A 558,793-nucleotide genomic window follows, 5' to 3' on the forward strand; every position below is an offset into this window, starting at 1 on the left:
CTCACACAGCACCAGGAAGGGGGGAAGAGGAGCTGGCACATGGAACAGACCAAAAGCTTCTTAGAGGCTGGAAAGCACAATGAAGGCATCCAAATGCTCCCGTAGCAGCTGACAGGTGCAAGGCAGGAGCTATTAAGCCCTGGCTGATCTGGCTGACTCCAAGGTACTTAAATGTCTCTTCATCATAAAAGTCCCACTTAGCAAAGATTTTATTTTAGGACAGCTTGGAATTGCTGTTTTCAATATGATATATTAAGCTGACCAAGATTCAGCTTTCCAATTTTATCAGAAATGTTTGTATTTCAAGACACAGCTTCAGTCCAAACTGGAAGCAAAATAAACATTTTAAGAATCTTCTGTAGACTACCATCAGCGGTGTGAAAGTATCAGCATGCTGGTATTTTCCAAATTAAAATATTTCATGAGCTCCAAGATAAGGAAACCTCCAAATCCCATCTCTGTACTTCACAATACAAGGGGTCTGGTTTAACTAAAATGCAGACTGTGGCCCAAAGACTGTATACATACTTTGCAAATTCTTCTTACTAAACATCCACACTAAAGACAAATAAATGAAGTAAACCAAACAAAAGCAATTTGAAGTTTGAACTGTGAACTAAACTTACCGGCTTTCCCACAGAGTGTTTTAAGAGGTAGGTGGCAAAGTGGACGTGAAGATAAAACTCCAGCTTCTGAGCAATTGGTTCATTGTCCCTGACTGAAGACGAAATATGCTCTTCCCAGAGCTGGAAGAAAACTTTCTGCTCACCATTTTCAAATGCTGTAAGCAGATCTTTCTGCAAAGCGGAAAAGCATTCAGTGAAAAACCAAACACAGAAGAGCTACATTTCTTCAACAGTAGGTTAGTGAATGAAGAATTCAAGTGCCATCTGAACACTTTGAATTCAAAGTTTTATGCAAACTCTCCCATCATCCAATGACCACGTAAATATTCTTTCTCCACCTATCTTTATTATCTTCAAGAAACTGAATCAACCATCAATACGAGAAGTAAAGCCCAAAATTTCAAGCATCGATATGGGGACCCACCTTTACAATAAGGGAAAAATAAATGCCTATGGCGTGTGAAAATCAGTCTTATCAAAGTATGGCGAGCTAAAAACCTAAAATAGTGTGAACCAAAACTACTGTCTCAGGTTCAAAAGGACTGGAGTTCTGAAAAAAAACACACAAACAACCAAACTTAAAGTTTCTCGTACTGAAAGACAACTGCTAGCAGACTTCTTCAAATAATCCAAGAATCTGATCAGACAGTTCAGATAATCTCATTGCCGTACAAATTGACACAGCAGTTAGCGGCCTATAACTATTTTTAGTATTACTCAAAGTAAGTGTAAATGATGCATTACCTGAACAGGCAAAGCTTTTGAATCTCTTGAGGAAACGCTTGCTGGTTTAGGTAGTGGCTTCCCTTTTATTTTACATTCTTTTGTAAATACTTTCACCGTTTCTTCAAATTCAGCAAAATCCAAATACTGCAAGACAAAAACATACAGGAGCAATATTTTTTTAGATTATTAATGACTTAATGAGTGACCCATGAATTGCCAAAGTCCTTTAAAGATTCCCTGTAGCAGGGTCCATAAATGCCAAAGACTACACAGCAACAAATCAAGAACTGGTACTTCATGTGGCAGGAAACTACCATTAACTAGATCTCCTCCTGCATACTAGACGATAGTACTGACAACCGGGCACATCCTCTCTGAAAGAACGATGCCCCTTGGTTTAGCCAATAATTTAATTTAATCAAAGAAAAAAAAGAACTAAAATCCATTAATGCTATACCTTGGTTGAAGAAACAAATAAATAACTTCCTTGCAAATAATGGTCTCAGAGGGCTTAAGTGCGACTCCACAGCAACAGTCAGAGAGCTTGAATTCTAAGCCAGGTCACTCACCTGAAGCTGTGCAAGCCAAATTAATAACCAGCTAATCAAGCACTATTCTTCTGAGAAAGTGCTAAACAGCCCTGCCTCTTCCTCCCGCACTGTACAGTAACTATATTACACACAACTTTCTCCTCCTCCCTTCATCTCAGGAGTCTTAGTTATTGGTTGCCAAGACAAAACATCACATTTCATTTTGCAAACTTGATCTGGATCCCCAATATTGCCACAGAGAACAAGAATTATTTACTTTCTTCACTGTTAACATAAATAATATTATAGTAATGATTAAGTACTTAAAACTCTTTTATAGATTTGGTTTCTGACATACCCAAAAAGATTTAAGTTGTGTATGAGTCTACTACTTGGTAGACTCTTGAGGCAGGAAGCAACTGTCCAGGCTTTCAACAGAGAGCCTGGTGAAAGCTGGGCACAGTGACAGCTGATTGCTGCTTCCGATCACTGGCATCTGCAGAACCCTGCAGTAGGTTGGGTCACAAAAGTAGACAAGGCGGGGCAGGGGGGTCAGGTTGTTGGTTTGGTGTTCACTGAGGGCCCCAAACTAGGCAACCAACACAGTGTCAATCAAAGGAATGAGGCAGTAACAAACAGCAGAGATCACGGACTGCGTAGTTGTTCCAAAGCATAAATCCCATTTTAGCCAATTTATCCGCAAAGCTGAAGCACAGATTACCAGAGAGGCACCCACCCATGAAAGTTTGTTTCTCACTGTCTTTTTCACAGGACTGTTTCACACTTTAGAACACCTTCCGATTACCTCTTATGGGCAATATGGGTAGAAGAGTGCCTAGCTGGAAAATCCTGCTTAGGCATTAAACCATGGAGATCAGTGGTCTCAGGACTTCAGCCTGGGCTTTGTCAGCTCTAGGGTTTTTATATGCCTCTGCGATTTTTTACACATATAGAATGAGGTGGCAGCTAAGCAATGTTTTAAAGATCTCACCGTTATTACAGGTTGTTCCTGAGCCCCAAAGTTGTCTGTGGATCTAATCAACTTAACTGTTTCTTTAACGAAAGCCTCATTTACAATGAACAATAAATAATTCTAGATTGATTTGATGTTTGACTGCTGGCATTTAACAGACACTGAGCCCTTCGAATTTACAGAGCATGACAGGAGTCAATATGACTTCAAGGTGTAACAAACACTTAGCCAGCCAAATAACTCCAGAATTTAGACGACAGTTACAATGTCTGGCTCTGAATACAAGTATTATGAAATTTTGCCTTGTTCATTTCAACCAAAAAGAAAAAGAACAGAAAAATGAGAGAAAACCAACCTCTCTCACTAGTCCGAGTAACTCAGCTTCGTAAGCTAGAATGTCACCCATCGCTAAATGTTGCTGCTACATCTCATCATGGATAAACCTAGAAAATCGTAAAGGAGGGGGGAGTCAGCAGACAGCACAGCGGTTCACACAGCACAGCCACCCACAGCCCATCAGCCATCTCATCACCCAAGAAACCGCGTGAGCAAGACATCCCCCCGTAAGGCGCCTCCAAAGAAGTTCCGAAGCCGGTCCTCGCCGACCCGACCCGCTTATCTCGTCAGGACGCGGCGGCGGTCACACCGGTTCCTCACACAGCGGCTCCTCCCCGGGCCGAGGCGCTGCGGCCACCCCCTCAGGGCCGAGAACACGCGGCTCTGCGGGCTCCTGAGCCAACCACTGGGAAGATGGGGGAGAAGCGAGCAAACCCCGAGTGCCGCCGGCACCGGCGCGGCCTACCTGCCCCAGCGCCCCGCGCCGCCGGCTCCTGTCGCCTTGGCAACCGCGGCCTCACTCCCCTCCACGCCCCGCCGCCTCCCGCCGCACATGATCCCTTTCAGCCAATCCCAGGTCGGGAAGGGCACGTCACGTGACGGGGGAGGATGCGCCACCGTGTCGGCGGGTAGCGCCCCCTGGCGGGCGGGGGTGAACCTGCAGCCCCCCGCTGGTCGCGGTGGAGAAGGCGGCTGTCCGTCGGCCGGTCGCTTTCGGATGCCCAAGTACATGATTTCTTAATTGCAGCTGAACACTGATCCCGCAGTATTTCCCCCCGCCGCACCCGCCTCCGAGCACTGCGCTCCCTGAGGGAATGGAAGCACTGGGAGTTACTCCGGCTCTGGTTAAAACAGCCCTTGGCCGAGGCCGCCTGCGCCGCTTACCTCACAGCTCGGACGGTTCCGCCGAAAAAGATGTTGGGCAGAACCAGGCAGGGTCATGCCAAGACTGAGCACTGTGCGACGAGCCTGAGTGCCAGCCCCGAGACCGCCGGGGTAGGGGATGCCAAGGGGCGCTGAGGCTGGTCCCGTGGGTTGTGCCTTACCTCACGGAAGCCTGAGCAAAACAAACAGGAGGATTGGCCAAGCCCCGTGTCGAGGCTTTGTCCTGTTTTTAATTATCAGTGGTGTTAATGGACCTCTTGCCACTGACACCAAGTCTTCTAGCTAAGCACAGTAAAATGACATCGTATCACCAGTGATACACCCGGTCTTTCGGCCTCACCCCGAGCAGTTTTGGTTTACACCAGGAATACCTAAGACCCATGTCCTCCGCCTGTCCCACAACCAGACGCAGCACGGCACCATCTCCCTTCCTTTAAAAGGCTCCTAAAGCGGGCAGCAGAAACTGAATACAGAGCTTTGCATCTGCCCCCCCTGCACAGATTTTGACCCTTAATACCCTCACAAAACCCAAAAGCTAATCTCACCAGCCAGCTCAGAGGCACTCTTCTCCACCGAGACCATTTCCCAGCCAAACAGTAACTTTCCAACACCAGCGTGGATGAATGCAGTTGAGGGTACAGCCTTCCCTTGGCTCATGATCTTAGGGGCACCTTCTGCTTACGCAATTTTAAAAAAATTTAAGGAACAGGAAAAAAAATAAATCACCCTTACACATTCTTGCCACATCTAAAATTATCAGCTTAGTAGGTGAAATGTTTGGAAAGAGCGAGGTGATGGTAAGCAGAGTTATGGCAGATGGTGAGCAGGCACTAGTACTCCATCCATAACCCGTGGGAATTGCTTCACCACTGCTCCATGGCCAGACTGCAGTGGGCTGGTGTTTGGGAACAAAATACTGAGACAGACTGCTGCTTTTTGGGAAAGGAAAGCAAATTGTGAAGTATCTTGTGCAGGGCAGATGCAGCCTTGAGAAATTTATGCCCCTTCCCATGCCTTGCTTCTTCAAATTGTGGTTATCCTGATAAGGGACAGAGCAAGGTTTGAGCCAGGGTTGTGCCAAACTGCCCAGTTTTTACTTACTTGCATTTCATGGGATGGATGAAAAGGTGCCAGGAACAGGTCACTTCATCCATCACCTTCGTCTGTGCCAGAGGCCCTTGAAAACATCTAATTCCCCAACTCAGCGTGCTTGGGAGATGTTCTCAGTTAAAGAAATCCTGCTAGAGAAGGAACTTCTCCAGGAAATCAGGAAAGCCCTCATCAGTTTTCTTCAGGTCCCATTCTTCCCCCTGCGCTGAGAGCAAAGGGACAGAAGAGCAGATTCCTGAAACCCCAGCGAAGACCCCACTGCTCTCAGCGCATCGCAGAAAAGTCTGCAGGGCATTGTGGTTTGCATCGTGACGCACTGCCATATGTTGTTGGAAGACAACACAAGCCTGGGACAGAGTCGGTGGGGTTGTACCTATCACTGTCCTGCTGCCAGCCAGAAGGACCCAGGTGGAGGAGACTGGCTGCTTGTCCGGGGCTGTTGCGAGCAGAGAGTGAATGCATCGAGTGAACGTGGGCAGAAGAGCCCCAGGGTTAATAATCTAGCAATGCTAAAATCAGGTGTGAGGTTTCCTTATGAAGGAATTGGTGAACACCGTGGGTAGCATTTGTTCTGGAAAGGAAGATGAGCATCCGGCGCCTTGTGCAACACCTGCCTTTGCCATCTTCCATTGAGCAAGTGCATCGCTATAGCAAACCTCAGCTTCAGTCACGGGGATGTCCTTTCCCGCTCAAGCGCTCTACATACTCTCTGCTTTGCCGTATCCCTGGATTTATTTGTGTTGGGAATTCCAGATGGTGCAAAAACATCTGGAACACGGCAAAACAGTAGCAGCTCAAAGGACTGCTATGCTTCCAGAGGTTGCCACTGCACCACTGTTCAAAGATAAAGACAGGTATGCCGCCTTCTACTTATTTTAAACAACAGATGCTGTGTGCTGCAGAGAAACGTTTGTAGCCCTATGGCTTCTTGGAAGACGGTGGACAGCCTGGACTCTGGATCAAAGATTTTCCTTGGAAACATGCTGTAAGTCTTAGAAAGCGATCGGCAGTGCCTAGAAAGCAGCCTGCGATTTCTAGAAAGCAATGGGGGATTGCTAGAAAGTACTGGGAAATTTCCAGGAAGTGCTCTGCAATCTCTAGAAAACACTTGGGTATTTCTAGAAAAGCCTCTGCGATTCCTAGAAAGCACCTGAAAATGCCTAGAAATCACAGGGAAAGGCCAAGAAGCGCTGTAAAAGCTGGCTGCAATTCCTGGGAAGCGCATTAAAGTGTTCAGAAAGCACCTTGGAATTCCAGCCTGTAATCCCTACAAAGCTCTCTGCGACTCATAGAAAGAACAAGGATATTCCTGGAAAGCATAAAAAAATTCCCAGAGAGTAAGGAAAAATTCTTAGAGTCCGGTCTGAATGCCTAGAAAGTTGTGGGAGATTCCTAGAAATCCACAGAAAGCCCACTGAAATTTCTAGAAAGCACATGAACATTTTTATAGAGCACCAGGGAATTCCTAGGAAGCGACGGGGAATTTCTGTTCTAACCATTAAGGTGTGTTCTCATTGCTCACCAGGAATGTGACAACTGGCATTCAGACTGGCTTTGTCGTTACTGCGAGCACTGGTGAGTGGTCAGGTAGGTGTATGATTTCTGGGTTTGGTGATTTGTATACTAAATACTGAAGTTTTATGCATATAAACAAGCATAACATTTATATACATGAAACTTCTATACTAAATACAAATAGTATAACAAATACTCTGCATATATCCAGAGTTTGTCTATAGCCAGAGGTTTCCTCTTTCTGTTGCAAACACTTCTACTGAGATCCCACAATAGCAAACCTTAAATATTGGCGTGGAGTTTTACCATGCTAGCACCTATCAGGCATTTAGCCCGTCCCCAGCTGGCGGAAGGACTGGGTCCCTTGGCCATTTATCACCCGCTCACTGCAAAGGTGACAGGGCTGTGACCTTCCCCTCCCGTTAGTCACCTGTCCTCTAACTTTTTAAAGGAGTAAAAGACTCCCTTCGAGAGTGGTCCCAAGGTTTTGGAGCAGACCAGCTGCAGTTGCCCTCCTTTCTTGTAAAGGTATCTGTGCTGTCCTCTGTGTTCCTTCTCTCCTGCTTTGCTTTGGTGGCAATCAGGCACTGCCCATGGGGAAAGAGAGGGATTATACTGATTTTCTCCTTTTCCCGTCTTCAGGATGACGTGCATCCAGCTGGCTTTCTCCTCTGAGCAGACAAACAGGACTGACGTTGTACCCTGGGGAGGATGGTGGGAAGGGCTGTGTGGGATCTGGGATTTGCTTGATCATATTTTCTCTTCTTTTTCTCCTCCCATTCTTGCAGAAGCCCCCTTCCAGCAGGCAGACAAGGCTGCTGTGCACACGTGGCCTCGCGCAGGCTTTGCCACACTCCTAAGGTGCTTGCGCAGAGACACCTTTTCAGGGAGGTGCTGCCCAGGGCTGAACACCCCCCCCAACCCCGCTGGCCGGCACCTGGGGTAAGGTCATGAAAACACAAAGCTCGTGCTTCAAACCTGAAAAGCGGGACTCCGCTGCCCTTCATGTCCAAGGGAGGACGTTCGTCATCGCCTGGGGCATCACCCCAGCTCCACAGTTTAGGTTTTTCTTGGGGCAGGTGTCACTGTCACCTCTGACAGGGGCTAAACATTCCTGTGGCAGTGCCACCGACTCTGCCAGCGTCGGGTCCTGAGCTGGATCGTAACCTGTTGCTTGATTAAGAAACAGAAGGCTATTCTCTGCGCCCAAGTGGAAGATTTTGCAGGAAATGTCTTCTTGCAGTAGCCTTTCCAAGTGGTTGCATTAAAAATAAAAGCAAGCAGGCAGGAGGGGAACATTTTTCAAAGCTTAAACATCCTGTTGCTTTCTGAGACAAACTTCAGCTTTTAGTTGCCAAAAAAGATTTTGGTTTGGATTTTCAATGAATACTTTGAAGGAGCATAAATAAATAAGAAGTCATTTGAGTTTTCAGTCGATGATATGTTATTGTTGGTTGGGTTGGAGCACGGGCTGGCTCCTACTGGGAGTGGCTGGAGGGCAGAGGGGTTTGCTTGGACCAACGTCCTGCACTCAGGCAGGGCACTTGCCCAGCAGCTGAGACGCTGCTCACATACCAAATTACACAGCAATGCTTTCCCAGGGCCCTCTGCAAGGAAAACCTAGGCAATGGAATTGCAAAACCTCTCTGCTTCCCCCGGCATCAGGCTATCATAAAGCTGCTCTGTCTCCCTTGGATGGGGCTTGTTTAGCTGCTGCTGAGCCTCGAGTTTCACCTCTTCCCAGAAGGATGCGGTCAGGCCCATGCCAGGCTATTTATATGCAGATCCTTCTCCAGTAATTTCCTGCAACCAAAGTCCCTGACCAGGAGAGGCACAAACAGAGACTTTGATTTTGTGCCACCGGATACATGAAGGAGGTGACAGGGTGAACTCAGCTCTCCTTCAGATCCAGAAGCCTCTTGGCCTGCTCAGCACAGAGCAGGGACAGGGGAGGGACTGGCTGGTGGGTCCCCGAGAAGTTCCTTCCAACTCCATTGCAAAATGGTGAAGGAGGCTCCCAGGCCCCTTACAGCCCAGTGTGGAAGTAGCCAGAGCTTTCTTGTCTCAGCAGGACTTTGCAGACGAGGACAGGAGCATCTAGGGCTCAACCTACTGCCTTGCAATGTCAGCCCCCCATGTCCCTCGAGTGCCCACCTGGAGAGGAGACGCTGTTTTCTCCAACCTCTGCAAAACCTTCTTGCTGCTGCCACCCCCCTGGTGCGAGCTGGCCAAAGCCCAGCCCAGGCTGGAGGAAGGAGGGAGCCTTCCAGCGCTTTCTCTGCTCCTCCATCTCGGTACATCAGCCCATGGTGCCTTTCCAGCCATGGCAGAGATCACCTTCAGAGATCCCTACAGGGACAGAAGTGAGAACCAGGACAGACTGGCTGCGTTTGTGGGGGTGGGGGTACCTCCGTGGGGGATGACAGCGGCTCGGGGCCCCTGTTGGGCTTTCTGGCATGTGCTCATCTAAGACACGGGTCATTAAGCCCCCAACCAAGGTGAACACTAATGCATGAGAGGGCTTTGCTTGCAGTAATGGCAAGGCTTTCCAGCCAAAAAAGGCAGGGCTTGGGAGGAGGGAAGAGCTAGAGATGCTCTGTTACCAAAAAAAAAAAAAAAAAAAAAAAGAAAGGAGAAAACAGTCTGGGAAAATGGGCACAACTTTGATGCTGACACCAACACAGACTGGTGGCCGTCTGTCCCACACCACAGACCAATGGCCACTTGCCCAACCTTCAGGGACAAATTACAAAACCTCCAGGTCTGCAAGAAGAGCAAGCAGCAGGTTTCATCGACGAATGAGCCCATGAACTCTGCTGTCTAACGCAGATGTTTCCAGCAAATTATTTTCAACTGCTTTTTGTTCATCCCTGAACCCCAGATTTCATGCTTAAGCTAAAAATAAAAAAGATCTCTGTGTAAAGTTAAAGCAAACAGAGAGTTTGCCCAGCCCTACAGGAGCTATCTCAGCTTCTTCTCTGGGAGGACATGGTGGGGAAACAAAAAGTTAATCCATCTTGGTTCTCATTGACAAGGAATGGAGAAGAACAATTAAATGGGAGAGCCGGCCTAAAGCTGAGAACAATGACACCGCACCGATATTTCAGGTCTTTTTCCTTCAATCTGAAGGGGAAAAAATTGCTTCACACTTCATCCCTTGCAGGTTATCTTTGGAGGAACAATGTCCCCATAATTTCTGCTGACAATTAACCTCGTCTGTGCAGCAATTCTTCTCTGGGTCACCAGAGCAGCTATTTATACCCTTGGCCAGGGATGGCGTTGCCACCAAATGAATGCCCTTGCCCTTGGCCAGCCCCAGAGCCAGCCGTGCGCCAAGGCTGTGGGCAGCGAGCCCCGGGGTGTCCCCCCGTGCACCCTGCCCTGCTCACTGGGACCTGCTCCACCTGGACCCTTACACTGTAGACTCTGCACCCTCCGTTTTCTGCACGTGCTTTGCAAACGTAATTTAAATAAAAAGAAGAAAAGAGATGCATGTGTTGCTTAAACACACACATGCATGCAGGTGTGGGGCAGCAGGTCCACCAGGCCAGTCCCATAGGGTTGGGATGTCTGGGGTTCGTGATCTCCTCTGATTAGTTAGTCTCCAAAGGACTTGGGCAGGAATAGGATTTGCCTCAAGTCACCTCTCTGCAATATGTGGGTAACGTCGATTCCCCCATGTTCTGGAAGAGACACCGATGGCTTACCTGAGTACCTGCACAGTCCTTCTGTGGAGCAGAGCTTTAGTTGTGCAGGAACCAGCGACCTCAAAACAAAACTCTGGACCTGGGCTGCTGCCAGCCAGACTATTTGGCCACACAGAACAGGATTTCAGAGGCCAAGTCAAGCCTGTCCTGAGCTGGAGCCCAAAGGCAGGGGCTGGGGCAGCTTCTCCTCCTAAGGCACAGAGGGTGGGCCAGCCCAATCCCACCAGTGCTGGAGGAAAACATTGAACCACGTCTGTCAAAACCAGTTATCCTCACTGAGGGAGCAAAGAGCCTTGCTCCCCCGTGAAGCCACCCTGGGAGAGATGAGCACCCTTGGGTGAAGGCCTTCAGACTAGTCTCATCAGAGGCTACAAGCAAATACCACAAGCCTTCACGGTCCTGCGATGTCCGTGCTCCCCATCTCCCCCATCCTGCCACTGCCACAGAGTTAAGGTGTGCCCGGAGCTGGGCTGAAAATCCAACCCATCACCAACACCGAGGGGAGCAGGAGGCAGGGGAAGAGCCTGGGGCAGGCCGGGGTCTGGCGGGGGCGAGGGTGGGGGACACTCCAGCCTCCAGGATGCAGGGAGATAAATGGTCAACGTCGTCATCGTTATCTGTGGCGCCCAACCTTCGTGTTGAACGGCGAGGAGGAAGAGCTTTGCCTGGCCCTGGAAGGAAGGGTAGAGATAGGGAGGGCGGCACCGCTGTGACGGTAAGAGGTGGGAGGACGAGACCCAACTGAGTGCTCGCCGGGGCAGAGGAGCAGTGCCGGGGGGCTGTCGGCCTTCTCCTTGAGGACCCCTTGCCCTGGGAGCTTTACCTCCATCATCTCCATCCCCACTTCTGTCCCCAGCACAGTGCCAAGCAGGGGGCTTGTACCTGAGTTAATGAGTGGAAAGGGGAGACTGGGGACACGTCCAGGGCCTCCGGGAGGGACTGTGGGATGCATCAGAAGCGGCATGCTTTTGAAGTTATTTATTTCTCACCAGGGTTAAGGGGGACCAGGCCCATTACTCAGGAGGGACAGAAGCACGCTTCCTGCCACCTCGGCCTCTCCCTCCGGCAAACCCAGGTCCAATTAGCCCCTGGCAACCACCCCAGGGGTGGGTCTCTCCGCAGCATCCCCAGGCAGGCCCCGGAGAGCTGCACTTCCTAAGAAATCAAGGCTTAGGAGTTACTGTGGCTAAGTGACATTATTTAAAGCAGTAGCAAAAGTTTCCAGGTTCCCGCCATGCCTTCTCCAAACTGGAGATCAGAGAGCCAGCGGTGGTCTCAGTTCCCCAAGCACAGCACTGAGATGGTCCCACAGTGACCGCCCCATCTGTCCCCAGGGAATGTGGTCAGGCACCTTAGCATGGGGGCAGGATCCAGCCCAGAAAGCTTTCCAGAGCCTGCCTGGAGGTTTTCTAGCACCTTTCCAGAAGATTTCTGGAGGTTTCCTGGTCATTCTCTGGATTTGTTTTCCTAGCTTTTCTAGAGGTTTTCTGCTGTATCTCCAGAACATTTCTAGACTCTTCCTAATTGACCTCTTCTGGGGCTGTTACAGCCTCTTTGTGTGTTTTTTTTTTTTTTTTTTTTACAAAGTCACTGGTTGGCAATTTCCAAATTTCGTAAGCAGCAGCCTGTCAATTGAGCAAAGCTCAGCACCTCAGCCAAGCACCGTGTGACACCGCAGGTGGTCACAGAGCGGCATCCTCAGCTGCCTATCAGTAAACTGAAGAAATATGTAGAGGTTAGAAAAAAAACCCAATCTCACAGGTACAGGATCATTCTGGTCAGGACACATTGTTTCGTACCACAAACTCTCAAAAACGCCCCATGGGAGGACCTCTTGTCCTTGTGCTGTCTGGAGTCTGTTAAGTGGTGTCCCCCAAGCGAAACCAGCCTGAGTTAGATGCACTTCTCATTAAGGCAGGGCACCGGCATTCCCCCCCGGCTGTGGTGTGGGTGGAAGAGGTTTATTCTTTAGGAACTTATGGGGCCTGAGCACAGGTACCCGAGGGGCTGCCCACTGCGGGGGAAGCTGGGAAGGACCTGGGCGCTGCATGGTGGAGCAGGCTTTGGTTGCAGAGCTCAGCCGGGGAATTGCCAAAGGGAAACCCCACCTACTGATACCAAATGCATGAGCGACCAACGAGCCGTTCACTGTGTGCGCAGCCTCCTCTCCAGGGAGAGGTGCAAAGAGGCTGAAATCCCTGCCAAGAGAGGAGCCACTTCTCAACCATCAGCCCTCTGGCCAATGGTGGATTTGCAGTTGCTAGAAAACACTCCTCGTGTTTGCTCAACCCAGAGGAGCAGTGTCTTCCCTTGAGCGCCATCCCACTGAGCTGCCCCTTCCCACTCCCCCCTCAGCTCACAGCAACTCAGATTTGTGGTGTGGCCATCAGATTTGCGGTGTGGCCATCACCTCTCTTCCTTCTCACTGCTAATCCAGTTGCTCTGCCCTTTTACCATAAGCCAGCTCCGTTGATGCTCCTCTATCCTCTCCCGGCCTGGACATTCTCCCGAGCAGGAAAACATGGAGCAGCCAAGGGGAAAAGCCAAGGCAGTGGATGTTTTTCTGTGTGTGTTCTCTCTGCGGTGTCAATCTAAACCGTGGAGTTCCTACCTGTGTTTACACACTGGAGACAAAACACAGCGAGCAGAAGCGAGGACAGGCCGATTCCCAGATGTCCCTTCTGGTGTCCCCAGCCTGGCACACATGGCCCTTTTCTTCCACAGCCACCAAAAGCTCTAAAAATCTGACTGCCCAAGTGTAACCTTACCCACGTGGCCCCAGAGTAGCAGCTCAGAAATCAGTTCAGGGCTATCTGAGGTTTTTAACATTTGCTTGTGCCAAGGGAGCTCTGGGAAACATCACTGCCGGAGGCAGGAGTGGTCTCACAGGCACAAAACCATCATTTAGTGCAAGAATCAAGTCTCCCGGACGGTGCCCCAGGCAGTACATTGGCTCAGTGGGAACTGCGCTGTACATACAGATTTACACAGCCACACTGAGAACCAAACCTGTAGCAAGTGCCAGAAATATACTGGCTACCCTGAAACGTCTGTCATAGCATGAAAGGCTCGGCAAGAAGCCCTGTGAATAGAAGCAGACTGTTCAGAGCTCAGCCAAGGCACCAATATAGGACTTCGGGTCTAAGCCTGTTATTCCCAGCATTTCTACTTGGACTCCAGAAACCTCCCAGCGATGTCTGGCTCTGTGGCAGGTTGATGAATGACCTGAAATGATTTCCCGCCCCCCACACACAGTGTTCTCCCCTCAGCATGTTATTTTGTAAGATGACACAAGGTGTTACTAACAAATTACCTGAAAAACACCACATACCGCACTGGCTGGCATCAGCAGAACACAGAGGAGTCAGGATACAGGTTCCCATTCCAGCACCAGAGACTCACACAATGCACATTTGTCCAGCTTCTGTTTCTTGCACCACAATACCAGGTCTCACTTCGAATGACCAAGGGACTGGAGCAGTGATTCCCTCTTTGTTTCCAGTTTTACTGACAGTAGCATTGCCTGTAGCCATTTCAGGTTCATTCTTGACTCTGCTTCACAGCAGAACGGATCTGGATCGTGCTGAGAACTGTGAGCTCCGACCAGCACCCTTACCGAGACAGCATTTCGACTTCAGGGACTGAAGCCTAGGACTCAAAAATTGGCGTTTTGTCCCATACCTCTGCTCTGTGTAGCTTAAGCTTTGTAGAGAACAAAGGCAGACTATTCTATTGCTATAGTAACGTTCACCAAAATAAACCATCTGCTGGAAAAGCTCCCAGGCACTACATGCAAGATTTGTCTTCCATTATTACTGATGCACATGAGCTTGTGGTATGTTCGCATGGAGCAAAACTTTTCCAACATACGTACAATAAAAACCTCATTCTGTTTCAAATGACGGAGCTTCCCCCAGCATTTGGCTTACAGCTGACCAGGGCCGCAGTCTCTGGCTCACCGGTGGTGCACCCTTTGAATTGGGTTACAGCCCAACAGGTGAAGGGCCGGCAGCCGACAGTGAACGGTCGAGCCGCATTCTTTCCTTCTGACCACTGCTCATTCCATACCCCTGACTGTAAATCCCGCCTTGGCTAACGATGCACATCAGTGTAACAACTTGTATGTCTGGATTCACCCCATCTAGGCCTGTAATGTATTTCTAGCTGCCTGCTCACATCAGCTATTACGCTCATATTTGGTGAAAGCAGTGAAAGCACACAGAAAAAAAAGGGGATTCTGTAAAACAAAGAGAAACATGCCCCATCTCCCCATCACTAACACCCAGAGCCCTTCTGTCAGCCCCACACCGTCACACGAATACCAGGATGAGCACGGGTGAAGATCAACACAAAGTCAGTATTACAGAGGTAATTTGGAAGCAGACCTCATCTGGGCAGCTGCCAGCAAGGAGAGACCGGCCCTCCCTGTAGCAACAGTGCTATGGCAGGGCCAGGCTGGAGTTGGTGACCTCACTCAGCCTAAACGAGCGCTAGAGAAAGCAGAAATCCCAACACAAATCCCAACAAACACAAACCCAACAACTCTACAGAGGAGCAGGGTCAGTCAAGCTTTGCTGGAGGAAGATGCACAACTTGGGTCTAGTTTTTAACATCTGGGGTGAGCAAAAAAGAAGGTTGTTACGTTTCCTTCTTTTTTTTTTTAAAGCAGCAAGTTTTCTGTCAAGAGTTTTTAATATATTTATTTGAAAACAAGGTTTTGTGAAAGAGTACACTAAATAGCATATATCTGTTCTTCAGCCATAAAACACGGACTATCAGCTTTAGCTCAGCACAGATTGGGGCTGCATGCACTGAACAGCAGATCTCGATAGGAAGGTCTTCATGTCTGTCTTTCTGGTATCGAGCATAGTGTCTTCTTTAGAGGACGTGATCCTGGAGGAAGGGGAGAGAAAAACAAGAAAAGCAAACTTATTTAACTAAGGCTTCTTGTGGTTGGCCCCAGACACTCACCCGAGACTGCCACTGACGCAACATTTACAGTTTTTAGCAAGGAGTTTGTTTTCCTCCCCATCCACCAATTCAAGTGCATAATCTTTGCTCTTGGGAGCACTGGGACATGCCAGCCCATATTTGGAAATAAAGCAACTGGGTTTCTGCCTCTCAGTGAGAAACTTGCACATCAGTTCAGGCACTTTAACCAAAGAACCTGAGAACCGTACATTCATTGCCTGGAACAGGTCTACAAGTATCCTTATGTTGAGCTCAGAGAACACCACAAAGCCCATGACTGGAGCATCTTTAAATTCTGCTAAGAACTGCTGGGAAGACAGGACAACCCCAGAAAGCCGAGTATAGTTCTCTTTCGGCCAATCCTGCCACACTGAGGTCAAGTAGATGACAGCTTTCTTACATAAACCACTTGCCCCTCTGGGACCATCTTTCGTGAGCTGATTATTCCCAGCTCAGCTGTTGCCCGTGACCCCGTGCACTGCTCTAACTCTGCCTCGCGAGGCTCTACTCAAGAGTAGCCAAGTGTGCAAGATCAGAGACCAGATCCTGGGTCAGACCTGATCCGGAAGAATGGGCTTCTCTTTTATCACTGCCAAACTCTTCAAATTGGGACAGAGGACGTTTCTGAATCTGGCGCACAAGCCATCAAAGAGCTAAAACAAGAGTGCTGGGTGCTGGTAACTGCTTCAGTTGATCCAAAGGGGCTTTTGCTTCACTGGGATTAATATAGGTGACTCTGCACAATACACTGTACCTCAGGTCTTAATCATCAATGTACTCGAAGGGCTCTGGTGGTTCAGGTTCCTGCTCCTCTTCCTCAATCTTCGGACCGTGAGCTGCCACGGGTTCAACCAGCTCCTCCATATCCTCACTGGTGTCCTTCAGAATGATGATGCCTCCGATGGAAAGCTGCAAGAGAAGCGCAGTGAGCATTAGAGCTGCTCCCCTCTGCCTCATGGTGCAGTGTCCGTGGCCACATGGCCTAGGCCATATGAGACACCTCAGCAGGAGTGAGCTGCAGAGAGCAAAGCGTCTGACACCCGCCCAGATCCCTGCCTGATAAGGGGACGGAACAGAGTCTATCCAGGGTACCTTTTGTATTTCCACTAAGTCTCAGTTTGATAGCAAATGACATCTGGATTCACAGCTTTACCCCAGTCCCAGGCTGGGGCTTTCCACAGGAAAACTAATTGAACAATAATTGCTTTATAAGGCTCATCTTTTCAGGGCAACAAAGCTTAGTGAAGCCTCTCTCTGTGTAGCCACCTCCCAGGAGGCTATCTGAAACAGAGACTAATCTGATCACCAGCTTCCACCAACTGAGGAATCCTATTAGCAGACCTCGTAAAACAAAGGGGAATTAATTACAAGGATCACAACCAAACATCCTGGCAGACTAAAGCAAACGCGTCTCCAGGACTGAAACACGAGGTGCGAAGAGGCACTGCTGTGTCATGCCTGGCTGCGATCAGAGCTTTGACCACAGCAGGATTCCAGGCTATAAACAGCATTTCAAAGAAGCCTTTTATGCTGGCATTGCCCAAAGCAGAGCAGAGCTCCAGAACAGCGCCATTTCGAGAACCTCATTGGTTACACAACCTAAAGCCCAGCAAAAAACCTCCACTGTTCTGTTCTCTTCAAAATCTATTTATGGGGGGGTGAAGGCAGGAAACTGCACTCCCCTCACCAAGGACTCGGCTTCTTCTGAAGCTGAAGCAAACAGCTACATACGTCCACATTTCAGCTGCATGAGTGGACACTTACTGGACCACATAGTAGATCTTCCCAATCCAAATACCAGTTGGGTCACCTCTGCTTTTTAAAGGGTAGGAACTGAAAAATCCTTCCACAGCTTTGCTAAAGGAGACGTCTCAAAAGGGGATGTTGCACAGAGAATTCCAACGTGCTCATGGAATTCCAGGAAATACATTTATTAAAAACATGACTACTGTCCTGGAAAAAATACTACTTCTTCTGAACACCGTTCTCCCATGCATAATCCTGCAAAAGGGGGAAGTCAAAGGTGATATTTCTTGAACAAAAATAAAGGCCAAAAGAATTTGACTCAGGAGATTCAGAGGTCAGGAGCAAGCTTATTAGCTTTGCAATATATTTGAGCATCTCACAGAAAAGTTAGTTACCCCTTGGGTTAATGCTAAAAGGTCTTTTTCATTCTCCATCTAACAGTCATATGCTCTCTCTTCTGTATGCTAACAGGAGACGAAGGCACTTTTCTAAGGTCAGATGTAACTGAATAAGAAATCTGTTTAATGAAAAAAAATACTCCATTTAGGTATAAATGCCAGTGTAGAATAATAAAGCCTGAGCACAAGTCCTAGTGTATTTCATTGCTTTGACAATGAGCCCGTATAACTTCTCAACCCACTGTAAAGGTCATGGTTCAGTCTTTATGTCCCCAACAATGTCATTAACACACAGACTATGTCTGATTGACTTCCAGGTTGCAGCATTTGGCATATGTAGAAGAAGAATGAAAAATAAAGCAGCATTATCAGGGTGAGAAGGTTTGCAGCACCTCTGGCTTCCCCCCAATCAGAACTGCATGTGATCAATTGGAGAGAGGGACATTAAAAAGCAAAGATGACAACAGTGAAGTTGCAGATCTCTAAAACCCATTGCAGTGATGCACCAGCTGCGAGTGGCATTCTCATGTACACACAAAACTTCTGGGCCCTTACACACAAGCCCAGCTCTGTGGACGCTCTTGTCAAGCGCACAGACGAGGAAGGCGACACTTACTGGTTTGAAAGGCTGGTATCGGCAGCTCTCTGTCATGGTGAGAACTTTGAGCTGAGCAGGCATGACTCTGGCTGGGTTGTCCAGAAGCTGGAAGTTGGGTTCCGGCTCCTTTTTCTTTTCTTTTTCATCCTTCTTTTCAGTCTCATCCTATGGAAGGGAAGGAGAACATCAACATGATTTTAACAGTAGTCTATAACCCTTTCACAATTCAGGAGGGTAAAGTACAACCTGCCACTCTTCACGCAGGCAGCAATTCCAGAGCATGGTGAGAAGCCATCCTCCTGCTGGGGAACAAGCAAACACGTACCTATCAGCTGGCAGCGCAATGCCAGCGTGGATTTAAGTACTCTCATCATGGCAACGCCTCGCTCTCAAATGCAGGTGAAAAAAATGCTTAACAAGAGGTAGCAGTGGAACAGTTTACCTCTAGCTTCCCTTTCTAATACTTCCTCTGTAAACGCACCGCTTTTTGTTCGCAACTGAAGATTCTTTGATATCATTACTAAGCATATAAAAATTGCCCAAAACAGCCCTTGTATTTTTCAGAGCTATACAGCCATCACTGACAGCAGCTCAACCAAAATGACTCGACCTCAGTGACTCCCTCAGGAATTGCAGTTAAACCCTCCTTTGTCCAATGACTCAGCAGCTGAAGGGAAAAGCTCAGCATGAAAAAACACAGCGTCCTTTACATACTTAAGAACATGGATCATGTTTTCCCTCTTGCTCAGGAACATCTGAGTTGCAAACAAAAAAGAGAGCAGAAAAGATGGAAACAAGCAACAGGAAATGATCAGGAACACCACTAAATGCACGGCACATCCTGTAACAGCAGACAGGACTTTCTCTGGCACAGTGACTGCTTCTTGCTGTGCAGAGCTCTTGGAAGCTATGCATTACTAGTCATATGACAGGCATAAAAGAAAAGAGGAAAGCAATTATACCTCTAAAACATTAAGACAACGGCAAAACACTCAACTCAAACACAGCAGGTGGCAGCAAGCTCCCTTTCTACTATCCCCATTTTTCTGCTCAATTCATCCAAGAAAACTTTTCAGACATCTGGAGCGTATACACACACACAGACAGGACATGTGAATCCCTTCTAATATGTTCCTTCCTCTCAACACCTGTTCTTAGCTGTAGGTTGTACCAATTGTAAAAGAAACGGGCATCAGCGCATTTTGCTTAGTATATAGTGCTATAAGAACAATACAAAGAAAAGGCAATGTTTGATGTCAAGGAACCGTTGATAAAGGAGCAAAAAGACAAAAACCAGAGATTCTGCCTTGCACATATGAGATAATTCATTTTCTGAGCCAACTGTATAAAGTTCAGTGCATACAACATGGCTGCATTTCAGTAGGTCTAGGAAGGTTATTTTACACAAACGCCACCCTCTCTTCACATACCATTTGTGTGTTTCTTTTTAAAATTAAATAGGCCAAAAATTCCCTGACCGCACTGCTTTTCTCACATCAATATTAAAGTGGAATCAAGAAAGATTTCTACCGAGCTTGTCAGCATAATGCTTTTTCAGCTTGCAGTTGGTTTTGGCATATTTGCATCTGTTAGCAGAGCACAAAAGGAAGGGTCCTTTGTCAGGGTACGGCAAGAATTTTAGCTGCCATATGTTTTCCAAATTACAGCAACCCCCAAGAATTCATTATCCAGCCATTTCTCTATCCTTCAGCTTGCTCCAGGACGACGCATTATTCATAGATGAGGATGACAAGTTCCAGTATCAGGTCTATGAGCTGAAAGAAATCATCAGAGGACCAAAGCAATCACTGTAACCACTGAGCAGCAGACGGATCCTGTGCTCAAAGCTCAACTTGTTCTGAAGTGGGTGTGGATAAACGTTTAGCATTTTGATAGATGGGCAAAGCACACAAGAGACTGCTGCCAAAAAGGCGAACAATTCAGAATAGGGGGTTAAGCATGTGCAAAACCAGAAAGTTTAAACTCTTCAGTGCTCTCAAACTGAATTAGACACCACCGAGCAACTGCTACAACATCCAGTCCTTTTTAAAAGGTCAGAGGTATCAAGGACGTGAAATTATTAAAACTTTTTCCACATTAATAAGAAAAGTACATGGATAAGAGATAAAAATTCCCTTGATCTAAAACCAGCAGGCAATGAAATCATGCACAAAAGGTTCATGCAGTTAAAGGCACATAAATTTGTCAAAATAAGCTTCTGCCTTTAAGGAAGTCAGTTACTTAACAATAACGAGGAAGATTTATTTCTCAGAAATAATGGATTCACAAATAGAACCACCTCTTGCTTTTAACAACACACACACACACACACACACACACACACACACACACACACACACACACACACACACACACACACACACACACACACACAGAGCAAAGATGCAAACCAGTGTATGCAGTACACTGAAACCTGGGTTAATGCTTTGCTCAGAACTAACATAGGTGCCAGGGGGGACAGCATTAAGTGGGTGCCAGCTCTCATGCCACACCTTCCACCTTTATAAGGGGGGGGAAGAAAACATTTAACTTTCAATGTTTGCACCCACCACTTCCATCTTCTCCTCTTCCTTCTTCTCTTTCTCCTTCTCCTTTTCCTTCTTCTTGGCTTTTGCAGTGATGGACAGCACAGCAGTGGAAACCTGGATATGTCAACAGAGGAGGCGTTCAGTGTGAGTGCAACGCCGTACGCTGTGCTTCAGCTCCCCAGGCAGGGGAAAAAAGGGAAATCAGTGTCAGGTCAGTTCTCAGGGCAGGTGTCAATAAGATCAATTCCACTTCCTACCCACTGCTCTGTTTAAGAGACAAATACGCCACCACCAAAGCAAATATATGGCACAGATGGGACAAAAAAGTGCCATGAATGCAGGCTGGGTCCGACCACGCATGCAGGAGAGAAAACTTCCTAATTTATAGAGACCCAGACAGTAGTGATTAATCTCTGAGAGATTTGTTTGTTTATTTTTAACAGAGCAACAAATGGAATTCTTGTTACAGGGAAACCTGTTGCCAGAGCCTCCAAGGTAGAGAAACATGTACACGAATGTGCTTTAGAATGACCTAAAGCTGTTCCACTGTCCTAATCAGACACCTGTATTTCTTATTGATCTAAAGAATTGGATACGCAAAATGCCCTATGGAGGAGCCCTCCTGAGCCAGAAAGTACTCAGAAGCAACACTCACATACAAGAATTCAGCATGTTTTCCTTCCAGTGAGCACAGCTCTCTATCCACAGTAACTGTCTCTATAAGGCAGCAACTTGCTCAGAGGGACAGGGAACAACTGCATTTGTCATGTTGCTAGTGAGGCTTTCTAGGCTACATGTGGACTCATGGCACATTTTAATTTTGGCCAGGGAAGCTGAAAAGAGGAAAGATTTGTCCAATTCCCATCCCATTCCAAAGGCGAGAAAGCAGCTGTGAGCAGTGAGCTTTGCCTTTTATCAGAGTTCATTTCTGGGTTCCTCAGTGACTCTGAAATCTGTCCTGGGGATCATTCAATTCTGGTAAAATGCTTTACAGTTTTCACACGATGTCATTCATCAGCATGACATGCCTGAGGTCTCCACTGCTGCAATTGCTCCCCAAGGGCGGCCCTGCCTGCTGCTGTGGTCTGCTCAACAGCTTTTACCATCTTACGCCAGGAGACAAATTGCTTCCACTATTGTCCCACTTGTCATCCCATAGGTCTCATCTCTTCTTTTTCAATACCTAGATATTCTCAGTTCCACACTTACCATTTTGCAATCTATGGGCCTGACAGCTATTATTCTAGCACATGGACCCACTGCCTTGAGCCCAGGTACACTTCTGTCATTCCATATGGGACTATTTGAGAAGTGTCCCACCTAATATTCTCCATGTTTGTACTGCAGTAGCATTTTGAAGCCCCAGTCACAAACAAGGACCCCATTGTGCTAGGTGCTACACAACGACGATACACATACAAATCAGTAGGGCATGAAAAACAGTTTGATTAATCAACGCTGCTGCCTTTATCACTGGAGACAAGGGTGGTTCCAGCGACTCAGTAGCACAGCAGCTGTATGCCACGATCAGCAGCAGTCCGAGGCACCGCAGGGAAAAAATAGCTAGAATTCTCTTTCAGAGACAATAATGGCTGCCGGTTTTTCTTTTGCTCTTTACATTCCCTATTAGTGCCACCAAAGTCAATGTTTATACTAGGAGGGAGAAGGAGTTAGTCTTTACCAACACAGAAAGCTAGCCCAAATACCTTTTCTTTCTCCTTTTCCTTTGGTACCTCAAGAGGTGGGGGGTAGGCAAATGTGGACGGCTTACAGTTGGACTTGTACTGGACTTTTGGCATCTAAGACAAACAGTTGAAAAAAATTGTTAGAGACGATAAAAGCAGGGGAAAAAAAATCCACAGCAGAATAATTACTTTAGCTTCATTTTCCTTCCAGCAGAGACAAACACAGATCCTCTAAAGAATACAAGCTTCCCCTTCTCCCCCTCCGGAAGCTGAGAAACTGTTATCAGTGGCAACAGTTCAACTAGAACAATGTTATTTAATTATTCTATAATTTGACTCTGGCAAGCTCTCCTAGCCTTCTCCATACACTCCACACTATTCACACCATGCTTTGTTTTCATTGTTTTGAAGCTTTTGCGGTTCTGATGTTGTTGCTGTGCCTGCTCGTATTAACACAAAATTGGTTTAAGATCTAAGTGAAGATCTGCTCTGTCAATGCACGCTAGGGCAAGCCAAGCACTGCCTGACATTCACCTCTTGCAAAAGGACAGTACATTTTGGGGGTGGGCTACCAATTTCGCATATTCTCTTACTCTCAGCTACTTAAGCAAGGGCACAAAGCATCTTTTGACAGCCAATCCAAATTCTTAAAACTGAATTTCTGCAGTATCTCAACTCTCTTCCTTTATGACACATCATGGAGCAACAAGAGAACAGGGAATGCTGTGAGGAAGCGAGGTGGGTGTGGTGCAGCCCATAACATACATCCAGCCTGTAGCTGGCTTTAGCATGGAAGCCAAGTCATACAATATAACCTGGCCTGCAGCCGTTTGGGCTCCCTGGAAACTCTTAAGAGATGGGGAGAGGGAGACAAAATGGCAGTACACCTAAGCAGCCGAAAGAGCACCGAGCCTGTCACCACCGGGGAGGCGCAGAGACAAGCAGCAATGTAACCCCTGTGATGTATTCAGGACAGAAGGAGAGGGAAGGGGAGAAGGGGAGAAGGGGGAAGAAAAAAAAGAAGGCATTTTGCTGCAAATGTCTCTCTTCAAACAGAGCGAGAATTTTGAGCTGTGTGTAGATTGACTGGATGCTCAGGCCGAGACTGGCGAAGAAGAGCAGCCTAGAGCCCTAAGGTGTTGGTCCAGGGGCTGCAGTCCAGCAAGCTGGCTCAGTCCCATAGAGGGACCCTGAGAGCAGCCCAGCCCTATGGATGCTCTGTGCATCGCAGAATAAGCCTGCAGCAATGTCAGGAGGCGGCTGCACACCCCTGCGCTGCCACATTCTGAAGCTTTTTTGTGGAAGTTACTAGCTCAGTTCTTCGGCTCAGGAGACCCAGCATGGTACGGAGCTTGCGGGCGCCGTACCACAGCTGATCAGCTGGAAGAACAGATGCATAAGAAAAGTGCAGTACCCATGACTGCTGGGTTTAATGTTTACTCCCCAAGGAATCCAAACAAATCCCATTTTCCCACTGCTGGCTTTCCTAGGAGAGAATATCACATAATTTATTTAGGAGGGCAAGCAGGCAACACACTTTTTTTTTTTTAAAAATAACCTTGACCTTCTGGAGTCATAATGGGGTGGTCTCTGCCCACATATACTGGCTAGAGTTCCTTTCTTCCTAAGTTACTTTGAAGTAAAGGGGTCAAAAGGCTGGTCTCTACATTTTTCTTGTCCCGGTTCCCACCAGCAGCTCTGCAATTTAAGCCTGCTTTTCAGACTTCTTCCAGTTAGCGCCTTTTCTGGAATAAACAATCTGGAAACACGCAAAGAAAACCAACAAATCCACACACACCCCTTCCAGACCACTTGAGTCTTCCAAGCAGCTATCAGTGCTTCTTCTCCTCTCTGCTCATTACGTACCTTAAGATCCTTGTTAAGGCCAATGACACAGGTTGGGGTGAAAGCCAGCGACAAGAAGTGTGACAGGGGGAACCAGAACCAGAACTGGGTGAAGACCAGAACCCCCACCACGGAGGGCATGTGAGTATGTCCCGTCCTCGACTGCAGCGAAATAGTTACGTTATGGCCCCCTGTAAGGAACCATAAATGAAATGAGTTAGTTAACACATTCCTGGGTACTCCACAAAGACACCTGAGCAATGCATCTCAAAGAGCTGCTGCGACGGGGGCTACACAGCACATGCCAGGCTACAATGCTGTCAGCTTTCTCCTCTGGAGTAGACCTCCCTCCGCCACTGTGATCTCCGCTTCCACAGCGGAATGGATGGGCAGCGTAACAACCAAAGCGCTCCATCTGCTACATGTTCCCCAAACACAATCAATGAGTACAGCCCTCCCACGCTGATTTTGCCAGGGTACAGGTTAAACAAAAGTACAATGCAGAAGGCAGGGAGAGGGGGAGGAAAAGGCAAACCTTTGCCATAAGTAGTTTTAAAACACAGCATCTAGATGATCCGCAAGACAAGACTCACAAGGAGAACGGTGCCTGTAAAACAGTGCATACAGAAACGTTTCTTTCTGTGGCTGCGTCCCTGAACTGTCAGTTATTCAGAAGAAATACGCCTAGGTTTTTATCCTACACCATCTCAGTAGAAAAAAATGTAAACAGCAGCAACTTCAGAAGTTGCTTCTAGAGGTTATCAATCTAAGCGGCAAAGAGACAAGCTCCTGCAGTCTTTGCAGCAAAATTACATCTCTGCCAGACAACCAAGTCTTAGCTTTGTACTTGCAAAGCAGAGACCAAAACAACTCCATATGTTGATGTAGCGCAGAAACATCCAGCTAGAAACCAAATTGAAAGATTGGGCTTGCAGACAGAGTGAGAAAGTGTTAATCTGATCTTCAGTCTTCTGATGAACACAATGGATTGAGTTGAAGAGGGCACCAGGCAAGTCCATTACCGCTGACAAGACGGGTGCAGGGAGGGTAACTTCGTTAAAATACAAACACCCACTAGCTGCAAACTCAGGGCACTTTGTAGCTGAAAATCCCCAACTGGAGTACCATTCCCCTGCCTCGCACAACCAGCCACCTCTACAGGGCCAGGCAGCAATGGAGCTGTCTCTGAGTTTTAAAGACAAGCAAAATTAATTTTTACTGCCCAAACTAATGAAAGCCCTGAATGAAGCCGTAATCTCATCTTGGGTATCTGTCAGTGTTAGTCCCAGGAGAAGCAATGGAAGGTGGCGGATTTTGATGCCCTCCTGTAGGATACTCTGCATACATGCTATCTCCTTCCTTTTCCCTTTGTGGTAGCAGTAGATCTCCTGCTATTTGACTAGAGAACTCCTTCTTTGAAGAAAGACAATGATACGGTCTCCTCTGCTTCTCATTATTTCCTCCGATACCAATCTCTCACCTTTCTACTTGAATTTACCACAGCATTAAGGAGGGATTGCCTGAGGTCTTGTGCTATCCTTAAACATGTCAAACACCGCACACTCAAATTTCTGCTCTTCTCCCCCATCTGTACTTTGAACTTCTCTTCACTGCATCACTGTATAAGGGCCAGGTCAGTAATCTGTAGATATTCTGGATCAAGCAGTCCAGTGATGTTGCACAAGCAGCTTAACTAGATTTTATCAAACTTTTGGACTTCAATTTTCAGAATTTATTTTAACCTTTAGAATTATATTATCCAATCTCTGGAATTTCCTGGATGAGTAACAGATTTCATATTCAAAAGATGCTGTCATGCTATTTTCTGTTGTTTTACACCCACACACAGCCCACCCTCACTCCCAGGGTCCTGCAGGGAGCAGGAAAGGTGGGGAGACATGATATTGCAAAACTGTGATTTATCTTCATGATTAAGTAGCAGTCCCGACAACCTGGAAGGGAACACATTCCAGATCTTTGGCTGGCTGGATGAAAGCTGTGACATGAAGCTTGGAAAAAAAATTTTCAAAAAACACACAAGAAACATTTTCAGGCCTCCTTGGGTAGTACTATAGTGTCTATCGCCCAGAATTCAAACTGCCACTGTGACAAGGTTTGCCGGAATTAAAGTGGCTGTTCTGCAGGCTATGAGGATTTGCTGGTTAAAAGTTTAATGTCAGTTAATAAGAGGGGGAGTGCAGCAAGCAGACGCTGATGATTTATATGCTTTGATAAACTCACCCCTTACGTATGTCATGGTGGCACTTGGTAATACTCTGGCAGTGTAGCCCAGGAGAACACAGCACAACAGTCATTAGATAAAGATGCTTGGTGGACCTTGGAAATTAGTTTCCAACCCTAGCTTAGGCAGGATCCCATCTTCACACGTATCATACTGTTTCTTTCTCTATCAGCAAAGACTTATCATAGAATCATAGAATGGTTTGGGCTGGAAGGGACCTTAACGATCACCTAGTTCTCTGCCATGGGCAGGGACACCTCCCACTAGACCAGGTTGCTCAAAGCCCCATCCACTTCATCTATGTAGTGAACAAAGACAACCTGAACTGTTAGCAGTGGCAGTACAGAAAAGTCAAAATCTCACAGGACAAGCCACCAAAACCCCATCAAAGTTGATTTCAGCATGTGCCAGCAACCCAATTCATGCAGGCAACAAAACACAAGGTAGCTCTCATCTAATGGACAAAAACATTAGCACAGGATAATGGCTTTTTTCTTAACTACCAGAGAGTAAGACCCAACTTACATGAAGAGCTTATGAACAGTGAGAGGCAGGAGAAAGGTGGGAAATAGAAGCACTGAATTCAACATGTGGAAGAGCAGACCTCATGCATCGAAGTTTATTTTTTGTACTGAAGTTTTTAACATCCAAAATATAACACATCATACAAGATGCAGATGTGGAGAGACAGCAATGAGGAGAGAGGCAACTCTTTCCTCTGTAATTTGGATGACACTTTCTTTTTCATCACGCATTGCAAATGTCTCCGAACAGCGGGGAATCCAGGACCTTCACTGTCAGGTTGTCAACAGCTTCTTTGGCTTCAGTCTGCATGCCCAGTGCTACACCCCGTCCCCAACCCGTTGCACTGCTGACCCCACACAAACCTTTCCTACATATCAAGAAAAGGATTTTCCAGATAAACCACACAGGTATTTGTGTAGTGGCTGCCGCTCCTCTTATCTTACTAATGGAGAAATGTGGCATTAAGAACCAGAGAAGATACCTAGAGTCCAGAGGGCAAAACAGTTTTCAAGCAGGTAAAACGCCAACATCTAATGAGATTAGTATATCCCTTTTGTAGCTCACATTCACAAATACATACTCCAGAAAATGAAGTATATTGATTTTGTGAAAAACAGAAAGGGCGTCAGTAGCCTGGAACAAGAGAGCGTTTTTGTACATGAAGGGGAGCATTATAAAAGTTCACAGGCTTCGGGGGAAAAAATATCTCTAAGCTAAATTTAGAGTGTCTACATTTTTCTTATTTTATTAAAGAAGTAAAACTGTAGCTGCTGGGGCCTAACAATTAGAAAACAACCAAATTCTTCATTTCCACTTCAGCGTTTTCAAAGTACCTTGCTCCTTCCATGAAACCACCAGTCTAACGACTACCTCCTTGTCAGAGCAAAAACCCCACCTCCAGTGCAGCATTTCCCAGCTGCACACTGGAAATCTTGCACTTTTGATCAAAGCCTGTCATTTGAAGAGAATTATACTTCTGTCTTTCCCTCATGAAAAGAAAAAAAAAAAAAGGAAAACCAACAAAAAACCCCAAACTCAATTGCCCCAACTGTAGCAGATGACACAAAGAACCTTTTCTTCCTGGTAGCGATAATTAAATTCTATAGCTCATTGTTTCAGATAAGCTCTTGTAGTAGTATGGGAGAGATAAAAAGAATTTATTCTTTTAAGAAGATCTAATGAAAGTGGCAATAGGTTAAGAAAGGGTAGTCCACAGCCTTCCCCCAGCCACTCAGCAAGAAATAAAGAGGTTAAAGTTGGCACAAATTCACATGTAGTTTATTAAAATTGGATGCTTCTGGTTTCCAAGTCATTATACAATACATGAGTGACACAGGAAGCAAAGAAGGTTTTAGCTTCATTTTCATGATTTAATCTTAAAGGTAGGAATTCGAAGCAGGTCTGTACTGCTGAGAGAAAAATCTCCTTGAGCTGGGTTCTGGCTTCCCAGCAGCACAGTATGAGTATGGGAATGACCAAAATTATTATAACAGCCTTGTGCCAAGAGCACTGCTAAGCTGAGCTCCAGGAGGGCTACCTGGGAGGCAAAAAAGATAAAGGAGGTGGTTCCTGTTGCTTCATTCTCTGAGCAGCCCTCATCATGGAGCACCGAGCAGCCCGACTGCCGCATGCTCACCAGGAAGAGAGCTTTTTAAGCACGCTTCCATGCAGATAGGTGCAGGCAGCCCTAAGTTTTTCTCCCCCCACCACATGGCTTGGAGATGTAGTGATCTCATACAGACACTGCGTAACTACGGTGCATGTTGCTGTGCTTAAGCCATCCACAGAGGGGAATATGAGTCTCCTTTGCTTATGTGACTTCAGGACTAACCTTGGGCTCAGAACAGGGAAAACCAGCTTGTTTCTACCTACCACAGGGAATAGGGAGATGCATGGCAAGAAAAGGCCACAGCACGAGAGAGCAGATGGAAGAAACTGTGTTTGGAAACTTGGGAAGGGGATGCTACTGACACAGACAGCACTGTACAAGTCTTAACTCCAGCAGAAGGAAAAATTCAAACCAAAACATTGTCTGTCCTCTTTGCTTACAGAAACCTTCCTTAATAGGCCCTGCAACTCAGTCCTTATTAATGCAAAGTGTCTTTAGAGAACCTGCTCCTGCTCAACATTTCGTCATTAACACCCATGATGTGATGTTTCCTATGCTAGAAAAAGAGAGTAGCCTGTGAAATTGAGCCTTCTGAAATAACACTGATGCAGTTAATTGTGCTTCTCTCTTTGTGCAACACCTCGCAATAATCAGGAAAGAGGCAAAACCTAGTTATTAAAAAACATATATATATATTTTTTTTTTTTTTTTAATCTGGTTAGGTCAGATTTTAACAGAAAAGGCAAAATATGAGGACTGGATACCACAAGGTATTTCTGGAGCAGTTGCTTGCTTTGAAAAATAAAGAACCAATCTGTTGTGCTATACATCAATATTCAGGGTGGCAAAACAGACTTAGAACAAAAAGATCATATTTGTTCTGAGTTCTGGACACAAATTCTGCCCCAATGACTGGACTGAGTCTCTCCTAACAGAAGCATGCTGATACAAGCTAAAAGTACAGAACAGAGTTTATTTCTTTAATTAGATAAAATGACTTGAAATTAGTGATTTCTTGCTACTATTACACAACAGGCATAAAGCTAGCACCTCATACCCCAAATGAAATTTTCTATTACAGCTATTGTAGCCAAATAAGTTTAAGAAATTTTAACTGCTTTAACGGTTTGAGGAATTACCTGCATCCAAAATGCCTTGTGCCAGGATTGCTCCAAACTTTGCCATAACATCATCATGCTTATCATTGATCACTTTGGAATAGAGCTGTCTGAACTGGCTGACCTGGATAAACAAATAAAAAGAAAAAAAAGAGAGAGATTATAAAACTGATTGCATGAGTCAAATATTGTCTCTTTACTGGAAGCATCATGGATTTCTGCACCCTAGGACGACATTCACCTTTTCAATGGCTTTAGTCACTGGTGTTACAAGTCATCCACTAATAATTAATTACAGAGGTTTTCCCACTTGAAGATACCCATATAGCGATTTTAAAATAGTCAAGATGGATGTACGTTTCCAAACCACATTTTGCAGGCCTTACAAGAATAGCCTGAGAATCTCTGGAGAGTCACTGGAATAAAAGACCAACAGATGAGTTTGTAGCAAGAACTACTATATGTTCTAAGGTGCGTGACACCGCGCTTTATTAAATTTCCTCCAACTCCTACTGCTGAAAACTTCAAACCTATTCTGTTTTTCCTGTACAATATTTCTGCTGTATTGATAATTCCCCTATGGTGCATCATCAGCAATTTTTGCTACTGCACCCCTACCTTTAAAGTGAAAAACATTATTGAAAATATTTAATAAAGTAATAGTTTATACCATGGTATGTTCATCACAGTATCTTAAGCACACAGTAGTAAGGGAAATTGCTAAACCTTTGCTTATATTATCATCACTGCTTCAATCACTGGTTCACCAGCTGTTGAAGACACAGAACAGTATCACATCCAACAATATCTAAGGCTTTATCACATATTAATAACTTAATGTCTTTGAATATATATATGTCTTAATGCCTTTGAATATATGCAGTGCAGCAACAATAGAGCTGAAGTAATTTTTATAACTGAAAAAGCAGACCAGGATATCTCAACCTGCAACCTAGTCAAAACCTGGAAAGCTGCACCCCATCCACAGCATGTCTGCAAGAATCTTTTATTCCTCTTCCCTAAATTAAGTTTAATCCAGATATCCATGTGACGTTTTGTTTCATACTAAGCCTTCACTTGAAATTTCTTCAGTAAAAGGGTTATCCAACATTGGAACAGGCTGCCCAGGGAAGCAGTTGAGTCACCATCTCTGGAGGCATTTAAGAGATGTGTAGATGTGGCACTAAGTGACATGGTTTAGTGTCGGACTTGGCAGTATTAGGTTGATGATCTTAAAGGTCTTTTCCAACCTAAACGATTCTACGCTGTCCTGGTTCTGGCAGGGATAGGGTTAATTTTCCACAGGCTCTGGCAGGGACACAGGTATTCCACCCCATGTAAGCCATGCCCAGTCTGAGCTGCGGGAGGGAGGGCAGGAAGTCTCGGCTTGGAGCGGGCTGGGGCGTCCCAGGTCCGGTCTCTGACCATAATCGTGTTTGTATATTCCTCTATCCCTGTCATTGTTGTTGTTTTCTTGTTCCCTTTGCTGTTTTGTTAAACTGCCTTTGTCTCAACCCATGAGTTTTACCTTTTTCTTTCTATTCTTCCCCGTACTGGGGAAGCTTGGGAGAGCGGCACGGGGTTCTTTGTTGTCGTCTGAGGCCAAACCACAACATATGCTCAAAAGCAAAGGAGGTCTTTTCAAAAAGTCTCCTTCCAAGATGTCTTAAACAAGCTTCTCCCCGCTACTGGTCCACTTTGTTGCTGGTATCCCAAGTCCTATTCCTAGATCTGCAGGCACAGATGAGAGGACAAACTTCTAGCTCAAGGCAGCAGGGCCAGACACAGCCACCAGAGACACAGAGCAGCTCCTAGTATTGCAAACACAGTTAACGTTTCCAAGTATAAAACCCTAATACGAGACAACCCCCTAGCCCCTTTTCGCATCCAAAGAATATGGGCCTCTCCAGGGATACTAGTGATATTTACTCAGTGACAAACGTCTGAGGAAAGGTCCTACCTTTCATTTGTGAAACACACTTAAAGTGTCTGCTGCAGGCAAAGGTGCCAAGCTCCACCACCACCACCAGGAACGTACCCTTGCACGGCCTCCAATGCTCCCAGTGCCCAATTGTGCCAGTGAAGGAGGCTTAAACACTGACTCTGATGACACTCCGTACCCCATCCATGCAGCACACCACAAGCTCCAGAGCTGTCCTGCGGGTGGGCAGCACTGAGCACCAGGAGCAGCCTTCAGAGGCATCACTTCTAGCACGTGGCCTGTCTTGGGGTGCACTGGGGAATCTCAAAGCGCTTACAGAAAGAGTTTTTGCACCCGTGAAAAAAACAACCATTCATATGACTGAGTCAGTGACATGAGAACCGTGCTGAGAATAACATTTTGTTAAACTGGGATTCATCAAGGTAAAAAAAAAAAAGATCAAAACATAACGAAGAGCTGAGGGGATAAATCAGACTGCAGGAGTTTCTCAGCAAAACATGAGATCAGATTCTCCAGTAAAAGCACATCAGAGCCATGACTTAATCCTGCAGCCGAGGTAATGCTAGCAATATATTTCACCACATTTTATGTGTGAATTTTTGACACATAGAAGCTGAGACTTTACCTTTGAGAGATTACGTCTAATGTCTGTGATGGACAGAAGACAGAGGTTGCCTCTCCAACGCACAAGCATTACACCCAAGAGCTGCGACACTGCTTGGCATCCCTAAACACTTAGTGACCACTTAGATTAAGATTGCATGTTTCTGCAAATAGTTCTCAATGCATATTAACTCATCAAACCGTTTAAAAGACAGCTGCCCTGAAGGAACAGACACTCTCCGGTTGATACCTTTCCTGCCTTCGCTCTTTCAGCCACTAACCCAGCTGTACTACTTGTCACCTCAACCCCTTCACCAGTGATGGCATCTAACCTGAAGACATTTAAACCAATCTGCGACAGCGAAAGACATTATTGACATTCATACAAGTAAATCATGACCTGCTAAACACAACTGTATTAACATTACTTTATTTGTTTCACACAAACGGACAGTCTCACAACCATGAAACACCAGAGCAGCCAGCCACTTTTAAAAACAGGAGCAGCGAAGCTGAACAAAACAACACTTCCCTGGTAAAGCAGGAGGCATTTACTAAAACTGACAGGGGAAAACCAGCAGCTATTTCCATTTTTCAGCCTAAGTCAGTCCAACAATTTGTGCGCTAATACTAGTTCTTTATTCACCAATTCCCCCTTGCATTAAAAAGTTTTTGTCACTAGTCCCTGTTCTCAAAAGCAGGTGACTTAAATTTCCTTGAATCTATTAAAGCTAAGAAAAAGAAGGAACATACATTTTCAGGGCAGCCGCACGGACACACGTGTGGCAGGGAGATACTGCACACACAATACAGGGTTTATTCTGGATATACTGACCAAACTCTGCTCTCGCTTCACTCCATTTATGCTTTTTCACGGTCTCCCGATTTTTATTTATAAAAGCTTACACTGAGGGTTACACGTTTAATATAAATAGTTTGTTTCTTACGCCTGACCTCTTGCACACTGGAAAAATACCTTAGTCTGCATTTGCAACCTGGAAGGTGGCCTCGTGCAGTATCAAGGGCAACCACATGCAGACTAGGTGAACCAAAGTCTTCAGATGTTCCTTGGGACAGACACACAGACACCGAAGCACCACATAAAACCATCCCTATGGTTGAGAGCTGAGCAGTAGGATTCCAGTGCCTCCATTTAGAGCACATCATTCCCGTCACTCTGGGCTCAGCTTCTGGGTTCGAAATATTTACAAAAACAGACGGAGGTTACAAAGCTCGTTCGGTGGACTGTAATCTGGAATTTACACCGTAATCAAATCCTCAGAGAACGAAACCCTGGGTGAAGTGAGAAGACATTCAGCAGAACTGCTAATGTTCACGCTGGCATCCGAAGTCTGTCGGAGCAGCCTCTCGGGACAGAGGGCAGAAACACCTCTCTCAGGAAAGGCGAGGCAGGGCTGGCAGGGGAAGTCGTGCACCTTCCTTGATTGTGGCTTCTGCCCCTGTGAGCACCTTCTCCCTAATATGCCTTCCATAGGTCCTGCTCACATCTACATTAGTCCAGAGCAGATGAACAAAATACCTGGGCAACAAGCCCATCAGGAACCTACCAGCTGTGGCACCAGGACACCGACAACTGCAAGGGACCAAGGGACAGAAACCTGCCTGCTAAACCTGAGCAGATCAGTTGCCACCTCTCCAGGCAACACGGACAGGTTACAGCAGCGAACCAGCTGAGAGCAGGCGTTCAATGAACAAGTGCTGAACAGCTACAATAAGAAATAGTCCTTATATCCTCTACTTCTTAAAATACAAAATATGTGGTGTCACAGCGAGAGCGTTCTGCTTTCAGATAAATTCTGCATAGATGTGCACCATGAACTGTGGACCACTGCCAACCCTGGAAAACGTATTGAGAAAGTGTGCCCTTTTCAAAGTTTTACTTTAGCATCAGTGGACGCAAAATTGTTCTATGAAAGAGCATGAGGCTACTCCACTTGGCCTCGAGAACCAGGCAAACCGAGATGGCAGAACTGCCTCGACACTCGAATGCAGGGTAGGCCTGCACGCTTATTCAGGCTGTTCCTATAAAGCAAATGCTTCACAGGAGCGGATTTTTGAATGGATCAGGTCCCAGCTGTAAAACCTTCTTTGCTGCTGGGGAAAGCCTGCTTTGGCAGCTCCAGCTGCAGCGGTTCAGGCAGGTATCATCCACACGTGGAGCCATTGTTCCAGCTCTTTGGAGAAAGCAAGAGCGGTACAGACAAAAAAAATCAGTTCTGCCTTTGCTGTTGGGGCACTCACCTCCTACAGAATGGAGCAAGGTGTCAACAGACAGCTTCACTTTTGTCAGCTGTTGAAGCAAAATCTGCCAGAGTTTGTCTAGTAGAGCCCTTTAATCTGCTACTATTTTTTCTTCAAACCACAGCAACGAGTACATCCCAGACTACTGTATAGGTTTATTTAATATGCTGTGAAACCCACAGGCTCTGTTTCTCTGTGGAAATCTTCAAGCACTTTAAAAATTTTATAGCATTTGGAAATGCTATCAAGAAATTTATTTGAGCGACTTCCAGGAGGAACACTAAGACGTAGGCAGTGACTCATGTCATCTGAACTAACAAAATACACGCACACACAAACACACCATTCTGATAATTAGTGCTGGCCAAAATTACACGCCACTGATTTCAAACAAAGCCAAACGCGCAACCTTGGAAACACTGAGGAAACAACACAGGCTTTAAGAGATGAGAATGAAACAGCACCATTTCCTACCACAAACCCGAGGGGCTGTCATTTATCATTTATAAGGCTGTTTAGCACTTCTCCTTCCACCAGTCAACACCCATGCACATGAAGCCCGTGAGATTGTTAAGAATAAAACTTAATAAACAGTTAACTTAGGGAAACAGTGGCAGGTGATGTGCATGATGCTTTTTGCAAATGCAAGTTCTTAAGAACAAGAGTGTTTGGTAATCTGTTTTTACTAAAACAGGTTTTAGACTGAACATGCAAACAGTTTATCTTCCTCAAAAGTTGAAGTTATTCTGCATACACACGCTCTCTTCAAAGAGCATGCGGTATGCAAAAGCATCTAACAGTAACAGACTTACATGAAGGTGTAAGGTGCTCCTAGAATATTGCAAAAATCATTCTGGCATCCTAGCAAGACCTAGCATTTCATCAAAATGTGGGGGGTAATCTGGTCCCGGTTTCTTCACAACATCTTAAGGATAACAGGCTAAGATGACTGAAGGAGAATGGATGGAAAGCCTTGACCTTGCTTATTATCTTCTCATTTTGCCAAGATGATTATCCTAACACAAAACCAGGAATAAGTAAATTCAATTCAAGATGTTAGACATGTAGTTTGTCTCCAAAATTGCTGTCTTAATTGCCCTGCAGGTCAGGAATGCATAATGAAGTTGTCATTGATTTCTGTTACAGTGATCTCATCACATCTATAATTTAGGATTCCATTTCACAAAATAAACTTGTTATTGTTCTATATCCTGCACTAATATGGTTCTTAAATGTACCAACAGAGGTCAGGAAAATCATGCTGGCTGCACATGGAGGAATTGTGTTTCAACTCCAAAGAGCCCAAATTAGCTTTACACAAGATTTGCTACCCCTCTTGACACTTAAGCAACTTGCAAGTTCAAGGGACCTCCATATCATGACAATTCTTTATGTAAACTCTTTATTTAAATTTAAACTCTTTAAATTACTCGTTTAAATAAAGAGTGAGCGCAACAAAGAAGATGAGGAATGCAATGGAAAGAAGACAGCAAAGGTGATTCAAAGGCATAGATATACATTCTCCCACAACAAAAATGGTTTCTTTCAAACCAAAATACTTTGATTCTTAAATCAAATCACACAAATATGGCTTGTGGGATATGAAATCCATCATGCTCCTCTCACTAGCTGCTTATCCAGCAATGCAAACACTCACATCAGGTTAGACACTTTGGCACACAGTGCTCCAGCATGCCATGTAGGAATCTAATCAGATCAGAACATGTCACTGTAATCCCAAAATGGCTATTTTCTGAACTCTACCCCGTCACATCAGAGTAAAATAATTTTTCTTCAGACTGGCAGAGAGCTCCAAAAAAGTTTCCCATGGATAATAAATAACTTAATTGGCAACATATTCCTCAAAATATTCGTTTTACTTTTGAGCAAGAAGCGATGATGGTTCTAGCTAACTTTTGGGGCATTAGAACAAGTAAAATCGGTATTTCTGTATTTAGTTCCTAAATTAGCAGACTATTTCAGGGACTCCTCATTACTTCATAATCTGTAGGTTTTGGGGGGGTTTTTTGTTTGGTGTTTTTTTTTTTTTTTTTTTTTAATATCTACAGTGCTTCTATGAGTGGGTAACGAATTGCCTTCTGTATCTATATTACGTAACACCACACAAATTTTGGCTCAAAGAGGGCTTCTGGCATAAAGGTTTTTCAGATCCTCTCCCCATTTTAAAACAAGCCACTGAACCCCAGACTATACATCTCAGCCTGTATTTGCTAGCCAACATTTCAATCACCCACTTAATAAGGCCAGGCATTACACACAGCTCTGAACCCGAGGTTACCAGGCCCGTTTGGGGAAAGAGATCTGACTCACGACACACCTCAAATGACCTGTATTTGTGCTAGCTCTTCTCCTGTTTGCGCTTTTCTTTAGGACACACAGATTCTTTCACCAATTATCTCAAAAGTCTCAGATGTCTGACTGATTCACAGCAGTCCGCAATTTCCATCCCAAGAGGATTAGGGTGCTTTGCAAACTAAAATTAATTTATTCTCATAATATCATTTCATAGAAGAAAGAATCATCCTTATTTCTTTCAGGTGGGAAACTGAGGCACAGGGGAGCTATACAACTTTGCCAAAATTAGAGGAGTGAAAAATGATTAAACTTGATCTCCTATACTGAGGGCTGGCATTCCAAGCACCTGACCAAGGAAGAAATGATAAAAACGAGCAGTTTCTTTCTACAGAAAGATAATTCTACTTCACATTACAGAGACTTTGTATCTTAGAAGATGAGGGTATGCAATAGAACTCCAGTGTTCTTCACTGGCTTATTCAGTTGCACTACAATTCTGATAATATAAACACACTCCCAGATTCTGCTCAGTGAAAACTAATGGGGTTTTTTGCCTTTTTTTTTTTTCTTTTTTTAAATAATTCAAAGGAACAAACTGTCTGCCAGCAAATTTTCATGTTCCATGACTTGGAAATACCCAAACACCTGTATTTGTAGATTTCCTTCACTGACTTTCCCAAGTAAAATTTTCCACTGGACAAAGAGGTTTTTTTCTTTCTCCCCATCCAAATGCAGTAAAAAAGTGGCTGTTTTTATCACAGTTCAACTTCTAAAATGACATCAGTAAAAGCAACCCGTATATGACAGATGAATAGCGAAGCACCAGCTACTGCTCTGCCTCAGCACTCACCAGCGCGGATGAAATGTGGAACCTCAGAGCTTCTATTAATGCGGACTTTTAGTCTGTACAAATGTTTGCATATCCTCATCTGTCATATATTCACAGGGCAATCTATTTTTAAAAGCTAAACACAGCATATGCAATCCCTTTTGCCTTCTGAGCAACTCCATTAAAAAAAAAAAAAAAAAGTATTTGCTACAAAGCCACTAAGCCATTTCAGACTGTAGAAATTGTTTCACCTGAAAGGTGTAAGACTAGCTACTAAGGAAACATAGTTATAACAGGACTTCCCTGCACCCTGACCACATCCAAAACTAAATTCACTATCACAAAAACCGACTTCTTCACTACGCAATGGTGTTCACGTAAATCATGAACATATAGGAGTACATGTTAGCGGAAGACAGTCACTTTCGTATCATTATAAGATGCTTTTAGACCTTTTAAGAAAGACTGTTTATTCTCATAACGCCTAGAGGGGAAACGCTGTGATCTATCAGGCATGTTTCAATCAGCGTGCATCGCTCCCCCGTTCAAAACTGCACACTCTCATCCGTGCAGGAGCTTCCTGCTGTGCATTCACCTCTGGCTCTTTACGAGGCACGTACACTCTCTCGCCAATGCTCACGTGCAGTGCCAAGCACTAAAGATTTGGCATCCAAGACTATTTTTCCATCTAACAAGCTGGTATGTAAGGTGCGCCACGTTACCTTTGGGCAGGTAATCTCAGTCTGCTGGATCATGATAAGGGCAGATGCAATCAGAGCTCCTTGACGTACATAATTCACAGGATCATTTGTCATCGGCTCAAGCAAATTAATTGCTTCCTAAAAAAAACCAAGAAATAAGCAATCGCAAAGTTAATACTATTATTTTTAGTATCCCAGGATTCAGTACTCTAATGGAAGGTTACCAGATGGATGCTATCAGATATACTTTTTAACATATTTTGCCTGTTCTTGGTAAATGAACCAGAAATCTGTGGATTCTCATAAATCAGGAAGAAGAAAAAAAAAAAAAACCAACACAAAAACCAAGTGATGGATGGAACAAGATCTACCTGCAGAAACAGGGTAACAAATAAACAATAGTTGTTATAAGCAACAGAGGCATTCAGCACATTAGAACTACTGACATGTCTTAAATAGTATGCATAAATTACTCGTACACTTTCTTTGCCGTTCTTTCCAACAAAATACATCAGCGTTACCTTCATTTTCTGCGTAAGAAACAAATGAACCACAGATACCATATAGAACATGTTGGAGGTTATAAAATAGATGGTAAAACGATTCAGGTCCCAAATTCTTGGCCTTACACTTTATTGTTAGAACCTGTAACATTTAGCATCACATGAAAGCACTCATTTCAAACCTACATCAAGTGAGGCTGCCTTGGAGCAGCCATACAGTAAATCTAGGTTTTGAAAACATTTCAAAACGCACTAGTGGTTCTTCAAATTCAGTAATTTCCCAGCTAAGCACAGCAGGAACATGATCCACGATGATCTATCAGTAAGCATTCCTTTCAATGCAGTCTTTGATTATGAAAGGCTATAAGAGAGTCTGTTGTAATAAATGCTGCTTAGATGTACCCAAGACCAGCATGTGCAATTTGCAGGTAACTCGACTAAATCATCCCTTTAGGCACATTTTTTAATTTCCATTTTCAGTTCTGCCACTTCACAAGCCATGACTTAAACATACATAGAATTACCACAGACACAAATTCATTTCTAACCATACAAGGTCCTCAGCGTACATTAGACAGGACAACTGGGCTCATCTAAACTCCCTGCTGCCAAAATGAGAACCCTCTCCGTCCTCAACTTCCTTCCAGCTATCCAGCCTCTTCCCTTTCCCTGTGCCAGCTGCAGCCTTTGTCTCACCTCTCAATGAGCTTTTCCAGCTCAATAATTCAAGAGAGAGCTGTTCCCTTTTTCGTTGTTGCTACCTGGGTCAGTTTTCTGTGAGTTTGTGTCTGAATCGGCTCACTAAGGAGCTGGACATGAGGCAAAGCAAAAGGTGTCAGGAGTAACCAAGACTACCCATTTCAACAGTTTTAAGTGGGCTCAGCCGGCCTTCACATCTAAGCGGAATAAACCTTAGATAGCGGTTGGTACAGCCATGCGCTGCACAGATAAATTTGGTCTGTGGCAATACAGGGGGGCTCTCCAAAAGCACTCTGAAACGGCATGCGAAGCAAGCTGTTAGATAGTCTTTGGAACAGGAGAGATAACAGTTTGACAACCACCCTAAGCAGCTCAAAAAGCTCTTTTGATCTATTATGTGATCTTTTGATGACGGAAGTCGGACAGAATCACTTGGCAATCTCTTGCACGGAGCTCTCCTGTCCATACTTAAGCTGAGGACATGCAGCTGAGTGTGTGAGTCTCCCAGCACAGGCTCCTCTCAGTGATATTTTTGTCATGGTGAGGGGCTTTTAAAAACAAGCTGATTTTATACTAAAGACCATTTCTAAGAACCGCTTCTAGAATCGTATCATGCCTTCGCTTAGACTGCTTTTGCAAATGGAGCTATCTTGGAGGCTGTGCTTCTGCACCTGAAGGTGACTCATTCACTCTGGCATGAATTCAATACCATGTATGGAACATCCACTATGATAAAAAGCTGAACCTTCCAATCTCCAAAGTTGAATATATTTGGGCCTTCAAAACCTATTAATATAAGCTGTGGAAGACATGCCTGCGTATAATCAGATGGTTTAGGTCTTTATCACGCAATGTATCTGGAAATAAAACAGACTACTTTGTGTGACTAAAAGCATTTCCACTTAAATCAACTTGTCAGATGCAGTAGGATAAAAATAATTAGCTCCTTGATTCCACCTTCCACTTGAGAATAAAGCAACCTGGATAAAAATAGGACTTTCAGTTTGCTTTCAAGTCACGTGCTTTAGATACTAAAGATGGCAGGCAGCGCATGTCAGCATTCTGTGCATTTCACAACGCAAGTGACATGCTGGGAAGCACTCACTTGCAAAAGCCACAGACCGAGTGTTTAATACTAGCTGAGGAAGGGATCATAGTGATAAGCATGAGATTTATCAAAGACTTGGAAGCATGAAATATTACTTCCACAGGGACAGTCTGTGCACCCGTTTTGAAGCTGTGATTCAGTACCACTACAGATTATATACATATGTGGGTGAAGTAGGCAGCTTATCCCCAAGTTTACTTCCTGCTCGTCCCAATGAGCACTCAATTCCCACAGCAGAAGTGGCAACCCTTCTCCTATAAAAGGTCCTTGCTATCATCTGTGAGAATTATCCTTCACTGACACTTACAAAGTGAGAATAAAATTTACTGGCTGTGAATTACACACCTGAAACTACTGCAAATTTAATTTAAGTTCATTGCACTTGGCTTTACTACATGGATGTTCCATGAATTGTGTATCACAGAAAAGAAGAAAGGAGCTAGAAGTCATGCAAAACACCTGCTGTTTTTCCTGTCACTGGCACCCCCTTGTTCCCCCTAGAGCAATCCATAAAAGATCAATTCCAAGGGCAAAGGAGTATTGATTCTGGAGTACTGAATGCACATTTAAACTTCGGTGGCAACTTGACAGTAAGAAACTCTAAGAAAAGTTTTTAAGACAAAATTCCAAGAATGTCGCAGTAATATATAAAAACATTCTTCTACTTTATCTATTCTGTACAAGCAGGAAAAGAATCTCTATGCCCAGGACAGTTAAAGAATCTAAAGCAGTACTGCTGTGCTCCAGCTGGCTAGCAGTGTACGTGTGTGAGAAATCTGATCTCTATGAGTGACGTTTCCGTGCAAATGTCTCTGTGGCAGGAGAGAGCAGAACCAGTCTTGGCAACAGATGCTTCTGGTCCTCACCTTGTTTCCAGTGCCCGCACAGCAGATACCCAAAGCCATGGCAGCCCCATAACGCACATGGGGATTGTAGCTCTCTGACAGCAAAGAAACCACGCTCGGACACTGCTCAGGAGTCCTAAAGAAAGGCAAAAAAAGAATGTTGTTTACAATTATTGTTCTTCACTCTGTTCACACTGGAAAATTTGAAGTTCTCCTTCCACACTGTATGTTTGGCATTTCTCAAAATGCCACCAGAGGGGTGAACAAATGGACTAAGAGGAGGACAAGCAAGTGCACAAATGAATAACCTTCCCTATCACTGCAGGTATCACACACAGTTCCCACTACTAAAGTCTTCCTTTTTAGTGCATATTTTCTGCCTTTAAAAGACTACCCAGCAGAATGACGTCTCTATTGAGATTTTTATGTCTAGAAATCATGCTGTTGTGACAGACTCCACTAGCAGAGGTTTACTCTCCATGAGACACACAGTACTAAATCTCCCATCAGCAGACACAAACCCCAGCTCCAGTAGTCAATCGACCTTCAAGGTTGGTGGGTCCCAACCTCCCTTTCACAATCACTGCTTCTGCTGACTCCTCCTCACCCCCGCCTACTGCTCTAAACCAAAGCGTGTGAGGAAATGCCGGTAGAAAACACATTTCCAAGCAGTTTATCAGCAACGTCTACTGTTGTCTCTTTGCAGGATCATGCTGTGATGTTGCTGCCTTTTAGGAGGTCTGAAATGGGAGTACAGGCTCCGTGCCTCGCCACCTGGGAACCCGTGTCCTGTTGGTCATTACAGCAGCAGAACTCCTAGCCCAGTGCTGCGGGAGATGAAAGGGAACCCTTAGTTTCCTATAGCAAGAAGCACATGTTGCTAATGCAAACAGCCTTATGACGTTGCTAATGAATGCAGTCTTGTGAATATTGTGTATTTCTGAAGCAGGGCAGAACTCACAGGTGCAGATGTATTCATTTCCATCCTGTCTTTGTAGTCATATTTATGACTCCGTTAATTTTGATGCCACACAAACCACTTCATAGTATCGTGCACTGCCAATTTCAGCATTTCTAATGCAGCAAAGGCAAAATTATTTGTAGAATAAGCATCTCTGCATCACGCAAGTCTGCATTCTGAACTCATAGGCATTGCAAGCACATCCATCACAACTAATCTGTTAAATTTACCCAATCTCATGACACCATTAACACAAGAGCAACGCAGGAACGCAGTTGGCAAGTACATGCTCATGAAAAAGAAAGATGGGAAACTACCAATTGCAAGTGATTTAATCATGTCTGTTTTCAAAGTGCACGTCATCTGGTTATCCACTCCATCTCACTCTGTCTTGCAGCCCAGACTAGCTTTTTAACTGTCACATTCACAATCCTAAAAGCAGTTCTTGCAAGCCGTTTACTTTGACTATAAACTGATTTCAGGCTGAAACGAACAAAGGCTGAAACATACAAAGGAAGAGCCAAGAACGCCTTAGTTTTAGCTTCCCTTCTTACGTTTGCTATACTGAAAGATGGAGGTTGGAGGGTGGCAGCAGCACCGGTTGTACACAGGAATTACTGCATCATGTAGGATTCATTAAGTGTCTATCAAAGCACTCAGCAACTCAAGAGGTGGAAAAACCATTACAGAGTATGCTCCAGCATTGGTTTTATTTCAATGAATACCCGAATCATAGAAGAACGACCTTAAGCAATTATCTTGTTCATTCCCTTCTTTCATTGTGACTGGGGACAGAAGACATGCTCATATAACCACACACATACTTCAGTTATACTCTACACATAAAATCAGTTAATTTCTACTCTAGCTATTATCTCTTCCTATTTCAACACTTTCCCATAGTCTCCTCTGATAACTAGTCCTAAACACCTCTTTGCACTATTCTCTTCTGCTCCAGTTGATCGCAGACAGGCAGCACCACCACAAAGGCTCCAGTGCTCCTCCAGAACTGCTGAAAGGACCCAAAGGCACCCAGGTTTCAGAAGGTACTCAACCCCTCAGCACTAACGGCTGCAAGTACCCAGATCTCCTACCTCACCCCTGCTTCCAACAGTCTGTTTCTTTACAAGTTTTCTTAAAACATCTGCGTGGGGAAAGAATCCCTTCTACTACCACCACCACCTTACAAAAAAAAAAAACCCAAACCCTCCAAACAGCATCAAAAAACCCCAAAACACATAAAAGAAGAGAAGAACAAACACAAAGTTGCTGGAAACTCTGCCGCCTCTAAGATGCAGCTGAGATGACAAATTTTAAGAAAGGGGGAAGAGCTGGGAAATGGAATGATTCTGTTCTGCAAGCAAGCAGTAGAAGTGAAGACTATAAACTAAAAGACACATTTAAAACTACCTGTCAGTCTCTTGCTCAAATAACAGCTTGGATGCTGACAATGTTTTTTTAAAAAATGAGCTGATGTGGAGACCAGGAGTCACAAATCCCATAATAAATGAGCCCAAGCATTCAGCTGCACGGAAGACTTCAGCTCTTGCACAAAGACTCTTAACACCTTTGTGTTTGCTTTACTTCAGCAAATGTTAAACAGGCAGATTGTGAGCCAGAGAAGAGAAAAACATCTTCTAGCAAAGATGAGATTACTTTGAAGCATTAATCATTAAATTCCTGTTCAGAAAGCTGGATTTTATAGAATCATTAACTTGGATACATCTTTGTGTCTGAAGGCTCAGAAGTTCCAACACAGTTTTTATTATAAAATCAGGATTAGCATACGCTAATTGATTTTGGAGTTCTTAGCCAGGTTTACTTTATTTGTGGCCATTGCTTTAAACACTTTTACCTCAAATCTATCCATAAAGCGGTCAAACATTTTGACGGGAGCATTCTGTAAATCTACTTTGGGAGTTAAAGCTATGTAAGGGGTTCACCACTTTTCCTGGTAATGCAGCCTTCTCAAAACCACAATCTTCAAAAATTGTCTTCCCATGTAATGAAGAACTAGAAGGCAGAACCACAAGTGGGCTGAGGAAGTGAAAGAATCTTGTAAAAATGCTTATCAGAGGGACAGGACTTCAGTACATGAGAGCACTGCTGGCATCAATGCTTAAGCAATAACATTTGCTTGCTCGCTTTATTGCTGAGGCACTTTATGTAAAGTCCTACACACTCTTGCCAAAGGTTAGCCCATATAAACCCAAAGCCACACTTAATAAAATACATAAAACGCAAAACAATTCTGTCAAGTAACCAAAAGAAAAATTAAAAAGCCCTCAATAAGCAGTTACAGGCTGCAGTCGTGCTCCCGTGGCATTACTTCCAACTGGTAACCCAGTTGGGGAACATGTTTAAAATATGACTACGTTCTCCTGCCGCTGGCTTTCACCCCTCACTTAGAGGGGCTGAGTTGACATTCTGCACAACGGAGGGGATGTCCTGCTGCTGATGGAGGAACCTTCCACTTCACTGCTACCAAGCCCCACGCTGGTTCCCAAAGCAAGTCCACCCTTCTGTTGTGCTCAATCAACGTGGTTACCGAGTAGAAACCTCTGGTGGGAGAGGGAGAGAAGTAATGAAGAGTGTGAGAAAACTTAAAAACAGTACTAAAAAAAGATAAATGGTTTATCAGAAGTCACACTCAGCAACAGGCTACTCTTAGTCCTAATACGGACATCTGTTGTTACTACAAGTTAAACATAGAAGATAGTATCACATGAAATACCAGAATAACATCTGGAGATTTAGTGGCAGAAGTTTAATCTCCAGACACAATTCCCCCCCCGCCTTAAAAGTCGCAGTCTAAACCAAGAGTATATTTAATATATTTTGAGAACAGAAGCAACGTACCATAGTCCTCTAGTCTGACCTTCCCATAACACAGTCCAGTAATTTCATCTAAACTTTCCTACATTAAAGACCAAAGCATGTCTCTAAACTGGGCTGGATATCTTAGAAAGATAGGCAATGACGATTTTTAAAAAAACAAATTATTTTTAATGCACTGGTTCCTTCCTTTTTTCCTAACACTGGTTTTGCTCAAGCAGTTTGCTTTTGCAATTATATTTCACTACAACAGCAAAACAACAACAAAAGAACGGCCTGATTATTTCCTTCATTTTAATCTGAAAATTGCTCAACTGCTCCTACATAAGCCATCAGAACACAGACGTCAGTGACCCCAGACCCACACAAAAAAAACCAACATCACAACTAGCTTGAACTTTGTTCTGTGACCAGGAAACTAAATGAATCAAGATGCCAAAAAAGCCTAAAAGTTTCTTCTATAGGACTTCAACACATTAGTCAGCCACAGCTTTGTTTCCACCCTACACCAGGGTAAATTCTACTGTTGTGACACATGGGCCGCAGATGAAGGACTTCCTCCAAGATCTAGTTTGGTTTGTTTCAGAAGTCATAAACAAAACCATAAAGAAAAATAAAGATGCACCAAGACAGCAACGAGAGATTCTCAGCAAAACGTAATAGCTAGAATTTTATTAGTTTTACTCACCAACTGGTTGCTCTCAAAACCTCCACGAGAAACAAACACCCTACGCAGCTAAGGATTTTGATTTTCATGGAAACCAGAACCAGAGAGAAAACAAAGGAGCTGCCCAACTCTTGCCCAATTACCTTAGCCCTAGCCTCAACTTTGATCTCATTCCTGGGGATGTTCATCTCCTGGATATAATTAAATATAAGTGACATATTTAAATACATATAAATGTTATACTCTCTCTATAAAAGCTGATACTTAGCTTGTTAAGTGCCCTAGAATTTCTAAGAAACCAAAGAAAGTTTTGGATTCTTCAATTACTTCCAAAGAGATAGGAATGAAAGTTTTTCTTAAGCCTCCATTGCAGAAATTCACAAAATAAACCCCAAGCTGTTGACTGTTACTAACATCGACTAATATGAACAAACCCCATCAGCTGGACAGAGAAGGCAGTCACTTTTCTTTTCAATCCATGATGTTGACCGTGGAAAGCTCACCATAGTTTGCAGAGAGCCCTAAAATTGTATTTCCTTTTCACCACAAGACATTTCTTACCGTAGCATTATTAGGAATCTGTAAGAAACCTAAACTGGGTGGTTTTTTTTCTGAAGCCAATTACAACTGCAACATCTGCAGATACTGTAATTCTTAGTAGGCTTTGCCTATGAGAGCCTTATTGGGCTACTGTAAATTGAGGAATACTGTTAGGTACATCAACTGTTTAATAATCCACTGTTATCTTTTTTTTTTTCCCCCAAGAGGCATGCAACAACACCACAAGACAAATTAAAAACTTGAATTGCCATATCTTGAAGCACATTCCGCTTAGTTTCTTAGATCACAGCCCAGTTAGAATCACATCCAAGTACCTTTGCTCAGTTAATCTCCAATTCTGTAAGTTGCACATCTTGAAGGTTAGAGGACTATTGCCATTTCTCTTTATATTTCAGCAATATTTAAATATTAAACCCTGTAAATGTATGTAAGGTAGCACCAATAAGTAAATAAACAGAATACTGAAAATGAACCATCACACAGGTCTTCTGATTGAGACTAAAAATGGAAGCATCTGAAGCATCACTAACACACTTTTTAGTCTAAATATTTAAGGACTTTACAACTCATTGAAAAATGAAATGTCAGAGAATTAAAGAACAATGTCAAATATATCTTTTAAATTCCTCATTAAGCCTCTCCAGTCATATTTCAAAAGATTCTAAATATTTATGACTTTCTAAACTCTCGGACATGAATTAATCATTTGATATAGAACTATTTCCACAAGTTGCTTCGGTAGTGCAGTGACAGATAAAAAAAGAAAAGCTTAACAGACGTTTCATTTCATCCACGAACGAGTTATTAAAGGAGGAACGCAGATATCTAATTGCACAATTTGCAGTCATTTCTGAAGGGGGTGTGTGTAGCAGAGGGGAGAAAACACAGAAGATGGAAAACCTGCAGAGAAAAATGCAACAAACTGACATATTTTGGTGTAGACTAAGCATGAGCATAAACCCCATCTCCTCTCCTGTCCTCTCGACAAGAAGGATCCAAACTATTGCTGTGCCAGGAATTCACTCCATCTATCTCATGTGCAACACAGCCTCCTCCTCCACAATGTTCTTCTCTGAAATGCCTCCTGGTTGCCTAAGCAAGAGCTGCTGAAGAATGAGAACTTCTAGGAGGCCTCCCACTGTCAGGAGGCTGAGGCCAAGTGCTGCCAAGAGGCACAGCAGATGATCCTGAGGGACAAGCACCAACTGAACAACACTGTCACCAGTGTCAGCTCACGTCTAATGTAGACGTGGCTCTATTCAAATAAAATAGTATTGGCAATTTAAAAACAGAAATAACAGCAAGAGGTGGGGAAAAAAAATAATATCTATGCATGGTCCAAATATGCTGGTTACGGTGGACCAAGAGTAGGATCTAGCAAGATTTAAGGTTTATCATCATTAACACAGGAGTGGAGCTGCACATGGGGGCAGAGCAGAGACCTGCACAAAAAACCTGGCCAGAAGCAGGCAGTGAAGAACCTGCTGCAGATCTGTAATAGATACAAAAGAGCATGCGTTTCTCAGAAATTATTAAAACCTGGGAAAGTTCAAAAAAACCACCACAAAAGGCAGGTAAGTTTTCTAGCCATCTGAAATGAAACAATGCACCAATTAGGTATATATGCTATGCAAGCCTACACGCAACTAAACTCTTATCATCTTCCTCTGCAAGTTCCTCAGAAAACTCTGTTCTCATCTGTATTTAAAAAAAGAAATAAAAATCATTTCCTTTTCAATTAGATATGAATGCGTTTATACAGCTTTCATCAGAGCAATCTGCAGGCAACAGTACAGCTTTCAGCTGGTGCTTCGTCAAGGTGCCTCCCCCCTCCCGATTTATTTAATTTAGCCTTTCCAGTGGCTATAGAGATGATTTTGTCATATAAATGACATTATAACATCCACTGAGGCATTCCAGAGAAGTGGGGACACTTGATTTTCACTTCGAGCAAACCAACTCTTTACTGCAGAAGCCAACAGTGAAGCTTCTCGGGCTGTAAGATCTGTGAAGAAAATTTATAAATGGGTAATACAGAAGTCAAGTTGACAAAATTACACTTCTGTAACTCTGATACTTTCCTCGCACTGAAGTGATTGAGGGGTGGTGTCTACTGTGCTGTGAAAGAGAAAATGTGAAAAGTAAAAAAAAAATAAATAAGCCTCTTTCAAGATAATGCTTAAGCTCCAATGCAGGCTTGCATCAGTAACTGATGCTGATGATTAACAGATGGTACTGATAGATGCATTGCCTATTTTCTTCCCCACAACTTTTAATTCTGTTCTTTAAATTCAGAGATGTGACGTGAAGATCTGCACGTGACATACACGCACAAGTAGACCACTGAAGTTAAAGGATTAATCTACCTTTTACTATACTTTGGTGGTTTTACGCTGGAACATTTTTTTTTTCCATTTATGATGCAGACATACTGCCAATAGCTCCATCTCCAGAAAACAGTAATAATTCCAGCCACCTTTCACCAAGGAAAAAAATAGCTCAAGTGTCAATGTTGAAGGAAAACAAGCTTCATCTGTACAATAAGAAAGAGTGAACACTGGCTGCATTTAATCCGATGGAAATTTTGGTAAAGACTTCAAGTACAGTTAGATTGACACCCAGAGAGACTTCAAGATTTATAAAATAAAACAGAAGTCGATAAGACATAGTTGAACTTCAGGAAAATTGAATCCAAATGTTCATTAGCCCAATACAGTATTGCCTTCTCTCGATTTCTGCTTTTTTTTGTGTTTTCACATGCTCTGTTCTCTCTCGGTACTGTCAGGGTTGACAATGGAGAGGTGGTCAGATAAGGAAACAGAATTACCACAGCTGGATTGATCTTTATTACCTAATATATACTTTTCTGAAGAAGAAAAGATATCAAAAGTCAATTGCAAATGAATACGGCATGGAATCTCACCAAAGGTTTACTCTAAACAGGAAAAATAAGGAACAAGTGAAAACTACTTTGCTGGAAATTCTATTGTATAATCTGAACACAAGCCTTTCTATTAATTTCTGGCAGCAGCTTTCTCTTTTTGGCCCCAAAGTAGCTGTAGCCTAAAGATATGAATGCTTTTAAATTATTTTTTTTTTAAACAAATATAAGGTGATTCACAGTTCACTGAGAACCCAATTCCCTGCTCAAGCCTGGTGAGCACTAGCAATTCATGGAATGTAATGGCTGGTGACACACAGAGGGTCAGACCATGATCTCATGGTCTCTTCTGGCCTTAAACTCAAGGACCCTCTGACACAGTTGTCCAGCTAATGCCCTTGGAAGTGAATTCTACTTCCATTTTAATGTGGAACTATAAGACATACACGCATCTGACCAAAAGTTGGAAGGTAACAGAAGAGAATACTCATGATAATAAAAAGCAGCTGCATGAAGAAAGATTTAAAGTAACAGCGCACACACTTAAAATAGCGTGCTAGACAATCCTTTTATAGAGTTAGTCCAGAAAAAAAACCCAACAACCTGGAGTGTCTACAGGGCAGCAGAACTTTTTAGGGTTAACTGTGCTTCCATCGAGCGAGCAAGAGCGAGCGAGGGCGCAGGCATAGGCACGCTATGGTGGATATAGCTACAATACTGTAGCATGAAGGGTCGTTTACAGGATCCACACATCCTGATACAGCCACAAGGAGCACACATGATAGTGCTGGAGCACTGAATCAATTAACCTTCTCTGGCTCTCTTCCAGCCAAACCCCCACTCATTTACCTCCCTGCTTTTCAAGCGCTGGAGCTGGATACACTGGAATGAGTCGATCAACAAACGAGGGTAGCAGCAGACCAAAAGCTTTGCTAATCAACAAAGGGAAAACTGCACAAGGACCCTGCTAACCGCTTAAGTAAAAACATCAGAAGAATGGAAGAAAAAGGACAGCAAAAAAAAGAACACAACCGTATTTCTGTCTTTTTTCAATGTGGCAAGAAAGATTCTTCTCCTCCATTCAAGAGTTGGAGAAAATACCCGGGTAAGAAATACAGTTTTCCCAAAATAGAAATTCTTAATCTTGGTGTTAGAAGAAACAGAAGTGCTAAACAAAAGCACACACGGAGACAAGCTTTAGAAAAATTATAAAAACCAAAACCAAATGAACAACTTGCTTTCCAGAAAGCAGTGAAAAAAATCTTATCTTAAAATCCACCGTGTGATGAAAAAGAAAATGACAAAGGATCTTGCTGGGTGCAAAGTGAACTCTACTAAAATGCAAGAGAAAAAGGTAAGGCTTTCTTCACCTGAAAATTGCAACACATCAAATCTTCTCAGTAACTGAGCGTTCGTTCAGCTGAATGCCGTGACAGCTGTTTTAGTCTCTGCTCGAAGGGGGAAATGTAAGCGTTAAGCCTTCAGCAGAGTTAAGAGAGACAGAGAGAAAAAAAGAAAGAGAGAGGGAGCGAAAAGGCTCTGCTTAATAAAAGCCCTGCTCAGATTACAAAAACAAGCAGTTTACTCACCCCCCCTCCGAGTAATGGGTAAATTTAGATGGCTCAGTTCCAGAAATCTTTACGGTCCCCTTGAGACAGTCACCAGTGTTTTATTGTCTACAGCTTCCTGACTTTCACCTGACAAATTAGGAACTGTAGGCATTAAAACGGAAACCTCATACATCATTTCTGAAGATATTTTTGGGGTGTCCCTCTACGGAGAAATAGGATTCTTAATAAGGGGAAATATGGGAACTGCCGCCTGCCTACGCACACGCTGCCAGAGACTAGACACTCAGGAGAGGAGGAGTTGCATATACACAACGCCAGCATCTGCCTTTGCATCAGTTTGTACTTAGAAAGAGCAAATCTACGTACACTGTATCTAAAGGGAACCATTTGGCATCCAAATTCATCTATCTCTTTTTACTGCTGTAGAAAAAAAAAAAAAAAAAGAGAGGAAGCTCATGCGCTGCTTACTTTTTACAGCTATTGAACTGTCTCCTAGAATCTTCTGAAACCTGGACCTTGCTATAAAGGGGAGACCAAACCACTGAACCCCACCAACCAGGGATGGACACAAGACAGGACTTTCATTTTTAAGACTTAATCACGCCCAGCAAAGCACAGGATAAAAAATTTGGATACCACCTTGGACATGGTTACTGTATCTCAAAATAGCAGATGACCAGTCTACCATACTGACCATGCTGGCCTTTCTTCAGGACCATCCTGGACCACAGAGGAACAGTGAACTCTTACACCGTATGCAATTACTGCGCAAAACACAGCTCCTGAATACATTCTGCTGGACACAAAAATGTCCTACCCTTTGCATTTCTTGAACGGGTCTGGAGTTGGCAATGGATCTTTGTCGCCTCTCTCAGTAACAGCAGAACCCAAGCAGGACTCCCCAAGTGACGAACAAGGAAACAAAGTGCGCTGGGCAGCTTTACTGATCCTCCTGGTGATAATCCCCACCATTGGGGGGAACATACTTGTCATACTGGCAGTGTCTCTGGAGAAAAAGTTGCAATATGCTACCAACTACTTTTTGACATCCTTGGCGGTGGCTGATTTGCTCGTGGGTCTGTTTGTGATGCCGATTGCCCTTCTCATAATATTATTTGGTAAGTACAGCGCGTTTGTTTCATCAGGCTAGCATATGGGGTACAATTTGGAGAGAAAAACTGTTTGCTTTCCACCATTACGATTTTAAAAATCACTTGGATGAGGGCTGCTAAATCTTCTCTCCCTCTCACCTTAATATAGCTTAATGTACTTACGGGAAGTGTAGCCACTATGGATATTCTTTCCTTTAAACCAAACCATTCAAAAAATCACCTGAGACTCAGAACTGATACTAAATTGGAGCTGGACATGGGAAATTACATTTTGTACAGTGGAATATTATTTTTAACAACAACAGCACAATGTTGGTATCTGTTCTATTGCATATTACACTAATTGCAGGCAGTCTTATGTCAAAAAATGAAGGATAGGTATCCGTTCAGTACACTGAACGGGTTTTAAACTTTCTAGGAATCAGGGATCTGATTTTACCTTAGTATTGACTCCAAGCTCCATGAGCAGTCGGAGATGGTCCCTAGCACCATCAGCGACAACAAACTTCACCAGTGTCAGTTTCAGAGAAACTGATTTTCTCCCACCCTGGGGAAAGCGGCAGGTTCATCAAGTGTCCCAAAGAATTAACTCATCTGTCAAGCCAAGGGAGCCTCAATCCATGTACCTAATGTTTGAGACTCAGATTTATCATTCATACGGAATAAAATAAGGTATTTTTTACATGAACTCACATTGGGTGTAACATTTTCTTTCTGGTTAGTCATTACAGAAAAAATATGACTTTTTCATGTTCTCTCATGCCCAGCTTTATTTCAGATATTGCTTTTGACAGCTAGTCAGAGACAGCTCCATGGGAAAGTCTCTCTCTTTTACTCCTGAAGTTTCTTTAAGGATACATTTTAAATGGTCTGTTTTCGTATCATACAAATAGAAAAAAAAAATCAGCATCAGGTGGGTTTTTCAATAAATTTACAGATTTACACAATTAGCTTTAAGGTATAGATAGCACTGGGCCCTCGATAATGAAAGGCTGCAGGAGTTCATTTTTCCTATGCTAGATCTCGAAGAGTTGCCTGAGCAACAAGCAAACACAACCATAAACTTTATTTCAGAAGGGCCATCAGTAGCTTTTGTTTGCTGCAGAAGATTGGTATCACTTTATTAACAAATGTGTTTATTCACTAAATGCCTTGAGACTGGATTTCTGTGTATTACAGACTGCTTCTCCCTAAACAGAGGTACAAAATGGAGGTCAGAATTCAGCCTTGATATCACAAAATAGTCTTTTTTCAAGCAACAGTTTCTAAAAAGAAGACTAAGTGTTGAAAAAAATAATAATAAAAAAGAATAAATGTTGAAAAAGAACACAGCCACTTATAAAAAAAAAGCTTGGTATATCATGTGTGTGTAGAGACAAGAAATATGTCTATACATACTTACACACAGGCACAGTAACTGCTTAGCTCCTGCCAAAGGCCTCATTAACAACAAAACTAAAATCACTAACAGTAAAAAGCACTAGTATTAAACTAGCAATCAATACAAAGGGAAGGCAAGTTCTCGATTTTGTGGAGGTTTTTTTTGTGGTGGTGGAGGTTTTTCAATTTTTATATTATTTTCATTTTGCTAGACTAATAAATCTTTTCTTTTTAACTTTATAAAAAGACTATTGCTCCTTAATCTCTCAATTAATCCAGTGCTAAACCCTGGTTACAACAGTTTAAAGCATGCTAGGAATCTCAATTTAAAAGTCAAACAAAAGCATCTTTCATGTTGCGTGAAATTTACAAGAAAGTAGCAAAATTAGTTATAATTAACTAAGTAAGACTGTGAGCAGCCGTTCACATAGCAGTCGTTGAAGCTGAAATTTCTTGCATATAAAGCCCTCTTTGGCAATCAACCGGAAAAACTGCTTTGCCTCTTCACTGACTGGTATAAGATGCTGAGGTGTTTATAGAAGTTCAAAGCATGAGCAAAACATGCGGAGTTACTGGAATGAAGCTACAGCAGACATTTAAATACACAACAAGTCTAAATCTTGAAGCTACATTAGCCAGATAACTACTTGAACACAGAATAATCATTGATAGCCAGAGAGCAAATTAAATACAGCTTCCTGGTAATTCCACACAGGAATGTTTCCATAATAATGAAATAGCTGGGTGCAGTTTCTAGATACAGAATACAAATATTATGCTTCCGATTTGGGACTGGTATCTAATTAGGTGGAGGATATTTGAGGGAAAAGGTGTAAACTAAAATACAGTCGCATTAAATGATCCTGAGTAAAAACTAATGTGTCACAGAGCGTTCAAATTCAAAAGCTACTATAGATACTATCTCTGGGCCCTGATGGTACACTTACAAAAAATCTTCAGAAACAGTCTGTCTCTGGAACAAAGAGGTGCCCCTTTTAAAAATAAACAAACAAACAAGTGTGTCTGTAACTCACAGGTATAATACCATGAGCAGCAGGTGATTTATTCTCAGCAGAGCAACCAAAATGTTCTCTGGTATGACTACACACTGCAGTTTTAATTTAGGAGCGCGAGTGTCAGAATATACAAACAGTTCATTGCTTTTATTGCTTGCTAAATTCTTCTCATTTCTGCCAAAAAAAGGAAGGCATGTTATGAAATAATGGCATTCTTTGAAATCTAGCTTTCAAAAGTGTTATCCAAATTTTTAACACTCAGAACTACTGAAGGAAGGCGAAACTGTTGCTATTCACCCGCTAGTGAAATTAGCAAATAAACTTAAGAAAGATCCTCTCATTTGCAAAGCCTGCAGCAGGAAGAAGTGGGCTGTCCCCAGCCTGGTGGGCTGTGGGTTACTTGGAAACAGGGCATGTACCATCTTGCAAAATGTATTCTCTATTCCTCATATTCATCCACTTAATAATCAAAAGGTAATGCTGACCGTCCTAGGCTGCAAACCATTATTTTAAAAATCTCTCACAAGCAACTGCTATCTTAATCTTCCCCGTTACTGATGATGGACAGCAAGGCTTTTCCTTCTTGCTTGTGGAAACTACCAGAGAAAACGGCTTTAATTGATGGCTACTTTCTAAAAATCTCAAATCTAAAGATAAATAAGAAAACAAAGGTTTATTCCTCACAAAGCAACTCTAATAAAAAAAATAAATACTTTAGCTAAATTTAAAAAAAACTACGTGACAGTGAACATCTACTGTTGAAACTATTATTGTAGCTGAGAAGTAAAGGCAGGCAGCCATGGCGGTGAGACAGCAGGACACCAGCCTGGAAATGCCGGGCCGGGGCAGCCCACGAGGGTGAACCACCGACAGGAGGGTGAACCCCACGCCCGCACACCCATTTGAAGACTGAAGCCTGGGCTTAAGTCAGCTAGTGATTAAAAATATCCAATTTCCATCTCGGTAAAAGCGTCGTTACCTAACAGCAACAAAATCCTTTACAGGCAACACGTGTCAGTGGCCCCTACAGCAGAAGAACAAACGGCTTCCACAGCTATTTAAAGATCTCTCTCAATCATGCTCATACATGTACACAAGCAGTGCTTTCTCTCAAGCTTTCAGAAAACCTTTTGGATTACAGCAAGAGCAGCTCTTCTATACTGTACTTTGTTTTAAGGATTACACATTTCCAAGGTATTTCCTACAAATAAAGCTTTTCTTAAATAAAGATTAATCAAGGGTAGACAGCTATGATAAAAGCCCGTCTTACTTCTCTTAAGGTGCAAACCCAATCTTAAAACATGTATTTTATCTTGTATTGACTCAAAATAAGGAAAATAACCTGCAACAGCAGCACTGCTGCAGCTGGGAGGATCCGAGGCAAGGTTTGTTTGAAGGAGGAATATCTTTTTATCTTATATCACCTGACAGCTGGAGAAACCAGACAAGTTTTCAGGCAGGCACGTTTGTCATGTAATCTAGGCATTTAAAAAATAAATAAATTAAAATCCAGTCCACTAGCTTATTTAAATCAGCATTTCAACTCCCAATGAAAAAGAAGGTGGAAAATCTGTCAGCCCAGAAAATGCTTTGGTCTGCTCCACCAGCGTGGAGCTACACCAGGATAATCAGAACTTGTTAACAATCCAAACTAAGCATGACCTGCTAACGGCTTCAGATCACCGCTTGGCAGGACATACTCATTTTACCTTCAGTCCAAATTATAAAGCAGGTCACTGTCATGTTCAGGGGCCAGAGGTGCTTTCTGAGTCCTGAGGGGAAATTAATATTCCATCTTTTCCCTACTCCCAAACTAACAGAATAAGCCAACAGTGACACACGCACACCACCACCACCAGGAAAGCACAAAAATCTCAAACGCTTAGGCACAGAGCTTCCTGCACAGGTGTAACCAACCAACCAAAATAAGTAAAAGCAAAATACGCCACAGTATGAATCCTAGACAACTACATGACTCTTGGGTATCAGTTCACAATATTTGTTTTGTTGAAGTCATAACCGTATTCTTCACCTCTTATCAGCTACTGCATTTAAAGACTACTCTGATTTTGTTTCGACAAACCCCATCATCTCATACACACAAATATAATAGCACATAATGCTATAATCATGAATGTGATAACTTACTGCCTTCTGCACCCAGTTCAGAACCGGACAAAAATAAAGAGAAGACAGATTTTTCTCTGTTCAGTTGCACATATCAACTAACAAAACCTCTTACAACTCATAAAAACATACAAGGTTGCTTTGCAGATAGCTGTTTAAATGCATCTGTATTTAGAAGGAAAAGAGCTTTTTGTTGCAAAATATTTGATGGTTTTCTCCCGCAAAAAGTAAATTAACTACAAAAGGAAAGAATTTATCACACTGCAATTCTCCAGAAAGCAAAGCAGTTATAATCCAGGGAGCAGCATGTAAGTACTCTCGACAGAAGCATTAGCTGCTCACTTGAAATCCAGCTGTGTTATCTGCCATCCTTCAAGATGCAGAATACACTTTCTGCTGTTCATGTTTTATCTGAAGTAGTCTTATTTTTCTGGAGTGAGCAAAAACATTTAAAGCCCACCAAAATAATTATTTCTTTTAACCATTTTTTTCCTTTTTTCTTTTTTTTCCCCCAGCTGGTTGCATGAGCCACAAGACATTTTGATTTTACTTTTTCTTTTTTGTTCAGAAAGGCACCATACCTTAGTGCCACCTGAAAGTGTAGATAGAAAAAATAAATATGAGTAAGCCTTTTGTTACATACTAATCACGGCTTTCTCATACCTGCCTGACAGGATAATCTTTGAAGCATAATTTCAACCATGATATCTATTTTAGAAAATATGCAGCTAGATACTAAAATTTACTGGTTAATAATCTGAAACAGACCACCTCTCTCCCTTCTGCCACACTGCCTACCTCACCCTCACCCGGAGAACCTCACAGCTTTGGGGATGGATGAGGTTCAGTTCAGGGCTCCATCCATCCCTTCCCTTTGTTTAACAAGCGAGGTTTCCCAACATAGGTAAGAGTGCAGACAAATACACGCTATGTCTGACTTTATAAATTTTTCCATCCCCTGGAGTTTATAATTCCAGTCAAGGCAGCACCATTATCATTTCCATCTATCAGTCACACTATGAAAAAATGTTTTAATCTCAAACTACTGCAACGTTACCACATTGATAAGACTGGGCATTACAACAGCCCAGCTCATTTGGCATTCTCAGCACGCAGATCTGTTTATTCAGAGCAAAGAGATTAAAACCAATCTGATTTGTTTGAAATGTCCTTTTCTTCCCCCCGTTAATTGTCATTCAACAAAAAACTGATTTCTCTGGCAATACTATTAATGTGCCTACTGATTGAGTACAGCTGAATTTCATAAAGGAAGGAGAATATCTATTTAGTAGATCACCTTCTACCATTAGAAACAGAAAAAACTTCTGTGTTCACACATTCTTCCCTAGGGCTACAGAACATTCTTAAAGACACACAACGCTAAGGTGCATCTGAAACTGAACGCTGCTAGCACTGGATTACAATGCAAACTACTTGTGAGTGAAAATAAAGCAGTTAAAAAAATAATCAGGGTTTCATTAAAGTTCATTCAATTTGGTATTGTAAACATTGATGGGGAGAGACAGCTCTCAAAAATATGAGCCCCTTGAATAGTTGAACACTACAAACCTTTATCTTGGCCACAATGCAGCTGACAGTCCCGATGTTTGCTATAAAGATTAACAATAAAGACACATAACTACTGTAAGAAACAAGATGCCAGACCTAAAATCCAAGCCATCAATCTTGGAAAAAAACCAAACCAAAACAAAAAGATGCACATGAAAGCCCTTCGATTTTTATAAATCTATTAGTGAGGCAGAAGAGCCCTGCTTTGCCACATTAATGCTCAACTGTATCTGGTCGAGGGACACAGTAAACTCATTTTAAAACTGTATGAACAAATTCTTCAGAATCACCACTAAGATTCAACCGTGGTTCTGCAGTGATTGACAAATACATTGGTTATGACCCATTATCTCCTCCATTCAATACAACCTTGAATCACAGGACTACCAAGAAGACACGGATGAAAATAACCATTTAATAGCTGGGCACAAAGACCAAGCACAGTCATGGCCCACTTTTTAAAAACTTTTTTATCCAGAGTCCTTGCCACAAAGAACTTATGACCTAAAAAGAACAAAAAGACAGGGAAAGGTTTATAATGCACAAACAGCCTGACCAGTATGATGGCAGCAACCATGCCAGTTAGGACCTAACTAAAACATAAGACCGAATCCAGCTGAGGCAGTGGCAAAGCTCGGTTCCTGTCAGATAATGAACTTCTCAAAGGTTCTGAAGCCAAGGGAAAACCACACGCCAAAAACTCTCAAAAAGCTCAGATTCTAATGAGTTTTCTGTTCTCTTTCAGACAATGCCTGGCCTTTTCCAACTGCCTTGTGTCCTATCTGGCTGTTCCTTGACGTCCTCTTTTCCACAGCTTCCATCATGCACCTCTGTGCCATCTCACTAGATCGCTATATTGCGATTAAAAAGCCAATCCAGGCTAGTCAGTACAATTCATGGGCTACAACAATCATCAAAATCATCGTGGTTTGGCTCATTTCAATAGGTATGTGAGACTCGGAGAATGGAAAAGGAATGAAAAGGAATACAGAAACTTTTCATGTCCAAAACAATAGGTGAAAGCTGGGCAAAGTGGGAAATTTGGCCAAGTACTATTGATTAGCAGACCCTAACACCTGGGCTGGCCTAAGTCCACCTCTTGGATCATACATAGCTCCATCATAAAAATCTGCCTGAACCGCTGCTCCTTATCAGGCTTACCAGAAAGGGCAAGGATCGAGCAGGGATAATCATCACTCTTCTTCACGGTCCTAAACGTCCAAAAATCAGAAGACATCTGCATGCATAGCATGTCTCCCAGGAAAGCAAAATTTCACGTTGCTGTGGCAGTATATTCCGTCCCAAATGCAATTTTAAGCCTCGAGCAGATGCTGCTAAAATCTGTACCTTACAATTGTCCCATGAAGCAAGTAAAAAAAACCAAACTAATTACTTATATCAAAGATTGAAAGACAAGTGAGTGTCTGGTAATAGTCACACCGAAGACTGAGATGCACTGGCAACATAGCATATAGAAAGGCTAACTTCTAAGAAAAAAAAATAAACCACAAAACAAAACCAAAACCAAGCCCCAAACAGTGTATATAAAGGATGCCAATGTATAAACTTTTATGATGTTAGCATCTCTGTGGTGTGGATGTGGCATCTCACCTGCCTTTAATGCTTACAAAAAAATAAATCTGTTTGTTAAATGAGCTAAGAAGATGAAAACATTTAACTCAAGTAACTTAACACACACGGCAGGCAGCCACAGGGATAGTGCTGTATGCTCTGTATGCAAGAGAAAGAACAAAATTCTTCTGGATGATTAAGACCAATGATGCATAGGAGAATGGGTACATCCACCTTCTTGGCCGAGACATACATGCCTAAAGCCAAAAATTCCAACTTTAAAAAAATTCTGGGAGAGCTGTGAGGATAGGAGAAAAGATGCTCTACTTTATCAAAAAAAAAAAAAAAAAGGGAACTGTTAGCGTGACAAGACACTTACAAGTTGACCTTTTAATGCCTGATTTGTTATAAATCAGTGCTGTACTTCTTCATTTCTTTTTTTATCCAACACAAAAGTACTCTGCAGCTGAGCCAGGGCTTCTCCAAATCAAAGGGTAATTTCGTTCAATCCTCATTTTAAATGTTTGCTGTATCTGAAGGTGTGCCTCTTATTAAGAAAGGGATCAAGTGGCTGAAGGGTAAACCATTTAGTTCTTGCCGCCTTCAACCAACTTCAGTAAGCAGAGTAGCAGAGGAATACAGTAAATCCCTAGACCTCATTAAGGGGTATCAGGAAACATAGCACAAATAACCTTCACCAGACAGCAAGGAACCTGTTGTTTTCGTTGTAAGGTCAGACTGCTGGCAAATTAAGTGCTGACTGTAATTTAGCGGTTGTAAAAAATTCATTTAAAAGACAAGACTGCTAACATTTTTTTTGAAAACGAGTGGTGAATTACAGAGCTAGCTAGCCTCATTTAAACACTCTTAAATATGCAAGAGATTTAAACAACAAATCCATCTCAAACACACACTGAATAATTCTGGCATCTATTTAACTACTTGTATATATGAAAGAGTCAAGCAGGGTGAAAAAAATCAGCTGTCTGCGTCCAGTCACTTGATGTGGTTAAGATACGAGGGAAAGACAAGTTTTATGTATTTACAGAACTGCCCTTCAAAAAGTGCAAAGGTTACCTTGGGGAAAAAAAAAAAAACAGATGGCATTAGGGAAACACATTTCACTGAAGGAAAAGCCATACTAAGTCTAACAACTAGAGTCAAAGCAATTCACGTCTTTTACACTTGAGAAGTTGGCAACTTTATACTGCTTCCTCAACACTGAGGGTTAGGCCCAATCTCCTGAGAAAGGGCACTCTGCTAAAGCTGAGCTTGCCAAGTCTCACAAAGTACTATTTGCCCGATCATGCACGTGATACTCTCAACAATTCATATTCTCTCCACCATCCTGTGCCTGCTGCAGAGCTCAGGAACTACCTTTCTATAGAGACCCTGAGGCTTCAGGCCCCAAAAAGAGATTACAAGCAATTACCATATGCTGAAGTACTTGGTTTTTCTCCTGTAGGCATTGCTATTCCGATCCCTATCAGAGGCATTGAAGATGGAAATGGCAACTCTACAAATATCACCTGTGTCCTGATGCCTGATCGTTTTCATGACTTCATTCTGTACGGATCAGTGGCTGCATTCTTCATTCCCCTCGCTATCATGATAGTCACTTATTTTCTGACAATCCAAGTGCTACGCAAGAAGGCCTACTTGATCAACAAGCCACCTCAGCGTTTCACTTGGTCAACAGTGTCCACAGTATTTCAGCGTGACACAACACCTGCCTCCTCACCAGAAAAGGTGGCCATGCTAAATGGCTCCAGAACGGACAAGACTTTGTCCAATGATATGCCTATCTGCAGAACGTCTACGATTGGGAGGAAGTCCATGCAAACGATAACCAACGAACAAAGGGCGTCAAAAGTTCTGGGGATTGTATTTTTTCTTTTCTTGTTGATGTGGTGCCCATTCTTCATAACAAACATAAGCTCAGTTCTGTGCAACTCCTGCAACAAAGAAGTTTTTCAAAAGCTTATGGAGATATTTGTTTGGATAGGATATGTATCCTCAGGAGTGAACCCTCTTGTCTATACACTCTTCAACAAAACATTTAGGGAGGCTTTCAGCAGGTATATCACTTGCAACTATCGGACCACAAAGCCTATCAAGGCCCTTCGGAAGCGCTCCAGCAGGATCTCTTTCAGAAGTTCTATGGCAGAAAATTCCAAGCTCTTTGTCATGCATGGGATGAGAAATGGGATTAACCCCATTATGTACCAGAGCCCAATGAGGCTGAGGAGTTCACCCATCCAAGCGTCATCGGCCATTCTGCTGGATACATTGCTGCTCACAGAGAACGAGGTTGATAAAACAGAAGAACAAGTCAGCTACGTATAGTTGAACGGCATATCATATCATAGTATTACTGTATGTATTATTCTAGGCAACTGTGCTATAAGAGGGTATAAATACTATTGTTTTCTGTTATTTATGCAAGCAATAGCTTATAAATTTATATTAATTCCCCTCTTCCAAAGTCTCCTCTACCTTAACCCCAAGCCCACAGTGGCAACCACAACTTCATTCCATGAGAAATGACTAATGCAGAACTGTAGCCTACAGGAAGAGGGAAATAAATAAAAGCTAAATCAGTTTGAGTATCTGACTTCAGTTCTCATTATCTTCAGTCTCTCCAAAGTACATTTTTGTAAGAAAAGTATCTCTGTACAAACACTACTTTAACATTCACTCTAGCAAGAAGACAGAACACTCTGTAGGTTGATGCTCTACAATGAAATTAGCAGGGGGATGCAAGCTTGCTGGTTTTAATTTAAATCCACCTTTACTCTGTGTAAACAAAACAGCACACAAGCTCACTGCGTTGCCTTGTACAGACACATTCCTCTGCTGAGACGGCGTATCCAAACACGAGCTTTTCTTGTTCTCTGTGGGTATGCGTATCACAAGCAAAATCACTTGTTCCAGAGACCAAAAGGTGTACGTGCCCATTCCACAAGGATGAAACTGGTTCATATCAGGGCGAGAAAAAATTCCATGTGCTGAAATTATCTCTTTGTAGTTTTACTGTGTGAATCTCTTACCCACCTAAATTTCATCTCACATATACATAAGCCTGGTATTGTCAGACTTGTCACAGAAAACTGCCCTTTGTTCTTTTCATACTAAGAAAATGAGAGCATTTAACCAAAATAGAAGAATAGCACATCAATGATCATGAGTACAACAGGACAGGCAGTGCCTGGAACATCCCTTTAATTTATATGAACAAACTTCCTTTTTTTATGACCATTGGAACTTCAGTAAGAGCCTTCCCTCATCCAAAATCACAGATAGAATAGCTATTTCACTTGAAAATAAGAGCAAGTATTTCAGCGACAGCAGAGACAACACTACTCTCTAGACCTCCACGCTTTCACAGTTTATCTTATCTCAAAACAATTTCATTGGACTAACGGCATAGGTCCCAGTCTGCACTCTCAAACATGTTCAAGTCTTCCATCAGAGCACAAAATTCACAGAAAGAATAGTTGATCACAACCCGTAAAAGCTATTTATCATCTGGGTAATCAAGAGCTTCTGATTGTTCCAGACCACCTCCCTTTGGGAAGGGAAATCGGATTTCCCCAAAGTACTGGAGTTGTTACAGTAAGCAGCCACCTGACCATTTTTTTTGATAGTTTCAATTTACAGTAAAATTTTCAGCTTGGGCTTTGTTTTCATTGTTAAATGTTTTCAGAACTCTTTTGTTATACACTAAAGTTATGTACAGCAAAAGGCTTAGGTTTTTTCATCCGCAGAACAGAAAGTACTAAAGATAACATGTCCTTCCAACATTTATTTATATATCTTTAATTTAAAACATATGCAAGTTCAAAACAGAACCTAATGTAAGAACTGCCAGAGAGTTCCAGGAGAAAATATTAAAAATACTTCTGTGGTACTTACAGTAATTTGTCTCCTTCCTCCCCTTTTTGGTCATAGTCACTACCCACTTAAGTTAGAATAAGCTCTAACTGCTCTTACTCTTCTTTCATTAATCAAAATCTGTTTAGGAGGATCCTGTAGTTAAAAGCCAGAATTGATGGATTGTTATAGCTGTGAAAGATGCCTATATCTAAAAATATTTGAGAATCAAAAGCCTTTAATAACACCTAGATTACTTCGAAGCTCAAGGGGGGAGGAAGTAGGAATAAAACAAACCCAAACAACTCCAAAACTTCCAGGTAGGTAGCTGAAAACGTCACAGACTAGTGTCTCATTTAACTTAAAGCAGGCACTTTGGAACTAGGTGCAATCACATCCATGCACAGAGTGAACAAATAAAAATAAAAATTAAAAGCATCTTTTGCAATGCAGGAACTGGCCTTCATTAGGAGTAACACCAAGTGGCAAACTGGCACAGCACCATTTTTGAGGGGTTATTTCCCAGCAGCCAGAGAGCAAGAAGCAGTCCTCTTTGAAAACTCTCTTACTAAATAAATCCATGTTGATTAAACAAACCCCGTTCAGAGAGCAGGTAGCAATCATCAACTTTCAGCTACAACTTAAATTTTCCCTTTGCAGCAGGAACACCACAGCATCTGGAAAGAGCAAGAGGTAATTTAGTTCTCTTCTGTCTGACCCTATTCTTGTACAACTGTCAGTCTGCAACGAGCAATGACACGATGAGTAATTTGCCGTAAGCATCCCACAGAAAACAATTCCAAGGCCTCTTCATAGTCAATGGTTAGGTTCCACCAACAGGAAACAATCCTTGAAAAAGCGTCACCGAGCAAAGACGTATTTTGTCAATACAGCATAGATTTCTCAATTTTATTAATCATAAATAGAAGCTCGACATGTCCCAGTTACTCAATTTAGTCAGCAACAATAAACCTCAACTGAAAGGACTAGTGCCCAATCAAAAATCCAGTCTTCCTACAGAAAAAGGAAATTTCTCCAAAGACAGAAACACATCATCAAGGTGTACATTCCATTTAACATGCTAAGCATAAGAAGAAATTGCTTGTCCATTGACAAAGCAAACAAGCTAAGAATTCAGGTAAGAGTCTTGGAAAGTATAAGGGCAGAGGGAGAAGAAAGATGAAGAGAAGATGCAGAACTATGAAATAAAAAGACAACATAAGGGATGGCAGAGTTCTTGTTTTAGCAACTGTATCTACAAGAACAGATTTGAATAAAGACATTACCTTCATTAGCAAGACATGATTGAAAACTGCAATCTTTTGCAGATCCAGAGTCACTGCAAGCTACTGTAAGAAAGCACAAGTTTGTTGTATGGTAACTAAAGACAACACTGCTCAGTGGTACTGACAGAGGGAGAGAGGATGCTCAGGGCTACATCCACAAGCACCATCTTTAAGTAGCACAAATATATAAAATATATTTTTACATGCTGGCTGAGAAGTGAGAGCATTGCTATAGCTTCCAGCCTCCTTCATAAAGATAGCAGCCTAAATGATAATTGATAAAAGGATTGCAGTCACTTGCTAGCAGAACACAAGTCCTTTTTACAGGAGGAAAGGGGTCATGCATTTCCCATTTAATAAAAAAAAAAGACATTCCTTTCTCTGGAGTCAAATGATCTCAATTCTTTCAGAATCCGGCTCATGCCAAGCCAACCATCGGGCAAGCTCTATGGCCTCTATATGCTACATAAAATAATAACTTACACAGTTACCTAGTTCAACTTTCCTCAAGAACACAGAAACCCTTATCTAGTGCATTTCATTTCTTTTTAAACTACTAGAGAAGCAAGACAAACAAAAGCCAAAGCTGATCTGCAACATACAAGCACTATGGGAAGAAATACATTTTAGAATAACAAGGTACAAGTATGGGGTGTGTGTAACTATTTAAAATACATTAGGAGATACTTAGTCAATGTTCTGTCTGCCTATCTAATTAAAAATTACAGCACAGACATGGACAGAAGGACTACCTATAAATATATCCAACTCAGCAGTCTCGCAGAGAGGAAAATAATAGAGTTTGAAGCCTAACAGAATGAATGCCTTGAAATGCAAATAAAGGGAATACCTTAAAAAAAAACCCAAGCAAAACAACAAAAAAACCCAGACAAAATCAACCAAACAAAATCCCAACCTCTAAGCCACCCTAAAAAATAAGAGAAGCAAGAAATTCAGCTAATCTGAACTGTGGTGATATAAAATACAATTTGTGAAGCCAGTTCCAAAACAACTGGGGTTCTATAAACTGCAAGTCTTCTGTTCAGATTCTATCAGAAAACTTTTAGGCAGGCAGAAAAATTTATTCATCACTCATCTTGTATTCTCCACATGTAAAAAACTCTTCCTAACCATATCGCATCCAGCCATACCAGCATCAATTTTCAAATGCATCAAAATACAGCTAAAAAATCCAGTGTTAAGCAGAAGTCAAAGCACTGAGAAGAGCAACTGATGCTGTAAAGCTGTTCACGAGCACACGAGAGGCACACTGATTTCTTACGGTCCTTCACAGAAAATGTCATTTTCCTACACCATTTTCTTATTGTGGAAAAATCCACAGCACTGCAAGCTGGTATGAAAAAGCAAAAGCATTACGCCCTAAATCTTTTTTTAGGCTGCCACATGTAACATCAACCTTAAAAGGTAAAGTAATGCAAGGAGAGTAAACCTGGTAAAGGCATACTGAACAACCTGGGACACTGGAGCCCGAAGAGCCAGGACACTCGCCACAGCTCTTCTGGCTCTTTGCCTTGCAAGCTGGAGCCAGGAGTCCCAGTGTTCTGGCCAGTTCTCAGGATTGACTTAGTATCACCATGAAGCATTAGATTTCTTTCATCATATTGATAAAGATGCCTATGTAAAACTGCTAAGAAGCACTCCTTTGTTCCACTTCCCCTTTGGCTCTCTAGGTAACCATCAACATGGCAAAAACAACAGTCAGGAGAGAAGTAACTTCCGTATTCTTGCTTTGGGATTTGACACCATGGTGTTTACTGCCAGTGCCCGTTCCCGTGAGATACACTGTTTTCTCCAGTTGCAAAGAGAGGCTTTTGCCCTACAGAACAGGAAAGGAAGTTTTTTCATTTTTAAATGGCAAGCTAGTTACTCAAAGAGGAAAGACGGCTTGATGAAATGTCCATTTGTATTCTTACTTTTAATAATTCATATCAAACCCTATTTGTCTAACCACATCTAAGATTCCTTGCATCCAGGTATTGCGGCCCTTTCCAAGCTCTGAAAAACAACATCACGCTCTTAAAAAATGAAGAGCTTCTTGCTCTCTGAAGGATCCTCTTGACAAATGCAGTAGACAGGTGACAGCAACTCATTTTCAAATTCATTAAACTCTGCACAACAAATGAGCCTTTTACTCTGCAAGAGGCACATCGATATTCCCTAATAAAACCGAACAGAAAGTTTTTGCCATAAAAAAAATAATTTATCGACTTCATTTAATGGCTCAAAGAATCTCAGCATTTTTGATAACTTAATTTGAAACTTCAGTTGCTGAACCATAGTTTTAAAGCAAATTCAAGGATTTGGTCAATCAATTCAGTTATCAATCACACTGCTTAAAATGTTTTGTTACTCAGTTAAAAAGCCTTAGTGTGTATAATCTGAGAAACTGAAAATATTTTTCTGGAATTAGAGGTATGGATGTGAACATACTAGACCGGTTTCTCTCCCTCTTCTCATGCACACTGATTCAGTGATCTGAAAATCTTTATAGATAAGCTTATAGGCTTATTATAGGCACTATAGGAAGTATTTTTAGGCCCTGAGGAGCAAGTGACTTTCTGAAGGAATATTTTTGAGTTTTCAGCAGGGTGCAAGCTAGGCTGAAGTAACTCAGATTTAAACCAATCTTATTAATTTACTTATCTGTGTAGACATTCCTGTTTACAGTAGGAAGTTAAAACACTTGCTGAGATTTTCAAAAGCTCAAGTGATACAAGTGCTGTTTTCCAAAGTAAAACCTCATGCATACAAATAGTCTAGAACAGAGATAAAATAATAGCAGGGAAAGAACCGATGCAAGATGTCATATAGTATTGTTTGAAACAATTAATGTATTTGTGCAACCTGATTGTACAGCTACGATTTTCATTAGAAGTTAGATTAAGTTTTGCCAGAGAGGCTGAGGGATTTCTCCAGTGCACTACAGTTTGGTCAGTGAAGACACACAGCTCTGTTTCCAGTTTCAGACCTGCAGATAAAGGCATTTTCAAACCCAAAAAGACTTCAGTGAAAGTCTAAGGCTTCTTCTGATTATAATAAGGTTTCTGTTACTATTAACCTTTCACTGAAAGGGACCTTCATTCTCCTCCCCCAGGAAGAATTAATAAGACAAAGATAAAAAGGTTTGGAGGGCAAACAAAATCCTTTTAATTTTCCTATGGAAGAATTAACAAGCACGTATGTTTCACTAAATTATTCTTCTTCACAATTAATACACTGAAAAAGTCACTGGTACAGATCACATTAGAGTGACTGTTAGCCTCATACTCAATTACCCAGAAGATCTGCCATCTGCCTACTGAATAAAGGTAGGTCGTAGGAGTTAAAGAAAGCAAACTGCCTAAGTCTTCCTGGAACAAAATCCAAGTATCTGATCTGTGTTTGCTTTAAAACAAATATATAGCGTTAAAATATCAAAGGCTATGTAAACACAAAGAATACAAAAGCAGGAAACATTACCACTTCACTTGCATCATCCTAAACTGAAGAACTGAACATAAGCCATGCAGAGTTCCCCATGTTTGGGTAGCCTACACTTATCAGCCGAGACTACATCTTCCTTTTGGGACTCTCTAGAGGCTGCAATGTTCCCTCTCCTGCCCTTAGCCTTTTCCCAACAATATTGCACCAAGGCAGAAGCAGCATCCCACAACTTACGTCCTGCTTCCTCATGGCTCTTATTCCCCTGTACTTAACTGCAATGAGAGCATTAAACCTTTCCAGCTCATGCGTTCAAGCACTGCTGCATCCCACATTGAAGCCTTCTCCCTAACCAGATTTGTTATATCTATAAAACTTCTACCTCCTAATTTCCTATCTAAACGGAAGTGTTTAGATAAGACTGCAGCATTCCTCCAGCCTATAACGATTTAAAAATAAAGCCGACTACATAAACCAATCACATCTCCCTCTGTGATATTAACAGAGATCAATCATGATCTAAAGTAGTAAAAATTAACATAAAAATAATTTTTTCCATTTTTCAAAAGTAAAACACTTTAAATTTATTGTGTTTTCCATCTCATCGTAATAGTCTTAATGAAAGAAAAAGGCTGACCAGAAATCACAAGCGCCTTAAATGCTGTTTTCCAACAGTCATGATAAATATTTTATAAACCACTTTAGTAGAAAGAGGACTAATACAAAAACATCAACAATAAGGTAAGTACGCTATCTATGATCACTGGCAAAACTATCAGGATTGGGAGAACAGAGGCATGTTACAGTAGCCAAGTCAATATATCATTTCTCTTCTTGCTATTTCACAAAACAGCTTCTTGTACAGCCCTGCATCCACACTGCAATCTCCAAACATCTCAAGCTTAAGCCTCAGGTTTTTATGCTGCACCATTTCGGCTGTCTTGCTAGCTGTGACGAGGAAGAAAGGAGGAGATAGTTTTGAAACAATTCTCTTGCACTAGAGCATTTTCTGATAATTTAATACAGTAGCATGAAAATGATGAGTCGCAAAATACATAACTAGTGCCTAATTTTTGTAAGGCACTAAGCCGAGAGGGGGGAAAAAGCCATACCAAGCCCTACAGCCAGCAAGCTGTGCTTTCAATCCCCAGTCTGCAGACGCGTGGATTGCTTCTAAACAGTCAGCAAAACCCGAACTAACAGCAGCAACACTGCTGTTTAACAAGCTTCAATTCCACATACATGGCCCCTGGGAAAGCTTTAGGGAGTCCAAGAACAGAGCAAGGAAGTCAGTTTTGTGCTATACGAAGAGGAGCCCACAATGTATTCTGCAGCTCAGGCAGTATGACTGCTACTGCTCTGCTCCCTAGAGCGACTCGCCTGCAGACGTTCATGCAGCAAGGCGAGCACGCATCCAACATCCAAGTGTCTAACTGCTACAGCAGCATTAACCGCTGCTCCCCTAATCCCTTCAAAACTCTTGCACCATAGCTGATGTTTTCAGCAACGCACAGAGTCCATCAAGCGTTCCTTACGTGGCCTACCCTCAAAGTACCACAGGACTTGCTGAGCAAATACAGTTAGTGATGCTGCTGGTGAAATTCTTGCTTCTGCAACTTTCCACCTCTGCTCCAGGCAACAAGGACAACTTTGGAAAAGAGTGTAGGAAGAAAACTCCTGAACACTGCTGAAAGTGCATTTTAACATTTCTTTAGTTATCTGAGAAGACAAAAGGTATTGCAGTTACAAAAAAACCCCAACTGACACTAATTTAAAGAGAGCCATAACTACAGACTGTTTTCACTTGATGTTAAGGAATATAGAAATTCTCTTAAGGAATTATATGCTAAGGGCAGTACTTCCCCTAAAAAAGAGGGTAAAAAAACTATACAAAAGTTAATCTTTAAGTTAAAGCAAAACCTCGTTGCTTTAAAAATTAAATGTCATGTTGTATTACGTTATGCTCTATCACATTTTACTCTGTTACTGTGCTGCTTTCATTAAATCTAGCCATAAAAGCCAAGCTGTGCTTGGACACAGGGTTGCATGTATGTACTAGCACAGAAGACTCACAGAGGTAAACAAGGACATAAAAGCCTTATAGAATGTTCTGCTATGCAAACGTATTACCCAAAAATAGCTGGCTTTGTGACGTTTATGACACTTTTAGTTCAAATCCAAGAGGAAGAACATTTATTCACAGACAGCTGTAACAAAAGGACAAAACAAACTAGGTGACACCATGTATTCAGCTCTGTCAGGAGCTCTGTCATGTTTACCTATGGTGTTTTTAAGGAAATTACCACCCTCTGATTGTGTGACCTCCAACCTTATAGGGATTTTATTATTCCTATAGGAGAAACAGACAGAAGCACAAGTCTTTGCATACTCCTGCTGCTGTAGTGTACAACCCAGCAGATGAACTTACACCTTCAGTATGTTTGACCCTACTGTAATGGCAAGAACTCCCCAAGAAAAATGTAGACTGCGTTAAACAAATTTATTCTCTTATTTCAACCCTGACTTCACAGAGCCCTTTCTGGAACCACATACAAAGAATTCAACGAGACCTCTTCTCACAGGAGCTTCATTCTTGTTCCTTCACTTAAGACGAGGTTAATTTCTGGGGCTTAGCCCACTGTGTTACAGACCTGCTCATCATCCATCAGAAAACCCTTCATCCAAAAGCTCTGTATACCTAACAGCTGACAGATCACTGACTCTTGCCAGTATTCAATGCTGTATTAGTGACCTTTAACAGTTCTAAGAAAAAGATGTAATTTCAGTCATGAAATCTGACAAAGTCACAGCCCATTTGCTCTTTACATCTCTGCACACCTGCGGTGTTGAGGTGGCCAGAGCACACCATTAGTGCTAACTAGCAGTTTCAGCAAACAGGGAAGGTAAATGTAAAACCTGCTTCTAGATCCCTACACCGATGGATGATATTTCTTTCCAGGAACTGAAACACGGCTTTTGGACTATAATTAGAGAATAATGCAGGGGGTAATCTGTGGGGCCCTCTAAGCAGAAAATCCCTTCCATTACTGCATGTCTGGGCTAGACAAACCAAGGGGTCCCTCCAGAACTGTGTCTTAAAGCAAAACAACTGATCGCATATTTTGTGACAGTTATCAAGTGAAAAGCGTTAGCAACTACAACAGCCTAACACAAGCCTTTTGCCTCCAGAAGCCAGTGATAATCAACTGAAAAGCATTAGTCCTTTGCTACCAAATAGACACTGGAATTTACAGGGAAATATTCCTCCCTGTTGTGCAAGCAGGTTTTGGACTGTACCCCCCCAGAAAGGGAAGGGAAGAGGCAGGATAAGATCTGAACCACTGCAGAGCAGGTGAAAGAGTCAAAGATGATGTAACTCATTTCCTCATTGCTGGATATGGAGAGAACAGGCCCAGAACTGTCTTGCTCCAACAAGATGCCAGCACATGGTAAATGGTTTAGCTCAGAGCCTTGAAAGCTCCTCATTTTGGTAGGAGCTATCAATGTCCAATTTTGTTTTGCATTTGTTGAAAAGAAAAATTACGCTGAAATCGGAGATCAAAAGTGCTTTTTGGAAAAAAGATGCCTGAAACTATGGAAGGCCTGCATGGAATTTTCCTTCTGTACACAGATGCAGAAGCCAGTTAAACAGACCCTTTGGCTTCAGGAGAGACTCAGATCACTATGCAGCAAAGAAAGATCTGTGCCCATTGAAAGCAACAGAGCAGAAGCTCTTGGGAGACGCCTGCTGCCCACAGAGAGAATTTGTTCTGCTTGTAAACTACATTTAATTGCAGCCAGAATATGCTTTAAATAAAACACAATGGAGCAGAGTAATTTCTAGGTGAGGAACAACCTGGTTAAGACAAATTGACTGGTCATATCAAGTAACCCATTTTTTTAATACCAGCTTTAAGCACCTTTTATCCTGCTTTTTAGGATAAATTTAGACTGCCACTAACCCAAAGAATGTGAAGATGCATAGATTTTTAAATTACAGTCCCGGAGCCAAGCATGCACTACCTCCTCTCAGACACACTCAAAGGCTGCAGCTTGGCTCAGTGCTTGGATTACACACATTACTGTATTAACAGATAAAGGTGTAGTCCTTGGGGAACCTTCCCCAATCTAATTAAAAAAACCCTCAAATACCTCTTACCTAGGGAACTACAGAAAACTACTGAGCACTACAAAATACCAGTTCAGCAGCAGATTTCACTTTAGAGAACGAAAGCAAACATCATGACTATTTTGTGATGGGCTCACAACACCACAGTATAAGCCCAATAACCTGTCAGGGTTTAACAATGGATACTTAAAAAACAACATCCTTCTTCAGGTTATTTTTACCCAAGTCACAACCTCCAGGAATGTTTTAGACAGCAATTAGGCAGACGTATTTGTCTGAGTACTGCTGCCTTTAAGAGGCCTGGCACAAGCACTGTATATTTAATTTTTAATTAACTCTCAATCCTGCAAATATTAACTTTTCATTCTATTTGTCAATTTCATCTAACTCTATTCAGACAATTAAGCCGTAAGTCCGGAAACCTACTGAAAGGCTCATTAAGCATCTGCTGAACGTTAAGGAAGGCTTCCAACTCTGAACCAAGTTTTATTCGCAATCTTTTGACTTTTCAACCTCCATTCACTTAGCAATTGAGTCATTTTGTGAAAGCAGCAGCGTACACATTTCCTGAAAATGTAAGAGACATCAAATTGAAGGCTGTAGAAGTGACCAAGGAAGATACTGTACCTGAACAGAATGAAACCAAGTGACTCAACAGCTGCCCGCCTCACATCATCATTTACATCACTCACCTGCAAAAGGGAAAACAGGACATTCAGAATATAGTGAAAACACTTGAGGACTACGCAACATTTCAGGTCAGGTGTCAGGCACACAAGTTAATCAAGAAGACAGGATTATAAAGAAAGAAAATTAACAATCACGTTCAGCCTTAGCTGAAACAGCCTCACCCTTGTCCATACACTGTGACTGCAAGCCTATCGAAGAGCATCATCTTCTACAGCTGGCGTTGTTTTTTTCCCCAGCCCATCATTATATAGACTATTCACTGCAAACCCACTACTAACTACTTTAGGATCATGTTTTATTTTTTAATAAGTTCCTTGTTCGTGTTACCAGATTGAATATTCTTTTGCTGAAAGTCTGCTTATCCTAATGTCAGAAAACCCTGTTATTTCTACTCATGGTATTAAAGAAAGTTTTCATCACTTTACAATCTCTGAATTGGAGCAGAACGTGAACACTGTGGACACAAAGCCTGTCAAAGCGATGAGCTTACTCTCTCACCACAAATTTCTTGCTGTTTCTTCTCAGATTGCCCAGAGAAGCCGGGGCTGCCCCATCCCTGGAGGTGTTCAAGGCCAGGCTGGATGGGGCTTTGAGCAACCTGGTCTGGTGGGAGATGTCCCTGCCCAAGGCAGGGGTGTTGGAACTAGATGATCTTTAAGGTCCCTTCCAACCCAAACCATTCTATGATTGTATGTGCTCCTAAACCCACAGTACTTACAGCCACATGCAGTAGGCGTCTGATCGCCTTGTTGTTCCCTGAGCCACAGTACGCCATAGCAACAGTGTACATGCCAGAACGACGGAGAATTGGATCCTGGAAGAGAAAGCATCACTATTTAACATCCATCTGAACAGGGACTCGGAGTGAAGCGACTTGTGAAACTGTCTGACTTAGAACTATGTAAGAACTTCCCTGGTTCAAAACAGCCAACCCACCGCAGCTGGAGATTTCACAGAAGGACAGGAATGTCACCCATGTAACAAAAGGGCCAGGGATTAAGTCACGGCTAAACTTACCTTATCTCTGCAGAGACTCTCAATGAGAGCATCTGCCTCCTCCATCCTCCCGTACATGACCAGAGCAATTCCAACCGCAAGGCCTCGCAAAATCTTTTCATGCTGGGTTTCCTGTGCGTAGCCAACCATGTCCTCAATAGCCTGAGCATTTTTAGATCCCAACATAACCAATCCCAGTGCCAGGCCAGCTGCCTCACCTGCACAGCACAGAAAACCAAAAAAAATTAAGCAAACTCTGTTCCCAAAAGCAGTAAATATTATATCTAGAGAATCACACAGGATGTAAACCAACAGATCACTTCTGGACACCACCACACCCAGCAACCCTATTATTCATGGCCAAGTGTGCTTGACTTGATAACCTACTAGAGACAATTTAGTGCTCTTCCCTACCAAGTTCAATTTTCTCTTCCTTGGGCCAAGAGCTGCTGAGATAATTTTCCTGTGAACCCCTGCCAATGCAGCAGCAGTAGCCCCTACAAGCTTCTCCAAGCCTGTCTCTCAGCCAAAAAGGGCACATGGCTCTGGAGATCAACCACAACAAAAAGCATGTGACAAAGGAAAGAATAAAGCAAAATAAGGGACTGTTTAAAGACCTAGCATGTCTTATCAATTTGGCATAGTGCCACAGACCAGTCCTGACAGGACCTGTGAACATTACTGCCACATAACTAAAGAACCATGCTGAACAGGAAAAGGTCAGTAAATAAAACACAGCTAAGGCCACCTAGAAGCAATCCACGCTGCTAACAGAAAACCTGAAAAAAAAACACCAAAAACTACAGATGCCTGATAAGGCCTCAGATGGTTATTTGCTTTGAAAGCAGAACATTTACCTGTCACTGCATCATCCTGGTATAGATTTGTTTTCAGCAAATCGTACACGTCTTGACGTGCTGTCCCCATGGCAGCCAGACCCAAACCCAGGCTGCCACCGTGTCGGACAATCTAGAGAAGCATACGCAAGTTCAGTCATCATAAAACAGGGCACAGTATGGCTTCAGCTGAAGTAGACATCCTTCCATCAACATAAAGCTGCAAACATTTAGCCCCCAAACACCCAAAACAATTTCTTAACCTGTTAGAAATACCACTTTCACCATTTCAGGCAGTAACTGATGAAAGAGGCAGAAAATAGAATAAAAAGCGCACAAAAAATGAGTATCAGAAGCTTTACACATAGCACAAGAGACTTTCTAGTATCTTTAAGGTCTTTTTCCCCACTGAGTGATTTATGTAAAACCATAAATCTGTGCCATGTGTAAGAATTGCTGCCTAGTAATAGCTTTTGAATAGAAAGCTAAATCAGTACCCACTTAAAACAGTCTACATCCTCTTTTCTTCTAACAGCAAATACAGGAAAGGCAGTACATTTGTGATAAGGTGAGTGGGATCTGTTCACAGAATTTTTATAGTAGTCGTCTGAAATTCCCAAGTCCAAAGAGAGTACAAGTCCAAGGAGAAGAAGGGAACATGCTTGGAAAATACTCATCTATTCCTAACTTAAAAAGAGACTTTTTGTAGAGGTCTACGAACAGTACATGGTGAAGTAGAACACTGCTTTTTGTATAAGATGCATTAAACCTACAGGGCGCAGACGCATTTTGTGGCTTATTCCTTTGACAGCTAAGCTGTAAGCAATAACAGTGCCTGAATACCACAGGTCCACTAGTAAAGCAAAGCAGATATACAAGTAGTAAGAAAGATGAAGCTAGATTCACTGTTAAGTACATAAGAATTTCCTAAAAATTTAGCAATAGGTTGTTAAAACGCAAACTTTATATTTAAGGCCCACAGGAGGTGTAAGCATCACACTACTGACACAATCTTAGTTACTTCTAACCCCCGCTTCTCAAACAGCTAGCACCCTTCTAGATATTCCCAACAAAACAAAGGTTCATTACCAAACCCAGTACCTACATCATTACTGGCATTCTTCAGCTGGTTCAGCAAATAGTCAATGATGTCCCCACCATGGTTAGCATGAATGAGACCCAAGGCATAGAGACCTCCGCCTTCCTGGTAGGCTGACCCTGGAGAGGTGTCCTTGGGTAGGTATGTCGCCATTAGCTGTAATGCTTCTTTCTCATGACCCTGTAATGTTCAAGTGTCCAGCAGTAAGGGAAGTGCAAAGTGAAAAAAGAGTGAATGCAAACACTTTATGATAATATTTAAACAAGTCAGCAGAAAACATGTTATAGCCATTACTTTCTCCACAAAAATCAGCTTTTCAGTGCTGTACAATAAGCAAAGAATCCTGTACTGGGTTTTTATTAACCACAGTACATGAACGTTCATCAATCACTTGGTCACTGATACAAACCAGGACAAATTTGGCCTGAAGCTACCCCGCTTCATTCACTTAGAGCACTTTAATGAGGGCTGAGGCACAGGAAACAATTACGAAGACTTCTTGCTATTTGAGAACAGCTTTAAATATACCCTCCCTTGGAATGAATTTGAAAAAAATGCCCACTACTTAGATCACCATTCAAACTTACTATAGTAAGGACTTCGGTACTGTCTCAAAACCACTTCAGAAATATACATCTGCAATTTTAATAGCTAGAAACTATTGACTCTGATCAACTCACAAAAGAAGAGAAGAGCTAGGAAGAAGACTCTCCCCTTGAGCCACGTTATCCTTCCACCTTTTTGATGCTCAGCAAAACATGCCGTAAACTACACTGGATATCAGATGAGATGGACTTGATAAAGCACAGCTTGTCTTTAGTGCAAAGACACAAACTAAGTTACAGCTGTGTACATTGCTATAGACTAGCTAAACCGGAGTGCGGGCATCTTCAGAATCACCATTTCAATGTTTCCAGTGTTCACAAGTCAAGTATTTCTATTGAACAGAGGGAAATTAATGCAACGTTACCTTGTGTATAACACCCAAGCTGGCGGTAGCAGTAAATTTAGCCCAGTTTGTGGCCCTGGCCAACCACTCCAAGTTGTCTCTGGAACACGAAAAGAGAAAGGTTACACAGCTTTTCATACAGCCTGTTCCTCATCCTGCAAGCATGATTCCATAGCTTTGAAAGCAGAAAGCAGCTCCAGAAGGCAAGAAGGCTAACCACATTTCCCACTTTATACTTCTCTCCCCTTCATCAGCCCTGATTTTTGGCTGGTCATAGTCAAGTTTCTCGACACTGGTGATCTCAGTGAAAGATGGAGAACTGCTCAACATGCAGACCATCAACTCTCTGGGAGAAACTCTAGCAGAGTTTCTGGAGCTTTCCTCAAGTCCCTGGTTAAGGTCAGCCCTGACATTTCCCTTCCAAGAACCATTCAGCACTGTCAGTCCCTACCAAAAAAGATACATCATCTCAGAAATTCTCCAACTCCTAACAAAGAGAACAGAAATTCCAGATCTCCACCTTCCAAACTGCTCATATGGTCAGCAGTCAAATAAAGCCAGTTTGTGAGGATAGAGAAAAGAAAACAATACCAGCTTCTTCCCTCTGCCTCCACATTAATTTTCAGACCCTTTGTTTATTCTTCTCTAAGCCCATCAGAGTTCTGCAGACACCCTTTAGGGAGTATCAAGCTAAATAGGGCAACAATGTTGTTCAAACCCCTCTAAACGTCATTGGAGCTTCCTTGCCATAGATTTACCTAAGGAACTGGTCACTGGTTGTACCACAATGCATAAAGGAGTTCGCTATAACCGTTGCTGTATGACACACGGAATTCCGCACTGCATCCTGAAAGAATAAAAACAATCAGTGTCACCAGTCAGCAAAAGATATGCCCTAGGTCACTTAACATGCTTGCCAGTACACTAGAAAAATAGATTGTAATTATGATTAATTTAACCAGCAATTTCCGTTTAATCAAAGTTAATAGATTTTTAATACATTCTAATATATCCTCAACCCATCTTTCCAGTGCAAACCAATCCTTTCTATGAGTTTCTGTCAGAAATGTGATTACTTCAATTGCAGCTTAACTGGAGAACCCCGCCTTCTGGTTCCCAGAACTGAGCACTGCAGAGCGTGTGCTGCTGACGTTTTCAAGCCATGCCCGGAACACTATGCAGCATCATTCCCAAGCACTTAACCAGCAGATGGAAAAGATTTTCCAATACATTTGAGGTGCCTCCTGAAATAGATGAACCCACTGACAAGCATCCCCTATGATTTTTGCTGATGATGTGCATCTCGTTTCACAGATAAAAAAACCTCTCCTATGGTTTCAAATAACCGTTTAGCTTAAGAGAGTCTAATTTACCTGCAAGTTTTCATTTGTCCACCCTTCAGTAACACCTTCAAAACCAAAACCAGTTACTCAATTCGGTAGCCCTGCCTACATTACAATATCTGTTTGGTTTTGTCTTCAATGTGGAAACAATAGTCTCTGAGCACATACCAGGATTTCTTTAGCCAAACTGAAGGTGTGGACTCACATAACACCTGAACCAAGATACCAACATATCATGACCTACAGTCCTGGATGACTCCCTTCCTCCCCAGCCCAGCAGCATTTGCAATGGATCCGTCACGGAGCTGGAGAGTGAGTTCATTCATCTAACTGACCAGATGAAAAACAAACCCACCAAAAAAAGGGAGGAGAAAAGGATTAGTTTCTATAAACAATCGGGGGAAAAAGAAGAAAAGAATCAACAAGCTAATAGCAGCATGTCATTAGGTCATACTAGCTGCAAGCTGAAACAGTCTAATTATATGGCCTTCTTTAGGGTGCAATCACCTCTTCTTCAGCCTCACAGGTTCAAATGTTAAATGTCAATTTATCATGACTAAAAGACAGATTTGTATCCTCAAAACCCAGAGACCATGCTAAAACATAAGATGATGTTGTAAAATTAACAGCAACGTGGTCAAAACAAACACAGGATGAATCAGGTGAATCCAAGACAACCATATCTAACAAAGTCTCTTACCTTTGTGTTTTTGAGGATCATGAGGTCTGTATTGTTGTTTCGTATTAAAAACTGCAGATGTAACTCAATGGCCATTTCCCCACTTAAAATTTTAATCATTTTTGAGATCTGGTCCTTAGGCTCTGGGTTCTTCACATACAAGCAAAAAGAAGAAAAAAAACCACGAGAACTCAGCTACATCTCTTAAAATACAGTTCATGAGAAGCCACTCCGGTATGTTCCAAACAGCACATTCCAAAATTTATCAAGTTTTAGGAATAAAAGGACATTGTTTCTGCCCTTGCTGCACAAGCCCAAACCTCCCAGATAATCAAGTCCCTTTGTGCACAACAGCGCAGGTGGGATAGGAGACTCCTTTCAAATAAATGTGTTCTTTCATTGAAAGCAAAAGGATGAGTGACATCTGATATTCTGCAAGCTGCTAGTCACAACACTTCGCATGACGCTGCTAAGCTATAGCATTGTTCTTGTGAGGTAAAGGCTTTATTTAGAACAGCTAGTAGAACTAGGAAACTCTAATACATTCATCTTCCAGAGCTCTTTGGGAAAGTCTTCTTCCTCATGACTGAACAGTTTTCACAGATTAAGTTCCAACTGAAGTCCCTTCTGAGCAGGGTGAAAGTACACTGCAATATTTTGTACCGACATTGTTAGCTGGTCAGAGACCAGCCAAGCATGAGTAGTTCAGCCCTTAAACTAATCCCCTCAATTATTTCTTTGTAGTCAGCTTTCTGAATTGTGGAAGATTAAGCTCAAGAACATTTCTGGCCACACGGGTTGTTTTTATGTACTTGTCCCCTGGCGCAGTCAGCAATGCCAGTGCAGCAGAAACTGATTCAAGATACCTTTCCGGCACAAAAGCACTGTTTACAGGTTCCTTGATGGGGTAAAGTAACTCAATCCCTTTTGTTTGCCTTGTGGAATATAATTTCAAGAAAACACTTCTGTTTGCCCTTGATTAAGTTTTAAGTTATCTGCAAGAATCTCTCAAAGATTCACAAGTCTAGTTTGCGAATATGCACCATGGGGAAAAAGAAAAACTTGTCTTGGGTTTTACTTTCCTCTTCAGTAGCATTTCCCTTCCTCAGCATCAGAAGCATCAGAACTGCATTAGCTATTCTACATGCTGATATGCAATTGTATGTGCATGTTAGAAGTGATCCCACTTTCTCCAATACTTGGGAAAAGAAACTGAACAAAAAGATTCTAGCCAGCTGGCCCAGCAACACAGCCACCATGCTGGCTAGAAGCAACACCTTCCTCCTCCATGGAAAAGAAACTACAGCATGTCAGCATCCCCTCCAGCCGTTCCTGCAGAACAGCATCAGTCCTATCCAGCCAGAACTACAGCTGGATTTCAGAAAGAGAAGGAAAAAAAAAAACTACAACAAACTAATTCATCAGCTAAGCTTCCCAGCAGCAGTCAAATTTCAGGCCCTTTCTTCTGGAATGAGTTAATTATTTCAATATCAACAAAAAGCAAACACATGAGCCAGACCCTTCTGTCCCCTTTTTTGGGGCTCAGTAGTTCCCACTGAAATCTACCCACCTTCCACTCTCCCTCAGCTTTCTGCCACTGAACTGCTGGACTTTCACACTGTCAAACATTTGGTCCTCAGAGATCATCTGTCACCTTGTCTCCAAGCAAGACAGAAGTGGAATTCCATTCTTCTCTAGCCAAACCAATTTAGCAACCCCAGAGATTCAAAGAGAACATATAAGAAAAACTAAGCAAGGCATATTTTGAAAATGGCACTCACAATTTCTGCAGACTTCCCTGCACAAGTGCTTCCTGGTTTCTCTTCTGCTTCCATAGCATCACTGAAATAAAATGAAAATGATAAATGCAAGCCAGTTCATCACTTGTAACTAGTCAAGCACTGTAATTATGGCTGAACACTGTCCTAAAAGAGTAGCCTGGGATTTGGAGATGATGACTGGAAAAAGGACAAGGGCGGACTATCTGGAGGTCACTGCTGAGAAGCAAACTCCTTCCCAATTCAATTTTCAGGGAACTTGAAGACAAAGGCCTGGAAAACCCCACCCTCTCATTCCATCTATAGAGACAACAAAACCAGAGATGTTTGTAGGGAACAAACAGGCAGAGACAGGTGAGAGAACAAGGTTAGCAAACAAGGCAGCAAGGATAATTATATCCTCACCCTCAAGTTCTGAGCTCACCACTATTAGGATGGATGCTAGAGTGTTGAAATGCAAATGAAACACGTTAAGCTGTTGTTAGCACCTTGTCCTAACGCTTCACAGGCTGATTTACAAATTATTCTGTGCCTTTGCTTTTATTTCACTGGAAAAGAAGACAGGAGAATGCTTGCTATGCCTGTATCACTGATTCAAAAGCATTTAGACCCAGTTCCTCACAGCTGTGTAAGCCCTTATATTTAACCAGCCTTGATCTAGGCAGCATTCTCCATCACACGCTACCAAAGACAGTGCAGGGATCAGGTTGTGTACAGACATGACAGCTCTGGTGATTAAAGAGCAGATGCAGTATGAACTTCCTCCATGCTGCTCCCCACCTGGGCTGCAGTCTTAGGGCGGACTGGCCAATCCTCTAAAAACAGAGGTTTAAAGCAAAAGTATCTATGTCAAGGACCTGTAAGCCATCAAAGGAAGAAATAAAGATGATGAAATGGTTAGTGCCAACTTTGGTTTTCTTAACAGCAGCTTCATGTAGCTAAGATCCAGCGATGTTGACCACTGACTGAGTTTTAAATGTCAGGACTTCAACAAAACTCAGACTATATTTGAACTAGCTCTTTTTAACTGCGAGAGCAAAAGGGTCTATAACACTGCAGTATCATCTGAGCTCACTCTTCCCACAAGCAGGTAGCAGACCACAAGCTATGATGTGAAACCAAACTCGCACATAGCTGCGATAAACTTTTTGCTTGAACTCTCCCCTTCCTTAGCTTTACAAGTTGCTGCAAAGACCATACAACATCAGTGCTCCCGAGCAACTCACACATGGCTATGGCTTAATGAATTATTGTTCATTAGCTGAGCCACAGTAACCGCACCATGCTTAGCTCAACTGCAAAGGAAAACACATTCTTTCAAAAAACAGTGGGTTCTCGTAATACACAATTTTGCCCTGCACAAACAGCATGTCTCGTCTATCACCCTGACTTAAACGAAGGGGAGTAACTTGATTGCTTGTAATGGGCATCTATACACAGAACAGGAGTCTGCATGACAGCAGGACTGCAACCAAACAATTACACTGCTTCTCAAGCCAGTCTCCCCACCTGTCTTTCTCCGATCCAGGGATGGTGCCGGTGTTGGTGGACCCAGGCACGGAGGCAATGGGAGTGCCAACTGTGCGGAGATTCTGGATCACAGAAGACAAGAACTGCTGGCTAGCACTTTCATACAGATCAAAGCAAATTTGGTAGGCCATGAGAAGGTTATCTTCCTTCACCAGTTTTTCCAAGATGTCACTCACAGCCTGTGGGTCATCCAGGAATATCAGGCACTGAGGAGGAAGAAGGGAAGAACACAAAAAAAGTAATCAGGAGAGGACATTATATACTTCAGAATGAAAAAGCAACACCACCTAAGACCACACTCCACTTTCCCCATTCCCTCACCTGCTGCTTCCACAGAACACCCTTTTAAAGAAAGAAAACTTCTCTCTCTCTCATAGGAGATAATAGAAATCTTTGAAGAGTGTTCATAGGTCATTTTAAAAACAAGACCAAGCATTACAAATTCAAGACATGCCATTCAAGCCTTCCTACTTCTGCAGCTTTATCTTTGGAAACTGACAGTGCTGTCCTACTAAACACAGACATTTCAAAAGCACATTAAAGAAGGATCAGTCATTTTGTAGGGATGCCTCAGCTAAAAGGGAACAGGCATAGCACTCCTGAGTCACACGTACATGGTATAGCAAGACTGGCAAAGGCCTGAGAACACCTGAGTGACTTCATAACTGGCTGTCCAAACACTTTCAGACAATGGCTTGTCAAAAAACAAAGCACTGTAAATGTTCTTTGGAGGAATAAATAAAATTCTAAGCTGTGAACCTACCATCTGATACTCCCTATATAGGCTTGAAATATTCTGTCAGAGTTGTCTACATCCCCAAACTGCCTTTGAATGTGTCTGGTCTATAAATTGACCAAACATGCAATATTTGCCTCTCTTTTTCAATTTGATCTCGCTTTGATATTCATTTGAAGCACAGAACCAGGAAAAGATATTTTATTTAACTGAATAAAAAACAGAGATTAGGTAGATGTCAAGTCAAATACCTCTAAAGAAGAGTAACTTTTGATTGATCTTTAAACATCACTCTGAGATGATTACCTGGCACACGTTGATGAAATCTGGTTTCTCCAGGTTCATGTAGATTTTAACTAGAACTCTCAAGACTTTATTACGGAACTGTTTATTCTGCATTAAAGACATACAGAGCTTCAAGCTGTAGGCTAGCATCCCAGGAACATCGTTCTGAAATAAAATTCAGAGATATCAATGGCCAATTAAGTTAGTAAATGCACAGGATAGCAAACAGAACAGAGAAAGCAAGATGGATGCCTTATGATTATCATTCCCGTATACAGAAATGGGAGACATACAAAAATACGGGAAAGCTATAAACTAAAAAGTGGTAAAATTTAAAGGATTTAAATCACGTGTCTGGCATACGACTAGATAGTGCAGCGTAAGAAGATTACACACAACCACTGAGCTGCTGCAAATGACTACAGGCATGCTTCTTTTACTGCCATTACTAGGTAACACGACTTACCCTCAGTGAAAGATGTTAAAGCCAGACTGTACTGCCTTGCAGCCAGGGCAGGCTAGGACTGCACACAGTCACTGAAAATTAGAGCAGCTCACCCAACTACTGGATTATTTTTTTTACCTACCATAAATAAATCACTTACCTAGCCCTAAGGATACCTTCCGACAGCAAATTACAGCAGATGACAGGCACAACAAAATAAAAGAGTTGTTCTTACATTACGCCAGACCTAAGGTCTGCCTAGTCCAGTATCTTATCTCTGCTAGTAGCTGACAGGTAATACCTTAAGATGAGGGCACGTAGCCAAGATTCCTGGGAATATTCTCCCAGCAACTTACAGCTCAGGGATTTCTTAAAGGCAGGGGTCTCTCTATACTTGATAGCCCTGCGTGGCTCTGCCTTCCATGAACATGTTGAACTAAACACCCCTGAGTTTCATCTTCTATTCTGTTCATACAAACCAGGGCAAGTCCCATAGCAACGTGGATCTTGCACTTCACTTCTGGATCCATATTGGGAAGAGACTAGCTACACGCACCTCCTGTCTCTTGCACGTACCGATTCAAGGATGGTTTTCTCAAAGATGTCCAGCCTGCGCGTCTCTAGAGCAATACCGATGGCCTGCTTGTACTTGTGGTCATCCAAGCACCGCTGGAACATTTTGTTCACTATCCCTTCTAGCCTTTCATCGACAGGTTTCTTCTCCCCTTCTGGCAGCTCCGCATTCTCCACACACTGTTTGGTATAGTGGTCGATGCATTTTGCTGAAATGATATTGAACAAACACAGAGCAAGGAAAAAGTCAACTTCCTAGATGTCTGTAATTTTTTTTACAGGTGAAGAGACCAATGTGTGTGTACACACATTCTACCAGCAAATAGAGCACATGGGAAACTACACAAAGGTGAGGCACAATAACTATTTGTGTTGTCATATACAGAGAGTAGTGGAAGATACATTTTCTCCTAACAAACTCTGATTTTAGTGCTGAAACCAAGTAGGTATTTTTAAAATAGAACCAAGGACATTATCTTTGTTCAAGTGGCACAATATTTTAAATAAAAAATGAAACATCAGTAGGAGACTTCCTAGCTCCATTGTAAACACTAGCTGGGGAGACTGAAAGCCAGCCTGGGTTCATGATATCTTGTACAAGGTAAGTGATACCAGCAGACGAGACTTTTAAAAGACATCAAAATTACACATGCATTCAGCATCTGACTTGCTATATTGTTACAGGTGGATAAAAAAAAACATTGTACCCCTCAGTTAGGTGTGCAGCTACACTGATTAGCTCATTATTTCCAAAGTTATGCCGAAGAAATACTACACACAAATGAGAGAAAGGGCAATAAACCATCAAAGCAATCTTTCTATTATGAACTCACAATAGAATAAGGATAGGAAAAAAGTACCAGAACTCCTAAATCAGTTCCACTACAGAATCCCAAAGCAGGAGAAAGCAAGCACAAATAAACTGGGTAAAATTAGCTGCAGCATCAGTTTAAATTAATGTAAGGAGGAAGAGGAGGAATATGGAGAAAAGCAGCTAAATCAAGTAAAATCTCAAAGTTACAGTAGTTTGGACAACACAAGAGCTTTTCTTTTGCAGCAACAATTGTTTACCAATGATCGTTTCCACGTATTCCGAGTTGTCGTTGACATTGAAGAGGTCACCTGCTCCCAGGGCATAGTTCAGCGATTCCTCAAAAGCTCCCAGGTGGTAAAAAACTTTAGAAGCAACTAGAGCAGCAAACTGCCGGCTCCGAAAGCCCTCATCTTCATAGAGAACTTCACTGCAAAGAAGAGAAAGAGTATCAGCTCTATGTGCTCATTTCCCTTTAAGGCCACATGACAGCTTGATAGAACACACGTCTTTGGGACTACAGCTCCAACCTCACATCCACTTATATTAGTGCTTTCTGGAAAATATGGAGCTAGATGCTGTACTAGCCAGTATCAAGCAACCAAAACTACATCCACTTAATATCTAGTGTTCTTTTTAAGCAGCACACCCTGAAGTAGTAAGTGTCTTCTCTTACATTTTATCCACCGACTCAGAGATTTCTGCCCAGAAGTCATTGACAACAGCATTCAACTTGTGAAGAGCAAACTCCTACAAAGAATAACAGAAAGTTATATTACACAAAAAAATACATTTATTACCTTTCCCCAGTAAAAATGAAGTACCACCTAAGACTGATATCGTAAGCACTGACCCATTTCAACAGCAAATTCTACTTTAAAAGATCTTTGCAAGCATCTACTAATCTTTTCAAGTCCTTTGCAAATAAAGGGCTGTTCACTTAACAGGTAAGACAACCCTGATGTTCCTTCCCATGGCCTCTCTGTGATGAATGACTAGCTAAAATGACTGATAGGTGAAATTCCTTAAAATACAAAGTTTTCCAAGTTTTTGTGGCAACCTTTGCGTAGCACACAGAACTGGCCTGTGGTCTATGTCAGCCAACTCTATTTATTTGGACACAATACTTCAGCAGATAAACAGTATCTGGACTATAATCAGCCCACGTGTAACCAGTTCAGAGCAAAAGTGGGGCTCGTTGGGATCTATCACCACATATGTCTGTTTCCAAGCAAAACATTTAGGGCATTACCAATATTATAAGATGCACCTCCCCCTCCTAAAAGGGGCTTTTGTTAACTGTTGGAGTAACTAGCAAGCAGCATCAATACACCACCACTTTGAGTGTTTGGTGCTGTCCTATGGATTCAGGTACTTGGTGGACTGTAAAGTTTCTGTTACTGTTTTCTTCTCCTACTACTATTGTGATTTTTTTTTCCAAGTGAGAAGTATAACTGTGATTTTTTTTTGCATCGCTTAAATTATGATAAAAACTTGAGATATTCTTCAGCTTTGAATTTTATGTAGCCAAAATGCAGTCTCTGGAACACTTTTAAGTAACAAAGCCCCATTATCATCAGAGAGCTGGGGGCTTCGGCGAATAGAGATCTTTGCCTGTGAAGCTCCAGTTTGATCCACGTTCAAAACAAGGAAGTTTGCCATCTGTTATCATGCTATTCAAGTCCCTCCTTTCAGCTTTCAGGCTGGAAATGACTTGTGGCCCACCTGTTGCTCTCCAACCATTAAGTATTGAGAACCCCTCATTTCTGATTTTAAGCTCTCAACATAATACGTATGCTGTTATTGCTCCCAGATGTAAGAGCTTACCTTGAGCTGTGGCTCTTCTTCATCCAGAAGAGAGATAATTCCAGCTGCAAAACAAGATCATAGTCACTTTTAGACTCTCTCTGTTTCAAAAGCGAACATGTTATTTAGTTCAAAACCAACAGAACAGGCTGTCTCTGGAATGCTAGTTTAAAATCTTCAGTATTCAAATTCAAAGATCAGATCCAAGTCTGTATTAAACACGATATAAAACAGTTTGGAATTTATAACTGAAAAGGTACACTGCTTGTAAAAGGTGATACTTCTAGGCTACGTACTAGACAGGAACTTAAGAGAACCTCAGATTTACTTCCAGCTCTTCAGCTCCATCAATAGTTTGCTGACTGCTTTCTAGCAAGCCACTTCCAACTTCCCCAAGGGGTGTAAAAAAGATCACGTCAAAACATCTAAACTTTTTTCATGCCAAGGAAACAAGCCTCATGGCTAAGTGAAGGTGTCATATCTCACCACTTCAGCAAGACTCCTGACGCTGTCCCAGAACATTTGTACAAACAGCTAAAGAAATATCGTTTAACTGACATAACTGAAAGAGAGGTTCAAAGTTATTTGGGGAATTCAATCTGAAAAATGGTTACAGATGGCTTCATTGTCAGACTGCAAGAAGGCAACTGAAAGGGTTAGAACGGGATCTGATTAAAGTCCAACACAATTCACTGCTTTTCTGCTTTTAATCTTTCATCTGTTTTATAGATTGATAACCTTTTTAAATATACATAAGACATCAAATTGGAAAGGCCAGCAAGCCTATTGGAGGGCTGAACTGGGCTTTCAAAAGATCTTGACAAATCTAAAAGGAGAGTGTGCAAGTCAAAACTAAAATGTACAAACATAGAAAGGAATCTGAATAAGATGAAACATGAGCAATAATATCATATGGCTGCAGTGGAAGGCAACCCCAACTTCACAACGAGATATGTAAGTGAGAGCAGCTCTTGGCAGATGTCTGAGGAAATCCTTCCCTCTGCTTGGCACCAACACACCTGAGCCAGACCATGGTGTCCAGTGCTGGGCTCTATGTTTTAAGAGTTATCATCAAACGAGGGTGTTCAGAACTGAGCTGTAAGAACAAAGAGTTCTAGCAATCGGGAGTTACGAAGGTTGACTGGAGGTCTGTAACTGGTTAGTCTACGGAAAACTGGGAAGGGCACAGAGTTCCTACATGTACAGGGCAGTTGCCAGCAGAAAAAGAATAACCCGATCTTTGTGTCAGATATGACCAGGAAGAGTAAAACCAAGCTTTATTTGGAGTTTCAAAGATTGTGGTTTGATGGCAAGAAAAGTATATTTTCTGACAGTGAGACAGTTATTCACTTCGCTTAACAAGGTTGTAGAACCTCTATTATCAGAGATTTTTTTAAAACCAGGTTAGACACATGTCCATCAGTAACAACTGAAGGAGCACTGATGTGGCCCTCAGGCAAGGAAGGTATGTTCACTAGTCCATCTCACAGCACTCCTTCCAGCTGTTTTCTGCAATTCTACTCCAAATGTATGATTTATTTATTTTTTCTTACATAAGCTCCTGCATTTACCTGATGTATCAGGAATAAGCAATCTTACTCCTATTCAACATAGTATTTCTACCTTTTTAAAAGCCCTTTGAAATTAATTCCTACTTCTCCTCAATTAAAATAGAACTTAAAGCAAAGGGTTCAGAAAGAGAAAGCTACTTGCAGACTATTAGCTTCTGCACTGTTTCTCTCACAAAGCCACAACCAGTCATATTAATAATTTCTGACCTAACTACTTTTGGAAATACTTCTCGTCTTTTCTTACGCTATGAAGTTTTCAGTAGATCCGCAAACAGTGTTTAACACTTAATTCCTCACGCCCTTCATTAGCCTGGACTCTTCAGGCTGGCTTTTCCTCTGCAAGGCATTTGCGTTTCTGACCCCCTCCAAAGTTCAAGTCTGTGTCTTCCTCCTTTCTCTTTCCCTGCTGACCTCCTACAGACCCCTCCTGCCCACCGGCTGTATACCTCCTTCGCCTTATTCACTTCAAGGAGGTGAAGACCTTCAATTCACCCCAGTGTCTGCCAGGGGGCTCGCAAAGCCACCAGAGAGCCCTCATAAAGTACGGGCAGAAGGGGGACGCGGCGCCAGGACGGGCGGGCAGCCCGCCGCCTCTGCTTCCCGCTTGTCCCCACCGAACCCGCCGAAGAGCCAGTCCCGCTCAGGCCGCCGCAGCACCCGGGGGAAGGCGGAAGGCCGCGCCGGGGCACGGGCAGGCACCGGTTACGGGGCAGCTCTCCCCCGCCTCCCGCGGCTCAGGCTTAAAGTGCCGGTTGTGGCGAGCCGGCGGGCGCCGGTCAGGGGTGACCGGGGCGAGGGGGAGGCCCCCGCGACGGGCGGCCCCGCGGAGCGCTGCGGCCGGCGCCCCCGCGGCCTGCGGCGGTGCCCAGTCACGGCCCTGACTCAGCGAAACACCGTCGGGCAGCGCTGCCCCGCGCCGCTCCCTCACCGGCCGAGGTGATCATGGTGCCGCCCGCCCGGCCCGCGGAGGGAGGTGGGGGTCCGCTCCGGCCCGCTCCGGCCCAGGTGCGGTGGTGCCGCCGCCGCCGCCCGGGGTCCGCACCGCGCCGCTGCCGCTCCGCCGCCGCCCGGCCCGGAAGTGCCGCGAAGGGCCCCTTCCGGCAGGAGCCCGCTGCTGCCGGGGAAGGTGCCCGTGGCGATCGCCTGCGCGGGGCGGCGAAGAAACAGCCAGGCGCGAGCGGGACAACTCTGCCTGCCGGGACCTCGCAGCTTTCCCTGTCCCCTCACAGATACCGTACGGGCCTCGCCGGGCCCGGACGCCCCATACGGCACCGCACGGATCCCCCACCAGCCCCACACGGCAGCCTCCGCATGCTTGACCTGGGAAACGGCCGCCCCCTGCCCGCACTCCACTGCCCGGGGGCCTGCAGGGCCAAGGGCTGTGGAATCCCCACGGGTGACCCCGTAAGTGGCCGTGTTTGTGCTCTACCCTTCTGGCAGGGTGACAGGGTGCCACCTACCCCGCAGGTGGCAGGTCCCCCCAGCCACCACAGGCTGCCTGCAGCAGGCTGGTGTCTTTCAGGGCCCAGGCGCGTCCCACGGCATTGCAGGGATCGGGGATTTTACCCCATGGATTTACCGCCTCTTGCAGGCCACCCTTGTTTGCCCTGACTTCTCTCACACCTTGTAGCTGTGGGGAAAGGCCTCACCCAAACCAATATCTCCCTTAGAAAGGAAAGTACATGTACAGACTCATCCGACAGCCCCTCACCAAATCCTCTTCCCCATCTGTCGCTGTGCGGGCACAGGACAGTGCCCAGATCTCCCCCCACACCCGCACATAGCCGGAGATGCCCCATTTGTGGAGGAGCGTGGCATCATTCAGGCTCCTGCTTTGGACAGGTGGGAAATTCAGGCTAGTGGATCTGCACCAAGGAAAGCCCAGCTCCACAGCAATGGTGCTGCACAAGAGAACAAAGCGCCCAGGCTTCAGTGGCATTGATATCTACCTGTTTCTATCAAATAGGAAAAAAATACTTTCAAAAGGGCTTGAATTCCTTGAGGAAACATGATCTTTCATCCCAACAGCCTCAGTGAAGCCAAAGTGACCTCTCAAGTCCACGTTATGATTTGCAGCTTCTCCACATCACTGTGCTAATCACATATGTGGAAGTTATCTGTGTCCTGAATGAATATTATAGAAATAAGGTCCTGTGTTTAAGGACCTTACAAACACTCAGAAGAGGTAAAGTTTCTTTTTCTGCTAACAGTTTCCTGTTACATCATAGTACGTATTCAAAGACCCCTCACCCCACTGAGCTGAGGCCTCAGTTAGTGAATGTTATTAATGAAAATTATCATAGCCCTACTCACAACCCCGAGAGGGTCAACCCCGCTCTTCTCAGACAACTGAGGTGGTCTCCAGCCTTCCCCACTGCCCCCAGGTGAGCAGCCTACCTGAGCCGCACACAGACCAATTCTGCTCATCTTCTGGATACCATAAACTGGGTCACTTCCATTCCCTCCTAACATACCTTTTATTTAAATCGAGAGAAATGTCAGTTAAACTATGCATAATGCTACTTTAAGGATAGCACCATGGCAAACAAAAAACAAACTGAAGCACGTTCCAATTCAGAAATTAAATGTCTTTATTCTTTACAGCAAGCATGTGAGATAACAGTGCCCTTAAATTATTAAATCAATTAAACATGTAAAACTATCTGCTGCACCTCCGCATGCCCAGCTAGTGAAAAAGAAAAAAAAGAAAAAAAGAATTCAAGTCACTTTCATTCCTCGGTCAAAAGAAAACAATACTTTTAGTCAAATGTACTCCCACTCGTACCTTCTAAACTCCAGGCAGTACATCCACTTCCACAAAAGTCTCACTGCAAGGGTAAACTTGCATGATTTACTTTAAAATTACTTGTGAATAAATCCATTGGATTTGTAGCACTAAGATAGGTTTAACTGCAAATCTGTACTCTTGGGCCACCTCTTCAATTGGTAAATTCTATGTGGCAAAGGCCAAATACTGCAAGGAAATATAGATTCACCTGATCAGACTGTCAAGTCCCACTGGAGTTACCTAACCAAGGGCTTTATCGGGAAAGTACATAACTGCCCAGTGATCTGGGCTCTGCTGTGAAGACCAGCAGAGGGACTCCACCGCACAGCAGATCTACATGCTCATGCCAGGCACAGAGCGGGAGGATACCTTCATCTCGCCAAGATGTGCTTAGTACTCGGTGCTGAAGCCCTGGGGTCCTGACTACAGCCACCCACACCAAGTGACTTCATTAAGAAAATACATGTGTATTTTCCACCTGGTCATAAGCGATGAAAACCTCCAGAAATCCTGCAGGCTGGAAGGAGAGTGGGCTCGGTGCCCTCTCTGCAGAGCAACACGCTCCGCCAATGTCAGCTGTCTCCTAGGTTCGCTCTCCCCAGCCTACCCCCACGCAGGAAAGTGTTTCTGCTGTGAAGAGATGGGACACACGCTTCCCTACATGCTGCTCACAGGGACTTGGCATCCACCTACTCCCTCCCTCCCGCCTCCTTATGGAGCAGCTACAGCGCCTTATGGATGTATTTCAGGCAAAGCTTTCCTACGTAGACCAAGCCTAATTATCCCAACGCATTCAAACGAGCAGCATGATAACAGAGACTTGCTGAGCACACATGGAAATGCTCCCCATCTCTCCCACTTGACCCCACCAGGATGCCCCCGACACGCTCGGTCACTCTCTCACAGCCAAAAGGGCAAAGCACCGTCACAAAAGGGACCAACTCTAAACCCAAGAGCTGCTAAGCTCTGCTCCAGCATTGCCATCATTACTCCAGTGAGGTAGGTAAGTGTTGCTGTCCCCATCCTACTGCTGGGGAAACCAAGGCACAGAAAAATGGTTTGTTGAAAAACGTTGAGGAACATGGTCATGAGCAGAGCTGGGTAAAAAAACCCATCCCCTACTCCAAGTAAGAGCTAGAGAGATGCAGAAGGCACACTGCTGGGAGAGAGTACTGGCCAGAGCTGGCAGGACTGCAGACACTTCAGCTGCCACTGGCGAAAAAGGAATGAGAGAAATCACAGACATGCAGGGAGGACTTACTGCCGTAATTCAGCAGCAGAAGTAATTCAGCAGAGAAGAGGTAGGCAGGACATGATAGGCTGAAGTTTCTGGCCTTAAACTCCAAAAGGGCAGCCAGTCCCAAACAAAACCCAGCTTGTGCTAAAAGGAAAACAAGACCTATTTTATGTTGCATTAAAGTAAAAATAAAAAAGGTATTCCTACCATTATAATAATATTACTCATAAACCAAGGATTTGTAATTAATTGTCTTGCCCCACAGGCTACAGGCAGCCCTTTGGAACTACTTGAACAGATTATTTTTATATTTATTTATGCGGCAGCCACATCTTGTTGAGAGGAAGGCTGCAGGCCACCTCCAAGACCAGCCGCCACATGGGTATGGAGATGCCCCAGGTAAGATGGGCCTCTCCCATAACCCTGTCTAGCATCAGCCACACCGCAGTGTCCATCTGCCACCCCCCCAACCCAGGCAGTCCATCAGTCAGTCTATGAGCACCAGGACAAGCCAGAGGGATGGATCCTGCTCCCAAATCACACTCTGCTCCAGCTGCCATTACTATCAGTATCTTTTGCATTATTCTTGCTACCCAACAGCGGGCCATTATTGCATTTCTTCACATTGCACAGTTACAGAGACCTCATACTTAGTCCCATTGCGGTCTTCGCACCACTGTGTATTATTTCTCTCTTTTTTTTTTTTTTTTTCCTTTTGCCTTATCAGAGAGGGGGCAGGAACTTCAAAGCAGCAATAAAGCAGGAAAACAAGGCAGCAGGATCTGTTTTTCAGGGAGGCCAGCCCTGGCAACCTCAGCAGGGAGCTCTGCTCAGAATTAGAAAGCATTCCTCTTTCTTCAAGCAGGTGGCTGCATTTCACACCCAAAGTCCCCACATCATCTCACCCAGGACATGAGATACCTCCCCAAAGGGCTTCTCAGAAGCCCAGTGTCCATCAGCAGCTCCAGGCACCCCTGGGCAGGAGGGTGCAGCAGAGGATGGCTCTCTGGCACAGACCTCAGAGGCTGTTGGCAGCTACAGAAGACCCTGGCAAGTTAAGCCAAGCAGCTTCTCCCCAAAGCAGTGGGTCCTCGGAGGAGAGAGTGAGTGGGTATGCACCAGCTCCTCCTCCCACTGCTCCCAATTCACGGGCAGAACCGAGACACGGACACAGCAGCTCTAGGTGTCCGTGCGTCCAGCAGCTTCTTCACAGTTTCCATTGGGAGACAGGCTGGTCAGAGCCACCTCTTCCTCGGGGTCCTGCAAGTCAGCTGCAAAGAGCAGAGGGAGGTAAAGGGAGATCTGAATGGGAAACTCGTCTTCATGCAAAATGCAACTTAAAACAACATGAAAAGAAAATATGGGACAAAGCAATTGCTATATACTCACGACTTAAGCACAGCTGATTTTTTTCATAACCGATTTGCATTTTGTTTTACAAACTCAACATTGCTTCAACGAAGAGGGGTGATCTATGACCACAGGAGGACGGGGCCCAGCTCCCCAGCCTCCTGCAGTCTCAGCAATGTCAGAACAAGCTGCATGGCCGTGAGGCGTCACCTGCCTGGCACCGACGGCAAGATCAGACACTTAAATTTTCTGACTCTAGAGGACACGTCTCAAAGGTGCACAAACATTTCAGTTGTTTTCGTAGACCATTATGCTTTTTACAGTGGAGGAGCTTCCCCTCATCTACGTGCTCCGTAGAGCAGTCTGGATCTCCACACCACACACCTTGTAGCCTCCTGCATGGGAGCTCTCTGCAAAAAGACAGTCACAGCTGGGAAAGGCGAGCAGAAGTGCCAATGGTACAACACAGACTGAACAATTTCCTTCTGAGTCAGCCCAAGACTGATCGCACTCTTCCTCCTTCCCCCCAGCCCCACATGCAAGCGGTTTGGGAACACTCCTTCCAGCCCTGTTTGCAAAAAACGTCATGTAAGATCAGGGTGATGCTGCCAATTCATTGTTTGGAAGGACAGCAGTTCTGCTGCCAGGAGCTCCTGCAAAGCACAGCTGAGTCCAGCAGTGTTCCTAGGGATGTAGTTGGACATCGGACCCAGCACGTTTTTATTTAGCCAAGAGAAAGGTCAGAAAACAGGGAGACAGCAACACAGCAGGCAAGCGTGTGCAGTTTGTCTTCAGGTTCTGGGCAAGCCACAGCTAGGGAAGAGACATCAACTGCGGAGCTGGAAATAGCTTAAGGAGGCCACCAGCAAAGAATCTGGGCACCAGGACCACATGGGAGTCGGTGAGGAATCTCTGACAGACACAGCAGGAGCACAAGGGAGGGAGATGGGCATACCTTCGTGAACATTGTTTGCAGCTTTTGCTTCATGACCTTTACTCCGGCTCCTCCGGCTCCAAGAAATGCACCGCAGGAAGGATAGAAGCCTCCACCTCTCTCTGTCTTTCCCCTCTTCTGGATAAACCAGAGAAGACAAGTTCAGACTGGCAGCAGGTCAGCCCTGCTGCTCCCCCACCTCCCTGCTCCCCTCCACGAGCCTAACTCCTCACAGCAAAACCGGGTCCGCTCCACAGAGCCCACCCCTGGAAAGCACAGAGCAGCTCCTGACAATCCTTATCTCAGGCTGAAAACTCCCTGCTGCCCTGGAAATTTGTCCCTGGTGTCGGTTTCCACTTTGCCACCTTGCTGCCAAAACCATCCTGGATGTGGCAACCCAGAGCGAGCAAGAAACCTGGCAGGAGCTCAGCCAGCACACGTGGCCAGGCTGGGGGCTGGCACGGTTATGGCATTCCTGCAGGAGGAAGTTTTTCTTTGGCATTATCACACAGCTTCTGCCACATCAACCTATCCGCTGCTCCCTGTTTTATTAAGCAATTCCTCCCTCCCAGGGAGACCTGCAGGAAACGCAGACTTGCAGCACACTGAAAACCCTCGGTGTAACTGCTTGCAAAATGCAGAGCACATGTGGCCTCCATCGATGTATAGTATTTATTCTGGAGGACTACGAAGGCCACAGCAAGTTACTACAAGCTTTCAAGCCATTACAATAAAACACTACAGCAGCTTGTAAAACACAACACCGGCGTATTTTATATGGTCTCCAACAGGAGCAGTTCGGTATCTCCATTGAAATATTGTCCAGCCTTTCACCTCCTAATCAGATAACAAATGATAAACCACTTCAGCGTCCTTCAGCTTATCAAACCATTGCGACACTAAAGGGTTCACAGTGGCAGTGCTTCCTGCAGTCAACAAACCAAAACCTCCAGCCGTAAACACATTCCCTCCTTGCAGTGCGCGGGGACTCTGGACGCCAAGGCACAGCAGGATAGCAGCCCAGAGCGTTCCTGCTGAGACTCGAGAGATGAAGGAACCCCACTGCCATTCCTGTCCCAGCTCCACTGCACAAATGACAGTGTCCGGGACATTTCCAGCATGGGGAGGCTGCAGCTCCACAGCAACTGTCATGGGCAGAGCTGAGCAGTGGTGTGTGTGGAAGTGGCTTTGAAGCTGGGCTGGAATAGAACAGGCACAAGCACACGTACACAGAGCCTTACGCTCTGTACACCTCCCAGCATCCTTATCCAGATGCAAGAGCAGGTTTTTTCAGCTTAGCACAAGCCCCTTTCAAAGTCAAGAGGGGAAGCGAGACAAGCTCAGCGCTGACTGAGGACATCTTTACGGTGGTATCCCTATAACCTGCTTTGCGGTGTGCTCCGCAGCCCCATGCCCATCTTTCCCACAGTTCTCCCTCACATTACATTAAAGATATTATTCCCCTTCTGCCTTGCTTGTGGGGGAAGCCACGAGATGAAGGAAACTGCAATGAAACTGGTGCCTGGCACTGCCAGGTCCCCAGGTCTCCGGAGGCACAGCTACACTTGGGATCCTTCTGGCCACATGGAGATTTTGGAAGGTAGTGCTCGCAGCAGCACGGAAAGAAGCTGCCTCTGCCTAAGGTTGCACCTTGCAGCTGGTGAGCATCCTCATTACACATGCAGGTCCTGAGACACTTACATGACTAAGAGCACCAGGCAGAGCATCAGAGGTGAATTAAAGCAACGCGCTGAGTCCTTCTACCCACCACACTTATAAAGCACACACAAACAAGCTGCAACACCCACTCCGTCTCCTTCTGCTCCTATTTCTCCACTCCTGGATGCTACGCTGCTTCCACGTCTGCACGAAGGACAAAGCCACAGCTAGCCACAAAAATACATGTACTGAGCCAAGCACCAGCAACGTGCAGAGGCAGAAAAAGGTCACGTAGGCAGGGATATTTGCCTGCCTCTGCAGCTGCTCTCCCACCAGGCTGCTGTGACCAGAACTGGAGGACTCACTGGCGTCTGGGAGCGCACCAGAAAGTCTTGCAGCAGGAACAATGTGAGGAAGACAAAAGGATGTGAAAGGAGAGAAGCTGGAAAGGGGATTATGCATGTCTCAGTACAAAGAGTTGGCAGAAGACAGCCCTGCACCCCAGCAGTGGGTCCTGGACATCTCAAAGCTCAACATTCAGATCCAGGATTCTGGACTGAGCTGATGGAAAGAAGCACCTGAGCTGCAGCTGACCATCCCCATGTCCCAGGGATCCCAGAGGACCCTGTCAATGTGGTGCTGCAGGGAAGTGCCAGGTTCCCTCAGGGTAAAGGCAGCAAGACAGCAGAGCACCAGAGCCCTGGAAATGATGGGGAGCAAGAGAAAAGTGGGAAAAAATGAAAGAAGGAAGAAAGGGAAACAGCCCAAGACAAGAAGTGCCAAAGACTAAAGTGAGCTCGGGCTGTTTAGTGTGGCTGCTGTGAGGGCAGAGCCTGCCCAGCTGCCCATCACCCTGTTTGCACACAAACATCCGCCTTTCGCCCCAGGGCAAGCGCTGCTCCTCAAGGCCTGTTTGACACTCTCAGCTTTCATCCTGCCATCCCCACCCTGCTTAAACTGGCCACCAACAGACGAGTGGTTTTGAACCCAAACACCCACTTGCTGTTGTTCTTATTCATTATGCAAAGCCAGCACAAGCACCTTCCTCCCGCAGGAAGGTCAGGTCCTGCCTGCACCCTGCAGCAAGGGGCTGAGCCCTCCTGCGTCCCCAAGCACGCACATCCATAAGCATGGATGGCCACCACATCGCAGCTATCAGCTGCCACATCCACGCTATGCAGGAGCTGCTCTAGTGCTTCCCAACCAGCTGGGAAGTTTGTCCTTCCCAGCTGACAGGGCTGGGAACCCCACCAGAAAGAGGGAGATCCCATTGGGAAGGCTCTGATCCCACCAGCGTGAAAGAGATCCTATTGGGGAAAGCCAGATCTGATTGGGTAGAGGGAAAATGCCATGAGGAATGGTCAAATCCCAATAAGACAAGCCAGATCCCACTGGTATGTGGGGTAGATCGCATCAGGAGTGGTCAGATCCCAATGGGAAAAGCCAGATCCTATTGAGGTAGGGGGAAGATCCTATGAGGAATGGTCAGATCCCAATAAGAAAAGCCAGATCCCATTGGTGTGTGGGGAAGATCCCATCAGGAATGGTCAGATCCCAATGGGAAAAGCCAGATCCCATTGAGGTAGGGGGGAGATCCCATCAGGAATGGTCAGATCCCCTTGGGTAGATCCCACTGAGGAGGAGAAGATCCCACAGGAGAACGGAGCAAATCCCATTGCAGAAGCCTCCCATCTCCCCGGAGGGAGGGAGGGAGCTGCCCGGCCACCCGCTGTCCCCCCGGCCGCTGTGTGCCTCCCTCCCCCGGTACCGGTACCTGCGGGGTGCTGCAGAGCGGCCCGCAGGGCTCGGCAGGCGGCGGCGCGGCAGTCGCGGAGGGCGGCGGGGCTGCCGGGGCTGTACCGGGCCGCCTGCACCGTACCGGACACCGGGAAGTACCGCCTCAGCGTGGCGTCCAGCACCGCCGCGTCCTCCCCGTCCCCGCCGGGCAGGAGGACGCCGACGACGGCGGGCGGCGGTGCCGGGGGCAGGCGGCCCCGCACGTCCCGCACCACCTCCCGCAGCCGGGCCCGGGCCCCGCGGCCCCGCGCCGTCCCGCCGCGGCACAGCACCAGCAGCAGCCGCGCTGAGAGCGCCCGCCGCCCGCCGCCCGCCCGCCGCCGGGACCGGCATCCCGGCACCGGCCCCGGCGGCGCCTCGTCGCCCATGAGGTCGCGGGCGAAGGCGGCCAGCGTGGCCGCCGCCGGGGCCCCCTCCGCCACCTCGGCCACCAGCAGCACGGCCCGCCGCCCGCCCGCCCGCTCCACCAGCGCCCGCAGCTCCTGCAGCTCCGCCGCCATCCCCCGGCGCCGCCGCGCAGCCTGCCCGGCACCGCGCACCGCCCCCGCACCGCCCCCGCCACCGGCACTCCGCACCGCCCACCGGTCCCCTCGCACCCTGCAGCAGCCCCGTACACGCTCGCCGGCTCCAGCACCACCCCCTGTGCCCACCCGGGGTGGGGGGGAATGTCAAGGATACCCCCACCGCCCCATGCAGGGCACATCCAGCCCCGTCCCGGGACTGGCACCACCACCCCCCTCCAGCTCCCTCTGGTGAATAGCCCCTGCCTGCTGCCGGGGAGGGTACTCGAGGGGACCTGGGACCCCCAGATCTGCCACGCAATCGGCCTCAGATCGCACAGGCCTCCTGCGAGGCTGGTCTTGTTTCCAATGACAAAACCTCAGGCCAAACCCATGCGCCGCGGAGGGGCTGGGAAGCTGAGAGAGGGGCTGTGGTGGCTGCAAAGTGGGGTACACACGAGGGGGCAGTAGAGGAGCAGCTGATCATGCACCCCCAAGGGTGTAAGGTGCTCCCCAGGGTGTAACATGCCATCCCCAGGGCAGTGATGGAGTGGCCTCCATGGCATCGTGTGCCGTAGGAGGCACTACGCTTCTGCGCAGCCTGGCCAGGCTACAGCCACATTTGGGAAACAGTTCCACTTTGGGAAACAATTACCCCCTCAAAGCCATACTCCTGTGACCCTCACTGGTCACAAGTTCCCCAACTCGTGCACAAGTGCACAGCCAAGCTGCAGCTCCCACCCCACATGCTGCTCCTCTGAGCCCCTTCCCAAGCCTTTTGGCTTCCCCTCTGCAAAGACCACATCCATCCCCCTCCACGCAAAACACAGCCCATAGTCACAGCCCCACCAGCACTGGCAGTGCTCCACAGTGACACACTCATCCTGTCAAAGCACAAAATGTTTGCAGGGATAAATACAGAGTTATAATCAGGGCTTTGGTGCTGGCACGTATTACACAGCCCTAGCGCGGGGAAAGGCCTGTACCCCATGAGCCGGCTCTTGCCAGCTGACAGTGAATGAAAGGCACGTGATGGCAACCACCGGTGCCCAGCCCTGGCGCTTGCATGGTGTCAGTGTGTTTGTCAGATGAACCAGAAAGCTCCAGTCCATGGCACATGGTAACTACTTCCCCTGTCAGAACAGGCTCCTCCAAACAGGCAATGCCTTATCGCAAGAACGCGGGAGGGGATAAACAACTCAAAGGTGCAAACGGCCAGAGTCACCTTGGCCAATCACTCTCTGAGGCTGTTGGGAGCTAAACCATCTCTGCGGGATGGACGGAGGAGGCTACAAGAGCACTGGAAGCGAAAGCAGAGCCAAAATCCACATGCCTGCACTAGACCAGTGATTCCCAACATGTGTGTTGGGGCACACTCGTGCCATGAAGGGGACAGCCAGCGTGCCTGCTCCCTGCCCGTCCTCACAGCCACCCCTCCCCAGAGCCCAGCAGATCAGCAGCCACAACAGGGAAGGGATGTACCACAGGCTGGTCCCCAGGCTCAACGGAGCTGTGGCAGCTCAGGAAGGTCACTGTGTGCCACCAACATTAAGCCAGGAAAACATTTCCCCCAGCTACGACAGGCTTAGCAAACACTGCTCCATGCCCGCACTGTGAGGGCCAGACAACTCAGACAAGGGTTTCAAAGAGACTTTCTGCCCTGGGTCCGAGCAAAAGTAACTTACTCATTGACAAGTGCTGATAAGCAAATCGGAGGGAGATAAAACAAAAGGATTAGGTCCTCTTCCAAAGATCAGGGTCTATTGTTGCAAGAGCCCATACTTCCATGCCAGCGTGGTAGCCCTGAGAGCAGCTGTCAACACGGCAGGGCTACAGTCAGACATAATTCAACAGCCAGGTCTGTTCTTAGTGTTGACCAAATTTTGTATTTATAAAGATTTTTTTTTTCTCATCTGTTCATAATCCTGCTCACAGTCCCATGGAAAAAAGCCCCGGGTGTAATCAGTACCACGAGCCGTGCCACCAGCAGCAGGGGGGAGACAGGAGGGGGCACTGGTCCCCAGGAGCCTTCACCTTGGGATTTCTCTGCTCATACTTTCCCCCGCTACAGAATTTCAGGTACAGCCCTCACACAGATTTGTTCATAAGCCAGTCACAAGCAGAAGGTCTCTGCAAAGGGGAACCAGTGCTCCCTGCAAGGAACAAGCCAAAGACAGACACTTGCTTCAGCCAGCTTAAACAGGGAAGTCCAGATCTCTTGTAGTTGGCTCTAAGGAGGTCGGACGCTCCCCGTAAACTGCCACGACAAGACCCACAGCATGTTCAAACTCCACAGGAGCTGCCAGCGCAGCTTGTGGTGTGATGGTGCCACTTATACCCCGTGAGACGTGCAAAGACCACTGCGGCATGGGTCTCACAGGGCTCTTCTCAAGCAGAGCTGTGCCGGTGACTCACACGGAGACCCCAGAGCGCTTCGGGAAGTGGGTTTCAAGCAGGTGATTCCCCAAATTTTTAAGATGATTCCTGCGGAGAAGGTCCCAAAAAAAATTGAAATGATCTTCCTAACTCAGCTCAGAAGGCGCATCACTGGCTATTTCTCTGCATCGGTCCCAATGTTTAAACTGCCTGCACAGCCTCTAAAAACTAATATTTAGGGCCAAATAGAGCTATTCTTCATGGCCACCACAGTTCTCTCGTTAATTTTGGGTGCACATGTACCATTGCCGGCAGAGGCTGGTTGGAAAGGGGAATATCACCCACAATACCCAAACAGCCTTGTTTACATTTCTTTATTCATTAACAGAGGTAAGATCAAATAGCAAATACAACTTTATCTTCCTTTGTGTTACTTAAAAGAGGTACAGTTTAAACAGTCCAGAGGCAGTCATGAGCTCAGCAGTATTTGTAGTCCCCAACAAAGTGACTGCAGAGCTCTGGCGGGCATCAGAGCAAAAACACAGATGAATTTTCAAGGCCTCTCACTCCTTCAAACACCCACCTGACAGCCACATTTGTCAAAAATCTCTACAGATAGCCCTAAATGAGGGTAATCACATCTCTTACATATGCCCATGGCTCTTCAGAGCAAACACAACATCTGCTCATTTTGGACTTCAAAGGAGGAAGAGAAGATGCTTTGTTCAGAGAAATAAATTTATCATGTGTATTAGTAGTGCCTTTAATTCTAAACAAAATCAAAGGTCCATTAGATTAGGCCCTTTAAGAGATGCATTTACCAAGATTAACCTATTTTCTGAAGAGAGCAGAAAGAGGATGGGGAAAAAGGATTCTCATGCCAATTTTGACGATAGGCGTGCAGAGAGGCTAACTGAGCAAGAAGGAACCTGTGGGAGCAGCGCTGAGCCCCTGTGTCCAATGACCCATCCCGGCTCCTTAAACTCTTCTTCTCGGCAGCCTCGGTGTTCACGGGGGCACTTGGAAAAGCCCCTGAGCCGGGCAGGAGCAGGAACTGGCTGCTGACAAGCTAAGCCTTAGCAAACATTTGCACAAGTGCTCTTTCACAGACCTGCTCTCCAAACCTGCTGCCACTTACTGCTTTGGAAAAAACACACCATCATTGTGAGATGCTGGAGAACATCTGCTTTACTTGAGCAGCGCTACCAGCTGCCAGCAGGAGCTTTGCTGTGGGGCACCAACACTCACTGAGCTCTTCACCCACTGAAGCTTGAACTGTATCAAACCAGACAGGGATCCTGCCCGTGACAAGTTCAGTCACAACTCAATCCAAACTGGATGGTCACTTTGTTCTATCCCATCTCCCCACGCCCTGGACCCAGCCACCTCCAGGGACCACTGAGGCAGCCCCATTTTTTGTCCCCTGGCAGCCTGTGCCGACTCAGTCCTGACCTGGATCCGTCCAAGTCATCACACCTCCCTGAGCTCTGCTCAGCAGACGTTACACCCCATAAGCAAATAAAGCTGGGAAGTCCCGCTTGGACACAGCCTGCTTCCTGATGGGGAACCCCAAACCTTTCCCTGCCTCTCTTCTCCAAAATCCCATTCCCTTTGAAAGCCATGCCTCATCCTGCCCATCTCTGCAGCCGTCCTAATTTTCCCTATGTTTCCTTGAGTGACCATCCCTTTCTGGATGGCAGAGGGGCACAGGAAGGTATTTCTGAAGAGGAGGGTGGGGATCTGTCACAGGGCCGTGTGTGGAGAACCCGTGGTGTTGGGGCAGTCCTCATCATGAGGTAGGAGGGATGTCTCTGCCTGTCCCCTTAGACAGCAGTGGAGGCTGCCGCCCCCCAGCCTGCTCCGTTCTTTGCTTCCCCACTGGGAAGATGTTCAAAAACTGTCTGGCAATATCAGACCCAAGAACATGGCTGCCTCTTCTGGCCTTCTCCCAGCTGTCCTGCCAGAGCCTCAGCTGTTCCATTGCCTTCGGTTTGACAACAGGACCCAGGACTAGCTGTCCGCAGCCACCAGCCTTCATTTTTTCCCCAGTACACATGTCCCTTTTACACCAGCAGTCCAGCTTTTTGTGTGCTCACCCTTTGCAGAACCTCTTAGAAGTTACCCCAGACCCCACTGAGCTGGACACCTGTGGTTGGGGACCACTGCATGCGAACACAGCCCCTCCTGCCTTCCTCACACTCCCTCTTGCATCCTCCTGCCTCCTTCCCACAAAACCCCTGGCACAGGCCAAGGCCCCAGGTTCTCAGAACTGCTCCCTTTATAAAGGCAAAGGGCAGATCCATCAGCTTCCCAGGCTGGAGCAGGTGGGTTTGGAGTGGCTTGGTCTGACAATATGGAGCCCTGAAAGAGGCCACAGGTAAGCAGCTGGCAAGGTGCCCTCCTGGCACGCCACAGGATTGCACCAAAGGGCAATCGGACTTTGTCCTGGCACGTAGACACGATGTGCCAGATCAGTGAGGAGCAGGGCTAGGCCGAGGGTTTTTTGGAAATGGGCAAAGCTTGGTCTGGATGGCAAAGCTCGGCTCAGGTGCTGTCTTGATCAAGATCTTCCTCCAGAGTTAGTGCCCAGATGCTCATATGCCAGCAGCCCACAGGATGGCTGCTCCCTGCTGCTCTCACAGGGTACGATGCCAGCTGAGCAGAGCAGGTTGTTCTCGTCTGTCCCGGGAGGAGACCTGTTACGCCTGGCAGACTTCTGGGCCATGCAGCAGTACTCCTCATGCTTTCTGGTGTGTCTCCTCGTCAGGCTCTAGCTGAGCTGGCTGGAGAGGTGTCAGGCCACCGCCGCTTGTTCTCGCTTTGCTGGATCGCAGCGCTCCTGCCAGCCCGGCAGCAGAGCTATCGCATGAAAACTCGCCAACCCTGCATTAGTCAAAATGAGAAGGGCGTTCAACATTTGAAGAGCAGATCTCCCATGACTTGCCTTTGTTGAACTGCAGCAGGTTGGGGGAGCAGTCACAGGGGCAGAGGAGGGAGCTCCAAGACTCCTCTATATCCACCCAGGATTAGCAGCTTGAGAGCACCCATGGCGTTCTGCCTCCTCTCCTCCTTGGCTGTCCTGGAGACCGCACTCCCCCGTCCCAGCCACACATCCCTGTGGCTACATCGCTTGTCCCTGCAGGGCATCCCTGTGCTCTCAGGTCCGGGCCAGGGCTTCAGCCACGTTTCTCAGAGCTTCTCTTTCCACCTGCAGTGTTTGGCAGTGCCCCACATCATCCCATGCGGAAGCGCCTGGGCACAGCACAACGTTGCTGCCAGAGGAGGAACCTGAGAGCTGCATGGACTGTGCCTAGATTGGGATGGCTACCCACACATTTCAGACACTACAGGAAATAACAGAAACGCAGGACCTCATCATGGCTACTTGCTTTAAAGATGTCCCAATGTGCTGATCAGGAGTCTCTTAAAGGCAAACTCTGCACGCACAAACAGCCTGGACTGCGCACATCTTGCATTGACTGAAGGGAACTATTTCCGTATTAGCTTGATCCAAAAAAAAAAAAAAAAGCGTCCTCTCTAATGAAAAGGGCAATTTATCTTAAGATGCCCAATTGCTTATTGAAAGTCTCTTCCACAACACAGCAATTGGGTCAACTGTGTTATAATTATGTTTAGACAACTGGACACGGTCACTTCCCCCCATCCTTTAAAACAGTTTATTTTCATGGAACCAGCACCTCATCCAAGAGGCTGCCAAGCACCAGCATCACCCAAACACCTACAGCAAGGTTGTTTTGCTTCGTAAAGCCACACTGTCCTTAAGGATGTGGAAAGAACCCATATCTGAAAAATAACCTAGAGGATCCTTTCCCTGAGAAAGGTTGGTTCAGGGGCTGCGTACCACCCTCAAATCCCACCCCTTCCGCACTGTATTGCACAAACCTGCAGCTTCAGCAGGAGTTTCCCACTCTTTGGTGTACAGCTTTAAAGCTTATAGGTACACACCGACACACGGGGAAATGAAATAAATACCAGCTTTTTAATACTTCTTGTGGTGATAGTTAAGATCTCAGGTGGATACAAGATCTGTAAAAAAAACACAGAGAATACGTATAAACTCCCAATGCAAAAATGTGCAGCTAACCATAGTGCCTTGCCCTGCCCAGAGAGAACGGGAAGCGAGTTCAGCTATTGTATGGGCCATTGGCCTCAGAAACAAAAATAATCGACTGCTCCTGCAGTTCCTCCCATCCAAAATAATCCATCCCAGTAATTCAACCTAATGGATGCCTACTGGTACCCATTTGTATATAAGGCCAGCTCCCTGCAATAGCTCCTTGAACGGGCAGTTGGATAAATGTTGGGTTTTCATCTGCATATATTCCACCCCCACCCCAGGAATGAGGAAGGATGAACACAAATGCACTGTGCCTCTGATTTGGAGTGGCTGCTGGTTGACTTGCTGTTCCAGAAGGGCTCAGCGGTGTCAGCCTGCACTCGGGCACGGATGAGGACCGTCCTCGCTCCAGCCGATCCCCAGCCCCACACACACTGTGGGCTCAGCCCAGCCCACCCCACCCTCAGTCCTCCCACAAGAGCTGTGCTGACACCTCCGTGAGGCAGCACTCGGACCCTGATCGACAGATCTCGGTGGAGTTTGGGTCAAGATACAGCAAGCCTCTTTCACCCATCGTATTGAAGGGACGGGACACTGCCGAGCTGCTCGGGCAGCAAGCATGGAAACACAGCGAGAACGACAGCAAGGTGTCCTGTGCTCGGACACACCACATTGAGGTACCAGGCACATCTGGAGCAGCTGCCTGTTAAATAGTGAGTTGCAGAGCGTGCCATGCACATAAGCATCCCCAGGTCCTTCCGTCAGGGTAGGTGGGAAGGATCCCATGGATCAGCGTAACAAGTTTAGACAGCTCATCCCAGACGCTTCAACTCTTCTGGTGTGAGGACAGTAGCTTGAGGAAGGTCAATGCACTAATGGCAAATACCACTGCGACAGGAGATGGACCTTCGTCTTGTTTGCAGCATCTTGTCCAGTAAGCAAGAGGGGACAAACTTTGCTCTCCCACCATCCTGTCGCTACAAAGAACCCTGGGGAATTCCAGGAGCTTTGTGCTGATGAGAACTACCAAAGACCCCTGCATTCAGGCTCTCCTGGGAAAAAGCACTCTAAGGTCTTACCTCTGGGTTTCTTTCACTATCTCAGTTTTGGAACGCTTTAAAAACCAGAGGCAGCTGGCCTGCTCTGACTCCCTCTCTGTTGACAGCTGGTTTCTTGGGGACAGCCCAGCAGGTTTCTGGGGGACATTTTGATATTTGAACAAGACATTTCATGCAAAGCAGAAATTCGGTGATTTGTGATAGAAGTTTCCTGGGGTAGATTGTTCAGCCAATGCAGCAAAGAAATGTGAGCTTTGTCGCAAGGACAGCGTGATGCTGAAGGAGCAGTGTCCCCTTCTGGCAGCAGCCACACACTGAATCACGTCCATGCAGAAGGACTGGGCAGATAAGCAAGGCACCAGGAGGGAAGTATTTCTACAAAGGCACATCCAGGTGAACAGCGCTAAAACCAACCTGCCAGATTCTGGGAATTCATTCTCCAGCTGTCTTTGATGCCTTGTGTCGCATATGTTCAGGCAGAGCACAGCAGTAACTGAACTTTGGGAGCGAAACAATAAATGGATGCTGGGAGTTGACTTCTAGAAGAGGAAACACACACGACGGAAGAACAGCAGGCATCGTTTTTGGTCAAAGCTTTGGCGTACAGCTCACCCAAAAAACCTAGGACATGCCTCCAATGAAGAATGCAGGGCCAGTGAGATCATGGAGCTATTAAAATAACCATGGAAAGCTCCAGCGGCAGAGTCAGGAATGCAGTTCCTACACTGAGCAGCATCTCCATAGCCACGTGTGTTTTGGGGGAAAGAGCAAGAGCCACCACTGTCCAACTTGGAAGAGGACACGCAGCTGGCTCAGACTCACATTGTCCATTCCCACCCCAGTGCTTAAGCCCTCATTCTCATTTCCAGCTCACATGGCCTGCAAGGTCCAGCTTATCTTCCTTCCTGAACCCAGTCATCAAGCATCACTTTGGTCCAAACTGCCCCTCAGACCCTTCCACGCCCCACCCTGAGCACGTTCTGTTTCCACAAAGCCTGTCTCTCTGTCCCTCACCCCTGTGTTTAGCTATGTCCCAGGATACCTTCATGGCAGTTTAGGACTTCTCTCAGTGCTCTACATGCAGCTCTCTTTGCCTCGAGGCTACCACCAGGCTGGCCTGGGCTGTAGACTGCTGCCTCCACCACCAGTTGCCAGGCCCCATCCAGCAGACACTGCATTCTCCTGAGTGCTCTCACTGTCTGGTCCAGCTGCTCCTGGTGGTCCGGGTGGATCATCACAAGCACCAGCACGTCCGGCAGGCAGGGGAGGAGGTTCCTCACATCCCAGAGGGCCTCGTCCAGGTGATCCCACCGCATCAACTTCTTCAACATGGCGGCTTGCCACAGCATAAAAATCAGATGTGGCCGAACATCATCCTTCTCTTCCATCCCCTCCGCCTGCTGCAGTTTAGCCCTGATGTCAGCTGTGCCACACAGGTCCTGGACAAAATCCACCAGCACCGAGGGAGTTCTCTCATTCTCATCATCCACCTCCACCACCAGCACCCGTCCGTTCTGCCTCCCCACTATGTCCAGCAGGTTGAGGAGCTCCCAGGTGGTTTGGTCCACAAAGCAGCAGACAGCAGGCTGCTCTGATGCCATCGCTTCCTCCCACACGTCAGTTTACTGCACTGCGGGGCAAAAAAGCACAAGGGGTTTGCCATAGCAAAGGCACTTGGCCTTGAAACAGGCTGTGCCTGCTGCTCCCAGCAGTGACCAGGTACAAACACACCGATTTTGGTGGGACCAAGCGAACATGAAAGGAAATAGCAGAGTTTTGACACCCATTCAAAAATTGTAGCCATAGGCTATTTGATGTTGGACCTCCCAGGAACAGATTTTGTACCTCAGCAGTCTGGTACCGTCGAAAAGGACAAAAGGGGAGAGAGAAGGGATCATTACATATTTTTGGCCATCTTGCCTCAAACTCAAGAGCGATTATTACCTTCTCGTCAGCAGTTTCCAACCACATAATAGGGACCACAGTCCCACCAACCTGCTGTTACAGTCCAACTTGCCCACTACACTTCCTCCTCCTTCCGCCGGTAATGCCTAAAACTGGAAATTCAACTTGTATTCCACCCCATCCTTCTCTGAATCCAACACATACAACCTGTTGGTATTTGAAGACTAAAGCCCTCCTTGACCTGACCCAGCATCCCATAAACTGCAGTTTCCCTCATGTTAAAAAAAAAAAAAATAATGCAGCTTTCTACTGCAAGCACTCCCCTGCTGTTGGAGACAGCAGGAGCCGCAGCTTTAGTTCTTGAAGCAAGTCCAGCAAAATAATTTCTACACCAGAGCTGAGCAGCCAGGTACAGTTTTTGTTTGAATTGCCATTCAAAAGAAAGTCCTAATTTACCCAATACTGTACTCCAAATACACAATTACTCCACCTCCTTCAGGATTACTTATGAAATACCAGCCCGCTGCAGGAGACAAGCAAATCCCAGAGCACAAGTAGAGGGAAGCTCTGTCTCACAGCTGCACTGGAGCGGCACCGAGGGAAGGTCAGGGACGCGACTCACCTGCCTCACGGACTAGGGACGCTTTCCAAATGATGGAACAACTGAGTCCATGGTATCACCCGCCTGGGGTACCAAGGGGTCATTTGGGGACTGTGACATCAGCAGTAACCACGCCAACCTGCAGCTACCCAAAACCTCCCTTAAAACTACCCAGTGTTTTTGAGGGACGCGCTAAGAAACTCTGCGCCTTGCACTTTAGGAATCTTTAAATTCATTTTTCGCCACTGTCTTGTTCAACACACCTTCAAGAACTCATGAAAGTAATACACTAGTTGGAGGTAAAGATCCTCCCCACCTCACATTACACACTGTGATAAGGCTGGCCAGGAAACCAGCAAGTATTAACACTCAGGCACTACAGAACTGTGTGACGAAAAGCTGTCTAAATAAATTTCATGGAGCAGATGCTGCAGGCATGCCTGCTGCCCAGGTACATACGGTCTCATTCTTTGGGATTCTACCAGAACAACTATTTTTAGATGCAGGCTAGGACTTACACCTGCTAGGATTTAGTGTCCCATCATCACACAGTTTTGTCTCTACAGTCATCGCCAAGTACAAGAGAAACAGGAACAAGAAGTTTCCCTCTAGCAGGTAGGCATGGAAGTATTTCTCATGCTCTATATAAAGGTTGTAAACCTTTATTGTTTAGCCCTGCAAACCATTCAGATTCCATGATGGGAGGTACGGACAGGTCGCAGTAAAGGCTGCCAGTTATTTGTCTTTAGAATGTTGTCTGCTCTACAAACGCCTTGCCAAGCACGGGTCAACTCTCCATGTCGTCTAGCTTGGAGGCACCACTGTGCTGTGAACTCTGACATGCTACTGAAAACAAACCGAGTCCCTCAAAATAGGTGAAGGAGATAAAAATCAGAAGTGTGCAAAAATTAAACAGATTCTCCATTTTATTTCCAATAAAAATTTAGATCCTAGATGGATACAGCATCTGTAAAAGACAAGAACAGATAGAATCATGTAAGAAATCTTGTTATTGGACTGCACTATTTTAAACACAAGTTTTGCAGTTACAAGCTACATCAATCCCATCAACTACGATAAAAGTGACCCCCCCATTTACAACAGAAGAGGTGCAAGAATGGAAATGCGTAACAGCTAATTCAGTGACTTCAAGCAGCACCGTGCTGATGCGCAGGCTCCCCCGGCAGTCAGCCCTCCTGCTCGCTGACAGGAAGAGTCCTCATGGGTACCGTTTCAGGTTTTAACAGTGCCGCTCCTACTGTGCTTTTTCTAAGGCACATGAGAAAGAAAGGAAGGCTTGCACCCCTCTGACACTCCTTTTGAAAACATCACCAGAAAGATATTGCATCAAAACTCTGGGTGAGGGACCTAAACGGACAGTCTCACTGAAGCCTTGTGGCTAAAACATTGACAGGTGGAACAGGTACTAGTGGACATGTCAGGACAGCACAGCCCTCAGTTAAAACATCTGGGAGGAAGGACAAAAATCTATCAATGGCAGGAACTGGAATAGAGGGAGCGAAAATACACGCACAAGACACAGGGAAAAGAAATCAAGGTGGCTTTAGAAGGGAGCTGAGTAAAAGCCCCAGAACTCAAAGAGTCTTTGCAGACAACCTGAGCAAGCATACATCCCCCCTGAAACAAGACAATCCCCTTCAGCGCAAGAAGCCAGTAATAAACCTCCCACAGCTCCAAAAGGAGCACTTATCAAAGAGCCATGTTGAATACACAACAGCAACAGACCAAAACCATAGTTCATTTTCCCTCATACTATGTGGGATTAAAAGGCACCCCGAAAACTTCCAGTAAATATTTTGTTGCTAAAATAAATCCACTTACCACCCGGATTCTGTGTCCAATGGCCTTGGCAGGAAGGTTGGAACGGAACTTGGCACGAACCATGCCACTGTTCCCATGGGCGCGCGTTACCTTCCCCCAGATCACTCGTGTCCTGTTGGGCTTGCCGCCGGGGGTTACAGTGTTGCTGAGGAGAGAGAAGAAAAGAATTGCTGAGCATGCCAGTCACAGCTCCATACAAGACTGACCAGCGATGGGGCAGACAACGCAGCCTCCTTAAGGAAACTTCCTTTATTTCACAGCAAGGAATAAGTTAAAGCACCTAGTTTTATTCCACAGCCACCTTTAATTGGACTACCTTCCACTTTTATTTAACTGTGAAATTTACTAGGCCTAGGATTTTCACCGCCCCTTCCAAATGGGTCAGTACTGCAGCTTGTAATTTGTCAGAAGCTCCACTAGAGAACTACCAACAAGTTACTAAGCTTAAGAATTTGAAAAATACCGATGCTCATATGATCAAACCAAAAACTCATCAATTTCAACGGCAAAGAAAATGCAGTATCTTGTTTGTAAGATTTCTCCAGACACACCAAAGGCAGGAGAGACCTAAGCCATTGGGACAGACTGCAAAAAACTGCTTTAGAAAAAAAGCCACAGGCCATCTTGGAAATGATGATGGTCAAGTTAACAGTCTGATCAATTTTATTCAAGACAATTCTGGTCTCCCATATCTGAACTCTTAACAACTACACTCAATGAAAAAAAGTAAGTGGAAGGTAGTAAGTAACTGTTTTTAATGCCTCTGCCAATGCAGCACAGCTGAAGTGACAGTGCTCTAACACAGGCACGGAAAAGCCAGGATACAAATTCTTCCAGGCTTCACAAAATAATTCTGCTGTTTAAGTAACTCAACAGCTCATAGTACTTGACACAAATTCACCACATTTCATTTTTGCCAGTCTCAGGCAAAATCTGGTTCTCATCCCATTTGCTCTGTAACGTATAATTTGTAACAGCAAATGATTATTTCACATAATTTCATGCTCTGAATTAAGAGCATCTAGGCCAATTAAAGCAAAATAACCAAGGACTTTAAAAACTAAACCAACCCAGTAAACTGGTCTACACAGTACTCCATGGACACGCCATTGATAAATTGAGCCCAACTTATTTTTGGTTCTAACAAAAGCTCTATAATCAGACTGCTCACACCCTGGCATTTGCAAAAGCTGATACAGGAGTTGGCTAATTTAGCTTAATGATAAAAAGTGACTTACTTTTTAGCTTTGTATACATAGGCACACTTCTTGCCCAAGTAGAAGTCTGTCTCCTGACGTGCATAAACGCCTTCTATTTTCAGAAGGGCAGTGTGCTCCCGCTGGTTTCGGAGGCCACGTTTGTAGCCAGCAAAAATGGCCTTGCACCACAGCCTAAAGACATTGAAGACAATTACAAATTATAATTCACTCCCAAGTATGAAATGTAAAAACAAATCGTGTGCTGTTTCAACAGAAACTATTTCCACACCAGTAGAAATTTAGCTGAGGAAAAAGCCCGCTGCTTTTGCTTTTACAAATTATTGCACATCCTTACATTGAGTCAACAGAGGAAAGTGAAGTAACTGGGACACACGAAGTATTTAGGAGAACTTTGTATCTTTCTGCTTATAACAAACCTCTTGCACTACGGGCTTCATACTTAAAGTGCTTCAACATTAGTAAGTGCTGTATTTTCAAAGGTCTACAAACACTCTGTAATGAGTAAACATTACTTTATTTCTATATAACACATAAACTGACTCTCCTGTGTTTCAGTAACTGCTATAGAGGAAGACATTAACTGCTGCTAGTTTGTAGCCTCAAAGGAATCAACTGCAGTCTATGGCGAATGCCAGAGAAACAGCCTCAGGTGCGCTGGACAAGTGACATTACACAAACTCCTCAACAATTCTTCGTGACAAGGACCTCTCTGTACTACCCAGGTAACACAATTATAAGGCTCGTTCCACACACCATATGCACGTCATGACTGTCTCAACTGCATCTAGCAACTGTCCCATAACACAGCAGTATTAAACTAAACTACCCAGTTCCACCTTCCACACGTGCACAACGGAAGATGAACTCCACAGATACATATTAAGACCAAAAGCTGTGGTTCAGATTCAATCCCTTCACCATTTACAACCTCAACCTCTACATCCGTAACAAAACTCAACGGCGTAGTAGCCATTACTCAAAGAAAGAATATGGGAAGCCTCTACTGTGCACTGAAGGTTCAGAAACACCGTGCTAACAAGAACACCGTTAATAACCCACATCTATTGACAGGCCGGGGACAGCGTGGCACACCATGCAAAGAGCTACAACCAACTTAAGGCAGAGGCTTCAGAACAGGGAGACACAACTGTGTATGCTTAACAGAGAGGCCAGTGGGATACTGTGTAAAGGAGCTCTCCCAGAAAATGAGCACAGCTGCAGGAAAACAACTTTAACAAAACACACTCAGAAATGCTCCGTTTGCAAGAAGACTTGTCAAGAGCGCACTGTAACAGCGAGCCGAGAGCCATCCCGGGGCAAGTCACTCACCTCCCGGTCATGGTGTCCTCCTGAAGCCCTGGTCCCAGCAGCCTAGAAACGACACACAAGCCATGAGCCTCCCAGGCCGGCCGCTCTGTGCAGCCCAGCCAGGGGGAGCTGCCGCAGGCCCGACCCGGGGGCCAGAACATCCACCCACAGCACGGTGACAAGGGCCGCCAGCCTCCCCAGGACGGGCTCCGCCTCACGGGGGAGGGAAGGGGACCCCTCCGCATCCCCACAGAACGGGAGGCTCTAAGCGCCTCAGCCCCGGGCCTCAACCCGGGGCCGGGACCATCCGCCGCACATCGGCGCCATCCCGCCCTCTACCCGCTCCACACGGCACCGGCCGCAGCGACCCGGCAGCCCCGCGCCCACCGGCGGCCCCATGGCGGGGGCAGCTCCCCCCCGTCCCTTCCCCCAGCGCCGCCGCTCCCGCCTTACCCCAACGGCGGCGAGCCAAGATGGCGGCGAAAGAGGGAGCCGCCGCACCGCCTTCCGGGATATGGACAGGGAAGGACCCCGCCTCGGCCGCCTCGGTTTTGCCCGTTCAGACGGTGCTCACCCGCGGCGGGGTGGCTACATCGGCCCCCTGCGGCGTCCCTCGCCCTGTCCCCCTTCTCCTCCGGCTGGCGGTCCGCGGAGGGGCGGCCCCAACGCCGCCGGGCAGGCACCCGCTCGGGCAGCCCCACGAGGCCCCCGGAGCGTGGTGGTCGCCATGGAGACGGGCGCCACCGCCGCAGCGGGCCGGTGAGCGCCGCAGCGGGCCGGGGCCGGGCCAGGCCCAGCACCGGGCGGGCAGGGGGGTCCGGGCCGGTACCGCCGGCCCAGCCGCTGTGAACAGGGCCCTGCGGCCGCCCAGGGTGGGAGCGCGGGGGGGTGAATCCCGGCGCGGAGGTTGAGGGGAGGCTTGGAAGGGCGAGCGGGGCCGCATCCCGGCGGCGAGAACGGGCTGCGGAGGTGGAACAAGCCGAGGGGGCAGCGGGGAGGTGAAGGGCAGCGCTCGGTGCTTCTGGGGTGGCCAGGGCTCCGCGGCGCTCTTCTGATGGCGGCTCTCCGGGCCCTGCCTGCCTTCCTCCGCTCTCACCTTGAATTCGTGAATTATCTCAGCATTTACTTTACTCCCGATACCGCCTCGCTGACAGAAAACATGTATTTCTGTGCTCAAATCCCTGCAATGAAGTCTCACATTCCTGTGTTTTCCTAAATAAGAACAGATGGAAGCATGTACTTACTCATTTTCCCAAGTCGGGGTCATTCACTCCTGACTTCTGTCACGTCCCTCACACAGCCAGAAATCCAGGTGCATTTTTAGAGCACTTTAAGTGATTTAGGAACTTCCTGCAATACAAAATGTGCGCTGGCCGCCCACACTTTCACTGTAACTTTGTTCCTAAGTGTCTTAAATTGCATTTGAACGTATGCCCAGATGTGGTCTTATGAAAAATTGCATCTCAGGAGTGAAATGTACTGTCATCTTGTCACCAGCTGGGCTTGGAGAGCTTGAACCTGGACTAAGGAATTAGATCCCGATCCAGGAGGAGAATTAACTCTACCTGTACTTTGCTGGGCCAGCGTAGAGGCACTCAATGCCTTGTAAGCATGTATAAACAGAGGCTTTTCTTTGAGAGATTAGATTGTTAGGAAGGAGGAGCAAAGAAGGGATGGAATATTATGAATTCTCCGAATTATTCTGTCGGCTTCTGCAAGAAAGCAAAGCAACGCTCAGTAATCTACCCAGTGAACAGTATCAAACATGTGCTAGGAACCTCTGCTCAGAGAAAGGACACAATCCCTACTTCAATGAGAATAAACTGTCTGTCAAAACACTCTGTTTTCCAGCAGTAGAGATGCCACAGCCAGTAAATGCTCCCTAAATCTGATCTTTTCCTGCCCCATACAGATTTGATCCCATATGGGACATACAGCTAAAAGTAGCACCACGTCTCTCGTTCCTGCACTTGGTTCTCATCAGCACAGCCTCAGAGAATGAAAGTTCTTTCTCCACAATCAGGATGAAACCTAAATTGCATCTCTAAGCCAAAACCAAGATTACTTCAGCTTTTCAAGGTTTATTTTTTTATATATATATTTTTTTTTTTTTTTTCAAATGAACAACTTATGTTCTAACATTTGTAGTGGTAGGCAGAGCTTCGTAAGGCCACAACTATTTTGCTTGCCTGACGGGCATTCTTCCGGTAAAAACTAAGGCATTTTTGATTTATGGCTCAGCCGCTGCTGCTGTGGATATTCGGAATCTCTCTTTGCCGATCATTTGCAAAACAGAGCTAAAAGAGATGTGACATTCTAAGCTTTGAATTTCCTCACTGGAATTCATCAGTATCTCCTTAAATGACTGAAAGGAATGCTGCAAAAAATGCTGCCTTTGAAGCCATTTTAGTTTATCAGGCAGCAGGATGGGAGAAATGTGCATCCAGGACTCTCACACAGCAGAGGGAGTTGCAATCCCCAAAGGAACAGGAGGCCAGACCTTTTATACAGTTGTTTTAAAAATTATTTCTTGATATGTTTTTCTTTCCCTTTAGATCAGCAGGGAAAGAATGTCAACCTAAACTCTTGGGGGAAGCTGAATCCTTCACATACCTCTTTTCTTTATTAATAGAGTTTAATGAAGGAGTTGAGCAAAGTGCAGTGATTAAGGTCGATGCCAATGGCTGAATCAGGATGGTCTGTGGGTACTGAGTTAACGCTAAAATCCAGGGAAAGCAGCTCGCTATTTGTAGTGTTTCTTAATGCCCCAGACAGCGGTTTCCTTCTCACTTCCAAGTCAACGTAAGTCCAGAGCACACTGGCTTGGCACATGCACACGCTGAGTGAGTGTATGGTTATAAGAGGAGATATATAGGAGGAGCAAACCAGCAGGCTTTAGAGAAGCATTCCAGCTGTGAGCTTTCTGAACACGCATTAATATCTTGAGTTAATTCCTTCCTGGACAGAAGCTGCTGATGGGATGGAGGAAAAGCTATTGCATCCTCCTTTGTTTCCAAATAAGTCACTTTTTCCTATGAGAGCTGCAAGTGTTATTTCTTCTTTCAAGAATGCTGTCGTAATCATCTGTCACAGCTCTCCCACAACAAATCTTTTTTCGCCATACTTTCAGCATTAGGACTCCACATGTAATAGATTATTCTCATGTTGTTTAGACTCAAAATATGTATCCTAGATTTCTTAAAAAGATAAAAATGAGTAAAACATTTAAAAGTATTTTGTTAGTGCCTGTTGACTGGAAAGAGACATTGTCTGACTTTCTCTATGTAAAACTACTTAATTTGTGCATCTCCACTTCTATCACTGATTCCAAGTTTCAAAAGAAAGGAAAAGTGATGCTTTCGGTTTATTATACAGATTATGAGTTACTTATTTGTCAATGATATTATCAGATTCCTCTCTCAAGATGTAGCTTTTATTTTTTTTATAATTGAGAGAAAGGAGACAAAACGTCTCAGAAGTAAAGGGAGGAAATCCATTCCTTCTTAGTCATAGGTGACCATTGAAAGCCCTGAACCGTGGGATTAATTAGGTAAATCAGTATAAATAGTAGAAGGAGGATAATAAACATATTGATAATATTCAAAATCACTCCTTTGCTGTTATCTTTTGCTGCCATGATTTAAGCAAGCTTCCTCTTGAACTAATTTAGGGTGCCTCTGCCATTATCTTGTCTGAAAGGCTGTTCCATATCTTCATCCATCCAGAATTTAGAAACCTTATCATAATTGCCTGGCTTAGGGGAAATGACAGTCCTTTGACCCTGGACCAGTATTATCCTTTAACTTAAATAGCTCTGTCTCTCCCTGGTATCTATTCTTCGTATGTATTTACAGAGAGTAATCACAGTCCTCAATTCTTTTAACTTCTTGTAAAATATAATTGCTATTTCCATGATCGCCCCCCTAGTCGTCTTCTGAACCTGTGCATGTTTTTTAACACGAATGACTAGAAACATGCACCATGCCTTGTCTGAGGTTTACTAACGCCTTATGCAGCGGCACTAATGCTTCTTTATATCTGCTGAAAATACCAGTCCTGCTACATCATAGCACTTTGCATTATTCATGGTTCATAACATTGGAGTCATGCCACCCCTGAACCCTCTCTGCATCCCTGTGCTCCCGACCTCATAGCAGAAATTCTTGTGAAAATCCTTAATGTAAGACTGTACATCTTAGCAGATAGTCTTGCATTCTGAGTTGTTACTCAGTTAATCAAAGAAAAGGGTCTAGGTGAAAGGAGCAATATTCCAGTCTCATTGACTATCCATGTAGCTGTCATGAAATAGACTGCCACTAGGCTTTCTAGTTGTAGCCTTATGCACAAGGAAAGCCCTGTCCTGTCACAAAGGACAGTACATTTCAATACACGTTGCATTAAACAATTTACTGCGAGAGAGAGGGACATCAAGAAACAAATACATAAAATCTAAGTTATTTTTCTTTGTTTTACCTATTCTGATACTAATAGACACCTAATAAACCTGCACTGAAAAGTGACTCATATTTTTTTCCCAAGTGAAATTAATTTCATCTTCCTACTGTAAATTACTATATTTTCTTCAACAAAAACAATAAAAAAGGATGAGGGCAAATGATAACAGTTTCAGAGAGGTTATAGTAAGCATGCATTTTTTTAAACACTTGTAAAGTTGCTTATGAAAAATCATGGATTTCCAGTGATCCAGAACATACCTGCATCTAAACCTCTTTAATTTTCATAGAAAGTGGCCATGTCTTCTGCTGTTAATCACGCTAACAGGCATTGCCTGATGTATGTGCTTAGCATGCTTACAGATTGGACTGTAATATTCTGCAGACCTAGAATATGTTTATTCAAGGGTTTTACAGATGGCACAAATCCAGTTGTAGGGATAGCAGCCAAATGAAGGTTTTATTAGTGGACATTGATGCTGCCATTGCAATGACATTTGGGATCTCAGTCATCTCAGACTCCAGTTGTTCTAGGTGTTATACAAGAATTATCTGTTTTGTGAGCATAGAATTTGGAGGTATTGTCTGACAGCTTACCAAAACATTAAAAAATCTCGGATAATTTCTTCATTGTTATGCAGGTGTTTTCTTATGCATTCTTCTAAATGGACCAATTTCACTTGGATTAATAGTGAATTTCCACCACTCCCTAGGTGCACTTTCACAATATTCCATCTGTAAGCAAGGCAAATGGATGCTTAAGTGTACATCAGAGCAGTTTCACATTTGAAATTCAATTTAAAATAAAACAGCACAGAATGATAAAGATAGCTTGCTTAGTCCAGACATTGGTTCTTGTTTGACTTTCAACATCTTAAGGTGGTAACAGTTCCTGCTGAGGGGATTGGGATCATAAAAATGTTAAGGCTGTGCAGTAATAATGACGAATGGTTAGAGCATGAAGGTTCACCATCTGAGATTTTATAAGTGATGTGGAATTTTTCTTCTTTTGTTTTAAAAAGGCACTTCCATTCCATTGTTTCTCAAAGAACAAAGTCTGTCATGAAGCACTGCTCCCCTTTGAACTGAATGGTGAGACCACCTCACTCAGTTCATTCCCTTCTCGGCCTGTCTACCCAGATCTACTGTGGGAGGGACCAGGACCTACTTTGTTTTGTGAAAGCTAAACATTCCCACTGTCCCTGAATGCAGCCATTATCAGAGCATGGCTCCTCTTATAAACAGTGTATGAAAGGCTATAAACAAAGCTAGGGAAGTATATGAAAGGCTGCAAATAAGGTTATTTCAGGTCTACCTTTAGTTTAAACCACTGTTACTAACACCACACTGTCTTTCTCATTGGTATCTTTTGTCTTTGTTCCTCTTAGCAAGAGCACAGAAATGGAAAAATTCACTCATCTGGAAGCTCTGCTGTTTGCTGCTGTGCTGGAGAATTGTGTTGATCAGCTCTCAATTCTTGGATATATCATGCCAGTTCCATATGAGGGCAAGACAGACGTCAGCCATGTATGTGCCTCTATCCTTGTTCTTTAACGAAATCTCTCCTCGTTTTCTTCTTGCCTTGGTTTTATGTCCTCTAGCAGCATTTTTTAAAAATCAGCCCAGATAGATACTTTTTCTGCAAAGTGCTCCATGACTCTTGGGTGAAGAAACACAATAAAAGTTCATGGATGACCAATTTTAATATTTATGCTGCAGCATCACTGAGAAACCTTTGTCAAGACTTTGTGGAAAGGACCCTACTGACCCAAGATGAGGTTCCTGGGCTTATGATTTTAAAATCCTGGTGGTTAGACGACAAGCAAAGGATTAGGGAAAAGGAAACAAAACATCTAGGTTCCTATGCAGATAGGCAGCTATTTTAAAAATGCAAAAGAATAGATTATTTGAAAGTACTCAAACCCAGGGTATTTCTGTTCTTCTCTAGGTCCACGCTAAAGTTCCTTTAGTCCCCACAGACAATGAATTAAGAAAGATTCCACTTCAAAATATATTAGTAACTTCCCATTCTCAATGAACATTATTAATTAGTTGATTTCTAATAGGCATCATAACCAAGAGGGTTTAGGCAGAGATACAAAGAACAGAGAAGCAGCCCTAATGCTCAGGTAGAGGTTTGTTGCTGTGGAGGAAGGTGTAGTGATATTTCTAGTTGCTGATAGACATAGGAAACAGGATGAGACCATCCTGAGGGGTAAATGGTTCTAACTTCTGTTGTTATATGTTTTAAGTGGCATAGCAGGCTGTTTCCAGTTTAAGCAGGTTTGAAACTCTTTTTTAAGAGGAACTCAAAAAAGAAAAAAGTGTGCGATCAGGATGGAAATAAAACCGGGGATCCGAGTTTTCAGATCTAATGATGTTCGCTCTCTCTAATGTACCACTTAAAAAATGCAAGAGGAAGGTAAATCAGCATCTTGTTTTCTGTGTGTTTCCTTTCCATACTACCTACTTTCCAAAACATCCATTGCAAAGCAGCAGCAGGAGCTGGTGTTACAGTAAATTTCAGAGCGTGAACGATGCTTAGACTATGCAACAGAGGGCACTCCTTCCCTTAAAAGAGTCCTGGGAGCCAGCCTCACCTCTTTCCAGAGGATGCCTCTCCCTCACAGAGCTGGGTGGGAAACTTCTGACATGCCAGCAGCAAAAACACAGAGAAAGAGCATAACTCTAGGACGGTAGGAGTTGTTCTCCTTCAGACACACAGACTCAGGTTGATGGACCTGCTAAAGGTACACTTTAATTACAGAGAAAACACCTTAGCTTTTCTCTTCAATCACAGATGGTCATTTTTTCCAAGTCGCTTCTTAAAACGCAATTTTCTCCCAGACTATAAGCCCTACTTGTGTTCTTAAAGATGCCAAAAGAAATCGAGAAGCAAACAATTTAGAAACAAGAAAATGGCTGAGAGAAGCTACTTGCTAACTTTGGTGCTCTGTAATTTGCTACTCCTCCCTGTTTCTCCGTTTACATTTGTCTGTTATCATTGCATTTGTAGACAACCTGTATTTGCAAAGCACCCCGCAGCTCTGTCAGTTAAACAAATCAATGACATTATCAGAGATTGACATCTAAATTTCAATTGATGACATTTTGGAGAGGATTAATTAGTGTTGGCCAGCACCTCCTTGATATTCTAAATTGGGGACTCTTCACGCAGTGCATCCCTCAGAGGAGGGCAGCCTTTCTATTTGCTGAATTTTGGGCACAAGACTAGCAAAAGATAAACAGCTAGGAGACTACACAGATGGTAACACATGCAGTTTACAAACTCCTTGCTCTTACATAGTTATTTGGTAATTATTAGTTTGTAACTCCCTGCTGTTTACAGACAATCCAGTTATAGCCTGTCTTGAACTTTCCCAGACATTAAAAAACATCTATCAGAACATTCATAAAATCTACATGATATTCAAGCAGTTTGTTTGCCAAAATAAGTTCTTTCTGAAGTACAGCCATCACCAGCAAACTATGTAAACCCTTTTTTTCTAATTAACTATGTCATTTTCATGGGTCTGTGTATACTTTGCATGCGATTCATTTAATGTAAATTTAACTGTCCAAAAATGAAGCGTGTAGTCACCTAGACTCCTTCCGTAGTCAGCGGTGAGTCAGGCACTGCCAGAGGCTGATTCATCCCATCTGGAGATGTCCAAGATACTCAGAACGAAGCAGCCCCTTGCAGTGCCCGGGACACTGCAGTCGCAGACTCCGGCAGCATCGCAGACCACTAATGGAGCCTCACTTGACAAGTAACTTCTTGGCCAAGTAGCCAGCACACACAGTTGCTGCCCTGACCGCTTGTTTTTACTCTGCCCTCTGTGCTGTGTTGGCCCAAACGTGTGTGGGGTTATGGAGGGACTGAGAACTGGTGCTGCTAAAAATAAACTTTTTTTTTTTTTCCTTTTTGCTGGAAAATGTTTCAGCTCAGTGAGTTCTCTAATCCATTTCCCTGAGCAGCCAGGGTGGGGAGTAGGCAGCTACGGACTAGGACGGGGCTGGCAGTGGCTGCGTTAGCTGCCTTCAGCGGTACTGCTATTAAGTGTCAGCCACAGAGATGCTGGTAGGCAGGCAAGAAAATTTACTCTTTTAATGTCCCATTGTATACACTGGCATTCTTACCCATAGCACACAAAGTGGAGAAATTCCTAGAAGCAAGGTCTCAGCTGATTATATAGTGTACTTTTGCTTTTCTGGGGCCTTCTCTTTTTTAATAAAATTGTACACAGCCACAAGATACCTTTCCACGTAGAAGAGAGCTGCCAATATTTTGAATTTATTCTTTGAATTCATGTTATACTTTCTCTGCTGTCACTCTTTCAAAAAACAACTAAGCAGACAGCTGATGTCTATCGGTTTTATTTCCACACATCTCAGCTCTTGTTATAACAATCATATTATAGGGAAAGGTCGTGGTGACAGGCAGTGGGAAATAGCTAAGATGGAGAGAAGGCGGAGGGAAAACCAGGCAACGGTCTTCCAGTACATAAAAGTTGCTGCAAAGAAGGAAGAATGATTTGTTCTCCGTGCCTACGGAGACTAGGACAAGAAGCCAGGGACTCAACTGCAGCTGAGGAGAAAAAAAATTCTAATATTAAAGACTGTTGTGACATGCTGGCACTGGCAGGAGGGTGTGTCCCACCATTGTTGGAGGTCATTAAGAACATGTCAGGAATGACACCGTCTGAACCACCACCTCTTGGGGCAGATGAATTCTCCTTTTGAGGCCGTTTCTAGTCCTGTCACTTTAGGACTTTTAATCCCATAAATTTTAATAAGCCTACATTGTGTGCTCACAGCTAACCAAGATAAATGTTTCTGCTCTTCTACTGTTCTGCAAAATGTAACATATACTATCAACTGCTCTTAGTATAGTTTCATTATAGTTTATTATTAATGTTTCTTCCTCTCACATAACGTTACAGAGGGTTTATTTCTATTGCCCAGTGTGCAAGCAGGTGTCTCTTATTCCCTTTTAGACTGGCAGCCAGGAAATTAAAGAAATGATAGAGACCGAGAAAGAGCTGGACATTAACTACCAAGAGCTTATGTCAGCAAGGCAAGGGAGTGAGGGAACAGTTACCTCCACGTCTCTGAAAAGTGTCGAACACAAGCAGCTGCTGGGCAAAACTGAAGATCTAAAAAGTACCCATCGTCTTTCCAATAGGGCCATGAAACACAGTGCTCTGTCTGTAGAGAATCTCAGAAAAATTCAAGTTGACAGGTGAGTGAAGCACAAATATGATGACTGTGGGGGATGCTCAGAGCTGTAAAGTTCTCAGTCTATCTCTTGACAGCAAAAATACAAGCTTCCCACTCTCCCATTGCTGGTGTACCTCAGTCTTGGTCCGGAAGGAGAGCAGTAGTGTCTAGCTTCATGGGCCACCTAGTTCTGGCCTTTGCTTGTCTCTGGATGCCAAGTAATGACAATCAGTTTACTTTGAATGGAGTTGCAAAATATTACCCAGTCGACAGTGGTTGCTTGGATGGAATTCATGCCAGGTACTAGCCAGTCCTGATGTTCTGGTATCTGTAGTCAGGTTCCTGTAGCAAATATGTACGGGCAAAGTGGGATCTCAGCATTGTCTTGTGAACTCAGTCATTCTGCAGGGCACATAGAGCCTCTATGGCAGCTACAGACATTCTCCTTTATAGAACAGATAATGTATAAAGACCAAAGAATTTCTTTTTTTTTAAATAAATTTTATTCATGCACATAATCCAGTGCATTGATTTGCAGAATTACCAGCAACCTTTGGTTTAAAAGACAGATGGGGGAGATGAGCATTCAGTATTCATTTTTCTACATCCTGGCTTCTGTCCTTTAATGTTATTTCAACAAAGGGCTTAAAGAAGATCCTAACACAAATGAGGAAAATGCAGCTAAAATATAACTACCCTATGCACCATAAAATTCAATGAACTGGGCAAGCTCATGTATTTGTTAAGATCAGCTTAGGGCTGGTACCGGGTTATTTTGGCACCCAGATATCTCTTCATAGACACACTTGTCTGCATCCCCAGGCCTCATTGTCCAAGATCCACCTGTGTGTCATCACTACTGCAGGCCAGCAGCCTTCTTCCTAATGGCAGCACAGGCTGGCACAGCATGGATATGTTTGTGCCTCTTTGCTGTTTCCTAGAGTTGTATTCAGGGCAGCATTTTTAAATTATAAGCTTCAACCAATTCCTAATACAGGTTGTATGTCCCCAGACGTACAAGAAGCAGATACCATGGGGAAGCACTCCTGAGTTTGATAGGACATAAGAACAGAAATGGGATCTTATATTTCCTTGCCTTTTGAGCTGTAAACAATAGATAAAGGTGCCAGACACTGTAGTACCAACACCTATAAATTACTGTTGTGTTCCTTTTCTTCCTGTCAGGCAGTATGCAAATGATGTAATTACAGTCACTATGAAAAAGATGCAGGAATCAAGAACATTTAATAGCCTAACAGAGGCTAATGAGAGAGAGAAGGAAAAAAAGAGCAAGTTTCATAACATCCTCATAAGGTCAGTGTTGTGTTCAGTACTTCATTGCTTAACTGATGAAAGCCAAAGCCCATTCCCGCTCAGTACGTGCTAAAAAGGAAAAAAAAAAAGCCCCAAAATGCAGAAAGGATTCTGTTTTTCCAGCTTGAATTATTGTCTGCTTTACAAACTGCACTTCTTTCCCCTTCAGAAAGAAATAACTGATGGTTCTAATACTGATCTGAACCAGGAATTGCCTAAGCTTTGACGGCAGTGGACACCAGTGTCTGCATTAACGCGAATGCTGCCCCATATCAATTAAACCATTCTGTGATGTAGGAGCTTCCTGATCTTTTAACTCTTGTCCCCAGTGAAAGCCAGAGCAGCAGAGAATCTGTTCAAACCAGGGCCAGCAACATATGGTCTTTAGGTTATGTGATGCCCAGGAGAATCTGCTCTGACCCATATGCTAATACGCTCCCTTTTCCCAGTAGCGGCGAGGGGCTAGCACAGATGGTGGCAGAGGCAGTTATCTTATTTAAGGCTAATCTACCAGCCACTGCACTATAGAACCTCTTCTGTCCCAGACCTTACAGGGTACGGATTTGTTATTATCTTAACTCAAACTGGTGATTCCTTAGTTCAAAATTCTGTGTACTAGAGGTTTGGACCTTTTTTTTTAGCATAGGAAGTTCTGGTTCAATCCCAAGCCTGTCAGAGAGAAGAGCAGTCATCAGAGAAGTATTGACCATTTTAAAGCTACTTTGTTCTGTGCAGCAGCTCAGGCCCATCATTTAGAGGAGACAGCAAAGCTGCTGTAAGTCATGATGTGTCATGAGTCCAACCTACCGGAACAGCTCCAGTCGTGGCTCGTGGGTCTGGCTCCAGGGCAAGTCCCCAGCTTCCAGTGAAAAGTGTGATTTCAAGCACAAAATCCAACTCTTCCACTGTCTAAAACCAAGGGATTTATTGTTTATCCACGGAAGAGACAGAAAGCAAAAACGAAAGCAGCAATTGCTTGTGGAATAACTCCAATACTGGAAGGTGGAAAGGATCAGACAAATCATAATCAGAAAGGACATAATCCTTTTTATTTCATTCTGTCAATCATATCTAGCCACTATGATGTCTGTTCTACAACACATTCTTTTCATGGAATGAACTTTATCTGTCTTTCAATATAGTATATACTTGCCTAGTTTTGCGTCAATATACTGCAGATTGCTTTCAGACTATTAAGACTGGAATTCCTTATCGGGAGTTTTTGTTCATCACAATCACTCAGCTAAAGACTCTGAAAATGAAATGCCTGTTTGATCGTAAGGTTGGGATAGGATACAAAGTCTCAGGTACCAACTGTAGTATTTACTGGCTTTAAATCAAATCATACACATAAAAACTTAGAAAAGTACTCAGAGTGAAATAAGATAATAAGACCTAGAACATTACTGCATCTGTTTGTTTTGGACAGGTAAACACCTCTCTAGATTTTGGCCTTCACTCATATCCCTTCATGGATCTCAGAACCTGAGGCAGTGTTTTTTTGAAAGATTTTAAGTCTGATATGGAAAAAAACATTCTCCATACATATAATGAAACTCACACAATTTGGCACTGTCGTCTGCTGATTAGGCGTGCTTCTGCACAGGATCAGGGAGATTTTTGCCTGAAACGCAGAAACTGTGACTCAATGATGGGCATCTTCCCTCTCTGCTATAGGAATTGCATCATCCTCAAGGCCACTCCAGCATTCAATTAAAGCATCCCCTGGTTTCTGGCTCATTCTGCCTTTCATTCCCATCCTCCTTGCTCAGTTTGTGCCCCTCTTTTTTCAGTATTTACTTACCAAGTCACTAGATTTGGTGAGAAGTCCCTGTTTCTGACTTGCAGATGTGCTGCCTCCCCCAGGCTCAGAGTGAAGAGATGAGCGCCTTTTTTGCTACTTAGCCACGGGAAGCAGCTTGTCTTCTGCTGGTCTGAAGAAGTAGGCCAAGCTTTTGTGTGCACTTCTTTAAGTTCAGCTGTTAGAAACTCATTGAGCGAGCAGGATAAGTGGGGCAGTGCTCAGCTAGGTGCCGCAATGTATCAGGAGAGAGAAAGCTCCCCTTCTAGGTAAATAGACCTTGTCTGTCTTGATATATTCAAGCAATTGTATTTTCCCATTTTTCTTCAGGGAGGAGGAAGGAAAGAAAGAGATAAAGTCACTTGAGGAACAGCTGCGAGACGTCAAGAAACAAACTGAAATAGAACTTCAGGTGAGATCGCTTAGCATTGGGCATCACACCAGGGGGGAAGCCTGTTAGCCAGCTTGCCTCTGCTGCCCAGGAACTAGCACTCAGATGAGAGGATGTGTGGCACGTATAGTGGTCCATCATTTAGGAATATAGAAGCAGAATAACTGCTTCTGAAAGATTTGTATTCTGAAAAAGCCTGCTAATGACTTTAAGAGCAGTGTCCAATGGTTTTCAAACGGGAGCTCAAAATGCTCATAACCATGAGAGACCATAATCAAATTAGAATACCCCCAAAACACTGCTGGAAGTGGCAAAGCATGGACATCTGCAATCAGTAAGAAAGAGGTTATCTGCAGAGAGCAGCATCTAAGATTCTGTCATACTCATGCAGACGTAGCACCTGGCACAGCAGAAAGTGTGACAATGAGGGAGTGAGAAAGAAAGATACTTGGCATAGGGGCATGTCATTTTTCTACCTACAGTTTTGTCTGGGGAAAATTTCATGATTTTAATCTCTTTTTCTAGGCTTCCAGGTATTAGAAAATCCCAAACATGGGAGTCCTATACAGGGGCAGATCAAAGTTATTGCATACATACACTGTCAACTTGATGTTTCTGGAAAGCTTCAGCTCTTCTGTCTGCAGCGTGCGAATAGCGTGTGCACGCACAGTAAATCTGGGGCATTCTGGAAACGTCAGACTCGCCACACGAGTGCAGATCAATTGGATGGCATATCACAGGTCACTTTGATGCTCACCAGACAGCTCAGACTTGATGCTCGTGCGTGCTTTACAGCAAAAGCACACACAGTTCTGTGCAGAAACATGGAAACGTAGCCTGGCCCTGCTGAGGCAGGAAAGAGTGTGCGATAGAAAACACGCAAAAGGCAGGCAGGTTCAGAGCTATACAGGGACTGGAAGAAGGAGCAAGAATCTAATGCTTGGTTCAGTACTGAGCAAGAGGACGGCAAAGGCACCTGAGGAAAGAACCACTGTCACTGAATTTTGTCTTTGGACAGAAGTGCGGACGGTAACCAAGCCAGGATAGAGTTGGCTCCAGAGAAGAATTTTAAGCCACTGACATGCTGGTGAAGTACAGTTTATAGAACATGAAGGTCTTGTGTTGGCAGTCTGGACGCTTGTGCAGTGGAAAGTTTAATTGCCAATAGGGGATGGTTGTAAGAACATGAAGGATCTATTGGCGCTGGTAGTGTATGCAGCTATCTATAACTGACAAAACACCAGAAGTCCAGGGAGATATTAGAACAGCAGAGAAGAAAGCAGGAATGTACAAGACAGGAAAATTCATTTAGGTCAGTACTCATCTACTAGCAGAAATCCTGGAAATGCATAATGTACACTGGGAAGTGTAACAGGATGAAAAGAACACTGGAAAAAGACTGGACATTAACAGAGAGGAGAAAGAAGAGGAGTCACTGAAGGAAATGGAAAGTTAGCGTGTTAGGAGACAAACCAAGAAAGAACAGTTGTAGGAACTAAAAGAGAAATGCAGAATGAACTTTGTTTTCCCTACAGATTTGGCCAGAACATCTAAAGGATGCAGAGATCAGAGCCAGGACTGAAAAGGGATGCTGTATACCTCAACATATACTTACTTACTGCCACTGGAAATGGTATAGGAGCCTATTTCCAGGCCCTATGAGACCACCCAAAAATCCCTTGACATCTGTGTGGCAGTTAAATGAAATAAGCTGGACAGTTTGTCCGGCTCCGGGACTGTATGTTGTCCGTTTGCTTCTGCACATTGTCCCTTCTCAGTCAGATTCTGATGGCTCCTGGGAAGCTCCTGTTCTCCCCCTCCCCAAGCTAGTGGCTATGATGAGGCAGTTCTTCTGCGTAGTGCTCCTCAAACCTCACAGTGTCTGTGCACACAATACACGTATTGTTTAATGCCTTCCCAGGGACTGGTGTATAGGGGGCTGCAATCATCCCGTCTCGCACTAACAGCAAAGTCCCAGCGCTGTGCAGTCGGGCTGGGCACTTCTCATAAGAAGGTGTGCTGCTCCAGTGCTGAGAGGGTGCTCTTCTCCATGTTCTTGCAATACCTTCTGCTAATTTGGTTCTTGCTTTTTTGCCTCATCAAGTAGGATCTGCAGTCATCTGTGACTTTGTTTTTATATTTCCAGCTTAAAAGTCCTTTTCTGAGCTTCCTTATAGTTTCAGCTTTGATAACAAATCAAAGACCAGACTACTTTCAAGTACTGCTTTCCTCCTGTGCCAAAAATAATGGTGTCTCACTGTGTCTCCCAAGGGAGAATAATTTCTCTTCACTTCATATGGGATTTTCCCATAGGCAGTTTTACAGACACTTGCATGATTTGTCAACTTGCCAACTAATTAAAACCAAAAATACAGCTTGCTGATTTTGGAGCACTTTGAACAATAATAATGCACAGACCTGTAGACAAAAGCCTACATGGTTGTCTCCAGTCAAGTGGATGAGAAAACAAAAGCAAGCAAATCTAATCATGGAACCAGAAAAACACGGTCTTTGCTTCACGCTTGTTGCCAGTATGTTTGTATTTTCAGCCTTGCTACCTCTTAATGAGATGCTAATTAATGCTGCATTACCCTGCTCAGCTAATTTTTCTTTCTAATGGAACACAAATCAAATGCTAAATGCACTTATTTATTTTCTTTTCTTTCCTTTTGGAAAGGACCAATGTCTCTAAAGGAGCTGAAATGATCCGTCTGGCTTTGCTCTTACCCCTCCATGCAGGAGCATCACCCATAGCTCTAGTTCGGCTGCAGGCATTCCGTTCGCTGCTGCAGTGTTCATTTTCTAGCTTGTACAAAAATACTCACTTTCTCCGGTTTCCTGGACAAGTGATGGCAGTCTGTGCAGATTTTGAAACAAGTTAATGTTGTATAGGATTATACAGTTTAACATAAAAATTTAAGAAACGTAAACTTTAGAATTCCTGCCTTGCTATTCACCTACAGGCCTTTTTATGTCCTGTAGGCTTTGTGGTATGCTCATGCCATACATGCATGCAAGTCATAGTGTAATTTTATAACAAGCAGTAATATTGCAGGCTACCTACCAAACAGAAAACCAAGATGCTGCACCATGGTACCACTGAAAACAGGTCCGGAATTTTTATTCTATGTGGACTCTTGTAGCACACTCAGCTCCACTGTATCAGTGTGCCACTCAGTAGTGCTTTTAGTAGTGTGACTAAAATCCATCATGTTTCTTCCCCCATCCTCTCCCAGGAGGACAAATGCACCATGAAGTGTTCTGGGGGACTGTTTTAAACATATATACACACCCACTGGAGCATGTTTCTACTGGACCAATGCACCAGGCAATTACAGTAGAAGGCTCAAGGTTTGTGACAGTCCTGAGCTCCTGGGTGACTTCATTCCACTGCTGGCAGAGCCCCAAGGCAGCTCAGCGGGACCCAAAGCTGGTGCACGGGATCCAAAGCTGGCTCCAGAGGGAAAGGACTTTGGAGAAGAGTGCTGCTGCCAACAGATCTGCTCCCTCTGCCAGCAAACTGCCCCTCGCACAGCTCGCTCCCGCGGTTGTTGGGACTGGAGGCGAGCTAGCGGAGGGCTGCGGAAGCCGTTATGTCGAAGCCGGGCGACCTTCCAGGCCTGCTGTCCTTTCGGCTGAGGCATTTCTCGGGCGTGTGCAGCTTCCAGTTCTGGCAGCTGGGACAGAGGTGTGGGCTATACGGCCTTATTGAAGTGTCTGTAGAGCTGCGCGTTGTGGTTTCAGGGGGAGCAAGTCCAGGCTGCAGCAGGTGTGTAGATCTAAGCCTATCTCCAAGCTTTGCAAGCTGAGCTAGCGCAGCTGCCAGCGGAGAGACTCGAGCTCATGCGCACTCGGTGTGGAAGCCAGGAGGCAGCAGGAGGACTCTCTGCCGCCATCCTCGCTGCCCGCACATCGCACAGCAGCCATTCCCCTGCCTCCTCCAGCTGCCTGCCAAACGGCGGGCGCTGGCTGTGCTGCTGGCGGCGGGGGGTTTGCCCCACTGCTGGAGGAATTCCTCAAACTGTTTACTCCTGTTCGCTGTTTTTGTAACCAGCTGTATTTTAAGTGGCCGTAATTGCTGTGGTAGAGCTGAGACATCTAGGTGACACTCGCAAGAGAGAGAAATCAAAGTAAATGAAAACACAGGAGTGCTCATACCCTCTCCAGCTAAGCGCAGTTGCTGTTGCAGCCAAACAGCACCTGTGGGGCAGCCTCCTATGGCACCGGATAACGGCAGCAGACAGGCCTCTGAGCTGATGTCTGCGAGCTGAGAGATCAGAGAAAATCAGCTTGTTTACCTGCTTGCGACGCAGACTGGCTCTTGATGACTATTTCCTGGGTTTTGATCTTGGTCTCTGCCAGTTTTGTGATAGTTTTGGACACACGAGGTATGATTTTGCATCTTTGGTTTGGCAGATTCAGCACTGAAGTCATCCCAAATAAGCAGCCCAGAGGTTTACTGCAGTAACTATCAAAGCACTCCGTGTCTTGGCTGGGACCTCTGCTATGATAAACCAGAACGAGTAAATATTAACTCATTTTCCCAGTGCCTGTCCCTGAAGTTCAGGGAATGGCATACTCTGCAGATGGTGCCCGCAGCTTGTGGGCATTTACTGCTGCATTTACTACCTGCAACTGTGCCCTGGTTCTGCAGCGCCAGGTCCATCGGTCGGGCTGCAGTAGCTGCCCACACGCCCGCCGCCGACTTTCCCTCTCCAAGCGAATGCGTGGCTGCAAACCACCAGTGGGGTTTTGCATTTCACTTCCCGTCTGCTTTGGATTGTGTAACCAAGCCCCCAGACTCCCCACCTCTAACGAAGATGTTTTACAACACCACAGACCAAATCCAAACCACAAACGCCATACGACACAGAAAACAAACAGAGCGGATGGGCCCCCATCCCAGCTGAGGCCTGGGGCGCTGGAATCAAAAGCACTTCTTCCTCTGCTTTACTAAAATATGAAATGAAAAAGAAAATAACCTGGTGAAATGTTCATGCTCTGCCCCACCTCTCTAATATCCGAGTTCTTTGTAACCTGGGCTGAACCCTTTTTTCTGACCTGTTTGCAGCTCCTTAGCAGACAGCAGTAACATACTGCCATCAGCAGCACTTGGCTTTGCTGAGCCTCAGCGCCACAAAAAAATCAGTGTTTTTCATTAACATCTCCCCCCTGTCTGTGCCAGACCCTCAATTTAGACATGATTCCACCGCGGTACAGGCAGACAATCTCAAAATAAAGTGGTACGGTCACCTCCCACGTCTGCTGACCCCACACAGCCCCTCCCAGTGCTCACCAAAATTTCACACCAGGGAAAACAAAGGCCATTAACAGAAACCTTAATAGGTCAGAAATAGGCGATGTCTGTAGCCGTCTGCAGTCATATGATGATATGGCTGTAAAGTAATAGCTGATCTTGGAAGCCTTCAAAAAAAATGTGAATGCATGACTTTTAAACCCACAAAACGGCATTAGCCAGAGCCCCTAATTGTCCTGAGCCTTATAAATATACTTTACTCTTCCTAACTCTGTCCGACAAGGGGTGCAGAGGGAAGGATTTTCCTTTTAACTGTTCCAAACTCTTCTTATAAGCAAACCTTTCCCAAATGAGTCATGCTGCATAGGCTTTTAAACACAGCACTATTGAGCTGGCTTCTTCCTGTGGCATTTTTCCATGTTTACAGAGCTAAGGAATGCGAGGGTGCTTCGGAGACAAGATACGTGGGCTTCAAAACATTGAAATGCCAGCACTTTGGTATTTCATCTTCAGCTGCAGGGTCTGGCTGGTGAATGTCAGACCTGTCATGGCATGGCAGGAAAGCAAAAAGAAAGGCTGTAATGGAGCAATCGGGCGCCAAACCAGAGGCATTAAGAGTGATCTTGCGTAATTGCACAGGAGACTTTGATGACCTTTTTAACTCTTAATACAAAAGTCTAGAGTTTTTCATTTTACAGACGGTTCTTCCAAGTTCCAACCCCAGATTAATGAATTTTTATCTGCTACTCAAAGAAATTGATTAAAAAGGAGCAAATAAAACCACAAATCCCAAATCAAGCAAATGCACTTTTTGCTTCCTGAGACACTCCAAAAGCTGGACAAATGGGGCACACTGGATCAGGATTCTTGCCCATGGGGAAGCTCCTGGGGACAGAATTCCCCCAGGAAAGCTCAGCTCCACTGCAAAACAGGGCTTGGGGAGAGGCTGGGAGCTCCGAGCCAGCTTTTCCTTGGCACTGCTCACTTGCCCTCGGTGTACGCTTTTATAATAAAGTGGGCACCATCTGCCTGGTAAGATTTCAAGAATGAACTGTTTAAACATACAAGTGAGTCAAGATTAGATTTTCACCTGGGCCTAAGGTTGCGTTTCTATAGTTGCTGCATAACTAGAAAAAAATGAATCCAAGGAATATAGTATATTTAGGAAATCAAACTTGGGCATTCGTGGGGCTGAGGCACCACACTCCTCTTACAGATGCTCACTAATAGAAGAGGTTAGTAAAGCCTAACTTTAAGCAGTTAAAATTAACAGGCTTCTTTCATGCTTATAATAAGCACGCCAGAAGGCCTGGCTTCTTGTCCCACTCTGTTCATCACTCCACCCTCTCCAGAAGTAATCACTCCTCGCTGATGGGTTTATTGCCTTCGTATGGGTTACAAACCAAACTTCCCTTTGAAGCAGAGGCTGAAATGGGGCAACACTCAGGGAAAGGGTGAAACCTTGTCTCTTCTGGAGACATGTGGAGAAATGAAGAACCAGTGAGCTGACCTCAGTCTCCAGGCTTGCTTTTGTGCCGCTTCTCTCCCCTACGCTAGAACCGAGACAGTATGATTGCCTACCTCGAAGATCAGCTCCAAGAGATGAAGGCCAAAATGAACATGGAGAGCTGCTACATGAAGAAAAGCACAGACCTCCAGGTCCACCAAACTCAGAAGAAGTGCAGCAATGCAGAGCATGTCCTGGACGAGGAAACTCAGGTAAGCCCTTCCCCACGGCCCCTCCTGGGAGGCATCTCCAGCTAGTAAGGAAAGAGTCGTCCCTCTCTCCCCAGATGCCCTTTCTGTTCTCCATCAAAGTCACCAACACAACTGTTTGAACTGGATTGGCAAACTCGCCCAGGTTAGAAATCTTTATCTGTTCCACTGCTTCTCTGTACGGTCCTACAGTGGCCGGAGGCAGGGACTGCTTAAACGAATACCATTGTCAGAGAAACGTGCCCGTAACTATGTCCAAAGGGTGCAGCTGGGAGGCCATTTAGCACCACAAGCACCCGAGCTCCCCGCGTTGCCCACAGCACATTAAGCTGACAGAGCTGTTTGTGCGGCCACAAGGTGAACTGGACTAGAAAACTGTTCTGGTTTTGCAAGCGTTTTTTTTTTTTTTTTTTCCAACCGATGAAGGTCTGATCTAGTTGTCCCTTTCTCATGGATGGCCCCGGGGCAAGGACTGCCTGGGTTAGTTTTGTCACTGGGAAAAACACGTGTGGACTGCACAGAGAGCTCGTCCGTGCTTGCTCAGCAGCTCGGCTGTCAGCAGCACGTGTGTGCACGCTCGTGTGCGCTGACAGCGTCTCTCACGTTTTCTGTCCGCACTGGTCGCAGAAGCTGAGGAGCAAAACCGACAAGGAGATTCGAGTCCACACGGAGATTGAAAATTTCCTCAGGCAGCACCTTAAGGTATGTCTGACTTTCTGTTAATGCTTAAAAGAGCAACTGAGAAACACTGTATCATCAATTAGTGCCTAAAGAAAACCAGCTACTGCTCCTTCAAACTTACAGATTCACCATTGCCGCTGTCTGAATGACTAGTTATCCCCAAGTCTTAATTAACCCAGCTCTCCTAGGCTTGGGATTTGCTACATTTGGATATGTTTCCTTAAAATTAGAGTTCATGTAATGACTGGCATCGTTTACCCAGGCATTAAGTCTCTTTCCTCCCTCAGACCGATGTTAGCTATTCAGCTAATTGGAAGTTTATTTAGGCCGTCCTTGGCTGGGGCTCCCCGGGAGGCGGTGAGGAGCGAGCGCTGCTGCACAAAGCGAGGGCAGCAGTTTCACAGACCCGAGTGTCGCCCTGAGGGGGCACTACCCAGGAAATGACACAAACTGCCAGCCTAGTTCTGCCTTGTCTTAATCTGAGGGAGAACCAGGGTTGGATAATGGCTAACTCACAGTCACAGCACCCACGGTCAGCAGCAAACGCCCACGAACGTCCTTGTGCTGTTGATCCAGAGGTTCAGAGCTTTCCTGTCATCAACAGCAGTGCCCATTACGGTGAATAACACTGGAAAGCATCTCATAAACCGTATGACTGGAAGAAAACCTGTACTAGTGCAGGGTACCCCACGTCACTGCCACTACAAAATTTAACAGCAGATAATACACTTCTACAAACGTAATTTAAGTGCAAAAAAGTGCTGTATCTTGTGAGCAATTAAATCGTGTCCTCTATATCCCAGAGCCGTAGGTCTGATCAGCGCTGCGCAGTCAGGGGACTTTCCCCGTACAAGCTGCAGCCTATCTGACCTCTACCAGAAGGCAAAGGACGAGCCTCTCTACTCAGACAGCAGCTGGTGGCTTTACAGGGGCCCACAGAGAAGAGGATGACCACGGCCTCCATCTCCCCTGTGTGTCCAGCTGTGGTGCCCTAATGAGATTGATGCTTTTCCGCAGATTATTGTTCCATGCAAGCAATCGTGGTTGTTGCTATGGAGAAGCAATTCGTGAATGGGAGGAAGTCATCTGGGTGACTGCTTCGGCAACACCTGCCCTCCTATTCACGAGTGAGACAAAGCCAAGTTCACAACCTGAAATAGCATAAAGTGCTGTCCCTTGGGACCTTATTCCTGGTGCACTGAGCTTAATCCAGAAAGCGGGCAGGGAGTCAGGCAGAGGATAAAAGCTTTCTCACTGTCAAATTCTGTTCCTTAACCCCCCTCCCTCTGTATACGCACAAAGGATGGCTTCTGGTTGTCACTTACTTCACCAGGACTGACCATGCACACAAGTGACCCCCGGTGCTTCTCCATTCCTCATGCACCTCTGAAAGCCCAACCTGGTCTCTCTTCATCCCCAGCCCAGTGCTGTGGCTTCTGTGGTGAACCCCCAGCGAGGGGCCTGCGGGCCACCAGTAATTTATCACTAGTCCTAGGGGTTTGTGCCTTCCAAGACGAGAAGGAAACACTGACCAAGCAAAATCTATGGGTCTCGTCCCACCATCCTGAGAGCAGGCCACATAATAGTAGCAAACCTTTCCCCTGTACACTCTGCGTACCCTGCTGAGCACCTCTCTATCCCCACGCAGAAGGTGGAAGAGAAGCTGGAACACTGGGTGGACAAGTACGAAAACGACACAGACGCTAAAGAAGAAGAACTGGATGCCCTAAAAGCATTAAAGGCAAACAACTTGGAAATGCTGCAGCGACTTGCCACGGAGGTAAGACAGCAACAGCATCTCAGTGCTCAGCCGTGCAAAGCTACATCCCAGCTTTTTCCTACCCTCAGATAAGGAACCAGGACCATGGAAGAAAAAAATCAGTCATCTTGAGGTGTAGGGTGCGATTACAAGCACTGGGAAGGCGGGGACCTTCTGTTTGCCACCTGTGACATCAAGGAGGGATGATGTTTCCCCTACAGCCATTTTCAAACACCAGCGAGTAATCAGAGAGCTACTGCCAGCCTCTGTGAAGGGCAAAGACACTGTCCCATCCCATCCGTATGCCTCACCCTGAACAAATCCTTCTGATAACATCTGGGAATGGGGAACTGACTCCAGTTAAAACCATTCCTGCCCCACGTTGGTTTCTTGGTTAACTGCCAGGCTGGGATCACAGCTGTGCAGGCACAGCAGAGCGGGCAGCGCAGGGCAGAGACGTGTCTAGAAAAAGGGGTGTTTTAAAGCCAGAAGGAATGAACTTGAGATCATTCCTTACTGTCACTGGGTCTGAGAGGATGGGACCCAGTGAGATGTTTCCCCGCTTGTGGGCCCATTTTTCACTCTGTACACTGTCATCTCAGTGTCCCAAGGGTGTTTGTACATCATCTGCTGCCTAGCCTGGGGGAGCGCGCGTCCTTCCCACCACCATCTGTTGCCTGAGACGCCATCAGACAGCCATTTTACAGCACAGCATCAGAGGGTTAATTACGCCCAGGCCGTGAGAGGTTTCACTTTGGCAGCGGCTCTCAGTGCCATAGGACTGAGGGTGGTAATGAGCAACATTTGCCATCTGGATTCAGGAAAGATCAAATAAAGGAGGTAGGGGAGGAAGGTCCACGCTTACACATTACCCTTGCGCTGCCAAGGAGCTCCTTGGTGCAGAGTGGGGACCCCCGGGCCAGAGCAGCCCCGGTGGGGCTGTGAAAAGCGTGTAGCAAGGATGGGGCCAGCGGAGAAGACCCCTTGCACCAGGGTCCAGGTGAGCCCTGCCCTGCCGAGCTGCTGGGCTGGGCAGAGTGAGCCCAGAAGGTTGGCCCTACAGTTCAGGGGATGTTTTTCATGCGGCTGTTGCTATCCTTGTGCCGTCTTGCAGTGCCAGATGTTCGAGGAAACCATCATCAGAGACCGGGCAGAAAAGGAGGCTAAAAAACGACAACTGGAGCAGGATGCCCTGGAGCTGAAGAGCACCCTGAAGGTAAAGGGGAGCAGAGCTGAGGCGGTGCTGTTCCGTCAGCAGCAGGGAGTCAATCATTTGCACCGCAGGCTTTGTTCAGGCAGAAAACAGCCTGAGAAAGTTGGCTGGCATGGGGTGGCACAAACAAAGGACAGATAAAGCCTGTCCCTTTCTTCTGGGGCAGACGCAAAGCCAGCAGAGAGCCGCAGGTTTGAGAGGGGATTAAAGGGGAGAAGCCAGCCTCCTAAAATGATTTGGGGCCGAGCTCATCACACCAGCCCCACTGCGTGGGTGACACAGGGAGGGACGTGGGGCAGTTCACCTGCGCGTCCCCTTGCCACCAGCAACAGACGTCCTTGGCCCAGACGTGGGCACCTTCAGCGTAACCAGCACAGGCCCAACTGCTGCTGCGTGGGCCAGGGGTGCCCTCCTGCAGCTGGGGAGTGCAGGAGAAAGGCTCTGCCATGGAGCTGTGCCAGGTACCCCGGCAAGTCATTGCCCCTAAGAGCTCTCTCTCTTACTTCCAGCTGCAGGCCTGGTGGAGAGGTACAATGGTCCGCAGAAACCTTGGCCCCTACCAAGCCCTCAAGAAGATGTGGGACAAACAGCTATCAAAGCAGGAAGAAAGCGGGAAGAAGGAAAAATACGGAGCAAAGAAAAAGACACGATAAGTAGAGAAAGCTGGCTCCAGGGCTGTTGCTGGGCAGGGCACTGTGGTGTGTCTGTCTGACGGGACAAAATAAACCACGTAAGAGAGCTCGGGCTATTCTGGAGAACACGGTTCATGACAGACACAGTTAAGGTGAGGCTGCAGTAACTCTTAAGACCTTGGAGCTGCCCTTGTAGAGCAGAGGCACGGTTTCTCCAGTAGAAAGGGGATGTGCATCAAAGCAGTGAGAAACACTGTATCCCCCAAGGTGCTTTATGGAAACATGACAGCTAGCAGGAGGCGATCCTGCTAACAGCCCAGTAACTCACCTGCATGGGACGCTCCGCACCGAGGATGGCCTCTGCAGACCCCAAAGCACTGGCCGTGGCTGACGCGCTGGTGTTGGCTGTGGCTCCGAGCGAGGCAGGGCGGCCAAGTCGCCCACGTCTGGGCTCAAGCAGCTCTCTCCCTGCTGCCAGGGCTGGCGTTGGCTCGGCGGGGAGAAAACTGCTGACAGTTTGCAGTGTAAACACAAGGGCAGTCAAAGCACGCAGGTTTCCATTCCCACAGTCCTGCAAAATGTCAGCGCACGGACAGAATAGCTCCAAATACCTTCCAACCGAGGGAAGCAACAACGGAAAAAGACAGCCGGCCGCGCTGCCTACAGGAGCTGGTCTGTCAACAGCCATAGCCGCCACCCTGGCCACCGTCGCTGCGCAGGGAGCAAAGCTGCTGGGGAGCAGCCTGCTGCTTTTTTAACCAAGAGGGGAGCCCTCTCTCCTGACACCACTGTCAATCGTGTGCAGGTCTGAGCACAAAGCCAAACCCTGCGGTTGAGCTGGCTGGTTCCTGACACCCCCCCGCAAGAGAGTGAGCTCAAACCATACAAAGTCTGCCCCGCTCTTTGTGACCAGCCCCTGCTGGCCCCATCCAAACACCCTCCTGTCCAGGCTGAGCTGTGCCAAAAGCACTAAAGCTCAAGCGAGATGGCCGAGATGAGCGCGGAGAGCCTGTGGCTCAGAACTCCCTCTGAACGGGAGGAGCGGGGCTGCTGCCCCACTATCAGGCAGAGCCTATTGTCAAGGGAGCACTTCAATTTCAGACGCTCTAGACAAACTTGAGTCAGAAGCATTGGTATTACCGCTGCTGCTTACTTGAAGCCGGAACACGTTCCTGCTTTCGGTGGTCCCCACGCGGTGGTAAGGACAGGGATCACCCCAGTCCGACGCTGGCAGGAGCTCACACCCCAGTTCTGCACCACAGAGCAACCACGGGGGTTACGTTCCTAATTTTAACTCTTCTTTTCATGCTCTGCTGACTTGGTACGTTTCGTTTAGGACTAGTCTTTTCCATATGTGGTGGGTGTTAACAGGTGCCATGTTCAGGTGGAAGGAATGAAGTTCGATCGTAAACTCTTCAGAGGTTTTGAGCTAAGGAAAAAGTGGGATAGAATGGAGGGGCAGAGCTCCACGGTTTGTATCAAACTCAAGGCACACATTAGTACAACCAAACCACTGAAATTTGAAGCGTGGCACTGGCCGGGCTTTGCTTGCTTTTCAGCAGAGAACAATATATAACACGATTCCGAAAAATGCTCCACATCCAGGGATTCTGCCAGGGCTGGGCTCCCCTTCAAGCCCCAGTTCCTGATGCCAGCGCGACAGCACTTGTTTTTATGGTACGTCAAGTCCCTGGAGCCACAGTGAACAAACCAGTAGGAAGTCACCACACTGCACCACAACATGAAATAATTCAAAACTTCCATTCCAGTGACCAGTATCTCAAAGAGAAAAAAAAAGCAAACAAACGCCCCCCAAACCCATCAATTGCACGGGCACGGCAAAGTCTGCTTCCAAAATCGGGAAGCTCAGTGTCTGCATGTATAGGGGAAGGAGCACTTTTTATTTCAAAAGTGAAATAATCTAAAAAAGCAACAGTAGAATTGGGTTTGCTCTTCCAGTAAGATGGGGGGTGCTGAAATCTTGAGTCCCCACAGGAGCATCCTGGCCACTGGGTGACAGCGTGACGGGGACAAAGGTGAACCCCCGCGAGCTTACGCCTCCCCCAGGTGAGACCAGCAGCTCTTCCACGGGGGCTGCGGCCACGCTGCCACCCACCCGCCCGTCTCCCCCCGGCCTCCTCCGCTGCACCAGCCCAGCCCAGCGGCACCGCTCTCCTGAGGAGCCTCACCTCACTCCTTCAGAAACCGCCGGGGAATTCTGCTCCTTGGCTGTACAGCTGCCAAGCAAACTGGCTCCGGTGCTGGGAGCAGAGCACAGTGTCCCCAAAACCAAAAGTTTCAAGCAACTTTGCACTGCTCGTTTTTTTTTTTTTCCAGCTATGGAGAGATGGGATCAAAGCCCACATCCGTGATATTTTCTGCAAGGAAAACCAGAAATCACAAGCCCTTTGGAGAAAGTGGTTTCCAGAAAGGTAAATGGAGAAGAAAGGCTGGAGACCGAGAAGCTGGTCAGGAGAAGGCTTTAGACAGAGGGGCGGAAATGGACACCTGGGGAGAGCTGGGCAGCCCTGAGGGAGGCAGGAACGGAGTTGTCCCAAGTGAATGTGGAGTCACCAGGGTCAATAAAGGCGGCTGAAGCAGCTGGGTGAGCAGGGAACGGTTCCCCGGCAGCATGCAGCCTGTACGAAGCGGGGAGGGGGGTTTGTGGATCTCTGGCAATTTCTAGGCCTTGAGTTATTTTATTTTTTTTGGTAAATAATAAAAACTAGCTGTGAGGAGGGAAGAAAAGAGGAGCGAATGTTTTGGCTAATAAGAACAAACCTTTCAAATGCTGCGGGGACATGAAGCAGAGGTGCAAGTTTTACAGATGAAACCCAAGACAGGATAAAACCAAGCAAAAGACGAGAACGGCAAGGAGCAGCAGCACTGGCAGCAGCCAATTGCCCACACCCAGAATGTGCATTTCACTGTGAGAAGGAAAAAAAAAAAAAAGGGGGGATGTGGAGGGAGGAGCAAAGGATTCTGTACAGAAATCACTGCTTTTCAGTATCTGGGGAAGGTTAAAAACATCCCCAAGAAAAAGCTTCTGATGTGGCTGCAGAACACGTGTAAAAATGCCGGAGTTTTTCTCTCCTGGTTAACTATGAAAACTAGAGAAGCAAACCAGGTCCCTGAACTGTGACGATGGGGAAGGGGAATAAACACCCGCCAGAGGATGGATCTGACAACCATTGATGCAACAGAAAACCAGCAGGAAGAGTACTGTAATTCATGTAAGTTTTAAAACTTTATTTCAAATTACCCATGGTTTCCTTTTATATTATCAATGTGCTAGAAGTTCACGCTACTGGCAGAATACAGGCAATTTAAAATAAAGTATACAACATTCAGGCACATTTATATGTAACAGACTTAGAAATTATGGAATGTATTTACAGACATACAGCACGGGATGAAGCTTTAAAATCCTTTACTCTATTAATTACACGTTTACACTGTTTTCAGAAATAACAAAATTAGATTGCTTTGTAAAACACCACAGTATCTATACAAAAGATTTTTTCAGATGTCCAAATTCACCTTAGAAGTCCTCTGTTTCTAAAACATTTTTTCAAAGAACCATTTATAGTCATAAAAGGGTAAAAAGATCATTTGCCCTTGTGTCACACCAAGAACAACAGAGGTGTTCTCGGCGCTGTAAAACGTTGTCTCTGATTTATTTTAAGCAAGCCGCTGACGTCGAGGCCGTTACGAAAGCCTCCCCCCTTCACAAGGGGGAAGACCCAAACGCCGTCTGTTTTGCCCCGACCACGCGATGCCACCAGGGACCTCTGAGTGCCCGTGAGGCTCCATGGCGAGCGCGGAACCTCGCTGAGCCTCTAACGCTGCTCAGCGCTCGGCGGGGCTTGAGGGAGGATGGTGACACAACACAGTCGGTGTATAAACACCCAAAGCACGGAACACTGGGATTCCTCCCACAGCCTCCAACACAAATGCCCCAGAGAGGAAAGACAATTGCCTCTTTGCTTTAACACACAAAATAGAATTTTTTTTACACTTTTTTTTTTTTAAAATACTCTTTTCACGGGATACAACAAAAATTGCACATAAATACACCAAGAAATCCCAACCCATTTTGCACAACAGAACTGAAGTTGGTTTTGGTAGAATATATTAAATAAACCATATGATGAAACTTCAGGTTTGGATTTTTGTCCTAAACATCTGGTCAAGATTTAGTGTTTGCCAGCATGAAAACACAGGATTATAAATGTCAAACTAACACAACAACATACACTGAAACTGCCAGAGGGAACCATTGCTGGGGACGCAGCAAGGGGCGCTGGGGACACAACGCCTGCCCAGCCCTGCAACCATTGCTCCTCACACCAGCTCAGCCGCCCGCGCAGAGGAGCAGCCGTGTTAACCAGACACGACGGGAAACGGCCATTGCTGGCAGTGCAGGCTCAAGCTCCCGCCCCATGAATTCCTAAAAACTAGTATTAATGAAATTGGTCAAACTTCCACCAACCTGAATACTGTTCAGTTTCGTTCTCCCCAAGTGCTGGAAGCTGGACTGGAGCAAACACCACCCCCTTCACAATTCCATGATGGGAATGGTTTTCTTAAAACGGGAATATTTAAATAGTCCGCAAAGGGTGTGCTATTAAAAAGTTAACATGCCCGTGTAACAATACAAGTGACCTAATGTTGAAACTAAGATGAAGCCAGTGCCCACCTCTTTCAAATTACGTGCAGAGACAAACACAGAAGAAACACTTTGTGTCCGTGCTGTTGGCTGCCAGTGGCAGAATCTTCCACTCAGCAAACTACAGCCGGGGCGTCAGACACTTGTACGTAATCCTTTAAGAATTACCAACACCCCTTGCAAGTGAAATTAAGTGAAACACAAGACCTACTAAAGGAGGAAAGTGTGTCTCCGTGGAGCTGCTCTTTTCCTAAATGTATCGCAATTACTGGCATTTTCACATCTTGCAGGGCTCGGGGCAATGCTTACCCAGTATGAAAAGATTTCTCTTTTCAGCTGTACAGTTTTAAATACCCTTCATGTGGTTTTTTTTTTTTATTTTTCATCCACTTGCAATGTGATCAGCCAATGCCAATAAGAAGCAACTGGAATAATTATGTGAGATAAAGGATTCAACAATCACCACAATGGACCGTGAAAGAAATACATGAAGCAAAACAGCGTGGAAACAAAACTGCAAATCAAGAGGGGAAAAATCCAAGTAAGACCAGTCCTGGCCCAGTGTTCCCATGGCAGGTTTACTTCAGCAAAAATGACTTCTAGGCCACCTGTCCCCATTTCTTCTCCCTCCTTATCCCCGTGAAATCCTCTTGGTCTGTTCTGCTCCAAATATAGCCCCAGACGCAGTATCTCCGATGCCTGAAGTTGGTCTCAGACCCCGTGCACCACGTAGCAGTAGCATAACATTCTGGGATGCTTTAAATTGGCTAAAACCTAACAAAGGTGCTGCATGGCTGGGGAACTGGATTTTGCAAGGTCTTTATTTGGGGAAAAAAAAAAGTAATTATTGTAACGGATCTGGTAGTGAGCTTGGCCTGGTCACTAGGACCAGAGCACACAGAGCCAGTCTTTGTTTGGCAGGTCAACTTTCCAGCAAAACACAGAACTTGCTGGCTGCCTCTCCCATTCCTGTATATTGAATTTCCATTTTTATGTTAAGGAAAGAGGGAGTAAGTAAGGGTAGTTCTGTAAAATCAGTGCATCTCTACATAAATTTCAATGATAAAAGGCTTTATTTATGAAAGCCTTGTTAAACCCACAATCAGAAGCTACCTTTTACAACGGATTGCTGCTTTGGCAATATGCAGCCCACCTGGGGAAATTCAGTAATTGTGTTCTTGGAACAGCAAATTTCTCAATGGCTGGGACATTCACCAGTGCCGGCATGTCTGCATGGGATACTTCAGCCCCTAAAAAACGTATTATTTGATAATGGGTTTCCAATGATTAGCATGGCAGGCTTTAATTCTTCATACTGCAGTGAAAACACATACGTGGTTCTTGATGACACTTAGCCATCATTTGACAAAACTATCGAGTAACGAACGCATCCCTACGTGACCAGAAGGGCAGGTGAGAGGAGGCAGGAGATCTCCCTCCACTGACGTTGGAAAAATTTTCAGATAAAGACATGTTAAAACCCCCAAAAAGTGAACCCAGTAAGAATGCTAATGTGGTTAATACAAGTTGAACAGTTCTGGTTTAGTATCTTTTACTAAGATGTTTCTTGCAGAGAAAACATGCAGTATTTTTTCCCTTGGGGAAAAAAAAATATCCTTTTTTTTCCCCTTCAAATATTAAGTAATGAGGACATGCCAACACAAGTTACAGTTGCATGAGGTTCAATCCTGTTATCAAACACTGCAGGTTAAGATTGTGTGTTGCAATTTTTTTTAATATATAATAGAAATCGCTGTTCTTCGGAGGCAAAGAAATTCCCTTTCTTTGAACCCTGCAGGGAAGGAAAGAAACTTCATTCCCCACGTGCCCAATGTTTTTACAAACAAATTTCCCTAGGAATCGTTTTCCCAACTCTACACCCATGTCTTCAGTCCACAAGTTCAGTTTCTATAGCTGGCTCCAACAGCCAGCCACTGGAATTCCCTGCCCTCCTCCCCATGAACTCTATTTATTTCTTTTTTTAAATAAGGGGCAAAAATATCAATAATAAAAATGTTATTGGAAACTGTTGTGGTCTCCAAAAAAATGGAGAAATGACGTAAAACATTCCTGTCAGGAATCACGGAAACTCATTTCCTTAGAACAGAGCTCTGTGTGTTTGGATGCACTGCATGGGCAGTAAAGTCTTCACGTCCTTCTGCTTAGCCAAGGTAACCCAAAAGGTCCTGGAGGTCTTTAGACAGCAGACAAGTGGTGAAGTTGCTGCTGCTTTGGGGGTGCCAGCTCCAGGAGCGCCTGGACAGTCACAGCTACCTGTGTCAAACCCTTCTCTTCTAAAATATGGAGAGGCAAACATAATTGCTCCTGAATGGGGAACAAAACAAAGACAAAAACAAAATGGATGAAAAACACTCAACTGAAAAGAAAAAAAAATTAAGCAAAAGGTGACTGAAATATGAAATGTTATGGACAGCTAGCACACACACAGGTATGAAATGAAATTTCTGCTTGTGACTAATGAACCATGAACATGACTGCTCGAAGAAGGCGGCCCTGGGGTAATCCTTCTGTTTATCAGAAAACTGTACAAATAAGAATCTGAAAAAGGATTGTGGGAGAAGTGGGGAATAGCAAATTGTCCTCTATCTCTGCCCATGCTGAAATGGCAGCAGTTTATGTAGTAGATGAACTTAAGGAGGGGGAAAGCTTTGCTTTGACACGATGAACCTGCTACAACACAGAGCAGGAAAGGAACCACGGCTTCCTTTCCAAAACACAGCTGCCTTTTCAAGGGAGTCCTCACGTAGCAAGCCTCGTCAGCTAGCAAAGGTGAAGACAGACCTGCTTTAGAGCAGAGAACGAAATACTAATGTGTGTCATGGAAGCACTGCAACAAGTCTGAGAAGAAACATACTTAAAAGTAATTCCCATCTCGTGAGACACACTGCCCATCTGAAGTCCTTCTTGTCTCTATGTTTGTGCTAATCTCTATCGTAACAAAAATTTCCTGGAAGGCATGAAAAAGCAGAAAGTTGTTTTATGGAAGAAAAAAGAAAAAAAAGACTCGCTTCTATGTAGGACTGAAATAACCTGATCATGAAAGTAGAAAATGCCCTTTCTCCTGTCCAAGGCAATGAGAAATCGACAGTGTATTTATAGGCAAATATCCATCCTACGTTATGTGTGAGTCACTACCGCTTATTTATCTCCCAGGAGTACACCCGCTTAGCAGGTTACCTCCAAAATCACTCTAAGGAATAAGAGTAATACGCAAAATGAGGTTTCAAAGTGTTTATTAATAATTGTGCTATTCTCAGTCTAAGATGGATTTAAAGCCTCATGCTACGCAAGTCCTTGGCACATCCCGGCCATCCTCACTCCACAACAGTCAGGATGCATGTCCAACAGTTCTCTGTATCTGTAGAAAATAACCCAAGTGTCCTTCCTATAGAGCTACAGAGATTATTTTTCACGTGTTACTTCCACAGCAACCTCCATTTCTCCACTTTTTGAATCTTTACTGATTTTTGATAATAAAGAAATCCTTCAGCATAAACATTTACAGCCAACACTCCTCCCGCAAAGCTTAGAGCGGAGAGAAAACAAACGAACACAGACTGAAATTCTCACAGTAAGCCGTATGATCAGGCTAAAATACATTTTTCTTCTAGCAAATTTGTGTTATTTTGAAAAAAAGTGTGCTTTTTGAGACAATACTTGTAAACTTGAGCAAATATGCCTTATCTTTTTTCTTACGTACGCAAACAGATAAGGGGACAAGCTCTGGAATGACTCCATACCACAGACAGTCATGACAAACAAAATTCAAAAACTGGAAGGCACTGTTAGTGTAGAACCCTTTGCAGCTTTTATCACAGTGTTCATTAGAAGAAGTTAAGAAACATAGGAACTGAGTTCATTTTAGTTCATACCAGTAAGCAGTGCAAAAATAGCTTATTTTTTAAAAAACCCAACAGTCTCCCCCTGTCAAAGGTCCCCTCTTTCCTCAAAAATGTTTTGTTTGGACAGAACGCTATGTGTGATTTGGAAAGAGGGCACCAGCTCCTCTACTTGCTCCTTTGTGAAGTTCTCACTTTATGTTACAAGAGCTTGTGAGATCCACGTACACATAACACATTTTTACTGGTAGCGACCACATTTGCAACTGAACTCCTGTGTATCTTAAACTGTGCTTCAGAGTTGTTGCCAGGTTAACATCGGAATGCTAACACCACTTCAACTGGGCTTACAAGCCATTTACTGTATTTTCAGATGTAACAGAAACGTATTGAAAACACATCTGGAACAGCCATTTCACTTAACACTTACCTGTCACCGGTCTCTGAGCAGAGTTCCCCGAATCAATCTACACTCTGAGGAGACATGGTCTTTTACACAGCACATGGGGAGTGCCCTGAAGTTCTGAGGTGTCCCTGAGACATTAAAGCATTAAAGCACCAGCACGCTTTTCCTGGGGAGGGAAAAGCTTTGAAGCTTTACAGAAGACTACCTGAGTTTTGTAAAACAGTGAAGAGTGATATTGGAGCCTGGACTTGTATTTCCGCAATTGTATTGTACAAAGGTTTCTGAAAATGATGGGGTAAGAGGAAGAAGGGAATAAAGAGCAAATAAGCAGAAGTTGGGGTGCCCACAATCGAGTAGCAACTCAAGAAGTTTTTGTTAAGCTTTATCCAGAGCACAGTAAACTGCTATGACATTCTGTGGCACCTGATAGAATCTTAAAGATTTTTTTTCCTTCTGTGCCAGAAAACGTTTCTCAGAAACATGCCAGAAAATTGAAGAGCTCAATTTTCTGAGAATTTCCTGCTTGACCTGTTATGAAGCTCAAGTAGCTCAGGATTCACTGACAGTTATTTTAAAAATCCTGACTCAAAGTAATACACCAGAGTCTACAAATATGAGAAATCAAATGCTCTCAAGAAGCAGGAAAAGGGATGGGGGTGGGGGGGTAGGGAGTGGTAAGAAAAGAAAAATCAGTAGCAAAGTTCCGTGGCCAAAACTTACCAGACCATGTCTCCTAAGACTGTGAGATCTAATCAAGAACACTGATGTTGAAAAAAAGATACTTTGCATTCTTTAACATTTTTCATCAGGTAATCCTGAAGCAATTTACCAAAGTGGGTGCAATTCCCATTATACAGATTGGGAAACCGAGGCACAAACTGACAACGCAGTTTTCCCAGTACTACATCACTCATCAGCAGACTATGGCATGCACCCTAACCTCAGTCCCTTGCTCTAGCCCCGGACAGCACTTCCTCCCTTGTAAAAGCGTTACATCTGCTAAACGTGACACAGCAAATACAAATGTGAATTATGTCACAGATGGTCGTGTGGGTGCACCAATGTGTTTACACATCGTACTTGTCACCTCTGCCCCATCAGTGGGAAAGAAAGCACTTCATACACACAGTCTTGACAAAAACCAAAATAATCCTTTCCCAAGCACCGGAGTGATGGAGGGAGGAAGCAGCACCACTATCCTTCAGCTAGAGAAAAAAGACCCAGCGATAGAACATACAGAGCGTTAGCATTAGAGTACAGTAAAACACCACAAAGCCCCAGAGCTGAACGGAAAGGGAGACAAGACTGGATTCTTCTGAATCTGTCCCCAGGGAAAGAAGAGTCTCAACTGTTCTTTTAACGCTGAGGTTTAGCTGAAGAATGTCAGAAGGGGAACAAAGATTGTCCTGTCCAGAGTGTGTGAGCAGGAAGGGAAAACAGACAGAAAAAAAAAAGGTCAGTCAGTTAGCCATAGCAACATCCACAAAGCAGTCAGTCATCAGACATCTCAGATATAACCTACATGTTTGAGAAGCGTATCACAGCTGGTTAATACTCACAAAGGAATCTGCAAGACTCCCATTGCAAAGAACTCACTTAACACAAATATTTAGTGTTCAGTGAGGTGCCTGTCACCTCTACAGCTTAAACGTGTAACTATTCTTTGTTGTTAACATCATAGTAATTCACGAACACCTTAGTGAAAACCATTTCTCTAGGGGAAATGAAAAGGCTACAGGTTTCTGAGATGCTGTTGGCACTGAGGACTCACCAAAGCTAAGCCTCCACACGCATCTTAGTTAATGAAAACAGTAGGACAAGGGATTATTTATGTGTAACTGATGCTTGAATGCAGCATCCTGCAGAAATATCTATGACTAATTAGAGTTTAAGTATTCTGTAACTATTCCCACTGTGTATCTTTTCCCCCCTTTCACACAAGTAACTGCTGTAAATCAGTGAAATCTAGATGCACCTATCAATCAGTTCAACTGTCAGTTTCTTTTGATGCAAGGGCTTTAACTAGCAAAGTCCTACAGAAATAGCTGCTCCACTGTGGTGCCTGTAATTAGCATTTTCTAAAAGTAGCCTTCCTCTTAGAAGCTAAGTATTTCTACATAGATCCATACTTTCAGAAAGCCTTTTATTTTTGTAATTAGAATTTAAATGAAAGGAAATACCTGCAGGCATCTTTTCAAGAAAAATGTATTAGGCTGCCACACCATTCTTGCATACAGATATCTTACGTTCACATCTCAGCAGATATGTAATGTAGACATGTGAGAGCAACTTTAGAGTTCAGGTGGAGGTATTTCAGTAAGTTTCCCCAGGGACGCTCTCCTTGAACTCTTTCACATTAAAGCAAGAAATACGAGAAAACCAGGAGGGTCCTGGACAGTAGGTGTAGCAGAGGTAACAGACTGGGTCTTAGGGGACTTTTTCTTGAGTGCCATTTTCGTTTGTTTGTTTTTAAATGTGGGTCATTTCTGCTCTGTACTGCAATCCCATATAAATTACATCTTCATATGGGAGGGAGCTATAAATAGGGAAGCTGGGATGGAACTGAACAATTTTGCCCCAGGTGAATTTATATTGTGCAGTTCTGTGGGGAGTAAAAGTCTGAAGTTTCTTAGGGGCCCAAAATAGTCCAGGCTCTCGAAGTACTAACGATCACTTGCAGCTCCCTACCACGTTCCAACACAATTCACCACTGAGTCATGTGAAATGGCCAGGCAGCTCCATAAATATGCTATCCTAAAACCCCAATGGCTCAAATGCCTACAAGTGAAACTATCTGAAAACACCAGAAAATGCTGCATGACTGACTCGAAAACACTGCTTTTGGAAATAGCTGAGACATGAGTCACTGGGTCTACTTTTCCCTTTCACAATACAAAAGAAAGAAAAGAGCACCTACAAAAGAAACACGAATGCTTAGCAGTGTAAAGAAACCAAATCAGTTAATATACTAAAAGAAAAATTAAGAAAAACATGACATATCAAAACTAGTTTTACTGAGACAGCTGCTGAATAAGACAGAGAGGAAAGGACAGGACAGCATAAAACAGGATAACTGGACTCAGATGGACTATGTTCCCATCTCTTAGATCTTCCAAGTTTCAGAAGGGGACAAGGAATACCAGAAGACAGAACTCCTACCACTGGTACATAACAAAAGAATTAGGATCTATGCAAACATAGCTACCACCAGAGAAAGGCCAATGACACTGCAACTTGTTGGAAAAACAGTGAAGACCTTCACGCAAGAAAATTATTCTGAAGGAACATGAAAAGTTTTGGGATAAAAATAACACATGCAAAACATCATCCAAAATTTATCCCACCTTTAAGCTGCCAACTATCTAATCTTGAGAAAATGTAATTGTTTTTATAGAAATACCTGAAAATTCTAAAGGCAGACTCAAACTGCACCAGCTATTATGAGTTTGAGGCCTAGCAGTTAAGTGAATCAGACCTCTGATAAACTATATCTGACTTCATTTTGCTCTAGAAGACAATGTAACATGAGTCTGATCTATACTGCAAGGCATAGCCTATACCTGAACCTTCTAAACTTTTAATCAGTTTGTTTTCATCAAATCTTTCAAAGGTGGTTTTATTTGCTGAAGGGTCATACAAAACTGCACCTGAAACATTACATCAGGAGAGTAGAAATACGTACCTGAGGCACTCCAATCCTTCTGCATGCTTCCAAGAAATTCTCCACATTTCGCCTGCATTTTGCCATTGTAAGTTTAGGCTGCAAAGAAGTAAAGGAGGCAGACATACAGTGCTCTTAATTGGCAGAATTTTAACAGCTCTTTGTTTTTTATTTAAATAAAATTCTTAATAAATCTATTTGCCAAAAAACATACTGCACTGACATAAGCTTGTCTAATTCAAAGCAGGCTCTGTTGAAGTTTGCTTTGCGTTAGAAAAGCAAGCCCAAATTTCAAAGCAATTTTATGAAAAGCTAATTTATGAATACTCAATGTTTTTAAAAAAAGACAATTCTAAGCTGTGCAATATTTATATATAAGGTGCTATATAAAACTGGCTAACAGTTTTAGTGACTACAGTATGACAATTTTAAAAATGTTTTTTGAATGAAGCACACATGTATGGCTTCTATGCTGTTATTTCAGAGCAATTTCATGATATGAAGCAATCTGGAGTCTGTTCTGGATTACTACAATACAAAAATATATAAATATCAATCCATATTTCAATTAACAAAGAGAGGAAGGAAAAAAAAAGAAGGCTAGGTGAAACCAGAAAATAATGGAAGAAAAGTGAAATTGAAGCTTGCTGTTTGTAAGCCTCTTGTAGATGTGTTTGATGTAGCTGTTTGAATTGCACTCACTGGCATTTTTTCAAGCAAGCTTTTTTCTACAGTTAGCATTCATACCTCTACACAGACACTCCACGGCTCAGGCTCTCTCTTGTTTCTATTCTTGAAGCTTATTCTTTTCTGGTTAAAGAGACACAAGCTTCCTGCTCCTTTGAACAAGCTACCTACAGCCTATGTAGCAGCAGGCAGCAGGCTCTGTGGGTTCAACACTTTCCCGTAAGTGGTGGGGTTTCTGTGCTGTGTGCCTCGGTGTGCCATATTTCCCCACCAAGAAAGCAGGTTAAAGGCTAGCGCTGACTCCTTTCTCCCGAAGGATGAAGGGAATACAAAGATCACATTGTGACTGAGGAATGACATGATGCCTCTTCTGCTCCTGGAGCCGTGCAGCTAAAGGCTGCCTCTTCCTTGGGATTTATATGACAAAGCCATGATTTAATTCCTAACACAGAATATTCAACAGCACATAAAACCAGGCCATTGAAAAGATATTCCCAATGACGCAAGTCTGCTGAATAGCGGCTGTATGCCTTTTCTCTTAATGATGCCACAATCTGCCTAAAATGTTGGCGTGTCCAGTTCAATCGTTCTCAAAATAATGAAGACATCTGCTTGTTCACATGAAGTCCAAGGGAGAGGAACCACAATGATATAGTAGGCAGCCCTGTAAGTGCCAGTTTGAATTCCAACCAACACAAAGACTGACTCCAAAATAAGGAAAAGCAAACACAACGTGCATGTTTCAACTTCTTCCCCCAGGAACAATCTTCAGTTTTTTTTCCTTATTCATACAATTTAAAGGTGCATAACAAGCAATCTGCCTGTCCATACTATTAAGTAGCTGATCCTAAATATTTTCACTGAACTTTCTGACTTCCACAAATATAAATTAGGTAAATAATCTGTTGTTATTTCACAGTTCTTGACCTTTCTCTAATTCTGTGCTTTCCCTGCAAGATACACAGTAAATGCAGCCAGAAACAGATCATCTTTGTTGCTTTCCAGAAACACTGCAGTCAGGCAGGGTAAGAGAAACAACTTCAGAAATATTTAATCTTCTCTGTGTACTTCCTCCCTTGCTCTGAACAGTCCCCAGATACAACAATCTTTCTTCCTGTTATCACAAAGGTACGACTGGATTTGTTTTGTTCCAGGAGATGCTGTTCTCCAAGTGGCTTGAGTGTGCTCTGCTAAAATTCCTAAGCAGAGGAATTTGTAGTGCTGTAAAGTGGACACGCCAATCAACTTGGCTTCTCTGCCTGTTTTCACTGTCTTGTGTGGTGGGATCCTAAACATTGTAGAGAATGTTGTATTTCCCTACTATCTGTTTTCCTGAACTTCTCAGACCTTTGATCTTTTGAAATACCGTATTTCAGTTTTCATGATGAACTGTTTCTTATTTCACTAGCTTTCAAGTTAACGTAGGGAGGACTTGAAAACGTTAACATTTTCTTACAATCTGTGTTAGAAATAACTTCATTTAAATGAAACAACCCCAAATATAATTTATTTTAATGAAGCTATAGACCTTTTTTAGACAGAACAGATGGTCATTTTTTGCCACATACGTTCACAGAGGAAAATGCTCAATTTAGCGTTTGTCTGGAATACAGAACTTTGTTGGATGTTAGTTTTGACACCTATAAAATACTATCATTATTACATACTTACAACAGCAGGTGAGGGGACATGGATGCTGGGAACAGATCGGGGACGCACGTGATTAGCTAAATGGCACAGAACAACACCATCGGTGAGAGCTGCTCCAAGATCACTGGGCAATGACACTTTCAATCGCGATTCTATATTCTGTAGAAAAGTGAACAGGGAGACACAAAAAGTAAGAGCTGGTTTTCTCCAACTGTTTCATTCTGCAGAACATTTTAGAAGAGGCAGAAGCGCCTGCATTACAACGCTCTGCCCATCCTTGTGACATTTCTAAACAGCTCTCTGAGTAACACCAAAAAGGCTCTGCGCATTATTGTGGCCCAGAGCTGACCAGAATCTGGGAGCAATTGAGTTCAATGATAAACAGTTTTCATTGTACAGCACAGGGGACTCATACAGCCATTATTCAAAAATAATGGAAAGCAGGGTCTAGGAACAGTATTCCTAATCCCACCCCTTCAGAGTTCTGCCAAGGGAAATGAAAATAATTGTCTTTGTGGGTTGGAGGACAACATAGTTAACAAAAGTCAAGACAACCTTTTTGCCTGTAAAGAAAAACCTGAACTACCTGGCATAAATAGTTTTAAAAAATGAGGTAGTTAGCATTTGTGTAAGGGAATGAATAAAAATTCAATTCAGGCTTTTAATCTCATTTCAAATGCTGTGTGAATTTCACTGAATTGTTATACTGTATCTAAATTTTTTTAAGCATAAAAAAATAAAATAATTTAAGCTTACCTGGGAAGCAGAACAAGAGACAGACTACATACAAAGCATTCTAAGATAACAGAAGAAAGACTCGGCAAACAGTACCAAGGTTTGCTTTGTTTTATTTCACGTAACTTTCTCCTTTTAGAGAAAGGACCTAGTCCTTACTTAAAACTTCACAAATAGAAGGAACTATCTGTGTCCATCTGGGATGTTTATGGCTTTTAAAATCAGCTTCAACAAGTAGGAACTTTTATTTTTTGAGGCAGTTCAAACAACTAGTTAGCGCACCTCAAGGAATCCTTTCATGGTCTCCAGAATCAAGCCTGGGGCAAAGCACAGCAGTACCTCAATGCCATGTCGCATTTTCAATATTCATGTGTACTGCCATTGTACCTGGGCACAAACCAGGAGTGTGGTGGCCCTTAACAGACAAAAAGCACAAGTATAAGGAATATTTGTGCCTCAGATGTTCTGCGCTTAACTAAGGATAAGGCAAGAATCAACAGATGGATCCAGAGCACACAAGGAAACAATGCTGCCACCATGACTGGCAGGACTCTCTGTACTCCATCTGCTTTTCTGTGGGCTTTACAGCAAAGAGGAGTTTTAAAAAAAGAGATTACAAGGAAGACAGTGAGGCAACTTTCGAGTTCCTTACAAGTGTGAAGGCTGATAAGGGAGAATGAAAGCACACATTCATTTTAAAAGCAGAGATCACTGGACACTCAGAAGCAGGAGTCAGCATAGTTTATTTTACAGAATTTGAAGCTTTCTCCACCACAAAAGCCAAAGTGAACACCACTGCATCCATCTGAAAGAACCAGACTCTACAATGCCATTTAATTTTGATCAGCTGTGCACCATATTGCTTCAGTGAAAATGGTCCAAAACACATGGACAGATTCAGCAGGGTGCACGCAATGCATTTACTAGATGTCCACTGACTGGCTCCTGGCAGCGCTTACCTTACGTAGCTGCTCTATTAGCTCCAGCTCCTCCTCTCGCTGTTTGGAGTTTTGTCTTATTCTGGGGTCTGCAGAATCATTAGCAGGAGACAAGGCACGGGTAGAAGATGAAGTAGCAGCTAAAAAAGCAGGATGAAGGAAAGAAAATCACTAAGCATGGTTTGTCTGATTGTCCTATATTGCTATACATGGTTTGTCTGATTGGCCTTCACTGCTGTCCTACACGTGCACACACAAGGTTCCAGAACAGGTACAGCACATTCCTTTTCACAAATCTGTTTCTTTCACTTGATTATTAATCAAGGGAATGGTCTACTAATCTAAATGAGGTGTTCTATAACACATTTTCCTTTCTGTTTTGATTCTGTTCTTTCTGTTGGCTAATAATCATCCACAAAAGGAGGCCAAAGTTTTGCCGGATGAAGTATGTTCAAACGGTTCGGTCTTTCTAATGAAATTGCAATTTTGTCACACGCAACTGTGCAATGCAAAATTTATCAAGCTGCCTTCGACAGCTGTTGAAAGCGTTCGCGGCGTTTCCTTGGTATCTTTTTAGGCGTAAGCACAGACCAGGAAGAACAAATTCCCACATTTCCACAAATATGACAAATGAATAATTGACAGCTCTAAACAAAAAATTGCTTATTCACAAATTATTTAATGACATGTGTTTACAAATGGAACTCTAAAAGTAGTTTGATGATAATGACCTGAAGTAACAGAGCAGTGCAAAAGCTAGGTAATTCAGATGTTAATATAACATAGCAAAACTAGCTAATTTCTGAACTATATAACCTACCTTTGTTTGCTTCGTCCCTGACAGCTGCTCGGAAAAGGAAACTCTCAGGTCGCTGGGAAGGGTTTCTATAGGAAGGCGGGGCTGCATGACCAGGATATGGAGGGGAAAGGTGGACTAAACAAATGTGGAAAGGCACAGGAAAGGAAAGGAGGAAGAAGGAAATGGTTAGACTTTAATAGGAAATGGGTTCAGCAATGTGGTAATTAAAAAGAACAAAATAAAAATTTTAATATAATAATGACAAAATAAATTACAGCCATGCATGATAAAAGCGCAGAGCAGGAAAAGGCACTTCCAAGGACACTTGCATGCAAAGCACATTCCACATACCAATTTCAACAACTGTTCTGACTGCTGCTGAACGCATCTGTGTGCCAAAGCCTGTATGAAGGCCTAAAACAGCCAAACCCTATGCTCTGCCTGAGGGCAGGCTTCACCCGTTGCCTCTTCCCTCACGTGTTTCTCAGGAGACCCAAATAACTGGGTAAATTCTCAGGCACAGCAGTGCCACATACAGAGATGGGAACATATGCTCCCTTCTCTTCATAGTACAAATAAGCAAGCAGGCATTTTGATCTTCTATTTCAGAAATTTTTCTTCCTTTCCCTGTTACCTGTCTGAGTGTTAGGTGAGCCGGGGGAGATGGTAGATCTGTCATCACTCTGTAGACAAAAAAGCAGAAGAGTATAAACGGTCCTAATCTGGAAAAGCTGTGACTACATTTTAATTTGCTGTATTTTAAAACAAACTCCATCCATCTAAGTGCGTTTCAGAAAAAAAAACCAACAAACAAACACCAGAAATGTGAAAAAACACAGCATGTTGTTCCCCAGGTTTCATCTCTGCAGAAAGTGACAAAGGTTCTTCTTTTGCAAAAATGATGTAATTGCTTTTTTCTGAGGAAAAAGAATGATGAAACAGCACTGACTGTGCAATGATAGATCTTTGCTTACTCTTCCTTCCAACCAAAACTTCCAAAGTATTCTTTGCAAGGGGGACACAGAAAAACAGGTAATTAAATAACATGCAGAACTTGTATTACAGCAGCACCAATAAGGATACACCTCTTCGACACCTTTGCTAATGCAAAACTGCTATTTACTGAACATCACTCTCCCTAGTGAAACACAGTGTGGTTTTATTACAGTGCTTACACAGACGAATAATTTCTTGCGATGAATGCATTCAGTAGAGCAGTATCCACAGAAGAGAAAGAAATATAGGATATCTGTATTCAGTTGTGAAAGTAAGCTGGTAGAGAATACAACAAAAGTACTTTTGATGAATTAAACTTGGTCAAGAGAAAATCAAAAAGTAACATCAAAGAAAACCAAGAACCTCTCAGAGCAGAGACTGGTTACCATGTTTTGATAGCTCAGGCCTCCTGGAGCACAGCCTAAAGCTAAGATGAGGTAATATCTACTACAGTTTAATCAGGTAAATCGGATTCATACCCTACCTGAACTTTTGATTAGAAGCTGACAGACTAACACCTGTTAAAACAGATGTGTGGATCCAAGAGTTTTTTTGTTGGCTTTACTGGTGAATGATAATAGCAAGAGATACCTTGACAGGACTGAAGGTAGAGGCATTAGGCAGGGTAGTAGCACAGCTTTCTTGACTCAACCCTGAGAGTGGCTGAATGTAGAGAGAAAGAGAAAGCAGTAGCAGTGTTAGCAAATGGCTGACAGGTCACACACAAAGGTGGAATGCACGAGACAAGTTAAAAAGGAAAAGGTGATCACGATCACAGTCTCAGAAACACTCAACAGGCAACAGATACGTACTTGCTGAACTGCAGTTAAAGTCTCCCTACCCTCCTGAACTTTCTGGCCAATAAGCTTGGGAGGCACGATGTTTCTTTTACACACAACACAGTGACATCAAAAGCAGAACTAAGAACAAGAGGTGAGGTAAAACCTTCTTTAGTAACACCTAGTGTAACACCTACACCATCAGACAAAAGGAAATTTTACCCTACAACAGTTCATTTTGACAGTTCATTATTCAAAATAAATAGCTTTCTTTTTAACGTTTCATTATGTACTTTTAGTAAGTTATTTTCCTATCAACTTTGTAAAATCAGAGAAACCCACATCTAACGGGCACAAGAATACACACTTTGTGTCTGCCACAAACACCTAATGCTGATCCTTGTGAATTACACACAAAGTAAATAACATTCCATGGGTGGAATCTAGCTCTTGGGGAAGATGTCAGTGTGAAGATTTAGTGTTGTCACAGATAAAAGTGCAGACAACTTTCAATTATAATCCATCCCAAGGCCAACCAAATAAACAATTTCATGTTTACCGAATGGGAGCACCAGCACGCCAATCTGTCACTGACAGGTAGATCTAGGAGGCCAAATTCTGTGTCTTATTGAAGCACAACCAAAATGTTAACACTTGAGTGCCGAATGGCTCAAGAATGAAACTATATTTTCTGAAACAGCATTCAAATAGCAACGTGGCAGTTCGGCACAGGAAAAGAACACCAAATGACACCTAGAAACTCTACAGATGGGAGCGACACATCTGGGAGTGTTAGTATTTTAAACAACTCACAACTATTCTGCCACTTTAGAACAGTACAGCTGGGAAGGAGTAGAAGGAGAGGTTATACTCAGGGCGAGCCTTGAACACAAACACCTTTAGACCCTGTGCAGACTTAACACCTGATCCTCAAACCAGCCTCTTTCTCCACAGCAATGCAAAGCAAAAATTGTGCTGTTTTTTTTTTTTTTAAAAAGAGTTTCAAAATATCACTTAAGCAAAACATCAGCTAGTATATGAGAACAGTAAAATAAAACAGAAGTAGGTGGTCTGTAACATTAACTAACATAAACATGTTTATTCCCGTATGAAAAGAGCAAGAGAACCTTGACACAGACTAACAAGAAGTCATCACGATCCACGTACCCAGCAGTGGGCGAAGGGAGGGGAAACACGGCACACCACAGGGTAGGACAATCACAACAGCAACACACTGCATGCTCTTCACCTGTTTGCGAGTCCCTGGCCGCCTTTTAATGGTATTGGTGTTATTGTCAATCTCAAACACAAAGAGAGGCTCAAAGCCATTCTGTCAGGGACAGCAAGGAAAGAAAGAGAGGGAAGAAAGGAAGAAGTGAGGCAAAGAACAACTGTAAGAGAAGGTAGCCGCAATACAAAAGGAACCAGGATGCTGCAATTCAGACTTAGAACACTGCTGCACAAGACGCACTTGGCCTCTAGGTCTAGCACTGAAGTCAGAGAAATCTCCTGCGCCAGAAACAACTGCAGATACAGGGACTGCCAAAGCAGAGCCCAACCATAACTCTGCACCAACCAAATAAGGATATTTTAAGGGAATTTGATTATTAAACATTTGAATACACAAATGGATGCCAAGGGTCTGAGAGAAAACTCCAGGGTACAAGTTAGCATAATTCAAGTCCTGCTTACTTTACTCATACCATTATTACTTGCAACACACTGGTGCCTAAGAGCCTTAAAATGTTTCAGAGATCCCATGTGCTAACAGTAACATGATGGCCTCAGGCCACAGCAAGACCACAGCAAGAAAACAACAGGCAATGAGGGGAGCACAATACAGCAATGACAAAGGTTATGAGAGGAAAAGGTCACACCAGCTGCCTGATGCTTATCAGGTTATTTCACAGGCTTCATAACAGAGAAACTGAGCAGGTTTGAGAGGCTGTTTTGTTTTGGGTTTGTTTTTTTTTTTTTTTTTTTTCCCCTTCCATAGTACTCACCTTAAAAGGGACAGTTTAGGAGAAAAGAAGAAGAAATTTGGGGAAGAATGTGATTCATAACCAATCAAGGCTGAAATCATTAGTGAAATCTGAAGCCTTGATACTACCTCAACAAGTAATCTCAATTGTAACGAATGGGACTACCCTTGTGAGAATAGCAAGCAGGATATGACTAATATAAAACTTTGAGGTATACAGCACGTTTTCTCAGAGAGGCCAGTGATTACATTTCTTCAGCAACATTTTAGTTAGTCTGGCTATTACAAGTCAACGCAAAGAAATCCACCAGTGTGCAATGAAGTGCTACAGCCAAACTCCACTTCACTTCTGATCACTGGCAGATAGAAGAAACATACAACTAAACTGAACTATTAACATTCATAGAAAGAACGGGCAGTCATTTTGTGAGTTCAAACAGACTGTCCTGAAATTGCTTACGAACAGAAGGAAACGGTCAGAGTAAGCTGTGCAATGTGAATACATTTTAATTTTAATTAGTGATAGAAGACAACAAGACGACCAAAAGAAATATGATGTAAGATTTAAAAAAGGAGATACACAAATTTTGGTTTTCATAAAATTTTTGTTAAAGCAGTAACAATACCAGAAGAGGGAAGCAGTAAAATAAGAGAAAGCTCACTTGCTTTCTAATTACATATTAGAGTTATTACTTTTTTAATCTTTTCCTTACTTCTGAGCTGAAAACACTGTTTGGAACAAAAGAAAAGCAACTGCTCAGTTTAGTGAGCTCTGATGTAACAAGGGAAATGCTGAACAAAAGATCTTTTACTATACCTCTACGTAACATTCTCCTCTTTTGCCACAAAGTGTTATTCCCAAACCATAAAGCTAGAACAATCAGTGGAAAATCTAGCAGAACTTTTTTTGGTTTAGTTTTTTAATTTTTTTTTTTAAACTAGCCTATCTGCAAGTTTCAACATCCAAAAGTTTTGTAAGGTAAAGTTTACATTACTGCATGCAGTGTTTATGCAGAGAGAAAAAAAGACAGAGAGGAAATTATGTAAATGGAAAATGCGTACTGAAAACTGCTGTTAGTGAACAGAATTTTGATATGAAATGCCTCTATACTTTGGTAGAGGAAAAAACCATCCTCAGAAATTAGACCTAGTTAAATTTCAAATCCATAAGGACAGAGAAAATGTCAAATGAAATGCAATAAAACATAAAAAGGTAAAGGTAATTTCAACTCTTATGACAGACTTTTTTTTTTAAAAAAGCAAACTAATGAACATTTCCTTGCTGTTGAACAAGTTTTTACCATACAAAATATATTTGTGGAAACAAAAATGCTACAAATTCATGAGCTAGCATGGGCTTAATATTCCAGTTACAATAATTGCCAGAAACAGCTGCCCTGGCATATGTCATCATTAGACACAGTGTGTATTTCCACTACGAAATAGAGCTGCAGATCATCCTTCAGCAGTTCAGAAAACCCAGTGTTTCATATCCTATTACAGCTTAGTGATGCTGAAAAGAGCAAAGAATCAAAAGAAAAATGAATACAGAAACGACTACTTTCAGATCTAGTTCAATCTTTCCCTACCAGCCTGTCCACTTTTTTGTGAAGTGCAAGGATGTAACTTGGTTAATGACACAAAGGAAACAAAAGTCATGGGATCAGACACTCAAATAGAAAGGGGGTCCTTAAAAGTATCTTCAAAATACATTCCAAAGATGAATTCACTGACAACAGAATATCAACACTTAACCCAAACCACTGCTATTGTCCTGTTTCTTATTATTTAAATATGAAAGTACATTTTAATAAGCTAATTGATTGTGATTTCTCTAAACAGGCACATGCATGATCACTAAATCTCTCTCTATTATTACAAGCTTTCCTTCTCTCCCACAGAGTGCTAGTTATGTGAAAGCAGGAAACCCAAAAAGTCTGAATAAAGAGACAGTACATATCTTGATGGATGCGTTCTGGACAGAGATATTCTAACCAAGAGCACTGCCTAAAGAAAATTTAGGCAGATAATGGAAGCATATGAATTAAGAAAATAAATCCCAGGCAGGCATGCAGTCATGCAACAACAAGCAAATCAGGTGTATTTTCTTTTATAGACACAGATTATGGCGTTAATTATATTCTTTAATTATGCTACATCGTTGAGATGCCATAAAGAAAGAAATAGCATAAAACATGAATTAAGTACATAAATAGATTATTTTTAAGACATCTTCATCAATAAACAATAAAAAAGTATGAGGAACGTTTCATGATTTGTAGCATTCATGTGTAGAGCAGTTTTTCCCTGTGCTATGAGATGGTTACCAAGATACTAAGTATTTCTAACCACTATGTGCAGGATGCAGACAATTTAAGTAGAAAGCTGTACTTGAAGCATTAAAATTGCTTACTTGACACTGAAGAGCACATCAATTAAGAAGCAAGCTAAACCTTGAAGAAATCAAACCGGAACAACTATAGGTGAATTTTTAATTTTAGAATCTGTTCTTTACTAGCAGTAATTTTCTTCTGCTCTCAGAAAAAATAAGCATTAATTATTTTGTGGAAAAACTTCACTATATTATTAACAAATGTCTGACAGTACAAGTATCAACATATTCATAAATTAAGGTTCACAGCTAAACTACTTTTCAAAGATGGTGGTCATGTTTTATGCTATTTAGATTAGCTCTAAAATAGTTGGTCTAATCTGAGACAATCGTAACACGTTGTTATTTCTACGCTCTAGAATCTGCCACATAAAAAGGCCATTGCGTGCAGGATCTTACCACTAACAAGGCACTATCATCAGTATGCTGAGACCTTCTGGATGGAAAGGGACACTGGGAGGTGGGAGAGATGGAGTAATGTCAGAAACACACAGAATGTCAGAAACACACGGTTTGTGAACAGACAGACATTTTGGAACAGATACTGCTTGTTTATAGCATTGTGAGGCTTTTTTAAAAATCCATCCAGTATATGTAACTCTGTAGGAATACACAGCCACATGACCCATGAATTACAGCATATTCATATTACTTAAGGAATCAATTATTCTGTTTTCTGTGTTGTCTCAAGCAAACACAGACAACTACGTATTCACAATTCTTACTGTGGTAGAACAAAGGACCCTCTGAAAGAATAAATTAAGAACAGAAGAACATTAAGAAGGAAAAGGAGCAAAACCTATTTCAATTACCCCATGTTTCAGCAATTTTCTAACAAAAAACGAGTTAGTTTGAAAATGCTGTTAAAGAACTATTTATATTCATTATAGTATTAAAAGTTTTGATCTGATTAACACTGCCAAGTGAATTATCTTCCCCTTGAGGAAAGTGGGGATGGCAAGCAGTGGAAGAGCTATTACTATGCAGAAATCTGATGCAGAGAGTGAACAGATATCATTGTCTCAGGTCTGTATATTCTCTGAGCCTTGTATGATTTGTGTTCCCTACTGACTTACTTGTTTTGATTATAAAACTACACTAGAATAAAACTTTTAAAAAATTTATTTATTTCTTTTTCTGATAGCCCTCAAAATTCTAATGCTTAATCTTTCTGGGGTAAATGGTGATCTAACGATAGGAAGCTGCGATAAAACAGATCAATGAAGGATGACTACAACACAATAACTTGTGTCTGAATACTCCTGTTAGAAAGTAAATTGTACTGTTCACAAGGAGCATCTTAAAATGGAACATGAAATGTATTTTCTGTATAGAACATAAAAAACATACAAGAAATAATAAAACAGCACACTCAGACAGGCAATCTACATGAACAGAAGGAAATATTAGACTGGTCCCATGAGCAAAAAAAAAACCAACCCAACCCAAGGCTTAATAGTAAGTGTGAAAAAAATGTGCTATAACCAAGTCCCAAAGAGTTCTCCACAATTGGGAAAATATCTCTGATGGGGAGAGCTAAGAATTCAGGTGCTGACATCCCTAGTAATACTCTTATTGGACTCTTACCTCACTATCCAGAGGACTTTGCTTCTGAGGACTTAAGGATGCTTTTTGCTATAAAGAAAAAGGAAAAACAAAAGACGAATTTAAAAGAATGTGACAGAGAAACAAAAGCTCAGAACAAAACAGCATAATTTATAAGTGGTTTAAAACACAAGAAGTCTTAGTTGTTAAATAAAACACACATTGGGGAAACGTCAAGTTTCCACTGAGCTGAAACTTCACTGATATTATTACTGAAAAAACAGCCTTTATACCACACAAAAATAAAAAAACCAAATTGTTTTTGCATATTAAAGATGCATAATAAACTCAAACCATAACCCAAGGGAGGAATGTAATTGCTGAGAATAAAGTGCTCATAAATAACAAAGGCAACAGAAGAAAAAAAAAAACAAACCAACCAAAATCCAAAACCCCCAAAGGCTCATCAATGAACAAAATGCATCCTAAATGTCTAAAGTCTTTAACTGAAAGACTGAGATGAAACTTTAATAAAAATAGCTTTTCTAGAAAACATTGCCAGGGGCCTGAGATTAGTTGGTGCTAACGAAAAGCCTAGTTTCAGGCAGCTAAAACCCTTTTTCTAAACTAACTTCATACATAACATAAACGCAATATAACATTCTTTTCCTCTCTGCAGAACACCCTAAGCCTATAGTATTAACTGTAACATTCATTAAATTTGTGATGGCGAGATTTGGGTAGGTCACCAGAGCAGCAAATAGTAAAATAAATTTAAGACAACTAGCATATAAACAAGTTTACATGTTAAGCAGCAGACTACCTCCTACTAACTGCAGTGAACATGAAAGTGAAGACACAGTGCAGATGGAATATCTGATGTACCAGAAATTTGCATCCATGCGTTACTTGAAGATAACTTATTTATGCATCATAAAATACCAAAATAGATCAGACAACATTATCTTCTTGTGTATGACTGCCGCCTTCTCTGCTAAATTTGTCTTCAAAATTAAATTGCCTCCATGCCTTCTCAAATAAAGAACCCTTCTTTCTTATACCAAGCCTGTCACACCTATGCAAATGAAAAACTGAGAGAATGAAGCAGACTATGTAAAACCAAAATTCTTTACAACAACCACGTTTTGGGTAAATCTCTTCTGTCTTCCTCCTCAGTTCTAGTTTTCTCTATGTTAAGCTGCAGCACCGAAACTGAATGGAATGAAATGCTATTTCTCCATTTTCTTTACAAGAGTGAAACGTACAGGTAGTAGCGATCTTGGCAATTAATTTTCATTAAGAGATTCAGAAAAGATAAAGCATCAAGTAGGTACTAAAAGGAGGTACCTTAACAAAGTCAAGGACAGCTTCTCTCTGGATCTGTTTTGTTCTCATCCTCTCTTCCTCGTACTGAAGCGCTGCTAGCTGGGCCTCCCGTCGGGTACGCTCTATGTGCCTGCGGTGCAGCTCGGCATCTGTATTAGTAACCTGGAACAAAACAGTGCAGCAGGCTGTAAGGACAGAGCTACACAGAGTAAACCAGATGGGTTATGGAGAAACAGTCCATGCCTCACTGCTAACATAAGTTTGGTTTTGCATCACCTTGAATATTGTGTTCAGTTTTGGGCCCCACACTACATGAAAGACACTGAGGTGCTGGAGCATGTCCAAACAGGAGCAAAGAAGCTGGTGATAGGACTAGAGAACAAGTCCTGTGAGGAGCAGCTGAGGGAACTGGCATTGTGTAGCCTGGAGAAAAGGAGGCTGAGGGGAGGAGACCTTATCGTGCCCTACAACTACTTGAAAGGAGGTTGTAGTCAGGCGAGGGTCGGTTTCTTTTCCCAAGTAACAAGCAACAGGACAAGAGGAAATGGTCTCAAGTTGCGCCAGGGGAGGTTTAGGATGGATACTAGGAAGAATTTCTTCACTGAAAGGGTTATCAAGCATTTTAACAGGCTGCTCAGGGAACTGGTTGAGTCACCATCCCTGGAAGTATTTAAAAGACATGTAGATGTGGTGCTGAGGGACATGGTTTGGTGGTGGACCTGGCAGTGTTAGGTTTACAGTTGGACTCAATGATCTTAAAGGCCTTTCCCAACTTACATGATTCTATGAAAAGAATAAAATAGTAGAGTTACCTGACTGTGGTGACTTGATAGAGAGAGAAAATAAGGTGAATCAGCCGGGGGTCTGATGAATGGAAGAACCGAGAGTAAGTATACTTTTAAATACAAACAATTTTTCATACACAAACTGCCAGCAATACGCAAGTATTTCATCAAATCTAAAAGCGTAATTGTTTACTAAGCTAAGCTGTTAAACCAGCTGCTGCAATAACGATTTAACTCATTGTGCATGGCAGGTTTTGTGCAGTCATTTCTATCTCTCATCCTGAATTGCAATAAAATTCTTCTGCAGCTCAAGATGTTTCAGTGGGACTGTAGGTTTGGCCTATCACATTGAGATAACCAGTACTTTATACCCATTCTCTAAAAGCTGGTTAAGTAACCAACCGATGAACTTTTCATGTGATCCTCATTTAGAGGATCTGGTTACTACGGTTATTAACGGGGGAAAAATTAAATAAAATTTATCTGTAGAAACAATATGTTTCTTTTCCCTACCTCTCTGTCCTGTCCACATAACTCCTTAGTACTTGGTGATGCTCTCTGTCCTGCATCAAATTTAGAGTTTCAGGTCTTCGTAATTCATCAGTATCCCTGTGGGTAAACACCAGGTGGAAGGGGGGATTGGCCACTGATGCATATAAACTACCGTCAGATGAATTATTCTCTAGATTACCACTGGTAAGAGTAATCACCTAGACAATTAGCTTCAGATAACCACAAAGGTGAAACTTAAGATGACTAAAGAAATCATGTTGTGATACCAAGTCAGATCACAAATACTGCAGTTCATAATCAAATAAATATAACGTGCTTAATTAACGATTTCAGAATACACAAAGATGGAATCTCTCTCTTAAGACTATGTTCTCCTTACTGTGACCCTTATTCTGCTTTGGAAAGAACAGAATTAAACGCTATCATCCTCTGATATTTTCAGAACAAATCTGCTCACTTCACCAATGAAGTGATGACTTTCTAACTGTCAGTGATACAAGCCATCAAAGTCACAAGGTAAACAAAAACTGATCTGTCTCTTATCCATCATATCAATAATAAAAGAGAAATTTTGCAGTCAGTTCTTCGCTAGAAGGCAGCTGCTAGCACTGAAACAATTCCCAAGGTCCACAGTCTACAGCGTGTTCCCTGCCATGTTGCTTCCTCCAAAGAAAACAGATGGAAATCGAGTAGCTTACTCTTGACACAGCCTGGACTCTGCGACTCTGCAACCTTCATTCCTGGGGCAACTATGGAATGTAGAGACACTTACCAGTGCATTTCCAAAAAATGTCAGTCACACTGCCTGTGTGTAGACTTATTACCTATCCTGCACAGAGAAGCTTAAGAGATGAGGGAGACCCATACGCTACAGGTCTCCTTTGTTACTTAAATTAGCACTGATGCACATTCCAAATCCATTACTGAACTGTTTTGAACGGACATGAATGGGTTCAACTGAGTGCCAAGAAGCATATTCAGACCAGAGTACACACAGCTTTGCTGCATCAGAAAAGCAACACAGTCTGGCCAGAGGCACAAACTGTATTTACAGAATTGAATCAACTAACGTAAGGACTCTTGAGATGAACTCTGCACTACATCCAATTCAGAGTTTTAACAGCTCCAGCATGCTGAAGGGGAAAAAAAAAAAAAAAAAAAAAAAAAAGAGGCTGCCTGCCAAGGCATTTGCACAGAATTATTGTGGAAGCAGTTTACAGCTTGTGGTTGCCACAAATGAAATATTTGATTAATACAAGCTTAAAATATAAAAAATTACTGACTGTCATCTGGATGTTTTTACACAATTTTGAAGGCAACAACCATATGACCTGTTTTTAGTGCCTCTTTAAGAATTTCACTCTGATTCAGAATAATATGAATAAGCTAAAATTCATTTAGATCTTTGATTAACTACTTCCGCATGAAGATCTCCTTCCATCCTTAAGTTACATTTTGAAAACACTGGATACCCTAGTGAACTACCGTTTCCTTTATCAACTAAATCTGTCTATGCACAGAGCAGCTCTCTCCTGGTTAACTACCCTTCTCTTATTTCCTTGAGATATGTCACAGAATCCAGTGTTTGTAAAGTCTAATTATTTCCATGTTGACCACAAATGTTCAACTAGATAAATAAACAAACAAACAAACAAAAAAATCAGTCTTTCAAACCACGAGCATCAGACTGATGTAGTATTTTATGCCTTACGTGTAGACACTACTGGATAACAAATGCTGATACATGCTGAAGGAGTTACTATCCTTCATATCAGCACAGCTACCATATCTGCATATTTAACTGCACATTTCAAAATGCTGCCATAACTGTGGAAAAAATTTACACACTATTCCTGATTTCCTTTTCTTTTTCAATACCATTTTAGAATGACATTATGAATTAATTTTCTACTGACAGTGTAATGACATAATTATGGCCAGAAGTTGTCTTTTTTTTTTTTTTTAAACTTCCCTAGTACAATTGCGCTGGTTTTCTGCTGAGTCCTTGCACATTCACTTTCACTCCACAGAATACTGAAATGCTTCAAAGGCATATTAAAGGGTCTGTCAATGTTGATCTTAGTTCCATTAGCAACAAGCTATACATTTGCCTTTCTTCTGTTCTTTTAACTGAACATTCAAAAGTCTCTTCTCAAACCTAACCACCTGATTTATAACCTGTCTAACTCTGACCCATGTTTTACAGATAAGAATTCTCTCCAATAAGCCAAGTAATCATTAAAAAGTATGGACATAATTCAAAAAGTCTACTTCATTAAACTAAGTGACCTGTTTTCAGCATTGACTCCCATTCTATCCCTTCTTCTCGTGATGTGAGCTCATGATTACGGCACAGAAAAGCACATTTTGTATTAAACTAAACCCCTACAGTACTACAAGTACCAAGTGTCCACCAAGAACGTGACTTCATAGCACATCAGATACTCCATAGTAACTCTCTTTATGCTTCCCTTCAACCTGCAGTACACTTACCCCTTCTGTCCTTTAAGTAATCTATCTTAAGTCAACTATTTAATCAAAGCACAAATTAAATCACGAAAAGCAGATATTAAATCAGTTTAGAAGTATACACTTTAATTTGGCAGATTTCTTTAACCAACCAACTTAAAGCTGAGCATTGGCCTGGAACAGCCAAGCCTTTTGGTCACTGCCATTATTAGAATACAAATTCCTAATCTGGAGCAATAACTTATAAATAAAGTGCCACGCACATCTCTGGTGAAGCAACAGAAAACAAAGTCATTTTCTAAACATATTCAGTAAATATGCACTCTGCGTTCATCATGCAACTTTGGAGAAAATTACTGTTACCACATATTCTTACCTGTTTTGATGTAAATATCGTCTTGCATCCTCTGTTCTCTGAAATTCTCTGGACACAGGCTTTACTGGTGAGCCCTAAGCAAAATAACACAGAAGACTATTAGCAACTTGTTCAGAATACTGCACATTAATGTCAAAGAACCTCTTTGTAGAGCAACATTTGTAACTATTGGTATTCAGAACACCCAACGAAGAACCACAAAACACATCTCAGGGATGTTCATTTCCAACTAGGCAAAGCTCACTTATTTTTTCCTGCAATTTAAAGAAATTTTAGTTTCAAGATTAAATATGCCTACTGATAAATTTTAGAGTTTAAAAACCTCCACTATTGAGAATCATGCAGAGAAGTAAATGTAGGTAAGAAACATTTAACGTCACTTAGAAGAAATGTTGAGTTAAGGTCCGAAGAATGTATATACAAGTGTATAGCAATACAGTCTGGACTCTCAGGAATACAGGATACAATCACTGCTGCTCTCTTATGATGCCCTAAAGACAGGTCACAGAGGGAATAGGAAAGCAAAACATAGGATGAATGAGAACATTTTAGGCTTAATTTGAGATATGAAATAATTTATCCCATTGGAAACAGAGACATATTGCCCTTGGCATTATTTTAGGACTTCTACTGATACCCATTAATGTAGGAAAATGCAAACTTTTCTAGATTAACTTGCCAGTTTTCACTTATGCCTGGATGTATGCTGCTATATTGCATACAGTTAGCATTCCTTAAGTAGTAGAGCACTTTGGATTGTCTTTTTAGAGAAACTAATACAACAGTTATAAGCAGTTCAATTTTTATGAACAGATAGATCCCTGTGAATAGCTTTTTTGATGTTGATCAATGTTTTTCACTATCTACAACAAAGAGCACTTGGGTTGTATTGCCAATAGGTGCCGTTTCCGAGTTTTGCTTTTGCATCTGTGCTTCAGGTGGCATCAGCTTTTGTGATTTGATATTGAATTTATAAGATGTGCAAAATGAATGCTCTCGGATATCCATATCACTGATTTTAAACACAGTAAACAATAATATAAAGTGGGCAAAATAAGGACCAGGCTCCTATTTGAATATTAAAGCTCCACGTTTGGTTTTTTGTGTTTGGTTTTTTTTTTTTTCGTTCCTCAAAGAACAAATACCTTTCTGCTTCAAAACACAAAAAACTTGGAAAGGACACATTTGAATCGCAGCACAATAGGTACCATTTAAGCATGTCAACCACAAGATTTTCTCAGACAGGTTGTTCATGTAGTATGTACAATGAGCCACTGAGCTGTGTAGCTGACAGAACACAGAAGGAAACACTATATGGATGAAAATCTGTTTCTATAGGTTTGATTTCTGAGGACGCTTTCCAAAAGCATACCACCCAAATGCCTTAACAGGGAGCAGTTTTCTCCATGTGTTCACAGCAGTGGCTGCTACATCTGGAGCAAAGGCATCTTCCAGTTTTGGCATTCGTACAATTTCAAAGCAACTCTAGTGAATTTTATTAAAGTGCACACTAATCCTTGTGCAGCTAGAAAGCAATAAAATGACATGAGCTAAAGAAAAGTGACAGTAACTTTACTGCAATCATTGCCCTTGTCTGCACCAGGACATCATTTGGATACAGTAAGCAGTCGATTAAGGCAGCTATTATTAGCATAGTATATTGTGAATGCTGTCAAAAAATATGTGAAAACAGACTTTACCCATATGTGCAAGGAAATGGGCACACAAATCCTGACTCTCAGGAATTAGACTGCAGTTACTGTTACCGAGATTTCTGAAATTCAGCATACCAGTGCAAGTATTACATACCAGCTCAAACAGAAAGATACTCGAGAACAAAAATGAAAAAGATACTGTTTAGAGAAAAGAACAGAGAGGCTAGTTTGACTTCTTTTTTGGGGGGGTTGTTTTTGGTTTTTTCTTCCCCCTTTTTCTGTGAGTGGAGAAAACAGGGCAATGTCCAGAGCTATTCACGTCTGTTTCTAGACATCTGTAAAAAGCTGTCTGGAGAATTTTCTAACCTGTCTGGCAAAAATTTTACTTATTGTTCATTTAACTGTATACTTTTACTGACTGAACAGCTTGATGTCAAGTTTGTCTGAAACTAAAGATTATGTTTTTTGTTCAGAAAGTTGACTATATACATATCCAAGTCCGTACCTGTAGGTTCAAGCCTTGCTCAACAGTAAGAGAGAAAAAATTTTTTGCTGCAAATAGTAGACTTTCTGAAGAGTCTGAATATGTAAGTTAGTGTAAACTTAAAATGGATGCTCAAGACAGCGAGTTTCCTGGCAAATAACTTATAATCAACATGAACAGCCAAATTAATGGAGTTCCAAAATTCTTGTACTAAATCTACACTAATAACAGTCAACATTTTTCCACTGAGAAAGCTGGAATATATTCAGTACAACCAAGTAAAGGTTAACAACTTTCTAGATATCAACAATCACCACCAGTTGGATGCATCAACTTCAGCATTTTCTAAAGAGAGCGCTCCTTTGGAAAAGCCATTTACTTCACGTACATCTAAAGCACAAGCTTGCAAGAACCCACATGACAGGAAAACAGTGTGGCTGCCTTAGACTTATTCCACATATCCCAAAGGGCACTTGGGAGCAGCTTAACACTCCAGCTCTGACCCTCCACAAAGCACAACACTGTGCTCTTCCCCCAGATAAGGCTTAATTATTTTTTTTTAGTTTGTGTTTAAAAAAAACCACAAAGAAAACCTCTGAGGACAAGAAGCATTAATACCATCATAAAGGCTTTCCTGGGGCATACGAATTTATCTAATTTAAGTAAAAGCACCACCTCATTAGAGATTCGCCGCTGGTCAATATATGCCATGAATTGTGAGCTGAGGCTGTCTGAGTCCATGCACTTGGGTTGCCTCACCTCTTCCTCCTCCTCTTCTGTGGCACAGCTATCAATATAGTCGATCTGATCGAGATCATGTTCCACTTGACATACGTACACAAAGAAAACACCCATAATTAGATAACCAACAGGAGAGGAAAAAAAACAACACAAAAGCAATGTCAGAAAATAAGGCCCTGCTGTTTTTCTTCCGTCTGGGAAAGCTCAAGCCAAAAGCTCTTGAATTTTGCCCGGCCTACTGACATATGTTAAATATCAGATTTTGAAATAATGATAAAAGTGATGGTTTTTAAAAAGCGTTGAGAAACACGTATCAAGCACATAGTTTTAAATTCCTGGCCGCAGCTACTTTTGCAGTGACTGAAAAGTAAAGTAAATACTGTGATTTTTTTTCAATACCAAAACCTATCTATCAAAATCTATCAACAACAAGACTGTACAATGATTTGTGTACATTTTGAATCATTTATCTTGGTTCTAATTAATCTCTTTCAGAAAAATTAGAATGGATCTGATAGATACTTCAACTATTTTTTATGACTACTACAACAAAACAGAGGGTGGCATGTCCAAGTTATGTGGATGCAAATATAATAAATATAAAAAGTGTATGTGGAAATAATGAAGGACAGTACAGAGAGCAATAAAACCCCTCTAAAACAATATAAAAGCATTTGCAGTTTTATTTTGGAAAGAGGAATGAAAAAAGAAATTGGGAACCACTGAAACAAGAGCAAGAAACAGCACAGTTTGGCTAGTATTGATTTTCCCTTAGTGTGTTTGATATTATGTAGGGCAATTTTTTCACTTGTCACTGCTTTTACACGTTCTACCCAGGATTCTGAGAGTCACGACACTGAGCAAACTACCCTGGTAAAAAATACTGTGCTGGGGATGCCAGGGAAAGCATAAGCTCCCTTTTTAGAAAGCACTAGAACTTTCTTTTTCTTAAAACTCTCCCCAAACTTGCTCCAGACTCTCTTACAGACATTCTTTTTCTGCTCCCCCGCCCCTTTCCTGCTTGTCTAAAACAGGCTTCTCTTTGCTTCACCACACAATCTAGCAACTGTTACTGCCAAAGCCACCTCCTCTGCTACTACAACCATCCAAAACAGCATTCCTATATACTTTGGCTTCATTAAATCTCCATCTCAGTTTCAAACCTTACAAAAATCCCAACAAACCAAACCAAAACAAAATCCCCCTTATTTCCAGACTTGCTAATTAAACTTAAATAATAATACAGTAGAGGGTGAAAGACCTTTGTATCTGTGTTAGGAACACAAAATTGGAAAGGATCTCCTGGATCACTAACAGCCACATGCTATGGCTTGTGCCCCTGTCGGATACTCCTACTCATGAACTGACTGCACCCTATCTTAAAAGATTAGTGAGGCATTTTGAAATCCCTGGTGTACAAAACCCACAGAATAAAATAAAGTTAGCCTTAGAGGTGGAGCTGGCAGCACTACCTATTATTAAGGCTGCCCACAGCTTCCCTTAACACCGTGTCTTCAGTTCTTCTAACTTCGCCAGAATTTAACTGTTTAAACTGAATTTTTTGGCTGTTGATGTGTAAAAGAGTGTGAGTCAACCAAAAAGTTTCTGATATTTCTAGAAGGTGGCAGAGAAAGCAAAACACTGTGACAGAAAAGAGGAAGACCAAGAAAAGAAGATGGCAAAAGATGAAGCGGGGGATGAGAGGGGAAGACCGAAGAGAAAGTGGGAGCTGGGCACAGAAGATGAAAACTAACTGGAAAGAGTGACATTCAGATAGGGAATATGAACTGAAGCCATTATGGGAAATGGAAAACAGGGAGCAGCTGACAAAAAAGAAAAATTAATCCAAGAATATGGGGATGAGATCTAACAATCAGTAGCGCGAAAAAATGTAGTAGAGGGAACGACTGAAAAAAACAAACCTGGAAGAATGCTAAAATTGGACATATAAATAAGAAGACTGAACTGTGAGCCAGTGGTAGCAGCAGATTATTGGAAGTTAAAATGGAGAAGGGCTGTGGACATTAAGAAACATGGGAAGTGCTATCACCTCTTGAATAAATATGAGGGTGCTACTTGTAAGACTGCAGGACAGGTGCAAAAAAGCAATGTCACTCAGAAACACCAGTACCTCCTAGATGGCTTGCATGTTTGGATTAAAACCCATGACTGCTGAATGAGGCACTTTTGCTACTTGGAAATATGAAATTTCCTGACAAAATTACTTATCCCATTACAATAGCAGTCGGCAAGAACACCATCAATTTACTGCTGCTGCAAATTTTCCCCAGTAGCTCAAGCAGCAAAATTCCGTGCACGGAAATTCAAGATTCCAAAATACTGTTTGAAGCGTTTGGAGACTTTAATACAGCACATACGCAGAGGCTGACAAAGTTTCCCAGATAATCCTAATTCTGATGCTATTTGATTTTGCGTTGTAACATCCTTAATACAAGAGTGCTTTTACACTGTTTACACAACTGTGTTTTTGTGTAATTACACCTAGACCTTTCTCTTTTTCCTCTTTAGACAACCTACTATTTATAGCAAGTATTCTGTAACTTTAATAATGATGACAATAAATATTTTTAGCCAAAGATCACTCTTTACCTCCACCATTAGTTACGACTGTGCTCCCTCGGTTTTCTTGATACTGATTTTCTCTTCGCAGTCGCTGTTCTTTAGTGATTTCTGCCACACGTAAAGGGAGATCTGAGAACTCATCTGTTGGCTTTAGAAAACAAATAGTGAAGTCAAGAAACACTTTTCTTTGGAAACATCATCTTGTAAGCTACTACCTCTTGATTTGTGTTTTTACTTCAACTGTTCTGTTTTGCACCAACAAAACGCTAACTTAATGCAAAATACAGCTATCGAGTATTGTTTTTAAAAAACATATATTTAAGCTTTCTTAAAAAAACCACCTTGCCTACAATTTTGCTTGCAATATCTACAAGTGCTTGAAAACATCCCAGGATGGAAACTCTTGGAACCCTCTCAAAAACCAAGCTAGGAGTGCAAGCAGGCGTACAAAGTACAGCTCACTGAAACACCAGTCTTGGCTACTGCCTTTTCTAGCTGTCTCAAGAGGAAAAGGGAGCTTTTTCCTGGGAAGAATAATTGACAGTCTCCTTGCTAAGAGAGCACTTTTTCCTGCTTCTAAATGGCAAACATTGCATCTTGTTTCAAATGTTAAAAAGAAAGAAGGTGAAATTTGAAGCTTAATTTTCACGTTCAGATTTATTTCAGTGAATCAACTATTCATGTGTAATTGTAGTTGACTCAACATTGTAATATGATACAGTTACAAGCTTTTTTAAAAATGAGGAATCCCCTTTTTCTCATCATTTATGCTCCAGTAAATACATCTGTCATGCACTGTTTTATACATTTTTCTTATTACTTCCAACTTTATGTCTATCCCGTATAAAATTATGCTTGTTTTTCTCCAATAAAACAAGAAATAATTTTGGCACAAGGCAACCTGCACACTAGCATATACATGTTACCTACTGAATACACTTCCAGACGTACACTTATTAGTTCTTTCTTGTACAATACTTCACTCAACAAAAATAAAGCTGCAACACTTACTTCATTCCCTGACCATCTTTTATCTCCGCTGTCCACACTATTGAAGCCAGAATCAAGTGCTCCATACGGCCGGCTGGAATAGAGTTCCTCATGGCTGTCAAACACACAGTTTTAATTACTGTAATATAAACACCACCAAAAGCTTCTCAGCTATTACAGAACAAAAGCAGAATAAGCTACCAAGCACAGTTGCTGTGTGTTCACAAGCTCAGCATACTAGAAAGCATCATACTGCATTTGCCACAGAGAAAAAGAGGAACGTGCTTACAACTACAAACATACTCATCACTCAGCTGTCTGCCTGCCACTGCCTAGTGTTTTAAGAGCTAATCTGATCCCAAGTATATATCCATATTTCACACATTTCCCAAGCAGAAATTATGACAAAGAAAATTGCAAAGTGGTCTCAGTTCATTGTTTAACACATCAAACTTTCATTTTCCACTACTCATATGCTTCTTTTGAAAAGCACCGTCCCACAAACTTTTCCATAAGCAAGCATAAACCCATGCCACGTTACTAAAAATATAGGTATACCAGAATATACTACTTCTACAAAAAGTATGCAGAATGTATTACATAACTATCTTCTGTATCATAATTACCTACCTAAGAAACTGTGCAGTAAGCTGGACGGTATTTCAAATAATTCATAATATAATAAATATAGAAGTATAGTTTTCATCCGCAGAGCCTGACTTTGTCAGTGACATGTCTAGACAAAAGCATTAGACATGTGCCTGGTGTTACAATACACATAACCAAACAGCCATACAGTTCTCTAAATTTCTGGGCTCAGAAACTACGTAATTCAGCAGTACTGCCATCACAGATGTCAAGTTTGGCAACTGCTGCAGATAGCTACAGTAAAAGAGACAATGGGACTTGTCTGATCCACTGCAGATGGCATTTCACAATGGCTCAACTGTCCTGCTGGCACTCGATGCCCCAGGGAGAACTGCAGCAGTAATTACTACATAATACACAAGGAAGAATGAATTTCAGGAAGCTAATTGCTTCACCCCATCATAACTAAATTGCAGGTCATTTTCTCACTGGTACTGCTCTCAAGTTGTTGCTCCCACTAAAATCCCCTTTTCAGGAAATACTTATTTTCAAATTACTATTATTGTTATTATTTATGCAGCACCATGTGCATGCATGGAACTTTGTAGAACAGCGACAGACTATTACCCTGGGCGATTTTAATTTTCAGACGGACATAAAATAGCAAAAAAGAGGAGGGATGGAGGGCTACAGATGAGAAATGTTAGGCTATACATCTGCTTCTATGCAGATCTAGATTCTGCAGATGTACACCAAGCGACAAGCTCTTGTACCTGCATGGAGTTGTGATTAACTCAAAAGAGTTCCAACTTTATGGCCCCTGTATATGAAAACAAAGATCATCTGCATAATAAACCCCTAGCAAGAAATAAGGGAAAAGGAAAAACCACTCCCTTCTTTTGGGTGGGGAAGAAAAAAGAAAGACTATGAAATCGCCCAGCGCAGTTAAAGAATCGCTGACAACAGAACCATACTTATACTAACAGTTCACAGTACTTAAATACTGGATTTAAAACATGATTCAGAGAAAATTAAAATCCATCTGCAGTATAATTCCATTTTAAATGCACAAATATTTTCAGAATCTCTTGAGAACCCTGTTGTAAGGTGAACAGTTATTCTGAACTGAAGAGCATCAAAATTACTATTTGGCTACATCTCTAAAATAAAGAAATATTTTGATACAAATTTTCTTCTTTTAGCCTTCTTTTTCAATTATAGATTTTGTAAAGCTATACATCTAACACTAAGATTATCTGGAAGCTCAGAACTTCATGATCACTGTTCACAGGACTCTTCTCCTTTTTAACATGAAAGCTGCTTTCTGTCTCCCCAGCTCTCACATCTAAAACAACTATTCAGTGCTGCACACTTCACACGTTTATAATCATACAGCACCCATCCTGAAATAACTTGAGACTTAAAATATTTATTCTTCCTTGATCAACAAGCTACAAGGAACAACAATTAGGCATTTGTCTAGATCAGAGTATTTTGGGGCAACTACAACTTATGTGGGGAGCTATGTAAGGCATGAAATCAAGGGAGAAGTAGTTAAGTGCCTGGTACAGCCAATAGCCAAAGGAAAGACAATACTTGCCAACATTTCAAAGACACAGCTTCAAAGCCACGCTAAAACATATATTTTTACCTCCTGTAATAAAGAACAGTTGCCCAAGTCCCACAATATCCAGTACAGTGGTTCATGCACAAGCACTACATATTTTAAACCTCCTAACTCCAGACTATACCATTCTGCCTCAGTGCCAAAAGAATTGTTACACAGCTTTGGCAGTTCTGCCTCCTCTCAGTCCCATTCACTCCAGCACCAACCCCAGCCACCACGAACTGCAGTGTTGCAAGTGAGAGACTGGCTGCAGCACATCAAAGTTTGCTGCAAGATAAATTTCACACAGCTTATCTTTAGAAAAGGACCGAAACATACAAGGTTTCACTCTCGTAAGACAGTTTTACATAATTTGACAGGGCTAAACCAAATAATTAGCTGCACTAGGACCTCCAAACCACACTTTCTGCCATAGTGTTTCAGAGTACCTTGTTTTATTAGCAGTATTAATAATTTTGTTATTAAAAAAAATATTTGATCAACAGTGAACTCACAGCACAACTCAAACTTCCTTAAACTTGAAGAATTGCTACCACTCAGTTTCAGAGTCTTAACCTCCATGGTATTTCACCTGGCTTATCAGATAGAACAGAACAAAGCTTAGGTGTACTGACCGATATCCTATTTCCATTGGTCACCTTTGAAGATAACAAATATAAAGCTCTTGTGACTTGCCTGGAAATATTAACTATGTTGTAGTTGAATGCTTTTATTTCTCTCATCCCAAGTTCCAGAAGAATATAATAATTTGAGACCCTCTCTTCCACTGGATCATTCTACCATCTACTATTTTCTCCTAACACGTACTCAGATCCATGGACAGTTCTTCCATAGGTACATCAAGACAGGAGGAATCACCTGCAACACTAAATGTTGTAAACAGCATGGTAACAAGAAATAATTCTACCACCAAATCTTATTCCCTCTTGGGGATGGAAATACAGCTAAAGGAAAGACAGCTGAAGCTCATTTCATACGGCTGAATCTGGAAGTGACTTTAGAGAAAGCACCCTCAACCAGTTCTGCACTTGTTTTTACATTCATAATTCCACGCTATTATTAAAATAAATTTATTCTTCTCATTTCACAAAAGCAATTAAAGCTTCCATAGCAATATACAACTACAAACAGCAATAAATCAGCAAACACATAGCCCAGTGATTTTGTTGGAATTTCTCTTAAAAAATAAACAAACTATGCTGAAAGGATCATGACATTTTATCATGTAGAAGCTTTTCAGCAACAGGACAGTATCCCCAGTATTATCCAGAAACCTTCTGCAACAGCTTATGCTCTAGGAAACTGCATAACACTCATAAAACATAGACCTCATGTACAAAATAATTTAAGACATTCAGTGCTGATGAGGAATCACTCTGTCAGTCTCTCTTGCAAATTCTCTTTCACATTCTGACTCACGATGATTTATTGTGCTAAGACAGTGGTACATCCGTTAGCAACTTAGTCCTCCACACCTTACTATCACCTTAAGAGATGCCTGAGGTAATTTTTATATATATTTAGTTTCACACTTCACTGACTTACTTTCTTCTATATCATGTAACAGAAATAAATCTTAACTCCTGCTCTTCTCTAGACATCTTAATTTAGCAGCTGATATGGCTGACTGTTCCAATATTTGTTACAATGCTAAGCAACAGTGCCAAGTGAAAGCTTGCCAAAACCAACAGTTTACTAATGGGGTGGAGATCAGCATTTACACCTGTGGTTTGAGCACAGCAGTTATAAAATTCTGTACAAAAGTTTAAAAATCACAGCAGGGATAATATTTCAGTAAGTATGTGGAATATATTAAGATTTTATAAACTGAATACACATGTTAACAACACAAGAGCACACCTCCTTACTATGAAGATACCACCATTCTTTTCTTATTCTGTATCAACTCTAACATTGCCTTTCATATGATGTTGCCCAGGTTTTCTTCTGAACTGGTCCTCACTTCTTATATAGTGGTACCTTGTTAGAATGCATGAGGTAACAGAAATGATATTCTTCAAAGCCACCTCCATCAATGAACTTACCAAAGAACAATCCTGGAATCTATTTTTTAACAAACTCAGACTGACTAAATTTTCCTGAATGTCATCAAAACCAGGACCTTGAATTGTGCCAAACTTACCAAGATCCAAATCCCATAGGTCTCCTCTCATAATCAGGCAAGTCTGGAGCTATCTTGCATGCTTCTATGTTCAGGTATTTAAATATATGAATTTTTCCTTTTATACATATCTTTAAAAAAAAAAATAAAAAATTACATAAGTATAATTTGACAATACATCTGAAAGTACTCTACAGACATTTAACCTGTAGTTGAGAGTAATGAATGAGCACATTTGTATCAACCAATACTTCTTCTAATCTCATTACATGTTAGAGAAACAGCTACGGTGGGGCATCATGGGATGCCTGTGATAGACAAATGGAAGCTGGCCTCCAAGTACATCTGGTCTGCACGCAACTTTGTCAGCTGGATGCTGAAATTTCATCATGCAAACAAGACATGAGCATTTACAAGTAGTAGAATTTATACCCTTGGCATCAGAACAGATGCATCCCACCCATGCCCAGCTTTGAATGGCAGTGGCAGACTGCCAAAGCAAGCTCAAATTTAAAGTGAATGAAGCAAGTAACAGCTGTCTTTGCTTTCAAAAGGGAGGCAAAACCCTATTGAAACTACAGGTCTTAGCAAGTACCACTCTTGACTCAGAAGCAGCAGCTCACAGTGGAACCTGTAATATTAAGGGCTTATATACCCACATTAAAAATCAAATTAGTTACTATCCATATTGCAGTTTCTAGCTCACAGGCCAATTTGAGCACTCTGCTGCAAAGGGAACCAGCACACAGCAGCACTGAGGCCTCAGTCAAAATTTCGACACTTGAGTGGCACAAAATTGCTTAATAGAACTTCCTCTCTCATCCACTGAAAGAAGAAATGTTCAGCTAACACTAACAACAATGCTAACAGTGGAATTTGTAGTAATATCCCATAGATGACACTACTAATGCAGGAATGCAAGCAAAGAAGGGATTTTTCAAGCTGTGCTGTATGTTTAACACGTTTAGATAATATAATTTATTTAAAGTCCTCTTGTTCTTAAATAAAGTCTGGAATATAATCCTTCAGCTTCTAACTTCGTTCTGCCCTTTTTAGTTGAACTAATCATCTGAATTCCTCGCTGCAGTTTACCTGTGCAGGGGGTGACTGGAGAGGGTTGTTCTCTAACATGATGGTCTGCAGATGTCTGAGGTTTCTATAACAAACTGGTATCGTTGTTATTTTATTGCAGGAGAAATCTAATCGAATCAAAGGCAACTCAGCAAGCTCTGGAGATAGAAAATACACATACAATTCAGCAGATTAAAATAGTATAAAAAGGCAAGAGTATAAAAATACGTGTTCTACAAAATAATGAAGTACACTGCTTCTAGCTCTCAGGGGAAGAGAAAGGCATTAAAAATAAAGAAGCGCTTGAAGTTTCTGCTGTTATAACTGACAGCCTTTATCTCACCTTCAGGTAAACGCACCAAATTATTTCTTCTGACATTTAGGTCCCGCAAGGATTCCAAATTGCCAATCTGTGGAGGTATTGTCTGTATTTCATTACAGCTCACATCCTACAAAGCAAGAGTAAAGAATGAGTTACCACTGACTGGTAAGCCTCTGGTAACTAAAATTTGTATCACTTTATTTAGGACTGAAAGAAAAGGACAACTATTTACATAACACCTCAGATGCTTATATTCATTAAATCTCACTGATGATGTGAAGCATTATTCTCATTTTAAATGCATGGGGAAATAAAAGCTTTAAAAGATTAAGCATTCAAATGTGGAAGTTTATTTCAAGTTAATCTCGTTCAAGTTATTCCATATCATTTGAGACTGCACAACTTGCTACATAAAAGCTTTTTGCCAGGAAGAAATGCACCAAGAGCTCTAATTCCATCCAGCCTTCCTTTCAAAAATAGGGAAGACTCTTAGTTAAACTGACATAGATCATTTGCTCTCCAGTGCAAGGTTATCTTCCCCTCACATATTTTTTTTTTTTAATTTTTTTTTAAATTTTTTTCATTCAACTATTTCAAACTCTTTTCCAACACCTCTGTAAAATGTCAAAACATTATTGAACATACTATGGCAGATAGAAATCCTCCTTAGGCTAAGAGCAGATTTAAATAACTTGCCATTGCATACAACTGACTGGTCTACAATCACAAAGTTGTCAGCAGAATGAGAAACAGGATGTCGATCTAGCACATGCCCAGATAGCATCCTAATTACTGCATTATTTTGATCAGCTTAAAAAATTGTTATTCCTTCTGAAGCACCTCTGAACCTATTAAACACATCCATTAAAAATTATAGACTGAATAGCAATAGTTAAAAAAATAACTGTATACTCACAAGCTCTGTCAGCTGTCTGAGCTGCCCAATTTCTTCAGGTATTGAAACCAACTTATTGTTACTTGCTATCAAAACCTTTAGTGGTAGACTACAGAGGTGTACTGGCAATGTTGAAAGCTGGTTTCGACTTTTTGGACAGAAAGAAAACAAAATCATCAGAACTCGAATGAGAAATCACCTCACATCTTTATGCAATGAAAGACATACAAAAAGCACACTCCATTTAGATGATCAACTCAATTTTTATATAATACTGTGAAGGTAGTTCCATGAAGTCTTTCTTCATTACTTGCTTTATCTAGTTATGTGTGAACAAACTCTGAATATTAAGTACCAGGCCTGACTGGCTGCTTTTCAAACTCAGTTTTGGGGAATATAATATTTTCATGTCCTTTCAGGTGCTTCTGATAAGTGGTGATCCTCTGTCACAAACGAGTAGGTTTGAACAGAGTGCAAAAGCCTTTCAGATAGGTGGTATTGCTGGCCAGCACACACAAAATGCCACAGAGAAAGTCATGATTTATTCAATGAGAAATATACTTTAAGTATTCAGCAAGTCACGTGGGTCAAGAAACTTGGTGTGATGGATTTCACTATTCCAAAATACAGTCTTGGATATTTCATAATAAACTACTATTAAAGCAAATATGACATCATATGACTGGACTGTAACCTCAGATGAGATTCTGTCAGGATGAGAATGGATTGTAAGAGAGAAAGATTCCCTTTAAAAATAAAACAAAGCAAGGAGCAGTAACTGGATGATTAGAAAGTTATTAGGATCTTAATTAAGCCTTTGATCAGGTGTTGACATTTACCAAAATATGCTGCTGTATTATTTCATGCTTGAAACCCAGATTTCCCTACTATTAAAGGAAAAAAAAAAAAAAAAGTACAGTAGAACTAACAGTATCTTTTAAAAGGATAATAACTGGACTGCATCTACTAGAAGTCATAGCAATAGGAAACCCATAACTGCTTCACATCCTATTCCTACAATTCTCACCATCAATAAAAAAGAAAATAAAGAAACATAAGCATATTAAATTGGCAAACGTATAACACCACAAGGAGATAGCCTGAAGTTCTTCTTGATTAATATCACTGCCAATTTGTGATGAGGAACTTTCCACACCTTTAAAAGACCTTCTACAAATGGAGGATGCTGTACACAGTTGAATTTCATCAACCGGCCAAGTTGCAGCAATTAGCTTTTAATGCTGGCAGAGAAGTGTTAATGCTTGAGAAAGATCTTTAAAAGCCACTAGTACAGTGAAGGTAAAGGGAAATTTCATAAGCCTTATTCAGCTCCTGAGAGATGAACTGTAAAGACTATCCAAAAGCTCCATCTTCTCTTTTCAGTCTGCATGCCTGTATTTCACAGGAAAACTACTGGAATTAATTTTGTGAGTCCATTAAGCTGGAATTAGCTTTCTTCTTCATGGTCCTCTTCTACAAGTGGCTGCTTAATCGTCATGTACCCTTGCCCCTAATTGGGCAAGACTGGTTGAGTTTGCTTTGATTCAATGACATACAATCTAAGAATGTGATGATTACACACCATGTTATCATTACTTATGGATGCGTCAAAATTTATAAACCTAGACTACTGATGCTAAAGTAAAATTTCTAAGACAGTCATTACCTTATATTTAGAAATGTTAAAGACTGTAAGTTCAAAACAGCCTCTGGGATGTATCGAATGCAGTTCTGGTACAAATTAAGACTCTCAAGGGAGACAAAGTGACATGCTTCTGCTGGAAGCTCTGACAGTCTGTTCCGTGACAAATCTGAAGGGAGGGAAAAAAGAAGCATTCAGTAAAGCTATCTTAAAACTTCATGAGGATAAGTATTGTCTGTATATTCGCCACCACACAGCGGGAACAGTTGGACAGGAATCAGTTTCGCTGTAATGCCTGCAAAATTTTCAATATTATGAAGTGACTCTCACTTCACACACAAAATAAATCAACATCTTTTAAAATCTTATAGCCACAGTGAGAAAGAGAGCGCTAGATGCAACATTCATGCTTTCATATCCCAAACTGCCTTATGCTTAGAGGAAGCGGTTTAAGATGCTAAAAGCTCAGCTTCAAATCTTTGTTCCAGGACTGTCTTTAGATTATGGAGTTGGCATCGGGTACTCAGTGCTCTAATGAAAAGAATCAGAAAGTACTTTTCTGTCAGCCCCTTGCTGAGGTACTCTCTGCTACATGGAAATCTCAGCTTCAAATTTCTGGTCCAAAATATCTACTTTATATAGCTACATGCGTATTTATAGGTAACAGTTCCAACAGGGGAAACATGAGGCACACACCTTAGATGAACCTTCTATATTCTAGCCAAAGCATTCCCTCCTTCAGATACCCGTTCAAGCCTGTAATCTCAACCAGGCAATGGAAGGATTTTCAATAACGGGTCTTCCCAGCTGCAGAGAAATGCTCTGCTTGCTGCTAGCAGTAAGGTTTACTGCTACATTCCTTGCTTAGCAAGAGACAGAAGTTTAACCAAAACTACTAACAAATGTTTGTATTTGAGGAATCAATATTTTCCCTTAGCCAGCTCCAGTTATGAGTCCGTATGTATAAAATATCCATCGGTACTACCCTCCTTCAAGAGTAAAAGCTGCATTGTGATAAATAACGCAAAGGGTTCTTTTTTCTTTAAAGGTCAAGGAAAGCTTTTGCTTATAAATGCCAAAGGACAGTTCTCACAAATGCACATTAACAGCTCCCACTTCCTAACACACCCAGCTCTTAATTTTGACAGGAGTTACGCTCACATCAAGAGCAACTTGCGTCAGCAGGGAATTCCTATAGAGATACTGCCTGTTTAATAAACTGATGCTTCATCTTTGCATTTTTAAGGGAGGGCAGACTTTCATTGTAAAAACCCATCTAACCTGAATTGGTGTCATGAAGGATTAAAAAAAAATATTGCAAATTTAATTGTTATTTTCTCTATTTGTTTTGAATTTAAATTTCTCCTCATCAACATAAGAGGATAAAAGCTCCCACCTCAAAACAAACACAATAAATTGACATAGTAATTTCTGTACTTTTATTCCACAAAGGAGCCATCCAATACAGATGACTTTTTAAGGACTGCCAACGCAGATAGGTCTTGTGTCTCTTGACATTTTTCCTTTTTTTAAAGGGAATCTTTTCCAGAGTAAAAAGCTTTCATCAGAGATATCGTGCCTACTCTTCCAACATATGCTGCACTAGGTTGCCCAAGGAAAAGTGGTCACTCTGGGTACAGCTGGAACTGACTCTAGGTCTACCTCAATGCTTACAACAAGCCATGAGCTAACTACTGCTAAATAACCAGTAACTAAAAATCTCAGTAGAAAGAAGCACTATGAAAAACTTTGTAGAGAAAACCCTCCAGATGTACTTTAATGTACAAGTGGTAAGGAACCGCATTATCCAATCTACAAGTATGACTGAAGCTAACTATAGCAGAGGCTATGATGGATACGAAGTTCAGCAGACATTGCAGGGTGCACACATAAGAAAACATGAAAATCATGGAAATTTCTAATCCACCAATACAACAAGATTACAGGGAACGTAACAAAACTCCTTGTCTGTTCAGCAAGCAATATTAAAAAAAAACAAACCAAACAAACGAACCCGCACACTAAGTGCTTCTTCCCAGCTTGTGTCAGCCTCAAACGTCACCTCAGCTTAAACTTGTCCGAACTTGATTTTGAAAACCCAACAGTTTTAAATTAAAGTTTCCAACCACCTCTAACAGTGGTAACTAAACCTACAATATAATAGAAGTTGTCACCATTAAGTCTGCTAGAATTGTTTAATTGCCTCTTGACATAAACCACTTTGAGATCTTTGCCCCTCTTTTCTATTTTTCTTGAGAAAGACAACCTTTCCCCCCCTTTTTTTTTCTTTTCTTCTAAGAGCAAAAAAACCTGCACTTACATACTGCTAAAGACAGTTTCCTAATCTTACCATACACTAATCCAGATAAAACATCAGATAAATGCATCAAATGCAAAGAAAGACCACCATGATGGATCCTGCTTCCTGCTACTGCCAAACCCAACGTTTTCTTACCTCTGTTGCTTGTCCCAGGCCCTTCATATTGTTAGAGCTTGTGGGAAACTCTGGTCAGAATTAAATACAGGTTTTTTTGATCACCTCACCACACAGCCCCATAAACCCTATGCCAGCACCAGGGAAAAATGCTGGTGCAGGCAGCAGAATCCCTTGTTCTGGTGGCAGGGATTACCTTTGTTGATTAAAAGTGCACGCTGAACTCCAGCCTAAATGGAAATAGCAAATGAATCAAACTGATCAGAATTTGATTAAGAATGCGTAGATAGTAAAGGAGTCAATAAAGTATCTGTGTATACCCTGCAGGGACACGGCATACATTTTCATATGAATTTATGCAGTGGACACTTATTTTGCACAAGCCATCTCTCGTAATACACTGGTCTGTCCTAAGGTTTCTTCTGCTTTACTTCCATAATTTAATTCTCATTCATGTTTTAGTGAAAATGACAGCAAACTCCCATCCTCCTCTCCTCCATGTTGTATAGATGCAATAGATTTGAAAAAGAGTAATAGTGTTAAAATTATGCAACAATGTGATGTCCAAAACTGCAACATTCCCAATGGGATCTCTCTTGTGCCAACATTGTTGTAAAACGTAACAGGAGAAGAGTGATTGCCAAACAAACATACTGTCCCAACACAAGTAAAAATTAGGTATCCTGAAAAATTTGTAATAACTGCACCCAATCATAGTATTTGTAATCACTGAAATTATCTGTGATACAAACAACTTGCCATAAGGTTTCACAGTACACTTGTATATTACCATATAAGAAAGGGAAAAGGATGCAAATTTTTTCAGAGTTGACAAGAAACAAGCAAGAATAATTTAGAAAAAAATACTTAGCTTCCACAGTGACTATATGTTTAAGCACCTATTTATTTTAATGAATTATTACAACATTGGTTCACCTATAAAGCGTGTTTTTCTTAGGGACCCTGGAGGGTGGAACTGAATTCTACCACCTACCTCACAATATACTTCTTCAGCGCACACAGCTGTGCTGGCAACCTCTGTTTTAATACTACCCATTTTAACAAAGAAATACGCTTCCCAAGTAATGAGCCATATTTTCTGGAAGAAGAGTCACAAAGAAAAAGTTTCAACTCTGTTTTGGAAAGGGTTTAACCACAAACATGAGAATTCTCAATTGCTTTTTGTTTCACTTTATCTTACCAAGGAACATTTAAAACCTAGTGTTTACAGATTGTGCAGGCCATAAGGCATGGGACTACTAGTAAATAACTTCATATATTCTGAGCTATGATTTAGTATTTCTAAAGAAATAACTCCCTGCAAAATAACATTAGGTATGAAGAAATTAAAATACATATTTTTAAACAACAAATGAACTCATAGCGCGATAGAAGAGAGACACCAAAGCTGATTAGCAGCAATGACTAAGTTTTTCCGGACTTCCCTCAACCTACAGTGATTTTTAAAACTTGGCATGTCTGTTTAGCAGTAGAAATTCAGTGGAAAGCAGATTAAATCTCAGCTGAATTTTCGTGCTGCAGTATAGTCTCTTAAATCATTCAAAATGGGTCTAACCAATTACAAGTTTGGTTAATAAGATTGCAGCATTTTTACTCATATGATGGCCATGAGAACGCTACCTTACACACCACATCCCTGATTTCAAGTGCTTGAATGGAGAGGTAAGAGGGAGGGTCTGCCAGGACCATAAAAAAAGGCAAGTGCTAGAAAAAAAAACAGACTAAGCTATACTGTAAAACAAGAACACTTCAAGAATTAGGTAGAATAAATTTATGATAAAATACAGTGTGAATATTGAACCTGCAAACGAAGAACTACTTTTGGTTATTTGCAACCCCCACCTCGCCCCACTGGAGACCTCCAATAAATATTTACATTTCCCAAAGTCCAGAACACAGCATCCCTAAGATTTGGTGGTATTTTTGATTTTGGTCAATTTCTCTGGAACCCTCCCCCACTCTAGAAAGCAGATCTTAAATGGGACCAGAAACGGGCAGAGCGTACAGCAGTCATTGTATGAAACAATTCAACAACTCCATCCTCTTCCCCACCTTCCTCCTAAAAATATCTGAATGAAAGGAACAGCTCTAACAAAAACAGGAGAGAAGTAAAGAAAAAAGCACTTCAGTGACTGGTAATATATTTACATATATGTAACCCTGCAGTACAGCAGTAGCTGGTGCTTTTCCTAAAATTACAAATTATTGTGCAAACTTAAAATTTTTGCAAAGATTCCTCTCTATTTCTCAGAAAAATGACAGAATGTTGCTGTGAGATAATTTTTTTATATATACTTTTTTTTTTTACAAATATCATATCATGAATTAAGAAGCAACTGTTAAGTGTTAAATTAACCAAAGAGTAATCAGCGTGATGTAGATTATTTTCTTTAATATGTATGTACACACCCTTGCTGCTTGACATACCATAAAATGCAAAGAGCAAAACAACTAATTCTCCCCCCAAAAGCACAAACGCTTAATTTCACTATGAATAAGCATGACTGAAATATGGCTATTATTATTTGAACTAGGATTCACTTGCTAGTATTAACATTTCGTGGGTTAAAATTACTGTTACCAGAAATCTGCTTTAAAAAAGGTTCTTCTGGCCTGCTAAAAATGGATGTGTTTCCTTGAAGGCAAGATCATGTGGAATTTTGGCAAAGGGGAAGCGTTCTTTGGAACTAAGCTCTTTGTGAAAGATAAAAAAGCCAACAGTACAAATACAAAATGAAATCTCAGAGCGGAGTCAGATCACTGACCTTTTCCATGTTAATTGGGATTCCACTCAGAAAGCCAGCAAATCCAATGTTAAATGCAACTAGAGAATACACTATGTTTAAAATTGCATCATTTGGCATGAAATGTAAACTCTTCCTGTTCAGAGAAGAATGTTCCTCTAACATCAAACATTAGCAGGGCTGTGTTCACACATCTTTAAGTTAAGCTGTAACACACATTTTGTCTCCAAAGGAAAATCACTGATGCATACAGATGCACTGTTTAAGGTACTGGGTACTTCAACCCACTACAGACACCATGAAGAGAGGGAGCTGCAGCTCAACTGTTGCTAGCACTCAAACTGGCTGGGTGGTGGTGAATTCCAATTCATCACGAGATGCTAATGTGAGCAGCCCACTAATCCTGTTGCGATGGGAATACGCTTTGGCTCTCATTCCAATTAACTACAACAATGAGGGCCAGTTCTGGGCCTGGTCTGTGCTACAAAATTTTGTTGATAAAAATCTGTCTTTTGTCACCAGAGATCTGCATGTGTTTCCCACACACATTTAATTTTTTGTTTTTTAAAGGTAAACCAGCAAAGCCTTGATTTTTGGCCATCTGTTCAAAACCAAAAGTCAGCAACCACCATAACACCCGCTGGCAAAAAGCTAATGTAAGAGAGATTGTGACATTATGTCAGCAGCTGTAAACTGTGGGCTCCCACCCATGATGTATCATGTCTTCTATAACAATCCAGTTGCAGCTGTGTGACATCAGCCATGAATGTGCCACAGTGATGCAACAATACCGGTATGTGTGAATCGGTTTGAATCCTGATGGTGACACTGGCTGCTACACACTGCCCTCAGCTAGGATGACTTCATTTGAAGGGCAAGAAAATGTTCTGTTTTCCCTAAAACTATGAAGCAGGCTTTGTAACTTAAAAGCACACCAACAGTTTTCCTTTTACACCAAACAAATCTAGGATACGTTAGCTTGAAGCTTACAGACAAAAATACATTTTCACATCAACAATTAGATAAGCCAATCAATGACCAGGAGGCTGACAGCCAGTATAGTGACAGAAGGAAAAAGGCTGAATGAAGTGCGGTAAGAGGACAAAGTACAGCTGTTCAAGGAGAAATAAGTTCAAAATCTGGAACTGTGTAAACAGACTTTTTTTTTTTCCCCTCACACATACAACTTAAAGACCAGAAGCAAACTCAACAGTTTCACAATGATAACAACAAAACCGCAATCACCAGCTTCTCATAAAACACTGAAGAATATCCTTGAAGTAGCTGATGTAATCTCGCAGATATGGAAAGCAGCTCACCTGAACAACTCTTGCTCCGGAAGAGTCAGGCTGCTCCCTGGAAATTAACTGCTTAGGTTACAGGTATCGTTCAGATAACGTCACTAAACAGATCTTTTGAGGAACTTGATGCCACTTGATTGCTCAATTATGACATTTAGAATCAACTCTATTAGAACAATTACTCACATTTCCAAATGCATTTCAAGCACATTGTTATATAAACCTTAACTCCACTTTTTGTTTGTCATTCAATTAGCCAAAAAAATTCGTGCATACTGATCCCAGTTTTATGAATTGATTTGTTTCACTTCCCAAACATTTCAGAACTTGAAATGAAAATCTGACACCACCAATGGTTGTGATCCTGCTAATTTTATGAAACATTCCCATACAGCTACTAAAAGAAAACGAATAAAATGAAATCATAGCCCTAAGCAGATGAGTTACTGGTATTATTGTACTGACTTTTCTTCCACAAGAAACTTAGAAATCATCATAAAAGAATACCTCTGCGATACAATGCTGATGCTCTTGGTCTCTGTACTCAGTACCCAGGACTGTTTTCCTTTCTAAGCACTGAAAATGTTGTCATCCTTAGAGCTTCATTTCACACCTGGAGGATTTCCTGACACAGGAGGGGTGATTCTACCTCTTCCTGCCTGCAGTGATAGAACACTACCACTTTTGTCATACCCTAATTTAAAACAAGCCTCAGAAATGTCATCTCCTGACTCACCTTCTACCTGCCAGTCCTGCCAAACCTGAACTTTTCCCAACTATTCTCCCATGTATCTAAGGTACACTTCTTGCAGACCTATTAAGTTAAGGTGAAAGAAGGTGGCATTTACTGAACCAAAATCAGGCTGTTCCGTCTTTGTTTTACGTAGGCAACGCACAATGCCGACATGATAGCACCGCTGCCCAAGTGAGAATACCCGAGTAACAGCGATAATGAAGACTGTTTTCACATACCTTATTTTTGTAGCCCTGTAATGAAATACATCCCCCAATTTCTAGTTTCAATTTCCATTATTTCATGAAGGAAAATTAGATTCAGACACACGATCTGGCCTTGATACCACATTTCAGTTCTCAGTAGATCCATTCTTGATATGTACAATCACATTCCTGCTTAGCAGCAATACTAGCAGCATTAAACTGTTTTAACCATTTCCAGGGACTAACATTTTGTAATCAAGAATCTCCAATCTGCTGTTTTTTTGCAACATGAAGAGGCTATGATTTCTGCAGTTACAGAAAACGATACAAAGGTTAGTGGTTTCTTCTAAATGTCAACTTGGTGGTGCTATGCCTGGAATGCAGAGATGGTCACCACCAAAGCCTGCTTCGCCAACCTGAGAATATACTGTGTAACACGCAAAACAAATTGAAAGACTACACTTCACACAGCTCTCGAGATTTCCTGCCTTGTGTGCTAAAGATAAGGTTTGTAGCATGCTTTTAACCAAAGCTGCTTAACATTGACCTTTATAAAACCTGTTTCAAATCATTACCAAATCACTGTCAGGTTTCAGATGCGTGGATCAAAGTTTCACATATGCTATTTCCTCTGGCTATACTTTTATTTTGCAACATTCAATACAAATAACAAAGCTTCTTGCCAAAGGTTTTAAAAACCAAGAAAACCCCTCACTTCTATGAAGAACTCTCACAAATCCCTTGCTTGAAGCAATTTTACTGAGTGAGAACTGTGGCCAAAGCATTTACCTTTTCCTTCAACACTTAGATTAGCAAATGAAACCTGGCTAGCTTTTTTTGGTTTTTAACTCAGGATCATCTTCAGAACAGTCACATAAGGGAGTTTTGCAGAATCTGGATTACAAATTACTTGAACTACACCATTTTTTTTAGCAGTAAGTTGCCCCTTCAAATCTTCTCCATTAAAACACATCACATAAAACCAAGAAATGAATCAAGTACAGCTCTCTTACTGAGCTTAGTTTCTGCAATATTCAGCATTCTCTGTTAAGACTAGAAAAATTTATGTACAAAGATCTGCAATAACTTTAATTATACTAAATAAGAAAACTCAGTCATACCTGGGATCAAAGAGCAAAACAGAGAAGATTCTGAGCACCAACTCCCATTCTCCCTCCCTTTTTTCTCTACGCATGATTTTAATGCACATTTGCTGTAGTTTAGCTTTCTCTTTTTCACATTAACAAAAACCTCACAGGTATCACCATAAAAAACACTGAACTAAACACAGACACATATTTTACAGTCCTGCACTTTATGTCAGCTGCTGTTCATCCTCTGACAAGAAAGCACATCCCAACAAAAGCATGATTTTCTCACAGGAGCAGACTGCATGAGTGCTGCAAGAAGAGGATAAACATTCCAATCAGAATAACATCTTGGAATACAATGCCATTTCCTCTGAGAAATAATTTCATTTTCCTTTTGCAAGGAATAATATTGCTTGTTTATTAAAAATTATAAAAAAAAACCCAACAGTGGAAACTATAGAACTACATTATGCAGTTGTTCGTGTGTGGTCACTGGCAAACAAGCAAGACTGACAAGCTCTACTCCCTGCATGGAACTGAGAACTCCTAATATTCCATGGACTCCAGTTGCTTTTCTTCTAGTTGGGTCTTGAGCAGGAAAATCAGTAGCCTAAAGGAACCAAACTGGTAGTCAAGTTTTATTTATTTATTTATTTTTCAACGTAGACCCTGGCTTCACAGTCAGCCACCTCTAAACCGGTGAAGGGAATGATTCCTTACTGGCCATGTGTTATCATCCCCTCCCTTGCACCAGCACTTCCGATTGTGCAGCCAAACAGCCAGTTGTGTCTCATTACTGAGAAAAAAACCCTGCAAAAAAACAAAGCCACAAACAGTTTTCAGCCCTTCTGAGGCATGATCTGATTCATGCTGCAGTTGTGTAATCTCTAACAACAATGTAAGGGAGGGGATGAGAATGTGCGGCTGCATGCGTAGGGAAGAAAGGGACCATGACTTTTGACAGTAGCTGGGTTGTTTAATAATAACAACCATGAAAAGGTACTTTTTTGGTTCCTTAACACATACACTTCTAATAAAACACAATTCTTTTCAGAGTAGCAAACACAGGGATGTGATCAGGGATTTATTCCCCAATTTTGCTCATTACAGATATGTACCTGTGTACACAGCATGATATTTTAAGGATAGCACATGGTGGAGCAAAACAAACACTTTGGGAATGAGATGCAACCAGTTTTCAGATGAGCAGGGAGCAGAATTCAGTGGCTTTAAAAGGGAGGCATGATGAAGGAAGTCAGATGAGCCACCAGCTGGGCCTTATGACTGGTCAGTAAACAACAAGACAGACTACGGACAGAACACAAACTGCATGCACTGCTACAGCAGAGCTGATGCAAAGTGCAATTGTTTATCTGTGTTTGAAAGTAAGGATTAATTCTAACCCCTTCCTATGGGGTTTAGGGTTAAAGAAGCTTTACATATGCTCTACTTCTAGTAGAAACCACCACACCAACCCCCAGCCCCCTCCCAATCTTCTCTCTTCCAGCAATTTCATTCCCTTTCCTCACTAAACTTGGGCATCCAGCCAACAGCATAATCATGCTCCTTTCAAACCACCCTAAAACATAAAGCCAAACAAACTAAACTAAGTGAAAGTTGTAGAAGCAATGTTGCAAGAGATCTAACACTGAGGAAATGAACCAGAGTCTCCAGCTCACCAAGTCCGGTTAAATTGGGGAAGTTCAGTTCCCCACAGGCCAGCTGCATTGCAGGTCCCTCTCTTTTTTTGTGCAAAACATACATACAGTATTTATCTCCAGGGAAAGCAGCCTTTGGACTACTCTTACAAAACTGGTAAGGCAGCATACACCACTTCATTGATAACCCTGGTTTAAAAGAGGCTATTTTGGTTGACCCAAACCTACTCCTTGATAACTTTAATCTAAAAAAGAAAGAAAAAAGAAAAAAGAAAAACCTTAAATCATAATATGAAACCTGTATGTCTAGCCTTTTATACTAGTTTAACCAAGACAGTTTAAAATGATACCTGAAAGCCTTGGAGACACACCCTCTGGTATCCAACTCTACTGATGTAAAATTATCACCTCTTGGATGCTCCTTACCAGCCCTTTGCTGTAAGCTACTGATTCTGCAATGCTTGTGTGAACATTTCCCAATTCACACCAGGCAGAAAAACAGTCAAGTTAGCTCACATGAATTTTTAAACTTGTTTAAACTACTCTTGCAAATTTTGCCTGAAGCTAACTTGGGGAGGACTTACATGAACTGTATCTCAAGCGGATGCATAAGGGCAGTGACTTCCTTTGGCAGCACAGTCTCCTTAAAGTAGCTGTTATCTGCACATTGACAAACAAGTTGAAGCCTTGCCTTTTAGAAAAAAACAGGGAAGAAGAAAGAAAACAACTTTTGAAAGGAAATCTTTACTCAGGATTTTCTAAGCAGATATTACTCGGAACTGAATCAGATTAAAGTCCTAATTACTTAAGCATTCTATTTTCTTCTAGCATTAAGCAACCGTCTCAGCTAAAACAAGAGAGTAAGCTCATTTCTAAATTTTTCCTGCAACACCATTACTTAGAATCATACACAGTTCAGATTTGCTGCTTTGATTCGGGCCCACCATCCCAGCATACACAACATGAAATTTGCCTTTCTTCCTGTATTTCTTCCTCATCTGTTTTTATTTTAAAGACATCTGCTTTTCTCAGTTCTCACACTCAGGATCCATGGAAAATGAATACCAGTAAATGGACATACACCAAAAGCATCAGTGCTTTCCACCATTTTTGCTTCCCATAGGCCTGAGTTGGTCTTGTCCCATATTATTCAGGAAAGACATACCGCCCTTTTATGAACTCTCCTCCCCAGCCAGGAAACAATTTCCCATTTTCTTTTACATCTCTTCACTTTACCATGAATACTTGGAGACAACTGACCACTCAAGACTTGAGTATAACTTCTCACCTTCACAGGGGCAGAACTAACCTGGCTGTCACTTCATAACTTACAGCAACTTGTTCTTAGTGGTCTGGTTTGCAGCGCAGAGGAGAGATGAACTGCTGCACAGACACAGGAATAAATGTGGCAAAGGGCTGCAACTTCTTCAACGTGCTGTGACAGCGTTTCCTGAAGCTATACTCAAGCCTCATTAAACTTCAGTTGAAGACCTTCTTTTGCAGGCTCGAGTTGGAATGCTGAATCTAAAAGTCAAGTCACTTAATAATAATTTTAATCTTGTTTTTAATTAAAAAGCTTGCTACTGTCCTTATAAAACTTCTCCTCACATCACAGTAAGCTGTATTCAAAAATACACTTCAGTACAGGACACAATACAAGCTGACAACTCCAGAACACAGGACTGAGCAAGTGTTGGACCAGGAAGACTTTTTCTCCTTAAGAGAGGAGAGAAGGACATGGCAAGTTTTCATTTCCTTACCTCTCTAAGTTTGAAGAAATACATTTTTGTCACAGCCCAGAGACCGGACAGCAAGCACTCAGAGGGCTTTAAGGTCTTCGCACACATCATCTCCTTCAGTTTCATTTCTTTCAGCTTTCCATTTTTACATGGAAGACTTGTAGGCTGAAGTATGTACATAAGGTACCGCACACACAGTAAGTTATATAAAATGGAAAAGACTCTTGCCAAGAAACTATACTGCACGTGCTACTTCTCACAAAAAGGACAGGAAAATAAAAATATGATAAATATTATTTTTTCCATTTCATGATTAGGCTCTAAGATATTATGCAAGATAACATAGTCTATAGTATAAAATTCAATCAACTTTCAATTATTCAGAAAAGGAGGAGGAAGGGAGGGTCAGATAACATGGATAAAGCAATACCACAGGTTAATATAAAACATAATGCAGACGGTGTACAATGATAAGTAACGACACTGCTGACAGAAGAGTATCAAGACCTCCTAGGTAGCACTGAGCCAGGCTAGAAAGCCCCTATAAGCCAGCACAGTGCCTTTTAAATACATTTATGTTGTCCACACTGGCAGTCCCACAACCAGCTTAGGCACTCCGAGTACACCTACCACAATATTAAACCACCCTGAACAATCTGTTCATAGCTATGGGGAGTTCTACCTGAAAAGACTGTTAGTAAGGAAGATTATATTTTAGTTTGCTTAAAGCTCTCCTCTGGCTTTCACCTGTATCAGTGAAAAATCTCATATATTCAGCAATTCCAATGGCTCTGCAACTAAACTGTAACTTGGGGAAGGAAACCCAGCATGGAATAAAGGCAGAAACAGGTCAGGAGGGGTGGAAATGCAAAATGCAGCCACAAAGATATCATGTTTCCACCATTCTTCTATTTATTCTATAAATGCTAGCAATGACTTCAATTCATCTTAATACCGTACATAAAATTCTCCATCTACAAGTATTTTCACATGTCAGTTAATATAATAGCATAACACTAGTAACAGCTGCAATTTATCTAGTATCACATTAGTTTTCATATTCTCCCCATATATTTCATCAATCAGTTCAAACTATGTTACCTTACTCACCTTTTTTCACGTACAGTTTCAGTAGAATGATACATTAAAGTCAGCAATAGAGGGACAGATCATAAAGAAAAATGCTATAACTGTGAATACATTTTAGAATGTCTTAAGTGGAGAATTAGAAACAAACCAGCTCAAACCAGAACTGAAAATTCAAAGGTCCTAAAAAGCAAAGTGAGTAATTTCACATAAAAAGGTCAATTACTTTCAGAGAAAGGCAAGCATTTCTATAAAATTTTATGCCTGTTATTACTGCTTTTCTCTGAAGCTTTTAATACAGTGCCTCTGTATTTATGGCACTTAGCTACAGCTTCATCAGTCTACGCAGTAAGGTCACCAAATATGTCTCATACCACTGCAGACACTAATCTGTCTTCAGCAGGATGGTATTTTATTGAGGAGAAAAGTCAATAAAGTCCAACAGTCAAAAGTCCTATGTTCTTTTAATGACTCCTTGAGGCCATCTCTCATGCTGACATCATCCCTAACAAAAAAGGTCTGTTACACTTTATACAAGCAGCGCTGCAATTTTCAATAGGACAATTATTGCCAGAATTCTAGAAAAAGAGCTGGAGTCTTACCAAGTCATCTGTGCAGTACAAGCCATTCTAGTGTCAAGAAATAAAACAACAGTATAGGGTATGTATGGAAAATATCCTGTATCAAACAGGCAGAACAGCCAAATGAGGAGATAAATGACAGCAACTGCCAAAACATATGTTCATAATATGAAATAAATTTTGAATCTGGCAACCATAAAAGTCACCTTCAGTCAAAAGCACACCATGCAGACATTAGCCGGGATCAAGGACTACAGAATTGGTGGTCACAATTTCATACATCTTCATTTTTTTAAAAGCTAAGCTTGCTAAAAGCTAGTAGCAAGGCTATCTAAAAGGTTGATACATTCTTAAATTGCTATTTGAGGTGACTTGTATACATCTTTTCACAAAAAAATCCAAGCCATTATTAATCCTTGTCAGCAAACACACAAAACAAAATCCAAAGTAATCCGACTACAACTGAAAATAGATTTTTTTTTTTTTTCAAAACCAAACCCATCCCTATTCAGGAAAATGCTTAAGTCAAGGTTTAACAGTAAACATTGATTTCCATTGTGACCTTTTAAGAGCAATCTCGAACTGCAGCAGTCACTCTGAAGGTTTTTGGCTGGTTGTCTCTATCCCTCCAGCTCCTTCTGAGAAACATCAGTTTTGTGCATGTGACAACTCTATCTATACCGGCTCAGTACAAACTGCACGGAGCAGGAGAAAAAGGAGAATGAAAGCTTTTTGCCTTGATAGAAGAATTCTTGACAAACACTAAGCCACAGAAGAAAAAGCTGTGTGGCGACTGCCCACACTGCACAACAACAACGATGAGAATTCCACTTCCAGAGATCTCCATTTTTCCATTTCATAATGACTATTTTAGCACAAGTATTTTTAGAGCTCTACATCTACACAAAACGCTATTAAAAAGTGTTCATTTGCAAATGTGTAAGAAATCCAAATGGAAAAATTCCAAAGTTACAGAGAAACTGTTTCATACATGCTAACACATGGACGCAAGCGTGACACTGGAAATGTATGAAAGCACAGTCCTGCTCCGCAGCAAAATGACACCCTGCCTTTTGCCCACTGCTTCTGAAATACTTGACTGTGTTCCAGCAGAGCAGGGTTTCATTTTACAAGAGTGCTTCACAAAGTTAGCAGTGAGAGGAAGTGTGAAGTAAATGAACTCACACCCCCCCACCCAGCCCCCCAAGATAAAGTCTCTTCAGGTACTAAAGTAATTACCCAACTAAATGAAAGACATTTAAAAAGCTCTGAAAATGGAGCTAGAACTATTGCCAGATTGTAAGTCCACATGCAAACCTCTGTATCCATCTATTATTTTTTTCCTATTTAAAATTATGAGCATTGATAAAAACATAATTTAATATTTATTCAATTCATTTATCTTTCCCAAAACCTCACTACAGTAATAGGCTTGGGTAAAATGAGGGACAATAGTCTTTAACTTAGGTGAAAAAGCAGGTAAACTTGTAGTTCCAGCACCACAAAAAAATCCATCCCCAAACCATAGAAAATAGCCTCACTGCAACAATTACTCCCTGGATTTTAATTAAGAGACTTAATGGAAATAATTCAACTTTAACAACTTTCAGCTTTCAGAAGTCTCCACAGAGGAGTGGGGAGATAGGAGAGAAGGGCTTTGATGCATCAAGGGTACTGGATAGCTTAAGAGTCCTGAAATTACAAATTTGATTTTCACTGAATAGCAAAGAATAAGCCAATGAATCACACACAGCAAAATGTAAGAGTTATACATTGAAAAAATAATTGGCCCTGATGGGCAATTTTATAAAGACATTATAAAAACAGCACAGCATTAAAAGATTAATTTAGCTTCAGTATAAATATGGACGTGATCAGCAAAAAGCAAGCAGTAAGGGGAGGAAAATGTGAGTCATGCAGGATATTGGAAGTTTATACAAAAAGTAAAAAGATGATAAAACACTAACAATACTGATGGTTCTAAATATTTCTCTTGCCCTGAAAGTAATATTGATCTCATTACTGTAAGTACAAGATGAAGAAGAAAATCTATCCCGAGATCACTAGAAGCACAGAAATGCATCTATACTTCTAACACAAGTAAAATAAAACTCTTCAGGCTACCATAAAGCAAGAATGAGAAACTTGTGAAAAGTCTCACCATAAAATATACTTGAAAATAAAACCATTTCAGTTTATATTTCACCTGATAATATTCAACATTCTTTACAAACAAGAATTTCCCCATCTCTATTAAACTGCAAGTACATCCAAAGAAGAAACAGCTGTTACAACTGTGACAAGAAATACTACATAAAAGAGATACAGAGCACTGCATTTCATTGAGGCAAAGTAAGAAAGCAAGAGTGGCAGTGATGATAAGACAAGATGCCATAAACTGATTAAAAATCTGGTAAATGAAAATTTGCCACTGGAGTTTCACATCCCTTGAAAAAGTTCACACCAACAATACAGCAGGAATGACTTTTCTGTCCCAAGAGCTATATTGAAAAGTTGTCACGTGGAAAGTAACATGAAGAAAGCTCTTGAACAGCTGGAGTGAGTTTATCACAGTGAAGTTACACTCATGCTACAGGTGTGGAGCAAAATTAAAGTTACATTCATGATTTAATATGCACACACACATATTAAATGCTTGTTCATTAATCTTCTTTCACACCACAGAAGATGCTATCTCTCAGAGGTGGGCTGACTCTGTTTTATGAATCAAGATCTCCAGAACACAACAGACTATTTTTGTTTATCAAAAAGGATGTCTCCAGCTTAACATGCAATTTTTGAGATTACATAATGTAGTAATATAGTTTCAAATCAACTGTCATGGAAATAAAATACAAAGGCATATAAAAAAAACCCTCTTTCAACAAATTTAGTCCATGTACAATATAAAACTTCAAATGAAATTTAACTCAAGTCCCCCAAAGAAGATGGATGGTTTACGATTTCTGTTTTCATCCTCTCTTCATGGGGCACAAACTGGGTTTTCTAGCTTTAAAATGACATTACTTCGCCTGAGAAGTAAAACAATACACCAAACAAGTTCTTCTATAAATGCCTCTGACAAAAAGTATCACTGTGCAAAGAGCGAGGAAGCAGGATGTACCATACAAATTAGAGAAAGCAAGATGCAAGAGATGGGAAACACAGTGGTAGAAGGATTTCTTTAAGGTCAAAACCAGAGAATGGAAATAGAATAGGCAAATCTGAGAAGCATCATTTATTTTAAGTATGAACACATTTTTTCTAATATAATTAAAACCCAGACACCAATCTGTCTTTTAATTATATTAATTAAATATCCCCAGTTGAGAAAAACAGAAGTATAAACTGCTTCTCCAAGAGCGAAGTAGTAGCCATGCCAGCCTACAGGCAGATCCTCTCTGCCTCTTGCACCACATCACATCGGTGCCGTGCAGGAACACAGAGAATTTCTCACAATTCTACTCAGGTCTTTTTGTTTGTTTGCTTTTGTAATCCCCAACAATTGTCAGGTATCAGATACATTTCTCTTTACTACAGTAAGAAAGGCCCAGAGACATGTGTTGTAGTCATTCTTTATGAGAGGAGACCCCTTCCCCAAAACAGAGGGGACAACACCTCATCCAAATTATCTCAGAATCTGCTCATACAGCTTGCAATTCATGCTCCTAAAAACCCCTTGTATTTCCATTTATTATGTATTCAGCATGGTCAAGAGCTTGAAAGAACTGCATCATATGGGAAGGATACAAGCAGGTTTAAAAAAATATAAAAAACTTACATTTCTGTCTGAAAATCTATTTAGATAGGAATAATAATAGTGATTATTAAAACTGTAAAACTATTTTTTCCATTTAAACACTGGAAATCTGGCAGCACTGTGCCAACAATTGCATTATTGATGAAAATACGTGGTTTTACCTTTTATTTTACATATCCAAAGAGAAAAAAATGTCTTTTAAGAAAAAGGAATATGAACTGAATAATATTTTAATTTTATTCAAATGGTCTAGTCTCAAATTGATAACATGTTATTGAAGTGGAACTTCTACAGACTTATTTCTTAATCACTTTCTGAAGCAGCACTACAGGGACTGCGAATAGAAATTATACTGCAGTAATGTTGACACAAAGAACAGATTAAGAGATGCACTTCTCACTTTAGCATGTATTGGTGAAAGCAGAGATGGCAGATACTTAAAAGATTGTATCTGTGTTACTCAGTTACATAATTCACACCCAAATCATGTGCACTAGAAATATGTGGGGGAAAGAAGTACTACTTCTGTTGTGCCTTCCCATCTCAAAGTGCTGTGTACTCCTTCACTAACGGCCGTAAACACAACTCTTATACCTGTTCCACAACAGCAATTTGAATAGAATGTTATGGTGCAGAAAAAGTTAAATTCAAGAAAAACATACAAAGTATGTTAATTTCATACGGAACACAGATTTCTAGCAAGGAAAGCCATGTTCAAAGATTTATTTTATTAGTACTTTAATACTTTGGTCTACATGAAATTCCATGAACTGGAAGAGATTCTTGTGTTAAGTAACAAAAATGTTCTTTTGAAAAAAGCTAGAAGAGCAATCAAGCTTTGCAATCTCTACTACAGTACTGCCAAGGTATCTTCAATGTCTTCAGGAATAAATTTTTAGAAAACATGGTATGTAGAGGTGTTTGTAGCCACAAAAGTATCCTCAAATACAAAATATAATTTCCATATCTAGCATACAAGTAGTTTGTACCATGCTCTTTATTCATGCTTATCATTTTTCATATTTATTCAACATGATCATAACCACCTGCACGCTTGAACATGTGATGAATGTAATGATATGGAAAAAGCATTGAAAGTTAAATCTGTAAAAAATATGGCATATCACAATCCATAAAATTCTCAAAATAATTACAATACAGTTGTATTTTTGTAACCACTCACATTCTTGATATCTTAAAAGTACAGTCCCGGGAAAAGTTAATTCTTCAAATTATAATAAGCCAAGTCAGAGAGAAACTACGGCTTTACCTTCATATTAAGGTTTGGGGTTTTTTTAATAAGCACATTAATACTCTTAAAACTGTATTTCTTGTAGTATAAATAAACCTTCAGATGAACAGTAACAGATTGTAAAAAGAATGCTTTTGAGTAGAAAACTAGCCGCCTTCTTACTCTACATGAAGAGAGAATAAATCTCTCACTCAACACCGTTTACTAACATTCACCATATCGATTAACCATGAGAAAGAAGGATGTAATATTTCAGGAAGATTTTAAATAGTTGCTGTGCACTTGGGCTCTAACAAAATAAACCAAAATCTTCTACCTCTTATTTCAAATAACAAGGTAATTCTTTTTTCTCCCCAGGGAAAATTAAAAATCAGCAGGGATAAGAATTGTGAACAAGTATCTTAATAACAAAAATATAAGAAAAATATGTTAAGTTCATCACAATAAGAAATTTGCAGTTAAATATTGTCTCGTGATAAATTATATGACAGGACCTTTACATTGAAAATTCAATCAGAAAAGCTGATTTTAAATAAAATATTTTTCAAGGAGTACAGGAACTAAAAGACAAATTGAACAGTATTAGTTACGGGGTAGCGGGGAGGGAGGCAGTATTCTCCATGAAAATTTCCTTTGAAAAGGAATGATGAAAAGCTAGCATTTAATCACCAGTAAAGATTAGCAACAGTGATGCTTCTAGGCTTTCCTTCTTACACTACAACTTTTAATGGTAATTATAATATCTTCTGATACATAGGCATCCTTGAATGATGGGACATCATTTACCTGCACGGCAGCAGAATAGAGCCATGCAATACATAATACTTGAATATTTTGCAACACATTTACAGCTCAAATGATCAACCTGCTGTTTTAGCATAGATGGGTTCCAAGGACAGTTCTTTTATCCTGCTAAGCACAAATCTACCTACCCCTTGGCAATCCAGCAGAATAAAAGGGAGATATAAATAAGGAAAAGAAGGAACATAAACCAGCAGATATTTTATGGTTCATAACCACATTCAGTCACTGCCCTCTACAAAAACATTTATCCCATAGCTGAGCTTGGAGTCAATGTAGTGACAAGCACCTAATTGTCCTGCTATTATTATGCTCAATGACTCTCTTACTCCTAGAGAACAGCATGTATGACACCAACTCAAAACCCAGTAAAAGCCCTGGGCTATGACTGAACCAAGAGGTAATATATATGGCCATAAATTACAGTAATAATGAATTAAACAGGTTTAAATTACTAATTGTCTCATCAGCACTCTAAAATTAACGTTCTCCTCGGATTTAGAGGAAATTTTCTACAAAATGTTAAGATACTGATTATTCCTCTTTTTATCATGCAGACAACTTGGATGAGAAGTATTGAGTTGGCAATGACAGGCATTTGAGACAGGGCAAGATTAATAAGGAAAGAATGAAAGGTTAAGACATGGAAGCTGGGATGATGGAGATGAACAAAAGTAATTGGGGGCAGAAGAGACAGAGCTGAGATAGTAATATATTGCTGGGGACAAGACATATGACATGAACACTTAGGGGAACTCCAACCCAGTAAAGCACAATCCTCTCCCGTAGCAAGTACAGAACCCAAGACCTGCACATCCCATCATTCCTCTGCTCTCAAGCATCTGTACAGCTCAGAGGAAGAGCATCCCACTCTACAAACAGGTGCCAGGGAACGACGACCTACTGCTACCTTATTGACTCAGGTAAGAGAGACCTGATGGACGTCAGGGTTTGAACTGTGCTGATGAGTCACGTGGATGTCAGCATAATTCCACTTAACTGAATGTAGAAATTCAGCCTGAATCTCTGACTGAAATTCAGCCTGAATTTAGAATTCAGTGTTCGGAAAGTAACCTGAAAAAGGCGCTGATATTTTGTACAGCAAAAACTCAGTTAAAAACTTCTGTAACACTGCTAAATCAAGCACAGAGAGGGTATAGTCTATAATCAAAGATGCCCACGTAACTTTAATCACTCATTTCCTGTGCATATCTACTGTCCACAGGTCTTTAATTAACAACCACATACTACTTTTCATTCCTCTTCAAGATTTTTCTGCTCAAGTAGATTTCTTCAGACAAGATGAAATTACTGTAAGAATCAGGACTGATCACAGTAACAGTCTTACGCAAAAGACTGTCTTTGAAAAAACATTAGGGAAAAAGCAAGGAATGCTGCTTTGAAAAAAACAGATTGCATTCTATCAGTGCCATTTATTTCCTTCACAATACCAAGCAAATCTTCTAAACTAGTTTTTCCAAAGGTAGTAATTAATCATGTACTTCCATTTTTCTAGATGTTGGGCTTGATTTTCAGTACTCCTTAGGAGTCACCAAGGCACGTGAAGTTATTAAGAACTGCTTTTAAAAAAAAAAAACTAACCTCTAATAGCTCGGCTGACTGAAAGTTCAGGCACCACGTGTTTTAAATTTAGTACCCCAAAACAGCAGATGCTTTTAAACTTTGTACAATTCCAGGCTTCATATATATATAAAATGCAGTAACATCACCTTGCTTCACTTCTCAGAGATTACATGAAAAACAGCGTTTGAAAGCTTTTCAATAGTAGCAAGCACTACCCAAAAGTCCAAGGCAAGAATAACACTTTTATGTATTCAGAGCTAAGTTTCAACAATAAGCAGAATAAAGAGACTAAAATTCACATGGGTCACTGAACAATGGGGAAAAAAATAATGAATAGATGCTCGCTAATCCTACTGCCCTCTGCACAGAGCAGACTACGGTTAAAAACCCTACGTTCCAGACACCTGGAGTAAATATCAAGTGGGATTTTTTAGGCATATCCTCATTTTGGAGTGCTTGAACTACATTTAGAGAACACCATGACTGTAAATACTTTAACTTTCAAATCAATAACATCACCAGCTAGAAAAGAACAAAGACTCTCCTCACTCTTAAAGAGACTTCTGGGCTCCGACAGCGAAAGCAGCGGTTTGAAGTGTAGATTCATAAAGGAAGCTGAAGTAAAGGACTATCGGGACAGTTTTGGGGACTTCAAAGTGAAAAATAAAGCCCTTTTCCTGCATATATACAAGAGTACTAACTTATGCAAAACAGTTCTAAAAAGAAAAGACCACAATGTATTACCCTTTGCCTCTTCTCTAAATATCTGTAATTCAGAGAACTAAAGCAGCGTTTTAACTCTAATGTACTAATAAAGTCTAACCGCCAAGACACTTAACATGAACGGGTTTTCATCCCTCCACTTTGAAGAGGGGTCACAGCAGATAAATAAGAATGCATACTGCATAGCCCATGACTTCAGCTAAATACAAAACTGCAATTCATTCAAGCTGTTTGGCTAACGTTGGAAACCACGAGATCCAAGCCTGATTAGTTATTAAAGAGAGAAGAACACTTGAATTGAGTTATAGCCTTTTCATTAGCTACCATGTAATTTTATTTTTAACACATGCTATATAATTTGCAGTGTTTGTTGTAACTAATTCTTTACTGCTGGTTCTTCTACTGAAGAAACTAATTACGTCTACTGCATTCTAAAGCTAAACCTAAACCATCAGTTTAAAATTACTTGCATAAAATAATGAATTTTGCCAAATGAAAGCATGAGATCCAAATCTGTCAGCAGTAAAATTTCACTGAATGCAATTCGGCTCCATGAGCCATACTGTAAAGAAAAAATTCCTAGGCTCACTGACTCATAGGCTAGCACATTTTTGTACAGAAAATAATCAGCAAATTTACAAGAGATCAGTGCTAAAAGGTTGCAAAATAGAGTTAAGGTGTGATTTCACAATTGATGCAAGTCAATTTAAGCTTATATATCTACCAAAACAAACCGTCTCATTCTCATCATCCCATACAGTCTTTCCACCCTCTCTGTTTGCTGGCACTCGCACACACATGAACACGCAGCGAGCTCTCCAAGGATTTGATCCAACTAGTTACTGGCTGAGTTTTCAGCCAGAAAAGTACGAAACAGCCTGCTGGAAGGCAGTATGATTGCTGGTGTTGACTGTGCAGCAGGAGATGAAGACAGAACTTCCCCTTTTGGCATCAGCATAGAACTTGAGTTACATTAGGCTGCGTATTTACAACTGACTTCAGGGAGTACTTAACCAATATAAATTTGCTACCTCCAAGCACAGGTATAGCCACAGGAGAAGAGGACTGGAAACACCATGAGATAAACAAAGACATTTCCTTTTTTCCTGGACTCTTATTTTGTCCTTCATGTGACTGTAGGACTCAATATATTCACCTATCAATCCTCCTCCTCTTTACTTTTTATGTAGTTAAAGTTATCTCAAAAAATATAACTAAGAGTATGTATGCAGACAAGACAGTATTAAAAAAGAAAAGTTTGATCATGATGGAGGCAGGCAAGTGGAAGACTACTAGGTAAGTAACTAGTACAAAGGCAACCCTGAACACCACTTAGAAGAGTTGACTGGTAGCGAAAGTTTGTTGTGGGACTTTTTTTTCTTGTTTTAAAAGATCAACTCGCTAAACAAAGGCATTCCAAATGTCACGTCTTACTTTTATTGCAGCAAGGCTTAGAAACTACAAGCTCAGACTCCACTTTCACAGCTGCTATAAAACACTAGGCAAAAAGACTGTGCGCCAAGAACCTTTGAGCATTACTGCAGGCCTCAGCTCTCCATCAAAACCCAACACAACCCACTCAACAAAAACAAACTATAAACTATGACAGCCAACTGCTCTCTGCATTTTGAGGGTAACAAAAAAAGCAAGATAACTGACCTCAATTTACCAAAGCACCACTCGCAGATAATTCCATTAGTCTACACTAAGAATTGCCAGTATTTGTGACAGAACACACCATGATATCCAGATGTTCTAATAACAGAAACAGAAGAAGAAAGGAAACAAGAGGGAGCAAATTACAAAGGGACTGACAGAAGCTATATTACTGTCTAGTAACAAGCTAGATTACTGTCTAAAGTTTAGGGAAAGATTGTCATCCTCCCTCCTTCTCACCCCTACAGCTATTAGAACCTCTGGACAATGTATTTCTGTCTGGGTTTTGATAAGGGTAGAGGCAAGTATACAAATCTGAGCACAAGACTCTGAACTACCCTAATGAAATGTTAGGGTTTGACTTTTAGTACTGAAACTTTAGATAATCTAAGTACCAACACTGTAAACTCTTCTGACAAATAGTCTGCAACTTGAACAATGAACAATCCCATTTCCTTCCAAGTTATTTTAAAGGTCATAATAAAATTACATTCAAGATATAGTAATCCAAAGAGACTTTTTTCAACCAATTATTTAATTTTAGGATGATGTGGATTCTGCTGTTGTGGCTTTAAGAACAAATGTTTGGGAAATACGGACACTGCTGTATGAGCCATATTGTACTTCTCAAGCTGTTTTACATTTCATCAGGTAGTATCAACTAAAATTCTGGCAGGAAAGAAAAATACCAGTGAGACCTCTTACCGCAGAATGCTCACATAGTCACTCTAATCCTTCTAAATGCATGCAAGCACTTAGCATGTAGAAGTTTTATTGACAGTATGGTCAGATTTTACCATTTCTATGGAGAGCTGCTAAGCAGAAAATTATAGAGATACCTTATTGGCAAAGTCATTCAAAAGGTAGCAGCCAACAACTTTTTTCTTCCTTTTCAGAGTCTTGCTATCCTTTTTCACTATTAATATATTCCAGAAACAAGACATAACACTCTGCATGTAATTATCTTACTAGTTGATTTCCATACAAAAGCCATTTCTTTTATTGCATAAACCCACATATTCCCATCTTCTCCTTTAAAAATGGAGGCAGTGAGTGGTTTAGACAATTACGGCTGTCTTGGGGGGTTTGACAAATAACTTTTCTGCTCAATGTATGCTTTAGGCCACTGGGAAAGCTGTCAAATAATGACATCAGAATCTACATTAACACTGGCAAAATGCAACTGTGCTTCCTTTCATATTTAACTCAGATGGTTTATGGCCATTCCTATTCCCTGGTCACAAAAGAGAGGGGAATGAACAAATGGGTTGTAATTCAACCCAGATAAAATGGGGATAGATAATGCAGGTTCAGTGAAAGAGTATGAAAGAAAGAGAAGCATGTCTTTGCTTTGTTAATGAAAAAGCTTGCTCATTCTTCATCATCAATGAGCTTTGTAAGCTTGAGTCACTTCCTAAAACTCCAATTAAGTTGTAGGGGATGAGGATAAAGAACAGCTGCTTTCCCCTCTTTCAGTATCTAAGTTATTATTACACTGCATTTCTTGTACATGAGCCATCCCACATGTACAAGAACATTAGATGGACTACTGCATTACACGCTGTGGGGAGCTACCTTCCCGCTAAGCCATTCCAAAGCTCTCAAGCATAGACCATCCCATCTTCAATTTGATTTTATATTATACGATCTTAATTCCAAGACAAAGCACAAAACAACCAGAAACTCACTATTACTTCAATGCCTGATGAAGGTACCTGCTGAGTTCTGAGAACAACCCTGAACACCTATCTTGGTTTAAAAAGCCACCTGTGGGTCTTCACCACCTGGAAGACAGCAGTGCTCAGAAGCAGCTGAGGCTTTGACATTACTAGAGAATTCACTTCCCAGTGAAAAGCTTAGTGACTGAGGCAAACGATTAATGAGGAACTTAGTTTTTCCACTGATGCCTACCAGAAATATATATTTAACTTCCAGAATAAAAATGCGGCAAAACCGATCTGGTCATATGGTTTAATTTTAGGTAGTCCTGTGAGGAGCACGGAGTTAGACTCAAAGATCCTTATGGGTCCCTTCCAACACAAGATATTCTATGGTACTATGATCTGTTTATGAAATATTTTTTCCGAAGTTAAATTACACCTGCTAGAAACTCAGCTCTGATGATTGTTTAGTGAGTTGTTAAGAATGGTACCTAGAAGCTATCACAACTTGAGCACCAGGGTTAGTATTACTGTCAACTCTGAACACATAAAAGATCCAAAAAATGTGACCTTCCCATTGATTTAATGTTTGAAACTGTACATTACAACTGACATCTACTTAAAGGGATTCTCCCCTCACCCATCATTAACCTCGAAATCTGCACAGAACACTCAGCTACACTAGATCTAGCATCTAATCTCTAACGCCCTGTTCCTACTGACCCGCTTTGCTGGTTCATCTGCATTATTAACAGCTTCCAGGCAAGGCCAGTGATTCTGTTAAGGCTTAAGGCAATGCCGGATGCTGGCTTCCCTAGCAGCGTAGTTACACTAATGAGGGATGTGATTCATTCCCACCTCTTTAGCATCGATGCAGTTACAGTGACATGCAATTACTTTTATTACTGCAAAAACGGGAATGAGCTATATCAGTATAACATGCTCCACACTAGAGAGGTGTCTATTCTGGCATATAAAAAGTATTAAGATTTGCATATACGTTGTTTTATCTTCAGTTTTATAGTTTGGGAGTAATTCCAATGATTTTTATGAAACTCCACACACACATACCCCACCTGATGTGCTTCGAGTCTTTGCAGCACAGCACACAGGAAGACACTTGGAGTCTACAGTCTAGGGGGTTATTTAAAGTGTTTATTTTAAGTGTTTACAACACCTAACACATAATATACATTATACCATATTATTTGTGGCTACTCCCATACAAAAGAATTGCAAGTTGCGCAGGAAAGAAACTGACATGGGGAAAGAAGTGGATTAAATTTGTAGCTGAGCACTCAACCAAAAACTGGGGGTCAGAAATGCTTGCATGGATTTTTCTCCACTGCCCAGCCTTAGTCAAAACAAAAGAGTCATAGAATAGACCACACTAAAAAAGGCACAAGATGAAGTTATTCACAGCAGCCTTCAAAACAGAGTAGTTAAACAAAAAGCGTCCCCCCAATAAGCTTTGCTTCTTACAACTTAAGAACAGTTCTAGCTATTTTCTAAGGTTCATTGTGATGATAAATGCACAAAAGTGAATGGTATGCACGGCCGCTTATTAGCATTTAATGCTTCTTGAACAACTACAATGCAAATATTCATCACAATAGATGGGAACCTTGGTGGAAACAAGAATTCCCACAAATTGTTTGAGTACAGTAAATGAATAGCATTATAAACAAAAATCCCAAATCCCTCACAAACAGGTATGTTGCATTTGCCTACAGATCAGCCCATTACACATTCATTGCGCAACTGCATTTGTAGAAAACCCTTTGGACAAAAAAAAAAATTTACACCCTAACAAAAAGTGTTTGGTATTTATAGATGTGTTCAAGTCAAACCACATTTGTCTCTCTTTTTTTTGTATTACTGACAGATTTTCACATAAGTAGGATGTTATAGAACAGAGTATGAAGTCAGACAATTTTAAAGGTGGCTCCATTTTGAATTACTTAACTGACACTGTATCAACACACTAACAAACACAGTAACTTTTAAAAAGTAATGTTTGGAGTTTATTTCTTAGCTTCTAGGCTACAACTCAACACAAAACACTAGAAAAATCGAAATGACCACATAGGAAGTAATCGAAGCTACAATCAAATGACATAGTGACACCTTTTAAAACTACTTTTACTTCACTTAATCAACTAGACAATCAAAATAAACATAAACTACATTTGCTCTGTATAATGCATTAAGAAAACGCCTACATCCTGCACGAACCCTCATAATTTCCTAAGTCTCATCTCTCTATTCAATACCGTAATATGTAAACATACTCCGCAAATGTGGTTTTTCTGATCAAGATGCTTACAGGAGAAGTACACATTTTTAGTCTACTCCTATTAATATATTTGAGGGGCAGAGGGAAAACCCAGCCCTATCACTTACTGTACCTTGTAAAGTATTTCTTAAAAATCCTTAATATTTTTATCCATATAATACAGGAGAAAAAAAGAAAAAGGACATGATTCCATAATTCTGTTCACAGTACCTTTTCATACCTTGCTTATGGCTGTCAGAAACGACAATAATAGAAGCATAAGAGCACAATCATAGAATGGTTTGGGTTGGAAGGGACCTTAAAGATCATCTAGTTCCAACACCCCTGCCCTGGGCAGGGACACCTCCCACTAGACCAGGCTGCTCAAAGCCCCATCCAGCCTGGCCTTGAACACCTCCAGGGATGGGGCAGCCACAGCTTCTCTGGGCAACCTGGGCCAGTGTCTCACCACCCTCAAAATAAAGAATTTCTTCCTAATATCTAATCTAAATCTCCCCTCATCCTATTCCTACACTCCCTCATAAAGAAACAGTTGTCTTTAGTGTATACACACCTGACAGCCCTTCTTGGAAAGTTGTTTTCCCCTGTCAACAGCACAACATGAGAGATGGCGAGGGTGCGTATCTATGCATATACGCACACAGACACTCACATACACATAGATCAGAACAAGAATATGCCTGGCTAAAACCACATCAGTGAGCAGCAGTACTGAGAAAAGCCTCATAACTCTGTTTAAAACAGCCCCCAACAAGGGAAACGCCTCTAGATGGGAGACGACGAAGGAAAAAAAAAGAAAACCAACCCAAAAACCCAACAGATCGAGAGAGCTCATCGGCCAGAGCCACGGAGGGCAGAGGAAGGAGGAGTACCCTGCACAGCTCTCCTCCATCCTGCCTCGCAGTCTTCCTCTCTCGGAGGAGAGGAAGGGCGGAGAGCGAAGGGGGAGGAAGCCGAAAACACGAAGGAGAGAAACGGCCCAAGCGGAGAAATCTGCCAAGCATCGCCTCCCGTGAGGAGAAATCCCCCTCTACACCCACACACACGCTCTTTAAGAGAGATTAGGGGGGGATCCCCCCAGCCCCCGCCCAAACATCCACTGAGGAAACTTCTCCTCCTCAAGCATCCAGCTTCAATTTGCTGAAGAGACAGCAAATTGATTACCTCAGCTTCAGTCTTCGTGGGGGGGCTAGCTGTCCGTCCCGTCCCCCCCCCCCCAACGCCCCCTAAGGGGGCTTTGGGGGGGGGACGACACACACAACCAGCCCCCAGCTAAGCCCTCCCTGAGGGGGACCCGCGAGGCCCCGCCACACCGGCTGCCCTCAGCCCTATCCCCCTTCTCCGTTGTCTCGCCCCCCCATCCCCTCAACGCCCCGTCCCTCACCGGCTTGGGTGGTGTCGCTGAGGTCGTGGTTGGCGGCGCTGGCCCGCGGATAGTCACGGAGCTTCCTGCCGCTCAAACTGAGGGTACCGCTGGCCGCCGCTTCTTCTAAGGCTCGGTCCAAAGAACGGCTCCACGAACCGGGACCCGAGGGACCGGCTGGGGGAGAACAAACCGACGCGCTCCCCGACGGCATCACGGCAGAGCCGCCCTCCGGCGCCGACAGCACCGCGGCCGCCATTTCCCCCCCGCCTCAGCCCGCCGCTGCTCGCTCCGGCTTCGCGCGCCACCGCGCAGGCGCGGGGAAGCCCGGGGGCCGGCAGGCAGCGCGCGTGCGCCAGCCGTGACAGGGCGCGCAGTGCGCATGCGCAGCCCGCGGGTACCGGCAGGGCGCGGAGCAGCTACCCAAAATAACCCGAAACATCCTCTTTTCGGGGCCGACTTTTCCGCCCGCCTGGGGTAATCGCCTCCCCTTGACAACGTCCGCAGTGCCCGCATACCCTTCTGGAATTCAGAAAACTTCTAGCTGACCCACCCAGGGTGGGATGCCACACTGGCTGCCGGGCACACCCCTGAACCAGGTGGCAAAAGTACCAACGGCGTCATAATTTTTTTCCCCTTGATGTCATCAGTCGTTAGAAGGTTGCACTCTTTGACACGTCCGAATGAATGCCAGTCTTACTCTAGGACAGCAGAGATCAGCTGCTTACACAGACGGCAGACAGCCCGGTGCCGAGGCCCCCGCTGTACCCCACGCCTTATCCCATACACGGACGGGCAGCGTATTTTTTTCCCCTGCATCACCGATTAATAGCAGCGGCCGTTGTCTTTCAGGGACTCCGCGCTGATGCTGCAACAGCAAGTCTGGATGACAGCCAGACATGTCCCAGCAACACACACGCCCGTGCGGATGAAGGGATCTGGTACCACAATCACACCCAGCCACTCAATTATGACGATGCTACTGAAAAAAATACATTAATAGCTGACACATCTAAATGCAAGTGAGCTTATCCAGTGCCACTCCAAGAAGTGCTTATTTTCAGGATGTTACGCTGGGCAACAAATGCAAGCCCTCTTTAAATTAGGCTGCTTTTTGGTATATTCTTTCTTCAGAATGTTTAATAAGAATTTAGTCATTAAGTACCCCTTGAAGGCTATCAGCAAATTCACATAACCAGTATATGCCCAGGTGGTTATAACAGGAACACGACAGTATGAAACCTGTAACTTTTTATTTAAAAAAAAAAATTAACAGCTTCAGAATAGATCAAATGTAATAACTTCTCCAAAAAATACCAAAAGGTACAGTGTAAAGCATCTTCTCATTAAATACAAACTAGCATTTTTTGATGCATTGCATCAATGTTTTGCATCTATGTTGATGCAAAAGAATTTTTTTGTTGCATCCTGGCACATGGAAAATGTATACACTGAAACAGGATGGCTGACAACACTTTATCTACTCAAATTCTAACAGTGGGACATTTTTTCCAAAAAAATATTCCTACTAGTAATTAAAAAAACCCAAAACCCTTAACACCATTACATTTAGTTTTCTTCTGCTAAGGTGTATTTTTCAACATTAAAAATAAGGGTTTAAGTACTATATAGCATCAGGATGCACTCTGACTTTAAAACTGCTATACAAACAGAAGCCCTACTACTGTCAAATGCTCTTCAGTGTTGAAGTTCCCGGTAAATGCTAGTTAACTTGGAATTTGAGATAAAAATGCAAGGAAACCAACTCTTTAAGAAGTCAAATGTAAATTTTTCAAGAACAGTAAAAGGAATTAAACCCAATTCAAACACCATAAACATTTCTGGATGCAGCAAGCCAATCGCTTTTTTACCTGACTGTACCTAAACCTCATTGCTATAGAACAGTGTGACTGTACCTAAATCTCACTGCTACAGAACAATGTTAAGTTCCATCAGTTCCTGGTCTGGAAGCAATTCTGAACAAGTGCCTCAGTTTTAGGGATCACATAAATTCAGAGTGAGGATGCCCCGGTTGTCACCATGCCACAGATTCTGATGCGCAAAGCTAAGCGTAAACCAAGTGACCACACGCTCCTGCTTAATGCCTTACACGTGCCGGCAAACCGAGGGCTTTCCTCCAGCCACGTTCCCCAGTTTCAAGACTTCTGACCACTTCTGATCAGCTTCACATCTCACCTCTCTTTGGTATGTACAAACAAGTGCCATTAGATCTCTTGCCTCTGGCTATTTGTAAGAGGCAGAGAAAAACCCCTGGGGCAAGGTATGCAAGATGCAAATCCTGTGTCTGAGAGGGTAAGGAACTCTATCATACCACTGACTTCCTTGTGAACTGTTGTATTTATTCTTATGAAATTATTCAAAAATGTGAAGTTATTGCATTACGTTTCTGAAAAAACTTACAAAAAGAAATAGAAAGCAAAAGTTTAAGAAAAAACAGGAGACAGACATACTCCATTTACAGGAGGATGATGAACTTGAGCTATTTGCAATATAAATTACTCTCATACTGCCTGTGCAGTATTCCTCCAGTATTAATCTGGACCACTTTTAAAGATAAGAGTAGAATAGTCTCCATCCAAATTACATATTTTTGGGTCTCAGCTAACAGCTTTATTTGTGAAAGTGAAGATGCAAAACATTTAGTTTTCAAGAAAGGAAAAAAAAAACTGAACTTCAAAAGCACAAAGAAGTACAACCAATGCTCCCATGAAAAATGCCGCTACATCACTACCAAAGTATTCATGGACTGAGGCTCTGTGCCAAACTGCAGTCCAAAGGAAAGTTCATAGGCAGTCCCTAAAAAAACCCTAAAATGGGGTTGGTAATGAAACTCACAATCTTTACTATAACAGAGGGGTCAGAGAACAGATACTGAGCACTCCTAAAGAAACAAACAAAAAAAACCCAAAAACCTTTTAAAATTCATGTTTGTGTTCTGGTTGCAAGATGAACCAAAATCGGCGTTTGTCATTAGCTGGGCAACAGAATCTTTTCCGACCAGGTGATGGTGCCACTTGAGTGGATCAGCCTCCCCACTTCCCCCCCCCACAGGGCATGGTGCCTTTTACCATTCAAAGTAAAAGCAATAAAGATCGATAGCTCTGCCACCATCTTAGCAAGAAGTCTGGAGAATTTCAGTGACGTATGCTGTATTCTTCTGCCCACTTTTATCGCAGTTTCTTAGGTAGGTGGGATCAGTGCCCAAGTCCACCTGTCCAGTTAACCCACTGTTACAAAACGGCTTCCTTTGTTCTGAGACAGCGCTGTTCTTTGCTCCTTCAGGATTCCAAAACGTTCATTCAACGTCATCCCTGTCTGAAAAAGAAATTCATTTAACTATAAGCTTAAAAGATGCCAGGTTCATTTAATCAAAGTAATGGAGACAAGAATAATTTTTCCTCATTCTGCATCATCACTTCATAATTGCCTCGCTTAGATTAAAAAAAAAAAAAGGTTTAATTTGATTTCATCATTTCCCACACCATTCAAAAAACAGATTACACTATATATCAAGAGCTAGCATTTCTCGGAAATCATTAAAAATACATGGTACACGATGTCAAGACTGAAAATCAACTCAAAATATCGTAAGTTAAACTGAGGACAGACAGACTGATAAAGGGAACTTTCACTACACTCATTTCCCCACACAGATTCTATGCAACTTCAACAAGTGCAGCATTTAACAGTGTTAATGCAAGCTGCTTCCCAGCTCATGCAGCTGAGGCAGTAGACTGGAGTCTAGTCCAAAAGTTCCAATTAATTTTACAATACAGTAGTAGACTATTTTTGACATACTGCTTATTCATGGAAGGAAAAAATCCAGATCGATGCCCTGACCCCAGGTAGTTTTCTACAGCTGACAGTAAGGAGCTGATTACAAGAACAGAATCTAACTCTGTCACCCTGTAAGAATTCTTTCACCGACAGCACTAAAATTCCTGCACCAAATTGCCTGTCTTCATGAAACTTTTGAAAAACTGCTCACTTTCAAGCCTTTACATCGTTACATTTATTTTTTTTCCCTAGATGCACAGCAAAAGTTGCCTTATAAATTCAGCTGTCAGGGTTCCACACAGGTTACACAACTGAAAGCCGTTCATCCCTGAATTACGCACACTCGCTGATTCAAGTACAGCAGGAACACCAGAAAGCTTTTAGAAATATTAAACAATTTAAGTCCCATTTAAAGCATGCGGGCATGCAAGACGTGAACTAGAGGAACAGGAACAATGAGTTTAGTTACTTGCTTGAAGTTACACAGCAAGTTAGTGGCAGAACTGGAAGTAGCCACCAGTTCCCTCTTTCTGTCACTAGTAAGCCTAGGAGCAAAGTGCATGATTCACAAGCTTTTATCTGACTTGAAACTACTTCCACAGTTAAGGAAAGAAACTGCATTTACCTGTTTTCCAACGCTATTAATATCAAACTGCAACGGAACCCCTTTGGGAATCTTCTTCTCTTCAGATTGGTCCCTCTTCATCAGAAATGGTGGCACAGGAGTACGAGTTAATCGTAATTTCTGTGAACTGTGAAAGAAGAATGTTACAAATGACAAAGTGAATATATGTTTTATGCAATAAAGCCTTAATGCTGATAGAGATATGAAATTTTCATTGAGACATTTGATCAGGCTGGTTGAATAGCTGGAGGGCACAAATTTGAGAAGGTAAACGTCAGGCAGAACTATAAAAGGGTAGCATTTGCTTTTGTTATCAGACAGCAAGTGTCCCAACAGGAAGAGATCTTATCTTTTATCTCTCAATCCTACTGACAAACGCATAATTTGCAGTTAATTGTTCCCATAAATACAAAAAAAGTATTGGCACAGTCTAGAAAAAAATAAAAATTGGTACAGTCTTCCTTACAGATAAAATGCTACTAATGAAAAAAGCTACTCGAGAGATTTTTAAAATAAAACACCTCATGAAACAACAGTACCATCAATTTCCCCAAGGCAAATATAGCAATGCTTTCTTTAAGCACAACTCTAGCAGTATCTTTAAAAATCAGGGAGGAACTATTACCATCACGCATCAACTAGATGCTCATTCACTTTCATTAGATTGAGGAGGAAAAGAGCTGCAATACGGTCTGATCTGGAAGAGGTAAACAAGGTGAAAGTCTACTAGAACATTTCAGAACTTTTTTGAAAACTCACATTGGGGTTATGATGGCTCCTGGGTTGTCAATGGACACAGTCAGAATCCCTCCACTTGTGGTGGAAGTTCGCCATCTAGTTTGAAAACACAGAAATCACTTACAAAACTGTTGTAGAAATTTCAGTCAAGGTATCTTTAAAAGAATGTCCAAAACACTGGATAGTAAAGAATGTACAGACTACAGGACAGTATGAAGACCGCATGCAGTCAATCAATCTACAAGAAGTTTGGCTATTAATTCATGTACCTTTTACATTATCAAAACCTATTCAGGTGAGTGCTAGATCACATGCTGGCAAGGTGTACCAGAACTACAGCACTGACTGAAATGTTTAAAATATTCAGTTTCCTTGCCATAAATGGAGACAAAATGGTCCTTAAAGCAAATCAAAGAAGTCACAGAATGCAGGTCTGCAGCATACGCTGCTTACATGGCATACGCTGCTTACGCAGCCTGCAGTGTTAACAACAAACAAGTTGTGAAGAGCCTGACAGGCACAGAATGATACAGGAAGAATACATGGGCGGAGAGCTGAGTGTCCACCTTGTGTCCTGCCTTGCTTATTTCCAAACTGCTTCATAGGCTTATACGTGTATTAAGTAAAATTGAAATTACATCAAGAGCTCAGGAGAACACTGACATTTGCATTTTTCTTCCGGTCTATGCAGTATTCGTGAGTGGCAGAGATTAGTCTGATCCTCTAAAGCTACTGCCTTCCCCCTCATTCCTGCAAGCGTCTTACGCAAACGAACTCCTCCTGGTTAAATTAGAAGTTAATTTAGGAAATAACTGAGGACAAGAGGAGGATCACTGTCACTCAGTTGATATGCCTACAGGGAAAAAAACAAAACCATTCAATTACCATAGCCAGGAAGCTAGAAACAAAGCGAGAATCATACGAGGCACCAAACTGAAGTTCTCCAAATTAAATACTTACTGACGAGTTCTCTTTACTGTCTGATTATCAAGATCATCTGTTGACTGCACTTGGGCCTGCACCTGAAAACACATCAATACAGACACTGGATTTGAATACTGTTTCAATTCCCATTGCAGCAGCTGGAAATACAGCAGTTCAAAACCAGAAGTTTAAAGCTGTTTGTACACTCTGCACAAACAGGGCTGTACTTCCAGGGGGACTTCAAAGACAACTATCTTATTACCTTTGTAAGACATTGGAAAGAAACTACTTTAAGAACACAAAATGATTTAAACAAAGTTAGCAACAATAAAGAGATGGAAACATTTTTGAGGACTATGTCAGCAACCATATCCTTTACCAAGCTACACAAAACGGTATCAGGCCAGCAAGAAAAACTTGGCTAGTTCCTAATCTGATCAATGTTAGCATACATAATATCCAATATGCTACTAAGTCCCACTGCTGTTTTAAAGGACTTTGGTTTTGGTTTTTTTTTTTCGCTCCTGATTCTGTCTGTAATTCTGCAATCCATGTGTACGGAAGACAGAAGCTACCTACAGTGACAACAATGGCAGATGTAGAATGAGGGCATAAATGGAAACACCACTATCACTCGCTGCGCACTCTCTATTCTCTTCATCTTACTCAAAATAACTAAAAATCCTTACGTAACTAAAATAATAAATTAACTAAAATAAATAACCCCAAAATAACTAACCCCCCCACACACAACCCAAGCCAACACCATAATCAGTTTCTAAAACATGTTTCTGCTCTATCCTTCACCTGAAGGCAACTTTTGAAAGCTGCACAGTGTTTTTTAACATTTACTTCCAAAAAGGAAAAATTAATAGCTTGCAACTACCCTCAAACTCTGTGACAAGTTCCATGCCCCCCCCGAACAGTCCAGCTACACTGGAACAGGAAGCAAGACTCAATGGGTTACAGTAATTGAAGAGGACATGTATATTTCCCTAGAAGGACCCATGTCTATTTCCCAGTCCACCTGAAATTTCTACTCAGATCTGATATTTGAAGTTGATTCATTAATATCAGTGTTATAGGTTAGCTTAGAACCTGTGGCACAGTTTTGTTGTTGTTTTGAGTAATTTTTTATTACCTTCAGGCCCCTTCTAAACAGGAAAGTTGCTTGACGAGTGTCTTTCTGCTGATTTAGTTTATTTCCAATTCTGGCAAAAGTGGACGGCATGTTATTCCTGTAGTATTTATTAAAATACAGTTATCAAAGGCTCCACAGATAACATCTTAGAGAGACCACTATGGAAGTCAGGAAAGCACCCAATACATCCCTAAGGCCATCTGTAATGTTGCCTCTTTGAGGATGAACATTTCAGTTGCAATAAGCTTCTCATGTATTAGGAACAAAAAACATTACACGTAAATGGAAAAATCACTTCTGTTACATAGAAGCCTAGCACTCCTATATCACAGGACAGTACGATTATTAATTCTGCTTTTTACTTTGCTCAGTATCCTCCAGCACATTAAACATTGCTGATTAGATGGAAAAAAAAAAAAGGAGCAGTCTTGATATGTATAAAGAAAGTTTGTTTACAGTTTCCACAGTAGAGTCACATAGTGGAAATTTTCATCATGGAGACCAGTTAAGATGCAGTTTGTAACAGACATGTTAATTCCAGCACAAATAAAACATGCAATAGCTTCAATGAAACTGAAGATGGCACCAGCTTCCACAAAGGCATTTTATTTGTAAAGTTCAGTAAACCATGGCTGTCACTTCAAAGATACTGAAATCCACATTGGCCACCTCCATATAGGCTGCCTATGACTTAAATGAAGGCAGAATACCAGGTGCTCACAAATAGAGGTACTTCCCAAGTGCTTTACACAGTAATAAATATCTGGCTTTGTATTGAGACCACGTTTGTCCCATGCTCAGCTTCCAGATTTGTAGAACTTCATACATGATAGTCTTGACCATATTACTATGGGCAATACCTACCATCTTTCCTTGGACTCAGTCCTGTCAAACAAGATTCACTATGGAAAGTTATCAAGAAGAGTTCAGAAATCAGAGTCATTATTTTACCTTCTGTTTAGCGGGGCAGGCCTCCTGAGGGCTGGAGCTTGTTTTCTCTGCATTTCAGATTGTCTCTGCAAGTTTGTTTTCTTTTTCAAAACTGGGTAATTCCGCTGTGCATTCTTAAAAAACAATAAATACATATAGTATATATGTATACTGCATACACACAAACACTTTTCCTTCAATTTCCATTTACAAACTGTGTGCAGAATATATTTGGCTTTGTCTACCTTTCACAGTCTAATTTGAAAATATCTTCTACACATTCATGAATTCTATATTCCCCCCATTACCAGGCAAAAAAAAAATAATAATGCAGAGCTTAGCAATTACTTTTTGATTACTGTATCTCCCTAAACTGACAAAACACATGGTCCGCCACCTCTTTAAAATTGCTCTTCTTCACAAATCCAAAAGCAATCCCTGTCCTACAATACTGAATGAGATGGAGCAGGCAACAATGCACTGCAAGAGTGCAGAAGAGTTAAGTATTTTGCAAAATCTTCCATTTTTGTAACAGACACATGCTTAACATCTGCATGTTGGTGGAGTCACTGATTTGTATCAAATCAATGCAAAGACAAGAAATTGCAGTAAGTGAGCTTTTCTTGCAAAAATACAGTAACTGCCTCCATACTTGCACAGAACATACTTCTGTACTTCAATTTTCCTGACTTGCAACCCAATGAAGTGACTAAAAAAAACCCTTTTCAAACCTAGTCATTAACCACCCCCCTCAAAATAAACCAAGACTCAGCTAACACATCCCCAATTTAACAAAAGGTTGTACCAGGTGTCTCCATTTCATATCTCAGTAGAGCTGTTCTGAAAACATTGTTTCATGTTTTTAATCCGTTCTTACATGAACCACTAGAATTGCATTAATTACCTTCTCGCTAAGTGGCTGTCTGTTCAGAGGACTAATTCCTTTGCGTGAACCCATTGCTTTCTTGGCTGCCAAGCCAGTTATAACACCATAAGAACGCTTCTTCCCTGCTATCTTCTTTCTGCGTCCCAAACGATTTTTACCATAACCTGCAACAAGCATGAAGAGTTCAATGATTCGTATTGAAAGAAAAAGCTTACTGGTTTAAGACGCTATGCAGGCAACACAAGTTATTTGGCTGCACACTTCAAGCCTTAGAGCAGAAGCTATCACTACACTTCAAGACAATTCGGTCTTTCAGTTATTTTAGCCAGCCTGGCCCAAGCCTTAGCACAAGAATAATCAGTTTCTCATATAGATCACAGTTTTGCTCTAGCTCATTACACTAATTTCTGTTGAAAATTTGTTATTTGAGATGTCAACAGGGACAACTTACAGAGTCATAAAAAACAGGGACAACTTACAGAGTCATTCTGGCATAAAAAACAACCAAAATACTCTGAAATGTAACTTCATTAAGTGCTGAATAGCACAAAAGCAAACCAACAGCAGCAAAAAAGCCCCAGCTCCCCACCCATTCAGCAAACTTTAAATTACCAGTTTAATTCAAAGAAAAGAAAAAAAAGCAACTTCAAAGATGATTTATTTAGATCAGCGGTTCCCAAGACATGACCTAAGAAAAAAAGAATATAGCAATTGGCCCACAAAACCATATTAAACAGCATATGAATTACATCACATTTAAAGTGTTTTCAATTAGAAGTCTGCATGGCAGTCTGGACGACACTGAGAACTGAACGCAGACTTTGAATATAAAAGCCTTGTAAGTCTGAGGTCTGTAGTATAAACATCTGAAATCTCCAGTTACAAGGGTTTGGTTAACCCTGTCTGGAGCCATTTAGCCTCATGCTATGAATACAGATCATGCTCCAGTTTTATCCCCAAGTATCATCCTCTTTAGAACCTCAGACTGCAAGATAAATTTAAGACTAAGGAGTCAGCTCTACAGCAACAGACACATCCAGCCTTGATGTAACTGATCCATAGCATTTGATCATAGCATCTGATCCATTGATAATAAATCTGTGCTTCTTCATGAGACAGGAGCCATCACATGAGGTAAGCCATCCATCAGAACACAGCTTAGATAAATTTGCCATGGAGAAACTGCTATGTACCCACATTTTGTGGATAGTTAGCAAATGCTATTCTTTTCAAATAGAAAAGCTGAGAAACAGGGTTACTTAGGCTGAAAGGGACCTCAGGAGCTCTCTGGACCAACGTCTGCTCAAATAAATAACAACCTCAAAGTTCGCTGCCCAGGGTTTTGTGCAGCTGCATTCTGTGTATCACCAAGGACAACTTTTATTTAAATGAACAATGTTCTTCCCTCTGTTTCTCCCCTCAAAAGCTCAAAAGAGTCCCAGCTCAAGTTCCTTGCTTCTTGCCAGAGAGTTTGGCAGCCTCTTCTAAAACTGCAACAAATTGAATGCTGTTGATCATTTGTGGTTTCTGTAGCTGTCCACAAATAACAGAGGATTTGCTACTTATCAGAATAACTTCAAGGGCAACGAAGCAGCAACAAATCCATTGGTCATAAGCTACTAATAACTACAATGGTCAGAAGAACTATTTAATGATAACTTCTGCTCAAAAAACAATATAGAAGAGGTTTGCTTTCAATGGGAGAAAACGTACGGAGTTGTGTAAGAAGGAGCAGTTAAAGCTATTTACAACATTTCAATGTCATGAATCTGTCAATTTTGCAAAAACAATGTTTGCTTTTTCCTAGAACAAGGGCAGGCAAGGAGAGAAGGTTCCAAGAAAGAAAATTAACTGCCAAGACAGTTGTATTTAGAGTTTTATATTTCCTCCTAAAACTCTGAGTTCTAATACTTGCTTCTTTTATGCCCTTTGGATCATAAACAATTGCAATTGACAACTGCAGTCACAAATGGAAGCCTACATGTTTGACAATCTACAATTTAAATTCACTTGCTCTTTCACCTACACAAACATTCTTATACTTGGGGTTGACTGATGTAAAATATTTCCCTGCACTGTCACTATTTACTGAAGACGCACAACTTAAGTAACACTGCTATGTTGGCCTGTATAAAAAGCAAAACTCCTCTGAGCCCTGAGCAACATGACATCCCACTGATCCCCAAAGACATTTGTGTCTAAGATGCCATGAGCTGCTGCTACAACAAATATTAAGCAATGACAAAGATAAAATGCGGATCACCATGAATACAACAGACAGATGTGTATTTGTTTTAAATGAATGCTGCTAAACAAGAAATTGCATGTATTAACTTAAACACTGCATTAGCTTAGGCTGAGGTGGTAAGCTTTCTGATTAGATGGTATTTTTCCATATTTTGATAATCCAGTGCTAAAAAGGTACTTTTCTAAAATTAAACATAAGCAAAACCAATTTATACTTCAAGCAGATGCTGGCCATGCACTGGACTAAAACCTGGGAATCATTTTACAATATGACTCCTATTTATCAAAAAAACAACAAACCCTGACAGTTACTCAGTAAAGCTGAGTGCACTTTTCCTCTCTTCACTCCCTGCCTGTACGATTTTTTTCCCCACTTTTGCATTCCACTGAAAAACATTGGCTTATAAAGGCTGACATGGTGCTTCCTTTGCATCCCAAGGTCTTAACAAGAAGAGCCAACTCAGACACTCTGCATTATCCATTTATAAATCCCAGCAGTAGCATTACGGCCTGCAATAACAGCTATTTTGGGGAGGCCTGCTAGGAGAATTCTCCCTAGCAAATATAAATATGCTGGCTCTTTTGCACAAAGCTTTGAGCTCTGGCAAGGCCTCCACATTTCTTAATATACAGGCTTTGGCATAAGCGCTCTTTCTATCCATCTCTGAGAAGGGATAAAACACAATTTCCAAAATTAAAATAATAAAAAAAAAAATCAGAAAGCAAGCCAATCCTTCCTTGGGTAAACTAGACTCCAACAAGCACCTAAGCTCCCCAACACATCAATGATTTTCTCACACTGAACTAGAAACAAAATCAAACATAAATGGATCACAAAGAACTGAATTATAAAGAAAACTGCATCTGACACTATTTAAAAGACACCTGAATTGACCATGCCAATCCATACATTTTCATTAGGTTAGATTTCAGCAGCAAAAAAAATAAATATTGTGCAGTGCCCGTTACGTTCGACTCACACACCTTTCTGCTGTTGGATTCCCCACTTGGAGCCAGGTGTCCTGAACTGTCGAGTTCGATTCTGCTGCAGCCCTCTTTTTATTTTTGGGGAATACTGTTTTCTCTCTTCTTTCTTGTTCAGTTTAATTATATCATCTGTAAGCAGAAAATAAAAAAGAAAGATTTAACACATTACAGACATATTCCAGTTCTGAAGAAAAGAACCCTAGCAAGTTGGTGTCATGGGAAACAGAGCAGTTAATCTTGCAAAGCCAGCACATACAAGCTAAGGTTCCAGAAATCTCTCTATAAAATATCCGGTCCCTGTTAGTCTTACAGTACTTCATTTATAATATAATGCCCTAGCAAAAGAGCAGCACTTGCATACATCCAGAACATCCAAGAGACTTGAAAGATTCTGCCCAGCGTGAAATTTTAAACTGAATGACTACATTAGTTTTTGTATACCATTAAAGAGAAGGTAACCCCACCACTACCAGACTTTGCAGATTCCAGACAAAATGGCAATTCAAGCCTTAGGTCTTTCATCCTAAATTATTTAAAAAAAATCACACAGAAAGAACTCAGCCTATCAGTTATATTCATGTATTCATGGAGGTTGAGGTGATGGGAAAAAAGCAAGCAAGACTTCCCTCCCCAGGTATCTGCAATCCAAAGTAAGTATCTTCTCTATTTTCTGGTGAAACAATGTTGAACAAATTATTAATCAGTTTAAGAATATGTGTAAGATAATAAACTGCTGAAAAGTGAACAGTAGCTCCGTCAAGTGCAAATCATGACACACCACTTTGATTTCCTTCACTGATCTGGTAGCTGGCTCAGCAGATAAGAGTAAAGCACCAGATATAGCATGCTTTTATTTGACTGTTAGCTTGTTTACAAAAACACCATAAAGGAAAATGTTAAATTATGTTTATTACACTTAAATTAGGAGAGCACAACTGATAAAAATGTTATGTTTCAACAGAGAGCTATCACAAACACATGGACATCATTTTTTGAGTTGGGGAGGGATGGGAAAGAACAGAGAACAGTGTAACAAAAAAAAAAGAAATTAAAAAAAATCACAACATTGTTATCCAATGCTTTGTATTCTGCTGAAGTAAAGCTATGAGGAAATCAGCTTACTTTGCTGCAAAAATGTTTGAATACTCAGGAAAAAAAAAAAAAAAATCTATCAGGTAAGCAATACTGATACGGGTCACTCAGGGTTTGATTCCTATAGAATCTTCTTTATCAAAGGGATCATACCTGGAGCAAGGATTCCCAAACTATCCTTTTTATACAAAAAGGAAACCAAAGCCACTTCAAAATGATATACAGGTCCAAAATAGTAGAAACGACCACAGACAACAGCAGCAATCAACCAGGAGCATTATTTGAACTTAGCACCACTAATAAAATGTATGTTCAACAAAAACTAAAACTTCCAAAACTGTTAGAGCAGAATACGTAATTCCACGCAATGGCTGCTTCCATTTTTATGTACCTGCAATACAAGACCACCACCTTCAGAGAGCATGGATCCTTGCTTCACAGTTCCTCTGCTCCATCTTAAATCCCATTTTTTGCAAGTCAGCTGTTGCTGCACATAAGGTTACAAGTTTTTAAAGAACCTTAAGTGCAGCTATTCTCTTACTTGGGGAAATTGAGGAGATCTGGAACTTTAGGCATTTGTCAGCTGAGACACTGAAGCATTCTCCTATCTTGCCTGAGACCAGAGCTCAAACCTACAGCTAGAACAGCAGAACAATGTGGGAACATTATCAAACTGGAAGCTTAGCTTCAGAGGAGTTGCACATAACACACAAGCAACAAAATTATGTTTAAAACATTAAGATCCAGATCTTAAGATTTCCTAGATCAACGTTGTGTCAATTTTTTTGATATCATGACAGATGTGGGACTGCACCTTATCTTTGTTGACACCAGACCACACAACTTTAACTTAGGGACAGTAGGTGTGGATGACACTGTTGTGCAAATTACCCTTGCAACTAAACAGGCTAAGGCACACGCCCACTCACAACAGCTTCTTAAACAAAACATCAACATGACACCACTACAGTCCTTTGCAATTTGCTATTAGTCAACATCTAGGACATATAGTAGTCACTAAGTGAAAGGTTAATTTGGACGAGTAACAAACATTAAAATATATGAAAATAGAACTAGCCACTCAGAAACAATAACTCTATTAATCTTGGTAGCCTTGGAAACAAAGATTCAGTGTGCTATACTATAACTAAAAATAGATTTATAGATTTATATGAATAATACTCCATATTCAGAAAACTCTAAACCATCATTTCACAAGTTTTCTCCACTGCCAAAACAAAGAACTCCACTGGATCACTTACAGAAGGAAAAATCCTCTTATTTTAAGGTGGTCCAGAAAGGTGAGTCTACCAGTAACATTCTAGTTCACATTGTGTTTTCACTTTTTGAAGCAAGTCTCCTGATAATACCTACCTACCATGCTCTGGTAGCATCACGGAGCAATCTTCAAGTGTACAAAACCATTTTTTTTTTTTTTTTGATAAAACTAAACTGGGAGATGCACTCCAGGAACACACCAAATGCGTCCCCAGCTGTTAAGGGAACTCAGCAAAAAGCACCAGAACAGAACTACTCTGAGATACCTCTCTGAAATATATATAGCGCAGACATCAGATATACTTGAGAAACACAGCTCTGCAGATCTGTAATGAGACTGTGCAACTTCCTGACACACACAACCAATGGGAGAACAGGGGAGAAAGGGTAGATTGTCACAGGAAACTACGTGTTAGACACAGCATCACGCTGCTCTGACTGGTAAAGTACTGCAGAGGAGTTACAACAGAGACTTGCCATTACCAACTTCCACACCTAGAAAGAAAAAAAAAAAAAGCAAGGCCGGCTGAGCAGCAACCTAACAACCCCGCCTCTGCAATTACGAGCCCCGCGACTCTCCCCCAGGGCCACCCGGCAAAGGGCCCGGGCACCGCGGGCCTGACTGGTGCCAAACGCACCAGCGCCCCAGTCTTCGGCCTGGTCCGGTCACCCAGATAGAACAAAGGGGACCTACACCGCTGAGCCCGGCTCCTCCCTAGCTAGGGACAGCGAACCCCGGGGCCCAGAGCCCTGGGAGCCCCGCAGCTCCCACGGATACAGCCGGGCCTCGCCTCCGGTCCCCGCCACGACGGGCCCACAGGCCCCCCGAAGCCACCTCGCCTTCCGCCCCCCGCTGCGCTCTCGCTGTGGTAGGGTCCTGCCCCCCCTTGGTTCCGCCCGCGCCGGTGCCCGGCAAAGCCCGTTGGTTCGTTCCGCCCCACCCCCCCGGGCCCCACCGCTTGGTTCAGCCCGCGCCCCCCCACCCTCTCCCCCTACAGCGGCGGGCCCCGGCTGCGCTCCTCACCGAGGGACATGTCGATCTTCTCCAGGCTGTCGCTGCTGCCGTTCCGGGTCCCCGCCGTAGCCGAGGAGGCCGAAAGCGGCGCCGCAGCCCCGAACCCACTCATGGCTGCCCGCAGGACCACCGCCACCTCCCCTCGCCGCCTCAGCCAGCGGCCGGCGGGCTGTGCGCATGCGCAGGGTGCAGCCGCGCGTGCGCCGCAGCCCCGAACTACCGCAGGGGGCCGGCAGCTCGTGCATGCGCAATAACCGCGCTCCCACCCCCTCCCGCCCGGGAACTGGCGCAGCGCCCCCTGCCGACCGGGAGGAGCGGGTACAGGGCGCCGCCAGCTCTTGGTCAGAAGCCCGTGATTGAGAAATCGAGGAGAGAAATTAACTACTCGGGTTTTTTTGAACAAGGAATCTAGTAAAGCCATTTTTTTTACCCCATGCTGCTTTGCAATATGACCAAAGGACAGCTCGCGTTGGGACAGCTCTGCACTCAGGCTCCAGGGACTAGCGTCGCCATCGCCCTTGGGCAGGAATAAATATTTCCATACGCACGACCTTCCTTGCGGTAGGAACGCTCCCACATTTCATTAACTGCCCACGCACTCCATATGCTCATTTGCTAAAATAAATACTGTGTCACGGGACATCTCTTTGGCTCGTGAGAGATATTCCCTTTGAGCAGGAGGAGCTCGTGACAGCAGTGCGGGAGGCTGAGTTCCATCCCATTTTCTTCTCCATCTTCTCCAAGTTCAGACATGGAGTCCTGGAGCCACAGATATGATAATTTATGCATTTCCCACCAGATGACAAGTGGGATTTGATGACAAGTGGGAGTTCAGGTTCTTAAAGTCAGGCTATGTTTCTAAAGGGAAGCTGCTATTGCCAGATGACCAATAAATACTAGTATCAGAGGTGTCAAATAAAATATGTATTTTTTTAAAACACCTATAACCAAATTCCTGTGATGCTGTAGGGTGCAGCTCCATCTGGTGACTATGTCACACTGATAAACAAAGGCTCCGTTTACCCCAAACAAATATGCTAACTGCAGAGGCGGCAGGTGCTGCCTGCCCTCGTGACAGGTGGAAGTTGGAAAAAATCCAGATTGTGCCACATCCGTGGGTTGCGTTTATTACCCAGGCAGGACACCCGCTGCCTGCTGCTCAGCACAACAGAAAACCAGGCAAAGGTTCTGCTCCTGAAGAGTATAGTTTTCTTCTGCTTCCAAAATGGCTGAAAACGCCGTGGGGATCCTGGGGGCAACCACGCAAACATCAGCCCTTGTTTTTCTGCTGGCTCTCTGGGTTGTGCCCGCACCGAGCCCTGGGACAACAGTTCCATGTGGCATTGACAGTTTTAAGAACTCGCACTTTAACTGTGTGAAGCCCTGTAGGACTGCATCCCTGCTGAGTTTGTGTCCACCACAAGAAGACGGTGTGCCTAAAGCACCCACAGACTGTATTAAATTCTGGGGCTGGTTCCTTCCAGGGCCTTTCCCAGGCTCTTCCTCAGCACCAGTGGGATCCTCACAAAAATGAGACTTCATGGCTTGGCTGCCCAGAAACCCCTGTTGTTATGGTACATCGCGGGGGAACTGCAGCCTAGATGTTACCTGCTGAACGTCCTGGCTGAAATTCCTGGGAGGAGGTGTTAAAATTCCCAAGCAGAAACCAGCCCCAAAGAAGCAGGTACTAAACACATTCACAGATTCAAAACCAGAGGGGACCGTCCAGTCCACGCTGTGCATCATGAGCTGTGGAGTATCACACCTGCACTGATCCCAGAAACTGGCGAGCTATCCATGTGCATCTTCCAAAGGAGGTCGCTGCTTCCTGAGGGGCTCAGGCACTACCCCTATTAAAAACAGCTTCTTATTCCTAACATTAAATTGTCTGGCAACCACCAAACCCTTCCAATTGTGCCTTCTCTGTGAGGTACTTTTAATGAGTAAAGAAATACATTGAGTCAATAACTGACTTTATGTCACCCAAACCTTCCCCAAACAGCTATCAGGTCTGTGACATCCCAAATTCTGCTACTGTTCGGCAAAAGGATATGTATATTTGTATATTCATGCATACATATGTATATTCATGCATTTAAAATTGTTGACGGCTGTTGGCACTCCTCAGATTCTACACTGGAGGATTAATCTCCACTTTAGTCTCAGTGCAGAAGCTCACACATCTGTGTGTGACTGTAGGCTCTGTGTGATCAGGCTTATTTTTGATGGAATGATTTTTCATATGCTCTCTAAACTGACGTTGGCATTGACAATAGTTAAGTAAAGAGTGTCTATAAATAACATATGCAAAACAACATAGTGAAGCAGGGGAAAAGGAGAGATTTTTCTGAAAAAAAGCAATTTAAAAAATCACCGTTAAGCAACATCCAGGCTATTTCTGACTTGTGGAGCTAGAAGAATCTTGTAATTCCTGATTTACGAGCTAAATTAGATCTGTCAGCTTCATCTGCATGTTGCATTTCACCAGGCGTGATCATCTAACAATGATGACAATAGTCTTGATGACTCGATTTGCTCCAATATTTTTATTGTGAGAGTTAACACACAGTCTAATGCCCTGATACCAAACATGCCGTGTACACTCAGTATTTTCAACTCATGGAATCCGCGCTGTAGGCTCCATGCAAGAAAATCTCTGCCTGCCTGACAACCGTGCTGGAAGTTGTTGGTCCGCACTTGTATACGATTACTAGGATGTATGGGTAGTCCTAGTCTCTTAATTAAGTGCCTTCTGAAAAACATTTTGTTGTTGTTATTAAGAATAGCAGTAGAGCACCCTGCTCCCCGAAATGCTGCTGCAGTACTGTACTGGTAAAATAAACCACATAGAAAGTGTCAGGTCAAGGGGTGTGTCTTCATGTATACAGCATAGGTGAGCAGCATATATTTATCATTAAAAGTAACATTATAGTAAGTTTCCACCACATAAGTGACTACCTTTCATTTCTGAGGCATCAAACAACCCTGGAGTCATATCTGGGCTTTGTCTCCTGTAATAATTTGTCACCGACTGCTCTGACAGCAGATGCATCACTTTTTCCAAGTTTCATTTCAATGCTCTTCAGTGGAAAATACATACAACTCTGCAATATTTTTCACATCTTCTTGCCACATCTGGCAATAGAAGAAACCTCTTTCCATCTCTCTGTCTCTGCTGGTACTTTTAGAGCATGACCTGCCTCTCAGGGACACACTTTTTTGGGGCGTTTTTTTTTTTTTTTTTTGACACTGCAATTTTCTCACCATCTCCGAAGTGGGATTTGGTAAGCCCTTCTCTCAGTTAGCGGTCACTGTGGCTTTATACTGTGGTGCAGCCGAGCTCCGGTGCAGTAACCCGACTGGCAACTCACCTTTTGCACACTGAGAAGACCGCGTCCCTTAGGGGCCATAACAGTAATAATATATATGGCCCTACAGCAGCCAAAGACACACACGGTGTGTTTGTACCCACAGGGCTGGAGGAGGCGGCAGCTGGGCCCGCCTGCCTCGCCCACGCCTGACAGGAACCCTGAGTGCCCGTCGCTCCCTCCTCACCTCGTCATACAGGGCGAGGACACCCGCTCTCCGAAAGGCGGCGAGAGAGCTGTCGCGATAGCGGAAGGGCGGGAAACTGAGGCGAAACGCCCCTCATGACGGCCGGCCCCCGCCTCAGCGCGGCCGACGCGCGGTGCATGCCGGGAGATGTAGTTCAGGGCGGGGCGGGGCGGGGCGCGGCGCGCGCTCGCCCCCACGTGACGGCGGCGGCGGCGGCGGGGCCGCGCGCGCGCCCGGGATGGAGGTCGGGCCGCGCGAGGGGCGCGCGGAGAGCAGGTGGGGCCGCGCGTGGGGGGCGCGGCGCGGCGTGGCGTGACGCGACGCGGCGGGGTGCGTGGGAGGCCTGGCACGCGCGGGGGGGGCGGTGGTGCGGGGCGGGGGCGGGGGTGGGTGTACCGGGGGGAAACGCGGCCTGCGTGGGCACGCGTGGGAGGCATGGCGTGGGGGGGGTGTGGTGGGCAGGGCACGCGTGTATGTGTGCCCGTGCCGGGGGCGTGGGGGAGCGTGTTGTGCTGGCAGCGTGGGGGGGGGCGGGGGCGAGGCACGCGTGGGGGCAGGGTCGTGTGTGTGTGCGCGGGGGAGGGGGGGTGTGGTGCACGCGTGGGGGCGCGCGTGCAAATTATCCGTGCCACGGGGTGCGCGTGCAAGAACACGGGTGGCAGCGGTGCTGGGGCGCGCTTGGCGCCGGGGGATGCGCGGGGAGGGGCGGGGGTCTCCGCGATGCCTCCGGCGAGCTCGTTTCCCGCGTGGGCGTGCGGGGGTGCACACGCAGCACCAGGGCACAGATGCGGAGGGCGGGTAACCCGGGGGCGATCTGGGAGGAAGCACACGCCCCCCACCACCCCGTGCCGGGTGGCGACCGGCGCTTGCGGAGCGCGGGGGGTCGGGTCCCCCGTGGGGGCGAGCTGGGCTGTTAGAGCGGCGTGGGGCCGGTCTTTGCGTGTCTGTGGCCATTTGCTTCGTGCTTCGGTGGTGACCTGGTGCTGGGGGTGGGTGCAGAACGGGAACGGGAGGATCTCGATCCGGGAGGGAGACGCGACCCTTACCCGGGGGACTCTGCCACCGCTCCCTGCCCGCTGCCGATATCGTCTGGGCAAGTGCCACTGGTGCTTCTAAAGCCACAGCCCAGGTCTGGGCCACCATCGGTTTCACAGCGTCCGAGCTGCTCTCCCCCTGTAGCTTCGTGCTTCAGAGCCAGCAGCCTCAGAAAGGAGACGGGAATTGTCTCCATCCGCTTCTTTTTCTTTCCAGAAGGATCTTTGTGCGTTTTCTTGTCTTTGCAAGCGCCAGTCCTGCGCTACCGTCGATGTGACTAATAGGGCTGATGTGGTGCCACCCCCGGGGATGAGGGGCGACTCGTCCCCTGCAGTGCTGGCACGCGAGGGGGGTCCTGTTTGTCGTCCTGGCCCCCGGTGGTGCACTGGGGAGGACCCTGGCACGGGCCCTGCACCCCCTCCTTGTCCTTTGTGCAAACGGTTTAGCGTTTTAATTCCCGAGGAGGTGCCGTGTCACTATAGAGCGTGGCCGTGACTGATGGCAATAGGGTGGAGGTCACCAGATCCATCTTCTTGTGGATCATGGGAAACGCAGAAGATAAAGTGATTCTGCTGAAGTCCACCCTTCTGGGGGCGCAGGAGAGGAAAATGAGGGTCTTGTGCTGGGTGTTGCTGCCTCTCCTCCTGAGGAGCAGCTCTGGAATGTGTCGGGGAGCAGGGGATGTCATGCCGATGGCCATCAAGGCTCAGTTGGGGAGGTTGGTGCTCTCCTGCTCTCGGTGCCTCGGAGCAGTGGGCGCGTGGTCTGGAGGATGCAGCAGTGCCGGGGGGAGCCGGGTGGAATAGGAAAGAGCTGCCACCTTCATCTCCATCACCAGCAAGGCCCCTGGGGACAGCAAGACCAGAGGAGAGGGTTCCTAAGGGGCACCTGTTCTGGGAGCCATGGAGGAAGGTGAGCGACTGGTCGCAGGGATGCAGGGGGGGGTCTGCTCTGCTTGTCGCAGGCAGGTCCTGGGCAGATCAGATCCTGGTGGACAGTATCCTGGGTCCACAGGTTGTGGTCATCTGCCTATGGGAGGCTTCTCCAGGATGAGCAGGTAAAACTATCCGCCATGCTGGGAGAAAGCTAAAAGAACACCTTTAATCCCTATTTTCTTCCCTTATCCCTTACCAGTGCAGAGCAGGAACGCTCCGGCAAGCAGCAGCTCTGGGCTGTGTTTGCCGGGGGAGCCCTTTGTGGATGTGCCTGCCCTTTTGTACCAGTGCCAGCTTTTGGTACCGGTACAAGCCACCCTGCAGTTGGGTTTCCCAGCCATCCTGCTCCGCTCTCACTGCCCGGATGCTTTAGGGATGACCCACCGGGCTGGCAGAGCTCTTCTGGCTTCCTCTGCCTCGCCAGCCACTCCCCACGGCTGCAGATGAATTGCACGAAGCCTGCCTTTCTTTTAATCCCTTTTCCCGGCAGTGCCGAGCCTGCCCGAGGAGCAGGCGGAGGGGGAGCCCAGGGAAGGGGCTGATGGTTGTCTGGGAGAGCCGGGAACAGCGAGGTGGGAGCAGGCTGTGCACAGCAGCCGTCAGGATCTGCAGGAGGAACCGACAGCTGGCACGGAAATGTCCTTGGAGATCTGGTGGAAGTCCCTGCACGACCTCGGCATCCTCAGCCCGACCTCTGTCATGTGCTGAGAAGGATCAAGAGACTCCTCCAGGTAGAGGACAGGGTTGGAGCAGCCATTGCTACATCTCTCCTGCAGAGCACGGGGAGACACACAGCAGATGTTGTTTGCAAGAAAGATGAGCTGCCTTTTTTTTTTTTTTTTTTTTTTTAATACTAGCTACCTGTGTGATTCTGGTTTAGAAAGTAACTAAGGATTGGCTTTATTTTAAATGAAGAAGGTCACCTGAGTCAGCAGCATGGCTCCCTGCCTCTGCTGTGAGTCACCTTTGCTGACTTGGACCTAGAGAAGTTCCAGCTGGCACAGAGGGGCTGAGAAAGCCTTGAGCCAGCAAGCCATGTTTCCCTGTCGCCGTCAGCAGTGGTGGCGGCATTAAGCCGTTTCTGGCTCCAAGGCCGGATTCTGTCTTTTATCACTCCAGCGCAGAAGGTTCGGGGCAGTTCCTGGCGGTGGGTCGATGCTGCTGTCCCTGAGGATGGAATTTGTGGTGGTAAAGCAAGGAGACCCAGCGCCGAGTTTGGGAAGCTGGTGGTTAAAATTGGAGGCTGGATCAGAGGCCATCTTTAAGGAAGGAGAGGGGATGGGCTGAGGTCTCACCCGTGCTCCACCAGCGATGGCCCCTGCAAACACCCTCGGCCCTTCTGGCTGGGGAACCAGGCTCTGGTAAGGCAGGAGAGCAGAAGCACGTCTGGTTCTTGCAGGGGAATCTCTGTTCATGTACTGTGACCTCTCTGGGGCGTGTTGCTCACTTTGCCCTTCCTGTAAGTCAGGGTGTTTTCACGATATGATACGAGCTGGCCTTACCCCCGTGTCAGGCTGTCTTTAGCATGAGCAAAGGAGAATTTTCTTTCTTCAGGAAAAAACAAGCACATTTTCTTAGTATTGCTCCAAACACGTGCTGAAACGGGGAACTTGGGGGCAGCTGGGACTTCAGGCTTTCTCCATCCCTCCTGGCAGCCCAAGCTCAGGCTCCGTCAATGGGAGAGGAGCGAACCTTGCCACTGATTCAGGGTTAACCCACACGTCTGGTCAAAGCCAAAACGTGGTTAGCTGCTCTCTCTCCATCTCCCTGCCACCTGCAGCCAGCTCTGTGGGTCTTCATTTCTCCAGCCTCGTGTCACTGTATGGTTTTCAGCATACACTGTGTTCCAGCCCAGAAACAGATGGGTTTTGTGTATCAGTAGGGTCTTGTGCATCCAATTTGTGAACTGCTTTGGGCCAACAAGTCCCATGAAATCCTTACTGTCTTACAGGGCCTTAATTCACTCTTGGTAGCTTCTGCATCACCTTTGCAAAGGTGCTTTCTTTGTGCTGCTCATTCCGTATGTGCTTCCGAGTTCAACGTTTTACCATTTTGAGGTTATTTTATTCGAGGATTGCTTAACATTCGTTTCCCTGTGCTAGGAGGGCGCTGTGCTAGGAGGGCTCCAGTCTGTTGGATTCTGGTTTCCTCCATCTGGGCAGATGCACAACTCCTTTAATGGGACGGGTCATTTGGAAAGGCACAGCTCTGTGTGTCCTACCCCCGCATCCTTGTGTACGTCGCCTGCTTTCTATAGTGGGAAATAACATGGGGAGGGAGTTCCCCTGACTCACTGACTGGGAAGCTCAACGGCGTGGCCGAACTTTCACTTGCGTTTCCCAACTCTGAGCGTTAGAAATATCTTGGGGAGGTGCTGGTGAAGTTTTGAGCTCAGTGGCTGCAGATGCTCTTTGACCAGGGACTGGCAATGCCGCTCTGAGCATCCATGGATGCCTGCAGCAGCTGCATTTGGGCATCCACGGACACCCAGAGTGGTGTCACCGGTCCCTTGTCAAAGAGCATCTGCATCCCTCAGGGAATGGGAAAAACACGTAACATCAGAAGAGCTGGATCAGTTTTCTGTGTCTCCCCGAGTCAGATGTCCTTCAGGAAGCTGACTTAGGTTTGTATCCGTGCTTTCTTCTTCCGTCTCTCCTGAGATAAAGCCCTGACTGTGCTTGTTAGTCTAAGTACATGATAAACATATACATACTTCCATATGCATTGCAGCTCTGGTTTGGAGCTCCTGTGCTGGCAGGGTGACAGGCTTTACTGGTGGGATGGGCTGGCTTCTGCGTGGTTTAAGCTTAGGTGGGCACTGAAAGTGGTGAGGGCTCCCTGGGAGACCTCGCGAAGGGAGCGGATGGGGAGCTTGCAGTAGAGCCAATATTTGATGATCTGCTTGTTCACCTGATCAGCTTGGCTACAGCAAACAAGTCTCAAAAAGAGAATATTGGTGAGAAAAGCTTGGTTTTAAATACCAGGATTATGTTACTTTTTAGTGTCCTTCTCTGTGCTGCAGAAGTGTGCAGCCTACACTTTCATCCACAAGGGATGAAAATGAGAGCAGTTTTAAATAATGTTATTTATTTTGAATTTATTTTCCCTTTTTTTTTTTTTTCCTTTTGCTTTGGAAATCCAATTTGGTTTTGGCCGTGGGAGGGATTAACAGCTGAAACTCTGTGGCTTGTTTCTTGCCAGTTGAAAGGTTGGACTTTCATTCCAAGCTGTCACCTCGGGTGATTTTGTTACAAACCCTGCAGAGGCTTTTTTTTTTTTTGGCATTTACACCCTCAAATATATCTTGCAACATTCCTGTTGCTTCTGAGAGAGTGGCTCCTATCCGAATACGTGTTTCTGATGGCTGCTGTTCCTCTGGCAACACTGTCAAGTGGCTTGAGCGGGGATCTGTCATCCAAAGCTTCCTTCCCCAAAGTTGCTTTTCATAAGCAAATGACGTTACCTCTTTGCACCGTCACTTCTGCTTTATGGTGGATAGTGGTGATTTCTTGCTGTATGCAGGGTGGCTGAGGGGGGTGATGTCGATGAGGAATGCTGTGCAAGCGCTAGAACACACCTGCAGTTTGCTAGTCCAGAACATGATGTAAGCTTTTGCAAGAAAGTCCACTTGCGCCTACAGCAGCTCAGGGGTCAGAGAGCAGGTACAGATGGAGGTGCAGATGAAGAGCTTCCAGCCTTGGAGTGGAGCACCTCTGCATCCTGACGGTGCTGGAGTGCTCAGTGTGGTGCACATTGCTCGGGGAGTGCCGCTCTCTGTAAACGCAGGTACAGCATGGCCAGTGGCTGCTAGATGTGATGGACATCATGCCGTTGCCTTACAGCTGCTGTACTCCTGACGGGCTGCTGCTCTGAGCAGTCTCTGATAAAGCATGTGAGTGAAGCAAGGAAGAGGCTAGCTGGAAAGATGTCCTCCAGCTTTTTAGGCCCTTATTAAGCACGTGGTATATTGTAAGAGCCACCAGTCTTTGTTTGGGCTGTCTCCTGAGACCACATTGGTGGTGGCTACCAACCATCACAAGAATCATTATGATATGGCCTCTTGTCCACAAACCATGGATGGGAGACCACAGGGAGATGTGAAGTCCTTTAGCTCACCTTTGCTAGCTTCTGGGCCACCAAAGGTTTCAGCCTGACCAGAGTCTCCTTGGAGAGAGTGCAATACCTTGGTCCTGTTGTGAATCTCCTCTTGCTGTGTACCTGCTGCAATTTGCTGTGTTCCTCTGCAGGAAGGAGCATTGGAAGCTGCTAGGCAACCTGAAGACCACAGTGGAAGGTTTGGTGTCCACCAGCAACCCGAATGTCTGGTCCAAGTATGGCGGCTTGGAACGGCTCTGCAGAGACATGCACAGCATCCTCTACCACGGGCTCATCCACGACAAGGTGGGGCTCTGTCCTGCCAGCGCTGCTGTCTGTCTGTCGCAGCTTCGGTGCAGGTGGGACAGTCCTGTCTGCTGCAGCTCACTTCAGTGCTCGTAGCACGGTGTGGGTACAACACTGGTAGCAGTGTGGGAAATGGTCGAAGCAGGGACTGAGCTTTCCTGGCAAGCACTGTGGTTGTCAGAGGGACCTGAGTGCGTGTTTTTTCTCACTCATCCACCTTCAGCGTGGTTTTTCTAAGTACCTGTGCCCCCGGCGCTGAGGCCAGCCCTTCTCTCCTTTCTTCCTGCTGCAGCCAAGCGATAAAATTGCATTTGCAATGAGTCAGCCCCATATCATCTGCACTTGGGCAACTCCCCAGCGAGGCCTGGCAAGAGAAACCTCACATCTTTACTGTTTCTGGTTAGTTGTGTTAATAACAGGAGCTGGCAGCCAAATCCGCGCTGTGCGTGAAAGGGATCTCTCTTTCCAGGCTCTCATTGTGCCTTGCAGCTCACCCAGCCGTTCCCTCTTCCACGTCTGCCTGGAAGAATTTCTCTTTCCCACTTGTGTGCAGAGGCCTGAAGGTCTCCCTTTCAGCTTACAATTACCAGCACAATTAACTTACAGTGGGAAGTTGAAGCAAGTCTGCAGGGCATGCCTGAGGGCAGGCTTCCCATCGGCGCCTCTGCCAGCCAGAGCGCGATGCAGGGAAGCGAGCAATGCAGAGGAGCCCCGGGCAGCTTGCGAGGGCCAGCTGGGTCCAGGAGCAGGAAAACTGCACCTACGCAATGCTGCACCCAAGCTGATAAGCCTCCAGGAAGACCCAGGCTGGTAGGTTGTCCCAGGAGGGTGCTTTGCTCCCTGGATTTAAGTTTGCAACCAGCACTCGTTACCCTGCCGCTCTGTTCCCATTAGTCCCCAGTGGCATGGACCAGGGACCTTCTTTGGGAGATCTGTCGAGAGAGAAACTGCCTTTTACATGAGCGGAGTGCAGTGCTCCCTTCTGAGAGGCGTGCTATTAATAGGCTTCAGGAAGTGGGATTTAAATAATTTATACTTGTCTGTCTATTGGTAACACTTCATGCCAGATCTGCAAAGCAGGACAGCGCGTTGCCTTCCTCGATGCTTTTACTATAGGCGAAGGCAGCTCTTTTACATAGAAATGTCTCCCCTGCTTGGGCACGTGTGACACCAATCAAGGTATAAGAGCTGCAAAGGAAAGCCTGTAATCATACAGCTTCCTAACAGCAGTTTTTAGTGTCTCCAGCAAAACACTTCCTTATACATAGTATTTTCTTATCAGTTTTTTTTCCTTACAACTGAGAATAAATAAAAAAAAAAAGTGAAAAAATCCATATGTACATGTTAAGAGAACTAGGGCAAGTGAGTGAATTTTATTTGTCCAGAAAACCCCAATTCAATCTAGAGGACTAAAATTGCAATGTTCATTCTCTAGTCTTTAAAAACCAAACCACCCCCACCCCCCCACCAGACAAATAAACCACAAAACAGAACCCATTCCTCTGACGCTTGTAAAAGAGGAAATAAAGATGGAAGAAAAAATAATCAGCCTTTTGGTGAAGAGAGACCTTTTGGGGCTGTGTTTACACCCGTTAGGGTGGTGAAGAAAACAGCAACTCTGCTGCAGTTCCTCTTTAACGGGAAGAATAACTAAGAACAAAATAACTTCTTGTCTGAATAAAGATGGGGGCAAAGAGCTGATAGAAACGCAGTGCCAAATTTCTTACCTGGGGTGCTCAGCCCTGCTGGTGTCCTCGGCGGTGTCTTGCATCAGAAGATGGCAGTGGTTGCTGGTTTTGCTGGAATGTGTTTCCATGTTGCTGTGGGTATCCCCTTCTCTAAGGGGCTGAGGTGCCTGGGCCCCCCTCAGCAGGAAGGGGAGCGATAACATGGAAACTTGGTCAACCTTGAACTTGGCAGACCTTCAAAGGACCAGGGATGTACATGTGACACTGCCCAGAGCGATTGGGAGGACTCGGGCACAGCTGAGCCCCCAAACACGCTTTGCTGTAGGTGCAGCTGGCACCTGAGGTCCGTTCCCTAAGACCTCTCCTGTCTCCGTGGCATGATGGACTGGGATCTTACCTGGTGGAAGAAGAGAAACTTGTGGGATCTGTTGTCTGGTCACTTGTGGGCTGACTACAACTGAGAGGTCACTGTGGGAGGGGCAGGAGACAATTTACCTACGTCAAGCCAGTGCTTTTTGACTTGGTCCCTTGATCTACAAAACTGCATTATATGCTTGTGCTGTTTCTCCTCTGTAAAGCAGTGCTGCTCTTCCTCTATTTTCTGGGCCATTTTGCCAGGTTTAGGGGCTGTCCCCTCATGGTAGCAAGGGGCTAATGGGGGATGTTGGCATTTAACTGGGATTTGGGTGGTGGTATCTAACTGTGCCTGTCCCGGGTAGGTGTGCTGCAGACAGAAGGATTACTGGCAGTTTGTAAAGGACATTCGCTGGCTGAGTCCTGGCTCTGCTCATCATCTGGAGAAGGTGGGTTCTGGTGGGTTGGTCTTGTGTGCCCAGCGGGGAGGGGAGAGGGCAGCTGGGCTGTGAGCCTCGCCGGTGGGATGGCAGCACCTTGGCTGTTGGCCCGCCCTGGGTAAAGCGGCTCCATGGCTTGTGGCAGCTGAAGCAGCCGTGTGTTTGTGTACAAGCCATGTCCCAGGAACTTGGCGTGGCTTGGGCTGAGACAATCGGCTGCTTATTTCTCCCAGGCCAGTTTCCAGCTCAGCTCAGCTGGCTACAGCAGGCATCACCAAGGGAACCAGCACAAGCAGCGCTTGTGTGTGCACAGGGGTGATTCATGCCCCCCTGCAAACCTCTAAAAGCCTGGGCTGTCCCATTTCTGGGTTGTGCCTTGACCATGCATTTGGTTCTCCTGTTCCCAGCTTCTGCTGACCACTGGCACACTGGGATGCTCTCGGCTGCCCTGTGCCGATGTCTGTGGCCCCCACCATGGACACAAGGGGTTGACCACTGGTGGTCCCTAATGTCCAGCCTGCTGCTGGAAGAATGCAGGGTGACTCCAGACCAGCTCTTCAAGTTGCAGCAGCTCAGGTGTTTAGCTTCCTCAGTTAGTGTGTCAGCAAGAACATGACCATCACCACCAGGGCTGGGTTGAATTTGGGAGCGTGGGGTCCTTCCAGGTCAGGGGCGAGGCACACAGGTGGGAGAACGTGCAGGAGAAATTCATAGTGCTGGTAGCTGTCAGAGGACTTTGGTCACTGGCTGACCTTTGAAGCATTGTTCCTCCCCTGTGCTTCTGCCTCCCTGGTGGCTGCGAGCTGCTCGGATATGTCCTCCTTCCCACTGACAGTGACCAGTACTGGAAAGCTGCCATTATTGGGGTGGAAACCAAAGCTGTGTGGTGGAACAACCCCTTTGCATGCCTTAACCTGTGCCTGGCGTCCCTTTCCAGTTCATCAGCCTGCAGGAGAGTGGCCAGCCTGACCCAGAGGGCCCAGGGGACCAGGCCATCGCCCAGCTGTGGCTGCAGCACAGCCTGCAGTGCCACTGCCTGTCGGCACAGCTGAGACCACTCCTGGGGAACCGGCAGTACATCAGGAAATTCTACGCAGGTAAGGAGAAACAGGCTTTTTCCTTCTTATTAGGAAAATATGTAGCTGGTGACATTTCCAAGCCATGTGGGAGCGAGGGGGGGGATGGCAGAAGAGGTGGTTTGCGTGTGAGCAATCGGCACTGTCAAACCACGTGGGTGAAAGGGACTCCCCCCGAGCATCAGTTTTCTCTCCCCAGACACTGCCTTCCTGCTCAGTGACGCCCACGTCACGGCCATGCTGCAGTGCCTGGAGGCTGTCGAGCAGAACAACCCCAGGCTTCTGGCTCAGATCGACACCTCCATGGTGAGTTGAGGTCCTGGCTTTTCCATCTGTCTCGCTCTCCTCAGGCGCCAGCTGGCTGCGGCTGCTTGTGTGAGGTCTCATTCTGGACACACGGAGCCCTTGGACAAGGGGCTGGACTTGGAAGTAGCAAAAGGAGCTGCAAGAGGGGAAGAGAGTAGTGAACTGGTCCCTGCGCAAGCCTGGCAGGGGTCAGGGTGGGGGAGATGGTTGTGTGGAACTTGTAGTGGGGCACCCCGCTTCTGGCTGGCATTGAGGATTTGAATATGAGGACCCGAGGACTGGTTCCTTGTAAGAGGCACCTCTAAAGCCCTCTCCAATAGTCCCAAGCTTCAGGGCCAGCAAGCAGAGCTGCTTGGTCATGAGGGACACCCACCCTCAGAGGGGATGAGCAGCACCCCAGGACACCTGGGTGCCCACTCCTGCTGGTGATGCCAGTGACCCCTCATGCAGTCCAGTGCCATGTGCCCCTTCCCCAGAGGAGGGAACAGCGGCCGCTTTCTTTGCGCAAAGCAATTAATGAGGCTTCATTAAATGGGGACTGTGTTCTTTCAGCTGGCCGGCACGTCACTGCCGTCCCTGTGCACGTCAGGTCCTTCTGCTGAGACAAGAGAGATGTGTGACCGCAACACTGAAGGACAGGAGAGCCATCTGCCTGGGGCACTGGGCTGCCTGGATCGTTACACTGAGAGCCTGGTAATTTGCCAATAGGAGCTTGCCGTTTAGCTAAGAACAAAAAGCCCCTTCCCTTTTTCACCACGGCATTTTTCGCTCCTCATCCTCCTGCCCCCAGCGCTGCCACATCCTTTGTTGACTGGTGACCAGGCGCTCACAGGTCAATTCTTTTCTGTTGCTGCCCCTTTGATATGTAGCCCCATAAATGCTGATTTATAATGGTGCCACCTCTCTTCAGCTTACCAGGAAGAGTGAGGGTCCACCTCCGGTGACCAAGAGTCAGAGCCTGACTGCCCTCTCTGGGTCCCTGTACATCCCCGCTGCAGGATGCACACAGCAGCACTGCTTTGGGTCCTTCTCCAGCTTCCACCATCCAGCCTCCTCTGGCCTCTCAGGTAACAGGTGTGGGCTGGGAAGCTCAGGACAGACCCAAAAAAGACTTTACCTTTTTTCTGGTCTTGGAGTCATTGCACTGGATGGGTGTGAGGAGATCTCTGCCCATGCTGGGAGAGTGATCCCTGGCCTTTGCCCATGATGGGTGGGCATGCCAGTGTGAAGCCACAAGCTTATTGGTGTAGGGTGGTCTGCTTGTGCCAGGGTGTGTGACATCCTGCTCCTGCCTCTGTCCAGACAGGAGACCAGCGAGCTCCTCTGTTAGCTCCAGCTCTAGCCAACCCCAGGAGCGCAGCCCATCCACCCGGTCCTCGTCCTTCAGCGATGGCAGGTCCCCTCTGGAGCAGCCTGGCTCTGCTACCTGCTTCCATGTCCCCTCACCCAAAGACCCCTTCTCTCCGGCCAGCGAGATGAGCTCCAGCACCACCAGCCAGAGCGAGGACACTTGGACGGGGAGTCAGGATGATCCGCAAAGCGATGCTAACGATGGGCCCGAGTATCTGGCCATTGGGAACTTGGGGCGCCGTGGCCGAGCATGCAGCAGCGCCAGCACCAACAGCACCAAAAGCAGCAGCTCCAAACTCTTCTCCTCCAGCAGCTCCCAGAAGCTGGACTCGGTCTCATCCACAGGGGAGCAGGGGGCGAGTGGAGGTGGAAGCAGGGGCCTGAGCCTGTTGCGCCGGTCCAGCTTCTCAGAGGGACAGTCATCAGCTCTGCAAGGCATCCTCAAGAAGAGCCATGTGCGCTCACACTCTGACACCAACGTGGCTTCGGGCAAGTTGCACGGTAATGGGATGAATTTTCTTGTGATGGCTTTGGGGTGTGGGAGTCACTGGTACCCGGGGGCTGATGCTGGTCACCCCTTTGACTCCATGGATCAGTTGGGAAGTTTGGTCTTTGCCCTTAGCTTTCCTGCTCCACAGTGGAGTGATGGGCAGCTTGCATCCCAGAATGCCCTGGGGCAGTCTGTTATTGGTACGTCAGCTTTTACCAAAAACTTAGAAGATGGCAGCAATGCTGTGGCATTAGCCGTCCTGCTTCCCCACTGGCCTTGCCTGGCTGGGCCATGGCAGCGCACTGGGCTGGGGCTCATCCTACTGGTAGGATGTCATCGTTCTGGTAATCTGCTGGGTCCTCCTGTGCTCTTCAGTGGATGAATGCATGAGGGGGGAGCGGAGTGGGATGTGAGGGGACAACCAGTTTGAGGGAGTCCACCTGACCAGTGCTGCCTTCATGGTAAAGGTGGAGGTCCTTGCTGAGTAGTAACCAGTCTGTCTTTGTTTTCTCTCCCTTAACGCTGCCCTCTTCCTCCTCTGTCTGCCCAGGAGCCCTCAGGGATATCACCATTATAATAGAAGATCCAGTGGCAGGTTTGGGAGCCAGTATAACAGCCCTTCATTAGTGATCATTGCATCAAGTTCAGGATTTCCATCAACCCATTAGTGTCCATTTAGAAAACCAAAAAAATTTCTTTCTTCCCCGTGTCCCAGCTGGTGCTTTGAAGCATGGCCAGGTTTATGCATGTGACCTGACTGAAGATCCCAGCTTGTTTTTTGGGAGCAGTGGACCAGACCCAGAAGGGTGCCCAGCTCCCCTGCATGGCATTTGGGAGCACTGGCCACCAAAGTCCCGGAGCAGTGTCCCCTGCACTCCACACCACTGCCTCAGGAACCAGAAGAGGTTTCATCTCCCACCTAGTGAATAAGGGCTGGCAGCTAAGCAGGCGTGGGCTGGAACATCTTATTTTTCCGTTCATTTAGTAAATCTGTGGCACAGGGAGGTTTGATGTTGCCTGAGTTCAACTGTGTCCCAGCCAGCTTGCACCCACAGCCAGGACTCCTGGGTGCTCTTCTGGGCTTGGGGCAGGTTTCCCCCCAAGCAGAGGTGCTGGGGTGCTGCCATCTCTTTGCCCCACATGCAGAAAGAGTCAGCAGCTCAAAATTGGGCTGGTTTTTTTTCAATTTGTTGAACAGCAGCACTGGGTTTGTCGAGCTCACATCTGGGTGCTGAGTGCTCTGTGGCTGGGAAGGCTCCTTCCTGGAGGTGGCAGGCGTTCAGTCAAACATGTCCAGCTCTGTTCTGCTCCAGCAGAGGATGCAGAGCACTGCCTCGCTTTGTCCTTCAGCAGTAGGCTCTGTTGTAGGCTGGCATCCCCCAGGCTAGTGATCATGATGTATTAAGCAGAGTTGAGGTGGCTGCATGATACCCTGCCAGGCTACAACAATTATTCATGAAAGCCTCCCACCCTGGTGGGTCTTCTTTGTCACCCAGCCTGTGGGGTGGTGTCGCAGTTTTGGCCAGGTTGGCCAATGACAAGATGACAGATGCTCTCTGCCACCTGTTGCTCCAAGGAAAGGAAGAAGAGAGATAGTTATGAGTTTAGAAAAAAAATAAACTACTTAAACGAAATATAAATAATAAAATTTAAAGGGAAATAAAGAAATAGATACAATATATATATATGTAAAAATATATATAAAACCATATCAAGCTCCCCGGGAGACATCGCTGGGAAAGTTCCAGACTGGACTCAGTGACAAATGGGAACTGGAACTCACCAGGATCAAAGGCAGACGAGCTGAGGGGTCCTCCTCAGATGTCAGTCATTGAAGAAAGAGAGCCACCGAAGAAACAAAGCCCTTGAAGAAGACTCACTGGAAGAGAGCCGAAGGAGAAGAGCTCACCCTTTAGTCCCTCAGCTTTCATACTGAGCATGGCGGATGGGATGGAGCACCCCATTGGTCAGTTTGGGTCACCTGACCTGTTCCCACCTCCCAACCAGGTCAGCTGACCCTGGTTGCCACAGCGACGAGTGTGCGGGAGGGCCCCTCCCTGAGGAGAGGGTTGGCTCCGCTCCACCCCACACCGGCGCAGCTGGGTTGGTCCCAGGCCCCATCCTGGTGGATGCTACTTCATGATCCCGGCAGGGAGGGATGCTGCGGTTAGTGGGCTTGGGAACCTCCAGCCACATCAGGGTTATGGCACGAAGCTGGGAGCAAAGAGGAGTAGGAGGCAGTGAGGATGGCTCCAGCCACATCAGGGATATGGCACAAAGCTGGGAGCAAAGCGAAGTAGGAGGTGGAGAGGATGGGGTTGCCCTTCTCTTGTGCTCAGGGTGTCAGCCGGTGCCTGTCCAGTGTTCACACCTGTACGTTCCAGGCAGGGTGTTTTCAGTCTCCTTCAGCTGCTCCGGCTCCGGGTGCCAGGTGCTCCCCGGCACCATGACTCTCCATAGAGCACCAGCCGTTGTTGGTCTCTGGTCAGGCCCAGCTCCTGGCAGTCCCCGCTGGCTCAGCCCAGCAGGGAGTTGCACCATGGTGTGTGCGTGGGGCAGAGACCTGCCCACAGCCTGTGTAGGTCACCTTGAACACTGCAGCCCAGGCTCCAGGGTTGTGTGCCGGGAGCCCTGGCTTCTAGTTGGAGCAAGAGCATGTCCTTCAGATGCCTCCTTCTGCTGTTGTCCAGGCTGCTTTTCAGGGCTGGGAGCCCCACAGATCCCTTGGCTGCTCAGGTTTCTCCCTGTCTCCTGACTCTGCTCTGGGGATAACTCTTCCCTTGGAGGTGCTCCAGCAGGAAGAAGGGGCTGGCAGAGGCGCTTGCTGGAGCGTGTTGTGTCCTGCAGCTCTGCTAGTGGGTAACAAAAGGAAGACTCATGACTCAACTACTCTGTGGCTTTCATGAGCTTCTCTCCTTTCCCCTTCTCCTCTCCTGCCTGAAATGCCCTTCTAGTTTTGTCCCCTTCTGGGCCCCTCAGCTGTGGCATGGAGGAGGAAGAAGTCCCTCCTTGCTTCCCATCCATTTGTGCCTGCCTGTGTGATGCTGAGCCCCTTTCATTTCACCCTGTGCAATGGCTCGGTGTCTCCAGGACACTGATGTGTGCCTGGTGTCGTCTTCCCTTCCAGAGTCCCACGGGGATCCAGGTGGAGGGAGAGGGCCGGTCTCTGCTTCCACCCAGAGCAGTGAACTGAGCACACCCAGCTCCCTCTACATGGAGTATGGTGAGTACAGCCAGCCTCAGTGGGGATCTTGCTCCTGGTCAGGCTTCTCCATCGGCTGTGGCGGCCTCAGCTGGGATGAGGTTGGGCACTGGCAGGGCTCGTTAGCACGGGCATAGCAGGTCCGTCCCTCATATGTTTTTTCCCTTGCTTTTCTAGACTCTGGACAGTACCTGAGCTCAGGGGAAGGGATGTTCAGAAGACCCTCAGAAGGGCAGTCCCTCATCAGCTACCTCTCTGAGCAGGACTTCGGCAGCTGTGCAGACCTGGAGAAGGTGAGGGAGGCAGCAGCAGCCTGTGTGCATTGGAGAACATATCTTACTGCAGGTTCATGATACTTTCCTCCATGGGGAAGATAATCCCATAGCTGTGCACAGAATTTCAAGGTTGAGTTCCTCAGTAGTGTCTGGCAGCCAGCACCTGCCTATCCAGTATATACACAGCAGTTTTGCAACGTGTTAGGGCTCTTCAGGGACGTGTTCTGACTCCCCAGAGTGGATGTGTTGCACATCCTCTTCGTAGGATGCCCCTTGTGTTTTGTGAATATTCTGGTGCCCAAGAAAGTTTTAGTTTATAGGTCCTCATAGAAGAGGACCAAGTTTCGTGGGGTCAGTAGGGATTAAGGCCTTTCTACCACCCTTCATGAGTAATAAGCTCTTTCCTGGCACAGGTGGGGAACAAGGTTTTACCAAGTCTTCCTAGTTTCTCCGTGCTACAGCCTTGAATGCTTTTGCTCTTGCCTTGCAGGAGAATGCCCACTTCAGCATCTCAGAGTCCCTGATCGCTGCCATTGAGCTGATGAAATGCAACATGATGAGCCGGCAGCTGGAGGAGGAGGAGGAGGACAGCGACAAGGAGATCCAGGAGCTTAAACAAAAGATTCGCATTCGGCGCCAGCAGATCCGCACCAAGCACCTGTTCCCTACCTGCCAGGAGATGGGCTCAGACGGTGGGTGATGTGTTTTGGGCTCATCAGCTGGTGGGATGTGGGTTTTCTGTTTGTTACCTCTTCTTCTAGCATCCTGCCTTCCTGCCTATTCATGGGAAACAATCATATTGCTAGCAAGGTGCTGCAGAGATCTGTGAAACTCTGCTGCTATTGAAGGCCATAACGGGACTGATACTGTATGTTGATAACGCTTGTGTGCTGCTGGCATTGAATAATAGAATGTAATTTTATTTTGAACCCGTAGTGTTTTCCATCCTTGACCTCCATCCCTCCCTGCCCTGGCCGTGCCTGAATATCAGCTTCTGCCTTAGCTGTCAGTGACCCTTCAGACCACTTCCATTGATGGCTGGCTGTGTTGTATTTCTCCCAGGTCTTGTGGCGACAGACAGCGGGTCCCAGTTCAGCTCCCACGGCTCCATGCGGCTCTCTGACTCTGGCTCAGCAGAGGATGTGGAAGAGTATGAGATCCGAGGTAGGAGGGAACGGCTCTGTTGGTTCTTGCATAAAGACAAAGTTCTTCTTGATGTGGTTGTGTTGAGGTCAGTCCCGCTGAAGAAGAGCATGTCCCTCTGGCCTTCAGGATAGCTCTTCCAAAGCAAATGGCTGAATTCTGAGTATGAGCAGGGCAACCAGTTTCCCTCATGTGGTGGCATGACTTCAAAATCCTCTGTAAGCCTCTAGCATTCAGTGCCTCTGGCTGGTTGGTGGTTTCCATGTCATTGCCTGCTCCACATAGCAGCTGTGACAGCTAGAGAGATGTGGGAGAGCTGCCATCCTGCTCTCCTCCCCAGGCAGAAGGAGCCGTAGCTCTGACCACTTCTCTCTTGGGTGGCAGTGGTGGGCACTGGTCACATCCTGACCTGTAATACCTGTAGTCTCTTCTCCTGGCAGCTTGGGTGGCTGAGCCTATTGCCCACAGGAGACCTCTCTGGATCCCTGGGTGTCCCTTTCCTTCAGAGCTGTGATCATCCTCCGAGGTGGATGACTTACATTTTGGCAGTACCTCCAGCTCACTGACTTTAAAAAGAAGGTGGAGCAGTCCAGTCTCCAGCTATAAGCTTCTCGTCTCTGAACTGTTGACAGCAAAGTTTTCCTTTCAGTCCCTGAGGGCTAGATTTTGGGCTCAGTTTGGAAGCTCACAGAGGGGTGTGTGAATTCAGTTCTGGGCTTCTCTTGTGCGAGTGCTGCTCTTGTATTATGCCCTTTCTCTTTGACCTGGCCGAAGCACTGAAGTCAACTGTTTTGTCATCACCGTGTTATACAGATGGTAACGATGGATCTAACCTGATTCAAATGTCCAAGAACGGCCTCTCAGTGTCAATGGCTTCCTTGTTCTCAGGTAGTACCCCGCAGTGCTCCCCTGCGGCATGCGTGCCTGTGCGTGCAAGGTGTGTGCGTGTGTGTGTGCACATGCACACTTCACAGAAATCCGCCTGATTTGGGAACTGTGAACAGTATCATCCAGACATAATCAAGAAAAGCCGTGGCAGGATGACATGGCAGGATGGAGCAGAGAGGAGGCAGGGGAGCTCTGCCGTGGGCTCCATCCCCCAGGGCATTTTGCTGTGCAGTATTTTGGATATACCAAACGTGCCTGCTGTGGGGAAGACCTGTCTTGCCTGGGGTAGGGCTCGGCAGAGCAATGGCACAGCTTTGTAGCTCTGCAGCTGCTGAAGGCTGAGCCTGCGCTGGATGAGAGCCGAGTCCTCTAGAGTGTGGAACCAGGTCTCTGTCCCAGGTGCCTTGGGGAGTTTATCCTGCTTGACTCGGCAGAGCTGGCGTGCCACAGCTCTGCTCTGAACCACAGCCAACCCTTCCCATCCTGCCCAGACTTGACTTGGAGAAGAATCCTTCCACAAAGGAGCCTGGAGGGAAAAGTAGTGAGAGCAGGCAGGGCACAGGCAGTTTGTTCACAGTGGAGGCCCTAAGCACCGGCATCACGGGCAGCCAGATCTTGCTTAGTGTTTTTATTGTTTATGGTACTACCAGATAATCCTTCCGGTCTCCTGGCCACATTTAAATAACCTTCATGTTCTCCCTGTTTGCTTTAGCAAGGGAAGAGCCTACGTGGGCTGCTGCTGATCTCTCCTGTCAGGTGTTTGGTGCCAGCATGTTGCTCCTGCCAGAGATGCTGGTGCTCAGAGCTTCCCTGTCAGCACACACGTGTCCTGTCCTTACCACCCAAGAGTTTAATCAAGGGGAGCTCATCCTGGCCTGAAGCTGGCATGCAGGGGGTAGAGTGATGTCCTTAGGTTTGGGGGCTGTTCACGAGCCTCTGGGGGACTGCCCACCTGGTGAAAGCATTGTCAGCAGACGTGTTTTGGGCAGCTGACTGGAGACTTTTGGGAACTGTCTGCAGTTAAGGTTGGGAAGTGAGCGGTGGCTGGACCCCAGTGCTAGCCCCCTCAGGAGCCTGGGGTCAGATTTGGATCCCTCTGCCAATCCTAAGACGATGCCAGTGCCTGAGCTTGCCAGCTCTGCCTCCCTGTAACACTTGGCCCACGCTGTGCTGCGTGTGTCCCACTGTTTACTGATGTTCGTCATAGTCTATGACCACGTGGTACCTTTCTGTACAGAGCCGAAGGCACCAGAGCATGGCAGGTATGTTTGGCCAGTGCCCCGCGTGGTCGAGAGGCTATATTTGCCTGAATTCCCTGTTTTCTGCAGTTAGAAGTCTGTTCACGTGATGTAGATATGTGGATTCCTTAGCATTAGGATGCTTTCCTCTGCCTGTTTCTAGCAATGGATGTCAAACGAGGAGGTCAAGCATCCATGCTGAATTCCCCTACTGTGAGCCTGTAAATATATGGGCAGGACTGGGACTTGTTCCTTTTGCTGCCAGGGCTGCCCCGCTCTTCCTAGGGGAGCCAGTGGCTTGGGGGGTGGCACTCTTCGCTCAGGCGGGCTGCGATTCACTGGCCTCAGTGTGTGGTTGGTGCCTGGCTGGTGTCAGATGGGCTCTGTGCGGGTCCCCATAGCTGACCTGCTCAGGGCGGAGGAGCAGGGACCCTGAGCTGTGCCTCCCCTGGCCAGGCACTGGGCCACTGGCTCAGGGGAGCTGCAAGCCTGTTTTTGGGGACAGTGTGGTCACTGCAGACCCTGTTCCTAGAGCTCCCCAGAGGTACAAAAAAGCAGTCGTGCTGGGCTGAAGGTTGTGGCATTGGCCTCTTCTGTCTTGACCTTTAATACTTTCCCCTCCCGTGCCCGCCTTCCTGTTTCTGACAGTCTGTAATGAAGCAGGGTTGCTGCCTGTTTCTGCCTACCTTGTGCCGCTGGAAGAGTCTCCTGTCTCGGGGTCCTTCCACTGGTCAGATGAATTCGCTGTTAGTGTTCAGCAGAGAAACCTGTTGGAGTGAAAGAAAGAGATGACTGATGAAGGTACCACTGAGTTCTGCCTGGTACCTGAAGCTGGCACCAAGGAGGGATGTGGGGCAGCCCAGGGCTGTTGGGGAGATGATAGAGGGGTGGAAGGAGCAGGATCCCAGTGCCCTGCACCTTATCTTGGACCCCTCCCTCCTCAGGAGATGGGTCTGTGGCCTCTGCAGAGGGCTGGCCCCTGTGGCTGCTGGCCCATTCTCTGCATGGACGCTGATGTGTCTTTGGAGCGCTGGGCTTAGGCTGCCAGCCCTGGCTGCGCAGTCACTGATAAGCTGTGGCATGGCCACAGCCTGATCATACAGGTTGTGGTCAAGTAGAGAAAAGGGCTCTGCATCTCATTGCTAATCCCCTGCAGCATCAATACTGTGTGTAGAAAGCTACTAAACCTTCTTGCTAACCTTGTTGTCCTGCCCTCTTAGCTCCTGTGTGCATACTATTTCAGGCCACGTCACTGCAAGGACTTGGTGTGTGACCTGTGCCAGCAGCCACTTGTCTTCCCCAAACCCCAGGCTCACTGTTCTCACAGCATCCCACCGTGTCCTTCCCTTGTAAAGTGCCACTGGTAGAGGTTGATGCTGTAGTTCACGTGCTTTTGAACAGCTTGATGAGTTTTACAGTGATGCTTTGGTTTGAAATGAGTGTATCCCCCTGCCCTGCCCCATCTGCTCCACCTTGTCTGTTTGTGATACAGATGCAGACATCAAGAGGAACCCAGACTCCGGCAGGAAGTCCTTTCTCTCCTCAGAGTCCATGTACGTCTTCGACTCATGGCGAGACATCTTGGTACCAAGTTCCCGTTCCTGCCCAACTCTGCTCTTCCATGTGCATCAGCTGCTGTTTTGCATGGGAGTGGACATCCCTCCATCCATCCATCCATCCCTCCATCCATCCATCCATCCATCCATCCATCCATCCATCCATCCCTCCCTCCCTCCCTCCCTCCATCCCTTTCTTAGCAGTGGGGCACTGGTAACTAGTCTTAAATTTGGGAAGCAGCACCTGAGTTGAACAGAATATTCACATGAGGTAGATATGATGTGGACTGGTGTCAGGAGAGATGCCCATACCTCCTAGTAGGTAAGAGGCTGTGGAGAGGATCTGGCATGACCTGGAGCATCTGGACTGGCTACTGGCTTGCTGCTGGCTCTGAGCCTCCTCTACCTCCCTGCTTTCAGCCGGGACAGCCTGTTAGACTACGTGCCACCTTCTCTCTAACCCTTGCTGCTGTGCTGTGGCCCAGATGTGGAACCACTGGCACACAGCGATGCACAGGCTGTCTGTGCAGTGCAGCAGCAGTTTAAATGCAAAGCGCTTGGTCCTGCCCCAGGCTGGAGAGGTGGGGGCTGTCGGGAGGTGAATCACAACCTGTTTTAAGCACAGCCTCTGTGTTAATGCTCTGAAAGCAAAATCCATATGGGATGCAGGGACCCCTCTGCTCGTTAGGTGAGGTACAAAGCTGTGTCTCTGCTTGGCAGCTTCTTGGGTAGGTTCGTACTGGGAGGGTGATTGCTTCTGGCTCGTACAGACACTGGCTCTCACTTTGCAGCTTCCCCTGCAAACAGGCACAGGTTTCATTAGGTAAGATATGTTTTGCTTGCCTTTCTATACAGTTGTTGTTGGGCCATTAGCCAGCTTTGCTTGGGGGCAGCTGCAAAGACAGAAGTCAGTCACTTAAATCAATTGTAAGCCTGTATAGCAGTGCAGAAATAAGTTACCAGAGTTGAAGGGAGCATCTTTGGCTTGAGCTGGGACTGGCATCAAGGGTTGTGAAGAGGGCGCAGCTGTGATACCCAATACTAACCCCTTCCTTTGCTGTCTAGATCCCACTCCTTCCTCAATTCCAACTCGGCGGAGGCTGTGGCCATGGGCTTACTGAAGCAGTTTGAGGGTATGCAGCTCCCAGCTGCCTCTGAATTGGAGTGGCTGGTTCCTGAGCACGACGCCCCGCAAAAGGTAGGAGTTTGAGTGTCCGGTCATCGATTGCATTTGATCACTCTTCCCTGAACCCCTGGATTCAGCCCAGTATCCAGGGGCTTTGCTAGTCACAGTGATCCCTTTGTGGAGCTGGAGGAGGGGTTTTGTCTGGGAGATGGGTGCAGCTAAGAGGGGCTCTACCACTGGACCCTCCTACAGCAGAGTGCCCAGATCCCTGGGGACATCTCTTCTCCAGCCCCCTGGAGCAGCAGCTTGGTGCCTGGCAGTTTTCCAGAGGGCTGCAGCTGCAGGTGTCTGGAAAGCCAACCAGGTGCATTGCCTTTGCAGTACCAGGTAGGGATCTGACCCTCTTGCCTGCCTCTCACAGCTCCTGCCCATCCCTGACTCTCTGCCCATCTCTCCCGATGACGGAGAACATGCCGACATCTACAAGCTGAGGATTCGGGTGCGCGGAAACCTGGAGTGGGCCCCACCACGACCACAGATCATCTTCAATGTTCACCCAGCCCCAACGTAAGGACCCACGCGACCAGGGGCTCTCTGGGGACCTGCCCTTTCCAACGCTTTTCCATCAACAGCAAGGTTGATAATCCTCTCCTTCCCGCTTGGCTGCCAGGGCTTCCCTGCCCTGAGCCTGGTAAATCCACAGTGGTCACCACCAGCAGCTGGTGCTGTGAGATAGAGCCAGTGTCTGCAGTTGGTGCCTTTGGTGTGCACCAGGGCACAGCAGGGCTTTTCCGCTTGGCTTTGTTGTCCACACTTACATGGCACAGCATGTGGCCATCTCTGACATCCAGCCCTGTGCCGGTGCCCATCCTCTGGTGCCAGGTGCCGTCAGACCTGGACTCACATGAGTCATCTGTCTCTGGGCAGGAGGAAGGTGGCCGTGGCCAAGCAGAATTACCGGTGTGCAGGCTGCGGCATCCGGACTGATCCTGGTGAGTGCTGGGACCCTGACCCGTAGCTTGAGAGCAGGGGAGAACCTGTGAACATGTGGGAAGACGCAGGGTGGGTGGGTGGTGCCAGAGCTCAGCACAAGGTCACTGGGGAAATGGTACGCTGCCTTTGCCAGCTCTGTCTGCACATTGGTGGCCACCATCCACAGAGGAACCTCCTTCTCCAGAAGGTCACAGGGCTGGTGGAGGCAAAGAGCAGTCCTTTGGAGCACATTTCAGATGTCGCCTCTTCTAAGGCAGTCATCTGTTGCGGTCCTAAAGCTCCTGGCAGATTCTGCTGCAGGTACAGCTGCAGAGCTCTTTGATGAGCCATCTTTCCTGAACGTGTAGGTAGATGGTGACTGCATGAGACTGGACCGTGGTCCCAAAGGCTTTTGCAGTTTGCAGGGGTGCTTACAGACCACAGTGTTGAGCGCTTTGGGGCTGGAGGAGGTACCAGCAAGGCAGACTGCTTCGCTTATTGGAAATGCTGAGCAACGTTGGGAGTCCATTAAGTGGTTGGGCAGGGCCCATGCCTTGGCTGACCTCCCTGCCTGCCTTGGTGTGGCCAGATTACATCAAGCGGCTGCGGTACTGCGAATACCTGGGGAAGTATTTCTGCCAGTGCTGCCACGAGAACGCCCAGACGGTCATCCCCAGCCGCATCCTGCGCAAGTGGGACTTCAGCAAATACTACGTGAGCAACTTCTCCAAAGACCTGCTGAGCAAGATCTGGAGTGACCCGCTCTTCAACGTGCAGGATATCAATCCTGCCCTGTACCGGAAAGTGAAGTCTCTCAACCAAGTGTGGGTAAGACCCTTTCCACGCCTTCCTGAGTGGGGATTGGGTGACAATTGTAAACCGTATTCCAGGGAAGCTATGGAGGAGTGGATATTTCAGTTTTTGAGGCTTAAAACCCCAGCACTGCAGGGCTTCCGTTCACGTCTTGCTCTTTGTACAGTAATGTAGGAATTTCAAAAGGAATTTCTGCCTGGCGTCCAGCTGGGCTTCAGTTATCTCCTGGAGCACATGACAATGGTTGTGCTCACTTTGCCGTGCATGCTGTAAACACTCTGGGGGCACACGAGCAGCAGCCGAGGAGCTGCAATCAGTTCACCTGTGCAGGAAACAGGGCAGACATGCTTGGCCAAGGACCGTACTCTGCTTACTAATTCTCGTGTCCCCGCTTCCTCTCCAGCTGCTGCGAATCCAGCTTTTCCACATGAAGAACATGTTTAAGACGTGTCGGCTAGCTAAAGAGTGAGTCCTGCGCTGTGAGGTGAAGCTGTTCTCCTGTCCTGGATGTGTCCCGTGGCAATTTGCACTGGGGATCTGTGCAGCCTGTGCAATGAGTAACAGGGGGAGAGGGGACTGGAGGGGGAGAGAGAGCAGAGGCAGTGGAGAGAGGGGGCTTAGTGGAGTTGCTTTGCTCTGAGCTCTGGTTTCTCTGTCCTTGCAGCCTCCTAGACTCCTTTGATGCGGTGCCTGGCCACTTGACGGAGGATTTGCACCTCTACTCGCTAAGCGACCTCAGTGCCACAAAGAAAGGGGACCTGATGCCTCGCCTAACAGAACTCCTGAAGGCAGGCAGCCTGCACGTTGAGAAATGCATGGTAAGGCCTCCTCGCCTGCCTCCTGTGCAGCTGCACACCCTCGGGAGCAGCCTTGGGAGCAGGCTTTGCTGCAAAGATAACCAATGGGCAGGCCTTTGATGTGCAGGGCAGCCACCAAATTAACTGATTCAATGCTAACTGCTCCTGCCTGCTCCACAGAGCTCCTACCCAGCACATATAGGATGTTTGTTGCTCCATTTTGGCTCTCCCCCGCCCCTGACACATGTTGATTCTGCTTTGCAGTGCTCCATGTTGGGGAAGAACTGTCCCACATGGTTAGAGCAGGGCACCGTGTCCTGCTGTCCTGCTTGCTAGGGAGGTGAGGAGCATTTAGCTGCTTTATGCTCACCTTTTCTCCTTCCAGCTGTGCCAAGCCAAAGGCTTCATCTGCGAGTTCTGCCAGAACGAGGGTGACATCATCTTCCCCTTTGAGCTCAACAAGTGCAGGACCTGTGAAGGTGAGATGCTGGGGAGAAACAGGGAGGGGACAGACTCTGGGTCCACCAAGGTCTGCCTTCAGCTTGAGCGACCTTTTGTGCTAGCGAGAGGTACAGACCCCGAGTGAGCCAGACCAGAGTGCCTCTGTGCCTGCAGAGACACGGTATCCCACCAGCAGATCAGCATTATAACCGTGTTTGGCCAGAGCTGCTGGCACGGTGGAACGTGTAGATCCCTTCCTGACCACGCTATGTGCTGTCTGCCGCCGCAGCAGCAGGCAGTTGGGTTGTGACTGCAGCAAGCGGGTGTCTGGGAGCCCTGGCTTCCCTTCTGCTGTGGTTATGGGACAGGCTGCAGCCTGCATGCAGCTCCCTTGCCCCTCCTTGGATGGCCAGAGCTGACTTTGTAGAGCAGAGAGAGCCTGAAGGCTTTGTCTCCATGACCTTCCTGCCTGCCAGAAATCCCTGGGCCCCTTCAGGACTCGTCTTCAATAACGCTCGGTACTAATGGGCAAACAGAGGTTGTTCCTGCAGCTTGGGACCCCCTGAACTGGCTTGAAATGGCTCCTGACAACATGCAAGCCTTGATTTGGCAGACGCAGTGTCAGAGAAAACTTGGGGCAAAGTCACTGTTTCCTTGGAGAATCAGGAAAGTTGGGGGTGGGATCTTGTGCAGAGCCAGAAGCCTCCTGCCTGTGCTCCCAAAAGCTTTGCAAGTTGGTGCAGTGACCCTGCATGACTTCTTGCTGCTTCCAGCACGGTGCTGGACCCCCACTTCTGGTGCTTGTTCTGCCCCAGCTTTGGTTTGAAATGTCTTCCTGGACAAGGCTGGAGCATTGCTCCCCAGGGTGCAGAGCATCTGGCAGTTCCTGCCAGCTCTCAGCCGTGCTCTCCCCCACAGATTGCAAAGCCTGCTACCACAAATCCTGCTTCAAATCCACAAACTGTCCCCGCTGCGAGCGGCTTCAAGCCCGGAGAGAGCTGCTGGCCAAACAGAGCATGGAGTCCTATGTCTCGGATTACGAAGATGAGCTGGAGCAGCCAGAGGCGGTGGCAGCCACATGAGCACGTTGCAGCAGTGGAGCAGATCGTGGGGTTATTTATGTGTGTGGCCTTCATCACCAGAGACTGGGCTACATAGACTGCAGACGAGGAGGACCATCAGGAGCCCTGGAGCGCTGTCTTGAAGGGATATATTTTCCCCCATGCAGGAGTGCTGGGCTGGGGAAGGGGCATCTTCCATCAGGCGGGTCTGCTTCAGGTACTGCTCGCACTTCCTGATGCCTTTGATCCCGCCTGTCCTGCAGGCAGAACAGGGGCCTTTTCCAAGCAGTTGCTCATGCCAGACCAGGCAGGGCTGAGCTGCTAGTCCTTGTGCCCTCCTCGCCGGCAGAGTCCTCCAGAGGGTCGGCATTTTCTGCTCATCACCTGGATACTAGGAAGCTCTGGCCACATCTGCTCCTTGGAGGCAGAAAATCAGGTCTCTGAGTCCTCCGATCCCCTGTCCTGCTGCTGGAGGTTGTGTGCAAGGGAGGGTGGGCATTTGGGGTTGATTGTACATTTAACAGCTCCCTTTCTCAAATCTGGCTTGGGACACTGCCGGAGAGCAGTTTCTCTCGCTCCAGGATCAGAGCAGAGGAGGTGGCAGTGTGCCTGTCCGTGCCATCTGTGCTGAGCTGCTTTTCCCTGCCTTCCACCGTCCACCTGTGCTGCTGAGGGGCTTTTCCCCTGGAGCAGCTGCACAAGGGGACCAGTGGTGCCAGGCTTTCAGCAGAGGCAGATCCCTATGGCCGGAGGATGTAGTAAGCAAGGCTTCCAACGCTGCTTCCTCCTCATGCTGTCGGTCTGTCCTCCTGGGGGGTGTTCTCCTCTAAGGGTGACATGGGACCTCACTGGTGGCACCAGGACCTGCCTTGCGTGCAGCTGCCTTCTGCCCGAGACCTGGCAGGATGTGGGTGAAGGCTCAGAGCCTCCAGCCATATCCCGAGCCTCTAGCCACATCCCGAGCCTCTGTCTCGGTGTGTCATTTTAGGTTGTTTTTTTTGTTTTTTAATCTGCTGGATTTAGTTTTATTTTTTTTAATGTGATCATTTGTATTTTTAACTGTGTGTCCCGCTCCCCCCCACCAGGAGGTGCTACTTGAAATGCCTCTTTAGGACACATGTTACCTGCTTGGGACTCACCGGTATAAAACCTCCAGGACTGTCCTGCTCCTGGTTCCTCACCCCTGGATGGGGCTGGCGTTTGCCAGATGTCTCCTGTCCCAGCAGATCTCCTACTCCCCTTGGGAGAGGCGTCGCTGAGCCAGGCAAAGCCTCAAGGCTTCCCGACTGCAACACAGCGGGGCGGCCAGGCAGCCTGCTTGCAATGGGGGTTGCATGGGGGAGAGGGGTTTGGCACTGGGGTGCTGCAAAGGGTCAGTCCCTTGGCAATGCAGAGCTGCCTGCCACAACTGATAGCTCCAGGGGGGGTGCAAGGGGGTCCAAGATGAGCTCTGCTCTCCGGGGCTAGTTGTCAGTTGAGGAGGCGCCCCTGCATCGCAGAGGGATGCTTTAGCCCATGGCGCAGGTGAGTGTCCAGCACCACCTGTCATGGGTGGGATGTGGGGCGTTTGGAAGGACGGTGTGGCCTGTGTATGTGCAAGAAGGGCGTTGAGGGACTGAGGAGCAATACACTGGCAGAAGGCATCTAGGGGCAATGGCTCTTGCAGCTCATGCCCTGGCTTGAGGCTGGGATGTGATCCTTCATGGGCTGTCCCTGTGAGGGTGGCAGGAGAGGCTGGGACCAGGAGAGGTGGCTGCTAGGCTTGGTCAGGGAGGGTGGCTGCAAGTCTCGCTGCTGGGGGCCAGGCTGCTGCATGGCAGTATCTCCCCCCTGCTCTGCAGCATCCTGACAGAGACAGGTCTAGCCTGGGAAGGGGGGTTCAGCTCCCCACTCGCTCCCCCAGGGTTTTTCCCTCCTCCTGTCTTGCTTCTGCTTGTTTTCCCCAGGAGAGCAGCTGCTCTCCTCCTCGCTCTCTGTCTCTGCAAGCCCTGGGGCTGCCAGATGCTGGTCCAACTTGGTCTTTCCTGTCCCCAACCCCAAGCTGAGCCCTCTTGCTGCTGCCTGGAGCTGGCACCCCAGTCCCTTGAGCAGCACACCTCCATCAGCCCTGTTTTGTTTGAAGCACTTTAATGTCACGGGATGGCAGCTGAGGGGCTGCCCCCATCCCTTTCTAGAAGCACTGAGTACATTTAGAGAAGAGGGAAGGGATTTTGACTTATTTGTGGTTTCCACCCTCCGCCATAGACTTTGTCTGGAAGCAGCAGGACTTGCAAAGCTGGTGGAGGTCTCCAGGGCAGGTTGTGCCCAGCAGTGACGCTGCTGCCCAGCACTGACTGCTAAAAGTAACACTGGAACTGGCCAAGGCAGTGAGCTCTTCGTAACAGAGAGCAAGGGGCTGCCCTGGCCATCAACTGGAGCCCTCCCCACGGGACTATTGCACAGCGTAGCTATGAAAATGCCGTCCCTAATAAACTAAGTTAATAAGGAGCCTGGTTGTTTTTGTGGCATCATTTCAGGCGGGGTAATGGTGTGTACCCCCACCTTGGGGATAGTGCTGCAGTGCCCATTTGCCCCTGGGGCAGGGATGAGTGGGATGCAGTAGCTGATGGCAGGGGGCAGTGGAGGCGGGGGGATGACTTGTGCAAGTGGTGAAGCATCACCAGATGTCACTAGGAGGGGGTTATTGTCACCACCCCTTGACTAATCCATCTTGTTTGTGGCCCCCCCCCAGCAAACCGCCTACTGGACTTGGGGCAAGAGGTACAAGCCACCGAGTAAGGGGCTCTCCATAATGCCTGTATCCTTCCTGAGCCTGTCTTTCCTGCTGGCAGAGGAGCCCAGGGGCATGGCCTTGGTTGTCCCATCACTCCTTGCATCCCTGTCCCACATCCCAGCTCTTACCTTGCAGACGTGTCCTGCACCGCCACATAAACACCATAGACACAGGAGATACAAACTGTAAGCTTTAAAACAAACTGTTGAAGGATGCACGTGCAAGCCCAGCACAGCGCTGGCTCCACATAGAGTGAGGCAGGGCTGTTTCTGGGGGCTTTTCCCCAGAAAAGCCACACTCGGCCTTAATCTAAGCTGTGGTTAGCAGCAGCAACGGTGACCTGGGCTTCCTCCTGAGCGTGGTGGTTGTAGAAGAGGTTTCTGGCAGGCACGGGCACGCTGAGGATGGGCTCCAGCAGCTGCCCCAGCACAGCAGCTCAAGCAGGGGCTGATGGCAGAGAAAGAGACACCTGCAAAACCCTGGGGCTTGCTGCTGGTGCAATGAGCCCCCCAGCACCTGGGGCGATCCACATCCAGGGCACCTTGGCAAAGGCATGTCTGCGCCCACCATAGAGGGGGACAAGCAAGATCAAGGCAGGCCGTGCCCCTCACTGGGAGGGCGTGCGGGGGGCATAGCGACGCTCGAACTGGTCCACGTCAAACTTGCGCTTGCAGCCGGCGTAGTTCATGTAGCGTATCTTCCCGAAGATGGCCCGCTCTGCCCAGCCCTGGTCATGTATGCCACAGATGGACCAGAGGCAGCCTGCTGGGCATGGAGATGGAACATCAGCTCTCCCCCTTGCCTGGAGGCATCCGGAGAGCCGTTGGGATGTGGGTACAACGCATGATGGGATGGAGCATGGGCTGGGTTGTCTGCAGAGCCCTCCCCCTGACTGCAGCCTTGGCCATCAGAAAAGAGACCCCCCACCCCATGCCCCCATCCTGCAGCTTGCCTACGTATCCGTTGGGGTCCCTCCCGTCCAGCTCGTAGCGGTCGTTGAGGTAGATGGCAAAGTGCAGGGCCTCCTCGGGGGACCGGGTCCACTCCAGGATCTTCTTGGCCCAGTACATCCGCAGGAAGCCATGCATCTTGCCCTCCCGGACCATTTGGAGCTGGAGGAACAGGGACAGCCGCAGGGGTCAGCCTGTGCCAACTCATCTCCACCCCTTGGGAAAAGGCTTAGCATTTTCCAGGGGAGATGCGGGGCACTACCTGGGCAGCGTTCCAGAGTGGGTCGTGTGTGGTTCCCTGCTCCAGCTCCTGCAGCTTGTAGAGAAAAGGCCTCTTGTCTTTGGCGTGGAGCTTCAGAGTGGTTTGTGCCCAGTCATAGGCACCTGTGAGTAAGAGAGATGAGGAGCAGCCCTGAGCAACCCTTTCCTGCAGGGCCCTGAAGAAAGGATGGAGAATTAGGCTACTGAGGGCACCATGCCCTGGAGGGAGGCACCAGTCTTAAAGAAGGCATCTGACAGCTCCTCTCCTACCCCTAGAAGGTACCAAATGATGGCACAGTAGTGCCCCCACAGCTCCTCTCCTACCAGAAATGGTATTGCCAAGGTGGGGTGATGAATTGGGTTCCAGCCCAGCCCCCAGTGTTGCCCACCTGAGTGGGGATGCTACCTTGCACGCTGTCATAGTTCTCATTGTAGTAGCAAAAGTTTTCAGCCAGCTCCCGCCGCACCACAGCCTCCTCTATGAATGCATCCACTGACTCCTTGTACTTGCCCCGGTGCTTCTGCACCTCCAGGATGGCTCGTTGGGTGGAAACCTGGCCTGGGGACATGGAGAGGGAACAAGTCAGGCTGCTGGTCCAAGCCACCGTGCTCGGTCCTGCTGCAGAGTGGGAAGCTTGGGACACTCACCGAAGTGGAACCACGGGGACAGGTTGCTGAGTGCTGCCTTGTTGGGGTCATTCCGGTGAGAGCCAAAGGATTTCAGCCGCTCCGTGATGAAGGACTGCAGCACAGCCAGCCCTGCAGATGTGCCAGGGGTTGCCCACTCCACCTCCTTCACAGTGCGGTCCACCTGCAAGCTGGAATAACAGGCCTCCCAAGCGATGGGCTGGGTGGCGACCAAGTAGCATGAGTGCATTTGCAGATGCTCTTCATCCAGGGCTGCCCCGAGTGTTATGTCCCCTGGATGTCCCCAACCAGCAAATCCCCAGCTCATGCCAGCCTTCTCCTCTTAACCAGCCCTGCATGGCAAAGATGTGGGAATTGAAGGAATGAGGTGGGAACCTCCCTTCCTCAGGGCATCCCCATCTCCACACCACCTGTGCGTGACCTCAGGCAGGCCACTGTCCCCATCCCCTGCCATCCCCTCCCACGAAGTAGCTGTAAAACTCTCTGGGACTGGCCACGAGTGGGTGTGGAGGTGTCTCCTGCTGGTACCTCTGCTGGGCAGGACGGGGGATGCGGGTGACGAATGATGGGAGGGAACTCAGTGAGGAACTCGGGGAGCTGAGCATGGATCTTGCCCCGGATGGTCCTGGCGCTGTACTCCTGCTTGGGGGAGGCGACCCAGCAGGGCACGATGTTGTGGGCATCAACCTGGGCAGCACAGTCAGGGAGGAGGATGTGAGAAGGAGAAGCAAACGGTCCTGATGATATGACACACACGCACTCTCTGCTCAGGTCACTCCAGCACACCTCTGCAGGTACGAAATGCAGAAGACAAGTTTCTCCTGCATCTCACCAGCCAGTTTTTCCCCTCCCAGAGTGCGGGCACCCACCTGTGCAAACGGCACATCCTCTGGTAACCGCTCTCTGACATTTTCCACCCACTGCCGGGGGAGGCGAAGGGGACAGAAGTCTGTCACCACCCCACCCACACCACGCTCCACCACAAACGCAGGCAGCACGTCCTTGGCATAGCCCAGCAGCAAGTGGAAGGGGATGTTCAGCTCCGCACACTCCTGCGGCAAAGGGGAAAGGGCGGTGGGGTACCTCTGCAGACACCATCCCACCAGCATCCACTGACGGGACTAATCTGCCTTCCCCTCTTCCCCAGGAGCCCCGTCCCACCCGATGTGGGCATCCCCACAATGGCCGTACCTCAGCCACCTCCTGCAGGCCCTTCAGCATGAAGCCGTAGTGGCGGATGGTAGCATCCAGGAATTTGGGCACCAGGCAGAAGCAGACGTGCAGAGGCAGCTTCTGTTTGAGGGCCAGGCGCTGGGCGTAGAGGAAAGCCCAGTTATCTGGGGAGAAAGCACACAGGGCAGTGTCGGGGGACAGCTTTGCTGAGGGGATGGAGATGGGGTTTCACAAGAGGAATCCCCCAGACCCCCCTGCAGAGGGGAGAGCAGCTCCACTGCCTGTGGCGGGAAGGAAGCAAGGCTTTTGCCACCCATGGGAGCTCTGTTTCCCGGTTCCCTCTGCCAGCTGGTTCCCACCTTGCACCCGCTGGTCCCGGGACATCCAGTAAAGGATGCACCGAGCATCATCCTTCAGGTCCGAGCCCTGCGAGACGAGGCGGACCCGTTTTTTGTTGTACTTGAACTCTCTCACGGACGGGGCCGCCCTCCGCCGGGCCTCCTGCACCGCCTCCTCTTCCTCCTTCCTCCTCCGAGAAGCGGGTGGCAGCTCCGTGCCCTCGGCCTTTCGCTTCCCTTGCCCCCGCCGCATCCTTAGGACTGCCCGGAGCAGCGTGGTTGCGTGAGGCCGCTGCGAAGCGAAACGGGACCGTACTGAGCTGCCGGTGCCTCCCCGATCCCGGTCCGCCCGCCCAGAGCCCGGGGGATGCTAGTACCCTGCCCATCCCGCTCTCCGGTCTGCTGCCGGTGCCCGGGAATGACGGTGCCCCGCCCTGCCCATCCCGGTCCCTGGTCTGTTCCTGGTGCCCCGTCGCTCCCGGAGCCCAGGGGTCCGGGTCCCGGGGATGCCGGGACCGTACCCTACCCATCCCAGTCCCTGGTCCACTCCCGGAGCCCAGGGGTCCGGGTGATACCGGTACCATACCCTGCTCTAGCCATCCCGGTCCGTTCCTGGTCCCCGATACACCCCCGGAGCCCAAGAATCCCGAATTCCTAGTCCCTACCTGGAAACCACGCGGCCCTCCGAGTGTTATACAAGCTGGGGGCGTGGTTGTTGGGCGTGGCGATGGGTGCGGCGATGGGCGTGGTCGTTTGGGGGAGGGGGCCCAGCACCGGGTACCGCCCCCCCCCTTCCCGGGGGCCGGTGCTCCGCCGATGTCCCCGGCGCGCCCAGGGGCGCGCCGGGGACATCGGCGGAGCACCGGCCCCCGGGAAGGGGGGGGCCAGTGCCCGCCTGTGCCTCCCCTCCCTGCCCCCGGGAACGAGGAAGCGCCTCTGGACATCTTCAGCCGTCACTCTGCAGCGTAGTTCCCCGCTGGCACCATCACCTGGCCCTGTGTCCCCACCAGGTGCAGGGACCTGTCCCCAGGCGGGGAGTGGGGGGGGTGCTGGCCCTGGAGATGGCTGGGCAGAGAGGAGGGCTGTCCCTGCCCCTGCTGCTGCTGCTGCTGAGCCTCGCCGTGCCGGACCTTGCGCCGGGTAAGGGCTACCAAGATGATTAGGGGACTGGGACATCTCTCTTATGAAGGACGGCTGAGGGATTTGGGTCTTTTTAGTCTGGAAAAAAGGCGGCTGAGGGGGGGATCTTATCAACGCTTATAAATACTTAAAGGGTGGGTGTCAGGAGGATGGGGCCAGGCTCTTTTCAGTGGTGCCCAGCAACTGGACAAGAGGGAATGGGCACAAATTTGAACATAGGAAGTTCCATCTCAACATGAGGAGGAACTTCTTTACTTTGAGGGTGGCAGAGCACTGGAACAGGCTGCCCAGAGAGGTGGCGGAGTGTTCGTCTCTGGAGATGTTCAAAACCCGCCTGGACGCGTTCCTGTGTGACCTGCTCTAGGCGACTCTGCTCTGGCAGGGGGGTTGCACTAGATGATCTCCAGAGGTCCCTTCCAAGCCCTACCATTCTGTGATTCTGTGAGTGGGATAAGATGCTCTCCATGGGGGTGGGTGATGAGTGGGAAGCATCGTTCCCTAGGGTGGTGGGTGGCCTCGGGGTGGCTTCACCCACAGAGGTGAAACACCGTGGGTGCTGTTTGATTTTTGGACATCTCAGCCCCATCCCAGTGTGTGAACAGGGCTGCGCTTTGCAACACAGGAGCGACAAGCTTGGCTTTATTTCTTTTGCCTCTCACATGTGTCTCTGCCTGGGCAGAGAAGACCTTGGTCCCAGCTGGACCCCCTTGCTGAATCTTGGTCTCTGCTGGGCTCATTGCCTTTGCTATGACCTGCCCAGCAGCACCAAATGGTCCTGCCCGGATGGCAGCACCACTGGGATGTTGTGGGCCTGGAAAACTGGAAGTGCCATCCTGATGTTTGCACTTGACACAAAGCAAGACCAGTGTTAAGTTGAGCACAGGGAATAAACCTGAGGCTTGTACTTCCTGCAAGCCTCGAACTACGGCCGTAGGTCCCCTCCTCCTACATCCCTCAACCCCCACGGTGCTTTCGTGGGTCACTGCACGTCTCTAACAGCTCACCCTGAGCTGCAAGATGGGATTTGTTCCTCTGTGCCCCACCGCGCCATGGGGCTGGTTCCCTGTTCCCATTATTTACACCCGGCGCTATCAGTTCCTGACTATCTGCAGCAGAGGGGTTTGTGTAAACTGCTGCTGCTGCGGTTCCAGCCTGTCTCACGGTCACCAGTTCCTGCATTGCTCTTCCCGTTTGACGGGTTTGTCTGACTTCCTCCAGGGATGGGTGAAGGTGGTAGAACGGGTCTTAGTGCTGGCACCTACAGGAATTTGTACCCTGAGACCAGTGAAGCCCATGGCTTGTTCCTGCTTTGTCAGGCTGGGGGATTTACGTTCCCTGCCTTGCTGACGATCACATTTCCATTCATGGCATCCAGGTGCTTGATCCATGCAGGACAGTGAATTCTCACTCCTGACGATCCATGGATGATCTGTAGCTTGGGGAGCGCGTGCTCGTGTTGATGCTGCGCCATCCCTGGCACAGCCATGGTCTCAGCCTTTCACCGCCAGGCCTTGTGTGCTTCACTCTCCCACCTCTTTGCAGGGACCACTGTCATGGGTGTGACAGCAACCATGTCCCCAGCCCTCCCTACATCCCCGACACCCACAGAGACCTTGGCACTGCTGCCCACCACCGCCTCCAACACCACTGCAGCCATCATCACTCCCTCCAGATCTGAAACCTCCTCCCCAGAGGTGCTGACGGGTGACTCTGGGGAGGAGGCCAATGCCACAACAGCTCCAGGGAGCAGCCCGGCAGCCTCCAGCATCACCACACAGCAGGCGAGGGGTGGCATAGCCTACAGCACTCCCAGCTCGTCTGCCAGCACCATGGCGCAGCCTGACCCCACTCCCACAGAGTTGAGGCTCACCACCAGCCCCTCAACTCCAACCACCACGGCCGCAACAACCAGCTGTGCCGAGACGACCATCTTCACGTCTGTGGGGACCAGCACGGCCCTGGCTGTCACCTCGTTTGGAGTCGAAACGAGTACGTTGCCTCCCCCCACCTCCACCCTTCTCTCCCCAACCTGGGCAGGCACGATGCTTGGTACCAGCCAAGGGCCAGCTGTGACCACGCTGTTGGGCAGCACATCCCCGGGGACCAACAGCGCCTCTTCTCCAGCAGACACTTTGGACGAGCTCTCGCCCACCCCGCCTGACACCACGGGGTCCCTCCTTACCAGCACGGGGGTCCCCGGGAGCACCCCTACCCCCAGCCAGCCAGCGGGGACCACAGCCACCACCAGCCCTGGTACCTCCCCCTCGATAGCACCGGAGACTCCCAGTGCCACCGCGGGTGAGGGCAACCACAGTGCACCCATGGGGCAGGATGACAAATCCCGGCGGGATCTCCCGTCCTGCACCCGCCGGGCGTCTGGCTGCTTCCCCCCAGCCCAGCCCAGCTCACGGCCGGGCCCCAGCCCTGGGGCAGCCGCCTTCTCCCTGCGCTGCTCCCCGCGCCCCGGCCGGGGTCGGCCTCCCGTCAGCGGGGACGGGGCGCTCCCGCAGAGCCCACGGTGCGGGCGGCGGCGGCGGCGGCGGCGGCAGCAGCGGGAGCGGGCCCTGCGCGGGGCGGGGAGGGGCGGGGGCGGGATAAGGGAGGGGGCGTGGCCTACGGAGGGGCGTGTCTGCCGTGGGTGGCTGGGAGTGTGGCGGGGCCTGTGGAGTGGGCGTGGCTTCTGGAGTGGGCGGGGCTTCGGGGGTGGGCGGGGCAACGCCAGCCCCGCGGTGGTGGTGGTGCTGCGCGGCCGTACCGCGGCGGTGCGACTGTACCGCGGCGGTGCGACTGTCCCCTGGCGACTGTCTCCTGGTTGTACCCTGGCAATGTGACTGTACGCCCGTGGTGTGAGTGTATCACAGCTGCACGCCGGCAATGCGGCTGTACCCCAGTGATGTGACTGTACCGTGCAGCATGCCTGTACCCCAGCAGTGTGCCTGTACCCCAGTGGTGTGGCTATACCCCAGCAGTGTGCCTGTACCGTGGCAGTGTGCCTGTATCCCTGCTGTGCCACAGCAGTGTGGCTGTGTCCCCAGCAGTGTGCATGTACCCTGGCAGTGAGACTGTACCCCAGGAGTGTAACTGTACCCTGGCAGTACCCCCGCGCAGTGGTACCCTGGCAGTGCCCCTCACTGGGGGCCTGTGCCCCAGCAGGGTGGCAGTATCCTGGTGGTCTTTCCAGGAGTCTTTACCCTAGGGCTACACCTATACCCTGGCAACAAACCCCGCTACAAGTACTTGAACCTGGCAGGTTCTATACCCTGCCCCGGCTGTGCACATGCCCCCGCTGTCCCCGTACCCCAGTAGAGCAACTGCATCCTGACAGAGTACCTGTACCCTGGCCTAATGCCTGCAGTGTGAAAGCACCCCAGCAGAGTGCCTGTACCCCGGTGATGCCCTCGGTGCGCCTGTGCCATGGCAGTGCCCCTGTGTACCAGTACAACAGCAGGATGGCTGTGTCCTGGCAGTCCTCCAGTGCGCCTGTCCGCTTGCGAAGCGCCTGTACCCTGGCCCAGTGCCTGCAGGCGCCTCCGACTGGTCTTGTCCCTGACCCCGAGAAGAAGGAAGCGGCTCTGGCTGTCAGCAGCGCGCTTCAGCCGTGACATGCTGTGACACGGGGAAGTGATGCCTGTGCAGAGAGCCCAGGGAACAAACCCTCAGCCCGGAGCACGCCCTTCCTGAGCACCGCCTGTTCTCTCAGCCAGTTCCTCGCGCTCAGACAGAGCAGGCTGTTGTCTCCTAAGGGTGTTGGTGTTGGGAACCACCAAACATCACCCCTGTGGCAGAGCGCAGGGACGGTCCCAGGCAGCCTGGCTGCTTCCCTGGGCTTTTTTCCATTGTCACCGTCCCTCAGCAGGCAGACGACAGCACGGTCCCCGGCTTCAGGGACCTGGTCTGCTGCAGTGGTGGCCCTGCCCGCTGCTTGTGGATGCTCTGGGTCCAGCTGTGCAGCTGATGTTTGCTTGGCATCGCGCCTGTCCCTGGGAGTGTCCGTGTCGGGTGGAAACCCCCCCTTCACTGCCAACACCTGGCGAGTAAGAGGACCCACCTGGATGCTCCTACTCTGCTGGGCAAAGGAGGCACAGTGCTGGGAGCGCTCGGAGCAGTGCCTGCTGGGGGGGCATTGGCTCCTGCTGGCCTGGACATGGCCGGGCAGAGAGGGGGGCTGCCCCTGCCCCTGCCCCTGCTGCTGCTGAACCTCGCCAGCCCCGCTGTGCTGCACCTCGCGCTGGGTAAGGGCCGAGCGGGACGCGATGCTCTCCACGGGACGGGTGGCGAGTGGGGAGCACCAATGGTTCCCTGGGACAGTGGGATGCTCTGCTTGCAGCATGCACCTCTGGTGTGCAGGGGGCAAAACGCGGCGGGTGCTGTTTGGTGTTTAACGGGAAGCAGAGGTGGGCTTACAGCTCCTCCTTTGTGTGAGGATGAGGCCCTTCAGTGCAGACACCCACCCGGGCACTGGTTGGGATCAGACCTTTGCCCTTCCCCACGTTGTTATTTAACGGGCTGCTGCCTGCAGCAGCTCAGGGAGTGAGCAGCTGCCGGGGGGCTTTGGGAGTTTGTGGTGGGTTTGGCTGAAAGAAGCCAGCAGCTCGTGGCTCAAGTTCTTCATCCCCATGTAAGCAGAGCCCCAGATTTACCGGGTTTGTGCTGGGATCGCTGGGGAATCCAGACTGGTATCTCAAAGCCTCCACCTTGCAGGCACCCCCTGACAAAGGCCCAGGCAGCCAGGCTGTTTTGTGCATCCTTTGGGAGAGGGTTACAGATGCCCAGGCTTCCCCAGGGACAGCGGGCTGCCTCGGCGCGGGGTCCGTGCGGGCAGAGAGGATGTCCCACTTCCTTCAACCCCCCCGCAGAGCTTTCATGAGTTGCTGCACGTCTCTAACAACTCGCTCTGAGCTGCAAGATGGGATTTGTTCCTCTGTGCCCCCCCGCGCCGTAGGGCTGGTTCCCTGTTCCCATTATTTACACCCGGCGCTATCAGTTCCTGACTATCTGCAGCAGAGGGGTTTGTGTAAACTGCTGCTGCTGCGGTTCCAGCCTGTCTCACGGTCACCAGTTCCTGCACGGCTCTTCCCGTTTGACGGGTTTGTCTGACTTCCTCATGGTGGAACGGGTCTTAGCGCTGGCACCTACAGGGGTTTGTGCCCTGAGACCAGCGAAGCCCATGGCTTGTTCCTGCTTCGTCAGGCTGGGGGATTTACGTCCCCTGTCTTGATGATGCCCATTCAGGGATCCACGTTTGATCCATGCAGGGTGGAGAATCCCCGCTCCCAGCGCTCCATGGCTGATGGGCAGCTCTGGGTTCCTCAAGGGAGCTCACGCTGATGTTGGTGCTGTGCCATCCCTGGCTCAGCCATGGTCTCAGCCTTTCACTGCCAGCCCTTGTGTGCTTCACTCTCCCACCTCTTCGCAGGGACCACTGTCACAGATGTGACAGCAACCATGTCCCCGGCTCTTCCTACCTCTCTGACACCTATAAAGACCTCGGCACTGATGCCCACCACCGACTCCACCACCACAGGCACCATCCCTCCCTCCAGCCCTGAAACAGGATCCTCCACGCTGGAGAGATCCAGCACACCCCTGGGGACCGGCAGCACCTCACCTCACACCGCGTCTCCTCCCACCACACCAGCACCGACAGCTTCTTCGGCCGAGACCTTGGTGACCTCAGTGGACACCATGGCCACCTCTGATACCAGTACAGGGAACACCCCCACTCCCAGCCAGACGGTCAGGACCATGTCCGGGACCACCCCTGGCATCTCCACCACTGTGGGGCCAACCCCGGGCACCTCGACAGCACCTGAGACCCCAAGCACGGCGACGGGTGAGTGCAGCCACAGGGTGCATGAAGGGCAGGTTCAGGGTGACAAAACCCCACAGGGACACTGGGCGTGTATTTGGGTGGCTTCACGTAGGTGGCTTCATTCAGGCTGGTCTGCCCCCAGCTGCAGGCTCATCCTGCACCTCTCTGCAGACGGAACTAACGTAACGTTGCTTTGCCCAGGCACGAAGCCCTCTTCCCCTGCCACTGACCCAACCCAGACCACAGAGGTTACCCGCAGCACCCGTGCAAGCCTGCCAACGACGCCACCTGTCTGCCCTACCATCACGCCCAACACCAGTAAGTGCAGTGCCCCATGAGCATCGCCGCCCCCCCCAGCACCGGTGCCTTTGGGCTTCCAGGGGCCAGTGCAGGGGGTCCTAGAGCCCCACTGCTTTTGCTGTGCTCTCAGTATGGGGGCGTTGATTCTCTCTGGGATGTGTGGTTTGCTCTACAGGTGGAGTGTTGTTCCCCTGACAGTGTTGGGTGTCCATGACATGACTAAACTGAGAGGATGTCCCATGTCTGTGTCGGAGATCCTGGGGAGAGACCTCCAGATCCTTTGGTGCAGCCCAAGGTTCAAGGGCAATAACCAGAGCCATGTTTCTTGTCCCCAGGAGCGTCTCACCTCTTTCTGTCGCTGCGGCTTACCGTTCCCCTGGAGCTGGAGAACACCATGGTGCAGGAGCTGCTGTTGTCCGAGGTGAGGTGTGCCGGGAGGCGGGTGCCACTTTGCATTTGCCAGCCATCGTCCAGCCAGCCAGGGAGGGGGTCAGGCAGGCAGCAGGAGGGGAATGACTGGGTCTTGCATTGAATGTCACCTGGAGCCTTTTTAGATGAAGGGGAGACCCTCCTTTGGCTGCTGTGGTCCAGGATCAGGCTCTTCCCATGCGGGGAGCTGGGGTAGGAGACCCTCTCTGGCACAATTTGATGGTTGTCCTCTCTCCCCAGCTCCGTCGGGTCCTGCAGACGAAGTTCCCATGTGCTGGCCTGGCAGTGGAGTGGCGAGGGAAGAGGAGGACCTGACCGCTGCTCCTCGCCCAGCCGGGACCTGCAGGGCTGGCACCCCTGTGGGCTGGCAAGCCTTCTGCTCCTAGCTCCTTACTCCATGGTGGTGCAGCCCTTTGGGGTAACCTGTAAAGCTCCCCTTCAACCTGGGACCCCCTGTCCTTCACCACACACCCCCAGAGGACCCCCAGTGCCCCCAGTGGGCTGGAGTGCCCCTGCCCCTTCCTGTGGCCTGTCTGTAGAGCTGGAGCCCTCCCACCACCCTGCATCAGACCTGGCTCCCACAGCAGGACCCCCCCCCCCAGTGCTGCTGTGGGGCTGGGAGGAGGGGACCCTGCAGGGCGGGGTTTTTCCAGCTGGGACTCATCTGGCTCAGCCATGAAAACTGCCCTGGGGACTGACGGATGAGAGAAAGGAGACCTGGAGCTGCCGGTACCGCTGTGCCCAGGGCACTTGGGGGCTCGGTGATGGCGACCTCCGAGGATTTGGAACCCTGGGAGGCTGCGGTGCTTGAGGTCTTTGAGAGATGCTCTGGGGCTGTTTCACATCCTGAGTGGGCCACGATGGAGCCCGGGGGTGGCTCTGGGAAGGAGGCAGGAGAGGAAACCCTCCCTCTACCCTCCGAGTGCCGTCCTGGGACCGGCTGTGCTCCTGAGCCCCGTGGCACAGAGGGCGAGGGAAGCCAGAGCCTGGCACACCGGCTCTCCCCGTCCTGCCTGCGGAGTCGTCGGCAGAGAAGCATACCCGTGCCAACACGGGCCGGGCACTAAAGGGAAATCCCACGTTCTCCGTGCCAAAGACGACGACTTCTTTTTTTTTTTCCAAGTTGCCTTCCCCAATTTTCGGCTTCGCCATCTAGCAGAGGTACCGGCAAGGAAAACCAGCTGAGTCCCAAAAAGCTTCGCAACACAGACATGGGCTGTCCCGTCGTGACAGGGGCCACTGCAGACATTCCTGAGGACGGTTCAGCACCCCGACAGGCTGGGGGTCCCCGCTTTGGTGCTCTCCCCCCCATGACAGGGCAGCTGTGCTCACCATGGGGCCGTGGAAATCCCGTGGGCTGTGCTCCTTCCCTGTTTTTTTCCAGTCCCAAGCTAAGGAGACAGCCGCAGCGCCTGTCCCCCTGCAGCGAAGTCATTTATTAACTGATTAATTAGCCAGATAAAAATCCAACCAAAGCAATTATTAGCCTAAGCAAGTCACCTCACTGGGAGATTGAAAACTGAAATAATTAGCAAAATAGCCGTGTTGCTTGTCGGGGCTTATTTTTGGCTGATCCCTGCTCCTCGCTGGCAGCCAGTGCTGGCACAGGGAGGGGTGGAAGGGGACGTGTGGGGCTGGGGGATGCCAAACCTGGGGATGGTTCCTGGTCTCCCCGGGTTGTCACCTGTCTGGGAAGGAGCCAGCAGCCGGACAGGACGGGGAAAGGCACCTTGGGATCAGCCGGCTGCCTGCCAGCCCACAGGGTCTGGGAGAGGCTGGGGCTGGAGGCTGAGCCTGGGCGGCTCATCTGGATGCTCCAATTTGGGATGCTCTTTGCATCCCAGGGTTGCCCCTTTGCTCTCTAGGACGCCGCCTGGCTTTTGGGGGCTTGTTGGAGCCATTGGCAGCAAGAGAGGTCCCTTAGTGCCCAGGTGGGGGGCTGGGGAGCAGGGCAAAGTCTACTGGAAGGGGTCCCCGCGCCGGATGCCTGGTGGGGCGCTGGGAAAGAAATCCTCGTGCTCTGCCTACGCCGTGGAGCCGGGCCAAGAGTCCTCCCACGCCACATCCCACCGGGCTGATTTCTCCGGCTGTTGAATCCATAACTTCAGACCCCGGGACATGGCCGGGGGCCAAGGCCGGGGTAATAGAGCCAAACTGCGTCACAAAGGGAGGAAAAGGTCCTGAAGTGCTGGGATGAAAAGGTGACCGGGGCACTCGCTGTCCCCTGCCAGCACGGCTGCCTTCCACCGTTATCATGGTTGGGGGGCAGTGGAGGGGAGGAGATCTTCCGGTCCCCCTGAGCCCCTCTCTCCCCAGCCTCGGAGGGAGAAGAGGGGACATGACTTCCATGGGGACAGTGGGCACTGCCCTGGCACTGGGGACACGGAGCTCTGGCAGGCTCCTGACCCTGCCCACTGGCTACCACCTTCACCCCATGGCTGTTTGCCTGCCACGGACCCCTGACCGGAGGGACCCTGGGAGGCCGGATCTGGGTCCAGCTGCTTTCCCAGCCCGTAAATTGTTCCTCAGCCTCCTCGCCATAACCTGCTCCCGTCTGTCAGTGTCCTCCCGAGGAGCAGACCCTGCGCCCAGTGGCACCATCGCCTTCGGAGGGCTCAGCAGTATCACGGGGTGTTGTCTTGAGTCACCATCCCCTTGTAACTCAGGTGTCCCTTCCAGTGTCCCCCTCCCCTTCACCCCTGCCGATGGCTACAGCCCAGCTCCCACTGTCCTGCAGGAGGGTGTTGCAATGTGCCCAGCTTGCCAAGTCACCCAGAACCTGCAGGTTGATGGATAACCTGGTCCCCCCCCACCACCACCCCTGAGCCCTCTCCGAATGCCCTTGCCAGGAGGCCGGAGTGGTGCCAGTAGGAGATGCCTGGATCTCCGCGGGGCTGGAACAACCAGCCCATTAATTCCAGGAAGGCTGATAAGGTGCTGTGCCGGGCTGTGCCGGGCCCTGCCGGATGGTGCAGAGCCCCCGGGTGCTGGGATTCATGGCATTGCCACCCCCAGCTCTGGGCTTCCGAGGGGCTCTGGTGCCCATCCCATGCTTTGGTCCGTGATAACCATGAACGACCATTATCCTTGCAGGAGCCAGCAACTTGTTGGGACCTTAGCGTCAGGGGAGCAGATGGATCAATGAAAAGCCCCTTCCCAGGGTGGGAACAAGGCACCATCCCCGAGATGAGGGATGACCCGTGGTGGCTGCAGGCTTTCCCGGAAGGGCCTGCCAGCACCGGAGCAGAGGGATGAGCTTGGTTTGTCACCCTCATGGCTCTGCTGGAGGAGCAGCAGGGAGATGGGGCTTTTTGGGGACGGCATGGGCTGGAGGAGGAGGCACAAGGGTGTCCAGATGGTGCTGGTCGCAGCACACCACGGGCAGGAGCTTGCAAGTGGGCTGAGGATGAGGGGGGCTGGAAGCGCTGAGCACCTTTCTTCAGCAGAGTTATTTTCCTCTATGCCGAGCAGCACGTTTGCAACGATCCCTGTGGTTCCCACCATGTTTTGCACCTGAAATATCAGCTGGAGCAACTCCCTCCAGTGTCAGCAGATATTCCTTGCCAGGGTGGCTTTCCAAAGCGATACAGCATTGTCAGCACAGGCAGGACTGACTCTCCCACGGCGGGCTTGCATCCCTCTAATCCTCCATTGGCCCAGGTGTGGCGGCTGCTCGGGTGGTCACTGGCCGGGCAGTCACCCCGTGATCCACAGCGCTGGTGGCATGGGCAGCGGATCCTTTCCCGGCTTCGCCCCCACGCTGACAATTTCGGCAGGCGAGCGTTCGTTCCGGGCGAGCGGTGCTCTCCCCTGATTTACCATCTGTGCCCTGTTTCCGCTGCCGGGGGTAATGCGTGGGTTTACGGGACAGGGTTTTGTCGGCCGTGACTTGGCCTCCTCTGGCATTTCCCCCGCCGACGCTACCCGGCCGGTGGGTCAGGGTGTCGCTTGTCGTGCCCTGCTGCTGCCACCTGCCCGATGGAGGGACACTGGCGGGACACTGTGTACTGCTTAACACCCCTAATAGCGCTTTGCAGGAGTCGCCTGGGGGTTTTTCTGGTTAAGGAGCATTTAATTGACTACAAAACCATGTAGTGGTGGGAGTTTGCATAATGCTGGTCATGGGGGAGCTGGCAGCAGTTTTCAAGTGGCGGGGGGGGAGTGGGAATTGCCGCTCCAGGGGAAGGGGAGAAGGGGAGACATAGGGGTGAAGTGACCCAGGGGATCGGGGTGAAATGACCCAGGAGATCCCCAAAGCAGGGGTCGGGGTCTGGGGATGCATCTTTTCCTGCTCCAGACTCTGGGAATGCTGGTCCCACCTTGCAGAGGAGGTTCCCTGGCCCATGCATCCCCTGGCACTGCTGTGTCCTTGCTGAGGTGCAGGTTTAAAACCCTGCTGGGGCATTCTGGGGCTCTGGGTGGGGATACCCAGTGCTCCCAGTTGCAGCTGAGCACCGGGGAGCTTGTCTGACATTCCAGGGCCTGCCCCCAGCCCTCTCTCTGCTTTATAACCTGCCTCTGCTCCTGGGTAAGCCTTGAGCCAAGTGAAGACTTGCCCCAGGCAGCTCAGCTGCTGATTTTGGTGCCCACAGTGTCCCCACAGGCATGGTGGCACCAGCTAGCATCGCTCCGTCACCACCGTCCGCCGCTCTGTGGCCCCCCTCCCCTATGTGGGGAGCAGATCCTGTGGGGTCTGTGGGGTGGCTGCCGCGGGGAGCAGGTCCTATGGGAACCATGAGGAGGCTGCCGTGGGTAGCAGGTCCTGTGGGGTCTGTGGGGTGGCTGCCATGTCACTGTTGGCAGTGCCACGCACTGCTCCAGGCTCGGCTTCCCCAGCTGGTGCTGGTGCCGCAGGAAGCTTCCCCGGGCTGTGCCCAGGTCCCTCGGGGGATGGGGTCCCTGCAGGGTGGCCTTTGGGTGATCGCCAACTCATGCCCCATCTGAACAGGACATCCAGCCCTTGGGAAGGGGAGGGATCAGCAGGAAACAAATGGTGACAGGGACATTGGTGGGAAAACACCGGGGGCGGGAGGGGACGGTGGCTGCAACCTGCCTCCTTCTGCCATCCCTATAAATAGGAGGGAGCCGGAGCAGGATCGCACCTGTGGGACTCCAGCGCTGCAGGAGAGGCAGGCAGGGAGGGAGGGACGGAGCCGCTCCTCGCTGCTCTCGCCTCCCTTTGAGCTTCCCAGTGCTCTGCCTGCCTGAAGGCCCGAGGCATGGGGACCAGGGGATGGACGCTTTCCACCTTCGTGGGATGCTGCCTATGGATTCTGCATGGTATGTCCTATATTTTTCTGCTAGCGCACATGCTACCTGAGCCCTTGCAGGGCACTGCAGGTAGGCTTGTGAGGCGCTTTTCCCTCCTGGCTGTACTGGAAACTCCTCTTATGACCAGTCCTTGCAATCCACTGCAACCAAAAAGCTAGAAAAGTGTTTTACGGGGCAGGCATCACCCTGAAGGGCTGGTTGCAGGCGTGGAGCCACGGGAGAGGGGAGAGCCCAGCCCATGAGCCTGCGTGCAGCCGTGAACCCCTCCAGCAAGGGAGCCAAGGGACGCCAGCCGGCAGAGCGGGGCTCTACGGATGCTCCCATCCCTCCCACATCCCAGGGAAGGGCAAACTTCTGCGCTCCATGCTGGGGCCCCTCTTGCACAAGCTTCCCATGAATAGGTGGCATAGATGATGTTTCCTGCTCTGTATGGAAGAATTAAGATAAAACATGGATTTACCGGGGTGGAGTGTGCCAAACTAACCTGGAGGGACTTGACTGATGAGCTTTGTTTTCACTGAGATGGGGAGGGAGCATCCGAGCACTTCTGGCTGGGGAGGGTTGGTGCAAAGAGCTTATTTCAGCCAGGGAAGATGGCAAGAAAGCAGCAGAAAGGGATGGTGAACAGGGGGCTGGAGGAGGATGGAGCCCCTCGAGGACTGGTCTGGCAAAGGAGACAATGTTCATTAATGACTCCAGCACAAGCTGTCCGCAAGCTAAGGAGCCGAGCTGGCGGTGAGGCTGGAGGCACCTCTGCAGGGAATCTGGCTGCGTGGCGGGGGGAACCTGATGAACCGGAGCACCGGGATGGGGAACAGGCTCGGGCTGTCAGGCTGCGGCGAAACCCTGCTGGGTCTCGCCCTCCGGGTACCCTTCGTCTCCTCTAATTGCAGCTCCCTAAAGCCAAGCGTCAGCAGATCCGCCTGGCTCCTCCTGGAGCCAACGGCGTCAGCTTGGTCTCCCCAGAGCCCGCATCCCTGTCCTAAAAACAAGACTGGGTGAACCCTCACCCGTGGGTGCCGGGAGAAACGCCTGGGATGTGGGGTGATGTCTCCTTCTCCTTTCAGCGAAGCTCCTGGATGTGGGGCAGGCTTTTGGCAGCAGGAGGAGGGAGCTGTAAGCAGGGCTTGGTCCTGGGAGCTGTGGAATTGAGTATTCCCTCCATGGGCAGGGAAGCCCTGGTGCCTGCACCCAGCTGGGGGCAAAGGAGATGGGGGCCGGGGCAGGCAGGCTCCCACCCCGGCAGAGATTTAATGAACCTGCTTTAGCTGCCGCGGGTCAGGAGCCGTTTGCAGCCAGGGAATGTTTCACTAAGCTGTATATGTCCCGTCTGCCAAAGGGCTTTGGGTGAAGTGTACTTAGATGTCCCTCAGACACCCCAAAAGGTGAAACAACGCAAGAACCTCCCCCCCAGCTCCAGGCTCTGCAGAAGCGTCTGTGCTCAGGACTGTCCCTGCAGCCGGGCAGAGAGGGCTGAGGGCTGTCCTCGGGCGGCTGAGTCCACAGACACCCCTGGGGCTAGGAACTAGACTTACTGGGCCACAGCTCTTACCAGTGGCGAGGCGGTACCACCCCCAGCGTAACTGGGCTGGGTTGCAGCGGCTGCCTTCGCCGCCATGCTTGCACCAGCGTCTTTCCCGGACCTGTGATGAGTTGTGTCCCGTCTCAGCTGGCGGCTGCTGATGCTGGGGATGCAAAAGGTGCTGTGTGGTGCTGTGCCCAAGGCAGCCCAGGCTGCGCTCCTTGGCTCTTGAATCGGAGCCTTGCAAGGCCATGGGATGATGTAGTAGGGTTTAAGAAGGGGCCGGAGCTTCCTGATGCTCATCCAGAGGAGGTGCGTGGCTGAGCGTGGCAGGCTGCTGGCTCCAGCACCCAGTGTAATGCTCCACTTTGTGCTTCTCTGCAGGGCTCGGGGCCGCTGCTGCTGTCCCTGTCACTGCTGAGGGGCCGTTTGCTGCAGGGACAACTTCTTCCATCACGGCGGAGAGCGAGGTGCCCCATTCCCTGGTGACGGGCACTGCGGAGACAAGCACTGCAGCAGCCGATGCTGAAATAGCCGAGAGCATCCTCATAGCAACCTCATCAAGCCCGTCCTTCCCTCCCGGGGCTGAGCCAGGCACTTTAGTGACAGTGACAAGCCAATATGATTCTACAGTACCAACTTTGACGAATGTGACCAAGCCTCTTAACACATCTCAGGATAACGAGAGGGGTTCAGCTGCTCTTGCTCCAGCCACAACCGCTGCCGCCATCGTCTCACAGGACCCCGCTGTCACCTCAGATGTGGAGCTTGTTGTAATGGGCACCACTCCCGACGCACCCCTGGGGGCCACCCCTCTCTTTGCAGATGTGCAGGAGGACATCCTCGCAGCTGTGACCAGAGAAGGAGCAGAAGATCAAGACCTCACTGCCAGCACCGTGTCCCTCCCCACCACCCCTCCGCCAGCAGCTGCCTGGGGGGCACAGCCAACTGCTGGCAGCCCCATGGGTGCCGGTGTCACCACAGTGCCGAGCCAAGGGCTGACCACAGTCTCGGGAGCCATCGAGGAAGGTGTAACCCTGCCTGTGGATATCCAAAGCAACGCCAGTGCCAACTCCTTGAGCCCCAGCCCTGGCGCCGCGGGGCTGTTCACGACCCAGCAGGATGCGGCGGGGAGTGGGGCGATGGGCATCATCCCAGGGCCAGAAGGAGAAATGGCCCCAGCCACCGAGGAAAGTCCGTTGGCTTTAGTGCCTGGAGATACAGGAGATGCAGTAAATCCTGCATTCAGCACGGCTGGTTCATCTCACCTGCCCCTGGAGAGCCCAACGGTGTTGGAAACAGTGGGAAACCCAGAGGAGCCCTCCCTCCTCCCCGGCCAGGCAGCGCTGAGCCCGACCGCTTCGCTGGAACCAGTCGGTGGTGGGGACTGGGATGGGCAGGGAGCTCCTGGCATGTCATCGGATGCTCCTGGTTCAGCCCAGCAACTCGCAGCCAGTGAGGCACCCGCAGTGACAGAGGACATGGCCACCTCGCTGCTGGCCCCGAGGGTTCCCACTGATGTGCAGAGTGATGCGAATCCCCCAGCCCTGGCCACCGTGCTGCCCACAGGGGACGTGGGGGCTGTGGGTCTGGCTGAGCCGTCCCTGCAGCCTGCCCCATGGCAGACCCCCACCGGAGAACAGCCACCGCTGCTTGATGCTGCCCTGCCGTCCCCCACGGACACCTCCAGCGCTCCTGGGGCTGCTTATCTCCCCCTGGGAGCTGGGGCCGGCACCCTGCCTGCAGCTGACGATGGGGTAGAGACACCAGTGAGTCCTGACCTTGGTGTTGCCCCAGGAGCACCTGTGTCTCCATCCCTTGGAGGGTCACAGTCATGGGGGACAGCTGGTGCTCCCCAGGGAGCTGATGGAACCAGCGCTGGCTTGAATTCGGCTTTGGATGCCCTTAACCCAGCGTCTTTCGTACCTGATGGACTGGCATGGCCCACGGCTGGAGTCCTGGCTCAGGGGGCCGAGGGTGAAGGGGACACGGCACAGGCAGGAGGTCCAGAGAATGGTAGTCCCTCTGCAGATACCCAGAGTGAGACGAGTCCTTCAGCCGTCAGCACTCAGCAGGACACGGCTAGCACCGGAGAGCTGCCGGCAGGAGGAACAGGAGATTTGGTGAATGCTGAACTGCCCCCTTCATCAGCTCTCAGGGACGGAGCAGGAACAGATGCAGCCCCAGCACTGGGACAAGTGTCCCTGCCTGGTCCTGCACTTCCTGGCAGCGCCGGGCTGGAGCCCAACCTCCCAGGGGCTGAAGGACCAGGAGACCTGCCTGGTGAATTCCTCAGTGCTCCTGGAGCTGCTTACCCACCCCTGGGGGCTGCAGCTGGCCCCGTGTCTGGGGCAGAGACACCAGTGGGCCCCGACCTTGGTGCCATCCAGGGAGCCCCCATGTCTCCATCCCTCGGGGGGTCACAGCCATGGGGAACAGCAGCTGGTGCTCCTCAAGGAGCAGGTCTCCCTGAAGCCAACGTACCAGGCTCTGGCTTGACTTCAGCATGGGATGGCCCCAGCTCAGCGGCTTATGGACCAGCAGAACCCCCATCACCTGTCCCTGGGGTCCAGCTTGTCACAAACGTGGGGCTGCCGGTGGCAGAGGGACATGGAGCTGGCACAGTGGAGCAGGCACTGGGAGGAGCAGTCAGCAGGACTGGTTTTGAGCCATCCCTAATCTCCAGTGCAGGCAGCGGGACAGCAGCTGGGATGGATCAACTGCCTGGTGCAGGTTCCTTGTCTGGTCCTGCATCTCCCAGTGGTGTGGTGGCAGCATCTTCCATTTCATATCCAGGCAGTCAAAGTGTCCTTGGAGGAGCAGGCGGTGCTCCTGGAGCTCTGCAGCCTTCCCTGGGTGCTGAGCCTGGGGTCCCTCTTGCTGCAGAAGGGGCAGGTGAAGCAGATGTTAACGGAGGGTCCCTGAGGCAGTACCAGGCCACTGCTGGAGAGGGACCAGCTGGTTCAGGAGCACCTGATGGAGACATGGGAGTGGTTCTGCAGTCTGCATCTTCTTCCCCATCTATGGAGAGATCTTCATCACCTGGGTTGGCTGGCGAGGCTGGCAGTGGAGCAAGCCTTCCTAGAGCTGGTGGAGCTGGTGGTGGCTTGAGCACAGGCTTGGAGGCTGCTGGCGCCGAGGAGCCCCCCTTGTCTGCCCCCAGCATCCTGAGTGGTGCCAGTCTTGGACTTTCTGACGCAAAACTGAGCCAAGTCAATGTGGTGGAGCTGCCTGGAGGAGCCTCAGCAAACCGGGGACCTTCCCCCAGTGATAGCCTGGGACAGGGCACAGGATCCATCATACAGATTGCATCGGGAGCGCTGGCCCCGTCTGCTCTCGCCTCCCCCCAGGAGACACAACCCTTGGTAGCAGTGGCTCCAGGTGGTGGTGCTTCCGATGGCACGGCCACCTCACTGTCTACTTCTCTGTTCCTCCCTGGGCACGGGCTGAGCTCGGGGCTGGCACCCAACGGAGACCCCCAATCTTCCCCCAGCACCCAGAGTGGGAGCACACCCCTCGTGCCGGGGGCACTGGGTGGGGTGGCAGGAGATGCTGGTGGTGCTCAGACGTGGTCTCTTGAAGACGAGGTGGCCTCTGGGATGCCGGCACCTTCAGGAGAAGCATCCCCACGTGCCCCCGCATCCCTCAGCGCTGCCCCAGCATTGCCTTCTGCTCCACAGAGCGAAAACGCTGCAGAGGGGGTGTCCACCACCCCCGGGCTTTCTGCTCCGCTTTTGGCACGTGAGTCAGCAGTGGGGTCCTCTGCGGGGGGAAGGGGAGAGCTGGGGACTGCTGCACCAGGGGGACCTGCCCTGCTTCCACCTCCCCGCCAGCTGGGAAGCCCCGGAGTCCCCTCCGGGGATGCTGACAGCCCTGTGCCTGGGGAAGTGAGTGTCGTGCTCCCTGGAGCGATGGCGGGGCGAGGGGACATGGCTCAGCTCCTTCCTAGCGCGACTGGAGCCAGGGCAGGTGTGGAGACCCCCGCTCGCTCCCCACTGGGGGGGAGCCCAGGGCTCCCTGGACTTCCTCCCGCCAGGATCGCTGCTGGCAGCCCCGGACCAAAGACCCCAGGGCCAGGAGCTGCTGGTGGCTCATCTGCCGCTGCCCGGCAGCCATTCTTGGGCGGTGAGCTGACCACCAGCCTGGCAAACAGACCCCCTTCCACTGGTGGGTCGAGCCTCCCCGCAGCCTTCTCAGGCCAGGGGGGAGCCCGTAGTGGGTCCCCAGCCACCGCACGCCCAGCTGTGTCCTGCAGCCCGACCACAGGCAGCCCGGCCCCACCAGCCCCCCTCCCTGGGGGCAGGGAGGTGCTCCCAAAGCCAGGAGCAGCCACTGTCACCTCCCGCGCATCGTCCCCCATGTTTCCAGCTCTGCCAGGAGGGCCGGCGGCCGCCCCGACACCGCTGCCCAGCCCCACAGGTATGTGATGCTCATGGGGCAGCCTGGGCGGGAGGAGCGTGTCTGGCCACCTGATGAACCGTCCTGGGGGACATTCGGTGCCCAGAGACTGAGGGGGCTATTTGGGACCAGGACCCCCGGGGGACACACACCACGAGGCCCTGCTGCACATGTGCTTGTAATTTCTTTGTAAATGCTGCCTTCAAGTATGGTCCCGTCAGCTGGAAAACCCATCCCCTCCAAATGCTGTGTTCTATTTAACAGACGTAAATAGGGAGCCGGAGGCTGTAAACATCTCTAGAAAGAGCTGTGGGTGTTTCATTCCTTGCTGTCCCCCTACCACAGTCCTATACAATGCTTTTCCCCTCCTAATGGCAGTTCTTCAGCGTGGGCTGGAGCAGGATGGGACAGTGACCGCAAAGGCCGTCACAGCAGGTTTAGGGCAGCTGCGTATGTGTAAGGCAGCAAAAGGGGTGGGAGGAAGCTCCTGCAAGGGAAGGTGACATGCAGGGTGTCCCAGGTGGCTATTGGCAGTGTCCCCCCATCCTCCAGCTGCCCAAGCTGTGTCCCTTTGGAAGCAGAATCATTTCATCCCTTTGAGTTTTTGGAACACAACAAGGGCTTTGCTCTAAGTGTGTTTTGGGTTGGGTTTTTTTTGTTTTCTTTTCCAGTTCCAGCTGTGCCCCTCTATGGGTATGGAGTGAGGGAAAATGATCGGGAGTACGTGGAAAGGAGGGTGGATTTTAATTCTCCGCTTTTCAAACCCGAGATTGGATTCCCGTTTGGGAGAGCCCTGCGCGACTCTCTCTACGTGAGTCTACCTTGGCTTGACTGGCTGTTGGGCAAGCAGCCATCCCCCAAAAGCTCCGGGGAGGCACCAGGGACCAGGTGCCTGGGATGGGACCCTTGGGGTGACAACTCTTTTGGGATGCTGCCAGGGTCTGTTTGCAGCAGGAGGTGACTTTGTGGCCATTTTGGTGGTGGCAAGGGATGGCCTCCCTTGGGTGTTGCTCAAAGTGGGCTTGGAAATGGGAGGGCTGCCACCCCTGTGTCAGAGGGTCCCGCTGGTCCTGACCTCGCCTGATGGAGGCATCCCTCTGCTCAGTTTACAGACAATGGACAAATCATCTTCCCAGCCTCAGACAACAGCATCTTCACATACCCCAACCCTCCTCCCAGCGGCTTCAATGGCCATGAGAAGGTTCCCATGATTGCCGTGTTTTGGGACAATGCTGACTTCTCCAGAGGTGTTGGCACCACCTTTTACCAGGTGAGAGAGGCCACCTGGGTGCATGGTTGCATGAAACACTTTTTGATCTTAAACTCATCACCTGTTCTGTGGATGCCCCTTGAGATGTGTAATTGATGGAGCCCATGGGTGGTGTTTCCCTTTTCTGGGTCAAATCTAAGAGCTGGTGGTCAGCTGTTGGTCACTTCTTGAGCCATCCAAACCTCATCCAGACCCTTAGTCGCAGTGCTCCATGCATGACCCCAATCTAAACCTGTCTTTGCCATACTGGGAGCTAACACAGATGTGGATGTACTCAACCCTCAGGAGTTCTACACCCTCAACACGGCCAAGCCTCCATTCATCCGTGATGTGGAAGCGAAGATTCGGCGGTACCTGAGGTCCTCCTACTCCGCAGCCTGGACCCTGAAGATCACCTGGGAGAAGGCACCAGCCTATGCAGCACGGACTGACACACGGAGGGTAAGGGGAAGATGGAGCTGAAGGGCGCGTTGAGTTGTAAAGAAAACCCCAAGGCCCACGGGCGGTCACCTTGTCTGTGCCTGAAAATAAGTACCAGTTCTGTGAAAAAGATCAGTCTTGAAGACTTTTGCCAAAAAGAACTGGGCTGTGCCCATGTTTTGGTGGTCTTCAGTTTTCTGGGGGAACATCTTTAGTTGAACTCTCCCTGCTCCATAAAATCTTTCTCTTTCATGTGGTGGGAGTTTACTGTGCACCAGAAACACAGTTCTTCAGGAGCATAAAATTGGGTGAATTTGAGGCTTCTCATGGAAGAGCATCAAATTAAAACCATCATGTTTTCCATGCAAAATGAGAACCAGCCCAGCCTGCGTTTGTCCTGCACATTAGGACGTCAGTCCCCCTGCTCCCTAGTGAGCACTTGCCCACCACCCCTAAGTTTAAACGCGACAGCTTTGCTCGCTTTCTTACCTGTCTGCAACGCTTCTCCCCAGACGAACACATATCAGGCCATCCTGACCACCGACGGTTTCAGGTCCTACGTCCTGATGCTGTACCAGGAGGGAGGCATGCAATGGGACTACACCAGGCTCCCTGCCACCAATGTGCTCATCGGCTACACCAGGTACAGCAGGCTCAGCGTCCCACCCCTGCCTCCTCCGAGCACAGGGGCTGTGTCCCACCCCTGGCTCCGGCTGGTTTAATCCTTCCCCCCGTGTCCCATGAAGTGTCCTGCAAGGATGAGGGCAGCCCAGATGGGGTCTGCACACCCATATAGCCTAACACGTGGGGGTCTCTCAACCAAATTTGCCCCGTCGGTGGCATCATGCTGCAGCACGCTCACTCGCCGGGCTGTGCTTGTTGTAAGATCCACTCAACCCTCTGGGGTCCTGGGGCCAGCAGCATCCCGGTGGTTTGGGTGGAAGGAGTGGGGAATAGGGGATGTTTGCTGAACTTTGCACCAGTCGAGGGAAGGGATTTCCGCCACTTGGCCGGAGCGGTCGCTTCCTGCCTCCTCGTATTACATCTCATCCCGTGCACGCCGTCTCCAGGGTTTGCTCATTAGCTGCTTGCTGCAGCTGGGTAAGGAAAAGGTGGCCGGGACGGGAAGCGCGGGCGGCACAGGCATGTGTGTATGCTTGCCTGTGCACGACTGCTCGTGGGTTTCCTCTCTGTATCGCCCTGCACAATGCTGGAAACCATGGAAGCTGCTCACGGGGGGTCTTGAGATGTCTGCAGGGTTCAGCTCATGAGGCAGCAGGAGCATTTGTAGCACCCAAAACTAACTGCACCCTGTAGGGAGGAGGCAGTGGGCTGGGGGAGATGCTGCCTTTGCTCTCCTGTCCCCGGCGCTGCGATTTGGGTGCTGTGGGGTCCCACCGGCTCAGGATCAGGGCAGCTGAAGGACAGGCTGGGGCTAGGGCTGGGATAACCCCACCCGGGAAGAGCAACCCCTGATTTTTCCCCTTTCCTCTGCACGCAGTGGGGATGGCTTTTACCGCAATGATGACCTGACTCGAAGACCTCCAGCTGCTAAATACCGCCCTGACCAGTTCAGGGGCTACAACACAGGTAGAACCAGCCAGGGTGGGTTCATGCAGCCCCTCAGGGGGTCAGGGAAGAGCTATGCGGGGAGGGGGACGTTCCTAGGGGATGAAATTCAGCCTGCCGCTATAGCAAGGCTCTCAATGAATTCACCGAGGCCAGGCTCTCCCCCCAAGCACATAAAATGCTTCCCCTGGGTACCAGCCCTGAGGCTGAAACGTCCTTGATGGGTCCATGGACCATTTTTGTTGCAACGGCTCTGTCCCAAGGCTTTCTTCTTTCGCAAGAGCCCCTCCCCCTATTTCCCTGCTGTTGGGTTGCTATTAAGCATGGGGACCCACAGCTGGGGGTCAACGCCAGCTTAGCTTCCAACATCAGCATCACTCAGCTCTTTCCTCAAACCAACGTGTCCCCTGTGGTCCCCTTGGCCAGAGGTGACAGCTCTTCGTTTCTCTCCCCGCTCAGACCTCCGTGGGACGTGGATTTACAAGCTGGAGAACCTCGTGAGTGTCAATTACCGGCTGAAGTGCCTGGCGTGGACAGGGCGGCAGCAGGACCCAGGGGCATGGAGCCAGGGCCTGCCCGCCTGCCCCTGCTCCCTGCAGCAAGGCCAGCAGGACCCGCGCTTCAAGAACAGTCGCGGAGGCAAGTGGACACACCGCTTCCCCATGCTCCTCCTCCCCAAGCTGTCAGCAGGGGCAGGGAAAATGTGGAGGAATGAGGGATGACCTGTCTTTGTCTTGTCAGACTGGCTGGACCAGGTCTATGCTGCATGGGGACCGCAGCAATAGACCCTTCCCAGCACCAGGGTCTCATCCTGCAGGACCACTTGGATGGTCTCCCTTAGTCCCTTCAAACCCCCATAGCACCGTGGGTGATGTGGTGGGAGCGATGGATAACAAGGAGCCAGCCCCAGCCCTGCTCCTTGCCCCGGGGCAGGGATGCTGGCTGGGGAGAGCTGTGCCAAAACTCACTGCCACCCTGTTTCAGGCTGGTGGGCTGCCCGTGTCTCCATGCTGCATTCTGCCTCCCCCAACAAGCACGGCGCCGGTGTCCGCTGCCTGTACGACAGCCAGAACCAGCTCATTGAGGGGCGGCAGGAGAGGTACTGGAGGTCCTCCAGGCAGGCGTCCCCCTACCGAGGTAAGCACAGCCAGCCCTGGCATCCCTGGGCTGAGGCTTGCATCACTGTAGCCTGTAAATCATTTTCATCTCCATGCCAACACGTCTCCTGACATGCTGTTGCCCTCGGAGGGAGCGTGGACCGGCCAAAAGCCGAGGCGAGCGCCCTGCCTGCCCATCTCTCTCTCTCCGCTCCCCTTCAGCCCCTTACTCTCTTTTTTACCTCCAGACCAGGAGCTGAAGCTATACGACTGGTGCTGTAACCAGGCGGGCAGCGCCAGCACCTGCGCCCGCTACAGCGAGAAGAGACCGAAGATTGGCTGTGATGGATACCAGTCACCCGTCATGGGTGGGTTTGCAGGCCCTGTGTGCCGGGGTGATGCTGTCTTGGTGCCCAGGGTTGGGGGAAAACATCCCACCCTGTGGTGAAGACAGCAAGAGCCCCAGGCAGACGAGGGATGGGTTTTGGGGTGCCCACGTGCAGGTTGGTCTGTGCCCTGGGCTGTGCGGGCTTGTGGGGGGCATCTCCCTTAGCACATAAGCACCAGCGTAGTCTGGGGGTGACAGCACCGGGAGGGGAGGAGGACCACAGCTAATGTAGTTATTGGTGTAAACTGATATGGGGCTTTCTTGCAATCTCCAGCAGATTCCTCGGAGGAGGTGGAGGGCGACTCTGAGGAGCAGAGAGGTGAGCGGGATTGGGGGTCTCCTCTCTGCTGACCACTTCCCTCTCTCCCTGTCCCCTCACATGGAAACTCCCCCGGGGCTCCCAGCTCGCCCCAAGCCCTCAGGGAGGAGGTGGCCGGGGAATTCTCATTTCTTCTTCTTTGCAGACGAAGAGGACAAGTAACCCGGGGGGCTGCACCCCCGCAGCACGGTCTGGGCCACAGCTGATCCTCTGAGTCCTTTGCTCCTGCTCATCCCCTGTACCCCGCCGCTTCCCCCAGCACCCATCACCCCTGCCCACCACGCAGGGCAGCTCACTCGGCCACTGCCTGCGGTTGCCTAATCCGGACTTATCCCAAGGAGCCCGTTGCTTTAGTCGCCCTTCCCCAGCCGCAGCTGAGCAGGTGCCTGTGGGCACCTCCTCACTGGCAGGGAGGTGGGCATGTCCCCCCCACTGCACACACCACCCCTTGTCCTCCCTACATCCCGATGTTGCCTCCCACCCTGCACCCTGTGTGAACCCCTGGCACCCAGGGAAAGGCTTTTTACACCTCGCAGGGACTGGCTGTGGCCAAGCCCACGAATGCCATGGTGTGCCAGGCTCGCACCGTGAGCCAGTCCTGTCTTGCTGTGCCCAGTGCCCAGGAGAAGGGGCGATTCTCCGGACCAAGCCGGAGTCAGCTTGACACCTCTGCTGGGTGTGCACGGGCAAAATGCAACCCCCTGATCAGAAACCTTGGGAGAAAAATAATTTTTTTTTGTGCATATAGAGAGCGTCTGCCTTTCTTAAAAAAAGGGAAAAAAAAAATCCTTGTCAAATCTTGTTTGTTCAATAAAGCCTCTGAGGGGTCTGAGCATCACTGAGCCTGCAGCAGCCACGTCCTCTGCTGAACCGGGGTGGGGGGCGGTGGTGGGGGCAAGCTTGGAGCAGCAGGATTGCAAGGATGCTTCTGCCCTCCGAGCTGGTGCTGTGGGTGTCCAGGCTGCGGCCGAACCGGGCTCAAGGAAAGTGGGGCTGGAGCTGGGGTCTGCCGGGGTCTGATACACCCTCCTGGGGCACAGCATCTTCCCTCAGCAGGGGCGAGGGGCTGCAGGGCGTTTGTGGGGATCGCAGCCCGACCTGCGTGATCCGAGCTACTGCGAGCGATGCCTGGGGACAGCAGTGAGGGGGAGAGTTGCAGCTTCACATGGGGAATGAGGGGATGGAGCCACGAAAAAAAGCTACATCCGTCTTCTCTTTGGCCCTGTGGATGAGACCAGCGGAAAGCTTGGCGACAGGGAAGCAGGGCTGGCGTGGGGGCAACATGGGGTGCAGGCAACTTACTGAGCATCATGCCATCATCTTTGGTTTATTCTATTTTGTTCCTAATGGGTTACAATAGATGCATTGCCCCACCTGACTCTGCTCTCAGTGGCTCTGCTGGGCCCTGTTATGTTGCACTAGAGCATGCCCCAGTGCAGACATGCTCAAGGACTATTCCGGTTGCCTCTGCAGGTCTTCAGGGGAAGGTGAAATCCTCTTGCTTTGGCCACCCAATATTTTTCATTCAAAAAATCACCTCCTCCAGGGTGAATCCTCCCACAAAGACCAGACTGCAAAAGGCAGGTTCCCGTCCCCTGTCTCCACGCAGGCGCCGATGCCGGAGACCCCGAGAGCGGGCGGTGGGACCAGCAGCAGCGGCCGGCTCCTCTGTGAGCTGGGGGTGCCGGGACGGGAGTGGTGGCAGGCTAGGGCTGCTCGGGGGGCTGGCTCAGAGGCCTGACGTGGGGTCTCTGGATCCTTATCTATAAAGGAGGAACAGGCCATGCCGTGCTGTCGGTGTTGCATGGGCTCCGCTCTTCACAACGAGCTCGGACCCCAGCACCAGCCAAAGCATCAGCGATGCTCCGGGACGAGGCATGGCTCCCGAGCATCTTTGAGGCACGGGGACAGGACATCAGTCCCCAGCCTGCAGTCCCCCACCCTGACCCCCCCCATGGGGACGATAACCCTCGGGCAGACCTGGACTGAGGGGTCGATGGCCTGGAGCTGCAGTTCCCAGTGCCTTCCCAGGGAGCGGGAGCAAGGGGTCTCTGTCCGCTCTCCTGCCGTCATCAGAGCTGGAGCAGGGAAGATGAGCAGAGCTTGAAGACGACCAGGGTGAAGCAGAACTAGGGTGGGGGTTTTCACAGGGATGTACTCACAGGAGAAGGGCCGTGGCCTCCAGAAGTTCTCCTTGGCCCTAAGAGGAGAGGAACAGAAAGAGGATGACATGTCAGGGGGGGCTGGGAGAGCCCCTGCCTGGTCCTGGCGCCTGGATCGGGCGGGAGTGGGGAGCAGTGACTGAGTGTGGGGGCAAGATGAGGCTACGAGAGGAGGAGAAGCCCCAGTTGCTGCACACACACAATTTCTCGCCTTGCCACAAGTGCAAACGAACAGAGGTGCTTCCCGGAGAGCTTGGAGCTGGCAGCAGGGGCAGGACACAGCCCTGACCGGCATGGAGGGCCTGGGGGGGCTGAGCTTCCTCCAGGCATGGATGCCATGCCAGGACCAAGGGCTGGGGAGAAGGGAAAGCGATGCTGGTGCTTCCACCCTGCTAACTGCCTGCTCTACGGAAGAGCAAGGTCCAAGCCCGCAACCACCTTTTTCTTGCTACAGATCAACTCTTTCCAGAGCAATGTGAATTGCAGTGGAAACCATTTGGGTGGTATTCAAATTAAAAATAAATAGAAAGCCCATCTGTAACTAAGCCCTGGGTGAGATGAGGAAGAAATGCAAATATTCCCTGACATGGGGGAAAAGAGAAAGTAATGTTCAACCCATTGACCTTACCGCACCCCTGAGCAGCAGATGACTGGGAACGGGGCTGGAAGATGCTAAAAGACCACTGGGCTCAGCCCCTTCCCCAGGTCCCCAGGGCAGGCTCCCCCTGCCTGGGCAAGACAGGTCCCACTAGTGGTGGACCTTCCAGAGATGGATTTTCCACCAGTTTTTCAGGCTGGCAAAGCTCTTCCTGGCACCCACCCTCCATTCCCTGCCGCACCCTCAGCGCCCACCCCTGTGCAGGTCCAGCCCACAGCTCACCCCCGGTGCCAGTGCCGGCGGCAGAGGTGCGCAGCCAGGCAGGCGGTGGCGAACAGGAGGCAGAGCAGAGCCAGGGCTCCCAGCAAGATGCCGAGGAAGGCGGCGAGGCTGATGGCCAGTTGTTCACACCGGGCGCCGCCGGGGGAGAAGATGGAGAAGGGGAGGCAGCTGTGGAAGGGAAAGGAGGAGCGGTCATGCCATGGGGAGATGTGGCCGTGACCAGTTGCCTTGTTTGTCCCCAAAGCCACAACTACCTGCACATAGGCCCCTCTGGCAGGTGCTGGCATTGGCCACCATGCTGGCAGTAGCCCATCTTGCAAGGGGACATGCAGACGAAACCGATGGTCCCTCCGTAGTGGAGCCGGTAGCCTTTGTAGCCATACAGACCACAAGGGAAATAGCTCCTCAGCTCAGCCACGGTCACTGGTGAGGGATTATATGGGTTCGGCCACGCGGCAGCGTCAGCCCTTGATGCTTCCTCAGGTCTCCCTGAGCTGGTTCCATGCCTGGGATGGGGACTCCTGCCCGCCCACCTCCCCCACAAGTGGTACCCGAACCCCACGGCACACAGGGTGATGGGGACAATGGGGATAGTGGGGTGCTCCTCCCGGGCTCCCCAGCTCAGTGCCGGGAGCAACTCACGTTTCACCAGGTCAGTGACATTGTCCCGGTGCAGGCGCTGGAAGCGGAGGGGTGCACTCGCCTCCCGCCGCCCCCGCCGCCCATTGAAGGCGATGGTGATGGCCCCCAGCAGCTCCTCGTTCAGGAACTGGATGACGATGCCACGGCTGCTGTAGGCAAACTCGGACACCACCGTGAAGGTGAAACCATCGCTGTCTGTCCTGCAGGGAAAGGATGGAGCTGCTGGTGGAGCTGCTGTTGCATCTCAGAGTGACGAAGCCTCGCCTGCCTCAGTTTCCCCATTTGGGGGGTGGTAAAGAAGGGATGAAGCAGGAGATGGAAGGTGCCATTGTGTGGAAAAATATGCACTGGGGTGGGGAAAAATGCCCTTGTATCCCAAACCCTGTGGCCCCATGCCCAGCCCTGCCCGCCGGCTCTCTGGCGTGAGCAAGGGGCCATCCCACATCCGACTCACGTCTGGGTGATGTTGGTGTTGCTCTGGAAAGCCTTTACCTCCAGGGAGCCCAGGATGGCCGAGACCTGTGGCGGGGGGAGCGGGAGGGTGTTAGGGGAGGGCAGGACAGCACCAGTGCAGGGGGAGGCTGAAGGACAACGCAGGCACCGTGGCCGAGCCCCAGGGGCTGCTCTGGCCTTTCGTTCATGTGTCGGGGACCTGGCCCATGGCCACGGCCACAGCCGGCATCACACGGCTGGCACTGCCTCCCTCCGGCACTGCGGATCCGCTGGATCACCAGGGATCCCACGGGAGAGGGGGGGTGCAGGGAGGCATGGACCCCAAGCTGCCATGTTGTCCAGTGTGCCAATGGGTCCTCTTCCCTGACCCCATCCCCTCCGGCGACGTACGGTGCTGTTGACTTCGCCGTCAGTGGCGTTTTGCAATGTCCTGACCCGCAGACGGACGCTTCTCCGGGGGAGATCTGCGGGGATGGGGGGAAGCCACAGGGGTGGCTCTGGCATCCCAGGACTGGGGTGAGCGGGGTTGGGGGTCACCAGGCACCGGCACTCACCTGTGCTGGGCAGCGGCCGAAAATCCCCCCCCGCCACCAGGCACCGCTGGTCGGTGAAAGCCGGGGGGCAGGTGCAGGAGGGGGTGCAGGTGACGGGGTGCAGGCGGCAGCGACCCCAGTTGCCACAGTAGCCCTCAGGGCAGGAGTGGGAGCCACAGGCTGAGCCGCAGCCTGGCCACTCGCCTGCGGGACGGGGAGCCCGGGTCAGGTGGAGGCACAAGCCCCAGTGCACTGACCCATCCTCAGCTCCTCTTTCTTCCGAGTTTTGGGGTTTTTTTTATGCGTTAGGATTTTTAGTATAAATTCAGATCCTCAAGAAAAAGCCCAGCTGGAGCCTTTTGCCCTTGTGAAATCCCAGCCTGCTGCATTAGAACAGGAGCAAAAACCCATCACCCCCACCCCACCACAACCATCCGAAAGCAGGATTTGGTTTTGGCCCCCCCCAGCCTCCACATGTGCATTTGAACTTTGATGGGATAAGATTGCGTTGGTTTTTTTCTAAGAGAAAAACTGCACGGGAAAAGTTTCCCTTCCCAGCAGATTAGTGAGATCTGCAGCCTGGCAGCACGAGGAGCGGCTGGGCTCTGGTGCCTTCTGTTAAGGACAGCAAGGGCTTGGGTACAGAGCTCAGCCAGCTCTCCCTCCTCTCCTCTCTGGCCAGTTTGGGTCCCATGGTTCCACCAAGGTCTGGGGGTGATGGGAATGAGGACCATGCCCGCCAGGATGCCCGTACTCACCCTCCTCGCCGGTCGGGCAGGAGCAGGCGTAGCTGCCCACCGTGTTGATGCAGGTGGCATTCCCTGGGCACGCCGTCCCCTGCACGCACTCGTCGATATCTGCTGAGGCAATGCAGCATGGTACCAGGAGAAACACCTCCACCGGGGTCCCGCGGGCACCCCAGGTTCCTGGTGGCCATGGCGAGCCCTTGTCACCTGAGCAGTGCCGCCCGTCGCCAGTCAGGCCAGCTGGGCAGGGGCCACAGCCGGTCTGGGAGTCACAGCCCACGCCGGGGAAGCATCCCTGGGCACAGGGGTCTGGAGGGTCCTGGCAGAAGGAACCCGAGTAGCCGCCCTCGCACCTGCAGGCTGCCAGCTGGGAAGGGGACAGTGACACTGGCTTAGGGGACATGCGGAGAATGGTTAGACAGAGTGTGGCTGGCATGGGGACAGTCATGGTGTGGCACCAGAGGAGCTTTCCGGCATGCTACCTGCAGAGAGGACGCGCTGAGGATGACGGTGTTGCTGTAGTCGCACTCCTGGCTGCTGCTGCAGTTGCAAAGGGTGAAGCGGAGCTGGAGGAGGGCAGAGACGTTGTTGGACCCGACAGCCTCCAGGTTGATGGTGAGCGGGGCCGTCCCACGGGGGTCCCACGTCAGGGTGCCGCTCTCTGTCACGGGGGGAGGTGGGAGTTAGAGGAGGTGGCAGAGGTGGGCTGGGTGGCCGGTGTCCCCTGACTCCGTCCCAGCTGCCCCATCTCCCCTTTTTTACCTGTTATGTTGAGCTCTGGTGAGAAGTGGGGGACAAAGCGTGCGCCCACCCCAGTGGCATGGTACTGCCTGCTGACCCGTTCTGTCCTGAAGGCTGTGAGCGACTCGTCACCGGTGATAACAGGAGGGAAGGCGTCTGAGGAAAGAGCAGTCCAGCACGCAGCTGTTTTTTTTTTCCTATGCGACCTTGGCACACGTGGGACTCTGAGTCCCTCCTGGTGAGGATGGGACCCCAGGCAGATGCTGCCATGACCGCCTACCATCAAGGCCCTCGTGTTGCACAGCATGGTGGCATCTCCCAGGCTTGGAGACCAGCCAGCCGGGCAATGCAACTCAGAGGCCTTGGTGGCAACTACTCTGCTGGTGGCATCTCCTAGGCTTGGAGACCAGCCAGCCGGGCAATGCCACTCAGAGGCCTTGGTGGCAACTACTCTGCTGGTGGCATCTCCTAGGCTTGGAGACCAGTCAGCTGGGCAAAGCAGCTCCAAGATCTTGGTGACTTCTCTCCTGCCTCACGTGGCACAAGAGAGCCCAGGGAGGGAGCAGGGCACTGCCCAGGTACCCAAGCCATGCCCTCTTGGAGGTGAGGATCTGCTCCACTTACTGAGTACTGTCTTCTTCTGCTGGAAGTCAGCTGCGAGGCTCTGGGTGGCCAGACCCAGGGCCATGTCCCCTGTGCTCAGTGAATCGTAGATGCACTCCTTGCTGCCGTGGCACTGCGAGGCTGCCAGCTGGTACTCACTTTCATTCTCCTGCCGCAGCCGAGACAAGAAGATGGGTGTGAAGTTCATTACCGGTGAGTCCAGAGGCTGAGCAAACAGGCCGTGCTCTCCAACAGCCCCTGCAAGAGAGCACACATGGGTACGGCCTTGGTTTTTTAAGGTTTGTTATATTTTAGGGCTCATTTTCACAAGAAGAGCAAAGAGGCCAAAGGGCTTCACTAGCATCACTTTTGCTCAGGCAAGTGTCTAAATGTCTCCAGCCAAAGCCTGGCCAGAAGGTGCAGAAACAGGGGGATCATCAAGGTGGATCCAGAGCCTAGACTCACAGGTCATCCCGTAGCTGAAGATCTCCTCCTCGCTGCTGTTCACAGGGATGCTGGTACCGTTTGGCATCTGGAAGTCGTTTGCAGGATCGTGGTCCCACACACCTGGTGGAGCATCACCAGAAAACTGGAGTCCCCCATGCCGGGGTTGACCTCCACTCTGGTGCGGGCCAGTGTTTAGTTTAGCCCCAGGGGTCCCTGCCCTCACAAGCATGTTCCCTCAGTGTTTTCCAGCCTGCTTTAGGGTGGGAAGGGGGCTTTGTATGATGCCAGAAGTCCTCACCCAGGAGGCCCTTGGTGCTGTTATGGTACTGATCAGGCAGGCTGCAGACCACACTGAGGATCCTGGAGGCGGCTGAGATTGAGATGGCGATGGCCCCATCAAAGACGGCCGTGACAGAGGAGGCATTGACCAGCAAGACACCGGGGCTGTAGTACACCTCGGCACCCATGTCTGCAGAGGGAGAGTCCACGCAAGGCTGGGGTCTGAACTGATGCCCCTGGATTCGGGGAGGGGAGCGCTCCCCATCCACCCCAGCCAAGTCAGAGACCCGGTGCACGTGGGAGCTGTTGGATGGACCTCAGGGTGGCTGCCTTCACGCTGGGCAGGGATGGGGGACACCCCTTATCATCCCCCCCAGATACATTTAACAGCACATCCTGCTCACCTTGGGAATAGGAAAACTGGATGGTTTCCTTGTTCAGGAGGACTTGGATTTCACCCTGGCTCCCCACGGTCCACTCAACCTGCAAATCACAATGGATGTCCAAGTCAGCCCCTCTGTTTGTCCCTTCCTGACATCCCCCCCATGCTGGGGACACTCGAGGTAAACCCTGTCTTCCTCCAGCCCCAGCAGCGAGGCTCAGCCCTGGGGGCTCTGTTGGTGTGCTCTTCACCCCATCAAACACACGATAAAGCAGCTTTGACGGTTGCACAGAGAGGACAGCAAGCTGCCCCCCATCACTGCTGGCACGGGGCACGCGCAGGCCACCACTGTGGCAGTGTGGAGAGCTATGCCGGTGGGCTCCAGGTTCCTCAGGCTGCTCAGCAGCTACTTCTGGTGACAACCAGATTTTGCTTACTGAGACAAGTGTGGGGAGCAATTCTGCAAAGCAAGGAAGAGTACGTGCTTGTGCTAAAGTGTCCAGAGGAGACTGATGGTCAAGGCAAAGGGTGTGCAATGAAGAGGGTGGAGCAGACTGAGTTCCTGCAGAGCTCCAGGCTCTTGCTGGCCAGCTTGCAAGAGCTGCGTCTCGTTAGTCTTAGTCCAACCCACTGCTCTTAGCATTTTGCTGGGATGGTGGGAGGTAGCAGGAAGAGGAGAGGGGATGCTCCTTGGATCCCAGCCACTTGTAGGTGATCCAGAGGCGATGCCCAACATACCAGAGGGTTGTCTCCCATTAGAAGCTCAAAGATACCCAGGTCACTCCTACTCACTGTTGTGGTGGTGGCAGAGATGTACTGGGCAGCGAAGGCCACGAAGTTGGTGGCCTGGGCCATGCCAGTCTGGGCTGTGCGCCCATGCAGTACAAAGCTGGTCTGGGCACCACTGGCCAGCAGCAGGACAAAGTCCCCGAGCCCATTGAAGGTGTAGGTGAGTCCATCCAGGGTGGTGATGTGGGGGTCCCCGAAGGCGCCAGCTGGGGTCCAAAGGCGATGGAGCCGTTTTGGGGGGAGGAAGAAAAGCAAATACTGGTTTCATTGCACGGAGGAGAGCAGACCCCGGTGCTGAGCTGGACTCGTCAGTCCCCACCAAGATGCTGAGAAGCGTGGTTCATGCATGGGTCTGCGTACGGCCGTGCCACCCATGCAGCACCCTGGCACAGAGGAGGCAGAGCCCTGGGGACTCACCAGGGGTGGGCGGCACGTATCCCTCGCAGCCGACCCTCGGTCTCTTCTCAGCAAACCTGTCGCAGAAGAGGGGCTTCCCCACGTGCCGGCAGCACCAGTCGAACGCTTCCAGCTCCCTGTCTGCGGAGGAAGGCGGGCGGGCGCTTGGGGGGTGTCGGGGTCCCCGCTGCGCCTGCAGGGCTCTCGGTGCTGGGGGTGTTTTAGGGTGAGGGAGCCCCGTTGCCTGCTTACCAGCGGTGGGGTGGATGGGGAGGCTCCATGCCCTCTCCTGCCAGCCTTCGAGCAAGCTCCCATCTTGGTACAGACACCGCACCCCAGCGCCGGCTGGGCTGGGGGATGCAGTGCGCAGCATCCTCAAGGAGGCATTCGCCGGATCTGAAATTGTCAGGGGGAGATCACAGCCACCCCCAGAGGAGGAGGGGACCCCTGCCATCCTCCCACCCTGTGGCTGGCCCTGGGGGGCCGCACATGGCACCTGTGCTCCGGCGGTAGCGGGGGTCCAGCTCTGCCTGGGGCTGGGAGCAGGGGCATGGTGGCAGCTGGCTGTTCCAGGCGTCCGGCGCTGGCTCTGTGTCCAGCCACGCCAGGCACCGCAGCCTGTAGTTCACCCGGGAGAGACTGTCCAGCCTGTATATCCACAGCCCGCGCACCTCTGGGAGGGCAACCGGAGAACAGCACAGCTCGCCTTGTGTTTAGGGGGATCCCGTGGGACAACTGTCCCTGGACGTTGACCTCACACGAGGTCTCCAGGCTCCCTCTAGAGCTGGCGTGGCCACGGCAAGCCACAGCAGGACACAGGACACCTGTGCTCTGCTCTCGGTGGCCAGCCTTGCCCATCGCCTCACAGGGACGTGTGCTGGGGACATGCTCCCAGCATGGAGCACATGGCTCCTTCCATCCCCACCCGCCCCCCGGGGCTCCCCCAGTGCCATACCGGTGCCAGCACCGCTGTGCTGGTCAGGTCGGTACTTGACAGCTGGTGGCTGTTGAGTCAGCTCGTTATTTTGGGCATCACCATCGCCGCTGTGTGGAAAGAGGAGGTTTGGGGTCATCCTTCCAACACAACCCTCCTCCGCTCCCCGTAGAGCAGTTGGGGTGGGAACTGCTGAGGTTTGTAGGAGAGGGGGCTAAAACAGGACAGGGGTGCTCTGGGGGTGGGAGCTGGGCTCTCCTGGGGATAATGTCTCCGATGGTCCCAACATAGTGCTGGGAGAAATCCCTGCTGTCCCAAAACGCAGACACACACGTGCACAGCACCTGGAGAAGCCGATCAGCACGTTGCCCGTAGCCAGCTTGGAGTAGTCCCACCGCATCCCACCGTCCTGGTAGAGCAGCAGGGCAAAGGAACGGTTCCCATCGGTGGTGAGGACTGCCTGGTAGGTGTTCGTCTGGAGAAAGCCAAGACACCCCCTTAGCATCCCCAAAGCATCCCCTGCTCTCCTCGCAGCACAGGCTGAGGCACTGAGACCCAAAACGCCTGCATCAAGCCGTGGGAGAGCAGCTGCCCAGCCCTGCCCCGGCCGTCTCTGGTGACAGTCCCCTCCATCACCTGGATCCCACACTGCTCACCCGAGTGTCATCCCGCCGGGATGGGTAAGCCGGAGCCTTCTCCCATGTCACCTTCAAGGTCCATTTTGCTGTGTAGGGGGTTTTCAGGTATTTCTCAATCTTTGCTTCCACATCATGGACGAGGGGGTCTCGGGTAGAGCTGAGGGTGGAGTACTCCTGCCGGTTGGCAAGTGAGAGGGTTAAAGGGGTGAGCTGGGAGCTGGGATTTCCCAGGAGAACATCTTTGGTGGCTCCTACCTGATACCAGGTGGTGCCGACACCCTGGGAGAAATCTGCATCATCCCAAAAGGCAGCCACCATCGGCAAATGTTCCTGGCCACTGAAGCCCCGGGGAGGTGGGTTGGGGTTAGAGGGGACATAGTTGTCCGTGGGTGGGAAAATGATCTGTCCGTTATCTGTAAACTAACCAGCAAAACTTGTTATTTGCTGACATTCTGTGATCCCAGGCAGCTCCTGGGATGGCTTTTAGCCTCCATGGGTGAGCAGAAACCAGCCATTTTACATTGCAAAAAAATTATCCAGATTAAATTCAGTTTCTGCTCTATTTCCATGGGGATTTTTTTCTACCAAAGAGGCTGCACATCCATTACATGCTCAACAAGGAGGGGGAACTCACGTAGAGGGCATCCCGCAGCGACTTCCCGAAGGGGAACCCAATCTCTGGCTTGAACAGGGGGGAGTTAAAATCCACCGTCCTTTGGATGCACTCTTGGTCCCCTCCCTCCATGCCGAAGGGGTAGAGCGAGGCTGCTGGCACTGCCACGGGCAGGAGATCAATCGAAAATGTGAAAAACCATGACTGTTTGCTCCATCCTTCCTTCAGCCAGGGCAAACTCGCCTGCTTGCCGCCAGGATGCTGTGCCTGCGCTCCCCTTGGCCAGCACTCTGACAGCTTGTAACCCAGTTTTTAACCCAGTTGTTAATTTGGAATAGGATCCTCTCAGGTGTCCTATTTCACCTTTCCCCACGAACCTGGCAGCCCAACGTGCAATGCAGATGAGTCACCCCAGGTCAGGCCATACCATCAGCCATCATGGTGCTTGGTTGGCTGACAACCCCTTCCTGCTCTTTGCTTTGAGGAGAAGAAAATCTACTTACTGATAAGCCCGTGAGTGGATTCTGGCTTAGGGGCAGGATTTCTGTGGCCAGCGGTGGTGTGGGAAGACGTGCTTGGTACTGTGGGCAGTCCGTTCTGTGTCGCAAAGACAGGAGCTGGGGCTGTGACAGGGCTGGTGGTGGCTGGTGGTCTCCCCGGTACTGCGGTGCCTGGGACCAGGAGACCTCCCGCCTCCTTGGCTGGGCTCACTGGGGCTGTGGGTGCAACAGCCACGGTGCTGCCTGCGGCAATGGCCATGGTACTCCCTGCACTGATGGCCGTGGTGCTGCCTGTGGAGATGGCCGTAGTGGTCCCTGTAGTAATGGCAATGGTGCTCCCTGCAGTGGTGGCCATAGTGCTGCCTGTGGCAATGGCCGTGGTGGTCCCTGCAGTGATGGCCACAGCGCTGCCTGTGGCGATGGCTGTGGTGGTGCCTGCAGTGATGGCTTTTGTGCTCTCTGCAGCAATGGCTGTGGTGCTCCCTGCAGTGATGGCTCTGGTAGTCCCTGCAGTGATGGCCATGGTGCCCCCTGCAGCGATGGCTCTGGTGGTGCCTTCAGCGATGGCTGTGGTAGTGCCTTCAGCGATGGCTGTGGTAGTGCCTTCAGCGATGGCTGTGGTAGTGCCTTCAGTGATGGCTGTAGTAGTGCCTTCAGTGATGGCTGTGGTGCTCCCTGTGGTAATAGCTGTGGTGGTCCTTGCAGTGATGGCTGTGGTGGTGCCTTCAGTGATGGCTGTGGTGGTGCCTTCAGTGATGGCTGTGGTGGTGCCTTCAGTAATAGCCGTGGTGGTCCTTGCAGTGATGGCTGTGGTGCTACCTGCAGTAGTAGCCATGGTGGTCCTTGAAGTGATGGCCGTGGTGGTACCTTCAGTGATGGCCGTGGTGCTCCCTGCTGTGATGGTGGTGGTTCTTTTTTCAGTGATGGCTGTTTTCTCCCCCCAGGTAGGTGCCCCTAGAGATGTCTGAAAACCAGGAGGTGACGTGCTCGCTGCCTGTCCCATGGCACGGTTGCTGATGGCCATGGGAGAAGTGGTGCCTGTTGCCAGCTCAGGGGGAGTCTGCGTGGCTGCTGGCTCCTCAGTCGCACCAACATCAAGCAGGGACGAGGGGGCTGTCACTGGCTCCTCTGCTGGGCTATGCAGGCTGGGGAGGGGTGAACTGGGCGCTGCCACCACAGGGCTAGGACCAAGGACACCCCAGGACCCGGCCGTTGTCTCCACTGAGGGGGTACCCTCAGTTGGGGATGGGACAGGTTGCCTGCCTTCACCTGCCTTGTCATCTGTTACGGCAAAGGACAGGGCACTGCTGGTGCTGGTGGCCTTTGCCGTGGCAGATGGCATGGCTGCGGTGGCCCTGGTCACCATGTAGGTCTCCCTGTCGGCTGAGGCGGCTGGCGGGATGGTGTCACTGGGGAACATGCTGGCAGCTGGTGTGGTGGCTGGGCTTGTGCCAGTGGCACTGGGGACAGGCACATGGGTGCTGTTGGTGCTGTCTGGGGGTGCTGCACCCTCAGCACCGCTCTCAGAGGGGGTGGTGTCCACCCAGGCGGTGGTACCCCCGGCACCTGACTGGGATGCGGCTGTAGTCTCCCATGCATGTGTCTGGCCAACAGCCAGCGAGAAGACTCCAGCCATGGGCTCGTCCTCAGTGACCAGGCTGAGACCCCCCAAGGGTGAGGCGTGGGTGCTATCGGTGGCCTCAGAGGATGGCCTCAGGGTGACATGGGAGCTAAGTGGAGCAGAGGCACTCCTGGGGACAGCAGAGAGGGGTGTTGTGACCCTATTGAGACTAGCATCACCCACTCCCACTATTGGGCCAGCGATGCTGGGGTTGACGGAGTGTGCAACCACCACCAGATGGGTGTTCCTGGGGACAGGAGGGGACACACTGACATCTGTCTCAGCAGTGCTGTGAGCGAAGCCAGGGGAAGGTGTTATGGCTGTCTCCAGAGCTGTGGGTGACACCATGCCCACAATGGCCACTGCCGTAGGGCTTTTGCTGCTTGGGGCAGAGTGTGCTGATGGGGTGGCATCACCGGTGCGTGGCTCAGCCACCCCAGCCCCATTCCCTGTGGTGGGAGAAGCCACGTCCATGTCCAAGTCCATGCCTGTGTCCGTGTCCGTGGTGGGTTCAGCGGTGCGGTAGCTGTGGTCCAATGCAGCCACGTTTGGCTGAGGAGCGATGCTGGCTTTGACAGGGGGTGACACCGGTGGGGCTGTCCCCTGGGCAGCGTCACCGCTGTGGGGGATACCTGTCACAGCACCCACCCTTGTGTTTTCAGCCAGGGTCGAGCTTGCCTGTGTGGTGCTGCCATCTCCTGCTGGTTGGGACCTGCCCTTGCCTCCCTCCGCAACTGCGTTATTGGCGGGTGGTGGTGTCACAGGCTGGGGTGTCTTGTCTGTGGCAGCGTTGGGGAGGGGGCTGGCTGTGGCCAGTGCTGGGCTGGGGTTAGCCACAGCTGGTAGGACCGAACGACCGCCCCTGGGAGCCAGGAGAGGCAGATCCACTGGGGGCCTGGTTTCAGGAGCATCAGTCCCTCGGGCAGGTGGCTCTGGTGATGGTCCAGCAGTGACGATCATGTGGCTGGGAGCTGGCCCCACTGCGCTGGCACCTGGGTTCTTCTCTATGCCCACCTCCAGGGACGCTGTCTCCACCGCTTGCCCCACAGTGCTGCCATCGGGGCGGGGGTCACCTGAAGCACCCATTGCCGGTGGTGGGGTGGCCTGGGACGGTGGGGAAATGCTTGCTGCCATGTCTTGGGGGATGGTGGACGGGGACATCCCCAGAGCCATCCCTATGGTGGCACTGCCTTCCAGGAGAGGGTGGATGCCTGCTTGCGATGCCACGGGGACACTGGCTGCTCTGGGTACCCGCGGGGTGCCTGGCACAGCCGTGCTCATGCCTGGTGCAGTGCTGGGTGACCACGTCTCTGCTCCCAGAGCTGCCCCATGTCGGGGCCCAGTCTGGAGCTGTGGGGCTGGTGCGGATCCAGGGGTGACACCAGTTCCTGGGGGTGCTGAGCCCACCGTGGGACCAGGCTGGCTGGGAGATGAATCAGGCACAGGCGGTGTGGCTCCAGTGTCCCGCAGAGTTGTGGCGGCATTGCCTCTGGCCAGCGATGCTGTTCCCATCCCTGCTTCACTAATTGGAGTGTTGCTAACGAGGGAGGATGGATGGGCGGCTGGCCCGGTCCCAATGCCATATGCAGAGAGGGAAGATGTTGGTGCAGCAGCAGCGCGAGGGGTCCTGTCTGGCTTTGCTCCACCAGCACCCGTGAGGGACAAGGACGTGGACACGCTGGGTCTGGCTGGAGGGGATCCCCCGGCAGCTACCTCTGCCATGGTGGCCTCAGGGCCTGCTGAGGAGGCCTGGGGGAACAGAGACACCGTGGAGTGCACAAAGGGCCCTGGAGAGGGACCACCAGGGCCATTGGGAGCTGCACTGGGGTTCAGCCTCACGCTGAGCCCCACTGGGGTGGCCTTGGTCTCCGGGGAAGCCATGCCTGCTGTGGCTCTGGCGCTGGGGTCACTCCTGACGGGCAGCAGCCCAGCACTGGTGCTTCCCAGAGCTGGGAATGACGCAGTGGGGATGTGCTTTGCAGCAGTGACATCCATCGCCATTGCTGGTGTGCCTGGAGCTAATGCGGTGGCCTGGGGGTGGGTGACAGTGCTGGCTCCAGGCAGCCCATCTCCAGCAGTGCTGGGGGCCACGCCGCAGCTGGGGGAAAGTGTCTCTCCTGCGCCCGGCACAGGACTGCCAGGGAGCTGGGGTGAAAGGGATGGAGACGGCTGAGGGGGGGACACAGGGGAGTCCTGCAGGGTGTTGTGGTCGGCGTTGGATAAGGCACGTGTCCCTGGCTCTGTAGCTTCACCGATGCCAATGGTGGCAGAAGAAAAGGTGACCTTTGCTGAGGGTGGGGCTGCCGTCCTGGCTCTATCCATGGCTGCGTAGGGGGGACCCCCAGGGAGGCCAGCGGCAGGGCTGGCTGAGGCTGCTGCCAGCTTCATGGGGCTGCCCAAGTCCTGAGAGATGCTGGCTGCTGTGGCTGAAGGTGAGGTGGCCTCATCGAGCCCTATCCTGACTTCATGGGACAGGAGCATGGTGGTTGCGTGTGGCTCAGCAGAGCTCTTGCTGATGCTGGGGGGCGAGTTCCCTGTGCTGCGGTCATCCTGGGGGGGCGATGGCACTGTGGTCCATGATGTCCTTGGCGTCCTCTCTGCAGTGACAGCATTGCCCAGCTGCACCAACTCATTGGCATCCGTCAATTTGCCACTGACCGAGGAAGATGCTTTTGTCCCTGGCACTGATTGAGCAGCCGGGACGCGTGCCACTGCTGGGGACAAACCTCTCAGAGCACCAGCAGCACCCGTGGGTGGCTTGGCCACAGTCCCCTCTTGCATGGGCACAGCTGTTCCCAGGACTGGTTCTCCAGGGATGCTCTCCTCTCTGGACGCTTCCACAGCCTGCTTGGGGGCAGTGCTGCTGTTTGATGGTGGTTTGCTTGTCCCCATTATGGCGGGGACACCTGGAGCTGGGGACAATGTGGCTATAGGTGGTCCAGCACCACCACCACCCGTGGCAAGATCCACTGCATGCCCTGTTGGCGAGAGGAACAGAAGCTGCCCATGCTGAGCAGTGGGTGGTGGGAGCAGGAGGGACACTGGTCGGGTGGCTGGCAGTGCCTGCAGAGGAGACCCCAGCCCCTGGCCCTGCCTGGGGACTGCCTCGCGTTGATGGACCCCTGGGGATAGCTGCCATGCTGGGAAGCCCCCCCTACTCACCACTGGTCCTGGCTGGGACCAGTGCTCTCGCCGTCACCTGCGGCACCAGGCTGCCTGCAGGGTGAGACAAGGTGGCCCCAGCTGGATCAACCCCGCTGTGGCCCCAGCCGGCAGGAACTTGCCAGTGGCCAGCTGCCTGCCGGCCTTACCTGAGCTGTGGCTGCCTGCGGAGGTGGTGGCCCTGCTGGCGGGAGAGGGGTGCTCCGGCTGAGCAGCCGCGGTGGTGGGGAACGCCTGGCACATGCCCAGGTCTGGAGGCAGCTCGGCGCTGGTGCTGTCGATCGCGGAGGAGATGCTGCCCGGCTCTGCCGGGGCCGGCACGGGGACGAGGGGCTGCTCCTGTGTGTCCCCAGCTTGCGCTGGCAGCAGAGCAGGTAGGTGAGAGCAGGATGAGGGAAAAAACAGCCTGGGGTCCCCATCACCCCCGTGCCTCCTCCCTGCTGCAGGAGCAAGGTGCCCCCAGCCCTTGGGGCTGATGGCCAGACCAGCACCAGCACCCACAGCCGGACCAACACCGACAGCAAGACGGGCACCTTCCCCATAGGTAAGAATTCCCATTTGACCCACAATTCCCCGCACCCCTTCCCCTGCCGCAGTCGAGTGACCACGCTAAGGCCATGGCACCAGCAGGCAGAGACGGGTCAAATCCCGGCCGGGCACTTGAGCTTGAACTTGCAGCGTTCGAGCAGCCGGAGAGTTGTTCGCAGCCCGTCACCCATCACCCAGATGGTACCGACCACCCCGGCATCGGTGCAGGCGGCCCTGGCACTTACCTGGCAGCACCCAGAGCCCCCACAGCACCCAGCTCCAGAGCAGCCGCTGGCCCCGGCACCCCATGGTGCTTCCTCGGCGGCAGGGACACGGCTGCAGCTCTCCCCGTCCCAGGGGAGCGACGCAACAGGGTGGCTCCGCCGGTGAGCACTCCCCCGGGTGGGGGGGGACAGGGACGCCACGTGCCCTGCCTGCGGCACTGACCGCTCAGTGTCCTCACAGCTTGCCACAGAGGTGGCCACTACCCAGTCCTGGCAACCCACTAATGCTGGGGGGCACCCGTTTTACCATGGGAGATTTTAAGGCCCTTCCCAGGGTGACCCCCATGGTTGACACCCCAAGGTTGGGATCTCCAGCCCCCAAGGAGCACCCAATGGGCTGCAAAGTCACCTGGCCCAAAGGTCCTGGGGTGGCAAGGGGGGACAGGAGTCCCCGCCACCTCTGGGAGGGGCAGGTCAGTCCTGGGCCCTGCACCCCCCATCCACCCCTCCTTATTTACTGCTGGGTCCTTGCCACGCTTGGCCGATAACCCCTGGCAGGGGTTGGCTGGTCACCAAGGAGGAAGAAGGAAGGAGCAGCCTCCCGCTGCCGCCTCGGGGTCCCGCGTGTTAACCCTGCCCCGGCCCCACTCCTGGCACTGCCGGCGCCGCCGCCGGGGACCTGCGTGCAGCGGTTATCTGTGCCATCGCGGCAAACGCCCACGCAAGCCTGGCTGGCTGGGGGGGTTGTTTCCGTATTGGGCGGTGGGGCTGGGCCTTGCTCTGGGTTGTAGGTCACCTTCCAGCAGGGACAGAGGCCAGGCGCACCCGGCCGTGCAAAGGGACCCAGTGGGGCCACTGCAGCAAACACACATTTGCTTCTACACAGGGTCTAGCCCAGCTCCAGCATCATTTAAGGTGGAGAAGTTGGTGAAGGTTTTGTGCCTACCTCACTTTATGGACAGCCATCCCACCGGGCTGCCATGCCATGGTAGCTACACCTTGGATGGGGAAACTGAGGCACGCAACACCCAAAGCTCCTACGCATGGCCATGCCCGCAGCAACACCAACAAACCTCCCTGTCCCCACGCTCAGAGAGGGCCAGGGGACTAGAGATGAGCAAAGCCACGGGTGCACATGGCACACAGGTGGTGTGGCTGGGTACCATCTGCTACGGGGAGGGACCCATGGCCATGCCAAGGCAGCCCTTCCTGCTAGGTGACTCACCATGTGTGGTGGGTTCTCTCCTCTGAAGCCACCAGCTCTGGAGCAGAGGGCATCCTGGGGACCAGGCACCACCAATGCCCATTAGACCCAGTGGGTCTGGGCACTGAGGTCCTCCTCCATCTGCATGGAAACCCATTACTGATGCTGCTGCAAGGTGGCACCTCAGGGAACCCAGCTAAGGGGCTCTGACACCCACTTGGAGGGGGCAGTTAGCACCGATACCTGGCCTGGGACCCCCTACCAGTGCTGTCCCCCCCGCCCCCAGTCCCCTTACCCCCCCCACCGGCACCTGGCTCCGTCTGTGCAGTGCAGCCGGTTGCACAACGCCCCTCGCGTGGGTGGGGGTGCGACGCAGGTCCCGCCACTCCCTGCCCGGGCATGAGTCAGCCGGCGGCCGGGAGCCGAGTGGGGCTCCTCTGCACGGGGGCATCGCTGTGGGCAAGCTCTGCCTGCTCAGAGGGGTCAAATCCACGGCCAGCCTTCAAGCCTTGGGGGTGGGACAGCATGTAACTAACTGCAGCAGCCCCAGATGGGGAGACCTTTGCACCCCAAAACAGCCTGGGAGCCATCACCGGGGGGGTTTTATGGGTGCCCATGGCATACAGCTCCCCAGGGATCCACAGCACGCGTGCATTCCCACCCAAGCTCTATCCCTGCGACACGTCCCACGGGTCAACAGTCCCGGCTGCCTGCAGGGAGGAACCAGCACCCATGGCAAGAGAGACATGGCCTGTCCCTGTGCGTTGGCAGGGCTGAACCTGGCAGATGGCCACAGGCACCCTCCTCCACTCCATAGAATATTTTTTTTATATATATATATATAATATATATATTAAAATTACATTTCTCTTTACAAAAACAATTCAACAAGGGGCCAGGGGACGGAGCCCATCGCCGAAGCCAGGGCACAGGCACCCTGGCAGGTCTGGGGCACTGGGCAGGCTCCCTTTCGGGGTGTCCCCTTCCCCCCACGCGGGGGCTCAGGCCAGAGTCCAGCAGCAGGTTGCGTGGGCCAGGGTGAGACGCGGGGGGGAGGCCCCGTGGCGAGATGCCTGCTCTGGATCCGATGCAGCTCGCCCCGTCCCCGCTGTCACCGCCTGTAAGGAGAGGAGAGGACATGAGCTCAGGAGGGGTGATGGTGCCAGCTGGCCAAGAGCAGCGTGGCATGGAGAACCCCCCCTCAAAAAATTGTCTGTGCCCCTACTTCTGGCGGGTGGTGCTGTAGGGATCGAGGAGGTGGGAGCTGGCCTGGGCCAGGTTCCAGTCGAACATCTCCAGCACCCGATGGCACTCGCCACGGGACTTCAGCCCCAGGCAGAAGAGCTGCTCCACCTGCAAGGGGACAGGGCACAGTCAGGGGGGTGACAGGGGTGCCACCACTCTCGTGGGAGTTGGGGCTGGGGGACGGGGGCGTGCGGTACCTTCAGGTACTGGATAGCCCGTTGGATGTTCCAGCCGTGGTTCTGCAGGGCTGCCTGGCACTCCTCGGTGGTCACACCGTGCACTGTGTCCTGCACCTGGGGGGAGCTTCTGGTCAGTGCCCGCAAGGAACCGGTGGCTGGAGCAGGGGGTCACCGGGGCTGCCCCCCACCTCGGCTCCATCCCTGGGGAGCACTGTCAGCCCAGAGCTGGGACCATCCTCATCCCTGGGATCTTCAGCCTCTCCTGGGCTCGGGTGCAGACTCCCAGCCACCACGGGCTCAGCTCAGAGAGCCTAAGGGGACTGCAGTGACAGCCACCTTCCTCCCCCCTCCCTCGGGTCGTGGGTAGGGCTAATTTGGGTTAAAAGGGCCTGCGATCCCCATTTTGGAGTTGCAGTGACACTTATTTCCCACTGCACGTCTGGGGACCTCTTGTAGCCAACCTCCTGAGGCTGAACTTGGGGAAACTAAGGCACAGGGTGGGGATCTTGCCCAAGCGAGCCCATGGCCACCATGTCCCCTTCTTGCTTGTGGACACCAAGGATGCCACTTACCAGCCGGATCTTGTCGGCGGGGCGGCAGCCGTCCGGCCCATCATAGACGATCTTCTGGAGGCTGCAGGAGGCTTTTACCAGGCACTTGGGCCCGGGGTTGCTGTTGTTGGAGGAAAAGTTGGCCTTGCAGTCTGGCAGTGGCTGCTGCACCATGGGACGGACGGTGGCTGTGGTGACCAGGCGGGATGCCGACACCTCCTCAGGGCTTTTGGCCTCCTTGAAAAACTTCTCATATTTGTCCAGGTAAGCAGGGCGCTCGGGCAGCAGGTAGTAGTGGGTGCTGCTGACCTTCTGCCCATCCTTCACGATGGGCAGGATGCAGGGTCCCTTGGAGCAGTCCTTGCCCTGTGCCTGGATGACCTTGGGGGTGGCATACTTGGGGTCAAGGGCGAAGCTCTGCGTGGTGGGCATGGGCTTCCCCGGCGAGGTGGAGAGGCAGGAGCAGAGGGCTGCACGTTGCTGGGGGGAGCCCACCTGCAGGGCCATGGGGCTGGGTGTCCGGGAGGTGGGCTGCGACAGCGGGTCCCGGGGGGGAATCTGGGGCGGCCGGTCTTCCTCGCCCCCCGAAGCTGGAGAAAGCTCCCCTGACCAGCGCCCGGGCTCATTGCGGCGTAAGGGCCGGGGTGGGATGGGGACACGGGGCGGGATTTGGGGTTTGTCGTCAGCGGGGGCAGCTGGTCCCAGGGGAACATTGAGCCTCTTCATGCACTCCTGCTGCAGCTCCTCAAAGAGCTCGGTGGTCTGTGTCAGGCTGGGCTGCTTGGGCTCCTTGGGGGGCAGGAAGAGGTTGTCCTCCAGCGCCGGTCCCCGCTCACCCTCATCCACAAAGCCGTAATTGGTCTTGCCCCGCCGGCTCGGGGGGCTGGTGATGGAGCAGACCTCGAAGTCATCCTCGTCCTGTGCCACATCATCATAGGCAGGCGGTGGGGGCAAGGGGCGGGCGTCCCAGTCCACCACTGGTGTGGGGTGGAGGGGCCGGGGTAGAGCCCGTGTGGGGCTCTGTGGTGGGGTCTTGTCCAGCAAGGAGAAGGCCTCCATGGCCAGCTTGACCAACGATGGGGCTGTCAGCTCCCCCACAGGTGAGGGACTACCTTGGGGCACCTCCTCCCCAAAATCGATGAGGGTCACTTCGCCACCTGCTGGCCCCTCACTTGCCAGTCGGCCGGGTTGCCGCTCGCCCACCTTGGTTCCCGGCACCCGTGCCGACGGCTTGACCGGTCGCAGACCCTTCCCTGCACCTGGCTTCTTCAGGCAGAGCTTCCGGAGACCCCCTGGCAGACCTTCCTCCTCCTCACTGACTGGATCGTAGCAGGGCTCTAGGAGGTGACAGAGAGGGATTGTGAGGACCCTGGGGTGCCCCTCCCCACCCCGCAGCCCCCCGGTCCCCTTCCCCCTGCCGGTCACCCCGCTCTGCATCTGTGTCCCCACCACAGATGTCATCACGCATAGGTGCACAGCAGTACCCAAGGGGTAGAGGGGGTGAAAGGAGCTAAGAGAGCAAAGAAGGGGGGGCACAAAGGAGAGAGAGCAGCACCCGAAAAAGCCCAACTTACTGGTGAGCAGGACGGTAGGCTGAGGTGGGCGCGGAGGCGGCTGCCCTGCAGGAGAAGAGAGAGCCCGAGAGGAGGGGAGGCACGGGGTGAGTGCGTGGGGCAAGCAGCAGCCGGGGCGCTCGTTAGCAGGGTGCATGCTTTGCTGTGTCTCCCGTCACCGGTGGAGTGCAGGGAGAATGCCAGCCGGAAGCCCCCCCAAGGGAAAATTGCAGGTTTAGGTGGGTTGTGGCACACGCGTGGCATCTGAGCTCCCTCCCCGTGGCAGCTCTAACGAGATCCCCCTGTACCGGGGAGCCCAGCCACGGGAGGCTGGAACGGGACAAGGGACCCGGACGAAGGGCAGCAGGGCAGAGTCCAGCCAGGCAGAGCCACCGGCCACCCACGCTGCTGCTAGTGGCACACGGCCAAGTGACAATGCACCCTGTCACCCCAGCTCCCCCCCAAGATTTGCAAAAAGCAAGTGGCAGCAAAGAGACAGAAAGGAGAGGGTCCAGCCCATCACCCTGGCAGCAGGGCACCAGGACGACAGCTTTGCGCAGTCGACAGGCAGGAGGAAGGGAAAAAACCACTCACTTTTAACCCTTCCTGGAAGCTGGGTGGGTCTGGCAGTGCTCGGGTCCACACCTAAAATGTCAGGAGGGTCCATGGGATTTCCCAGGTACAGCCTGTGGGGAGAGAGGAGGAGAGCACCCTGGGGTCAGCAGGGGCTGCGGGGGGACCCCTCGCTCCCACACCACGTCCCTCAGGACAGACACCCCACAGCCCCTCCACCACGCACAATGCCCCGGCGAGTACCATCCCTGAAAGCGTTGGGGCACCGCACGCCAGTGCTACGGCCCAGAGCCTGGTGCCATCCCAGTGTCACCCATGCCTCTGCAGCTCCATGTACATGACGTGCCCTACCCAGGGGACTGCAAACAGGGCGCCATGCCCAGGGTACTTTTGCAGGGTGCAGTGCCCGGGACACTCTTCCAGCACCAGGGTGCCACGGCCCGGTACGGCACGCCAGTGTGGTGCTGGGAGGCCTGGGCGAGCCGTCGCAAGCCAGGCGTGGTAAGGCAGGGAGCCGGCAGGAGCCGGCGCAGCCCGAAGGCCTGGGTGTGTGCCGAGCTCGGTGCGTTCTCGGCGGCCCGGGCAGCACGTACCCAGTGCCTGTGCCCACGCAGCGGGGCGCGGGGAGGCCTGCCGGGGCACGAGCCAGGTCCGCGTGCGTGGCGCCTCGGTTCAGCCCTCCCAGGGCCACCAGCACAGCCTGCGGCACAGGGCACCGTGGAGGTGGGGTCAGGCTGGGACTCAGGGCACCGGCAGAGCTTCCCTGGGGCTGGGATGCCCAACGGCAGTGGGGATCCCTATCCCAGAGGATGCACGGAGCCCAGCGCAGGAGGTGGTTCTACCCAGAGGGAGCTTTCCAGGCTTTGAAATCCTATCCTGCCCCCTACACACAGTCCTCCCACGTCCCCCCAGCCCAGTGCTGGCAGAGACCGCCCATGCTCCCTGCCCCAAGCCAAGGCGCCCCTGCCCACCGCCCCCCGGTGGGCAGTCCCACCTGGCAGGGGGGCATGGGGCGCCCTGGGGTGCAGGCACCCGACCCCCCCCCTCCCCATCACAGACCAACTGGGGTCTCTTTTGATGGAGCATGGAAGAAAAAAAGAGGATTTTGGTGGATTTTTTAAAGACGATTCATGCTGTTAAAAGTGTGAACACCCCTATCATGGTTCCCCTCCAACGCAGATGCTGAAAGGTGGGGGTTTAGCAGCCCTGGGACATCCTAAAAGCATTCGGTTAATGTGGCCACCTTTGGGGTGGTGCTTACTGATGTCCTCCCGTCCCAGAACAGCCATGAGGGGCTGCTGGGCTGGGAGAAGGTGCTCCCCCCCAAGACAGCGCCCCACAAGCACAGCAGCCCCCCACATCCCCGACCCCATTAGTAAGAAGAGGCAAGGGAGTTAGTCCAGCCACGGGAACCCTACCCGGAGCCACCATCCCCAGTACAGCAGGGGGCAGAGGGGAAGAGATGCTTCAAGGGAGGGGGCAGCCAAAGCCACGGCTCGCTCCTGTGCCCGGCAGGCAGCGGGGAAGGCAGGGAGCAGGCAGGGGATGCAGAGAAGTCAAAAAGTTTCTTACTCATCAATTTTATCGGGAAACCCCCAGCAGTGCTGCGGGTTGGTGTCTCCATGGCCTGTGTGGATGAAGCTGTTTTTAAGCGGCTGGCTGATGTCATGGGCCGACAGCCCTGCCACCGAGGTCACCGTGTTTCGGGGGAACTGGCCCACTTTTAGGGTCCGTTTATTCTGACCCCGCCACCAGTAATTCTCGGCCCTAAGGAATAAAAAGGACCTTGTTACCGACCAGGGGATGGGAGGGGGACACGCGCCTGCCCCGGTGATGGGGAGGAGGCGAGGTGACTCGCCCAAGGCCATGCAGGCAGGCGGTGGCACAAGCGGGAGGGGAACCCAGGTGCCCAGGATCCCAACCTTACGCTGGCAGCGCGCTCTGCCTCCCACCCTGCATGGCCCCTGCACTGGGAGGTGCCGGGGATGTGGGCGGCAGGGAACAAAGCTCCCTATTTGCACCCAAAAAGATATGCCCCTTCCTCCTCCTCCTCCTCCTCCCAGCTGCCTCAAACTATGCAGAAGCCTTGGGGTGCTGCCGGCATCGAGCTGCTCACTGCTTGTCCCCCTGTACCCCAGGCAGTGGGGGATGGCACAAAGGACGTCCACGGTGTCTGCTGGGAGATATCCCAGTTTTCAGGGGAAACTGAGGGGGGCACAACGGAGGGCAGGGGACTGGGGGGGTCTCCCTCGCTCCCTTCCTGTGTTATTGGTGAGCCCTGTGAAGGCTGGCGTGGGCAGGGGGAGATGGGCAGGCAGGCTGGGGGACTCAAGCTGCAAAACTTCTCGTAGCCACATGAGCAGGGTGGACAGGGTGCCGGTCCCCCAGAGAGCCCAGCGTGCCCCAGGAGCCAGCCAGGAGCTGCCTGCCTGCCCCAAGCTGCTGCCACCTCCAGGGTGGGGGGACAGGTAGGATGCAGGAAAGGGCACCCCTAGCGGTGCCCCTCACCCAGCCTATGCCAAATCAATGGCGGGGGGAGTCCTATCCTAAACACATCCTCTGCCCTCCTGCTCCCACCCGGTCCCCCCTCATCCCTGCCCGCTGGGGTCCCCCTGCTCCCCGCGGGCAGGGCACGCACCGGGCGGGGGGCGGCGTGCGGTGCCAGCCCGGCGAGGCTGGCACGGGCCCCATGGTTTCCTGGAGTCACCTGTGAGTCACCCCCGGCCACCAGCTCAGCCCTTTTCCTGTTTACCTTCCCCGCTCGCCGCCAACCAGCCGCCTTACTCAGCCCCGGGACCCCTCGGCGAGCCCGCGGCAGAGTCCAGCCGGTACCGAGCGCCCTCCCCTCGCCCGCGGCGGGCCGGGAGGGGGGCAGCCGGTTCCTCCCCTCCCCGACAGGTCCCCTCCGCTCGCCCTTCCCTGCGCCCCGACACCGCCGCATCCCGCCGGAGGGATGCTGCAGCCGGCCCGGTCCCTCCGCTTCCCCCCTTCTTCCCAGCCTCGTCCCACCGGATCCAGGCTCGGACCCCCAGCAAGAACCCGCTCCGGTTCTGCCCTCGCTTCCCCCCGAAAGCCCCCTCCCGCGGCCGGCTGGGTCCCCGGGGGGACTTTCAGGTAGGTCCCTGCCCCTGCCCACACACACGTACGCACGCCCGGCGCCCGCCGAACGACAGGCAGGGGCTTGAAAAGGGGTGGGGGGTGTTTACGGTGCCCCGGGCGGCCTCGGCGGGGCCGGATGAGGGCCCCCCCGGAGGAGCCCCCCCCTCCCCGCCAGCCCTCCCCTCCCTGCCCGGGCATCCCCGCCTGCAGCGCGGTGGGGGGCAGCCGCCCGGGGGGAAACTGAGGCACGGGGGAAGGGGCTCCCCTCCGGGCCCTTCAAGAGCACCGCCAGCCTCTGGCGTTCCTGCCACCCACCCCCGGCTGCAGAGCCCACCCCGCCCCGCCCCCCCAAAACGTGCCCACCGGGGACCACCGAGGACCGGCGTCCCCTGGGGAAACTGAGGCAGGGGAGGCTGCGCCCCGGCTCCACCGCGCTCCCGGCCCTCCCCGACCCATCGGCAACCCCCGTCACAGCCATGTCCCCCCCGTCCCGCTCCCGCCAACCTCCCACTCCATCCCCCCCTCCGCCCCGTGGTTCACCTGGGGCCGTCGGGGGGCGCGGGAGCGGGACCCCCAGCCCAGCCCGGCCGTGATGCGGCAGCGGGGACGATGTAGGCGCACTGGCGCGGCCGCGCCGCCCTCCGCCGCTCCTTCCCTCCCTCCCTCCTTCCCTCCCTCCGCCGACGCCGCTTCCCTTCCCCTCCCCTCCCCTCCCTGCAATTAAACCGCCAGACCCTGGGCAAGAGTCATCCCTGGCGGCGGCGGCCGGGGAGAAAGCCGGTCCCTGCAGACACACAAATCCGGCCTGAATCACCTCCGGGCCGTGACTAACGGCGGGGAGCCGGCCCCGGGAGGGGGCCGAGGGAAGGGGGGGAAGGACGGAGCCTTTCTCCTCATCCCCACGGGGCTGGGGTGGGGAGCGGCCTCCCGTGTGCCAGCGGGGCAAAGGGACACTGAGCGCCTTTGGGGAGCCTCTGCCGTCCCCGAGCTGGAGGAGGACGGGTACATGCTGGGATGGGGATGCAGGGACCAAGGGTCCTCTCAGTCCGCAGGTCCCCAGGGTGGCGGCAGGGGGTCGCCGTGCCCCAGGGTGGCTGACAGGGACTGAGAATCGACGCCCACAGCGCAGGGGGTGACAGGTCATACCACAGTGGTAGAGAGTCTCCCCCAGTGCCTCTCCCAGCCCAGTGACAACAGCACGTCCCCGGGTGCTGCTGGTGGCATGTCCCCACCGCTATCAGCAGGGAGAGGCCTTGTGGCGTGCGGTTTCCCAGGGCAAGGCTGGGGCAAACCCACGGTCACCGTGGGGTGAGTCAGCGGAGGCAGACCATTCAGGCAGGGCTGCGGTTGTGACCCCCCCACACCAGGGTGGCCCCACAACCCTGGGCTGCCTGGGGGATCATGCGCCTCCCAGGGGAGCCGGGGCAGCGGTGCCTGCCTGTGGGGTACATGGCCCAGGGTGCTGGGGGGGCAGAGCCCCCTCTCCTCATCCCTGTTCCCCACGGCTCTGCCAGTGCCTGCAGTCTCCCTGTTCCTGGGGTCCCCTGTCCCCACGCAGGCTGGCAGCCCTGAAGCTGGCAGCTGGTCCGTGCCCCCCCCGCAACACCTGTCACCCCTCCCGTGCAATACCTGCCCTCGATGACAGTGATGATGTCGTTCATCTGGATGTGCAGCTTGTCAGGCTCCTCGAAGTCCTGCAGTGCTCTCATGTCGGTGGGCTGCGCCTGGGGGGAGAGGGGTGTGAGGACAGGGGACAAAGCCACCCACGTCCATCCCTGCCCCATCTTGAGGCCAGCCCCAGCCCCACGCAGTGGAGCTGCAAAAACGAGCAAGAGACAGCATCACCACTCGTAGCCCCTCCTCAGCTGTGACATCCCTGGGGTGAGTGAGGACAAGGTGGCATCTGGGGTCCTGCTGTGACCATGTCACCACCTGCCACCTCCCAGCCTGCACGGCTGCCTGGCCTGAGCCCCTCTACATCACCTCCCATCTACTCTTAATGCTCGAGCAGAGACAGTGGGAGGGGGTGCTGGGGCCCCGTCCCCCTCCTTGCTCACCCACCTCCACCAAGAAGTCCCGCAAGGCCACGAAGGTGGGTCGGTCCTCAGGCTTGTGCGCCCAGCACTGCAGCATGACATTGTAGATGTCCTGGGGACAGTCCTCAGGCCGCGGCAGCCGCTCACCCTCCTTGTCTATCTTGTGCAGGATCTGTGGGGCAGGGAGTGCCGTCAGGGGGTCCCAGGTCCCCCCCAGCACTGCTGGGGACAGGCAGGGGGAGCAAGTCCCTGCTGTGCACCCACCTGGCTGCCATTGAGGCCAATCCAAGGTTCCTGCCCATAGGTGAACATCTCCCAGAGGGTCACCCCGAACATCCAGGTATCGCTGGCATGGGAGAAGGTGCGCGTCTTCAGGCTCTCAGGAGCACACCTGTGCAGGGAAGGACATCAGCATCAGGAGGCCATGGGTGCTGCACCCCCAGGATTCCCCCTTCCCAGTGCTCACCAGGCAAAGGGGACCTTGCGATGCTCCTGCATTACGTAGTGGTCGTCATTTTTGGGTAGGGCCCGCATCAGCCCAAAGTCCCCGATCTTGACCAGCTCGTTGGAGGCCAGCAGGATGTTACGGGCAGCCAGGTCGCGGTGGATGAAGCGCTTGGACTCCAGGTAGGCCATGCCCTTGGCCACCTGTATGGCATACTGGCAGAGGGTAGAGATGAGAAAATGGCCCTGGTTCTTCCGCAGGCGGTCCAGGAGGGAGCCCAGCGGGGCCAGCTCTGTCACCTGGGCATGGAGAGGGGACAGCAGGTCAGTCAGGCCAGGGACAGCCTGGTTGGGCTGGTTTCCAGCCTTCTTGTGTCCCACTGAGGATGCCAGCAGAAGACTCAGGGTACAGAAACAGCCTGGCTTTGATCACCTCATCACGTGGGACCCCCTCACGAGGTGGCATCGGGGCCAACCCCCCCAAACTCACCATCTTCATAGGGTGGGAGAGCACCACGCCATAGAGGCGGATGAGGTTCCTGTGGTCCAGGGAGTGCATGGCGTTCACCTCCCGGATGAAGTCGTCCAGTGCCTCTGGCTGGCTCAGCACATCCGTCTTGAGGCATTTCACCGCCACATTCAGCTACAGTTAAAGCAGGAATGAGCCCCGAAGCATCTTATTCCCCGGGTGGTCCCCACTGCCCAGCTCCCCCCACCATGAACAGCCCCTCACCGTCTTGCCGGCAGGTGTGCACCACTCGCCGCGACGCACAACGCCAAAGGAGCCGTCGCCCAGCTTCTCAAAGAGCGAGAGGTCCCGCTCCCGCACAAGGCAGGTGAGGGAGTGCTGGCCCCCGGCTTCGGGGGGCGGTGGCGTGGGGGGCTTGCGGAAGGTGCTCTGGGGCTGGGGTGGCAGCTCCGACTCAGGGCGCTTCCCACTGAACACCTGTGGGACATGGAGGCAGGTGAGACATGGGCACAGAGATGCCCCAAGCCCTTGGGTCTGCGAGTGAGCAGTGCTGGGACAAGCCCCTGCCAGGGCTGTACACTCTGGAACCTAATGATGACTCCTAACTGGTGATTACCCAGGGCAGGCTGGCTGTGGGAGCAGGCCCTCCTCCTCCAGCTGCCTGCACGCTGAGCTGCCATTCCTGTGGAGGGAAGGGGTTGCGTTTCTCACAGCAGCCCCGGCAAACCAGGCCGGTAGCTGGAGGGCCCTGGGCTCTCCTTGGCCAGGCTGCAGCCACACAATGTGCCTGGGCACGAAGCCAAGAGAAACCTCCAGCTTGGGCTGAGTGCGGTGACACATCCCTGCAGCGATGTGGGCTTTGCAATATGTGCTGCTGCCACCGCCAGCTCAGAGGGGACAAGGACAGGCTCTCTCCCTCTCCCTCCCTCTCCCCCAGTAAGGACGGATGATGTGCCCCACAGGAGATAGGGTCCATCCCAGCCTCGGCAGCCAGGACCCATGTGGGGTACGCAGGGGCTGGGCCCGGCATGTGGCCGGGGTGGGAGGTGGCATTTCTGTGCCCGGTGCGAGGCTGAGTAGCCTTCTATTAAAAGCCCGTCCCAGCCCAGATGAGTCACACAGGGGAGAGGCCACGACCCAGCACCCAGCTGGCAAGCATCCTGCTTTTTTGGGGGGTGCAAGGTGCCAGGGGGTGCCAGGGTGGCAGCAGCACTAGCTTTGGACAGGATGGCATCAGGAGCACACATGAGCATCCCAAGGTCCCCTACCCTGCAGGCATAAGGCTGTGTCCCCTCACTGTGAGGCAGAAGGGTGCGCAGGGGGACGGGCAGTGATGCTGCCCACACAGCTGGCTGGGGTGAGCACAGGCTCTGTGTCTCATTCATTAGCTGAAAACGAGTTTCATGGCAAAGAGGCAAATAACACGAGGGAAATGAATTTCCTGGAGTGGCAGGGCCATCCTTCACTGGGAAGTGACCCAGGAGCCTGCATGGGACCAGGGCGCACGCTGTCAGGGTCACACTGCAGGCAGGGCATGCATGGCAGGGGCTTATGCCCATCTCCCTGCCAGCCCCCAGGGACTGGTGGCATGGGGTGAGCCAGGCACCAGGGAAGAGCATGGGGAGAGGTCCAGCTCCTCCTGCCTGCCTCAGTTGCCCTGTCACACCTGCCCCTCTCCCATCCTCTACCTTGCTCATCCAGGATTTCCGCTTGCACATGGCTTTCCTCCGCTTCACCGCCTCCCACAGCCGCCGCTGGCCTGCGGGACACAGGGACGCAATGACTACCACTGACCCAGCTTGGAGAGGGGCTCCTCTCCAGCCCCATGGACCACATGATCCTCTGGGCTCCCCAAAAGATGCTGTGCAGCCAGCCAGGAGTACGGGGGAGGTCTAGGGGGGGAGATGTACGCACCGGGGCGTCCCATGCCGATCTTCTCGAGATCCTCATTTTTGACGTACTCGAAGTGGGAGAGGCGGGTGACATTGAGCTCGTCCCGGATGCGCAGAAAGTACTGCTGCAGCTGCAGCTCGGTGAGCAGCTCCAGCAGCCAGTCCGTGCCCTCCTCCGCCTGCATGCTACAGCTCAGCCTCTGCTGGGACACCGCGCCAGGTTAGGGGGGACTCTGCCCCACTCCCCTCTGCCCAGTCCCCCCTGGGGGAGTCACCTGGAGGGGCTGAGAGCCAAGGCTGGGGTGCTGCCTGGGTTGGGCGTGAGGGATGCCAGCAGGACTCATCTCCTGAGCCTGTACCCAGCTCCCCAGGGGGGCCAGGAGAGGTTCCCCATCAGCAGGAACCCGGGCACAGGCAGGGACCCCTGCTCTGCCTTGTCGTGCCCATAGAAACACCAGCCCTCTGCTCCAGTGCCTGTCCCCAGGCAGCAGTGCCAGGGACACAGGATGGGGCAGAGCCTCAGGATGGATGTGTCCAGCAGCGGTCCCCAGCCAAAGGGTACCCCATGCCTGGCCCTGTGCCTGCCAGGCTCCCTTTGCCCAGCTGGAGGGGCTGACTGGGAAGGGGACAGCTGTCCCCAGCAGGGACAGGCACCTCGTCACTGCCACTTGGCCACCTGGCATCCCCACACACCTGGCCAGGCTGCATCACAGAACCATGGCAGGCCTCCTCCGCCACGGGTGGTGGCACCTCACCGGGCAGTCACAGGGAGGGGGCAGACAGGGTCATCAGAGCCTCTGGGGGATCCTGGTGTCCCCGGGACTGACGCATAAGGCACCCCAGTGCTGCCGGCATCACCCCCCCGAGCTGTGCCAGGGCACAGGGAGGGAGGGAATGGGGCCAGGTCTCACCCACAGTTCCCCAGTGTCCCCCCCTAAACATGTCTGCTGCAGCCCCCCATCCCAGATCTCCCCGCTTTTATCGCCACCTTTCTGGGAAGGGACACGGCTCTGCCTCCCACTGCCGAGAGCTGGGACCCCCCAGCCCCACAGCAGGGCAGCCCCCTCCATCCTCTCCTCGTTCCACAGGAGACAACGTGGCCCCCGGCGTCTTCGCCCCCCGCGCTCGGGTCCCTTGGCTGCGTCACCGCAATTACAACCCTCGGCACTGGGCTAAAAATACGGCGGGTGCGGCAAGCAGCTGGGCACGGGGGCGCACGGGGGCATGCGGGGCGAAAGCAGCCGCCAGCTTTCGGCACGGCGATGGCCGGTCCCCTGCCCACCAGGCGACGGGGACAGGGCCGGGTGACGGCCAGCATAGGGTCTGCCCGGGGCGGGGGTCGGCACTTACTCGGTAGAAGCGGAAGCGGGTGAGGAAGGGGAAGGATCGGCGCAAAGCCTGGAAGCGTCGCATCCTGCCTGGCTGCCCGCCGCCGGCCCCTGGCACCGTCGATGTCCCTTCCCCGGCGTCCCACGGCAGAGCCCGCTCAGCGCCGCCGGGGCAGCCGCAGCCCCGTCATCTGGGCTACGGAGATGCCCCCCAGACGTGCTCGCCCCATATATTCCCCCCCAGGAGCGGGCAGGGGGGCTCGGGGCGTCCGCCGGCCGGACGCAGGCTGTGGCTCTCTCCCCCTCCTTCCGTCCCGCTCTCGATCCTCCCGGCCGTCCCTCCTCTTCCCCAACGCAACGGGGCCGGGGAGGCGGGAGGGTGCGGGGGGGGCGCGGGGGGCGACGGCAGGCAGGGCCGGGGGTCACCCCCGTGGCTGGAGCCGCTTCCCGGGGACCCCGGCCGGCAGCGGGGTTCGGTCCCAGCCGGCTGCTCGCCCAGCGCTCCCCGGGAGGGGTTATTTTCGGCCGGGGCTGGGACGCGCGCCCAGGGGGCCGGGCTCCCATCAATGTGCCGCTTTCTCCCTTGTTCGGCGGGCTCCGGCAGCTGGGAGCCTGGACCCCCGCTCCCATTTCCATGGAAACTCGCCCCGGCCTTGGGAAATGCTCCCGGGCCTCAGTTTCCCCCCCAGGAAGCGGGGAGGGAGGGAGAGGAGACATCCGGCTCTCCGCTCCCCAACCGAGGCCACAGGCACGATGCCAGGGCGATGGGCACCGCGGAGGGGGGGGAGCTTCTGGCTTGGGAAACGAACCCGCTGCCCAGCTGCCAGCCCCCGCAGGGCTCTGCCGTGGGGTACCACCAGCACCCTGGAGCTCGCTCCCCTTCCCTAGAGCTGTTGTCCACCCATGGGCTCCCTGGGGGGAACAGCTGGCCGCGCCAGCAGCTGCGGCGTGAGAGAGGAAAGACCTGCGGCAACCTCTTGCTGCATCCCCCGCCTGCCTGGCCCCCCCAAACTGTGGCACCGCTGTGCTGGGGGGCAGCTGGGAGGGGGTTAAGTGCATCCCCAGGCTCAAAGGAGCCTCCGTTGTGGCTCCCACCACCCCACCGGGATCCCAGCTGGCACCCGGCGGCACAGGCACCCGGCACAACAAGCCCATTGACTGGGGACACCCGGGCACGGTGCCCTCGGCACCAACCTCTGCCACGCGCCAGCTCCCCCCTCCCTGGCCCAGGGGACACCGGGGATGCGGGGGGTTCCCTGCCCTGAAACGGTGCATCACCCTCATCAGCCGGTACTGGCACCCACGGGGGCTGGCGCCGTGCCTCCTGCACCCCAGCCCACCTCCTGCGCCCCCAAACCCTGGGTACGACTGCTCAGTTCAGCCCCTGCACTGGGAATACTGGTCTTCAAAAGGGAGCGGGGAGACTCAGCCTCTCCAGCTATGCTAGGGGAGGCTCCGTACCTCAGTTTCCCTCTCTGTGACAGACCCACGGGTGCAGGGATTAACACCGAAACGTCCTGCCAGCAAACCCCCATCCTGGGGAGAGTCACAGATGCCCGTCCAGGCCCCACGAGCCAGCAGGCGGCAAAGACTCCCGGCGCAGGTGCCACTCGGCCCCCCGTGCCCTGCACACACGCCATGCCGTGTACACCCACCCCTGCATCCCCAGGGATGCACCCTACGTGCACCCAGGCTCATGCACAGGTGGTGACGACTCTCACGTGCACCCTGGGACCACACAGGCGCATCCCCCTGCACACCCCGTGCGCCTCCCGCCACCTGCACAACCGCAGCCGCCCCCCCATGCACGCGTCACCTCCGCGCACCCCCCCCTCCTCAGGCCGCACGTGCGCAAACACACCGGTGCCGCACAGCCGCCGGCACCCCATCGTCCCGCTCCCCCGCCTCCGCCTGACACACACCTGGAGCCGCCTGCACCCCTGCGCGCCCACGGGTGCCTGCCCCCGGCATGGCATGCTCCTGGTCTCCATGCTTGCCCAGCATCACGCACGGCCATGCCCCCCGCCTGAGCTGGCACACGGGTGGCCAAGCCCCCCCGAAATCACTCCTACCCACAACAACACCCCAACACCTGCCCTACACCCCGAGGCAGCTGCACCCTCCACATGTACCTACATGTTCCCTACCCCCTCTCCCAACACCCCCACGCACAGCCTGACCAACCTCCCCCCCCACTGACACCCCGACATGCAGATGGCAGCCTGCAGGGCCACCATCCTTTGCCGGGCACTGTGGTCCCCCCCTCCGAGCTGTGCCAGGCCTGGCCGAGCTGCGTTGCCGCACATCGTTCCACCGTACCTCAGTTTCCCCAGCAAGAAGGAACAGGCAGCCCCACTGCCGTGGGTCAGGACAGGAGTGCAGCCATGCAGGGCGATGCTGTCCCCATGCCACAGGGTACCACAAGTGCCAGAGAGGGGAGGTGACATGCAGGGACCCCCCCCCAGCCCCATGCCAGCTGCCGACCTGCGCCCCACAGCGGGAGCCTGCCCCCCCTGGGGACACCCAGTCCGTCCGGGTGCCCCCTGCTGCTCCCCCTTGTCACGTCCCCCCGCACTGACCCGCCGGCATGGCATGCCCGGGACGATGTCCTGCCGGGGGGATGGCATGGGGTGCCCGCTGCCCGGCCGCAGGACCCGCTGCCCGGTGCTGTCCGAGAAGCTGTGGGGCAGGGGGCCGAGCATCTCCTCCTCCTCCTCGGTGCTGCTCAGGCGCTGGTAGTCGCATCTCTCGCCCATGGCCGGGGTGGCAGCGGCAGCTGCGGCGCGGTGGCGAGCGGGGGGCTCTGCGGAGACGCCCGTGCCTGCCTGGGGGTGGTGAGGGCTGGAGCCAGGCTCGGGATCACATGGCAGAAAGTTGCTGCAGTTCCGGAAAACAGCAAGAGGGTGAAGGTGACCGCAACCGTGATGGAGGGGAGGGGGGGATGGAGGGATGCAGAGGAGATGGGGAAAAGAGAAGGGGGAGGCAGCCCCTCAAGCGTCCATCCTCACCCCAATCCCAGCCTGGCACCGCTGTCTTCCTCCCGGCTCAGCAGCCCAACTGGCTGCCTGCTGTCCCCACTCCGGCACCCGAGCAGAGAGGCGGTGGCATCACTGCCAGCCCCAGCGCCGTGCTCGCAGCCCCCTTCTTCCCCCACCCCGGCACGGTGCAGCCCACCAGCGGGGATGCGGCGCAGGCAGCCAGGCGGAGGAGGAGAATGAGGGGGGAGCATCGTCCAGCAGCCGGGGCTCTGTGGCAAGCGGGGTGGGTGAGGAAGCACCATAACCCCCTCCTGAGCACCTGCAGAGGGGTGGGGGAGCTCTGGGGCTGGCAGCATCCCCAGCATCCCTCCTGCTTCCCTGCGCTGGCGGAGGGGGATGGGATGCACTGGGAAGATGGCTGCTCTGCAGCAACCCGGCAGCGTTGGCGCAAGCACAGCAGGGCCTAGAGAGCAGCCAGGCCCTGGAGGGTGCTGCCGGGATGGCAGCCCGGGGGGGGCATGCCAGGAGGACTCCTTCTGGGATCAATCCTCCCCCCCAACCCCCTCGGAGGGAGCTGCGGGTCTCCTAGACCTCTGCCAGGCGCTGCACCAAGCACAGCCCCCAGCAGGGGCAGGTGGCACAGGGAAGTCACCCCCCTGGATGGGGAACCCCCCACCTGCACATCGGGACTGCCCCGCACCCCAACACTGCCTGGCCGCAGCCCCTCTCTGAGCCCCCCAGGCCAGAGCTGCAAGGGGGCTGAAACCGGGGGGGGTGCTCTGCAGCCCCTCAGGAGCGGTCTGTCCTTTGGGGCATGGCACAGCCCCAGGGACCAATTTGCTCTTCATGAAAATGCCATGGGGCACAGTGCCCCATCCCGACCCCCGGAAGTGCCCCCAGGACCCCCCCACCTCCGCTGCACCCCCACACCTGCCTCCCCCGCCATCCTGCCCAAGACCCTGGTGCAGCCAGAGGAGTGACACCAGTCTGTCACCGTGCCAGGGCAGGGGGCACGATCCCATCCTGCCCCCGCCCCCCCCCCCGGAGAAACACCCCCAATCCTGGGGGGCACCCGCCCTGGCTCGGGGGGCTCAGGGGGGCCGGGCGGGGGCAGCCCCTCGGCGGCTCCTCCTGCCATACCACGGAGGTGAGCTCAGCCGCGCAGCCGGGGCAGGCCGAGCCCGCGGCGTGGGAGCAGTGAGCCGCCCCCGCGTGCGGCCCGCCGGCGTCACCGCGCTGGCACGCCACGGGCCGGTGACTGATGCACATGCTATGCCACCTTCCCTCCGGCCCCAGCTGCCCCGCGCTGCCCCAAAACCCTCGCCAGCCTACCCCACCAGAGCGATGCTGCGGGGTCCCCACGCCGAGAGGGGACAAATCCTGCCCCCACAGCCCCGGGCACGGATTTGTGTGACCCCCACCATGTGTCGGGTCCTCCTGGCATGCCCGGGCTCAGCTGAAACCCAAACGATGAGGTCCCCTGCGAGGGGACAGATGGCATCGCAGTATGCCACCCCTGACCCACCTGCCTGCGCTTCCCTCCCCAGAGGTCTCCCACCACAATGACAGCTGCTGGACAGGGCACACTGTCCCCTGGCCGCCCGGGTGGTGACAGTCACACCGACCATAGGGTGTGCCTCCCCTCCGTGGGGCCACCAGACCTGTGGGACACCACACTTGGTCCTGCATCCCTTCCAGAATCCCTGGGGACCGGGGACACAGCATCCCCCATGTCCTGCGGCCACCACCCCGCACAGAGGACCCTGGGAAGCGGCGGGTCCCCAAAACCATCTCCCAGCGGAGGATGAGGTCCCCCACTCACCTCCGGCACATCACCCCGCTCGCTGTCACGGCCCGCCTGCCACCTTCCTGGTGGCCGTGTCACCTGGAAGTGATCTCACCGGCTGTGGCGGCAGCAGGGCCAGCTGCGCGGCACCCCGGGCTGGCTCGCTCAGCCCTGGCGGGGCCCCGGGGGCGGCCCCAAATTGCGGTGACACACTCCCGGTCCCGGCGGCCGTGGCGCAGGCGTGCGGGCACGCACATACCCAGGCGTACGAACGCACCCCGCTCCCGCCGGAGACAGGGCTGCCGGCTGCAGCATGCCTGCTTCCACCATGCTGCTGCCACCCACCCACCCGGGGACTGTCCCCAGCCCCTTGGTGGATAGCACCACCCCACATCCCCGCCATGGGACCCCGTACCGCTGGGTGTTTCGCCTCCCTCGGCGCTGGCATATGATGCTGCTCGCTCGGCCAGCTCGGGCAAGCAGGAGGTCGCGGGGGGCCGGCACGGAGGGCCGGTGACCCCCGTGGTGGGGGTGGCCGGGGAGGCCGGAGTGCCAGCTTCCCCCCTGCTGCTGCCTCCGTGGTCCCAGAGCCTGGCCCCATGGCCAAATCCCGATGGTCAGCACAGAGTGTCCCCCACTCTGAGCCCCTGCCCGCAGCAGCGGCTGTTCGGGAAGGAGAGACGCAGCCAGGCAGGGGGAGGCCCCCCCACCCTGACAGAGCCCGGCGCAACCCCAATCCCCTCCCTAAGCCTCTTTCCTCCACTAAATCCCCTCCGCAGGTCGAGCCGGGCCGAGCTGAGCCTACCCTGTGCCTCCCCGGCGCAGGCTGGGGACAGGCAGGAATTTCTGACCCCCACCTCAGCCCCAAGTTCTGTCACCAAGGCAAGGGACCCAGTGTGGTGTTTTGGGGGACAAGCAGGCAAAGCAACACCCCCTGGCACCCACAGCGCCCTGCCAACCCTCAGCTCCGCGCCCGCAAAGGGGAGAGGGCAGCAGGCTTGGTGTCACTGAGCCTTGGCATCACCGCCCCCAAGGACAACGCCACTGTGGGGATGCTGCCACCCTGCCCCCGCGCAAGGCCAGTTCGCACGCCCTGGCCCCCGCGCTCCTCTCACCTGGGCCGCGGTGGTGGCGCTGCAGGGGTCCCTCGGCAGTGCCAGCCCCGGTGTCACCGCGATGTGTGAGGGGACACGGCGTCAGGGCTCAGCCATGGGGCTGGCAGGGCTGCGGTGACACCAGCTGCGGGGTCCCCCTGGGGCGAAGCGGGAGGGAGAGGTCAGGATGGGCCCCTCAGTTTGGCATCCCCCCCTCTGCCCAGCCCAGACCCTCCAGACTCCCTGGGGACCAAGGGGTGGGAACGTCTCCCTGCACCCACAGCCACCCCCTGCCCTGCCCAGGTGGCTGAAAGAGCCTTTGTGGGGTCCTGCCAGGGAAGGGGGGGGGGACCAAAAAACACCCTAAGCTCTGGGTCCAACTGTCCCCTCTGCCCTAGGGGTGACGGCAGCGATACCCCCAACCTCACACCGCTGCAAAACATGCCCTCGGTGCGGGTGGCAGCTGGCATGAAACAAGTTTGCCAGGTCTCAGGCCAAATGGGCACAAAGCCACATCCCTGCCGCAGCATCTCCCCTCTGTGCTGGGAGCAGGGGAGGTGGGACCCCCGGAGCTGGTGGAGGTGAAGACTCACCTCCCCCCCCCCCGCCGCCACTCCCCCAGCACCAGCATGGAGCAGCACCCTAGCCAGACCATCCAGCATCTGCTGGTCATTAGCACTAATTGACAGCAGCCTAATTAGCCAGGCTGCATCAAGCGGGCAGTGTCCCCCTGGGGCTGCTCAGCAGAGGGCTGAAGCAAGACTTTCTCCTTAAAGCCTTCCTGTCCCAGCAGGGGCTGCGTGTGGGGCAGAGTCTCCTGCCCCCCAAAACCCACACGAGCGGGTAATGCCCCCCGGGATGCCGTGCCCCAGCCAGCTACTATCCCTTGTGGGCACGACCAGAGTGAAAACCCCTGTGCTCCAGGGGCAGGATGGAGCCTCTCAGGGGGAAACTGAGGCACAGAGTGATGTCTGGTCTGCAGGGTGGCTGTGACAGTGCTCGGCTACAAGCTCCCAGTGGTTCCTGGTCCTGTGGGGGCTGCTCTTCTGCCCACAGAGGCCCTCCGTGCCCCAGGGCAGGCTGAGTCACGGTGGGACAGCAGCTTGGCAGCTGCCTGAGGAGGAAGAGGGAGGCATCGCCAGCACCCCCCAGCCATACCCACAATACCCCGCCGGCAGGGCTGGCCCACGCCCTGCGCTAACGAATACCGGGCTAACGAGGCCTGAGTAGCTCCAGGAGTTGGTAACAGGTTGCACAGCCCGAACAGCCCCCACCCCACACCCCCAGGGCTGGGGGGTGCAGAGGCTGCTTCAGCCCCTCTCCCTGCAGGGAGAAGTGGGCTCAGGGCCAGCAGCGGGACCAGGGCTGCAGCCCAGGGTGGGCCTGTAGCACCGGGGACCCATCCAGGACTGTCTCCCTAAAGAGGGGAGATCAGACCTGCTCAGAGACACCCCTCCAGGCAGGTCATGTTCTAAGGAGAGTTTTGCAAACTCTGGCGCTGAAAACCTTTGTTCAAGGGCTTTGCCCTGAGCCAGCTGAGAAACGGGAGGATGCACAACCCCCAGATCCCGCAGCACCTGATGAAGGGGGACCCACCTTGTGGGGCGGCGAGCTGACGCCGGAGCCCCACAGCACCAGGGCACCCTGCGCCAGGGAGGCGAGTGCGTGGGGAAGCGGCACTGCCGGGCTCTGCCCCGGCCTGTCCTGCCCAGACGGCCCAGCCCCGGCACGGCCTCCAGCCCACGGCTGGCGGCAGCTCCGTGGGCAGAGACGCTGCCCCTGCCCAGGCTCCTCCGGCCGCCTCCAAACCCCCTCCCCAGCTTGCAGAGCAGTTGAGGGGTGCGACCACGCCAGGAGAAGCTGAGCAGAGTCCTCCCGGTGTGGTGGGATCCTCGCCTAGGCTGTCGGTGCCACTTTACCAAGTTTAACTTTAAGGTTTTATTAAAAAAAAACAACCCCAAAACAAACAACCCCAAAACGACAAAGCCAGAGGCTCCCCATGCCTCACCGCTGCTCCGGGTTTGGGCAGCAGCAGGACACCCCGAGGCGCAGGGCCGGCCCCGGAGGACAAGGATCTTCTGTTCAACGCCAGAGCTCCCACGAGCCCGGGGAAGAGGAAGAGCAGAGCAAAGCCGCCTTTTCTCCAGGAAAAAAACAACCTTCCCCCGGCTTCCGCTACGGTTTGAGGCGGTTCAATAGCACCGGGCACCCACTCGCACCAGGCCCGGCTGCCTGCTGTGCCCTGGGCAGGCAGGAGCAGGGTGTGGGGGGGTCGGGCATGCTGCCGGCAGGGGCTCAGCAGCCCCGCAGCGCCCGGGCACGACGGCAGTCCCGGCAGCCCGCAGTGCTGCAGGGCATGGTGCCAGCAGCGCCCGGTGAGGCGCAGCGGGCACACGCCGACCCAGGCAGTGCCGCAGTGCCAAAATCCTGAAAACACACCCACCCACCCACCCCTCTGCCCCCCAAAACAAGGGATCACGCCTCGCTCCTCACCTCTGTGCTCACCGCCGCTGCCACCGCATCCTCGCACCGCATCCGCAGCGTCACCGATGGGAGAGGATGGGCACGGCGGTGCTCCGGACAGATGTCATGCCAGGCGGGATGCGCTCGCCCACCTGCCGGGGCGGGGTGCGCTGGTCGACGCCGACGGGGTGGGATCCCCCGCGGGGTGGCGGCGGGGGGCACCGGCTCCTCACACCCGGGCGGCCCTCCTGCGGCTCTGCCGGTGGGCCGGGGTGCGGGTGCCGGGGGTGCCGGCGAGGTGCTCCTGCTCCCCCGGGTAGAGCTCGCCCTCCTCCTGCACCCCTCTCTGGGCCTCCCCCTCCTCCTGCCGGCCCCGCCGCACCCACCAGCGGGCTCGGGCCGGGGGGGTCACCTCCCGCCGCCCCCCGCCCCGCTCCTGCTGCGCCCGCCGGCTCAGGCCCTGCTCCTGCCCGACTTTGGAGCCGCGCTCCTGCACCCCCCGCACCGCTCCCCGCGCCCGCCTCGGCGGCTGGGCCCCGGGGCTGCCCCCCGCTTCTCCCGCCGCCGCTTCCTCCGCGCTCCGCGCCCGCCGCCGCGCCCGGGCCGACCCCCGTTCCCGGGGCCGCCGCCGCGGTTCTGCTGCCGGCTTAGGGCTATCGAAGGCGGTGACCGGCCCGGGCCGCTCGCCCCACTCCTGCAGGCCCGTCCGCTCCCCCAACGGCACCCAGTGCCACCGGCCCGGCCCCCTGCCGCCGCCCCCCGGTTCCCCGCCGCCTCCGGTTACCAGCTCCTGTCCGCGGGGCAGCGCCCCCAGCCCGGCCTCCTGCACCCCCCGGGAGAACCCTCCCTCTTCCTGCACCCCCGGGGCCACCCCGCCGCCCTCCGGCACCCCCGGGCTCAGCCCCCCGCCCTCCGGCACCCCCGGGGCCCCGCTCGCCCCCTGCCCCTGGATGGTGCAGGCGGTCCCGGCCTCCGCACCGGTCCTGGTCCCGGTCCCGGTCCCGGTCGCTGGGGGAGCACCCCCCGCGGGGCCGCCCCCCCCCGAGCCGCGCCGCTGGAGCCCCGGCTCCGCCGCCGCCCCCCCCCCCGCCCCGCCGCCGGCGCGAGCTCCCGGGGCGGTGCGCGCCCGCCCGGCCCCGCTCTTAAAGGCGCCGCGGCGTCGCTTTACGTAACGGCGGGGGGGACGGGACGGACGGAGGGACGGACCGAGCCGGGGGGGTGTGGGTGGACAAACCGACAGACTCACCGCGGGGAAGCGCCAGGCCCCGGCAGTGGCGGCGGCGGGGGGGGCACACACGGGACACAGGGCGCGGGCTGCCACGCACTACCCAAATTCTTGCTCGGGGGTGCGGGGGCAGAGGGGCTGCACCCCCTCGACCTCCCTGCAGCCCCGGCGGGGCCGGCTCCGCCTGGCTCCAGGCAGCCCCGGCCCTGCCTCTCCCGGGGAGCTCTGCCAGGTTCCGGCCAGGGAGATGCGGAAAACAACCTGTTTCCAACAAGTAAATCATTCCTGTTGGAAGAGGAGGGAGCAGAGCTACTCCGGGACTGCCCCCAGGGCTCCTGGAGAAACTGCCCCACACACCCCCAAACGGTGCATCTTCAGGGGATACAGTAAAGCAGGTGGCAAGGCTGGCACCCGGGATGGGGGAAGACGGAGAAGAAGAGCCGAGTGTGTTTAAAATGCAGAGCCCCAAATCAGTGCAGTCTCACCCGAACTGGCCTCTGCGGCTGGCGATGCAGCTCCCGCTCTGCCAGTGCTCCGCAGGGCTTTAAGCAGCAGCCAAATACCAACCTGCACCTCGACCCAAGGGGATGCAGGACAGGGATGAGGCAGGGGACTGCTCTGGCTTCCTGGGGCACAGACACGACCCCCCCAGCCCCCTTCTTACCAGCAGGGACCTGCAAAGCTGGGGCCCAGAAGTCTGATGCTTCATCCTCCTCCCACCATCTACCCCACCACCACAGGCCCTCTAGGGTCAGTGGGGTGACAGAGCCAGCAGGCAGGACATGGCCATGAAATGGTCGGGAGTCCTCGCCTCACCTAGGGTGAAGCAGGACTCAGCCAAGCAGCACGGTGAAGTTTAGACTTGCTATTGCAAGTCAACAATGTGGAAGCGGAGCTGCCGGCCCTCATGGGGCAGGAGAGCAGCCTCCCTCCAGCTGCCTGAGTTCACCCATGCCCATAACAACATCGCGGCTTTACAAGAACCCATGAGACGAGGTGAGTGTTGAGGCTTTAAAACTTTATTCAAGCAGACAGCAGGTAACCCAGAAACACAGTTTAGCCCTCCCTCCCACCCCCCCACAGTCAGATGCCAGCACCAAGCAAGGCATCCCAACATCCCAGTAATCACGGTTGTGCTGCCGAGCCAGGAGACAGGCTTTGTCTTTCTCTGCTGGCTGTAAAGCGCATGATTTACATCTGACATCAAGATGCATGCAGACACTACCATGAGGACTCCCAGACAGCAGCTCTTAATGCCATCCAGAGAAGCGTCACTAGGAAGCAGTAACACAGACAGGGTTGTACACATGCCTCAGAGACAGCAGGGTAGTTAAGGAAGAGCAAGGAGTTGCACGAGCCTGGGCATCAGGCTTCCCGATGAAAGTCCAGCCCTCCAAGCTAGTGAGCAATGAGCTCAGTAACTGGGCTGGGGGCTTGTCCTTGCCCATTCCTGGAGGTGGCCCAGGTCTCTACACCAGCAAACAGATTTCTTTTCCCTCAAGGGCTACTGTCAGGGCTCAGGTCACTCGCTCGCTTTAGGTTTAAAAGCCAGATCAAACTGTTTGCAGAGCATGGGGCTGGGGACAACCAGCCAGCTGCTTTTTGGGAACAGGCTGTACAGTTTAGCAGGTGTCCAACAGCAGGAACGTTCAGCTTCAGGTCAGGGAGAGGAGGGGCACCACGAGAAAGGTGCCACTGATCTCCCTCCCGTCCACACAACACCCAAGGCACGAGTTTCCAGCAAGGCTCGAGTAAGCAAGCTGCTTCCCACACACGGACACCAGCATCCCCCCAGTGCCACAGCCTCTTAAGCAGCACACACACCCACCCAGAGCGGTGACCTGAGCGCTCCAGGCAGCGGTCAGCCCCAAGGCCTAACATTCACCTATAACTACCCCAGTCTTTGCAACTGATTTGAAGGAAGTTTACTAAATCACAGAGCACACAGTCTAACTAGCCTAGTTGCCGCTAAATATTCAAGCGCCAGCAAGCCACTTCAAGACAGCACAGCTATTTGAAACAGTTCAACCTACAGAGAAGGGAGAGTTTAGGGAAGGACATAACAGACCAAAGTTTGTATCTGCATCACCACAGGAGAGTGGAAAGAAATAGGACTGCGGGATCCGTGTTAGATACTAACCATCAAGCTTCGCAGATGACATTGCATGGTAAGCATAGAACAATTATGGGAAACACTGTCCCCGATAATTACGTACACCCATAGTGCAACATATGGAGGTCACTGCCTCCGATATAACACCGTGGTAGGCAAAAACTACCTTGTTCTTTACACATTATGGAAGACACTGCCCCCGATAATGTCAATTAGGTTTCACGATACATAAGGTACTGGAAGTTTGCAGGAAGCTGCCATTTAAAAATTGGGCCGATGCCTAATCTGAAGTACAAGAAGTTTGCGTGTGCTGCTGTGAGTGGAGCTCGGGCTCCACAGCGAGCCCCTCCAGCAGGGCTGGGAAGGGAACTGTGCTCCCCAAGTGAGCACACAGCATCCAGAAAGGGAGTCTGAAGCCCACAGAGGCACAGACACCGCAGGGAAGCCGAATTTCTACTATCTGAGTTTCCACCCAGGTTTTTAGCATGTCAAGGATCATTTTGGAGCACAACCCAGAGACTTGCTACCCGGTTTACACCTCCAAGTTTCTTCCAGAGGGGTGTTTTTGCCACAGAAAGCTTAATTGCTAGTTTTCAAAGACTTTTTTTTTTTTCTTTCTTCTTTTGGAGGGGCCTGTTTAGATTATTTTAAATGCAAAGTTCCAGTATCATGTTTGATTGTAATAGCAGATGCTGCTTTATTCAAAAACGACAGTATAACTGTCATAATTATGGAAGGCACTGCTTCCGATAATTATCTTCTATAAAAAAACACACCATTTATAGTGAACGCTGTCACTGATAAATAAATAAACAAATAAATATCTCAGTGCCAAACAAGAGCCACCAAAATGGCATCAGTCAAACAAGGTTTGGCCAGCAAGAGACTCGATTTCACTAAAGGCCCTAGAGCAGCAAGGTCTGAAGTGTCAGTCTAGAGCCATTCCTCAATGCTGCAGGACTCACTGAGGTGCCAGCTAAGGATATAAAGGGAGCATCAGATAATCTTTGGGTCATTTTCCCTGGGTATTGAGACCTGCCTCAGCAGAAGCAAGCCTCCAAGATGTCATTGGGACCCTGCTGTTGAGCAAAGGCAGGCCGGACACTTCAGAGCTTGCTGATAATCCAGCACTTGCGGGCTGTTGCTATGTTGTTTTATTTTTGAACTACAGGTTGGTCTCTGCAGCTCCCTGCCAGAGAAGGGATCCTCATTACAAGTGTTAAGAGGAATCCATTTTGTCACTAGGTTTAGGGGGCCAACAATTAAAACCCTAAATAGATGAGGTACCTCCCCACTCAAGGCACCGGTTCAGGAGTCACCTGAGCTGTTAGTTCTCAGGTACACTGGAGAGCAAGCCCTACAAGCAGCTGTACGCGACCGGTTTAGACTGTGGTCAGATGGGAGCCTGGTCAGAGGAGATTTCATGGTAATCTTAGTACCTGCTTTAAAACTGCCTCCTGTGAATTTGTCAAGGTGAGATTTAAATTTTATGCTCAGCTTTGGTCAAAAAAAAAAAAAACTGTTGCCAGAAAATCTACAGGAAAAAATAATGCCATGTTACAGAGTGGGTTTCCCTAATCCTGTACCTTAACCAGATGTTTGCCGTGTCTAGAATTCGTTGTCTGTATCCCAGATATCACCCACTAAGGCATTGGCAGCTCCTTTAATGGTCCAGGTCGTCAGGGCCAGCTGTTCTTTCAGCATGTTCACATCCATGCTGTCCCTGCTGGTTCTCAGCAGACGCAGGTTCTCCAGCAGACTCTGCAGGGTGTGGGAGCCTTTGCCAAAGAAGATGTGGCGAAAGGGAGCATCTTTTGGCGAGAGGTATGGGGAGAGGAAGTCATACTCCACCTGTAGTAGAGATGCAAATTTAGGGTTGTACTCTCACCTCCCAAGTTTTTCTTTCCTGATCTGCCCCATCGCAAGCTCCCAGCCTCTGATCCCCACCCAGCCCTTTCGTGCAGCAGCTCTGCAAGGGCCAGACCCTCTCCTGACAGCAAGCGCAGGAGTCAACCACATTGACACAGAAGAGATTCCAGTCTGCATGGTGCCCATGGCTCCTAAGGGAGAGGCCTGGCCCAGCTGGCACTCTCCTCCTTCGTGAGGAAAGGAAAAACCAGTTGCAAATACCCACCTTCATGATCCTGTCATTCAGGGCTCTGCGGACAATCTTGTTTTCCCTGTCACTGTTTGCGATGTCTCTTCTTAGTGCATCTGTAGCTCGCTGGAAGTCACCACGGGCAAAAAACAGCCAGTTCAAGGTCAGCCCCAGCGCCTGTGAGGGAGGAGCTGTTAGCAAACCTGATTTTCTTCTTTTGCTGCTCTCTTACCATGGAAAAGTGTTGGGTTTTTTTTTTTTGACAATTTAACTGAGTAGTAGAGCGAGTTCCTGGCAGGCTCGTCTGAGGTTGCTGAGCTCAGTGACGTCTCTCCCCACCCACAGTTTCTTGTAAGCTTTCAGCAGAGGTGCAAATGAGATGTAAAGTGCTATGAATGATAACCAGCGGAAAGACCATCCACATCCAGTTCCTCAAGAGCTTACCAGAGCCAGATTAGCTAAATCTGTCTGCCACAGCTACTCTGCCTGCACTGCTCTATAAGGAACATCAATTCAGGTCACAGCTTGCTACACTCCCAAAAGAGGAAGATGTCCACCCTGCTGTATCCAATGACAGCAGAGCCTTAATAATACATGGCCCCATAACAGTCTACAGGGATTTGGTGCACTCAGAGCCTTTCTTACCTCCACATCCCGACTGTAGGGCAAAAACTTCTCCTGGAACGCTAGCAGTTCATCACTGTATCTCTCAAAGTCCAGGAAGAGCTCATGATCATGGGTCAACCTGAGTGCTATATGTCCAGCAACTTCTGCAGCTGCACGCATAAGACCATAAAAGTTGTCAGTCATCTTCAGGTTCTCCACAGTGTCCTGAGTCGTGCCCAAGAAGGGATATTCCTTATCTTTCTGCAAGAAAGAAGGCATTGAAGTTAGGCAAAAGTGCTTCTCCAGCTAGGATTTTTCACCTCCCACTACAGTTTGCTTGCTACTTCCACCAAATTCCATCTCTTTGTGCTGCTAAGTAGCAAGGCTTGAGTGGCAAAACTTCAAAGCACAGGGGAAGGGAATGGAGCTCCTGCATTTTGTCCCTCACAGTTTCCAACGATCAGCAAGATGCTCTGCTCGTTTGTTAGACCCAAAGACACATAGACGTTCCTCCCCCCTCAGAGTTCACTGAAGAATTACAGACAGGCAAACTCCAGCACCCAGTTTGGTATGTGTTGGCAGCACCCTCCAACCCTTCTTGGCAGGATAACTCAAGGTTTTTTCTGGAACAAGCCTGATGCTAACAAAATCCAAGCATTCATAAGCAGAGGAAGCCATTACCAGAAAGGGTCCCAGCTGCACACCTGCAGTAACAGAGAATGCTGCTTAGCTGATGCCATTTTTGCCAGGCCCAAGCTGCAGCACCAGACCCCAACAGTCTGAGTTAATACTTGCTCTGGCCAACGGTACTGCTTCCCCAGTGCACTTTGCTTGCTGACCAGCAGGCTGTACTACACTCTTTCACTGAAGCAGTAACAGCTTTTTAAACAACTAAACTCTTCTGTTTAAGTGCTTTTAGCTTCTCAATCACTAAAGTCTGAGCCTCCAGAAGAGCAAGCGCCCCCTCTCCCAACAAAACACAACTGCTCAGGACTCCAGAGCAGAGACTGTAGGCCAACCATGGCCCGGGAGCCTTCGCAGCAAGTACTGCCACAGCCACCAGGTCCAGAGGCTGCATCTCCTGCCCCAGAGAGGCTCTTGCATGGACAACGAGCTTGGGACAACAGCTTGTGCTTTGCCATACAGGAGAGCAGATATCCTTACAGCATTTTCCGTGGAATGAGTACAACAGACAGACAGTACTTACGTTGTAGAAACCAAAGGAAACCACTGGGATTCCTGAGTAAGCCAGGAAAGGGAACGCTGCATTATCCAGACCAAGAGGAACACTACAAAAGACAAGTACTGAGTAGTTACTAACTGGTTTGGACATCCCAGGAGACAAGCTACAAGCCCTAGAGTTGAAGTTCTGAGACAATTGGACTACCCTGTCTAGACAAGACTGGTTTTGGCAAGGAGTCCCAGCCAAGTGCCGAGTGCTGCTCGTCCATTTCTGGCCACCGGTCTTTGTGCAAGGCTGTTCTTGCCCTACAAAAAGGTGTCTGGGCTGCCTACAGGCAGCTTGGGGCAGCACTAAGCACAACTAGTGTTGTACTGTTCACACTTGCCCAATGCCATCGCAGCGGGTAAAGCCCACGTATGACAAAGAGCAAAAGCCATTTAGTTTGTTCCTTTATGGAGACTTGCTTTCCCAAAGAGCCCAATGACAATACTTACACTGTTTTTACCCAGTCAGAGCCAACTCTGTCATACAGGGTTTCCGAATTCTTTGCTGGGTCCTTCACCTGCACAGAGACGACAGTCACTGCACTTATTCTGACCTCTGCTTGGGCTTCCAGGTCCATCCTGGAGCTTGCATTGCTGTGCAGATGCCACAGTCAGGTGTGCTGCCCTGACCTTTCTCCACACAGGCAGAGTTCATGCCAGACAGACATTCAGCTCTCACTGAACTGTGGCATTTGCTGATTTTAGATTCTGCATGCACGAACTGCAGTTCCCAGAGCCCAGCTGACTCTAGACAAGGCCCTCCAGAGTATCTCAACCCTTTCTCCTAAAGAGGGCTTTCTCCTCAGAAGGTGCCAGCTGGAGAAAGTGACCCAGCACAGCTCTGGCTGCTTTCAGTTCCTCCTTAAAACCAGTCACCTTGATTAGGTCAAGACCCTTCAACTCACCCCCTTCATAGTTCTCTCCAGCAACGTGTACAACAATGGGCTAGCAGAAATCTTCACGTGGTTGAAGCCTGCAAAAAAAAGAACAGGTGTTTGACATGCTGGCACAATTACTCACTCCTGCTAGAGCAGCTCAGGCCTGTGACTGAGCAACAACTGATCTACAACTTGTTGCCAAAGGATCTTCAACTGACACAAGACACTCTTCTGGGACCTAGCAGAGCTGCCTCCTGCCTCATGCTGCAGCAGCCTCCCAGCTTCAATGACAACAGAATAAATGGAGTCGTGTCAGTCTTCAGCCAAACACCCAGCATCAACTTTTGTCACAGTCCCCATTCCTGGAGTTTCAGGTACATCTGTCAAGCTATTCAGGTCCCACTCAGTTTCAAGAAAGTTAAGAGTAGCATGGCAGGTTACCTAGGACTGCAGCATCCAAGTTAATGTAAGTGAAGACTTTGGCATGCAGAGTGGCAGAATACCCCTAGAAAAAAAAAAAAGCAAACCAGTATTTTAAGATGAACAGTACAACACCAGAATGTTTCACCCATAGCAACAGGAAATCACAGCCACACAGTCATCACGTAGAAGTCTATCAAAGAAACAGTACCTCCAGCCATTCAGTAGCACCCACAGCTCCGTACTCTCCTGCACTCCAGCTAGCAAAGATGATGCTGCGCCTTGGTTTGTAGCCCTCTGCAAAGAGAGAGAGACTGAGATGTCTGCCCTTCCCCCATGGACACTGAGGACCTGGGTTGATGAATTGCCTCATAGCTGAGGCATTCTGGCTGCTGCAGACACATGTGCACACTACTGGCTGCACAGACACAGCACCCTGCCTCCCCCACGCTGCAGAGCTGTGTAGGAAAGTCATGCTGTTTGCGTTTCCCCCCTTTTCTGTTTAGCTGCCTGAGCCTAAAGTTAACCCTGGAGACAAAAGCACTCACACTGAGTGCCACCATGCAGCCCTCGCCACTCTAGTGGTCAGCTACTTCAGTATTTTCCCACCTTCAGGCCTGGCTGTCCAATAGACAGCTCAAGTCTGATGTCTCCATCACATGAATGCAAGGACATTCTTGCATTCAAGCCATAACAGATACAAGCAGGCAGTCCCTTGGAAGCGAGCGCTCACTGCAGACAAGTTGTCTGTGTTGGACAAGTAACAGTGTCACAGGAAGCTTTGTCAGATTCCCTACGCCTTCCTAAAGGATTATTTTGCAACTGGGCCCCCCAGTGCTAACACACACAGAGCTAAATGTGCATTACCTCCCACTCCCATGCTTTTGTACGCAAATATTTACCTTTTTTGACCATGTCTGAGATCACACGGGCAAGTTCCAACAACATGGCAGTTCCAACACCAGCCTTGGCCGCTCCTGGGCCCCATGAGTCTCTCTGGGCTCCAATGACAACATACCGATCTACAAAGGAGACATCAAGATCTGAGCTGCAAGCTTCAGGTCGCAAACACCATTTATCAGAACATCAGCTTTGAGCTTCTGTACTAGGAACAGAGTAAGGAGTCTGACCCCTGAACCTGGCACCCTACTTGTTCTCATTTAGCCCTTCCCTGGCAGCACAGTTCAGCTTTTCCCTTGATCCTCAGTGAAGGGTCTTAATTCTGCTGAAGAAGTGGTTGTGCCTGTCTGTGAGCAGCTGTCACGTTCTGATGACCACAGAAGAGGAAGGGTTCCCCTCAAGACTGAGCCACAAGGCAGTTGCTGTTACCTGGTTCTTCAGATCCCTTGATAGCACCAAAGATGTTCAGAATCTTCCTGTCCACCATAACATTGTTCACGCTCAGCTTCACAGTCATCTTGCTTGTGCTGTTCAGCATCACCTTACATCCCACGACCCCACCTTTCCACTCCAGAATGCATTCCTCTCCATGCATTTTACTGAGGGAAAAGAGAGATCCTTTGAACTCATTATCCAGCTCTGACTTCATTTAGCTATTCTAAGAAAAAAGCAAGCCTGCAACTGCAGGTGCAGCCTTGTTCAGGGCCTGCTCAGAAAATAGCTTGCAGACCTGTCCCGCTGATTATGCGGGGAGAGGTAAGATGCAAAGGCCAAGAGGAATCCAACACTAGATTAAGATCAGTCTAAGATAAGAGATATGGACACAAGCTTCATTTCACCAGGCAGTTCCAGCAAGCGCTCCCTGCGATACACAGCAGAGACCAGTAGAGAGCTCCCTGGACCCACAGCACCTCAACACCATCCTCACCCCTGCAAGAGGGTCACTACAGCCTAGCCTGCAAGCCAGGAGAAGCAGTTACCTGAACAGCTTGCCTACTGCTTTGCTAGAGATAGTCTGAACAGGAATGCGAGGTAGTCCGGAAGATTCCACTGGTGGGAACTGGGTGTGGTTGAAAGATGGGAAGCCTGGGGTGAAAGGGTCTCCAGTTCCAAGGTGGGCCTGTGAAAAGCAAGAGGAGTCCTCTAGTCTCAGAGGAGCCCAACAGTTTCCATCTACACAAAGGCATGAAGCACTTCTGACCCGGAGGCCTGCAGAAGGACTGCTGCAGCCCACAGTAAGAAAGGTTCAAGAGAACAATGAAGAGGGGAGCCAGCTGCATACTCACATGTCCAAAGGGGACAAGCGTTTCTGTGTTCTCGTAATCAGAGGGGTCCAGGTACATCAGGGCACCAACAGCTCCTGCCTCTTGGGCATTTGCAACCTGAAGCAAAGTACATTAACTACACATTTGCACTGCAAGAATGGGGAGCTAAAGCAAGTATACGGAGTAAGGGTGTCAAAGGCTGTGCTCCTCCACAACAGATTTTAACAGCTACCTGACAGTGCTAGATACACAAGGAAGGTAAATACTAGCAGATTAGTCCTACTCCAGGCAAAGTGTGTCTAACACCCTTTTGAACAGTTATGACATTCCACAGTTAGTGTCTCACCCTATGATTCCTTCAGCTCATACTTGCTCCTCAGAGCAGCTTAGAAGAAAGATCTTATTTAATTTTGATTATGCTCCATCTGTTTTCCCAAGATTAGGTTAGTCTCGAGACAAGATAAGCAGCCACTGGAGGCTCATCCTCACATGGAAAATGAAGGCAGAGTGGTCTGGTCACGTCTCTGTTTAATACACCTACAACCCAGCTGTCTCCAGTACACCACCAGTACAAACACCAGTTTGAAAAGTGGGAAGGGGACTGGAGAACCAGCGAGCACCCCTTGCAGAAGCACTTTTCAGCTCTGCCTGTGTCTGTGATGCACGCAGATAGGCACAGTCTGACTGGAAGAAGTCCTATGCCCCAGCCTCCCCCGAAACACCCATCTGAAAGGCAGCAGAAAGGATTTGGATCCTTTAAACTGTTTGGCTATTTGGTTCTGCTCGCTACAGAGGGAACACTACAACAACATGCAAGGCAGCTGGCTGACTGGGCATGCAGTGCCAGCACCTTCACTTGGTCCAAGTGAACAGTCAGTAAGGGCCCAAGTGAGACACTGCAGCCAAGCTTTGAAAGTACTTGGCTGCAGCAGCAAGAGGTGCTCTGGAGGCAAGGCTGTTCTGCTTCTAGCAGCCCTATTGCTGCATCTAGCAATACCGGCCAGCTCTGCACCCTGTAGCCTCCAGGCTGCCTCCCAGCTCCCTCACTGCAGATACTTGTCTGTCCCAGCAAGGCTGCCAGAGGCCAAGAAGAATGCTACCATGAATGGTAACCTGATCTGTTCAGTCTTGGTGTCCAGACCTGCACGTGGAGGCTTAGTGCAAACAAGCAAGACCAGACCTGCAGGGACAAGCCTACATACATGAATTTCAGAGACCTGAATTGAGGCACAGAGGTGTGTCTTCAAGAGGAGGAAGCATAGCTTCCTGCTGCCAAGTCTGGCCAGACTTTGGGGCACAGACTGCTTACCTTCTCAGCCAGGGTTATTTTTCCAGCTCTGAAGATGATTACAGTGTTATTCAGTGAAACACCTGGCTTCTCTATCTTCTGAAAATCAGCTTTTCGTCCGTAGTTCACATAGACTGGTTTGCCCTGGAACAGAAAAAGCGGTTATAAACACAGCAGTCCTATGCCAGTAAGTTACCTGAAACAGCCTACAGTGACTCCCGTTAACAGCTCAATGTAAACTCTGATTACATGCCACATGTCTGCTGGAGCAGCACTTCTGTCAAGGTTCTGGATCCCAGCAAAGAAGTTTAAGCAGTTACTTCTGCATCTTGCGGAAGTAATAAAACCATGTTGGACCCACACCTCACCCCACTCTCCCCACCACCATCCCCAGCTTTCTAACTGGGGAGGGCTTTATACACTCCATATCTTGAAGGGACATATTTTGGACATTGCCACCTGGTAAGCATGCAAGCACATTTCCAGGATCTTCTTGGAGTCACTTACAACAACTGAGCCACTCTTGCTGTATGCCACATATGCATCAGGACTCTCCAGTATCTCTTCTTTACCGTCTTGCAGAATAGACACGGTGTTGTTGCTACCGTTAAATGTAAAGAGACAGTGTTATGTTCTTTCATAAATAAACTCCGTATTTAACTAGCTCCCATATTTCGGTCTGTGCCCTAGCAATTCTGATCAAGTCAGTGCAGAGCCTGAAACAGGTAGACTCATCCCAGTACATCTATGCAAGAATCTCTGGGGTTGTTCAGAGGCATTAATGAACTAAGCAAATTAACTTCCCGCAACGTGAGGGGACAAGTAAGACACGAGGGTATGAGCTGTCAGCCAACACAGTGCTTACTAATACCCTCCTGAGCTACTATAGGAGCCACTGCCAGGTCTGCAACACCCACCTGGGTGACAAGAGAGAGTTGCCCATGCTAGCAGTCATGGACACAGGGAATCTGCCCTTCAGCTGAGTATTTACTCATGTTTGTTTTCTCTCCACTTCCTAAGCACACTTTGAGGAAACAGCTGTCCCAGAAAAAAATCCAGAGGGCTGCTACTGTGCCCTCTGGATTTAGAAAGCCTGAGAAGAGACAGCAGCAGCTACTGCTGGCCTAGATTAAGGCCTTCTTTGGAGACAGGGAACTGGCTCACAATTTTTGCACTGCTTTAAGCAGAAATCACGTTTGCTCAAGACTACAGATATCTATGCTGTAAAGAAGATATCTACATCTCTCCATTAACGTACCTGCCTTTCGCCTGCAGTTTAATGTAGTGCTCATCGTTCCACACTTCGTCCAAGAGGAAGCTGGCGAACTGGTCATGAATGTAGCTGGCAATGCTCTCATCTTCACTCTGGCCAGCTTCAAAAGAGTCCTTAGTTGCTCTTTGCCTGTAGGTAACAGACGTACAGCTTAAGCTACAGCACCAGGTTGCCCTGCAGTGCTCCAGCATGCAAACCCAAGCTGGATGGGCCATTTAAGCCCATGTTTAACCACATGTCACCCCACAACATCTTTAATGCCCTTGTTCTCCAAAGGAGCCCAAGTCCTGCTCACAGGCTGCGCCTCTTATAGCTGTAGCTAAGCTTTCTGGAACTGTTACCTCAAGTTGTCCTGAAGATGCCCAGCTGACAGTTTTTTTGAAAACAGATCTCTTACAGCAGGCCAGTAGAAGACAGGTGGTCCAGGAACCTCCTCTTCCTCAGTTTCATCATCATCCATTAAGTAGGATGTGGTAGGAGTCATCTCACACTTGCCACTTCCATCCAGACACCTGCCAGCCTTCTGCATTCGTCCACGGTAACTCAAGTAGCCAATCAGAAACCCTACAGACAGAACAGGTATTTCTTTGTGCTGCAGAAAGATGACTAAGCCAGCCCCACAACATACAAATGCATTCAAAGCAGCTTCAGGGTTAAGATGCACCTCTGGTCTCATCATTTTTTACAAGCTGGCGTACCTAAGGACAGACAGGAATACGCAGCCTGACATTTTGCCTGAGCTGGCATGTTTTAAGGTACACTGTAAATCCAATCTCGTGCTTGGCAGAGTCCCTCCGGCACCACTTGGGAAGGAGACTGCTTATTTTAAGTCAGCGGCAGTGTTAAAATCCTTGGGAGATGAGCACCAGAGGCTTTACTGTTACATTGACCCACAGTTCTAGAGAAGTGTTAAGAGTTAATTGAGGGAAAATGAGTACACTTGCCACAGGGACCGGTTAGCCCTTTATTTGACAGTTCCACTGTCAAACTTCACACTTCTTTGTGCCAATTCTGTACCATTAGTCAGAGATAGACATACTTAGAGTTAGTGACAAGAGGCTCCGGCCTCTTTAATTATCTCATGAAACAATACAAATCCAAATGGTAACAGCCACAGATATGCTCAATACCAGAGTCCACTCCATGTGGTTGTCTCCCACCCTTCCTTACCAATCAAAAGGAGGAGGACAGCTGCGATGAGTAGGAAGCAGAGGTTCTTGCCAATCCTCCGTGGAGGAGGCATGCTGGCATGCAGGTGCTCTGGCCTCCCAACTTCCCCTCCTTCCTCATCATCAGCAGACAGCTTCATCTCCACATGGCTGTTGTCGCCATCCATTTGTCGGGCAATGCTGAAGCGTGTGTATGACGTCGGCTCGACACCAAACTGTATTGAAAGACAGTCATCTGATGGAAGAGTTTGCTACACCAGCCTACAGTCCTTGCAGCCAACTGCACCTATGCTCCAAACCACATACGGCTTGTTCATCTGAAACTGCTCCAGCACAGCCTGTCAAAAAGTCAGGCTGGCTGCTTTGAATGCACCGAGTTAAACTCGGACCCACTCAGGGTCTCCAGAGTCTATTTAGCATCTGTTTGCCCCGCACAAGTTCAGAGCCAAGTTGGAGTCTGCTACAGATATGACACAGCCAATGGCAATTGCATTTCCCATGTGACCCCAGAGCAAAGGCTGATTGAAGCTGAAACTCCTGATCTTAATCAGAAGTGCTGATCAGCACTGATCTGACCTGAACATGTGCAACTCACACAGAGGGAACTTTGATCAGGACAGAGGAAAGGCAAGGCAACGCCTCCATGTTGTGCCTTTGAACCACATCCCCTTTGAGGTAAATACCAGTATCTAGATAATCAGATATATATATATATCAGATATATATAATATCAGAAAATCCAGTATCTAGATAATCTTGTATTAAACTGCACCAGGCTACTGTTAAATTACACTATTGATGAGTATTATAAAGCAGCTAGGCTGAAGAGAGAGAAAGCTGAGGATACACCTCCCGCAGCCACCAGCGACTGGAACCTTTCAACAGGGCTTTATCAGTGCCTAGGCAGAGCTGCTTCCCATCTGGAGCTCACTTTTCTGAACAGCTACAACATACAGTCCAACTGCCCACAGAACAACAGCGCGTGTGCAAGGCAGTTGCTCAAATTAGCAGTTAAAACTCAATTCCAGGCATAGCCAGGCACTGAGCAGAACCACTCAGCTTCCATTAGGGTCACTGAACTTGCCTGCGGCCACAGTTGTGCTGGGAACAGGCAGGAGACTGGCTAAAAGGCCAGAGAAAAAGTTTTGGGAGCAACAGTCCTGTAGCCTCTCTCCACTGTACTGGAGAAGCAGCTGATGGCAAGCGCCTAAGCCCTGTTACATCCTCAGCAGCTCATCCACAGTTATCATCTCACTCTCTAACTACAAGTCAGCAGCTGGAGGTGCAGAGACCAGATACTGGCTTGGTTGGTCAAAACTAAACCAGTGTCATTTCAGACCTGCAGTTCCATTCTGGCCCACACCACCCTCAGTAAAGTGGCTGTCTGCTCACATTTTGGAAAGGGCAACACCACAGTCTATCCTAGTCGTCTCCCTGCTCAACTGCTTGATATCTTGGTTTCCCTCACGCTTGGCAGAGGACATGCCACAACCCCACATATCCTCCATGCTTGCTGAGAGATCAAGCCATCACATTTGCAGCTCTAACCTAGGGTCATTTCACAGTCCAAGCTCTCTAGTACCAGCAGGCTTGTCTGAGCAAGCTCTGAGCTACTTCCTCCCGCACATTTGTTTTGAAGCACAGGTCGAATTCAAAGGCTGGACTTGTGGTTGAACTCCCAAGAATTCTATTAACATAAAAGAACACATGTTGATTGTCCTGAGAGCCATTTAATCAGCTTCCTCAGCAGCACTTCCTCCTGGAACATTGTTCAAGGCTCACCCCAGCTCCTTATCAGCTTCCTGAGAGACCCAAGACATCGAAGCAGTTAACGATAACTTCACCAGCACTGAACTGCTTAAGCCACCTCCTTATCATGGCCCGCTAGCTACTGTGACTTTTGGCTCACAACCCACACAGTAGCATCTAACGCTGCTTTGGACTCATCATCTTCTCTGATACCAACACAGGCGTTGTTGAACCTTTCTTCTGCTGTGTTATCAGCCCACCAAGAGACAAATGGCACAGGGGGATTGTATCTTACCAAGTTAGAGATTGCTGCTCTGGCATGGTCCATTGCCTTCTGGAGGAGTGCTCACCAACTTCACCAAAGCCCTAGAAGTTCAGAATACAAGAAGTCAAGTCAGGCTGTTCCCTTGCACTACATAAGATGTCCAAGGTCAGTCACTACCATTAGTCCAATGCTTGCCCATGGATTTTATGTGCATGCTTCAAAGTCACAACATTCATGAACCCACATCAACCTTGGACACAAGTGAGAAGTTCACACACTCCCACTTCAAATATAAGTTCTGATGAACAAACCGACTCTTTCTGTTGAACTCCAGGGATGGATGTGTGCATACAAGTGAGGAACACAGTCTCAAAAAGGCTCATTTCACCCAAGGGTGTCTTATCAATGGTAGGGCCACCTCCACCCAGGGAGTGCTGGCAAGAGACACTTGCTCAACTGTGAAAACAGACACCATGTATCTAAGGTTCCCGGGATCCCCCTCAATGGCAGGATGAAGACAAGAGCCCGACTGGTAGCCATAAGAGGCACGATGCCATAAGTCAAAAGCACCACAAACTCCCACCGTGCCAAAACACTTCTAACTGCAAGGTCTCTTCTAGATACCTATATTCTTTATCACTTTATGAGGGCAATTTCAGTTTTGAACAGCCTCCCAGAATAGCCCAGAGCAGGTCTCCAAAAGCATTTCAGTAATTTTTATAGCTTGGATTTCTCTAGACAACAAACTTATCCGAAAGGTAAACTGTAACTGATTTCCTTCAGCATTTTTTCTTGAAAAAGCTTCATAAGTTAGTGACTAAACAGCTTGGGATAGGCAATTAGGTTGGGAGCATGCAACTGGAGTATGCCCTCAAGCAATGCTGCTAGAAAATGGCTTTGAACAGGTCTTCAGGTGCTTGCAGATTAGACCTGGGAGCCCTGCAATATAAGCAGGTTTTAATTGGAGATCAAAAGTTAACAGTGGCTACCCGCTCATTTCACCTTGTATTTTGAGCCAGAGCACACGGAAATGAATCCCTGGCGGCTTTGAGGAGCCTTTGCCAAGTGACAACCTGAGGCCCAGGTCCCCGCCTGGCAGGCAGGGCACAACAGGGTGTGCATACGGAGAGGCTCCTGAAAGCCAGGCCATGGGAAGAGCCAGGGAAGGGCGAAGGGCCTGGCACTCCTGGCAGGGATGGATGCTCCCCGGGAGCGCAGGGTCCCCCCAGACCCCTCACCAGGCCCAAACCCCCCTCCGCCAGCCCGGGGACAGAGCCCGCGCTGCGGGCGCCTCACGGGGAAAATACCTTCCCTCCTCCTCCTGCCAAGCGGCCCGAGGCAACCCACAATCCCTCAAAAATAAGGTAAAAAAGGCGGGAGGAGAAACATAGGAGTAGCCTCCGGCGAGGGGCTGGGCGGCCCCGCTATCGCGGGCAGGGCCCGGCTGCGGGCCGCCAGATAAGCGGTGCGAGCGATAGCCTGCCGGCCGAGGACACGTCTCCCCCCCGACCTCCACCCGGGCCTTGCAGCCACCTCCTCGCTCGGGGAGCGCGGGCAGCCGCCGCAGCGGAGCCCTACCCGCCTTCAAGGTCAGGCGGCCATGGCAGCCGCCGCCGCCGCCACGTGCGCCCCCGCCCACCCCGCGCCGCCAACTGGGGCGGCTGTTGGTGCAGCGCCGTTGCGGACCCCGCCCCCGCCTCCCCCTCCCCCTCCCCCTCCCCCTCCCCCTCCCCCTCCACCCCGCCGCCGCCCGCCCGCCCGCCCGCCCGCCCGCCCGCCGCAGGGCGGCCTTGCCTCCCGCTCCCATCCGCTCGCTCACCCGCCGCCCCTCCGCTCACCACACCGGGGCCCAACTGCCGCACCGGCTGCGGCAGCGCGCGGCTACCTCCCCGCGCCGGCTCCCGCCCCCGGCTGCCCGCAGCCAATCAGCGCGCCCGGAGGGGCTGTACCTTCTCCCTCAGTCGGCCCCGGGGTCCTACCGCCCGCCCGCCCGCCCGCGGCTGGGCTCGGCTGGGCTCGGCTCGGCTCCTGCTAGCCCCGGGGCGACCGGATTTGTGTGAAAAATGTTTTTCCTCCCCGGTGAGTCCAAAGCAGACGCGGGACTCGCTCCGGCTTGGGAAGCCCTCAGCGCATCTTCAGGTCCCCGCAAGTCACGCGTGCTCGGGGCTGCCTTTGTAGATCTGAAGGAGCGGTGGCACCGAGGGTGCCTTTCCTTCGTGATGTGCTACACGAAATTGTAATTAATTGCACGGTGAGGAGCGTGGCAGCCCTTTATGAGAACCAGCCCCAGTAGTGCATAAACACAGGAAGCACAGACAGGCCGTGTCAGGCCACAGGCTGCTTGTGGCCGGCAGAGCAGTTTCTGTGGCCACCCAGGCTGTGCTGAACACAGTATGGTAGATACCATGGGATTGCTCTAGCTCTGAATTTACTGTTCCTCACCCCAGCCCTCTCCCTGGGGTGGGCAGAGGGACCCCACGCCACGGTGGGAGCTCCCCGGTGTGCAGAGCTCTGTATCGAAAAGCCAGCAGGTGCACAGCGGGGAGGTTTCCTCTTCTGTTTCTGAGGAACTTGAAGGAGAAGCGGAACATACCGGTCGTTCGACAAAGCGGAGCTCTAGCACGCGTCTTCTGTCAGTAGGCTTCGTAAGAGGAAGCAACTGGTAAAGAGGCAGCTCAGCGGGTTTAGGCTGAGAGTGGTAAATAATATACTGGGGGGTAACTAGGAAAGCCACCCATGCCCTCGCCAAGTGTGCCTCTAGTTGTCAGCATGATGCCGGGTTGTGGCTCGCAGCATGGGCAGGCACCAGCCTTGCTGCGAAACTCACTCTGCCGCAGCTTCTTGAGGACTAGCAGGACTGTGATGTTCGCTCCGCTTCCTTTCAGCTGATGGCTCATCTCATAAAGACCCCAACTGCACGGACCCTGCAGAACATCTCACCCTCCTCGAGCACCCGCTGACGTTTGCTGTCTCCAGAATTGCCCTGAGTGGGCAATGAGTGGGTTCCTCCTTCGCCCTGGCTGCCTGGCCTCCAGCAGGAGTGGAGGTCACCTCTTCCAGCTTCAGTCCTTCAGCTCAGGGCACCCCACAAAGGAGCGCCGGAACTGGGGGACCCGTCAAGGTTTGGTGCACGCGTGTTCTGCAATGCCATGCTCATTTGTCCCATGCTCATTAAAGAAATAAATCGGTAGGCCTGGATTATTGCCTCAAATCCCCTCCCGGGAAAGAAGGATGGGAGCAGAAAGTTTGTAGTTTGGCAGAACACATGATTGCAAAGAGGATTATGTTTTGTGAAAAGCAATACATTCCTGCGCTGATAAAGGGGGGGATTAACTAGATCTGAAACTCGATGCAGCCGTCTGGAGACAAGCCTCCTGGACAGCAGCTCCCAGGCAAGACGTGCTGATGGACCCACCAGGCTCCAGTGCCGAGGCTCTCCCTTCTCCAGCTCCATCCATCACCGGGTGTGGTGATGCCAGTCATGGGGAGGACACTGCTGTCATTCGGTGCTGCTGCCAGGTTGCCTTGGTGGGAGCCAAAGGCGTGAGAGAGTTCAGAAAGGGATTAGATCAGTCCTGCAGGCTGGGTCCTCCGATCGTTTCTCAACGCAACAGTCTGGATGCAGCCTGCTGCTCAGGAAAGTATAAACGTGGGGGACAGCCCCAGCCCTGTCCTCTTTGTTATGTTCCTCCTGGGCTCCCTCCTCTAAGCGTTCACCTTCCGGCAGCGCCGGTACTGGTGTGTGATGGCTGGGCACACCGTGCCAGGCACAGGTCTGTGGTCATAGAATCATGGAATCATAAATGGTTTGGGTGGGAAGGGACCTTAGAGATCATCTAGTTCCGACCCCCTGCCGTGGGCAGGGACACCTCCCACTAGACCAGGCTGCTCAAAGCCCCATCCAGCCTGGCCTTGAACACTTCCAGGGAAAGGGAATCCACAGCTTCTCTGGGCAACCTGTGCCAGTGCCTCACCACCCTCACAGTAAAGAATTTCTTCCTAATATCTAACCTAAATCCACCCTCTTTCAGTTTAAAACCATTGCTCCTCATCCTATCGCTCCACTCCCTGATCAAGAGCCCCTCCCCATCTCTCCTGTAGCCCTTTTAGGGACTGGAAGGGGCTCTAAGGTCTCCCTGGAGCCTTCTCTTCTCCAGGCTGAACAACCCCAACTCTCTCAGCCTGTCCTCACAGCAGAGGGGCTCCAGCCTCTGATCATCTTCATGGCCTCCTCTGGACCTGTTCCAGCATGAAAGTGTCCTGCTGGAGGAAGGATAACTGCAGAAGAGCTCAGACTCGGGAGGTTCCCAAGGGTGATGCCAAAATGCAAGCCAGGGAAGGGTCATTCTGATTTATTTCTCCCCATGGCCTCTGTTGGCGGTGCCTCCTTGCCAGCTAGCAGAGGAGGTGCTGCATGCCCCGCTGTGCCAGCCACAACCTGCTCTGACAGATATAGGCTGCAGGTGTTTTCTGTTCCCTCTCGCGGTGTGCCTGACCATGTGCTGAGCAGTTCCCCATTTCTACACCTGCCAGGAAAAAGAGAAGAAAGCTGACATTCTACAAACTCAGATATTTTTGCACCGCAGACAGCGTTGGCAGTGAAATACCTTAAAATGAGAGTTCTTCAAATGCAACGTGGTTCCTGAGAGCAGTTGAGCCCCTTTTACCTTACATTGGCTGCAAGGTAGTAGGAGTTGGCTGACTACTGGCCACCACTGGCTGGTGCCACCTCCTTTGGGCTCGATGCCTGCCTTGTTCACGAAGCGGGTGATGCTGAGCCCAGGTGCTCAGGTTCCTTACCTCGGCCAAAAATTTCTGTGAGGAGAGGAGATAGCCAAAGCTGGGAAATGTCCAAGGAGGGAAGGGGAGGTAGGATTGGTGACTGCTGACTCCTGATCCCTCATCCCAGCAAGACGCGTGGTCTCCGTGTGCCTGGTTTTAACACAGTTCAAACCCATAAAAATCAAGAGCCACCACCACCCACCTGGAGATCTCGGGTTCCTGAAGACCGGGAGCATTAAACTCTGAAGCTGGCTGCAGCAGACAGTTGTTGGGGCCCTGCTGCACTGTGCTGTAGGTGTCTGCAGCATGCACTAAGCTCCTGCTGGCTTCCACCTGCTCTGCTCCTTGCCTGGCCCAGCTCCTGCCTGCAGTTCAGTGCAGGAGCCTCCATGCTTGTCCTGACACCTCGCTTTAGCCTGGCTTCCATCGGGGCGTTCCTCCTCATCGCGGCTTGGCCCTGGTAGTTTAGGAAATGTTTATCCCCGTTTCCTCTGAACTCTTGAGGGGCTCGTGAGTCCCCTGACTTGGACCCAAATGACTCCGCATTCCTTTGTGCAATACCCCATGATGTGACAGTGTCCCTCCTCCGGAATTAGTGTAGGAAGGAAAATAGAGTTTCACTTCTGTTTTGCAGCACGGCTGACCCTCGTGTGACCAGCTGTCCTACCCAAAATTTTGGGAAGGCAGTTAAGCAGAGTGAAAACAGGAGCCACAGAGATAAACAGGCTGGAAAGGATGTCCCGTGCTTTGTGAGCCCCTTATCGAAAACAACGTTGGGAGGTGACTTGAGCACTTTTATGGCAAGAAGTACTGGGACTAACATGGCTCTTCAATCTGGAAGGGATGGAAAAGCCAAGAACCAAGTGCTGGAGCATGGTGCCAAGTCAGAGTTGCTGGGATGAGGCTGAGTGTTGGGGGAGATGCGATGGCCCATGGGGTGGGAGGTCGTCAAAGGGCTCCTATGGGCTGTGAGGCACCCCAGGCACCCCAGGGTGCAGGGCCAGGCAGACAACGGGCACCTGGGGACAAAAGAAAGGCTTGGATCTTCTGCCCTCTGTGTCAGCCGCTTCCTGTGCATCACAGACACAGTGAGAAGTGGCAGTGCCAGCTCCTGCCTTCCTGGGAGCAGATCTGAACGATGCATTGGCTGTGCTCCCTGCTCAACTCGTGGGCTGCACCAGGGTGCAATCAGGCATTGTAGGTCCCAGAAGGGAGCCGGGAAATCCAGGTTTTTGCAGCCTCGGAATCGTGCTGCCACCCTGCTCCACGTCGGGGCTGTCCAGCATGGCTTCCGGGAGAGCCTGCCGTCTCTGCTCCTGTCTCCCCCAGGCAGCAAGGCGATATCCAAGAATTTCCCAACACCACGAGGATCCCCATCCTCTGGAAGACCTCGTGCGTTTGGGCTGTGCTGCTGCATTTCTCAATTGCCCTGGCTGCAAGAGGGGCGAGGCAGTTGGATCTGCCCCTCGCAGGAGAAGCCATCGTGATGCCTTGGAAGAGGTCACCCCATCCTGCTCGCTCCTGGCAATCCAGGAGCACACGGCCGTGCTCGGGAGCTCTGGTTATTCTGTCACACTCCCAGCATTGTGCTGTGGTGCAGCCTGAGGAAGGAGGGGGATCCCAGCAATCCCAGCAAGCAGGGGCATCTGGGAGAGGATCTGCTGCCTCTTCTCCTGCAGCCAGGGGGCTGTGTAGGAGGCGAGGGGTGGGCGACACACAGCCAGGAAAAGGCGTTTTAGAGAGTGGAAACGTGGCAGGTAATGCTGAGAGCTGGCTGCAGCTCCGTCTTCCCTTCGAAATAACACCCATCTTTGCATCCTTCCTGGGGAAGCACCTGGGTCCAGCTCGGATCTCCGCATTGTCCGCAGCCGCCCTGGTGCTCCAGCCTGTCAGCTGGAGAGGAGACGGGAACGCCGAGCACCTGGGGCAGAGAGCGGTGCAGTCCCTTGTCCCTATGACCATGCAGACCAGGGGAACCCCATGGACCCCCTCCTCAGAGATGTCTGAGAGGGTTTTTTGGCCTCCCTGCAGTGAGGAGGCTCATCTCCCCCTGCCTCTCCCACCACAGAGCCCACAGGAGGAGGGAAGAGGACATGGTGGTGCTTGTTACCCCTGCTCTGCTTGCCCGGGGATGGCACGGAGGCCCAGCAGAGAGGCTCACGCTTGGATAGTCTGCCCTGGTGGGGTTAAAACAGGCTGTCTCTTCCAACGGGGGGCTTCTTTGCTTGCAAAGACTGGGTTTTGCTGGGAAACCCATTTTCGCTGGGAAACCCATTTTCCCCCAAAGCCCTGGGGACTTCTCTGTGCTCCTTGCACAACCCGAGCCTTCCTATAGAGAGGAAGGGGGGACAGTTATCCCTGCTCCATCGCTGCTCAGAGAATGCAGGGAAATGAGGCAATTAGCAAAGAGCCAGGCCTTAAGCGTTGTTTCCTGCCCATCGGTTATGTCTTTTGGCAAGGTGCTGGCCCTCCCCAGGTGCAGATGAGGGGGGAGAGCAGCAGCACGAGGACAAATCCTTGGCATGTGGGGGGCTGATACCGCTCCTGCCAACAGCCGGAGCCGGCAGAGATCTCGCAGGAGCTGTTGTTGACCCGGAGCCTTTGGCGGCGCGGGGTCAGGCCGGCAAAGCTCCTGCTATCTCCGTGGCTGCACGGCGGGGACCGCGCCGCTTGGCATTGCTCTGATAGCAACTCTGCCCAGTGAGCCCGGCTGCTTTTATCTGGGGGGTCAGGGCGGCTGTGGCTGCGGCAGGGGGGCTGCGGGGCTGGGGATGTCGGAGGAGTGTACAAACAAGCTCAGGATGCGAGGACAATGGCCAAGGACGGGCCTTTGAAAAGCAGGGGGAGGCAGCGTGGCCGCCCTGGGGCACATCAAAGGTCCCGTCTCGCCCCTGTGTTTGATGGCTGCCCGTGGACCTGGCCCCGGCATTGCGTCGGCACAAGGGGCAGAGGGTTGGAGCGGTGGGAAGCGGAAAGGGAAAAGACGGCAGCGGGGAGAGGGCCCATGGGGGAGCTGGGACGCAGCCCTGGGGTCTCTGCCTCCAGATCATGGGTTTCTCACGGGTTCCTCAGTCCCACTTTCTTTTGGCCCTCGCTGATCTGTGTCTGGAGCGCAGCACAGAGCCACTCTCTTTCCGCCTCCAGCGTACCTCCGGGCAGGCATTTCAGGTCGTTTTTTTGCAAAGCGTGCAATTTCACAAGCACTTTTCTTGAATCAGCGATTGCCACAGCCAGGAGCTGTCGGGGTTTTTCCCTTCCAGACTCGGTGGTTTGAATCTTAGAAAGCCAGGGATGCCATCCACAAATTGTGGTGTTTCGCTGGAGAAGCCCATGTAGCCAGAAGGAAAATGACTGTTACCCCCCCGCCAGCAGCCTTGGAAAGCCGAGCCCTGAGCCATGTCTGGATGGAGCCAGGAAAGGATGTGAAGATAAGGTGAGAGGGGTCTGCTTTGTGCCCTGGGCATCCGCCTGCCCGACAGGGCTCTGCAGTGTCCGTTATACCTCAGTCCTGCAAGAGTCCCTCTCTGCTCACTCCTATGCTCCCAAAAGGGCCCGGGAAGGGGCTGGAAAACCTGGGAAAGTTTTACCCCTGATTTTCTCTGCAATGCGTGCACACGCTACCACTTTTGGATAAAGGAGAGCCCCAGCCTGCTCGGCTGGAACCACTCTCTGTGATAAAGGGCACGTGTCACTTTGGAGATTAGACCTGTCCACTGCTTTGTGTTTTTAGAAAGTGCATTTATTGACAAAAGAGCAGCCCGAAGGACAAAGGAAAAAGAAAAAACAAACACCACCAACCAACATAAAGAAGCAGCCAGCACCCTGTGCAGCGTTGCAAGCTCTGCAGGGAAAAAGTGTCCCCAAGAGGGGACTCGGATGGTGGTTCTGCTCTTGGGAAAGGGTTGAATCCTGCAGGCTCCAGCCTCAGGCACCCGGGAGCAGCAGGCTAAGCCAGTGCCTCCTCTGTGCGTTTTTGATTGCAGGGCTCTCCTGGCCTCGGTGGCTTTTCTGCTTTTCAAGCCATTGTCAGGGTAATTAAACGCTCCCAGGCAGGTGCCGGAGCCTTTTGCAACCCGAGATTTGGCTTTGTCTTGTCTGCCTGCTGGAAGCGCCTTGTTTTATGGCGGATTAATCCTTCCCAGCAATATCTGAAAGCAAAGAGGGGGCTTTAATTGGGGTGGGATTAGAATGGCTGGGCTGAGCAGGGGGAGCGGGAGCTTTCTCCCTACCTGCTAATTGCCCCTTATCTGTGCTGGTGGCAGCTGCGACACCTGCCCGCGGCTGCCTTCGTGCCAGCTTTGTGCCATGGGGGCCCAGGCGATGACGCCATGCACCTTGTAGGTTTATTTACAGAGCAGAGGGTGAGACGTGGTGCTCAAACCAGGGGAGCTTGGTCCGTCTCCAGGATCTACAGGGCTCGGGATGTTTTCGGGATGCTTTGGGCACTCAGGTGCTGGGGGGGCGGTGTCGTGCTTTTCCCTTGGGCTGTTGCAGGGTACCAGGGGCTGAGCTGAAATCCGTGGGCTGCAGTTTGTAGCCAGACCCTGCTCCCGGGCACAGGCAGGGAACGGGCACGGATGATTTAAACTTGAGCCTGGGGTGTCATTTTCCGTGGAGCACGTGAAGCAGGTCAGTGTATCAGGGGCAAATTTCCAAGGGAGAAGGGCTGTGACTCTCCCAGCTCTTGGAAACAAGAGATAAGCAGCCCCATGCCTCTGACAAATTGCTGACCTTCCCATCCCAGCTGCTCTGCCCTGCGACAGCCTGCAGCCCTGGGCAGGCACTGTCCCCCCATGTCCCCTTGCAAGGGACAGGGTGGCAAAGGCAAATGTCCGTGGTGGGCTACACAGAGGCACAATCTTGCCTGTCCCCCCCTGTTTTGGCAGGCGTCGTTTGGGATGCACACACAGCAGGGCCGGGCCCCTACTCGGTGGGAAAAGCTGACTTTTACCCTAGGGGGAAATAAAATGTCAGTTTGTATTTTTGTCTCGATGTGGCCTGAAAGTGGAAGAAAAAACCTCTTTGGTCAAGCCAATAGAAACAAGCTCTCCTGCTCCCTTCCCCAGGGAAGAGCGGGCTGCTATTTGTGCTTACCTCCTGTCTTTTAGTCACCCTTGGCTCAAAAAGGAGTGGTCAGCAGGGACCGTTTCCAGCCTCAGCCTCCTCTTTAGCTCTGCTTGGCTCAGTCTGTCCACAAGACGTGCCCTGGGGGCTGCTGAGCCCGCTGTGCCCCTGCAAGCACCCTCCCTGGCTCCCTCCTCAGCCGGGTGCCGCCGTGGGTTTTGTTGGGTGCGATTACTCCTCCCTGGAGAAAGCACCTTTCTTTTGCCTGTGCACGTCCCAGCGGCTTTTATGGCTCCCTCCAGATGTGAATTCGGTTTTATTTATTACCCTGTGATGCAAAAGGGGCAAAGGTGCCTGTGACCGTGCACACCTCTCCGGAGCAACTGGTGCTGCCCCAGCCCTCCCTCCTCTCCTCCTCCTCCTCCTTGCCCTTGGAGCCTGGGGGTGAAATGCCTTGTCCCTTTGCTTTATCCCTGGGCATGGGCCTGGGGGAAGAAGTGAGAAGCAGGAGAGAGCCTTGGCTGGGGCTGAGCGTTGCTTTGCTGTCAGGCGAGCTATAGCCGGCGATGCTGGACGCCTCCATCCTTTTCCTCGACTCCCCGCACCCAGTAGGGTGGCGTGCTCGTGGACGCCGGCCAGGTGGACCAAACCACACGCACCCACACATCCGTGTCTCAACTATGGGCACACACACGTAAGTCCACATGTATGCCCCACACCCGACACGGGCCCCCAGGTGTGTGCCCACACCTCTCCGGGCATGTCCACCCCCTCCCGCCCCTCCGCCCCGCTTGCCTGCCGAAGCAAGAGGGAGCATGCAGCGGGGCAGGAGCGCTGGCCCGGCACCCTGGCGTGGATCCGGCACTGGCGGAGGCAACAGGAGCGGAAGGGAGGTGTTTTTCTTGGTTCCCACTGAACCGCGCTTGGGATGCTTTCCACCTCCCACCTGCGACGGGAGGCAGCATCACTCGGGGACAGCCTTGCCCTGCTGAAGAAGAGCCACCGAGGGGATGAAGGGTTTCCCCTGGCAAGCGGGACTGCTCCCCATGCCCGACCCACGGCCACTGCAGGTGTCCCCGTGGGGTGGCCGACGCTGGCGGGTGGGTGTCATGGAGCCAGGAGGGCTCGGGGCCACCGGGGAGCAGCACCCCCCGCTTCCACAAACATACCGCGTCTCTGCTGCCTCTCTGGGAAAATATTTGTCGGTTTGAGGCAGGGCTTTTTAAAAGCCTCAGCATTTTCACCTGTGAACTTCTTGCAGGAGACAGACGGGTATGAAAACAAAACTCCCAACCAAAGCAAATACCTGCGGCCCACGCCGAGTGTGTTTTTACCCCGTCATCCTCAAAAAGCACACATGTGCAGCGGAGCGCGGTATTTTAGGTGGCTGTGGCAGAAAGAAAGCCCCTCTGTTTTTCAAACAAGGTGCCTTTTCACTTGGAGGTTGGCGGCGGCTCTAGGAAACCGGCGTCGTTGCACCGGGCCGCCTGCTGGAAAGGCAGACGTTGCCTTATGGCCGCAGAACGCTTCTTTGCATCCGAAGCCTCTCGGAGCCGGGAGGAAGCGTCGCCCGAGGGTGTCGACTGCGGTATTTCCGCAGGATCCCCCCAGCCGCGTTGAGGACCGCCGGCCGTTTGTTCGTCCCCTTTGAAGGAGACAAAGCCCCCCACCATGCTGAGCCCCGCGGCTCGGTCGCTTCCGCTCCGGCTGAGCGTGACACCGACGGACGTGGGGCTGCCGGGAGGAAAAGCACACAGAAAAGGAGACCGAGGAGCTCTTCCTTTCTTGAGGGCACACCCAGCCCACCTCACTGCGATATATATGCTACATAAGATCCTATACTGTACATACGTCATATACATATGTCATATACGTATATATATGTGTGTGTTTGTATAGGTGTGTATGGCTTTTCCGTTAAAAACAACAACAACAACAGCAAAATATATGTATATATGGTCAAGAAGACTCAGCAGTTTCAGGAAAAGGCATTTTGCTGACATGAATTGCAGCGTCAGGCTGCTGAGCGCCCACTGAGCGAGTTCCCCGGGGGGTCACCCCTCCATGACGCCTCCACTTGTGCCAACGTCCCACCTCCCTCCTCAGCTGGCCCTGGGGCACAGGAGCCTGTTCAGGGTGGCAGCATCCATGGTGGCACCCAGAGCTGCCCAGGAGGGTGTCACCAGGGCTGTCACAGGAGCCGGCCCCACGGCTGTGAGCTGGGGCTGGCGGGGAGCGGGGTACAGGGGGGGAATTTTGCTCACGCACCCTCTGCACTGCTTCTGCCTCTCGAGAAGGCAAGGGAGGGGAGGACGAGAAGTGCCGGGGGTGGCTTTTCCGTGAAGCAGCGTGCTCCTCTGGTTAGCGAAAATCCCCAGCCTCCCTTGCACTCGCGCCCGGGAGGGGGAACTGGTGACACAGCCCTGTCTGGGGGTGACACCCTCAGCGTGCTGCACGCCTACAGTCCCGCCATCGCTGCCCCACGGCCACTCCACTGGTGTGTCCCACCCGCCGCGGAGGGCCTGCGGAAGGGGTCGCCTGGTGTGTCTGGTGGGAATGATTCTTACCCCCTCATGCTGGGAGAAGGGGGATTTTTCCCTGCCCCGGGACCCCGCTGAGCCCCTCTGAGGCCGGCGTTTCTCCCCGTGACCTTGAGGCAGCTGACAGCGTGTCCCCATCTGAAATGTCAGCTCGGTCTATAAATAACATCTGGCATGAGTCTCCCTGGACATTGGAGCAATGAGAGACTGAGCCCTCTCTGCCCTCATGCTGCCGGGGCTTTTACCCCATTTTACAGATGGGGAAACTGAGGCACGGTGGTATTCTTGCCCCTGCCTCGCCACGAGCCCGTGATGCAGCCCTGTGAGTTTGCAGGGCACTGGGAGGTATTTTGCATTGGCAGAGGGCCTGCTCCCCACCGGGAAGGGGAGGATTTGAGGGGGGGTATTGCTCTGCCAAGGGGTCCGCACCTTGTGCCACCCTCGCTGTGCTTTCGGGGGAGCCAGGGAGCCTTCCCCTGCCCAGAGAAGGGGACCCGTGGGGGCCCAGTGTCTCACACCCCTGCAGTAGCCCCCCTGCCCTCCTCGCTCGCTGCACCCTCCCGGCCGTATCTCCCGGGGACGGTGGCTCCCACCCCGCTGGCTGCCTCCTGGCACAATCGCTGGGGACCACACGGGCCTTATCTGTGGGCCAGCTGTGGGCAGGGCTCCCCAACATCCCTATCAGCAGGGTGGCTACAGACCTGGGGCCGAGGGGAGCCAGCCCCATCCCTGCTGCGCTGGGGCCAGGTCTGGGGACATTCCCGTGGCCCCATGCAGCCATCCCAGGGGGACGCTGGAGGGTCCTGGGACCCCTCTCCCATCCCGGTGACGAGCGTGATGCTGCTGGGTTTGCAGGGGTCCAGGCAAGGCCATCACACTGGGCTTGCTGTGGGGCGTGTGAAGGCGGATGGTGGCAGCAGCCTCTTGTGACTGTCACCAGGATCTGTTCCCCCCATCCACTTCCATCAAACTCTCAGCAGTGGTTTCCTTGCTGGGGCAAAGCTTGCGGGGGCCGGGGCAGGGGACAGACGGGGCCAGCGCCCTGGGAAAGGCTTTCCTATCCCTTTCACAAGTTCCACATTTTATTTGTTTCTCTTGAGTCGCCCCCACCCTCCTGCTTCCCACAGCTCGGCAGGGTGCTGCCGGGACGTTGGTGGGTTGGGGACACCAGCTCTCCCGTAAAGCCTGGGGTGGGGGGGTACCAGGGTCATCTGTGGTCATGCAGAGAGTGGGTATCCCTATGGTGAGGTGCTCCTGGAGCGTGGTTTCCCCCAGAGGTGGGTGCCAGGCATCCCCCCACACCACGGGGTCCCATTGCTCTCGGGGAGCTGGTCCTGCCTGGCACGGGGACTGGGCAGAGCTAGGGATGTCCCTTGGGAGAGGGAGCGTCCTGGCCACTCCATCCCGTGGAGCAGAGTCTGTCCCTCTCTGTCCTGGGATGGCAGTGACCACGGATCACCAGAAGCTTGGAGTGAAGGTCTTTATTATCCGCTTGTCCAGTTGGACCACAGCCTGAGCTGGGCGAGAGGGTTTCACTCCTCAGCGTCCTCGCTGTTGACCATGGCTCCAGGCTCTGGGTGGGAGAGAAGAGTGTGAGGAGGAACACATTTTGGCCTCCTACTGGCTCCTACCAGGGCTTTGAATCAGGATTTTCCTTCCCCGCCATGTCCTGGCCATGGGGAAGCTGGTGATGGTCGGTTGGGAGCCCACCATGCCTGCCGGGATCGGCCCCTCCGGCCATAACCGCAGAGAATTAGAGACGGGTGGAAAACTGTCTAAAAACCTGTGCAAATATTTGCATTTCGAGCGCTTTTCCAAGTATCGGGGAACGCTGACAAAGCAGCAGCGTGGGCAATGCAGGCATGCTGAGAGGGTCTGCTTGGCTTTTTTTGAGGGGCAGGATTTCAATGGTCAAACAGTTTTGTTTAAAATAAAAAAGCTAAGCAAGCAAACGGGGAGATTTGCCCTTAATACTGCTGGCCCCTCTGCCAGGTCCTCGGGGCAAAATGACCACCCCGATGCTGAGGGGGCCATGAGCCTTCAAACCACCCCCATGCCCTAGGTGCCATGGCTCCTGTCTCGGTGCTCCACTCTCCTCTCCTGAAGGGGTTTTGGTCAGGAAAGGGGCTCCCCGTGCCCGGTGCTGCTCTGCCTTGCAGCATCCCAGGGGTCTGGGACTGAGGTCAAGCTGGTGGGGCTTGGCAGGAGCCTTGCGTGGCCCCCCTGTCCTGCCTATGCCAGGGGATGCTCACCTGCCCTTGGGTCCTGCCTGTCCTGCCAGCTTTTGGCCATGGTAGCAGCCTGTGTGGAGAAGGGTGACCCGGGGAGAAGGGTGGCCATGGACCCTGGTGGGGTCCATGCTCACCCCAAGCGTGGACAGGGGCTGGAACAAGGGGAGAAGTTGGGGGTACCCCGGGCTGCCCCATCCCGATGCATTTCCCTTCTCCACAGTCATCTCCGCCAGGTCCCAGGGCAGGTCGGAGCAAGCAAGTCACAGGCACGTCCTGTCCTGCTGGCGCAGGGAGGGCTCAGGGCTGTGGGCTGCAGCGGGGAGAGCCTTACGTGCCACTGTGGGGCAGCTCTGGGGTGGTGACAGCCAGCCCCACAGCAGGATGGTGCGACGGAATTGTCCTGGCCCCACATGGGGTGGGCTTGGGCATGGTGATGGGGCTGGGGGCTTGGTGCAGATGGAGGTAGGTCAGTGCTGCTGGGTGTCACCAGTGCTTCTGGCACCGGGAGGGGAGTGTGTGCAGCGATGGAGCCTCCCCATGCACGTGTGTGCCATGCATGGTGGGACCAACTCATGCAGAGCATCGATACGTGGGGTTGCCCCCCTGATCTGGGTTTGGGGCCCAGCCATGTCCTACATCCCCCTCCCAGGCTGGTGAGATGCTCCATGCCCTGCAGCCGTACCTGGCACCATGGGGCGTGCTGTGCTTGGGGGGCGTAGGGGATCCAGGGCTCAATCAGGCTCAGGCAGATGATGGCGAAGAGGGTCATCATGATGCTGGAGCAGTGAGTCAAGGACAAACAGACACAGGTGGGCAGCAGTGGGCACCTATGGGTGGTGCTGGCCCCGGGGCTACGTGCAGGCAGGGGAATAGGCTTGTGCCTGTGACAGCCTGGGTGGTGCAGCACATGTGCGTGCCAGGGCAGGGCTCTGCCTCCCTGGGCTAAGGATACGTGCACATCAACACTATGGCGACGGACCACAGGGGGATGATCACCAGGTAGGTTAAGCAGGACAGCAGGACTGCCGTGACACAGCCCACAGCGACCATCACGAGGAGGCAGACGCAGCAGATGTTGTAGGAGCTGACACTTTTCTTCGTCCGTAGGCGATGCTGGTGAAACTGGTGTGGCACAGGGGTGCTGAGCGGGGAGCCCCCCGTGGGTCCCATGCACCCCATGGGGCTGCCCTCTGCCCAGTGCCACACGCAGGGGCTGTGTGTGCAGGGGGGGTGTGTGTTCTCGTGCAAGGCGGGGGTGAGCGTGTCGGTGGGTGCACGGGGTGTCTGAGCGCGCAGGGGTGGGTGTGCAGCATGCGGGACGTATGGACAGGGGTAGATGGTGCAACTGGGAGGGCCGTGTGGGCACAACATATAGGGCTGGGTGTAGGGTATGGGGTGTCGGGGCTGCAGGGAGCAAGGCTGGGTGTGCAAGGTGTGATGTATAGGGATGGGGGCATATGGGGCACAGCATGTAGGCCTGAGCATGCAAGCTACAGGTGGGGTTTACAGGGTGCAGTGTGCCAGGTTAGGTGCGAGGGTGCAGTATATAGGGCAGGACAGGGTGGGCTATAGAGTGTGTAGGGACAGAGGTTCAGGGCTTGGTTAATGGGGCTGATGGGGTGGGCAGCACCTCGGACACATGAAGAACCCCCCTGGCTCCCAGGGTGCCCCATGTCCCTCACCTCCACGGGGCAGACGCAGTGGGGGCAGTGGAGGACGTGTGGCCAGCTGTGACGGTGGCACCCTCTCCGGCAGCACCGTCTCGCTGTACTGCAGAGCCCCTGCTTCAGCCTGTCCTCCCAGGCCACCGCTGCAGGAGACACATGGGGAGACTGTGTCGCCACCAAGGCCCCTGGGGCCACCCCACCCCAGAGCAGCCCCTGATCCCCTGTGACCCCAGCTAGCTGGAGGAGCCCCAGGCTGACTAAGCTGAGCGGGACCAAGCTGGTCCAGGAGGAAGAGGATGGTGGTGGAGCTGGGGACCAGCAGGGCGACACGCAGAGCAAGGGCATGGGGAGGACAGGGCTGGGGCTGCAGTGGGAGAGGCGGAGAGCGATCAGAGAGCCTTGGGGTGCTCAGCCCCAGGGGCCGCTGGAGCCGGGAGGTGTTGATGGGGAGAGGACGCAGATCCAGACCATCTGAGCTGATGGCCTGGCTCTAGTCTCGAGGACACTGGTGTGAAAGAGCAGCTCTGCCACCCCACGGCCCCGGGATGGGGCTTGGGCTGTGGCTATGGGGTGACTTACAGGAAGGAGACCAGGGAGCAGGTAGATGAGGCTGCTGAAATGCAGGGGGATGAGCAGCTCCGTGGTGGGCTGGGCAGCCGCAGGGCCCCCGCCCCAGGATAGGCAGCATCCTGCTCCCATGGCAGCCACAGCGCAACAAATCCCCCCATTCCATTCCCGTGGCAACCACAGCATCCCCATCCTCCTCGCACCCCCTGTCCCATTTCCATGGCAACTGCAGCATCCCCCCGCCCTGTATCCCATTCCCATGACAACTGCAGCATCCCGCTCCCACGGCAGGATGCTGGCGACCCTTTTGGGGTGCTGGTGCCACTCTGGCTTCACCGGGAGCCCGCTGCCAGGGGGCTTGAAGGTCCCTGGGGACCCAGTACAAACCAGCGCTCATTTTCCTTGGGGTGCTGGGAGGACACCAGGAGCCATGGGCACCCCTGGGACCCATGAGGATGCTGAGATCCATCTAGGGCAAGGATACACTGCTCGCCATGACTAATGCCCCAACTCCCCGCTTGGTGTGCCCCCCCCCCGAAAGCCTGCCGTCCCCCTCTCCATGCCCAGGCTCTGCTTCTGTCCCAAGATGCCGTGGCGCTGAGCGCTGGGCCCTCTAGTGTTGTGGGAGCCACTCTCAGCAGGGCTCAGCCTCGGGCTCCTGGGAGCTGAGCCCTTGCAAACTCCTCACACAGCCCACAGAGCCCCGCAGGGTCTGGCAGGCTTCCCACGGCATCACCTCCCACCTGGCCACCGCTGCTGTGGGGGACACGAGGACGAGTCCTGGACCCTGCATGGCACCACGGGGATGCCCTGGCACCGCAAGCCCATCTCTGTGCTGCCCGAGGGGGTGCGTAGGCAGCGTCACCCCAGCACAGGTGCCCTGCTCCCCACGCTTTGGGGACGCGCAGGCGCAGCGGCACGGGTGACAACCACCTTCTCCGGCACCCCGGGGTCGATAACCGGGCGGCCGAGGGGGCACGCCAATGGGCGCCAGCAGCGGCGGGAATGGGAGGGGAGTGCTGGAGGCTGCTGGTTAAACTGGAACAAGGCGTGGCGGCCTGCCGCGGTCCCTGCCCTGGGGACTCTGACCCCGCGGGCCGGCGAGGGGACACGAGGCAGGCTGTGCCGAGCAGCCCCACAGCCGCTGGGACGGAGCCGGGGAGGAGCAGAGCAGGATGGACCCCACCATGGAGCTGGCAGAAGACCCCAGGTGGGTGTCAGGGAGCCCCGTGCCAGGCAAATCCAATTTTTTGGAGCAGGTTTTTGGGTTATTCCCTCTGTAAAGGAAGGGAGGTGCCTGGGGGTGAGGTGAGCTGGCCAGGGGACACCAGGGACCCTGCAGGGCTGGGTGTCCCCGTGTCCCTGCTGGGCCTGTGCAGCGCTCCCCTTCTTCTCCGCAGGTTCCCCCGCCCGTTGGTGGAGATGCTGATCAGGAACTTCAGCGTGCCAGCAGCCTGCTTCTCCCTGCCACCCACCTCCCAGCAGCTGCTGCAGCGTAAGCGGGGGGACCAGCTGGGGGGACCCTCCTCTTGCCGCTGGTGGGAGCAAGACAGGGATGAAGGAGGGAGGGTGGCGGCAGTGGGGGCAGGCAGGGAGCAGCCCCAAGGAAGGGGGAGGCAGTGCAGCGCTGCCGGGGTCTCAGCCTCCTACCCCATAGTCCTGCCTGCAGGGATAGGGGTGGCCCATGTAGGGCCAGCACCGGCACGGGTGACATGGGACATGGGAGCAGCAGGGCAACAGCACCAGCTCTGGCATGGCCAGAAGTGCTGAGGATGTGGCAAGGGGCTTCCCAAACCTGTGGAGTGGTGGGTCGGGTGGCAGCTCCATGCCGTGGTGGCCCCAGGGGGAACAAGACAGGATGAAGCCAGCTTCTCATCCCTCCACGGCAGACCTGGACGTGGCCCAACTCACCATTATGGGTCTCGCCACCATCATGACGCTGCTGTCGGTCGCGATCTTCGTGGAAGAGGCTTTGTACCTCACCCGCAAGATCCGCTGCCCCATCAAGAGGAAGACCCTCTGTTGGAGCAGCTCAGCCCCAACGGTGAGTTGGGGCCTGGGGGTGGTGGGGGGCATCACCCAAGGGGGCCAGGGCCACCCAAGGGGTGCCAAGCCATGGCGGGGGCCGGAGCAGCAGTGTGCCAAGCTTGCATCTCCCCCAGGTTGTGTGTGTGGTCAGCTGCTTCGGGCTGTGGTTCCCGCGCGCCATGATGGTGGTGGAGATGGCTACCACGGCGTGAGTATTGACTACACCAGGGCAGGAGCAACAGGGAGCCCATGGGGCCTGACCTGCCTTGACTTACCTTCCTCCTCCTCCTCTTCCTCCTCCTGCCCAGGTACTTCTCCATCTGCTTCTACCTCATGATGCTGGTCATGGTGGAGGGCTTCGGGGGGAAAGAGGCGGTGCTCAGCGCCCTGAAGGACGTGCCCATGGTGGTCAGCACTGGGCCCTGCTGCTGCTGCTGCCCCTGCCTGCCTCGAATCACCATGAGCAGGTGAGGGAGAGCTGGGGGAACCCCCTGCCCCTGGGGAGGGCTTTCACCCCCTGCTTCTGCTGAGGTGGAAGAAAAGTCCCTGAGCAGGGGCTCGGGGATCTTAGGGTGCTACCAGTCTCTCTCGCTGTGCCAGGAGAAAGCTTCAACTGATGCTACTGGGGACTTTCCAGTATGCCTTCTGCAGGGTGTTTGCCGTCTTCCTGGGGCTGGTCCTGTTCACCGATGGGAACTACAACCCTGCTGACGTGAGTGCCAGGGCACAGGGATGGGCAGGGTGACGTCCCAGATGAGGAAGCTCCACCAGCCTTCACCTTGCCCAGCAGCTTTATCAGCCCAGGCATGTTTTCTGCATGTGTCCCCCCCCAGATCTCGGCTCAGAGTGCGGCCCTCTGGATCAACACTGTGGTCGGTGCCTCCACCCTCTTCGGGCTATGGGCCCTGGGCATCCTTTTCCGGCAGGCCCGTCTGCACTTGACGGAGCAGAACATCAAGGTCAAGTTCTCCTGCTTCCAGGTGAGCCCCTGTCCTGCCTGCCTCCCCCCTGGGTGAGGGACTCCTCACACATGAATGAGGAGGAGACGGTGGGGCAGGAGACGTTGGTGGGTGAGAGCCAGGTCCGACTGCAGAAGAGCAGGGAAGGCGAAGGGCAGGAGCCTGGTAGTGGCATGGTGCCCACCATCTCGGGTGTTGGTGGTTGCAGATCCTCCTTCTCCTGACGGCACTGCAGCCCGCCATCTTCAGCATCCTGGCCAACAACGGCAGCATCGCCTGCTCACCGCCCTTCTCCTCCAAGGCCAGGTCGCAACGTAAGTCGGGAGATAGGGAAGCGGCATTGCCTGCTCCTGGCTGACGCCCTCCGGCGTGGAGCGGGGCACAGGGAACGGCCACGGCTGATGAAGGCAGCTCCCAATGACCCTTTACCTCTTCCAGAGATGAACATGCAGCTGTTGATCCCACAAACCTTCATTTTGGTGGTGGTGACCCGCATGTACTACCGCAAGCAGGATGACAAGCCAGGCTACCAGCCCGTCAGCTTCGCACCCACAGGCACTGAGGTCAAGGCGTGAGCAGGGGGGAGCAAAGTGGGCGCCGAGGGGCAGAGCGATGCCAGGGGGCCGGTCTGCCCTGTACAACCATCTCCTCCTCCTCTGGCCCTGGGGAGCTGCCGGCAGCAGAGGAGGCAGAGGGGGAATGGGCATCTTGGCGTGGGGTGAAAGGGTCTGAAACCTGAAGGCCACAAGCCAAAGGGATCTGTGAAGCCAACTCCTGCACGGAGGGGCTCTTGTCTGGCACTGAATAAAGATAAATTTGTACCCGAGTCTCGTGTTGATGACCAAACCTGGATCACCTCCTGTCCAGGCTGGGTGGGAGATCACTCCACACAGGGGGAGGAAGACAGAGCTCAGACCAGCACAGCCACGGCATGGGGCTGTCACAGGGTGCCCAACACCCAGCCGTGACACTGACCTCTGGGTGCTGCTGGCTGGGGTCCGACGGCCAAGGCAATGCCAGGGCAGCAGCGTTTTCTCCTGAGACCTCTGGGTGGGCCTGGGGGGCACTTCCTCCACAGCAGCGGATGCTCCTAAGAGAACAGCGGGAGCATCCACACCCGCCAGCCTGGGACCAGGCAAAGGAAGGAGCCTTGAAGCACCTTCATAACCCAGGCAATCAGTTAATGCTGCCTTAACCAGCCTTGCCCAAGATCTGCTCCGGTAGCAGTATCTGCTCTACAACTCAACAGAGGTTGGGACAGACATCAGAAGTGATGATGACTTGCAGAAACCTCTGGTTTATCTTTCCCCCCTCCACTGAAGCATCTTCTCACTCAAACCACTGCTAAGATGGCAGGTGAGGAGCCTACAACAGGAGCTGGCTGTGCTAGGATGGCAGAAGGGATCTGGCACACACCAAGTAAAATGACTTTATTTGGCTAAACGTTAAAAGCCAAAAACCCAACTCCAGAACAAGCCAGTAAGACACACGGGTGTGCACAAAGGCCCATACAGAGAAACCAGCAGAGCAAATGCTGACCGGGAAGAACCAGCTCGAGGCAGCCGCTGCTGCGGAGCTGGAGGTGACAGCAGGACCAGGCGATGCAGCGTGGCTGGAGAGGGGCAGCAGGCGCCAGATCACCAGCGCTAAGACAAGAGCCTGCTGCTGGGCACCACTGAAGCTTCCTCCGACCTGCACCCTGGCGCTCGCCCACTGTAATAACAGTGCGACACGTCGGGGAAGCGAAGAGTCAGAAAGCCAAAGCTCCCAATCTGTATTTATTTGATTCATCTTAGGGGAAACCCCAAGTTTTCTGTCCCATGAAGAGGGGGGAAAAAGCGACTCAGCTTTTTGTAGGTGGCTGTGTTCAAAGTGAAACTGCTCAGCCGGAAGACGCACTGGTGATTAGTTATGAGATTGCCAAATTTGACAGACTCCAGGCAACAGCGCACGGCCATTACCGACACGGCTTTCTAGGCCCCGGCAGAAGCGCTGGGGACCAGCAATCTCCTGTTTTTGCCAAGCAGCAACAAATGATGGGACTCGTCCCCTGCCGTACGACAGCCCGACCCAGCTCCTTATTTGAGGGCAGGTAGGAAACTCACCCCTTTACACCAGCAAGAAGCCCTCTCTGAAGGCAGGGGGCACAACACAGGCTCTGTCCTACCAAAGTCACTGCTATTGCCAAGTGTATTCACTGCTCCAGCACCTCCCTCCAGTTACAAGAACCGGAGCCCACAATTAAGTCCCAACCCTCTATAAAATGCACAAAATCATGTCAGTGCAGGGGTGTGCCGTAATTTCCTCAAGAGATTAAAAACCTTTGCCTGCAACCCTAAGCAGTGTGCTGTTAAAGCGCCACACTTTTCATGCCTTGCTTCTACCAGCATTCTTGGCACTTTTCAGCTTTGCCCTGCTGCTGCTGTTCTCTGCCATGAGAAAATCCTCTGCCAGCAGGCTCACACCCCACATCTAGAGAGGAACCGAGGTAGGGCTGCCTTGCAGGAGTTGACACCTCTGGATTTAGCAGCATCATACTCCACACGTTCTTCAGTGCATGATAGTAAAGTTTTATTTTTCTACTCTACTTCTTACTTCATGCTTAATTCCAGCATGTATCTTCTGGACGCTTGTTTTGAAGAGTGTGGGATGGGTGAGGGATGTGCCAGACAGCCCCAAAGCAGCAGCACTTCAGAACACAAGAAGTTCCCGGAGAACTTGGCTCACACGTCTTGCCCAGAGATCAAGCTCTGCCCCGTTCCTGATAGGACAGGGCAGCACTGGAGATAAGGCTGGTGAAGGATTCCAGGAGGAAACAAAAAAAACAAAGGTGGGGGGGGGTGAAAAAAAGACTAGTCTGGGATTTGAGTGTCCATTTTAATTTAAGTGCAAGAAGGAAGCAGGGATTATTGGTTACAATAGTAATAACAGCTCTGTTAATCCAAGCTACATGTAAAACCATGGCTGGCTTCTTACCAAGCACCCCAGGTTTTGCAGAGAGATCAAGAAATACGTTAAGGTCTCTGCAGAACAAACCACCATCCAAAACACCATTGTTATCCAAAATGACAGAACACTGTTGCATAACTTGTGTTTAAAACAGTAGTAAGGCTCGAAAGCAGCCTGACCTTTGTGATCTGGCTCGGGAAAGCAATGCGACACCCATACTGAGGGAAGGGTGAGGAAGGGAAGGTGAGGAGGATGAGGGAGGAGAAAATGTGGGTGATATAAAGTTAAGTGCTCTACCACTTGTAAAGCAGGGATTAACAACTGGCTTGTTCCAAGTGACTATTATTTGCTCCTTACAGCTTAAAATCCATAGCAGCCAGCCACACTCCCAGAGCCATGCACGTCCCTGCTGAGAGAGGTCCAAGTGGCGGATGAGGAATCCCCAAAGCACCCTTTCCCATACCAGCTCTGGCCTCAACAGAAGCACAGAGTCTCTGTCAAGCCCTTAAGGCAGCATGACAAAGGATCAGCAAGATAAAAGCTGGAAAGAGGCGGCAGCCTGCTCCTACCACGCGGCCCCTGCATCCTCTGGAAGCATCCTTGCACCTGCTGCTCCCCAAGCCCTGCATCCCGCTCTGGAGACCTCCCTGCAGTGTTGCTGACCAGGCTCCGAGCTGTCCTCTGCTCCCAGCATCGCAGGAGGATACAGGCAACTCAGCCCAGCAGCTCCATCCAGAGACAACGGATATCACAGCCAAATCCAAACGGAAAAGCAAGTGGGAGCTTCACGGCTACGTGACACAGCCCAGTCCCTCCAGTGCTGGCTGCTGGGACAGCGCGCCGAGCTGCTCTGTACACGGGCATGCAGCAGGGGGAGGGCAACTGCAGGCCACAAAGCTCAGTGTTTATTACAGACACAACAACAGGCACGACTTCGACCATGGTTTCAAACGAGCAGATTACATGTTTAAAATCTTAAAAAGCTGCAGCGCTCTCTGATGCTGTTTCTGGCCCGCCTCAAGGAGCGGAGTAAGCGGGCACAGATTTGTCCGTTTACTGCGCAAGGCAGGTAACTGTCACGTGGGACTGGGGCCCTTCACTGGGGTAAAACGTGCCCTTCATCTGTCCAGCTGCACACACCAACACGGACACCAAACTGGCTGTACGAATTCACGTTTTGTCCTTATAGCAGCGACTTCACGGCACCAGTGTGAAGGACTGCTCCAGCCCCTAGAGCACAGCAACTGAAACACAGACAAACACGCACAGAGCACAGTGTTGAGGGGCCATTTGGACAGACAGTAAAACTTATTACACACCAGAGACCGGGACGAGGAACTTCTCAAAGGAGTACACACATTCATTTCCTACCTGGGCTCTCACACGCCCAAGGAAACGCACAGAGAGCAAGCGCCCCGAAGCAAAGATTAATTCTCTTCTCTCCAACAGCAACTAAGGGCGGAATTTTAGCTCAAGATTTAGCAGTCTTGTCAAGATTAGCTGGGAAGGCCTTTCCCCTGCAGCCCCCATAGACATTTGGAGCTGCGAACGCCACACGCTTATGGGATGCGTGGCCCTACAGTGCTGTGACTTCTTCCAGGGTGCAACTCCTGCGTGCTAAGCCGGCAGCCCCCCCCTCAGCACGTCCTCACTGCCACACGCTGGGAAGCTCAGCTAAGAGGCGCGCAAGCACCACAGCGTCTGCTGGACAGATTCCTATCAGCTCCAGCGCAGCAGAGATGTCTCTATTTCCTAGAAACCTCTTTACACCACCGCTCCCTGTGTGCTCTCGAGGTCATGCTGGTTGAGGAACCGAGGGGCTTTTCGTTTGGCAGCAGCACGGATCCTGCCTGGGGTTGCGGGGGGATAAGACGGAGGAGCTGAAGGAAAGAAGGGACAGATGGGTCCTCCCACTCTCCCTCTTGCCTGGAGGTATAACAGGGGAAAAGAAACGAAAACAAAAGCCACGCTTGGGTGCTATTCTTTGCGCTTTAAAAGAGTATTTTCTTAAAATATAAAAACCATTTCCCCCCTGGAAAACACTAGAACGTAAACAATAAAAAGGGGATTTGGGGAGGAGAAGGGAGAGGAGGTTTGAATGTGCTTCCAGGCAGCAGCCCTTGCTAAGAGCAACGGGTGCCTCCAAGGCCCTGTGCTCACCGTCAGCCCTGTTCCTATGGCTCTCTTGCACATTTAGAGTTCCCCAGTGGGTCCGGACTTAGGATTCGGCGATTAGCGGTTCGCAGCAAATCCCGGCTAGTAGCTTAATCCTCTTCATCCTCACTGATGTCGTAGGTGACTGCAGACTCGTTCCTGGAGCGGTTGGCCGGTGAGGAAGGAGGAGTCTTGGTTGAAAAGGGCCAGCGGAAGGAGGGAGACGGGGAGCGGTCGTGCGTGGGGCTACTGCTGGGACTCTGCTTTGGGCTGATGGCCTGCAGCATCCGGCCCTTGCCCTCCTTCAGCATGTGTTTCTAGCGATGGAAGGAAGACAGTTAGCATGGCTCAAATCGCAATAGAAATGGACACTACTTAACAGCTTGTGCAGCATTTGGAGTTGTGTCCCTTCAATGCCTCATGCAATACAAGATCAGAAAAAGCCCAAGCATTGCTCTGGCTTTTGGAAACTGCCTACTGTAATCATCACCCATTTTCAAGCACCTCTAGCATGAAGTGCCTGTGATATTTACCCAGCAGCACAGTAGAGCCTGGCAAAAACAAGTAGCTTCACACTCATCCCAGGCCAGTGACAAAGTGACTGCCAATCTCTTGGCTGCTCAGTGGCCTGCAGGACACAAGCTGGAGTTTACAGGCCAGCTTGTGGGACATGAGGACTTTTGATGCTACAAAACTAACTGGCGTTATGCAGCTGGCAAGAGTGAGGGCTCCCTTTAAACAGGCTGCCCAAGCCTGGGAAAACTGGTCTGGAGACCGGCATCAAGCATTGAAACAAACCGTAAACTTTTGCTCTGCAGAGCATAGGCTCCAGAAGCCCCACAGTGACTGCCAAGCTCTCCAAAATCCCCTTTCCTCTTTTTCCAGGGCGGATCCTTACCAATGCACCTTCTGGGCCAAACATCTCCAGGAAATTGCCGATGAACTCCCGGGACTTCTCTTCCCACTTCTGAATGAGATCGATACTCTTCTCCTCCACTTTCTGGACAAATTCCTTTGACTTCTCCTCTACATCCTTCACCCTCTTTTTCACCTTATCCACGCGCTCCTGCAGGTGATATTTCTTCTCCTGTACAATAAGCAATGGATCAGAATACAGCTCACCAGATCTGAGTGGCGACCACCTCTGCTCTGTGTTATTACACTGAACTGCTGTTTAAGGCTCAGCATCTCCATTAGTCTCGTGACACTTCTCCCTCACTTCAGTGACACTTCTTCCCTAGACTAAATGGCAGACACAGTGGGGCTGTGAGATGCCTTGTGGCAGGCACAGTACACAGAGCAAGAGTAAACCCAGAGATAAGCACTATCTAATAGGAGCGCACCGAAGAGAGAAATATTTACACAATACGCAGATTAGATTTGAGTGACCTGCTGTGGGTCTCTCTGCATATCACAATAGCACAACTCTTTTTGCTGGGTGTTTTTAAACAGAGGGAGAATCACACGCCAAAGAGAGGTCAAGCAGCCGTTACCTCTCCTGTTTCATTTTTGTATTGGATTGTAGTTTAAAAAACAGGCATAGTATCTGAGTGATAAAAAAAAAACGTTTACTACTTTACTTCCAACATCAGAAGTGCCTTGTGCCATGTATTCTGCTTGGGGGCTAGAACTGCTCAGCACAGGGTCAGAGCTTGTCCTTCTCTCCTGCCCAAGCACTGCTGCTCCTGCAGCTCCAGGGAGTAGCACAGTGAGAGCAAGATCAGATTTTATCCTAACAAATGAGTCTACCTGAAGAAGGCGGCTGAGGGAAGAGGAGAGATGAGACACAGCAGCTGCTGCCAAGAACAACCCACACTTTATTCAATTCAAGAAAACACACATTTCACCAAACACCCTGTCTCCAGCTCTTTCAACAGGTAAAATGTCACCAAGACATTTCTGACAATGGAGCAGTATTAGCAAAACCCCAGTTCCTTTGGGTTGGTTCCAGAGGCAGTTTCAGGGGCAGAAGTAGCCTAATTTCTACTCCAAGGACACTGGTTTGGTGCAACTGCTTAGCTCTGCAGACTGGCCTTTTACTGGCATGTGTCAGGACTGTCCTACCACTAGATGAGACTCTACATCTCCCCTTTGTAAGTGGAACTCTGTAAGATTCCACTTCACACAGCTCGTAGTGAGACGCGCTTCAACTCACGTTTATGAAGCTGACGTTGAGCTCTTTAGCTGTGTAGCCCCGCTGCAGGTTCCGTCTGGCATAAACATCATAGTCCCGCACGATCCGCGTGATGATATCTGATGTTGAGATCCCCTCAGTCCTCTGAGTTGGCGCAAACATGCCTAAAGTTGGGGAACAGGACCCAGGATTGCTGTAGCAAGACACATGGCAAAAAGCTGCTGCCACCTCTATTAGGAAACAATCTCTCCTGTCAAGAGCTCATTTCCTAGAAACAACTAGAGAAGCCACTTTGCCAAGTTCATGAGATTCTCCATTTATGAGAATCTATAAGCCAAACCGCAGTATTTTTTCAAAAGGTGGCTGTTAATTCAATCACAATAACTAGATTGGAAGTAGGAATTAATGCTGGGCAATGCTTGGCCTGGGACACGGAACAGCCCCAGCCTTATGAAGTAGGGCACAAAGCTGGGCTTCTTTCTGCCCTCAGAACCTCCTGGGCTGACCTTGTTCCCAACGCTGCCACTTCCTCAGGCACAATCCTGAGATACAGGGGCACAGGAGAAACCACAGCAGATCTTTGACAGGAAGCCCTGGAGAATCTGACCCAGACCCACCTGCTTCTTTTATATGCTTATAAACATCATCACTGCCAGCAGAAGAATAGGGGATGTCATCGTGTGCAACAAAGTCGATCTGAAAATTAAGCAAGCAATGTGAGTCAACACTTTATCTCAAACGTGCAGGTCTCCTGCTTTCTATCAAACGATGGTAACTTTTTGCTCAACATCTCCACACAGGGGTGTGAGAGAGAACAGCAATACACTTGGCTCAGTTAAACAGCAACACAGGTCAGTCCCAAGTTCTCACTGGCAATTGCGTATCAACTGTAAGCACACACCAGAGAGGAAAGGCTGGGACTAAGGACACAGCTGTTTTAAGCTCCACAGAGAAATGGCTTGTTAATGGCAACAAGGGTAAACTAAGCAAACTCCCCTAGAGACTCCTTCGCCTCCCAATGCAGTTCAACAGATGTTAGAGATTCCTTTATCACACCAACTGATAAAAGATTCTCAAGACAGCTTGCCCGGTCTCCTGCTGCAGGAAAGCTGATGTAGATCTAAAGCTGCTCCTGCTGTAAGCAAGGAGTTGGACCAGATGCCCCCCAGAAATTCCTTCCAACCCATGTTATTTTCTCCCTCCTGCCTGTTTCACACTAATCTGTAACCAGCATCAACTTCTTCTGGAACAGCAAGAACCCTCTCAGGATTTTTCACCATGTCACAATCTCTACCTTATTTTAACCTTAACTGCCAGCTCAGCAAATGCTTCTAGTCTCCCAAGAAACCCACGTAATTCCTATAACCCAGCTCATACTATATTTAAGGAGTTTGAAGAGAAACCGGTTGCTCAGGCAGAGGTCATCCCCATGGATGAATTCTTGCTGTAAACAGCAAGCACAGACAGAGGCTAATCAAAATTCAGAACAGATCAGGTGTCACAAATTACCCTGTGCTCTGCAAGGAACTCGGGGGTGAGCGTCCACGGAGCATTTCTCACCACTTCGTCCACGTAGCGACAGTGCTGCACAGCATCATACCGCTCATTTTCGTTCATCACCGTGAAGCCCTTGAAGTTATGGGTTAGCTCATCGCTGCAGACTGGAGAAAGAGGCACAGTGAGCTTGAGGTAGACACCAATGCTTTACAGCGAACGGACCTTGCATGCACTCCTGCTAAGCCAGGCAGTTCCATCTGCTGATGGAGACTGGCGCTGGCACTTTCAAACCCAGCTATTCCAGGCACAAAGCACCAAGATAAGGGAGCAGTGCAGGGCACTCAACTCATGAGCAATTCTAGGGTGTTTGGGGGATTTCTGCGCAAGCCGGGGACCTACACCTCATGCCCTCAAGATCTCTAGAGCCTACAACGCTTATCAAGAAAACCAGCCAATACAGAAGACAACTCTCCTGTACGAAATGGCACCTGGGGACTTACCGGGCAGAAATCTGCTTTTAAACCTATGGATGTCTCAGGCTTGAAAACTGAAGACCATGAAAAAAACCCCACTGCCTAAGGTTCCAATTTCATAAATTGCTGTACCACAGTCTAGTTCTTGGAAAGTTGTATTAAAACAAAGGGTGAGTTCACAGCAAATCAAGCTAGCTTCATTATTATGTTCTATGAGAAAGTAAATGAACAATTCATAATCTACAATGTAAGACATTAAGAAAGCAGGGAGTTTTATTTAGTTATCAGACTCAAAAGTAAACAAGGCATTACCAGCCTCACTGGTATTGGACATATTTATGTTCTAGACAAACAAGACGATAAAGAGTGGGTGAGATAGCTCCCAGCTTGGAGTTAATGTTCACTTGGACTGTGGTCTCTTGTCTTTCAGTTCCTGGTGCAAGGGGATCAGTTCATTGCCCTCCACCTCCTCACCAGTCTCCCACAGGCAGAGACCATGATTACACACCTTGCTGCACTAACACTTTAATAGTTTGACCCAAAGATATTTTCCTGTCTGATGTACAACATTTATGTACATGGGGATGTCTTTCCACTTCCAAGATTTCTAAACACAGAGCGTTTTGTAGATTGAAGCAACTATTTCAGCTTTCCTCCCTCCGTTACCCTTCCAGACACTACTGTAGCACACAGAAAAAATGCAGAAGTATCACTATACCCTTCCCTGGACCAGGGGGTTGACTTGCAGGGCGATACAGAGGACATAAAGCTCAACCCGCCACAGAGGGACTGCTCCTCATTCGTTAACTGTCTCATTCAAAAGGCAGATGCTCAACTGTCCCTAATATATTTTGATACTCAGACATGCAACTCACCAGTATCTGTCACAAAATAGAAGGCTCGAATTAGAACAGCTTTCAGAAATCTTTCCCTCAAGAGCTCATTTGGTACAGGATATCTTTCTGCAGACACATTAACTCTCAATATATTGCAATAAGACTCCAAGAACATTTGGAATGCAGTGAAAGCCACTAAGACCATAAAGACAATAACCCTGCTATGCCATCCGTATGCACAAGCATGGATGGAGGTAAACTGTACTCTACGACAGCCAAAGTCAACAAGGTCACTCCTTACCTCCGACAATGAGGTATGTGTTCGGGAAGAGGTTCTTTGCTTGCATCAAGGCCCGGGCATGTCCAGAGTGAAACAAGTCAAATATTCCATCGGCGTAAACTCTGACGGGGCGATCCACTGTGCCAAAGAGACAGAGAGACATTTGTCAAGATGCCTTCCCGGAGAAGCAGCTGTTCCTCATGCCCGCATTTGGAGACCTTCTGAAACTCATGGGGGTGTTGCAGAAAACTGGCAGAACGCAGAGCTGCAGCCAGCAAAGATTCGTGAAGAGAAATGGCTGGCGCTCTGCCTTCCCACATGGAAGCAAATGCTGCTGAGCACAGAGCTGAAATACAACCGTGTTCAAAGACAGACTCAAAACCTACCCCGTACCCACCAAAATGAGGTGAAGGGAGACCAAGGGCAAAGCAAACCCTGGACATCACCCTCCTGTGTAAATCCAAATGCAGCCTTAACTTTTTGCACAGCAGCGAGCTACCAGAGGGGAACTGGCCAGAATGTTTCAGAAATGCTCAGTTTCAGCCCATGATGGCATCTCAAGACCTTTTTAGCATCCTCCTCTGCAGCTCGCTGCCACAGCTGCCAGTCTGGGTGAGGGACTAGTCTGTTCTGATTCCCCACCAGCATCATTGTCTCTCCCTAGGCTGGTGAAGTGTGTGACCGTATCCAGAAACTCAGCTGGACTACTGAAAGAAAAGCAGATACAATTCTGCTGAAGCACTGGCACTATCAGCTAAATCCATCGATAAATAAGGAGGAACAAAGACAGCACTGTCGGCACACTCTGTTTGGCAAGAGAGGGCAGCCATCCTCCAGTCCAGAGTCAGTCCTGCCTCTGCCTCCTCTTTGGACTTGCAAAGAGAACAGTGTTTATCCTAGTCTGGTTTAGAGACTAAAAGGATGTGTTCTCGTTGTGGGGCTGGCCTACATGTTTAATGACACTGATTTTAATTCAAATCCAGACTAGAATGGGACATTCTGGACAAAGATGTATGTTGGTTTTATTTGCCCATCTCACGTTTCAGAAGAGATGACTTTTAAAGTGCTTAACTTCAAGCTACCTCAGGCAAAGTAGTGCAGAAGAATGTTCAGCGCTGATACTACAGTACAGCGGTCAGTGGCACAGGAAGAACTAAAACACAAATATCTATTTGCTTCAAGTAGTCTTACTGGTGAAGGTACGGCTCCTCACACACAAAGGCTCCAATTTCAGTTGTACTGGCAGGCCCAGTTTCACGTGGGAACAGTTATCTAATGACCAAAGCATTAAGTCATTGGCTGCAAACCTGGTCTGACACACAAGGTTGGATCAGTCTCAGAAATATCAAAATCATACCCCCCCCTTTCCAAAAATCAACATTTATACAACCCTTCCAGTCTGGTTTTTACTTACAAGGGGTCCCTCTCATCGCTTCTTCATATGTTACTCTGATGTATGGCTTGCTGTAATCGATTTCCACTTCATCTGAAAACGGAGCCGGTTCCCTCAGTCCCTAAACAGCCAGAGAAGGTTAGCTGTGAGAACGCAAAGGTGAGCGCACTACGTAGCGGCAGCACTGCGTCTGCAGTGTCCTAGTCACCGCCTGACTCACTGATTCTCTGCGTGATTCAAACACATGTACTGAAAGACTAATTAGTGTTAAACCTCAAGACAGCCCTGCAGGGCCATTAGCCCGAGTTTAGAGAGAGAGAGAGAGAGAGAGAGAAAATTCTACTTAAGAATGTGGTGGTCATACTGGACCCAAAAAAAACCCTAGAGGCTCAGATCTGCAGCTGGCTACAACAGACTTTTGACAAACAGCAGTTCACAACAGCACGAGCCAAGCTTCATCAAACCTAACCTCACTGTTGCAGCTCCAGCTATGCCCACCTGGGCCAGACCATCGCTTGGCTGTGCTTGACTCCTTGTGCTACGATGTACAAATTGTAACAGCGCCTCGATTTGAGCATATGAAAGAGCAGAAGAGCAATACCAACAGCAGCACAAATTCCCAGGGAACATGTGTATCGTCACCCATTTCTGAGCCATAGAAGGTGAGAGACTGACCTCGATCTGTGGCAGAATATCTCCAACTGCCGCAGGAAAACCCCTCTAATCAGCTAGCTTGACCACAGCGGTATGTTTAACCAGCAGCTAAAGTTCAGGTATCATTTCTGGTCTCCTCTGAATGGAAACAAAGCACCTGCCCTTCCCATAACAGAACAATAATTTCCTTCTAGCAGTAAGGTGCGGGGCAGCAATAGATGTCTCTTTACTGAGCCAGAAGACTAGGAAACAAGCTTGCAGATCAATACATTACAATAACACCTTCAAGCTCCAAAAAGCTAATCAGCAGTTTCCTCTCTGGCTACCTGTCCCATTGCAGCATCCTGCCACGGTGCGCAGCACCGCTGCAACTGGAAAGACCACTGCTATTATTCCTAACTTCATTCCTTCTTAGAGTGCTCCAAGTGAACGAAAGCAGCCACGGACCACTACGTTCAAGCAAACTGATACTGACAAAAATCTCCTTTAACTTACTGAGGCTCCAGTACCCACATTTCACACACCACCTCCTCTACCAGTATCCTTATGGTTAGGTTAAGGCCTGCAGGTCTCTCCTTTCATCACTGCTATTATATCTGGGACTTGTGAATAAAACAAGATCCTTTGCAGTTCGGTTGTCACATACCTGATACAAAGCTAGGAGTAAAAGCATTAAAAAAAACTATCAAAATTATCAGAGGGTCACAGAGAAATGCCCTCAAAAGCTCCTGCCACAGTCTTGCCCTTCCTCTGAAGCGCCTACGAGGGTCAGGACTCAACCTGATGTGCACAGTACAACAGGCTTATGGGTCAGCAGGCTTGTTACTACCATCTGCTGCTGAGCCCCATCGCTTTAGGGGAACGCTCTGCCAGCCAGCTCCTTAGTTGGGAGCAGTAAAAGCTTCAAGGCAATGACACCATTAGGCAACGCTATTACTCTTGCTACAATAAATAAAACTTTCACAAAAGGAATAAAAAACCAGATCTTTCATCAGGAGGTCCACATTACCCCTGTGGCTAAAAAATAGGAAGTTTAGAAAGTGGCTAGTGTTGTGCTGTTCATAGACAGATGCTTTATTTCTAACACAGACAGACACCAACTTGAAGAGCAAGTGATTCCCATAGGATACCCCATCTACTTCTCTTTCCTTACTGAAATACACGGGGTCTTTAAGAGGGACACAGTGGGTTTTGGCAACCATCATGGATATCAGGGCTCTGTGGGACAAGTCACGCAACAGCTCAAGCCTCCATTCCCAAAACTTGCCTCCCCAATTCTCACTGCTGGTGCTGCTCTCACTTCGTTACCATCTGTCAAATGCCCTGGGACAGGACTGCAGTCCTGCTGAAGAGCAAAATGTTGTTATCAAAGAGGAAGGCTGCAACACATCACCGTATTTTGCCAAGGACTATGACCCCAATATGACGTGGCTGGGATGGTAGCTGGCTTTCGGCAGAGATAAGGAAAGAACAACTAGAGTACACGTGATACGCAGGACAGCTCCAGGAAGAGGGCAGAGAAGAGCTGTAAAAAGCCCATCATCACAATATTGTGGCAAGGACAAGTTAAAGTCAACTCTTTACACCGCCATTAACTGGCACAGACCCCCTTTGGAAGAGACCCCACTAACTTTAGCTTGTTAAAGCTGTCCCAAGGCCAATCTAGGAGAAATCATTGTTGGTTTTTTTTTTTTTTTATTTTTTACAAACACTCCTGAAGCATCAGCAACATAAATGCAGGCTCCTGCCAGATCAGGAGAATCAAATGAGCAGTCATCTTCCCAGTGTTTCAGAGGGTGGATTCAATGGATTGCTTCTGCAGGTGCTTAGATTTCAGATCCTCCTGCAGCCCCCCTGACTTGAGCAGGACTGCTATCTGATAGGTGCAAGGGTTGTTATGTGCTTGTCTGGAGAACTCCTCCCTCCCGCTTAAGAAAATCCACCTGTGAGAAATGAATGCTTGCTTCTCCATGGATATCTACATCCAGCCTGTTCGGGTTCAGCTTAAGTGACTATAAACAAGCCGGACACACTACAAAAGCAGCTTAGTAATGCTTGCCTCAGACCTAATTTAAGGCCACATTGTAAGTGTGTTATTAGTATGAACAAAGGAAGATTTTAAACTGGCTTTGCAAGAAGGATAGCTACTGTCATTTGCTTCTTCCCCCCCTCCTTGTTTTCTGGGTCCACAGAAAAACCATCACATTTATCTTTCTGCTGTTATGGCTCAATGTCCTAATCTCACAGGCACCTAGAGCTCCTATCTCTGCTTACTTACGAATGAGCGCCGGGACATTTTTGGAGGGATTCCATCCAGCTCCGCAGCCCCATTGGGGCCAGATCCATCTTTTCTTCTCTTTCGGGAATTCAGCCTGGAGGAGGTCGGCGGCTCCATCTTGCCAAGCACGTCCAGTCAGAACTGGAACAAAATGAAGGAGAGGGGGTAAAAAAAAAAAAAAAAGAGATATTTTTCAGCTTTTCCAAAGCAGAATCAGTCAACAGCAGGCACAGTGTACAGAAGGTCAGTGCAAAGACACAGCCACCTAACAAGGGGCTTAGCCAGTTGTATTTGGCATCAGCTGCCAAGGATTGACAAACAGTGCCTGGTGGGAATACTGAATCATTTAATGCAACCCAGAGCTGTTCCGCAGAGAGAAGCACGCAGCAGTCAGCTGGCGGGAGAGAAACTCGCACAAGAGTTGCAACGCAAGTTATAAATCATTACTATGAGGCTAATTATGCTATTTTAGCATCTGAAAAGCAACCTAAGGATTAAGGCATGCCCAGTTCGCATTCAGCCCTCCCCCAGCTCTCATTTTGATGAATGCAAATGCTCTTCTACCCTTCTCTACCTCCCCCTTGCCCACCAAGACAGCTGGCGGGTGTCCTGCATCCCTGTACAATCCTGAACAGAGGAAGGAGCAGATGGACAAGAGCGAGGGAAAGGGTGCAGCCCATGGTCATAACTTAACTGGCTAGCTGGCTTGCTGTTTGTTTTCTTGTTTGTGTAAGGCCAAGCTGCAGCTCCCCAGTAGAGAGAGCTCACCTTGGGATGGCTGCCACCATGCTCCCCTCTCGTCCCCTGTCCCCACTGCAGTGGTGACTCAGCTGATGGTGAAGCAGCTGCTGACACCACATTAGGGCACACTTACTTCTGGCACTTTACGTACCAGGTTGTAACTAGCGGTGGTTCAGCTGAACTGCTTCTGTGATGAACAGACAGACAACCAGCTTGGGACAGAAATCGTGACAGCTATCTGGAAGTGAGCTATCCTTGCTCTTGAACTGGAGTCACTGTACCTTCCCAAAAGGGCCCTGGAGCATTAGGAAACCCAGCACTCCACACAGCTGAAACAAAGCTAGGGATTTATAAAAAAGCACAGCAGCAAACATTCCCTTTTCAGCTGCTGCAGGAGTTAGAAACGGGTGCTAGATTTGCAAAGTTTGTAAGTAAAAAGGAGCATTATCTCTTTCGCTCACTTGAAACGTGCAGCTCTCCAGTGCAGCGAATGGCACTTCTGACCTGGCATTCCTGAGAGCAGCACGACCCCTTCGCCCAGGAATGATGCTTATGTGCGTGCCTCAACACCCTAATAATAAGAGCCCTGTGGAATTTAAAACGTCTCCCCACCCACATGCAGTAGGTATGCTGGAACACGTCAGGTGGGGCAAGCGCGAGGTATGGGAAAGGGCAGATGTCCCTCTGAACACCACCCCTCTCCTTGGCAGAGAGTCTCTGGCGAGCATTCCCGCTCGGGATGAGCTGTGACTGTCCTCAGTAAGAGCTGCTGGGCAAAGCCCTGCTGCTCAGCAACCAAGAAGTGTGGGCTTTGTCATAGAGATCACTGAGTGATCAGACTCACTCAAGCACAAATGACTCCAAGTTAAGGAATGTTCCAATGTAAGGAGTCAGACACAGTTCAATGCACACGAACATCCCGCTCTCCCCACCTCTCATCAACAACAAGATACCTTACGAACAGCATTAGGGCCAAACACAGCTGAACTGCTTTTGGGTTACATGCATGTGGGTACCTCAGACCGCTCTGCTAGACCTAGCACAATGCACTAGGAACAGGAAAAAAGAATCTTAGGTGAGTGGGGAGTCAAAAAAAATATTGGGGAGAGACAAAAATAACAGTGAAGAGCAGCCACAAGGATATTTCAGAACCGCATGAGCCATGCGGCACTCGCTCCATAATGCCTGTGAGTCAGGTTTGCCGAGTTTCCCCCATTTCAGTAATTAATTTACTGTTTCCTAACAACAGACAAACATACAGGAGTGCGCACAAGCTATTTCAGGCAAAAAGAGTTTGCAACCCTGAGCTCCAAGTCTTCAAACACTTTGGCAAACATTTAACTTTCAGGCAAGATCTGTGCTATAAATGCAGCAGCTTCCAGAGTGCCTCTGTGAAAAAACTAGATATGACACAAGTAATTAAGTTTTGCAAGGTGCCATCTTGCAAGCACACTCTGTAACCAGTTATTGATTCACCACCACGGTCCTAGCAGAAACCATCCAGTTCACAAAAAGCAGCAGACCTCTGCCTCTGGTTCAGGTAACCCCAGTGTTCACAGAAACAGTGGGGGGAAACAGCAGCAGATTTTCTTTTTATTTGGTCAGAATAATTTCACTGTGCTTCAAGTCACCTGCCAGCCTCTGATCTCTTGCTTTCCTCCCCTTTGGAGAGAATTAAAAGGTCTGTCAACGTGCTGAACGCAGTCATTCTGAACCACTGCCCAGTAAAACATTAAAAAGCACTGGCAGAGGCTTTGGTGCTGAAGTACAGACACAGCCACCTCCACGCACAAACAGGTAAAGGTCTTCCCAATTTAGCTTGGCCCATCAGCAGAGCACCCTGACTTCTCTGCACAGAAGTACGCTCTCTGCTGAGTTATCACCAGCATATTGCTGCTGGGTGCAGAGCTCAGGGCCAGCCAAAACCCGCAGGTTACAACACAGGGCAACACTGTGCTTTATGCCAATGTACAGCAGCACTGTCCCAGATCAGGAGAAATCTCAAACAGCTTCTTCCAACCCCTCCTACACCCAACCATCCACTTACGTCCACCCTAACTCACTTTTCCACTTCTCAGGGTATATGTCATCAAATGATGGCAAACAACAGCTTTGAGGACGGTGTAAATATGCTCAATCTGCTCTGACGTTTCAGGACAGACGCTGCTGAAAGGGCCTCTGCAGTGTCTGGAGAGCTGGGCTGGGCACCTCATGAGTGACACAGCTCTGCTAATTACTCAAATTAATGCAGAAGTTAAACAATAATTTTACCACTCTTCAGAGCTTTAAAACCTCTATCCTGTGGCTAGGGAGTTTCTGGGAAGTCCCCCCAGCACCAAACTAACCTTCCTTAAAAACTGGGAACACGTTGTTTTTAAAAACAAACTACACCTTACTGCGATACAGCTACTAATCTTAGAATGTTTCATTTTGACCCAAATGACTAAAATAGCAACCCAAACAATTACTTACTAACAATGGGATCTGGCATCTGTAGCTGAGCTTAACACACGAGCACACAGCTTTGCTTCCCCAAATGCGTAAAACACTGACTGTTCTAAAATTAAATACATTTGCAGTAGATGGGGAAGGGGGAAGAAAAGATAGCTCTCAAAGCTCATTCTGAAATACTCCAAGATAAAAAAGGAGGCATAACCAGAAGAAAGAGCCTTGCTGTAAAATATTAATATCATTCTATTTTGTCTAAGGCATCACCCTCCTGCATTACTGAGAATACAGGAAACTGCTCGCTAGGAGCAAAGTTAAGAAGTGCCCCATTTGGGAAAGCAAGGGGCAAATCACAGTCTCTGCGCCACTTTACAAAACACACGGGGCTTTGCTTCTGAGATTTATTTCTTTGGCGCGTATCCTCTATCAAAGAAGCGCCTTGCATCACCTGCCAGCGAGCTCACCCTGAGAGAGAGTGAGTTGTACGGGCTCTGTGAGGAGCAGCCGACTGTCAGACAGAAGAGTTGCTCTCCCTGTCAGGGAATCACTCCATCCTTCCTCTCAGTCCTCAAGTGCAGCTATCGAATAAAGGAGGGGAAGTGGTCGAAGGGAGAAATAGGAGTTTTCTTTGAACTGTGGCAATAACGGCCTTCAGAAATCATCCAGCACTTCGCTGAGAGTAATACTACAAAGCTCAAGACACTTCCCACTGAAATGCCGCCACTTCTGGGAGGAAATAAAGGACAAGCATTGATTACGACAAAGAAAAAAACATATATAGGCAGGGAAGGAATTTAGTCCCTTAGTGTGAGCTAACTACACCTTCCTCCAAGCTGGAATTTAACCACCACACCCAAGTTAACACCTCTGGCAGATGGAGAAGGTCAGAATAGGCTGGGCAAATCTTGCTTAGCCAAAGCCTTATCTCACTGTCTGCATCTTCATATGGGCAGCGCTGAGGTTTTGTTTAGCCTTGGTGGTGCCAGAGAACTGCCTGCCTCACGCTACACCAGAGAAGGAGATCAGATATTCCTGCACCCTAAGCACAATGATGGCATGAGGACCTGGACCAGCTGCATTCTTTGTGTTTTGACATCCCAAGGAATTTCTTGAAGAATATTATCTGCAAATCTACATGCCATAGCAGGATTTCTTCGGCCACTTCCGCTGCTTTTCACTTGCAGATTTATGCGCCAGGGCAAAATAAATCCTGCTACTTAAACTCAAAGCCTGTGGAAAACAAGAGCTGACTGAGACAACTCATAAATGCTCCAGCCCAAGGCTGTGGCATTCCCCAGAGATCCCAGTCAGGCACGCTGGTCCAGCGAGGCCCCTCTGACCCGTGCAGCTCCAGGGCTCCCCGGTGGCACTGCCTGCTCCCCAGCTCTCCCATTGTCCCGCTGAACTCTGAAGGCGTTGGCACAGTCAGATGTGACTGTCATGTGCTGCTTTGCCTACAAGATCATTCCACTTTACAGGGGCAAGCTATTTCTCTTCTGCTGACTCATCTGCAGGCAAATACTACTAAACTTTGCACTCTGCCAGCTGCCTGCAGAGAATTGCCTTGACACACGGACAGCGAGAGCTTCAAGGAAAAGGAAAAAGTCCTGTCACTTCAGATAATTCCCCTGCCAGGCTGTAAAGTACCAAAATGACCCTGTGCTCCTTGATCATGAGAAGACAATCCTTTTCCCCCTGTTCTCCCTCACCTCCAACCCCCAGTTTACGATTAACCTTACTGGTTTGTATCCCTGTAGAGGTCTGCTGTAGACAGAAAAGACTCAGCAGAGGTTAATGACAGAAGATTCATCACCGTGAGAACCTGATGAAAGCCTGTTTACAAGATGAGGGTTAACCTGTACATAATTACTGGGAGAGACCAGGATGTCTCTTCAGTCTGTGCTTAAAAATCTTGCCCAATCTCCAAGGCAACTTTATTCCCAGCCCCAACTTGTGAGGCCTTGATTTGCTCCAATTTCCAGGCCGAGGGCATCTGCTTAAAAACAGCGCTAATGGCTGTGACCCAGCCTGCTCACCTCCAGAAGACTGCAACTCTCCCCAGCGTGGCTCCCCACAGTCAGCATCAGCTCGCTCTAGACGGTCTAAGCCCCTTATGAAGGTTACTGCAGGATCTGGCAGGCAGAGCCCTGTCTACCCCGAAGAGACGGGCTGCCTCGGCTACTCTGGTTGAGCAAAAGCAGCTATCCTGCAGTATATCAACACTCACGTGAATGTATAAAAGGGATTCCAGTTCAGCCAGTGCCACACACTGGTCCAACAGCATCCAGACCCAGACCTTTGCCAAAACAAATCCCCAAACCTTGCATCCCCTACTGCTACAGGCAGGTTGATATTTGCTCAAGCAGAGACCAAGCATGTACAAGTATCCCTGCCCTGTAATTGATTAAAAAACGCTGCTTTTCACCAACAAAGTCCCAAATGGCTTCAGATAATTCTCTCTGACACCACCACAACTGAAATCAGTGCAGCGTGATCACCTAGGCAGCGCTGCTAGGAAATACACACACACAAAAAGAGGAACTGTCGGCAAGATGTTCTCCATGAATTCATGGCCCTTCTGGGTACACCAGAACCCCAAGGCACTGAGCGTCCTGGCACGCGACAAAGTCTCTGCTGTGGCGAGCAAGGCAGCAAGAATCGGGTTTACGCAGAATTTCAGAAAAGATTTGGAGCATGCACAGGGACAATGAAGTACAAGGATGGGCGGTTGTTCTGCCCTGACTTTTGTTTTGTCTTGCATTGTGTTTTGGTTTTAGGGCCTAACAACCAGAGCCTTTTGAGACTTCGGGACGCAACCTCCTTTAGTAGGCTTACACATCAATGCCAAATCCTTGCTCCAACAATTATTGTTTGTGGCTCATTCTACAGTAATTCCAAGACAATTGCAATCCAGACCTTGGACCAAGAAACTTCCAAGTCACGAATTTTAATAATTTTGTATATATAGGAAATTGCTTTGGGAAATAGAGCACGCGTATTTGCCATGTGAATTTCCAAAGCAAATACGGTGGCTGTCCTCAGGCCCTGGAGTCCTGCGGACGGAAACCCAGCAGTACCTGCTGCTGGCTCCCCCAGTCTCTGCCAGCTGCAGGCTGGGAACAGAGGAGGGAAGGCCACCTGCAGCCTCCGGCACCTCCCTCCACAGACAGCCAGGGCTACCGAGGAGCACCACAGCTCTCAGAATTCCTGCAGGCTTTAACTCTAACTACAAAACTATTAATTAGTGCAGCCAGGACCTTGGTGGACACAAAAAGCGAGTTGGAGAGGATGTGTGCCTGCACAGCAGCTAGGTCACACCTTCCTTCTCCGCAGTCAGGGCCACCTCCTCGCTGTCCTTCTCCTCTCTGCCCAGGCCTTGGCTGTATCCCCTAACAGGGGGGATGTCCCCCAAGGCCCCCATGCTCCAAGCCCTGGGGGTGTACTCCAAAAGTTTCCCAAAGCATCTGCTGCTGTCTTGTCTCAGACTGTTGTACCCTTCCTCACACAGCATCCCAGGGGAGAAACCTGTCCCCAGAGCCACCCCACAGGGACACCCTCCAGCGCCACCCCAGTGTCCCCCCAACATTCCCCACCGACAGACCCCACAGCCACTCCAGTGCCTGCGCCCCCCCACATTCCCCACTGACAGACCTTACAGCCACCCCAGCGTCCCTCCACATGCCCCACTAGCAAATCCCACAGCCACCTCAGTGCCCCCCCCCCCCCACATTCCCCACTGACAGACCCACAGCCACCCCAGAACCCCCCTACAATCCCCAGTAACAAACCCCACAGCCACTTCAGGGCCCCCACGTTACCCCCGCGACCGACCCCGCAGCCGCCCCGGTGCCCCCCCGCCCCGGTGCCGCTCCGCCCTACCAGCGCTCCGCCGGCCGCAGGCACCTCCGCAGCCCGGCCGGCCCCGCCGCCGCTGCCAGAGCCGCTCCCGGCCGGGCCCCGCCCCACTCCCGCCAACGCCAACGGGGCGGCGGGCGGAGCCGCTGCGTGTCGGGCCGGGGCGGCCGGAAGGGACCGGCCGCGCCCCGGGGAAACCGCGCCCCTGCAACCTCCGTTCCGGCTCCCATCGGGGCCGGTCTCGTACGGTGGAGGGTGCCCGGGGAGCGCCGCGCTCGGATCGGGACCCAGCGGCGGGGGAACGGGAACCCCCCGAAGGAGGACCTTCGCCTGCCAAATATGAACTCGGGGGGTTGCGGAAGGACGGAGAGGAGCACCCCGGGGGCTGAGCTGCCTTCACCTGCTTTATACAACGCCTTTGTGAAACAGATGTTAAAATCCTCAAAAACTGAGCGAGCGCAAGGTGAAAAATGGTGATTTAATCGCTGTGACTTGATAAAGAAAGTCAAAACAAGAATCCGAGGGTAGATATCATCTCCTGGCAAAGTGTCTTTATGTGGAGGGTTTCACTGCTCCCCAAAATTTGCACTCCAGGTTCTCGCACAAACCCGATGGTGCCATTGCATCCTCCCTGCAGCTGCCTGAACGAGCAGCAGCCGCGGGCAGCAACCGGGGAACTCATCCTCTGTTTCCCATCGGAGGAAAATGAGAGGAAAACACTTTCAAACAAACACAATAAACAAACAGGTGCACGCTGCCTCCGGTATTGTAGCCAAAAGAGTGATTGTAGAAAATGCATTGTAATTTGTTACTTCCCCGCTTTCCGAGAGCTGCAGGGGCAGAGCGCGTTTTGCTCTAGTGGCTGGTGAGGGCAGGATTTGGGATTCACCTCACCCAACTTCAGCACTCTAAAGGCCATTTGTGCCATTGAAATTACTCAGCTGTGCTTGCTCCTCAGTCAGCAGAGCCGGAACAGGCATCACCACAGAGCAACTTTTTCCAATGGGCACCCAGGATGCACTCTGGTGGCACCCACTCTCTTGGGAACCAGGCCGGTCCTCTAACTTTTGGGGAGGTGAGAAGCTTTATCACCCCTTTTCTGATCTACAGTAGCCTTTTCTACTGCTCTTTTACAAGGCTGGAGTCCCACCTAACAAGTTTGGGCTCCAAACATCCACCCTCATATGCCAAGACAATTAACAGGAAGGCAAGATTGAGAAAATTGAGAAAACACTGCAGTATCTGCTGCAGCAGGCAATGAGCAGTGATTACTCACAGCATCCACAGCTGCCAAATTGCGGCAAACCAATGAGGAGTTAGAGCAGGGAGGAGTTTCGGCTGTCAGTAGGGTGTGCAGGTTACTAGCCTGACCTAGTGTCCTAAATACTTTGTCTTCTTATCAGTTAATATCATCTCGTGTGACACTTAGCTGGGATTCACAGCCCAGTTGTTATGGGAGTCACAGGAACAACTCTGGATAACCAGAATATGAGGTTGGCTTTATGGGTTAACTTACAAAGGACCTCTGAGAAGCACAGACAAGCAGCCAAGGCTAGCGCGTCTTGTAGAGTGGAAAGAAAAGGACAATGGTGGGAATGGCAACCTGGTCAACCCACAAGAGACAAAATGTTAAATACATAGATTTATTATGTTACATTTCTTATAAATAGTTCGTTCATTTCAGAAAGTTAACAAAAATCAGAACCCTTTCAAGACAAAAGTTGAATTTGCCTTAGAAACAAGGGCTATTGGCAATACACTTTTTTAGGACAAAACCAATATGCTATATAAAAACACAGGGTGATTTAAATAAAGGACATAACAATATTGTGCTTAAAGCTATATCAATACCCACAAGGAAGAAGGAATGTTGTAGTGTGTAGAACAGGCGTAGGACATGTTTGTAGAGCTGTTTTTTTTGTTAGGTACTAAAGGAAGAACACGATGCTTTTGTGCACGTTAACCAAGAATACCCTAAAGAGTTCTGCCCCACCTCTGTCCTTCTGTGGATTGTTTACAGTCTTCAATAGTAGAAGCAGCCAAATGCAGCTACCACACAAAACAGGCTGTCCTGGGGAAAACAGCGAAAGGCTCTGGATTAGTAAAGGCAAGCTCTTTGCTAGCCTAACCGAAAAGGGTAACCTAAGGGAACATTTAGAGCAGAGCATAACCTTATATTGTAACATATTGCAGTGTTCTGTCTTTTAGTTAGTTTCTTATTCACCTCACTTGCGGTGTAACCCAGGTCAATGCGCCTGAATGCCAGAAGTGCCTCAATTTACTCCATCCACGCACCCGCAGGTGTCTAGGTGTCAGTTTAAAATAAAATAATAATGAAATAAAACCTTGACTTTTGCTCAGTCCTGGATTCCAGCAAAGCATATAAGAGAAGACTTTATCTCTTGTGCTTCCTCTCTGCACCTGTAAAATGGTGTGACTATAACGACTTGTGAACAGTACTGTATGACCTACTCAGGAAATAAGTTTTACTGTGTTGGATGTTATATCTAAGTATGTTTTGTCAATGAGGATGTAAATCATACTGTTTCAATAGGTCTTGGTTCCTTCCTTCCTTCTAGTGGTTGTTTTCTGTCTGCTCCATGTTTAAGGTGACTCCGCCTCTCATACAAAAGCAAGCGGCTTTTCACTTTCCCATGGTAAAACAGCCGATACTTACATTCATGAACACGTCGTGAGCATAGCTGTCAGTGTCAGCATCCCAGAAACATCGCGCAGCCATACTAGACAAAGGAGACAGAGTGGAGCCATTACCCACAGAGTTCATGTTTAAGGACCTAAGTGACCAGATACTCTCCTCAAAAAGCAAACTGAGCTTCCTTTAAAGATAAAGTGTTCTCCTGAATCCTGAGCCTAGATCCCCACTGCTGAATTCCCCCATGTGCTGTAACCCTCTCTGTATGTGGATCAAGCTCCATCTTCAAACTTATCAACTACCAACCCTGTCACATATCAACCCTGCCCATACCAGAAAAGGACCTGGGGGTGCTGGTGGATGGCCAGCTTAACATGAGCCAGCAGTGTGCCCAGGTGGCCAAGAAGGCCAACAGCATCCTGGCTTGTATCAGGAACAGCGTGGCCAGCAGGAGCAGGGAAGTGATGGTGCCTCTGTACTTGGCACTGGTGAGGCCTCACCTCGAGTACTGCGTTCAGTTCTGGGCCCCTCTGTACAAGAGGGACATTGAAGCGCTGGAGCGTGTCCAGAGGAGAGCTGCCAGGCTGGTGAGGGAGCTGGGCATGTTTAGCTTGGAGAAGAGGAGGCTGAGGGGAGACCTCATTGTCCTCTACAACTACCTGAAAGGAGGCTGGAGAGAGGTGGGTGTTGGCCTCTTCTCCCAGGTGAATAATGACAGGACCAGAGGAAATGGTCTGAAGCTGTGGCAGGGGAGGTTTACATTAGACATTAGGAAGAATTACTTTACTGAAAGAGTGGTCAGGCACTGGAACAGCCTGCCCAGGGAGGTGGTTGAGTCACCATCCCTAGAGGTGTTTAAGAAATGTCTAGATGTGGCACTTCAGGGCATGCTCTAGTGGCAGAGATTGTAGGGGTTTTTTTGTGTGTGTTTGGTTGGACTCGATGATCTCAAAGGTCCTTTCCAACCATGAAGATTCTGTGATTCTTCATATCCTCTGTGTAGCAGGGCTTGAAACCTCATTGCTATGGTGCTTGAGAATATTTGACTTCTGGCCTATGCATATTGGTGGCTAAATTAGCTTATTTGTTCTTGTCCTTCACCTCCCGCACCCTCTGGCACATGCTCCCAATTTATTTATAGGGAGCTATCGTATTCCTTGGCAGACTTCGTGTTACTAGAGCATGAGCTAAGGTTTTCTAGTCCTTTCGTACCTATCCTCTGTTCCGCGACCATCCTGCTGGCCTTTTTTCTACACCTGCTTCAGTCCAAGCCTTACCCTGAAGACAATAAACCGGACCATAACAATATTGAAACCTCTATGATAGTAACTCTGTAAATCATTTGAGTAAATGATTCTTGACAAGGCAATGGGAGAAAAGGAACAAACAGACCTAAAACCAAGTAGCAGAAACTTCACTGGGCCAATTGCCCAAGAAACTTGGCTATACTGCATGAAATGTGTCCTTAAGGTGAACTTGACTAATTATAATATGAAAACCACTCCTCTAGAAGTTAGGATAGCTGCCTCCACTTGAAGACTCTCACACACTGAGCCTGCACAGTAAAATTAAGAGATACTGTACCTTTAACTGGAGACGAGGACATTTTATGCCAATCGGCTTCAAGATAAGGAATTATACGCACCAGTAAAAAGCTGATAAACAATGAATATGTTAATTATGCTAATTTACAATGTATAAGTGAAGGACTGTTTCAGTGCTGCGTGTGCTAGCTTTGTGGAAATATCCCCTAGCACCCTTTTCTGCGCAGAACTGCTAATAAGTAGTTAGTACCTTGACTCTGTGTGTTATTGGCTTGCACACCGGGTAAATGATCCCACGAGTTTTGGGACAACAATAACAGGATATTACAGCCAATACCTTGCTGCTGCTTTGTCTAATGTTATTGACACTCCCCTTTCTTTGCTGCAAATGCCCTGCCCTAGTCAGTCTCAGCTGACCGGATCCCTGTTTGTGGCAGTGTGTTGTTCTTAGTCCCTACACATATGATTTATAAGCCTGCTGAATTTCATCCTTTTTTTCCTATTACCTTAGCCCTCAGGGTTATGCTGGTGGTGTTTTTTTTTTTTTTCTTTTTTATTTTTTTCCACTCCAATAATCCACTCTGCCTCAGGAATAGCCTGGTTACACAGTATTTTGCATTAACGATGTTAGTGATCACACTTCAGTCTTGCCTCCTGCCTATTGCAAACCAGAGAATTTCCCCAATTGCTCTGTCAGTCTGTGTTGCTGGGCTTCACATTTCAAATCAGGCCACTTCATTGAACCAGTCACCCTGGTACGGTGCTTCTGGAGCAGCCTGCCTGCAGATAGACATTCCTGACAAAAGCCAAAGCAGCAGCTACAAATATTCCTTCCTGACCTCCAGAACATTGAAGCAGCAGATCTGATTACATCTCTGCTGCACTTAGCTTCTGCTGGCGTACCAGGCGCAATAATAAAGATAAGCCCAGCAGATAAAACACATAAACCTTGTGGGCTGTTCTTTTTTGGCTTCTCCCTACTCACTAGTAATGGAAAGCTACAGCCCACTACTGCAGCCATGAGGAATTCTTTTGTCTGATTGCAGGCATCTGGAGCTGGACTGCAAGTGCTCAGCACCCACAGTCTAGGCTCGACTCCCAGGACAGTATTGCGTGTGGATTACGGATATTTAAACTTCTGAAAAATGCCTACCAGGGGGGATTAAATGCAAACGCAGTACTTGTAGAAATCTGGCTTTAGGTAGAAGTGAGTTACCATGGCTCTTGTGCTCCAGCAGGGCCTTGAGAAAGGACTGGGTGTGTGCTCTAGTTCATCATAAGTACGACATCTAATGCCTTTCTGCAACACTGCTCTCACAAACACTTTTCAGCATTTCAGCTTGCTAGGAACCACCACACAGACAATTATCACTGTGTAATTCAATCAGGCACAGTCCAAGCCCTCACTTTCCACTTAAAAGAAACTGTTTTACACTTTATCATCTGCAGAGAGATTGCTGTAGCCTAGGAAAGTTCGAAGCAGCTTCCAAAGAAAAAAAAAAACCCACCATAACCCAACAAAAATTATAGTAATACAGTTAGTAGATTGAAAACTTACTTCACTCCTTCTCCTCTCTGCTCTCCAATCACAACCTGCACCACCATTTTGTACCTGTCAAATCCCTCCTCTGGAAGGGGAGAAAAAAAAATAATAGTGAGAGCAATGACCTGTTTAAAATATGAGCCCAAAACAGGACCCAGAAAGCTAAAGATTTTTGGTTACAAAGCAAGCATCCTGTACAAGTCCATGCAATTGGTGAAGTGGACAGACTGCCTTGCGGCTTCATTTTCCTTGGTACAGAGTACCACAGTCTTATTGGAGTTAAAGGGTGAAGAGGGTATTTGGCATCCATTAAAAGATGCATCTAAGGCAGAAGACACCCCTGAACAGCCACACTGTATGTCAGCATTCTGCCCTGACATCTTTCAAGAACTGAACACATAGAAAGAATGTAAATAAGGCTGCTGGTGGACAAAATCCAATTTGAAAAAAAAAAAAAAAAGGCTTATTTTAAAACTGTTCTGATGCAAGAGTATTGCAGAGATTCTTCAGCCATGTAGGTGTTTCCTTTGCTTCTGAGCTGGGATAAACAGCCACATAAAAGCATGTGTGGATCTACGCTATGCGTCTGCAAAGATATGCAGTTGTTTTACAATACTAAAGAAATACCTCTGGGGCACAGGCCAGATCCAGTCAGGCCATGGCAATGTTCCAGAAGCCAAATCAGAACAAGCATGTTTAAAATAAAATATAGATCGTAATGCCTGTCTTCAACAAAGCAGTGTCCCAGGAAGACTCTGGCGCAGTGTTTCCACTGCAGGATTGAACACAACATGCTGGGCCTGGTAACATCCACCATGTCAATGTTTTCCAGAGATGCTGGCTGATACAACAGCCACACCAGGCTAATCTCGCTTCAGGCCACTGCAAGCGTGTTTACAAATTACTGAAGCCAAGCCCTGTGCATATTAGCTCAGCATCAACATGTGCTGGGACTACAGCTGCTACTGGTTTTAAAGCAGATGTGTAATTCTGGAAGAAGCATAAATCCATGATTCCTGCCGAGGGTGATGGTACATCTGTGTCACCGTGTCAGGCCAGCCCAGCATATGGAGCACCAGCCTGTCCCCAGGAAGAAGGCAAATAAAAAGTGATTGTGCCAACTCACATCTAGGTACTTGTTCGAGCACTGAACACAGGAAACACCTGCCAGAGCCTGAAGTTTAGTTCTTGAACTCAAAAGTGTTGGAGGGCATCCTGCACAGCACCACCAAGACCTTTTTCCAGTGCAGTAAGGCTGTCGTCACGCCCTCCCTTGGCTGTGCTCCTAACTCCCCCTTCACTGCTCCCACTGGGCCTTGTTCTGATCTCCCTGCTATTCCACTCTGATCTAGCTTGCAGCAGAAAAAAAGCAGGAATGATTCTGTTTATTGAAGCAAGAAGCATCACTTCTTCCTTCTCTCTAATGTACCTTCTTTCCCCCTGCAGCCCCTCCAACGCTGAAAGCCCACACCAGCCAGTCTATACAAAAAACAAATCTTGTCTGCTTGATTTAGGTTTCTAGTTCCGCAGGCAAGGAACGTATGTAGATAGGCAAGAATGTTTCATAACAGTAGACTCTAGTCAGTCAATGGGGAAGAAATAGAGATTTCAAGAATAAAGGAGGAAAGAGGGATTTTGTCAAAGGGAGAGGACACAGCAAGAAAAAAAAAATTACTTCCCCAGCAAACCGCCTTACCTTTCAGTCTGTCTTTTATTGTCTCTGATAAAGACTTTGTAAGCTGAGGCATTTCTTCTGGGACATACTCTACGTTGGCCAGCTTCTCCTTCAGTATCGCACGGATACATTCTTTTACTGTGGATGACTTAAATCTATCAGCGCAAAAAAAAACCCAAACAGCAACAGAAGGCCCAGAAAGTTCACACAACATGTAGAAACATAGATAACCCCACCTGGGAAAATTTAGCTGTCACATAATAAAGGCAAATGAAAAAACCTGGGGAAAAAAACCCCAGCTAAGACGGAGATCCTCAACCAGCCCTGCCAAAAGCCAAACACCCATAAACACAGGTGCAAAACCAGCCCCATCGGGGGTTATCTCCCACCTGTGCTCTCCTCACCTCCCCACCCACATCCCCCTACACCTCATGTCAAAGTCGCTCTGGGAGCCCAGTGCCCCCCCAGTCCCCAAACCCAGGGCTCCCCCACTTCCAACACCCCACCCCCCCCAGCCCCATAGCCTCATGCCAGCCCTCCATACCCAGGGACCCCCTCCCCGACAGCCCCTCCGCAGCTCCCACATCCCCAGGGCCGCCCCTCCACCCGAATCCCCCAGGACACGCCCCTCCCGCCCCGGAGCCACCGCCCCAGGCGCCCCCCCGGCTCACCGGTGCTGGAGGCCGGGCCGCAGGCTGTACGTGTTCCCGGCCCCATCGTCCGGGCCCAGCTCGCCCATGGCCACAGACCGCCCCGGCGCTGGTTACCCTGACAACCACCGCCACTTCCGTCTCCGTCGCGTCACGGCGCACCGCCTTTACGTCACGGCGCAGTGCCTTACGTCATGGCGCGCAACCGCGGTGGCAGTAGTGCATCCGACGCGCGGAGCTGGGGTGCGCGCCCGGGGGGAGTCTGGGGCTGGGGAGGGCTCTGTGTTTATTTTTGGCATTTGTCAAAACAGTTTTGTATGTTGGCATTTTTTACAATTTAAAAAAAATAATTACGCAAAAAAATAATGGGTAAATAAGCGGGAAATAATCGCAATAACGGTTGCAATTGCAAATGACGGGTTTGCCGAGCCCGCTGCCAGGGGAGGCGAGTGTGGCGGGGGGTCTGATGGGGGGAGAGGGCGGCTCCGGGGCTGGGTCGCGGCGCCGGGGGTTCGCGGTGGCCTCCTCCCACCCAAAATTGCCCCAAAAGCGGCAGCAGCCGAAGCCCCCACCCACCCGTCGCTCGCCCGGGGCTGGAGCGGCCGCGGAGCCCGTGTGCTCCGGGTGCCGGCACGGCAGGGGGGGTCCCCAGGGGGTCCCCCGAGGCGTCTTGGCAAGCTGTGGTGGTTTGAGGAACCCACCCCGATTTATTGTCGTTTAGACAATTATTCTCTCACCTGGTGACTCCTCCCCACCCGGGAAGGGGAATTGGGAAAAACAAGGAAAGCCGAGGGTTGAAATATATAAACATACTTAATAGACTAAGACTAATTAACATTAATAACACTAAAGAACCAATATTGATCCCAATACCAAGATAAAGTGTACAAGGATCATACTCAGCCAATTACGTCAGCGGGAAGCTGGGCACTGCTGGGAGGAAGGGAAGGGCTTGGGGGACCGGCACCCGGGCAAGGAGTTCTCAGGATCGCAACCATCGAAGAAGAGAGACAACCCCTCAGCAAACTTTCTAATTTGTATCGAATGTGATGTTCGTGATATGAAATAATCCTTGCTGGCAGCTTGGGTCAAGTGCCCGGGTGTCACTCCTCATCATCCCCACACCTGGCGAGGCTCAAAACCACCGAGACCTTGAAATCCACGCACCATAGCTGGCTGCAAAGTAAACATTTTCACAAATTTGGACACTAGAGTCTTCTAAAAGTGCAGTTTTCCCTAGCATTAGAAGACACCTTACTGAAAAGTAAAATTACTGGAAGAGAAATCAGTCCTGTGTCACTCAAAGCAGGACAGAACTCCATGGCCTTGGCCAGAGGGGGCTGTGTTGGTGTCCCAGCCCCAGGTGACATGCTGGGAGGCCCAGCCACCCCAGGGGCCATGGGTGCAGGCAGAGGGGAGCACAGCCTGCCATCCTTGCCCTGACAGAGCCTGTTCCCCCGATTCCAGACCCTGTGCTCCCTCCCTGCCTCTGGGCCACCCATCCCAACCATCATCATGGAGATCCCAGCCTTCCTCCAGGAACTTCTTCCAGAATTGTTGCTCCCCCAATATCCTCCCCCCATCACACCCTTGTGCTCTTGTCCCTGTCCGCAGCTGCTGGCTGTCCCAAGGAAGGCTGACGAAGGACGGTGTGCCTATGACACGGCCCCCTCCTGAGACGCTGACATCCTGCTTCCTCCGCTCTTTTATCTTGATGCAGCGATCTCCACCATCGCGTTTCCTACGTGCAGTGGGTGACACCACCGAGAAAGGTCCCCAGGCTTCAAGTGGAAACAGCGTGAAGGGGCAGCCGGTGCCGGGGCGGAGCGTGCTGCTGCTGGGGACGGTGGGCTGGAGGGGGCCATCACATGCGGCAGGGCTGGGGGACACCCCGGACTGGGGCTCTGCGGACAGGGTGCTACCTGGAGGTGCCCCTTGGGTGCCAGGAGGTGCCTCTGCTGGAGTTTTGCTTGGGATGCGCGGATGCATCCCAGCTGGTGCCAGGTCCTGCTCCAACCCGCTCTGAGTGCGGGCAGGTTGCTGAGACGCTTATCATCATCATCAGCTCCCAATTTCCACGGGCTTTAGCAGCACCGCTCGCTAGAGATGGTCCACCCTTAGTACTGCCGGGCCGGGCGTCAGCTCTGCCCGCCAGCAGGAACAGCACCCTGCTGCCATGCTGAAGGTGGTGGTGGCCCCATGCCATAGCCATGTGGCACCTTCACGTCACAGTTGCCATTGCCCTGCTGATTACCGCTCGCTAAAGGAACAGTTTTGTGCCTCCACTCTATCCCTCCGCTTACTTGCTGCTTACTCAACCCCTGGGGCCGCTGCCTTTCCCACCCCCAACGGTCAGGTTTTGCTCATGCAAATTGTTTGCAGGGGCCTTCCTAATTTCCGAGAAGTATCTGAAAGACCTCAGCGCTCTCCGTGTTTATTTGCAAACACTATTAACCATTTCCTCTTCTTGCCCCAGCCACCTCGTCTCCTGCCTGCGCCAGGCCCACAGATGTGAATTCAGTTAAACCAGTGGGGGAGGGATCTTTGGGAACCTATGAGTTTCTCATCCTCAGCATCTTTTTTCAATAATGTGTGTTCCCCATCTCATTTGTGAAACTTTTCTTTCCCTGGGCTTTGAGGACATTCAGCGCCAGGCTTCAGTTGGCACCATCTGATGTGTTTGATCATTGCTTTCTTTGTCATCTTCCAAATTTTCAGTGCTCCTTAAATACCCCAGATGCTTTTAAGCCATTTTGGGACTGAGCCTCGATCCGTTGAGGTGACTGCTCAGGGTTGATAGCTGTGTGCCCCGACAGTGATGGCTGCAGGAGACTGGGCCTTGTCTGGGTCCCAGCCACATTGGTGGGACCTTCACCGACACATTGGGCCAGCTTCTAGTGGGGGAAAAAAGGGACATTTGTGCTTCACCGAAGTGGTGTGACAAGTTCCTGTTTCTTAGTTTTGAAGAACAACCCGTTTACTCATTTATTGCTCTTTCTCCTTCCTTATAAGCCTTTGTTTTGCACTTTTGGTGGCCAAATAGAAGAGGACTTCCCCCTGCAATTCGCCGTATTCCAGCTCAGAGACAGAGAATTTATTTTTTTAAGGATCAAAGGACCTTTGTCAGGCCCCCTTCAGCTAACTCCAAGATGTGCCATCCACCCCGTTTGTGCTGGTGGGGATTTACCAGCATGAGCGGGAGCTACAGCACAGCTGGAGCCAGGCTGTTTTCCTCAAGTGCTGGAGAAGGTGATGCAGGAGCCAGCAGGAGCTGTGTTGGCCTGCCAGGGTGCAGGCAGGGTGCGGGCAGGGCACAAAGCCTGCCCAAAGCCCAGGGGCTGCTGCGCGGCCGGGGCCAGGTTCCTCCGTGATGCCGGCACCTGGGGCACGTGCTGGGCTGGGGCACGGCACCGCTGCTCACCTCGCTTTCCCCCACAGCGGCTTCCTATCAGCGAAATCAATCTTTTCTTTTATTCTTGTCATCCTTTTTAATTTTTTTTTTGTCAAAAAGGGGAAAAAAAACCCTGTTCTCTCTCTTATGGTGGATCAAGCTTTCCATCAGCATGCTGCTGGAGACCTCCCGGCTTGCCCTCCCCTGTGGTTTCTGCTGCTCGCTCTGCAAGCTCCCCTGGTGCTTCCTGGCCACACACGGCCTCATCCTGCTCCCCAAGCAGCCTGGAAAGCCTTCGGTATCAGCGGATACCTGGGGAGCAGGTGGGGAGTATTTGGGCATGTGTTTCCGAAGGAACCTGGGGATCTAAAAACATTGCCGTATGGTCTGCATTCAGCCACCGCTGGTTTCTAGTGGTCGCGGCATCCTCCCCGCCCCGGGTACCGGCTTACGCTTCATTTCGAGCGTGTGTTGGAAAGTTTGAGCAATTCATGCTACGATTTTAATCAGAGCCCTCTGCTGCTGCACGGGGCGGGAAGGATGAGCCAGTTTTTCCTGCCGATCCCTGGCTCGGTGAGTCGCGATCTCCGTGGCGATACCGGTCACATCTTCCGCCCTTAGAAAACCAAAACATGTTGTGAGTGCCAAACAAGCCTCCCCACACCCAGCCTGGGTGCCTGGTGTCACCATCTGGGGACAAAAAGCCTCAAGGTGGAAAAGCCTCCTTGCTGTGAGCTTCCGTGTTTTCTGGAATTCGTTTTAGTTTAGTTTGGTTTTTTGTTTTTTTTTTTTTTTAAATGAGAATGCAGGAAATTGTGAACAAGGCCAGGTGGCATGAAAAGGTGACAAGGAGGTGACAAGGAGGTGACAAGGAGGTGACAGCCCCCCAGGCTTGCACTGTGGCCCAAGCAGGACCAGAAGCTCACAAGAAAGGAGTGATGCTGCACTAACAGGAGGAAACTGGAAAAGAGGAGCCAGGACAGCCTGGATTGAGCCACCAACGCAGGGTGAGCCCTGCCTGCCCTGGCTCAGAGCCCCCTCCTCGGCCATCGTGAAGGAGGGGTGGCTCCCCCAGCCCGCTCGCCTGCTGGGGCTGTGTCTGAAAGTGAGAGGTGAGCAAGCCCCAGCCCCGCAGCTCGTTTCTGAAAGCCCGGAAAATAATGAAATCATTATGAGAATTGCATCCTTCACCCCGATTATTAATTTTCCCCTGACGCTTTACAAAATTGCGGGGCACCGAGACTGTGTTCGAGAGAAGCGGAGGAGCCAGCCACGGCTTGCTTTCACCTTTGGTTGTTTCCTATGCGAGTATTAGTCAGCAAAGCGAGCGGGGAACATCACCGGCGGAGAAATTGAAGAAGTCTGCTGCAAAGGTCATAACAGCACCTTGGCCCTGGGCACCTGCCCCTGCTCTCTGAGAGAAACACGTGTAAGGAGGCAAAACTTGTCCTTCTCCTTCTCCTTCTCCATTTCCTCCTTCTCCATCTCCTACTTTTTCTTCTCTTTTTCCATCTTCTTCCTTCTCCTCCTCCTCCTTTCTCCTTCTCCTTCTCCTTCTCCTTCTCCTTCTCCTTCTCCTTCTCCTTCTCCTTCTCCTTCTCCTTCTCCTTCTCCTCCTCCTTCTCCTTCTCCATCACTTCCTTCTCCTTCTCCCTCTGCTCCCTTCCCTTCCTGGTGGGAGCACCCTGCCAAACGACACTCAGGGTGCCCCATGGCTGCTCAGACCCTGCCCAGCTGCCCAGTGCCACACGGCCATGGGCACCCAGCACCCATGGGTGCTCAGGAGCCCAAGACAGCTCTTTTACTCCTGGGCCAGGCTTGGAGCCAAGGACATGTCCCCTGTGGTCCCTGCCTGCTCCATCCCTGGGAGCTTTCCCCAAAAAAGGGTGCAGGTTGAGCGATGCCTGTCCCCGCTGCTGGATGTCTGGGTGCCTGCGTGGGAGCGCACTGGGAGCGTGCCGGGAGGCGAAGGGGCCAGGCTCAGCTCAGCTGATCCCTGCCTCTGCGGGGAGGAAGCCGGGGGCGGGAGGCAGCCCGGGTTTCCCTCTGGGGCACAGACGGGCACGTTTCATTTCCACCCCAGCCCCTGCCGCACACGCCGGAGAACAAGCTGCCACTGCGGGGAAGGAAGCACGGAGAGAGCCGGGGGCGGCACAGCACAGCACGGCACGGCACGACACAGCACGCTTGCCCGGGCAGGGGATTGACCACCTCGCCATGGCTCCGGATGCCTCGAAGACGATGTGGGGCCGTATGGAGGTGGCCCTGACCGGCCTCTACGCCGTCCTGCTCTGCTGCGGCCCCATGCTGGCCGGCTGCCGCCGGGGTAGGTACTGGAGCGTGGCACACTCACCGGCACAGCCCATGTCGTTCGCAGCCAGTGGAAAATGTCGTAGGGCTGGGAGCTTTGTAGTTAAAAATAGCTCTGGCACCAAGAAGGCAAAAAACCCAAAGCTGTTGGGTACGCGCTGCTGAAGCAAGGGAAATGGGGATGCTTGGTGTAAAAATGGGTTAAAGGATGGAGAAAAGAGATAGGTCCCATATCTGTGGTGCCGGCACCCCATTGTGGGCACACTGTCCGTGGTCAGGGTTTGGTGTTGAGCCTCTGGGTTTGCCAGCGCCTTGCGGGGTCTGGGGTTTTCTGCTCTGGCTCTCATGGCTTCGGGCTGCGCCCTTGGGGTGCACCTCCTGCTTTGGGCTTGACCCTGAGGCAGATGGGGTCCTGCATGCAGTTTTGCTCAGGGTGAAATTTGGGGGAGAATGGGAGGCGGAGGCGAAGGGGTGAGTCCGAGCAGGGTGCAGACTTCACTGAGAGCTCCGGTGAAGCCGTGTTCCCTCTTCCTCACAGCCCAGCTCTTTCTTTGGTGGCTTCGGGTGCTTTCTGCCCCAAGGGTGGGCACAGGGCTGGGCATCTCTTGGAGCAGATGTTACCTCTGGTGCTGGGAAGATGCAGGGAAACATGTAAGCCCAACCTCTGCTTTCGGAAATCCTCCGAGAGCTTCATTCATTGCTGGCAGCGGCGCTGGGTAGGAAGCAAAGCTGCGAGCCTGCCGAATATTTGCTGTTAATCACAAGAAACCCAGAACACTGCAAAAATTACATCTCTTGGTGTGGGCACTGCCGCAGACAGTGCTGCCTGTGGGAACCAGGGCATTTCTCTCTCTCCCTCCTCCTGTTTGGTCCTCATCCCTCATTTCTCAGCCTGGTTTTCCATCTGATACTGTATCTATCCAAGGAATTGTCTCAGTTCCCTTTCTGGTTGGTGATGCTGAGGGCACGGTGCTGTGGCCTCAGGCCAGTGCTGGAGGGGAGTCATGGACTTTTCTAACTCTGCCTGCAAGCCCTGAGGCTGCTGTCGGCAGCGATTTCTGAAAAGGAAAGATAAATTTCATAACGGCAGGAATTTTTCAAAGCATTGATGGTTTGAATTGCTTGGTCAGATAATGCTTGTGAAAAATACTTCTTCCTGCTTTTTGTTACTCTGAGCAAAAGTTAATGCGGCAGCTGCTGGATGGGGCTGGCTGAGCCGGGATGTTGTGAGCCTGGTCTTTGTTTGCAGCATCCCCGCTGCCCAGGGGGGATGAACCCACTGGGATCCTGGGCAGGGAAATGTGGTGAAGCAGCAGTGCTGGTGTTAAGGGCCGGGGGGGGGGGGCTGCGGCCATGGCTGATTGCCCTCTGTGTTGGGATTAACCTGGCAAGCCTGCCCAGGACCCCCCAGGGGGATGCCTGTCTGCCCACGTACATGCGGGGAGGGGACAGGCGGCTGGAAAGGGATGGCATTGTGAGCTCCAGGTCGCTCTGCCCTGTCAGATGGTCTCAGGCTGGAGATGGCAAATACCGTGCCCTGGGCAGCCCCTGCCCACTCTGTGCTCCCAGCATGGAGCAGCGGGCAGATCCAGAGTACCCCAGCGTGAGATGCGCTGCACCGTGGGGTCCTGCCCCTGCCTGGGACCCGCTCGCTCTGCTCGCTTTCAGAGGCAACATCAGCTGGAGGAAGGGTAACTCAGACATTAAAATACAACATAGATTTAATAATCAACCCCCCAAATCTGTAGTACAGATTCCCCAGTACAGGTGTTTTGGGCTAATTTTAGGTAGCCCAGAGCCCAGTTTGCTCTGCTGAAACCACTTCACAGTACAGTTACTGCGCTCTGGCCGGCAGGCACGCACGCACTTGGGAGGGGAGAGACAAGGGCTGATGTACCTCCCTGTGATCCGGGGTGATGCTGTGGACTGGCCAAGCACCAGGCTGCCTGTATCGCTGGCACGTGAGCCTGGTGCTGGCCGTGACACGAGGCTGGGCTCATAAGCGCTCGCCAGGAGGTTTTTGTAAATCCCCGTAGAGGCCTTCAGGATCTGAGAGTGAAACTGCTGAGGAACTCGTGGAGCCTCTGGGTTTAGGACGTAGGAGCCCATCACCCTTCCATGAGATGGGACGCTTAGTGCGGAGCACGGCGGGCTCTCACCCTCTTTGCATCCCTGGTTCCTGCACGGGGGGATGCAGCTCTTTCTGAGACCTCTGCCCACTGTAACCATGTCTATTCCTTGTTTCCTCTCTCCCAAACAGTGACCTTCTTCCCAGCTGTATTAACTCTCCCTGCAGGTGGCTCAGCCACCTTCTTCTGCAACATCTCCATGGAGAACGACTCCGGTTCGGAGTACAGCCTCAATTGGTACAAGGAGACCAACCACAGCCAAGCCCAAAAAATTGCTGAGATCAGCCGGAACAATCCCCAGACGAAGACGGAGAAGTACCTGCTCACCAATCACACTCCTGCCTTCAAGATTGAGATCCTGAACCTTCACCAGAATGACTCGGGCTCCTACTACTGTGGGCTGATCACCTTCTTTGAACCTGATAAAGTGATGGAGAGCAACCGGTCCCACCTGGTTGTCACAGGTCAGCCTGGGGGCTGAGCTGATGGGGACAGGTCATTGATGTCCTGTGCTGTTATGGCCCTAAGGCACACTGTAGCCCCAAGGGCATAAGGCAGGTCCTACCCTGCTGGGGGAGATCGTGGTGTGGGTCAGGACAGCACAGCTCTGCCCTTTCCCCTCTCCTTTGCATGCCTTGTTGATGCCCAGGGACACAGGCTGTCCTGCATCTGCACTGTGGCTGGATCTGGCCCTGAGGCAGGAGGTCTCCATCCTGCTGGGGCTGTGTCCCCAGCGATGCTGTGGGGAGGAGTGAGTCCTTACCCATGGATGGAGGCAGGAGACCAGCGCAGGGAGCTGCCTGCACCCCTGAACATCTCTTTTATTTGGGGACAAGGCTTGTGTTTGGGGTAATGACCGGGGCTCAGACCCCTTGAACAGCCGGTGTTGGTGTAGATACTCTTCTTACAAAACCATGCCCTGAGAGGATCTTGTAGCCCCATGGTGTGGGAGACTGAGATCTCACAGGAAGATATGCCGTGCACTTGCCTAGCAGCATGGAGGTTTTGGGGGGCTGAAGATGGCCTTTTATAAAAAGGAAAAACACTGCAAAAGTTGCTGTCTTTCACAACATCTCCTCCCAACGTGAGCTGAAGCTGTGCTGTCTCCAGGATGCAGAAACAGCTGGGAGGCTTGGGAAAGCCATGCCCTCCATGGGGCTCTGCCGGGCATGGGGTCATGCCACAGGACTGCAGTGCCCTGGCCCCTTGAACCCCAGCTCTCAGCAGTGTGGGATCATCCTCACCACCTGCAATGGGAAGGAATGGGATATGGCCAAAACTTTCACCACGTCAGCCCAAATTCAGGGGCCCTGGAAGGATGGTGGGGCTGTGGCAGCCCTTTCTGGGGATAGCCCCTGTGTTCCCCCGTTGACTTTGTCGGGGACTAGAGAGGCCATTTTACACTCCTGACCAGCTGTTTTGTTCCCCCTTTTTTTGGATGGCTATTACAGCAGCCCCTGAGAAGACAAATGCCACCGAAGAGCCCGAGATGGAGGAAGGCAATTCCCCGGACCACATCAAGGCTGTGCTCCTGGGCATCCTGCTACTGGCTGGGGTGGTTATCCTGCTGATCTTTGGCTACCTCACCATCACGTACAGGAGAGGAGGTATGATCACTCATGGGGGCTGTGCTACACCAGGGGGCTGGGGTCTGCCAGGGAACCTGACGTGGTGATGCTTACCCAACAAACCCAGCTTGAATCCAGGGGCAGCTGGATGCCTGCAGCTCCCTGGGGTACACGGGCAGGTTCAATGCGCTAAACTCAGCTGTGACACGTCCCCATGGGACAGGTATCTCCATGCCTAGGGGAGAAGAGTGCTTTGGGCCATGCTCACCCTTCATGGAGCCCCCAGACCACGTGCTGTGGCTCTGAAACACTGGTTAGCATGGTGTTTTAATGCTGCATGCGAGTCCCTCCCATGCACCTTGCCCAGGCACCTTCAGGGCATCTTGTTGTCTCCTTGCCATAGCACTGGGCATCACCTCGGCCATGCCACGGTCAGCCAGGGGGGCTCTCCGAGAGGGGACTCCAGAGGAATTGTACCCCACTAAACCCAATTAAACCCTAGACCATGGGCTGGTATCTCACTTGTGCTTGTAATGATCAGGGGGTTAGACCCTGAGTGGAGAAGGAGGAAGCATGGTGCAATGGTTGCGGTGTCCAGCAGTCACCTCGGATGTGGGTGCTGGATCAGCCCCAGATGCTCATGCTGTCTTGCGCACAAGCATCTTCTAAACAAACGTGTTACTTTGCAGATGTGCAGAAACCACCAAGTGAAAACGCACCAGCGGTGAGTTTTCTGTCTCTTGATGCCCTGCCATGCTGCAGGGGAGCATTGCGCCATCGCTGGGGTGCGGAGGGTGCAGGGCCTCCCTTTATCAGCCCTTCACAGGCTTCTCGCTTCGCCTATCTTCTCTGATGCTGCAAGATCTTTTCTGCACAGCTACAACTGCTTTTTTGCACCTGCAGCACAGCCCCATCACAATCAAAAAACTGCCTGAGATAGGGTGGGACCTCTGTAGTCCAACGCTTTGCTCAAAGCGGGGTTATCTTTAACAGTGGATTGTGTTGCTGTAGAAAATGGGACAAAATGTTCCCCCTCCAACCCAAATATGTTAAGCTAAAATTTCTTTTGCTGCAGCTAGTCCCTGTTTCTGCTCTTCCCTTTGCTGGGCACTGCCGGGGAGAGTCTGGCTCCATCTTCTCTCCAACCCCAATAGGTAGCTGAAGGCAACGAGTAGGTCCCCCCTCGCTCTCCCCTCTCTGGGATGAGCAAACTCAGTCCCAGGCTCTCCTTGTGCACCCTGTGCCAGCTTGGAGACTGATGGAGAGGTGGGAAAAGGGCTCCTGGCATGACCCTGTCTTCAATGGCCGGGCAAGCGGGAAGCAGAGAGGCAGAGAACCGAGACCCACATGGCCTTGGCGGTGACCCCAAGGCTCATGGTCTGGTTTCTCTGGGCAAATGCTATCCCAGGTCTATGCGTCTTTCTGTTTTGTATCGCTCTCACCCTCCTGGGACGCTTCAGAGCTGGTTTTGGCACTTGCTGTAAAAAGGGGGCTTGTTCTGGGGCTGGCAGGTACCTCTGGATGATAAATTGCCCTGACGGGTTTTCCTTGTAGAAGGAAGGGAAGCCCCCCATGGTGTCTGTGTCCACTGTGGACTATGGTGTGCTGGAGTTTCAGCGGGACCAGTGCACCCAGATGCCCTCTGAGACCCGGCCAGTCGAACAGACGGAATACGCCACCATCATCTTCCCAGAGGAGAAACCCATCACACCGGAGCGGGCAAAGAAACACCAGGATGAGAGAACTCGGCAGCTGCAGTTACAGCCCTGCTGAGGGCTGGGGTCCCTCCTGGCTGGGGGGTGTGGGCAGGGACAAGCTACCCCGGCCCCTTGCTCCCACCACAGTTTGCTGTCGGGAAAGATCCAGCGTGCAAGGACCGGAGCAACAGAGGTGCCACTGCTGGAGTTGATATTGGACAGTCCTGGCCATGGTGGGATCATGGCTGTGGGGTGGGTACCACAGGATGAGGAATGTCCCTGCTGGGCTCCACGTGCCGCCTTTTTGCTCAGGGCAGGGAGAATGGGCTGGGGCAGAGCAGCGATGCCAACAGGTCTGTCCCAAAGGGGATTTTACATTGTGTCTTAGTTTTCTACCTCCACCCAGGGCCCTCTGGAGCAGCCACGCTGCTTCCCTCGCCTGGGTCTGACTCAACTAGCAAAGCACGACTGTGGGATGAAACTCCGGAGGCCAGAGCTGGAGTGGATCCTGGGAGATGCCGCTCACAGGAGGCTGGGGCTGAGGGCAGAGACTGCCTTGTGTACTGCTATTTAAAGAAACCCCTGGGAAGTTGGCGGCTGGTTTTCCTCCTGTCTCCAGGCATTTTCCTCCTCTGCAAGAAGGGAAATCTATCCCCGTGCCCCTCCCTCCACAGGTGGGAGACGGATCCACCCCTGTGGGGTGAATAAAGGATTTCACGTCCGGGGAGTTTGTTGACTCGTGATGGCAAATGCGTGGGCAGGCAAATAACGGCTCTTGGCAGCACGCAGGCGAGAGCCGGGAGGTGGCAGCGTCTGTTGTGGTTCCTGGGCCTCTCTGTGTGATACGCAAGCCGCTCTTCCACAAAGCTGCTCTTAATAATTTAGAGAAGCCACCGCTCTTTTTGCTCTCGCCCGTCTGAGCCGGTCACCCAGGTGCAGCTGCAAACCAAGCACCCCCTTACCAGGCTTGTCTCGGACCGCTCGCCCAACTTGTTGGGGATGAGCATCATCGCCGTGCTGGTGGCCTGGGTGCCATGAGCCGGGGCAAAGCTCACAGCATGGTGCTAAGTGCAGCTTTCTGGCTCCAAACTTCCATTTTCCCTCTTGAAAGCAATGCCGGGGCCGTACTGCCTGACAGAAACCAGAACGGGAAGTAGTGACAGCTGCTTGAGAGGGGAGAAACCTCAGTAAGGAGTGGCTTTGGAGGCAGCAGAGACCTGCCAGGAGACCATGAAACCCAGCGGAAACAGAGAAGAGTCACTTGCATCTCACACCTCGGTGTCACTCTCAGTAGGTTTCTTTTTCTCTTACCCCTAGTGAAACCAGGACAGCCCTGCAGGAGCCAGCCTGGAAGCAGGGTGAATGGTGAGACACGCCAGGCACCGGAGTTTGTCCCCTGTGGGGGCTGGAAAGTCCCTGAGAAACCTCCACAGGGGAATAGGTGGGATGAACATTGGTCTGGTGGGATGGCTTTCACCTTTTCTCAGGGCAGGAGAGTGGATGTGGTGGTCCCCATCGGTTCCTGGCTCCCAGAAGCCACCGTGGGCAGAGCTGTAACTCCCACAACATTCACTCATGCCAACACATGGCTCAACCCATCGGGGCTTTTTGCAAGCACCAGCCCTGCTCCTTGCCCCAGTGGCTCCGGCAGAGACCTGGTGTGGCCAGCCGGGCTCAGCTCGCCCGGAAAGCCGAGGCAGGAGGCAGCCGCAGCGGGCGAGAAGCGGGAGCTCAGTCAGCAGTTTTGTTTTTGGCTTTCCCGTCAGACACGATGCCGGCAAGAGGGTGGGCCCTGCTTCATATTTTCCATCCTGCCTCTTGGGCAGCGGAGGTGCCGGGTCTTCATCCCTTCCTGCATCCCCTGGTTGATGCAGGTTGATCCCCCCTCCCCTAAGAGCAGTCAGGGATGGGTCCCTTCCCCTCTTGACAAATGGTGGTTTGCAGCCGGCCAGAGGCTCCAAGCTGACCAGTGGGACTGGAGGTGAAGCAAAAGCATCTCCCGCTGCCATTGGGGATGGGAGAGCACCCAGCCCGTGGCAGTGTCTGTGCCCCTCCAGCTCCCCAGCAGCCTGGCTGTGATCCTTCCCCTTGAAGGTAGCAAGGCTGGGGCCCGGGGACATGTAGGGTGAGTGGTGGGGATGCTTCCAGGCACTGTGTCCCATCCCTGTTTGGAGAGATGGGAGCCCGGTGCCAGCAGAGACCAGAGCTATGCTCCCCCACGCTGGGCACAGCACTGTCTGTGCCAGCCAGAGCAGGAGCAGGGCTGGGATGAGCTCTGGGTGGGATGCAGGTTTCAAGCTCCCAACGGAGCGTCCCCAAAACAAGCAGTGCCCTGAGATGGGTTTCATCCCCCACGTCCCAGCATCTTGCTTGGGGATGAGGAGCCAAGCACCTTCATGTGCAGGAGCTACTCTTGTCTTTCCATGCAAGCGAGGAGAGCAGCTGCTGAGCGTTTTGACTCTCCCTCCAGCATGGTGATTGTAGTTCAGTCTTCCTGGAGTCACTGCGTGGGATCTGGAGGAAGTTATCTTACCTCTTGTCCCGAGAAGCCCTCAGTTCTGGCTTTCCCAGTTCCACCATCCCACATCCCACCTTGCCCTACCCCTCCCTCCATATCACAGCCGTCCTGCTTTTGCCCACCACTGCATCCATACCAGCTGCCTGCCCGCTATTTGCGCCAACTGGCACATTTATGCCCCTTTTCTCCGCTCCAAATTAAGCAGGGACCCAAGCAAACTCATTTCCACCTATGATGCTAAGGTTTGCGTCAGGTTTTCTGTGGAAGGCTGAGCTGACACCCTCAAGTCCTTTGGCTTTCCCTGCCTGCACCAAGAAGGGACCGGGCTGCAATGGGCCCGGTACGGTTTTGGGGTACATCCTTTCTGCTGCAGCTGCTTTGTTGGCTCTGGAGGGGCGTGGGTGGCACAGTTTCAGTGGTCTTTGGTTTAGGCTGTGGAGAGGAGGTTTGCTGTAGGGTGGTTAGGCGGACCCCACCACCTGGCTCTGGTTTTTAACCTCGCTCCCTGCGGTGTCGCAGCTGCTGGGGCTAACCCTTATGCCTCAAAGCCACTGGCCACTGACAGAATAAGAGCAGGGTCCCAGTTTGGTCCTCAGCATCCCATTTTGGGAAAATGAGACTTATAGCAGTGCAAGCAGGAGAAGAACAAGATCCTATAAAATTACATAGCACCTGGACCTGACCCTTCCATGCTCTCAGCATGTGCCATCTCCGGGAATGGCTTCTGCAAGGGCAAGAGGGGACAGGGCGTAGGTTTGGGTCTGCCCACCTCTTTCCTACCGGCATCGTGATGTGAGTGATGGAGGGTGTTTCTGACAGCCCCTTACCCCGTGCTTTGTGCTCACAAGCGCCCAGCAGCCAAGCTGGGGAGGTTCCAGGTTTTTTTCCCCCGCTGTATTACCCCAGAGCAAGCACCCCCTGCCTGGCCGTGCACCCTTTTGTACAAGCACACACAAACGCTCATGTACACACAAACGTGCACACAGCTCCCCGCGCAAATTTGTGCGCACACCCCCAGATTCGCACAGCTACTGTGTGCCAAGTACATGCAGACACGCAGCCCCAGCCACCCCGTCCATTGCTGCAGCTCTCCCCATGCCAGGACCCGGCTGCAGCTGAGGGGGCGGCTGCAGGCGCTGAAGCTGCTGCATTTCCTGCACACTCTGGTCTGGTGGTTACAGCAACCGCTTCCGACCACGGCCACCTGGCGCTCCCCCGAGGAGTGGCTGCCACCACCGTCAGTGCCAAAAATGCTTTGTCAGCTCCCTGGGACCCCACATCAGCTGAGACCTCCAGAGAGCTGAGCTCATCCCTGATCCCACGCTGGGGTCTTGCAGATGGGGAATGGCCAGATCCCACTGGGAGACCTCAGAGGGCTGGAACTGATCCCTGTCAGCATCTGCAGGAAGACGGATGTGTGCCTTCAGCCTACCCCTAAGCAATCAAAATCCTCTATAGGGGTGCTTGAGAGCCAGCCCCCTTACATACCCCAGGCCTTGATTAAAGGTGATTGGGAACAACATGTCAGCAAGTATCTCTTAAAGAAATCTGAGCCCAAAATTGAGGTCTAAAGAAAACTGTGCAGGCAGATGAAGATGGAGAAGAAGTCCTCTCCTACTGCTTGCAGGTCTTCAACGAGAGCCATGCCATGGAGCAGCAACGCACTATTCCTGCAAAATGGGACATTGCAGAAGCCAGGGGGAGAAGAGGTGGTCAGGTCATGTAGCAGTAAGGTCACTTACAAGTGAGCACTGTCCTGGTCACTGGGAGGTTTCAGAGCTTAGTTTTGGTTTGGGAGAGGTTGGGCTGGAGGTGCTGCAGCAGGGTGTGTGGGTTATTTGGCTTCTGGGTTAATGGGGTGATCTGTGGGTGGGACTGGTCTGTCGGGCACTGGGGTATGGGAGCAGTGGCATGGCCTTGGCTCGCTGGGAAAGCGTCTGTTGGTCCTGGAAGAGACAGGCTGGGTTGAGCTGGTGGGTGCTGTTGTTGGTGCTGGGAGGGATGGGCTGCTGGGCAGGTTGCCTGGACTTCTAACCATGGCCAGCTTGCAGAGCCCTGGTGTGTCCTGAGGGGTCCAGGCTCACAGCATCTCCTCCATCCTGTCCCACCAAGAACCTCTCCCTGCCTGTCACCAAGCCTGCTGTAGGCTTGCAGAACATCTGCGTTTCCTCCCACTGCCCTCATTTTGCTTTCTCTAGTTTTGTTTTGAGTTGGCTCCAGGGTTTCTCCTTCTCTCTCTTCTTTCCTTTGGTGGGATGTGCTGCTTGAGGAGGATGCCGACAGGTTGGATGCTGGTGCCCAGGGGCTTGGAGGGCCAGGCATGAGCTCTGGGCCTGCCTGTTCCACCGCCCCCAAGACTAAAACCACTGCCCACAGGATGGGGGCAGAGCCTTGTCAGAGGGGGTCGAGCTCTCTCCTTATGCCTGGAGGGATCATCGCAAGGCCCACTAGATGAACAGGGAGCCCAAACCCATTTGGGGTGGTACCTGCTCGCATCTTCACAGCCACCTCCTCCCTTATTCTCTCCCCGTTGCTTGGCATCCCTCTCCATCCCAGAAGTGCAGGGTGATGGGGCAACGTCCCCTCTCTGCAGTCCAGCTTGGGCATATCCCTATTTCCAGAGGATCCACTTTGCCTCAAATCCACCCTGGGACAGGAGTATTCTTCTACTTCAAGGGCTTGAGTATTAAGACAGTCCAGCCTGGAAGGGATCCTACAGCTGTTGCTTGTCGCTAGAGGTGGCGGGTTTCACTGTGATGAGGTGACAACCATTCACTGCCAACAGTGGCAAGGCTGGAGGGGGACAGGGGCGCAGAGAGCTGGTGTGGAACCATGTCCCAGGAGCATATGGATGCCCAATTCACCATCTGCTTCAAGGAAGGGGGAAAAAAGAGGATCCAGGAAATACTAGATGAGTCAGTCTACCTCCGTACCCAGAAAGCTGCTGGAACAAATTAGTAAGGCCACCAAGCGGTAAACACCGAGAGGGCAGTGCTGGGGCTGAGAACAGATTTAGCAGGAGCACATTGTGTCAAACCAACCTCATTTTCCCTTCATTAAGGTGACGGGCTGGGTACTGCAGGGAAAGTGGGAGTGATGCTATCTTGGTGCTGCCTTACGTGATGTTCTCACAAGCAAATTAGGGGAATGGGAAATTCTGCCACTGTGAATGGATGGCTACTGAAGAAGCTATATCCCATGAGCAGTTACCAATAGCTTGTGACAGCAGACACATCAAACAGAGGTTTTCTGGGGAAGCATGGCTCAAATGAAGGCAATATGCTACTGAGGAAGGATGTAGGGGCCATCTGAGAGGTGGGTTAGAAATCAAATTCACCCTGATGACCTGGAAAAAAGAGCAGAAATGCCCTGAAAGAATGACTGATGGAAAAGAACTGGGTGTATTTAGTGCAGGAAAAGATGAAGGAAGTTTTCAGAGTGGGAAAAAAGCCCCGGTGTGAAGCAAGCAGTGAAAGAGATGTGTTTAGGGTTATACGCTGTTGCTCAGATGGCAGTTCCATCCGTCTTGCAAGCCCTGCTGTGCCCACAGACACAGCATCCCTGCTGCTGAGGGGATGTCCTGCTCTGCCTGGGGACCGTGGTTGAATGTCCCTTTGTGCTCTTCCTGGGGACTTCTGTCAGGATGGAGCCAGCTGGGTATGGGGTGACCCCAAAGGGAAAGGTTGGATGTCTCAGCAGGGATGGGAGGCACGTGGGCCAAGCAGGACAGCGTGGGCACTTTGTCCCTGGGCTGGAGGGGCAGGGGATGGGGAGGCTGACACACAGCGAGAGATGGAGAGGAGGAGAAAGAACTTTGGGAAACCTTCCTCTTCTTGCCTGGGCGGCTCACCCGGGGGTGGGAGCTGAAGTCAAAAATAATTTCAGGCTGTGTGAAAGCGGCAGGGGAATTACGGCCTGGGCTGCACCTTGTGTTTGCCTCCTTCATGCATCCCGTGGAGGAGCCACGACCAGCATGCCGGGATGGAAAGGATTGGCAAGGGTCTGTCCCCAGCAGGTCTGGCCAGCCCAGCGGGGTCATGCCAGGGCTGGAACAGGGATTGTCCTTGGTTCCTGCCGAGGCCAGGCTGCGGGAGGACCTGCAGGAGCACCTTTTGTTTCCAGGTGGGTGCCTGTAAGTGTCAAGGTACTCGGGCAGCGCCGGGAGGTGTATGTGAAGTGGAACAGGACGTCAAAGCAGTTTCGTCTCTGTGGGTGGTTCTGGGAAAGTCCCTTTAGTAAAAGCAAGTCAAAGGCTTTAATAGAGGGACCAGCACCGAGCTCCTTCTCAGAGATGACTGTGAGGGCTCGGTGCACCGTGAGTCGTGATTTGAGTTGTGTTGCCATGACGTAACAGGGGGCTGGTTTCCATCACAGCCGTGTTTTGGAGGCAGGGGCCCGTCCCCATGCCAGGGGTGCCGCTGGACCCCCGTTGAGCTGTGTGCCTGAGGGTTGGTGTTGTGCCCCTCCCGGGTGGGCACCATGGGGAGCAGTGTCTGCCCTGGTGGGGAGCATCCCTCTGCCCCACAGCAGCAGCCTTGGGGAGGAAGGGCTGGGCTGAAACCACAGATCCCCCAGATGAAGTGATTGGTTTGTTTGGGTGAATATGAGAGTGCCAGGAGAGAGGGCTGCCTCCCCGGGGGGCTCCTCCTCCATCTCAAAATAGCTCAAGGTGTTCAACACAGGCATGGCTGCCTTTGAAGTAAAGGGGAGATATCAAAACCTTTAGGTTTTTCCTGCATTCAACCACCCCCAGGTAAATCTCAGCCCCTAACACAGGGGCCCCAGGGGATGGGCAGGTGGCACAGGACAGGTGGTCCCATCCTGGTCACCTGTTGGCTCCCCGTACCATGCTGTGGCATGAGGATGCCAGGCACTGCATGCTGCCAGCTTTCTGCACTAGGAGATTTGCTGCTCTGGAGACCTCTCTGTGGGGGGGTGCACGAAGGGGTCTTCTACAGTGAACCTATAGAAGTGGGGTCCCTGTGCTCTGAGAAAGGAGTGAGAGCGGGGGCAGGGACATCTGCTGCTCCCTCTCTTTCTCCCCATGCACCAGACCGGAGCCAGAGATGTCCATCAGTCCCCATCTGTGAGCATTAGAAATGCTGATGGGAGAACACCTCCTACACTGTCCTGCTTGTAGGGCGCTGCCCAAGCCCAAACGGGACCCCATGTCCCCATGGCAGGGCTCTTGAATAGTGGGTGACTCAGGTCCTATCCACGGGTTAGGGCTTTGTTAGGTCTCTGTAAGGATCCTGAAGACCTTGGCTTGGATCCTCTGCTTCCAGGAAACCTCCTTTTCTTCTTTCTAGTTCTATTCCACATCGCAGCATCAAGGCGTAATTAAGGGTGGAAGGACCTCAAAGCAGGAAAGAACCTCAAAGCTGAAGATGGGCTCTGCCCCAGGACCTTGTCACCTCCTTACGCGCTCACAGGAGGGGCAGTGCACGTTGTGAAGGTGCTGGAGGGCTCTCGGTTTAAAATGACTCGCTGGCTTTTACCTTCCAGCAGCAAAGATCAGATGCTCCCTGCCAACCTGTGGTTACTGGGACTTATCTATATAATCTGCCCCTCTTTTGGGATCTGGAGGATGAGCCTGGTGTGCTGGTGCCTCTTAAGACCTCAGAGCCGCTGTCACCTACTGCCAGCAGCCACTGTGCTCCTCCTGCGAGGCCACAGGTGGCGTCACTTACATCCTCAGCAATCCTGCTGCCCCAGGCGGCTTTTGGGGTGCCACGGGGACATACTTCATTTGACACCAATGTGAAGTATTTTAAGGCTGATTCTTAGATCCTTCTGCCCCACCCCCGCTCTTTTTTTTTTTTTTTAAGCAGAGCTCTGTCCTACTGTGGGCTTTAATATCCCACAGTCTTTGCGTTAAACCCTCCCTGCTTCTGGAAGCCTGAGTGATGCTCCGGACACTTAACATGAGTAGCTGCCATCTTTCCATGGTGGCTTCATCCTCAGCAGCCACCTGGTACATTTTCCCCAAGGCCAGGCATTTTGGGGAGTTTTTTGCCTTCTCCGTGCACAAGAGGGTCCTCTGAAAGCTTCACTCTAGATAAGATTATTTTATTTCAAAGTCAAGCTGAGCTTGCTTCATCAAGCTCCAGATCTTTCCCTAACTCAATGCCAGTTATCACTTGGCATCTTATCTAACCTGCTCCCCACCCTGCATCGCTCTCCATGGGATGTCCTGGAGACCCACGCACCCGGAGAGGGGTGAGCTGGGGGGCAGAGGGCTGCAGGCAGCCCCAGGCCCGCTGTTTATACCTTCCCTGGGTGCTCTCAGCTCAGAGCACACCTCACCTCTTTCGGTTTTACGTGTGGTGCCATCCTCCCTGACTTTCCACTCTGCGGTTTCATGTCAGGCCTTTTTCTGCTCGAGTTGGCTGAAAGTTGTTAAAAACAGCCCATGCTTGGTGGCAGCTATCAAGAGAGATAAGGCTACCTGGGGCTTTATCAGCTGCTGAGTTCTGTGTTTTTGGTGGGTTTCACTTCTGTTATTCCTACGCTAGGCACAATCTCTGCTGCTACCATGGTAGTTATGGGGACGGGCAGCCTGGCAGGGCGTTTCATTTCCAACCTCTCTGCCTATGGACAGAACAGCATCATGAGAGCACGGCTTCAGCAAGGCCAGGGCTTCACGTGTGGGGCTTGGGGAAGCCCGCCTTGTCCTTGCTTTGGGGGACATTTCACCTGGCCAGGACCCGGTGCAACGTCAGCAGAGCCTGTTGGCACAGGGATCGGCATGGGGCGGTGCTGCTCACGTGGGAGCAAAGGTTCCCCTCTCCAAGCACAAAAACACTGTGCAAAGAGGAAAAGTTAGGGGAAAAGACAGTTGCACACATACATCGGCACTCGGAAGCTGCAAACTTGGTCACTGCCTCTTCCCCAGCCCCAGGTGGGACCATGAGGACTTGGCAGGACATTTTTGCAGAGAAGATTGCAGATGTGCACTTGAAAGAACCATGGATGCTTCAGGAAGATGATACCCTGCAGGTGCATGTCCTCGAGCCTGGGTGGAAGGAATTTGTGCAGCGCCGTGCTCTTGGGAGGTAGGGGCTGCCAGCTCAGTCCCTGTCGGAGTGGGACCAGGGATGGTGGGCTGCCATGTGGACCTTCCCTTTCTCAAAGTTTGCTTGTAGGAAACAGCTTTTGACACAAAAGGGGCAGTCTGGAGGTGGGTGAGGCTGGGAGGGGCTTTCCCATTTTGTTCCAAGCTTGGCAGGTTATTGCCAAACTGGAAAAAAATCACAATAATTGGAGGGGAGGGGAGTGCGGCAGCTCCACAGGGCCAAAGGGCAGCTGGCATTTGGCCAGTTTTTTTTCCATGTTGGTGTCCAGATACGAAGAGCAGGGGTAGTTCTACCACACTAGAGCCAAATCTTCTGGGTTTGCACCCAGGGGCTGAGGAGAAGGAGAGCCGCTGTCTGCTGGGACACGGGGCAATGCCTGAGCAGTCCCTGCATCTGCATCAGGCTGCGGGGTGCAGGAGCAGAGAGAGGCTGTGGCCCTGCACAGCTGATGAGAGTCCCCATCCAACCATTTCCACCCCAGGCAGGACCCTGGGCATCGACCAGACACCCCCTGCCTGGGTGGTAGCAAGCGGAGACTTTGGCTGCCAGCCCCCCACAACAGATTGTGCAACACAAAGAGATACAGGCTGCACACCTTTTGACTCCTCAAGACATCTCCTCACCTGCCCTGCAGCCTCCACCCACACCTTCCTTCTATTTTTCTTCTTTTTTTTTTTTGACTCCCCCATCCCTGGGTTTGACGTCAGCTTTCCGCTGAGCTGTGATGAGCTAGCACGGGTGAGGGGCTGAAGCCCCAGATAGACTTGGTATTTGTTGCTTCCCACCCCAAGGACCCCTGATCCGGGCAGTGGGGCTGGGATGGGCTAGGAAAGGGGACCAGGATGGTCCTGGCAGGCATCCTGGCTCCTAAAATCTTTAATGCTGGGGCCAGCCCTGAGCTCACATCTGTATTGAACTCCCCAGACTGGCATCATGCCGTTACGGGGAGGACAGTTCGATGAAAAGCTCGCATGAGTGAAGTTAAGCCATCAGCCTGGCTGCCCTGGTCCCTACTGATGGCACGGGAAGCTGCCGGCTTAGCATGGGGTGACTGAGATGAGCTGGTCTCCTCTGTGCCCTGGCAGGTTTCGGTGCTCCCAGTGCTTTCAGGAGTGGTCTTCAGCCAAAGTGCACATCCTGTTCCACATGTGCCGGGGCCTGGGCCAGGGCACGGTACGGATGCGAACCTTTCGCCAGGCGTGCAGGCGGTGCCCCGACCCCCGGCTGGAGGAGGCCGAATTCAACCAGGAGACCGTGGAGAGGCTCCTGCACAACCTGGTGCTGAAGATCCTCCAGTATTTCTACCACCTGCCAGTCCAGCCCTCTGACCTCCTGGAAGTCGTGGTGGATGCGCTGGTGGCGGGGCCACACAACAGCACTCGCTGCGAGGGCTGCCAGCTCGGCATTTGCAGCAAGTCGAGGCCGGCCCCAGCGTCGGATGCCTGGAAGCCCTTGATGGCCAAGGCCCATCACACCCCGAAACACCAGGGCAGGAGGCCCCATGCAACCCCAACCGACCACCCCTCGCCCTCCAATTGCAACTTCCCCTGGAAACGCTGCTGCTGCATCGGCATCCTTTTGCTCTGTGTTTTGGCAGTGCTCCTCTTCATCCTGCTTTATTTCACCAAGAAGTAGTGGGAGCTATGGCTCGCAAAGAGGAACAGGAGGGATGGCCTGGAGGGCTGATGGAGTGCTTCTAAAGTTGGGCGCCCAAGGTCAGCCCTCCCTTGTGGTGTGGCGAGGCTTCCCCGGATCCGAGGGGACAGGGACACACTGGGGTGCTTCAGCTGGGCAACTCGTCCCACAGCCTCGGGGAGCCTGGGGGGTCTGATGGTTTCTTATGGGACATATTCAGCGTGAGGAAGACCCTCAGCTGCCCCATGTGACAGCTGGAGTGTACTTGCGAGAATAAAACAAGCCGTTTCTCCTCAGCCCAAGGGTGCATTTGTGCTTTTTAATTTTTCCAAAGCCTTTTCTAGGTATGTGTGAGCAGCTCGGTGGGAAGCTGGGGGCTGCCTTTATCCACCAGCTGGGCTCAGCTTCCAGGGAGACACATCCCGATGCTCTCCTGCCTTTGGCCTTGGTGGAACTGGGCACCCAAAGCAACTGAGGGGCACCTAGAGCTGGAGGTTTGCAGCAAAGTCACGGGGATCCAGTGCCTGTGGAGGCTGGCACTGCCTCCTATGAGCTGTGTACAGCAGCATCTGCCCTTGCCCTGTGCACCCGTGGAAGTCCTTTGTGCCACCCACGAAGCACAGGGTTTGCTTCGTCCCCTAGAAACATCTGGGTGCTGAGCTTTCGCAAGGGGACTCTTTATCAGGGAGTGTAGTGATAGGATGAAGGGTAATGGTTTTAAACTGAAAAATTTAGATTAGATACTAGGAAGAAATTCTTTACTGTGAGGGAGGTGATACACAGGTTGCCCAGAGAAGCTGTGGCTGCCCCATTCCTGGAAGTGTTCAAGGCCAGGCTGGATGGGGCTTTGAGCAACCTGGCCTAGTGGGAGGTGTCCCTGCCCATGGCAGGGGGTTGGAACTAGGTGATCTTTAAGGTCCCTTCCAAAGCCCCACCGTGGCTTTGAAAAACACCCTGGCAAACACAAACCCCTCCCACCTGGCTGGGCACCTTGCCGGGGGGGCAAAGGGTGCCCAAAGTTGGCAAACGTAAGAAGGCTGCGGCAGCAAGTCCCAAGTCTCTGCCCTGTTAGGTCAATCACAGGGGAATTGCACTTACTGGGCTACAGGGTCTGGGCAAAGGGGAGGATGCTGATTCCCACCTCCTGCTATGTCGCCCTGCAGGGCTCAGGGACCAGTGGGTATCATAAAGTTGGGAGTAAAACTGCTGTTCCCCTGCAGCCTGACACCCCTCAGCCTCCTACCTTCCCTGCAGGGGAGCTGCTAGGCTTCTGCAGGACTTACCCATGAAGACACCATGTCCTGTGCGCATGACTCGGGCGCACAAAACCAAGGTGAAAAAAAATCAAGGTGAGCGTGCAGTTGCCAGCCCACCACTGACCCCTGGATGGGTTTAGAAGCAACTCATGAGACATCACCCCTGTTGTGCCTGTGCCTTCCTCATCGTATTTTTCATTTTTATTACATACCACATCTCACAGAGAGGCTGGCCAGGGGCTCCTGGCCTGTGAATGACTTTTATTAACTCCATCAACTTCCCAGCTTGCACCGATTTGGTGGCACCAGGCACCTGACAGTGCTGGGATGCCGGCTGCTGGGGTGGGGGTTTCTAACACCCACCACCCCCCGAACTGAGTTGCATCACTCTCTCTTTGCTGTGTTCTCTGGGCTTCATACACTGCCTGGGTGGTCGAGGAGCAGAAACCAAACAGTGGGGGAGCTGCTGCTGCTCACCGCGAGTAGGAAGAGCTGAAGTGAACAACACCCAGACTACTCTGAGTACTGAAATCATTTCTTGGTCTGTCTGGCAAACGAGGGCCAGACCCGCAGAGCCACCGAGGCAGCTGCATCCGTCCCCTCTTGACTCTGCAAATGCTTTGATGCTGAAGATGGAGATGGTAGAATGGATTTAACGACTGAATTAATGGAAGAAAGATGGGCTGAAGGAAACGCAATAACCAAACCCAGTGTCACTGGTGCAGCTTGCACAGCATTGGGCCCTGGCTGCGCAGTTTCTCAAGTGCTCTCCTCCTGGCTGGGTCCTGCTTGCATGGCTCACTGTGGGTTTGCTTTTTTCCCTGCTGTAAGGTTCTCCCCTATTTTCATATATAACATGCAGGCTATTGGTTAAAAAAATGAAAGTGAGAAGAAAACCCTCTGTGATCCAGGGGCCATGCAGATTTTGCTTCTTAAGCTCTCTGTCCTGCTTGTCCCAGCAACTCTCCCCCTTCCCCAGCCTCTTCCCTCCTCCACAGCCTCTGCAAACCCTGGCCGTGGAGCCAGCAGATGGAGCTGCAAGATCTCCGGCACTGCACTGGGAAGCTGGGACCAGTGACACGCCAGCATTCCCCAGATGAGGGATGCCCATCCCTGTGCCCAGCTGTTTCCCTGTAGCGTGGTCCTCCCAAACCATAACCTACATGGTCCTGGTCTGTGGATGAACTGGCCTCTTGCTGTGATGTTCTACTCTCGGAGCACTGGAGATGCACACAATGCAAAGCGCAGGGCCTCAAAGCCCTCCTGGTCCCCAGCTCCACCTGAGGGACAGTGGTGCCACGGCAGCAGGGCTGGGGACCGTGTGGTGCCACCAGTGGGGACCTCCCCGGGTAGAAGAGCCAGCATGACCTGTCCCCCTTGGAACGAATATCAGTGATGTCCCGAGAGTTTTTGGCAGGGGGACCATGGCTGAGGGAGTTCTTGGGACCCAAAGGGTCTTGTGTCTGAATGTACCTGTCCTTCTGGAGGAGGTCTCTCCTTGCTTGGGGCGGCGGGGGCTGAGTGGCTCTGCTGGGGAGGAGGAGGCTGATCCTGCAGCCGGGACCAACACCCTTCCCTCCTGCGCAGCTCTCCCCGTGCTGGGAGCAGCCCACCCTCTCGCCACCGGCGTTATGTCATGAAGCAGAGACGCGGCCAAGTTTCTTGCTGCCTTTGCCCGTAGTCCTCTTCTTTCCATGCTGAGGTTTTCCCAGCCCCAGTCATCATGTCTGGCTGCCTGCAGCCTCCTCAACCACCCAGCTGCTGAGGGGGAACTCCCTTGCCTCCTCCTGGGAAGCCAACTCTGGTGGAGACTGCATCCCTGCAGGGGTCCTTGTTTTCTTGCTTGGGTCTGTTATGCTCTTTTACAAGGGCAGAGCCATCCCTCACCCCCCCTGCAATGCCCTCTGCACACACCCCGTGCTCCCCCACCCACAGCCTTGCGTGCTTTTTCCCTGGTCTCCTCCCCTCTGCTGCCTGCCTGCCTGTCTCCTCACACTGTGCATGCATGTCCCCTCCATCGTGCAGCCCCTTCATCCCCTCCCCATTACTCAGAGACACGCATGCGGCCTCATTTTTGGTCTCCTTCCAGGATACCCCTTTCCGATGTGCAGTTGTGCCCATGTTCCACTTGTTTCTTAGCAAACTGCCCTTCGAAGTGCTGCTTTTCGTGGCTCTTGGCACTTTTGGAGCTCAGAGCAAGCCCCCATGGCTCTGCTCATCCCCCAGGGATGGTGAGCAGTGGCCAGCCCCTCAGCTGGCATAGTGACAGCGAGCCCATCCCAGGGAATACTGAGGGATGAAGGATGCTCTCTCTCCCTGTGGGTCCCCGCTAGGCCCCAGCTGTCCCCCCTGGTCCATCTGAGGTTGGGCTCTGCTGCAGCCAGTTCTCAGCTCATGCCTGGCACTTACCCACAGCCAGGGACGGGCAAACCTCACCCAGGGACCTTTTTCTGGCCTTTCACCACTGCCAGACTGATAAATCGCTGTCTCCACGCCCGTCTCCCTGGAGAGAAGCTCTCACCACTCCGGCAGGTCGCAAGGTGCCAGCAAATGCAGAGCCTGTTGTTGTTGCTCTTGCTTTTCTCCTCTGCTGCCCTCTCCCAGCCACAGTGGCCACAGGGCATGAAGGGCTGGCACTCGGCTGCACGGCGGCTTGGTAAGTAGGGGGCGAGGGCTGGGTTGCATCGGGGATTTCCCGGCAGAGCTATCGACGGGAGGCAGAGGAAAGTCTGTATTTATGGCTGATCTATTATAGGGCAGCAATATTTTTTAACTTGCCCCGGAGCTGTCTGGGCTCAGGTCCTACAGCTGATTGTTTAATGCTCAGGGGGCCATGACTTGATTTTGCTTTTTCTCTCTCCTCCCCTTCATCCGTCTGATGCCTCTGGACATGTTAGCAGGCCCGTGAGCGAGGGAGCCAGACCCGCCGCCCTCCTCCCTGTTGCCAACCCTGAGGAGCCCATTGCTGTTATTTCAGTTCTGTGCCGTAGCGAAATAGGGATCAATAACCCAGCTCTCAGCCCTGGATCCAGGCACATGATAGGAAACAGTGCCTGTGATTTTAAGCTCTCTCCAAAGGCTGGATTTCCACAGCCTGTGATGTGGAGAGGAGATGCCCGCCAGAGCTGTGTCCCTGCCTCGGCTCCCATCCCTGCGTGCTGCAGAGCCTCTCTTGTGAAGATGCACTCTCTCAGTCCAACAGCTAGAGGGGACGGGCTGATTTTTCACCCCTTTTAAAGCAAAAGTCACGTACTTGTTATTTTTTTCCGCATGTCAATTGAGCTCAGATTTAATTGCTATTCTCAGCATACAGGTTGCTGCACTCTCCTCCTGCCACCACCCCCGTCTTCGGCAATGTGCTGAGGCTATAAATAATTGAAGGGCAGGATCTCGGGTTTTTGCCAATTTTTGCAATTTGTATTCACGGATGGTCAGGGTCTGTCTCAGCCCATGGAGCTGCGCGGGCCACGGCTGAGCAGCCGTCGGGGCGAGGGACAGAGGGAGAGTCCCCCTGGGGGCGCAGGCATCCGTGGCGGAGACTTGCAACCAGCCTTGACCACGTCTCGCTCGGAATAAAAGCCTCAGGGCACAAACCCAGTATGTATAAAGTTTTATTTTGTTCTCAGGAGGAAGATTCCACTGAACCATCCTTACATGACATTGGATATTTTACAGAATGTAGTATCAAAAAAGAAATATATATATATATATATAAAAAAAAATACCTTGCAGTTACATGATATAGCCAAGAGTACGGTTCTTAGCATGTCTGCAGGTTTGACCTTCCTTAGGCCTTCTGTTCCTCTACGTGCCCTACAAATGGCTTTTTGGACGATAGCAAAACGGCAGAGTGACGCGTTCACTGTTGAATCCTATCTTGCATGGCAAGCCAAAGGAGGAGGAGGAGGAGAGGCCCGAAGGAGGCCACAGGCACGCAGAAAGGACAGCAGGCAGTTTTTGCATGTTGCTTAGATCTATAGGAGGGCTTTACTGGCAGGAAGGAGATGATGTCCCCACTGAAGGAAGGTAAGCTCACCTGACCTTGTTCCTTGCTGGGGCTTATTTGTCTCATGGGGAGGAAGGGTGGGGAGATATGAATCCTTCTGGTGTGCTGGGTGAGTTGGGGTCAGTCTAGAATGACTTGGACACCTGCAATAGGCCAGAAGAGTCATGAGCAAACACTGGACACCATCAATAACCTGTGAGTCAGCCAAATCAATGGCCTTAAAGCAGTTAAAAGGGACTAGGTTCCTGCAAGAATGAATGCACTGCCATGCAGGACTACTGAGGCCCCTAAAGAAGAGGTGAAACCCCAAAGAAAGGCATTTTATCTTAAATGATTCTGCTGAAAATAAGTGTTGCTTAGGTACAGCAGATGTGATGCTATCTCCTGTGTTGGAAAACTTTCCTTGGGAGGTCTGCTGTGGCTGGACACCATTCCGAGATCTAGCCTGGGGAGAGGACTGGAGAGGGCTTGAGGTCAAGGAGGGATGGAGAAGTTTTGGTGGCTGGAAGTGAGAGTGACACTGAGTTCAAACCCTGCTCCCTGTCCTTGTGTCCTCTGTGGGGCACCCATCCCACATGGTGGGGTAAAGGTAGCCCATTTAGGTTGGTGTTGTCTTGTCAGCCATTAGCTTGTCAGCCATCACTGAAGTTCAGGGCTAATGTGGATGTACCTTCACATTCCCGGGGACAGGTGAACATCACCTGAGATGCCATCAGGCAGGGACATTTTTTTACAAATAGAAATTGTAGCAAACCCCCAGGCCTTTCTCACTGCTCCTTGAACAGAAACGATGGGGGACCTGTGAGGTCCAGGCCGGCCCAGCTGGGTTTCCCGCGCTGTCTGTAGCCTCTGTAGCTCCTGCAGTTGTGTGATCTGAAGGGAAGATCTGGCTGGAGAGCCACAGGGATGGGCGCAATTCTCTGTGCATGGCCCAAAGCTTTGATGGCAGGGAAATGCTGCCTCTGTTGCTGTGCCTTTGTCCTGGCTTGGAACAGGGCTCCCCAGGAGCATGGGTGAGGTTTGGAGACGGGCAGCACAAGCTGAGGACGCTGGCTGAGATCTCGCCCTTCGGTCCCTTCCCCCAGCTCCCTAGCAAGCATTTCCTAAGAGCGCAAGCGAAGGGACATGGGACCAAGCGAAACAAATGACGTGGAGGGCTGGCAAAGGCCTGGCGTGCGCTGAGCATTGTGGCTACTGCTTGCGAAAGACCAGAGTCTGGAGCATATTAAAAAACAACAACAAGAAAGGGAGCTGCAGCAGCAGGCTGCTTAGTCACTCATCTCTCCAGCTCCGGGTCCAGAAATGTCCATCTCTCTGAGGAGCCTGTTTTCTTCTCCACCCAGTCCACATAGTTGGAGACTTTGGTGTACACACCATACACCTGCTTGCTGCCGCACTCCTCTGGGCCACCCCATGAGACCAGCCCTTGGGCCACCCATCTCCGGGTTCCTGGGTCCTGGATGACAAAGGCTCCTCCACTGTCTCCCAAGCACGTGTCCTTCCCACCTTCATAGTAGCCAGCACAGAACATGTTCTCAGTCACGCTGTAGTTCCCTGACCGCGACTCGTAGCTGGTCTTGCACTCCGCGTGCAGCACCACCGGCAGTTTGACATACTGCAGGATGTCGGACAGTGTCCTCATGCCCGAGCTGATGATCTCATCCACTGTGATGTTGGGGTTAGAGATACCCCAGCCAGCAACCAGTCCCAGCGTGTTAGGGTGAGGCCCCTCCAGCTCGTGCTCAAACTGGGGCAGGCAGACAGGCATGACGTAGTTCCCCATGGTCACCTTCTCCTTCAGCTTCACCAGAGCGATGTCATGGTTGTAGTTCTGGATGTCAAACTCCTCATGGAGGATGATCCTCTCCACCGTCCGGTTGACGGCCTCCATCTTGTTCCTCACGTCATGAAGGGCCAGGTAGACGGTGACGTGCTCCTTGGAAACAGGGATGACAGTCTTGTCTCGCCGTTGGGAGCGGAGCACGTGGGCGGCCGTCAGCACCCAGGAGTCTGAGAGCAGAGCCCCGCTGCCAAACCATTTGTCGTTGGGCACCCGGGACATGTCCTCCACCACAATCAGGGCCTGCCAGGGGAAGAAGCCAGGCTCTGCATTTCGTCCGCCAATGATGCGCTTGATGATCCCAGGCAGAGGACGAGCCGGCCGGCCGCACACTGGGGACAAAAAGGACAGGACAGTTACTCCCAGCACTTACCTAGGGAACAAATGAAAAGGGACAACCATGTAGATTATGCCGCATGGCTGGTTATCTTCAAACCAAAAGCTCACTTGAGTCTTTTTTTTTTTTTCAATAGAGGGCAACTCTTCTCATTTTCTCTGCAGATAAAGCTTGTCCTCCCTGACATTTTCACCTTCTCCTGGCAGGGCGTGCTTCAGAGCTGGGAGCTCCCTGCTCCTGCTGTCCTGGCTCTGTGGGAGTCCATCCTGGTTTTGGCTGTGAGCAGTCAGGGCCCAGTCAGTCCCATGAGTTTGCTCAAAAAAAGTAGCCTCCCAGCTGCCCTCTTCTTCTCCACCTTTGCTGTAGGCTGTGAAAAGATTATGTGAATGCTCTTGGCCATGAGACCATGAATTTTCAAGGCACACTTTTGTTTACCAGCCCAGATGTGTCTCAGGCCCAAAGAGTCTCCACTGAACTTGGGAAGGGTCAAGGTCTTGGTACGTGTCAAGGTAGGGCTGCAGCACATGTGGCCCTGTCATGAAGGGAGCTGGAGAGCCCTTGATGAAAATGGTGGGCTGTGCCACGGGGTGGTATGTGCTGGACCTCCACTCCAGAAGGGCCGCAGGATTTACTCTGCAAGTAGCAGGCTCATCTGGTGTAACAAGTGGCTCTTGCCCACTGGGCATGTATATGGACAGTCAGAATTGTGTATAGCCCACTGTGGGGCTGTGGAGGCTTTCATCTGGGCTACCCTAAAGCTGCACCAGATCTCCTGACACTGAAGTCAGGCATGGATCCAGCAAAACATGTGAGCCAAGGTGGGACTTCAACCACTCTAAGTAGGATTAGATCTTTGTCTCGGTTTACACCCGTGTGATTTATATTCCAGATGAGAACCATGGCACTACCAGATTCCTTGGGGAAGGGGAAGTGGAGGGATCCTTCTGCTGTGTCGAAGACCTGGCAGATGCTATGATTTCTGCCAACTCTGGATCGCAGTAAAACAGGGCTGTGACTTAAAGGATGGTAGGTGGGACAAGGAGATGGCTTGAGGGACAGCCTGCACTTTGCAATTCCTCACTTTTCAGCTCAGTTTCTGGAGTGACTTGGCTGGATCCACAACACTTCAGAAGCAGAAAGGCCAAATGAGTAATCCTTCTGCCTCACCGTTCCCCGTGAGCTTGCTCAGCTCTTCCCAGATCATCCAGCCACTTGCCCGGCTCCTGCTCAATGTGCCGAGAAACCCAGGGGAACGCTAGTGGGAGGACTGGACCCTGACATCAGCCCAGCCTCACCCCTTGCTCTGAGACCCGTCACGAGGTCTGTGGTCTCATGGCCATGGCATTCGCCCTCCCGGCAGAGCTGTGACTGGAGAAGGCTCGGCTGTGGGATGTTGCCTAGCACCATGGGCTTTAATCCCGCATCTCAAGTCCTCACCACAATTCCATCAGCCAAACCAGCATCCCTCTGCTCAGCTCCTCAACAGACCCAGAATTAATGTCTGAAAAGCCCCGATGTGTGCCTGGTTTACCTCCAGGAGATTTATCCAGGTGCTGTGACGTGGCATGAGGAAGAGGGGGCACTCAGCATGCTGAAAGTGGCTCTGAGAGGGTTGGACGGGGTGGAGAGGGACACTGGGGAACTTGAGCCTTGGGACAAGGGTGGTGGTGTTGGGGCTGGTTCATGCCTGTGGCAGAGCTGTGGAGGGAGACTCCCAGGGTGGTCAATGCTCGAGGGTGCCAATGTCACTAGGAGGTTGTGGGAGTCGATTTGCGTTTTCCCTTCCGCAGCTGGAAGAGTCCCAAATCACATCAGTGCAGGTGGCAGTCTCATCCCTCTGAGTCTGCAAGGGGAGCACACATCCTCCACGGAAAACGCCAGGACTCTGCCCCAGTGCTCCCTGTGCTGGGAGGGGAAGATTCAGAGCCTCACAGAAAGAGGATCTGACCCCCAGGGTGATAGGATCAGGGCTGAGAGTCAGCCTCGCAACCAGGGCAGGAGCACCAGGAGCTGCTGACGTGGATTTGCCACTAAGAAATCTGCGACTCTGGCAGAGAGGGAGCGTGGTGAGCGTCTCTGCGCCTGCTTCGCTCCCCTGCCTTTCCCAGCGCTGAAAGGAACAGAAACCGTGCTCAGGCAAATAATTCCTGCGTCCCAGCCCAGCCCAGCCCAGCTGGTCTGCTGCACCGAAGCTGACGGCCGTCCCAGGGAGATGGTTTTGGAGGAAGCGCATGCAGCCAAATATTTATTCTATTAAATTACATATCAAAAACGCTGACCAGGCTGCGAATGCTCCCACTAATGGCAGAGGAAGGCGCGGAGCGGCCTGGAAGAGGAGTTTCTATTGATGGGGAGGTGGCGTGAGACACGGGGGAAGATCTGAAGAGCAGCTGGCCAGCTGCTGCCTGCAGATCCCGATCTCAGGAGAGCGTCACCCTCTCTCTGGGATTTTCCATCTTCCTGAAGTCTCTCTGACTTCTGTCACTAATCAAGAGGTCTGGAAATGGCCCATGAAGCAAGCTATGGCCCCAAAAGATGTCCCCATATGCTCCCAGCTCAAATTAGTTCAGGCTGAAACATCAAGGAGAGATGCAGGGAGCAGCCACCGCAACAACAACAGCCACAGCCCTGGCCTCGGAGCTCTGTGGGCTGCAGGGAATCTCAGGGGGTCCTTCCTCTGGTTCTGCAGTCGCTCAGCGTGGCCAGAGAACAGACGCCCTGTAAGACCTGCCATGGGGCTGAGCCAGCTCCTGGACCCTGGGGTGGCTGGAGCTGTGGCTGCTGCCCGGTGGCTGGATCGCTGCACCGCTCCGAGAGCCGTCCCTGCACATCCGACCACAACCTGCACCCGGGGCTGTGTCCAGCCCCCCCTGCCTGGCAGCCAGATCTGGCTCCATGCTCGGCTATGGCCAGCCAACATCTCAGGGACTTTTGTTTAATCCTGAGTGGGCGCCTGGCCTGAAAACTTGCTGGCTGCAAACATTTCTGCCACTGCTAAAAGTCTTGGGACTTCTCCTTCCTTGAGAAGTGGCTGGATTTTTCTGCACGGCTCAGAGAGTTGCTAATTGCTCCTGCACGTGGACAGACTGCTAATGGGATCTGACAGCCAGCGGCGCTGAGCAGGTAATGCTCTGTCCTTGGCTGGAGCCGTGTCCGGTGATGCTGGGGGCTGAATGTGGCTGGTGGGCTCTGCCCTGGGTTGCTGGTGCTGCTGGTTTCCTTGTCAGCTGGAGCTGGGAGCTCGGGGAGCCCTGATGGCTGTGACTCCACAGCTGCCCTATGCTGCTAGGGGGACATGCCCAGTGCCACCACTGCACCCTGATCATCTGGGCCAGCTGGGATAGCAGGAGGCCTCTGTCCCCATCACCCTCCTGGCCACACGTTGCAGCAGCTGGATACGTATAGCCAAGATGTATGGCATTGCCACCAGGGAGCAGGGTCCCTGCCCAGGGAAGCAGCAGGTCAGGTCTGGCATGGAGGGACGCCCCATCCCGCACATCCCTGCTCTGCACCCCTCACTGCAGGACCGGCCACCCCAGCACTAGTACCTGGTCGGCAGGACGGCAGCTTGGTCCCCAGCTCCTCGCTCCTCCATACCCCCGATGCGTCGCACGTGTAGGTAGCTGGAAGAGAGCAGAGCATTAGCTGGGCTGCAGCCATGGCATGAGGGGGTGTCTCTTGCAGCGTGATGTTGCCCAGCTGTCATGACATTTTGAACCCTTTTCCAGAGCAGGAGGTGATCTCCCTTTTTTCGCTCTCTGTGCTCCATTCCCTGGGGGGCCATATCCCCAGCGGGGGACATGCCACCGTCCTCAGTTTCGTTGCCTTCTGGAGGGCTGTGTTGTGACCTCAGCCTCGGCTGGGAGCTGCCGCCCCACAAATGCTGCCAGTGCCCGGTCTGCTAATGCATGCCGGCTGCTGGGACCAGATGCACGGGGCCAGCGCGTGTGTGTGGGAATATGAGCAGGGAGGCAGGAATGTGAGGAAATCCTTTGGCATTGCTTGCTGAGTGCAGGTGCAGGGTACCACGTGTGTAGGCTACATCCACCGCCTGCTGCTTGCAGAGCATCCCAAGCTCCCCCCGCTTCTGAACGCACGCACGCACGCACGCACGGCCACACACCCACCCGCACCGTGCCGTGGGGACGCGGCCCGGCCCCACCGCTCACCGGTGCTGTTGGGGGCCATGTGGTAGTAGGGGTGCTGGCAGTGGTACTGGATGGCTGCTCGGTAGGTGGTGAGGTTGTTCCTGGAGGAGAAGGTGACAAAGCCGTGCTCCAGCTCCGGCGGCGCATTGCAGTCAGCAACTGAAAGCCAACACAGAAGTGAGGGTTCAGCTCTTGTTTCTTGGGGTGCCCAGCCAGCCAGCAGGCAGGCAATGCTGGGCTTTGGCATGTGATGATGGTCCTATGGGGCACAGCAAGGGCCTGTGTAGTCCTGCATCCCCTTTCTCTAGGGCACTACAGGGGGCACAGCCTGACGTGGCCTCAGGTGGCAGCAGGAGGCTGTCCCCATGAAACTCCACCATGGCCACCTTGCAAAGACAGGGCATGTGTCTGGCACCGCTGAGCACCGCTGGCATGGCTCGCCCGCAGGTTGTATGGCCAACACCACTCACACTAGTGGAGATCCCCATGCTGGGAGCCCTTTCTGAGCACTTCATTAGTGCGAGATCTCTCTGCTACACCTTTAAGAAGGAAAGAAACCTGCACTGGCAGGTGAGAGCCATTGTGAGATGCTCCTGAAGTATGGTTTGGCATCCCTTACCAATGGGCAGGAAAAAGCAGGCAGTGATTCACTAACCTACACCATGCATCAGGGGAGCTCCTCTGTGCACAAGGCTTTGCTGGGGGCATGGCCTCGTATCTCCTTTTCTGGGTCTTGCTCACCAAACAGCGCTGATAAGCACTTACAGCTCAGGCTGAGCAACCCTAGGTCCTGGCCGTTCCTGCGATGGCAGGAGATGAGGGACATTGAGAGCGTAGCTTGGCTGGTCTGCAGGCAGGGGAAAGGCCAGCAGATGTGGGTGAGATCCCACCTGCTCCATCCCCCAGGACAAGGGCAGGTTTGGCTCTGCTTCACCCATCCCTGGTGTGGGCTCAGGGTCTGGTGGAAAGAGAAGGTATTCCAGGATGCCATTGCCCTTTCCCATGGCCTGTCCGTGGTCCCTTTTCTCCCCCACATCCCTCACAGTGCCCTGCTCAGCCTTTCCTCACCAGTTTGTCCCCTGGATTGGGCTTGTGCCACCCATCCTAGGAAGGACCCCAGGCTGCAAGGTGGCTCATTCACCAAAGCTAGGAGCCACTCCACAGGAGCTAGGGCTCCCCACCACGCGGGCAGTTCACAGCACACTTGGGTGATGCTGTGCAGCTCCCCCTGCACCTGCCTGGGGGATCTGCCCTAGGGGAGGGCAGGAACAATGGTCTGATCCCGATGGCTGCAGAGCTGGTTTCTGCCACATTTAAGATGTGGCGTTGAGTAGGGGATGGGCGACTTTGCAGAAAGCAGGTCCTGTGGCTCAGGGATGACATGAGCTCTGTGGCTCTCCATGTGCTCCAAGATGTGAAGGGGATGAGGACAGGAGCCCTAACTCCTCACGCAGTGATCCATGCTAACAAAGAGACAATTCACTAGAAGCAGTAGCTGGCACCAGGGATGTGTACTGAGGGTTAACTACCTGTTTGGGTGAAAAAAGCCTGGTTTATGGCAAAATGCTGCAGCTCACTATTCACCAAGGTCCCCTCCACCCCCCTGTAGGGACAGCAGGTGATGGGATGGGTGTGTGGGTGCAGTCAGCTTGGGTGGAGGCTCTGGGTACATGTGCCTTACAGAGGGGCAGAGGAGGGGACACAGACCCCTCTCACCCGCCCTGGGGGTCCCCGGCTGGCCTGAGCTTTCCTGCTCTCTTTCCACAGGCACACAGCGCTCCTGTGCCATGGTGCCAGCAATCATGGGACCTTTAAAAGACCCTGGGGGATGCTGGGGCTTGCAGGAATGAGGGAATGGATGTTGGGGGAACAGCCTGGCTTGAACATCTGCTCTGGGGTTGTTTATGGGTGCAAGGCAGAATCCACCGGTGTGCACAGCCTGTCCCTTCCCTTTGTGTCCCCACAGCCAGGGGCAGGCCTGATGCCTGGAGAATGGGCTCTTGCACAGAGGTGTTGCCCCATCAGTGTCCTGGGTCCTGCTGAAAGGGCAAGGGGAGGGAGTTTGTGCCATGGGCCTTTCCAGACTTTTGTCTTGAGAAAGGGGCCATTTAGCATCTCCATCTTTGTAGGACCAGAGGTGCACTTAGCTCCCCAACACGCACCTCCTCCTCTCCCAGCCTCTGATCCACACCCCAGCATCCTCCCAGTGAAGCCTCCAATGCCTCGGGGAGTCCAGGATGCATGCTCTGGGCTCCTGGGGACATGAATGGGGACAGACACTGGGCTCTGACCTCCTCCAGCTGGCTTCAGCCCGTTCTCACCTCTGCAGGGACAGCAGTGGGTAGCAAAGGGGAGGAGGAGGAGCATCCATCCCCCTGTGCTGGTGCCAGGGCTCGGTGCCTGCAGGAAAGGGCTGATGATGCCAACCCATCCTCCAGGCCACCTTGCCCGGAAGGTCTGAAAGGCACCAGGACTCTTGGAGAGAGGAGAGGAAGGAGTGTTTCTTATTTGCGACGCTGGGCCAGGGAGGAAGGGCAGTGGGAGGCTGAATCCAAACAAACAAACAGACAACCGGGCGGCCATGCCGTGCTCCTTGCGCAACCGCCGCCTTGGAGGGGGAGCCAAGTTGGGCCGAGGCATCCGAGTGAAGAGGGAGGGATGTGGAGGATGCGCCGGGAGCTGGCGGCAGCATGTGGTCCCTGGGCAGCGGTGCCGGGGCCGGGCAGGCACTCTTCCCATGGGGCAGCATGGCAGCCAGAAAGGGGGGCTTGACTCCAAATTTGCTTCCCCCTTCTCGAGACGGAGTTAAGAAAGCACCAGGCGCAGGAGGTTAAGAGTGCCATGCCAGTTAGACAAGCCACGGAGATGGATTTGGCCAGGGGTGAAGGGGACCTGCCCTGGGTACCGGACAGATCAGAGAGGGGCATCAAGACAGGCTGCCCATCGGGGCGGCGTGGCCGGCGCCAGCCTCAGGCGGCCACTTGCTCCGAGCCGGCTCTTCCCTCTGTCTGGTTGTCGGCTCTATCTGCAGCTGCACCGAAAGCAGAGGGGAAGGAGGAGAGCAGAGAGAGAGAAAGCCCAATTAGTAGATGAGCAGAGAGAGGCATGCAGGAAACCCAGCCCCCAAAACACCAGAAATCGTTAATGAGCGCCCAGCCGGCCGTGCCAGGGTGCTACGGATGCTGGCAGAGCCACGGTCATGCCAGGGACCCATCTCGCTCTGCTCGGCTGGGGCGACCTGGGGACAGTGGCTGGGAGAAGCCGTCACGGGGTTGTGTTTAGCCTCGCCAGGCCACGGAGCTGGATTTTATCCACCTTGGCTGAGAAGTTTTCTATTTTCTGCTCTGCTTTCTAAAACCATTTTTGCTTATGCCCTGCCTCTCCCAGACATCCCGGGGAGGTGGGAGGCATTTGCAGTTCGGAGGCCTGAATTGCCCATTTAGGGGCTTCTTGGCTTTCCAAAAAAAAGTCTTAGAAATTTAGTGTGGTGAGTCATATCACACAAGAAGGGACCAGTTCCAGCCTGGCTGGAACAATGCAGGTAATAATTTCAATTTCCTCCAAAAAATAATACTTTTGGGGGTTAAAAATATTTACCTATATTTTTGTTCTTTTTTTATTAGGCAAGGACAATTTTTATCTGATCTCTGCTCAAGCTGGATAAAATCTGTGGGAGACTGTGGTAGTGAGAATGGTAGGAGTGGAGGGGAGATCCTTGTTAAGGCAGAGACACCACTAACCCCACACTGTCTGAGGAGCCCTTTCAGATATGAATCTATTTAGCAGCTCTGAGAGCCTCCTGTTTTCCAATTTGAGTGAGAAAACATGAATTAAAACTCCAGAAATACTCTCCTAAGGTAAGATCCACAGTTGTTTCATTAAAAGAAAAAGGATCTGCCCAGAGGGGGAGAGCCTGCATCCCAACATCCCTTGAGAGCATCTCATCCTGCCTCTCCTGGAAGGTCTTGGGACCTTCTCTGAGCATGTTTGCTGCTTTTCTTCTCTCTGGGACAGCCTTACAGCAGACTGAGCAGCAGCGAGAGCCTCCCTGAGGCTGAGGGTGTTTGGGGGAAAGGGAAAAGATGTTGTCAGGTACATCTTCCAAGCCTGAGCTGAGAGAGGAGCTGGGTTAGATGAAAGAAGAGATGATGCAAATTGTCACCTGTCCTTTCAAATGGCATCTCCTTCCTTCTTCCTTTTTCTCCAGTTTTGAAGTTTGTAAGTATTTGGGCAACTTTTGTCTCCCCTTTCACTTAAATGAGCAGTACCCAGTTTAGGCTAGTACCTGGGACCTCTGTAATGCCCTGGGCCTTAGCAGTCTTCCCATCAGCAAGGAGATTTGGACCAGGAACCAGATTATCCCAAACTGTCCCAGATTTATCCAACGCAGCCAGCTCTCAAGAGTCAGGGCTGCTCTTTCTTTGACAGGGAGACAGCAAAGCGGCTCACAAATCAAGTTATATGAGTAATCTAAATAAAAGCACCAACCTCCTGCTTGTGGCATTTGGAGCGAGCCCCATTATGTTATCCAAGAACGAGCCAAAAGAGCTTTGCAGAGTTACGTAGCCTCTCTGGCTGGGTTTGTGTCTCTGAGTAAGGAACTCCGCTCTGGCAGGAGCAGCTCCCTTTAGCATGAAATGATTTCAGCAGGAAAAGGACGTTGGCAGGGTGGGGAAGGGTGTCCTTACTTTTGCAGATGGGGATCTTGTTACTCCAGGTCCCGTCCTTTAGACACTCGATCTGGAAGGAGTCGCTTTCCAGGTTATCCTGTGCAGAAGATGCCAGCAAAAAAGCACCATCAATGTACAAAGCAAGGAAATTCGTCTCCCCATAAAAACTCAATTTCTCAGTGATTTAGTGAAGATATAACCAGATCCCCCCGGAAGAGGACTTTTCTAGCTAAAAAATGCAATAAAATCATAATGAAAAACTTGGAGAGTTTTCTTGTTGCCAGCAACTCAGTGGTATGCTGAATGTAAAAGAACTGGAGACATCTATTCCTGTTCTAGGTGCTGGGTTGGTCAAGGAGGCAGCTCTGCATGAAGGATGAGTCTGGGAGGAGATCAGAGAAATACCCAGCTCCATGTCGGAAGTCAGACCGGGCTACTGGTTTGGAGTGAAGACAGCCACCCCATGAGTCACCCACACTCCCCGTGGTTCTCAGCTGTTTCCCGAAGAGGGCCTGCCAACATCTCAGCCCTCTTGATTTGCCGAAGCTGTCCCAAAGTCCCGGAGGACCTCCTGGTCTGTAGAGGCTGGCCTCTGCAGGGCTGCCCGGGAGGCTGAGCAAGTGCCCACCGAGGTAGGGAGCAGGCAGAGTCCTGGCAGATCCCCAGGGCTTTTGCTGACTTTTTCCTGCGCAGAGGTGCCAAGTCTGGCATCCTGCGAGCTGGCCAGCTCTGGAGGGATGATGAGAGGGTGGCTCGGGAAGCTGCCATCTCCTCTATTCCTCTGCGACTTTGGGAAGGAAAGTTGGTGGCTCTCAGAGGAGACTTTGTCCTTGCCCCTAGGAAGGGGGTAAGGATGGTGCGTGGGATGAGTTCACTCTCTCAAACAGAGGCAATGGCTTTGGGAGGAAGGATCCTCCCTTTCCTACCCAGGTGCCCAGCTCCATACCGTCACCCTGTACCTTTAGTACTTTGTATCCGGTGTTGCAGCTGATGACAACCTGGTCTTTGAAGGTGTACTTGGCTTGAGAAGGCTCAATTTTCCCATTGATTGGTGGTTGCACCAGTGGGCATGGGTTCCCTTTGAATAAAGAGCAAATGAAGAAAACCAAAACTCAGCTGAATAAATGGGAGGAAATGAAGAATCCCAGCTCTGCCACCCAGTCCCTGTAGCAGGGATCCCTGCCCTGCTCTTGCTATTAACCTACACTAACATGGCTCAGCCAGGCTCTTCTCCTAGAAGGAGTGGAAGATCCGGGTCTTTCCCCCAGTCCTGGGCTGCTCCTGGCTTTGGGCATTACAAGGCCGGGAGTTAATAACATTAGCTTTTGCAATTATCCTGCCCAAAACTGCACTGCTTTGCAGTGTGGTCTTGTTTCAGGGCCCATCTGGCAGAGGGAAAAAAAACACCCTTTGATGGAAGGGCTCCATCTTATTTTATTCCTCTCTTGTGATTTCTGGGACAGACACTTTCTGGAGACAGAATCATGGACCACCAAACTCATGGTCTCCACCTGCAGGGTTTATAAAGCCCCTCCCATTGCCCAAGCCCAGCAAACAAAGGAAAGCAGCAGGAGTTACCAATTGCTGTGTACGACAGCTTCCAGCCCCTGTTCTCTCCTGAGTTGTCACTGTGGAAGAGGATCTGCACGCTGTTGGTTTGGGTTTCAATGCGTCCTGGGGACTTTTCTCCACAGAAAGGGCCAAACTCTCTTTGGCCAGCTTTGATCTGCCAAGGGAAAGAAAAGTGGGTAGCTTGATCTACCAAGGGGAAGAAGAGTGGGTGGCTTGAGTGGGAACTTTGATCCCTGAGGATCACTTCACCCTGAGGCTCATGAAGTGGGGTCAGTGGGGCTTAAGCATCATGTGTTTAGGGGGATGTGAACTGGAAGAGGGTCACCATTGGCTGAGAAGGTCAAAATCAGACATAGTAAGAGACATGGGTTCAACTGAGCACAGGGCTCCTGCTGGCTTCATCACCCCGATTTAGAATGGGACAATCTCCAGGGCACCGGGGAAACAACAGGAGAGTGGGACAGGAGGATTGGGCAGATCTCCGCTCACCTTGATGTAGTCATAAGGACAGGTCACTTCAGGGTGGTCTTCCACGTCAAAGCTGTCCTCGAAACTCAGGGTGATGAAGAAACCCTCCTCCAGCTCGATGCGGTACAGGCAATCCGAGCTCTTGGGGTAGGGGCTGGGGAAGTCAGCGCTGGTGATCACCCCGCTCCTCTGGGTGTAGAGGTTGTCGCTGCACTCCACTGAAACACAGCCATGGCTCTCTCAGGGGCTTGCCAGCCACATCCCAGCCCTGGCCACCCCTGAATATGGGTCCATGCAAGGAGAACCTCACACAGCCAAGCTACAAATGCGCCTGTGGCATAGAGGGTCCTGGGCTGAGAGCTAATCCCAGGTAATCTACATGATGCAGACTCAGAGCAGAGACTAAACCTTTTAATTTCTCTCACTTGAGGAGGTCTATGGGGCTTATCTGAGGAGCATAGCCCATGGGAGAAACGACATCTCCTTCCCACAAAAGACAACTGTGGGCCTTGGGCACTCTCCACACCTAAGCTATTGGTTTGTAGAAGAAAAGACATCTCGTCTCTCCTGGCAGCAAGAGAGGGCAGTTTTGCCTGTGTCTGGTTGCCTGCCCAGGGACTCCTCTGTGTGACTGTCCCCATGTCCGAGCTGTGCCTGGGCAGTACCTTTGCAGGTCCTGTTGTCGGAGTGGAGGATGTAGCCGAACCTGCAGGAGCAGTAGTACCCGCCGATGTAGTTGTGGCAGTAGTGGTCACACGCCAGCTCCTCGTCACTTTTCTCCAGGCACTCGTCCACATCTAGGATGGAGATAGCAAGGAAGGGAGGTCACCCTGCGTCAGTCCTCATGGTGGCACTTACTACAGCACCAAGAAATTAGTTGTCTCATATGGTAGGTCACACAAGCACCTATCAAGTACCATATGGGCCATATGTCACATAAGGACATCTCTTGCTAGGGTCCCCAAGGCTGGCCTGGGATGCGATCCTAGCCAATTTCTTCTGCTGCCCTAGCAAGCCAGTCCTGCAAGTTTAACCACTGCTTACCCACAGCCGTGTAATGGGCATCGAAGCCAGTGAAGCGCTCCTCGTTGGAGAAGTCGGACCTGAACGTGAGCCCCATGTAGGGCCCCGGGGACAGGATCACTTGCTGGCCGGGGGCCTGCTCTGTGTCCGTCGTCTCTCTGCCGCAGAAGGTTGCCAGCTCCTGGTCCTCAGCTTCAATCTGTGAGCAGAAAGAATGGGTGAGCACTCAGCAGGGCTCGGGACTTGCCCCCTGGGCTCTGCTGAGCACTAGGATAGTGCAGGAGTTTAACACGTCCCTGGGGTGCTCCCCAGTGCTGGTCACCTCTGAATTTTCTCTGTATGGGGCTGTGGGTGTCTGCAAGCTTGGGGAGCCCATGGTGCTTTTCTGGGGGAGGTCAGACTGGGCTTGGAGTCATGTTCTGCACGTTCTGACAACTCAGGTCTCTGCCCAGCCCAGCCTGTCCCCTGCCAGAGCTCAGCAGTGTCTCCATGGGGCAGGCTGCCTGTCTGGCAGCCTTTGACGGCGACAGCCCAAGGATGCAGCTCTGCACCCCTGGGTACCCCGTCCTGCTCAGCCCTGTGCTGCCTTGGCCCTAAAGATCAATTTCCAGCCATTCCTGCTGCATTCACCTCACCTTCTGAAGCCAAAGTGTGATGCCGGGGATGCTCAGAGCATGTCAGGTCTGACTCCCACTGCTCCGGCTCTCTGAGATGCCATTAATGCAGTAAAGCAACTAAATGTTTTCTACAGAATGAACACAGGGACTCAGGTCTGCCTGCCCCTGCCTGTGGTCACCCTCTGAAGGAGATGCTGAGAGTAGGCAGCATCCTGGATGTAGGGAGGAGCTGGGGGGTGTGAGGGCAGGATGCAGGGAGGGAGCCTGTTTGGGAGGCGGGGTGAGGACGTGGGCAGGTGACAGGCGGATGAGAGGGTGTGAAAATCAGCCCCAGGCCATGTTGCACCTACTCTGAGCTGTTGGTACCTGAGATGCTTCCCCTCACCTCCTCCCTCAGCCCAAATGCTGATCCGGGCAGCAGCATCTGTGTGAGGGCCGTGCTACTGGGAGGGCGCTGTGACCCCAGAGGAGCCCCTGCCCATCGGTTTTCCATCAGCTCAAAGCAGCAGCTGTAATTTGGATGGTGTTTCTGTCCCCTGGGCTGTCTTGGACAATCTCAGTCCTGTCCCTGCCACCCAGGGTCCCTGTCTGGTTCCAAACCTGCACCACCAGGCACTGTTTGGGCTCCAGAGCTACAGGAGGGGACCAAGGGGCCAATGTGCCCTGTTGCCATGTCAGCATGCTCACTAGCCTCTGTGTGCATCCCTTTAAAGCACAGCCGTGCCTGTGCCTTCAAGCACTGTAATGCCTGTGAAAAACCCGCTGCTTTTCCCTAGAAACCCCCTCCCTTCCTTTTCCCTCCACATTTTCCCCAGGACTATTTCAGCATCGACCCCATCTCCTTCTCCTGCAAATCCCACCCCCACCCCCTGCCTGGACCCCAGCCTCTCCCAGCTCATTCCCAGCACCCTGCCTTGCTTTCCCCCAGGAGATTTGAATATGAATAACCCCTCGGCTTGAGGAATGCATGAACATCACCAAGCCAGCTCCCGCCGCTCCTGCTCATGCCAAGCCAAGGCTATTGAGGCTGTGATGAAGCGTGCAGCTCCCCAGCCCATCCCAGGGGAAAGCAGCCGCCTGCTCGGGGACCTACGGAGTCCCAGAGGTGTCACAATGCCACCTCCGGCTTGCGAGGCGAGACCCTCCTCCGGCTGCATGCCCGTCTCCTGGAGACCCTCAGTATGCGCCGACTGGGGAGAGTCTGGGGCTGGAAGGGAAATTTCCCAGGGCTGAACAAGCAGGCGGAAACTCGCTCACACCAGGGAAAGCCAACGTGGAAATGGCAACTCAGCATGCCTTGACATTGCCTCCAGATATTTTCCATCCTCTCATACGAGCTGGAGCTGGCCAGAAAAGAGAGAGACTTTCCGATGATAAATTTTGAGAATTTGGAGAAAAAACACGCACCCCACATTGGGACAGAAACCCAATTGAATTTTTTTTCTTTTCGTGAAACAGTGTTCTGAAAAAAAAAAAAAAGGAAAACAAGTAATTTGGGATCCATCTGGTTTCAATCCCTTTGAAATATACTGTGGTACTTTAGAATCCCTTTTAAATCTGAAAGAAAGATTGTTTTGAAATGAAATAGTGTTTCAGACTGAAAAATGGGAGCATCATCACCAAAATTGAAGGAAAATGGCATTTCAGCCCTGACATGCAGTCTTGGCTGCGTGAGCACGCGGCACACAGCCTTTTCTGCAAAAACGGCTTTTTCTTAAGGAAAGCTGTGGTAAGGAGCAATTTCCAGCCAGCTCCTTTGTGTGGGGCTGGTGGCTGTCGCCTCTGCAGGGATACACAAGCCACCGTGCGAGCTCCCATCCCTCTCTTCCAGCCCCAGCCGGTGTGGGACCTGCAGCACAGCATCACCGATGCGTGAGAAAACCTCCCTGGTGCCCTGTGTCTTGTCCCGAGGATGCTCCCAGTATGGGGCCAGCCCCAACGCCACCCCCAGCATCCCTGGATACAGCCCTGGAGTGGCAGGATGAGGCCTGAGAGACCCTCGCTCTCCTCACCAAAGGTATCCACGGCCCCTTATCTGTGACGGGTCCCATGCCCCAAGACACAGGGAGCAGAGACAGCCCTCCAGCAGTAAACTAAACAGAGAGGTCATCATCCCTGGTTAATATTTGCTGCTTCTGCTGAGGACTGTATACTTTTTCATAGATCATTTACATCCAGCGAGCAGGCTGGTAATTAAATCCTGGTTGTTTGTTTGGAGTTTCTCCCTCTCGGGTCACGATGTCGACGTTTTCACTAGAGAAGATGTGTCCCTGAGGGAAATATCAATTGCCGCAGAGAAATTCCCTATAAAAATACGCTGAAAGAATCCTCCTTTGAAAAATAAAATATAGCGACACTCTCGTGCCTTAAATTTACCCTTGCCGCTGCCTCCTGCTGTCTTCCCTGTTTCTGCATTCCCTCGTTAAGATTTCTGCCCCTCTGGGTGGAAGCAGATGGGGGTCCCTCCCTGGCTATTGCATTTTTGGCTCGGGCTGTGCCTAAGAAAAGTGGTGACCCAAGCTGTGTGGCCCTCCTCTGTCCCAAACTAATTTCCCCCTTCGGAGCAAGAGGTAGGAGCTGGGGTGCCCTGTCTGGGCAGCAAATGCTGCCACAGGGCACGGAATGCTGGGGATGCTGGAGTAGCTATGCTCTGGAGATGCCTCCTGCAGCGGGTGGGTTAACGAAACACCACAAAGACCAAGGGGAATTTGGCCCGGCCGTTCAGTGTCTGCCGCTGGAGAGGAGCAGGCAGCCGGCAATACGGAAACGCAGCCGCCATCCCCCCCCTCCCTTCCAGCCCTCCAGGAATGCACTAATTGGACTGATGAAGGCCAAACATACCGCTTGTAATATATATAAATGGCTCATTAGGCAGAGGAATCACAGTGCTGGGCTGAAGACACTGGGAACATGACATGGGGAGGAGACACTCACAGGCAGCGAAGGGCACGGAACAGCCCCTGCCGAGCTGCCTTGCAGTTAGAGTGCACGCAAGAAGGCAACACCCAGATGAAGGTTTTTTTTTTTTTCAAAACGACTGCTGCCGCTGCTGCTGCTGCCTGTTGGAAATAAGGCAGGGATGGGACAGCCCCAGCAGGAGCCTCCATCTAGGTCTCCTGGAGATCCTCTCCCCAACATGCATGCGTCCTCTCCCCGATATATGTGAAGGGACTTTTCCTGGGCAAATGTGCACTTGAATTTTCACGGGAACATCCACGGCAGCCGTGCCATGGGGGAAAGGGGAGCGTGGCTGGTTTCCCTGGCTGTGGACTTGGCTTGGCATCTGCAGGCTGTCCCCCCCCTGCAGGTTGCTGTGCCCTCATGTCCTGTTTCTGGGCCAGGTCTATTTCCTGGGGGGGGTGGGGGTGCAAGGAGAGCCCAGATGGGGTGCAGGGGTGCTGATGGAGCTGCTGGCTCGCGCTCATGCCTGATCCTCCTCCTTCCCCTGCCTGGGGGGTGACTTGGTCCCCAGTGGTGCAGGGGGTGGCTGGTGCCACCAGACTCCTCGGCGCAGAGCCAGCGGCATGGGAAAGGGGTGCAGCAAAGCCCTGGGCCCTCCCCTCCTCCCAGCTGCATCCTGGGATTTGAAGTGCTCCTCTTGGGAGCCCACATCCCCTGGGCATGGATTACCACCTGGCTGAGGCCGGTCAACAGCACTGAAAGAGGATGCTCTTCTCCTGACCCCTCCGTTCACGCCAAGCCCCAATTTGTGCTTTTCCCCCCTTCTTTGAGCAGAGGGAGGTGCAAATGGGTCCTGCGCACCCTTCTCACAACCCCAGGCTGGGCAGGCACTGTCCTGAACGCAGCACCGAGCTCTCTCCCTGGCCCTGCATGGCCCCTGCCAGCGCGGTGCCAAGCACTGAGGGTGTCCCTGGGCACGGTGCCACCGAGCGCTCTGCCCGGCGCAGCACACAGCCCTGGCCCATGCGAACTGCCCGCGGCAGGGCATGGCACACTGCGAGCCCGGACTTCGCCTGCAAAGCCAATTTGCTACAAGCCCTAAATGCCACACCAAACCTCAGGAGAATGCGGCTCCATCGAATCACAGATTTTTCATAATCCCCCTCCCCAAGGGCCGCTTCCCAGGGCTGACGCTCTGCCTACAGCCCTGCCTCCATAGCTTGGCCCGTACCCCTGTTTTCCCTTTACCAGTTCCTCACCGGGGCCAGCAAAAGCTGTCTCGTGCGCTCAGTTGGGCCCCTGGCCACCCTCGAGCAGATTTATTTGGAGCCACTGGTTTTGCTTGGGATGCTTGCCCAGCTCCTGGGCACCCACGCAAGGGGTTAGTAGGAATCTTGCCTGGGTGAGCACCTGGTGGCATGGATCCTCCCTGGGAACACGGGTGTGAACAGCAGCTGCAGAAAAGTGTCCCAAGTGCCCCACATGGGCAGGAGTCTGAATACAACATGAAGAGATGCATCCAAGGGAGACTTGGGTTGTGTCAGGGGAGACGGCACCCATTGGGCCCACAAAGTCTCATGGACGCCTCTGCTTCCCTGTCCCCATGCACTATTGGAAGAACCCATCACAGACAGTCCCTGGGCTTGAAGGAGCGAACGGAAAGCCCTTTCAGCAGATGTGGCATGTGCTGAAACCTGCCAGGTCTCAAGCGTGTGCCACCCTCAGTTGGGACGCAGTGGTAGGGATTGGGATGAAGAGATGTAACCCTACGAGGCTCCACACAAGGACTTGCCACGGGCTGGCCAGGCGGAAATCCTTTCACCACAGGCCCCATCTTCACTTCAATCAAGAAGCTGGTCCCAAGCTGGCTGCCAAGCCCTCAGGGACCGATTTCATTCCAGGGCTTGACTGAGTGACGTGCAAAACCTCATGGACAGGACCCCAGGCTCAGATTTCCCTAATAAGCTTGGGGATTTACTCTTGAAGGCCCCTCAGAAGTCAGGATTTCATCTCCCATCTCTGGCCCTCCACTGGGATTTCATCTCCCATCTCCCCGCCTCTGCCACAGCACTCTTCAGTGACACTGGTCAAGTCACTTAACCTGATTTCCCAGTCATGGCGGTGGCTTTTGGGGTGCCCCAGGCCAGTGCCAGAGACTTGTGTGAAAAAGTGCTCAGTGCTGGGTGACCCCAGAAAGGAGCTGGGCAAACCACACTGAGACCTCCGACACCAATGAGGAACCCCCAGATCAGCTCCCTGGGACCAGTGATGGGCCAGGCAGAGCCTGCCGAGGAGCATGGTGGAGGGCGGGAGCTGAAAGCCCAGCGTGGATGGCTGCTCCTTCCCCGTCCCCTGGATGTGGCTGAGGGCGGCCATCCAAAACCTGGGGAGACGCTGTCTCCAATGTGCCGGGGTCCAGAGCTCGGCTTCCCGAGGCAGCACGGAGCTTCTTTGGGTGGGTATTTTGGGGGTGGCCGTTCCTCCCATTCCTCCTGGCTCACTTCCTTACTGAAGTACCACTCCCCCTCTCTGCCACCCCCGTTTGCACAAAGAAGCCTCCTGGCGTGTGAGCATTTCTTTGGGAGCCATGTTCTTTTTATATATATACACACACGCGCGCGCATATATATGTGTATATATATATAAATAAACAGCTATTGTTTTAATTAGCCATTGTTTCAGAGCTCTGGAAACTGTTCCCTTCTGAAGACCACCCCAAAGTCAGAGATCCGCGTGGGTTTTGCAGCTCAGCTCACCCTGAACTTGCCACTTCAGGATGACTTTCTACACTGCTCGAGGTCTCGGGAGCGTGGGCAGCCAAGGAGGTGAGGAAAGCAATGGCCAGGGCATGGTGGCTTTCTGCCTCTCCTGAGCTGGGTCCCCACCTTGCATCGGGGTTCTTCAGCCCCCATTTTGACCTCTTTCTTATGGCAGTCAAGATGATGAAGACCCTGATGGAGAGTCTGGTCAGACTCCATAACAAGCAAGAACATGTTTCTTCACACACACACACACACAGGCGTATAATCATGTATTTAACCTGTGCAACTCTCTGCCACAGGACGCTGCAGAGATTAAAGTCACCCGTGAGTTCAGAACACAAAGTTCATGGAGGGGGAACCCACTGAGCACCATCAAACACAGAGATACCACCTGTGGCCTTCTGAGCCTCTTCACTGGGACTGGCAGAGTGTGACAGAGAAGCACCTATATGCGTTGGGTCTATAATGATATTCTATAGCCATGCACTGTTGGCCACTGTCAAAGAATGGGATGATGCTTTTTTTACATCTTGCACTGATGCAGACAGAGGCTGGACTCACAGACCCAAGGAGAAAAATAGCCACGGAGTCATCTGCTGCTCTCCTTAATGTTTTCTAAAGCTGGTGGTTTAGCAGCATGAAGATCGCACCCCTACCCTAGCAGAGTAGCCTACGGATCTCCCGTAATCCATCCATTTTCGGCACTTCCCAAATGTAATTCCATCGTGGAGGCTCCGCAAGCTGAGTTACAGCCCCAGGCAAATTTATACAGCTGAGATTTAAATCCCTGTGAAAAGTGCCGCCTTCTTATGGAAATCCAGCGGCAGGGAGAGCTATGGTGCCAAGTTGGCACCATGGCCAAGTAACAGGGAGCCTTATGAAAAAGGAAAAATGAGCAGGGGGTGAAGGGTGGGAGGAGGGGTAAAGCTTGGAATGGGGAAAGTTTCCAAGAAATCCGCTCCTTGAGCTTATTGGGTTTTTAAAGCAATATATCTCTATATATGTCCCTGGCCCTCGTGCTTGGAGAAAATCCAGGAGAAGCAGAAAGAACTAATCAAGCCTCAATGAGAGCTGTTAGTAGCAGAATGAGTGCCAGCACGAAGGGGAAATTAAAGCAGCGAACAACAGTTCCTAGAGGAAAAAAAAAAACACAAACGTTTGCTTTGTTTTCTTAGGGCAAGAATAAAATAATAATTTCAACTAGCTGGCAACTAGCACCAGGGCTGAGTTTTGCCGTTCCAGACCTGGGTGCAACTTCCACCTGCCTCTGCGCGAAGGGGCAAGGCGAGGCTTGTGCCAGGCGATGGGGGAAGGCATGTTCAGCCAGGCAAACCTAGAAAGCACCTGCTGGTCTGCTAGAAAGCACCAAACCTGACCAAGTTCAAAGATGTGGAGAAGGCAGCTTGTCCTGGATGCGGAGGAGAGCTCTGCTTGGAGACACCTGTGTGTGCAAGAGGCAAGGATGCTCTGTGGCACTGCAGTGTGTGGCCCACCATGGTTTCTGATGGGTTCCTGCCCAGCAATGAAGCAAACTGAAATCTGGTGTGGGTTTGGCCATGATATCTCCCTGAGAACCTCCATAGCTTGGTTGGGCTGCAGCTATTTGCCTTTGGGTCTGTGCCCTGTGGTTTGTGGGACCCCAAGCTCACAGACCCCAACTTGTGGGACCCCAAGCTCACAGACCCCAACTTGTGGGACACCAAGCTCACAGACCCCAACTTGCAGCCTCAAGCTCACGTCGAACCTTTCCCTTTTGCTTCCCTGGGGGCTGGACAGGGTGTCCTAAGAGCCTGCAAGCTGCGGCCAGGCATCCAGGCTGGCTGCAAGGTGCACCCACAGCCATGGCCTGGCAAAGCGTGCCCAGCTCAGGGGTCCTCCTTGCACAACAGAGTGGCACAGGCTCGGGGTTTAGCCACCGGGGCTTCATCAGCCCGTAGGTGTGTAAATCCCATTGGGTCCAATGAGAATAAGGTGCCCAAATACTTTCAGAAATCTGGTCCTCCGTGGGTAAGCTCTGAATCTGGCGTCCACTCACCGTTAGTCCAACGGATGTTGTCAGTTCACCTGTGCTCTCCCCATTGTCCGCTGGACTGACAACTCCTGTGCCGAATAAGTGGGGAAAACCACCTTGTTCCCAGCTTTTCCAGCACTACCCTCTCTCAGCTGGCCAGACAGGTCTGCTGTCTACCCCACCATCTGCCCCATCATATGACAGCTCACCTTCACATAGTCGTATTCACAGAGGTAGGACGACTCCAAGTCAAAATGCATGAAGTACAGCTTGATTTTAAATCCGTCAGGCACAGAGATGTTCCACGTGACTTCTGAGTCACTGGGATAGGAATCAGGGAAGTTGGGAGACTGAATCTCTCCAAACATGTCCGTCAGCTCGATGGCATCCACTGTGCAGAGCAGCAAGGCACAGAAGGACCAGGTCAGGGGGTACCTGGAAAACACACGTGTGGAGATGAAATGAAACTCTGGCAATGGCAAAACCTGTTGAGGGCTCAGTCTCTTTCCCCTGGTGGGTCGTGTAAGGTCACACACTTGAAACGGCTGGGAGAGGAGATGCAGAGCCATGTCACCATAAGCAAACTCCCCGCCAAGCCACAGGGAGGTGGAGGTGAGGGTGGGAGCTGCACGTGGCTCTCAGGAGGAGAAAGCCCCTTTGAAAGGTGGGTGGCACAGGCACCACGCATGATACAAAGGCACCTCCACAGCTCCCAGCCAGCTCCGGGCAGCATCAGGAGCTCGGTCTTTCTCACACTTCTCTAAGCAGCAGCTGCTGGCAATGCGTCCTTTAACTAATGGGGCTCTGATGGGCAGATCTTCCTTTAATGGAAGAATAAACATAAGGAGGCTTAATAAAATAATGACGCTTTCTAAATCGGTTTAATGAAAGCATCATGGCAATAACTGTTAAGTATCATTATCATTATTATTATTATTGCTTAGCCTTATCCTGCCAAGCTGGGATCGTTGACTCTCAATAAACAGCACATCTCCTTGCAATTGGGCAAGGATGGTCCAGGGCCCCAGCAGTGTAACCCAGCATGTTAGTCTCCTCTTCTCTTCTCTTCTCTTCTCTTCTCTTCTCTTCTCTTCTCTTCTCTTCTCTTCTCTTCTCTTCTCTTCTCTTCTCTTCTCTTCTCTTCTCTCTTCTCTTCCTCTTCTCTTCTCTTCTCTTTCTCTCTTCTCTTCTCTTCTCTTCTCTTCTCTTCTCTTCTCTTTCTTCTCTTCTCTTTCTCTTCTCTTCTCTTCTCTTCTTCTCTCTTCTCTTCTCTTCTCTTCTCTTTCTCTTTCTTTTCCTTTCTTTTTCTTTTCTTTTTCTTTTTCTTTTTCTTTTTCTTTTTCTTTTTCTTTTTCTTTTTCTCCTTTCCTTTCCTTTCCTTTCCTTTCCTTTCCTTTCCTTTCCTTTCCTTTCCTTTCCTTTCCTTTCCTTTCCTTTCCTTTCCTTTCCTTTCCTTTCCTTTCCTTTCCTTTCCTTTCCTTTCCTTTCCTTTCCTTTCCTTTCCTTTCCTTTCCTTTCCTTTCCTTTCCTTTCTTTCCTTTCCTTTCCTTTCCTTTCCTTTCTTCTTTTTCTCTTCAATTCTTAGGGTACCACTCACCCCAGCTGGAGAAGCGCACAGAGGCCGAGATCCTTAGAGATCTTTCGTCATCAAACTTAGCTTTTAAAAAACCTCAGCCTGAAGAGTTTGTCCCAATTTGTTACCAACTTGTTTGCCCCAGAGGAGGGCAGAAAGGAGAGGTAAATCAGTGTCAGCCCACCTGACCTCACACCAGCCTCGAGCTCCATTTGAGCATGAAAGTGAGCATGCACTGAGTATTTCTCTGTGCCAGGGGAGAACACCGCCTGTGCTGGAGGTGCAAACACAAAAGCTTGTGCCCAGAAAGAGGAGCAGACCAAAGGCTCTTCACACCCCGTGAAACGCACAAAGGAAAAGAAACAGGCAGGAAATTAGAGCCATTAGAGATGAAAATTTCCGCTTTCTAAAATAGGTACTAAGGCCTGGCAAAGGCTTGTAGGTGTGTATTACAGGCGCTGGAACTACTCACACGTACACCCGGTTTCAAAATCAGGGCTTGATTTAGGTATGCTGGTGAGGAAATTGAAGCTATATAAGTGGACTTTTTTTTAACCTGTCTGTGTTCTTTCAAAACCAGGGCAGTAGATTTCTGGGGCTCATTTGTGTAGTGCCATCACTTCTCCCAGCTCTTCATTACAAAGCAAAGTTAATGGGTACTGAGAAACTTGCATCTATTTTTCTTTCAGAGTGAGGTTGAACATGCCTTTTTCTGACAGCTTGTCTGAAACCACAAAAATGTGTGAAGGGAAAATCTGTTTCTCCTCTGGTCAGCGTACATGCACGGGGACTAGAAGCTCAGCTGGTGTAAACGGGCATCACCTCCTCGACTTGAACGGGCCGTTTGCCGGCGCAACTCTCTGCTCTCCCTTTAAACAGGGGAGGCAAAACAACACCAAACTTCTTCCCTCTGCCAGGAAAGTCTTAACCTCATGTAAAAGTGATAAACGACCGTGGTTGTGCACAGAAACCTGAAGCCCGTGCAGCACATCCAGCCTCGCTCGCACCTTTCGCCCGTGGACCACGGCGGAGCGGTACGCCCGGGCTGCGTGCCCATCACCCGAGGCTCCCTTCGTGCTCCGCCGGGATGCCGGCACGCAAGCCGGGCTGCAGCACGAAGGCAAGGCATGAGCAACGCCTCGTTCGCTCGCGGATGGGGAAACCGAAGCCACGGTCATCAGAGGGAATCCTTCCCCAGCGGGATGGCCCCCCTGCCACGCCGTGTCCCGAGACCCCAGCGTGCGGGACCCCCGGGGTCAGCCCGTGGCGGAGGTACTCACCTCATTTTGCTGCCGGGAGGGTTTGCCAGCGGGTTTGGTGTGGAGGATTGCCGGCTGGTTTGCGAGGGACGCCTCTGCCTCCTTCCAAACGCTCCGCTGTCCGCCTTATCTCTGGTCCGGAGATTTGTGAGCGTGTGTGCGGCTATGTGCGTGTGTGTGTCTGTGTGTGTGCGCGCGTCTGGAGTTGTCTGGCATTTTCCATGCAGGTCACGCCTTCCCCTGCCTGCAACCGTTCCCCACATCCCCGCAGGCAGGCAGGGAGACCTGCCTGCATTGGAAACGTCCCCCCCCGCCGCCCGCCCGCCCGCCGCTCCCTCCTCTCCCGCGCCGAGCTGCCCCTGCGCTCCAGCACAAGCCGCGGCATTCAGCGAAGTTTTTGTCTTCCCTAATCTCCAGAGTTTTGTGTGTGTGTGTGTGTGTGCGCGCCCATGCACATTGTGTTTTCTCTCTCTTTTTTTTTTTTTCTTTTTTTTTCCCCCCTTACAGCCTGCTTTGCCAGATGGCTAAAATTTGCCTCTCAATAGGGTCGGAGGCTCCAGCAGAAACAGACGTCAAGAACGCGTGAAAAAAAACCAAAACCAACCCTAAAAACCTGTGCGGGGATAAATAGCTTCAGTGGTGGTGCTGCAGCTGGGACCGGTGCTTGGGACTTGCTTTCGGCTTCTCTGCTCAGTCCTGCGCAGCGTTTGGGACGGGAATCTAGTTTCCAAGAAACTTTTGAGTTGTGACAAGCCGAATAAAATCAAGACCTAGTCTGCAGCCTCCTGCAGAACTGAGGAAACGCTGTGTTCAGCATTTTTTCCCAGGGCAAAAGAGCAGCTTTAGATGCGGACTCTGCTCAGGATGGAGGACTTTAAACACTAAAGTTGCACGTTTTGATCCTGCCTTCCTCCTGTTGAGGAAACAGGTAAACCCATGAACACTCCCCACTAAGCCACGGGAGATTCATTTCCCCTCCCTGTGCCAGGCACAAACCAACCCCAAACCCTCTTGTCTACAAACTAAGCGAGAAGAAGATCTATTTGGGCTGTGAACAAGGGAATAGCCTGTAGGAAGTCAAAGGATGCAAGTGACTCCCTCATCCAGAAATGACACCCTTGGAGACATGAAGAGCAAAACTTTAATAGCTGTTTACCAACTTCAGCTTGAGCTGGTTAATGTAAACCCCGCCAGACGTCCACTGGCAGGCACGGATACATACGCGGCATGTTAAAAGGCACACACAAAGAAGAGCAGGGAAGAGGCAGGGAAACAGGGATGTGTTGGCACCACTCCTGGAGCAGCAGCTCCCGGCCCTCCCCGGACTCCCCAGCTCGCTGATGTCAGGCTGCGGCGCCGCCGTTAAAGGGGCGACGTTAACTCCAGCCTCTGCGGCGGCTGCTGCCCCTCCAGACATCCCGGAGAAGCTGGGATGGAAGGGAATAAAGTGAAGAAAAGAGGGCTTTCCTCTTTTTCCGTTTCGTGCCTTTGTGCTCTGGGGGGTGGAGGTTCCTCAGCTTCCCGTGCAGAAGATGCTTCTCTTGCTCCTCTGGGTCTCTGGTTCTGTGCTGGGGAAGAAATGGTACCTAGGACACTCAGTCAAGTCACTCAGAAAAGTACGAGTGGAAAAACACAAGAAAAATAGCAGAAAGGCTCTGTGCAAAGGGAAGATCTGTCTGCCATTATTTGTAGTTCTATTTGGGAAGTTTTTAACAGCTCATCACTGTACAGACACGATCTCTCACTCATGTTAACACACCCAGGCAAGCTGATCAAACTAATTAATATGTAAGCAATGTGTCAAATGCAAGGCTTTATTTTTGCAGGCAAGTGTGGTCTTGTCTGAGCCCCGAATACATTGCGATCTATTTTTTCCCTGCCTGTTCTGCAGGGTGGGTCCTTCATACACTCATTTTTCCACCACAACAGACTTCTATAGCTTTTTGGAACAGTTTTTTTGTAATTTTATTTCTGAAGTGACATTTTCTTTGCCTGCTGATGCCTCCTTCAAGCCAGATCACTGAGGGTCAAAGCCTGTGTTTACACTGCGAGGCTGGCCTGGGACACGTGAAGAGGCAACAGAAGCTCCCTGTGTTTTTGGCCCATGTTGCTGGGTGTAGCATGGGCTTGAAGCATCCACGCTGACCCTGTCAGCTCTGGAGGCCAGGAGAAGATGCCCAAGAGGCATGTCGTTGTAGAGCCCATCAGCAGCCCTCTGAGCTGATTTCCCTGCCAGACTGCCATATCCTGGGGGGTTTCCTTGCCCCAGTGCTTGCTCCCATCCACCAGCCTCCCAAACCCCTTGGTGTGCAGAATCAGAGCTCCCTGCAGCCTCACGCCAGCCAGCTCAGGGATCAGGGATTTTCTGGACAAATCTGAGCCGAGGCAGTGTCGGCTCCTGAAGAAAGTTGAGAGGTAGCGGTTGAATGGCCACAACCTCCTTTCTGTTGTCCCCAGGTGTCTAAAACTATCTGCAGCCTCGTGCATGCCCATTGCCTCCTGCTCCAAATCCCCACTCCAACATCTGTCACGTCCCAGTTCCTCTCCTAAGTGGCTCAGGTCTCCAAGCCAGTCCTATTGGAGCCCTAATTAGCTGGCCTGGGTAATTGCACCACCTCCCTCGGTTGCAGCAGATCAGCCCCAATGGACTCAGCACCCTACTGCTGTTGTGGGTCTGGAGCTGCCGTGTGGGGTTCTTCCCACTGAGCTGTGGTGCCACCTGGCAGCCGTGCGGGCTTGGCACTCCAGTTTGTCCCCAGCCTTCATACTGGTATAAACCCAGTGCCACAGAGTCTGCTGGTGGGGAGATGGACAGGAACCTACAAAGGGAAGGTGGTGGAGAATCTGCTCCTGCTGAAATGCCTTCTCCGGCATTATTCCCACCTGTCCAAGAGGAGGATCCACCGTGGCCAGGCCTGGCCACTCACACGGCTGTGTGAAGTGTCCACCAAGAGTAAAGGCAAAAAAAGGTCGCTGAGTGAAGGACCTGGTGCTGGCCAGGCAGGGTACCAGGCAAGGGTCACCTTGTCTCATGTACGCTGTTACCTGCTCTGTACCTAAACCATCCAGCTAACACGTGGCTATCTCAGTGATGCCAGGGGTCTTGAGTCTTGTCCCCACCTTACTGGGGGACTTGCAAAACTGTTATCTGAGGCCTCAGCGTGAAGAAACAGGAGTGGGCATGCTGAGGCTTTAATGAGGAGCATTTTCTTCCCCAAGTGCTATAGGACAGTGGAGTTGGACCGTGTGTGAGAGAGCAGCAGGCAGACTTGGACCTGCTTTCTCACCAGTGTCTCCCGTACTTGAAGAGGTCATCCCTGGAGTTACTTCTGCATATCTGTGACACTCACCAAGGAGTGAACTCGGCAGTGTTATCCAAAGCATTTCCTTAATGCTGGGGTCAAATTCACCTCCTGGAAATAATGCCCGTATATTCAGTGGAGTCAGACAGCTGTGAGGGATAAATGCAAACCTGCAGGAATAAGACTGTGGATGAATCCACAGCTGGTGTAAATGATGCTACACCGAACACCAATATCCTGCAAGAGCTTGCGGCCCTGCTGCCCTCTGGGTCAGGCCAGGACAACCCACACCACAGCCTCTCTCAGCCTCTGTATTGGGCACATTGCAACACAGGCACTGCTCCTTGGCATGATGTATGTGACAGGGACAAAAGTCCTGGCAGATCCTGCTCCTTGACAGAGCCGTGCCATCTCTCCAGTGCTCCTTCCCTGTGGATGTTGAGGAGACCCCATACTCCAGGAGATGCAAACTCTGCTCCTGGCATCTCTCCTCTGGCTCAGATGGATTCCTGGAGCCCCCTCGTGGTTCTTACCACTGACGAAGTCCCACCACAGCCATTCTTGGGGAGCTGCTGATGTGGCCCACAGCACCCTGCTGCATGTTCTCTTTGCAGCCTCAGTGCTAGGGAGGCAACAAAACCCTCTTTGGGAATGTCACTGGGGGATAGGGCATGGAGGTGACAACAGAGACACTCAGGAGTCTGAACAGGGCAGATAGTCCCATTGCAAAGCCATCTCCCTGCTTTGCAAGCCTGGGAGGAGGTAGATCCTTCAGCGGCTTTGCTGTCCCCTGCCCTCGGAGTCTGCTGCATGGTCACGGTGACAGTCCCAGGTGGAGGTGGCCACAGCCCAGACCTGGAGTGGAGAAGAGGATGTGCGGGCACGGGAAAAGAGGGATGCATGACAACGGGGAAAAGAAGGAACATGGAGATGGGGAAAGGAGGCTTCACAGAGGTGGGGAAAAGAGGCTGTAGGGTGGTGGCCCAGGGAGGCTCTGTGGAGAAGAAGGGAGAGCGTCTGGGTGGGAGGCAGCGTGCACAGAAGCGGTGAGCGGGGGGGGAAGGCTTGCTGCCCGGGAGGTGGGGACGTCCGTGTGTCCCACGGGGCCCCGCACGCCACTAGATGGCACTTCAATCTCTGCCTGGGGAGGCTGGCGGGGACAGCGGGCGAGCGCTGCCACACGGGGGTCCGCGGGCAGTTCCAAAACTGCTCCTAGCAGGCACTTCCCACGGGTAATTCCGCCCTGTGGGCTGCATAAGGAGAAATTTTGGAGGTGGGATGGCTTTTTTTGGGACAGACGAGTTGCACCCAGCTTTCCCTCCCTGCCCCTGGGCCATGCTGCTCCTCCACTGGCATCTGCCCTGGGGTAAGGCTCGCGCCACAGCCCTCGGCAGAGGTAACTTGCTGAGGTAGCACACAGCATCCACTAAAAGGTAACTAAAAAAACATATCTAGTGCACTGTTAGCACAGCCCAGTGGCTATTTGCAATAAATCAATGCTTCGTTTGACGGCAAGAGAAAAATCAGATCCATAACGCTGTGGATGGAAATATTGAGCCGCTTTTTTCCCCTTTTCAGCCCTATCCTCTGCCCCTACGTGCACACCATGAGACGCAGGGCACGGGGCCCACCCTGACTATCAAAGCGCATTCATGACTGATATGAGATGATATGGGATTGTTTCGGCAACCTGGCATTCCCTCCTCTGCTGAGACTGGGGGATGCTCAGACGTGCCCAAAAGGGTGCAGAGAAGAGAAAATGCATATAACGCTGAAACGAAATCAGAGAAACCAGAATGTTGTGTCATATATTGGCCCAGTCAAATATATCTTCTCCTACTGCTGGGCCCCAGCCACCGCATCACTAGTTCCTGACAGCTCCCAGCACTGGGACTTTGTGTTGGTATTTAACCATGTGTGCTGGCCCTGACTTTGATGGGTATTTTGGCATTTCTCCCCTTTGTATTTCACTAGGAGGGAAGCCCCTAAATGCTTTTGAGCATGTGAGATTTGAGGTGCCGAAGCATCATCTACCATGACGGGATACAGGTTTGGCTGTGCCTGTGCTGCTGTTGAAGGACAGGCACAAGACTTGTGAAGGGTTTAGGCATTTAGTTCCCACAGAGGCAGGCAGCAGAGCATCCCTTGCACACATCTTTGAGAGAAAAAGACCTCTGCAACTTTTTTGGAGCAGTCCAGAAGAAAGCTGGGGCAGGGACAGCCTTTGTAGCCTATGGTCCTGCTTCACAGCCTGATGCCCTACTCCCTCCCCAGTCCAGGGCAGCGCTTGGCATGGGAAGGGGTCAGTTTTCCATCCCCAAGTGCCCAGACCCAGCATCCTCTTTGCTTCTCCAAACCCTTTTCTCAGCGGAAAGCAGGTCACTGGGGAGCTCTGGACCCTATGAGGGTCCCACTGTGTCCAATTTCACTCTGTGCAAACCGATGTCCTTTTAAAAGGCAGCGCGCGGTTGTAATGCTTCCAGACAAGCCCAAATCACTGTGATTTCCCCCTGACCGAGCGGCCATGAAATTGCAGCGGGGGCAGAGCGTGGCGTGACTGAAGTGATTACGCGGGTGGCAGGGGATGATAGCAAATCCGCGGCGTTGGAGGGGACTGCACGCTGTGCCGTGCTCCCGAGCACAGATAACGTGAGCCGGCTGAGCTCAATCAACAGTTTGTTTGCAGGACCTTACTTCCCTGGGCAAAAAAAAAAAAAAAAAAAAAAAGAAAGAAAGACCCAGAAAAGTCTCAGAGCATTTTTTCCTGCTCTTTTTTTATTTCCAAAAGCTTGGCCTGGCTGAAGCGGGTGGGTGTTGAACCATGGCATGAGTCATTGCTGGCCCTGATGGCACCAGCCCCTGCTCACATGCCCAGGGTTCACTGCGATTCCTGAAGCTCATAGCTCCTAGCATTTGGGTCTGCAGCCCCTGTTTTGGTTGTGCTACTTTCTGCCCTAGACCTAGCTTCTTTCTCCTCTTTGGAAGCCTGAAAAGCAATGTCCTGGGGAACCCAAAGCTTCCTGCCACCAGAGCAGATGGGTCCCCATTTTCCCTTGGGGCCAGGAGACTCTTCAAATCTCCTCCAAGGGGAAGACCTCTTGCAGCAAGAGTGGCAGCAATGATTTCTAGATGTGGTGGTGACGAAGCTGTGATGAACATGGAAGCCTGCAGGTCTTTGCTAGCTGTAGTGATGAGTGATCCTGTCCCTGCAGGTGATGCGTTGGGTCCACCTGCCCACTGGGGTCCGGCGTGTGGTGGCATCAGGTAGGATGGTGACCAGGGAGCAATTCGTCACAGGTGGTGGCTCTCAGTGGTGCCTTTCAGTCCTTGGTGGAGCTGGGACAAGAAAGCAATTTGCTGTGTGTCACTGGGGCTGGGGACACTGCCCACACTTGCCATGGTCAGTGCATATTTATGCTTCAGGCCCCTGTCTGGCCCCTTGGTAGGAAATATTTTCAAGGCTGGTGGTGTGGCTCTCATGATGTTGGTTACCTCAAGCCACGTAGCCTGGAAAGAAAAGGACCCAAGAAAGGTCTGGTGGATGGAGAAATGCCACTATGACATCCGGTACTTCTGGACTTGGTGAGACCAAAACTGATGGCAAACCCCACATGCTGAACTGGTTCAGCGACGAGGCAGCTCTTCCTATATAGGCGCCAGTGCCAAGTGACTCATTTGCTCCCAGCCAGGAGTGGAGACTTCTCTTGCTGGTGCCAGCATGGAAACCCACATGTTTTCAGGGCCTTTCAGTCACTCTGGGAATCGTCCCTCTTGCTTCTGACATGAGGCCACCTCTGGGGTGGGACATGGCAGCTTAGAGCTGCTAAGGCTGGAAGGTAATACCTTCCAACCCGACACATTCTATGATTCTATGATATTTCGGAGCAGCAATAGGAAAAGCGAAAACTCATGGCAATGCACAGGGTAGGAGAGGACTCGGCGAAGGAGGGACGGGGGGAGAGGACTGCAGGCTGTTTGCCTGCCTCTGTGCGTTACTTCAAACCAACTCCGGAGCAGCCATTCTTCATGTGGGCTGCATGGGTCTCACTGCGGAGTATTATCGACAAACACCAACTCTGCTCTCATTAACAACCTGTTAATCATCCGCCGCCTGGCGTTAGGAGGTGTGCAGAGACCCCATGAATGGCAGGCGATGCATAACGTGTTCTTTAGGCTGGAGGGAGAACACAGCTTATAGATCACATAGCTGGAGACAGGAGTGCTGGGTGGATTTTAACAACCCACCAGCAATGGCCCATTAGTTATCGTCAAAATCTGCTATGGCTTGTGTTTTTATGCACAACTGCATTTACAATGTTATTCAAGTCACGTTTCGGTTTTTACTCATGCCCCAACCAACCCTTCCAAGACACAAAAACTCAGTTGACGATGAGCCATAGGTTTGGGAAAAGCAGAAGATTGTTAGTCCTGAGGGCAGCAGCAGGCAGAGAGGGATGGTGCCCTGGGCTGTATTTATGAAGAGCAATTTCTGCATTATTTATTCATGAGTGAGCTCTTCAGGGTGTATTTGAGCACAAAAATTGATACCAAATATTTCTAGCATCGCAATAATATTTGCACACAAGTGATTTCACTCTCTGTCAGCAAGTGGCCACTTCTAGGGCAGAGTAAAGGTACCAAGAGCACATTACCGGTGCAGAAATGAAGTGGGGGCACGATGGCGAAAGGAGAGGTCTGAAGCCAGCACCTTTCTGAGACACCACCAGGCATTCACCCAGATACACCCATGCCCTTGCTTACACATAGAAAATATTTAAGTTTTACACCTCAGAAAAAGCTCTGCAGCCTCGGGACACGGCTCAGGACTGCGCTCCCATTGCAGAGCCAGGTACTGAGGGTGGCTGAGAACTGAGGGTTGATGCTGCTCGCTGGTCTGACTCAGGTGCGCTGTGTTTGCCTGGGGACCAGTTGGAGGGAGCCTGGGAATGGCATAAATAGCGACAGAGCAGCCAGGGGCTGTGGTGTTACACTGAGCCTTGGGAAGGCTTTCTTTTTCCATGATCCCTGTGCACTTTCTCCTTCCTCTGCTGTTTCCATTGGGATTGGGGCATGCGGGTGCATGAGGAGCTGCTCAGAAAGCTGAGGGGTGCGTCTGGTGAGGTGTGGTGTGCCTGGTCCTTAGGAAAGCCTGGTGGTGTGGGTGGGGACACCTCTGACCTCCTGCAGGAGAAGCGTATAGGTTTGTCCTGCCATGGAGGGTTTTCTTGCAAGCCAGCCATGTCTATTTTCTCCTTAACAGTATCTTTATAGTGGTTGTCGGGGCTGAGCTGGGACACACAAACCTTTGCTCAGCTCCTAGTCTGGGCTCCCTGGGGAAAGCTGGCCTGTGATGATGGAGAGGGTAATGTGCAGGGGTTGAGCTCCACCTATAGCCAGCATAGGTGGGTGAAGATGCTGTGTGCTACCAGGTTATAAACAACAATAAAGATACCAAACCCACACAAACAGGTCACTGATGAGGCTCCAGCAGCCTTAACAAGAGACTGAAGGGTCAGCCAGCCCCATTGCTTGCAGCAGCTGCTAGCGGTGAGCTATGCTTCATGTCTCACCAACGCCGGGGAGCACTGGAAAAGAGAAGCAAAAGGTGAAACCAGAGATGGAGACGGAGAAAGCGGATAGAAAATGTGACTTAGATCTGTTTCCAAGTGAGAAGATCTTGAACATATTAAGGTTGGCACCCTCAGCAGGTGTTGGGTTGTCCCACAGCAGCACTGGAGCATGATGGACTATTGGTGTTGTCAAAAAGAGCATCCAGTTTGAACTGTACATCTATGGAGTGACTTTACCAAACACTTGGGCATCAGTGCTGCGAGCAAAGGTGAGAGGAATCCCAGCTCCTGGGCCACTTAGTGCTGGAACTGTCAATGGGGGAATGTCCTATACCTTCCCCTGAAGCAACTAACTTTGGGAATAGGGTGATGAGGAAGGACATGGCATGGGGTGGCTGCAGATTCCAGCCTGTCCCAGCTGCTTTGTGCCAAGGTCATTATTGTTTTGTGGATGTTTTTTTTTTTTTTTTCCCCTAGCTGTGTAATTTAATTTATAAAATGCTGAAGTGCCAGCCAGGATCAAGTCCTGCCTTTCATTTTCTGTTTCTGCTTAAATGAATATTGATGTAGTGTTTATCTTTCTTTAATATTCATGATGATAAAGGACTTGGAGCCATTCACTTTTAATTACACCCTTCTACGGGAAACAGTCTAGTGCAATTAGAGAGCTTCCAGTGTCTAGAAGAAAACAAACAAACTTTTTTGCCTCCAGAAGTGCCAAGCAGGGTTCCCAGGGGCATCCCCTTTCCCTCCGCCGTGCTGGCCTGGAAGTTCTGTGGGGGACTGCCCTGGGCTGAACTTTCTCTTTGCTGTGCTGTTAGGGAACTTGAGTCCATAATAAAAAATGATAACTGTTTGCAGCCCTCCAACGTGGGGCAGTGGCCTGGAGGGGTGGGAAGGCTGCAAATGCATGGCTCCAGCAAATGGGGGTAGGTGGCTTGGAAAATAAGGCAGAGCAGTTGGGTTTCCCAGGTTGGGGGTTGTGAGACGGGATTTCTGTTTCTACCCTTGCAGCAGCCTCCCTGTGTGAGTGTGAACAAGTCACTGTCTCCCCATGCCTCAGTTTCCACAGTGATAAGGAAGAGTTGGATCACTTGCGCTGCCTGCCCTCCCTTTTGACTGGACACGGTCTCCCTGCCCTTGTGCAGTTCAGAGTCTCTCTGTTCTCCTGCAGCAGTAATTAGCCCTTTAAATCAAATCTGGCGAAATGATCACAGAATGATGCCTTGATGGCAAGGCAATGACCAGTTCTCCTTTGTAGCACTCAGACAGCATTGCTTCTCCCTCCCCTAACATTATCCATGAGAAAATTGTTCTATTGAGCTGTGCAAATTGCCCAGGAGCTTCTGCTGGGAGCCTGAACTTTCTCTGACACGTAAAACCAATCTCTGAGCAGGCCTGATGATCAAACCTGGTCCAGTGAGGAGATGAGCCCTCCCCTATCAGCGTCTCTTTTGGCAACTGGGGCAGTGGGGCTTCTGCTCTTGTTGTGGTTGGTGACAAGAGGCAGCAAGCCTGGGGACTTCCTGAGGACCATAATGACGCTCCTGCTGTCTCAGAGCTGGGTTTTCACAAGTGTTTGAAAATCGGAGCCCTTAAGAGTTCCAAGTCAGCACCCTACATGGAAACATCCCACGTTACAACTCTGTTTACTTGGAGACTCCTGTGGCAAACAACTTTCCGTTCTCGAGCTGCCTTTTGACAAGCAATCACATCGTGCTCAAAACCAGCTGAGTGCTACATGGGGCTTTCTCACATCTACTGGTTGTTTTCAGCAGCAATGTCCTTTGGCTGAGACAACACCTTAATGATGCTCTTTTAATGTCTCTGTTCCGTGCAACAGGCTGATCATTTTCATCTTGTAAAATATACATCATTCTATTTTACATAGGGCATAATCATTGCAGAACTGACTTTTTTTTCATCTTTTTCCTGCTGTAATTACTGTCCTCCTGCTGATGACTGTGCCAATGTCTGTGCATGATGAAACGAGTGAAAATTTAAACTGCCCTGGGTGATGGGACATAGACCTTGCTGAAAAATTTACACGTCTCCTATCTGGAGGAGGCTGGCCCATAAATAAAGGATGAAGTCCCCACTGAAGGAGGGGGAGAGCTAGAGAAGCTCCAGTTTTAACACCTTCCTGCCTACCTCCAGCCACGCCTAGAGCAGTAATTCTTCTCCTTGATGGAGTCTGGGAGCATGTGGGAGCCTCAGGGTGTCAGAGGCTGGAGGCTCAGGGCTAGGAGGCTTCGCTGGGCCATTGTGTCAGAAGAATTAAGCCTTGAAGTTAAGAATAAATTGAAAACAACCGTCCTGAGTTTCAGTGGGCGTGTTGATCCATTTAGCCTAAGAGTTAAAGCCACTGGTAACTGTGGAGCAGAGAGGCTTAGCTGGCGCAAAAGTGATAGGCCTGTTATCTCCATTGGAAAATGAGGGCTAAAAGTAATTAACCACCTTGAAACATGTAGGGGATGCTGGGGGTAAAGAGATTATAACATGCAATGACCACTAATATGAATAAACCACTATCCCTAAAAGACCAGTAATTTTTAGTTTCCTGGTGGAGGACTCTTTCTATTCCTGCATCAATCTGGAGGTATTTTACAGTCGTCTTTTGCAGATCAGACCAGTCACAGGTGAAATGACAGTTTGGTGAAAAATCTCTCCCAGTAGTAAGTTGCTATTTCTGTTACTGACTGTGCAGCTGAGTTCACTGTGGAGCACAGAGGTTAGAGACCTACAGCATCATCAGCTTTGACTCTCTCCTGTCACATGCACAACATTGTATAAGCTTCAGGGATCCCTCCTCCACCTTCTGCTGCTGGCAAGAGCTCATCTAGCATGCAAACATGAGGTTCAGTCTCCCCCTGGATCCTTGCCCTCAGTCCACACTGGTTTAAACACTTGCCTGGAGGAGGAATTTGTGTGGGATGGACCAGTGTTTTGGGGAGGAGGCAGTGCCACTTCTTGTTTCCCAGGTGGTAATTTGCTCTGGATGTGAAAGCTCTCATTTTCCAGCTTTGTGTCCCAGGAACGAGATGAGGAGCTTGGCTCCCCATCTCTCACCGCAGCCACTTTGAACCAATTGCCCCATTTCAGCCAAAGCTGTCTGTGGTATGGGGCAGAGTCTCAAAGATATTAAGTTCCTCTTCAGCTCAATGAAAGAGGGAAGAGAAAGGCCCAAATTGGTGTCTCCGAGGAGAGAACTCACCAGCATCAGACATGTGAGAATCCACTTGGGAAAGTCCCTGAAAAGCGACCGTGGTGGACCCTGCCCATGGAAGAACAAATGGGAATCTCAGGGGTGGAGAGTCATCAGCAAGGCAGGATGGAGTGTCTGCTTCCATTAATGTGGATAATTGCTTTGTAATTCCCTTTTCAGAGCTGGGTGCAGTGAGCTGTGCAGAGTGGATCGAAATTGCGTCGGCACAATTTGGGGGTGATGTAGAAACTAGCTGAGCTGCCAGGGCATCCTTTGCTGGGGTCCCATGGAGACAGGTGCCCTCCACTGTAGTGGGCGTGCAGCAATAGCTAACAAACCTTCCGTGGGTTGCAGAGCGTGGGGTAGGATGGAGCAGCAGGGGTGGAGACAGCACATTCCTGGGGCGTGCTCCTCAGGGAGGTCTTTGTGTGTTCTTCCAATTAACCCACTGTGCTCAACGCGCAGAAGCTCCTTGTGGAGGTAGATAAGTAGGTAACCACCTCAAGGATTGGTCCTTATTAACTCTGGGTTAGGATATTGGATGGGGAAGTGCAGGGTGCCCTGGGATCTGCTGTCTGAGCCCTGGAGAAACTCAGGTCCCATCTCCTGAGTGTCCCTGTTCCCAAGTCATACACACACTGTGAGCACTGAGTTCTCTGCAAGGTCTTTCCTCGAGGTGGCCCATCCACTTCCCAGGACCGATGGGGCTGTGGGTTTTGCAGGATCACCTCGTGGACCACAGATACCTGTTTGCAGGACTTCTTTAGAAGGAAGCTCCCAGAGATGGAGCATTTCCATCAGGGTGCAACCAGCAAAGTACATGTTGGTGTCTTGGGGCCTCTGATGAGACCTGCAGTAACAGCCCAGTGCAGATGACCAGAGACCCCTACCTGTCTCATCTTCCAGCACTCCAGCTATTGCCTGTGCTGGAGATTTTGGAGAGAGGTTTGCAAAAGGCCAGAGCAGTCTCTCTGGCTCTATTCTGCCTGTAGCAAGTATTTTGCGATAGCTGTTGTCTCTAGCAGCGTCTCGCCTTTTAATGTCTGCTCTCACCTCCCTCGTGGTGGCCCATCCTCCCCCGTGTGCAGTGAGGCAGCCGTTTCATTTTGCAGCTGCACCGTGGAGAAACAAGGAGCTCTGGGTTTTTATTAATTTTGAAGAAACAGATATTTTGATTGTCAAGTCGATCCCAGATTATTTTGGGTGAATGCAGTTTGACAGACCATTATTTTGAAGGGACATGGATCATTTAACTAAGCCTAATTGCCTCTGTGTCACAATTAGTCACTCTGGCTGAGGAGGAATTGGTGTCACCATCATTTTGTATTGGGAGCCAGTGACTAAATCTAATGAAAGTGTTTGAATCAGAACTTTTATGTACGTACATTCATTATACTGCTAAATTGGCCATATCTCCTCGCGAGACTGGAGAAGACTGTATATGAGAGCGTGGTAGCTGCTGCAAGAACGAGATGAAGTGCCAAGGGTTTGGGAGAGGTTGGAGGAGAGACTGAGATTTTTCAAGTGCCTTCTTGGCTGGAGTGATGCAGGGCTGCTCCCACAGGAATGGAGGGTGGTGCTGAGTACAATTTTTGGGGATGCCCTCTGAGATACCATTAACCTCCTGGCAAGGGTGATGGGCTCCTGTCTGCAGGACCAACTTAGGGGATGGAGGAAAATACCCAAAGGTCTGGGAAAGGGAAAGGTTCAAAAATCCCTGGACTGCTCCATCACCTGGTGGAGTTACCTTGAAAAGCAAGTCAAGGGCTTGACTTCAAGGATGCGAGGCTGTTCCTCAGGATGGGGTGAAAGGGTCTGTCCCCCTTCATTTCTAGGGGGTAAATGATGTTCTGTGGTTGTGTCCTGGCACTGGGATGCCACTGTGAAATTGGAGGGTGGCATGAGGGTGCTGGGAACTTGCCCTCCCAGCTCACAAAGCCCAAAGTTTCAAAAGTCTTTCCATTTCTCAGAAAACACACAGACCGTCAGCTGAACGTCGGGACCGAGCAATGGAGCCAGGAAATGAACTTCTCCATGAAACAAAAATCAAACTGACTCATTTGTTTTCAAGGTTCTCTACCCCAGCAAAATAAAAGACATAATCATACAGGGGAAATAGGAAGATAAATTGGGTGTTATTTCAAGTATCGCTGGCTCACATAATTTTATTGTGATGTTTGCAAGAATGGGCGGCTTTGGATTCTGGATTTAGATGGATTCTTTTGACTCTCATCTTTTAGCAAAGAAAAGGATGTTTTATGCTTCATAATCATGGCAAACAGCTTGAAAATCATGGCCTGAGGTTGACTCCAGAAGTTCAGCAACCAGAAAGTGAGTAAGGAAGACTCAGAGGACACACTTCATCTGATTTGAGCCAGGGGGGTCTTTGAACCCTTCTGCCCACAGTGCAATACAGATAATGAACATGGAGCCAAATTATGCTCTGTCTCCATGCCTAGAGATATCTAGGTGTTGGATACATGAGCTGATCCTAACAGAACCAGCCTCCTGGGAAGCTCGTTTGTCTGCAACGTCCCTCCCTGCAGGTTGAGTTTACTGGGAAGTGGGGAACGGGGTGCAGGGGTGATTTGTCTCGCTGAGGGGGGGAAAGAGTCACCACTGATGGCAGGGGAAGATGTTGTGGGAGCTGACAGACCCTGTGACCACCGCCTTTCTGATTTTATTCTGCCCTGATGCTGCCGTCAGATGAACGGGATGAGTTGGATGCAGCTCCTGCTCCTCCTCTGAACAGCTTTGACAGCCTCTCTGATGGAAACAAAACTGCGTTGGCCCCTTTTCTGTTTTGATCAAGACAAATTTTTCTGTACTTTCAAACAGCTGAACACACAGCCTTGGAAAGAGAGCGAATTTTGGGGACAGTTCACCTAACCTGTGTGTGACTTGGAAAGCTGTGCAATGTCAGGGGAGATGGGGGTCCAAGACAAAATCTTTCCATGCGCTTGAGAAACCAAACACCTGGACTTGCTATGGCTTTGGGGAAAGGAAATGAAGGGGAGACAGGGCCAGTTTGGTACAGTTAAGGTAGGATTAGCCCAGGCTCTCTCACATCTCTACCCCAATAGATGGGTCTCCATCACAAGAGGACCCTCGCATTACACACGCTCTTTCGTAATCATCTGAGGCTAATGAAACCCCGGATGACTGCTAATATGCCTTGCGGAGCCGTGTCCCCTCTTCATTATTAAATCCCTTTCAGAAGCACAGCCATTGCTTTTGCTGTCTCCTTGGTGTCGAAGAGCCAGCCTGGGCTACGTCGAGCGTTCCCGGCAGCAGAATGCAGAGGTCTGGCTGAAAACGACCTCCCCCTCCACTGATCTGCCTCTGATCAGCACCGGCTGGGGGGAGGTGGGCTCAGGTCGCTTGGTACAGATGATGCTATTCGATGGAGGTCTGGTTCGATGAAGAATGGACAAATGTCTCGGTGCACGCAGAGGATGAAAGGTTGCATCTCGCCCCTCTCCTCCTCTTGTCTCCTCCCCTGTAACCCCGACAGCATGTTGCGCCATTGTCCTGCCTTATCTTGCCTATGATACATTTTCTGAGGAGAGGGTGGCTGTAATCTGTCACTCTGAAGTGTCATGCCTTTGAAACCATTTATGATTTCAGAAAAGAATAGTTATAGAGTAGCAAAGAGAAGGATCCAGGGTTTTAAGAAATAATCTTACAAGGCTTTTGGGACATTTCCAGCTTCTATTTTGTCTAGACAAAAGGGGAGAAACAGTCAAAAGGAACAAGGTGATATTCAGCAGGGAGAAGCAGAAATTTCTCTGATATGTCCGTGCTCCCTGGCTGGTTTTGGCCAAGTGATTCATGTTACAAAGATGCAGTCCAGCCTGCCTGGACCCTAAGCCTCTAACAGAGGATGCTCTCAGCCCCATAACAATCCAGTCCCAACTGATAATCACCTTCACTGCCTATTTCAAACCTGAACTTGACTGACTTCTGTTCCTAACTAGGAGACCCTGTGCTTTCTCCCCCTGCAAGATCAGGGTCTCCTCTGTAGTTCGGGAATGACAATATGCATAAAAATGTGTAGACTAGGAACTGTTCATCCCATAAACTAAATATTGAGTGTCTGGGAGCTACACAGCCTGGCCCTGCTGTAGCTACGGACTTTCCATATGACGTCCAGAGCAGCAGCAAAGTCTCTGATACTCTGCAAGGCTGCATGTGGGGCAGTGCTGCTCAGCTAGGAGGCTGCATCTCCTAGTGGAGTGGTCAAAGCCAAAGGTGGGGAGGAAAGACTTCTTGTATTCATGAATGGGATTTACTTGTGTGTTTCTGGTCCTTGAGGCATTTACTTGTTTCTACTTTTGTATGTATAGAATCATAGAACATGGTGAGTTGGAAGGGACATTTAAAGGCCATCTAGTCCAACCCCCTGCAGTAAGCAGGGACACATTTAACTAGACCAGATTCTCAGAGCCTCATCAAGCCTGGCCTTGAATGTCTTCAGGGATGGGGCCTCCACCACCTCTCTGTGAAACCTACTCCAGTGCCTCATCACCCTCATTGTGAAGAAGTTCTTGGAGACATTCAAGGCCAGCCCCTTGTACCCTTGCCCTGTCCCAGAATCTTACACCCACAGCCTGAGCTCTCCAACAAAAAAGTAGTGGGGTGGGTTGGTGGCAGATGTGGGTTCCCCAGCAGCCGCGGTGGCAGCACTGCAGGAAGATGGATGCTGCCACCCTGGGTGCCTGCAACTTGGGGATGAAGTATGGGGCTCCTTGCTGCAGAGAGACCTCTTTGCTCAATTTCTTTCCCCGTCCCTTTTTCATTTTAGGATGTTCTGACAGAAAAACTGAACTGCCTGAATTATTGACATAAACTGTGTTCAAATTGCTTGCACGATTGATGAATCAGCAGCCAGCGGTTAGCCAGCCCGTTGTGCCGATGCTGTGCTGTGTTACTGGTCATTGCCCTGAAACACAGGGCAGGAAAACATTTTGTCCAACTTGTGGCAAGTGACCATCCCACACTGGTGTGTAAAGAGCTCCTCTTCTGCTTTATCCACTACCCAATGGATTTATATGTCTGTCTCTCTGTCTGAGTGTCTGTCCTGATATGTCCCACAAACAGCCTGGTCCCTGGTTGCCTTTCATATCTCATCCCCACCCCGATGCTCAACCATTAGCTGGAGAGCTCTGACTCACCAGTAAAACTGGGACAAGGCAGGGAGTGGGGATGTGCTCAGGTGAATCCAAATGGCTTTTGGGGGCAGATGGGAGGATCTTGTTCTACTCGTTTTTATGTCCCGTGGGAGGGAAAGCTGAAGGCCTGCGATGGAACTGTGGGATGGGTGCAGAGCATGAGCCTTCAACCTGGAAGACAAAGTTGTGTTGTCAGAGAGGGGTCAAGACAGCAAAGGAGGCATTGGTGATTCTGGCTGTAGATGCAACAATGGGAGTAGGGCTGGTTGTTCAGGTCCTGGCCATCCCTTCCCAGGGCAGGCCTGGGGAGCCTTGTTCCCCATGCAATGGAGGCCACTGTGCATCCCCTAGGGCCAGCATCCTGAAGCAGGAAGTGCTGTGCTTCTCCAGATGGGGCATTAATGAATTGGTTGGATCTGCTGTCAATAGTCAGCTCCAGTAATTGGACACTGTACCGCGGATCTGATGGCTAACCGCGTGTCCAAATTGTGCTGGGACCAGAGCTATTTCCAGTGATGCGAATGAGCCCTGTGGACATGTTGTGTGGCACATTCATGAGGTTTGGGACATGTCTCTCTTGGTTCCTGTGGCTGCGTGGGCAGAGCAGAAGCCCGTGGGGTCAGAGGCTTTTGGAGGAGCGAATGGCAGCAGCGTGTGAGAGATGGCTGTGGCAGCAGGGAGGCAAAGATGCAAACAAGGGAGGGGGAGCCCAAGCACTAATATTTATGGGCTACGGGGCAAAGCAGCAGCAGCAGAAGCCATGGCTCAGCCAGGCTGGATGCTTTGGAGAGCAAACATCCCCTCAGCGCGGGTCTGGGGACCCGTATTTCCTGGCTTGCAGCCACTAGAGGTTGCCCTGCTCCAGCTCCTGAGCCTTCGCTGGTTCAGGCCAGCATCAGCATTGCTGCTTGTGTTTTAGGCACCAAGAGGAGGTGGAAGGAAAAGGCTTGAAGTCTTTTTTTCCCTTTCTCCTGTGAGTCGATTGAGCAGGTGTCGCAGCAAACCTGGGCCCTCAGGGATGTAGCTGGTGTCCCTGCTCATAGACAGAGAAGCTGAAGCACAAGGAGCTCTACGGAAATGGCTGGCCTGGATGATGGCAAGCCAGCTGTGCAGCGCAGGGCGAGGGGGACGTTAACACAGGCAGAGTCCAGCACCCGGCTCTGACTGGTGCCACGCAAAGGGACGTGCCCTCCTGCCTGCCCAGTGGTGTGGGAGCAAACTCTACGTGTTTGGGGGGATAGCTGTGACATCCACACACCCGGTGAGAGCTTGGAGGGACGTGATTCTGGGTACAACAGGGCAGACCTGATGGCTGGCAACTGACTTGGAGCAGCAGCAGAGCTTCTCTGGGGGGAACCGAAGTGTCTCCTGCTGCTCATGCACCCTCGGTGCTGCACTTGCACACCCCTGCGAGCCCAGTGCTGGCGTTTGCTGAGCCCCCCGGGCTGGTGGGAGCTTGGCCTCTTAACTCATTGCTGGGCTTCCACTGTCAGCATCAGTCAGCACACCAGCTGCAATGCCCCATTCAATGGAAATCCTGCTTGTACAGGGCCCAGTGTTTGCTCCCCACGCGGTGGCAGATGTAGAGATGTAGAAAGGTTAAGACCTGAGCTGTGCTGAGCAGGTTGAATACATCTCTGAGACAGTCCTGCTGCCCTGAGAGAAAGTCGCGGTGATGGAGCCATGAATTACGGACAGGATACACAAGCTGATCCCATGGGGATGCTGGATGCTGGAACAGATTATCCTGATGGTCCCTCACAGCCTTCAGATGACCCAAGTGCTGCTGGGCTGATATGGCCAAATGCTCAGCACCAAACCTTCCTGTCTGCTCCCTTCCTATCGAGAGGTGTGTGGGGGTCCCAGCTCTGCTTGCCAAACCTGGTTTTCATGGTGCTACATGAGACTGTGGCTTGTGGGCAGATACAGCCTCATCAGATCTGACACCCTTCTTCAGTGTCCCAGCCAGCCCCAGCAGCTGTTTGCAGGCAAGGGCCCATTTGTTCCCCCACTTCTTGAGCAGAGGGAGCAGGCAAGGCAGCACTGGGGATGGTGTGGTACCCAGGGGCTGGGGCAGGTTTGGTGATGCTCGTGGGTCAGAGCCCCATTTCTCCTCCATTTCTCCTTTGATCCCACTCATTGCTGCTCTTGCCTTTTCTCCCTGCCCTGCAGAGGTTGTCATAAATCTCCGCTTCTGCCCTTCTGCTAATGGGCTGCTTTGTCCAGAGCAAGCAGGATCCTCGGGCGATGTAAATCGGTGCAGCTAGCTGCCCTGTGATCAGGGTCCTGGCACTGAATTAGCCCAGGTGAGGATCTGCTCCATAATCTCTATTTCATTGTTATCAAAGCCCAAGCATTGCTTCCAGTGCCCGAAAATCACAGTCTTCTATCATACTTGGTCTTTGGCAGACCGATGTGTTGACAAAGACATCTTCGTTTATCTTCTCAATGCATCCGTTGCAGCCGGATGCTTCTCTGACCCTCACGTTTTCAATAATCTTTTTCCCTTCTTCCCTCCGGCATTACAGAGCCTCTTATTCATTTGAGAGATAAGTATTTACGTATGTGTTGGTGAGGAAAACTTAATCAATAATGCCCGTGAATAACATTTCTTTGTGTTTTAGATCCACCAAATCTCCCCCCCCGGCCTTTGTTTTGTTGGGGGTTGTTTTTTTTTCCTTTCCAGGCAGGATTCACATTCTGCTCTGGCTTTTTTTTTTTTTTTTTTTTTTTTTTTTCAGAGTTCAATTGTCGGAGAGAGAAAGCGAACTCCAAGCAAAAGCTGTCGTTTTGGAGAGACGTGCGTCTTATCAGTCCTCTGCACCCACACTGTGCGTGTCCAGAGGGGGCTGCCCGTCCCGCTGCCCCCAGCCTCTCCCCGAGGGACAGGACAGTCTCTCCCTGCAAATTCAGGGTCACAGCTTCTGGGCACAGACTTTGCTGTTGGGAAGCGGCTCCCCAGTTTTGCAAGTTTCAGGAGTGACCTGTGTAGTGGAGCTGCAAAATCCTCAGGCACGTAAGATTTTTTTGTTGTTGTTGTTTGTTTTGCCCCCAGGTGATTTAAAAATAAGGGACAGATTGCATCTTCCATTCCGGTGCAGGGGTCTCATGGGGCTGCAGCTGCTCTCTTTGCAAGGGCAGGATGCTGTGGGCACCATTGGCCGCTCGGGATGAGCTGGGGCAGCCCAGAGGTTGCTCTGGATGGGGAATGTGATGGGATACTCCAGCTCCTGCTGTAACCCTGGGGCTGGCTGATGGGGAAACCCCCTCGACCGCACTCTCCCCGCTGTATTTTCTATGCAGCGCCTCTGCCAGATGGGTGCAAGGCAAACCACACCGTGCAGGGCATTGGCAACCTGGGCCAGTCCTCACCCACTGGTTCAGCTCAGCGCTCACTCGCACGCTGGCATTTAGCGTGTACCAACGGAGGGGGACATCAGCATCCCTGGGGATCCTGTTCTGCGCCACCCTGGACACGGTTGAGCCGGGAAGAGTGCTTCCCTGCAGCAAGCGTGACCGCCACATGTGCAGCCTGCCCGGTGCCTGTGCTAGCAAGAGGGAACCTCATCCACTGCGGTGACGTGTGTGCGCGTTTGCGGGGAGCAGCTACAGGAAACTAATGGACCATGAAATTATCCAAGGAAAGGAAAAAAAAAAAAAAAAAAAGAGACTGTTAGAGCAAACTGCACTGCGCCCACGGCCCCGCTCCCCTCTCAGACAGCTTAACGCGGTGGCAAATACAATATACTGGTTTTATGTTGCAGATGGGAGGGGCGGGCAAACGGCTCTTTCTAGGTTATCTGGGCCACCCAGTGCGAAGCTACACTGGAAACGGCAATTATCTGGGGGAAGCTCTAAGGAAGGGTTATTGAATATTTAAAAAAACAAAACAAAACAAAACAAAACAAAAAAGGCTTTGGAAATTGTTAGCCTGGCTTTCAGGGGAGCACAGCATAGTCATCGGCATCCTCATAATAGTAGAGTGCACTGATCCAGCAGGCGTTATCCCGAGGGATGCCAAAATGTGTTGCCAAACTAGGTATGCAGGAATTCCTTCCTGGTTTTCTGGAGCTTCACCACCGTCAGGGGAAGCACACACAGGGGCAAAATGTGCTTGTGAGCTGAGGCTGCAGGAAAAAAAGGGAGAGATGGGATGCAGAATTCAACGACAGGGCAGCATCCCCGGGAGTGAGGGGGAAGGAGGCTGCTGATGGCCCCAAATGGGTGCAGAGAGAGCGGTGGCAGCAGCTTTTCATCACCAGGCTCCCTATCTGACTGAATCTGCTCTAATCAATTCTGCTTTCTACGTTCCTGCCGTGGCAGTGTCTGAAACGGGAAATAAAGTTGTCTGCAGTAACTAGAGCTGTTCGGGAAATGTGTTATTTTTTTCCATCGAAAAAAACGTCTGATGAGAACATATGTTTTTGTTGAAGCAAGAGAAAAGCCCTCCAATTTTTATTTATTTATGTCTGTTCAAAGTCTGAAGCTCAGGGTTTCAGGTTTCTGGAGTGTCTATTGGAATTAGTGCATTTCTCAACCAACAAAGAGGAATTGTCTGGGGAAACGCAAGTGTCCATTTGATCAAAAAGCTTTGTCACTTCTGCGCTGCTCCGGGAGTAGTGCACGACCAGTCTGACTCCTTGCCAAAGAAGCAACTGGAGATCATTCCTCCACCCTGCTGCAAGCTCTCCGTGTGATGATGGACCACTACAGCAGCACCCTTACTGACATCTCATTCCTTCCCAGGTTTTGCATCCTCCGAAACAGATCCTGCGGCAGGGACCCAGCCCAGGGCTCAGCATCACCCCCCAGCCTGGCTGCAATGGGGACACCAGCTCTGGGAGGGTCCATCAGACCATATGGTCCATCCACTCAGGGGCATCTTTTTATCCTGATGGATAGAAATAACCGGAGAGGGAATTTTGACCGGTAGAGAGGGTTGAGAGATCAAGAGGAACCTCTGGGGCTGTTTTGTGCTGCTTGAATCTGTGCGGTAATTCGATTTCTCCAGCACAATGTTAGTTTTACACCGGCTGAGGACCCGAAATGTGTTTGCTGAGTTAATTCGCTTGCAAACAAGAGATAATTGAAACCAACGCTGCAGCTTAAATGCTACGTGAGAGAATGTGAGCACATGTGAAAGGGCAAACACCCCCCCCCCCCTAAAATAAAGGATGGTGACTGTGTGCTGTGCTAAATACAACCCCGGCTGGGATGTGGGAAGGGGAAAACACATAAATAAGAAAGAGGTGGAATTGCCTGACGCGGCTGCTTTGAGTCATGCACAAAGGCAGCTGCGGGAGGTGGTGGGGCAGCCATCACACGTGGGTTTCCCTCCACCCCCTCCCTATTTTCTTTTGCAAAAAGTTTTGTGGAAAGAAAAAAAAAAAAGTCCATGGTAAGTGAAGCTGCGCTGGGGGTCTGAGGTCCTGCAGTGAGATGAAGCTCTCCCAGAGCTCTTCTGCCTGAGGTGCTCTCCTCTCACCCAGGCAGGGAGACCAGCCCACCTCAGCAGTGCTGGTCCCCTCTGCCCGCAGAACTGGCCCAAAGTCCCTCAACCACAAGGAAGGGTGGTTGGGCCACCCTTGGGCCATCCCATCCACATCCCAGCCCAAGCCAGGTGGCCGCAGCTGATCCATCTGAGGGCAGCGATGCCTTCCAGCTGTCCGCTGTGGCTCTGTCCCTCGGGTGCAGACGACCTCTCTTCCCTGTGTGAGTCTGTGTAAGATTAGTCCTCTTGAATTCGAATCAGCAGAGGGTCCTGCTGTGCCACCACGCTGGAAGCAGCCTGGAGCGACGGCTGGGTTAGTCCAGCATCGCTCAGCCGAGCGCGGAGCCCAGCTCTCCGCTTGTGAAAAGAAAGTTACATTAGAAAGGCCTTTTACCCAGATACTTAATTAAAATAATATTGAAACAAGTAAGACACACAGTGTGCTAAGCACACGGCCGCAGCTTCCCACAGCTCATTTGCAAGAGTGCTCAATAATGGCTGCGGGTAATTATTTTTTAATCAGCCAGTGTAAAGAACGATTGGCATGTTAACAAATGGTACTTATTTTCTCTTGCTCCGACGGGGCGAGATCACGGGCGATGCGGTGCCAGTCAGCCAGTATCCCCTGGCACAGCAAAACCCTCCAGCTCCCCGGGGGCTGGATCTTGCGTTTGGAGATGTGGGGAAGTGGTTGGCGTTAGGGATAGCTGGGGGTGGCCCGGAGCAGGCTGCGGGCACGGGGCAGCCCAAAAGCACCGAGATGCTCAGGAATGAGGTTGGTTGTGCAAAGACAGATGGAGGAGAGCCGGACAGAGATGCCTTTACAGCTACTGGGCTCTTATCCCCACTCCTGTGTTAGGCAAGAGATAATTCAGGACAGTTTTGGGGATACTGGTGCCTGTCTGACCAGAACTAATACTTCCATCTGGGAGATTTGGGCTGGTTTGCTTGTTAATTAGCTGAGATGTCACCAAAGCTCAAATGTGATTTCAAGGGCAATATCAGCGTGGCCAGGCAGCGGCGAGCTCTGCCCCTGGGGAATATTTAGCCCTTCCTAATTGCCTGCTCTCCCACTCCCTGGAAGTCCAGGGTGGCTCAGAAGCAGGGCAGTCCTGAACTATCACAGTTAGACAATTTTCTCACATTTTAAAAGCTAAATATCTATGCTATTTTTTTTTCCTTCCAAACAAAAGAGCAAATCGAGGGGCGTGGGACATTTTCTCCAAGATTTCTGCTTTTCTCCCCGTGCTTCTCTGAGGACAAGCCTGGCTGAGCCCTGAAGGATGCACCCGCTCGATTCTGGCTTTTCCTTCCCCAATTTGTCAGTCCCGCTTTGACTCTCGGAGGGCCTTGTGTTCCCGACAGTGCTCGGGTAACTTTGAACATTAATAATTCTGCTTGTTCTAAAACCACACTGTGGGTGCCATGAAAATTAATGAGGAAGCCTCTGGAAATCAATTTCCTGCTGTAAAATCTCCTCTCTGCAGAAGCGGGTGCTGTGGGCCTGTGGGGGTTATTTTAGGCAGGCGGTGTTACATATCCTCGGCCAAAGTGTGTGCTGTCTTGGGCTTCTGCGGTGGAAACATGCTCCTTGTTCACCTGCCGTACGTTTTCTGCCTCCTTTACGTGACAAGGGAGCAGCGCAGGGTTTGCCAAGCCTTGCTCCGACTCTTCTGCTCTCCGTTTACTCAGTCTACTTGGACTTAGGTGAGTGCCGGCAGCGTCTCCTCATCTTTGCAGGGTTAAGCCATGCCACTTCTGCCAGCCTTTCTGCATGGCTCTGGCTTTTCCCGCTGCCGCTCTCCGCTCATCCTACACATATCAGCCTCCTAGGTTTTTAGGTTTTGCTCCCCGTAGGAGACATAGCAGCATCCCGGCAGGTCAGGAGGAGCAAGACTCCATCCAGAATCCCCCGAGATCTCTGTTGAGCTGAGCAAGAAGTTGCCTTTTTGTAGCTCTGCGGCCGTGCGTTCCTGAAACCTCAGCCCCAGAGTCTGGAGAAAGTTCAAAGACGCTTCCTCACTTGGGGAATTTGTTGTCATCACCCCAAGGGTGGCTCCGAAGCCTTCCAGACAAGCTCCCGGCTTCCCGGCAGCTGGCTTCATGTGGCCTTTGTGTTCCCATGAGACTGTGTGGGCTCATCTTCATGTCTTCTTTCCATCTGCTTGATTTATTTCATTAAGTTACAAAATTGCAACTGACACATCCCTCCCACAATTGAGTTGTTTTTCGGGGTGCAAAAAAATTACTTGTCATACCACCCAAGCGCGGTAACTATAATTTTCCCATCTGTGCAGATGTGCTTGGTGCCTCTGGAATTTCAATATTCACATTGCGACAGCTAGTTTTACATTAGCCTCCATGTCCAACATCTCCTCTGCGGAGCGTTGTCCAGAGGGCTGAATGGAGATTTCCCGTTCTCTTGGTGCACGTTTGATTTATTTTCACTGATGTTGTTGCTAATTATTTTGTCTGGTTCCTCAGGTGCAGTGAGTTCTCATGTTCTTCCTTCCCCGCAGGGCCTCAAACAAAAATAAACCCAAGCACGGAGTACGATCACAGCAGGGAGCTGGATAAGGGGATGCTGAGGTCCAGCTGAAAGCTGCTCCCACTGGGATTGTCGTATGGGTCCCATTTGGAGCCATCATGCCTTGAGATGGGTTTGAATCCAGCTCTGCCAGCCAGCAGATGGTCTGTCTGTCCCCTTCCCTCCTTTACTTTCCACCTCCAAAATGAGAGTCAGTCTCTTTCCATGCCCTTTTCTTTCCTCTGACTCAGTGCATGATACATTTTGCGCCCTCATCTTTGAGGTGCCCAAGGGTCAGTCTTCTCAGAGAGCTTTTCCCTTTATGCTTTTTAAGTGCAATTTGATTAAAACGGGTCTCTAAACCATGCCCCTGCCCAGGCCCAGGGGACCTAGCCAGCGCTCTTCTTCTTGCAAGTCAATTTTCCCTCCCGCTTGGTGCATTAATACCCTTTCCCCTGCTGGAGCTCTTCTGGTTGAGAGCACTTCGCTTTATTAAGGTGGGCATATTTGTTTGGGAATTGGAAAAGGGTGACTTTTAAGTGGATTTTATCCTTTGAAACAATTCAGTGGTTCTGGCCGTGTGGGGTTTATTTTCCCAGCGTGGCAATCAGAGGGCTTCGCTGGGGAATTGATCCATGAGGACTCTGCTCAGCTGGCTGAGGGGAGATGCTCAGGGAAGTAAAATACCGGCAGCTGGAATTTAGAGGCTGCTGTGTCCCTGGTCCCAGCTGTACCCAATCCATCCAAACCACATGGGTTGGACCTTAGAAGGTGTCCAGCCTGCCTCCTTCCAGAAACGGGTTCACTTAGGTGTCCCTTAGCAAATCTTCACTGCAGGGAAAGGCTAAGCTTGACCCGTGCCAGACTGAGTGTGCAGACAGAGACCCATCGAGGCATGCTGTGTGCTCACCTGGCTCCTCCTAAAGGGAGTTGCTAAACGGGGACGTCCCTGGCAGCCCAGCAAAGGGATAGTCACCAAATACATGGACCAAGCACAAGCAAACACAGCTGGGCACACGCAGGGATGCATGTGGACACATCCCATCCTTGCTTTAAAGATCCCACCTTGGTGGGCAGAGCCAGCCCCTGCTCCCCAGCCAGCACTTGGGCTCTCAGCAACACCTAACCTCCTCTTGTTGTTAGTGACGATTGCCATAAATACCCATGACATGGATGTGACTTCAGCCAGGCAGTTCAATTCTGTTTGTTTTCCCACGATTTAAATCCCACCAACCTTGACTGTGCTAAAAAGTGTGATTGTTCTGCCTTTCCCCACCGCCTTCTGCTCTTCTCTGTAAGGAGATTATGAGCTGGGGGAAAGTAAATGCCATATTTGAAGTAAAAAAACAGAAAGATAATGTTAAAATAACTGCTGTCAGAGGAAGATACATTTTTCAAACACGTCCTCTCTGCTCAGCGTGAGGCAGTGGCTGCCTGTGTTTCAGAGCATTATGGTACATTAGCCTCCGCACGCAGTATTGCTTGCTTTGTTTATTATTTTAATTTCCAAGTCTCTAGCAGGGGTAGATGGTGCCGAGGTGACAGCATGGGAGGAATGAAATCCTCTCCCTCACCATGCCGTGGGGACGGGGACGACAGAGGCATCGCTCCCCAGGCAGCCGTCTCAGCGGGGATGGTGGGGAGTAGGGCACTGCCACCCATGAATTTAGCAAATTTTCCTCTTTTCCTGAAAAAACAATGAACTTTGCTTGTTCACCCCAGAGGCCTAGCAATAGGGGTCTTTTATAGGACATAGTCCCAGCCCCTCCATCTTTATCTGCTCCAGGGGAGGAGCTGGTTCACTAACAGAGAGGTAAGGTTGGTGTCTATCTGCGGAGAATTATTTGGGTGAGCTAAAAAGGAGATTTTTTTTCCACTTTATGAGAGCAGCCCCCTCTCCGTGAGTCCCTTGTGCTCCTCAAGTGAAAACAAAGATAGGAAAATGTGGTTTCCAGTCAGCCCCCATCTTCTGCTCTATCTGTGCAGATGGGTTGGTTTGTCTGTGTTTTGTTTTAGTGTCTCCAGAAAATTAGGGCAATTTTTGAAGAAAAGAAAAAAGAAATTACTTTGTAGCAGGGGGGAAAAAAAGGAGAGAAAATGTTTTGACATTCTCTCTCAAAACGCCCTCCTTTCGTCTCCACCAAGACTCCTTGCTGCATTTGACCTGAATTCTCAAATAGCTCCAGCCCTCCTAAAGGTCTGGTTTTCAGCAAAAAACCCAAACCAGCCTCTCAATTCACTGAAAAAACGTTGTCCAGCTCCACTCAGGAGACCTCCCCCGGGGTGCTCTCAGGGTGCTCCGGGGTGCCAGGACCTCGCAGGGCTGCTGGCTTCCCCGTCAGCGGGGTGAATCGAGCTGAATATTTGTGATTCTGCCTCTGCCCCCATCCCCGGGCTATGCTGGCTGCTGACGGCCGTGTCTGTCCCCCTCCATCGCCTGGAGAACACCAGAAGACGAGCAGCTTGGGAGATATCTTCCTCCTCTGAGAAGCTATTTGCAAATATTAGCATAAAGCTTATTTGTATGCATTCAAGGCCAAGAACGGTTAAGCTGAGTTTCTCTTATCTGATGCACGATTAGGAGCGTCTCCCAAGCCCTGGTGAGCTCAGGGGGGGAGCACACAGCATCAGATGGTGGGTGGATAGAGACGAAATGTGGGATTCATTAATGGCACTTTTCACTTTCCACCGTGGCTCTGGTACCAGCGCGGATTTACAAGGGAATCCAATCAGTGGGTAGCAGAGATACTCAGAAACCAGTGTCTGTCTGCCTTTTTCAAACATGGAAAGGAAGTATAAATCAAAGTAAACCAATCCTAACTGCTGTAGAAATGGGCTTGACTTCTGATAACAAAATGAAACTGGAAGAAAAAATTGTCTTCAAACCCGAAGGGTTTGACAGCTCTAGCAGCCGGGTAAGCGGCCACTGGCGTGTTGGCCACTGCCTTGCGCCGAACAGACGATGGCCCTGGCTGCTTCGGCCGCCCCCGTGAACACCAGCTGCCTGGGGACATGGCTGTGGTCACCCAGTCTGACGCCCTGGTGTCACAACCAGCAAGGATTTCCAGTATTCATCGTGGCTACACTGGGCTGTGCCTTATCAAAACCCAGTGCCTCCTGGTCAGGATCCAGCTCTCTCAACTTCAGCCCCTGACACTGAGGGGTCTGCTCAAGGGGTCTGCTGTTTCAGCCCCCTGACATCGAGGGGTCCTGCAGGAGAATAAGGGAAAAAGTGGCCTTGGGGCACACTCATTGACCCACCTGCCTTAGAACTCCATCCTGTAGTGGCGCAGAGCATCCTCTGGAAATGCCTCTTTCTCCCCTCTGACTGCAGGGAGGACAGGGCGGATTGCACAGATGTTATGCTCAGTTCCAAGGCAACCAAATTTCGGGGAGTGGAGTCTCTCCCTGTATTTCCTGGCTTCTGTATATCCCAAGAGAATGGCTGGAAAAGGGATCTAGGGATGTGAAAGGTGCGAGACCGGCGCTGCTGGCTGCCGAATGCCGATCCACGGCAACTGCTGCAGGTGAAGAGATAAAGAAAAGGAGCAAGGTGATCGTTGCGACTAGACAGCACATGGAGAAACAAAGCTTGCTAACAAAGAGGGCTATTGATCTCATTTACTGCCTGCTCCCATCAGCTGGAACGGGGAAAGCAACTGCTCAATCCCACTTTGTAAGAAAAGCTTGCTCTGAATATTAGTTTCAGCTCATCCAAAAGAGCCTGACACTAAATATAAATCACAGTCAGAGAGGGATGAAACAATACGTGTGTATGTGTCCTCACTGTGGTATTATTACAGGGCCCAAAGCTGGGACTTCAGAGCCAAATGCTTCAAGTTCAGACACGAAACTTCTAGTCTAACCTCCCCATAATGCTTCTGACTTGAGCCGGCATTTCAAACCCAGAAGGGACGGTGCTGCCCAGTCTATATTTTGGTAGGGCTGAAATTTGGAAAGATTAGCTGAAATCACATGGCCTTGCCAGACAGCTGACACTCAAAAATAAAATCTGTGTTTCCATGGGGAAAGGGGAGAATTTTTAGCAAATGTATTAAGGTTTGCAAATCTCAAGCCTCTATTGCGCTTTCTTTATAAAGCTGTGTAATTGCAGAGAGGATCTGGAGGAGCTGCAGCCACTTTAGATGAGTGATTTGTAAGTAGAAACTGGTTTGACTTTCACTTTTTGGAACTGGTGGTGAAGGGGCAGGTTTTGCTGGTTTCTAATGCAGTGTTTTCCAGGTATGTTGTACAACTTTTTTTCTTCCAAATCTCTTGAGTAGTTTATAATGAGCAATTATAAAAGGCTAATCTCATTAAAGGGAAAATCTCCTCATTCATTTAATTCTTAAATCTCTTTCTGTTGGGAGGGGAGTATTTAAATGAGCTTCCTCCCATTATAAAGTTACTTCATGGTCTGTTTTTCATCACAGTTAAATCAGAACAGGGGCATGAGGTGCTTTTACTTTAATCTGTTTTTAATCTGATTTTCCTTAAATGAAGTCGGATCATTGCTGGTGCAGAGTCCAAGAAACCAGGGAGACAATGACTAGCAAGAGGTCATTTATTCTGCTCCACCATCCCAACAGGGACCCTAAAGTTTCATTAATGATCATTGCAGTCATAAAGAAACACATTCATTTTACCCACTGGCCATTAAATGCTTTATACTATTTAATGGGACTCTTCTTTTTTTTAAGGATGAGAGGGACAAGAGCCCTTTGTGGAAGCACGATCCCAGAGCTGGCATGGGGAGGGCTGTCAGCAGGCAGAAATGCTGTCTGCACATCATGGGGGGGCTGGAGAGATGGACGCGGAGCCGGAGAGGCCTTTTGGCATCCCCCAGAAGCCATGGCTGGGAATGGGGATGCTGGGAAGCGATGGAGGGGACAGCAGCATCCCCACGCCTGCGGGAGGTGGTCTCAGGCACGTGGCATTTCGTTATCTGGGCTGTGCACTCCAACGGCGGCCAGCCTGCGTGCCCGGATAGCGCTTCATTGTCTGGGCCAGGTTCGTCATTGGGCCTTTCTTCCTCTCCTCTCCCGTCCCTTATCAGCCTTCCCCGCACCTCCTTCCCCGCCGGTGCTTTTGGGAGACAAGGCTGTGCCTTGGTGGCCGCCCCCTCCTCTCCCCAGGGTAGCACCTGGCCTCTCCGGCCGCTCGGTGGGGGAAGGCAGAGCTCAAAACAAGAAAAATAAATCCTAATAATAAGGTAACAAACTGCTCCAGGAGAAGGAGAGTACCCGGGATTACTTTTGATTCAGAAGTCAGCCCGAGATAAGGTGCCAACCCAAATGCCAATATGCTAATGTGGCTCCTGTAGCGATGTGCACTGCCAGTATCTCTACCCGGCTCATTCCACATCTGTGACAACCTGTCTCTTCTCAGCACCAGAGATACATATTTTGCTTAGAAATTAGGGCAAATCATGCCAATGTTTCAATGTGAATGATTAAAAAAGGCCAACCTCCCTTACAACACCCTCTTGCATGTCCTCCTTCCCTCTTCCCACCACCACCCTCACGCTGAGCTCACCACCACATTGTCTTGGGATGTGACTCCACATTTTTGGATCTGATCCCTGCCTTCCACCCTGTCCACTCTCCAACTTTCCAAGGGGAAGTTTCTGGAGTTTGACCTGGAGAGATGGAAAACATTTAGCGAAGGAGAGGAAAAAAAACCCAGGAGGGTTTGTTCAAAAAGAGAAACTTCAGCATGACGCGGTTTTAAATGGTCCAAAGCAAAACCTGGAGTCGCGACATTGTCAGAAAATGGCCAGCGTCAAAACTGGGACCCGGACTGAAGTGTCATGAATGGTTTCTGTGGCGATAAGCCATGGCTGGTCGGGAGCAGGGCGCTGGGTAGAGCCATCCTCCCTTCACGAAGGGTCCAGGCATCCGGTGACGGACAGGTCTGTTCCCCCACAGCACACCAAGCCTTGGCCCCATCAATTGTGGGAGTTTTATTCAAAGCTTAAGCCCTGGTTCTTTCTGAGAACAGGATTTTCGCCTGAGTGTCAGCCGCATCTTTTCCTTTCTCTGTATTATTTCATGTCTTAGGCTACTTTTGCTTTCTGCAGAGAGAGAGTCCGCGGATGCTCTGCCCTCGTCCCTGTAGGAAGAGAGGAGAGTCGTGCAGAGGCCGGGTTCAATCGTTATCTTGTCTAAAAGCATTCGCAGACAGTCAATTCTGCCTCTCAATAAATGAAATATTTCCTCTCCAGTTTATCTCCCTGGACTCCAGCAGCCCAGATTGCTAATTGGCAGGCACCTTTTCCCTCAGCAGAACAATCCTTTCTCATTCATGGATTGTTCTCCTTCAATTCGCTCGTGATAGAAGTGTGAATCCATTTTTACACCTCTTGATTTTTCTAGAAGAAAACCCTTTCCTGTTGTTGAAATGATTCCTGTTTTTAAACCTGAAGACAGGTCTCTTTCTCCCTCTGGGCTTGATTAATTTAAACTTAAATTTTAGGTGAGTAGTTCTTGATTGCAGGACAAAGCTGACTGTGGGGTTTTGTCTTCTAGGAACCTTCATACCAAGTGTCATAACTTAGCACAAAATGAAATAAACTTGAGGAAATATTATGAGACATTGTGTTCTTAATAGGAGATCCTCCAGTGATATTTTCATTTTATTATCAACAGGGAGCCATTATTATTGAAACAGTAACCTTAATCAAAAAATTACTGTGGCAAAATAGACCTTTTCCTTCCACAGATCAACTCCCTGTGTGTAATTTGAGTCGGAAATGCTGACTTTAGTTAACGAAAAAGACCTTGGAAAACGGTTTTGTTTCTTTTTCTATGAAAATGCTGACTTTGATGTAAAAAAAAAGCGCGCGCACACACACACACGAAGAAAAATTCATTGAAAAGTGCAGAAAACATTTCAAGTGAAAATGACCCAATACTATAAAAGGTCTGACCAAATCTGCAAATGTCACTTCCATTTTTGAATGGAAAGGTGCGATTTATTTGTGAGGAATACTGCAACTTGCTGAAAGAGTCTACCAGTACTTAATCAAGCTGCCTGACTCCCAGCAAAGCATTCCTGATGGGAAATTTCTGCCTTGCTTGGAAAAGGCAAAGCCCTCCAGGCTTGCCCAGCCTAACTCCACCAGCCCAGAGAGCAGTGATGGGACCCCGAGTGAACACTTCTCCAGCTCTCCAAATCAAGACAGGGGCATTGCATAGTCTAAAATAGTCTAACCTATTCCTAAATCCCTCGGGGATGGAGGGAGGGGTGGGTGGATGGATGCATGGATGTGGGTGGATGGATGGGTGGGTGGATGGATGCATGGATGTGGGTGGATGGATGGATAGATGGATGGATGGATGGATGGATGGATGCTCAATGGCCATGACCAGTAGCTCTCTCCCCTGCCTGTCCCTTGATGTTCCATCTGTACATTGGCACAGCAGCTATGGGGCAGCGCCTCAATTTCCGTGACTAGGAATGTCCAGCAGCCAGAGAGAAAAACAAGTGTAGACTTGCCCTGAAATCAGAGCCCAGGTTAAACCCCAGCCCAAGCATCTCCAGCAGGGTAAGAGCTACATTTAAGGAGAAACTTTTGCTCATCTCCTGCTCAGGGCCCTAGGGACCAGAGGTAAGCCTGGGAGAATGTAGGAGATATGTTCATGAGACAACATTGGAGCAGCAGGACCAGGATGGCGGAGCTAATCCTGCCTGCCAGTTCTCCCTAATCCTGAGGCTGCAGGAACAGCTGGGGCTGCTGCTTACACTCCTTTCTTCCAAGAGCAAGAGCGCTCACAAAGACATGTATGTTTTTCCAAGTGCACAGCTTTCTGCTTGCTATTTTTGCTGCGCTGTCTGAGCTGCTCCTGTGGCATGATGATATTCCCCTTCTTTCCTTCATGGTATCCTCCCTGAAAGGGTGCACAGCTCCTTGCGGACGCCCATAGCTATGTCCTCGCCTTCTCCCTTTGGTAGGGAAACTGAGGCAGGGGAAAGAGCTGTCACTAAGCCAGGGTTACTCAGGGAAAACGGGAGGCCTCCGGAGCTTAGCTCGGGGTTCAGTGCTTGAGCAGCAAGTCTGTCCTTCCCCTCTGAACTGGGTCGCTTTAAGTTGCCTCCGCGGTTTATTATGTACAGGATTTTCGTCAGACGTGCAAAGTAAATTAGCACCGTATTCACAGCCATAATCACCTACCAATGATCTCATACATGTGGCACAAAGGGAAAGGATCTGCATGGGATTCTGTTCTGCAAGTATAATCCGCCCATAGCCTCCTTGTTAATTAGCTCCTCTCAAGCATCCAATCTGTGGCAATTATAGCAATCAAAAATGCATTCAGCCCCCCCACCCCTCCTGCTCCCCATCAGCACCTGACAAGCCGGCAGGCGCATTATCCCAAACCACGGCAAGCACACGCGGATAGGACACAAACCTCCCCGCCGCCTGACTCGGGATTCATCACCCACAGTACCAGCCCCGGCACAAGGGCTCGCATACCAGGAATTATTAAAATAAAAAAGAAAGAAAAGGAGGCAGAAAGAGGCAGATTTCAATTTTCTCCCACAGTTTTGCGAGCCCATAGAAAACCGAGTGAAAGACACTATTTAGCCCCTTGGGCTCAATTGGCATCTTCTTCTTCTTCCTTTTTTGCTGATGCCAATGGAAAAGTGAATCTCTCTTATTTTTAATGTTGCCTGATTGAAAGCGCCGCTCCCCACATGGCGCTGAGAGGCCCAGGTGGGATGAATGCCCGGGGTGATTGATGCATTGTGCCATCCTCCTCGCTCTCAGAGGAGCACTTTGTGAGAGCAGCAGTGAGATTGCGCTGGGGGAGCCCTGAGTGGAGCCCCGCTACAAAGATCTGCCTTATAAATGCAGCTCCTTCCTCCTCCCGCTGCTTCCCAGTGCTTCTTACTCCAAGATCTCTGCAGCGTGCGTGTAAGGGCAGCTGCTGGTGGGGACCCCAGTTTGAAGACGGCTCTATGGGCACCCCTTGCTCCCCCTGCCATCAATAACAAAGTAATTCTTGGGGAAAACCCTCTGATTTGCACCAGGGATCAGTAATCCTAGAGGTAAACTTGCTCCTTAGCTTCCTGAGTGGATTTTTACTTTGCTGCCCAAGCGTGCTGATAAAATGATGTCCTAGGGCTGTCTGACGGATGTGCTAGACTTGACATCCATCCCGTCTGCCTTGGGGCCTGAGCTGGACCGCTCTGGGAAAGCTGTGAAAGTGGTGGTATGGGGTCCTGTTCCACCTTGTCATGCATCTGGCTGCAAACCCGCTCCAGGGGTACTTGACGTCTCCTGCCTGCTACTGCTGCCCCTCTGTCACACCAATACAGGTGCTTGGGGGGTGTTTCCACTAAACCAGCCTTGGGAAATGACACAGATCAAGCTAAAAGCCCTCTGAAAAAAGGGTACCTTTTTTTTACGTCCTGATCTTGTCACTGACCAGCACGCAAACAGTCCCAGTAAGCTGTGCACAGCTACCCATTGCCACGTCCCAGCGCTGGGCACAAGGGGTGGTTCATGTGAGCGCTCCCAGGTGACTCCCTTGCAAAGTCAGCAGGATGAGCTTAAGCCAGGAGTGCTCACAAGTCCCCTAACCCAGCTGGGCTGTGGGGACATCATCCTTCAGACGGACTGGCCTCTTTGGAAAGTCGGGCTCTCAGCCTGATGCTCTCACTTGCTGATGCGCGAGACCACAAGCCCAACTGGTCATGGCGTTCTGCGTCCTGTAGGCTGCATGAGGCCGACAGGCATTTGGCTCTGAAGTGTTGAGATAAGTCAGACAAGGTGAGAAATAGCCCAATAAAGCATGGATTGAGCTCAAGAGAGCCCCCAGATAGCTACCACATCCAGAATTACTTGCCCTTTGGTCTCCTTCAGGGTCCTTGCAGGGAGGGAGTTATTACTCTCTTCTCACAGACACAACCTGCCCCTCAGATGCCCTTGAACTCCTCTGCTGTGCTTTGCCTTGAAAATAAATGTCAGATAACCCACACCCCCACATTGCCTACATGGAACAGAGGTGGGTTTCTGAGGGACAGACTGCAGAGAGCCAGAGACGAGGAGAGCACCTCCACAATGAACTTCTCTCCAGGTGTTTGCATGACTATATCCTGCCCTCTTCATCCGTCACAGCGCTTTCTGCATGGCTCAAGCCTATGCAAAATGCACATGGGGCCAGCTGTGCTCTTCAGGCTTTGCTGCAGTGTGACCTGGTTCGATGTGGGCAGAGGCTTCTGCTGGCCAGGTCCTCAGTGCGACCTGAGAAACCTGCCGTCCCACAGAGGTGGTTCAGCAGGGACGGTGAGGATGAGGACCTTGCTGTGCATCCCTTTCTCTCTCACCTCTCCACTTTGCAGCCCATTTGCCTCTAACCACTGGACTTGTCACAAAGCCATCCTCCCCGCACGTCACGCTGGCCCTGAGCCGTGCCTGTCCTCCAGTACATGGGCCAGTGCCAGGCAGAGAATGAAGCCCCAGGTACCAGCTTCGGCCATTTGTCAGCGGCGTTGTTGTTACCCTTTGGTTGCCCAACAAATGAAGACCCTGCACCTGTAGCTCCACCACTCATGGGGACCCGTGTTGCAGCTGGATGCCACAGGGGGGGTTTCTCAGCTATGAAACAACTTCCCAGGACAGCGTGGTTCCCTCAGATCTCCTATTTCTCTCCATTTGTTTAGGTGTTCGTTGCGGGGTGTGTGTGTGTGTGTTTCCTTTGAGCGCAAAGCCTGTTTGCTCTTTCCCCTCCTCCCACACAGTCGCGATGGGGGAGAGAACAGACTCGCATCCAGGGATGAGAACCCCTGGGGGGGTGCGGGTTGGCAGGTGGAAACCCCGCTGGCTGCATCCTCCCACGATGGATGCTGAGCTGGGGTCTGGGGGTGCCGCTGCACAGAGGTGTAGGCACCTCTGCAGAGGATCCAAGCCTATGCATCGATATGGAAATGGCTGGAGAAAGGGAGCTAATTAGTATATATGGAAATAATGGGAATATTAGCTGAATTAGCTAAGCTGTTATTCAGCTTCCCTTTTTCCTTCCTGCTTTCTTTCCTTCCCAAGCCAAAAAAGCTGGTTTACATTCTAATGGCTTTAATTACTTCACGAAAATGTGAGCGGATGGGGAAGCGCTGCCACCAACAACGCTTTAATGGTCGACTGAACGCAATTTGAATTAATTTGGTTGGGATGGCTATTAGTGCTAATACTCCAGGGCCTGTCTCACTGGTGTTGCTGTAACTTCCCGTGCCCCTGACAGAGCGGAGGCTTCCAGGAGCTTGCTCAGTCGCCCACCCGCTGAGGCACCTCAAGGAGAGTCAGGAATTGCCCCATCTCCTTATTGTCTCCTGACTTTGTTTCATGCGGTTACTTGAATCCTGGGTTTGGAAATGACTTAGAGCTGTCTTTTCGGCCGTATCAAGCCACAGAGCCATCTTTCCTGTGACTCCGTCTCTCACCATTGCACTCTCTGGAATCCAGAAAGGTGTGAAATCTGCCCAAAGGGCTTCCCAGCTTGGCTCTGTGTCTATGGGCATGCATCTGTGTGTGTGTGTGTGTATTCTCTGTTGTCTGCCAAGGGGTTGAGCTCCAGCTGCTTCCCCTCTGTGGAGAAAATCACTGCGTCCCCCTCCTCTGTCTAGTCATCCAGCTTATGACATCTGTGGGGACTTCATCTCTCTAAGATCTCTGTCCCTCTGAAAATCATGGGCTGGAAATGGCCTGAAGGTTTAGAAGCTTCAGGGGTGGGGGCTGGCAGCCCTTTGGTCAGGGCAATACTCCCACATTCACGGAATCACGGAATTTTTCAGAGTTGGAAGGGACCTCTAGAGATCATCTAGTCCAACTCTGCTGCTAAAGCAGGATTTCCCAGAGCACATCACTCAGGACTGTATCCAGGCAGGTCTTGAAAACCTCCAGAGAAGGGGACCCACAACCTCCCTGGGCAGCCTGTGCCAGTGCTCTGTCACCCTCACCGTAAAGAAGTTTTTTCTCATATTTGATCGGGACTTCCTATGTTCCAGCTTGTGCCTGTTACCCCTCGTCCTGTTACTGGGAACCACTTCAGCAGGTCCATACAAGCCTCATCTCTTTAGGAAGCCAAGGGAGAAGCAGCAGCTCTGTCAGCATCATGGCAGCAGCTCCACACCCGAGGAGTGAAACTGGTTGCTCTTTTCCATACCACAAGATTCCCTTTTCTCCAGTCCCAGGATGGACTTAAACCCCAGGACCAGCCCCAGCTGCTGTAGGCTTCCTCCTCTCTCCCTGCCTGCGTGTCCTGATGAGGATCAGGCCCTGAGTGCCACCTTGCAGCCAAGCCTTGAAGGCAAGTGGCTGCTTGACTGGCACGGCCGCGTTGGCAGTAGGTGATGTACAGACCCGAGGAGGTTTGGATTGACCAAGATATTGCAGCTTCTCCTATTAACACCTCTCAGGGTTGTGTTTGCAGCAGGTCACCTGGATCAGTGACAAGAGGCAGGAGCTGTCACCGGTCCTTCATTCCTTCCCCATCCCCGGCACGTCCCCTCAAGCCCCCCTCTGCTCTCAGGGCTGCCGTGATGAGATGTGTAGATGCCTTCATCTGTCTTGCCCCTGATTTGCACCCACCTGCCATCGCATTTAGCCTGGCCCCTAACACCGCTGCAGCAGCCAGGGAGAGGGATCTGGCAGGGTGTTAATAAAGAGCCTGAAGGAGAAGGAAATTAAAATCATCTTCTGCTTTATGTCCTTTCCTCTACCCCCACTGTGTTCCCTCCTCCCTGTCTCACACAGACTCCGCTTCTCATTGCAAATGCTCTCTCCTGGGATGGATTTTCTTTGATCCATCTGCAACCAAATCCTCCCAAATACTATCAGCTTTACTGACTTACAAATCTGTCATGCTGGAATGGGCTGAGAAGCCTGCCACTGCTTTGGATTTCATGTCCCTTTCATGAACTTCATGTGGAAAGAGACACTGTGAGTATCTGAGCCTTTGCTGGAGACCTGTTTTATACCCTCCCCTGCATTATCCGAGCCGCTGTTGTCTGTTTTGTGGGACCAGCAGCGCTGAGGCTGGAGATGCTGGTGATACCTACCCCGATGGGTGCCATGGGGGGCTGGGGTTGCTCCTTCGGGAGTCTCTGCTGGATAGTTTTGAGGTTGGGGCATCACCTTGGATGCTCGGTCGTACTTATCTTCAGGCCATGTTTCCCCAGACTCTTTGGCCACCTGGCCCAGCCGGTCATCTCCATCTGACTCCCCTCTTCCCCCGCACCTGAGTAGCCAGGCCATTAGCAGTGACTCCAGCTGCTCCATAAGCACAGACCTGTCTCACCCGGCAACTGCGGGCTGCTGGGCCCCTCACCCTTTGCCCTGCTCATGAAAATTTGATCTCAGCCAGAAGGTGTCCAAGTGAGACACCTTTCTGCCTCGACACTGCTGTGATGGGAGAGGGCAGCGGTGGTTCTCCTAACCAGCATGGGCTCCCTCGCCTGAAGAAGTGCCCCAGACTTTCTGTTTGTCTCAGCTGTATCCCCCCATCAGATTAAAGCTGTTGCCTCTGCCTGGCCCTCAGGCTGTCCTGGAGCAGCTGTGGAAGGACGGGTGTCCTCGAAGGGATGCTCAGCTCAGGCCTGTTCAGTTCTACCATCCCTAGATGGTGAGCTCCCTGGGGCGAGCTGAATTGATACAGGGTCTTTGCAGCATCATGGATCAGTGGATTAAAAATCCGATGCACCCTAGTGCTGAGGAGGGCAGTGGTCCCTACCAACATCTTTGGATGCCCCAGTGCTCCCTGTGAGGCACCTTCTTGGGCTCCAGCCTAAACCTGAGTCCGGGCAGGCTGCAGGCTGGGGGGAAGTCAGTCTGGTTCCAGTCCCGCAACTGGACGTGCTGGAATACAGAGAGAACAATCAAACATTAATATTCATCCTTGAGTGCTGGTGATGGACTGATTATAGTCTGCAAGGAAGATATCAGACTGCTCACGGCAGGGACGGCTTTCTGAGGTATAAAAGAGATTATTGTATATCTAAAATACAGACTTTGAGAAATGTTTTCTTGGCTCCAAGAAGAAAAGCTTCTTTATTTGTGAAGTTAATTTGCATTTACTGTAGCTTGCATTAAAGTTACCCGTTTCCTTTCATTCAAGGGACTTCTCTTTTGTTCACATGAAAGCAGGCAGATTAACCATCTGCAATGCACGTGTTCCTCCTGCTAATTGCTTACGGGATGTTCCACTTTCCACTCCCCAGAGCAACTTCCCAAAGACTAAGCCAAAGTCACCGCAACTTGCCAATGAGATTACCTAGGAGGGGAGGCTCTGCCACAGGAAAATACGGAGTAATACAGGCACAGACAGGCACTGAGGGATGGATCCAGTGCCCAATTCTGCTAATATTTTCTATGTTACAATAGCAATCAAAGGCTGTGCCTGTCAGACATCCCTTCCCTGCTGGCCCTGCTAGCATCCTGCAAGGAGATCACAGGGGAACGTCAGGCAGCTTTTGAAGGAGCTCGTGACTTCTTGGGTGCATACGCGGCATGTCACGAAGTGTGGCAGTTCCTCCAGCGTCCCTGCCCGGCCTGCTAATGAGAACTCCTTTGATTCAGTGTCCACCTTTGCCCTTGGTGGTATGTAGCGGGGCTTTTAATAACATTATCAGGTGGGTTCCGTGATGCTAGGTGCTGTACATAATAAGAGAGACTTCTTGCTCCAAAACATTTGCAGTCTGAAAAGACTATACAAAAGACAGAGGCTGGAAACCCAGGGAAATGAAGACCCAACTTCAGAAAGGTATTTAAATACCTCAAACGCTCACAAATGCTAAGAAACTCCCCCAAGGCCACAGCAAAACTGGCACAGCTCCCAGCTGGGTATCCCATCAACAAAAGGGGCATTTTTTCCTCTTTTGAGCAATGCTTGGGAAAAACTGGGCAAGGAAGTGACTCACCACAATACCTGCTCTGCGGGAAGAGTGCTTTATGCCTTGCTCCTGGGTCTGAGTGTTCCTCTGGAGATGTCCTGCCCACCTAAACCACATGTGCAATTGCTGGTAGTTGACAACTTTGCAGGTACAAATCCTTCTCTGTCCCTTCCTGAGGGACTTCATCCTGAGTCTCACAGGGTTCAAGGAGGATGCACGAGGAATGGAGGTGTATCATCGCTGTGCCTTGCTTCTTGGACCGAGCACATCAGCAGAGCTGCTGCTGGCTGTTTTCAGCAGGCTTGTACCTAGCAAATATCCTTTAGACCCTCCTTAGATGTTCATCTTAGGGGACACCTGGTCAACCCTTCCCCACGGGCATGTAGCTTATAGGGATTCAACACTAAGATGTTTTAAAAAACCCACTTGTTTTGGCTAAGTGGTGCTGATTTCCAATCGCTAAAGCAAGTTAAAATAAGAGCAAGTGATGCAGCTAAACAAAGGCTTTCCGAGGAACCCAGTTCTGCAAGCAGTTAGAGGGAATTCTTTTCCTGTCCTCCATTTCAAGTGAAAGTTTGTGTATTTTTATACTTCTAGCATCAAAAATGAGGATTTCTGCCTCCTCCTGCAGGGCTGAAGAGCCACAACTTCTCAGGCTCAAAGGAAGAAAAGCAGCAATCACGGGGACTAGAGCATCATAGATCCCCCATCTGGTACCAGTTTTCAATGTCCAATGTCATTAAATCCTTTGTGAGAAAGGACTGCATCTCTCATCTCAGAAGCCCGGGATGAAGATTTCATCTAAAGCGCCACCTTGCCTTTGCACAAGGGGATTTGTAAAGAACAAAAGCTTCAAGTAATCCTCCTCGTCTTAATAAAAGGATAAGACAAAGTTACAAGCAGTCTGGGGAAAATCTAGTTAGGCTTCAAATTTGGACAGGCAGCTTAAGCCGGGGAGATTAAACAGTTTGACTGACATAAGTATTTGTGCCTTTCCGAATTCTTTTGTGGGCAGAGGACAGCAATGCAGGTCCTCGGATGCTCTTGGTGCTCCACTGGGAAGAACCGTCCAAATTCCTTTATTTCCTTCCAAATTTCCATCCTGTGAGCAAGTATTGGTTCAGACCCTTGGCTGGCACAGACTGGCTTTTCCCCTCTGATGGCGGGGGAACCCAGGCAATTCAAGCCTGCCGAGTGCCTGGCTCGCTCTTTGAGCTCCAGCGTGGAGGATAAGTGTGCTGGGAGAGTCTTCCCTGAATGAGCCTGTGCACTCAAGAGAGACCATCTGGTTTTACTGGAAACACTGCAGATTAAAGGTCTCCTAATGGTATTTAATTTAGATTCCACGAGACCTCCAGTGGGTAGCTAACAAAGGATCAAAAATGTATTTTTTAAAACATCTCCACTGAGAGGTAACGAAGCTGCTGAAGCTTAGCGGGTTTAAGTGTGTAAACACTGCTCAGCAAGCTCCTAAGCACAGGCTTGGTTCATGCATGCGCAGCAGAAGCCAGCAAACAGCTTTCAAGCTTTTTGTCTCATCTCAAGGCTTTCCAGAATTTTGTGATGATGAGATGGGTGCTGGAGTTTAGCACAAGGACTGCAGGCTGCCGACGGGGTTTGTCCTTTGCCTGGAGCACAATGACAGTGTAGGCATATTCTTGACTTAATCTTGGTGAATTTAGACCAGAGAAGAAATCTGAATGTGTTTCTAGGGAGGAAATTGGCTACCTTTTTGTGGATGCTCATCATCTTGCAGGATCCAGTCTTTAACCATAAGTAGGTTTGGGATGCATCTTTTGGGATGATCTCTGCTTTTAGATGTTGTGTCTGTGGGTCTTGGACCCTGCTGGATCTCAGCCACCTTCACAAGAAGATCACAATTGCTTGTTTCTTGCAGTGTTTACCTGACTTCTCACTGTCTTTCCGAGTGAAGTCCTCACTTCTTCCATTTGTTGCAATCAAGGACTCATCACTGGGATGCCAAGAGCGGTGCTGGACCACCAGGCTGTGTAACACAGGATTTCACCGTAGCGAAACCTTCTGGCAGGAACATGCTGAGGCTTCGCTGCTGTTACTTCCCCTGCTGCCAGCAGTAAGAATTCCTGCTGTAGCGGTGCAGTGCTGCACAACCTATGCTAAGCCCTCTAACGCAACGGTACCATAAATCCTCATCTCGATGCTCCAATTATCCGTCTCAGTGCACGTCTGACTTCAGAATCCCATCAGACAACTTCACTTCAATTCTACCAGCGACAGAGTCATTAAGCGCAGTCTGGTCACCCTAATTCGCTTAATAATTTGACATGGGCATTTTTTCACCTTTTTTATGCCCATACAGGGAGGTGATTATAATCAGGGAAGTGACTTGGTTCAAATGACATAATTGGTTTTCATATTTATTCCCCCTCACTGATCTCAGTTCAAATGTGCTCAGCTCACAAGTCAAAAAGATGATTTCTTCTAATTATCAGTTCTGCAGAGCTCATCTTGGGCTCTGCAAATCCAGCTGTATCCTTTGTGCCTCTACCATGCTGTCACCAAGAATAAAGCGTTTGCAATCAGGACGCAGTCAGTCATGTTTTTGTTGCTAATGTGCAAGGCAGAACGGAAGCTCATTTGCCCCTCCGCCCTGCTACTGGCTCTGTTGAGTCAAGAGTAGAAAAACGCATGTTCCCAGCTGGGGCATGACTGGAGGAGAGAAATGCAGGGGGCTGCGTAGGGGGAACAACGCAAGAGGGATGTTCCAGGCTGCAGGAACAGCAGATGAGGCGAGGTTGATGAGAGGCATGGTGGATGAAATCACCCATGAGTCAGGCTCGCTGCGCAAAGGGTGAGTGGAATGGCCATGTCCCCTTGCTTGAAAGCTCCCAGCTCTGTGGGCTGGGGGTTTTACATCAGGCTCCTGCACCCTTTGCTGACTCTTCCAGCTGTCAGGACTTTGGGTCACACAGTCATATTTATAGGCCTTGTGACACAGTCCCACAGCTGAGGCCGTACTTGGATTGCTTGACATTCAAGCAATCCCTGTCATCGAAGCCATGGATCTTCATCACTGAAGCTGCGGTCTCTGCTAATTGAGTTCCTTTGGAACTTTCAGACCTTGTTTTTGTAGGCTAAGACCAAATCATGACTCTTGATGAGGACTTGGAGTTGGGCTACTCTTGCTATGGGAGTGGGAAAGGACAAGTGAAGGAAAAAGCTAGGAGAGAGAGCCAGGAGACCACAGCTTTTTCTCCCTGCAGCTGCTGGGTGAAGCCACTTCTTCCACATGGATGGAGCCACCATGAGCGGGCCATACTCTGACCCATCTCCTGGCAGTAGTCGTAGCCCGTCTGACTCTGGAAAGTGTTGCCCTTGCCAAAGGAAGCAGTGGGTCCACAGCTCTTATGCCATTCTCATCAGTGTGTTGGCTTAGCACCGACTTAATTTGCTTGTGCATGGAGCTGGCCCTGCTAATGGGTTTGATAGACAGCTCATCAAAATCCAGGGCTCAAATGGGCCTTTGCTCGGGACCCCTATTTAGCGTGTCCATCTGTTGCGTGGATGACACAGATGGCAAAAGCCATATTTCGGCAAGACCTCTGCACATCTCATCGCCTGGCAGCCTGGGGGGTGAGCTGATGGCAGGGCAAAGGGGACAAGCGCTAAGTGCTGGAAGGCTTTGTGGGCAGACGGAGAAAAGCGACAGAGGAGGAAGCAGCTGGGGGCTGAAGGCAGATCGTTCGATGAGTCATACATTTTTAACAAAGTGGTTTCTACCTGGAACAGTCAGCCAAGAGGCACGGTGCCTTCTCCATCTCCCAGCGCTTTCCGGGTCCTGCTACAGCACAAAGCCCTGTCAAATATAAGATGGCTCAGCACAGAGCAGCCGAGCGAAATCCTGTGGGCTGTGGTACCCGGGGGTACAGAGCTCCAGCATCCCATCTCCTGAGCCAGTCATCTCTGGATTTCCCCAAGCAAACCCACTGCAATTTCACACATTCGGTGACACATTTCCTACCCCTTCTCCCCTCTCCCCGTGCCACGTGATAGTTGTGGTTTGGTTTTCTGACCCAGTTCCAGCATCTCAGGGGACGTTGGGGTGTCGTACACGTGGGGTGTGGTGGAGATGCTCTGGGGATTCTTCTGTATCATGTGGCTGCCCTGGGGCTGCGATTGCTGGGGATGTGGCTTGAAGACCCTTTTCTTCCCTTCCACTCTTGTGTGCCTAATTCCCCTGAAATAATCCCAAAAGGGCAGTCAAACATTTCCATAATAAGGAGCATTCTGAATAAGCAGTTTCTGTCTCTGCCTCATCTGTAGGCTTTTCTTAAAACAGCAAGTAGTTACTTTTGAAAGTAAGAACAAAAAAGCAAAGAAACCAAACTGAATTTATTTCCTTTAAACTGCTGTAGAAAATTTTAATTAAGATGATGAGCTTGTCATGCTCTGCGTTTCTTTCAGTGCTTCTACTTGGATGGAATGGGTAAACTCTACCTGCACTTAAATTATGGACAATTTTATACACTTCTACATTTATATATATACACACATATATATATATTGTTAAGCTTTCCTGTTCTTGCCTACAGCCCTTTTGGAGAAAGCTTGTGTTAGTCTTGCAGATGTGGAAAGGGATTACACCACTAAGCTTGGTGCATGATGCAGTAGTTCTGCTCCTGAAATAAAGATAAGGGGAGCAATTCCCCCAGCTGTGTTGATAATTTTCCCAGCAGGAAGAACAATATTCATCCCCCCCTCCAGATAGGTCCCTTTCTGCAGAGTTGTAAAATATCAGTCACATGTCAAAAAACCAAAAATCCCCCCCAAATGAAGGACTGCTTTTCTCCGAGTTGAAACAAAAAGGATCAACACGGAATACGAATGCAAAGCTGATAGCTAATGACATTGCTTTCTAAAGCTCCCATTACTTTCAGATTTCCACTCACCTGATGGACAAGTTCACCCCAAGTCAGAGGAGCAGGCGATCCCTTTTATTTACCCCTTTGGCGTGATGAAGGAGATTTGTAAAAGCTTTTCCCATTTCCCTGAGTTTGAGACTGGCAAAGCAGACAGTCACAGTGAATTCAGAGCAGATATTACCGAGAGTTTTCAAATATCTGGTTTCTGAGGATTTGGCTTATTTTGCTGTTTTGTGAATCTAACCGTCCATGCATCCATCCACCCGCATTGAAACTCGCAGTTACCCATGCACCGATGTACAAACACTGTTTGCACGAACACACCAACCCATCCATCCACCCTCATATTTATCTCCATCTGTCTAAGGTTGCATTGGGTAGGTCTGGTCTACACAGGCACAGGCATGCCCACTACCATAACCCCTACAAAAAAGTACATCTTGGTCCCATCCTAGTCCTGAATCATGTCATCAGGTGCTGAGTGAGCGACTGCTGTGCAGTGATTGGAGCTGGTCCTTTGGCCCAGGCAGTAGAGATTCGTGCTGTCTCCCCCTGAGCTGGTACACAGCTCAGACTGCAATGAAGGTCTCATTAAATGCACATTAATCAAAAGCCTTTTAAAGTATATTTTTTTCCCTAGTTTTTGCAATACCTTCTCCTGGCAGTACTTCAGGCTCTGCGACTCAGGCTCAGTGGTTGCCAAAGGGACCCAAGGAAATGTGTGTAGGGCTTGGTACTTCCACAGGGTCCTTTCTAGAAGAACCTGGGAATGAAGCTGGCCTTGTCCAACCCTGCGGTGACATATGGTCACAACCCCTTTGGGGATTCTGCGTCATGCCTGCGCCATCCTTGCAGGCGAACAAGAGTGGCTCAGGTTCCAAAACCCAGAGCGTAGGTGTGCCGGGGTTGGTAATGCAGCAGGAGCTCCCAGAGGGGGTGCTTGTAAAGAAAAAAAACGTCTATTTTTCAGCAAATTTTACACTGCTCCTCCCAAGGTCGCCTTTCTGATAAAGCAAATACAAAAGGGTTACCTTGGATTATATCTAACAGCTTCTGAACAGGCTATCACCTCCCAGCATGGCAGGAGCTATCACGCTGTGAATGAAAGGAGTGCCCTGGGATTCTCACCTCAAGGTACGCAGTTAGGAGCCAGCCCCTGGCAGAGCGTTTGGGGGGCAGCAGGCAGATGAGGCATGGCAGAGCCAGGAGCTGCTGCCCTGCTTTTATCCTCTGCGTCTGCCCATCTCGCATGTCCTGCTCCCACCTCATCTCGCCATTCCTCTTGTGTCCTCCAGCCGGCCCGGCGGGAGGCAGGCAGGCACCTCGCTGCTCCCATCCCTGTATGGGGAATGATGCTGTCCCCATCCCCACTGGCTCTTTTTTTTGGAGCAAGAAGTAGGCTGGGAGGCAGGGAGTGGGGGAAGGGGACAGCATGTGAGAGAGGAGAAAGATGCTGGGACAGCTGATTCATGGCTTACAGCCAAGGAGGAGGAATGGGAATCTGCATCCATTCAGGGGCACCAGCCCAGGAGGAAAGGTGCTGAGTAAGCATCCCTGCCCTGCAGAAAGTGTCGGGGGGGCTTTTGCAGTTGCCCATGAGAGGGGCCTCTCCCCTGTGTCACTACCATAGTATCACCCCTGCCAAACCCCCCATTCTCCTTCTCGAGGGCTCTCAGGGCGACGCCAACTTTGCGTGACAGGCTTGGCTCCATCGTCTGCATCTGGGTGCTCAGTCCTGTCCCTGCTAATGCACAGCAACAGGCAGCTCTCACCAGTGACACAAGCTGGGGGGGTCTCTGTGAGATAAAACACTAGATTTTTCCTTTCTTCAAGTGGCAACAGCTCAAGCTGCCCAGGCTCTCCTGGCTGCTTCCCTGGGAGCAAGCACGCCGAGAGGACCCTCTGAAGAACAAGTTTCCATTTTCCATGGGTGCTCAGCTTTGGTGCCTTGGCACACAGGAGAACGGAGAGCACCAGTCCTCAGGGCAATGGAGAGCCCAGCTCACAGCCAGCCTCATCTGAGAGCCGAAAACTGCTCCATGTCCTCGTGGAGGTCACCCAATGTCCATCCCAGCCGTGACAGCGGTCGATGTGCAAAGCCTCCTGCCTGTCCTCAGTACCAAGACAGGAGTGGGACCCCAGAGAGCCCCCCCTGGCTGGTGTGCCCCTCTGGTAGCCCTCAGCTTCCCAGTCCAATTAAAATCGTCTTCAAGTGATGCGTCTCATCTCCAGACCCCTCAGGGGAACTTGCACACCTCATTAGTGTAATTGGGAGATGTTTCCACTGTGTCAGAGCCCACCCAGCCACCGACTGTTGTGGGACACAGTCCCGTAACTTGAGACAGGAAGGGGTGAAGGGGTCCCATCATGTCTGACATCTCGCGGGGACCTTCTGTAATGCCTTCTTGCAGAGTTCAGCAAACAATGCAACAGCACTTTTTTAATAGCATCTGTTGTTTCTGCAGTGCCTGTGTTGAAACACCTCTGCCCCTGGAGCTCCACTTGCTTCGCAAACGCTTGCCACAGTGTCTAGGTACCCACTGGTTGTCTACAGCTTTGAAAACCTCCCAATTTATCCTGAGGGACCAGCAGGTGTATTACCCAACTCCCATGTCACAGATGGGGGAACTGAGGCAGGGGGCTGGGAATTAGAGCACGAATAGTGTGGTCTCGTCTCTCCCCCCAGAGGGGTGAGGCACTACCAAAAGCAGATGTGAGGAGTCCTTTCTCAAAAAACCAGCCCCTTCGAAGCTGTTTCCAGAGAGCCAGAGGCAGGGAGCAGCAGTTTCACGATCTGGATTTCTGAAGGTGTCTTTTCCTCCTGGGATGGTCTGGCTATGACTGGCCACATCCATGCCACCTTGTACAGGACTGTCTGCTCCGTCAGCCATCGTGCGGGGCAAGCAGGCTCTTGCTCACAGGGGTGGTAAAACTGGTTTAAATGAGGCTGACGCTGAAGGGAAGAGCTGGGGAAGACAGGGGATGAGGCAAGAAGTTAGAGAAGCAGCCTGTGCTCTACCCTTCTCTCATGGGCAGGGAATTAAACACGCCGAACACAGACGTTATACTGAACGATAGTTTGCGTGTGAGCCTGAAATAAATACGACAGCAGCACGGGGAGGTGTGAGACCAGTGCTGTGGAGTGAGGAGGGGACAGAGGTGCCGACTGCTGCCCACCACCCCGACACACGGCAGTGCAGGGGAAACCCAGCCCCGATGTCCAGAGGGATGCTGCGCTGCTGGGAACTGCTGTTCTGCACGCTGCTTCACCAGCACGGGTACAGGGAGCACCATTGCCAGCCCCCTCCAGGCTGATTTCTGGCAAGCCAAATCAAGCACCTTACTTAAGGAGACGCAGCAGCACTAAAAGGCCACATGCTCGGTGTGGCAGTAAGTCTTCCCTGGAAAAGAGGTAACAGGCACAAACTTGAACATAGGAAGTTCCACCTAAACGTGAGGAGGAACTTTACCCTGAGGGTGGCAGAGCACTGGCACAGGCTGCCCGGAGAGGTGGTGGAGTCTCCGTCTCTGGAGACGTTCAAAACCCGCCTGGACGCGTTCCTGTGTGACCTGCTCTGGGTGACCCTGCTCTGGCAGGGGGGTTGGACGAGATGAACTCCAGAGGTCCCTTCCAAGCCCTACCATTCTGTGATTCTGTGTTTCCACCTTGGTGGAGCCGCTGTAACCATACAGCATTACCATTTTCCTGCATTTTTTCTGCCTGCAAGGACCAAGTCTGCTGCCTAATGCTATAGACGCAGACTGCGACAAAGTGAATTCAGTGACAGCGTAAGGACAGAAGGTTTTGATAGAACCTGGCTCAATGAAAAACAAATTTGCATGGCATTTAAGAGGTCTTCTGCCTCCTCTAAGTATTGGCTCCAAACTGATATAGAGCAGGACTTGTATGGCAGGATTCTCCTCTTCCTGTCTTAAAAGTATTATGAAAGATTAGTGCCTGCTGTCATCATGGTTTGCAGGCACGTTATTGTTATTAATTACGCTTATTACTGTAGTGCAGATCTACGCAGCATCTGGCCGACAGGCTGCCTGCAGAACCAGGGCTGCCAGCCGCGGAGAGGCAGCTCCCGCTGCCTGGCCAGGTTGGTAGCCAAAAATCAGGCAGCTGCCCGAGCAACACGAGCTTACCCGCCTGGTGGCCAGCTGGCTTGGCAGCGAGCAGGCGGTGCCAGCGAGCCCGGCGGCACGCAGGAGCCCGGCTGCCTGCAAATGCTGCCTGCTGCCTGCCGGCAAAGCTGGGAGAGGAGAGAGAGCGCAGGGGAAGCCCATTTGGAGGAGAGCAGCCATGCTGGGGTGTCTGGCAAAGCTGGGCTTTAAATAGGAAAGGGTTTTTGCAAGTGTTTTCGAGCAATGGATTTAGCTCTGGAAGTTTTGCAGAGACCTGCCCTTTCGTCAGCCTGGAATGCGTGAGAGCTTTCAGGCGGCATTTTCGGAGGTGGGGGAGGACTTTGGTATTTTTAGAGGCGCTCCATCTCTCCTCTCTTGTCTCTTTGCTTTCTCTGTTTTTGAAGGAAAGCAAAGAGAGGAAAGGGAAAAAAGGAAACATTCTGAACTGAAACGGGAGGGCTCGAAGCTTTGCTGGAAAGCAAAGGAGAAGAAACCTCCCCTGGTGGCCCTTCCCTGGGGGAAGAATGAAAGGAAACGTGGTGAAATCAAAGTATTTGTAGAAATGTAAATTCCTAGTAAATACCATGGGGGAAGGAGACTGTGAATATTTAAGTACTTCTACTTAGTTGTATCAATGGCAGCTCAGCCCCGGCAGGGGGGCTGCCACCTCTCGGAGCCCCGTGACATGGGACCCCGTATGCCCCATGGCAAGTGATGCATCCCAGGGAACTAATCAGCGCTACCGTAGAGAGACGCTCCCTGCTCCATGGGAGTTTCTATTTTTGCTGTGACTTACAGTCATCGCTGCTCTAATGGGAATGGCCGGGTGTTAATGAGCATCCCTGGATGGGATGTCTTGGCTGGCTGCGCTTGACAGCAGGATGCACGAACCCCAGCCAGCCTTGTCACCCCCGGAGGCAGCTGATGGGCCTCGGCGGGACCTTGCGTGTGACTTAGACAGGAGAATTAACAAAGACATTCACTTCATCCAGAAGGGGAAAAGGTTATTTGCTGAGCAAACTGCTGCAGGAGGAGCAAAGAGCAGGCCATGAGGCTACCTGCCTTTTGTATGAAGAGTCCATGCAGATCTTCGTCTGAAAATCTGGGGTCCTGGCAAAGAAGCCTTAACAGATATAATGCTTTTGGCAGCACAGAACTCTACCAGGCCATTGCTTAGTTAACGGCTTGTTTGTATGACACAGCAGCTGGAAAAACTTTCTTTCTGGGAGGACCTCTTGGTAGTGAGCATCACAGGTCCCCATGCCTGGGGGGCAGCCCTGTCCTAGACACCCGATGTGGGGAGGCAGGGACCCGAAGGACCCCGGAGGGTGAGCAGGCTGTGCCCTGAGACTGATGCGTGGGCGGCTGTGTGCTGGCATGGACACACAGCCTGCAAGACTCAGGGCTCGCCCTCGGTTGTCTCCCCAGGGTGATCCCCAGCCACTTCAGGTTTATCTGTTGCTGCTTAAACCCAGAGCAGGTGAAGCCCTCAGCTGGTGTTACACCTCTGTGCCCAGAGATCCCCTTCCCATCGAGTCTTGGGGCAGGAAAATGAGAGAAGGTCAAGTCATGGAATAAAAAATCAGGACAGAGCCTTTGAACCATTTATTTTAAGCATCCTGATGACTTTCTTCCCTAGGTCCTGGCCTTGCTATGACCGTGGGAGTTTGGAGCTCGGGCAGAGCTCTGGCCGGGCAGAAAAGCATGGTTGCAAGAGCTGGGAAGCGCTGCTGGGACCCAGGAGGTGCCAAAGGTGCCCGAGATGCTCCATGAGACTTCTCCTCCTGGCAGACAGCACATGAGCTCACTGCTGGACTGGGAGCACTGGTCCCACGTCCCCTCTGAAGATAGAGATGGGAACTCGTGACTGGGGAGGAAAAAGTAATTAGGGGCTCCCCGGATTTGCCCAATTAGTGTGGAACTGGTGGATAGCAGAGGCAGGAGAGAGCAGGCTGTGTTGCTGAGTCCTCAGCAGCGTGGAAATGCTGCTGCAGTTCAAGAGCCTATTAAAGAGCCGAGACATACACAGACTTTATTAGCCACATGTCAGAAAGCACTTTCTACAGTAAATCCTACTTAATAGCCATATGCTAGAAGAGAATTAAATGCTTTTTAGCTCTCAGACAGTTATGTAAACTTGAGAGAGGAGAAAAAAAAGATAACAAATATCAGCAGAGGAGCCTTCAGTACATACCAGTTATTAATGTATTTATCTAGGCCATTTATTTATTGAAGATATATTTTTTTTGCCTGGGACAGGCCTATTAAGTCTGACAGCTTAATCGACACCCAATGGGAAAAGCGCCATTTTATAAAGTAGTTAAACTCCCATTGATTTTGGTATCAGCTCCATTTTTTATTTTGTATTTTTCCCCAGCCATCACCGTCTGTTTGACAGACTCGTTAACAAGATATTAAACTGCCCCGCTCTTTTTTTTGAGGACAATAAATTACTAGGGAGAAAGATGCTGTTGTCTTAACAGATGCCTTTCACAGTGTAAACATCCCTTGACTGATAAGCAGAGAGGATAGCAGCGTGCAAACTAGCCTTTTCATGCTAAATAAATAGCGGGACTGGAAAACTGGCGCTGAAATCAATGGTGTTTTGCTCCGCGAAGAATGCTGTACTGGAGGACAGGATGGTTTAGGAGATGGATAATGGGATACAGCGGTTTTTGCTTGGATGTGGTTTGCCCTGTTAATCCATCCTGACTGCGGGGGAGAGGAGCTTTGTGGCTGCCCGGGAGTCTCATGCAGAGCTGTGGCCAACAAGGGCTGTGGCCAACAAGGGCTGTGGTGCTGGGACGGATGGCCCCATCTTGCTCTGGCTTGGATGTGGGTCAGAGGTGGTCCTTCCCCTGTCAGGTCCCTTCATCTGGGTGACGGGCACAGCATGGCTCGCAGCAGGAGCCGGCTGACCCGCAGCTCAGAGGGGTGAAGGGACTAGGGCTTATCCAAGGTGACACTGGGTTGGTGGCCCACACGCCAAAGAGGGCCCATGACACCACACCATTTGGCACAGAGGAACTCCTGCCAGCCACAAAAACATCTGGGTGTGGGCGTTTGTAATGGTGTGCAGGGTTAGGTCACGGCAGTGGTCTGCTAGCAGGTTCTCCCCTCTGCACAGAGGAGAAGGATGGGGGACGCAGAGTTCGTTAGCAAGGGCCAGAGCCAATGTGCTCTGGCCAAAGTCCAAACAGGACTTTCTGGATGTCCTCTCCAGGAGGGATGGGGAGGACAGACCCACAGGTGTCTCTGCCTGGGTACCAGCTCCACCTGGGCAGGGAGACTGCAGAATGGCCAACACGAGGGGCTGCAGATGGGGACTCAACATCATCTGGCTCATATCAACTCCTCTCTGAGGTGTCTCCATGAGAGGCATTTTGGGTTCGGTTCCTCCGCTGACAGTAGCAGCTCCACCCAAGGTGGTGTCATGAGACATCATTCCCTGGGAGGGCAGCACCTTTTCTCCCAAGGGACAAACAGCTGCCTGCAGCCAGTCACACCAGTTATCCCTCAGGGGTCAGGGCTTGGCCAAGCCACCTGTGAGCCACTGTTCAAGGCGCCACTGTTCCTGGCTGCCATCATCACCACCACCGTGTTTGATGCTGGGGTAGCAATGGGATGTCACAGCTCCTGCTGTCCCCCAGTGCCTGCCACACTCTCAGGGACAGACACTGGCCATGCTCAAAGCCCTGGTGACCATCAGGGGAATGACCATCACAAGGAGGAAAAGACAGAGTTACATTTTTGTACATTTAACCTTAATGCTTGAATTTGACCCTGCTCAGGGTACTTTTCTTATAACTACCACATCCAGGTCTTTTCCCGTGGGCGTGTTCCCAACATCCCTACTGATTGCTGCATTAAGTCAAAAGGTTCCTGGCTTTCCTGGCACCCCCTTTCTCCCTCCCCCCCAGCCAGCCCTCCCCATCCAATGCGTTCCCAGCTCAGAGCACTGCATTAATGCTCCATTTTATTGCATGCTCTTAATGACGCATCTGCAGATACTTCCCCTCTCTAACTGAGAAAATTCTTGCTGGGATGGAAATTTTAAAATGAGAGTCAGATTGTTTCCACATCACAGGGCACAGCCAGGCTTTAAATACAACAAAATTCCTGAAATCCGTTATGCTGTCACCTAAGCATTTAAATAATTAACTACAGAAATACCCCACAGGCCTGGCTAGGAAGGCGAGAGTGTTTGCATTCTAATTGATCACTAAACGCAAAGCAAACAGCTCATGGATCTGTCAATAATTACTTTAGAAGAGGCAGCCGTGGTCACCAAGATGAACTTAATCTACTCAAAGACTCAGCAGCACTTACAGGTATAAGCACCAGCTCTGGCTGTTCACTCTAATGACTTTATTATTCCAATGTCATTAGTCCCGTTCCTCTCTAAGTTTTGCTAATGGGCACGCATATAACCAGCCTTTGCTACTGAATCATTCTCCCACTCCTTTATTTATTCCTTTCACTCTGTGGGGGCTGCAATTGCTTTCTATATCTATGCACAGACGCATATGGATCTTTTCCGTTTTCGTTTTGTTTTGTTTCTTTTTTTTTTTTTTTTTAATTGCAACTGAAAGGACAATTTCCTTGCTGAAGGGGGCAATCAGAGGAGAGCACGCTTCATTTCCGAGGGGCTGCCACCTCCAGATCCCCAGCACACGCTGTGCATCCCGGGCTCCCTTACGTAAAGGCACATCAGAGCGAGGAAATGAGCCTGGCTGCTGTTTAACTGTTGGGATGCTATCGCAGCTCTTCTCGAGGAGCCTGGGATGCTGAAACAAAGCTGGGGCATCCTCGGAGTGTGTTGTTTCCTGAATCCACCGTTCCCTGGCTCCTGGTCGCTCCCTGCAACTCTCTCCAGGAGTTGGGCTGCAGCAGCCCCAGGAACATTTGCTCTCTCTGCCTGGCCTCTTTCCTTTGTCCCCCACCTTTGCTGCTGCTTTTTTTTGCTTGGCTTCATGATGCTGCCCTGCTTGCACCAAAACCCTTGGGTTTGCTTGAGGTTCCCCCCCCTGGAGCAGGCTGCTGCACCGGGGGCTTGGTGGAGCCTCCATTAATGAGGACTGGTGCAGGGGACTCTGAAGCTCCCTTAGTAAAAATCTCCCTGGGACTGACCCAAATCCATCTCAGAACACCAAGGGCGGTTGTTTTTCAGGATTTTCCATGAAATGACATGTCTGCAGCTGCATTCCCACTGGTCCCAGGCAGGAGATGTCTGCGGGGGGGCAGTGACTATAGGGAGACAGATAATTTTGCACTTTCTGGATGATCCTTGAGTAAGAGGAGGGTGGAATTGAATAAAAGGAGGTGTCGGAGGACAGGGAGCTTTACAGCTCTGCCGCTCTTCAGAGACCACTTCCATCCTGTGCCTCCCTTTCCTGGGACAAGCCAGGCCAGTCTGCAATCACAGCATCCCCATTATCTGACACACCACCAGACTGTCCCTGTCTGCGGCGACAGCCCTTAGGAAAGCTCTTTCAGAGGAGTTTGGCATGGGAAGCAGCAATCACTCCCCATCGCAATGTCCATTTGCACTGGAAAGGTTCCACAGCCCTGGCTCTCTCAAATCGCCACCCTCCCGCAGGATGGGGGCAAATACATGCTGCTGCTCATCCCAAGTGGTGGGTTTCAAGAGGAGAAGCTCTACCTCCTGCATACAAACATCTCGAAAGAGGCAGAAATTGGAGGTGCAGGGGATGGTGGTGACAGCCTGGGACACGGCAGAGCCGCGGGATATCCCCGCACACCGGTTTCAGTGTTGGCAGTGCCCAGGGTTGGGCTTCGGTGCTCTTCTCTGCCTTGGGCTTTCAGTGGGACCTAAGGAAAGAGGACACCATGGCTAGAGGAATGATAAATTCCCACAGATTTAGCCAGAAAATTTAGAGGCTCAGGGACTTGATCTTCCTCAGTTTCTTAGGAGGATAGCACGGATGGGAGAGCATCCTCTTTCTCTGCGGTACTCTTTGGGTACTCTTTCAAACAGACACCACTGCATTTATGTAGCACATAAGACTCCCCAGGCCATGCAGGGCAGAGAGGGGAAGTCTGTTGCATGATCCCTTTAAAAACATTCAGCAATGGGCCAAAACTGCCTGCTTTCAACTCAAAGCCCTTTTTCAGTACAAACTCTAGCAGGGGAGAGGCCCAGACTCACCCTTTTCAAAGGCAACCATCCAAAAGATGGGAGGAAAGTTTCCCTGCAGGCATCCTAGCATTGCCTGGAGGTGGTGGTGATATTTCTTTGAGGCATTTGAAGTCACCCAGCTGCGGGCGTAGGACACGCACCAGCTCTGACTGTGCCATCCCCAGCCCTCCTGAGGAGGAAGCGGTGATGGGGGCTGCTGCTTTTAACCCGGAGCACAGACCTTCTCGCTGGGAGTGTGAAAAAGTGCCTCGTAGGTGGGTTATTTGCCTCGGCATTAAGCTTGAATAAACAGGCAGAGGACACTGGGTGAGGGATGGAGGGCACCGAGCACAGAAACACACTAATGAATGTAGCATCCTTGAGTATGCGAAGGAAGGGAAGGCAGACAGAGCTGTCTGTGTGGGAGGCCTCAGCGCTGACAATACGCTAATCAGTACAGCTTCTGCCTCAGCCCTGCTATTGCTCACGCATTAGTTGAGCTGTTATCATAAAGCTTTCCCTTAGCCCACCCCTTAGGTGGTTCTGGCTCACAACTAAAAGCAACCTTTGGTCCTCTCTGGAGCATCCTGCTTATGGGATCGCCTGTGACCAGGGAGGGGATGGGGAGCCCCGTCCCGCTCCCACATCCATCAGCTGCTTCCTGCATCCCACTCTCTGAATCGCAGCCTGATGGAGCCAAATCTCCTTTTTTCCAAGTCGCGTGGTGCAAATATTATTCAGCCACCAGGCTCAGGGCATTTTGCTTTGTGAGAGGCAGAAGTAATTTGAAAAAAACAGATCGCCTTTCTTTATTTTAGGGGGTGGAGGGATAATGCTAGGATGATGCTTGTGCCGCTGTCACAAGCTCCACCATGGTCCATGGTCAGCAATGTCCCAGCCTCACTGTCCCTTGTGCCCACGAGGTCCCCTGTGCTGTGTGCACTGGGTTGCAGCCTTTTTCCCCCCTTCATCGCATTAATCAGTGAGGTAGGAACAAGCCTGGGCTATTCGGCTGTGTCTTCCCTGAAGTAACACAGAAAAAATAACTCCCTTGGGCAGTCTTTGGGAGAGCTCCCTGGAAAATGGAAAAGGCTGAAAACAGCTTTTTTAACAATCCCCACCACGGCTCCGCCACCAGCCTCTTTGACTTCGTGATTTATTTCTTTTCAGGAGTGAGCTAGACCGTGAAATCACTTTGAAGTTTTGCTCCTGAGACGAAACATCAGGAAAGTATTAATACAACCATTTATTTTTTTTTCATGATAGAGGAAAAAAAGAAAACGGAGGCAGAAATAAGAAGGGCTCCTGCAGAGTTGTTTACTCTAGATTAAACTGTCCCAGGCTCTCCGGATCTTAACAGCTTTAGCTGAGGAACAGCCTGAAAGTGATTAATTTATAAGGTGACAAATATCACTTGCAGGCAAGAGGCAATTTGACTGTTTGGCTGAGAGCGAAGAGACTGTAAACAGGTTGTTTCACTGTGTGAACAATATATGAGCTTTCGAGTTGGGGGTAAAACTCAGACCTCCAGACACCTTGGGTTTTGGTATCAAACCCAGAGCTTTCAGGTTTTGGTATCAGACCTAGAGCTTCTGGGTTTTGGTATCAGACCCAGGGTCTTTTGGCCATAGCTTTGCCGGTCTCGACGATGGTCTTTTACCAGGTGATGGTCATTCACAGCTGTGCATGTCCTGAAGGACACGTAACCCTCCCCCCGCCAGGAGCTGCCACAACGAGTGACTCAACCAAAACTCTGCTGGGTTGTTCTGGTCTTGCAGAGTCGGATTTTCAGAGGGAAGGCGCAGCCATGCTGCCCATCCTGAGGGGATGCAGCAATGCCCATGCAGCAATCTGCAAATGCCAGCAGCTGGGTGGGGGCTGGAGCCCCTTCCCGGGCGCAGGCAGAGTTACCTGTCTTGCGAGTTATCCCCAGAAAGCCAGATCATCTCTCAGGACTAATGACATTAATTGTGCCTGGATGAAAGCAGACACACGCCGCTTAATTTATTCTTCCTGTATTACGGTTGATTGCTTGTTATTCTATTACCCCCCTACTGGATAGATCTTGTACTCAATTATTACACTGCCGACCCGCCTTTGCTGCTAATGTGACACTCTTGTTTCCTCTCCACTACAACAACCTCTGAAATAACATAATGCATCGGTTCTGTGCGGTGGCACACGGGGCTGGGCCTTGTGCGTCTCCCATGAGCGGATGCCGAGTGATTCTGGCAGCAAGAGACAAGATCCTTCTGCCGTATCGGTTTAATGAAACATTTTGCAAGTTGGAGCTCTCTCTGCTGCAGTCCCCAGGCCCCGTGTTTTGACCAGGCACCAGAGGCATGAGAATTATTGATTTGGGTAAGTCGCAGAGTTGTGAGCAAGGTTGTTCCTTCCAACAGATGGAGTGATCTTGCAGGAGATACAGGAAGGCATCGGTTCACTCCTTGTATCTACCACAGCCTTCCCACATGTCTTCATGGTATAATACGTTCTGGCTCAACTAAGATAATAATTTGAGAAAGGCTGAGGGCTGTAGGAAACACAAACAGTTGGCAGCCCACAACCAGGATGTGGGACACCTTTGCAACCTAGCAGATCAGACGACGGGGTGCAATACAGACCGAGACTTGAGCTGTTTTCTTCCAAACCATGTTGACTTGAAAAATCACTCCTTCCCTCCTACAGCTGTGACATGATACACTTTGTGCAGCGAAATGGGAGTACCAGTCTGCCACCCAGAGCCCTAGATTTAACCTTCTCCATGGCCTGGCCAAGCTCAGCAGGGAGGTGTGTCGCAACCACGCAGACTGAACGAGACCCTGGAGGAGACATGTCTGCAGAGCAAAAAGCGCTCATCCTGCCATAGTGATCTGCTTTCAGAAGACATCTGTTTTGAGCTGTCCACCGAGCATCTTGGGTCCAGGGTGGTTTCCTCCCTTCTCGTGCTCTCTCTGCGGCGGTTTGTCTCCAATGTCTGCAGCATCTGGCAGCTCCCTTGCACCCTGTGCAGCCCACACTGCAGAAAGAACATGCTGGAAATTGCTTGCTTTCCCCAAAACTGCACCTAGGTCTGTTTGGGACAGACAGGTATGGAAGAGTGAGAGGCTGTTGCTCTGCAGAAGGGTGGAGGGTCACTTCGACCATGTTCCAAGCAGACCCACACTCCCTCTCCCCAGCCTGAGTGAAGCCCTGTTGCTCCCTACCACAGTGCGTGAAGGGCCTCGGTGGTTTTCCCTTCCTCACCACCTTCTTCAGCAGTGATGTATTTCAAAACAAGAGTTTTCCTAGTTCATTTCTACCAGTTACACAGAAAACCCCTTCCCCAAGGCAGCAATTCTCTGACTCAATTGCTTTGTTTATATCGCTGGCTGCAAACAGGCTTTCAGAAGCTGGTCTCCAACTTGTCTCCTTCTAATAACATCTCAAAAAAGGCTGGTTTGAAGGAGGTTCCTGAAGGATGCTACATCTCCAGGACTCAGGAATGTTCGTTTGCTCCCTGCTAAAGGCAGTACTCGGGGTGGTTTGTAGGAAGCTGTGACCATCACAGGGCTATGGGACAGACCCCATGCAGGGGTGGGGAACATCTGCTTCCCTGCACTGGAAAACATAAAAGCAGATTATCCTCAAAACTCAGCCTCTGAATGGCAGTTAAAAGCTGTGCTGGGGCAGGTCCTTCCAAACCATGGCCAAAACCCATTAACTGAGACTCCTTCTGCTGCCAGTGGTGTTTTATCTGTTCCGTGAATTCACGATCAAGGGCTTGATCTTGGCCTTTGACGATGACCGCCTGTCTGGCTGCTCAGCCCCTGGGGGCAACCCTGCTGCTCTTCCAAACTTTCTCCCGTGGACCAGCCGATAAAACAACCCCGGCACTAACAACTAATCTCGGAGATGTTTTATTCCCCCTTCACATAATGTCCTAGTTCCTCATAAACGCAGGAAGATGCAGCCTCCAGTTCTGCGTGGTACAGAAGTGCCATTAGGGCAGCCGGCGCGAGCGCTGAGCAGCAGGCAATTTAGGATGATAGCGTGCTAAAACAGTCGAGCAACCCACTGTCAATTCAAAAGCTTTCTGGCAGCTCTCTCTTCATTTTGGAGAGTTCTATCTTAACAGATCTATAAAGGAACGGATTAGTAGAGATAAATTGGGTAGCAACTTGGCCTAATGTGTCAGCGAGGCTAGATTATGGCTTTCTGATGGTATGTAATGCTTGGTAATGCTGTCAGAGGCTTCTCCCAGGTCCTAAAAGAAGCTTTTGTGGGGCTCTGCCCAGAGCACAGGGGCCAGAGGGGAGCAGGCAGTACCCTGTGGTGGAGCAGGCACCACCATCCAGCTTCGTGGTGGTTTGTTTGAAGCTGTTTTGCACCCAGGTTCTGCCCTGTCCTTGCCCATGTATGCTAACCGCCTGGACACCAGCCTTCTCCATGGGCACTGGAAAGAGAAAGGGGGTCCGTCAGAGCACAAGGAGGACTTCAGGCTTGGTGCCATCTCCAACTTGCTCCCTGGAGATGTTGTTCCTCCTCCCCAGCTGCATGCAAAGCTGAGGGAGGACCCCCTGTGAATTTATCCTGTTTGAAGTCCTGAGAGGCAGCGAGCCTTCCAGCGTGGGCGAACACGCCTTGGCGCTTCTGCAATTCCCTGTGATCCTTACCCTCCTCTCTGATCTTGTCCAGATGCCACCACCACTTGCTAAAAACAGCAGATTTTGCGTCTTTGCATCCAGCTGCTTAGTATCATCCGGCTTCGGTACGAAGGGCCTCGCAGTGGAGGATATCTGTGAGCACGTTCCTTTCTGCCTGTAAATACAGATCTTTTTCCTTTTAAATCCTGACTATATGAACTCCATTCTATTTACTCCATTACCCACAGGCAAATTGTAAAATTATAGCCCTGACTTCGGTTGGGAGGCTGTGCTTTGAGCAGCCGCTGCAGCTCAGAAACTGCTATTAACGTGGTGCTATGAAGGGGAGGGCTGGGGACCGGGGAGCCTCTGATTACTCAAGATAAAAATGATGGGAAATACTACAAGAGGAATGTACTGAAAAGGCTCCCCAGTCTATTAACCACCGAGATCGGGCTGTGTACTGAAGCTACTCAGTTTAAACCTTCTTTGCCACACTAGGGGATTTTGCTCACTTTCCTCATTTAATCTGCTTACTTTTGTAGGCAGACAGACAGACGGACAGGGACTGATCCCTCTCTCCCTCCTCAACGCGATATCTGCGGACTTCCCTCTTCCTGACACCGCCATTTAGTGGCCGGCGTTTCTTTAAGGTGTTCAAAGTTGTTCTTTGATAGATAAATCCTCCTGCAGCTTAAACTGCCAAATCTGAAATAGTCCTGGCTGGAGCAGGGATTAAGCAGTAAACCTTTATTTATTTTCTTCTTGGTTCTCAAAAGGCCGTTCCGGCAGTTTCTATGAGGCATTGCCTGTCCTGCCCCTGTGGGCTCATGCTCTGCAGTGGGGCACTTTTGTCACTGACCCACTCTGGGAATTGAGAGAGGATCCCCCAGGTGAGGAGGGGGATGCCCTGGCAGTGGGGGGCTGGGGACCACAGGGGACAGGGGAAGTAAACCGGTTTCATCTGTCCACGAAATTTCCCATCATTGTGCCTTTCATCTACCTGCATTAAGAGCACTCACGTATCTAGATGGAAACATCCTTGGGCATAGTTATTTTAGTATTATGCTGGTTTTTAACAAAATACACTAACTCTGAACATTACGTTGTGTTCACTGTACCTCTGGAGAACTTTTGGAAATGACCTAGCAGTAATATGGCCTCTGACCCTACTCAAAATCGGAATCCCCAGAAAAATCTATGAAAGATGGTATCTAGGGTCCAAACTGGCAGGTAATGGAGTCTTCAGAGCTAATAACTTCATGCCCTTTTGTTGACTGGCAGCTTCAAAATTGAATGTCTCTGGTTGTTGCTCTTGGGAGCAGAGCTTCCTGTCGCTGTTCCTCAGCAAACAGTGATTAAACTGCAGCTTTATGCTGCCAGAAAAAAAAAGAAAAAAAAAAGGAAAAAAAGAAAAAAAAGAAAAAAAAAAAGAAAAAAAGAAAAAAGAAAAAAAAAAGAAGAAAAAAACGTGGCTTTGTAAACAAGCTCTCAGGAGAAGCCCTCCAGCTTGCCCTGCTCACCTTGCGCATTCAGAAAGCGAACACCAGTCTCCTCCTTTCAAATTCTGAGGTTCACTTAAAATTTGCCAGACTGAACTGGTTTCCTTTTGTTTCAAACACAGCTGGGAAACTCATTTGTCGTTTTGATTTTGCCACTGCTCAGGTTCTTATTTTTCCAGCCTGAGTGTGAGCTGCACTCGCAGAGGAGGGCAGAGGCAGGGTACCTGGAGCCTGGCGGCACAGGGCAAACGACGTAGGGATCACTTGTTATCCAGGCAAAGCTCTCTGCTGGCTCGTTCCTGCTTCCTTGGGTGCTCAGAGACTCTGAGCTGCCTTGGCCAGACCCAATAGGGTGCTAAGGTACAGCAGGGCCATGCGGTATTGCTCCTGACACATGGAGTTACTGCCTGAATGCAGCCAATGCTCCGCTCTCAGCGCCTTGTTTCCCGAAATTTGCCTGCTGAGCAACTCTTAGAATCGTAGAATGGTTTGGGTTGGAAGGGACCTTAAAGATCATCTAGTTCCAACGCCCCTGCCATGGGCAGGGACACCTCCCACTAGACCAGGCTGCTCAAAGCCTCATCCAGCCTGGCCTTGAACACCTCCAGGGATGGGGCAAGAACAGTTGGAAATGTTCTTCCACAAGAACATCTGGAAATGAGACACCCGTGCATGCAAGAAATGAGCAATCCCATCTTTTTTTTGATTTGTTGTCCTCTGAACTTTTTTCTCCTCTTTTCTCCATTTTCACTTGGAGGTACTGGGCACCAGACATGACTGCAGTGGATGCAACACAGGAGCCACCTGCAACTGCCCCATCCCCGTGCGGGGGCTCTGGAGCAGGCACCGTCTGTGAGGTCAAAGCAGATGCTGAAAACAATAAATGCTGAGATTAAACCCAGAAGAATCAGTCATTTTCCTTATGCCCTTCAAATAAAGCTCATTCTTGTTGAACAGGGGCTCATTATTGCAGCATCATGAGAGGAGGGATGTTGCCACATAGCTAATGTGATGATTTCAGGTACAGTTGTTGCCTGATTAAACATCTCTGGGATCAAGCAGACTGCTTGGATTGAACGGGCCATTATTCTATCCCGCTAATAGCAGACTCACAGAAGCACGTTATAATTAAAACCAGGATAAATGCCATTGCTAAACTCTGATGAGGAGAGCTTCTGGCTTTGTGCACACCCAGCCATGTCAGGTGAAACGCAGAGGACAGATTCTGCAGCATCCTCCATTTCAGCACAGGGGAGCACATTGTAGTTGTGCTGCACTGGGGGAGTTGGGGATATAAAATATAAAGTGATTCCAGAGACGTGAAGGAGTAGACTAGGTCTATTGCTATTGCCTGAACTGATCATAGAATCATAGAATAACAGAATGTGTTGGGTTGGAAGGGACCTTTAAAGGCCATCTAGTCCCAACGCCCTGCAGTAAGCAGGGACATCTTCAACTAGATCAGGTTGCTGAGAGCCTCATCAAGCCAGGACTTGAATGTCTCCAGGGATGGGGCCTCCACCACCTCTCTGGGCAACCTGTGCCAGTGTCTCACCACCCTCATTGTAAAGAACTTCTTCCTAATGTCTAATCTAAACCTACCCTGCTCTAGTTTAAACCATTGCCCCGCGTCCTATCGCTACATCCCCTTGCGATATGATGCCCTGATGACGATGCCTGCCATGCCCTGGGTTCAAAGAAGCTGGCACGAGAGGTGGGTGCTGGGATCCAAGCCCTGCTGTGGGTTTGGGGATGCACTTGAACGCCGTGGGCAGCCCTGGTTTCTGCACTGGTGTGGGATGAAGGGGGTTAGAGAGGCTGCAGGGAAGACTGGGGTGATGCAGGGGATGGGAGAGCTGCCTTATGAGGAGAGAATAAAAAAGCTGGGACTCTTGGCAGGGAGAGGAGAAGGCTTGAGAGGGGTGAAATCGTGAAGGTTTTAGGTAAGGTGAGTGCAGGCTTGTTCACCACATCCCACAGCACACTGACTGAAACTAGCAGGATGCCAATTTAAACCAGATACAAGGTGGCAGGTTTTTGCACAGAGGTGGCGCGTTTCCGAAAACAGGCTGCCTGGAGATTGTGGAGGCCGACAGTGTCGGTGCGGCTGTTCGTGCAAGAGCCGGTGTTATTGTGGCTGTCCTTCAACCTCTGGCACGGGGCAGAGACAGCGCGGACCACAGCACCCCCCCACTGCTCAGTGCTTGCCAAACTCTCCCTGTTTCTCAGCGTAAGCCGTTCAAGTAAAGGCTGTAAAATTCCTGGGGCTGCTTTGAAAGTGGGATGTTTGTCATGACCAGCGTGGGGTGTCACTTAAAACCTGATTCATCTGGATCCCCCTGGAATGCCATGTTTAATATGAATTATTTTCTCTCCTCCAGCAATTTTCTGACTGCTCCTCTCTATAGATGTGTGCGATATAGAAAATGGCATATATCTCCTTTCATGCAGCCAATGTGGAAATTAAACAACTTGCTTCCTCAAGGGACATATTTTCCCCCGAGCAGGAGCCCAGGTAGCAGAGCTGGCAGGCTGCTCCATCACTTCTCGTTGCAGAGACACAGCCCTGGTCAAAGCCTCCTGGGGACACATACTGTTTGTGTCCAGCAGCCCTGGTGCCACCCCTCCCGTTCAGCGCAGCTGGCTTCCACCCCTCTTTCCCTGAGATAAAAACCAGCCTGGGATGCTCCAGTCCAGTTCCTGTACCATGAGATCCCTGAACCTTTTTGCACAGGTGAAGCCCCCCAGATTGCACAGATGGGGCATAAGAAAAGGGATTCATTTGCTCATCCCACCCACACCTCCCTGTCCCAGCCAGCATGGGTCATTTCCCAGAGCTTTTCCTCTTGGAAATGTTTTCCATCATTTCTCTGGGCTTTCTCCTCCAGCCCTTGCCCTGGCTCAGCATCACCTTGCTGGTGCCACTCAGGTTTCCCTCTCTGAGCTGGAGACACTGCCCCAACCGCTGAGCATCAGGGGGGCTCCTGGGCCGCAAAGTTCCAGCAGAGAAGGCAGCCCTATGGCTTGGGAATCCCTGGCCCATTTGCAGACTGCAGTAGCCACGCACAGAAGCAGCCCTGGGCAGGAACAAGGTTTACAGGCAGAGCAGTGCGTGGGTCTGGGTCTGGAGCAGGACCATTGCCTGCTCTGCAGGGCTCAGTCCACACCAAAGAAGGCTCCAAGGAGACCTTATAGTGGCCTACCAGTATCTTAAGGGGGCCTACAAGAAAGCTGGGGAGGGACTTTTTTGGATGTCAGGTAATGGTAGGACCAGAGGGAATGGATTAAAACTAGAGATGGGACAATTCAGACTGGACGTTAGGAAGAAGTTCTTCACCATGAGGGTGGTGAGACACTGGAACAGGTTGCCCAGAGAGGTGGTGGAAGCCCCATCCCTGGAAGTTTTTAAGGCCAGACTGGACGGGGCTCTGAGCAACCTGATCTAGTGGGAGGTGTCCCTGCCCATGGCAGGGGGGTTGGAACTAGATGATCTTTAAGGTCCCTTCCAACCCTAACAACTCTATGATTCTATGACAGCAGTGTGTAACGAGTGCATGCGGGTCTCTGCATGTGTCTACCTCATTTGCTTGCCTCTGCGAGCACATATGTTTGCAAGCACACGTGTGAGCCTGCGTGTCCAGGCTTCTAACCCCATTGCTCTGGGAAGAAGCCACTCAAGAGCTCTTTCCAAGTAACATTTCCGATAAAGAAAACCTGCGTAAATGGTGCGTAAAGCTTTTATGAATCAAGCCCTTAATCAGAACTTCGGGTTTCCGAGCACATCCTTCAGGCCTAACAGCCCTTTAATGCATTCATCATATTAAGAGTTAATTTACAACACGCGGTTCGAGACGAGCTCTCGGCCCTTCGGTAAGGATCTGCCTGAAGTGCGAGCCGTGCGTTAACAACCCAAATGTATTCCGCTCTCAGGAAAAAAAAATTACCCCTGATATTTTCGCCCTTCAAGGGAGACTCGGGGCCGTGGAACAACATAGCAATGGTGCGACGGGACTACCGCCGCGTTCATGAATTTTAGATGCCTGTGAGAAATTATCTATTTTGCCGGACCCTTGCTGGGCTCAATCAGTTCCTCCGTGGTTGGTGACAATTAAGAGCCAGTATGATGCAAAGGGGATATTTTAGACACTGCTTGACACCAAGGCTCCCATCCCACCGGCTTTGGTCTCTTCTCTACCTCCCAGGACATGTCCCTTCTCTCTCTTTCCCCAAAAAAGGGAAAAAAAGTTTGATGCCCTCCCAGTCTCCAGGAAATGGCCTTTCATGTCCAAAGGTTGTGTGTTTATATGCAGAAATGATAATTATGTTGGAAAGAGAGGAGTTCATTGCCTAATGCCATCTGCCCACGCAGGATGTTGGAAGTGCTGGGGCTGAACTGTGGAGCACTTTGGTCCACACAGGGTGGGTATCAGAAAGGAGATCTTCCTCCACTTCTCTTCCTCTCTCTGTTTTCTAAGCAGATGACAAATTTCAGACCATTTTTCTCTTTTGAGACAGTAATATTCTGGAGCCAAGCCACAAACCTGAGAGTGAAATAAAAAGGCCATGCAAAGCGCTTTGTTAAGCAGCATCTTTCCTAGGGACATCTTGCGGAGCTTTGCGAATCTTTGCAGATCCAGAAGGTCACAATAGCAACAGTCTAAGTATTGTTCTCCCCGTGTCCTCTTTTGTCTTCTCCCCCATAATGGCAGGTCAAAAAATGAGACATGGGGGACGTGAGGGGAGATTACAAAGCCACTCTGTCAGCACTCCAACACTCTCCCCCCTCCTCTACCCCATCGTCCCCCTTTGCTGCACCAGTATTTCTACATGGCACTGCTCCCTTTCCCAGCCTGTCGCATCCCAGCTGCAGACGTGGCCTCCACTGCATTCAACAGAGTCATGCCAGGAGAAGGGAGATGATGGTCAGCTGTACCCCTAGGAGAGATGGTCAGAAAAGCTGTACAGTTTCGGATGAAAAAAAGGCTATTTTAATTTAAATGACAGTCTTTTTCAAAACTTATAAATTTCAGCACAATATTGTCTAGGAAAAAGAGGCTTAAATTATCCTGCATTCATAGGCTGGCATTGGATAGTTTCCATTTTTCATCTGTTTTGATTCAAAAACAAACCCACGGTTTATAAGATACATATATATATCTCATACAGCTTTAAAGGTCAAAGCAAACTGAAGCTTGAATTCACTAAAATTAAACATTTCAATTAAAACAGTTTTTACAAGCTACTAATGTTGGGAAAGTTTAAAACTTTGGGGTTTTCTACTTCAGAACTGGAAAAAAAAGAGAAGGATTTGTGGAATTTAAGTAAAAAAAAAATAAAAAATAAGGGGTTCCCACCCAGCTCTTCTACTGACAGAGTAACATGAGGAACACGGGAAACCTGGGTACACATCCCTCACCTGCTTGATTTGGACTGGAGGTTTGGACATACCTCTTCTACAAAAAAAGCTTTACTTATCTGTTATGGGCTCATCTCATTGCCCCCTGCTTAAATTGCTCCACTTTTCCACAAGGTAAATAGAATCATAGAATTGCCTAGGTTGGAAGGGATGGAATAGACCTGTTAGGCTTTGCCTGGACCCTGCTTAGAGCAGCATCCCTCCAGTAGTACATTTTCCCCTGTCTTGGTCTGATCCATTTTAAACAGCCAACGATGAAAATGGCATTGTTTTTGCTAGGTGAAGTTTGCTCAGTCTTCCTGAAAAAAAAGCCCACTCCTTGATATGTAGTTTCCTTCCCAGCCTCTGCCCATTCCGTCTGTTGTGTCTTCCTTGGTGTCCTTTGCTCAGCAGAAAGTCTCTGCTCGCGAGCATCTTCCCAACATTGCAAAGCCTGGCTCACAACCGGGGAGATCTGCTCCCTTCTCCTTTGTAGGAGCATCTTGGTTAGCTTAATGCCGGCTAATGAGGTTTTCCTGTGTTTATAGAAGGTGGTGAAAGCTGTATGGTGTTATTGAGAAAGCTTCAATTTCCCAGGCCGGGCAAACACCCCATTGACTTTTACAACAGAGCGGAGACAAGTTCTCGGTTGCACAACAGTCAGACAAATAATTCTCACGCAATTTATCACAAATCTCTTGATCCAGTCTTTGAATTTGGGAGCCTCATATCGTGTAAATACATACGAAAGCCTATTAGCTCCTTTGATCATATTAACCTGCCGCTGTGCACAATTAGTTTGAAATCTTTGTCTGAAAAGCTCCGTATTAGTGTTAAAGGAGACGCAGGGGAGGGATTCAGCCTGTCAGAAGAAAATGACTTTTGAGAAGATGAAAATTTTGTATGACTACGTGATTCAAACAAAATTCTGGCTAGTCTAACAAGGAAACCAAGCCCAACTGTACCTTAAAGAGCTCTAGGACACCACTGAGCCCTCTGCTAGGCTTGTCTCGGGGCAGACACAGTCCCTGGATAACCAGGGTGGACACAGCACATTAAATAGTGGGGTGACAAACGGTAACAGCATGGAAGAGAAGGCAATCTCAGGTCCTTGATATTAAAGAATTTATAATCTAAATAGACACAGTATTTTGGGGAAACAAGCATAATGTTCCCATTTTAAAGATGGCTTTTTTTTATACCAGCCATCAGTGGTATAAAAAAGCCATCTGGATTAAACACTGAGTTTCCAGTCGAGTATCTTCTCTTATCCGTGGGGTGATCACTCCCTGTCTGGAGGGACACAATTTTGTGTTCTTTGAAAATGTGTTGATCAGCTCACGGGATAGAAGATTTTGTATACTGCAGTTTCACCTGAGTTGTTGACGGTATCAATTTCATTGCCTTGAACACCCTTGTCCGGAAGCGATGTCCACCCTGTTTTCTGCGAACACTGCCTGACATCGTCCTTTGAGTAAGCTATGCCGGACCCTCACTACCCTTGTGAGATCAGTCCGGCCTCTGCTGGGACGGATCCTATCTCCTCTCTCCCACCTGACAATTTACCATTTTTAGCCTCTCCAATTAGGTGAAAGGATCAAGACAATGACAGTGTTGTTCCTCCTATACAAGGCATGGGAATTGCTGCTTCTACTCACAGATTTCTGCCTCTGCCTTGGTCTCACCGCTCGAGGTGGCTGGAGCTGCAGCCTCCCAGAGGAGATATAAAACCCCTCAAAGCTGCTTCTCCACTTGTGCAATGGCAGCAGCGTCTCTCATCTGCAAAGACCATGTAAGCAGTAAAATACTCCATCCGAGCTGGGCACAGCCAGGTTTCCAGTGTAATTAAACGTGAGGATCAGTTATGGGGGGAAGGGAAGGAATCTAACCCTGTTCAATGAGGGTATTCCAGAGGGAGCTGGTTAAAGTCATCCATGAGGCTAATTAGCCATGTTATTTTCTTGTTATTTCTGGGTCCCCTGCACGGTGTCAGATGTTTGATAGCAGCTATTCTGCAATCCCCAGCAAAAGGAAACAAAAGACATCCTCTAAACATTACGCTGGAAGAAAATTCGTTATACCGCGACTTTGTTTGTGCAAGACCTGGTGAAATCAGCATCCCTACGCAGCTCCTTGGTCTGTCGGTGCTACCAAAACACAGCGGTTCTCCTTGTTCCGTGTGTCTGGCAGTGCTGATACACTCTGGTCTTCCTGGAAAAAGCCCACCCTACGCTGCTTGAAAAATCTGCGAAGTTCCTTCCTCTGCAACTCACCCTGCTGTCATATCCATAGCTGACAGTCCGTCTACACAATTAGGGTTAATTGCTTTGTTTTTCAAGTGGGAGACGGAGGCAGAGATGAAGGAGCTACACACGCCACATGTTTTGTATTTGCCCACATGCTGATTTAGCCTCTCGCAAAGGTTTAAGCGGAGCAGCAAAGAGGCACTTCTGGCCACTCTAAAGGGACTGGCAAAGGGACCCGTGTCCTGACATTGCCTCACTGAGTCCTCTATGTATTTTGTGCATCAGGAGCACACCGAGATGCTTAGAGGAGAAAGTGGGTCCTCTTGCAAACCTCACTAGAGTTTGGGAAATGTTCGCCTGAATATGGCATCCTGGTTTGTGTCGGACAACAAGCTGTTGGCTTAAAACACCCCAGCCAAATGTGTTGGTGCACAGAGCTAAACCTTCAGAAGTCGGAGGAACCGGGCATGCAAGAGACTCAGTGGGCATCGGTTACTTGGCACCTAGATCTTTTGGAGGATGTGAGACCTCATTTTAGGCAGAAAGCTTACCCATTACAGATTAAGCCCAATTTCAGACCCATTCTTGCCCTTCTAGACAGAAATCATTCAAGGCCAGGCTGGATGGGGCTTTGAGCAGCCTGGTCTAGTGGGAGGTGTCCCTGCCCAGGGCAGGGGGGGTTGGAACTAGATGATCTTTAAGGTCCCTTCCAACCCAAACCATTCTGTGATTCTCTGAAATGTAGTGTCACGCCAGGCGGCGAGCAGCAGCAGGGAGGCAGGGGGATTGCTCCTGTTCGTCCAGGCACAGGAGGTGGTTCCCACAGTTGCACGCACTTTCAGCAAAAGCAGTGCAACTTGGGGATGGGCTGTGGAAAAGCTGTGTTCCTTGGACCATCTGAGGGCGGATGATACTGGGAATAACGATAGCACCCGAGTGTTGCTGTGCTTCTTTGTTAACTGAGCTGACCCGTATGATTTTTGGCACTGTGAGGGACTGTTTGCTAAACGGGACAACAGCTAGGCATTTCCAGGCTTGTGATAATTTGGAGAATTGTAAAGAAATAAATTGTTTACCAGTTGAATAGAGAAAAGAGAGGAAAATAGCAGGGAATGCAAACGGTTGAGGTATCTTTTCTCTGCTCCCTGGTAATGGTTCTCTGAGCAGTGATAATTCAGGAGCAGCCCTTTACCTCCCCAGCCAACGGAGATGATTTTCCAATTAGCCAAACTTTCGGGTTGGCCTCCCATGAGCTCTGTGGAGAACTCACCGATGCATTATGCAGCTCTGCTTATCATTTCTACCCTTTCAACTCACCTTGCTGCCTGCTCCTCCTTGCAAAAACCTCGAGAGCCAGGCACAGGTTCATACCTGGACACGTCCTTGTACCCAGGAAGATGCCAGAGAGCGGCTTTACAACAGTCATGGCAATGAGGAACAAATGGAGGTAAAGGGAGCTCTGCTACTGTGTTTGGGGCTTGCCCTGAGTGTTGGACCCCTGCGTATGCCACTGGATCAATGCCAGTCTCGGGGACTGCTGCAGCAAAGGCATCGGGCTCAGGGAGAGGATCTGCTGGTCCCTGAGCAAGGACCAGTGCAGCCTGCAGGATCTTCTGGTCCCTGAGCAAGGACCAGTGCAGCCTGCAGGATCTTCTGGTCCCTGAGCAAGGACCAGTGCAGCCTGCAGGATCTTCTATGCCTACCAAAGTACCCTAGTTGGAGGGGATCGAGGTCTCCATACAGGCTGTTCTGAGTTAGTCTTGAAGTTGCAGCAGCACCAGAACTTTTCAGGTTTGCAGGTGTCCAACAGCCTGAACACTGATGGGAAACCTCCCTAAAAACATATGGTCCATTCAATCAGGAGTGCTCATGGGATTTCTGAGTGGAGTTTTCTGAACTGTGTAGTCCAGAAAGTTGAAAGAACTGGTGAGATTAGTATTTCTAGTCCTAAGAATTTACAAAATTCCTTGCTTCTCTGTTGCTTGGCTTTCCCCAATCAAAGACCAAGATGCAACCAGACTTTCTGCTGCCTTTAATCTTCCTAAGACTCAGAGAAATAATATCCCAGGGACTGACTTTAATCTTTTTCTTTTATAAGGGCTCAAGCCATCCCTCCTTGGGGTCTGCAAGGATGCTCACCCCAGTGACCTGGCTGGGCAGAGGAGTGTGCTGGGAACAGGATAAGAAAAACACTGCTCTCTTCTGCTAAACATTGCCTTTCCAATGAAATATCCAGCTCTTGTGTCTGGTGGCAGGTGACCCACAGCCGGTCTGCCTGTGTGATGGGCTCAGGGGGCTGGAGGGGGGGATATTCCTTAGAGGTGTAAGCACAGAGTGAAGGACGTCACTTGTGTGCCCAGGGTACAGTCTGCTTTCAACGCTGCCGAGCGCTGACACACGTTAGCAACACGGAGGGGAATCTCTCCGGGGTGCCTGTCCTTGGGCACAAGCACTTGCGCTTGCTTAAGGATGTGGTCATGCAAAGTGGCCTCTCAGCATGAGGCACGTACGTGTTACTGAAGCACTTTGAAGCAAGCTAAGGTTCTCATTATATTCTGAGCCTGGCAACAGCGCTGTTGCTTCATCTGAGGCTTGTTTCTTGTGGTTCTGAGGAGCTGACAGGAGTTGACCCACTCCCAGCCAGTGGGGAGAGCTCCTGAATGGGCACCCTGTGGCTGTGAGCACTCCTGCAGGGCCCACCTTGGTCCCTGAATTGCTTTACAGACCAGGACTGTATTCACACCACCAATAAGCAGCCACATAAGGAGGTTCTGGAGAATATCCTGGAGACCTAATCCTGGCTAGATCTGTGCCGAAGACAAACTCACAGCCCGTGGTAGCATCTCTAGCCCAGATGACCTTTTCTAAATGGATGCTGGAAGGCAAATAAAGGTGTCAGAGAGCAGGCGGAGGCAGGGAAAGACCTCAGCTATAAGATGAGAGCTCTTGGTATTTCCTTTAGGTATGGATACTTTGTGTGTCCATACATTACATAAAATGTCATTAAACTTTCCTCCTCATCCCTCAATGGGTTTCGGTTCAAGCATTGCAGGTCACTTTGATGAAGAGACAGTACTGCCCTGCAGACCCCAGAGAGTAAATGGTTTCTCTACTGCAGTATTTGTTGTGGTGGTGTTTAGTCACATTTCTCACACTGGCAGCACCTTCAGCCTGACCCAGTAGGCAATCCTTTGTGAAGAGCGTCACTGCATAAATAACTACATCACATTGGCCCCAGCAACGGGACTTGCAGGGATGGGTGAGTGCTGTGGGAGGGCAGAGTCTGGGAGGGCAGGGTTTGGAAGAGGTATTGGAAAGGCAGGCTGCAAGTTGCTGGTATGCTAAAAGTCCCATTACTAAAGACTTTGCCTGACTTTCTTGGGCATAATGGCATGCTTCCCAGTCATGATGTCTTCTTTCCATGGTCTGCCAGAGTTGTGAGCCATGCCAGGTACCTCAAATGCTCTCAAATCTATGTATTGAAGTTTCTCAGAGATGAATTACCATGTGTAATTGCCATGATGGATAACGCTGCAAGGTATTGAACGGGGCCCTGGAGTCATTCAGGACCTACATTCGCCCCTTTTGTTCAGATGGAAAATTAAATGATTCTTAAAATAATAAATGTGCACCCTGGAGAGAAATACTCAGCTGCTCCCTCAAGAGGTGCTGTGCTGTTCTTGTGTTGAGCAAGGAATAATGAAGGTAATTGAAAACTTATTACTTTGGGGGCAAATTTATCTTGGCTTGTACAACCTTGCAAATACACTTGACTGGTGAGGCAATCCATGTTCTGCAACAGGGAGAACAGCCACACTTTAAAAAAAAAAAAATCAGGCCATCAGATCTGGGGTCAGATTCTGCACCACCTTGTTCTTTGTCTGGTTGCAAAGGTCATGAGCTAATCCCGTGCCAACTGGTTGTACAGTGCTACCAGAACAGACCAGGGTGAGAGTGTGCGAGCTAATGTGTGTCAACTGCACTGAGGCAGGCTAAGATCTCCCAGACCATCAAGAAGAACTCACTAAGCTGCAGGCAACCGGTCAGGGAAAGAGTGTGCTTGGATATAAACAGCAGCACAAGTGTTGTATGGGAAAGGTTGGCCCTAGCCAACATGTTGGCATTCCTGAGTCACATCAAGGGAGACTGCAAGGATCTGGCCATGCTTCCTCTCACCATTTGGTTTCTTCCATGTCTCTTCTGTGGCTGTAGTTGAATGGTGTAGGTGGAATCGGGATGGGAGGACCAGCGGGTCATCTGGCTTAAAGCACAGCAAGCTGGGGAAAGCCCATCAGAAGCCAATGAGGTGCTGGAAGCGGATGTATGAGGCGAGGTGGAAGGGCTGGGTTTGTTTAAGCCTGAAGATGAGGAGGACAAGGAGGACCTCACTCCTAGCTTCAGCTGTCACCAAGGGAACCGAGAGTCTGGAACCCTACTGTCCTCCGAGGTGCATGGCAACAGCACAAGAGGCCACGGGCACAGGCTACAGCAGGGGCAATGCCAACAAGGTTCAGTGAAAAAAACACCTTCATAACAAGCATCACAGCCCTGGGACAGGGCAGTGGTGGGGGAATATTTGTCTTTGGAGATATTAAAAGCTCAGCAGGACAAGGCCTAGAGCAACATCACCTAATTTTGAAGTTGGCCCCTTTGTGTAGGGGGTAGGACCAAAGGCCTCCAGAGGTCCCATTCTACCTCAGTTGTACTGCTGCTTTGGTGCTGATTTGAAAAGAAGAGGAATTAAACCAAGAAGAGGAATTAAACCAATTCGCCAAGAAGACCAACAGCATCCTGGCTTGTATCAGGAACAGCGTGGCCAGCAGGAGCAGGGAAGTGATGGTGCCTCTGTACTCGGCACTGGTGAGGCCTCACCTCGAGTACTGCGTTCAGTTCTGGGCCCCTCTGTACAAGAGGGACAGTGAAGCGCTGGAGCGTGTCCAGAGGAGAGCTGCCAGGCTGGTGAGGGGTCTGGAGACCAGGTCATATGAGGAGAGGCTGAGGGAGCTGGGCACGTTTAGCTTGGAGGAGGCTGAGGGGAGACCTCATTGTCCTCTACAACTACCTGAAAGGAGGTTGGAGAGAGGTGGGTGGTGGCCTCTTCTCCCAGGTGAATAATGACAGGACCAGAGGAAATGGTCTGAAGCTGTGGCAGGGGAGGTTTAGATTAGACATTAGGAAGAATTACTTTACTGAAAGAGCGGTCAGGCACTGGAACAGCCTGCCCAGGGAGGTGGTTGAGTCACCATCCCTAGAGGTGTTTAAGAAATGTCTAGATGTGGCACTTCAGGGCATGCCCTAGTGGCAGAGATTGTAGGTTGTTTGGTTGGACTCGATGATCTTAAGGGTCCTTTCCAACCATGAAGATTCTGTGATTCTGTAAACCTTGCTAGTTCTGCAGAGGCAAGGAAGCCACGGGAGCTGCAGTCTGCCTCACCGAAGAGTTGTGTCTCAGACTGAGGTACCACTGCTGAATACTTTCTTGGTGGTGCCCAAGGTTTGAAAAGGGTTTTGGATCTCTTAAACCAGGCAAAGACAGTGACTCTGTCCCCTGCAGGTCGGCGAGGGGTGGGAGTCATTTATTCCTTGAGATGTTTTCAAAGATGGAGCAGGAGCAGCTGCATGAGCATCCAGTCCAGTGTGAGAGTGGTCCTCCCCTGCCCTGCACACCCTGAAGAGAGAAAAGCAAGAGAAGAACAAAAGCAAAAATTTGCTTCTCAGTGTCTGCTTGGGACCTGGCCTGGCTGCAGGGAATTTCAAAGCAACACTTCAAAAAGGGGGTTTTGATGCCTTTTTTGTTTTGTTTTGTTTTTTGTTTATTTTTTCTTTTTTTTTAATTAATTCAAATGAAATGAAAGTTTTCACATGTTGGGTTTGTTTTTTTTAAAAAAGCTCTCAAATAATTAGTGCACTCAAAGTAAACAGGCTCTTCATGCTTTATTACCTGATGTGTATTATGGCTCCATTAATGCACTGTGGCACTTCTGCCATTTTCCATGTTTCAAAATGTTTTAAAGACGGGACTCAAATCATCAACGTTAATTGCCAGCAAAACAAAAATGAACCTTCTAAAAGGGAAATCATTTCATAGCTCTAATTTGATTAAGCGGTAAAGCTCATTGTTTCCATCTTAGGTGGACAGTAAAAACACAAGTAAAGTTAATATTTATTAGTCTTAATGTGCAGGCCAGGTAATTACGTTGCCGGTTGCGGCAGTGAAGACTGTGTGACTCTCACTTGCTCACTCGCTGTGTGTTTGCACACCCTTCGGGTAAACAGGAAAGGGAGGAGGGAGATGAAATTCTCTCTCCAAAGGGCTCCTGATTTTAATCGTGTGCTCGGGACTATGGACGGGGGTAGGTAATTGTGTTTGGTGACAAAGGCCAAAAAGCAGGAGTGGGTGAGCAGCTCCGGAAGGAGCCGTGACTTACGCAGGCAGCAGTATGTGTGTAGGCATGCACACACGCAGACACAGAGTCACACGTACGCTCTCCCCGTGTGCTGTTCATTTCCCACACAGAAATCTTTCCACACTTCCAAAATTATTTTTTTCTCCGCAATTTGTTTTTTTTTTTTTCTTTTTCTTCTTGTCCCTTCCTTTGCAGCCTTTAAGCAAACCCAGCTGAGTCGTGGAGCATCCTAGCGCTGTGAGCAGGACCAGCACTGCAGTGTCACCAGCATGGGCTGTGGGACAGATGTCTCAGGGGCCTTGCTGGAAGCTGAGTCTTGAGCTCAGGAACTTTTGGGACTGTTTCTGCCCCGCTGTGATACTTCCTGCCCAGTGTGCGACAAGGGGACAGAGCAAAGGCAGGGGCAGAGCCGAGCTGAGGGTGCTGGCTGGCAGGGAGGAGAGGCTGCAGACCAGGAGAGCTTTTGCAGGCAGCGGAGAATTCCTTCTCCTTGGCTGATGGTTCAAACCCACCTCAGGACACCCGTGTCTGGAAGGCTTTGCCTCCAACAGTTTTGCTTGCTGTGTGTCTGTAAATCTGCTCATTTCCATCACTGCGTTGAGCACTTGTCAGCATCTTGGCTCGTAGACGCTGGGCTGCTCTGTAGGAAAGATGCTTTTACAGGGCAGCTGTAGATACGTATGCGGGGGATCAGGACAGTTGCCCAGGGCAAATAAGACCCATCACTTTGCTAAGTCAGAACCACGCCAGGTGCAGAGAGCTCTCACATCTCTGATTTGCCTGTGCCTGCATCGAGCTGAGCGTTGTCTTCATCCTCACCATGTCTGTTCGAACGCTGAGCCTGGGCAGGACCTGCCAAGCCAAGGCAAGGTTGGCCCCACAGCTCCGCAGGCCAGGCTAGCTGGCGGTGAGTACGTACTAAACCTGTGACCTCTGGATCAGCACTGACCCGAATTAACATGAGCTACTTCCAACACCTGGGCAGGAGCTGAACGAGAGATTTTCTAGCCTCCTTTTAATTGACCCAGTGAAGAAGAAAAGAGGCCCAGACCATCACAAGGCTACCATTTGATTTCCCCACCAAGTCTGCTCAGCATCTTGCAGGATTTGCCCTCCTGCATCCTGCCTTTTAATTGCTGACTGATTGTAATATAGGATTTTATTTTCCCTATAAAGACACTTGGGGCCCCCAGATGTTCTCCTCAAGTGTGGTTGCGTCAGCACTAGAGACTGAATGACTGATACCAGCAATTTTTACAGCTTGAAAGAAGAGAAATATGTGAAGGGGATTTAATTTAGCTCCAATATTGTGTCTTCATCTTCAAGACTCTACAAGAGAACGACACCAAAAGGTTATTTTACAACGAGAGGAGGGAGAATTAGCCTGTGAGAGGGAGAGATCACCGAGCTGGCTTTCTAATATCAGTTCATTACAGAGAACACGTTTGCACAGCCACTTTGCTGCTGCTGTTAATTTAAACCCAGATGATTAAAAGCTGTAATTGCACCATTTTAAATAAATGTCCGCTATCTGGATTATTATATTTTTAATTAGCGCGGCTCTATCGAATGTTTTTATCCCTCTGATTGATTTGTTTATACTGTATTTATTTATAATTCATTGATCTCCCTGACCCGGCTATCTCCTGAGCATGCAGTTTGGTCATGATTCCTGCAGATGGAAGAGGACTGAACCAGGAAAGAGCAAAAGGTACCAGGTCAGATCTCCCTTATGAGCTCTTTGCAGCTGTCCGCCTTTGCCTCCCGACCCAGGTGCTCTTCTGCACTTTGCTCTTCCCCAGGGCTGTGGGGGAGGATGAACAGCGTGGAGGACTGGCTATTTGGGAGGTAGGATGGGGGAAAATTGAATTGCCATCCAGCAAACCTCAGGATATGGTGTTGGCAGGAGAATCCCAGGACCCCGAGGTTTAATCCTGTGTGTTAGGACAAATTCTTTAACCACTGCTTCATGTGCAGGACTCTGCTCCTCTGTGGGGGGACTCTCTAAAAGTGTAAAATTTCCCTGGCAGATGGGAAATGATTTCCTGGCAGGCTGGGTTACATGTGCTGGAATTAGCTCTTCCAGGGCACAGGCCTCCACTGTCCAGATCTGAGTGCAAAGCACATTTCTAAGCCTTGCTCTCTTTCTTAACATCAACCAAATGAGACTTAAGTAAAGTCCAGAACGAGCACCATGATACCCCATTGCATGCTGTTCTCTGCCAGGGGCAAGGAGGGGCAAGCGAGGATACCTTGCAGATCATCCTCCTGATGTTCAGGGCACTCCTGATTGCTGCTCAGGGACTGTGCACGTGTGAGAACACGCTGAGAATATTTGAGAGGCGGCTTTTGCTCCTGTAGGACTCCAGGGCACCTCTGCCGATGCACTTATCTCCTATCACATGTAATATCTGCAGGACGGGGACTGTCACTTGCTCTGACTTTGTGCTGCACCCACTATGGGAGGTTTCTGGCTGCTGACAAGGGCCCTGAGCCCCTCTGATAATGCAATGCATCCCGATGAATAGTCAGCCTGCCTGGCAAATACTGCAAGGCTTCCAAACACTCGACTTTACCCCTTTACCCCAAACACTCCCGATTTTATACGGTCTCTGGAACCCTTGAGGAATGGATCAGGCCTTCAGCATTATAGCAGAGGAGTCTGCCTGTCTCCCCTGGCTACAAACATAGTGTGGGGCCTCAGCATATTGGTGCTCTCTGCTGCTTAATGGCTTTTGCCCTTGCAGTGCGCGTGGGTCAGGACAAGAGCCTGGTGATGGCACATTGCCAGGGAGGCTTTTGCGAAGGGAACGCTATCCCTGGGCAAGTTTCAGGGTGGACTGCGTGACAGGGCAGCAGACGGACAGCACTGCCTGATAACTGTGCCAGAATGATGGTCATGCATCCATACAGAGGACCTAGTGGAGGGGAAGCTATAAAAGCAGCTGCTCGTGGGGCACTGGCTACCAGCAAAATGGGAGTACAGCGTTGAAGGAAATCTCTTGGAACAGCATGTCCAGTCACCTGGCCTCACAGCTCAAGACGAATATGAATTTACTTTTGGAAGGCCATGTAAAGGGCACCCAAATGTGTTGCATGTAAGCTCCACAGCTCCACTCCTCCTCAAAGCTTATGTCCTTTAGCACAAAAAGAGAGGACGTCCCAAAGACAGAGCAGGAAGCAATCAAAGAATAGAAACTGTAGAGGCTTCAGACATGTTTTCATTGTGAATCATTCAGCTACCCAGCCAGAATATAAGGCAGAAACTAGATATGGACGTACCGGAGCCTGATTTCATGGGTACCAGAGCAGCCCCTTGGCAGGTACAGCACTGGATGAATGGGGTAGGTGAGGGGAGGGCCATGACTTCGTAGCAGCATTACAGAGAACTAGTGTCTGCAGCAAACAAGCCATTTTGGCCATTCAGAAAGAGTAATTACACTTTGAGATCTCTGGGGTGCATTTTTCTTGTTGGCCAGTAATCAGACTGTGTGTTCCTTTTTTCTTATTTTAATTAAAATATTGGTTTGTCATGTTCACCAGGCGGCTAGCTTGCTCTGCCCGAGTACGAATGCGTAATAGCATTTCGTAATTGGCTGAAGTGTCTATCAGTAAATAAGTCTTGTAATTTAGTGAGCATCCTTGAAGTGCTTACTGTTATACCTGACACAAAGCTGAGGACTCCTACCTTCAGGAACTTAACTGGCAATAGAAATGTTAAAGACAAATAAAGGTGGTTTTACATGAGTATAGCACTGTGCTCCTTGGGAAATGTGGAAGAGGTGGGCTGGGATGAGGCATTGGCATTCTGCAGTCTTCCACAGCAACTCTGCTCTCTTGAACTCTTTCAGTTTGACAGGCGGAAGAGGGTTTGAAAATCTGTGTCTTATTGATTTTACCTAAGAGAAAACAGAAACTTGTACAAACCGCTTTCCCTAATGAATTTCCTATTGCAACCTTTGCCTTTGGTAGGCTCAGTGTGCAACTGGTGGTCATTGTGCAGAAAGGCAGAGATGCTGTTTGAAAGCCCTGATCTCTTCAGGCAGGTCCCAGCTGGGAACCAGGGCACTGTCGGTCTGATACATTACTGGCCCTGAATGTTTTGATTGCTGGAAAATCCTGTGTCAGAAGGACCCCTGTGGAGGTTGTCTAGGCAGGGTCAGCACCCCAACTTGTTCTCTGCCCTGTGCCTTGGCCAGATTTGCATGCTCTGGGTTCAGTTTTGCCCCAGGGCATCAGTCTCAGCCACCTTATTTTTTTAAAGGCTAAAAACTTGTGCTGTGACATGAAGACATGAAGACTTTGAGCTCTGGAGCTAAGCAAGGCCTATAGCTGTTCCCTGCAGCACACAGGGAACCCGAGAGGCCTGTTTCCCTTTCCCCGGGTTGCACCTCTCCTGCTCTTAAGACCTACCTCCTCTTTGGCTTTGTAAAGAGCAGCAGTTCACTCTTCTTTCTATTTACCTGCATCCCCTGGGGAAGGGATCAGGAGGAGCCCAGACTGAGCTGGAGTGACACCTCCATAGATATGCACATGCTTTTACTGCTCCCCAGCTGAGTACATGTGCCCCAGCGCTACCAGCCCCGCTCTTTTCCTCTTCTGAACAACAGCAACAGAGACATCAACCAGAAACTCAGACCAGCTCCTGGGGGTTGCAGCCCCAGGGTGGCAGCGCACAGATAACTCACTCGGTGTTCATGCTGGAGTTGTTTCTTCATGGGTGCACACCATCTGCCCGTCGAGGCATGTTGCTTGAGACCAATCTTCCTGTTTGCTGTTGGCCTCTGTCCTTCCAAGGATGGTGAGGTGTCCTTCCAAAGACCCTAAACCAGGAGCAAAAGAGCATCACTGGGTGTCCCTGCCACTAGGCCATGCCAAGGGGATGGAGATGTCAGGGTAGCAGCTTCAGGCCCCTGCTGGCAGGGTGCATGGAGCCCATGGAAAATCCCAAGGGGCCATTGGCCATTGTGAGGTTGGTGCAACCCTGGCTGTACTGGGAGGACAGCCTGTGGGGACCCACACTGGTGTGGTGGTGCCCCATTGCCACAAGCAGCTACCACTCGTCCCTCAGCGGGGTCAGAGCCTCCAAAGTCTAGGAATACTTCTGGCGGCTGAGAGGAGAAGACATCAGTACATGTAAAATCACCTCCAGCCTCCATTGCCTCAAGCTGTGGAAGATCCAGTCTCCTGCAACCTGGAGCTCTGGTGTCTGGGAAACAGTGACTGCCACACATCATGCCAAAGTGCCACCACCACGGACCATCTGGTGCCCGGAACATTTAACTGGACACTCCTCTTCTCCCTCTGCCCCTGCTGTTGCTGCTTAGACTGTGAAGTTTCAGAAGAGCTGAGTGAATAAGGAGGTTTTTTGGATGCCGAACAACAACAAAAACCATTGCCAGGAGAAAAAGATTTGTATGGAAGGTTACTTACAGGTTGTCATTAGGACAAACACCACCACATTTAACCCTAGCTAGAACAGTTCACTTTCATGTTATTTAGTTTTCTTCTAGCCTGTTAAAAACTGTCGATTCTAACATGGGAAATGCCCTTTAGAAATGAAAAGCAGGCACTTAGTTTTGGGGAAAAATCTTTGTCAGCGCAGCAGCACTGCCTGCATCCTCCCAGGGCTCTGGGCCACAAAAGTGCTGCTCCAGGGAAAGTCCCTCTTTCCAGGGCTCCTGTTGCCAACATGCATCTCTGCAGTGGGCAGTATCCAGAGCTCAGGACAGCCCGTGGCACGGAGGACACCCATCCTGAGCTTCTGCTCTTACGGATATGGACCATAAATAGGACAATCTGTGCTCTTTGGCTCTCTCTGCTGGCTGCAGTGCACCCCATTCCTGGGCTTGTGCTCAGCAGTGTCCCCCCACATCGCACCCCTGGGGGAAGAGGCTGGCACGGTGAGCAGAGCAGCAGGGCAAGAAATATCATACTTGAGCCTCTGCGAAGAACTACAAACCTTGATGAGCCCAAGAAGTAAAATAGGGAAGAAAAGAGGCAGCAGTGGAGTTTTACAAAAGAGCCTTGCAAACGTGACAGCCAGTTTCCAGGGGGATCCTTTTTCTTCCTTAAACCTCAATCCTGAGGAAAAGGATAAATTTTTCTTGAAGGCAGAGCTGTGTAAGGGAGCAGGCGCTCTACTCCGGGGCACAGCAGCGCTGAGAGGGATTCATCGACTCCTGCTCTGTGCCTGGGGAAATCTCCTAACAAGGGTTGAGGAACGAGCAAGGGAGGGATCGTGAGCATCGCTCAGCTCACCTCCTGGGAATGTTTTGCCAGGGCTGGAGACAAGGAATGTTTCCTCCCTCCGTACCGTGAAGTGCGACAGGCTGCCGGCAGCAAGAGCCAGCTGCACGGAGCGGGAGGCAGGCAGCGGAGAGCATCAGGAGGATGCTCTGGGGTTGTGTGTGGGACCAAGTCCCTCTCTCTCTCTTCCAGCAGCCAGCCCAGGTGATGAGCAAAGCGTGAATTTCAATGCATCATTTTATGCTTTCTCAAGGAATCTCTCCATAGGAAATACTGGGGACCTTCATTAAATTAATTTTGTTAACTGAATGAATAGGTAGTTTCTTTTTCAGATGATGTTGGAAGTATTAGTTCACGACACAAACTGGCACTTGTACTATACTTATGAGAAAAACTGAACTTGGTCATTTTTTTTTTGTAACCCTTTTTTCGTGTTCTACAAGTAGTTTATGGGGTAAGTCTCCTGAGACCGGGATCCAAAAAGTCTTCTGAGATACAGCATCTGGCCAAACACCTATCCTCGGAAATGCAATTGGGTGCTAACAAAGAGTAACAAATAGTTCCCTAATAAAAAAAAAAAAAAAAGTCAAAGGAGAAGAAGATGCTCAGTGTAAGTGGGTTTTATTGCATTATTCTGGTGAGAAGCTGTAAGGAGTCAGAAGGTGTTCAGAGAGCAGGGAGTACAGTTTGTTCCTTTATCATAATAACTTTTATTGCCTAGGTATAGCTTTTCTCGCCCTGGTCAATAAACATCCTGCTGCTTTGCTTTCAGAGAATTAGGACTCGGTTACAACAGCAAGTGCTTTTTTCCAAGCGCCTGGTGCCGACCCATGAGGGAGCTGGGGTTGCTCCGCTGCTCCCTGGGGGTGCTGGGAGCTGGGAAGGATGAAAGGGAAGAAGATTCCTGCGGTGAGAGCGGAGGTCTGGGAAGCTGAGATGCTCCCAGTGGCTAGGGATCGGAGCGATGGTGTAATGCTTGCTAGGAGCCACAGAGGCAGAGGAAATGCAAAGGCAGCGCAGAGCATCTTACAGGCTGTTCTGGGTGAAGGGTAGTTGTGCCCGTGAGTCCAGGCTCTTGATCTTTTCTCTGGAGCCAAAAGGAGTAAGCTGGTGCCAGAGTGGACCCAGGCTATGAAATCTGGATCCCACAAGTATTTCCTCTGCACCACAGCTGGGATGGCTTCAAGCTATCTGTCACCAACAAGCCACCTGGGCCAAGGAAATCTTGTCTTTTTTACCAATTTGGGCTGCACGTAAAAAAATCCTGGCCTGCTTGCTAGAGTGAATTACCCCTTCCGGCATCGTTAATCGGAGAGTTTGCTGTTGGGGATGGCTGAGAAGCTCATCACTGACTTCTCATCAGGGGATGTGCCTTTCCAGGCCTTATACAACCTTTTCTGGTTTTCATTAAAAGCAACTCTTCAGGCGGCAGTTTCAAGCCGTTTTAAGTGGTTCCTCATGGACATTTCCCTGCACTGCCTCAGATGAATCACCAGGTTGAAGGTACCTGCTGGAGAGGGGATTGCTCTGGGTCTGCCCGTGACACCGAGTGCAAGAGGGGAGATGAATCAGCCGCGTGTGGCTCGTCATGGCCCCTAACCTCCCTCAGGCCCGTGCTGAGGCTGAGAACCGTGGAGCCTTGGCTCTGAGCTGCGCAGAACACGGCTGGAAAACCTCTCACAAAAACTGCTCTCCCCTTCGGCAGCTCTGGCCCGTGGGAGGACACTCCACCTCTGGGCTCAGCCCAGATTCAGCCTTGCCCAGCGAGAGCCTTCCCAGCCCAGGACACTCTTTTGTGGCTGTGTGGACAGGGGCTAAATATAGTCATTTAATCTCTTTACCCCATAATTCCCACCTAGCAAAGAGAAGCCATAAATCTTTCTTTGTCTTTGTAGTCTTTTTAGCTCAGCAGGGCAAGACCGTCTCTTGCATTGTGTTTGTACGGCTCCAGCACCTGGGACTGCTGGCGCTGCCGCCGTGCAATTGTATGTGGTGATACTGTATTTAATGCCCCGGGAGACATCTCCCCGAACTCTAGGAGCTCCTCAGTTGACGGAAGGAGCAGGTTTGTCTTTCTACCTCTGAACTGAGGACGTTCGCCCATGCCTCCACCAGTATATCTCCATTAAGCTTCGCAGAAGCTGCCGTGCTGTGCCGTGCTGCTGGCTGTATTGCTGAAACGGGCTGGTGTAGCGTGTGAATCACTGTCTTTAATTCCTGCTTGTGCTTGAGCATCATCCGCATCCCTGTTTGCGATGGGTTTCACTCCAGCAATTGGCAGGATTAAACTGCCTTCAGAAGCACTGGCTGAGCATAGTGACCAAGAGGAAAAACCTCAGGCGAGCGGTGGTCTATTTATATCCCGTGAAAGATGGACTTGGTGCACAAGAATATTCAAGCCCTTGGCACCTCCACCCTGTTTTCTGTTCCTGTAGCCGCTGTCTTGAGGCTGCCTCAGCACTGAGCAATTAGCTGCTTTTTGAAATCTAAGTGGAACCTCAGTCAAGGCAGGAGTGAGAAGCTGGGGATGGGGAGGTCTTTGCTTTACTGAATCCCCTAAAATCTGCTCCCTTGACAATGCGCAGCAGCAAAGGAATCGGAGGTGAGTAGGACGGCTGCTCTCTCCTCCGAGAGTCTGTCTCCACACTTTCAAACAGCATCTTATTCTCACACTGCCTGCCTTTAGGGCTGAGAAATGATCTGCATTACCTGTGCTTCTCACATGTCTTTTTGGAGGCTTCTCCCCCACCAGTGCCAGCCTTTGCCCCCTCCCAGCATGAGTTAACCCTGCACCTTCCACAGCTGCACCACAGAAACCCAGGGGGTGAAAAAGGGTGTCCTGCGGCACCAGCAGCAGCCACAGCTGCCGTCTTCCAGCGAGGGAGGGAGGGCATCACCCGGTCCTGCCTCTGTGGGCTCAGGGGGGACGGTGCCAGCAGCTTCCCTCCCCGCGCACGTCCCCCCTCGCCTGCTGCCCAGCTGAGCCCTGTGGTGACCGAGCGTGGCAGGGCTGCGGTTTCACATCGGCCCTGCTATAGTTCCCAATGCTGAGGGATTCACCCACCCCCAACTCGAATCTAACAAGCCCCTGCCCGCAGGGGAAGGAGGCGCAGACCAAGAATAAAAGGCAACGGCCCACCAGCCGTCAAGAGCGATGCCCCACAGAGAGCTGCACTCAGCACAGACCGGAGGCGACTTAACACACCCTCAGTTGGGGAATCCGCCTCAACCTCAGCCCTCTGCCCATGAGCCACTCTCAGATCCCCCATTTTTCACCTTTCGTTTACATATGATGGCCACAAAATGTTTGTTACCTTTAATCCTGAACAATGAATTTCTCATGAAAATGACGCCTGGCCCCCAGGCGGGATGTGTGCTCTACGGCTCCAGCTCACCCACGATTGCATGCCACAAACCAGCACGGCCAGAAAGGGAAGAGATTCTGAAAAAGCACAAAGAATTCCTCTTCCTTTGACAGAAGCACGTCTTTTCCCCGATGATATCTCCTACCCCACTGAGCCTTTTAATATTGGCTTTAAGGATGATGTAGTGGGTACAAAAACTGCTGTAATCAGTTTATTAGATGAAGAGGGGCTGATGGCATGGAGTTAACATCTCAGCTTTACAGGGATGAGAAATCTCCCCCTGCACAGCAGAACAAAGGAAAACTTTCCGAAGGAATCCCAGCAGCTGTGCTTGTCAGGGATGTCGCAAGGAGTAAAATATGCCAGGTAAGAAAACCTTTTAGTCTTTGTGGCTGAGGAGGGAATGAGGTACGTGTGGGGAAAGTTGTGCTGTGAACCACTTTTATGATCCCCATCGCTTGGAATACACAGCTGTGATTTATAGTGATGCCTCTGGTGATGGGTGTAAATTCTCTAGACTGACTGAAGTGCCAGCACTGTGGATTTGACTCAGCCACAATTATAGGGATTTGATATCTCAAATACCACTGTGTCTCTAGATCCCTTAGAAAGACCGCGGCAAAACCAAAAATAAATAGATCACTTTAAGAGATATTGTGTGTGTGTGCATATACACATGCATGTGGATGCTGCTTGATGCTGCTGCCCTGAGAGGGGTGGCATTTTGAAGACAATCAGCCTGAGAGGTGACCTAGGTTTTCTCATTGACCACCAAGTCTCAGCATCACTGTTTGAAACATAAACTTTATTGCAACAAAGAATTAAAAATAGTACATCTGAAAGAGTTGCAGAGTGCATGTCATTAAAGAACTAGTCAGAAATCACAACTCAAGCAAATCGTGTACAATTGGAACAGAAAGTTTTATTAAAACAACTGGAAATCAAACTCAAATTTTCCTTGTTTGTTTAATTTCACCATAACCGTGGATTGTGTATTTACAGTCTTCGCCTCTTGTGGTGAAGGTTCTGCTCAGGGCGGGGGGCTAGGAAGAAGGCAGGGATGGATGGGGAGAAGAGGTGGGTTTCAAAAGCTAACAGGATGTGAAAGTTTTCCAGAAGAAGTTCTTGCAGCCCGCTTTGCGTTCTCGGGGTGCCAGAGCGGGGTTTGAGTTAGCCGAGCGCTCCAGCTCCAGTCTCACTTCGTCCTGCTCAGCCCCTCGGGACAAGTCCTCAGACTCCAGGGCTTCATTTTCTGTCTGGCTTGGCTCTGAGAGCAGTTCTGCCAAAAAGTATTTGGCCAGTTCCTTGGGGCAGAAGAGAGAGAAAGAGAGAGAGAGAGCCCACCATTAGTCCTTGGCTTCTGGGGGCTCACCACTCTGTCCCTCTAAAGCACTTTTGTGCCCAGATTAGAGACATGCAGGACTCTGGAGAAGGGGAGCCCCAGCTTTCCAAAGAGCCCAGACCGACAGCTACTACGCAGGATCTATGCCTATGAAATAAAGCGGAGGAGAAAAGTGCTGACATCTACCTGGTGTGGGGAAGAGACCACTGTCCTGGCTGTGGCAGGGAATGAACTCATCTGAGCACCTTATCACCTTCCCTTCCCCACTGCTCCAAGCACACTGTGCCGGACCCAGTAAGGATGCTGAGAGATGATGATGAAGTGACAAGGGAAAGGTCTTTGGGGGAGCTCACTTGAGAGGCTGAGTCAGGTCACCTTCTCACTGGGGGTTATTTTTTCTCTTGTCCCTCCAAGCCCTGGCTGCCTCCTTGCATGGATAAGGACAACCTCCTGCTGCACCCAGGAAGCTGCCTTGGTTCAGTACCCCAGGGAAACCCTGGAGAGCTTCACCGGGGGCTCTGCCCTCTGCCCTGGCACTGGCTGCTCCTCATCCTCCGCCAGCACCCAGCTGGGCTGGGCTGCAGGAATGCGTCCCCTTCCTGCCCCAGTTGCCCAACCTGTCACCAGCTCAGCCCTGGCAGGGAACCAAGGGATCTGTCAGGGATTTTGGGTCTGCAGCAAGCAACTGAGGGTCTGAAACGGGGACACTGGGGAGGTCTGGTGAGGAACTGGAGGTCTGGACTGAGGATACTGGGATGCCTAGTGGGGAACTGGAGGCATCTGTAGGGAGGCAAGCTGGGGGTATGCAACAGCAGTGCCAGGGGCTCTGCTGGGGAAACCGAGGGTCTACAACCGGGAATCAGAGGGGTGTCTGGAGGAGAAGCAGGGGTCTGCAGCGGAGAAGCGGGGGTCTGCAGCAGGGCCGTCGGGGTGCCCAGCGGGGTGCCCGAGGGGTGCCCGCCCCGTCGCGGGGCTCTCACCTGCTTCCCGGCGGCGGCAGCCAGCGACTTCTGCAGGAACTGCCGGAGCCGCGGGTCCGAGGGGGCGGCCGAGACGGTGCCGAGGGCCAGGGCGATGGAGAGCAGGGCCAGGGCGCACTGGAGGCGGCACGACAGCATCTCGCCGGCGGGTCGGGCGCGGAGAGGCGGCGGCGGGGAAGCGCTGACGGCTCCGCTGCGGCTCGGCTCCGGCGTTGGGGATCTCCTCGCCGCCCGCCGCCTTTATAAACCCTTCTCCTGACGTCAAGGCGGGGGCGCCCCCCTCGCCCCACGCCGCCGGGGGTGGGTCCCTGCCCGGCACCGGGGCGGAGAGGGGGGGGCCGGGACGGGGGATGCTCCGCTCTGCCCGGGGCCGGCCAAGCGTCCACGGTGCCCCCCCGAGTACCCCCCTCCGGCCGCCCCCGGCGCGTTCTCTCCCCAAATCACCACCCCTGCCGAGCCCCCGACCCTGCTCCTCTGCTCCCTCCTCCCCAGCCACAAGCCCCCCACCGCCGCGCCGGGGGGGTCCCGGCTGTGCACCGCCCACCCCGCCGGTCTGAGCCCCATGCTGCAGGGCTAAGCCCCCCAGTATTCCCGGTGCCAAAGCCTCTCGCCCTAGCGCGGCTTCCCGCCCCGTCGGATAAGAAACGGCTGCAGAGTCCAGGGAGCTGGAAAGGGTCCCCCCCTTAAGAGTGGATTTGCCCCCGGCTCCAGCAGGCAGTGGGGGATGTTGAGCTGCCCCCGGGGGTCCTGTCTGCCTCCCCGACCCCTGTGGGACTCGCCGGCACCGGTCCTTGCCCAGACCCTGTCCCCGTCCCCGGCCAGCTCCACCGGCCGTCGGGACAGCTTCGCTGGCAGCCGGCAGCCTCCCGGGAGAGTGCCCCAGCTCTGCCATAGCTCTGCAGCTCGGGGGGGCAGTGACAAATCGGTCCCTGGCTGAGCCTGCAGGGACCCCTGTCTCTGTCCCAGTGTCGTTGGACCTGCTGGGCCCCATGGGGGATGCGCCTGTCCCGCTGGGGTGGTCAGTGTCTCCCACTCCTCCAGCCTGTCCCCGTGAGCTGGATGTTGCCCACACTGGGCAAAGCTACTGCAAGCCCCTGTCATCTCAAAGGATGGGCCTCTTCAGCTGTCTCCTAGGTGGCAGGAGCAGAGCAGGATGTGCAAGGGAGGGGTGGGTTCTGGTACCACACAGAAAAGGCATATCAGGGGCTCTCTCCTGTCTCAGCTTACAGACGAGGAAAGTCAAAGGCTCATGGAGACAAGGGCCCAAGTACTGCTCAAAGATCTCCAGTAATCTCCAAAAGGATGTTTCATTTCATGTCAAATTGATGTGCCTCCCCCCACTTCAACCCCAGTGCTGCTAGCTGGGTTTGCTGAGACTGGTCTGGAAGCATGGAGCATGAACCAAGCTGTTCCTGCTCTGCTTTACAGCCCAACAAGAGGAATCGGTGCTGGTCGTTGGATCCAGACCAGACAGAGCTCTGGGCTGAACTGAGACTGCCCTCCCTGGGTGGTGCCTCCCTTCCTTTGTGCAGACAGCTGCCGGCGTAACCTTCACCCTCTGTGTCCTCCTCAAATCCTAGTGTAAAATGAATGACACCCATGAGAGAAGAAGCCTTCATTTGTAGCCCAGGTGACCCTGTGTGTTGATTTGACTTGTGCTACTTTTGCAGATATCTGTCTGACCTGAACAAGGCCAAGTTCTGCACTCCTTGGACCCTGTCTGTCTTCTAGCACTGGTGTTGCTCTGGAGGAACTGGTAGAGAGGAGTCTGCCCCTGCTCTGTTCAGACACATTCCTTTATTTTGGGCATAGGACACAGCTTCCTGCCAGGGCAAATGGAGCTGGTTGGCTCCAAGGGGCATGAGTCCCATAGCTTCTCTCTCCACCGTTTCCCTGTACTGGCAGCTGGACCAGCATCTCCCTCCTCCTACCAGGAGCGAAAGAATCAGAGCCAGTCCTGGGCATGTCAAATGGCCAAGGCAGCAGATGCCAGGGCATTAAACCTATCCTGGCCCTCTTGCCTGCCTTCAAGAGAGATTTCCTAGGGATGGTTTCTCCCGGCAGCAGGAATTTCCCCACTTCTCCCAGCTGTGCCAGTAGCAGCAAGCTGGGCTCTCCCAGTTTACTTGCACTGGGAATAGACTGTTTTTGTAGCCCCAAGGCTAAAAACGGAGACCTCCTTGGCACAGCACAACCCAGCTGTACCACGCTTGCAGTGCCAGCCTGGACCAGCTTTGCAAAGGGCCCCAAACTCCCCATCAGCTCATCTCAGCTCCCACAGCCCAGGGCAGAGTGGCCTGCTTAGGTGCTGTGTTGGAGAGGAGCAGAGATGGAAGTGGGAGGCAGCACTGGGTTATTTCAGACTCCCCTGGGGCTACTGGAATCATAGAATCATAGAATGTGTTGGGTTGGAAGGGACCTTTAAAGGTCATCTAGTCCAACCCCCCTGCAGTAAGCAGGGACATCTTTAACTAGATCAGCTGTTACCTAATGTCCCTGCCACTTCACACAGCAGGCAACTGTCCGGCCTGGCACCCATTTGCCATTCAGCTTGTCACCCCAAAGGGAAGGGGACACTGGGATCTCCCATCACTCCTGAGTGGGAAGGAATGGCTACCAGCTCCTTCATCTGCCACAGCTCTGGATCTGCACTGATGTGCCACAGGGATCAGTTCAGCATCTGTATTTCCCAGGGTATAGCAATGAGCTGGAGTACAGCCTTGGACTGCTGCATGGGATGGAAAACTGTGCTGCATTTCGGCACTGTTAGGACCCATCTGTACACCAACATGGAGATGGGAGTTGTAGGAGCTGGCACAGTGCAGGAGCAACCTTCCCAACTTTCTTATTTCCTACCAACTTTGTGTGGGGCCAGCAGGACTGTTTGAACAGGATTTTGCAGAGGCGCAGAGCTCAGTCTGAGAGGGATGGGCTCTGGGCGGGCCAGCAGGGCTGGTTTGTGTTTAGGGCTGGTATTGTTAGGCTGGCGTAAAATGGGGGAAAATATCAGACTTGAGTTCTTACGGGGTTTTGAGAGGCCATTCTTGATGTCCTGCCCAAACCCAGACTGCTCGGCACCCCACTCTTCCCTGGCTACCTGCAGCACCTCAGTGTGCGTGAGTCCAGCCCTACTAAAGACTTTCAGACCAGAGCTGTTCCTTGCTAGCCCTTGTCTTCACCCACCCTTTGTTTTTCATTTTAACATCTATCCACCTCAACCCTGCCCTGCCGACCCTCGCTGACCATCTGGCAGCGCAAGGCAACCTGCTGCACAGCAATAAAGCCCAACCGGGCTTGGGGCTAGGAGGAATGTCGCTGCAGTTGGAGAGGTGTGCTCCCTACAGTGTAGTCCCAGGCAAGCACAGACCCTCAGTCACATTGCAGATCGCCGGTTTCGATGGTCACTCTGGCTACTGTGTGTCTTCCAGCCATGTGGGAACAAGGTTTGAAAGACCAGGTTGGCTCTGATTCCACGTTTCTGTGCAGCACTGGAGCTGAGTGTCTGTCCCCCTGCTCCGGCCTGCCTGAGGGAGGCTGGAGAAATTACATCGGTGTCCTCTAGCAACAGGAAAAATATTACTGCAGGGACATGTCTTGGATTTGTCCCACTGAATTTCAGACACTCACCTGGCAAGAAAGGGTGTGCTTGTTTTCTGCTCTCTGGTCCTGCACCCCATCAGGAGATGACTTGGTTCACGAGCCAGAGCAGCCTCAGGAGGACTCTGATGCCCACCTTGGCTGGTTTTCTCTTCCTGGGCTTCAGCTGAGGTTGTGAGGCTGGTGGAGGCAGGACTACAGACAGGGCTTTGCTGGGAAAGTGCCCCTAGAGACATCTCAGCCTGTTTAAAGGAGAGGGACTGATTTCCCACTAGGCCTGAGCCTTGGTGCTGGATAAAATGTCGAATGGACCAAAATTCTAGGTGACCTCAGGTAGAATTTGGGACAATCACTCTGATTTCCAGCTGAAAAGTTTTGATGTTTAATTTCAAAGAAAATCTAAAGGAAAAATACAATTTAAATGAAAATGAAAACATGCACTTTGATTCAGAACACCCTCTTGTGCTGCCATGAAGGAACTAGCAATGAGGGAGTGGAGAAAGGGAGTCCATCTGTTCCATACGTCTTCGGACTGTCTCCGAGGTAAGGGCAGACCTCCAGACGTCCTTATGACTCTGGCAGAGGCATGGAGCGGCGAAAGAGTTGCAGATTGATTTACCAGTTCCGCCTCCCCCAGCTCCTCTATGGGATCACTGTGCTCTGAATTTTTTCCCACTCATTCGCCAGCCAGATAAATCCATCATCCGCTCGGCTGCGGCGAAGGCGATTCTGTTCCTTTCTTTCTGCCGCAGCGCTGCGGGGCATGTGGCTTTGCAGACGATTGAATTGTATTGAATTCCTGTGACTGCTTCCTTACCCCCACGTTCCCAGCTTGCTCCGCAGATCCAGAGCAGCCCAGCAATGCCTGGGACTGCGTGCACAGGCTGCTCGCTCAGCGCTGTGCCAGCAAAGCGTGCCCTCTGCTGTCACCACGGCCGCAAGATCGGCTCTCGTGACACCTTCCCTCCCCAGCTATCACCTACAAAAATGCTCTCTGGACTTTCTCAGCTCTGCTTTCATGAGCAGGAGAGTTTTGCCACGCATCACTACCTTGCCAGCAGGGACACCCCCGCCTTTTTCTTATATTCTAGCACTCAACCCGGTAGGGTGGAGCTGTGGTCTGGGAGACAGGGCCGTGGAATTCCTCATCCTGGCTCTGGACATGCATCCCATGCTGTGGGGCAGTGAGGAAGCCACCACAGCTCTTGCAGCTTCCCAAAACCCTAACGGAGCAGCTTCCTTGTGGAGGGCTGATGCTGCCCTGGGAGATACAGAGGAGCAGAGGATGAACAGTCAGTCATTCCTGAATGATAATGAGAAACAAGAGCTCAACAAGGGAGAGAAAATTCCACTGACTGATACGGTGTGTCGCTGGGACAGGCCTGGCAGTGTCAGGAATGTACATGGATTTGTAACAGTCCTGAGAGGTTTCTGGGTAAAATGCAGTTTCTATAGTAAAACTTGGGCACAAATCCAAAAGAATTAGACTCTCCATTAATTACAGTCCTCTGGCATTTCTGCTCCAGGTAGCAAGGATGGGAGCCAGACTGTGGCAGTTCACAGAAGGGGGATCCTGCTGCCTAATTTTTCTGACATCTCTGTCTAAGAGCCTGAGCTGTATTTAGGATTTCTGTTGCTGCTATCTGAGATTTGTCCTCGGTCTCAGCCTCCCAGGGTGCTGCCATGGCATCCGTAGGGCTGCAAGCAGCCCCCTGGAAGTCAGGCAAGGGAAAGATCAGCACAAACACGTGCAGAAGCAAAGGTGAAGAGGGCGAGCTAAGAGCAGTACCAGGCTATTTACCCGTACTACTGTGGTGACTATTGGGAGCCATGGATGGGCCTGTGTTAGGGACTGTACAAACAGATGCTGGCCCATAATGTAAGGAGTTACTAGCATAAGGCAAGTGATGATGGATACAGATGGGTGAGCACAGGAAAACATGGAATAACAGAGGGCTCTGCTTTCTTTCTATAACTCTTCTCTATAAACACCATCTCCACAGCAAGAGCTTGGTCCGGCCTTCCCTCTGGCTGTACCAGTGTCCCCCTCTCAGAGAGGCCAGTCCAGGAGGCTCCAGGTGGCCATGGGCACTTGGGTCCAACCCCTCAAACAGGCAGCGTGCATCCCAGCGACACAGGATCCTGCCCGCGGGCTGGCGGCGGCTCCCAGGCAGCTCCCAGACACTTTGGGCTGCAGCTGGTCATTCCCTACAGCAGATCCACGTCGGGAGACCCTGGGGACAAGCTGCAGGCAAGGACCTGCCTTCTGCCTGCAAACATGATAGAAAGATTTTCCCTGACAGTAGCAGATGTCCCAGGTCAGGCTGCAATATATATATATATATATATTTTTTTTATTTTTTTTTTTTAAATTTATTCCCTGCTTAAACTCCGTCTTCGCCTGCCCTCTCGTGGAGACCCGGCAGAATACAGAGAAAGCAAGATTCGGCGATGTCGCGGAGCTCATACACGCATCAAACGTTTTGGAAAGTCACGGCCTTGCTGCCTGCATTTAAACCATCCACACTTTAGTGTCATTTTTCACTCAGCACAGGTTTTTCGGCACCAAAACCAGGCCTAAAGGCTAGAGAGCGGGTTGGTGAGTGCAGAAAGGTCAGCACAGGGGTTCACAGCATCCCCTGCTCAGCCCCGGGAAACTTGAATCCCCACTTCTCTGACAGGCTTTCCCAAAGGCTGTCCTAAAAAGTAAAATGGGAAAGGAGCTGGCAGCATGGCAAGGGTTTTTTTTCAGTGCAGAAGAAACCTTAAGAAAAGGAAAACTTAACCACATCCCTGTCTATCGGGCAGGTCTTTACGTGGGAGGAAGGGGAGATGGGTACCAAAAGAGCTGCTCAAACACATTCTGGGAAACTTCATGGAAAGCAGCCAGTTTATTGGCTTGGTGGTGTCCTTTCTTCTGTGTCTCGGCAAAAGTCAGACCCCGTATCTGGAGCTGGGTTTTCAAAGGGCAAATAACCCAGCGGTGCTGACACAGGCAGCGTCAGTTCGGTGTTTGTGGGCTCCGCAGCCATAAAACACGTGTAGGGCCCTTTTATGTGACTGCGCCCTCGCCGCCGCAAACACCGTCTGTGCTGAGCAAAGCTGGCCGTGCCAGATGCCCGCAGACCTCTGCCCTGCGGATAGTACGGGAATGATTGCTATCGCTTCGGCTGAACTGCCTGGAAAAGCCATGACATCATTTAAAAAAAAAAAAAAAAAAATTATCTGTCAGGAGGAGGAAACACAGCCATGATCCAGGAAAAGACTGTATTTATTTTTCAAATGCAGCTGAGCAAGTCAATGGGAAATAGAGGTCGCGGCTATGCAGCCTGCTCATCCGGGGCAAGCGGAGCTGACAGCCCAGCCCAGCCACTTCTAAAAGTGACAACTGCAGTAATCGGAGAGGTAGTGAGCTCAAAGACAGGCAGCTTCCGACAGAGAGGGGAGAAACCTAAGTATGTGTGTCAAATGAGGACAGTATGTGTGTCAAAACCCCATCTTGAGGATAACCAGCTTTACTAAACATTAAAATCTACCGGGGAGAGGTGGAGAGGGGAAGCAAGCGAGGGAGCAAGGTGGGAAAACATGGTTTTGCTATTCCCAATGCTTGGGCAATGACCCGTTTGTTGTCATTTTCACTCCCACCCTGTGCCAAACACGAGTAAACTGTGGAGGGCTCATGCTGGGCTCAGATCTGCCGAGCAGGCAGTGGGGTAGGACCAACCTGCGGGGGTGTGAAATAGGCTCCTGCCCCGGGAGGATGCACGTGAAGAGACATTTTTGCGGCCAAGGGGACGTCAGCCCACAAAAAGCCTGCCCTGCAGCAGGCGGGCACCTGCTGCAGGCTGCCGGGCAGCCGCCCTGCCCAGCCAAATCACACAGCAGGAGGAGGGAGAGGCTGGCTCCAGCTCAGCCCTCGGTTTTCTGGGGGTTTCTTCATGTGCCAGCAGATCTGGTCCGCTGGGAGAGAAGCCAGAGGAGCTGGTGGTCCTGCAAAGCAGTGCTCGTGTCCACCACTGTCCTGTCGAACCGCACACCGCTGTGTGTCGAAAAGCCCATCCTCCTCTTCCCCTCCCGCTCCTCCTTATGCAGCCCCTCCTGACCTCGCAAACAGCCAAACCCTCCCCTTCCAGCTGGCATTTCCAAGTCCCCCCACTGTGAATCACACACACACACACCCCAAGCTCTGCACCAAAATTATCCATGAATAAACTAAACTAAAAATGAAACAAGCCCTGTGTGGCTCAGACCCCACCCCAGGCCATGCTGAGCAGTGGCTTTGCTCCACACCAGCGCTGGTTGCAGCCGGTCCTGCCTGTGTAATTCAGAGAAGCTTTTTGGACGACACTCTTTGCTGGTGAGGGCTCACCAGTTGCAGAAAACCAAAGAGCTGCCGAGTTGCTTGCAGAGCACAGAGCACAAAGCACTTCCATGCATCCCGGGCACCCCTGCTTCCCAAGGGGCTGGTCACCCTGCGGCTTCACCCCAAGCTCTGCCACAGCCACCCAAACGGACCAAAACACCTCCTCTCCCTCCTGGGGGAGAGCAGGGGAACTCCCTCAAGCTGGGCTTTCTCAGCTCTGGCCCGCAGCCGTCGTGCAATGGCTGGAAGCCCAGAGATGCTATCGGCCAGTGGGTTTCTGGAGGGGGTTACAGACCCTGTTCCATCCAACCATTGCACAAGGGCAGACGGACCAGCAGCCCCCACCCCCACCAGGCACTGGAGGAGGAGTGGGCAGCCTTCTTCCCTGAGCAATTCTGGCAATTGCATCGGTTTCCAGGAAATATGAGTGACTGCCCTGGCCATCTGGAACCAGCCCTGGGCTGGTCAGCAAAAGGTCTCTCCCAGGCTCTGCCCTATTTCTGCTGGCTACTCCCTGCCAATGCGGAATGTAGCAAGGAGGTGGCACAGGGGGACAGTCCCCACGAGGATGCAGAGCAGCCAGCCTGAGTCTTCCTCAGGGACCATCCTCACTCCACCCTGGAAAAGGCTGCTTCAGCCAGCCCTGCCTTCCATCCATGAAGCCCAGAGCTTGTGCCAGGGCTCGGGATGCTCAGCCCCTTCCCAGGGCACCGACTGGCTTTCAAGGGCCGTAAGGAGAAGGACAAGCAAGAAGAGACCCCTCACTCCATCATACTTCACTTTTCTTCATTTTATTCTTTTATTTGTACAGCTATATTTTACAGAACGCATTAATGCAGTTTAGACACAGCCCAAACCCTGTCTCCCGAGATTGTTTATAACACAAGCATGTAAAATATGACCAAAAAAAAACCCCAAAAACAAACAAACAAAAAAAACATTCCCGATAGAGAGTTCCACCAAAACTCCTTTTGCAACATCAGGCTGTACCTTGAAGAAACTGAGCTCAATATAGTCCATACATTGAAAACTTCCATTGAAAAGAAAGGCACCGTGCGAAACCACATTTTACATATATACAGACTGAGAACTAGAACAAAAAAATTACACTTTATTATTATTTTAAATTCCTTCTGCAGCTTTGTTGGTTTAATACACACTTTTTTGTAAATTGTAAACCTTCACTTGCAAAAAAATACAAATACACTGATGCATTTAGACAAAATATTTTCTTACTTGTACAGATGCAATACTTTAAAATATCTTGTTAAGTGCTCTATCATAATAAAGATTCTCAGAGTGGCTTCTGCCTGCAGAGTCCAACTGAGCCTTTAATGCATTTTATATATTTTTAATATAGCTTTTTTTAAAGGTCTATATATATTTATTTTATATATATATTTATATATTTATATCTATATATATTTACAACTCTGCCATAGATTCCTTCACCTTTGGTTAAAAAAGTTAAAGCCCTCTCTTTAATAGCATACTTTCTCTTTAAAAGAACACACATTTTGCATACAAAAGAAAAAATCTGTTCCCATAAATCAACATTACATTCCTCATCTTCAAACGGCAAAGGCTGTGAAGGTTAGACTCCAGAGTTTATCAACACTCCACTGCACAGACATTTAAAATGACTATTTTTTTTTTTTACGTTTTATATACAGTAAGATCTGAATAATTTTATTTGTCTTTTTGTTTCACATAACTGGGAAAAATAAAACCCGTGTATTTGTAATTATTTTTTTTTTAATTTCTAATGTTTTTCCACCTATCTGCACTATGGGTTTAGAGGCACTCCATCATGTGATGAAATATTAATATTTTTTTTTTCTTTCTCCTTTTTTTTTTTTCTCCTTTTTCTTTTAAAGTGTTGGCAAGTATCCTTTGGACAACTTCTCTCCCACCCACCCCCTTCCCCAAGACGACCTCCTCCTGGGAAATCCTCTGCCTTCAGCAGGCCTTGGGGAGCTCCGGAGGCACCTCGCTCGCCGAGATGCGGTACTGCACCTTGGTGTTGGTGATGGCCCCGTGCTTCTGCCGGAGGTGAAGCCGCAGCTGGCTTTTGTGGCGGAAATGCAGGTTGCACTTCTCACACTGTGGGGCGAGAGGCGAAGGCGGAAGGTGTGAAACACGAGGGTGGTGAGGGGACACGTCCTGCCCTTCAGGGCAGGGGTCCCACATCCCGTGACCCCAGGATGCTGCACCCATTACACCGGTGGGTGATGGATAGTGAGGATGCAGGGGGAGCAGCAGTGGGGAAGCTGAAGCAGCACCCTGAGCTGCCTTTCTTTGAGTCCCTAAACCTTGCCCCGTGTCCTGTCATTCTGTCTCCACAACGTGGGCACCTCTCCCGGGGTCAGGAACCCCATCCCAGGCTTTCAGCAGCAAATTTCGGTTTATGGGATGCACAAAGGCCAAGGTCCCTTAGAAGCGGACCTCGGCTCTGATGGATGTAGCACCAAGCTCCTTATCTAGATGCTCAAACCAGCTACAGGGCTATTTCGGGAGCTGCTTTTGACCCCTGTTAAGCGGGATGGCTCCAGAGGGATGTTCGGGTGATAATCCCTGCTGCAATTCCCTCTCCAGCAGATGGGGAGAGCCAGAAAAGTCTTGTCAAAGAGCTGGGAGCCCCCAGGACTGCAGCAAGGCCGAGCAGGTTGCTCGCTCGGCATGGGTGCCACCGGCACAGGAGACCCCAGGCCAGGCTGCCGGCCCCTTTCCTCCATCCCCGCGCACCGCAGGCGGCTGTAATTTAAGCCACAGCTATTTGGAGAAGTGTGACCTTCTTCCAGATGGGGTGGAAGAAAAGAAGAGCAGCTAAGATGTACCCAGCCCAGGCAGCACGTCAGCGTTTCCAACGCAGCCACTCACGACAAAATACTATATCGGCATCAGATAATGCAGGTGAGGGGGACGGGGCACAAGGAACAGAGACGTGACCTTGGCACAGGGACTTGTGAGGCTAGCAAAGGGCATCGGGGTGCTGCAACCAGCCCACGCAAACAGCTCAGTGTCTTCTCAGCTCCCCCGAGTTTGGCAGCATCCTTCCCCAGCCCCTGCTGAGAGCCCTCCCCCCAAAAATGAAGCAAGGTCACTCACATGGTAGGGTTTCTCTCCCGTGTGGATTCGAAGGTGACTTTTGAGGGTCTGCAGGTGCCGGAAGCGTGTGCCGCAGATCTCGCAGGGGTACGGCTTCTCCCCGGTGTGAATGAGCACGTGAGCACGGAGGTGGGCCACCTAGAGAGAGCAGCTCTGGGTGAGGACGGCCCCAGGGATGAGGGCATCCCACTGGGAGAGAGGGCATCCCACCAGGAGTGAAGGCATCCCACCAGGGGTGAAGTTCTGCCCAGCCATCTTTTTTTGGTCTATGGGGTTCTAGCTGGGCCACACGTGTCTGAGGATTGGTATCTCCAATCCTTAACAGCAAATGGAGGAGAGGAGCTAAAACCAGCAACCAGGCTTCCTACTAAACCAAACTGGCCCAACATGAACCTTGAGGCCCCTATTTATCCCACAACATCACGGGAAGAGCTGCCCAAGGCAGCGAGCGTGGCCCATCAGCCTCCTCCCTGCCATGAAGCGTTACCAGTCTTGGGCAGGAGGTCCGGCCATGTCCCACCTCCCCAGGCAGTGCAGGTCCCAGAGGCCACACTCACCTGGACAAATCTGGCCCCGCAGGTCTCGCACTTGTAGGGTTTCTCTCCGGAGTGGATGCGCGTGTGGGTTTTCAGGTTGGCCGGCCGGTTGAACTGCGCTCCGCAGATGTTGCAGCGGTACGGCTTTTCTCCTGCAGAGCCCAAAAGAAAGGGCGAGGGATTAAGTACCGGCGTGCTCAGCCCCCACGATCCACAGTGCTCCCCAAAGTTAAGTCCCTTTTCGGTGCCAGACCCCGTGGCATGAAGCACTAGCCCTGACTCCTGTCCCTTTTGGAGATGGCTGCAGACAACCAGCATCAGTCAGGACAGCTCGGGAAGTCCCCAAAGCTCAGGAGGTACCCAGGCACCATGGGTACCTTTTCTTTTTCAGGTTAGGAGCTACAGCCTTCAGGGCAAGAGAGAAAGTCGGGCAGCTCTGCCAGGGAGGATTAACAGCATCGCTCCTCCTGGCCCCGTGACAGCGGCTGGCGCCTGCGTCTCCCTGCAGCCGTGATAAGGCATGCAGGGCCACCTGGCTACCTTCGGGCTCCTCGTGGTCCCCAGCACATCCTGCCCTGGCCGTTCGTCACCTCTTTAGAGGAGTGAGAAGAGCTGATAGAGCGGAAGGCCAAGGCACGCTCAGACCCGGCTCCCAAGTAATTTTTCAGCTACAATCACTGCTGCCGGCCTTTGCTAACTTTCTCATGGTGATGGGGGGAGCTGCAAAAAGGTTTTAACTAGTTTCTCTAGGATGCTCAAGGATGGGCTCAAAGGGGAGCGGGAAACAGCCATCATCTACCCCTTCCTGCCTTTTTCTTTTGTTTCCAGGCTTCGACCCCGCGGGCCCTCAAGTCCTGTTCTGGCACTTGTGTTGTCCCATTCACCGGCACAGCCCTCCTGGAGCTCAGCTGGGGTTACCGGACTTTCTGCCTAATACAGCGCAGCGGCAGCAAGACGTCACACAGACTTCCCTTCCCAGCCACTGAACAGGTTGTTGACATGTTAAGCATTAATAAAAGCACGAAAAAAAATAATAATAAATCCCCAGGTTTGTCAGCAAATGACTAAACCCTTAATATCCCCTTCCTTTCTCAGCTTTCATTGTGCTGATTCACAGCGTCCATCTGTTCACAGATTTTTCCCATCAGCAGAGTTTCTGCCAGGCTAGATACGATCTGGATTTCTAGGATGTAGGGGGAAAAAAAAAAAAAAATCCCAGACTTCTCCCTAAATGTTCTTTTGATTGTATTTATTTGTTTATTTTTGTTAAGTCCACCATAAAGTACCCCGAAGGCCACACATCTGCTCCCAGCCATGCATTGTGCGAGCTGCCTTTGGAAATGGCAGTGCCCAGTGACTTACAGTAAAGGAGCTCAAGCTCCATCCCTGCTGCGAATCCAGGCAGCATCTCCCCTGTTCCCAGGTTTGATGCTCTGCCCAAGGGCTCCCTCACAGCATCGAGAAAAGCACCTTGCTCTTCCCATCAGGGACAGCAGGTGATACAGAGCTGGGAACACCACGACTGGGACAAATTCAGCCATAAACAGATGCCCAGCAACCCACAGCCTCCCCAGTAAGTTGTCCCCATGGCTGACACCGTACCTGTGTGGACGGTTTTGTGGCTGGCGAGGTTCCCCTTGTAGCGGAAGGAGGCCTGGCAACGGTCACACTTGTAGGGCTTGTCACTGTGGACTTGCAGAGAGTGTCTCTTGAGAGAGGCCTCCTCGGAGAACCGGCAGTCGCACTCGTTGCAGAAGAAGGCTCCGTTCTCTGGGAGGGCAGAGAGGAGAGCAATGAGATGGGCAAGGCATGGGCCAGCTCCTCGATGGGCCACAAGATGGGGTTGGAGTGGTGGAGAGGGGAAGCCAGAGCAAGTGATAGAAGGAGGAGACAAGCCCAGACATTTGTGGTCAACGGTGCCTGCACTGTGCCATTACCTCCTGACCTCCTTGTGCACACAGCAACAACATGTATGGCTCAGGAGAGCAAAGTCATCATGAGCCATCTCTCCTTCAGGGCAACACAAGCTGCTTCCAAGAAGCCAGCATCTTGCCTGGACATCTTTCAGAGAGGTCCACAAAGGCATGCAAATTATCACGCATCCTCCGAAGGATGGATGCTCAGCTCTGGAGCAACTCCAGCACCTTTGGAGGTCTTAAACCTTTACATGTACAAATGTCTTCCTTGAGCATGGGAAAACCGTCTTTATCTGAAGCACAAGGCGGGTCACCCCAGCAGGAGGGTGCCTAACTCTTAAATGCTGTACGTAGCTTTGAGCACCGCCACAGCGGGGTTCCCGCTGTGGCTCTCTGCCCTCACCACAGGTGACAATTCTGCATTCCCCCTCCCTGAGCTACAGGCAGATGGGTGCACAGATACTTATCTCCGGGCTTGTGGAGTTTTGCAACAAGATTGCAAGCCTCATTATCTGCATTTCTCCAGATGTGCGCACTGGTCTCCCTGATAATGAGGATATCATGACGGATGCATGAGACACACCATCTTGCCCAATCCCCATTAGGGTCATTACATCTGCCAAGCTTGTTCTCCTATGGTTCTGGTGGGGTGGGGTCCACTTTGTTTCCTGTCCTTAGTTGCCAAGTTTGCAGCAGGTGACTAAGTCCCCACACAAGGTATCTGGATGGTGCTGGGGAAGGGAAGGAAGGAAGCAATTCCCATGTGCGTGTGTCCCTCACATGCGCGCGCACAGCTGGTCAGCCAGTTAAGAGGGGACTGTAAAGCACCTTGGGATCCACCAGCATCAGGGACGGGTCCTGCCCATTTGGACACAGGGCGCCATCTGGACGGGTCCCCAGACTGCACAGCCCCCCTGCCTGCCGGTGGAAAAAAGGGACCAGGGATATAAGACTCACCGCAGCTGGAGTCAGAGTATTCAGACTGGGTTTCCCCCATCTCCTCTCCAAAGTTTGAGCCAGGGGTATGAAGGCACATCTCAGCGTGTTGTGGGGACTGGCAGCCACAGGAGCTGCACTTCGACGAATGCATGTACAGCGGGGACTGCCCTTCGCTGCTCCGAGGGGATCCATCCCGGGACCTGTGGAAGGACAGCAATGCACACAGCCGTGAGAAGGCTTGTGCTGTGCTTGAGCTACTGGGCCCTTGTTTGCACCTTTTCAGACACGAGGGACAACCATGTTTTATGGGGACACTTTTATGGTGAGATGCACAGCATAGCCCTGCTCAACAATAGGCCCCTGAGCTTCAATCCTTCAGACGCCCATCACCAAACCACCTCAAAGCTCTCTAGGAACATCCGGGTCCAGAGGATAGCGTACTGTCCCTTGGTAGTTTAGCCATTCCAACGCTTACCAGCCAATCAACAGCTCGAGGCACAGGGAGTGGGGTGAAAACCAGGTTGGGCAAATCTAGGCTCCAGAAACCGGCCAGAGCTGCCAAAGTGAGCCAGAGATTCCTGACCCAATGTTCCCAATTCCACCACCAGGCCAGGCTGGCACCACTACGGTGGGGACAGCTGGCACCCAGCCGATGTCACTGGCAGTGCTCCACTAAACGCAAAGGTTTCCACCGGCTCATGGCCAGACTCCCCAGTCCAATGCTACAGCTATTTCACACACTTCCAAACCATCACCAACACCACAGGGTGTCCTCTCTCTCCTGGGGGGTGGGGGGAAATCTTCTCACCTGTTAACAATATTGTTGAGTCTGCTCGCTTGTGGGATAGTAGAGTCTTCTCCACTCACGCTCATCTTGGTGGGGGATTGCACGTTGAGATGCTCCGGCTCCATGGACTGCTGGCAAGTGGACATGGGCATGTAGGTGCGAGGAGAGAGGGTTCCCATCTCGTTCTGGTCAGCACTGTCTTGCTTAGTGCTCTGATTGAGAGAGTTGAGGACAATGAACTTGTACTTCTTCCAGTTGCAGGCTTTGGGGTCTGTGGGGCTCTTGGTGAAGAGGGAGGTGGAGCTCTGACTGATACGGGCGTTCTTGCTGCTGCTGGACTCGGTTGGTGAGTTGGGCTGACAGTCCGACTTCTGGGGACTCTGGGGGCTGATGAGTCCCTTGCGGTCCAGGGAGGTGTTGGTGGGCTCAAAGTGCTGGCTGATCTCGTCCTCTGAAGAGGTCCGCTCCTCCTCTTTGGCCACTTTGTCGCAAGAGAAATAGGGATTGTTCCGGATCGAAGGGACGACAGGTTTGGGGCCAGAGGCTACGCTGTAGTGCATGTCGCTCCTGGCTTCTTCAGCAGCACCTTCTTTTGGAGCATAGATGGTAGCGTGGCACATGTTGGCCGAGATGTCGGTGATGGTTCTCATGTACTCGGTGGGGATTGTCCTGGAGCTGTCACATGGCAGGATCCTCTCCTTAGGGAAGGCACCTGCCCTCGAGAGTTCGGAGAGAGGCATCCTCATCTCCCGCAACTCATCATCCACAAGGAAGCTATTTAGAGGGAGAGGGCTGTATCCATGGTAGGAAATGGGGGATCCAGACAAACTATTGATCAAGCCAGGTGCGAAGGCCCTTCCATTGCAGAGGGACCCATTCTGGAGAGGCATGCCATTCTCAGAGACATCTCTGCTCCGATAAGCCATCACCTCTGGGTGGCTCAGCATCCGTCCAGCCAAAAACTCTTCCCTTGGGGTCTTCACAGCAGATACCATCTCTGCTTCACTGGAACCAGGCAAAAAGGAGGGAGATGCAGTCATTTTCAGCCCGTAAGAATATGTTTGCAGATACTTCGGCAGTTTTCCCCCCTCCCACCCAAACACACCATCCCAGGCTCTCCAAAGTTCACTCACGGTGCTCACCTAGACTTGACAAACCTTCGGCAGGTATCAACCACGTGCTCCATCTGCAGGTACAGTGCTGTGGCCATCACGGCCATGATATTGTTCTCTCTCAAGTTCAGGCGGGATGTATACATGAAGTCCAAGAGGATGCAAAACCCCTCAGGGTTAATTTCGGGGTCCAGGTTGATGACATTCAAGTTGCACTTCAGCTGGTCAGTGAAGATGCTGTAGAAGAGGCCGCTGCAGAAAGGAGACAGCAGAGAAGACAAGTGTTATGACAATTCAGAGAAAGAAAGGAGAATTTGTCTGAAATCCCTTAGCACAGAGGGGTTCGTGAACGGGAAGGGAGGAGGAGGCAATTACAGAATTTCCTGAGCTTCCCCCTTATTATCAAGCCTGGTTTCTCAGCTTAGTAAGCGTCTTCTGCACTGCACTTTTCCCAACTGGAACAGCCTGCTTTTAGATCTCACCTGCTCAACAACTCCCCACTGCCTCTATTTAGAAATTCCCCCCTTTTTTTTTTTTTTTTTTTTCGGTTGTTGTTCTTACCACCACCCCCTTCCCACTGTGACTCATTTCTTTCAGAAGCCTCTTGGGGCATCCACACTCACTCTTTAAGCAGAAAAAAAAAAAAAAAAAGGAGGAAATGTCGGCAAAATATTTTTCAGATGTCTTAATAGTCAAACTTTGGCTTTTTCACATCTTTATACCTTGTCAGCAGGAGACCCTGGAAAGCATCTGCCGTAATTCAACTGGGCAATGGTGGGATGTTAATTAACGTTCACTAGGAAGCAATTCCAGCAATTCTAGGAGCTGGAAAGGGATTTCAGACCCCACCAGGCTTGGGAAAAAAACCAACAAAGGTGGGTGCAGCCAGCAGCCTATGAGCCAGGGAGGAATAGCTCTAAAAATAGCAGCAGCAGGGGACACTGCGGTCACAGAGGACTCGCTCACCCCAGCGAGCATCCAGCCCTCCCTCCTCTCTCCTGTCCTGTCCCTGCAGAGGATTCGTGCTTTGACTTCAAGGCTGTGCCTCACATCTGCTGTGCTCCTGTTTGTCTCCATTGGCTGCGTGTGGGCAGATGTGGGCACGCAACGAAGAGAGAGGTGTGGGCAGCGCGCCTGAGGCGAAACGTCCCAGCTGTAATCCTATTACAGGTACAAATTTCTTGGCAGCCCCTTTCAGTTCTGCTTCTCTGCCTCCGTTTCCCTCTCTGTAAATCCCACGAGTCTCCACAGGGCTGCAGCAGTGTTGCTGGTGGCCAAAGGCAGAGGGAGCAGGGAAGGGAGGCAGGGAGGGGACCCTGCTCTCACCTGCAGGCCATCAGGACTGTTTTGTGGGCTCTGAACTGCTCCCGGTTCACAATGATGACGACATCGGTCAGGATATCCCGGCTTCTAAGGCGGTTGAGATTGAGGAGGACATCGCTTGCGTGGCGGGTGAACTGGATGCAGCTGTCTGCTGGTGAGGCCATCTTGAGTCTGCTCAAAACAGAAGCGGGAGGAGGATGGGAATGGAGAAGCGGACACGCCAGTACCCTAAACCCAGTGAAGAGACAGCTGCTACTCTGGGATGTGCTCAGATGGCCAGCTGCTGCTGGTAGGGACAGCACCAGCTCGTCAGTCCCCAAACAGCCCTGCACCACGCCAAGTGCCTGCCAGGCTGCCCAGTGAGGTCTCTCGGCCAGCAGCGAGACCTGGCATGTTTCAGTCCCACCCAGCAAGCTGGCAGGCGAAGGCGACCAGACCCTCCTGAGGATTAGCTAACCAGCTCCTCTTTCTCCCTGCCTCACCCATGGCGGCTCCACCCCAGCCCACTCCTCCCACCACCACTCGGGTTCATCTCCATGAAGCTCCCAACACAGCTTCCCAGTCTCCAGATCTTCCTCAGAAGCCATCCCCCTCATCTGTCTGCTGGCTGGCTGCAAATCCAGCCACGGGAATCAAAACAAGCCTTGAAGGTCCCAACTTAAGCTGAAGGATTTCAACACCTGGAAAATCCAGACCACAGTGGAGCACCAACCCTCACCCACCAGCAAACTACTTTCCTGCTCCCAAGTGGTGGCCACTCTGGAGAAGACCTCTCCACAGCTTCCCAATGAATTTGTGGTGGCAGTGAGGAACAGAACTCATCTAACCTGCTGGGCTGCTACCCATACCACAACCCAGTCTCTCCCAGCGTGCAAGGCTTGGGTTAGTCGAGGAACACGAAGCCTTCCCCCAGCACAACCTCTGTTGACCCATCTCAGAGCTGTCCTCCGAACCAGCACCCAGGAGAGCCCACATTTCCCTGTGCCTGAAGTTTGGGCTGGAACTTGCATCTTCAGCATCAAATTCCTCCATGATCAACCCTCTCCCACAGCCCGAACTCTCCTTCTCCTTCCCCAGCCGCATATGAACGTACAGTATTTTCTACAGAGCAGCTGCTCTCCTGAAAACAAATTCCAGCTGGGTCTAATGAAACATTTCATTCAACATGGTAAAGGGGAGGGGAGGGGGGAGGTTAGGAGGGGAAGCACAAAATTTAATTTACATACCCAATGCCTCAATTCACAGTCCAAAAGTTTCTTTCAAACCTACAAATAAAGCACAAGAAAACAAACGCCATATTAGCTGGTAATTATGAATTGGCCGTGGCAGGACACAAGCCTGCTGTTTCGCTTGAGTATCAGTTGGATAAAAGCTAGAGATAACAAACCTTCTACTCTCCAGTAAGGTTAAGATTTGTTTCTTCCGGTACAGTACGTTCTTATCACAACCACAGGCTTTGAGAATCCAATCATAGCTTCTTCCACACCCTCTAGCCCAAACCATGGGTGTATGCCAAGGAGATTTTCATTTCCATGACTCAGGAACTTAAAGGCAGGTGGGGAAGGGAAGTCAAGCGAGAATTTTCTCACCACTTCTTTCGGAGATAACTCTTCCCTTGCCAACATCAAATTCCTGGCCAGTGCCACATCCAAGACCAACGCTGTACTCCCAGCACCATGTTAACAGGTATGACTTACACACAAACACCTGCCGCCACTCTGCTCAGAAACCTGGAAGGAGCCTGAATCCAGTCCTCAAAACAGCTACTCCCCTTCTCAGAATACCCACGTGCCCCAGCCACCAGTGAAAACGCCCTGGGACGGGACTGATGAACAGACCTGGGAGGATACGGGCGTCAAGTACTGAAGTGACTTGGCCAGGATCACAGAGGAAGTCAGTGGCGGAGACGGATGAGGACCCAGAACAAATGCCTTCCTCTGGCTGCTGGAAAAGCCTTCCCCTAAACCGCAAGCTTTATCTCCAGCCGCTGGCCTCATGGGCAACGCGGCTGGGGCAGCATGGCAAGGAAACCCAGGAGTTAACTGCCTTCCAGAACTCACTCTATCACTCCCAAATTTACTTAAGACCAAGAAAGACAATTAACCTGGCACTAACGCAGGAGGAAGGTTCTCAGGCAGCCGCCCCAGCAAGGAGAATTGCAATAAATAAGTGAACCAACAAACCCCAGGACCTCCACCGCACTATTTTGAGGACTGACCCCCAAAACCCAGATGGACACAGTAAGGCTGCCAGCACTTGCAGAGAGCCCATCCAGCCCTGTGAGGACAAGCGTCCCCTTCCCTCTCCCATGCGGGAGCTGCACAGATCTGGATCCCAGGCTCCCCTCACATCTCTGGAGACAGCGAGGTGGGATGAAGAGGTGAGCTTCAAGGCAAGGTATCACACGCAAAACCCAGAGGGGTGTCTTACAGCCCCGAGCCAGCCATCTAATGCAAATCTGCAGAGCCGCTCTGAGCCTGGCTAGCTTAGAACTTTACACGCACACACACACAAAAAGTGACTCATTTCCCAAATACTGCAGACTCTGACCTTTCTGTACACGCTCGCTGCCAGCCGCTCGCTACCGACAATCGCAAGCCAAGGGACTCACGGCGCTCTGCAAGGAGCCCAGCATGCATCTGTGTGTCCACACGAGCGGACGTAGGCATTTGGTGCAGCCGGCTGACATCCCAGCCTCTGCCGCGCCAGCAGACGCGCTCCCAGGGACTCATCCTGGTGTCACAGACACGGGGAAGTGACCCATCCATAAACCAACAAAGTTACAAACTGCGAGATGAACTCTGTGCCTGTGAGCGTCACGTGAGAAGCTGCTGCTGTCACCAAATTCCCTTACCCACAGCACTGCCCGGCCACGGAGACACCCAGGTCCTCTCCCAGAGCTGGATCCCGGCACAGCCCCCTCCCCACCCTCCCAAATTATCCCTCCCCGACACAGGGCTGCTGCAACCGCCCTGGGAGCCGCAGGTGCATCCCAAGCGGCTCCCGTCTGCAGGATGTGGGCACGCAAAAGGGAAAGGGACCTTCCTTTCCCTCGCTCTGCGGAGCCAAGTTAACCCTGCCCCTCCCGGCCTCTGCACAGCACCAGCTCTGCACCCCAGCGTGGGAGGATGCTCCTGCCAGAGACCAGCAGAGAGGGGGACAGTGACGAGGAGCACAGAAAACCACCACAGCCAAGCATGACCTTCTCCATCCTGCCCCCCTCAAAGCCCATGAGGCTCCCGCGGCTCAGCTGGGGCCAGAGCATCACCCCAAGCCCCCCCGCTCCAGTTTTCCTGCCCAGTACCTTGCAGGTGTGGGCTCCAGCAGCGCTCGGGGCTGCACGCCGGGGCTCGCTGTGCCCGGAGAGGAAGGTCTGGGCCAGGCACAGGGCCCATGTCGGGGGTGGCCGCATGGGACTGCCACTGCTGCTGCCTTCCAGGAAGGCAATGGGTCTGCCCCAGCGGTTCAGGGAACGGCCCTTCCCTGCCGGCACCTCCCCGAGAAAACCCATTCTTGGAAGGGAGCCCAGGGCTGGCTCTGCCTTCCCTGTGCCCGGCTCAGTGATCATGGGGAGGGAGCACCTGCATGTGTGGGGGAACCCCTCTCAGCTCCACCCCATGCAAGGGGGAGACCCTCACAGCTCCCCTAACCCATGGCAGGGGGGAGAACAAGGGACTTTACCCTTCCCCCCCCATCCATCTTTCTGCCACGCACAGGGAAACCCCTCCATCCATCCACTCTCCCATTTATAGGCAAGCCCTTTTCCTCCATCCTCCTCCCACCCTGTGCACAGGGGAGGCTCCTTCCTCCCCTACCCCTCTTTGCATGGGGGATACCCCCTCGTCTTTGCCCCTCTCCCACCCCCAAATGCATAGTCTAGGGGAGGACACTGATCACACACACACCCCCCCACCCCTCACACACACCCCCCCATCTCCTACCCCTCCAGAGCCTGCAGCGCCGACTCCCTCTCATCACTCCGGAGGGGTGGCTGGGTGAACTCTCCCTTCCCCACAGCCTCTTCCCACACAGTGCTCCGAAACTGCCCGCCCAGGGGAAGCTCCATCCTGCCCCCCCACCTCTTCTTCCCCTGTCCCAGCAGCCTGCAGGGTCCCAGCCCCCTGGGAGCACATCCCCCCCCCAGCCTGCCAGAGCACACCGCCAGCTGCCCCCCCCACCACACCAAGGGATGCCTAGTTTCTCCAGAACAGGGACTAGAGGGACAATCAAGGAAGGGGGGTGGTGTGCCCCCCCCTCCCCCCTTCCTCCCTCTGGGAACAGTCACGGGTGCTACAAGCCATAGTGAAGAGGATGCTCTTGGCTGGGGGTGTGCAAGAGCCCAGCTCAGCTTTCCCGGTGTCATGCAATCAGGGGGCACTAAGCGTCCTTTAGCTGTCACAGCACAGTTTTATTAATTTAGTAGCTTCTGGTTGGCGTCTAAGCCAAAACGTGGCTGGGTTAATAATAACCCAAGAAGAGACTGAGAGAAGTCCTAGCGCACAGTGTCAGCACAGATCAAAAGCAGCATCACTGTGCAAGCCCTGTCGTTTTTTCCATCGTACCCTTCCGTGAGCGGATTGCACTCGCTCTATCGAGCAGTCTCTGCTAACTTTCAATCTGATCCAATTTCCTGCCAGCAAACAAATGTTTCTAGGAAATGCAATACATTATCTCGACGGGTTTATTATCAGCATTTGGAACCAGGAAAACTGCATATTTTCTCAAGCGCTGCAGGGAACTTTATAGTTTGTACTTCAAAAGAGGGTTTAAAAGGATTGCCCTTGAAAGCTGGCCTGGATCAAGTCTCCACATTGTTTTGGTCTTTGCAGAAGAAAACGCAGAGGAGGGGGGAAGCATGCTAGAACTGCCTCCAATGTTTTCCACTAAAGAGGATTCCCCTGCCTTCCACGGAGCCAAGCTCTGACTGCGAGGCAGAGGCAGCACATGCCCTTGGGAAGTGAGGAGTCAAGCCTTCTTCAGCATTTCCAACGACCCCAAGCAATTTGGCACATTAATTTTTCAAGGGAAGGCAGGAACCGCATCCCGGCTGAAGTCAAGGGAGCTACTCCAGAGAGCAAGGGATCCACACGGTGCCCTGCCAACACCGAGCCCTGCACCCAGGTGCCGACCCGACAGCAGGGTGCAGCCAGAACCAGCTGAGTCCAGTCCTTGGCACAGCTGGGCTCAGAGGAGGTGTCCCATCATCCCCACCCTGCACCAGGGTGGTAAATCTCCAGCCGGCACCGACCCTTCTCTCCCTGTCTCTCTCCTCCTGGGGCTGAGGGTGGCACAGCTCATCTCGGCAGCAAGGAACTGCATCCTGCCTGGATGGGATGAGACACGCATGCGACTTGGGGTCCCTTGGCCAGGTGAGAGGCACCCCCTCACCACTATGTTTATTTAGTCAAACAGATTTAAGGAGATCCATTTCAGACGGTGCCTGGTCCTACAGGACATATTCTTTAGGACCCACTGTCCTACGGTGTGCTTGTCCCAAGCTCTCCCCTCCCTAAGCAGGGATCCCGCATTCCTTGTGAGTACCTGGCATACAGCCCAAAGGCAGCACGCTGACCAGGAGAAAAAGGGGGAGGAAAACAATATAGCTCCAAAATTTCTCCCCTCTCCCACTGCCCTTTGCTCTCCCTGTGTTTTAGAGGTGAAGCTCCACCGAGATTGATGGGGTTTTAAAGCAGTCCTGAAGACGAAAGAGACGCTTGCTCTCATTTAGGGGTGTGTGTCTTTTGGCTGCCAGCGTCCTGCAGCAATGGGAACACGCAAGACCCAGCATGGATTTTAAAAAAAAAAAAAAAAAATTGCGGGGAGGACTACGTTTGCAGTCTAAATTTGCAGTCTGAAGGAGTTTACTGGTCAGATGCTGACTTTTGGATACTCATCTAACCAAACTGCAAACTGTGAACTCCTGAGGTTTGCCAATGCCTGCTGTAAACATGGAAACCAAGTGTCACTTTTTGCCAAACAGAAGAATGGTTTAAAAATAGATTAAGAAAAGAATACAGGCACTCGGCATACAGGACTCCTGTTTATAGACTCCCATGCTACTATAAAATGGAACCAGAGGTTACGAGCGCACAGGCAACTTTTCACCAAATTTAGATTTTACAAACTTCTCAGAAACCTGAAAACAACATTTCAGGCTCCAAGTGAACCAGTAAAAGCTCTTCGTCTGGAGTTTGGAGTGCAAACATTACAGCACATGGACTAAAACAGGCATGAAACAGTTCTTCAACCTCAGCAACATAAATACGTGAAGGTACATAAGCTGCACACTGAGAAATGCACCTACTGCTCAGAGGTTCATTTTACTCACCTACAGATTTTGTAGCAATATTGTCTTTTTAATGGAGTATTCAAATAAAATAAGAGGACACCCAGCCCTGCTCCTACAAGACAGGATTGCCTCACTAAGTTTTACAATCTGTATTTGTAATGGGTTTTTTTAGGACAACATTACTGTTCACTAAAAAAAAAAAAAAAAATCAAACACAAAAAAACCCAAAAAACCAAACAACAACAAAAACCTAAAAACAACCACCCCACACCATTTCTCCAAATTAGTATTAGGCTGCTGCCGTCAGGGGCTGAAATCTTCCATCCCTCCAAAAAAAAAAAAAAAAACCAAAACCCCACCAAACAAAAAAAGAAAAACACCATCCCCAAAAAAGAAAAAAAAAAAAGGTGGGGGTGGGGGGAAGCGCATAGCTTTACAATACATCCTAAATTAGGCAGAAATTCAAGGGCAGATTAACACCACAACTCAAAAAGATTTTCACATGTGATTTCATGACCAGACCCGAAGAGAACTCCATATGGAAATGTCAGTGACTTTAATAAGCGCTCGGTTGTTTCCAATTAGGCTCCTTAAGTAAGTTCAGTGGCATCCAGAGTTTCCTCTGCCACCTTCCTCCGAGCTGGCAAGGATATTTATTTTTTTTTTTTTCCTTTTTTTTTTTTAACGAGCGGTTAATAAACATGTTCCCACTCTCCCGAGGCTCCCGGCTCCGGCAGCGCCAGCGCTGGCCGGGAGGAGCCCTGGAGAAGACCTGACACTAGATGGCACCAGTTAGCTTTGCTGCAGGAGCAATTTTTCCCCTTGGAAAATAAAACACCCCAACCAAACCTGGAAAACATATAATTTTGTCGATGTAATTCTGTTTCTCTTAAAACGCGTCTGAGCAACATTATTTTTACGAGCTTTTCCAGCCTTGTTTTGAAAAACTTAATGTTTCTGCTAGGTTTATTTTTGTCTCATCAGACAGCAGGCTGAAGTCCTCCCAGTGCTGCAAACAGAGATGTCTAAAAAGTATCATGAAGACTTTTGACTGATTTTTTTTTCCTCTTTTTTTTTTTTTTTTGGGGTGGGATTTGTAAGAATCACTTCTCATTCCGACTTCTTCCTTCGCAATAATAACTAACCAGTTAACCTCCACTTCCTCTCCCAATATTGACTCAGACAGTCAGAACTGAGGGGGATTGGAAATTGGAATTGAAATGCATCCCAAGAGATCTTTGATCTGTTTTGCCAGTCAAAATTGAATGCTCAGAGATGAAGTCTTTTCTTACTGGAACAATGTAATAATCCATTCTTCTGGAAAATTGCTAGACACCCTTTGAATATTTTAATGGCTTGATGATTTGTTTCAGAGGGCAAAAATTGCCATATATAATGTAAGTTTTTAAACCTGCAATCCTATCGTTAGGAGAAAATAACCAAACCTCAGGTTCTGCCTCTCCATGTATTTATAAAGAGAGGCTTCCCCTAAAATATTTTTAAAGCCATTTTTGAACTGTAATCTCCCCCCCCCCCCAAGGACTGCAGGAAGAAGCCTATATTTGCTCTTAAAGCACTTATCCTTTAAACCTTTCAAACAATACGGCAAATAATAATTTTTTAAAGCATTTTAAAACCTCAGGAGAGGAATCAATAAGCATCCCCAGATCGAACGAGGGCCTGATCCCATACCCAGCCCTGCTGACACTTCCACTGGCACAGGTACGAATTTGGCCCCAAACGGAGCTGTTGGACCAACGCAGCGCTTCTCGCTGAGCCTCATCCCTCTGGTCCCAGCCTCCCTTCGCACCAATCCTGCACCTAC

At 49.8% G+C, this 558,793-nt stretch overlaps 25 protein-coding genes across 74 annotated transcripts in view; 8 read left to right on the top strand and 17 right to left on the bottom strand.

Moving 5' to 3' along the window:
• The window catches only part of ARMC9 (armadillo repeat containing 9), a 71,051-nt gene extending 67,313 nt beyond the window's left edge, over positions 1–3,738 (bottom strand). For all 3 annotated transcript variants that reach the window (XM_063338602.1, XM_063338601.1, XM_063338600.1), the window contains exons 1-4: positions 3,658–3,738; positions 3,211–3,298; positions 1,371–1,496; positions 627–797 (exon numbers count right to left, since the gene is read on the bottom strand). In XM_063338602.1, the coding sequence (XP_063194672.1) occupies positions 627–797; positions 1,371–1,496; positions 3,211–3,261 (348 nt within the window). In that variant the 5' untranslated portion in view covers positions 3,262–3,298; positions 3,658–3,738. The remainder of the gene's footprint in view (positions 1–626; positions 798–1,370; positions 1,497–3,210; positions 3,299–3,657) is intronic.
• An 11,353-nt stretch (positions 3,739–15,091) lies between these two features.
• On the bottom strand, positions 15,092–89,692 carry PSMD1 (proteasome 26S subunit, non-ATPase 1). The gene is made up of 25 exons (XM_063338180.1): positions 89,539–89,692; positions 87,061–87,104; positions 85,910–85,983; positions 85,494–85,663; positions 84,426–84,631; positions 83,426–83,569; positions 82,363–82,589; positions 80,857–80,917; positions 79,097–79,225; positions 77,812–77,900; positions 77,075–77,153; positions 76,111–76,284; positions 75,027–75,138; positions 74,191–74,387; positions 73,892–73,987; positions 73,111–73,175; positions 41,524–41,638; positions 38,369–38,485; positions 29,716–29,818; positions 24,222–24,391; positions 22,377–22,469; positions 20,692–20,784; positions 18,140–18,286; positions 16,134–16,288; positions 15,092–15,301 (listed from the first exon to the last, which is right to left on the bottom strand). The coding sequence occupies exons 1-24, from the start codon at positions 89,552–89,554 to the stop codon at positions 16,142–16,144; spliced, it is 2,868 nt and encodes a 955-aa protein (XP_063194250.1). The 5' UTR covers positions 89,555–89,692; the 3' UTR covers positions 15,092–15,301; positions 16,134–16,141.
• On the top strand, positions 50,050–62,488 carry HTR2B (5-hydroxytryptamine receptor 2B). 3 transcript variants are annotated; one of them, XM_063338182.1, is made up of 5 exons: positions 50,050–50,512; positions 50,653–50,761; positions 51,456–52,096; positions 58,928–59,128; positions 61,220–62,465. In XM_063338182.1, the coding sequence occupies exons 3-5, from the start codon at positions 51,787–51,789 to the stop codon at positions 62,098–62,100; spliced, it is 1,392 nt and encodes a 463-aa protein (XP_063194252.1). In that variant the 5' UTR covers positions 50,050–50,512; positions 50,653–50,761; positions 51,456–51,786; the 3' UTR covers positions 62,101–62,465. The 3 variants fall into 3 exon arrangements, with proteins under 3 accessions (XP_063194252.1, XP_063194253.1, XP_063194254.1); XM_063338183.1 differs by lacking the exon at positions 50,653–50,761; XM_063338184.1 differs by lacking the exons at positions 50,050–50,512; positions 50,653–50,761; positions 58,928–59,128 and having other exon boundaries at positions 51,002–52,096; positions 61,220–62,488.
• Positions 89,693–91,201: 1,509 nt separating the features above from the next.
• C6H2orf72 (chromosome 6 C2orf72 homolog) lies at positions 91,202–98,888 on the bottom strand. 6 transcript variants are annotated; one of them, XR_010071709.1, is made up of 5 exons: positions 98,353–98,888; positions 94,941–95,057; positions 93,557–94,553; positions 92,660–92,779; positions 91,204–91,296 (listed from the first exon to the last, which is right to left on the bottom strand). XR_010071709.1 is itself a non-coding variant. In XM_063339423.1 (4 exons), exons 1-4 carry the CDS (start codon positions 98,873–98,875, stop codon positions 93,903–93,905), a joined length of 828 nt encoding a protein of 275 aa, XP_063195493.1. In that variant the 5' UTR covers positions 98,876–98,888; the 3' UTR covers positions 91,204–93,902. The 6 variants fall into 6 exon arrangements, 3 of the variants coding, with proteins under 3 accessions (XP_063195491.1, XP_063195493.1, XP_063195494.1); XR_010071708.1 differs by having other exon boundaries at positions 91,204–92,779; XR_010071707.1 differs by having other exon boundaries at positions 92,660–94,553.
• Positions 98,889–101,719: 2,831 nt separating this feature from the next.
• Positions 101,720–108,799, bottom strand: LOC134517228 (uncharacterized). 2 transcript variants are annotated; one of them, XR_010071570.1, is made up of 4 exons: positions 107,430–108,799; positions 106,802–106,926; positions 105,155–105,298; positions 101,720–104,134 (listed from the first exon to the last, which is right to left on the bottom strand). XR_010071570.1 is itself a non-coding variant. In XM_063338517.1 (3 exons), the coding sequence occupies exons 1-2, from the start codon at positions 107,986–107,988 to the stop codon at positions 106,820–106,822; spliced, it is 666 nt and encodes a 221-aa protein (XP_063194587.1). In that variant the 5' UTR covers positions 107,989–108,799; the 3' UTR covers positions 105,099–105,298; positions 106,802–106,819. The 2 variants fall into 2 exon arrangements, 1 of the variants encoding a protein (XP_063194587.1); XM_063338517.1 differs by lacking the exon at positions 101,720–104,134 and having other exon boundaries at positions 105,099–105,298.
• Positions 108,800–109,801: 1,002 nt separating this feature from the next.
• On the bottom strand, positions 109,802–113,599 carry RPL35A (ribosomal protein L35a). The gene is made up of 4 exons (XM_063339843.1): positions 113,285–113,599; positions 111,974–112,126; positions 110,736–110,880; positions 109,802–109,860 (listed from the first exon to the last, which is right to left on the bottom strand). The coding sequence occupies exons 1-4, from the start codon at positions 113,506–113,508 to the stop codon at positions 109,837–109,839; spliced, it is 546 nt and encodes a 181-aa protein (XP_063195913.1). The 5' UTR covers positions 113,509–113,599; the 3' UTR covers positions 109,802–109,836.
• Positions 113,600–115,318: 1,719 nt separating this feature from the next.
• Positions 115,319–137,815, top strand: IQCG (IQ motif containing G). The gene is made up of 10 exons (XM_063337767.1): positions 115,319–115,342; positions 119,106–119,244; positions 122,715–122,959; positions 124,123–124,251; positions 126,383–126,464; positions 133,258–133,419; positions 134,044–134,118; positions 135,746–135,877; positions 136,971–137,072; positions 137,579–137,815. Exons 2-10 carry the CDS (start codon positions 119,119–119,121, stop codon positions 137,720–137,722), a joined length of 1,197 nt encoding a protein of 398 aa, XP_063193837.1. The 5' UTR covers positions 115,319–115,342; positions 119,106–119,118; the 3' UTR covers positions 137,723–137,815.
• Positions 137,816–141,114: 3,299 nt separating this feature from the next.
• Positions 141,115–211,978, bottom strand: LRCH3 (leucine rich repeats and calponin homology domain containing 3). 18 transcript variants are annotated; one of them, XM_063337753.1, is made up of 23 exons: positions 211,700–211,978; positions 183,013–183,157; positions 181,368–181,494; positions 180,473–180,578; positions 180,151–180,287; positions 179,080–179,189; positions 174,743–174,836; positions 173,759–173,879; positions 171,167–171,231; positions 168,269–168,342; positions 165,424–165,519; positions 164,938–164,989; positions 164,147–164,287; positions 162,842–162,889; positions 161,654–161,707; positions 158,131–158,211; positions 156,694–156,765; positions 155,741–155,789; positions 155,128–155,241; positions 154,329–154,447; positions 152,656–152,793; positions 150,319–150,396; positions 141,115–148,042 (listed from the first exon to the last, which is right to left on the bottom strand). In XM_063337753.1, exons 1-23 carry the CDS (start codon positions 211,935–211,937, stop codon positions 147,842–147,844), a joined length of 2,460 nt encoding a protein of 819 aa, XP_063193823.1. In that variant the 5' UTR covers positions 211,938–211,978; the 3' UTR covers positions 141,115–147,841. The 18 variants fall into 18 exon arrangements, 16 of the variants coding, with proteins under 16 accessions (XP_063193823.1, XP_063193821.1, XP_063193819.1 ...); XM_063337751.1 differs by having other exon boundaries at positions 141,115–144,695; positions 171,083–171,231; XM_063337749.1 differs by having other exon boundaries at positions 171,083–171,231.
• A 936-nt stretch (positions 211,979–212,914) lies between these two features.
• Positions 212,915–227,523, bottom strand: FYTTD1 (forty-two-three domain containing 1). 2 transcript variants are annotated; one of them, XM_063339074.1, is made up of 9 exons: positions 227,349–227,523; positions 223,952–224,083; positions 220,739–220,884; positions 219,856–219,968; positions 218,905–218,974; positions 217,800–217,861; positions 216,861–216,935; positions 216,102–216,228; positions 212,915–215,014 (listed from the first exon to the last, which is right to left on the bottom strand). In XM_063339074.1, the coding sequence occupies exons 1-9, from the start codon at positions 227,449–227,451 to the stop codon at positions 214,919–214,921; spliced, it is 924 nt and encodes a 307-aa protein (XP_063195144.1). In that variant the 5' UTR covers positions 227,452–227,523; the 3' UTR covers positions 212,915–214,918. The 2 variants fall into 2 exon arrangements, with proteins under 2 accessions (XP_063195144.1, XP_063195143.1); XM_063339073.1 differs by having other exon boundaries at positions 218,905–219,001.
• Positions 227,524–231,099: 3,576 nt separating this feature from the next.
• Positions 231,100–258,761, top strand: RUBCN (rubicon autophagy regulator). Of its 5 annotated transcripts, XM_063339999.1 has the most exons (24): positions 231,528–232,841; positions 233,355–233,595; positions 237,112–237,265; positions 239,673–239,756; positions 240,685–240,844; positions 241,023–241,129; positions 241,682–241,822; positions 242,040–242,196; positions 242,432–242,980; positions 243,520–243,564; positions 246,097–246,192; positions 246,349–246,464; positions 246,937–247,138; positions 247,509–247,610; positions 248,403–248,477; positions 251,208–251,268; positions 252,337–252,469; positions 252,819–252,964; positions 253,325–253,389; positions 253,959–254,197; positions 254,586–254,647; positions 254,847–255,000; positions 255,365–255,458; positions 256,339–258,761. In XM_063339999.1, exons 3-24 carry the CDS (start codon positions 237,227–237,229, stop codon positions 256,500–256,502), a joined length of 2,991 nt encoding a protein of 996 aa, XP_063196069.1. In that variant the 5' UTR covers positions 231,528–232,841; positions 233,355–233,595; positions 237,112–237,226; the 3' UTR covers positions 256,503–258,761. The 5 variants fall into 5 exon arrangements, with proteins under 5 accessions (XP_063196065.1, XP_063196067.1, XP_063196068.1 ...); XM_063339995.1 differs by lacking the exons at positions 231,528–232,841; positions 233,355–233,595 and adding an exon at positions 231,100–231,170; XM_063339997.1 differs by lacking the exons at positions 231,528–232,841; positions 233,355–233,595; positions 248,403–248,477 and adding an exon at positions 231,100–231,170.
• A 690-nt stretch (positions 258,762–259,451) lies between these two features.
• Positions 259,452–263,378, bottom strand: LOC134517945 (deoxyribodipyrimidine photo-lyase-like). 2 transcript variants are annotated; one of them, XM_063340002.1, is made up of 10 exons: positions 263,290–263,378; positions 262,646–262,916; positions 262,305–262,450; positions 261,983–262,165; positions 261,642–261,800; positions 261,114–261,312; positions 260,872–261,024; positions 260,467–260,588; positions 260,207–260,366; positions 259,452–260,016 (listed from the first exon to the last, which is right to left on the bottom strand). In XM_063340002.1, exons 2-10 carry the CDS (start codon positions 262,875–262,877, stop codon positions 259,862–259,864), a joined length of 1,509 nt encoding a protein of 502 aa, XP_063196072.1. In that variant the 5' UTR covers positions 262,878–262,916; positions 263,290–263,378; the 3' UTR covers positions 259,452–259,861. The 2 variants fall into 2 exon arrangements, with proteins under 2 accessions (XP_063196072.1, XP_063196070.1); XM_063340000.1 differs by lacking the exon at positions 263,290–263,378 and adding an exon at positions 263,211–263,289 and having other exon boundaries at positions 259,454–260,016.
• A 79-nt stretch (positions 263,379–263,457) lies between these two features.
• Positions 263,458–271,835, top strand: LOC134517946 (mucin-2-like). 3 transcript variants are annotated; one of them, XM_063340003.1, is made up of 7 exons: positions 263,458–263,764; positions 265,307–265,753; positions 265,889–266,062; positions 269,181–269,597; positions 269,778–269,894; positions 270,212–270,297; positions 270,546–271,835. In XM_063340003.1, the coding sequence occupies exons 1-7, from the start codon at positions 263,686–263,688 to the stop codon at positions 270,618–270,620; spliced, it is 1,395 nt and encodes a 464-aa protein (XP_063196073.1). In that variant the 5' UTR covers positions 263,458–263,685; the 3' UTR covers positions 270,621–271,835. The 3 variants fall into 3 exon arrangements, with proteins under 3 accessions (XP_063196073.1, XP_063196074.1, XP_063196075.1); XM_063340004.1 differs by having other exon boundaries at positions 265,892–266,062; XM_063340005.1 differs by lacking the exon at positions 265,889–266,062.
• Positions 271,836–275,385: 3,550 nt separating this feature from the next.
• On the top strand, positions 275,386–287,397 carry LOC134516954 (mucin-4-like). Of its 3 annotated transcripts, none has more exons than XM_063337846.1 (11): positions 275,386–275,585; positions 277,483–281,517; positions 282,168–282,307; positions 282,602–282,766; positions 283,052–283,207; positions 283,699–283,829; positions 284,688–284,776; positions 285,215–285,892; positions 286,101–286,220; positions 286,515–286,559; positions 286,705–287,397. In XM_063337846.1, the coding sequence occupies exons 1-8, from the start codon at positions 275,525–275,527 to the stop codon at positions 285,475–285,477; spliced, it is 5,040 nt and encodes a 1,679-aa protein (XP_063193916.1). In that variant the 5' UTR covers positions 275,386–275,524; the 3' UTR covers positions 285,478–285,892; positions 286,101–286,220; positions 286,515–286,559; positions 286,705–287,397. The 3 variants fall into 3 exon arrangements, with proteins under 3 accessions (XP_063193916.1, XP_063193917.1, XP_063193918.1); XM_063337847.1 differs by having other exon boundaries at positions 286,518–286,559; XM_063337848.1 differs by having other exon boundaries at positions 277,483–280,839.
• A 473-nt stretch (positions 287,398–287,870) lies between these two features.
• Positions 287,871–304,788, bottom strand: MUC4 (mucin 4, cell surface associated). Of its 2 annotated transcripts, none has more exons than XM_063337844.1 (29): positions 303,854–304,788; positions 303,230–303,439; positions 298,301–302,896; positions 297,819–297,958; positions 297,440–297,604; positions 297,203–297,358; positions 296,891–297,021; positions 296,568–296,656; positions 296,109–296,285; positions 295,865–296,008; positions 295,634–295,753; positions 295,220–295,422; positions 294,450–294,528; positions 294,065–294,235; positions 293,785–293,886; positions 293,341–293,577; positions 292,738–292,872; positions 292,458–292,636; positions 292,183–292,342; positions 291,988–292,086; positions 291,251–291,433; positions 291,087–291,160; positions 290,698–290,762; positions 290,244–290,443; positions 289,853–290,024; positions 289,602–289,769; positions 288,722–288,759; positions 288,540–288,637; positions 287,871–288,322 (listed from the first exon to the last, which is right to left on the bottom strand). In XM_063337844.1, exons 1-29 carry the CDS (start codon positions 303,915–303,917, stop codon positions 288,266–288,268), a joined length of 8,412 nt encoding a protein of 2,803 aa, XP_063193914.1. In that variant the 5' UTR covers positions 303,918–304,788; the 3' UTR covers positions 287,871–288,265. The 2 variants fall into 2 exon arrangements, with proteins under 2 accessions (XP_063193914.1, XP_063193915.1); XM_063337845.1 differs by having other exon boundaries at positions 289,856–290,024; positions 303,854–304,786.
• A 1,053-nt stretch (positions 304,789–305,841) lies between these two features.
• Positions 305,842–327,053, bottom strand: TNK2 (tyrosine kinase non receptor 2). Of its 9 annotated transcripts, XM_063337447.1 has the most exons (18): positions 326,757–327,053; positions 324,285–324,421; positions 320,985–321,282; positions 317,100–317,277; positions 316,874–316,944; positions 315,450–315,662; positions 315,207–315,359; positions 314,739–315,016; positions 314,537–314,663; positions 314,298–314,444; positions 313,866–313,960; positions 310,710–310,904; positions 309,159–309,250; positions 308,586–308,630; positions 307,033–308,348; positions 306,479–306,574; positions 306,262–306,389; positions 305,842–306,154 (listed from the first exon to the last, which is right to left on the bottom strand). In XM_063337447.1, the coding sequence occupies exons 3-18, from the start codon at positions 321,159–321,161 to the stop codon at positions 306,148–306,150; spliced, it is 3,318 nt and encodes a 1,105-aa protein (XP_063193517.1). In that variant the 5' UTR covers positions 321,162–321,282; positions 324,285–324,421; positions 326,757–327,053; the 3' UTR covers positions 305,842–306,147. The 9 variants fall into 9 exon arrangements, with proteins under 9 accessions (XP_063193517.1, XP_063193518.1, XP_063193521.1 ...); XM_063337448.1 differs by lacking the exon at positions 324,285–324,421; XM_063337451.1 differs by lacking the exon at positions 320,985–321,282.
• Positions 327,054–329,032: 1,979 nt separating this feature from the next.
• TFRC (transferrin receptor) lies at positions 329,033–345,105 on the bottom strand. The gene is made up of 19 exons (XM_063338213.1): positions 345,022–345,105; positions 343,233–343,303; positions 341,190–341,403; positions 340,361–340,583; positions 340,005–340,148; positions 339,254–339,347; positions 338,768–338,890; positions 337,480–337,575; positions 337,174–337,313; positions 336,623–336,792; positions 336,196–336,315; positions 335,505–335,590; positions 335,315–335,378; positions 334,901–334,968; positions 334,446–334,513; positions 333,976–334,057; positions 332,808–333,029; positions 332,199–332,339; positions 329,033–331,915 (listed from the first exon to the last, which is right to left on the bottom strand). Exons 2-19 carry the CDS (start codon positions 343,263–343,265, stop codon positions 331,673–331,675), a joined length of 2,331 nt encoding a protein of 776 aa, XP_063194283.1. The 5' UTR covers positions 343,266–343,303; positions 345,022–345,105; the 3' UTR covers positions 329,033–331,672.
• A 12,934-nt stretch (positions 345,106–358,039) lies between these two features.
• Positions 358,040–359,221, bottom strand: LOC134517237 (uncharacterized). Its single transcript, XM_063338529.1, has 2 exons — positions 358,772–359,221; positions 358,040–358,595 (listed from the first exon to the last, which is right to left on the bottom strand). The coding sequence occupies exons 1-2, from the start codon at positions 359,188–359,190 to the stop codon at positions 358,040–358,042; spliced, it is 975 nt and encodes a 324-aa protein (XP_063194599.1). The 5' UTR covers positions 359,191–359,221.
• Positions 359,222–361,106: 1,885 nt separating this feature from the next.
• SLC51A (solute carrier family 51 member A) lies at positions 361,107–363,875 on the top strand. The gene is made up of 9 exons (XM_063337775.1): positions 361,107–361,263; positions 361,454–361,548; positions 361,943–362,097; positions 362,216–362,289; positions 362,390–362,548; positions 362,682–362,793; positions 362,915–363,061; positions 363,249–363,354; positions 363,479–363,875. Exons 1-9 carry the CDS (start codon positions 361,229–361,231, stop codon positions 363,613–363,615), a joined length of 1,020 nt encoding a protein of 339 aa, XP_063193845.1. The 5' UTR covers positions 361,107–361,228; the 3' UTR covers positions 363,616–363,875.
• Positions 363,876–364,455: 580 nt separating this feature from the next.
• On the bottom strand, positions 364,456–384,896 carry PCYT1A (phosphate cytidylyltransferase 1A, choline). Of its 2 annotated transcripts, XR_010071500.1 has the most exons (10): positions 384,757–384,896; positions 377,689–377,829; positions 374,778–374,877; positions 373,385–373,501; positions 371,787–371,938; positions 370,895–370,973; positions 370,299–370,441; positions 369,042–369,230; positions 368,150–368,460; positions 364,456–367,915 (listed from the first exon to the last, which is right to left on the bottom strand). XR_010071500.1 is itself a non-coding variant. In XM_063337774.1 (9 exons), the coding sequence occupies exons 2-9, from the start codon at positions 377,803–377,805 to the stop codon at positions 368,254–368,256; spliced, it is 1,104 nt and encodes a 367-aa protein (XP_063193844.1). In that variant the 5' UTR covers positions 377,806–377,829; positions 384,757–384,896; the 3' UTR covers positions 364,456–368,253. The 2 variants fall into 2 exon arrangements, 1 of the variants encoding a protein (XP_063193844.1); XM_063337774.1 differs by having other exon boundaries at positions 364,456–368,460.
• Positions 384,897–386,365: 1,469 nt separating this feature from the next.
• On the bottom strand, positions 386,366–392,968 carry DYNLT2B (dynein light chain Tctex-type 2B). Of its 2 annotated transcripts, none has more exons than XM_063339670.1 (5): positions 392,819–392,958; positions 392,169–392,285; positions 390,488–390,557; positions 387,410–387,473; positions 386,366–386,803 (listed from the first exon to the last, which is right to left on the bottom strand). In XM_063339670.1, the coding sequence occupies exons 1-5, from the start codon at positions 392,862–392,864 to the stop codon at positions 386,756–386,758; spliced, it is 345 nt and encodes a 114-aa protein (XP_063195740.1). In that variant the 5' UTR covers positions 392,865–392,958; the 3' UTR covers positions 386,366–386,755. The 2 variants fall into 2 exon arrangements, with proteins under 2 accessions (XP_063195740.1, XP_063195739.1); XM_063339669.1 differs by having other exon boundaries at positions 386,368–386,803; positions 392,169–392,302; positions 392,819–392,968.
• A 4,463-nt stretch (positions 392,969–397,431) lies between these two features.
• Positions 397,432–404,513, top strand: PDCD1 (programmed cell death 1). The gene is made up of 6 exons (XM_063339134.1): positions 397,432–397,615; positions 398,272–398,514; positions 400,759–401,091; positions 402,079–402,234; positions 402,885–402,919; positions 403,750–404,513. The coding sequence occupies exons 2-6, from the start codon at positions 398,406–398,408 to the stop codon at positions 403,966–403,968; spliced, it is 852 nt and encodes a 283-aa protein (XP_063195204.1). The 5' UTR covers positions 397,432–397,615; positions 398,272–398,405; the 3' UTR covers positions 403,969–404,513.
• An 8,713-nt stretch (positions 404,514–413,226) lies between these two features.
• On the top strand, positions 413,227–415,370 carry LOC134517830 (receptor-transporting protein 3-like). The gene is made up of 2 exons (XM_063339777.1): positions 413,227–413,465; positions 414,572–415,370. The coding sequence occupies exons 1-2, from the start codon at positions 413,320–413,322 to the stop codon at positions 415,119–415,121; spliced, it is 696 nt and encodes a 231-aa protein (XP_063195847.1). The 5' UTR covers positions 413,227–413,319; the 3' UTR covers positions 415,122–415,370.
• A 4,738-nt stretch (positions 415,371–420,108) lies between these two features.
• MASP1 (MBL associated serine protease 1) lies at positions 420,109–445,827 on the bottom strand. 2 transcript variants are annotated; one of them, XM_063339661.1, is made up of 11 exons: positions 445,586–445,827; positions 442,942–443,167; positions 434,463–434,640; positions 434,084–434,215; positions 433,440–433,636; positions 432,957–433,104; positions 432,338–432,456; positions 431,397–431,475; positions 426,730–426,867; positions 426,109–426,183; positions 420,109–422,555 (listed from the first exon to the last, which is right to left on the bottom strand). In XM_063339661.1, exons 1-11 carry the CDS (start codon positions 445,825–445,827, stop codon positions 421,660–421,662), a joined length of 2,430 nt encoding a protein of 809 aa, XP_063195731.1. In that variant the 3' UTR covers positions 420,109–421,659. The 2 variants fall into 2 exon arrangements, with proteins under 2 accessions (XP_063195731.1, XP_063195732.1); XM_063339662.1 differs by lacking the exons at positions 420,109–422,555; positions 426,109–426,183; positions 426,730–426,867 and adding an exon at positions 429,054–429,739 and having other exon boundaries at positions 445,586–445,717.
• Positions 445,828–531,460: 85,633 nt separating this feature from the next.
• Positions 531,461–533,229, bottom strand: SST (somatostatin). The gene is made up of 2 exons (XM_063338770.1): positions 532,999–533,229; positions 531,461–531,980 (listed from the first exon to the last, which is right to left on the bottom strand). The coding sequence occupies exons 1-2, from the start codon at positions 533,134–533,136 to the stop codon at positions 531,768–531,770; spliced, it is 351 nt and encodes a 116-aa protein (XP_063194840.1). The 5' UTR covers positions 533,137–533,229; the 3' UTR covers positions 531,461–531,767.
• Positions 533,230–541,730: 8,501 nt separating this feature from the next.
• The window catches only part of BCL6 (BCL6 transcription repressor), a 19,391-nt gene continuing 2,328 nt past the window's right edge, over positions 541,731–558,793 (bottom strand). The window contains exons 2-10 of the mRNA XM_063338635.1: positions 551,906–551,944; positions 550,683–550,850; positions 549,387–549,608; positions 548,266–549,249; positions 547,476–547,657; positions 546,205–546,372; positions 544,624–544,754; positions 544,067–544,204; positions 541,731–543,061 (exon numbers count right to left, since the gene is read on the bottom strand). Of these exons, the coding sequence (XP_063194705.1) occupies positions 542,918–543,061; positions 544,067–544,204; positions 544,624–544,754; positions 546,205–546,372; positions 547,476–547,657; positions 548,266–549,249; positions 549,387–549,608; positions 550,683–550,843 (2,130 nt within the window). The 5' untranslated portion in view covers positions 550,844–550,850; positions 551,906–551,944 and the 3' untranslated portion in view covers positions 541,731–542,917. The remainder of the gene's footprint in view (positions 543,062–544,066; positions 544,205–544,623; positions 544,755–546,204; positions 546,373–547,475; positions 547,658–548,265; positions 549,250–549,386; positions 549,609–550,682; positions 550,851–551,905; positions 551,945–558,793) is intronic.

This window comes from Chroicocephalus ridibundus, chromosome 6 (assembly GCF_963924245.1).
Source record: "Chroicocephalus ridibundus chromosome 6, bChrRid1.1, whole genome shotgun sequence".
In the NCBI taxonomy this organism is placed as follows: domain Eukaryota; kingdom Metazoa; phylum Chordata; class Aves; order Charadriiformes; family Laridae; genus Chroicocephalus; species Chroicocephalus ridibundus.

Coding starts and splice junctions, on each gene's coding strand:
- TNK2 (XM_063337442.1), bottom strand. CDS start 321,748: ATGCTGGGGATGCTGCCAGCCCCAGAGCTCCCCCACCCCTCTGCAGGT. Junction 309,251..310,709: donor TTTCCCGATAAAATTGATGA/GTAAGAAACTTT, acceptor CTCTCCCCACAG/GCTGTACCTGGGAAATCCCA. Junction 306,575..307,032: donor CCGCCGACAAGATCCGGCTG/GTAAGTGGCATC, acceptor AGCTCCCCCCAG/GTGCAGGACACAGTGCACGG.
- LRCH3 (XM_063337749.1), bottom strand. CDS start 211,937: ATGGCGGCCGCGGTGCTGTCGGCGCCGGAGGGCGGCTCTGCCGTGATG. Junction 155,790..156,693: donor CTACCTTCAGTCCTGTCAAG/GTATCTCTTGCT, acceptor TTTTGTCTACAG/AGTGATGACAGATCTACCAT. Junction 150,397..152,655: donor ATGTCCCCTCACCTGCTGTT/GTAAGTATGTAA, acceptor ACTTCTTTGCAG/CCTAAACTTACAATGGCAAA.
- PSMD1 (XM_063338180.1), bottom strand. Junction 18,287..20,691: donor AAGAGGAGAAGATGGAAGTG/GTGGGTGCAAAC, acceptor TCCCTTCCATAG/GATGAGACTGAAAAGAAGGA. Junction 16,289..18,139: donor GATACCAGCCTTTCAAACCA/GTAAGTGTCGCC, acceptor CTTCTCTTGCAG/CTTTCCATCGGAGGCATCAT.
- IQCG (XM_063337767.1), top strand. CDS start 119,119: ATGGAAAAATTCACTCATCTGGAAGCTCTGCTGTTTGCTGCTGTGCTG. Junction 122,960..124,122: donor AGAAAAATTCAAGTTGACAG/GTGAGTGAAGCA, acceptor TCTTCCTGTCAG/GCAGTATGCAAATGATGTAA. Junction 133,420..134,043: donor TCCTGGACGAGGAAACTCAG/GTAAGCCCTTCC, acceptor CACTGGTCGCAG/AAGCTGAGGAGCAAAACCGA.
- LOC134516954 (XM_063337846.1), top strand. CDS start 275,525: ATGGGGACCAGGGGATGGACGCTTTCCACCTTCGTGGGATGCTGCCTA. Junction 283,208..283,698: donor CACGGACTGACACACGGAGG/GTAAGGGGAAGA, acceptor GCTTCTCCCCAG/ACGAACACATATCAGGCCAT. Junction 283,830..284,687: donor GTGCTCATCGGCTACACCAG/GTACAGCAGGCT, acceptor CTCTGCACGCAG/TGGGGATGGCTTTTACCGCA.
- LOC134517830 (XM_063339777.1), top strand. CDS start 413,320: ATGAGGACTTGGCAGGACATTTTTGCAGAGAAGATTGCAGATGTGCAC. Junction 413,466..414,571: donor CAGCGCCGTGCTCTTGGGAG/GTAGGGGCTGCC, acceptor GTGCCCTGGCAG/GTTTCGGTGCTCCCAGTGCT.
- DYNLT2B (XM_063339669.1), bottom strand. CDS start 392,886: ATGGGCGAGCTGGGCCCGGACGATGGGGCCGGGAACACGTACAGCCTG. Junction 392,303..392,818: donor CGGCCCGGCCTCCAGCACCG/GTGAGCCGGGGG, acceptor TTGCGCTGATAG/ATTTAAGTCATCCACAGTAA. Junction 390,558..392,168: donor AATAAAAGACAGACTGAAAG/GTAAGGCGGTTT, acceptor CTCCCCTTCCAG/AGGAGGGATTTGACAGGTAC.
- LOC134517946 (XM_063340003.1), top strand. CDS start 263,686: ATGGCTGGGCAGAGAGGAGGGCTGTCCCTGCCCCTGCTGCTGCTGCTG. Junction 266,063..269,180: donor GACTCCCAGTGCCACCGCGG/GTGAGGGCAACC, acceptor ACCTCTTCGCAG/GGACCACTGTCACAGATGTG. Junction 269,598..269,777: donor GACCCCAAGCACGGCGACGG/GTGAGTGCAGCC, acceptor TGCTTTGCCCAG/GCACGAAGCCCTCTTCCCCT.
- TFRC (XM_063338213.1), bottom strand. CDS start 343,265: ATGGACCATGCCAGAGCAGCAATCTCTAACTTG. Junction 340,584..341,189: donor TGTCCTCCTCCTTTTGATTG/GTAAGGAAGGGT, acceptor TTCTGTCTGTAG/GGTTTCTGATTGGCTACTTG. Junction 334,969..335,314: donor CTTGGATGCTGCAGTCCTAG/GTAACCTGCCAT, acceptor TTTTTTTTGCAG/GCTTCAACCACGTGAAGATT.
- LOC134517945 (XM_063340002.1), bottom strand. CDS start 262,877: ATGCGGCGGGGGCAAGGGAAGCGAAAGGCCGAGGGCACGGAGCTGCCA. Junction 262,451..262,645: donor CCGGGACCAGCGGGTGCAAG/GTGGGAACCAGC, acceptor CTTTCTCCCCAG/ATAACTGGGCTTTCCTCTAC. Junction 262,166..262,304: donor GCCTGCAGGAGGTGGCTGAG/GTACGGCCATTG, acceptor CCTTTGCCGCAG/GAGTGTGCGGAGCTGAACAT.
- LOC134517237 (XM_063338529.1), bottom strand. CDS start 359,190: ATGTTGTGCCCACACGGCCCTCCCAGTTGCACCATCTACCCCTGTCCA. Junction 358,596..358,771: donor GCCATAGTGTTGATGTGCAC/GTATCCTTAGCC, acceptor TCACTGCTCCAG/CATCATGATGACCCTCTTCG.
- RPL35A (XM_063339843.1), bottom strand. CDS start 113,508: ATGCGGAGGGGTCCCCTTCCCTCCCCCGTGAGGCGGAGCCCGTCCTGG. Junction 110,881..111,973: donor TATGTATACAAAGCTAAAAA/GTAAGTCACTTT, acceptor CTCTCTCCTCAG/CAACACTGTAACCCCCGGCG. Junction 109,861..110,735: donor TTGGACACAGAATCCGGGTG/GTAAGTGGATTT, acceptor TGTCTTTTACAG/ATGCTGTATCCATCTAGGAT.
- SLC51A (XM_063337775.1), top strand. CDS start 361,229: ATGGACCCCACCATGGAGCTGGCAGAAGACCCCAG. Junction 361,264..361,453: donor GAGCTGGCAGAAGACCCCAG/GTGGGTGTCAGG, acceptor TCTTCTCCGCAG/GTTCCCCCGCCCGTTGGTGG. Junction 362,098..362,215: donor GGAGCAGCTCAGCCCCAACG/GTGAGTTGGGGC, acceptor CATCTCCCCCAG/GTTGTGTGTGTGGTCAGCTG.
- SST (XM_063338770.1), bottom strand. CDS start 533,136: ATGCTGTCGTGCCGCCTCCAGTGCGCCCTGGCCCTGCTCTCCATCGCC. Junction 531,981..532,998: donor CTGCCGCCGCCGGGAAGCAG/GTGAGAGCCCCG, acceptor TTCTGCCCCAAG/GAACTGGCCAAATACTTTTT.
- MUC4 (XM_063337844.1), bottom strand. CDS start 303,917: ATGGGGTGCCGGGGCCAGCGGCTGCTCTGGAGCTGGGTGCTGTGGGGG. Junction 303,440..303,853: donor GGGGCTCTGGGTGCTGCCAG/GTAAGTGCCAGG, acceptor CTCTGCTGCCAG/CGCAAGCTGGGGACACACAG. Junction 288,760..289,601: donor CGCCGGCACTGGCACCGGGG/GTGAGCTGTGGG, acceptor CTCTCCTCTTAG/GGCCAAGGAGAACTTCTGGA.
- HTR2B (XM_063338182.1), top strand. CDS start 51,787: ATGTCCTACCCTTTGCATTTCTTGAACGGGTCTGGAGTTGGCAATGGA. Junction 52,097..58,927: donor CCTTCTCATAATATTATTTG/GTAAGTACAGCG, acceptor GTTCTCTTTCAG/ACAATGCCTGGCCTTTTCCA. Junction 59,129..61,219: donor GGTTTGGCTCATTTCAATAG/GTATGTGAGACT, acceptor TTTCTCCTGTAG/GCATTGCTATTCCGATCCCT.
- PCYT1A (XM_063337774.1), bottom strand. CDS start 377,805: ATGGAGCCGCCGACCTCCTCCAGGCTGAATTCCCGAAAGAGAAGAAAA. Junction 371,939..373,384: donor CACATACCTCATTGTCGGAG/GTAAGGAGTGAC, acceptor CTCTTTCTCCAG/TCTGCAGCGATGAGCTAACC. Junction 369,231..370,298: donor TCAACGTCAGCTTCATAAAC/GTGAGTTGAAGC, acceptor CTTATTGTACAG/GAGAAGAAATATCACCTGCA.
- FYTTD1 (XM_063339073.1), bottom strand. CDS start 227,451: ATGAGTGGGTTCGGGGCTGCGGCGCCGCTTTCGGCCTCCTCGGCTACG. Junction 217,862..218,904: donor TGTTTAGAAGGGGCCTGAAG/GTAATAAAAAAT, acceptor ATGTGTTTTCAG/GTGCAGGCCCAAGTGCAGTC. Junction 215,015..216,101: donor TTAATAGCGTTGGAAAACAG/GTAAATGCAGTT, acceptor TTTCTTTTTCAG/ACAGGGATGACGTTGAATGA.
- RUBCN (XM_063339995.1), top strand. CDS start 231,133: ATGGAGGTCGGGCCGCGCGAGGGGCGCGCGGAGAGCAG. Junction 241,130..241,681: donor CTCAGATCGACACCTCCATG/GTGAGTTGAGGT, acceptor GTGTTCTTTCAG/CTGGCCGGCACGTCACTGCC. Junction 254,648..254,846: donor ACGTGTCGGCTAGCTAAAGA/GTGAGTCCTGCG, acceptor CTGTCCTTGCAG/CCTCCTAGACTCCTTTGATG.
- LOC134517228 (XM_063338517.1), bottom strand. CDS start 107,988: ATGGCATCAGAGCAGCCTGCTGTCTGCTGCTTTGTGGACCAAACCACC. Junction 106,927..107,429: donor AGTCCTAAACTGCCATGAAG/GTATCCTGGGAC, acceptor TTCCTCTTCTAG/AAGTCAACTCCCAGCATCCA.
- C6H2orf72 (XM_063339421.1), bottom strand. CDS start 98,875: ATGGCGGCGGAGCTGCAGGAGCTGCGGGCGCTGGTGGAGCGGGCGGGC. Junction 95,058..98,352: donor CGCTCTGCAGCACCCCGCAG/GTACCGGTACCG, acceptor TGGTTTATCCAG/AAGAGGGGAAAGACAGAGAG. Junction 94,554..94,940: donor TGCAAACAATGTTCACGAAG/GTATGCCCATCT, acceptor TTTTGCAAACAG/GGCTGGAAGGAGTGTTCCCA.
- PDCD1 (XM_063339134.1), top strand. CDS start 398,406: ATGGCTCCGGATGCCTCGAAGACGATGTGGGGCCGTATGGAGGTGGCC. Junction 401,092..402,078: donor GTCCCACCTGGTTGTCACAG/GTCAGCCTGGGG, acceptor TGGCTATTACAG/CAGCCCCTGAGAAGACAAAT. Junction 402,920..403,749: donor CAAGTGAAAACGCACCAGCG/GTGAGTTTTCTG, acceptor TTTTCCTTGTAG/AAGGAAGGGAAGCCCCCCAT.
- MASP1 (XM_063339661.1), bottom strand. CDS start 445,827: ATGTGGGGAACGGTTGCAGGCAGGGGAAGGCGTGACCTGCATGGAAAA. Junction 443,168..445,585: donor CCTCCCGGCAGCAAAATGAG/GTGAGTACCTCC, acceptor TGTGTTTTCCAG/GTACCCCCTGACCTGGTCCT. Junction 434,641..442,941: donor GTGAATACGACTATGTGAAG/GTGAGCTGTCAT, acceptor TTCTGCTCACAG/ATTGAAGCTGAGGACCAGGA.